General features: G+C 46.6%; 1 protein-coding gene across 1 annotated transcript; it reads right to left on the bottom strand.

Moving 5' to 3' along the window:
• Positions 1 to 100,703: 100,703 nt before the first annotated feature.
• On the bottom strand, positions 100,704 to 566,187 carry SGO2 (shugoshin 2). Its single transcript, XM_078680340.1, has 9 exons — positions 566,055 to 566,187; positions 526,364 to 526,508; positions 512,316 to 512,491; positions 454,465 to 454,542; positions 362,472 to 362,569; positions 328,989 to 329,179; positions 295,916 to 299,707; positions 183,688 to 183,835; positions 100,704 to 100,983 (listed from the first exon to the last, which is right to left on the bottom strand). The coding sequence occupies exons 2-9, from the start codon at positions 526,506 to 526,508 to the stop codon at positions 100,872 to 100,874; spliced, it is 4,740 nt and encodes a 1,579-aa protein (XP_078536466.1). The 5' UTR covers positions 566,055 to 566,187; the 3' UTR covers positions 100,704 to 100,871.
• Between the last annotated feature and the right edge of the window lie 10,529 nt (positions 566,188 to 576,716).

Genomic DNA, 576,716 nt, shown 5'->3' with positions numbered 1-576,716 from the left:
CCGAAAAATCAGCCCCCGGATAAAAGTAACCCCCTGTGGCATTCCAGGCACCCCACCAGGACCCCCTCCCATGGAAACCAGGGCGGACGGCCCACCCCGGGGCCCCCATCGCCCCCTGCCTCGCCGGGGCAGGGGTGCCCGCCCTGGAGCTAGTGGACAGGTCGATGGGGGCCTCCTCCCCCTGCTCACCCTCCACCGTCCCAGTGTCCACAGTCAAGTCAATCCCCAGGGTGGGTGGTGCAGGCTGCCCATCTAACTCCGGGCCCATGTGCCCTCCTGAAACTCCTTCCGCTGTGAAAGCGGGCCGAGCAAGGCTGCCCCCCTGCCCCTCCCCCTCCACTACACCGGCCGGCGCGTGAGCAGGCCCCAGAAGCTGAGGCGCAGGGGCCGCGGCCGTCACAACAGCTCCCTTGGCCCCAGGCAGAAACTCGATCGGGGGAAGGCCCGCGGGGGCAGGCTCTTGCTTTTCCCGCCCCTCGCCGGGACCCTGGGCGCTCCGCTCCCCCCCCATCGCTCCCCTGCCCACGAGCGTCTGGCTCGTCCTCCTGACAGGCCACGACTGCAGCCTTAACCCCGGCTGAGGCAGCGCGCGTGCCCCTGGTGGCCCCCACCCATGCCTGTCCCAACACACCTGGTTGCAGGAGATCTTCGCGCCCAGCCCGCGTGAGCAGCAGCAAGGCCGCCCGGACCTTCTCGGACGTAACGCCCGACATCGTGCCGAATATCACGCGTCAGGCGTATGAAAGGAAACGGCTGCCTTGCAAACAGCCCACGACGCTGGATGAAACTCCACAGACTACTTATTACGCTAACTTAATGAAACACTGCTCTACACTCCTTTCTTTCTCCCTCCCGATGGTGCCAGGCGCAGGAAGAGGAAGTTCCCTTCCTCCCCTGCGCCTAAATACCCACCCCCTAACTCCTCCCCTTCCCCTGCCTGCCCTATCCTGCACGAAAGACCCCGGGGGAAGACTAGTCTGCGACTTTGCTTCCCCAGGGTCCCGGCACAGTGCCGGCCCGTGCGGCCGCTGCCGCCTCAGAAATGGTGCCGCCTGGGGCGGACCGCCCCCCCCCCTCCCACACCCCCCTAGCTACGCGGGTGAGGTGGTCGGTCAATCCTTCCTCTAACTCTAGAGACCTTGCAGCAGAGGATTTATTTCCTGGGTGCTTTGGGGCCCGGCTGGCAGGCAGGAAATTAAACATCCTGCCACAGAATGCGCACCGTACGGACACCGCTCCTTCGCAACAATGTGTCTATGTGGGACCTGACGTGACTCATAGAGCTGGAACAGAAAGCAGGTTTGGTGGCGCTAGTTTAGAGAGTTTATTGGTACAATTAAATAAGCCTTCAATGCCACAAAAACAGTCCGGGTAATTGATGCGTTTCGTTAGGAAGATCGGTGCCTCTGCAGAGATAGTATTGTCTGGGCACCGACCCTCCCGTAAAGTACGAGAGGTGTGAGAATCCTCAATCCGCTGCCCCCGCTTGCCCCTTACATTTATATAATGAAAGAATAACATTTATATAATGAAAGAAATACCCTGCACTGACTTTCTACTCAATACCTGCGCCTTGTCAAATCATGCAAGTGCACTAAAGCAGGCACACGTTATTTTACAAGAGGAGCAGTTTTAACCCCGTGATAAGGATCTGTGTCTCTCACTATATTCCAGCAGTAACGGTCCGCTCACAGACCGCGCCACAGCGCCATGAACCTGGTGTCATTAATTATCTGCGGCGCCTGTTGGGTGAATTTCTATTATACTGTAGCACTGCATAGCTTAAGACTGCCAGGGAGCAGTAAGTTCTCCACTGTAACAGCGCAGACAGAGCTCAGAAGGTGATCAAGACTGTCACCGCGCGTGCCAGTAAAGCTAAATTTGTTTAGCCTGCCTGATGGGTAACACCGCGTTTTACAGCGAAAGTCGAATACATCTTTACACACAGGTCTTCAGGGTGGTCCATGGGAACATACCAAGGCGCCGGCAACCACCGTAGGCCCCGCCCGGGTCTCGGTATAATTGGGCATCATGACAGCCCGGCCGCAGTCGGGAATATTTCACTGCAGCCAGGCAGAGCAGGGCTACATTGACAAGCGCATTCTAACTGTTTACTGAGCCTGCTGGCAAGTCTGCAGGGAGCAGCAGGCGCGTGCTAGCAGCCTGGCATAGCAGTTTCAGCGCTGGTACAGAACAGAGTGAGACTGAGTGGCATTAAAATGCGTGACAAAGCATTTCAGTGCGGTGATGCGGAACACCACACTGAAATGCGTTAGTCACACCCGTTGCGTGATACTTGGCAGGCCTGCAAACGACCTGCATAAACAACTCCTGGATGCTTGATTTAATCCACAGGCAACATACCACGTGCAGCGTTACCCTGCCAAAAAGCATGGTTTAGGGGCAGACGCTGCCCCTCAGTGTTACTGCGTCTCCTGTAGGATATGCAGGTGTGAAGGGGTATTCAGAAGGCATCACCAGGGGTCTGTGAATGAGCCCGTAGGTGTGCGACTCCCTGGCACCAGGGACGGAGGGGAAGCTTGGCGATCAAACAGCCCCTTCTTTATTGCGCAAATGGCGCTGGACTGAAGGGGGACAATAGCCGCCTGGGCAGGCCGGCCAGTCTGAGGAGTGATATCCGAGCCCACTTCCTGCTAGGAGCATTTAATGTGGTCATAGCCTTAGCACTAGACACCTTCAAAGCTCCCCCCGCCCCAAAACCGGGTACCTATCCCAGGCCGACGCCGGCCGCAGGATGGCATTTATAAAAGTGCAGATTTTCACATCAAAAGTGTCTACTGGGGCGGGAGCGGGTTCACGACATGCAACAGCTGACTACTACACCACTTTAATTTAACAGTGATGCCTAGGGAGGGGGTGCAAAAGAGGGTCAACATCCTCCCCGCATGCAGAGTGCAGCCACCCCTCATCTTCTCTGTGCTGGGCCCCCTTTCCTCAGCATTTCACTCTGATTTCTGCATGAGTGCTGGTGGAGAGAACCCAAATATTCGTTTGCACAGTCCTTATCCCATGGGAAATACCAGTGGAAGGCTGCACGAGCAAAGATTCACACCACTGCAGGCAAGGGAAAATCCAATTTGTACAAAACTTGCTATTAGTGTAAAAAAAAAAAACAAAAAAAAAAGAGAGAGAGTACATGGTACCTAACCTCGGCCCATAATCTTGGAAGCTGCACGATGTTGAAAACAGAGAACACTTTTTGCCAACTGTGTAATAGAAACAAAAAGCTATTTTGCCCCACTTTAAAAAGCAAGTATAACAGCAGGCAGAAGCCCACTTGGCAGGCACCGCTTCCTGGACATACAGTTTGCTCAGCTTGTTATCGCGTGAGCATCATCATTAAAACATACAAGTGTAGGCGAAGGAAGAGGGTCACATGTACTCAGGGTAAAAAGTACTAGGGTAGGTCGGAGGCTTTTAACCAGAACTCAGCAAGGCTATGATCTCAATCCGGCGGTGATGTGGGTCTGAGGAAATTCCCTTAGGGGGCAACTGGCAGAGGAAACCTGCCGGCGTCCCTTCTGTTCTAGAACACAACAAAGGTTCCCTGGCCCAACGAGTGAGATACAGAAACATATTGCAGGATATTAAAGAAAGTTCCTGCAGACTTCTGATGTAATCAGAAAGAAGCAGATACTTCCATGTAGATTATGTAAGTTACTTTATTTAAGTTAAGATGTTAGATAATAAGATATAGCGATAACCCCATCAGGAGAAGCTGTCCTGCTGCTCAGCCCTCACCCAACTGACATTCACCAACCTCGAATATTCCATTCATGCAACATTCCACATTACATGCATTCTAACTGAGCAGCAGGAAGACCTAAGATACAACATATCTCCCTTCATTATGGGAACAATTACATTGTGAAATATAATAGATGAATCAATTAAGATAATGACCACATGTAAAGTACCTAAAATACAACATATCTCCCTTCATTATGGGAACAATTGCATTGTGAAATATAATAGATGAATGATAGTCACAAAATAAAACAATGCACTCAATACATTTTGAACAATACACAAATAATAAATACTCAAAATAATGAATATGTGATAGAATCCCACACATCTCTCCTCACAACTAGTCACACCATCATCAAAATGACAAACATAACTCAATCATACGCCAGAACAAGCCCTTACACAACTCATTCATGCACCAGAACAAGCCCTTACATAACTCATTCATGCGCCAGAACAAGCCCTTATATAACTCATTCATACACCAGAACAAGCCCTTACATAACTCATTCATGCGCCAGAACAAGCCCTTACATAACTCATTCAAGCGCCATGCGCCAGAACAAGCCCTTACATAACTCATTCATGCGCCCGAACAAGCCCTTACATAACTCATTCATACGCCAGAACAAGCCCTTATATAACTCATTCATGCGCCAGAACAAGCCCTTACATAATTCATTCATGCACCAATCAACACTACACAATACCTAACAATGAGTGACCACATACAACATAGCCACCTCATACACACAAGCTAATACGTGGCCTAACAACTTGACACAAACTCATACACAACACCTGTTGTGGAACAAGCTACTTGAAATTGGACTCTAAACTTGAGCTCATGAACTACACCAATACTGAGAGACTATACTGCAGTCATCTCATACACACACAAACCAATGAGTGGTCATACAACCTCACTCATACACAACAGTTGTGGTCAAATTCTGTGACATATGTCCCCAACATGGGTTCTTCGACTCAGTCTTTTGGCTTTCCGTTTCAAATTCTTAAACATTTCCCCGAACACCCACTATCATAATTGGAACCATTGTCTTTTACAGCTTCTGCTGGACTCACAGACCCACTTCCATTACTGGTTCCTTTGACCAGATATAGCTTCTGCTGGACCCAGAGGCCCGCTTCTATTTCTGCGACCTTTGTCTCACTCAAGTCACATCTTGGCTCACTGGTCTGTCATTGTCCATTTCAACTACTTCACCAAATCGCTTCAGCTTCTTCACAAAACCGCTTGCATTACCATGACCTTTGTTCAGTTCTTTTGTATGTTCTTCTGAGCCCTTATACGTTTTAAGCTTTTTCTCCTAAGTATGCTTACTTGGACTCTTTGCAAACAGCCGATAATCTTTTTTTAAAATGCCATGAAATAGAACGTTTTTTTTTTTGAACATCACTGGGCAAACAAAACACCATTCACGAGAAAACGTTAATCCGGTAAGCAACACTCACTGCAAACTGAAATTAAGTCAGTCCTTGGTTCTTACAGTGCTGCGACATTCTCTGTATACTTCATCTGGCTTTACTATTTTCAACATGGAGGCACGCACAATGACGCAGGAACGTTCGGTTCACGGCAAGTACGTGCATCAAATAATGCCTCACAAGCGTCAGACGTGCATTGAATGTCGTCACAGAGGATGACACTGTGATGAGGTAATCTTGCAATTTTGAAAGCGTCTCGTGCAGAATACTTTCAAAGTAACCAGTAGCAGTTGCTCCATAACGTGGACTCCAAACAAATTGTAGACATATTTCTTCTTTTCTTTTAATTCCAGTTTCCACTACGCTGACTCCTTTACTCACACCCAAAGCATCGGTGTAAGCATCTTTGTGTTTCTTGCCAAACACCACAGCGCAGACACTTCACTTAAAGCCATAACGTAGTCTCACAAAAAAAACAAATGACACATCGGCTGGCGTTAAGTATGTGCATCTTTGAGGCCCGATCTCTGCCCACGAACACAAACAAACGGCAAAGCGGCTGGTATTAAGCATGTACATCTCTCTGTCTGAGGCCCGATTTCTGCCCCCGAACACAATATTAAGCATATACATCTTTCTGACTGAGGCCCGATTTCTGCCCCCGAACACAAGCAAACAGCAAAGCGGTTGTAATTAAGCATGTACTCTACACCGAGGCTCGACTTTTCCTTGCCCCCGAACTTCAATAAACCACAAATCGTTTGGTAATAAGTTCTTAATTAATGCTGATCTGGCACACATGGGTACTAGGGCGACCGGTGGCAGGGTCACTGATGGGGTTTCTTCTTTTGCGCCAGACAACGTTACACACATTCATATGAAACTGTTAAAAGGAATTTACCTGTAAATTATTTTTCCCTCTCCAATTTTCATTTTCGATTCCAACTGCTTGTCTTCTCTACACAGTTTCCGTCTAGTACTCCTTTAGCTTTTCAGTTTCTTTTGAGTTGCACGCGTAGATTCTTCTTCTCAACATTCGCCAAATGATGTAATCAGAAAGAAGCAGATACTTCCATGTAGATTATGTAAGTTACTTTATTTAAGTTAAGTTAATATGTTAGATAATAAGATATAGCGATAACCCCATCAGGAGCAGCTGTCCTGCTGCTCAGCCCTCACCCCTCACCCAACTGACATTCACCAACCTCTAACATTCCATTCATGCAACATTCCACATTACATCCATTCTAACTGAGCAGCAGGAAGACCTAAGATACAACAACTTCCTTTTTTTCCATCTCCTCTTTCAACCTACCTAAAGAATGGGGCGAGTCCGCTGGAATTCGAGCCTATAATTGCACAGCAGCAGAAACTGCATCCGTTGACGTCACTCACTGGCATAAAGCACTAACAATTGAAAACTATATACCCGAGTACTATTCATACCACCCTCATTTCCATAAGCATGCAGCTTTTAAGCACTCTGAATAAACACGTAAACAACAAGGATTGGACACAAATATATTGGATAAATGAGAATACAAGGACAGTTTAGCTCTGCAAAGCCTAATTTGAAATACATGTTTGTTTCAGATGTTTTCTATTGCACCTTAATGTACTTCTTCATAGTTCAGCTAACTGTGGTATATAAAAAAATAATACCGGATCTAGGTTTTACTGGACATAGCAATAACAGATAGCTCAATAAATAAGAGTCAAGATTCGAGGTAGTAGGAGTTTGCAGGTTTAATACAGCATAAAGGACAGGAGCAGGACAACCTGCATGGGAACAGGATGGCAGCGCTGCCGGGGGCAGGATCAGAATCGGCACAAGGGAATGGGTAACATTTAATAGCAGTGCACAAGCATATATATTAAAACAGTTGCATTACAATACATATGATAGGCGGAGCAGTGGGTGTGGTCAATAGCAGTCGCGAAAGATAAGGGTGAAAATGGGTGTAACAGGGGCGTATACATAGACATGTGATGCAAACGTAACAGAATATGTCATAAATGGGGCGGAAACATGGAGGGGGCTACCTAAGGAGCCGGGACCTCTAACCTAATGGTGCGCGCAAACTGACAATGACGTGTTACTAGGAGAAGCTGGGGGCTATGAACTCTGTGCTAGGAGTAGAGACTGAAGTCTGGAGAGTCAGGGCGACATGTACCTAAACAGTATCTAGTATCTGATGTTTAGAGAACATGTTGATATAAACTAAGAGTCAGGAGGGGAGAGGCTAACGGACTCTAAGACTGGAGCATGCATTATTCTACATGTAGTGCGTGATGAAGAATATTAAATGACCATTAAATGCAGTATTTCTCTTACATGGAGACGTAAAGGCTAGACAATGACGGAAACTATTGATGCGATTCAGTAGCTTAGGAATGCAGAGAAGGAGGGCTGGACTGATAACTAGAATCATAACATACTCTTGGCAGACTCAGAGGCATAGCCAGGCCGAGCCGGGCACTGCGAGGCAGGAAGTAAGTGAAGGGTCGAGGATACAGGTGGGGGTTGTATCGCTCCTCAGCGAGGACTCAGAAGACAGGAGCTGAATCTGGTGTCCGGGCCCTTTTGAGGCCTAGAAACGGGAACTTTACAATGAAATAACGTGCACACTGAGAAACGTGGCAACGTAACTTTACATAGGCCTGATACTCGTAGCTTTCACGAGAACTGGAAACTGGCATACTAGTGATGGACACAACTGTAATTGCGTCTTTAATCAAACATGGGGGATACATATGCATATTTAATCATGCACACATAACATAAGATGGAGGACACGTAGGGACACAGAATATGGCAAAATTTACTTTTCCACATTCCCTCCTTGTCACTACGTTTCCATCAGGAAACATCAATATTCATGATACCATCTATCATTTCATACAGTATCATTTGCTCGTCTCGAGTTTTCTTGGAACTGGATTTAGGACGGGACTTGGGACTAGGAATACAAGAGGTAGCACAAATGCCGCAAATCGCAGGGCCACATTGTAAACAGAGGCAGCAACTGAATATGATCGCTACTGCAATACCCAGAAATGACAATACTTTCCATCCCCAGGCGGAAATTATATTCCAGAACCAACCGGACCATGTCCAGGTGCCTGGATCTTGGTGTAACATATGGGCAATTTTATGGAGTCTGGTAATAGCTGAATAAACAGACGGTGCGTTATTAGGAATGAAAATGCAGCAACTAGATCCGATGACTCTACAGGCCCCGCCCCTATCGGCCAGTATGACGTCAAGGACGAGACGATTCTGGAGCACGACAATTCTCATAAAGGATTGTTCTTCGGTTAAGTTACCTAGAGCAGAAGTAGTCTCAATCACTACTGCTTCAAGTGTTCTGGTTAATCTACATATCAGTTTACTATTTACAACAGTACCTAAGTAGGGGAAGACACCTTTATTGATATCTATGTATTGTTCTAGAGCAGTTTCAGTATAATCGACAATCGGGAGATTCCTCTTGTGTCTAGTATGTACTAGGTGGGAATTCCTATGATAGTCAGGTGGGGCTAGGAAAACTGGTGGCAGTAGGAAGGCAATGTAGCATGTTCCCTCCCAATCGAGGGGCAGACGAACATATGCGGTCTGACCACAAACAAAATAAGAATGACGTGAAGCTTTGAAAATAGATTTCCTACTGTCACTATACTTGACAATAGTAGTACAATCACTATGGCCTACATGTACGGAACCATTATTTCGGACACATAATTCACCTTTGACTGGTAGTACTGAAATAGCAGGTAAGTCTGGAGTAGAATCAGACTGAACATTCAGGACCATAAAATTCGAAGAATAATTACCCAAATTATAAACTTCATTTTCTAGATCTAACCCTGTTCTGTGGGGAAGACCTTGCTTGTCTGGGAAACATGTACTGTTCAGAAAAGACATATCTGTTGAGGATGACGTTAACGTGGACCATGCTCCACACGAACCATTATGTGAAAATGGATAAGGAAAGAGTGGCAGAACTCCCTTCGGTGTCTGGAAAGGGGGGAGTCGACCACACACCCAACAATTTGTGGCATTGCTGGTCTGGTGTGAATAATGTAACATGCGGATAAAAGAGTTATTACGCATAGCAAGACGATATGAGAGTTCATGAGGAGGCAGATCACTAAACGTGTGCTCTACTGTAACATTAGCAGACTTATTTACATGAGAAACTGAAAAACACAAATAAAATGCATAACTGGTGCAGGAAATTATAATGCTGAAATATAGCAGAAAACATAAAATAATAGTGCAACTTCTAGAGTTCTCACTAACTCTCTCTCTGTGGGGGTCTATTATATACATGTCAGAAACCGGTCTAACCGTTTCACCTAGGGGAGGACTTAGACAATCAAACTGGCTGACTTATTTTACTAGACCTTAGTTTAAGCTTATACTCCTGCTGCGGAGTTTTCTCTAACAGGGAAGGGTTCGTAGCAATGTCTTTTGCGGGACAGTCCTTAAGAATAGTACTTTGGCAGTCTTTAAGATCCTCGGAAATGTTCTTTGAAACAGGTTTCAATCCAAAAAGTCTTTTCACATGAGACAGATGCACCCAGCCCTTCCTGCCTTCCAGCTTGACGGCAGTACGGGTGGCCAGGAGGACCTGTCGGGGTTCCTTCCAGCGAGGCTCCAGCGGACTTGAACGATCAAAATTTCGGACAAGAACCATGGATCCGGGAACGATTTCATGCGGTGCCACCTCGGTATTGTCTGGAAATGCGGCAGCAACCTGTGAACGACAAGAGTGTAGGGCAGACATCAAGGAAGCTAGGTAATCTGTCAGCATATTACTTGAAACATCGGTAATACTTCGGGGTCTAGGTGTACCCCACATGTTAGGGGGGCGGCCGAATACGACCTCATAAGGGGACAGACCTGATCTGGAATGTGCGACCATGCGCATATAAAATAAGGCAACTGGCAGAGCTACTAGCCAGTCCACACCTTTCTCTTTACATATTTTTGCAATTCGGATTTTCAGGGTCTGATTATGTCTCTCTACGAGACCGGCTGCTTCTGGATGGCGTACACAATGGAACTTCCACTGGTACCCTAACAAAAGGGAAACATGTTTCATCAACTCGGATGAGAATGGCTGGCCGTTATCAGAATATACGACTCTAGGGAGTCCATAACGGGGGAAGAACTCACGAACCAACTGTTTGGCAGTGGTCGTGGCTGTGTAATCTGGGACTGGATATGCTTCTGTCCACCTGGACAAAGCACATACAACTACAAGGACATACTTGAAACCTCGACATCGCTCCATCTGAATATAATCCATCTGGAGGACTTCAAAAGGGTGGTCAGGGGGCTGGAATCCACCTTGTTCCACCGGAACACTTTTACCTGGATTAAACTGACAACATATCATACAAGTACGGACCTTCTGCTTGGCTGCAGCTCGTAAATGCTTGTTGAACCAAATGTTCTGGATACTATCTAACATAGCTTTTTCTCCTAAATGTGCTGGACTATGTGCGGTATTGATAATGACTTGAACCATGGAGTCGGGGAGAAACCATGTGGCTTTACCCTTCGTTACCCATCCCTGATCTGTCTGGACCCCTCCTTGTTCGGACCATTTCTTGATTTCATCGGGAGTAGCATGTAACTGGATATCTATGACATCTTGAGTAGGGTCCTTAACTGTCATACAGGTAGTTGGATCTGGAGTGTATGTTGGTGTCTTATTTACTGGAACGTCTGGTGTCTGTGCTGTAAGCTTGGCTGTGCGATCTGCTAGATCATTACCTTGAGAAATAGTGTCGGTAACTTTCGTATGTGCTTTGCATTTCATGATAGCAATAGATGTCGGTAGGTGTATGGCATCTAACAGAGCTTGAATAAGGAGACCATGCTGAATCTTGAGTCCATGAGAAGTCATGAAACCTCTCTCCTGCCAGAGCACTCCAAAGTCGTGTACGACTCCAAATGCGTAACGTGAATCTGTGTAAACATTAACTTTCAGGTTCTTGGCGTGTATGCAGGCTTGTGTCAGAGCAACTAGCTCTGCTGCTTGAGCAGACAGGGTGTCAATACGGTGTGTTTCAATAACTTCAGTGTCAGTAGTCACTGCATACGCGGCTACTAGTTCTCCTGTACTTGTTCTCATACATGAACCATCCACATAAAGTGTCAGGTCTGGATCTGGTAATGGAATATCTGTCAGATCTTGTCTTGGCTTAGTCATAATATTAACTACTTCCACACAGTCGTGTGTGGCAGGATTTGAATTAACTGACGGTAACAGTGTAGCAGGATTTAGAACGTTGCAGCGTCTGATTTCTATGTGTTGCTGGAACAGTGTCAGTTCATAACCTGTTAAACGTGCAATTGTCAAGTGCTGAGTCTGTGTTCGGTTTAAAAGAACTTCCACGGAGTGTGGAACTTGTACTGTCAAGGAATGTCCTAATACTATGGAATCACTTTGTCTGATAGCTAGTGCTGTGGCTGCAACTGACTTGAGGCACGCAGGCAGAGCCTGGGCTACAGGATCTAATGTGCTCGAAAAATAAGCACAGGGCTTGTATTGTCCTGCTTGATCTTGTGTGAGAACAGATAATGCTGTACCTTCGCGTTCAGTGACAAAAAGTGTAAAAGGCTTACTGTAGTTCGGTGTTGCTAGAACTGGAGCTTGGCATAGAGCTTTCTTTAACTCATTGAAACTAAATGTATGTTCAGATGTCCAAGGGAGGACAGTCGATACGGCTGCCTCCTGTGTCGTTAACTGTATCAGTGGTTTAGCTAGAAATGCATACTGAGGAATCCATTGTCTGCAGTAAGAAGTGAGGCCGATAAAAGCACGTACCTCCTTCTGGGTCTTGGGCTGAGGAAGACTCGCTATTAACTGGATACGGTCTGGTGTCAACTGCCTACCCCTCTTGGACAGTAAGTGGCCTAAATAGATCACTTGCTGGACACAGAATTGAAGCTTAGAAGGGGACACCTTGTGCCCCATCTCGGCAAGGAAATACAAGACTGTAAGGGATGCTCGCTCGCAAGCACGTTCAGAACGGGCTGTGATCAGTAGATCATCGACATACTGGAGCAGGGCAGTGTCAGTTGGCATGTGAATATTGTCTAGTTGTCTCTTAAGTGCTTGACTGTAAATACTAGGACTTTCTGTGAAACCTTGAGGAGCTCGTGTGAACATATAGCTCCTTCCATTTAAACAAAATCCGAAAAGAAACTGACTGTCTGGATGAATGGGGACACTAAAAAACGCGTTCTTGAGGTCTATGACTGAAAAAAATGAGGCTTCAGAATCAATGGCTGTCAATAGGGAAGAGATATCTGGGACAACTGGGTACTGGGGAATAATACATTTATTAAGCTCTCGGAGATCAATCACTAATCGATATACTGGGGGTGCATTTGGATCAGTACGTTTCATGACTGGAATGATCGGAGAATTACATACATTGGAGTCAGTTTCTACAACTACTCCTTGAGCGATGAGCTCGTCAATAATTTTGGATAAGGCTGCTACAGCCTCAGGTGGCAATCTGTACTGTCTGATTCGTGGTAACACTACACCTGGTTTGAGAGTCACACGATGGGGTGTGATTTGCATATAGCCAACATCAGTTGGACCTTGTGCCCATAGATGCTGCGGAACATTGGACAATCTCGGATCAAAATCTCGTAATACATAGTGACCCTTGAAGTCACGTAGGAACAATCGTATTCCCTCTGGGGAGCAGCATATGACTGCACCTAATTCTTTCAGTGTCTTAATGCCTAACAGATTTTCTGGACATGACTTCGTAAGTAACAGATCAGTAGTGCGGGACAATGGACCTACTTCTAGAGTAACTGGCTTAGATATCTCGTTTACAATAGGCTTTCCTGAAAATCCAAGGGAAACATTTCTTGAGCCTGAGAGCGGAGCCCCTGGAACTTCGGCGTGACTGATGGTGGTCCTACTTGCCCCTGTATCAATCAAAAACTTTCTGTCTTTCCCTAATACTTGACTATGAACATAGGGACCCTCTTGATCTACAGGTATCTCGATGAGAGGCAAGCCTACCTCCCTCTCTAGGCTGTTTCATGAATATGGCTGATACTCTGGATACTCGGATTGTGCATACTGGTACATCTGCTGTGTAACATGCTGTGTTGCAGCAATAGGCTGCGGTGCTGGAACTGTCTGTTGTGCATTCTGTGGCTGAGAAGTCTGTGAAACTTGTTCTTGTCTAGGCGGACGTGGTCTTTCTTTAGTTTTACCGGTAGCTATATTGTGTTTCAGAACTGCACACTCGTTTATGAAATGACCTGGCTGTTTACAATAATTGCAGGTCCCTTTAACGGGAACTGCAGAATGACTGACTTGATTCGTACCCCTCTTCTGACTGTCTTGAGGAACAGATTGTGCAACTAGTACTTTCATTTTCGTGTCTTTCATACGTTTTCTTTCATGATCTTGTTCTTCTCTGATTCTATTCTGGTGGTATTGAAGCATCTGTAACATCTGGGACGGGGTATTAGCTTGCCAGGTACTTTCGACTTTCAAAACTCGATTCTTAACTTGTGGACTTGAATTCTCGACTAATTTAGTAACAAAAAGATGAGGGTATGACTCGCTACTTGTCTTGAGGCCACTGTTTATACTAAAACATTTCTCAAATCTAGAATAAAAATCACTAGTGTCTTCGTCTTGTTTCTGTTTACAGGCTGAGATTGCATCCCAGTCTTCCTTTTTAGTGGCTAATAATCTTGGCAAAACTTGTATTAACAGTTCTGGTAATTCTTTACATTTCTCTCCTAGACCGGTACCTGGTACTCGTATCTTATCTTCAGCTTCTAGAACTGCCCAATCGATCTTTTTCTCTCCCACCTCCCAATCTTTTTCCTTGAGTTTCTCGTATACCCCTGCGGGCAACAGGACTTTTAACATTTTAATTATATCTGGATACGTGTATTCTCCCATACGGAGCATGTCCTTTAATTCTCGGTGGAACCCTGCTGGATCTTTGTCATGACAGGGAATTAACTTTTTCATCTCTAAGAGTTCCATCTTTGTAATCGGAGTGTAAACAAACACTCGTTGCATTTCACCATCTGTTGTCCTAACTGGGTGTACTTCTCGTAACGGATTCTGTCTGTCTATGTAAAAGGGTTTACTTTCTGGAGGTGAGACATGAACAAAATGCGGGTTCAAAAACATACTATATTTGTGGCGCTGTTCTAGAATGACACTAATTAAATCGGTACCTAAACCTTTCCATCTATACTGGAGTAACTCGTTCAGGACATCGTGTAACGGACCTGGATCAGAATGTTGACCCTCATACAATGTAATGAGGTGCTGGATCATATACATACCCACCAGTCGTTGCTCGGCTGGGGGCAATTTCAGAAACATTTGTGCCACTATTTCGTCTGGAAAAGTGGTAGAATCAGTAATCCATCGGACTGCTGATCGGGCTAGTTCTTGTTCATGCATAGTACTTAATTCACTGTAACCGATTCGTGATTTCAGAATGTGATCGGTAGCTTGAAATACTTGTTCCAGAGAACCTTGTTCTGGTGCTGGATGATGTAAAACTGACTTGTGTTCTAGGCGCAAATGGCGATCTGGAAATCTAGATTTTCCTACATACGCTATTCTAGTGGGATTCTCGTCCTCTACCTCTTCAGTAGAGTCATTTTCTTTCTCGTTTACTTGTGCTGCTTTACGTTGTTCGTGTAACTTTATTATTTCTTTACGGATTTTCTTGTACATACTCTCTATACTACTGATAGTCTTGTGTTTACCCTCGGCTATATTATCACTCCACCTTGTCAGGATTTTCATTTCGGCCTGATCTTTAGTCGGGGAATCTTGTTCTCTTATTAGACAATTAATCAGGAACTTTAATATCATTAGCTGGATCTCAGATTTCCTTTGAGACATGGCTTCGCCAATACTTTCTGGATCATCCCCTGTACGGATGAAACGATATATTCGGTCTAGATCTCCTTTCATATCTGGTAGGGTGTCTAAATACCCGGTCACCCGTCTTACACGGATGGAATATATTACTGTACTATCATCACCTGCAACTGGATCATAGCGGCATTCAGTGAGAGCTCGTCGGATTTCTGCAACGGACTTAAATTTGGGCGTACGCTGTAACGCACATTCATGTAACTCGGCCAACGTTCTACGTTGGTGCGGTGGCGGGGTACCAGGAGGACCTCCTCCTGCGGCCCCTAAACTGGAATCATCGACTGATACTCTTCGTGCTGGCAGAGTGGGAAATTGTAATGTAGGCTGGACCGGGGGTACCGTAGCGGGTACTGCAAGAGGTGCCCCGGTGTCTGGGGGAGCAGGAATTGCCTGATTTACAGGGACTGGCGGAACAGGATTTGCATATTCCGGGACTGTGTCGTCCAAATAGGACGAGATGAAAATATCAGCTGCGGTCGGTTTGTGACGTAGCTTGGTCGGAACTAATGGTGGCGGAAAATTACTGGATGCCTCCGGGGTTGCTTTTGGCAAGCCCTCGGCAAGAAGAGGATACATACCCTTGATGAGGGCATGCCTCTGTCTGTCTGACTGTTCTGTTTTAACTCGTTCACCTATCTCGAACAGTTCCCTTTCCTGGGCTCGTTCCAAGGATTCTCTACTTAGTTCTGACTTTCTGATTTCTTTTTCGGTTCTTTTATGAGATTCTTTGCGCCATAACTCGATGGCATCTTTCTGTGACTGTCTGGCTTTCTTTTTCCATAATGCTTCTTCTACTCTCATGATGCACTCGGCATCCCACGTACCTGATACGGGCCATCTATACTTTTCTTCTAACTGTTTGGTATACTCTACCCATAAGTCTAGATATAATATGGCACTTATGCCATGCTTTTGATACATAAAATGACCTGGACTGTCCCTAGGCGGGACAGGAACTGCTGCTTCTAGCAGACCTTTTCTGGTTTTTAACTGACGTAATTTCGAGAATAAAGGCATGACTGAACTGTAATCTAGACACAATACAATACACAACGAACACGATAACTACACCACTTTCATACCACGACATTAAAATACATGAAGAATATTTAAAATAACATTTCGAACAGAATACTACCTGGAATACTGAAAACAGAATACATGAATTTTCTCGAGAACAGAACTGACTAGAACAGAAACTAGATGCACTGCTGAAACAGTACGAAACTTACCGGTCTCATAAAGAGACACGTCAGGACCCGCATCCACCGAAGTGGACACTTCGTTTTGGGTCTGTGTACCACCAACCCACGGACCAGAGTCAATTAGATTGACCCTGTCTAGATACTACCCCAGCAATGGTACTCACCGGGCAGCAAGAACGGAAGGCCTCGGACTGGACTGGACTGCTTCGACGCCGGACGGACGAGCTTCGGACTTCTGTTACGGGTGGGCCTCCGGATACCTCGGACCTTGGACTCTCGGCTTGGGCTCTGGTCGGGACTCGCCGCGTTCCTCCACCGCCTCGTCTGGATGCTGGACCGCCACCTCCGTCTCCTCCGTGGGCCTGAGGGATACTCGAAGCAGAAATATCTGCACGTGCACGGTATGGTTCCGTCACGGCTGCAGAGGGTCAGGGGGCCGGCGTGGCTTCACCGGCGCGTGGGGAAAGGGCAAGTCCCTATTCGGGCGCCATTATGTGGTATATAAATAAATAATACCGGATCTAGGTTTTACTGGACATAGCAATAACAGATAGCTCAATAAATAAGAGTCAAGATTCGAGGTAGTAGGAGTTTGCAGGTTTAATACAGCATAAAGGACAGGAGCAGGACAACCTGCACGGGAACAGGATGGCAGCGCTGCCGGGGGCAGGATCAGAATCGGCACAAGGGAATGGGTAACATTTAATAGCAGTGCACAAGCATATATATTAAAACAGTTGCATTACAATACATATGATAGGCGGAGCAGTGGGTGTGGTCAATAGCAGTCGCGAAAGATAAGGGTGAAAATGGGTGTAACAGGGGCGTATACATAGACATGTGATGCAAACGTAACAGAATATGTCATAAATGGGGCGGAAACATGGAGGGGGCTACCTAAGGAGCCGGGACCTCTAACCTAATGGTGCGCGCAAACTGACAATGACGTGTTACTAGGAGAAGCTGGGGGCTATGAACTCTGTGCTAGGAGTAGAGACTGAAGTCTGGAGAGTCAGGGCGACATGTACCTAAACAGTATCTAGTATCTGATGTTTAGAGAACATGTTGATATAAACTAAGAGTCAGGAGGGGAGAGGCTAACGGACTCTAAGACTGGAGCATGCATTATTCTACATGTAGTGCGTGATGAAGAATATTAAATGACCATTAAATGCAGTATTTCTCTTACATGGAGACGTAAAGGCTAGACAATGACGGAAACTATTGATGTGATTCAGTAGCTTAGGAATGCAGAGAAGGAGGGCTGGACTGATAACTAGAATCATAACATACTCTTGGCAGACTCAGAGGCAGAGCCAGGCCGAGCCGGGCACTGCGAGGCAGGAAGTAAGTGAAGGGTCGAGGATACAGGTGGGGGCTGTATCGCTCCTCAGCGAGGACTCAGAAGACAGGAGCTGAATCTGGTGTCCGGGCCCTTTTGAGGCCTAGAAACGGGAACTTTACAATGAAATAACGTGCACACTGAGAAACGTGGCAACGTACCTTTACATAGGCCTGATACTCGTAGCTTTCACGAGAACTGGAAACTGGCATACTAGTGATGGACACAACTGTAATTGCGTCTTTAATCAAACATGGGGGATACATATGCATATTTAATCATGCACACATAACATAAGATGGAGGACACGTAGGGACACAGAATATGGCAAAATTTACTTTTCCACATAACAACGAAGCTGTGTTAGTAAAGATATGAAAAAGTGGCAACAAACAATTCCACTAGATGGCCATATTTCCATACGAGAGAAGGGTTAAGTGCTGGCAAAGGAGGAATTTGTTGCCAGGTCGCTTTTCACAATAAGTCTGGCCGCTGCGGCATTACACATAATGTGTTTTATTTGTTTCTCTTCCTAGTGCCTTTTGCCAGCTAAGGGAAAGAACGAAAATAGGAGGCAGGAGAGAGGTAAGCAGGGATCAAAGCAGAGGGAATGAGGAAAGAGTTTTGTGACTGCCACAAACATTTTGAACAGGTATAACGACTTGGCTAGGATTTCTCAGCACATGGTTTCCTTCCATGCTTGAATTACTGAGGAATGCAGCGTTCCGCGAATGGCCAGCGATGCAGAGGAAGAGATAAGAAAGGCAGATGGTGGTTGCTCGCGTTCGTGCAAGTTGGAGGCCAGGAAAAGCTTGTGGGTAGGACTTTTAAAACCCCCTTCTAGGCTCCACTTAAAATTAACATATTGAGCAAACACAAGGAGATGATGGACGGAGCGCTGAAACTTTTCAGACACTCACCCCCAGTCACAGATCTAGGTTGAATCCGTCATCGTTCTTTAGCTCACTTAGCCACCCCAGTTCAGACACAGCTATATGCAAATCAGTCTTGACCCTGTGCCTCACGGGAACAGTCCAGCCCGAACTGCCAAGCCATGTCTTCCCTGGACCGGAAACAAGCATCCTGGGACTGGTTTCGGGCTAACAGCCCTCATCAACCAGTTTAGCTTGAATCCAGTGTCAAAGTGAGCAAGGGACCCACATCTGGGCATACCCTGCCAACTTAGGGCAAACAAAGCCAACACAAGGAGATGATGGACAGAGCACTGAAACTCATCAGACACTTAGCCCCAGTCACAGATCTGGGTTGAATCAGTCATCATTCTTTAGCTCACTTTGCCACCCCAGTTCAGACACAGCTATATGCAAATCAGTCTTGACCCTGTACCTCATGGGAACAGTCCAGCCTAAACTGCCAAACAATTCCCTGGACCGGAAACACGCATCCTGGGAAATACCTCAGGTGCCTGTACCAGTGGGATTTCAAATGCCATGTGTGCAGACAGCCGGGAGCCATCAGCCGCACACAAGCACTGTGGGGTCAGTTGCAAGGAAGGGGTTAAAAAGACCAAGGGGTTTGGATGCATTAGTTATACTCCTGCTACAAGCTCTAAACATGTCCTGCGATGGGTGACATCGCCTCAGAGTTTAACTTTTTATATTAACCAGGCTACTAGCATCTAACTGAAAGCATTCCAAACCTCAGCTCCAGACAAAATCTAGTTCCTGACCTTCCCCAGGCATGCCAATCAATCAGGGATTTGTGAAGTGTGCTACTCACCGGTGAGGGTCTCAAGGCACTGGGGATCAAAAAGGACAGGGGGGTCGAGCAGCTCAAATTCCTGAATGTGTCTAGAGTGGGGGAACATCTGATGTTGAGGGGGTCGTTCCAGGTTTTGCTGCGATGTAGTAGGCTCTTCCACCTGTTCTGGTTCTGCGTATATGCCCAGGGTTTCAGCGAGGGTGGCAGAGTGGAGGTTTCTCTTGGCTGTGTGGAAGGAGACTTTTGTTGAGGTACTGGGGTCTGAGGTTGTGGAGGGATTTGTAGACGTGAGTAGCTGTTACTCTTCTCGACGGGGAGCCAGTGGAGGTCTCGTAGGTGCTGGGTGATGTGGTCATTTCGTGGGATGCAGAGGACGAGCCTGGCAGCGGTGTTCTGGATGCTCTGGAGTTTCCGGAACAGGGATTTGTTGGTTCCGGCGTAGAGGGCATTTCTGTAGTCCAGTCTGCTAGTTACGAGTGTGTGGGTGACGGTCTTCCTGGATTCGGTGATGGGGAGGGATCCAATTGAAGGTCTTGCGAAGGATGCAAAGAGTGTTAAAGTACAAGGAGAAGACGGCGTTGATCTGTCAGGTCATGGTGAGGGAGGAGTCTAGTATTATGCCGAGGTTCTGGCATGGTCTGTGGGAGTAGGGGGCTTCAGAGGGCAGAGGGCCACCAAGGGTTGTCCCATGTTAAGGGTGTGGGTCCGAGGATGCAACGTCTTTCATTCCTTCCTGGAAGCTGAGTCTTGCCTCATGAGGGAGAGGATGAGTTGTGTGTCGTTGACATAGGATACTTTGCTGAGTCGATGCTGCCGTACGATGGCGGCGAGGGGGACCACGTAGATGTTGAAGAGCTTGGGGCTGAGCGATGATCCTTGGGGTACTCCACAGTTGATCTCTGTGAGTTCGGAGAGGAAAGGCGGGAGTCTAATTCTTTGGGTTCGGCCGGTGAGGAAAGAGCAGATCCAGTCAAGGGCAGTTCCCTGTATGCCTGGCATTCTGGAGTCTGGTGGGAGAAGGTGTTGAAGGCTCCATTGAGGTCAAGTAAGATGAGGGCCACCATGTGGCCCTGGTCAAGGAGAGTGCGGATGTAGTCTGTGGCGGCGAGGAGGGCAATCTCGGTGCTGTAGCTGCTGTAGAATCCGGACTGGGCAGTGTCTAGGATGGAGTTGGCTTTGATGAAGTTCGTGAGCTGGCTGTTGACGACCTTCTTGGTGTCTTTAGCTGCGAAGGGGAGGAGAGGTCTGTAGTGTCAGCGGAGGGCTTCTTGAGGAGGGGCTTGAGTTCTACGCATTTCCAATCATCAGGTGGAGTTGATGGTGCATCATAGCTCCGGTGCTATTGCAGTGGTGGCTCTGTAGAAGATGTGCGGCAGGCATGGGTCCATGGGGGCTCCTGTGTGAATGCTCTTCATGGTCATGGTGGTGTCTTTGGTGGTGACGGGGATACAGGCGGTGATGGTAGGCTGGCTGGCGTTGCTGGGTATGGGCGTGGTTTGGCTTCCGGTGTCTGTTCGTTGAAGTTGTCATAGAGGGCCTATATCTTGAGATGGAAGTAGGATCTTAGTTTGTTGCGGGGTCCTGGGAAGGTGCGAAGTTCGAGGCTTCGCTTGGGGGTTTGGTGAATTCCTGAATGATGCTGAAGAGTTCTTTTGAGTTGCTGGAGATGGCGAGTATTTTGTCCTGGATTAAGGTCTTTTTGATAGATCTGATGCGTAGGTGTATTCTGTCATGGCGTTCTTGTAAGTGGTCCGAGCTTCCGGGGTTTTGGCGCTTCTCCATACTTTCGAGACGTCTGTGGGTGCTTCTATTTTCTCGGAGGTCGGTAGTGAACCTGGTGGCTTTTGTGGGGTGCTGTCTGTCGAAGTTATGGAGGGGGCAAGCTCGTCAATGCAGTTGGTGACCAATCCGTGGAGTTTGTTGGCTGCAGAGTTGACGTTGGTTGTGGTTTGAGGGGGGGAGTTGAGGTGCTCCTCAGTGACCTTGCTCCAATTCCTTCATGGAGGGCCTGGTGTAGGTTTGTGAGCAGTGGTTTTTTGAAGGAGAAGTGCACACAGTGGTGGTCCATCCAGAGGGGCTGTGGGATGTGGCTGAAGTGGATGTTGCTCCCTCCTGCGAAGATTGAGGTCGAGGGTGTGTCCTACCTTGTGGGTAGGGGTGGTGATGAGCTGTCTCAGTCCGATGTTGGTTGTCCAGGAGGGTGGTGGAGTTGGGGTCGTGGAGGTTGTCGAGGTGGAAGTTCAGGTCTCTGAGCAGTATGTAGTTCTTGGAGGCAGTGGCGTGGGGCGCAATGAGGTCTGTGATGGTTGTGGTGAACGAGGTTCGTAGTCCCGGATGTCTGTAGGCTATATGTCTGCTCTCATCTTCCAAAAGATTTTTATCTTCCAAAAGTTTTTGGGTGATATGAAATATCCTCTACTTCTTTCTCTTCTATTCCGGGTAATATTGTTTAGTTAATGTAAGATACAGATCCACCAACCATTTGAACTCCTATACCCAATGAAGATGCAGGGAGCTCCTGTGTGAACGGTATGTTCCTATACAAAGAAAGTTTCAAAGACAATAGATCATCTTTCCTAATGTTGAGTGAGCACAAGGTATCTTAATTAACACGGTTCGTTCTTTTTGATGTTTTTAATATAGTGTCCCTCTTAAAAAGCCCCTCAGCCCAGAAGAAGACCTTCCTCCAAAAAACATACCTGGCCAAATAGGTCAAAACGTGTCGCCTTATCCACTGGTGTGGCCAGGAGTTGCCATCAACTTCAAAGATCACAAATTAATTAATGTACAGTTGGTAATGTGAACTATGAAATCATCTACAAATAGTTACAGTGCTCCGACCACCCCAATAAAGGGCCAAGCAGTACCTTTTGGACTGTGCAGTCGAGGATCAGAATGGATAGTTACGTACCCAGTAAGCATCTGTTCTTGGCATCTAGAGCTGTAGATTCACATGCTTTGCATACTCCTGCCATCTAGTGTTGGGTCCGGTTGTTTTCAAGTTGTTTTTCTTCGAAGTCTTTGCAGTCACAAGGTACGGTGACTACTCTTTTCGGTGATAGTGCACATGAGCATCCATTCCATTGTTAAATTGTTTTCCCACAGAGGGTGAGAATGGAGTTAGTAAGTGTAGAATAAAGATGTCCATGCGTATGTATGCAAACTGAGAACGTCAGGAGACCAGGGAGGCGGGAGAGCGCATGTGAATCTACAGCTCTACATGCCAAGAAGAGATGCTTACTGGGTAAGTAACATTATCCATGCAAGGCATGTGAGCTGTAGATCACATGCTTTGTATAGACTATACAGCAGTATACTCCCAAAGCAGTGGCTAACCTGTAGTGGTTGTAGTTGTTTGAAACAGTGTTTTAAGTATTGCCTGGACTACATTAGCTTGTTGCCTCGCTAACACATCTACACAATAGTGCTTGGTGAATGTGTGTGGTGTAGACCATGTTTCTGCCTTACAGATGTCAGCTAGGGGAATATTCCCTAAGAAGGCCATAGTAGCCCCTTTCTTGTGAGTGGAATGCGCTCTAGGGGGTATTACCAAAGTTCTTTTTGCTTTCATATAACATGTCTGGATACATTTCACGATCCATCTTGCAATGCCTAATTTAGATGTGCGATTGCCTTTGTGTGGTGGAGAATAAGCAACAAAGAGCTGCTTTGTTTTGCAAAATTCTTTTGTTCTTTCCAGCAATATAGAAGAGCTCTTCTAACATCAAGTGTGTGTAAAGCTTGTTCTGCTACAGAATCAGGCTGAGGAAAGAACACAGGTAACTCAAATGATTGATTGATATGAAAGGCAGAAACTACTTTAGGGAGAAATGTATGATTGGTTGGAAGAACCACTCTGTCGCTGTGAAGGTGAAAGAAGGGCTCTTCTATAGTTAATGCTAGTGAAGTTATTGCTATGAGGAAAGCAACCTTCCATGAGAGGAATTGTAATTGACACCTATGCATTGGTTCAAATGGTGGACCTATTAGCCTTGTAAGGACTATGTTTAAGTTCCACACTGGTGCAGGTGGTACTCTTGGTGGTAACAATCTTTTTAATCCTTCCATAAAGGCTTTAATCACTGGTACACTGAATAGAAATAAGTGTTGTCTGTTTTGTTAGTCTGTAGCTACTGCTGCTAGATGTAAGCAAATGGATGCATAGGCTAATCCAGATTGCTGTAAATGTAACAGACAACAGATGATGTTCTGCAGAGAAACATCAAGAGGATTGATATCGTCATTGTTACAATAGATAACTGTTTCCATTTTGCTGCATAACATGCCCTAGTAGTAGGCTTTCTAGCCTCTTTTAGGATATGCATACAATTGGTTGTAATTGTAAATAAGTAAACTCTATGACTTCAGGAGCCAGAGTTCTTTGGGATTTGGATGCTTGGTTTCTCCATGGCTCTGAGTGAGGAGACTGGAGGTGAGATCCAGCTTTTGGTGTGAAACTACTACAACTCCAGCAGGGTGGCGAACCAGGGTTGACGTGCCCATGTGAGAGCTATGAGAATTAGTGTGAGGGATGTTTGCCTGAGCTTCCAAACTACCAGCGGAATCAGTGGGAGAGGAAGAAAAGCGTAAGCTATATCTCCGACCAGTTCATCGATAGGGCATTGCCTTTGGAGAGTGGGAGTAGGAATCTGGAGGCGAAGCTTGGGCATTTTGCCCTGTGGAACACAGGTCTATGTGAGGAAATCCCTATTCCTCAAAGTAGGGGAGGCAAACTGGAGGATGAAGTTTCCACTCATTGACTTGCTTCCTCTGTCTGCTGAGAAGGTCTAAATTCTGATTGTTTACTCCTGGAAGGTGCTCTGCCAGGAGTTAAATCTTGTGGTGCATAACACATTTCCAAATGGTTTGTGCCAGGCGTGACAGTTAGAGTGTGTCCCGCCCCCGTTTTTGTATATAGTACATATGTCATGTTGTCCGTGCAGACTAGGACAGCTTTGCCTACGAGGTGAATTTGAAAGGCTCCGAGCACTCGAAACAGTGCTAGTAATTCTAGGTAATTTATATGGAGACTTTGTGCTTTAGACTCGACAATCTACATTGTGTGCTCGTGTAAGTGAGCACCCCAACCAGTGAGTGATGCGTCTGCTGTTAGCAAGGTCTGTGGAACAGGGTTGATGAAGGGCCGCCCTTTGGATACATTTTGTGGGTACCACTACTGCAGAGTGTGATGGATGCTGTCATCTACCAACACTAGATCGTCAATTGACCCTGCGACTAGTTTTACTGAATTGCTAAGCAGTCTTGAAGGGGATGCATGTGACGTCTTGCATGGGGAACGATTATGATGCAAGACACCATCATTCCTAGCAGTTGCAAGAAGACTCTTGCTGGTAATGATTGGTTGGGCTGAAACTGAGCGAGAAGAGACTGTGTACTGAGAATTCTGGCTGCACAGAGAGGCTAGATCTCTTTGAGTGTCTATGGTGGCTCCTAGATAGGTCTGTGTGTTGGAAGGCTGCGGATGGGACTTCAACGTATTCACTGTAAACCCTAGTTGATGTAGTAAGTGAATTGTGGATTGAGTTTGTTGGGCACTTTTGGTAAGTGCTAGCTTTGATTAGCCAGTCGTCCAGGTACAGGAAGACATGGATGTGCAGTCTTCTCAGAAGAACTGCAACTACTTCCAGCCATTTGGTAAATACTCTGGTAGCAGAGGTGACTCCAAACTGTAGTTGAATTGGGTAATGTTGACCCACTAGAACAAATCTGAGATTTTGAGATGAGCGGAGTGAATTGTAATGTGAAAATATGCATTGCTTAAGTTTAAAGTATACAAAGTCATCCTGCTGTAGAAGTGGGAGCACTTGTTGAAGTGTCACCATGTGGAAATGTTCTGACTGTATGTAGTGGTTTAGTTCGGAGGTCCAGAATAGGTCTCAAGGAGCAGTCCTTTTTAGGAATTAGAAAATACAGGGAGTACACGCTTGATGCTAGATACTGAAACGGTACAGCCTCTATGGCTACTTTCAGCAAGAGAGACGTTGCTTTCTGTTTGAGCAGGTATAAATGTTCTGGTGACATTTTATGAGAATGAGGTGAAATGTTTGGAGGATTGGTGAGAAGCTCCAGGCAATAACCAGGTTCGATAATTCCTAATACCCGTTTGTCAGTTGTTATGGATTGCCAAATAGGAAGGAATTGTAGAAGACGTCCCCTGACAGGAGTTAAATGATCGGGGGGAAGGATAGGTAAGTCACTGCTTGTTAGGGGAATTACATGGTGTGGGACCCTATCTTTGCCATTGTTCCCTCTGTATCCTCCTCTAAAGAAGGTGCTTGTGGAGGAAGATTGATTGCTGCCTTTATACGAGGAAACTTTGTTGTCTGAGCATGTGGTCTTGGACCCCACATGGTATATAGAGCGACAAAAGGAGCTATGATTTGAAGACGACTGTAGAACTCCCATGGATTTAGCTACTTCAGTGACTTTTTTCATTTTCTAAAAAGCCTAATCTACTTCCGGCCCGAAGAGATGTTTATCAAATGGAGTATTTAAGATGGAATATTGGAATTCAGGGTAAAAATCGGAAATCCTCAACCAGGCGTGCCTCTTGAGTAACACACTAGTGTTAATCTCTTAAGATGCGGTGTCAGCAGCATCTAAAGTACAACTAATAGAGGAATAGGAGATGTGTTTTCCTTCCTGTACTAAATCCTGAGCATTAGCTTTGTGTTTATCCTGGAGATATTGGAGGAACTGCTTCATTTCGTCCCAGTCGCTCTATCGTACCTGGCTAAGAGGGCCTGAGTGTTGGCAATGCACCAATGATTCGCCAGGGCAACTACTCGTTTACCAGAGGTGTCTAATAATTTTCACTCCTTATCCAGAGGAGGGGGGGAGAGGAGGGGTGGGGGGCGGGCATCCCAGAGGTTTGAGAATTGGCCTGTTAATGCCCATTAGAGACAACAGGTGAGTCTAGCGCTAACTAACCCATAATATAGACTGGATCAGACTGAGCAGGCCTATACTTTTTGTCTATCCGGGGAGTGAGAATACAAGCACAAACGGGGTCTTTGAATATATCATCGGAATGCCTCATCATGCCTTTGAGTAGTACACACAGATTCAGTCAGGCTCTCCCTATGCTCAAAGTTTCAAACAAGAAATCTTCTAGGGATTCTTGATGTAATCGTACCCCGTGATATTCTGCAGCTCTAGCAAGTAATTCTAAATAACCTACATTGTTGTCAGGAGGGGAAGGCATTGTAGGCTAAAGGTCTGGGTGAATCAGTATTGTAGTCTTTCTAGGGATCTACAGGTAAATGAGTATATCCATCATCATCACGCTGTGGTGGAGGAGAGTTAGTTGGTGTGATAAGTAAATATTCTAATGCTGGAGAAGGTGGTGAAAGTGTAGGAGAACGTGGTGGAGGAGGAGGAGAAGGGTTAGTACCAACATTCTTACATTATAACGTTCTTTTAAAGTGGATGTCCTCTGACTCAGATGTTCTGAATCAGGATTAATGTGAAGTTCCTTTTGTTTTGAGCCTGATTCGGGAGTGGAAAGTCGAAAACCAGATCCTGCAGTTTTGAAGGAGCATTTTTTTGTTTTGGCACCAAGGACTTCGGTGCCAAGGTGGAATTACCTTTCGGCGCAGAAGGTTTGAGTTCTGAAGCAGTTTTCGATTTCGGTGTGGAATGTTTTGTGTCTGAAGCAGTCTTCGGCTTTGAGCCCTGAGGTTTCGTCTTGGTGCCTGACTTTGGAAGACTCGACGCCGAACCAGAAGGCTTAACAACCAACCGTAGCCTGAAGGTGGAGGTGGAACCGAAGCCTTTTGCTTGGTCGGAGTTGGATTTCGGGGCAAGGGGTGTTCGGTACTCCCTGGACTTTGACCTTGTGGTAGGTAGTCTTCCATCTCGGAGTCAGATTCCAGAATAGTTACAAGCTCTTCTTGCTCCTCTTCGGCTCCCTGTGCATTAAATTCTTCTTGCTCGGATCCCTCACCGAAGAGGTCCGGCGTGTATTTGATGTTCTGGCTTTGAATTTCATGATGTCGAGCAGGACAATCGCAGAGCGTTTTCTTCGATCGAAACTATCTACATGCATTGCAGTCTTGTTCGTTATGTTCAGTAGATAAGCACAAGTTGCACACTTCGTGCGAGTCAGTGCGCAGATACTTTGCGTGGCACTGAGGACAGAATTTGAATGGAGTCCGTTCCATCGACTGAGGTGGACCGGCGTGGTTAGACCAGACGGCCTTCCATGTGTTTTCCGATCCAAATAGAAATTTTATTCGATTGATACGATAGACGGAGAAGTGAGACACACAAACGAAATATTGCCACGGGTATAGTGGATTGCGCACCAAGGGGAACACGAAGAACTGTTTTGAACCAGAGCGCAGCAATATACATCCGAACCTGATGGCGTAAAAAAACAATCCAACAATGGAGTTAATGCCCATGCACACTACCACTGAAAGGAGGAGTCACATTACCTCGTGACTGCAAAGACTTCTTCGAAGAAAAACAACTTGCAAACATCCAGACACAACACTAGATGGCAGGAGTATGCAAAGCATGTGTTCTGCAGCTCACATGCCTCGAACATGCTATAACATCACATGTATTAATCGTAGGACACTACACGTTGTCTTCATGTATTAATACAGGTGTCTTATTTCAATGTAATATTTGTTTTTTGATTGGTTTAATTATATTCTATGTACATGTATTTGTGGTTAATGAGGTTATATGTACATCCTTGTTTTATTTAAATGTATATATCCATTGTGTATATGTTCAATGAAAAATAATATTAGAAGACATTCACAATCCCTCGTTTCTACTTCATCTCTTTGGGTACACAGTTAAATCTGTGGATGTGACTTATAATATATTCAGTATACAGTGGATAAGATTCTTTAAGTAATTCACCAATTGTAATTTATTGACGCTCCGAGAAATAATGGCGAGATGTTTTTCTCTATGAAATTTTTTAAGATTGATGGTGTAGGGGGTGCCTTCCGAAACTGAGTCCATGACTGGCACAACATGTGCTAGTGTAATGGTAGCAGCCTTTGACCTGGTGGAGTGAGCAAATAACCCTTCTGGTGGCGGCTTCCTAGTTGGTTAATTTCAGACCTTTATACAGGGGACAGTTCATTGTGAGATGGGCATTTGATGCACCTCTTTTCCCGTTTTAGTGCCAAAAAACCCAACAAAAAACTGATAAGTGTGACCATATTCTTTGGTTCGAACATTGTAAAAAATTAAGAGCCCTTTCAGGGTTAAGTTGGCTAAGCTGAGATAGAGCATAAACAGCCTGGAAAGTAATGGATTACCCTATGTGGAAGGGCGTGACAACCTTTGGCAGAAAAGCTGCCTTTGTCTGGAAAGAAAGAAGTGCATAGTTGTTGGACACCCAAGGCTTAGAGTTTACTCACTCATCTAGTACATGTGATTGATATACAGAACACAGTTTTGTTGGTTAACAGGTGTAAGGGACAACTATGTGTGGGTTTCAATGGAGTACATATTATTTAAGTGACAACCAAATGTAGGTCCCACTGTGGCATCACAAAAGTAATGGTGCGAACATTTGGACCAGCTTTTTAGATCTATAGCAGTAACAACAGCAAGGCCTTGCTGGGCCAAAGAAAGACAAAACAGAAGAATATCTGACAACCTTGCTTGTAAGGGTTGCACATGCAGGGAACACAGGCAGCCACGTTCTCACAGCACCCTGAATATGCGACTTCCGGAAGAAGATCAAAAGCCATCAACTGTTGCCGCTCATTACCCAAGCACTCGCCTCACTCCCAAAATTAATTTAAATCCCCATTTTAAGTTCGATATATTGGCCACAGTTTATTCAAACAAAACTTCAAGATACTCTTGCAGGCATGTCATAAATCACTTCGACAACCCCCTTGCTATAAACAAAATGATAAATCAGGTTGTCAATGCAAGTCCCACAGTCCTAAATCATGCCATAAATCAAAGTCATGGATCACTGGCTTTTGCAGTCTTTAGGTGCTGGAGTTCACAATGAAAGGAGGGTAACATTACCAATGCTATCTTGTTTGTTATTTTGTCCGCTGTCGCCCACAGGACCTAGGCTGCGAGTACAATGCTTCATGTACCCCCAGGAAGTTGGCTTACCCTGCTGTAAGGCATTCCAAGGCATATAGACTATGTCTGCGACCCCTCTGTGACAGGATGTGGCTTTATTTCCGAGCTGCTACTTCTTGAGGATTGCCTCCGTCTAGTCACTGTGACACACACACACACACACATATATATATATATATATATATATATATATATATATATATATATTCACTGAAAAAACCATAGGTTACACAAATACACACACACACACACACATATATATATTCACTGACAAAACCATAGGTTTCACACCAGTTATAGTTAGCTGAACATTTTACTCATACAAAATCAATGAAATTCCCACGTTATAGTTAGTTGGACTCACTATAACTCGCGCGCCCGCAATCCACTGCTGATGATGTCACATATTACATCATTCATGACATGGTCCGTGACATCACTGATGACATCTCAAATGACATCACTGATGACATCTCAAATGACATCACTGATGACATCTCAAATGACATCACTGATGACATCATCCAGTGAATGTGTGTTTCTGAAAAGTAAAAATATGTTTTATATATTGAAGAATGAGTGGATGTATGAGTGTCTGGATGAAGGATTTAGTAGGTGCGTGACTGACTGTAAAAGTGAGTGATTAAATGTGTCTTACTGAATGCATTGGTTAGTGACTAAACTGTCTGAATGTGTGCATCAGTATGTCTGTTGTTGTGTTGAGTGGCTATATGGGTTATTGATTGGTTGCACAAGTATTTGTATGTGAGGGTGAGTGTGTGTGTGGGTGGCTGGGAGGTGTGTGACTCAATGCATATATGTGTGAGCAGTTGATTCACTTGGTATATGGGTTCAAGAGTGCATGTGGAAAGAGCTGTATGGGTGGTTGACTATGTGCATGGGTGTGTTGGTGAGTGAATGGCTATCTCAGTGCTCCATGTCCAAGTAAGTACATATGTAAAACACAGTGAATGTGAGAGTTGGCATATATAAATGACTATACATGAGATCCTGTGATTGCGTAAGTGACTGTATGGATCAATGTGTACTTGTATCAGTGATTGTAAAAGAGAGTAAGTATGTGTTAGTATATGTTTGAATAAGTAAGTTTTAGTGTGTATAACTGTGTAGTTGAGGAAATGGAAGTGTGATTGATTCTTTGCATAACTGACTAGGTGTGTGAGTAACTCTGTGGATGAGTGTCAGCGTGTGAGTGTCTGTATAGGTGTATGAGTGGATATGATAGTGTTCTATTGATGAGTGACTGTATGTATGAGTGATTGTATGGGTGAATGAGTGGATGTGTGTGTAGACCTAGAAATCAGTGAGTGCATATGTAGTTACTGGTATTGGTGTGTCAATAATTTCAGGAATGGTAGTTTGTATTTAACACTGGGTGTATCAATGGTTAGATTAGAGTGTGAGGAGGTGAATCGTATTATCACATGGATGATGTCATCAGTGATGTCATTTGAGATGTCATCAGTGATGTCATTTGATATGTCATCAGTGATGTCACTGACCATGTCATGAATGATGTAATATGTGACATCATCAGCAGTGGACTGCGGGCGCGCGAGTTATAGTGAGTCCAACTAACTATAACGCGGGAATTTCAATGGTTTTGTATGAGTAAAATGTTCAGCTAACTATAACTGGTGTGAAACCTATGGTTTTTTCAGTGAATTTCAAAGGTTTTTTAAATGCTAATTCCTAACTATAACGAGTGTGAAACCTATGGTTTTTTCAGTGAATTTCAAAGGTTTTTTAAATGCTAATTCCTAACTATAACGATTGTGCAACCCATGTTTTTTTTGTGAATTTCAAAGGTTTTTTAAATGCTAATTCTTAACTATAACGTTTGTGAAACCTATGGTTTTTTCAGTGAATTTCATAGTTTTTTTAAAAGCTAATTCCTTTGTATATCGACTTTGTAACCTACAATTTTTTTTTATTAGCTGTTTTGTATAACTATTAATTATATATATATTTTAAAAAAAATTATTAGTTCAATGTACATATTTTTTTGTTAATCATTTTTTCCTGGTGCGCTCAGGGTGCGCGCACCGGTAAGCTCTCCCGGGAGCGCAGCGAGAGCGCTAATTCTGCGTTCGTAAAAAAAAAATATGTATGAAAACTAAATAATAATGCAAGACATTCAGTACCATACTTATAAAAGCAGTATTTTTGATTTTCCGAATGAAAATGATTTTGCATTTCCGTAAAGCTACCAAAACGTCACTCAGGCGCGCCACGTAAGTGCCCCCGGAAGCGCCTACGTTCGTGGCGCGTAAGCGCCCCCGGAAGCGCTCCGGTGCGTGCAGGGTAAGCGTGTCAAGTCATGTGACCTTAAAATAACACTTTTCATTGGTTGCTAACAGTTTTTTTTACAAAGAATGAAATCCCCACCCATTTCCTTCACTTCTTCTTTCACTTTTGTGACTGCAAGACCTGTCTTTTTCCTGCTTAATCTTTTTTGGATTATCATGGCTGCTAGACCCACCAGTAGCAATGAGGACTCGGATGGGTTCATAGAAGAAGAGGCTCCTCAGCCTAGAGTCAAGGAGCATTTCATATGGAATTTTTTTTCCATACCTGCAGACAAAAAAAAAGTAAATGCTCCAAAGGTGGAGTGCCAAATTTGTCACACTGTCCTGTCACGGGGTGACCCTACAAGAAAATATTCATTTGGAAATTCCACCATGATTCGGCACGTCCAGAGGAGGCATCGTCAGAATTATGCCCGGGAGAGTGTCAGGACTCTGGCACAAGAGGCTCCAGGGGATGGTGCTTCTACTTCAACTGGAGGAGCAACTGCATCGGTGAGGAGGCGACCGGAACAGCTGATCCCAAATATTCAGCCTGTTTTTAATGAGGCCACAATCAAATGCAAACATTGTGATGCACTACTTTGTTACGGGGAACAAAGTATTATGAACATTGTTCGAGCATTAGAGAACCACCGCTGCCGTCCCCAGCCCTAATTTTGATTATTTTTTTTTGCTCCTGTTGAGCAGTTTCCCATTCCCTGTTTTTGTTGAGAAAAAAACGAAAAAAGAAGAAAAATAAGTTTTTTTCAGAACTACCTCCAATTCTCAAAAAAGAACTATTCTTAAAAAAAATGAAAAAGAGTAACTGCAGTGGAGTGCAGTGAGAGAGGAGAGGAAAATGAGTGAGAAAGCAAAGAAAGGGACGAGAGCGGAAGTGAAGTAGGGGGACTGAAAGAAGGCGAGTGTGGGGAAGGAGAGTGAGGAGAAGGAGAGTGAACATGGGGAATGAGGATAAGTGAAGAAAATGTAGTAAACGAACGGGGGTGTGGAAGGGTAAGAAAAGAGCAGTGATGTTTAGGAAAGAGTGGAGATACAGACTGGATAAAGACAAGTGAGTGTGAGACAAGGTGAGTAAGGGAGTGAAGAGACAGAGAAAGTGAAAGAAAAAGTGAGAGTAGAAGACTGAGGGCCTCATTTATGAGGCCATGAGTCACTTTTACACCGCCGGTGCGTCACTTTTTGCACCTTGTTGAGTCATATTTACAAAGTGACGCATCTAGGTAGATGCGTCACTTTGGAAACCCCTGTGCCACATTATACCTGCGCCAGGTATAATGTATGCAAAGGGGGCGTATTGACGCAAGGAAGGGTCGTAGAAGTGACGCAGTGATATCTATGAGATTTCACTGCATCACTTTTAGGACGCCGTTGCGTCAAAATCTTGCGCCTGCCTCACAGCAGGCGTAAGACTGACGCAGGCCCTTTCACATAGGGCTTGCCCCATGTGAAAGGATGCATTGCTGGAGTTGCGTCACTTTTGCGCTTACAGATACATCAGAAATACTGACGTATCTGTAACTTCTTGCAACATGATGCGTCATACATTAAATATGACGCATCAGGAATGTAGCAAGGAGAGCGCACTGAGAAGTGATGCATCGCTGCTTTCACGCAGCGATGCGTCATTTCTCATAAATGAGGCCCTGAGTGAGAGAGGAAAGAAATATAAGTGAGGGAGTGTGGCTGTCTTATAGGGAGTGAGCGTGATAGAAGAGGAGTGACAGACTAAGGGGTCAGAGAGAATGAGGCTAACAGAGAGAAATAGGGAAGGGGAGTGTAGAACTAAGAGGACAGAGGGAGTAAGGGAAGGAGTTAGTGAAGTGGAGTAAGGAGAGTAAGGGAAGGGAAAACAGTGAAGGTGTAAAGAAAGAGAAGTGAGAGGAAGGAAAGTGAAGGAGAAGGTCTGAAAGAAGGTGAGTGTGGGAGTATGGCTGAGTTATAGGGAGTGAGCGTGACAGAAGAGGAGTGAGAGACTAAAGGGACGAAGAGGAGTGAGAGACTAAAGGGACGAAGAGAATGAGGCTAACAGAGAGAGAATGAGGGAAGGGGAGTGTATAAGTAAGAGGACAGACGGAGTAAGAGAAGGAATTAGTGAAGTGGAGTAAGGAGAGTAAGGGAAGGGAAAACAGTGAAGGTGTAAAGAAAGAGAAGTGAGAGGAAGGAAAGTGAAGGAGAAGGTCTGAAAGAAGGTGAGTGTGGGAGTATGGCTCAGTTATAGGGAGTGAGTGTGATAGAAGAGGAGTGAGAGACTAAGAGGACGGAGAGAATGGGGGTAACAGAGAGAGAGTGAGAGAAGGAGAGTGAGTAAGTTAGAGGACAGAGGGATTGAGAGAAGGAGTTACTGAAATGGAGTAAGGGGAGTAAGGGAAGGGAAAAGAGTGAAGGAGCAAAGGATGGGAAGACAGAGGAAGGAAAGTAAAGGAAAAGGTCTGAAAGAAGGTGAGTGTAGGAGTATGGCTGAGTTATAGGGAGTGAGCGTGATAGAAAAGGAGTGAGAGACTAAGGGGACGGAGACAATGAGGCTAACAGAGAGAGAATGAGGGAAGGGGAGTGTAGAAGTAAGAGGACAGAAGGAGTAAGAGAAGGAGTTAATGAAGTGGAGTAAGAAACTGCACATTTTAATAGGTTGCACTTTTGAACACTTTTAAAGTCACATAACATTCACCCATCCCCCCCCAGTGCTCATTCCCCTGTTACCATGGTAACTCCCTCCTCACCCAGCACACAGTTCAGAAGTTCATCATACTATGTTGCAAAAAAAAAGCAGCAAGGGTGTTTGACCACTCAATGTACCAGCTAATCATGTGCAATGTTTCTTGAAATGACTTTTCCTCAACAATTGAAATGACTTCTTTCAAAAAACAAAAGCATGCACCCTAGTTTTCAGTGGAGAATGTTAAGAAAGCACCAATCATTTTTTGTTTTTCAAGTGCACTGAACCTCAACCACTTTTTTACATAACTCCTACTTTCAAACTGCCATTTCATTTCCACAACTCATCTGAATACAAGCACATCTACCTTCAAGATGCCAAAAGTCTGGTTTGTGGGTCATAGCTTTGTCCACTGGAGTCATAAATACGCAGCTAACAGAGGTATTTACAACCTAGATTTACCAAATGTGGATATTGTATGGATTGGACAGAGAGGATTGAGAAGTCACCAATTGCTGCCATTGATAAAATCCTTTATGCATCTTCCACACCCTGACCGTATAATTGTGCACTGTGGTGGCAATGACTTGGGCACTTTGACTGGGGTAGGTCTGGAAGTGCTTTTAAAGGACATCTTTGGGCAATTGATGTCACTTTTTCCAAAAACTGCCTTGGTATTTTCTAATATATGCCAAAGGTAAATATGGAACTGGTCCAACCAAATTTGTCCACAGATTAAGAAAGCAAGGAAACATGTGAATAAATCTGTTACTGATTTCCTCAGAGACTATGGTATGGGTTCCATTTACAACAACAACTTGCGTTACAACATGCAAGACATCTATAGGAGAGATGGTGTGCATTTTACAGATGAGGGGAATAGAGTTTTCCTCTTGAATATAAGATTCTGCATTGGTACCTACTTGTAGGTACAAAAAACACCCACATAACACAACAGCTCTTTTCAGAGCTACCCTACCTCTAAGCACTCTAAATTATTTGTTTACTATAATTTTTTACAGTTTTTTCCTGTGGTGCGCTCAGCGTGCGCGTACCGGAGCGCGCACCAGGGAACGCACCCAGCGCTTACCCCGCGACCCTTCAGGGTCCTTCTAGGCCCCCCTCATTAAACCTAGGGGGTCAGGATGTGTCTACTCTGCCCCCTTTTAATTATATCCCCTTTTCTTTTTCACCTCTTGTGTCTCGATTCTACCGAGACACAAGATGGCGGACTCTCCGGACTGTTTAGAATGTTGACAGACACCTGACAGCCAATCAGCTTTCCGCTCGCGCACTCCCGTAGCGCGCTGGGTGCGCTCCCCGGTACGCGCACCTGTGAGCGCTCGGAGCGCGCCTAGAGATATATATGTGTTTTTGTAGTTAATTTTCAAAAAAACCACTGGAGCAATTTTCAGCAAATATAGCAAAGGCACATCTGCGTACCAGTCCCTACAATTTTGCCAAGTTTGGCGTAATTCCGTTCAGCGGTTCGTGCTGTAGACTTGTCAGACCGTCCTATGGAAATTAACATGGAGAAAACATGTTTTGGGACCCCCTTTTTTCTCAGCCCCCACTTCACGAATCCCCCCGAAACTTCCAGGGAAGGAGCGGAGCGGGCCTGGCCAAAATTTTGGAAAATTACACACAAATTCCTCAAGCGGCGCCAGAGTAATTCCCAATAGAATGTTGCGGATTTCCTATGGTAGCCAATCCTAACTATAACTACCTACTGGCGACTGCCAGTAGGTAATATATATATATATATATATATATATATATATATATTCACTGAAAAAACCATAGGTTATAGACCATATAAAACCTTATTTTACTCACACAAAACCATTGAAATTCCATATATAGTTAGTTGCACTAACTATATATCGCGCACCCGCAATCCACTGCTGATCATGTCACATATTACATCATTCATGACATGGTCAGTGACATCACTGATGACATCACTGATGACATCTCAAATGACATCACTGATGACATCACTGATGACAACATCCAGTGACTGTATGTTTCTGTAAAGTTAAAATATGTCTTACATATTGAAGAATGAGTGGATGTATAAGTGTCTGGATGAAGGATTTAGTAGGTGCGTGACTGACTGTATGAGTGAGTGATTAAATGTGTCTCACTGAATGCATGGGTTAGTGACTAAACTGTCTTAATTTGTGCATCATTATGTCTGTTGTTCTGTAAACTGCTGCATGTGTTGATCATTAGCTATACGAGAGGCTATATGTGTTATTAATTGGTTGCCCAAGTATTTATATGGGAGATTGAGTTTGTGTGGGGGTGGCTGGAAGGTGTGTGACTCTATGCATAGATGTGTGAGCAGTTTATTCACTAGGTGTATGAGTTCAAGAGTGCATGTGGAAACAGCTACATAGGCAGTTGACTGTGTGCATGAGTGAATGGATATCTCAATGCTACATGTCATAGTAAGTACATATGTAAAACACAGTACATGTGAGAGTTGGCATATATAAATAACTGTGCATGAGAGCCACTGAATGAGTGAGTGGTTGTATCGATCATTGTGAACTTGTATCAGGGATTGTATAAGAGAGTAAATATGTGTTAGTATATGTTTCAATAAGTAAGGTGTGTTTAACTGTATAGTTGAAGAAATGGAGGTGAGATTGTTTCTTTGCATGACTGACTGGGTGTGTGAGTAACTCCATGGATGAGTGGCAGTGTGTGAGTGTCTGTATACACTGAGTGTATCTAAGGTTATATTAGAGTCTGAAGAGGTTTATCGTATTAGCACAAGAATGATGTCATTTGAGATGTCATCAGTGATGTCACTGACCATGTCATGAATGATGTAATATGTGACATGATCAGCAGTGGATTGCGGGTGCGCGATATATAGTTAGTGCAACTAACTATATATGGAATTTCAATGGTTTTGTGTGAGTAAAATAAGGTTTTTTAAATGCTAATTCCTAACTATATATGGTCTATAACCTATGGTTTTTTCAGTGAATTTTCAAGGTTTTGTAAATGCTAATTCCTAACTATATATGGTCTATAACCTATGGTTTTTTCAGTGAATTTCAATGGTTTTTTAATAGCAAATATCATAAGCTGTCGAATGTCAAGTACGTGGTAAGTGAAAACATTTTCGCGTTTATGCACACTGATCTGCTTTGAATGGTGCCCCCCCCCCTCATTTCTATTAGGAGTACTCTCTCTTTGCAGATAGTGAAAGGTAGTTAACGCAGGCCTTTGCCCCCATTGTAATCCGTCGTGCCTGCTTCTCTCTTCATTTGATTGATTGTTATCCAAGTATTTACTGTTTTAGAATTAGTTCTCTTTGGTTCATTCTCTATTTACAAACAAACACAGAGTCGCAATACTCTGTTTAGTCTTTGCAGATAACGAAAAATCGTGTAAAAAAAAAAGAAAAGGAATCGAGCAAAATCAGTAGGCCACTAATGGGATCTCTTTTTGACCTCGCTAAAATAGAAACATTAGGAACAACCCATCATGACAAATACAAAACTAGTGAGATGAACTGAACTCCACACAATGATGGCTGCAAAACAGCTCGGCTCCGCCACCCACCCCGCCCAAAATAACGATAAAGAACGGCTGCCACGATTGGTTGCGGAATGACCACGACGGAGCTACAAAATGGTGCTGCTCTCATGCTAACCCCAGCTTCAGTCTGAAACATCCAGAAACACTGTAGACTACCAATTCGATCAGTTCCGGTAGCGCCCCAATGTAACCCGGTAGAGAAGAACTAGCCCACCCCTCTTTGACTGATGGTTCTTGTTGCCTGTCCCTTCTGTTGTCATTTAACAGAACTATTTAGCCTGCTGAAAGGGGTTGTGTTCCGACCGCTGGTTGGTGGAGACATTTTGACTATATTCTGTACCTGCGTTGTCGCGTAATGCGTCATATGACGCGCCGCGTTAGCGCATCCGGAAGTCATCCGGGGTGCGCAGCGCGTAACGTAAGCATAACAAGTCATGTGACTTGTTAATAAAACTTTTCATTGGTTCATTTTACTTTTCTTATTGTAATGATGAAAGGCTTGGTCATATGACCTAAAAATTACGCTTTTCATTACTTCCGAACATTATTTTTTCTTAAATATATGTTATAATGTTCCAGGCTAATGTACTTTCCCGGAAATTTTACAACTGTCCTGCAAGTAAAATATATTCTTTTTTCGAGAAAAAGAGCGTTTCTTCGTCCCATGACGGAGCCGTTGAGCAAAAGAGGGTCGACCTGCTGTCTTAGTCGCCGATACGCCTGAATATGAGATTCTTATCGATCACTTTATGTTGCAGGAATAGAAAACACAACAGCCCTTGACCATTTATCTTTACTGCGTTCCTTCGTATTATACCTTTTACCCTTCATGTAATTGGTCTGCTTTATTTCACTTGCCTTTTAATGATTTTAAAACAGTCACTATTATTAAAAACTTTACCAATGTATATACTACTACCATGTTTTCTTTTAAAAACCTTTATTGTGAAAATTTCATTATACAAATACTTGCCTATAACCACGTGGGCCTGCCACAGAGCAAACTGTAATCGTATATGATGAATAGACATTTACACTGTAGAGGAACGTAACGGGTGGGCCATTAGGTTGCAAGAACTAAGGTGTTTAACAGTTACGGAATCGGTGGACGTACATTTTATAATTAAAATACGACAGGGCCAGTTACAATAAAATTATCTAGATATACATTTGCGGGCAAGTACCATGGGTGACGTTAATTCGAACTTTCAACAGTACAGTAATCAATAACACATCAGAACTTAATATCAATAGGGATGTCGAAATATTCAATCAATTCTCGTCCCCGCCCGCCATGTGCTTCAAAACTGCATACGTATCTCGTGATTTCAAGGTTCTGCAACCAGTACACAACAAGGAGTTACGAGTCCCATTTATTCCGGCGCCATTTTGGGCGAGGACGGGCAGGTCCAGGATATAGTCAAAATGTCTCTACCAACCATCGACTATGATGATGTTCATATGCTGTATTTATTAGAGTAACACTCATCTGTCCACATGAAATTAATTTGCCACAATCTAAACATGTCATTTTAATCTTTCCAAAGTTCTTCTAAATATTTGGGACCGTTTCCCTTGCCTCTGAAGCTCTCAGTGCCACTTCTTTGATGAATGTACTAGCAGGTCAGGGGTTCTCCTCCAAATCTCTCTTTTATGCAGCACTATAATTAATTGGTGCCACCTCTCCATATGACGATGCATGTTATAGTTACCACAACTATATTTTTTTTCGGTTCCTCTGGAGAGTTCATCGTGGCAGATGAAGCGTGTAACGTACCGGGCATTTACCTTTTTTTGCATGTACAGGAAAGGAAAAAAAAAATCGAGCGTCCGAGTTCTAAGGTGTCCCAGGGCCATTTTAGTGGACCAGGCCCAAATCCAAAGAACAGGCCGCCATTTTGAGAGTCCTCTTGCAGCCGCCTGTCGCTGTAGCATCAAGAGCAGCCAAAACTCAGCTGAATGGCAACTGAAACGGTAAAGGGGCGCCCCACTACAGCAGACGAGCCTCCACCTAGGAAGGCCCATTCACGCCGGCTCCCCCCCCCTTCGGGCACCCCACGCCGTTATTCGGAGCAGTATTGTAGGATGGCCACACCAGTGCGGCAACTTGCTAGACATCACCTCGGTGGTAACCGAATCTCAACGCCTTGTGGTGTCTTCTATTCAGAAAACATTGTTATGCTGCCTTCGACCTATTCTCCGCAAGTGCGCACACAACTCAACTGCATAGCTTGCTAGACACCACCTCGGTGCCATCCGGATCTTGGAATGTCAGCACCTTTTGGTGTCTTCTCTTCAGAAAATATTGTTGCGCTGCCTTTGGCCCCATTCGCACATCAGTCCGCTACTGACGCCATCTCACAGGCTAATGGGGCGCCCCACGCCGACTTTCAGCATTGTAGAATGACCACACCAGTACAGCAACTTGCTAGACATCACCTCCGTGCCATCCGGATCTCGGCGCCCCACTGCAGATGAAGTGCCTCTCAACTATGAAACCACCACGGTGACATCCGGATCTTGGCGCGTTGTGCTGCCTTCGGCCTATTCGCACATCGGTCCGCTACTGACGCCATCTCACAGGCTAATGGGGCGACCCACGCCGAGTTTCAGCATTGTAGGATGACCACACCAGTACAGCAACTTGCTAGACATCACCTCGGTGCCATCCGAATCTTGGCATCTCAACGCCTAGTGGTATCTTCCATACAAAAAATATTGTTACGCTGCCTTTGGCCCCATTCGCACATCAGTCTGCAACTTAGACATCACCTCGGTGCCATCCGGATCTTGGCATCTCAGCGCCTTGTGGTGTCTTCTACTCCGAAAATATTGTAGAAAATATTGTTGCGCTGCCTTTGGCCCCATTCGCACATCAGTCCGCTACTGACACCATCTCACAGGCCAACAGGGCGCCCCACGCCGACTTTTACCATTGTAGGATGGCCACACCAGTGCCACAACTTGCTAGACACCACCTCGGTGCCATCCGGATCTTGGCATCTCAGCGCCTTGTGGTGTCAGTCAGAAAATATTGTTGCGCTGCCTTTGGCCCCATTCGCACATCGGTCCGCTACTGACGCCATCTCACAGGCCAACGGGGCGCCCCACGCCGACTTTCAACATTGTAGGATGGCCACACCAGTGCGGCAACTTACTTGACACCACCTCGGTGCCATCCGGATCTTGGCGCGTTGTGCTGCCTTCGGCCTATTCGCACATCGGTCCGCTACTGACGCAAACTCACAGGCCAACGGGGCGCCCCACGCCGACTTTCAGCATTGTAGGATGGCCACACCAGTGCTGCAACTTGCTGGACACCACCTCGGTGCCATCCGGATCTTGACGCGTTGTATTGCCTTCGGCCTATTCGCACATCGGTCCGCTACTGACGCCGCCTGACGTGCCAACGTATTTTCTCCGCATTTTATACCCTATGCCGCATAACAGGTCATGTGACTTGTTTATAAAACTTTTCATTGGTTCATTTTACTTTTGGTTTCCTAATGATGGAAGGCTTGATCATATAACCTAAAAACAACACTTTTCATTGGATGAAAACTTTTTTTTTTCCCCAAACGATGAAAGCCCCACCTTGTTTCTGGATGTTTCAGACTAAACTGGCGTCAGCATGAGAGCACCACCATCTCGTAGCTCCGTCGTGGTCATTCCGCGAGCAATCATGGCAGCCGCTCCCCACCAGAAGCCTGCAGGAGTCGGGGCCCCCAAAACTTTTGATGAATTCTCAAGGCGGAGGGGACGCTTTCGAGAATGGGGTCCAAGACCTAGCAGACAAGCGTCCGATTTCCAAGGTGTCCCAGGGCCATTTCAGTGCACCAGGCCCAAAAAGGAAAGAGCCTGCCGCCATTTTGAGAGTCCTGTGACAGCCGCCTATCGCTGCACCGCAAGAGTGGGCGCAACTCAGCTGAATTGCGGCTTTTGACACAGTGGACCAAAAACGGACGGACTGGCAACTGAAACGGTAAAGGGGCGCCCCACTACAACAGATGAGACTCCACCTGGAGAGGCCCGTTCACGCCGCCTCCCCCGGGGCGCCCCACGCCGTTATTCGGAGCAGCATTGTAGGATACCAAAACCAGTGCGGCAACTTACTGGACATCACCTTGGTGCCATCGTTCTGCTGCCTTGGAACTATTCGCACAACAGTTTGCTACTGATGACCCACCCCCCGCGACGCCCCACGCCGTTATTTGCTGGGTGGCAACTTACTAGACATCACTTTCGTGTCATCTAGATTTCGGCGCGTTCTGCTGCCTTGGAACTATTCGCACAACAGTTTGCTACTGATGACCCACCCCCCGCGACGCCCCACGCCGGAAATCTGGACGTTGTGCTGCGTTGGGACTATTCGCACAGCCGACCGCTACTTCGTTGTTTTTCCCTAAAAATGTTTATATGTTATTACTATTTTTGTTTTCTTGTATATATTTATAAATTATTAAAGTTTTATAATCTTACTACTTTGTCGGAGTGCTATATATTTTTAATGTGACACATAATTGTAAAAACTTTGATGTACAAAGAGTCATCCCTGGAATCTTCCGCTTCACGCTCGGTCCCCTCCCCAATCACAATACAGGATGGTTTTCAGATAATAGCAACGCTTCTGCTGTGACGGATCTCATCGAGTGTGGACCTTGATCTACTATAACTCCTTTGAAGAGGGGTGATTCTTTACAGCTGTGGCCATAAACTACATCTGCAGGGCTAGCTGATAGCCTAGGACCGGCCTGGACAATCGGACACAGAGGAAAAGGAGTGTCAGAGGGTGCGGTAGTGAATAGGGCGAAAGGGAGGTGTCGGGCGGGCACAGGGTGTGATTCTCAGGGAAGAGCAGCGCAGATGGGGGGAGGTTTATTACCCATGCATAACACAGACAGCGGGGGTGACCACTGCCTGGGTGAGATGCTTGCGAGGGTGGGGAGCCATGCTAAGGATCGACAGCGTGCACAGAGTGGGTCTGGTCAAGGCATCTAAAATGGCTGCCGTGCACGACAAAAGTGTGGCATTTGAAAAAAGACAAGATGGCGCAGACAATGTTTTTCAACACTTCCTGATTTCCTTCGAATCGAACGTTAACAGACGTTGGGGCATATTACCAAAGTTAAACGATATTTATCCCTAACGATGCATTGCAAAGATTTTTTTACCGTCAGAAATTATCGCAGATAAACCATGCTATTATCAAGGTTTATCGCAAATACGATAAAAAACGACCGCAATGCATTAATATCGCTGAAAACTCCGCGATATTCATGCATTACCGAGCTAATGCTCTTAGCCATGTTATCCACCTCCCATTGGATAACATGGCTAAGAACTGCTCAGGGCAGCTGTTACTTTTTGGAGATATTCGCGCTTATCTCGAATATTTCCAAAAGTTGATAATAGGAGATAGCGATGTTAGCGACTGTTTCCAGTCGCTAACATCTTGGCATGCCCACTTTGCATGTCATTAGTGATAAACATCACTCACATGCAAAGTGGGGCCCAAGATGGTCGCTATCTCCTACTAGCTGTCGCTAACTGGTGTTAGCAACAGCTAGGTAATACAGATATAATTTTATCTACGCGAAGCGGAGCGCTGTTACAGATATATATCTTGTTTTTGAACGTTAATTTCTCAAAATGCACTGAAGCACATATATTGAGACCTAGCAAAGGCACATCGGGCTACCAGTCCCTAATAATTTACCAAGTTTCGTGCAAATCCATTCAGCCGTTCGATTATTATTATTATTATTTTTTTTTGCCCCGCGGTGCCCTTTTAAAACCTCCACATCAAACTTAGGAGGTCAGCGAGGATCTACTATGCCCCCTTATGGTCATTTGCCCCTTCGCTTTGGCCTCCTCTTGTCTCTCGATCCTACCGAGAGACAAGATGGCGGCCGCTACGTACTGTTTGGAATGTTTACAGACACCGGAGAGCCAATCAGCTTCGCTTCGCAAAGCTCCGTAACGCGAAAAGTACGCGAAGCGGTGCGCTGTTACAGATATATATCTTTTTTTGAACGTTAATTTCTCAAAATCCACTGAAGCACATATATTGAGACCTAGCAAAGGCACATCGGGCTACCAGTCCCTACAATTTTGCCAAGTTTCGTGCAAATCCATTCAGCCGTTCGATTATTATTATTATTATTTTTTTTTTGCCCCGCGGGGCACTTTTAAAACCTCCACATCAAACCTACGGGGTCAGCGAGGATCTACTATTCCCCCTTATGGTCATTTGCCCCTTCGCTTTGGCCTCCTCTTGTCTCTCGATCCTACCGAGAGACAAGATGGCGGCCGCTACGGACTGTTTGGAATGTTGACAGACGCCGGAGAACCAATCAGCTTCGCTTCACAAAGCTCCGTTGCGCGAAAAGTACGCGTCCTGGAGCGCTGCCCGGTCCGCTGTTACAGATATATATCTTTTTTTAAACGTTAATTTCTCAAAATCCACTGTAGCACATATATTGAGACCTACAAAAGGCACATCGGGCTACCAGTCCCTACAATTTTGCCAAGTTTCATGCAAATCCATTCAGCCGTTCGGGCTAAAAGTGAGGCCAACCGCCCTATGGAAAACTCAATGTTAAAAACACGTTTTGGGACCCCCCTTTTTTCTCAGCCCCCCCTTGACGAACACCCCCCAAATTTTCAAGGGCTGCTCAGAAACAAAATGTTCCATTTTCCTGAAAATTTCAGCCAATTCCGTCCACAAACGCCAAAGTTATTAGACATAGAATTTTCAAAAATCCCATAGAGAAAAAATCCTAACTATATATACCTACTGGCGACCGCCAGTAGGTTATATATATATATTCACTGAAAAAAAACATAGGTTTCACACCAGTTATAGTTAGCTGGAAATTTTACTGGCATAAAACCAATGAAATTCCCACGTTATAGTTAGTTGGACTCATTATAACTTGCGCGTGCAATGCACTGCTGATGACGTCACATATTACATCACTCATGACATGGTCAGTGACATCACTCATGACATCACTGAGCGCACCCGGAAGCACGCGAGCGCATACGATCGCGCAACGTCCTGACGCGCTTCTTTTCATTGGTGCAGATCAGTTTTGGTTTCCAAATGATGAAAGCCTGGATCATGTGACTTGAAAATAACACTTTTCATTGGTCCAGAACAGTTTTGTTTTCCAAATGATGAAAGCCCCCACTTTCTTTCCTTATTCTGACTTTGTCCTTTGACTGAGGAAGACCTGTTAGGAGATCTGTCTCTAATCTTTTCTACTTTAAAATGGCTACAGTAGCAGCTGGAGTATCTGCACCACCACCAAGAGGACCACCACAACATCACCTTGGTGGTCAAGAAGAAGAAGAGGAGGAGGAGGATGACGAGGAGGGGGGAAGGACATTCCTCCCAGAAGACAATACCCCATATAGGCGAAAGGAGCACATTGTATGGGAGTTTTTTTCCATCCCAGAGGGCAAGAAGAAAGTGAATGCGCCAAAGGTGACTTGCCTAATCTGTGGCATGGAACTTTCAAGGGGGAACCCTAATAGGAAATATTCATTTGGTAATTACACCATGATTCGGCATATGCAGCGCAAGTATCCCAACAACTATGCTGCTACAGAGCTGAGAGAACTGGCCAGTAACCCTCCCCAATCTTCATCCAGCACCTCCAAAAGAAAGCAACCCACTCCATCGGGACCAGACACAAGGGAGACAATGCCAATCATACAACCACAGTTTGGTGAATTCAGGGTCACTTGTATTTGTTGTGGTAAGACCATCAGCTATGGTGAGCAGAGCGTAAAGCTCATCGTTCTTGCTGGTGACAACCACAATTGCCCCAAAAAACCCTCATTTTTCCCTGATTTTTTTTTGCTCCAGTTGAGCCGTTTACAATTCCCTGTTTTTTGTTTCTCCCCATAAAAAATACAAAAAAATATAAAACTGTTCAGAAAAGCCAAAAAAAGTAAAAAATGTTAAAAAAAAACAATAAAAAAATATAAAACAAAAAGAATAAAAAAAAAACAGTTCTTTTTAAAACTACCTCCAATTTATAAAAAAATGCTAAATTTTTTGAAAACTCCGTCATTCTTTTTTCATTAGGGTACGCTCCCCGGTGCGCGTACCGGCCGCTCCCCCCGCGAAAATAGAATTTTTTTTTTTGTCCGGCGGGGCCCTTTCATGGCCCCCACATCAAACCTAGGGGTCGGGGGGGGGAGGGGTCTACCCTGCCCCCTTATGATCTTTTTCCCCTTTGTTTTTGCCACCTCTTGTGTCTCGATCCTACCGAGACACAAGATGGCGGCCGCTCCGGACTGTTTGGAATGTTGACAGACACCCGAGAGCCAATCAGCTTTCCGCACGCGAACTCGCGTTACGCGCAGGGTGCGCTCCCCGGTGCGCGTACCGGGGCGCGCCTATAGATATATATATTTTATTGAACCTAAATTACTCAAAATCCTCTGAAGCACATATCTTGAAACATAGCAATGGCACATCGGGCTACCAGGCCCTACAATTTTGCCAAGTTTGGTGGGAATCCATTCAGCCGTTCGGGCTAAAAGTGAGTCCAACCGCCCTATGGAAATTAACATGGGGAAAACACGTTTTGGGACCCCCCAAATATCTCGGCCCCCGCTTGACGAATCCCCCCTAAACTTTCAGGGAAGGACCGGAGCGCCACGAGGCAAATTTGAGGAAAAGTTCAGGCAGATTCCTCAACCGGCGCCAAAGTTATTCCCAATAGAATGTTGCGATTTCCCTATGGAAAACAATCCTAACTATAACTACCTACCTATATATATATGCCGCTCCAAGTCTTCCCCCCCAGCCGGGAAGGAAAAAGGCAGCACTCGCGGGGTGTTTCGTCAGTTGTTTCCAAAGTTTATTAAGTGCTTCTCACAGACGCGTTTCGGGTCAAGCCCTTTGTCAATGTGTCAACAAGAATGTTGCACTGAAGCTATTTTTAAATGCAGCGTCTCAAACAGAAAGTGAGGTAGGACTACTCAATGAAAATTCTTGAGCGCCATCTTTGAATGTGCAATTTAGGCAAAACCATATACAATCAAGTCATAATTGGTAGTGAAACTTTGCAGAATGTTAAACATTATATGTATATACAAATGCATTAGTTAATATTGTATTAAGCCGTGAATCGGCTCAATCGAACCGATGATCGGACTGATTTGTTAAACATTCCTGACACTTTATCAAAGGTGCCGTTATAGCATACATGATTAAGTACAATTCAGACCCCAAACAATATCGTTATAGTGTATCTTTAACACCAAATGATCCTAAAGTGTTCACTTTGAATGGTATAGCCTGGTATCAAGCACATCCCTGTTAATCAATCTTGCCGTGGATCGGCTATGGCGGTTCCTAACACTCGGAACCGCTGAAAAAACCCTCACAAGGTAATGCCTTAGTTGGCAATACTGTTTCACAGAGATTGGTTAAAGTGGCCCTGGAAATGTCTCTGTGCTCTTATTTTCCTAGGTGAATGGCCAATTCTTCCCCACTGTTAAGGCCTGTTGGAATTTTCGTTTGCAGGTCGATTATATATCGAGATTCTAGGCGTCTGAGCTTTGTTAGTCTGTTGCCACCCCTTTCGTGTTCCGGTACCTGATCAATTCCAAAATATTACAATTCGTCCCTATTGCTTCGATGTTTGATAGCAAAATGCTTGGCTACAGGTGATGACATATCTTTGTTTGCTATAGCACGCATGTGCTCAAGAATTCTCAATTTGACACTTTTAATAGTGCTCCCTATATATCTCAACTTGCAGGGGCACACCAAACAGTAAACTACATATGGCGTCGAGCAAGTTATAAAGGAATTTATAGGCCTGCGGTTTTTAAGACCAGGTATTTCATAGCCTAAAACTCTTTTGCTGTGTGTGCAGGCCTTGCATTTTCCACAAGGGAAAAAGCCTTTCATTTCTGCAACTGTATTAGTTCTTGATTGGCCACCCCACACTCTCATTGGGAAGTTTGATTCTGGCCCCACTTTGCCTATTTACCTTCAATTAGGACCCTTTTCCTTTGGAGTTTGCGGCCAGAGTATGGGTTACTGTCATTAGGCCCCCCTCCTGCCGTTACGCCCCTTTCCTTCTTCTGATACACTGCCTGTGAGCCTCTATTTATTCCAGACCCAGGTTAACTTGCCATTCTCCTTTATGCACTCTTAACGAGCAGGCCTCTGCCATAATCCAGGCACTCTGCTCATTCCCAACAGGGTTAATTTTAATCACTGTTGCACATTTTTGAGTTGGAATTGTCACCTACGGTTTATTCACACAAAACCTCAAGATACGCTCGCAGGCATGTCATAATCACTTAAACAACACCTTTTCATACATCATGTTGTCAATGTCTTTCCCAAAATCATAAATGAATCAAGTCTTGAATCACTAGCGGTGGGGCGTGGCTAGCAGCCGACGAAGGCGGGTGCCTAAGCGGAGAGCTCCGCAAACTAGTCCGCAATTATCCTGAATCATCGGTCCTGAAGCCCCTGCCACACACGGTGCGATAGAGGAAGCGAAGGCCCCCCCTCGTTGACAGAAGCGGAGGTGAGGAGCACCCAGAACACAAAGACAAGTGCCGAACAGCAGCCCGGGGGACGTGCTGCAAATCCCCAAAATGGCGCCTGCTCGGAGTTAAGTGAAGCCCTGAGCCCCGGAGCCGGTGGGGCGCTCCAAAGTGCGGTGGAGGCGCGGAGATCGGAAGCCCCGAGGAGCGGCAGCCCCGAGGACCCGAACGCACAAGCTGGGGTGAGAGGCGACGCGGATCCAGGGAAGCACGGGAGGACGGAGGGGCCGGCCCGTTTGCCGATACTCTAGCCTGCCACGCGAGAGAGCTCGGAGAGGAGCGATGCGGGGGTGGCCGTCCCGAACGGACGTTCGGCCCTAGGAGGTCCCGTGGATCACGGGAGACATAAGCGGCCTGAAAGCCTCGGAACAGCTACAGAGGAGTGGGCTTTGCGGGAGAGGCGCTGGCAGGGTCCGGTGCGAGGTGCTGGGAGCGGGAGGGGCCCGGTGGGCTCTGACAAGTGCTCCGGTGAGGGGACGCCCGAAGTGAACCTATGGCGAGCCACAATCACGAGAGAGGCGCAATTGCCAGGCGCCCAGAGTGTAATCCAACAGACGTGAGCTGGGGCTGCAGACGGACGCGCAGTTGGACCTGCAACGGCAACACAGAGGGTGTCTGTCACCATAGTTCGCACCAAAGACATACCCAGGAGACATTCGGGAAGTAGGCCTTTGGAGCCGAGACCGGACCCAATATGGCGGCGGCCGACCCACACATCGGAGGGGAGTAGGAGACTACCCACCAAGAGAGCAGAGCGGAGATGGCGAAAGCCGAGAGGGCAGTTACCACCTGACCGTCGCCCACAGCCCACCACATCTGGCAACAGTCAAAGGGGGACCCCTGCTGTGTGAAACTCCCGGCGCCTTGCGCGGAACCCTGTTAGACCACTAGAGAAGGTGACAAAGGAGCGCAGCCGGGGAGAACGCTGAGAACATAAAGCGACTGAAGAGTGGGAAGGCAGTGCAACTCAAGAAGGGGGTGAAGCACCAAGGGGAAACAGGAAAATAAAACTGAGAAAATTGAAGGGACGGATATGGTACAGTACCTGGAGACTTGGCTAAAGACTGGTGGTGCCAGTGGGGTTGTCCACTTTCTATACCTTAGAACGAACGCATCGAGTTCCGGCCAGACCTCCCCCCCCAGGGGCGCCCTCCGCGACCTGTGGTGGCTCGACTATTACACTTCAGCGACAGGGTCCTGATACTTCAGAAGGCGCGAACAGATGGTCCATACCAGGTGGAAAACAGCCAGGTCAACATATTCCCGGACTACACCTACGAGACCCAACGCCGCCGCACCTCCTTTCTGGCAATCAAAAGAGAGCTACGCAATGAGGTTCTCCAAAATTCTCTCCTCTTCCCGGCTAAGTTGAGGGTCATTGTTGATGGCAAAACGAATTTCTTTGACACCCCTGATGAGGTCTGTAACTGGTTGGAGTTACATAGAGCCGGGAAAGATGGCACCGCACGGAGAATAACTACTGTGGTTGAAGGACCACCACCACGGCAATCAAGACGCCTTCGCAATCGACGACGGAGCCTTGGGAGGCCCTCTTCTTCGCAGACGAAGGTAGAGCGTAGACACGCACTGGTGGCGGTGTCCGCGATATCGAGTGCGCAGAGATCGCCATCACAGGATGGCATGGAGTCCGGAAAAGACAACGTTCGCTCCGACACTGAGCATTCAGAGGCGGACAGCGACCGGCTTCCGAAGGTCACACCTGAGACGGCCGATGGGATGCTGGATGAGGGATAGCCGAATTCTGAGACTGACAGAGCTGGGAAGTGTCCGACAAGATGGGCTGCCGCTGATGAGGACATGAGGAGGTAGTGGCCTGGGCGAACATTATGGGGGAGGCGGGAGGGCTTTTGGAGGCGACACAACCGAGGGGGCTCAGCGGTTTACTCAGATTTGGAGAAGTAAGGTAGCTACTGTCCGGCAGGCAGCTTCCCCTCACCGCCCTTAAGGCATGTCCGCAGTGACTACTGCTGGACTTAGAAGCATGTTGAATCATGTTTGGGTTTGGACGGGAACTAGGTGTTTGTTGCTAGGTCCGGTTCTTGGGAGGGAGGGGGGATGGAGGTACTTTGAGGGTAGTTTGGGGGAAGACAGTCATCGTCACGCAAGCAGGGTTATAGATGTTACACAGATTGGATTTAAAGAATGGGTGATACCACTGACTTGAGATGTATAACCTGGAATGTGAGAGGGATACACACTATGACAAGGCAACATAAAATTCACGCCTATTTAGTACGCAGGGGGGTGCACATTGCTCTACTCCAAGAGACACATTTGACGAGAGCGGAGGGTATAGCACTACAGAGAAGATGGAGGGGCCAAGTGTACAATACCACATACTCTGCCTATGCTAGAGGAGCTTTAATCTGGGTGAGGGCAGGAGTCCCGTTTCAACTAGCTAGCCAGATGATTGACACAGAGGGCAGATTTGTAGCCATCAAAGGGAAACTCAGAAGCAGGGACACAGCTCTTTGTAGTGTATATATGCGCCCAATGTGGACCAGCTAGGGTTCTTGACGGGCTGTCGGGGGCTTTGGCGCACTACCTAGCGGGGCTGCTAGTGCTGAGTGGTGACTTCAACTCCATTACAGACGTAGCGCTAGATAGATCTCATCCCCGGCTAGTCGACTCACTGATACACAGGCTATCCAAGGGTAGGGTGGAGTGGCAAAACAGGTGGGGATTAATAGACGTATGGCGCAAACAACATCCACTGGACAAGGACTACTCCTACTTTTCTGGGATGCATGACTTGCATGTTAGGCTAGACAGAGTGCTATGCTCTCCCACAACACTGCCCACTGTAGTACAATCTGAATACTTGACCAGGACGATCTCGGACCATAACCCTTTGCTGATCACTATGGATTGGATGATAGGTACCTCGTGTATACCCACCTGGAGACTGCGCCCAGAGACGTTAGATGACCCAGTCTTCTCTGAGGCGCTAAAAGAGGAAATCATCCATAATTTTATAGAAATCGCTAACTCCACAACCGCGAGAGCAACGGAATGGGACGCCTTCAAGGTGGTCGTAAGGGGGATATGCATAGGGAAGCACGCGGATGTCCGCAAAGTACTCTTAAGTGACTTGACCGTAGCGGATAATAAATTGCGAGAGGCGGAACTAGCAAGACCCGGACATCCGGAACTACAAGAGGAGGCTAGCTGGGCGAAAGAGGCAGTGGCGGCAAAAGTAGAGCGTCTGCGTAGTTTCGATCACAAGGCCTATGTAGCGTGGGCGCACACAGAAGGTGACAAGGCGGGAACTTTGTTGGCCTGGCTGGCTAACCCAGCTAAAAGGAGTTCCCCAGTACTGGCTCTTGGCACAGGGGCAGGTATGGTAGTTAACACCCACAACGAGATACTGCAGTGCTTTCAGACCTATTACAAGGAACTATACCAAACAACTACACCAGCAGGGGACCCAGCCATTGACACTTTTCTGGAGGGCATACATCTACCTGTGGTAGACCCTGAACAGGCGAAGGAATTAGGAAAGGAGATAGAATTGGGCGAGATCCGGAGAGCCATCAAAAGCATGGCCCGTAATAAAACCCCAGGCGTGGATGGCCTACCCATAGAATTCTATGAGAAATATATTGATCTCCTGGCGCCAAGGCTTCAGGAACTGTATAAGGAGGGGAAAGAGAAAGGGCAGCTCCCATAATCTATGAGAGAGGCGCTAGGGATCCCACTGTTGAAGCCGGATTGCAATGGCATGGATACGACTTCCTATCGGCCGTTGTCGATGTTGACAGCTGATTATAAAATACTAAGCAGTGTGCTGGCGACCAGGCTCTTGAGCTTCATGACCACGCTAATCCAAGAGGATCAAGCTGGATTCATACCAACGAGAAACACCTCCACAAATATCAGAAGGCTAGTGCGCCTGCTGGGCGATAACCATCCTGCAGCGCGACAACCAATGATATTGTCAGTGGATTTGGAGAAGGCCTTCGATAGCCTAGAGTGGGAATATTTATATAGGGTTATGGGACACTTTGGCCTAGGTCCAGATTTCATACAATAGACTAGGGTGTTGTATACCTCGGCTGTAGCTAGAGTAAGATGGGGAACGCTGATATCGGAGCAATATCCAGTTAAGCGAGGTACGAGACATGGATGCTCGCTGTCCCCATTACTATTTGCATTGGCGGTAGAACCATTGGCTGCAAAAATACGTGTAGGGAATTGTTACGGAGGCCTGAGGGGCAGACATGGACAACAATATATATCGCTATACGCCGATGACATGCTATTGTTCCTGGAGGACGCCAATGGGGCGTTGTTGGGGGCCAGGTGGCTACTCGCGGACTTCGGCGACATCTCAGGCCAAAGAGTAAATTGGTCGAAAACATGCCTGTTCCCAGTGAGACGAGGTACTGCCCAACCCACCACGGAAGGGGAGGTGAGATGGGAACCGTTGTGTCTAAAATACTTGGGGTTCCATGTATACCACAGCACTGCAGATATACTGGAAGGTAACATAAGCAGAGGCGTGCGAGCTTTGAAAAGCAGCATGGCCTTCTGGGCCACCCTCCCGCTGTCAGTGATGGGCCGTATAGCCCTGTCAAAAATGATAGCGCTGCCGCGTCTCCTGTATTATTTCCGGACGCTGCCAATATGGATCCCGAGCTCTGTGTTTAAGTCACTAAGATCATTGACGGTGTCTTTCCTCTGGGGTAATGGTCGAAGGCGAGTGGCACTAGCCACACTAGTTCGACCCAAAACTGAGGGGGGATTGGCAGTCCCGGATTTTGAGCTCTACTATCTGGCTGCACAGCTACAAGTGTTCACGCAAGAAATTGCGCGAGAATTTAGAGGCCCGGAACAGCACAGAGGTAGGGGGATACCGTGGCACGTGCTGTCATATATAGCGCTCCAACAAAAAATAGACCCGAGAGACCTAGTAACGGAGGAAAAAACGCATCGATTATGCTGGAACCGATCACAGCGCAGAGCAGGAGTCCGGCACCCCTATGCACCAGAAATCCCACTACGCATGGCACCGGCGTTGCCACATGGCGGGGACTGATCGCAATTGCAGACTTGGGAGGAAGCGGGGCTCCAAATGTTAGGAGACCTTTATGAGGATGGCGCATTATTACCCTTTCAGACGCTGAGAGACAGATTTGACCTTCCCAGAGGGGGATACCTGTTGCACGCTGCATTGATGAGGGCGATAGGAAAGGAGGGCTGCCCCAAACAACCATGGCCTGCCAATATACTATGATGGCATCCGGGTAGTTTAAAGGAGTCACATGCCTTTACTCTAGAATGCTTCACGAAGGGATAGCGCCCCTAGAGACACTGAAGGGGAAGTGGGAGGTGGATATAGGAAAAGAAATTCCTGACGCTGCATGGTCGCACATAATGAAAAGGGCCTGGAAGAGCACTAGAAATGCCAGATTCCAACTTGTGCACTTCTACATACTTCACAGGGCGTACCTAAAACCAGGTAGGATACGCAAATATTTCAAGGTGGAAGCGGCAGCATGTCCTAGATGCACGCGATCTGGAGTAGAACTAGACCACATGCTCTGCTCCTGTCCGGGGCTCGGAACTTACTGGGAGGAGGTGGGGTCAGTGCTGAATGATACCACAGACAGGCAGCTGACATTTGACTTAGCCACTAGTGTGCTCCATTGGTTTCCCCACACGTCCAAAAACAAGATAACGAGCGAATTTATAGACATGAGCCTTATATTAGCAAAGAGAGAAATCACTAAGCACTGGAAGGCAACAGTGGGGCCTAGCAGTAGGAGGTGGAGGAAGGAGTTATTAAAATGGGCAAGCAGTGAAAGTACATTACGTTATCAACAAGCGCGCAGGCTAAACAACGATAAAGCATTGGAGGCGGCCACAGCATGGGAGGTTATGGTGCAGGCAGTGAAACACTGAGACGCAAGAAGACTGGGTAGCGCCCCCCACTGAGTAGGGGTATCCCTGGAACACGCCAGGCACATCTAGTGGAATGTCGAAAAGTGGTTCCTGAGCACAATTACACAATAGAATTACTGTTACCCTGAGTGGCGATGGCGAAAGTTGGGGAGGGATGAGTTACTGTGAGAAGGAAGTTGGGGAGATTTAATTGTAGCAGGAGAGGGGATTCCAAATTGTAATACAGTATTCTACCAGAACATGACCGACCTATTAAGATTAGATTAAGGGGGGACTTATAATTACTGCTGAATTGTTATTACAGTAAGGACAAAAATGTATACTTGTGTGCATAGAGAAGAAAATCAATAAAATACGTTAAAAAAAAGTCTTGAATCACTGGCTAATGGTTTCTTCAGGTTCTGAAAGTTCTGGTGTTTTGTGGTGGGCCGGCACGTTAGTGGGTAATCCTTTACTAATGTTAGGCCTAACTTGCTCCCTTGTGTGTTACTTTGCCCTGCTGTCCGTTGGGCCTAGTATGCGAGTGCAGCGTTTCATGAACACCCAGGTAGCTGGTTATCCCAAGACAAGTAGACTACGTCCATCATCCCCCCCTTGACCGGGTTTGGTCTTATTCTCCAGCTGCAGTGACTTTATTACCTCTACGCCTGTGGGGGTAACCTTACCAAGAAGCTCTCCCCACAGCCAGCAAATTGCTTTTAGAAGCCGCTTCCATGGTAATTTCTTCCCAGAGGTTGCTCCAAAATATTGCAATTCGTGCCTCAGATAGGTGCTCCCCATTCTTGCTGCAGTATTCAGGGCATCTCTGGTTGATCAGACCATGTCTGATACTTTCCCACCCGTTCGCCCTGCACACTTGGTTTCTTGCTATGTTTAATTCTTTTCTTAATTTCTCTAGGGCCCTATTCGACAAAGCCCCCGCCATTTCTGCCTGGGAAACACATCCAACCACATAATAACATAATTGCCAAAGAGCCTTGCTGCCTCGGTAAGCCCCTCCCCAATTCAGGTCAGAAGGTGCTTCCTCCCCAGCTGAGCCATGTCATGGACCCCTTGGTGAATAAACAATTTACCCAGGAAGGGTTGGGGGCCCTTCTTACACGTCGTTTACTTAGGGTTGTTGTTAGTTGCTCCCATTTCATTACCGGTAAGCTCATTCATTTTATATTGGTGTTAATTGGCCCTCCAGGATTGCCTCCGTCCACCTGGGTTAACCATTACCAAACCCTTTGTAAGTATGAGTGTCTGACCACCCATACCATCTGACGGTTTTCACCTGTCGAAAAGCAACTATTAACAGTCGGTAAGTAGGGCACAGTTCTGGTGGGAGGCTCAGAATTGGAAGGAAAAAGAAGGGGGAGGAAAGAGTGAGAAGGATGGCGGTATATGTGATGGAAGAGCTCAGGACTGATGCATTCTCACATACAAACTGTAGGCCCCAGACTGGCATCTTCCCAACGCCATGATCCTGCGCCCCTGTATCCTGTGTTGGGCCACTCTCGTTGCAGCCCCTATCCTGAAAGGCTATGTGCCAAATTGTACCAAAGGCATTTTCCCTTTTGCTAAGGCCCAGTGTAGAATGATAAGAACTGAAACTTGCTGAGGAGTCTCATGTATTTATGCTTAAGTAAACAGAAGCCTCCTTCCGGCCTCAATGCCATCTTCCTCCTCAATAGGCAGACAAGGGAGTAGCTTGGGTCCTTCAAACAGGACTAATGCACCGATATTGCCTATTCTGTTTGGACGGTTTTTGATCTCAGTAGCCCCTATCTTGCCTTATATCTTCTGCCTGCAGGCTTGTTTTATCTTGGCTCTGAGGAGTGATACAAACAAGCTCACTTTGAAGGCTTCAAACGAATGCTCGCACAAAGGCCGACTTAAATAATAGCTTCTCTAAACTGTTGCTGACCACTCGACTGCTTCAATCAATCAATCAATCAAGTGACTTGTAAAGCGTGACTACTCACCCGTAAGGGTCTCAAGGCATGGAGGGAGCGTAGACTGCTGATCTTTCGAAGGAACTGTGGTTCAGTCGAAGAGCCAGGTCTTGAGGTCCTCGCTGAATTGGGGCAGTGACGGTGATTGCCTGAGGTGGAGAGGCAAGGTGTTCCAGGTCTTTCTTGCAAGGTAGGAGAAGGATCTTCCCCCTGCCGTGGTCTTGCGGATATGTGGGACAGCAGGCAGGGACAGTTGGGCACAGCGGAGGTCTCTAGTGGGTATGTGGAATGTGACGTGATGATTGAGATAAGCAGGCCCTGCATCGCGTAGGGTTTTGTAGGTGTGTGTGAAGAGCTTGAAAGTGATTCTTTTCTTGACTGGGAGCCAGTGAAGGTCTCCCAGGTGGCTGGTGATATGGCGGGGAATATTGAGGAGGAGTCTGGCGGAGGCATTCTGAATGTTCTGCAGTTTCTTGAGGAGTTTCTGGATGATGTTGTCATACAGTGCATTGCTGTAGTCGAGTCAGCTGCTGATGAGGGCATGGGTGACCGTCTTTCTGGACTTGGTGGGGATCCACCTGAAGATCTTTCAGAGCAGGCATAGTGTGTGGAAGCAGGATGATGAGACGGCGTTGATCGGGCGGTTCATGGCATGCGAGGAGTCCAAGATGATGCAGAGATTTGATCTGTGGTTGTGGTAATCCAATATCTGCGGGCCACTAGATTCATCCAAGGCGGAAGGGGGGGTGGGAGGGGAGCCCAGGATGGGGGTCTTCTCTGAATCCCATTGTGGGTTTGTTGGTGAGAGAGGATCACCTGGGTGTTATCGGCGTAGGAGACTATGGGGAGTCCATGGTTCCCGACGAGGACTGTGCGCAGGGCAATATAGATGTTCAAGAGTGTGGGGCTCAGGGAGGAGCCCTGAGGCACTCCGCAGCTGATCTCTGTGGGTCCAGAGTGAACAGTGGTGGTCTGTGTTCGGCTTGTGAGAAAGGATTAGTTACTTACCTGTAATCCTAGTTCTCTTCCAGGGGTATCCTCATCAAAGTCATAAGCATTAGAATATTCCCGCCCATGTGCGGGACCCCGGAAACACTATATTATATGTGCCCCACATATATATACTCATATATATATATAAATACATATATATATATATATTACCTACTGGCGGTCGCCAGTAGGTATATATAGTTAGGATTTTTTCCCTATGGGATTTTTGAAAATTCTATGTCTAATAACTTTGGCGTTTGTGGACGGAATTGGCTGAAATTTTCTGGAAAATGGAACATTTTGTTTCTGAGCAGCCCCTGGAAATTTGGGGGGGGGGTTCGTCAAGGGGGGGCCGAGAAAAAAGGGGGGTCCCAAAACGTGTTTTTAACATTGAGTTTTCCATAGGGCGGTTGGCCTCACTTTTAGCCCGAACGGCTGAATGGATTTCCACAAAACTTGGCAAAATTGTAGGGACTGGTAGCCCGATGTGCCTTTGATAGGTCTCAATATATGTGCTTCAGTGGATTTTGAGAAATTAACGTTCAAAAAAAGATATTTATCTGTAACAGCGGACCGGGCAGCGCTCCGGTTCGCGGACTTTACGCGTAACGGAACTTCGCGTAGCGAAGCTGATTGGCTCTCCGGTGTCTGTCAACATTCTAAACAGTCCGGAGCGGCCGCCATCTTGTCTCTCGGTAGGATTGAGACAAGAGGAGGCCAAAACAAAGGGGGAAATGACCATAAGGGGGGATAGTAGATCCTCCCTGACCCCCTAGGTTTAATGTGGAGGCTTTAAAAGGGCCACGCGGGGCAAAAAAAAAAAATGTTGTTGCGTGGGTAGCGCCCGGTTCGCGAACCGGGAAGCGTTCTGGGCAGCGTACTATAAGGAAAAAAGAATGATAGACTTTTCAAATACTGTATGTTAATTGATTGTTGGTTTTGTTGATTATTTTTTAATTTTTTAAGCAATTATTTATTATTGTGATTGTGTTTGAAAATTTAATAACATTTCTAACATTTAACTAGTTTATGAATTACATATAAAAATGATTAAAGACTCAAACAATTTTTAATATTACATACAATTTTATTTTTCGGATTGTTTTTCAAAATTTAATAGAACGTCTAGCATTTGACTGTCCGATATGTCCTCTTGTTGAGTGAACATAAGTTCCCACATTTGACCGTCATCATAATGAAGTAAATGATCCACAGATTCTACACATTGAACTAATTCATGGTCCCGTGATTCATCCATGAAATCTGAGTCATCATTGTCCTCAATATCTTTTTCTGTGTTGTTCTCCAGAACAATTTCGAAGGAAACATTCTGCTCACCTTCCATTTTATTGCTGTAATTTGCATAAAAAATAAATATATCAGTAGAGATAGGGCACTGTTGGGTTTAAGTTCAGACAGGTACTTGTGAGTTTATAACAGAGAAGTAATCTATGGGCACTGTATGGTTTCAGGTGTGAAGTAGTACTATTAAGAAGTGCCTGTGAAGAAGCCTAAGTAAATTCATAATTATACCACAGAAACCTAAATCAATCCATAATTATAAAAAAGAAGCCTTTCTCAATGTCTAACTCTTACAGAGGGATAGTATATAACTATCTGAAAATGTTTTCAAATTTATAAAATAATATCTCACCTTCTAAAAACAAGTTTAAGTTGTGAGTGAAAATGATCTTGCAATGTAGTTCAGGAAGTAGTAGTCAAAATGGCTGTGTTTCTCTCTCTTCCTTTATATATATTCAGGTACATAGCCAATCAAATGTCAGGTAAAAAAAAGTAGAAAATGAAAGTAACATTTTAATTGGTTGTCAATTCCAACACTTCAGATGTGTTTTGTGAAGTAATTTACCTCAGGGTATTTAGAGAGGTCTACAGGCTAAATGGTTAAATGGAATTTCAATCAAATTTGTGAAAATGGTAGGCATTGGTATGTAGTATGAGCTAATCTATATTTGGTGAAATTGTCTCCAGTCGCTTTTCTGTAAACTACTTTCCCACCTTTTTTGATGGTGCACTTCCCAGGGAGCGACCCGGTACGCGAACTGGCGAGCGCCCCGGTTCGCGAACCTTAAGCATTACGGGAGTCCACCATTTTGTGTTTCGGTCGAATTAAGATACAAGATGGAGGGCAAATAATGTTCAGAATGGGTAGAAGGGGGCACGGTAGACTTATCTTGACCCCCTAGGTTTTCTGAGGGTGGCTGAGGAGGCCCATATGTGCGAAAAAAAACATTTTTTTAAAAATTTAGCGAGGTTAGCTCCCGGTTCGCGTACCGGGTAGCGCCCCAGGGAGCGTATTTTGTTGAAAATTAGTGAAAAATTTTAGAGTAAAATAATAATTGTGAGTGATCAGATGTAGGGTAGCTCTGAGAAGAGCTTTTGGGTTTATGGTACATTTAGGTACTTATAAGTAGGTACCAATGCACAGTCTTAAATTCAGAATGAAAATTCTGTTGCCCTCATCTGAGAAGTGAACTCCATCTCCTCTGTAGATATCTTGCATGTAGTAACGCAAGTTATTGTTGTACAGGGAGCCCATTCCATGGTCTCTCATGTAAGCTGAAACAGATTTGTTTACATGCTTCCTCGACTTCTCAATTTGTGGACAAAATTGGTTTGACCACCTCCATTTCTGTCTTTGGCATATATTTGAATATACCAAGGCAGTCTGAGGAAAAAGTGCCATCAATTGCTCAAAGGTGTCCTTTAAAAGCATTTCCAGACCTACCCCAGTCAAAGTGCCCAAATCATTACCTCCACAGTGCACAATTAACAGGTCAGGTTTTGGCAAATGCATAAAGGTTTTCACCAATGGTATCAATTGGTGACATTTTAATCCTCTGTGGCCAAACCACTTAATTTCCACATCTTGTAAATTGAGGTTAGGTAAATTCCTGTTCTCAGCATACCTCTGAGCCCAATAGATGTAACTATGTCCAACAATCCAGACAGAAAACATGGTGAGAGAAGGTTCTCCTGCAGTCAGATGAAGTGTGGCAATGAAATGGCAGTTGAAAAAATAAGAGTTTAAAATGAAAAAAACTGTGGAGTTTGTGTTAATGAAGCAGTAACAGTGATTGGTGGATTTTGATTGCTGAAAACAGAAAGTTAGGGTGCATGGATGAGTTGTTTGAAAGATGTATTTTGAGTGGTCAAGAAAAAATCATTAAATGAAAGAATGCACTGGATATGAGGTGCACTGAGAGTTCAGAGTTCAATTGCAACATTGTTGTGTGAACTTGCAAACACCAGAGGTCTTCCAAGACGTGGTTGCCATGCAAAAAAGGCAGAAAGGGCAGAGGGGGGAAGGGTTTTCATTTGAAAAAAAGTGAGGGAAGAGTTTTGATTGGGTGACATGAGAGATATGTGTGAAGAATTACAGCATTTCTGTGCTTTTGATAGCTGCAGACTCTGGAGTGCAAACCTTTTGCTCTGCAGAAGACAAATTGGTGTGTTTCTGAGACTGTTTTGAAACTCAAAGTATTTGCTAAGGTGAGAAAAGATTTCTTTAATTTAGATAGAGAATAGTGTGCTTTAAGGAGAAAATTATGAAGAAAGTTGTGTTCTTCAAATGTTGCTTTGTCTCAAGTGTTTTACAAATAGATTTTGTTTCTTTGAGAAAATGTAATTGGATAAAATGTGAAGTATTAGTACTGACAGGGTGTTATTGTGCATAGGAGCTGTGGAGTCTTTTCAAATTATGACTTGAAAATCGTTTTTGAGGAAAATGAATGGTTATAATATTTATGACAAGGACATAATGGTGTATGCTTCATTATAAGGCAATTGAGTGTCTCTGATGTTATTTTTCCCATTTTAATGTAAGACCTTTCTCTGTGGAGCAAATTGCTTGTAAATATGCTCCCACCTGTGCATGGCAAATTTAGATTTTGAATGTTTGCGTTACATAGCCATGTTAAAAGTGACCCAACCATGCTGGAAAGGCAATCAAAAAACGCTTTTATGTGTCTTAAGGACATTTTAAGTCATTTCCCCATGTGCAGTGTTTTCAAATTATGACTTGAAAATCGTTTTTGAGGTAAAGGAATGTTGTTAAAATTTATGTGTGCCATATGCCCCCAAATTTCTTTTTCAGGGGCTGCAGCAGGGTGTTCTTGAGACACCCCTGCACCCTTGGGAAAATTCCTAATTTGCGATGAGCTAATTGCTAATCGCAAATTGCACCTTCATTCCTATGGGCCTCCTGGCCCATGGAAATGAATGGGTAATTTGCAATTAGCAATTTGCTCATTGCAAATTAGGAATGGTAAAGAATCGCTATTTATTCCTTAAAATTCGCTATTTAGGAAATGCAAAATAGTTTGATGATACATATGGCGGTTCATCTGTAACAAGATAAGAAGCTTAGGGATACATTTATGATGACTGGCGCAATAAAGTGGACATTACTTACTTCATTGGTAGGCCTTTACATGTATTATCTCCTCTGTATTCTTCATCAAGCGTAACTTTAATCTGCAATCCTGAGTAGGCCTCACCTTAAACAAACCTCTGGATAGGCCACACCTTATCGTCATCCTGAATTAATCATTTAAAATGCTAGGGACAGATTTATGATAGGTGTATGCCTCTTTTGCGCCACTGTGCGTCACTTTTCTGATGCAGCGGCGGTGCAAAAGATTTGCTATGAGGCGACAAAATTACAAATTGATGCATTTAGGCAGATGTGTCATGGTGTAAAAAAAACGTGCCACATGAAACCGATGCAGCAGTGATGCAAAAGATGCACCATGTTGCAAGACAGGCCTCACTTGGGGCCATATGTATCAAACTAATTAGCATTCGCAAAGGTCAAAATTCTGCGAATTTCCGCCTTTGCGAATGCTAATTAGACAAATGGTATGTATCAAACAAGTTTGATGCAAAATAAGGAATAGCAAAAATTGCTATTCCTTATTTTGCGATTGTACTGAAGGATTTGCAAATTTTGCGATTCCTTAAATGCAATGTATCAAACAAAAAATATGCAAAAAATGCCATTAAGGATTTGCAAACTACCACCAACTTCTAGTTGGTGGTAATTTGCGAATTCTTTTCAAAAAGCTTTTTTTCCAAAAAACAAAAGGTGCCATATTACGCCCATACATGCCCTTAGGGCATGTATGTGCGCCATATGTCCCCAAATTTCTTTTTCAGGGGTGCAGCAGGGTGTTCTTGAGACACCCCTGCACCTTTGGAAAAATTCCTAATTTGCGATGAGCTAATTGCTAATCGCAAATTGCACCTTCATTCCTATGGGCCTCCTGGCCCATGGAAATGAATGGGTAATTTGCAATTAGCAATTTGCTCATCGCAAATTAGGAATGGTAAAGAATTGCTATTTATCCCTTAAAATTCGCTATTTAGGAAATGCAAAATAGTTTGATGATACATATGGCGGTTCATCTCTAACAAGATAAGAAGCTTAGGGATAGATTTATGATGACTGGCGCATCACCAGGGATGTGCCAGTCATCCTGCGCTGCTGTTCCGCCACCCATGGTGTGCTGCATTTACAATGCGGCGCAGCATGGGGCAAAAATGGCACAGATGCGTGACGCATCTGTGCCGTAAAGGTGGCGCATTGCTGGAGTTGTATCGCAAGTGTGATGCAGCTCCAGCAAGGCTCAGGGGTGCCCCATCTCCACAATGTTGCGTCAAGACCTATGCCTGCTTCAAGCAGGCGCAGGGTTTTGACGTAGCTTTCTCCTATCTGATTGTAAATGCGGCACACCATGAGTGGCAGAGCAGCGGTGCACGTTAACTGGTGCATGCCTGGGGATGTGCCATTTAACATAAATCTGCCCCTTTACATTTAAGTATGTGCAGGGGACACAGAGTCGGTGAGGCTTATCCAAGGTTAAGAAGAGATGAGTCCTGTTCACTGAAAAATTAGACATAGGCTTCACCTGCTCAGCATCGTTGGACATGGCTATATAATAGCTGCAAAATGTTACTCTTGTTAAACAATTTTACTATTATAATCTCTGAGATTTGTCTCTTACTCTGCAACATCTCATTGTTGTTATCTTTCTTTAAAGATAAAGACAACATCAACATGAGCGACAATCAGCAATCAGTTGATTTTGACCTCATCATTGAACTCGTAATTGAAACATCAGTGGATGTTGATCCCTTGGATGATTTAAATCCTGAGGATGAAGAAGAACGTGATGAGGATGCAGATTTGTCCGAATTATATGACATAGGATGGGAAGCTGACGTGCTTGAGCCTATGGAACTATAAACATTTATTTTAAAAATTTATAATAAATAAAAACTAAAAATGTAAACCGTTTAATTTAAAAATAAAGACACCTTCAAAAACAGGTTATGTGTAGTGTCTTCAATAAAATATTAAAATATGCTCATAAAATTAGATCAGATTCACATATAAAATAGCACAGGTAACATGAATATAAATTCCATTTCTTTTCTGCTATTTCTGTATTCTAAATTTGCCAAGCACTAAAAAAATCTTCTATGTAAAAATGTCAAGTAGTGTTTTAAGTTTTTGATTACTGTTATTGATTTACTGTTGGGTAATAGTGGTTAATAACATTTTTTATTATATTTTACCACAGATTCAACTGCAGATCATTTCAAGATTTCAGCATGCCAACCAAAGAAAGAGTGAGAAAGGCTGCAAAACGTCAAAGACAGCAGGTTAATGAAAAAAAGCAGCAGTCCTCTAACAAAAAGATTTGTCAAGTCACCAAGAAAGCACCGGGTAAGAGTACAAAAACATTCATAAGAAATATCTGTAGTAAAAAAAATATTACTACAGAAAATGTTTCAGTCCAGAAAAAGAGAAGCAATTCAAACGGAAAGGAAAGGCCAATGAAAAATGTTACTGCTAGAGCAAGAGATAACTCTGTGCATGATAGTAGAAGGAAACAACAGTTTAGGGACATTCGTAAACGAATGTTCCGCAACAGGATAATTGGCAATTTGTTAAAAAATATTAAGAAAGGTCAACAGAAAGTGGTTTTTTATAAGAGAAAAAAAAAAGTTGAGAAAGTTATTGATCAGGCATTTGAAATTAAACGTAAGTTATTTATTTTGATAATCAATAGAATTAGGAAGCTAAACAAGGCAATTTATGATTTCAAAAGAAATAGTAGATGGAAGAGAATAGTTAATCGTAGTAATTTTTGTGAAGTTTTTTCTGGAGAATGGATGCTTAGTTCAAGCTGTGAGGCATTTTTTAATGAGGAGAGTTATTTCCAGGATAATGATTTGGTGCATGCAGTTGACACCAGTGGTCGTGCTTATGAAGTGAAAGATGGGTGTCCAGTTGAAAAAGAAAAACTTGTGACAACAGAGGCAGAAGAGGTGTTAGGTAATGAGGTTTTAGGAAGACGTGCTAAGGGTCCTGTGTACACCTGGAAGTGTAGTAGTATTTGCAGTGTGCAACAGCATTCCATCCATTTGCTTTGTGATTTTGTACGGTCATTTAATAAGAAAAGTTTGAAGCAGAAAATGAGGTTGTTGCAAGAATTAGATCCTTGCAGAGTGAGAGAAGTGACAGGTTTGCATGGTCATTCACTGGCTTGTCTTTCCAGGAGAGTATGCCAGAGTGTTTTTCATCATTTCAGGATGCTAGCAGTGCATCATAATAAAGTGAGGAAATTAGTTAGAATGTTGTATTATGCTAAGAGTCCAGCAATTATGCTTAAACAATTATGCGCTGCTCTTTTGCATGGTTCTGAAATAGATGTGAAGAATATATGTGAAGAAATTGAGTTTTGTTACTTTGGAAGTAAAGAGGAGAATGTTGAAATTGACCAAAAAGAAGCGGGTAATGTGGAAGATAGTGTACAGGTTTCCAGTACAGATAATTTCCAGAGGGAAATTGCGACGTTTCAGGTCAAATCAAGTGAGAGGCCAAATTTCACTTGTGTGTGTTGTCGACGCACTTATTATAAGAATCAGACTAAGTTAGTGGATTTATATGCAAAAAGTGAAAGGGAAAATAGTGAATGGAAGGATTTCGCAACATACTTGATGGCAGAAAATTGTTTTGATTTGGGATTGGATCAATGTGTGTGTACTTATTGTTGTTGCAAATTAAATCAAAACCAGATGCCTGCTAGAGCAGTTCATAATAATCTGGAATTGGTTGAGATTCCTTCTGAATTGAAGGATTTAAATACTTATGAATCTATTTTGATTCAAAGTATCCATCCCTTTCAGGCTATTGTAAGAATGGAGCCAAAGACAGGGAAATTGCCTCCATCAGATTTACAGAGAGGATTAAAGGGAAGAGTTGTTTATTTGCCTCTAGATTTGAAGAAAAACATTAACACAATTGGAGTAGAAAAAGTGGAAGAGGAACCTCTGGTTATCTTAGTTAATGGGGTTCCGACAAAGAATAAGAAAATATGGCAAGATTTAGTGGATGTTAGGAAAGTTAAAAAGGCAACATTGTATTTGAAAAAAAATAATAAATACTATAAGAATGTATATGTTGCAGAAGAGGAAGTAAGTGAGGAAGAGGATAGCGATTTGTGTGCTGGTCAAATTGAGAAAGTAGAACCCTCTACTAGTGAAGAAATATATGAACATTATAGTGTTCATCCTTTGCATTCCAAGGAAGTCATGGGGAATGCTATTGAGTTGTTTCAAATGAAACAAGCCAAAGGGAGTCCCATTAGTGTTTGGGAGGAAAGTTTGGAAGCTCGGTGTTTCCCACAGCTTTTTCCAACAGGTCAGGGAGGAAGATATGATGAGCGACCTCATCAAATTCCTGCTTCTGAATACCGGACTTTGCGATTGTATGCAGGAGATGCTAGGTTTCGACAATGCATTCCTTATTTGTTTCATCTCCTGTTTGAAAGCGATCTGTCTGGACTGTCATATGCAGTGAACCACATCTTGAAAAGTGTTATACACATGCAAAACATCTCGGCAAGTGACTTTATGGATAAAGTCAATGTCCAAGACAGTATTTTGGATTCTCACCTGATTAATCTCATGGCGTGTCAGCGTGGTACTAATGAGTACTGGTACCGTCGTCATGGTGATTTAAAATGTATGCTGAGGAACTTAGGAACTCCCACATGGTTCCTCACTCTGAGCTGTGCCGAGTATGGCTGGGAAGACTTACTTGAATTTCTACGAGAGGCAAATGCTAACGTAGAAAACATCGAATTCAAGACACCCGGAGAACTGTGCTCTTTGGATCCAGTCAATGTATGTAGGTACTTCAATCATAGATTTGAAGCTATGATGTCTTTCATCATGAATAAGAAGAATCCACCTCTTGGAGAGGTGTTGGATTTCTTCTGGAGAAAGGAGTACCAAGCAAGAGGTGCTCCTTATATACATATGTTGCTGTGGATCAAGGATGCACCTAAATTTGGAACGGATCCAGAAGACTCAGTGATGAGTTTTATACAACAGTATTCTACGTGTGCTGTTCCAAACGCAAAGGAGAAGAAAAGCCTAAGAGAAAAAGTTCTGCGTTTCCAAAGCCATCGATGTGGAAAGTACTGTCGTCGTAAATTCCGAAACAAGGACAAGTTCTACACCAAATGTCGTTTCGGCTTTCCACGACCGGTGATTTCTAAAGGAAGAGTAAACAGTTTGATGTCTTCGCTGCGACATAATGTGATGAAGAAATCACCTAAAAACACATACAATTTGAAGAGGAACGAAGAGTCCAAGTACATCAACGACTACAACCCGGTGATTTTGTCCATGTGGAATGCTAACATGGATATACAGTTTGTGGCTGATAACTGTATGGCTGTGGCTCGGTATGTGACGTCTTACATCACCAAAAAAGAGAAGACAGAATTGAAGGATATGTGGGAGAACATTTCCCATGAAAAGAGCCTCAGCAAGAAGTTGTACAGTTTCAGTCTGAAGATGTTGTCGCATCGAGAAATTGGAGCGTACGAATGTTCTGACCGGTTGTCTTCAGCAAGTCTCTATGCCAAGTCCAGGAGTATCGTTTGGGCGAGTCTTGGTCTTGCTGCAACGCGTAATCGAGTTCTCAAACCTGTGCGGGAAATTGAGTATTTGGCGGAAAAGGAGCCAAACAGTACCGACATTTTGAAGACCAACATGTTGGATACATATTATCCAAATCGAAGCATTCACCTCGAGAATGTTTGTCTGTATGAGGTTCTTCAAAATTATATATTCAAGAGGAACATCAAAGAAGATACTGAGAAAGGAGTGTATGCTGTAATAGGAAGTGAGGGATGTCTGGTCAAGCAAAGAAAATGCCACTTGGTAAACCATCGAAAATTGAGTGGCGAATCTCCTGAAAAAAAGGAGTTTTTCTATTTAGCACTTTTGCAACTTTTCAAGCCTTGGCGTGCAGAAGAGGAACTGCTTGGAGATTTTCTCTGTTACGAAGACTCTTTCAATGCCGCCAAGGAGACCATAGAATGTCCTGCTTTTCCCAAATATGTAGAAATGTTGAATGCGGAAATTGAGCAGGAAGCAATGATTGCAGCCGAGATTGCCAGAGACAGTTCTCAGGACAGTCAGAGTTCTGCTTCATTGAGTCAGGATCCACTAGGAGGACCTGTTATCGAAAATGAAGCTGCCACTGCTATGAATGAAGTGGAAAGAGCCATGGCACATGCTCAGGAGGATGCGGTTAACTTAGAAGAGTTGGAAAGACAACTCAACGTTGAGCAGAGGAAAATATATGACAAAGTTACCATGCAAATTGATCATGGATTAAGTCATGACAAGAAAGAGTGCTCATGTACGTCGTTGAAGCCTGTCCGACTGTACGTGAGTGGAGAAGCGGGAACTGGAAAAAGTTTCCTTATTAAAGCAATTTCATGTTATTTGCAGGAAAGGACAGAGTCATCGCTGTCTTGTGTTGTCACCGCTCCAACTGGACTGGCAGCACATAACATTAAAGGGATTACTTTAAATCGTTTACTGATGCTGCCAGTGGAGCATGACAACAAATTACAATATCACAAGCTATCTGGAGATGCTTGTTTTGAAGTTTCAAGAATCTTGAGGAAAATGAAACTTCTTATCATTGACGAAGTAAGCATGGTTTCCAATGTCATGCTTGCCTTTGTGCATTTGAGAATGCAAGAAGTTCTCAAAACAGAGTATGATGTGTTATTTGGTGGCAAACACATCAGTGTTTTCGGAGATCTTCTGCAGCTGACACCAGTGAAAGGGCAACCTGTGTTCAAAATGCTCACGCATGAAGATACCAGGAAGTGCCTAGGCAGCATTGGCAACGTCAATACATGGTTAAACTTCAATTATGCTGAACTGCATGAAAATATGCGTCAGGCGAAGGATGAAGTTTACAAGACTATTCTACAAGATGTTAGATTTGGAAAAGTGACCGAGCATGGGAAAGAAGCTTTACATGCACGATTACTGTCAAATTTATATCCAGAACAAGATGTTGTGCCTGAGAATATTTTTCAGAAAATTACTGAGAAGAAATCTGGAATATGTTTGATGCCAACTCTTGCAGAATGTGCCAAATTCAACAACAAAATGTTGCATTTAGAAAAGCAAGAGATTGTGAAACTGGAAGCTATTGACAGAGTAGAGCATATGGGATCAACAATTATTTTGTCTGAGAATCTGAAAACAAAATTGGATTCATTAGAGAAGAGTATATCTAAAACTGCAGGTTTTGAAAAGACTCTGAATGTGTGCTTGAACTGCCGTATAATTTTAAGAAGGAATTTACATGTTGAAAGAGGTCTAGTAAATGGATCAATGGGTAATGTTGTTGATTTTGTAAAATACAGAAATAGAGATGGAATTGAATTTTAAAAAATTAAATTTCATGGCATTGAGGAAGTACAGCTAATTGGTCATTGTTCTGCTAGATTTTTGCTTGTAAAAGACTTGTATGTTCGCCGTAAGCAGTTTCCTGTTTGCTTGGCATATGCGGTGACAATCCATAAATCGCAAGGTTTAAGTGTAGACAGTGCATTGGTGAATATTGGCAGTTCTGTGTTCAAGGAGGGTATGGCATATGTGGCATTGTCACGAGTTAGAACTTTATCGGGATTGTACTTGATTGAGTGTGATGTCACAAGCATTTGTGCGGATCTAGATTGTGTTAAGGAATACAATAGGTTAAGAAGAGAGTATGCGCCACAATTGCCTCAATATCCTTTGTTTGAGAAACGTGTGGTAGGCCGGAAACGAAGAAATGTGACCAATACTGGGGAGGTTGTAGCAAAAAGTCGATGAACCTGAAATTATAAGCAGAAACAAAAAGGATTCTGTTGAAGATGTTGTTGGTTTTCAATTTGAAAACAGTTCTGGTGTCAACTGCTATGCTAATGTAGTGGTTAATGTTTTGTTTTCTCTAGAAAATGTAAAAGAAGAGATTGTGGTCAATTCTGATCAAAGATTTTGCAGTTTGTTAAATTCTGTCTTAGAAAAATGTAGCACTGATAGAACAAACATAGAAAGTGTGTCTGAAATTCGAAATCTGTTAGACAGATGTTCAGGCCAAACACAATTCTCTCAAAATATTCAGCAAGATTGTCAGGAGTTTTTAATGTATATGCTTGATGTATTGCATGCTGAAGGTGTAGATGTAGATCAGCTGTTTGGGCTTTCTTATCAATGGCAGCATGACTGCGAGAACTGTAGGGTATCAAGTACTACTAGTGTAGACTCAGAAAGATTTATATATTTAACTTTGCCAGACAGTAAATCAGTCTCCTTTAATAAGCTAGTAAAAGCAGCTGATCACAACATGGAGTGTAGCCAATGTAAATCTGAAATGATGTCCACATTATTTATACGAACATATGGCCAGTATGTCATTTTAATGTTCCAACGATGTAGGCCTGATGGAACAAAATTGACAACTTTAATTAAAAATGTTGTGGCTTCGCAGTTGTCAATATCAGGAAGGACTTTTGTAACTGCAGCAATTATATATCATGACGGTCCTTCAACAACATCAGGACATTACACAGCTTATTTAAAGTCTAGAAATGGCTGGTCATTCTGCAATGATTCTGTTTTAATTTTCAAAAAAAAAATTGCCGTATGACCTTAAAAACTCTTACCTGGTGTTTTTAAAACCAAAATTTTAGGGAAAGAATCTCGGGATGTGCTCTGAGGAATTTCAAGAAGTTCTAAAGGCTCCTACACGATTTGGCCTTGAGGATAAGTGTAGTTCAGAGACATACCTTCTAACCATAAGACTGGACGTCATGGAGAAATAAGTGCACTTTGAATGAGTTCAGAAAAACGATTTCTTTTTATAAGCTAATTGAAGCAGCCAATCAAAACATAGAGTAGAGGGAATGTAAGTCTGCAATGCTGTCTACTGTTTTACATTGCTTTGTGATTAAAAGTGATGTAGAGAATTAAATAATTGTAGTAGTCATAGAGGTAGTGTAAGTCTGCTTCATAGTAAGCAGTATCAGTGTCATAGGAAATGTAGAACATGACTGAGGAAGAAGGGGAAGATATTACTAGTCCAGGATTGTGAAAATGATCTTCAACATTTTAATTCTGAAAGTTGCGGAAATGCCAAATGACGGGATTGGCTTACAAGAAATCCAAGAGTTATAAATGGCTCTGACAAGATTTGGCCTTGTGGAAACTTGTGGTAGAGAGCAAGAAGTCATTTATTGTATGTAACATGTTTTTCAAAACGATGGAGGTTTTCTTTCAGAAAGTGGCGGGCTGAAAGTAATAACAGCACAACAGAGTGTAAGCTGTTCATAGGACATCCTTTGACGTCATGGAAAGTAAGTTAACTTTAAGGAGTTCTGAATTCTGATTTGTTATGTTGTATGGGTTTTTTAAACACAATCATTTTGATTGTGTTTTTTTTCCCCCGCTGTTATATGATGAATACCTTCAAGTCACTGTTTTTAGTGAAATTTGATACATTCTGAGAACAGCAAAAATAAACCATTTAACATGTATAATTAATTCTGTACTGTTTCCATTTATGATGTACATTTAGAACTGTGTAGGAGGCATGGAGAAGGAGAGGCTTCTGTAAGTGTCAAAGTTCTTGCATACAGTGCTCATATTCTACGTAGTCTTTCATATGATAGACTACATTTCCACAATGAGATACCTAAGCAAAGGAAACACAGGTCATATGATTGTGGAATGAGCAAAAAAATTTGCATGTTTTTCAATTATATTACCTGTGTTTCCTAACATTACACACCACATTGTGTAGATGAGGGGTAGGCCTGTTCCTGGAGACAGAGGAGGTCTGACATTTGTTCAAGAGTGCAGTGGACATTACTCACTTCGTTGGTAGGCCTCCACATGTATTATCTTCTCTGTATTCTTCAACAAACCTAAATTCCATCTGCAACCCTGAGTAGGACTTACCTGAAACAAATCTGTGGATAGGTTACACCTTATTGGCATCCTTAAACAATCATTTAAAATGTTAGGGTCAGATTTATGGTGGCCGTGCGCCTCTTTTGCTCCATTGTGGGTCACTTTTGTGTAAAAGATGCACCATGTTGCAAGATAGGTTTCAGTTCATCTCCAGCAAGATACCATCAGTTTAAAATGTATATAATTAGCATTGTGTAGGGGGCATGCAGAAGCAAAAGCTTTTATCAGTGTCAAAGTTGTTGCATGCAGTGCTGCACTTCTAGGTACTGTTTAATATGCTGGACTACATCTGCACTATGAGATACCTAAGCAAAGGCAACACAGGTGATGTGATTGTGAAATCATTTAAAATGTTAGTGTCTTGCGACACTTTTCTGAGACAACAGCAGTGCAAAAGATGCACCATGTTTTAAGATAGGCCTCACTTCATCTGCATCAAGATACTGTTAGTTTAAAATGTATATCTTTAGGACTGTGTAGGGGGCCTGGAGAAGCAGAAGCTTCTGTCAGTGTCAAAGTTGTTGAAAAACTGTTTGTCCTTCAATCTTTTCCCTTGTCTTTTGTAATTTTTAAATACATGTTTTAATATTTTTCAAATGTTTGTTCTCTCTTTCACAGATTGAAAGTATAAAAACAAAAAGTGAGTAATTTAACGACAATTATAAGGTAAATGTTTTGTATTCTTTTCGTTACATTTCTATCACATTCACCTACTATTAGTTCCACAGCTTCATTTCTTTAACCCTCAGTTTCCTGCCTTTGCTACTTTCCTCATTCCTTTCTCTATTACCTACTTACTCAACTCCTTCCACTCTTTTTCTCAGTCCCTCTCTTCTCATAGTTCCTCACTCTTGTTCACTCACTCCGTCTCTATTACTCTTAGTGTCTTTGACTGATCACTTTTTCACTACTTGTTCATAATGCTTTCTCTGTGTAGTTGAAGCACACCAAGGGGCATATTATGAACACAGCCAATAAAATTATTGCTGTTTTTATTGGCAGAAAACTGGTGCAAAAGTGGTTTTAGCGGCAGTTTTCTGCCGCAAAAGCGGCTTTGGTGACATATTTCTGCCGATAAAAGCTGCAAAACTTTTATTGCCTATGTTGATGATATGGCTCTATGTTATTTATTTATTTATATGTTATTTACATTTCTTTGCTGTTTCAATTAATCTTTTTCTGTTATTTTTTGTTTTCTGTTTTCTATTTTTTCTCTCTGTTATTCCCTATGTTTTAATCTTATTTTGAACATTCACTCACATTCTCCAAGAAACTCTTCTTTGTTATTGTTCTACTCTCTTTTTTTTCTTTCACTTCCTTATCTATTTTATTTTCCACAATTATACCCTCTTCCGTCTTTTCTTCGGTAAATAGATCTATTAAACAGTATCTCTGGTTTTTTCCCTATAGCTGTCTTTCTTTTAACATCACTCTCTGTTTACTTTCCTTATACTTACTTCTTCTTTTTTTTCGCGAACCGGGAAGCGAACTGGGAAGCGAACTAAAAGAAATAGAGCTTGCCAGAGTGCTAAACATTCTAGCAATTTTTTTTGAAAGGGGAGGTAGTTCTGAAAAGAACTTTTTTTTTATGTTTTTGTTGTTTTATATTTTTTGAACATTTTTTGTTTTTTTTTGTATTTTTTGAACAATTTTATATATTTTTTGGTTTTTTGGGGGGGAAACAACAAAAAACAGGCATTGAAAAGGGCTCAACAGGAGCAAAAAAAAAATTACTGTCTGGGGCGGTTAGGGCAATTATGATTGTTATAAGCTAGGTTGATGGAATTAATACTCATGTTACCACATGATATCAATGCACCGCAGTGCAGACAAGTATATTTCATATGCCCAAAATTCTCCTGGATGTTTGGCACGGTTTCCCGTGCCTCTGCTGCTGTCAATGATATTAACGATGTTGACCTGGCCACAGGAGTTGCTGTTGGGTTTTGTTCCATGTCACGTATTTCCGCCCGGCTGTAATTCAGTGGATGCCACCTGTTCATGTGCCTATGCGTGGTATAGTTCCCATAGCTATACTTTTTATCAGTCCCTCTTGATAATTTCTCTTTGCAAATGAGGCAGGTGACATACCTCGCATTTACTTTCTTCTGCCCTGGAGGGATTGAAAAAAACTGCCAAATGAAACTGGCTTTCCTATGGGAAACCCGGGGCACCTCTTCCAAGAACTGTGGTCCTTCTCTCTCCTCTTCCTCTAGTTCTTCCTCTTCCTCCTCTGTGTTGGTGATGACCTGGGGAGGTGGTCCTCTCTTCCCATGTGGAGGTGGTGGTGGGGGTGCACCAGCTGAAGCAAGTACTGAAGCCATTGCTCTACTATGAATAAAGGTCTTCCTCTCACAATGATGAAAGTCAGAGTGAGGAAAAAAGGAGGGGTTTTCATCATTTGGGAAAAACAATAGTTCTAAACCAATGAAAAGTGTTATTTTTAGGTCACCTGACCTAGCCTTACATGATTATGAAACCAAAAGTTAAATGAACCAATGAAAAGTTTTATTAACAAGTCACATGACCTCTCACGCTTATGTTACGCGCTGCGGAACGCGCCCCGGATCGCTTCCGGGTCGCTGCGCTTCGCGCCTCGGTTCGCGCTCCGGAGCACTTCCGGGTGCGCTAACGCGGCGCGTCATAAGACACATTACGCGGCAACGCGATACGTCACGCTTTCGCGAAGCGCCGCGGATCGCTTCCGGGGAGCTGCGCTTCGCGTCTCAGTTCGCGTACCGGAGCACTTCCGGGTGCGCTAACGCAGCGCGTCATAAGACGCATTACGCGACAACATGATACGTCGCGCTTCCGCGACGCGTCACGATGTTGATTTCTAACGCGGCAGTTGCGCTAACGGAACGTTTACCGGTTCGCGGACCGGGTCGCGGCATCAAATTGAGCTAACGGAAAGCTTCCCGGTTCGCGAACCGGGAGCGAAACAAAAAAAATATTTAATTTTTTTTTTATTAATAAACATATAAAATATATTTTTGGATTTAAAGAAGAATACATTTTACAGCTATAGATATTAGCTTTTAAAAAACCAATGAAATTCACTGAAAAAACCATAGGTTATAGACCATATATAGTTAGGAATTAGCATTTACAAAACCTTGAAAATTCACTGAAAAAACCATAGGTTATAGACCATATATAGTTAGGAATTAGCATTTAAAAAACCTTATTTTACTCACACAAAACCATTGAAATTCCATATATAGTTAGTTGTACTAACTATATATCGCGCACCCGCAATCCACTGCTGATCATGTCACATATTACATCATTCATGACATGGTCAGCGACATCACTGATGACATCACTGATGACATCTCAAATGACATCACTGATTACATCACTGATGACACTGATGACATCACTGATGACATCTCATTTGACATTACTGATCACATCACTGATGACATCATTCATGTGATAATACGCTGAACCTGACAGCACGGCACCTGAGGTCCTGCAATATGGACATCTGAACTTGCCTCCCGAATGCTTGAACATTTTAAAGGAGGCTAAGAGGCCTTCCACGAGAGCGTCTAATGCGTTCAAGTGGAAGAGGTTTTACTTATGGTGTAGGGATCATCATCTGGATCCTACTAAAGGGCAGGAGGAGGTAATCCTGCCATACCTCCTTTCCTTGGCAACTTCTGGGTTGAAATATGTTTCCATTAGAGTGCATCTGTCAGCCATAGTGGCGTACAGGAAATCCCCTCATCATATTTCTTTCTTTCAGGTTCCGGTGGTTAAGGACTTCCTCCAGGGGTTGAAGAAAGTCTATCCCCCTGTGCGAAATCCTTCTCCTCCTTGGGAATTGAACCTGGTTCTGTCCAGGTTAATGTCACCTCCTTTCAAACCTATCCACAAGGCTTCTTTGCAACATCTATCTTGGAAAGCAGCCTTTTTAGTGGCAATCACATCAGCGCGCAGAGTAAGCGAGATACAAGCTCTCTGTGCGAAGGAACCATGTACTGTTTTCCATCACAATAGGGTTGTCCTGAGGGCTCACCCATCCTTCTTACCTAAGGTGGTTTCTGATTTTCATATAAATCCGTCCATTTCCCTCCCTTCTTGTTTCCCAAATCCAGCGACCCCAGCAGAGCGGTCGTTGCACTCATTAGATTTAAAGAGAGTGCTCAAGTTCTATTTGGAAAAAAACAAGGGAATCAGGAAGTCGGATCAGCTGTTCGTGAACTATGGTTCGATGAGAACAGGCTTTCCTGCCGCCAAGAGGTCCATCTCTAGATGGATTGTCTCTTGCATTAAATTGGCCTACCAGCTTGCAGGCAAGCCTTTGTTGGTGTCACCCAAAGCGCATTCTACTAGAGGGAAAGCGGCCACAGTAGCTTTCTTGCACGACATTCCAATGTCAGAAATATGCAAGGCTGCGACATGGAAATCAGTTCATACCTTTACGAGGCATTACTGCCTAGAATCTGATTCCAGGGCCGATACTCAAGTAGGACAAGCCTCTTTGAGGAATCTATTTGGGTAGCCTGCGGCCTGTACGAGCTTAGTTGTTACTAGGCTTAGTATGGGTATTACTGTATTGCTCCTTTGCCCGCAGGGAGATGAGGTGAGGCTCGCTATTCTATTCTAATGCTTATGACTATTGATGAGGATCCCCTGGAAGAAAAGGATTAGTTCCTTACCTGTAATCCTAGTTCTCTTCCAGGGGTATCCTCATCAAAGTCATAAGCAACCCTCCCGCCTCCCCGGGCAAAGAACATTCTTTAATAAGGAGATATTGTTAACCTATTTGTTACTGGGTTTGTTTTCAGTCTCCGAAAAGAACAACTGACCTAACTGTCACCCCTGAGGCATGATGGGATACTGGGGGTCATGGGTGCCTTGCAGGCACGGTGTCAGTTTATTGCTATGCAGCTACAGGTTAGCTTTTCAGTCTTTTTAGACTGTGTGTTTGCAATGCAGCCTGGGAGCTTTCTATGCTTCCAGTGAGTTATGAGAATTTCTACTGCTTTCTGAGCATTAAAACAGTTTCTAAACAAACTTTGTTGTTGTTTCTCATGTTTCTAATGCTTATTATTCATGTATGGTGGAAATTCTACACAGCATATTTCAGCTCTCATTTTATTTGGCTGCTATTGCATGTTTTTATATATATATACATATATATATAAATATATACACATATACATATATATATATACATATATATATATACATATACATATATACATATACATATATACATATATACATATATATATATATATACACATATCAAGGGTATTGCTCAAGCATCTCCTGCCCGCTCCAAACCGAAAGTTGTATCGTTGCAAAGGACTTCTTGGGCTAAGTCCTATTAATCAGGTTCAAGGAAAACGATACTTGTGGGATTTTAAAAGTTCTTTATTCCGTCGCCGCCAAACGCGTTTCGACTGCCAAGCAGTCTTGCTCACTGGACAAGAGGAAAAAGCGCGCGGCCATTTTTAAATAAAGAAGTTACACGTAATGAACTACATGTCAGCAGACATGAAGGACAGACTCGTAGTTTTTCTTATAAACATAACAGTGTTAGCAAGATCATTAATATTCTGCGGCAAAACAACATGACGATTAAATAAATCACATCTCTGTGTTAACTTGTAAGCTTGTGTGGTAAAACGGACATGTTTGCATGCATTTGCGCGTACATTTAAAATCTGTCAACAAACTTTATCGACAGACAAAAGGATGCACGTCTCTGTTCTCGCCCTAGTGGGCTTTACGTAAATAAATGTGGATAAGCGTAGGCTTACAATACGGCTCAAGTGAGCATACACATCCTTTTAAGTACATTAACCTACTTAACCATGTCACATTTTAACTGGATACCATTGCCAAAGTTGAACCGTCTGTTTTGCCAAAACTCATATTTAAATGACATTACTCACTAACACTGTATACAACCAACTCAGCTAATTGTCTAATAGTCTGTCCAAAAGGATTTTCTTATTCGTGAACAAATAAATACATCGGTTACAGATAGCTTCTCTCATTGTATTCACTAACTATAGTTTACAGGTGTGTGTGTAAATCTTCCTCCATATTGAGACCCTTCGGTTGTTTTGAATCTAGCTTTATTATATAGCGAGATTCCAACTGTCTTAATTTTTTTAGATGATTACCACCTCTTTGGCTTGCAGGAATTGAGTCAATCACATAATATGTCAGACCACTAGTGTCTTTATTGTGCGACTTCTCAAAATGCCGTGCTACGGGGTAGGATCTATCAGAATTCTTAATGGCTCTCAGATGTTGCAAGATACGCTTATGTACCTCATTGATTGTGCTCCCCACGTACCGCAAGCCACAAGGGCATTGCAGCACGTAGACAGCAAAATCTGTCTTGCATGTATATTTGCCTTTGATTTTTTCAACTCTGTCAGCAAGGCCTAATTTGTACTTGTTACAGTTTATCCCATGCATACATGCCTTACATTTTAAGCATTTCACAAAGCCATTTTTCTCTGATAGCCAGTTTTTCTTTGGACGTGGTTTTTTAAGTGTGTTGCTCACTAGGGAATCTCTGAAGGATTTTGATTTTCTATAGGTGATTTGCGGTCGCCTGTCTACCTCCTTCCCAAGAATCGGGTCATTCTTAATGATATGCCAGTGCTTGTTGAGTATTCTTCTCACCTCAACATGTTGTTTACTGAATGTAGTTATAAACCTACACTGGCTCTGTTTAGTTTGCGCAATCTTCTGATTAGAAAACAGAATTTCCTCTCTATTCTTTTTTGATGCTTTATGGATTCCCTGATCGATCCAATTTTCAGGGTACCCTCTTTCAGTGAATCTTCTTTTAAGCACCCCTAATTCTTTTGCTGTCTCTTCTGGGGTACTGCAGTTACGCCTAACCCTCAGGCTTTCCCCATAGGGGATGCTACACTTTAAATTTAAAGGATGAAAGCTCTGTGCGTGCAGCAGAGTATTGCCGCTTGTAGGTTTACGGTAGAGACTGGTTTGTAACCTTCCATTCTCTACATAAACTCTAAGGTCTAGGAAATTAACACTGTCCCTACTGATGGAACTGGTGAATGTGAGGTTTAGGTCATTAGTTTGCAGACTATTAATAAAAGCCTTAGCTTCGCGTTCTGTTCCCCTCCACACCACAAATAGGTCGTCAATAAAACGACTCCAGTGAACTATGTGTTCCTCCCACTCTTTCTGATACTGCGTCCGGACGACCTGCTCCTCCCACCAGCCCATATGCAAATTAGCATAGCTGGGGGCGAAGCAGGTCCCCATGGCAGTGCCACATGTCTGGTGGTAGAGTTGGCCATAGAAGAGGAAAAAATTGCTAGTTAAACATTTTTCCACCATACGTAGAATCATTTGAGTATGGGCCCAAAGTGTAATCGACCTAGTTCCCAAAAAGTGCTTCACTGCACGTAAGCCATCGCAATGCCTTATACTGGTGTACAGTGACTTGTGACTAGTAAATAGTCATCTTCCCAGGGTATATCATAGATCCTTTTAAGGAAATCCCCGGTGTCCAGTATAAATGATGGAAGTGCCTTGGTGAGTGGATTGAGAAAGGAGTCTACAAATTTAGAAGTATTTTCCAAAGCACTGCCTATTGCAGATATTATTGGGCGGCCGGGGGGATCAATAATGTCTTTATGCACCTTAGGTATTAAATAAAACACCGCTGTAGTAGGCTGGTCAATTTTAAGAAACATAAATTCATCGTGGCTTATTAAAGATGAATCATACCATACATATATATATATATACATATATTTACCAAAAAAGTGCTCAGATTTAAGGTCGCACTCCGTTGCAGTGTAGGTGAGCAACCTTTTATTTAACAGTATGCCATTTCTCCTCCAGTTCGTGATTTTTAAGCCTTACGCGTTTCGAAGGTTTTGTCCTTCTCTTCAGAGGCTCCCCACACAGCGAGTCGTTTATCAACGCTGCACCACCTGCTGCCTAATTTGAACTGCTCTGATGAGCTTTCAATGTGCTCGTCATTTCACTTCCACTCAGAATTGCAGCCTGGGTGATGTAGTCCATTTACTGACTCTTTTTTCCCTCCAATGGGTAACTCGCTGCGTGAACTTTTCCAAATAATGTTTTTACCCTCCAATGGGTCTCAGGTAGGAATCAGCATACATCACTGCAGCGCCATTCTCGAGCGGGTTTAGTCCCCCCCGCTGGGTCCTCAATTACTTCAAGGATGGTGCGTGGCCTCCACGGCCGAAGCCGCCGTGATTATGTTTACCAAAAAAGTGCTCAGATTTAAGGTCGCACTCCGTTGCAGTGTAGGTGAGCAACCTTTTATTTAACAGTATGCCATTTCTCCTCCAGTTCGTGATTTTTAAGCCTTACGCGTTTCGAAGGTTTTGTCCTTCTCTTCAGAGGCTCCCCACACAGCGAGTCGTTTATCAACGCTGCACCACCTGCTGCCTAATTTGAACTGCTCTGATGAGCTTTCAATGTGCTCGTCATTTCACTTCCACTCAGAATTGCAGCCTGGGTGATGTAGTCCATTTACTGACTCTTTTTTCCCTCCAATGGGTAACTCGCTGCGTGAACTTTTCCAAATAATGTTTTTACCCTCCAATGGGTCTCAGGTAGGAATCAGCATACATCACTGCAGCGCCATTCTCGAGCGGGTTTAGTCCCCCCCGCTGGGTCCTCAATTACTTCAAGGATGGTGCGTGGCCTCCACGGCCGAAGCCGCCGTGATTATGTTTACCAAAAAAGTGCTCAGATTTAAGGTCGCACTCCGTTGCAGTGTAGGTGAGCAACCTTTTATTTAACAGTATGCCATTTCTCCTCCAGTTCGTGATTTTTAAGCCTTACGCGTTTCGAAGGTTTTGTCCTTCTCTTCAGAGGCTCCCCACACAGCGAGTCGTTTATCAACGCTGCACCACCTGCTGCCTAATTTGAACTGCTCTGATGAGCTTTCAATGTGCTCGTCATTTCACTTCCACTCAGAATTGCAGCCTGGGTGATGTAGTCCATTTACTGACTCTTTTTTCCCTCCAATGGGTAACTCGCTGCGTGAACTTTTCCAAATAATGTTTTTACCCTCCAATGGGTCTCAGGTAGGAATCAGCATACATCACTGCAGCGCCATTCTCGAGAAGGACAAAACCTTCGAAACGCGTAAGGCTTAAAAATCACGAACTGGAGGAGAAATGGCATACTGTTAAATAAAAGGTTGCTCACCTACACTGCAACGGAGTGCGACCTTAAATCTGAGCACTTTTTTGGTAAACATAATCACGGCGGCTTCGGCCGTGGAGGCCACGCACCATCCTTGAAGTAATTGAGGACCCAGCGGGGGGGACTAAACCCGCTCGAGAATGGCGCTGCAGTGATGTATGCTGATTCCTACCTGAGACCCATTGGAGGGTAAAAACATTATTTGGAAAAGTTCACGCAGCGAGTTACCCATTGGAGGGAAAAAAGAGTCAGTAAATGGACTACATCACCCAGGCTGCAATTCTGAGTGGAAGTGAAATGACGAGCACATTGAAAGCTCATCAGAGCAGTTCAAATTAGGCAGCAGGTGGTGCAGCGTTGATAAACGACTCGCTGTGTGGGGAGCCTCTGAAGAGAAGGACAAAACCTTCGAAACGCGTAAGGCTTAAAAATCACGAACTGGAGGAGAAATGGCATACTGTTAAATAAAAGGTTGCTCACCTACACTGCAACGGAGTGCGACCTTAAATCTGAGCACTTTTTTGGTAAACATAATCACGGCGGCTTCGGCCGTGGAGGCCACGCACCATCCTTGAAGTAATTGAGGACCCAGCGGGGGGGACTAAACCCGCTCGAGAATGGCGCTGCAGTGATGTATGCTGATTCCTACCTGAGACCCATTGGAGGGTAAAAACATTATTTGGAAAAGTTCACGCAGCGAGTTACCCATTGGAGGGAAAAAAGAGTCAGTAAATGGACTACATCACCCAGGCTGCAATTCTGAGTGGAAGTGAAATGACGAGCACATTGAAAGCTCATCAGAGCAGTTCAAATTAGGCAGCAGGTGGTGCAGCGTTGATAAACGACTCGCTGTGTGGGGAGCCTCTGAAGAGAAGGACAAAACCTTCGAAACGCGTAAGGCTTAAAAATCACGAACTGGAGGAGAAATGGCATACTGTTAAATAAAAGGTTGCTCACCTACACTGCAACGGAGTGCGACCTTAAATCTGAGCACTTTTTTGGTAAACATAATCACGGCGGCTTCGGCCGTGGAGGCCACGCACCATCCTTGAAGTAATTGAGGACCCAGCGGGGGGGACTAAACCCGCTCGAGAATGGCGCTGCAGTGATGTATGCTGATTCCTACCTGAGACCCATTGGAGGGTAAAAACATTATTTGGAAAAGTTCACGCAGCGAGTTACCCATTGGAGGGAAAAAAGAGTCAGTAAATGGACTACATCACCCAGGCTGCAATTCTGAGTGGAAGTGAAATGACGAGCACATTGAAAGCTCATCAGAGCAGTTCAAATTAGGCAGCAGGTGGTGCAGCGTTGATAAACGACTCGCTGTGTGGGGAGCCTCTGAAGAGAAGGACAAAACCTTCGAAACGCGTAAGGCTTAAAAATCACGAACTGGAGGAGAAATGGCATACTGTTAAATAAAAGGTTGCTCACCTACACTGCAACGGAGTGCGACCTTAAATCTGAGCACTTTTTTGGTAAACATAATCACGGCGGCTTCGGCCGTGGAGGCCACGCACCATCCTTGAAGTAATTGAGGACCCAGCGGGGGGGACTAAACCCGCTCGAGAATGGCGCTGCAGTGATGTATGCTGATTCCTACCTGAGACCCATTGGAGGGTAAAAACATTATTTGGAAAAGTTCACGCAGCGAGTTACCCATTGGAGGGAAAAAAGAGTCAGTAAATGGACTACATCACCCAGGCTGCAATTCTGAGTGGAAGTGAAATGACGAGCACATTGAAAGCTCATCAGAGCAGTTCAAATTAGGCAGCAGGTGGTGCAGCGTTGATAAACGACTCGCTGTGTGGGGAGCCTCTGAAGAGAAGGACAAAACCTTCGAAACGCGTAAGGCTTAAAAATCACGAACTGGAGGAGAAATGGCATACTGTTAAATAAAAGGTTGCTCACCTACACTGCAACGGAGTGCGACCTTAAATCTGAGCACTTTTTTGGTAAACATAATCACGGCGGCTTCGGCCGTGGAGGCCACGCACCATCCTTGAAGTAATTGAGGACCCAGCGGGGGGGACTAAACCCGCTCGAGAATGGCGCTGCAGTGATGTATGCTGATTCCTACCTGAGACCCATTGGAGGGTAAAAACATTATTTGGAAAAGTTCACGCAGCGAGTTACCCATTGGAGGGAAAAAAGAGTCAGTAAATGGACTACATCACCCAGGCTGCAATTCTGAGTGGAAGTGAAATGACGAGCACATTGAAAGCTCATCAGAGCAGTTCAAATTAGGCAGCAGGTGGTGCAGCGTTGATAAACGACTCGCTGTGTGGGGAGCCTCTGAAGAGAAGGACAAAACCTTCGAAACGCGTAAGGCTTAAAAATCACGAACTGGAGGAGAAATGGCATACTGTTAAATAAAAGGTTGCTCACCTACACTGCAACGGAGTGCGACCTTAAATCTGAGCACTTTTTTGGTAAACATAATCACGGCGGCTTCGGCCGTGGAGGCCACGCACCATCCTTGAAGTAATTGAGGACCCAGCGGGGGGGACTAAACCCGCTCGAGAATGGCGCTGCAGTGATGTATGCTGATTCCTACCTGAGACCCATTGGAGGGTAAAAACATTATTTGGAAAAGTTCACGCAGCGAGTTACCCATTGGAGGGAAAAAAGAGTCAGTAAATGGACTACATCACCCAGGCTGCAATTCTGAGTGGAAGTGAAATGACGAGCACATTGAAAGCTCATCAGAGCAGTTCAAATTAGGCAGCAGGTGGTGCAGCGTTGATAAACGACTCGCTGTGTGGGGAGCCTCTGAAGAGAAGGACAAAACCTTCGAAACGCGTAAGGCTTAAAAATCACGAACTGGAGGAGAAATGGCATACTGTTAAATAAAAGGTTGCTCACCTACACTGCAACGGAGTGCGACCTTAAATCTGAGCACTTTTTTGGTAAACATAATCACGGCGGCTTCGGCCGTGGAGGCCACGCACCATCCTTGAAGTAATTGAGGACCCAGCGGGGGGGACTAAACCCGCTCGAGAATGGCGCTGCAGTGATGTATGCTGATTCCTACCTGAGACCCATTGGAGGGTAAAAACATTATTTGGAAAAGTTCACGCAGCGAGTTACCCATTGGAGGGAAAAAAGAGTCAGTAAATGGACTACATCACCCAGGCTGCAATTCTGAGTGGAAGTGAAATGACGAGCACATTGAAAGCTCATCAGAGCAGTTCAAATTAGGCAGCAGGTGGTGCAGCGTTGATAAACGACTCGCTGTGTGGGGAGCCTCTGAAGAGAAGGACAAAACCTTCGAAACGCGTAAGGCTTAAAAATCACGAACTGGAGGAGAAATGGCATACTGTTAAATAAAAGGTTGCTCACCTACACTGCAACGGAGTGCGACCTTAAATCTGAGCACTTTTTTGGTAAATATATACATATATATATATATACATATATTACCTACTGGCGGTCGCCAGTAGGTATATATAGTTAGGATTTTTTCTCTATGGGTTTTTTGAAAATTCTATGTCTAATAACTTTGGCGTTTTTGGACGGAATCGGCTGAAATTTTCAGGAAAATGGCACATTTTGTTTCTGAGCAGCCCTTGAAAATTTGGGGGGGGTTCGTCCAGTGGGGGCCGAGAAAAAAGGGGGGTCCCAAAACGTGTTTTTAACATTGAGTTTTCCATAGGGCGGTTGGCCTCACTTTTAGCCCGAACGGCTGAATGGATTTGCACGAAACTTGGCAAAATTGTAGGGACTGGTAGCCCGATGTGCCTTTTGTAGGTCTCAATATATGTGCTCCAGTGGATTTTGAGAAATTAACGTTTAAAAAAAGATATATATCTGTAACAGCGGACCGGTTAGCGCTCTGGTTCGCGGACTTTTCGCGCAACGGAGCTTTGTGAAGCGAAGCTGATTGGTTCTCCGGCGTCTGTCAACATTCCAAACAGTCCGTAGCGGCCGCCATCTTGTCTCTCGGTAGGATCGAGAGACAAGAGGAGGTCAAAACAAAGGGGGAAATAACTATAAGGGGGCATAGTAGATCCTCGCTGACCCCCTAGGTTTGATGTGGAGGTTTTAAAAGGGCCCCGCGGGGCAAAAAAAAATAATAATAATAATAATCGAACGGCTGAATGGATTTGCACGAAACTTGGCAAAATTGTAGGGACTGGTAGCCCGATGTGCCTTTGCTAGGTCTCAATATATGTGCTTCAGTGGATTTTGAGAAATTAACGTTCAAAAAAAGATATATATCTGTAACAGCGCACCGCTTCGCGTACTTTTCGCGTTACGGAGCTTTGCGAAGCGAAGCTGATTGGCTCTCCGGTGTCTGTAAACATTCCAAACAGTACGTAGCGGCCGCCATCTTGTCTCTCGGTAGGATCGAGAGACAAGAGGAGGCCAAAGCGAAGGGGCAAATGACCATAAGGGGGCATAGTAGATCCTCGCTGACCCCCTAGGTTTGATGTGGAGGTTTTAAAAGGGCCCCGCGGGGCAAAAAAAAAAAATTATAATAATAATCGAACGGCTGATGACCATAAGGGGGCATAGTAGATCCTCGCTGACCCCCTAGGTTTGATGTGGAGGTTTTAAAAGGGCCCCGCGGGGCAAAAAATAAATAATAATAATAATCGAACGGCTGAATGGATTTGCACGAAACTTGGTAAAATATTAGGGACTGGTAGCCCGATGTGCCTTTGCTATGTCTCAATATATGTGCTTCAGTGCATTTTGAGAAATTAACGTTCAAAAACAAGATATATATCTGTAACAGCGCTCCGCTTCGCGGAGATAAAATTATATGTGTATTACCTAGCTGTTGCTAACACCAGTTAGCGACGGCTAGTAGGAGATAGCGACCATCTTGGGTCCCACTTTGCATGTGAGTGATATTTATCACTAATGACATGCAAAGTGGGCATGCCAAGATGTTAGCGACTGGAAACAGTCGCTAACATCGCTATCTCCTATTATGAACTTTTGGAAATATTCGAGATAAGCGCGAATATCTCCAAAAAGTAACAGCTGCCCTGAGCAGTTCTTAGCCATGTTATCCAATGGGAGGTGGATAACATGGCTAAGAGCATTAGCTCGGTAATGCATGAATATCGCGGAGTTTTCAGCGATATTAATGCATTGCGCTCGTTTTTTATCGTATTTGCGATAAACCTTGATAATAGCAAGGTTTATCTGCGATAATTTCTGACGGTAAAAAAATCTTTGCAATGCATCGTTAGGGATAAATATCGCTTAACTTTGGTAATATGCCCCAACGTCTGTTAACGTTCGATTCGAAGGAAATCAGGAATTGTTGAAAAACATTGTGTGCGCCATCTTGTCTTTTTTCAAATGCCACACTTTTGTCGTGCACGGCAGCCATTTTAGATGCCTTGACCAGATCCACTCTGTGCACGCTGTCGATCCTTAGCATGGCTCCCCACCCTCGCAAGCATCTCCCCCAGGCAGTGGTCACCCCCGCTCTCTGTTTTATGCATGGGTAATAAACCTCCCCCCATCTGCGCTGTTCTTCCCTGAGAATCACACCCTGTGCCCGCCCGACACCTCCCTTTCGCCCTATTCACTACCGCACCCTCTGACACTCCTTTTCCTCTGTGTCCGATTGTCCAGGCCGGTCCTAGGCTATCAGCTAGCCCTGCAGATGTAGTTTATGGCCACAGCTGTAAAGAATCACCCGTCTTCAAAGGAGTTATAGTAGATCAAGGCCCACACTCGATGAGATCCGTCACAGCAGAAGCGTTGCTATTATCTGAAAACCATCCTGTATTGTGATTGGGGAGGGGACAGAGCGTGAAGCGGAAGATTCCAGGGATGACTCTTTGTACATCAAAGTTTTTACAATTATGTGTCACATTAAAAATATATAGCACTCCGACAAAGTAGTAAGATTATAAAACTTTAATAATTTATAAATATATACAAGAAAACAAAAATAGTAATAACATATAAACATTTTTAGAGAAAAACAACGAAGTAGCGGTCGGCTGTGCGAATAGTCCCAACGCAGCACAACGTCCAGATTTCCGGCGTGGGGCGTCGCGGGGGGTGGGTGATCAGTAGCAAACTGTTGTGCGAATAGTTCCAAGGCAGCAGAACGATGGCACCAAGGTGATGTCCAGTAAGTTGCCGCACTGGTTTTGGTATCCTACAATGCTGCTCCGAATAACGGCGTGGAGCGCCCCGGGGGAGGCGGCGTGAACGGGCCTCTCCAGGTGGAGTCTCGTCTGTTGTAGTGGGGCGCCCCTTTACCGTTTCAGTTGCCATTCCGTCCGCTTTTGGTCCACTGTGTCAAAATCCGCCATTCAGCTGAGTTGCGCCCACTCTTGCGGTGCAGCGATAGGCGGCTGTCACAGGACTCTCAAAATGGCGGCAGGCTGTTTCCTTTTTGGGCCTGGTCCACTGAAATGGCCCTGGGACACCTTGGAAATCGGACGCTTGTCTGCTAGGTCTTGGACCCCATTCTCGAAAGCGTCCCCTCCGCCTTGAGAATTCATCAAAAGTTTTGGGGGCCCCGACTCCTGCAGGCTTCTGGTGGGGAGCGGCTGCCATGATTGCTCGCGGAATGACCACGACGGAGCTACGAGATGGTGGTGCTCTCATGGTGACGCCAGCTTCAGTCTGAAACATCCAGAAACAAGGTGGGGCTTTCATCGTTTGGGGGAAAAAAAAAGTTTTCATCCAATGAAAAGTGTTGTTTTTAGGTCATATGATCAAGCCTTCCATCATTAGGAAACCAAAAGTAAAATGAACCAATGAAAAGTTTTATAAACAAGTCACATGACCTGTTATGCGGCATAGGGTATAAAATGCGGAGAAAATACGTTGGCACGTGAGGCGGCGTCAGTAGCGGACCGATGTGCGAATAGGCCGAAGGCAATACAACGCGCCAAGATCCGGATGGCATCGAGGTGGTGTCATAGTTGAGAGTTCTGAGCAGCGGTTGTAACACTGTCTGAAGCTTATTTGCAGCTGCTGCAGCTTCACTACGCGCCAAGATCCGGATGGCACCGAGGTGGTGTGTAGGAAGTTGCCGCACTGGTGTGGCCATCCTACAATGCTGAAAGTCGGCGTGGGGCGCCCCGTTGGCCTGTGAGTTTGCGTCAGTAGCGGACCGATGTGCGAATAGGCCGAATGCAGCACAACGCGCCAAGATCCGGATGGCACCGAGGTGGTGTCTAGTAAGTTGTCGCACTTCTGTGGCCATCCTACAATGTTGAAAGTCGGCGTGGGGCGCCCCGTTGGCCTGTGAGATGGTGTCAGTAGCGGACTGATGTGTGAATGGGGCCAAAGGCAGCGCAACAATATTTTCTACTATATTTCCGGTGTAGAAGAGACCACAAGGCGCTGAGATGCCAAGATCCGGATGGCACCGAGGTGGTGTGTAGCAAGTTGCCGCACTGGTGTGGCCATCCTACAATGCTGAAAGTCGGCGTGGGGCGCCCCGTTGGCCTGTGAGATGGCGTCAGTAGCGGACCGATGTGCGAATAGGCCGAAGGCAGCACAACAATATTTTCTGACTGACACCACAAGGCGCTGAGATGCCAAGATCCGGATGGCACCGAGGTGATGTCTAAGTTGTGGACTGATGTGCGAATGGGGCCAAAGGCAGCGTAACAATATTTTTTGTATGGAAGATACCACTAGGCGTTGAGATGCCAAGATTCGGATGGCACTGAGGTGATGTCTAGCAAGTTGGTGTGGTCATCCTACAATGCTGAAACTCGGCGTGGGTCACCCCATTAGCCTGTGAGATGGCGTCAGTAGCGGACCGATGTGCGAATAGGCCGAAGGCAGCACAACGCGCCAAGATCCGGATGTCACCGTGGTGGTTTCATAGTTGAGAGGCACTTCATCTGCAGTGGGGCGCCGAGATCCGGATGGCACCGAGGTGATGTCTAGCAAGTTGCTGTACTGGTGTGGTCATCCTACAATGCTGAAACTCGGCGTGGGTCGCCCCATTAGCCTGTGAGATGGCGTCAGTAGCGGACCGATGTGCGAATAGGCCGAAGGCAGCACAACGCGCCAAGATCCGGATGTCACCGTGGTGGTTTCATAGTTGAGAGGCACTTCATCTGCAGTGGGGCGCCGAGATCCGGATGGCACCGAGGTGATGTCTAGCAAGTTGCTGTACTGGAGTGGTCATCCTACAATGCTGAAACTCGGCGTGGGTCGCCCCATTAGCCTGTGAGATGGCGTCAGTAGCGGACCGATGTGCGAATAGGCCGAAGGCAGCACAACGCGCCAAGATCCGGATGTCACCGTGGTGGTTTCATAGTTGAGAGGCACTTCATCTGCAGTGGGGCGCCGAGATCCGGATGGCACCGAGGTGATGTCTAGCAAGTTGCTGTACTTGTGTGGTCATCCTACAATGCTGAAACTCGGCGTGGGTCGCCCCATTAGCCTGTGAGATAGCTGTTCTTTGGATTTGGGCCTGGCTCGTCTGCTGTAGTGGGGCGCCCCTTTACCGTTTCAGTTGCCATTCAGCTGAGTTTCGGCTGCTCTTGATGCTACAGCGACAGGCGGCTGCAACAGGACTCTCAAAATGGCGGCCTGTTCTTTGGATTTGGGCCTGGTCCACTAAAATGGCCCTGGGACACCTTAGAACTCGGACGCTCGATTTTTTTTTCCTTTCCTGTACATGCAAAAAAAGGTAAATGCCCGGTACGTTACACGCTTCATCTGCCACGATGAACTCTCCAGAGGAACCGAAAAAAAATATAGTTGTGGTAACTATACCATGCATCGTCATATGGAGAGGTGGCACCAATTAATTATAGTGCTGCATAAAAGAGAGATTTGGAGGAGAACCCCTGACCTGCTAGTACATTCAAAGAAGTGGCACTGAGAGCTTCAGAGGCAAGGGAAACGGTCCCAAATATTTAGAAGAACTTTGGAAAGATTAAAATGACATGTTTAGATTGTGGCAAATTAATTTCATGTGGACAGATGAGTGTTACTCTAATAAATACAGCATATGAACATCATCATAGTCGATGGTTGGTAGAGACATTTTGACTATATCCTGGACCTGCCCGTCCTCGCCCAAAATGGCGCCAGAATAAATGGGACTCGTAACTCCTTGTTGTGTACTGGTTGCAGAACCTTGAAATCACGAGATACGTATGCAGTTTTGAAGCACATGGCGGGCGGGGACGAGAATTGATTGAATATTTCGACATCCCTATTGATATTAAGTTCTGATGTGTTATTGATTACTGTACTGTTGAAAGTTCGAATTAACGTCACCCATGGTACTTGCCCGCAAATGTATATCTAGATAATTTTATTGTAACTGGCCCTGTCGTATTTTAATTATAAAATGTACGTCCACCGATTCCGTAACTGTTAGACACCTTAGTTCTTGCAACCTAATGGCCCGCCCGTTACGTTCCTCTACAGTGTAAATGTCTATTCATCATATACGATTACAGTTTGCTCCGTGGCCGGCCCACGTGGTTATAGGCTCGTATTTGTATAATGAAATTTTCACAATAAAGGTTTTTAAAAGAAAACATGGTAGTAGTATATACATTGGTAAAGTTTTTAATAATAGTCACTGTTTTAGAATCATTAAAAGGCAAGTGAAATAAAGCAGACCAATTACATGAAGGGTAAAAGGTATAATACGAAGGAACGCAGTAAAGATAAATGGTCAAGGGCTGTTGTGTTTTCTATTCCTGCAACATAAAGTGATCGATAAGAATCTCATATTCAGGCGTATCGGCGACTAAGACAGCAGGTCGACCCTCTTTTGCTCAACGGCTCCGTCATGGGACGAAGAAACGCTCTTTTTCTCGAAAAAAGAATATATTTTACTTGCAGGACAGTTGTAAAATTTCCGGGAAAGTACATTAGCCTGGAACATTATAACATATATTTAAGAAAAAATAATGTTCGGAAGTAATGAAAAGCGTAATTTTTAGGTCATATGACCAAGCCTTTCATCATTACAATAAGAAAAGTAAAATGAACCAATGAAAAGTTTTATTAACAAGTCACATGACTTGTTATGCTTACGTTACGCGCTGCGCGCCCCGGATGACTTCCGGATGCGCTAACGCGGCGCGTCATATGACGCATTACGCGACAACGCAGGTACAGAATATAGTCAAAATGTCTCCACCAACCAGCGGTCGGAACACAACCCCTTTCAGCAGGCTAAATAGTTCTGTTAAATGACAACAGAAGCGACAGGCAACAAGAACCATCAGTCAAAGAGGGGAGGGCTAGTTCTTCTCTACCGGGTTACATTGGGGCGCTACCGGAACTGATCGAATTGGTAGTCTACAGTGTTTCTGGATGTTTCAGACTGAAGCTGGGGTTAGCATGAGAGCAGCACCATTTCGTAGCTCCGTCGTGGTCATTCCGCAACCAATCATGGCAGCCGTTCTTTATCGTTATTTTGGGCGGGGTGGGTGGCGGAGCCGAGCTGTTTTGCAGCCATCATTGTGTGGAGTTCAGTTCATCTCACTAGTTTTGTATTTGTCATGAGGGGTTGTTCCTAATGTTTCTATTTTAGCGAGGTCAAAAAGAGATCCCATTAGTGGCCTACTGATTTTGCTCGATTCCTTTTCTTTTTTTTTACACGATTTTTCGTTATCTGCAAAGACTAAACAGAGTATTGCGACTCTGTGTTTGTTTGTAAATAGAGAATGAACCAAAGAGAACTAATTCTAAAACAGTAAATACTTGGATAACAATGAATCAAATGGAGAGAGAAGCAGGCACGACGGATTACAATGGGGGCAAAGACCTGCGTTAACTACCTTTCACTATCTGCAAAGAGAGAGTACTCCTAATAGAAATGAGGGGGGGGGGGCACCATTCAAAGCAGATCAGTGTGCATAAACACGAAAATGTTTTCACTTACCACGTACTTGACATTCGACAGCTTATGATATTTGCTATTAAAAAACCATTGAAATTCACTGAAAAAACCATAGGTTATAGACCATATATAGTTAGGAATTAGCATTTACAAAACCTTGAAAATTCACTGAAAAAACCATAGGTTATAGACCATATATAGTTAGGAATTAGCATTTAAAAAACCTTATTTTACTCACACAAAACCATTGAAATTCCATATATAGTTAGTTGCACTAACTATATATCGCGCACCTGCAATCCACTGCTGATGATGTCACATATTACATCATTCATGACATGGTCAGTGACATCACGGATGACATCACTGATGACATCTCAAATGACATCACTGATGACATCACTGATGACAACATCCAGTGACTGTATGTTTCTGTAAAGTTAAAATGTGTCTTACATATTGAAGAATGAGTGGAAGTATAAGTGTCTGGACAAAGGATTTAGTAGGTGCATGACTGAATGCATGAGTGAGTGATTAAATGTGTCTCACTGAGTGCATGGGTTAGTGACTAAAGTGTCTTAATTTGTGCATCATTATGTCTGTTGTTCTGTAAACTGCTGCATGTTTTGATCAGTAGCTATATGATTAACTATATGGGTTACTGATTGATTGTCCAAGTATTTGTATGGGAGACTGAGTGTGTGTGTGGCTGGCTGGGAGGTGTGTGACTCTGTGCAGATCAATGTGTACTTGTATCAATGATTGTATAACAAGGTAAGTATGTGTTAGTATATGTTTGAAAATGTAAGGTGCTCTATGTTTAACTGTATAGACAAGAAAATGGAAGTGTCATTGATTCTTTACAGGACTGACTAGGTGTGTGAGTAACTCCATGGATGAGTGGCAGACTGTGAGTGTCTGTATAGGTGTATGAGTGCATATGATAGTGTTGTAAAGATGAGTGATTGTATGTATGAATGATAGTATGGGTGAATGAGTGAAGGTGTGTGTAGACGTAGGAATCAGTGAGTGCGTATGTAGTAACTAGTATTGGTGTGTCAATGGTTTCAAAAATTATATTCTGTATTTAACACTGGGTGAAACAGAGGTTATATTAAAATGTGAGGAGATGCATTGTATTGTCACATGAATGATATCATCAGTGATGTGGTCATTGATGTCAAATGAGATGTCATCAGTGATGTCATTTGAGATATCATCAGTGATGTCATCAGTGATGTCACTGACCATGTCATGAATGATGTAATATGTGACATCATCAGCAGTGGATTGCAGGTGCGCGATATATAGTTAGTGCAACTAACTATATATGGAATTTCAATGGTTTTGTGTGAGTAAAATAAGGTTTTTTAAATGCTAATTCCTAACTATATATGGTCTATAACCTATGGTTTTTTCAGTGAATTTTCAAGGTTTTGTAAATGCTAATTCCTAACTATATATGGTCTATAACCTATGGTTTTTTCAGTGAATATATATATACATATATATATATATACACATATATATATATACACATATATATATATATACACATATATATATATATACATATATATATTTTTGAGTATATATATGTGGGGCACATATAATATAGTGTTTCCGGGGTCCCACACATGGGCGGGAATATTCTAATGCTTATGACTATTGATGAGGATCCCCTGGAAGAGAAGGAGTGGATCCGTTCCATTGCTTTGTCGCGGATGCCGGCCTTGTAGTCTTGTGCACAGGGTGCGGTGGAAGACTGTGCCAAAGGCGGCTGAGATGTCTAGGAGGATTAGGGCCTCAGTTTTGTCTCAGTCGAGGAGGGTGCGGCCATAGTCTGTGGCGGCGAGGAGTGCGGTCTCTGTACTGTGGTTCCTACGGAAGATGGATTGGGAGAGGTCTAGGATGTGGTTCACTTCGATGAACTCTCAGAATTGTGTGTTGATGGCTTTCTCGATTTTTGTCTGGGAAGGGTAGCGGAGAGATGGGTCTGAAGTCCTTGAGGTCCTTTCTATCAGCAGAGGGTTTCAGCAGCAAATGGTTGATCTCTACGTCTTTTCAGTCTTCTGGGAATGTGGCACAGTTGATGATGCGTACAAACAACAAGGGAACCCAAACAAGTCAACCAAGGACCTTGGGATCAGTTATTTTTAGACAACAGTGGTCCTTTGGAGTGGGGGGGTAAGAGAGCAATAAAATATAGACCGAATCGTGGCTATATTTGTATTAGACCTATCTAGCCGGACAGAGGTCTGATATTTACTTAATTTCAATAGCAAGAAGTATTTACACAATAATGCACAAGGTAGGGCACGAGCCTGTACCCCACTAATCACACCATAACATACATACACAGGGAAAAAACAACAAGGGGCTTGTTAGGCAAAAGTTCAGGGTTAGTTGCACTTATGGTTGTGATAATGTCAAAGTACAACAACAATAAACCACAACACCTTTACACATCTAGTACACATATTAATAGGTATAAGGTGTTTGAAGGGTGTCGACGGCGTTTCGATCCGCTTTTCGGGTCATGCGGATCATCATCAGGACATAATATATGCCTAAGGGTAGCCTTAATTGCCGGAGAGAGAGGAACTTGAAGTCAGTTCCATAGGCTTGATTTTGGCAGTCTTCCTCGCACGATGGCGGCGTGGGCCTCGTAGTGGGGTGTGACGGCGATATAAACGAACCGTTACCAGATTCGGCAGGTTATTCCGTGAAAAGGATACTAAACGGATTGGCGCTCCACGGCACAATAGCCTCTAGGATGCCAGTTACTTCATGCTCGATCGCGGTTGAAGTCAACTACGAGGCCCACCTTCTGTCACATCATGCCCTCCCAAGGATCGCCCCAAAATCGTCTACTGTATCTGTAATGTGCACAGTGTCACCCTTCCCCCACTCCATATGAATGTGCCAATAATTTCCAGAAATGTCTGGCGGTTCACACCAGTTCTCAACCTTGCATGGTGGTGCTTCTTCCCCATGCCAGAGGTCAGCTGGCTTAGCCATCTCGCAAATATCCAGCTTGCTGGGCTGATCTTCGCTGCAAAATTCTGTTTCCATATCAGCTCCTATATTTCCCTTAAGGTTGCCTTTTCTTTCTTAACCAATGCCCTTTTATCACTCCTTAAATCTTTAACTGTCATTTGGGTTTTGCAATGTGCCTGTTACTGAATCAAGCTCTATTAGACAAGTAAGTCTTGTGCCCGGCCCTCCAGTTTGTCAACTGCCATGGGGATGCAAAGGACGTGGTTAGTTGCTTGAAATTATCAGGGTGCTTTCACATTTATTCAACCTCGGCCTCCCACGAATAGAAAGACATTAAAGTAATGCAGCTTACATCCACAGGGTGTTAAATGTGTAATGCCCATTCCAGGTATGTGCTGAAACGCTTGAAGTAGGAAGAGTGTATTGAGCAACCCATTAGCATGACTGTGTCAAAGTATGCTTGGACATTAGAGTGAAAGACTAGCAGGTGGAAGCTCTCTGGGTGTAGTGGGAGCAGCCTGAAAGCAGACTATGTCGGCCTTTGCCATTAGGGCTCGCTTGCTGTTTTTCCTAGGTCTATGGTCTCGTTTATTGATGCATACTAGACTGCTCATTTTTTGGAGTCTATTCCATTGTTTACCAACATACCTTCTGAGAACGATAGGTGGAGTATTTAGTCTGTACTGTCTTATGTCCCTCCCTAATGTGGATATCACCAGACCTTGTACAAGGGGATTCTTGAGGGGGCTTTCCGCTTGCCCTAGTTTTATTTATGTCTCAAATTTGTGGAATACAACTGTTGGATGCTCAATTGCAGATTGGAGATTTTAACCCCCCTTTGAGCTGATCTCGCCCGGTAAAAACATCCTGAACACCAGCTCAAAAGCTTCCATCAACAATTGTGCATCTGCCTTGTAACAGCAATCTAGTAGTTCTCTCAGCTAGGGCCTGCTTATGAGGGACCTTGCCAGTACAAACTTCCTGCATTTTCAACATATTTCTGTGTTCTCTTTCTCAGCTGCTGGCCCTTTGAACCCAGTGTACAGTGTGGCCATGTTAAAGTTTCTCGATTTCTCCTACCTCCCCTTGAATAATGTTTACCGAAAGGACTGCATCGCTCTACTCACCAATTCTTCGCCTTTATCGCTACCATCATTATGTCAATGTATCATGACTCAACATGGCTTTCGAGCCAACCACTCTTGAGTCTGCATTAGTCATGGCCATAGAGGAACCCAGATAGCAAATTGATAGAGGTGGCAGGGCAGTCCTCATCCTGTTGGACCTGTCTGCTGCATTTGATACGGTGAGTCACTCCGTTCCCACGCAGTGGTTGAGGGCAATAGGGATCCAGGATTCCGCGCTGGCCCTTCTCACCTTCCTGACAGGGAGTGAACATACAGTCTGCTGGGATAACCTTAAGTCAGACAAATTCCATCTTCCTTGCGGAGTCCCTCAGGGCTCGGCACTTTCCCCCACATTGTTCAATATTTAAGTGACTCCGTTGGCTCTACTAGTTAAGCAAATAACACAAACAATTAGAAGAGGGTTCTAGGGAATGTTTAAAGACCTGGCGCGGACATGATCCCCATATTCAACATGTACTACACATAAATTACCACGGGTCTAAATCAATTACCAAATCTCCCTCACTGATAAATCAAACCTAATCAAAATCTAAAAATCATAAAAGACCTCATTAGAAGTATGGATACCCATCAGTCACCAACCGGTGCCACCCTTAATCATCAACTGACCACTAGCAGGCTGCCTCAACAAATTACTTTTGTTACCATACTATGGATGAATGTCCTGATACACGTCTCTGCCACATGACCCATTAGTGCCGGGTTCTTTGCCCTATATACCACTTGCCCTAGTACGATCAACCGAGCCTTTATGGGTGACCCGCTAGCTGTGATGCTGGATGGCCCAGCTGGTGGATGTATAGTAGGCCATCTGCTGTAGTTCGCTGGGTGTGTTGATATGTGGTAGCTCCTTAAACCTGGTTTCCTACCTTAGGGTACTAAGCTTCTCTACACCCTCTTTTCCTACCCTAGTGGTAGGGGTGCCCCCAAATGGGTGGATGGCTGTGTGTTGCTGTAATATGCGTGTGCTCCCCTCTGTGGCCCCTGCCCCAGGAAATAGCATTGGTGCAAAAGATCTATAACATTCAAAATTTGTGCCTTTATTGTTGGTGTGGCGTTGTCGAGTTGGCTGCAGGCACAGGATCCTTCCCTTTATTACCCTTCCTAGTCCAGGTCGCTTTGTGCCCTTGTTCTGCCTTGACTTTGGCTCTTCCGACATGTTCTTCGATGAGCACTTCTGCGGCTTTGGGTCACCGTTGTTGCTGGATCACACCTCAAAGGGCTACTTGATGTGTCCTCCCTAGGGCCACACCCTAGCCACCCTTCGTATTTCTTCCAGGATGATCTGCTCCTCTGTAACTGGCGCTCCGAGCAGCTCTCCCTTGTTGCTGCTGGTTACCATGTAGAGACCTTACTCATGCTTCTTGGCCCAGCTCTTTCGGATTTACTGTCTGGTATCTTGGTGTTTGGCTCTATGAGGCACTGGCACTTAGGTGTGCCCGCTGCTCTTTGCTGCTGGTTGGCCCTTGTTGTAGGTGGTTTAAAGAGGAGTGGCCGCTACTTTTCTACTGCTAGTTGTCCTTTGCTGCTGGTGTGTTAGGGGGCTTAGTCTCGTCACAGAGAAATAGTTATCACCAACACCCTTCAGAAAGTTCTCAATTTCTGATCAGGGACATGCTGTGCCAAATGCAACGCAACCGCAAGCCTGCATCCCTGCCTGGGCCGGACTCCTTGGGTGTGTTACCGCCTCTCCGATTTCCTGATACAAGATGGTGCCTCTCCACAATGCTCTCCCGGACGCGCTACTCTTCCTGATTCAGGCATTCCCCTTTTCGAAAACTGGCAGGGAGGCTGGGTAGTTTTGCCGTGCCCGGTTTTCCCCCAGCAGCGCTCACCGATGAGGTAGCCCAGAGGATCCGTGCTGCATCACCAAAATCTGCTTACTGCGGCTGCACCTCTTCTACTGCCCTTGCTGTTGTAGAAACATGCAGCAGTGTTGCTGCCCTTTGACCCGGAGACTGGTTGTGCCTTAGAGTACGGCTGTCCCCGACCCCTTATGGTACTGATCCCGCTCTGCCCCTTGGCCATGCTGAAGACTAGGTGGCCACAACAGAAAGTGTAAAAGCATTGGCAGTTGCTCCCCCCACTCCCTGGCGTGGGGTTGACCCCGCTGGTGATCTAGTCTCCCATCTGCTGAAACCCCTAGTAAGCTCTTCTTGCGGCATCTTGCCCGGATTGCCATTGCTTGTCCCCAATTATCCTGCACTTACCCATGGTCCACTGGCTGGTGTTTATACTGTACTGTTTATACTGTGCCCCCGCAGCACTGGGCAGTTTGATTACTGGCCTCTCTAGCCCACCGGCTAGAAGTACACATCCTTACATCTTCATAATGGGGCCTTTTATTTTCCCTTTTGGCTGGGCTGCACGTAGGTCCTGCTATTTTGTCCCTCACTTCCTCCTAATGCGCTGACCACGAGCTTCTGTTTCTTCTAGATCCTTGGTTGGATTAACTTGCCCTCTTCACGGGTGGGCCTCTGCCAATCTCCACGCATAGCCGTGTAGACTGTGCAGAATCAGGTACACTCTGTTGCACGTCTGAGACAGAAGGTTCTACCGAAAGTGCAACCAAATTCTGGATGCCAAACTCTCCTTGCACAGTCCGGCACCACTAGGATGACCTGAGCCCAGTCTTTCCTGATCATTTTTAGAACTCTGGGCAGGAGAGGGAGGGGAAGAAAGACATACAGGAGTCCAGATAACCAATACCCCGGGCTCGTCCCAGAAAGGGCCGGGAGGCTTGTTGCTGCTGAGGCCCATATTGATGCTGCTTCTGTAGATATCCCATAAAAGCTCAAAATGGGCATTGCTGTTGGAGCAACCGCTGAGCTAGGCCCAGAGAGCATCTGGTTACCTATTTTGAGGGCCAAATAAGTCCTCACCCAAAAAATGTTTGAGCCATTGAACAGCATGTCCATTAGGGACTGCTGGATGTCTGCAGAGAAGCTCATGGAGTGGATCCAGGTGTGGTGCCTAAGCATTACGCTGGTGTCAACTGCCCTATCCAGGCATTCTGTTGTGTCTGGCCCAGAACAGATTGTATATTTCAAAGTGTCTTGGTCATCCGGGATCAGACATAGGGTATGTCGGACATCTTTGGGCACAGCTGGCAATACATCTGCCACACATTGTGTGCAAATATCTCAGGCGGTACGAGGTTTTGACAAATCACATGGCAAGACTTTTCCATCCATCTGGATTCCTGTAGGAAGGAGTGGTAGGGAAAAAGTTGGGATTCTGGCAGCTGTACCTGTGCCACCAAGCTCTCCACGGTGGAATGTTGCATTAAGAAGTTTAGGTCCCCAGGAGCGGGACTGTACCGCCTTGCTACCTGTCTGGTGGTGAAGACCCTGGTTCCATTCAGATATTCACAAGCACATCTACGAGGGTCTCAATGAAAGGAAGGAGAGGTTCCCGAGTGTTAGCTGCTAGCTTAGGAACCTCTGTCAACACATTGGTCATTACCTCTTGTATTGGTAGATTGAGCTCGAGGCACTACAGAAGGGTCCAACTGGGTACCAAAGAGGACTGCTCTGGCCTCCCTCAGACAACGCATCTCATCTGCTGCGGCTGTCTGCTGATGAAGAATGAGGTTGAGAGGAAGCACTTTTGGAGTCCACACTGCAGAGCAGCTCCGAGGCATAGAGATACCCAGGACATTGCGAGAGTTATGTGATGACGGAGGACTTTGCTTTTATTGCTTGTTTTTCTTTGACTTACCTGAATGCCTGGATCTTGATGTGGAATGGACTTTGCATCAGTCCCGGAAGTGAGAGCGCGAGCACACCCTCGAATGGGTCCACTTCCACTTCAGTGACTTCTTTTGGAGTTGAGCGACAGTCTCTAAAGGCCTTCCAGTTAGTTTTAGCACAACACAAAGATGATTGAGTCATGTGTGGCACAGAGGCACCACAGACAGACATTTTGAGTTGGTCACCAACATTTGTTGTTGACAATCACAATCTGTTTAAATCCTGTGGTTTTGGGGCCCATATTGGCACACTGCAAGAATTCTGGGGGGCAAAAAAACGGTTTCCTGAGAAAAAGTTCTGTCAAGAGACAGTACTGCTATCTCTGAATCCGCGCCATAAGGGCGCGGAAAGAAAGGAACGGAGGTCAACGGCGGCAGTTTCATTGTGACTCAGAGTCACATAAGGTAACAACGGAGTAGCACAAGGGCACTGTAGAGATGAAAGGAAATTGCTTTGAAAGTTCCCAGATCCAGTCTGGTACCTAGGGAAACTCACGAGGTGAGGAATCTACAGTTAAGTCTATTTTAGTGATCAAGAATGTATGTTAATATATCATGTTACAGAAAATAATACAAATATTAGTGAAAACGCTGTGTGACTTCTACAAGCAAATCACAGGTTTCCTATATGTGTGTTCAATATAAGCTGCTTAATGCTAGATATATAGTTCTTTAGTCTTATCATAAGAAACCAATTACTGTTTCAGGGGTCCACATAAACCTATTCTAATTGATCCATTATGAAAGGAGCCTGTGACCGTTCGTTGTTAACAATAGTATAGTCTTGGTTATACAGTCTGTGAAAGCAGGAAGCAAATTACATGACACTCCACGTTGGAGAGCATCGCTGATATATTCACCCAAAGAAAACGAAATATACAGGAAAAAAAGCACAGAACAGTTGCAAATGATAAAAAAAAAGTAAAATAAAATCTTTATTTCCAATTATGTTCATCTAAGTATAAAAACAAACATCTGGATAGCATATTTAAAATAGATATACACAAAAATTTGCTAAAAACAAGTATTCTTTTTCCAATTCAACTGTACTGTATAGTATGTTGGTTACACACTTTACACTGACTTTTCAGTGACTTTCTTCACTCTGGACTTTTTCTTTGAGCCTTTAAAAATAGGGGACCTCAGGAACTCCATATTTGTGTGTTGATCTCCTCTCCGCAACTTGCTATGAGGCAGAGGAAAAAAAGTAATTAGTCATATATCGAATAATTAAGCTCTCCCAATGGAACATTCCTATTTACAGTGAAACACAAAGGCAGAATTACATGATAAAACATGGTGAAATTAAATTACGGTAGGTTCCTGTAACTATGTAACAATGTTCTGAAACAATGTCCTAACTCATGTAAAGCGCTCTGATACCTCCGGGTCTAGCCAGCGCTATACAAAACTTTTAAAATAAATAAATAAAATTAACCGCAGCGGCAATTCCACCGCGGTGCGGCGGTTTAGCGCAGTGGGCGGGGCTGCAACAGCTAACGGACATGCACAGCACTACGGAGGTAGTGCGTGCGACGGCTGCTGGCCGTCAGAAGCAGCGAAGGGGTTATATAAAGAAAGACTATGCCTTTTACTGAAAGAGGGTAGAGTTTTGCTTCATGTTCAGCGCTGTGTGAATAGTTTCTATTTTGAAAGTATTATGTCTTGGCCTTGGCTACCCCTACTACGGCACTGAAGCAACACAAGGTAGACTCTAGGTATTAAATTCAACAAACCGTTCACAAATTACATAATTAGATCGCAATCACTCGAAAAGCCAAAACATTTGCCTTTACTATAAGGTATGTAGAAATGATACAAGAAGCAGCTTTTACATCTTTGTTGAAAGAAGAATTTTTCTGTTAATATGCATGTGTTTGTTCAAGGAGTTCATATTTAACAAAATATTACTGGCAAGAAGGCATGTTACTTATTTAGTATTAGAGAGTGGCCTATCTTGTTCGGGTGTGTGGTTGCGTGTTACCCTGAGATGGTAGGGTAACACTCAGTCGTAGTGGGCATTTCTGTAATGTTTTGGTAGTCTACGTTTTACAGTAAATTATGTAAGCAGTTCAAGTTGGGGGGTGAAGAGAAATATATGCACAGTATACAAGGTGATTATCAAAGGGTGTGTGTGTGTATTTTTTTTCTATACATATATACATACATATACGCACAAGGTACTTAACTTCGGTAACGATATATCTGTAAGAAACAGTAGTTAGTGTTAGATTCCTTACCTTAGAACAGGGGTCTCCAAACCGGTCCTGGAGGGCCGGATCCATGCCAGATTTTGTGCATTACCCATTTAGATACATGTAGTTATTTTAAAAATCTGGCATGGATCCAGCCTTCCAGGACCGGTTTGGAGACCCCTGCCTTAGAATATCCCCAGGCGTCAGGCTGGATCCAGAAAGTTTTCATCAGCAGTACCCTTGCGCTTCGGTAGGCGTAGTCTGCGGCTCCGCGTCAGTCGTCGACGGAGTGATCTCCGGAATGACGTCGGAGTACTTAGACGCCGCCCTCGCGCGCGGAAGTCAGTTCTGTACATAGCTTTCCGCGCCAGGAACGCAGAGCCATGATAGAATCAGACACTGGTGCCATGAAACTAGAGCCTTCAAAAGGAGATACCTTAACCCTAGATATCGGTTTGCAGAACGGGAAGTATGGGTGGGGCGGTAAGGAATCTAAATCTAACAACTGTTTCATATAGATATATCGTTACCGAAGGTAAGTGACTTGTGCATCTGAAAGAAACAGGTTAGTGTTAGATTCCTTACCTTAAAATAGATACCCCAGCAATACCAACCCCGGTGGTGGATCTGCGAACCAAGATCACAGCAGAAAGTCCTGGAGAACGGAACGGCCGAAAAAGCCATCTCTCCGGACTTGGCTGTCCAGGCAGTAGTGCCTAGCAAACGTGTGCAGCGAAGCCCACGTAGCTGCCTGACAGATGTCCTGCACGAGGACTCCCCGACCCAGGGCAGTAGTAGCCACCGTGGCCTGAATGGAATGGGCGCGCAGCCCCACAGGAGGCTCTTTTTTCACCAAGGAATAGCAAACCTTGATGCACAAGACGACCCACTGCCTGTCCCATCTTAGCGCCCACTTAACCAACAAAGAGCTGGTCGTCCACCCGGAACTGGCGTGTGCAGTCTAGATAGGAGAGCGCACGTTTTGGGTCCAGACGGTGGAGCCTCTCTACCTCTTTCGAGGGATGCAGAGGTGGAAAGAAGGTGGGCAAGGTGATGGACTGCCCGATATGAAAGGCCGTGACCACCTTGGGCAGGAAAGAAGGACGAGTCCTCAGAACAACTTTGTCCGGATGGACAGAGAGGAAAGGAGGTTTAGAAGATAGAGCCTGGAGCTCACTCACTCTCCTGGCAGAGATGATGGCAACCAGGAATGCAGTTTTTAAGAGTCAAAAGACGAAGAGGACAATTGTGAAGTGGCTCAAAGGGAGCGCACATCAGATAAGTCAGTACAAGGTTCAAATCCCACTGAGGCATCACGAAGGGGACAGGAGGAAACGTGTGTGATGCCTTTCAAGAATCTATGTACAACAAGGGACTTGAAAAGAGAAGGCTGATCAGGAAGCTTTAAGAAGGTTGAAATGGCCAAGAGGTAGCCTTTGATAGTGCCCAGAGCAGAGCCCTGCTGGGCAAGAGAAAGAAGGAAGAGGAGAACCTCTGAAAGGGGGGCAGAGAGTGGATCCTTTGCTGTGCACCATGCCACAAATTTCTTCCATTTGCAGGCATATACCGATTTTGTGGAGGGACGCCTGGCTGCCCGAATCACATCACAGACTTCAGGAGGAAAGACAAATGGCCTCAACTGTCGGCGCTCAATCTCAACGCATGTAGGTGTAGACGGGACAGGTTCGGGTGGAGGACCGTCCCCTGCTGCTGCGACAGAAGGTCCTCCTGAAGAGGCAGACGAATCGGGGGATCGACTGACATGCTGAGTAGCTCGGGATTCCAGTATATTCGTGCCCAGTCCGGAGACAAGGATGACTTGGGCCCAGTCTCGCCTGATCTTCTTCAGCACTCTGGGCAGAAGTGGTATAGTCGGAAAGGACTACAAAAAACGCAGCTCCACTCGGGACAAAAAGCGTCTCCGAGCGAGTGCCGCCTTGGAAATTCCAACACGCAGAACTGATGACATTGCGCGTTCTCTTCGGTGGCGAATAGGCTTTCCCCACTGCCAAAAGAAACCTTGCGCCACGTCCGAGTTCAGACACCATTCGTGATCTATCTTGCACCGGCGGCTGAGTTCGTCCACCGTGGCGTACAATGAACCTGCCAGGTGTTGAACCACCAGGTTGACGTCCTGGTGTTCCAGCCATGTCCAGAGGCGCAGAGCCTCTTGACAAAGGGTCCACGACCCCACCCCGCCCCGTTAGTTGCAGTACCACATGGCGGTGGTGTTGTTCGTGAACACCTGCACTGGCATCTGCCGCTGACCCAATCGCGGTCCGTGAGCCACCACTGCAACTGACTCGCAGTGCCCTCCGAGATCAGGACATGGTCAGACTGATTGCCCTGATGCTGTGCCCACTGAAACTTCACGTCCCACTGCAGAGCCCGCAACCGGCACCTGGTGTGATGCACCAGAAGGATGCAGGAGGACATCAGCCCCAGGAGCCACAGCGTCAACCTGACCGAAACTCGGGATAAAGGCTGAAAGATCGGAATCAGAGGCTGAATATCCCGAACCCGCTGTTCGGTGGGATAAACCCGAAACTGCACCGAGCCCAGAACCGCTCCGATGAAAAGGAGCTTCTGGGAGGGGCACAGGTAGGACTTTGGCATGTTGATGGAGAACCCCAGCGAGTGCAGGAGGTCGGCCGTAGTCTGGAGGTGGGAAATTACTGTTTGGGGCAAGCCCACTTTCAACAACCAGTCGTCGAGATGGGGGAAGACTGGAACCCCTGATCTGCGCAGACGAGCTGCGACCACCGCCATCACTTTCGTGAACACCCGAGGGGCACTGGTAAGGCCGAAGGGAGCACGGTAAACTGGAAGTGCTCGTGGCCTACCGTGAACCGCAGGTAGCGCCGTTGGGCCGGCAGAACGGGGATGTGGAAATAAGAGTCCAACGCCACCATCCAGTCTCCAGGGTCTAGGGCAGCTAGGACCTGAGCTAAAGTCAGCATCTTGAACTTCTCCTTACAGAGGAAGCCGTTGACGCTCCGGAGGTCCAAGATAGGGCGTTGGCCTCCTTTGCCATTCGCGGGCACCAGAAAGTAGTGGGAGTAGCAACCATCTCCTACTTGTGGCCCAGGAACGCGCTTGATGGCCGCCTTGGCCAAGAGGGCCATAACTTCCTCCTGCAGAAGTTGCAAGTGATCCCCCGACATGTGGTGGCATGGCTGGAGGGGTCGCCTCGAAGGGGAGGGAGTAGCCCCTTCGGACGATTTGCAGCACCCCCTGTCCGACGTGATGGAGCGCCAGTGGAGGAGGTGATGGCGGCCCCTGCCCCCCACCGGCATCGAATGGGCCTGAAAAGTCGGACTAGGAAGATTTTGAGGCAGATGCTGCGGGAACGGATGTGTACTGACCTTGCCGTTGTCCCCCGGCACCGCCACGGCAGTTACCATGGTTCTGCGGCCTGTGGCTGGCAGGACGTGTGGGGGTGCCCCACCTTGGCCACGAAAGGGACCAAAAGCAGGTGTTTGCGGACGTTGGCCCGACAGGCCCAAGGACTTGGCCGTAGCCCTGGAGTCCTTGAAACGCTCAAGTGCACTGTCTGCTTTGTCGCCAAAGAGGCGACGGCCATCGAAGGGCATGTCCATGAGCGTGGCCTGGACATCCCCCGAGAAATTGGCGGACCTCAGCCAAGCGTGGCGGCGAACCGCCACAGTCGTGGAAATCGCCCTTCCCAGCGAGTCCGTGGTATCCAGTCACACCTGATGGAATAATGCGCCGCATCCCATCCTTCCACAAGGGCTTGGGCGAGCCGGGCCCGGGCCTCCTCCGGGCACTGGGGCAGCACGTCCGCATAACGGCCCAAAAGGCAAGCGGTGTTCATAGACCGCAACCCCAAACTTAATGAGGAGAACAGTTTATTCCCAAACTTATCAAACCTTTTGGATTCCCGATCCGGGGGAGCGGTCGGGCATGCGGTCTGGGACGTAGAGGCCTGGTCACTGTGGAGGGCTTGGACCAGGTGCCCAACAGAACGTCCGTGAGTGCCTCATTGAACGCAGTAGAGGCTCAGAGGAGCTTACTGGCGGCTGAAGCACCTCAGTCAGGAGATTAGTCATCACGGCCGCAGCAGGGAGCTCAAGAGCCAAGGCCTTGGCTGCCCTGCGCAACACCACACCATAAGTGGCACCCTCCACTGGAGAGATAAATCCAATGTCGGGCGAAGTGTCCAGACAACTGGCCCCCCCTAGCTCGTCTGCCCAGTCCTGGATCAACTGGCACTGCTGTGCCAGAGGGTCCTCAGAACTCTACCAGAACACGGATGAAGGGTAGGACTGGGAAACAGGCTGGAATGACGGAGCCGGGTCGTAGATGACGGCCTCACCCATCGACGCCAGAGATGGCGCCGGACCCAGACCGGGGATAAAACTAGGGCCAACGTCGTCCAAAGAGGGCGCTGGGAGCGACACCATAGCCCGATGAGTGCTGGCGATGACTCGACGAGCGACGACTGCGGCTCAGCGACCGGTCCCTCGACCTCCTCCTCGAGTGGCCCGGAGCCGACTGCCGGATCTCGAGCAGCTTGCGGGACCGCTCGTAGCCTTCGAAGTCCAGGCCCGGCAGTCGGGGCATGACTTGTTGTCGTGGTCGACCCCTAGGCAGTAGAGACACCGATGGTGGGGGAAGGTCATCGATATCAGTCGGTGACAGGCGTCGCTCGGCTTGAAGCCAGGCATCCCTCCGGCACCAGGAGTCGAAGTCGACTCCAAAAAGAGATCCAAATCAGATCAAAAAGTTAGTAAAAAAATGACTAAGAGTACTGCTCTTCCCGGATCTGCGCTTGCTGGCGCGGAGAAAATAAGAACGGACGTCAGCGAGCGAGGTCGGCGTCTAAGTACTCAGACGACGTCATCCCGGCGTTCATGGCGCCAAGAAAGGACACGGAGCCGCAGACGACGCCTCCAGACCCGCAAGGGTACTGCTGACAAAAACTTCAGGATCCAGCCTGACGCCTGGGTATATTGTAAGGTAAGGAATCTAACACTAACCTGTTTCTTTCAGATACACACACACACACACATATACATATACATATATACATATATATATATATATATATATATATATATGTATAAATATGTGTATACATACATATATATAAATGTGTGTATATGTATAAATATGTGTATACATACATATATATAAATATGTGTGTATATATATATATATATATATATATATATATATATATATAAAAATATGTGTATACATACATATATACATACATATATTTTTATATATATACACCCACACATCCACACATATGTAGACACACACTACTATACTACCTATATACTGTACTTAAAATAAAGTAAAGTATATATATTGAGTGTTATGCAGTTGCACACACAAATTGTCATCTATAGGTATGAGCAAAACAGAAAAAGGTATTGGGAGGAATGCTTGCAAATAGTCTAATCCACTGGCAATCATTCAGGGTAGCAGTCCAACACATCATTTTCACCCACTGTGCCACTCTAGATAGAGGTCCACCTTCACTAAACAGTAATGGCTCTACACCTCACTAGAACAGTGCATCCCAAACTGCCTGGCAAGGACCCCCCTCCAGAAGAGCCAAAGCCAGTCCAGGGTGGTTTTGTCCTCGTCTACCAAGGGTCAATGATGTTTAGTTTGGATCCTGTGGAGCGGTAAGCTAGGGACCCAACTTTGGGCATACCTGGGGCGTTACATTAAATGCAGAAAAACAGTGGCACATGGACTGGAATGGTACCCAAAGTGATTACCAGATGTTTAGAACAGTGGTCTTAACATGTCTGGGGATGTCAGGAGATCCTTGAAGCCCTCACCAGGTGTCGGTGACTGCTTAGACAATTAGCCTTTACAGAATAATAAAGCAAAGTGATAAATGCAGCAAACATGAAAATAGAACATTTTAAAACGTTTGGTAAATGTGAAGGCATTTGAAACTAGGAGGTTAAACATTAAGTTAGTATGCACTGATTGATTCATGGAAACAGTGCATCAAACAGAATATACTATGATGAATGAGTGAGTTCAAATTTTGAAAATCCCCATCTTTCCCATTAAAATGTAGATTTTTTTTATTATTTTAGAATTAAATGAAATATTTCATCATTTGATGAATGTTATTTTAGGTTAGTGGCATTTGTAAAGTGCAACTGTTACCCGAGGGTGTCCTGGCGCTATCTACAGTCCTCACAATGAAGCGTACATATGACACCAGGGTTATACATCAAAATGACAGGTTTTTAAGACTCTCCTGAATGCCAGTAGATCAGTACTGTTTCTAAGGTGGAAAGAGATGCTGTTCCAGGCCCTTGCTGCCCCAGTCACAAAACTCCTGCATCCTCAGCTGGCTGTTTTTTGAAGTGGGAACTACTACCAACTTTGCCAATCGTTTTGCCGTCTCCCATCTCCTGCTCCGGTAGCAGCAACACCACATGAAATCGTTTTGCCGTCTCCCATCTCCTGCCCCGGTAGCAGCAACACCACAATTTGAGTGTCGTCCGCGTACGAAGTCAGATGAAAACCAAAGGATTCGATAAGAGGGGCAAAGGAGGACACAGACATTAAAAAGCATGGGGCTAATGGACGACCCCTGAGGGACTCCACAAGGTAGTGAGAAAGGTCTGGAACAGAATTCACTGAGTGAGACCTTTTGCACTCTGTCTGAGAGGAAGGACTTCAGGAGTTCCAATGCTTTACCCTGGACTCCACACTCCTGCAACGGGTCCATCAACAAATCATGATGGACTGCACCGAAGGCCACGGACAAGTCCAGTATAATCATAGTGGCCTTAGCTCCCCGATCAAGTACAGTCCTAACCTCTTCTGTGGATTTTAAGAGAGCGGACTCCGTGCTGTGCCCATCTCTGAACCCATAATGCGTGGGATTCAGCACTTGCGCTTCTCGTAAATAAGCACATAGTTGTGCATTAATTCTTTTCTCTACCTGTTTAGCTGGTAGAGGGAGACGCGATATGGGCCGAAAACAGGATCCTTAGGTCCAAACTGGGCTTTTTTAGCAGCTGTAGTATTGATGCAGTTTTCCAAGCTTTAGTGAAATAGCCTTCTGCGAACATTGCGTTTATCAAGGAGGTAAGCGTTAGTACAATAAGTTCTGAGGCCAGTTTTAAAACTGCAACTGGACATGGATCATAAGGGGAACCCGATTTAGCCGACATCAGAAGCCTATGTGTATCCATAATGGGAAGAAGTGCAAAGTCCTCAAGGGCAGGGTGGGGCTCAGAAACTGGTTTGTATCCCCCCATTACATCCAGTGTCCTGTCAATTGTTGGACCTTTGAATGTGGAGTTAATGGTAAATCATCGAAAATGCGGAGGTGGGATCCACAATAATATTTCAGTGGGGGTCCTCCGGTTCCAGTAATGATTAGGTGAGGGTCCACAGAAGTCTAATGGTAAAGAACCACTGGTTTCGCCTATTTGCAAGCATTCCACCCACCACCATTTCTGTAAGTCTTAAGTAACGTCTAAACGTGGCCCACTCTTGCTTCCTCTGTCACAGCATCCAAGCTACAACTTAATGACGCCATCACTGGTCCGGCAGCGTGGCATGAATGTTCCCATGAGGAGGGTCAGTACTGAGCTGCGTATGGTGGAACTTTATGTATAGTGGCAGAGTTGGCGAAAACCAATGGGTTGTGTGTCTGATCTAGAGCTATGCACACGCACTGTGCAAATAAGGAACGCAGCGATATATATTTGCCATGTATTGAGTTCCAGTGTCGAGGGTAGTGTTTGTACAAATATTTGCTATCTTGAGCAGGGGTGTGGAATTTAATAAAAATATCTACTTGTCCATGGGGCAGGTTGCTTCATAAATCTACTTGTCCTGTAACAAAATCACGTTGTTCCTTTGGTGCCATGTAGTGCGCCAACAAATTATGGCAGTAATCTCATTATATAAGAGTTCTGATAGAACCTCTCTGTTTATGTCAGGGCTGATACCATAGTAGTGATTGAATACTTCCAATTCCCTTATGTTGCCACGTTTCTGCAGATCTACATACTGGGGCTGAAGGTAGTGGTAAGCAATAATTCCAGGGTCAGAATGCCCTTCTGAGTCTGTGCAAATCTACTAACTTGCATGGTTTAAGGGTATTCAACAACTCTTCTTTAATCTTTTCCCATACTGAGAAATGTTGGAAATGTACTCATGCCAATGGCAGACGTAAACCTTCTTCCAGAGTTGGGAAACAAGTTGTTGGAGGTTAAGTGAATTTGCAAAAAATCAGATTTTCGCATGAGCAAATCTACAAATGCATAATTTGCTCGTGCTAAAATGCCGTTCACAAATATTTTCTAGGAGTACTATTTCTTGTCCTACTTCTGTAAGTTTTTGGGAAATCATGAAAGCTGTATAGCTGCACATAATGCAAGGACATATTCAATGGGTGCACTTTTGAGACTTTATTTAATAATTGGGCCCCTAATTTGGTCTGGCGTTGACAATGATCTATTGCGTTTATTAAAATTCTGTCTCTCTCTCTGTATCGGCTGGTTTCACTGTGAGTGACAGCATTCTGCTCTTTAACAAGGAGCATATAGACACACAAAGTAGTTTTGCTCAATGCCAGTAACTACTGTGGCAGAGTGTGTTTTTGAGAACAAAAACAATTTTTGCTTTTGCCAATGTTTGTTATAATGGTGAGGACCCAGTAGCCCAATAAGGTTTTACAAAAACCATGCCAAAACAATTAACATATTGACAAAACTAAAAAGTGGACCTCCAATTTCAGACCTACTGGCTTTGCCAGTGCATTTTTATTTTTGTTTCCCACTGATTTTCCATTATGAATATTTTTGGGAAATACTAGCGTGCATCAATACATGTTACTAAATGATGCTGCAAAGAAATGGTATCTGAAATTTTACAATAGTTTAGCAAAAAGAAACTCCTGCTTTCGTTTTTTTAATGAACATTTTATTTTGAAAGCAAAGAATCATCAATCAGGCTTTCAAGCTGCTGCACTTTTTTGCATCAAATTACAGAGCATTCTGGAAGGATTATGCATATTGCTAAACTTTGTCAAAGTGTCGACACATTTTTATATAGGAACCACGGTCAGTAGTGCAGTCAGTGCTTACAACATTTATTTAGAGCACTCAACCTTATAATAAAGGCTTTCAATTAATGAACCATAAATAAAAGTTTGAACAGCATTAACATATGGACAAAAATGATACCGTAACTGCAGACATTGCGCTTCTCGGATCCATAATGTGGTACTGCAGACTGGCAGCTAAAGGGTTTGTGCAGCATTGGGTTGTGCCTTCTTGTCCCAAGGACAAAATACATGTGAAAACTTATTACCCTTGACACCAAACTATATGTCCTGGGTGTCCGGCTATAGGAATTCCACATCCCTGTTGTCAGGTATGCTGGGTTTTTTCCTTCCTTTTTTAACTTTATCTTATGTATTAGACCGAATGCACAGCATAGACGACACATAACCGCACAACATGTTAGCGCAGTGTGGCATACATGGTTTCCTCTCTTTTCAGATAACGCCCCTATGAAAGTGCACTTGACCACAATGTTCAATTGCTTGGTCTGCTAGGGTTCTGCCTACAGCTTTGCTATGCTGTTCTGACAGCCCTGCGCAAGGGTTTTGTATGAGAAAATGCTGTGCTGCTGCATAACCTTGAGGGCTTCTCGTGACATTTACTTTGTATGGATTCACGCCGACCTTACCACAGACATGCAGTTTAGCTTCACTAATGAGTGTATTTTCAAGCGGACATCACCGAAGGAAAAACAAAAACTACAGTGGCACTAAATTCAATCTCATGGAATGCTTTACAAGTGCAAAGCACTCTTGAAAAATTAGCATTCATGCTCTGGTCTTCAGACATCTAGATGGTAGCAATGCTTTACCTGCAAGGTTACAGATTCTATTACAGGACCGGAGGCTTCGGGTTATGCTTCTCTTTCTTTTATTTGCTACTCACAGCAGCCAATGAAAATCTTTTTGTATGCAAATAAAAGAGAAAGGCGGGGCTGGCATCAGCCATGCCAAAAATATGGCAGCCGTGCCGGCCCCCGACGACCACTGAAGAGGGCCTGTCGCGCACAGTCGTGACGCGACAGGCGCGCCTTGACAACGATTGGTCGCGGGTCCTGGGCGTGACCCGGAAGTGATCGCCATCTCATTGGGCTAACGCCAGGCCGGTTAGAACCAGCCTGGCATGAAAAGGGCATAAAAGGCTGGGGAGCATAGGAGTCGGCCTCTTTGCTCCCCGCTCTCCCAGCCTGCTAGACCAGCCTCGCTAGGAGGCTGTAATGTGATTTCTTTTTCGGTCTTTCAGGTTCTTTGTTCCTGCGTCCTGAGCTGCGTTGAATCGCCGGACAGGTCGTACAGTGAAGCGGCATCGCATCGGATTATTTACCAAGCTGTCGCTTTCTTTTGCAGGCTGTGTTTGGCGCCAGGAGCATCGAGGCTCTGGTCGGATCAGAAGCGGTACGGTGCGGGGCCAACCACCGCTTGAAGAGAAACGCGCTTCGTAAGTGGTATTTTGGGTTCCCACCGCAACCAAGAATTGAGGTACAGGTAGCGTGTGGCAGATTCATCCGGGTGAGTGGCGGTCTGATCAGCTGAGCGGTGCGCTCGTTTGTACAAGCCGCGACCTGCTGGTGTTGCATGGTTATCAGTTTCTTCAATTAGAGGAATAGGCGCAGAGCGTGTCCCTGTTTCATCCGGGTGAGTGCTGGTTTGTTTGATGCGATCAGCTGAGCGGCGCGCTCGTTTGTCAATCGGGAGGGCGCATTTGGGTCAGCTGTTTTGCCAGATCGTTGAGAGCGATCAGCGTGCTCTTGTGAGTTGGTTAGTCACAAATAAGTGCCTGGCAATTTGTATTTTACTCTGTGGGGGCAGCGCGAGTGCCATATTTACAATATTGGAAGCGCTTTGTTTAGATTTCGTGGTAATTCAGGCATTTGTTCAGAGTGGGAGTCACGCTTTTTTGGTGCTGACCAGTGGGCAGCATAGCCTTAGTGGGGGGTTTCACTTGATCGGTTTCTTTTTACGATAGCACAAGTTACTTACCTTCGGTAACGATATATTTGTAAGAAACATTAGTTGGTGTTAATCTCTGAGCGAGTGCCGCCTTGGAAATTCCAATGCGCAGAACTGATGACATTGCGTGTTCTCTTCGGTGGCGAATAGACCTAACCAAGGCTCTCCCCACTGCTGAAAGAGACATTGCGCCACATCAGAGTTCAGACGCCATTCGTGATCCATCATGCACCGGCGGCTGAGTTTGTCCGCCCTGGCGTTCAGGGAACCTGCCAGATGTTGAACTACCAGAGTGATGCCCTGGTGTTTCAGCCATGTCCAGAGGTGCAGAGCCTCCTGATAAAGGGTCCACGACCCCACCCCGCCCTGTTTGTTGCAGTACCACATGGCGGTGGTGTTGTCCGTGAACACCTGTACTACACTTCCCCGGACAGAGGGAAGGAATGCCTTCAGTGCAAGTCGGATCGTCCGAGCTCCAGAAGGTTGATATGGAGCCGGGACTCCGCCAGAGACCAGAGGCCTCTGATCTCCACCTCTCCCATGTGGCCCCCCCATCCCAGGAGGGACGCAACCGTCTCCACTGTGTGCTCCGGTTGGGGTAGGGAGAGGGATCTGCCGTTGATCCAATCGCGGTCCTTGAGCCACCAGTGCAACTGTTTTCTGCCAGGCGTGGCGACGGATCGGCACCGTCGTGGAAATTGCTCTGCCCAGCAAGTCTGTGGTATCAAGTCCACGTAGGATGGAATACCGTGCCGCATCTCACCCCTCAGCAAGAGCCTGGGCGAGCCGTGTCCGGGCCTCCTCCGGAACTTGAGGCAGCACGTCCGCCACCGTATCCCACAGAGAGTGGGTATAACCGCACAAAAGGCATGCGTTATTAATGGACCGCAACCCAAACTGACTGAGGAGAACAGTTTCTTCCCAAACTGATCTAGCCTTTTGGATTACCGATCCGGGGGAGCAGACGGGAATGCAGTCTGGGACATAGAGGCCAGGATCACCAGGCTCTCGGTAGGGGGGTGCACGGACAGTAAGCAGGGGGTCACCAGGAGCCGGGCGGTGGCATCTGGCCACGTTCCGATCCACAGGGAGCAATGTGGAGGGCCTGGGGGGGCCGAAGGCGCACTGGCGGGCCTCAACAGCGTAAAGAGAGTCCTCATGGCCACATGGAAATCTCGAATCTCGCCCGGAGTTGCGTGAAGCCCAGGGACCGGAGGGTGTGAGGCCGGACGAGACTCCTGCGGAGCAGCGCGGGTAGTGCCACCTGAACCCTCGGCCGAGTCGCGTGACCAGCGAGGGGAGTCAGAAGAGCGATGTCACCTCTTCGATGACGACTTCTTCGACTTACCGGAAGACTTCCAGCCCGATGAGTGGTGATGGCTCGACGAGCGTCGATGGCTGCGGCTCTGCGACCTGTCCCTCGACTGGGACCTCGAACAGAGTGGAGCTGCCTGCCGGAGCTCGAGAAGCTTACGGGACCACTCCCGACTAGCTTTCGAGGTCAAGGCCTGGCAGTCGTGGTCGGCCTCGAGACAGTAGAGACACCGGCGGTGGGGGTCGGTCACCGACATCAGACGGTGACAGGCGTCGCACAGTTTAAATCCAGGCATCCCTACCGGCACCAGGTGTCGAATCGATTAAAAAAAGTTAGACAAAATAGACCAAAAAAAGTTAGGCAAAAAGTGACTAAGGGTACTAAATCGAATCAAATCGATCTTTATTCGGATCATACAAAATGTCCATAAAAGTATACTATAAAATACAATAAAATCCATTTATAAACCGCAATTACAAAAAATCAACATTTTAACATTTTTAAAAGAAGCATAATCATTATTGAATATACATTTCATAGGAAAAATGTACGCTTTAAATTGTTTCATAATTCAATTTATTTAAGTAAACGAGTTCATTCCTTTGTTTAATTGCCGACAATATATAACAAATTTCTGCGTTACATACTGGTATTTTTTCCAAATTTTGTAAATAATTAAAACCAGCTTTATAGGAATACATGCAATTATCTTTAAAAATTGGACGGAGAAAATGTTTCCTAATTTCCATATAAAATTTACAAAAAAGTGAAGGGTGCTTTGTGTGGACCTACCATCACACAGGCAATTTGGAAGATTAGCACACCACTTGCCCCTTTTAGGGAAAGCAAAGAGGTGATGTAATGTGTTCATCTGTAATCTGGTAAGGTAGAATCTATGCTGGATGTTAGTTATAATATGGATTGTATACCCATGACAATTGGCCCCTCAAGATAAAATGAAACGGTTATTCTTGGTGCTTGAAACCTCGTCTCTTGACATTGTCCTAACATTCAGGAGACTCCTTTTTAATTCAACCTTACTAATTTTTTGTATATCTTCAGGTTGATTCCAGTTCATGGCCAAGTTGCATTCTTCTAAAAGACCCTAATATAACTTAACCAGGGTTTTTTCTTACATCGGTCTTGAGACAAACAGCCTAATATAATATCCCTCATGAAATGAGTTTCATCCCTAATCCAGGGCTCTTCCCGGATCTACGCTTGCTGGCGCGGAAAAAAGAAGAACCGACATCAGCACGCGAGGGCGGCGTCTAAGTACTCTGATGACGTCATCCCAGCAAACACGACCACGGACGTGGAGCACCAGACAAAGCCTACCTACGCGCAGGGGTACTGCTGACAAAAACTTTCCGGATCCAGTCTGACGCCTGGGGATATTCTAAGGTGTTTCTTTCAGATTTTTAGATTGCAAGCACTAAGAGTCTTAACAACGTGGACAAGACCACAGAGAGGCCCATCTCGTTTGGGATTGCCGGTGCAGCACACAGGAGACACCTAAGGGGACAAGGACAGGCCTGCATTCCAACACTTTTGGGAGCCACCCGGGTTCGAGATTACTCACCCACTGGATTAGCTGGTGTGGAGTGGCTCGAGTTGCGTGGGTGCTTACGGACGGTTGTGTACCTCCTGTGTACTCAGGTAAGGGCTTGGACAGTGTGCCAGGGCATTGGGGTGCAGTGGGGTGTGCTAATTTAGGCTACTACACGTGTGCCTTTTGCTTAGTGTTAGAGGGTATTGTTTATAATTGGGGTAGTAGTCAGCACAATTTTCAGTAACCTCTGCAGTTTGTGTGAAAAAAATGTCCAGTAAGACAAAGCGCGGCGAACAGCGTTCTTCCATGGAGAACCTGATGGAAACAATGATGCGCAAGATGGGTGCTTTGAACAGGAGATTGAAGAAGGTTGATGAGTAGGGGCAGGTTCTTGCTGACCTGAGTGAAAGGGTGGACGGGCAAGATGCTGTAGAGAGAAGGCCTAGGCGTGCTATTGTGCCACCTAAGGCGGCATTCCCCCCCATTCCCAAGCAGAGAAGGGCTAAGAAAGTGGTCCTAAAGAAGAATAGTGTACCAAAGGCCCCTGCGTCAGTCCCCCAGCCCAGGGAGGAAGGGGAGGGGCCCGGGCCATCGGAGTTGTCCCTTTACGGGGTGTCCCTTTAGGAGGAGCAGATGGGCGGCCTGCACCAGGCCCCTGTTGTTCCTGGGGAGGGGGTCCAGTGGGGACGCCAAGGGAGGTAGCCCACAATCCCCAGATGTTCCTGCAGGTGGTAACCCGCTTTCACAGGACTTGGTGTCACAGTTAGCCGCAGTCCTTCCTTGGTTGGGGAAGGCTGGGATTTTGTCACCAGCAGCAGGGGCAAAAGACATGGGGGGTAGGGGGGAGGGAGGGGGATGTACTCACTGAAGCAAGGCAGATAGTGGCTCAGTTTGATGTTACACCTGGGGATAAGGCAGGCGAGGGGCTGGGTGCACCTTGCCCTCTCATTTCAGTGGGTGGGGCCACCCCACTTGAAACTAACAAAGGATTGACAGGGAACAACCATGCAAAGGAGAAGCTGACGGAGCCAACTGGGGCAGTTCCAGTAGGTAAGCAGCAAACGCTGCCAGTGTCAGGTGTGGGGGAATCCCGCACTGGGAGGGAACACTTGGCGAGACGTCACAAAAGAGATGAAAGAAAAAATATGGTCTGGGAGTTGTTAGTATGTTCTCATTGTTTCTTGACTAAAATGAAAGGGAGGAAGCTAGGAAAAAGAAGGACTGGATGCTTCCTAGGGAATGGGCAAGTGCACTACAAAAGTTCAGGATTGAAGAAAATCTGAATAGAGTTTTCTCAATATTCATTGCAGTGATGGATGAATATGCAGGCAGAGATGGCACGTTACCACAGCAGGATCACTGGGGCACATGACAAGTATGGTGGGATGGGTTGGAAAGAATATGATAAAGATTTTTAGGAGAGCAAAGGCGTCTGACCCATCCCTCTCTTGGGACCGCATTGACACGATCGCCTGGTTAGACCAATTTGGTGGGGGTTCTCAGGACAATGCCAAGGGCCATTCCTTTCGGTCCTTTCGGCCTCATCCATCCAATGCACTGCAGCTAGTTCAGGTAGTGGGGTAGGAAGAAACCCTTGTCATTCCACTGCTAGGACATTACTAGATGGTTTCAGGTATGGTTTTAGAATTCCGGCACCTGAATATGTAGGGACACCAGAATGCAATAATCAACTTTCGGTTAGTGCCAATCCAGGTGTGGCGTCAATAACAAATGAAAAAGAACTATGCTTGGGCAGAATAGTGGGGCCATTTGATTGCATCCCGGTGGAGAATTTTGTCTGCTCCCCTTTGGGAGTGATCCCCAAAAAGGAGGGCGGAGTTCAAGTTGATACATAATCTGTCAGCACCTAAGGGCAAATAATTGAATGATGCTATCAGTGATGAGATTTGTAGTGTAACATATGCCTCCTTCGATCAAGCAGTGGAGATTGGGCCCTGGAGCACTGTTGGCTAAGTCTGACAGTCTGCCTTTCGCTTATTTCCAATTCATCCATACCACTTTCACCTTCTTGGTTTTCAGTTCCAGGGTAGTTTCTACATGGATATTTGTATGCCTATGGGCTGCTCGGTCTCCTGAGCTTATTTTGAAAAATTCAGTTCATTTCTGGAAAGGGCTTTTAGACAGGTGACAGGGCACCAGTTTGTCATGCACTACCTTGATGAAATTCTTCTCTTGGGGCCACTGGTCTCCCGGGAGTGTGGGTGGGCACTGCAAGGATTTTGCACGCTCATGCGGGCGTTTGGGGACCCCTTGGCACCAGGATAGACAGTTGGGCCAACATCAACAATAGAATTCTTAGGGATTGAGTTAGATTCCGTCCAAGGGTGTTTTCGCTGGCCTGCTGACAAAATTACCAAGTTCAAGGCAGCATTGCAGCAATGCTTGACAAAAGAAAAGGTCATCTTGCACCAGTTACAGCAGACGGTAGGCAGTTGAACTTTGCTCTGAGAGTTATACCTATGGCACAACCGCTTTCCCGTTCCATATCACAAGCCATTACTGGTCTCAAGGAGAAACACCACCACACCAGGCTATCGGCTGAGGTTAGGCAGGACATGCAGATTTGGATGGCATTCCTGTGGGACTTCAACGGCAGGTAGTGTGGCCCGGTCCACCCACTGCTTCCGCGGAGTAAGGTTTAATGACCGACGCTGCGGGTAGTGAGGGATTTGGTGCCATACTCATACTGAGTGGGTGGCTCGGATTTTGGCCAGCCTGGTGGGTGCAGACTGGGGTGACTGGTAACATTGGTTTCTTGGTGTTGTTCCCCATATGGGTGGCACTAACGGTATGGCCAGAACGACTACGTAATCAATCTGTGGTGTTCTGGTCAGACAACATGACAGTAGTAGAATGCATCAATCAACAAGCAGCATAGTGTAAAAGGATTCTCCGCTTGTTTAAAGATAGTATTGTTATGCATGAGACTAAATATACAATTTAAAGCTAAGCATGTGCCAGGGGTTTTGAATCACGCTGCTGATGCACTCTCTCGCTTCAAGGTGCAGGTTTTCAGGGCACACCTTCCGTCAGCTGCAGGGACTCCCACATCCTTCCCAGAACTACTTTGGCAGATTGGTGCCGCGACTACCGGACTTCGTGGCAGCTAGCCTAGCACACAGAACCAGGAAAGCGTCTGAAGGGGCGTTTTGGGCATATTGTACCTTTTTAGGAAGGAACTGGGCAGAGAAATGACATGGGAGCACGTCTTGTTTACTTAGGGGCCTTGAAAAGGGAAGGGCACTCTGCAGCAGCAGCCAGGCGACATGTGGCGGCAACCTCTTTCTTTGCTCAAGCTAGAGATAGGGGGACCCCACCAACAATTTCATAGTTAGAAAAGCTTTGAAGGGGTGGCAATGCCTACAAGGGGCAGCGCCGGACACGAGGCGTCCGATAGGGGTGTAGCTGCTAGCATTTTTACTGGGGGCTCTTCACCTCATTTGCAACACTACAGAGGAAGCGCTGCCTTTGCATTGGCCTTTTATGGCGCATTTAGTATTGGGGAATTGGTGGCCCAAAACAACCCGGATGATCAGGGTGGTTTGCAGTTTGACCGTGTGAAGGTACAAGGTGATGCTCTATTGATATCCATTAAGAAGTCCAAGACTGACAAGGAGGCCCGTGGGGAAGGAGTAGTATTGCATCGGGTACATGGTAATCCTTGCTGCCCCATTACATATTAGAGGCATTCCTAAAGCGTAGAACAGGTAATAAGGATTGGGAGGTGGTCCTCCAATTGTTATAGGTGCTATGTGCACTACATATGTTGTGAGTGGGACATTTGCTCGTGGCTGATGCATGTTCCTTTTCTGCTCCAATTCACAGTTTCTCAAACCTGTCACACGGGTGGGAAACGGGAAGCGGCACGACAACAACATCAATCAACGCAAGGACATGCACATCTACTGAAATCAGGACAACATGCCGTTTAGATTATTGACCATTCCTATGTGAGGCGTTTAAATAAATGTTTCCTTTCAGGTAACTACAGGTCTAGAGTAGAGCAGGCTGGTTTTAGGGTGTCATTTCATGGGAAAGGGGGTCTTCCGCTTCAGTTAGTTTAGGGGTTTTGTAGTAGACCTGTTTAACAGGGGTGGGGCTCTTCCCAGTATTATTATCCTGTACCTGGGAGGGAACGATCTGGCAAATCTGGGTAGAAGAGGGCTGGTGGAAACCATAATCACAGAAGTGGGTTGGTTATTTCGGCCATGCCAAGGGTGCACCATGGTTTGGTTACAGATGGTGTCCAGATTCCAATAGAGGGGAGGGGAGTCTGTCAGGGCAGTGAACCAGTCAGTAAGAAGGATCAATAATAAGATAGAGGGGCTGTTCAGGTCTCCTCATCTGCAGACGATCGCCCACGGGTGTATCAGGGGGGAGCCGTGCTTCTTAAAAGACGGTGTCCACTTGTCTAAAGTAGCCAATTAAATCTTCCTGGAGAATCTGCTAGCTGGTAATTTGATAAGGATCTGACACCAGTTATTGACCTTGCCGTAGGCCCAAGAGGTACGCAGAAAATTAAACTGCTAATATGATTATGGATGAGGATATGTTTAGATTCGGATAGGACTACCTTGAATTAGAGATATGGTAAGGTAAGCCATCTGACATCTGTACTTATCAATGTAATCAATGTAATGCAATGTTTTCTGCGTAATTTTGTAAATATTGTATATATTATGTACATTATGTTTAAGTTTTTAATTTTTAATACATACGGCAGAGGGTTTTTACGACCCCCTCTCGTGATGATCTCGGTCTTGGTAAGGGAGGAGGGGGTGTAGGCAGTAGCTGGCCATACTACATTTCCCATGATGCTCATCAATACATTACATCCTGTATAGCCTTATAAGAGCCACCGTAACCTGTTTCTGCTCCTCTTTCTTTGCTGCTCACTCAGGAAGTTAAGTGCATTACTCATTATCGAAATTACTCGTGCTTATAGTTATATGCTAATCAGGCACGTGCCGCTATTTCATTAAATGCGCTGCTCGCGCTTTGTTGTTTGTGCACATAATTAATTTACGTTTATTTCCTTGTGGCTCGGTCTCCTGAGGGGGCTTAACTGACAAGACTCCTGCTGGAAGCCGACGATCTCTGCTGTACTCGACAGCGTGTGTGCTTAAAGAAGCATCTTTGAATTACCCGCCTTGTGTGGAATGGACACTATCGTCACGGGCCGCTCTGCCAATTTCCTTTATGCTCCTGCAGGGAATATTGGTACCGTGCTGCCTGCGGCAGCGATCTTTAGATTATGTTACCGCGCTGAGGCTCCCCTCATTAGCCGGACGTGCCCGCAGCCGGTTTTATCCTGGGTTTCGACGGGCCTAGCCCAATTGGGCTACTTACTGATAAGATTTGGGGTGGGCGGCCCGCGCGGGCGAGATGTTGCAGACATAACATGGACTGTGTTAGGGATAGCAATGTCCGCTTTGGTTGTTATATATGCGCGATTTCGCAAAATGTGCTTCATGGCTCCAGGACATTATGGATTGTGTGAGCGCGATGGCGCTCAGCAGTATAATCTGAACGGGTACGGAATAAGAACGCTCCTGTGGGAGCGGAGATGATGCACTGTAAATTACTCGTATGTCTTTGTATATGTGCAGGCTAATATTACATAGGTTTGGCCCGGCTGGGCTAAAAAAAAAAAAAATCAAGATGCTCCCACGAGGGCGGGGGTACCGCGCTGTGGTCTACAGCATTCCTAACTAGTCACGGTGATGTGGTGGTTAAGGTATCTGACTCTAATTCCACACGTTATGTGTTCAACAACTGGTGTTTCAATGTACTTTCTCTGGTAAATTTCAGGAAATGTTTCTGTTCACTGCGTGATCTTGCGCTTACCCGCCACTGGCTTTCCCTAGTTGCCGAGTGCGCGCTGGAGCCAATAACTCTCCCATGTACGTAGCCCAATTGGGCTATATTTGAACGTTTGTGCTTCGCATATCGCATGCGTCTCCCTTTTTGCTCCAAGGCTTGTAATGCCTCAACATTCCACGGAGCAGGTTTTTCCTTTTACGTCTACCCAGCTGTAATAATAGGCTGGCCCTTGGAGTGAGCACACACTCCTGGTATTGTGATATGGTTCTTACTCTCTTGGGAACTTAGACTATAGCTTTGCCGAGGAGCTTGGTACATTATTTTCACTTCCAGTGTGCATAGGGTTGGCTTCCCTCTACTCCTCTGTGATTCTGTGCTTTGCACTACAATATTGCATGTAGACACCCTTAAGCATTGCATGGGTGAGATATAAGGAGGATGTGATTTATTCTAAAGGAGCGCAGAAAAGTCTCCTGAAAGAAAATGTTGATGCTCGGGATATTCCCGTCCTAGAGTCGAATAACAGGGCCTCAGAAATTACAGTCTCTAGCACTGTGTAGCAAGCCTTGTTAGGCGCCCATCATTATTATTAATTGCCAAAAAATCCCTTGGGCATGGATTTCCCCCTACTTCATTCAACTTGGCGGATATTGGTACACCCAAGCGTGTTCAACTGGACTTTGGCCTGAAGGGCGCATTAGCTTACAACTTGAGTTCTGCGGACGGATATTCCAATTACGGCGGAGTTGCCTGACGTCAACCCCAGCCTCCTTTTCTTATTAGTTGTGAAGATCGCAGAAAGGGATTTAACCGGACCTGGCAGGGATACAAAGACCTTTAGCCCATGTGCAACGCCATCTGCACTATCTCTTCCGAGAGACGCAAATCCTTTCATAAGGATGGACAACTTTGGGAAAATGGCAGCGGCAGACCCTGACCCTTAGTAAAGGGTACCCCTTGGGGACAGTTTCGTTACAAAACTTATCTATGGGGGCATGTTTACCTTCTTGGTCACACCCTCTGGAATGATGAGGGTCTTTCACGATGCTGGTCCTTTACAGACCATTTAGGGATTCCTACTAAAGTTCATCAACTCCTTTTCCAACATATTCACCCAATTCATAACATGCAAGCGTTCCAAGGAGGGCAACCAGTTTCACTATCTTTCCTTCCCTCCGTTGTTTCCTGCTGTTCCGACGGCGGAACAGATAGTTGGAGTCTTTGGTCCTTCCCTTTTGGACTCACCTCCACGCCCTAGTGCATCACCGAATTACTAAAATCGATGATTGCTCCCTTAAGGGAACAGGTCAGTCTTCGTGTTTATCTGGATATATATATAGTCACCTTAGCACAGACATAGGTCTTAGTCTCACAACTTTCCTGATATCAGATCTCCTCTTCAGCTTCCCTTCCCTCAGGGTACAATATGTAATGGCCAATTCAGACTATAAATTCAGTATCCTTGTGTTTTGGGTTAGAACTTTCCACGTTTATCTCGTTCCCTTGCCCGTCTCGGACGGTGGACTTCTGATTTGATTAAGACCTGCCAGAATAATGGTGCTATTAGCATCCCCTAACATTCTTCCCTCCCCCTCCATTCATTTTAGAACTTTTCCCCACACAGGTCTTTGACACATCCTACCCAATATGCGATGAGGCACTGTAGTCTAGTGGATAAGATTGCAGACAACCTCAAAACCTTCTTATTCAACCAATCTTGTACCCTTTCGACCTCTACTACTGTTTTTACTGTTTCACGTTCTCTTTCTGGGCACGTGCCGGGCACTCTTCTGAGTAGCTGCAAGCGTTATAAATCACTAACAACATAACAGAACAGAAGGTTGCAGACTCCTAACCAAAGGGTCATAGGTTCAATTCTTGATGTTTCTCCGCTTTTCAATATCTTAGCAGTGAGGGCTATCAACAAGTTAGTAGGTATGATGTCATCTTCCTAGTGGAGATAGTGAAAGACTTCTGGCATTTTGCCTCAGTCATCACAGTTAGGCCATTGAAGAATACATTCCATAACAACAGCACTCTGTGGCGGACTGGTATCCCAGGTATCTACAAGATAACAGCTATTGGCTACTTCAACCGAATGAAATTCAGTGGTTTTAGGCTTTTCAGGGTCCTAGTCCAGCAGGCCTTTTAGCGTCCGAACTACTTCGTCACTTACAGCTGTTTTCAGCTGGAGATCGGATCCATTAGAAAACCGATGAACGACCTGTCCCACGATTGTCGGTGGGACTGACTTATGCTTTTCTCCGCTCATTCCAATTGTCAGAGCGGATACAAATATCACGTCACTTAGCGGAGGCGATCTTAGCATCTCCCCTATGGAAGTCCCCATCTTGGTTTCCAGTACTCCTTGATACAGGCTGTGACCTGCTTAGAGTGCTCTGTGCCTCTCCACGATACTCTGTGGCCCTCATGCAAAGCACCCGATGGTTCAATAGGGGCAGTTATTCTTTATGGCAGAGGTTTTTTCCGGCACCAATGGAACTGACCGGGTTTCGGACATGCTGCAGGCGATCATTTCACAAACCTGGGTCCTTTCAATCACATACGATACTCTTCAACATGGAAGGCTGGGTTCGTTGGTAAATACACGACTAGTGGTTTCTGTGGGGGCTGATTTTCCCCACACTGTAAATGACTTTTTCAGCAATAATGTCATAGGGATTGGCGTATTGTTCGCCTGACAACGGCCATTCAGCCGTTTTCTGCAGGTCATCCTTGGATAGTGGGCAAACCGGTGGGCTTGTGCCGGTATTCTGTTATTTAAAGGTATTAGGGTAGCGTAACCTCCCAAACCAAAATATTCCCCTCTGTGGCATGTTTCTATAGTTCTATACTTATTTGATAAATGGCCAATTAATAATATGTTGACAGCAATTATCGTCCAACCTACGTTTCTAAACCTATCTACCGGTCAGTGTTCCCACAATGAGAAAGCCCTGGATTTTACTGCTACAGTACCTACTCCAGAGGGAGTTGCATTTAGTATTAATGTCAGTACTACAATTTGTTAAAAACTGTTACATATTATGCTTTCCAGCTACTGCAAATTATGTGAGGTTCATTGCCTCGAGGCTTACAAAGGATGTTTGCCCTGATTGGCGATCACATTAAATACGTTTTTTAACCTTGTGTCTGCGGCTTTTATAACCAGGAGGTTAAAGTCAGTTGACAGAAGCCAGTATTCATACCCAAATGTTTGCGGCACCTTCTGTTCGTGGTGCCATGGCATCTCAATATTTTATGATGATTTCTACTGTTCCAGACATCTTGAGATTTGCTAACTGGTTTTCTCAGACTACATTTAAACAGTTTATTGTAAACCGGTGGGTGATATAGCTGTAGTTGTGTTTTGATAAGCATTAAACTAGCATAAGCCGCATCCTCCGGTCCTGTAATAGAATAAAAAATAAGCTAGCATTCGCGCCAAGAATTTTCAATTCTATTAAGGACACGGAGGCAGGGATTATCCCACCCTGTTTTATTACAATGTTGGTAATAATTACCCAACCACATATACTTGATATTCTGTATAAGCAGAAGTTACGGGTTTTTCCCTGTCATTCCTTTCAGGTTCCGAAAAAGAAGACTGAGTAAAAGTACTTCTGGTTTAGAAGATGTAAACTTTCCTGTTTGGTTATGGTTCTTCCATGTTGGAGGATGATTGTTAAGACTCATGTTCCTTATTTTGGACTGAAATTGTTAATGTTATTGACTGTCAAGGTTCGATCAAAGAAAGAGGAGCAGAAATAGGATACAGTGGCTCTTATAGGGCTATGTGATGCATTGACGAGCATCATGGGAAATGTAGTTTTATTTGCATACAAAAAGATTTCCATTGGCTGCTGTGAGTAGAAAATAAAAGAAAGAGAAGCATAATTCTCGCCTCCGTGTCCTTAATAGAATTGAAAATTCTTGGTGCGAATGCTAGCTAATTTTTTATTCTACCTTGAATTAACTAGACCGCGTTCTCCATGTCAATTCATGCCTCGAAGAACTGAAGACAAGAACTAAAGACTTAAATATAATTTTTACTACCTCATAGATAAACATCTATTTGACATATCTGAGTCACCTTAATGGAACCGATGGCTAAGTACTGCCTGACCCACTACTGTATCACTGAGAAAAGCGGAGTTCAAACAGTGTCGGTGAAATCGTGTCTATTCTTCCACGTTGGTGCCCGGCAAATTTCTGGAAGTGATACTCCTGCAAATAAAGCTGTAGATGTTGCCACTGACCTCGTAGAATGTGCTCGGACTGTAGCGGACAGAGGTCTGCCAGTCTTTTGATTACAGAATTGCATTGCACTTGTAAATCACCTGGAAATACTCTGTTTGGAGATTGGGAAACCTTTCCTTGGTGCACTGTATGCCACAAATAGTTGAGAGGCCTTACGGAAAGATGTTGTTCTCTCTAAATAAAACTTCAGGCAACGTCTGATGTCCATTGAATGCAAAGCTCTCTTAGCCGTTGTTATCGTGTTTGGGAAGAATGTCTTAAGAACCACTGGTTTGTTGAGGTTCAAATCAGATGGCACCTCTGAAATTAACTTTGGGTTTGTTTGGAGCAGAACTCCATCTGATCTGAATCGCAAGAAAGGTTCCTTTATTACAAAAGCTTGTATTTCACTGACCCGTTTGGCTGAGGTCAAAGCAAGTAACAAAGCCAACTTCCAAGATAGGAATTTGATTTCTGCAGTGTGAATTGGTTCAAAGGTGTTTTTCATTAACTGTGAAAGAACCGTGTTCAGTTGCCAGGCCGGTGGTGGAGGTCTGACTGGTGGAAACACTCGAAAGAGCCTTTTGAGAAACTCTTCAATTATTCTAGAAGACCATAAGGGAGAAGACGACGATGATCTTCTTTACCGTGAAATGGACGCTAAGTGAACCTTAATAGAACTATGCACCAAACCTGATTTTGCAAGAAGCAGCAGCTAAGGTAGGATCTGTTCTGGAGAGGAAGAAAGTGGATGTAAACTCTCCCGAAGACACCAGATGCAGAAACGCTTCAACTTGAGGCTGTACGTCTTGTTGGTACTGCCAGCCCTTGCTTTGGCTAGGAAATTGCGGCATTCACTAGAAATGTTCAAGTGTCTGAATTCATTGTGTTCAGGAGCCAAGCTGATAAATGCAGGCTGTTGAGGTCCAGGTGTAGCATCTGTCCCTGGTTTATAGCCAGGAGATCTGGAATCACTGGAAGTTTGAAGTGTGGGACTTGCGATAGGAGAAGCATTTCCGTGTACCAGTGTTGATGTGGCCATGCTGGACCGATGAGGATCAGTCTTTCATCTTTCTCAGGACTCTTGGAAGAAGAGGAATGGGAGGAAAAGCATAAGCAAAGATGCCAGCCCATGCAATTGAAAATGCGTTCCCCCAACCCCTCTGTTGGGGATGCCAACTTGCATAGTACCGGAATTTGCTGTTCTGGGGAGTTGCAAATAGGTTCAAGTTTGGTGTGCTCTAGCACAGGAATATGTTCTTCAGGGTCTGGGGGTGCAGCTCCCATTCGTGAGACGAAGATGTTAGCCTGCTTAACATGTCCGTAATCGTGTTCTACTGCCCTGGAACATGTTCTGCTCAAAGGCAGATCCCGTGGTCTATGACCCATTCCCACAACTTTTGGGCTTCCTTGGAGAGAAGGCGAGATTTTGTGCCTCCTTGTTGGTTTACGTAGTGCATCGTTGTGGTATTGTCTGTTCAGACTAGCACGGATTAATTCTGTATCCATGGCAGAAAAGCCTGAAAGGCCAGATACCTAGCTTTCAACTCTAACAAATTTATGTGGAATTGAGTTTGAGCTCGATACCATTTTCAGCTTACTCTTGAGTTCTTGTAGGTAAGCTCCCCATCCCTCAAAGGACACATTTGTTGTGATCACTAGTGGTGCGGCCTCCTGATACAAGGGCATCCCTGCTGACAGATGATCTGCGTCTAACCACCACTATAGGGACTTCACCATACGAAGAGTTACTCTGACCATGTCATCGAGTGAGCCTACCGACTGTACCCACTGTCTTTTCAGCTCTTTCTGGAATGGGCGGAAATGGAATCAGTGTTATGCAAGGCAACAACATTCCTAATACTGATTTAAAAAGTCAGACCAAAAGTTACTTTTTTATTTTGATGGAATTTGCCAGAACAAGGAATCGCGGCGGACGCTCCTCTGCTGGGTATGCTTTTAAACAGAAGTGTCCAGTAACGCTCCAAAGAAGACAATCTTTTGTGACGGATTCTGAATGGATTTTTGCTAATTTATAATCCGACCCAAGCCTCTGAAAAGATCTGTGCAGACCTCTGTGGACTTTCTCGCTTCTCACTCGACGGGACTTTGATAAGCCAGTCATCCAGACACTGGAATACGCGATGTTTCCGCTGTCTGAAAAATGCTGCAATCTGAGCTAGATACTTTGTAAAAATCCTGAGCACCGATTTAAGACCTAATGGGAGCACTCTGATCTGGTAGTGGCATCCGGCTACCACAACTCTTAGATATTATCTGTGTTTTGGGTGAATAGGCACATGGAAATAGGCATCTTGGAGGTCTAATGTGGTCATGAAATCGTGCTGGTTCAGGAGCTTTAGTACCTCTTGTAATGTTATCATTCTGTGAGATTGTTTTTTCAGATATAGATAGAGATTTTGAATGTCCTGTAGTGTGGTTCCTATATTCCCAATAGGCTCTGCGCATTGGAATAATATATCCTATAGATTTGACGTAGGACTTAGGTCGACTAGGTCTCTATCGAATATATTAGACTTAATTGTGAGTGCCAGCTAGCTCAGAGGTCTACAGAAGGGATTAGTTTCTGACAACCGCATAAACATGACAACTTGGTTTCCCCATAGATTATGTAGCAGTATCCACTCTTAGCGGCCACCACCCCTATCTGTTGCAGTAGTTTGGAATAATGTTTTTTTTTGGTATGTTTTTATTGAATTAAACATGGAAGGCGATTAAACATACAATTTGAGCATCATAGAGCATATACAGTCAAGCTCAATTAGTATATCAGCTTCAGATCAGTAGGAATTCAAGTAGAGTGGGTGCAGCAATATAACAGCATACATGCACGTAATTACAACCCTCAGTCTGAGGTGCCCTCATCCTCGTCTAGTCGCGGGAGCTCGCAATATCACCCCTAAACTTATTCCATGCACCCCATATTAGCTCCCACTTCCCAGGGCATCCACAGTGTACAAATACCGCTTTTATGGCCGCCATTGCATCATCCATGTCTCTGCACCAGTCCCTTAGCGTAGGCAGCACATCAGAGCCCCACAACCTGGCAATATTATGTTTCGCCATCATCATACCCAACATGGCCCAATCCTGCTGGCGATGAGTCAGATCATTAGCTTCCCACACATTCAACAAACCGCGCCGGGGATCTGGCAGTAGGGAAACAGAGTCTGGGAAATGGTATGCATCACAGCAGTCCAGTACATTGCCACCCGATCACAGTCCCATATAGTATAATTGAATGTCCCCTCCTCCCCGCACCCTCGCAGACAATACACATGTGACGCCTTCCCTATCTTGTATAGGATCGATCTGGTGTAGTACGTGCGGTGTAATATTTTCAGTTGGACTAATTTGAGCCTTGAGGGGATAGCCGTTTCCCGAGGGGAGGAAAGGGCCTCCTACCACTCCGAGTCATCAAATTCACCAATATCATGAGACCAATTCAACCTCAATTTGGACGTCATGTCAGGAAGATTGTTAACCAACTTCCGATATGTAAAGGATGTTGCCTTGTGTGTCATATGTTCCGTCATTAACCTATCTTCAAGAGGGGTGGATTCCTGCAGGTTCATCCCTGCCGAGATGGCTGTTTGCAGCGCATGCCGAATTTGGATATATCTATACCGCTCCGTCTGCGCCATATCATAATTTGTTTGTAGGAAGGAGAAGTCCACCACCATGCGTTTCTTCCAAAGGTTTCCTACCACTGAAATACCTATGTTGTGCCAGGCCTGGAACCCCTTACTGTTGCGAAGAGAACCCAACCTGTACGAGTCCCATAATGGTGTCATTTGCGTGATAAGATCAGAACATTGAAGGCGCCTATGCGCTTTGTACCAGAGTTGCACCGAGTCGCGTGTAGGACCGAATAGATCTGAAGGCACACGACGACTGCAGAGTTACCCATCAGTCCCCTAGACTCCAAGCACTGTCTGTCTGCTAAGTATGCTGGTTCAGTCTGTGGGGCATGTTACCAGTAATTAATTTGTTTGAGGTGGGCTGCCCAGTAGTACAATTCGATATTTGGGAGCACGATGCCTCCGTCATACCAGTCCTTTATCAGCTTACCTTGTGCAATACGCGCTGGTTTCCCATCCCATAATAAGCCATAGACCGCCGCCGCGATCGCTGTGAAATAAGAGGCCAGGACCGGAAACAGCGTATTTTCCAGGAGATACAGGAAGCGTGGGAGTGACATCATTTTGTATAAGGCTGCTTTGCCCAGAAGCGTGAGGGGGAGGGCCCGCCACGCCTTCACATCTCGTTTGAAACGGTCCAGTGGGGGCTTCAAATTCAAAGTGTGGAATTCATCTGGGTTTGATGTAACAAATACCCAGGTATTTGAACGCCGACCCAGTAGGTCGTAAAGGGCAGTTCGCAGGGAGCAGAGGCGGGAGGCCGGCAAGAACAAAGAGCGCAGATTTGGACCAATTAATCCTGTACCCCGACACTCTCCCAATTTTTTCACATACATTCAGAAGTTCCAGAATTGATTTTTTGGGGGAAGTGAGATAAAGTAGTAGATCGTCTGCATATAGAGATATGCGATCTTCCCATACTGCGGACCACCGGATACCTTTGATAGAGGGTTCCCACCGGATCCAAATCGCTAACGGCTCTAGAATCAGTGCAAATAACAAGGGGGATAATGGACATCCCTGCCTTGTCCCGCGGCCGAGTGGGAAATCCCTTGAGATGTGTCCATTAGCTGCCACGTGGGCCATGGGTTTGGCATAGAGTAGACGAACCCAGGTGCAGAACTTAGGGCCGAAGCCCATGTGTTGGAGCACCGCGAACAGGTAAGGCCACTCTACTGTATCGAACGCCATAGTGGCGTCCAGAGAGAGGAGGACAGCAGGTTCTAGTATATATTCCCGGCGGGCCATAACTGCCTGCAAGCGGCGCAGGTTGAGCGCTGTACTGCGATGCGGCATGAAGCCAGACTGGTCTGGGTGTACCAGGGTGGCAAGACGGGGGGCCAAACGCAACGCCAGTAATTTGGCGAGAATCTTTGGTTCTGTGTTTATTAAGGAAATAGGGCGGTAGGAAACACAAGTCGTCGCAGGCTTACCAGGTTTATGGATCAGAACAATCGTGGCGAGGCGCTGATCCCAGGCAGCTCCCCAGCTTCTAGACTATCGGAGAACATATTCAGTAGGAAGGGAGCCGTCGTTTGCACAGTTTTCTTACATAATTCCACCGGAAGCCCATTAGGACCTAGCGCCCTGCCAGACGCGAGCGCGTAAGTCGCTTCTTGTATTTCATCCGAGGTGATGTCCGCCTCCAGTAGGAGCACCGCTTCTGGGGAAAGGCGAGGGATCGTCAGATCTTTGATATAATCGTATGCTTCCTCCACCGTGTAGGACGCTTGGGGAGCATAAGTGTGTTCAAAATGATCGGCCAGGAGACCAACTATAGCTTCAGGATCTGAGGTCATAGACCCCGTGGGGGACGTCAGTTGTGCAATGACTTTACCCGCTTTTTCTTTTTTGTCCAGCCAGGCTAACATTTTCCCTGCTTTATCTCCTAACTCGTAAACTCTGTGGCGGGTCGCCTGGAGTGCGTTTTTTACCATTTCCCTCTGATATGCCACACACGCGTTCCGTTTAAGGCGAACCTCCTGGGCAGCCCCCGGCGAAGGGTGAGCTTCCTGCTCCGTTATTGCGGTGGCAAGGTCTTCCTCAAGGGCGTTTAGTTCCCGCCGCTGTGCTCGCTTATGGCCGGTAATAGAGGCTATCGCCTGCCCGCGCAGGACTACTTTATAGGCCTCCCACAGAGTACTGTGGGAGTCCACAGAGCCGGCATTATCTTGAAAGAAGTGCTTGGTGGTATTGGTAAGATCCTTCATAAGGGGGGCAACCTGTAAATAGCCCGCATGAACCGGGAACATGCGCCGCCTATGCATACAGTGGTGTGTGTACGTGAGTAACAATGGGGAGTGATCAGAAATACCCCTGGGGCGTGATCAGAAATACCCCTGGGGCGGATATCCGCCTCTTCAATGCCTTGTAAGCCATGAGAATGTAATCAATCCGGGAGAGAAAATTATGGACCCCAGAATAGAAGGTGTATTGTCTGTCATCGGGGTGTTTGTACCTCCAGCAATCTGTAAGCCCCAGGGCATCCAGCAGTCTTAGCAGTCGCCCACCCCCTCGTACCACTGTTGTGGGCGGGTATCTATCAAACTCAAAGATATCGTTAAAGTCGCCTCCTATCACCAACGTCGCCACAGGCAAAGTCAATAGGAATGTCGTGAATGCAGAGTGTGCCGTAGCCTGTAGGGCAGGAGGGATGTATACAGAAACTAAATTAAAAAGACGACCCTCCCACTGGCATGTTATGGCTGCGAAGCGGCCCTGGTCATCAACTCGCACCTGCTGGCATACCAGCGGGAAGTTTTTCCTTACAAGAATCCCTGTTCCTCTAGAACTAGAGGAGAAGTCTGCATGTGCCTCAATCTTATATCCCCACCTATCCATCGCCATAGAAGCAGAGCCCACTAAGTGTGTTTCCTGCAGTAGAACTACCGCTGGATTACATCGTTTCAAGTACTGCAGTACCAGACCTCTCTTCACCCTGTCTCCCAATCTCCGGACGTTCCATGTCAAGACAGTCAGGGCTGACTGATGGGAAGGTTGTCTCTGATGAATCTCAGGTGTACCTGTCACGTGTGTAGCCATCTACGAAGGAGAGCTGTGTTGTGCAATCTAAGATGAACCTGACCTGCAATGCTCATTCACTAGAGCAGCGTGTCGCCTTCGCAACCATACAAACAGAAGCAACAAAATGAAACAACCCAGTTACCCCCTCACCCAGGGTCCCTCCCACCCTCCCTGCCTCCCTGCTTGGCGAACCTTCAACTGCCCGCCACCCCATCTCAGCAGAGTGCTTTTCCCCTCCCATAACTCAATACTTGCTTGTCGGGGAAAATAGTTCAACGAGGCTCCAGCCCCTTAGAGCCCCCAGTCCTGTACCAGTCCAGAACCACAGAACGGCAAAAGCGCAGATTTATACGGGACCGCCGCAGGCATCAGGAGTCATAGTCAGGACGCAGGTCATTCCTTTTCTTGTAGTGGGACTTGGCTCACGTCTGGGCACCTGGAGCCAAGAGTTCCTGCAGCATCTTCGTTTTCTCGGTGGTGTTGCGGTCTGGATCTACGATCTGAACGGTCCACAGTGCGCCATCCCTCCAGCCAGTTATGCGCTGCCTTGGGCGTATTAAAGAACCAAGTCCTGTCATCTGCCACTACTCGAAGTCTTGCAGGGAAGAGCATAGAGTATGGTAGCTCCTGTGCCCGGAGTAACTTTTTAACTTCAAAGAAGCTCCGCCGTCTTCTAGATACAGCCGCCGTGTAGTCCGGGAAGAACGTCACAGTGGAATTTAAAACACGGATGGGGGGGCTTGGGGGAGACTCTTGGTGCTTGTAAAATTGCATCCCTGTCCCTGAAGTTAAACAGCCTGGCGAGAACCGGTCTTGGGGGCGCTCCCGACTTGGGTTTGCCGCCAGGCACCCTGTGGGCACGCTCCACCGAGAAGAAATTAGAGAGCCCCTTAGGTTGCAGTTTAGTGGTAATTAGGTCCTCCACATACAAGTCCATTGCCTGGGCACCCTCAGACTCCGCAATACCAAAAATCCTCACGTTGTTGCATCTTGCGCGCCCTTCCTGCTCGTCAAGCCTCTCAGCAAGCGATTTGTTCTCCTTTTCCAGCTGGGCGACAGAGGTCTGCAGTTCTGAAGTGTCCGCAACTAAAGATTTGGCGACTATCTCCACTTCTTTCACCCTATCCGCCATCTTGTGGAGGTCAGCTTGCAACAGAAAAACATCAGTAGAGATAGTGCCCACCGTTGTCTGCACATTCGCCAGAGCCCTCATCAAGTCTTCAAGAGTGAACTTCTTTGTTCCTTCGATGTCCGGAGGCCTGCCCTGAGATGGCACCAGAGATGAGCCCTTTTCGTATCCAAACTTATCCAGCTTCGCCTGCGTGGTGTGGTGTTTCGGCCCTCTGCCAGTCATGGTCACGCAGCTTGTGAAGCGCACAGTGCCTGAAATCAGACCGGACTCACGTTCTTGGGTGGCTGGAGTCAGACAGGTGCCTAAAAGTGACTTGGCACTGTTCCTAGCACTGCAGGAGCAGGCAAAGTAGGGATTCCCACCGTGAACCAGCGTGATGACAGCAGTCCTCACCTATCCAAGTGAGATGTAGTGTAGGGTGTGCTGCAGCCTATGTCTACAACTCACACCAGGGTGTATGCCACAGACTCTCTCGCCACCGTTACCCCAGGCCGGGCACCGCGCAGCACCACTCCAGGCACCAGGATCACTGCACCAGGCTCCGGGTGGCCCCCCGAGGGGCTATGTTGCAACACAGGTCAGCGTGGGCAGTAATTACGCCCTAGGCAGCGGTCGTCCGGTCTGCGGCGGCGGGTGGAGGATGGGGCCTCGAGCATGCCACAGCTGCACCCGTCGTTGGTGCGCCGGACCTGGCACTGTAGTCCCTGGTCTAGGCGTTTCAGGCAGGCCACTTTCTCTCGGTCGGCAGTTCGGGCAGAAGGCAGCACCCGATTTTTACCGGAGATGAACCGGACAATGCCGCTTACGTTCCAACTCAGGCTACAGCTGTCGGGGCATCAAAGAATCACGGAGAAGTGTACGGATTAATGAAAGGGGCAGCGGGGTCCTCTGAGCCCAAAGGCTAAGCGGCCATCCTATTCGGCCGGTAGCCACGCCCCCTGGAATAATGTTTTGGGAACAGCCTGGCCCACATTAGCTTGTTGTTTTGTTTGCACATCTACACAATAGTGTTTTGTGAATGTGTGCGGTGCAGCCCATGTGGCTGCTCTGCAGATGTCGTCTAGGGGAATGTTACCTAAAAATGCCATTGAAGCCCCTATCTTTCTGGTAGAGTGGGCTTTAGGAGTAACAGATAGCGTATGTTTAGCTTTGTGGTAGCAAATCTGTAGGCATTTGACAATCCATCTAGCTATTCCAGATTTTGAAATGGGATTGCCCTTGTGTGGTGGTGAGAAAGACACAAAAAGTTGTTTTGTTGTGTTCTTTCTATGTAGTATAGCAACGCTCTTTTGACATCTAAAGTGTGAAGAGCTCTTTCTGCTACTGACTGTGGTTGCGAGAAGAAAACGGGCAGTTCCACAGATTGATTGAGATGGAATGGAGAAATGACTTTAGGCAGGAATTTTGGATTGGTACGCACAACAACCTTATTTTGATGCATTTGGGTTCCTGATTGGTTAGTGCTTGTAGTTCACTAACTCTGCGCAGGGAGGTAATAGCTACTAGGAACGCAACCTTCCAGGTTAAAAATTGAATTCACATTTGTGCAGGGGTTTGAAGGGAGGCCCCATTAGCAGTGTGAGAACGACGTTTAAATTCCATACAGGTGAAGGTGGTACTTTCTTCCGGCAACGGGTGGCAGTAACACTGTTCTTGATCCGTGGATTGCTAGCACTGGTACTGGTTTTCCTTTTCTCCGACTAGATACCCAATCTTTGGAATCCAGACAGGCCTTGCTGGGACGGGTGGTTCTCCTTTAGTGGTCGTTGGCTTCTGTATTGTGTTGCTTTGACTTTTCCATTTCTCATTCAAGTCCTGCAAAACAGCCAAACGGTCTTTGATATCAAAGGGTTTTTGTTCCACCACTGAAGTGTGACAATCAAGGTCCTGGACAAGCATTCCAGTACCAAAACAGATTTCATATGGAGTGATTCCACCCAGAGAATTTCTTGGCAGATTATTTAAACTATGTTGGACACTTATTAGATGTTTGACCCACCGGTCACCCGAGCCTAACACCCTAGCTGTTACAGATTGCTTTGTGCCCCGGTTTTTTCTTTCACTACACAATTTCCCTCAGGATGGAATGGACTTGAATACCGCAATGCAACGCCCAGATTGGCAATGGCCTCCTTGCAGCTTTGGAGCTAAACGCAGGACCCTGGTCAAAATGTAGTGTGCCGACTGCGTATGTGCCGATAAAGACTTGCAAATCTTTTATAACAGTTCCAGCGTCACCCGAGCGCTGAGGCCACATCCAAATGAATCTTGTCCTAATAGTTATGGGATCGCAGTTGTCCATAGGGACGCCTGCGTGTAGATAGTCTAATGCCGTCTAGCAAAGGTGTCTGTCCTGGGCTGGCTATACTGTAGTCCGGTATCTGGCGGCGATCTCCGTTGCAGTCAGGGCAATTAATTGCACATTCATGAATGTGGGTATTCATCCCTGGCCACCAGTATGTCTCTTAATTCTAGAATGGATTTAGAGATTCCTTGATGTATCCGACCCTCTCCCATATGTGCTTCTTGTATCAAAGCTCCTCTACGTCTCCTGTTTGGAATTACTCTATCCCGCACTCCAGGGATTCGAGCAGAAAGGACGGAGTTGGCATCAATTATGTATGAATATTCGAGTGGATAGTTTAGAGGTAATGCCGCACCGCTGCCTTTGCTTGTGGCATTGACAGCTAGCACTGTTTCGCCGTCTATTTTTGTTTTCAAACGAGTGATTGCAGCTACAGAAGCCGTTTGCACAGCTGCCTTCGCGGCTTCATCAGCCAATGAATTTCCTTCAAGGTGAACGCCATCACGCGGATGACTCAGTGCATGGATCACATGAGTCTTTTGTAGTTCTTTCTGTAATTGAAATACTTGTTCCCAAAGCAACTTATGCTTGATTGTGCCACACTTTGCATCTTTGAAACCGTTTTGAATCCAGTTCTGCAAATATTCATTGTAAGATTGAACGCAGTAATACGAATCGCACACTGAGTGTGGGGAATTCGCGATCAGTATTTTCAAGCGCCATCTTGAAAGCCTGTAGTTCAGCTCGCCGAGCTGTACAGTCTCCAAGAGATTGAGTTTTTGTGACCATAGGTCGGAATTTACCATCGCGTCAGCGACCTTTAACAAGCACTATAAGCTTGTTTACCCCCAATTGCGGGTTGTGCTGATTCGTCTGTATAAAGTATACATTGGTATTATTCTAGAGGCAGAATCTCAGTGGGCAGAGGACATGTTTGTATTGTAGAAATTCTTGAGTTTTCAAGTAGGGGTCAAAAAACGTATACAACGTCTGTTGCAGCAAGAGAGTTCACCCATTGTATCCATCTGGGATGTAAAGCCTTTGCATTCGGAATGCTTACTTTTGTCACTGACTCTAAGGCAGGTACAGGAGTAATGACTATTATGCGTTTACCCTGTGCGAAAGCGCTCTTTTGCTACTGCAGTTTGAACCGTTGTCAGAATTTTTTCTGTTGAAGTGAATTTCATTTCAGCTTGTGTGTACAAGTGTGATTTGTAAGCAGTTGGTACTTTGTCACCTTCATTAAAGGTTAAGTACGTGAATCCGTATCTTTCTGGGTTTATTCTGATTACAAGTTTGCGTACGTTTACGCGTGTCTGTAAATGTGTTGTTGCTAACATGTCTGTTTGCACTGAACGAAAAATTTCTGTGTGTTTTTGAGTCTAATTAGTTGTTTTAAAATCAGGTTTGATTAATTCGTAGAGAGGTTTAACCCTTTCTGCATTATTTAGAAAGTATGTTCTTCCGAAATTCAGTAAACCTAGAATTGACTACGTTTTTTCGTGTTTTTGGTGGTTGGAGCAGCGCACACTTTCCTAAAAAGTTGGCTGCCAGGATTTTGCCTTAACTTGATAACTCGTATCCTAGAAAAAGGACGTGGAGGTGGGCAATTCTTGATTTCTTAAAGTTGAATTTGTACTCTACTGAGGCGAATCCAAGTATAATGGTATTCACTCTGTTCAAGTGCCTGTCCACGTCATTGTCTGTAAGATAGATGTCATCGACATAAGATAATGCATCATCATCATACGTTTGTAGTAACTGTTACTCTAGCTGAAAATAACCCCGGACTATTCTTGAATCCCTGGGGGAGACGACAGAAGTGCCGTTGTGTCCCCATGATTGAGAAAGCGGTCAAGTTCCTGCTTTCAGGTGCAATGTTTCGACAGAAGAAACCGTTAGAAATATCTAATGTTGTTTTATATTTTTTGCGCACAATGTTATTCATCAGTGCGGCACTGTGTGCATTTTGTACCACAAAGGTTTTGCAACAAGAGTTTAAATGTCTGTAGTCCAACACAAGACAATATGTATTGTCTGGTTTGGAGACAGGAAACAAAGGATTGTTCATTGACAAGGTGCATGTTTCAATCACCCCTTGGTATTCAAGTGGATATAAGATCTCCCTGACCTATTTTTTAGCTTCTTGCTTAACTTGATACTGCCTCTGTGCAGTTGGTTGAGTTTTTAGCTGGATTTTATGTGAGGGGAATACTCATCCCATCCCACATGATTTTTATATAATGCTGGAGCCTGGGCTACAGCCCATTTTCTGGCATAGGTATATTTTAAGTGAATCGGAATATGATTAGAGAAGGCTGGCATAATGATGTCTTCGCCATGTGAGCACTCCCTGACAAATTTTGGTGGCCAGTCTTTTTCAGCTAGAAGAATGTCATAACACTTAGAGAGCTTCTCCCAAAAGAGTGCTCTTATTTTTCTAGTTATGTCCCCCCTCCATCCAGAGCGTTACTTCATATAATTTATGGGGTACACTAACCCTGGTATCAGCTGTTTCAACTTGAATGTACTCATTCAAGTCCACGGTCTCCAGATGATCCTTCAAGATTTTGCGAGCTATGGTGAATTTTGCTGCGCTGTTCAGCATTGTCTAGGCCCTCTCACCGTTCTTGAGTTGTGTCCTCAAGATCCTCGGCATGTGTGATCTTTAGACCTGCTACCTTTTTTTTGGTGAATTGTTTTTTAAAATGTTTTGGAACGTGTTGATAGTCTTTGGACTTCATGCGTTCTTCCTTGTGTTCGGACGGTCCTCTTCTTTCCGATTTCTGTGAGGAAGTCTGAAAGGTACGAGAGGAACGTGTATCAGTATCTGGATATCTATCCGGTTTTCTCAAATTATCCCTGTTCCTGAGGTTATACCTCTTTTCAGAGATCTTCCTCTGGACTGAGAACGCTTCTCATTAGAAGTTTGTTTAGTATTTTCCCACTTCTTTTTAGGAGTAGTGAGAGTATTTTTAATAAAGACCTTTTGAGGACTTTCTGTTAGTTGGTGCATGACTGGTTTCCCACCCAAACTAGCTCTACCTAGTTCTTCATAGGATTTTTCAATTATTCTGGTCAGTTCATATGGTTGCTCAGTTATATCAATTTCTCTTATTTTTTGGCGGATCGCCACGGATGCTGCTTCACCTCCAATATTCGCTAATATTATAGCTGAGACCTGTTTCAAATCTTTCAGTAATTTCATACCCAGATGTAAGGCAGGCTCTGCCCCATATTCATTTTGAATCTGTTTCAGGACATCTGGTATTACCGTCATAGATGGAACACCATGTGTTCTTGTGTAGATTGCACCAAAGACTGTACCCCAAGTGCCACAGTCCTCCAGGTGTGGTGGGATCCCCATTGGTAAGCAGAGTGTTAAAATTCTGTGTTTCTCATGAGGTGTACTGTCAGGAAAAACTGCCTCGATCTGAGTAATCTTTTGAGCTATCCAGAATGGGATTTGTTCCCTTTTTGCAGGTAATTTACCAATGACTGATTGTATAGTCTGTGGTGTAATTCTATTTGTATTCCCCTGGTGGGGGGTTTGTTGTGGAATCCTTATAGGAGGTTGAACTGTTGGAGTCCCGCATGATATATTGAACCAATTGTCTATGTATTTTTATTAGTTGTTTTAGTTGAACTAATAGTTCTTCACTTGACATTTCTTCAAGGTCAGGATGGGGTGCATAGCTGGCTAGTACCGGCCATGTTGCTCCTGGTCTACCTAGTGGACCGAGCCTGGTAATGTGATTTTGATGTTGTAAGGTGCCTTTAAACCAGAGCTGATGCTCTTAGTAAGTTAGTGGAATTTCAATGTCCTAGAAAAGAACGTATTCCGTTTGATTATCCTCTACTTTGTAGAAGTGAAACACATGCGATACTGCGTTTGCTTCAGGGAAGACTATCCATTAATAGAATACCTCTGTCTGCCGATGTTCATGTGCCTCTATGACAAAAATTACCCTACCACCTCTTGATGATAGGCCATTTGTTATAAGCTTTATAGTGATGGTTTTCCTTAGGTTTTTCGGGATGTTTATAGCATCCTGGTCATTTTGTTGGAAACCTGTTATGTCTAAACCCGGTCGGGCTGTAGATGCTGCAGTTCCACTGGCCCCGGGATTATCCTCGTCGTCCCTTTTGTTGACTGAAAGTTTGCAGTGTAAGTGTCAAGAAAACAGAGATAAGGTGCACAATATTTTGGAACACTGTATCCTTCAACGTTGAACAAACCAAAAACGAATACATAGGATTTTCGTCCTACTCAGTAATGGCGGATATTTTATCCTTTTACCCACTCCAGACGTCTATTGGAGTATTTTAAGGGAAAAAGGGGTCTCTGTGAAAAGCACGATTAAGTTACTCTAATATCTAGCGTTAAATTAGTGCCTTACCAAACGTTGGGCGCCATGTAGTGTAGTTCCTATATTCCCAATAGGCTCTGCGCATTGGAATAATATATCCTATAGATTTGACGTAGGACTTAGGTCGACTAGCTCTCTATGAAATATATTAGACTTAATTGTGAGTGCCAGCTAGCTCAGAGGTCACTAGAAACATTCTTGAATAAACAAGAAGGGATTAGTTTCTGACAACCGCATAAACATGACAACTTTGTTTCCCCAAAAATAAACGTATCTTCAGAGTCGTGGAAACAATAGATTGATATTTTACTTAGTCACTCGTGCATGCTTCGTTTCATCAGAGGTGCAGAGAAATAGAGAGATGGGCGTTTTTAATAAAAGGGTTTATTGAACAGTCTTCTTTCTCATGCAAGTAAAGTTAACTGCTACAATCATAATACTGGTTGCAAATTATAATGCGTACAGTAAGAGGAGTATTATAAAATAATACTGTAAAAGCATTGTATGGTTTCTAAACCATAGATAAATACATACATAAATAACAAAGGCTAAAAAGTACTCAACTGGTGCTTCTAAAATTGGAAACAATGGAGCTGGATTCTCAGCGAGCGAAAGGACAGCTTTTCGATCAGTGCGTCAGCTGGAGGGTCGGCTTCTTTCGGCACTTGCTGTAGCGAGCTGCGTCGGGCAGGTATAGTTGAGCTGCTCCAAACCACCGTGTGTTGCTAGGGCAAGTGTAGGCATATTTATACCTTGAAGGTGCCTAGTTTGACGTAAAGTCAGACATAATACCATCATCAAAGAACCCCAAGAGAATGGTAGTTCTTTGAAAACTCCATGAATTCTTGGACAAATCAATATTCAAGCAAGGGGATGTCCCGACTGCTGAAGCAGAGTTTTCCAAGAAATCGTTGTGGCTTTTTGGAACAAGTGGAAGTAGCCATGCCTGTTTTTGGACTGCATGGGTTATATCTAAATATGGTTATGATTTCTATGCCTATATAAGGGCAATGTGAATTGTACGTATATAAGGGCATGAATCGGTAAATTACGCTTGGATCCGAATATGCTACACAACAGTCCAGAATTGGTCTCCACTGACTTAACTTCTTTTTGATTAGAGAAGAAACAGGAGTGGAAACCTGTGCCCCTGCTTCAGAATGATAATTTCTCTATCGGCCCTATGTACAGCATGATCTTTAGCTCCTGTTGAAGAGCCTTGCGATGTTTGTGTTGAGAGTCTTAAGGGGGGCGGGGCGGGGGGGGGGGGGGGTGTTGTAGGCTGTGTTTGAGTAAATTCTAGAGTGTATCTAAATTGAACTAGGCGCAGAACCCATTGGTCCATAGTAATAGCTTGCCACTGGTGAAGGAAGTGTGAAATGTTGCTTCCCCGACAGGTAGGACAAGATTGAAACGATTGGCTTGGTGACCTGAGATTTGGAGCCGGAAATGAATCATTGGCAGCGGCTACTATCCTTACCGGCCCTTTGACGTCTTTCCTCTATTTGATCTGACATAGGATGTCTGAGGCAGTTGCTTTGTTGGAACGGAGGTCTGTATGACTGTGACGTGGATGAATATGCCAGGTAACAATATTGCTGGTAACCCCTCTATAGGAAGGTTGACCTCTGCCCTTTGATCCCCAAAAGGGCATTTTCCGGAACTGTAGTGTCCCCAAAGACTTGGCAGTGTCCATGTCTGCCTTGATGGTTTTAAGGGCTTCCTCTACATGGCTGCCAAAAAGAGCCACTCCATCGTATGGAAGGTCCAATATCTTGTTCTGGACGTCAGGATGAAAGGAGGAGTCGTTAAGCCAGTCCTGTCCCTTTGGGACTGCTGACTCAGATAATTGTCTGAATCCTGTTACAGCAACATCCATCGCTAAGCCTATAATCTTGTTTGATGTTTCCCCCTTCATACAATATCTTTTTTGCCTCCTCTTTAACATCTTCTGGAAATTGATCAATAGAGGAAGCAATGTCCGCCCACATTTGGCGATCCTAGCGCCCTAATATCACCAAGGAATTTGCTGCCTTTACTGTGAGGGCTAAGCGATACAAAAGGGGATGATGGACGGAGCGTTTGAGCAAATCAAACACTCACCCCCAGTCAACTGATCTGGGTTTAATCCATCACCATTCTTTAGCTCACTCGGCCACCCCAGTTCAGACATGGCTATATGCATATCAGTCTGACCCTGTGCCTCATGGGAACAGTCCAGCCCGAACTGCCAAGCCATATCTTCCCTGGACCGGAAACAAGCATCCTGGGACCGGTTTCGGATTCATAATCCTCATCAGCCAGGCTATCTTGAATCCAGTGGCCAAGTGAGCAAGGGACTCACGTCTGAGCATACCCTGCCACACTTAGGGCGAACAAAGCGATACAAAAGGGGATGATGGACGGAGCGTTTGAGCAAATCAAACACTCACCCCCAGTCAACTGATCTGGGTTTAATCCATCACCATTCTTTAGCTCACTCGGCCACCCCAGTTCAGACATGGCTATATGCAAATCAGTCTGACCCTGTGCCTCATGGTAACAGTCCAGCCCGAACTGCCAAGCCATGTCTTCCCTGGACCGGAAACAAGCATCCTGGGACCAGTTTCGGATTCATAATCATCATCAGCCAGGCTATCTTGAATCCAGTGGCCAAGTGAGCAAGGGACTCACGTCTGAGCATACCCTGCCACACTTAGGGCGAACAAAGCGATACAAAAGGGGATGATGGACGGAGCGTTTGAGCAAATCAAACACTCACCCCCAGTCAACTGAACTGGGTTTAATCCATCACCATTCTTTAGCTCACTCTGCCACCCCAGTTCAGACATGGCTATATGATTGGTTCAGATGCTCCGTCCATTACCACCCCCTTTTGTACCGCTTTTGGCCGCCATAAGTGTGGCAGGGTATGCTCAGACGTGAGTCCCTTGCTCACTTTGCCACTGGATTCAAGCAAGCCGGGCTGAAGACGGCTGTAATGCCAGAAACCGGTCCACGGAAGCATGTTTCCTGTCCAGGGAAGGCACGGCTTGGCAGTTCGGGCTGGACTGTTACCATGAGGCACAGGGTCAGACTGATTTGCATATAGCCATGTCTGAACTGGGGTGGCAGAGTGGGCTAAAGAACGGTGATGGATTAAACCCAGATCTTTTGACTGGGTGTGAGTGTTTGATTGGTTCAGATGCTCCTTCCATTACCACCCCCTTTTGTACCGTTTACTGTGAGAGCTGACATTGATGACAATCTTTTCCCAATCTAATCTAAACGTCTGCCCTCTTTGTCCGGAGACGCAGAAAGGGGTACTGTAGGATTCTTCGAGCAGCGTTGAGCAGCCTGCATTACTAATGAGTCCGGTTTTGGGTGTCCTGTGAGGCACGCTGGGGCGCCCTTAGTCGTTTTGTACTTTTTATCTATACGTGGGAGCACCGCTGGCACAGATGCTGGGTTCTTCATAAGTCTAACGCCTTCCTCACAAATATAATCAATTATGGGAACAGAACTCACTGACTTACGAAAAGGTTACTTAAATCATATGGAAAGCAGTCCGCCTGTTTGGAAGGCATTGGAATGGCAAACCTTTTCGCAGAACGCTCCAACAGATTGCAAAACCCCCCAATATCCCCAAGTGGGGAATCTACCAGAGAAGGAACAGGTGAGGCTGGTGAAGACATCCTGTAGTCTTCCCATTCTGAATCTGTATCATGAAGTTCCCCTTCCTCGTCAGAAGAAACTGGTTCCTGGTGCAGAACAGGTTGAGGAGTATTCTGCACTGAAAGGATCTCTAACTCTCACTGGTGATGTCACCGGAGGCATAACAGACGGGCTAAAGACGGTAATCTCTGTCTGTAGTCTTGCAGCATAAACTGCAAGTCATTCAATAATACAGACGGCATTGTGACCATTTCCTCATGGTACTGATTATGTTCTTCAGGCTGGGTAAAATATGTTTGACCATAGTAACGTTGTTCTTCCTCATCATCATCGTCTGGTTGCCACTTGCCGTGTAATTCTGAAGGTCCATATACAACCCTAAAGGGACCTTCATCTTCATCACCTTCCTCAGAATCTCAATCCTCCAAAAGGTGTGTGGGTAAGAGAGGAGTAATTTTGCAGAGTGAGGTGTGTTCAGGCTTGATTTCTGATGCCAGAATCTTTTTTTGCCGTAGTCAGTTTCAAAGATGCAATCTTCGTCGACGATTGCACGGATGGATGCGTCAACGATTGTGTCGACGACAGAGTCTTCACTTCTACAGCCTTGACTGTATTTGCCATAGGCGATGTCGACCGAGGGGACTTCGTGGACGTCTGTAGGGTCGTCGACGGTAGAGACTTAGTTGACGCCAGTGACGTCAATTTAGTCAACAATAATATGTCCGACGACGGTGGAAAACTTGTCAACGGTGATGACCTTGCCGACCCTTGTAGCATCGTCAACTTTTCCGTCGATTCTATTTTCCTCGACAATGTAGTCCGTTTCGACGAGTACTTTGTCGATGGTGTGTCAGCCTCCTTGTGAGATATCAAGGAGATGGTTAATGAAACTGGGCCTCGTGTCGACGATGTAAGGGTCGTCGGCAACGTAATAGCAATAGAACATGTAGTCTACAGTGACGTGCCAGAACTGCATCCTCTTGGCGTCGACGGCGTTGAAGTACTTTTCTTTACTGACTGCAAACTTCCTGACAGAAGTAGGTTTTTTGAAAGTCAGTTTAAATTCTGTAGAAGGTGATATTAAGAAAGATATATAAATTGTACTTTCCTGTTGAAGTAGTCAAAAATTCTCTTTTCTTGATGAGAAAATCTGAACGTAGCTCAGAGGAGACTCCCTAGTACAATGTGCGGTAGAAAATCTGAGGTTCTGAGCTCCCTTCAGGAGTGTTCTAGAGGGTGATTAGTCCCGGTTGGTTAAGGCAAAAATGTGGTCCTTTTTTTATAAGAACTATGATAGGTTATTAAACTAAGAGGCCTAGGCTTTCTTTGGTCTATACCTATTTGTGTATTATGACTATTTAAGTCTACTACTACTAGTATTTTAAGTACCAGGGCTCCCTTCATGAGGACGGGGAATGATTCAAGCATGTGAATCTATGAAAGTTCCAATACTGGAGTAATCGGTGGTGTCCACTAACGACTCAATATTAAACTTTGCCATCTCACAGCCATCCTGCGCAAACTGAAAAGTTCAGCCCAGATGCCTTCAGGAAGGGAAGGAAGCAAATGGGTGACAGAGTCCCTTAAAGCATATGAAGCCCTGCCTAAGACAAGACGTGTTTAACAACCTCAAGGCCAAACCAGCCGAAGCAAAGATATTCTGGCCATACAGATCCAACCACTTAGATTCTCTACCTGGTGGAAGTAAAGGATAAACATCTAGATTCGGCGAAGTCGTAGAGAAACACAGACAGGGTCGTCCGAGCAGGACGATGGCGAAGGGAAACGGCATGAGGCTCCAGTCACTGGCCTCGCCCAAGTTCCAAGGAGAATATCATACTGAGACTCTCCATAAGGCAGTAAGGGCTCAACACCTGTCACACCCTGGTGAAGCAGATCCAATAAGGGATCCGATGACAATCACCGAAGAAAGCTGCAATATTTAAGACCTCAGCAGCTCTCTTTATAACTTCAGCAAAAGCTGCAGGAGCCTTCATTGCTATTCGTGGCAGAGAAAGCAGATCAGAAATGGGAAAGGGTTATAGACCAATATCCTCACACAATGCAGCCCAAGAACCTTCTACAAGAGCCTGAACATGACCATCACCGGGGTCACCTGAGCCACTTTGCACTGCTGGAGAAACAACAGAGTCAGCTTTGTCCTTGGAATGCAAAGGAGAAGACACGGGAACTGCAGTGGCTATGGTCATACACCATAATCAGCACCTCCATCGACTGATGTTGGAGCAACTTCATATCCACCTCCAGTACATCATTTGCGGCAGTCAGTGCCACAACTGGAAGTTAGACCGGGCTGTGCACCAACACCGTGATGACCCGAGGGAAGGAGTCGAGGTGTTCGACCAGCGCCGAGGGTGAACCCGCCGGGATGTTTCCAGTCGGAGTACCCCCTACCTCCTTGGGGCCCGAAGGTGCTCCAAGGGGAGGCATGCACCCCATGATAGTATGTGTGCATCTGGACCATAGTCGCCCCAACTCCAGGATAATGAGTGAGGCTCGGGTTTACTCTTGTGCGACATTCTCTGGTAAGGAATGCCAAGCACCAGCAGCCACGCCACGACGTGTTGTAGCCTAGGAGGGTGCCACGACCTCGATCCCTTACGACAGAGTCTTTGCATCTTAGGCAAGCAGCACTCACGGTAACGGCTCATTGAATGGACCCAGGCAGGAACCGAAGTGCGGGAAGGAGACCATTGCGCCTGGACTCCGACCGGGAGAGCGGCACAGTGTAAATAAATGTAAATGTCGGAATTTGTAAAGCGCACAGCTACCTCCACCGGAGGTGTCCCGGCGCTGTCCGTATACCGCTTAGGAACCCTTCCTGGCTTTCCTGGGAAATGTCCACTCCTGGGCACCCCTCAGGTGCAGCCAGGCATCCCAGCGCTTTTGGGGCCGTTGTGGAGACTAAGCAAGCTATTGCCCAGAGTTGCAGCGTGGGACCCATGATCAGAGCAGGCACTGAGGCGAGAATATCCAGTCAGGGGAATTAATGAGCCGGAGACCCGCCGAGGCGGGAATCGAACCCTGGTCCCTAGCCAGAGCTCTGCATCAAGGTCTGCCTTCTCTAACCATTGAGCCACACTTCTCCATCAACAGCTTCATCCTCGTTTCTCGCAAGGCCTTAGACATCAGCCATGTACAGGCACTGCACTCCTTGGAGTCATGGTTCTGTCCTAGGCACCACATGCAGATGAGATGGGGATCGGTTGCAGACATCTGTTGACCACAGGTCTCGAACGACTAAAAACCCGAAGGCATAGACACACTGCTCCACAATGCAAAAAGGCGCCTAAGTAGGCCAGAATACAGCCTGAGGAACCACTTCTCTAGATCCGTGCTGCAGTGCGGAAAAGAAGAAACTGACGTCCGGACACCGGAGAGGACTTGTATGGCTCCACTGATGTCATGACAGGAGTCGACGCCATCCCGGACCCGTATGACCCCGTCCCCCAGTGCGCAGGGGTACTGCTAAAATTTCGCAACCATTCTAGCGCCTGGGGAGAATTCAAAAGTTAAGTAATCTGCGGCTAGATGTCTCTATCAGATAAACAAGTCGAACCAGAGTTATGCAATTTTAAAGATTTAAGAGAAAACAGGGCCAAAAAGCACGAAGTACAAACTATGGTTATCTGAATCCAGGTGCTGGGTTCAAGGTTGTTGGAATCTGGTCTGTCCGTGAGGCACTGATCAAGAGGCCAGCCAACTGGTACTTTTAGTCACTCTGGTGGTCCTGGGTTCAAGATGTAGGTCCAGTCCTTCTTACTCAGGCAGGAGGACAATAGGCCAGCAAAGTGGCAGTTGTCCTTGCAGCAAGGCAGCACAGCATTCCTTTTTCTGAGTCTTCCACAGGTCCAGAGATGTACTCAAGAATTGGGTCTGAGGATCCATTATTTATGCCTGGTGCCCACTTTGAAGCAGAAGGTTCTGGAGATTTCCACCCCCACTCACAATTTCCTGTCTCCCTGCCCTGGCGCCAGCTTATCTGGGGTCCCAAAAGACTAGTGATAAACCCTTTGCGAGTGTATTCATGCAGAGCCTTTGTGATGTGCACGTGGTAGGTCACAGCTCCGCCCTTTAGTTAAGTCAGCACCCATCCCCATCTTCCCTTTGTCTTACAGTGTGGGAGCAATACTCAAGGACCAACTGCCAGCAAAACCTGGACAGGAGACCTGCAGGCTCCAAATGATTAGGATAAAAGAAAGAACAATAGTTACTTACCTGTAATCTGTGGTTCTCCAGTATTGGTGTCTTTCATAGATTCACATGCCTGAATCATTCCCCGTCGTCGGAGTGGGAGTCCCACAGTATATAAAAAAGCAATAATATGCTTTGAATAACCAAAAAACCTTGATAATAACCAACCAGGAAGTAAAGTAGCCCTAGCTATAGGAGCAAAAGCTCCCACACTCATGACTATCCTAGTCATTTTGCATAGACCAAACTGCAGCCAATCAGGCGACAGCACCCACCAGAATGTTCTCCCCAGAGGCTCAGGCTCTCAGATTTTCTTGCATAGGAGTGAAACTAATATAATTGCCTGAGGGAGCCTCTGAGGGAGGTGGGCGGGTTGCATGTGAATCTATGAAAGACACCAATACTGGAGAACCACAGATTACAGGTAAGTAACTATTGTTCCTCTCCAGTATTTGGGGTGTCTTTCATAGATTCACATGCCTGAATCAGAATACATAGCAGTACTCATAACATAATGCTCCTAGACACTAATTGTGACATAGTATACATGCATAATGATAAAATGCAAAAGACATTGTAAAGCGTCTAAAAAGAGCATAGAGGAGGCGGGAGAACAGAGGCTCACCTTATTGGAAAAGATTGTGAAGAACTGCTCCCACAAAGCATCTGCATCACTTGCTGAGTCCAGACAGCAGCGCCTCGTAAAAGTGTGTCTGTTGGACCACGTTGCAGCTCTGCAGATTTGCAGAAGAAGCACACCAGCAAACAGAGCAGTGGAAGAGGAAACTGCCCTTGTAGAATGCGCTCTAGGTAAGGCCTGTAAGGGTCTTCCTGCCTGTTGATGACAGAGTCCAATTGTTGACGAGACCCATCTGGCGATAGTCTGTTTGGATACTGCACAGCCTTGGCGCAGTCTGCCATAGGCCACAAACAACTGATCTGTCTTGCGCACAGCTGCTGTTCTTAAAAGATAAAACTTGAGACATTTCCTGATGTCCAAGGAGTGTAAAGCTCGTTCAGCCGGTGATTGTGGATTTGGAAAAAATCTATTGAGGATTACCGGCTCATTTAAATGAAAGTGCGAAGGGACCTTGGGCATGTACCTTGGGTTGGTCCGCAGCACCACCGAATCAGAGGTAAATTGTAAAAAAGGCGGTTTAGACGTGAATGCTTGAATGTCACTGACCCTTCTGATAGAGGTTAAAGCCAATAACAAGGAGACTTTCCAAGTAATAAACTTAAGGTCAACCTTATGGATCGGTTCAAAGGGGTGACGCATGAGCTGGGCTAGCACCACATTTAAATGCGAAACAGGAGGTGGTCGTCGAATCGGAGGAAACATACGAAATAGACCCTTGAAAAATTGCTTGATTATTCTTGAAGAAAACAGAGTTTGATCCGTCCTGACGGAATCGGGAAACGGCTGCTAGAAACACATTCAGGGTTGAATGCGCCAAACCCGATCTAGCCAGCTGCAGGAAGAAAGGCAATATCTGTTCTGATCTAGCATGAATGGGATGCAGATCAACAGTCTGGCACCAGGCACAGAAACGCTTCCACTTGAGCTTGTAGGTCTTAATCGTTGATGATGCTCTGGCGTTAGCTAGAACCTCTTGACAATCGTGAGGAATGTCTACGTGGGCGAATTCATTGTGCTGAGAAGCCAAGCTGATAATTTCAGAGAAACTGGATCCGGATGGTACACCTTGCCCCTCTGAATTGTCAGGAGATTCGATATTCGAGGCAGTTGTATTGGCCTGCACTCCGAGAGGAGGAGAAGTTCGGTGAACCAATATTGCCGGGCCACCTTGGAGCAATGAGGATTAGGCGACATGGTTGACTCTTCATCTTCCTGATGATCTTGGGAATTAACGGAATTGGCGGAAAAGCGTATGCAAATATTCGACACAAATTTATCGAAAGGGCATCCCCGCACGAGTCTTTGTGGGGAATCCAGCTTGCAAAGCGTTGGCATTTCCGGTTCTGATCTGTTGCGAACAAATCCAGGTCGGGATGACCCCACTCTCGGAATATCTGATCCAGGGATGGTTGATGTAGCTCCCATTCGTGATTGCTTCCGGAGGACCTGCTGAGTGAGTCCGCTAGGACATTGGCAACCCCTGGGACATGGACCGCAGACAGATTGATGTGGTTATCCAAGGCCCAATTCCAAATTTCCTGCGCCTGATGGGATAACCGGGCAGATCTCGTGCCTCCCTGCTTGTTCAGGTAATGCATGCTGGTTGTGTTGTCCGTTCGTATCAACACCGTAGAGCCCTTCAAGATCGCCTGAAAGGATTTCATGGCGAGAAAAATGGCTCTTAGTTCCAACAGATTTATGTGCCATTTTTTCAGCTCCATTGCTCCATTTGCCACTGACTGTCATCCCTTGGAGATGGGCGCCCCAGCCCTCCAGAGAAGCATCTGTGGTCACGATGAATCTGGCTCCTTCTGCCTGGAATGTACATTCCACCTGCAAGTTTCTTCCTTGCCCCCACCACTGGATGGAGTTTCTCATCCGAGGGGTTATTTTGATGATGTCCTCGAATGAGCCTGTTATTTGCACCCACTGACGACTGAGTTCCTCCTGTAAGGGTCTCATTCGCAGGCGACAGTTGGGGTTGAGAGGAATGCAGGATGAGATCATCCCGAGGAAAGACTTGAACTTGCGAACAGAAACGCACTTTCTTGTTAGTATTGCTGAGGCCATCTTGTGAATCTTCACCTGCCTTTCTTTTGATATAAACACTTGGGCGAGTTTTGTGTCCAGCGTGGCTCCCAAGAAGGACTTCCTCTGAGATGGAGTCAGGTGAGACTTCTTGAAATTCACCGAAAAACTCAGGCTCTGTAATAGTTATAGACATCTCTGAACGTGAGTTTTTGCCAAGTCGAACTGGCCTTGATAAATAGGGATACATTTAAACTCCCTCTAATCTCAGGTGTGCGGCCACCGGGGCCAACATTTTTGTGAAAACTCTGGGGGCTGAACGTAGTCCAAAGGGGAGTACTTTGAACTGGAAGTTCCTGCCAGCCACTCTGAACCGTAAGAACTTCCGGTGTCTGGGAAAAATGGGCACATGGAAGTATGTGTCCTGAAGGTCGAGTGTTGCCATGTGATCCTGTACTGAGAGAAACTGGAGGATTTCTTGAAGCGTCAACATTCTGAAAGATAATTTTTTGAGGTACTTGTTGAGGGCACGCAGGTTGAGGATGGGGCGCCATTCCCCCGACTTCTTGCGGATCAGGAAAAATCTTGAATAAAATCCTGTTCCCCTCTGATGTTGAGGTACCTTTTCTATTGCTCCTTTCCGAATCATTGAGTGTATTTGGGAAAACAGCTCTTTGAGATGAGCTGGAGGTGGTCCTTTTGGGGGAGAAGTTGAAGGGGCTTTGACAAATTCGAGAATGTGTCCTCTGGACAACACATCCAGGACCCATCTGTCCGTGGTAATCTTGGACCAATTTGAATAGTATTGGGATATTCTTCCTCCAATTTGCTTCAGGCTGGGACAAAGTGGTGGCAGGATGTGTTTCTCACTTGCTCTTGTTGTCTCTTCCTCGATAAGAGGGTTTTCCTCTTGGTTGAGAGTAATTATTTCTCCTTTGGCCATATGTTTGTTGACGGTATTGCTGGTATCTTTGATTTCCTTGGGTGTTACTGTAGGAGCGTTGCTGTGAATAACCTCCTCTGTTAGAGAAATTGCCTTTTCCTCTTGCGCCACAAAAGGAAGACTTTCGAAATTGTAGAGAGCCCAGCGACCGTGCCGTCTCTGTATCTTTCTTTATGGCTTGCAAAGCCTCGTCAACATGTCCAAAAAGGAACTCCCCAACATAGGCCATGTCCATGATCTTGGTCTGGACCTCTAGACGAAAGGATGTAGCTTTTAACCAGCCTTGCCTCCGGAGAACAGCTGCCCCGCCAGCTGTCTGAAGCCTGTTGCTGCCACGTCCACAGCAGCATCAATTATCTCAGATGAAACGCTCTCTCCCTCTAGTAGGATCTTTTTTGCTTCAGCTCTATCTGGTTCTGTAAGTTTTTCGATGAAAGGCGATATGTCAGACCACATCTGCCTGTCATACCTCCCAAGTATTGCAAGTGAATTTGTGGCTCGGACCGTGGTTGCCGCAATAGTTGACACCTTCTTCCCTATCGAGTCAAGACGTCTACCGTCTTTATCAGGGGGAGCAGAGACCTGTGCAGATGGATTCTTGGCTCTTCTTTGAGCTGCCCATTGAAACTACTGAATCCGTCTTAGCCTGACCAATAAGGCATGCCGGTGACGAAGTAGGTGCTCTATACTTCTTATCTACCCGAGGTAGTACTGTGGGTAAAGAATTTGGTGTAGCCATTATTTTCAGACCTTCCTTCCATATAAAGTCAATGATTGGAATAGACCAACTCTGTCTCTGCGGCAAATCCTTAAAATCATATAGGAAGCATTCGTCTTGTTTAGCTTCCATTGTGATGAGGAACCTTTTCGTAGCTCTTTCCATAATCTTGTGAAAACTGGCAATGTCCACCGGCAGGGAATCCGCCGTAGGCGGGCCCGCTGGAGAGGGGGTTTGTGCCTGATAGTCGTCCCACTCCGACGATAACGACTTGTCGTCCAATTCACCGTCTTCTCGTTCGTCTTCGTAGAATTCTCACCCCCTGCTTGATGAGATGGTACTGGTGAAGAAGGTACTGTGGGTCGTGCTTCCTCAGTTGTCACTTGAGAAACTGATTCTTGCAGTTGTAAAGTTGCCGTAGATGTTCTTGGCCTAGGCGTAGAGACATGAGAATCACCCGATTCTGAAGGCGGAAACCTGCGATAATAATCACTCAACATATATTGGAGATTCTGGAATAAATCCATAGGCATTTGCATGTTAGGCGCAGACCCAGTCTCCTGACCAGAGTGTTCCTGGAAAAATTCTTCCTCCTCCTGATCCAGATCTTGAACCTTTATGAGCAAGTCTGAAGGGCTCCTGGCCGCACGGAAAGTGTCGTCCTCATAGGATTCCTCTTCTTCAGAATCCAGTAATTTTTCTGGCAGCTTTATAAGAGACAAAGCTGTGGAGGATGAACCACGCTTCTGTAGAAGCGAAGCAGTGGTAGCCGGTGATGGAAAAGGTATAGTGGATGTTTAGCTGACCACACTTGCATTGCCGTACAGGTTGACAGTGGAGGCGTCGACGCAGCCACCGGGGCTGATGTCAAGCCTGATTCCCCCTGTGTCGCCAGATCCGTCGTCGACGGGATTGTTTTCTTCTTCGTCGACGGAACTGTCTGCTTCATAGACGGGATAATTTTCTTTGTCGACGAGGATGTCGTCGACGGTAACTTCGCCGACGAGGGAGTCGTCGACGGTAACTTAGTCGACGGAAACTTCGTCGACGAGGATGTCAACGGTAAGGCCTTCTTCGTCGACGGCAGGATATTCGTCGACAGCTTAATCGACGACGAAGAACTAGTCGATGGTACCTTCAGGATTCCCGTCGACGGAGGAGCGTCGACGATCGATGGAACTATCTTAGTCGACGGGATGGGTCTAATTTGTACCTGAACCAACGTCGACGGTGAGGAGGCTGAAGACATCACCATAGCTGATCTTGGTGAGTAAAAAGTCACTGTTGAAGTGGAAGAAGTGGCCACATGAAGAGATGGCAATGATGAGGCTGTACTTGACTCTGCTATGGCTAGAGGTGTAATCTGAGGTGAAATTTTTTGAGTAGCTGCTTTGGAAACTGTAGATTTCCCAGTCTTCCCTGAGGGCGCAGATTTCACAGGTGGAGACACCTTCTTGGTAGTAGTAGGCAAGCCAGAATCCTGAGAGGATTGGGCCTTCTTCAACACTTTCGCCCTGGGAGAAGCCACCTCAACCTCAGTTTTCCTCTTCCTTGAGGAAACAGAAGACCCCGAGGCAATGCTCCCTATCTCTGAAACAGGGTTATCCTTGTCCTTTATCCTCTGAAGCCACAGGAGAAGACGACCTTCTCTGTCCCCGAGAGTCTATTGAGGGAAGGTTCTGCAGATTTTACATTCCTTCTCCTCATGATCCGGATACAGACAGTATATGCATTTTTTGTGAGGATCCTCCTTGAACAGCCTTAGCTTTCCACAGGAATCACAAGCCCTAAAGAGGGATTTAGAAGTAGACATCCTTTGAAGGTTAAAAAACCAACCAAAGTAAGAAGAAACTGAGCAGAGCTCAGGGAGAATCCCTTCACACGACGTGCGGTAGAAAATCTGAGAGCCTGAGCCTCTGGGGAGAACATTCTGGTGGGTGCTGTCGCCTGATTGGCTGCAGTTTGGTCTATACAAAATGACTAGGATAGTCATGAGTGTGGGAGGTTTTGCTCCTATAGCTAGGGCTACTTTACTTCCTGGTTGGTTATTACCAAGGTTTTTTGGTTATTACAGGCATATTATTGCTTTTTTATATACCGTGGGACTCCCACTCCGACGACGGGGAATGATTCAGGCATGTGAATCTATGAAAGACACCCCAAATACTGGAGAATTTCAACTTTCTAAATTGTGACTTACAATCCAACTTTACCACTGAAGAGGGCTTTAAATGACAATTCTTTAGACACCAAACTCGACTGTCCACCTGCTCCCAATTGAAAGTTTTTAGCTACTAAATGTAATAACGAAACACAAAATTAACCTATGGGAGAGGCAGGCCTTGCAGTAGTGAAAAACAAATGACAGTTTTCCACTACTAGGACATGTAAAACTTAAAAAGTACATGTCCAACTTTTAAAATACATTGCACCCTGGACTGCTCAGGGCCTTCCCTACAGATGACGGATGCATTAAAAAGTAAGGTATGGGTCTAGCAAAGGTTTATTTAGCCAGGTTGAAATAGCAGTTTAAAACAGTACACACATGCTGTAATGGCACTCCTAAGACATGTTTAGAGGACTATTTAAATGGGGGCACAATCTGTGCTGCAGGCCCTTTAGTAGCATTTAATTTACACGCTTTGGGTACATGTAGTACCACTTCACTAGGGACTTGCAAGTAAATTAAATATGCCAATTAGATACAAGTCAATTTTATCATGTATTAAGGAGAGAGCACAAGCAATTTAGCACTGGTTGGAAGCGGTAAAGTGTTCAGAGTCCTAAAGGCCAACAAAAACGAGTTCAGACAAGAGGAGGGTGAAGGCAAAACGTTTGGGGAATGACCCTGCAGAAAAGGGTGAAGTTCAACAAGGCCCATGGCAATGGCTCATCTTTTGTAAGTTCTGTCATTTAGTGTTGCAACCTGGACTTGTGTGCTCTGCATATACCTGCTGCGGATACTGTGTCTATTAAGTGTTACCCTCAAAGTGTATTTTGGATTATGTATGTGGTGCTGGACAATGGGTATCGTAGCCTGTAAATAGTATATAAGCTATAGTTTTTGTGGGGAGGTTACCAAGTGTGAGGAAAATGGCTTTTTGCAGGTTTCACCCCCTTTTTTGCCTTAATTCTGACTACTAGGCACTGGTGTAATGGCTCTGAAATGTCCTGAGCCTTGATAATCAGGACACAGTGCATGTGTTATGACCCTCAGCACATGGTTGTTTGGCTTCTATCCAAATTGGCATAGCATAACTTACTTGTAAGTCACTAGTATATGGTACGAGGTTTACAGCGGCTCCGCATGGACATTTGACTTACTTGGGCGCTTAGGCATTGTTGGGCTCAAGTGGACGGAGGAAAACGCCGGAGGGAAACGATGGACTTGGTGAATGTTTCTTGAGTTACGAGCTCTCGCTGCAAGCATCTACAGGCAGCGGCGCAGAAGCTGGGCGATTTCACCCGCCATAGCGCTGATCACTCACACCATACGTGAATAGATGGAAACGCGCTGCTGGCTGTGAGCACACAGGAAAGATGCCGCTGAAAGGGGTGCGTGGGAGACCCGGGCCACAGAAGACCAATGCTTAATCAGCGGAATCAAGCTGAGCAAAAGTACTGGTGCTTGCTCCCCCTATACCGCTAAATCTACTAAAGTGGAAGCTGAAAGTATTAAACATAAGGCGGGAAGCACTGTTAAAAAGAACGGTCCCCGAGTGATGGAGGAACATGATTTAACAGGTGGGATTGAGCTGAGTGATAACACTGCGGCTAGCACCCCCAAAACTCTTCAATTAGCTAAAGTGAATGCTGAAACTAGTAAAAATAAGCTGGGTGGCACAGATAAAAAGACTATACCGGCGATTTTCTAAACAATAAAGGATAAATCTAAGGGTAAAAAGGGCCCGGCCTTGCAGGATAATGGACTACAAGTACCAGCAGCAGATGTAGGAGTAGAAACGGTTCAACTTGGTGTCGTGGGGGCTAGTGTGGAGTTAGGTAACTCGTGTTCATTATTACACCGGTTAAAAATCCACCACCATCCGCATCTAGGAAGATTGATTTCGATGGCCCACTACAAGGCAGTAATGATGGCAACAATTTTCACCCTGATATATCAACAGCAGGCGCTCAAGGGCAGATACAAGATGCAGAATCAGGGGATTTCTACTCTCTGTCAGAACCATCATCCTCATCCTGTGAGGACTTCGTTTTGCAATATGCCAAGCAAATGAATATGACAGATGGGAGTGCGCACAGTAGTATTTGTTTAGATGACTCCGTTGAAGGGGGCTCCCACACTGTGCGCAAAAAGCCTGGATTGATATAGCCAATGGAGGAGAACATCATACGAGCATGGAGGAGGCAGCGGCAAACTATTATGTCTCTAAGAGAGGAAACAAGGGAGGAGAGCCAAAGGGTTCAGAATATTTGTCGTAAACTTCAAAATTCTGTCCGTAGGTTGGCCAAATCACAATCTGATTTTACCACCAGGTTCAATGAGGCAGAGACTCGGATATCAAATTTAGAGGAAGAATTTGGGCAACAAAAGCGCATGACCGAGTCATTTTGTGCTATAAAAGAGGACACCAAATGGAAAATGGCTGACTTTGAAAATAGAGCATGGAGAAATAACTTGCGGGTATTACACATTCCAGAAGGCAAGGAAGGGCAGGACCCTCGCAAATTCATGATGGATTTATTTAAAAAGGCATTTCCAGAGCTTGGAAAATGGGACTGGGACAGAGAGATTGAGCGAGCCCACCGCTTTCCTTTCAATATTCGACCGCGCGCTGGACAACCTAAAGATAGATCGAGAGCATTTATAATTTCATTTAATAGATTTTTAGCTAGAGAGGAGGTGTTCAAGTTGGCACGCCCGGATAAGAAGAGAGCAGGGCTGATTTCAAGCTTTTTGTTCCACCTGATTTGTGTAAATACACCATGGAAACTCGTTGGCAGCTGCAACAGTTAGTCAATTTCAGGCTAAAGGGGCGCGGGCATACTTAATGAATCCTGCAAAGTTGATCATATTTCATGAGCGTACTCGCTTCTTCACTTCAGAGGGCTCTGCCAAAGAATACTTGAATAGCATGTCAAGTGAATAATGTCAAATGATGATATAATGTGTTTTAAGTGGGTACATTTGGTGAGGAGTTGGATTTGTTTCAACTATTCACCATCAGCATCAGTTTTAGTTTTGTCTCCTCTCCTTCTCCCCGTTATTTTTTTATTTTTCTCCTCTCTAAAAATATTATTTAGTGAATTACTATTTGTTTGGTGAACAGAGAGAGGTGTATCTCTCTGTTCTGGTCAGAGGAGTATCTAGACTATTTGCAGGCAGGGGCTCACGGCAGCTGACATCTGCAGGACCAGAAGTCCTAAAGCCTGGTTAATGGTGGGGGGTGGGAGGAGGCCGAGTGTGCTGGGAGGTATGGGGTGGATGGTTGGGTTATGGTGGTGGGGTAAAAAGGGAAAATATTTCACAGATTCAGCGAGTAAGAATGACAAGAAAGAAAACAATGTATTAAAAAACTTTTTGTCTAATTTATTAAGTAAAGTGGTATCTAGCCATCTGTCATTGATTGTAGTCTGGTTTGTTGATGGCTTCTAGAGTGATTAAAATTTGTTCTCTAAACGTTTCTGGCCTTAATAATATTAATAAAAGAAGAAGAATAGCTGCAGAGCTCCGTAACATCCAGCCATATCTTGTATGTGTGCAGGAGATGCACTTACCCTGGGGCAAGCGCCAGTTATTAAAGGATTTAGGATACTCAATAGTTATTGCTTCTCAGCAATCAGTAATGGTGCGGGGGTGCCGATTTTAGCCAAATCCAATACATACAAGTTTAATCGTAGCACAGCTGACAAATTTGGTCGCTGAGTAATAACTGAATGTAGAGGAAATAATTGTAATTTTACCCTATGTACAATTTATGGGTCTAACTTAGATGAGGCTATAATTTTGGAAGAGCTGAACTTACAGTTAGCGACATGGCCAGGCCCGCTGATCATCTGCGGAGATATGAACATCAATCTAACCAATCAGGATCTTATGGTGGGTCCTCAGGGTTACAAGGGTAGGAAGCCTTGAATTTTTAAGGCTTTGTATAATTTGTTAAAGGACCATGGCCTGGTGGATGTTTGGGGTAAATCATCCCCAACAGATCCAGGATACACATTTTATTCCTTTCCCCATAAAAAAATGGTTTGATTAGATAATTTCTTTTTATCTTCCACTCTCTTGGTGGGAGCAAGAATGCAGATATACCCTAGAATCTCGTCAGACCATGCTCCTATTTTATTAGAGATTTTAGGGTGGGGAGAGGTTTTGAGACCCAAAAAGTTTTCTTTTGATTGGAAATTATGTGTTAATGATCACTTTAGAGAAAATATCACCAGGTGGTTAAAGGAGTTTTTTAATAACAATAGGAATTCAGCTAGATTGACGTTGTTTGGGATACATTTAAGGCCTGTTTTAGGGTTGAAGTATTGAGCTTTAGATTGTTCCACCCCAAAAAATGTTTTAAAACTGAGGTGCAGGGTTTATATGCGGATCTGCAAAGGGCAGAGGAACAACTGACACATGGTATAGTGCAATAGTGCAATATACATGAGTTAGAGGAGAACGTAGCCAGGAAACGGGCTAAAATAAGGGGTCTCCGGGATAAGGAGAACGCAAGAAAATTTCTGACACAGATAGCAATGTCACGAATATGGGGAAACAGTTGGGAGAGGTCTTGCTCTTAAATTACGTATGAAGGAAGCTAATCGACGAATCTCAGCCTTAAAGGATAATTGAGGGACATTAATATTTGACGAGCAAGGGATTCTGACTATTTTTCATCAATATTATTCAGAGCTATATACAAAGCAGAGGGGGAGTGTAGAAGTAGGAAGGTTGCTGGATGGGGCCTTCCCAGAGATCGAACCAGAGGCAACAGCCCAGCTCGACACCCCAATTACCATGGAAGAGTTAGAATCCGCAGTCAAAACTTTAGCATCAGGGAAAGCCGCAGGCCCTGACAGCATACCTGGAGAGATACACAAACTCTTCGGTGGTCTACTTAAAGAAATGATGTTGGCTACGTTTAGAGAGGCTCAAAGTGGGCGAGCACCACAATCGTGGGAGGAAGCTACCATAGTAGTTATTGGTAAAAAGGGAAAAAGACCCAGAGCTACCCGGCTCATACCGTCCTATTTCATTATTAAATTGTGATGGGAAAATATATTCCAAAATATTGGCTAATCGTCTGTCTAAGGTTATATCATCGTTAGTTTCACAGAATCAACATGGATTTATTCCTGGAAGGGGAACAGTAGCACATATTAACAAGGTGATCACCCTCTTTGATATTGCTCAAGTTGAGAAAAGACAATTAGGATTAATTTTATTAGACGCAGAAAAAGCGTTTGACCGGGTGGAGTGGGATTACCTGTGGAGCTTGATGGAATTCGTTGGATTTCGGAAAGGTTTTATGACAGCTCTGCAGGTTTTATACACTTCCCCGGTCGCTAGAGTCGCTGTAATGGGTAGAACCTCAGAGGTAGTAAGAATTACCAGAGGGACGAGGCAGGGCTGTCCTTGTTCCCCCTTACTCTATGCGTTCTATATTAATGCTTTTGTTGAAATGCTTTGTAAGAGTAGATTGATACGACCATTTATTGTTCAAGAAGTCCCTCACTCAGTATTTGCGTATGCAGATGACATAGCGGTGATGTCTGAAGACCCAGCCACTGCACTTTTAGAAATTGAGCGGTTGGCATCTAAATTTGGTCAGGTGTCGGGCTATAAATTAAATATCACTAAAATGTAACTTGTTTGTACAGCTAATGTCACAATACAAGACTCCAGAGCAGTGGCTGAGGCCACATATTTAGGCATTAAAATTAGGACTTCAATGACAGAAGTAGTAGAAGCTAACTGGGGAGCATTATTACGTAATATTAAAAACTCACTGTATAGATGGGGACGGTTACACCTTACATTAATAGGCAGAGGGAATGTCTTAAAGATGAATATACTTCCTAGGGTTTTATATTTATTTAGGTCCATACGGCTTGAAATAACAACTACAAAGTTTACAGTCACTTTGTTCTAAGTTTCTTTGGGCCCCAGGGAAACCCCGGAGAGCTATTAGATTTTTGACGCTTCCAATTGCAAGGGGCGGCTTAGCAATACCGGATTTCACGCTTTATTATTAAGTTTGTTTTTTGCAAAAAATGTTGGTATTATTGAGTGGAGAAAAAGGTGATAACATTATGGTAGCTCCCTTAATTTTCCAGTTAATTCTAGGATCTGAGACAAAGTGTTGTCTATTCTGAGAAATTGACGGGAGCTATTATAAAATGACCAGGTTTAAGGTCTTGGAAGCAGCCTTCAAAGTTTGGAGGAGAATACGCAAATTAATTGACATATTATACCTCAATGAATGCGTGGACGCTACTGCCCACAATATTTGGTGATAGGGTGGCCACTGGATGGAGAGACAAGGGTGTTAGGCAGTTAGAAGATTTATATGGTGATGGGGACTTTTAATTCAGTATGAAGACCTTGTTAAGAAATACCAGGTGTCTTATTCCCAATTCTTTAAATATCTTCAAATCCGAGACTTCCTAAGCCATAGAAAGCTGAAACTGAGGTCTAATCCATTCATTGAGGCTGTTAGATCTTGTGGGTAGATAGGTGTTTTGTATAAAATATCTTTATATAGAATGGATGACCTAGAGAAACATAACTTACAGTGGACTGCCACATTGGGAGAGGAAACATCATTGGAAGAGGCAATTGCTATGTCTAATGAGGTTTATTTGAGTGCAAATCTAAAAGTTAAATTTTTTAAAACCGCATTCAACTTGTACTACACTACGGCACAAATGTGCAAATGGGGAGATCGATATGATGGCAAATGTTTCCGCTGTGGGGGAGATGATGCAGACAGCCTTCATATATTTTTTAGCTGTGTTAAACTAAACAAATTTGTGCAGGATATTGAAAGTTACTTATCAAAGATGTTCAAAGCACCATTCGTTATCACACCAGCTTTAATGCTTTTAGGGGTCGGGCAAGGGGTTAACAAGGGAAACTCTTTTTACAAACAGCGGTATGTTTTATTTGTGGCAATGACCGTGGCTCGATTATCTATAGCTTCTGAGTGGCTCTCCCCAGAACCTCCAAGGTTCGACTTTTGGCGTATTAAAATGTTTAATCTAGCAAATTTAGAAACAAGCTTGTATTCAATTAAAGGAACTAGGAAACGAAAGCTAGGAGAATCTATATGGGGAGTCTTCTCCGAATTTACGACTGTAGGATGCAAAGTCTTTGATTTGCTGTTCTCTTTTTTGTTTCTCAAGTGTTTATGTTTCCATGACATATCATTTACATATTTGTATTATATTGTAAACCTGGCTGTTGCTATAAGTTCCTTTTGCTGAACTGTGAAAAAAAAAATAATAATAATTAAAAAAAAGAGGATAGTAGCCCATTTGGCAAGTGCAGAGTTACAGGCTGAAACTTCAGCCCTGCTAACTTCAGAGGTGGGAACTTCAAAGTTTTAAAAGAATCAGAGCATTCAATATGATGTAATTGGTTAAATCACATTTAATGTCACTGATAGGCAAAGTGCAACTGTGTTCAATTGAAAATGTTTTATGTACACAATCATTAGACAATTAAAGTGCCAATATGATATAAAAGACATAGAAGTATGGAACATTAAAATATACTATGCAGAAAAGCAATGTCACTTTATACATTCCTGGTCATTTCATAGATAAAAAGGGGTTAAAAAAGCAGATGAGGCTCATAGCATATTGATTTAAAGTGCAAGAGCTTATTAGCCGGGGTGTGAACCTCTGGTTTAGCATAAGATGTTATATCCATTCAGCCATTTCGGCCCAAGATTACTAGAGTTAACTAAAAGCGTTTAATTTCATTTAAACGTTCCTAGTCCCCCCCAACTATCACATCATTAGGCTAGACAGGTCTTCAGACAAGACGGGCGGGGGAATTGCATGCATTTTTAGAAGCAACCTCTCCGTTACTAAAGTCACCTCCCCCTCCCTCTCCTCCTGTGAACTCCTCTGCCTTGACATCACCAGCGAGGGCAAACAAGTTTGTGCTTTACATCTCATCTATCACCCGCCTGGTGACAATCTCATATTCACCCAACAACTCATGGACATGATCACTTCCAATGCCGGTCGGCAGACCACCCAAGTCTACCTGGGTGACTTCAATCTCCACTGGAACGATCAGAAAGACACAGTGGTTAATAGTCTCAAAACTTTCCTTAATGCGCTTGACCTCACCCAAATTTTCGATAGACCAACACACGACAAAGGCTCGATACTTAATCTCATCATTGCCAAAGAGAATTCTACACAACTGGAGACGATTCTACCCTGCGACTGGTCAGATCACCACATTATCACCTTCTTTATCAATGAAAAAGTTAAACCTAACCCGGCTCAACCAATCAAATCCAAAACATGGAAAAGGGACATGAAGAATCTCAACCCCTCTACTCTGCCTCCCCACATCGGCAATCTCCTCCTTCCCCCTTCAGGTGCCTCGGATGTTCAATCACTGACTGACCACTACCTTGAATCTATGAATACATTAGTCAATGAAGTCGCCCCACTGCAACTGAAGAGAGTCTCCACCAAAACTTCTAACCCCTGGTATGACGACCGACTCAATGACGACAGGCGTTCGATGCGAATGGCAGAGCGCACCTGGAGAGCGGACCCTTCAGCACTGCACCTCAAAAGGCTTAAAAACAAGAGAAATGCCTACTTCAGGAAAATAAAGCGCACAAAGTTGGACTTCTTCAGCCGCCAGTTGGACCAAGCAAAAAACAGGCCAAGAAAACTGTTCGAACTAATCAAGACCCAAACAAAGGCACAACCTTTACAATCAAATAGCACAACAAGCGACACCCCACACTGTGAAGACTTCTCTGCTTTCTTTAAGCTCAAGACTGACAACATAAGAAATGACCTCATCATAGATGTAAGCCGATTCCCCAACCACACCAGAATGGTTAACACTCAACCTAAAAACATGGCATCTTGGCTGTACTTCGATACCTACTCGGAAGAAACAATACACAATCTGCTCTGCACCTTGAAGCCCTCTAATCACCTCACAGACCCTCTACCTGCTAATGCTGTAAAAGACTTCATCCCCTTGCTCCTCCCTCTCTGGACCAAAATCATCAACTGCTCCCTGCAACAAGGCCTCATTCCAGACTCCCTCAAGGTGGGGCAAGTCACGCCTATACTCAAGAAACCTACAGCTGATCCGTCTGACCTAAACAATTACCGGCCCATCACCAATATCCCCACCCTGGCCAAACTGCTGGAGAAATGTGTCCAACTCCAACTAACAGGACACATTGACTAATTTGACCTCCTCAACTCTCATCAATCAGGCTTCCGAGCGAAACATAGCACGGAAACAGCTATGACACACATAATTGATGACGCCCTCCAAATTCTTGATCGCAATGAGTCCTGCCTCCTCATCCTTCTTGACCTCTCGTCAGCATTTGACACGGTCAAACATGAGAACTTGCTGGAGCTGCTAAGCACTAGAATGGGTATATCGGGAACGGTTCTCAAATGGTTTTCGTCCTTCCTTCACAACCGGTCTCAGAAATTCAAGATCGACAATGTGCTATCTTCACCCGTGCCTGCAGATCTAGGTGTTCCACAAGGATCCTCCCTCTCCCCCACATTGTTCAACCTCGTCATGGAACCGCTCGCCACCTTGCTCCAAGCTTCTAATGTCCAATTCCATATGTACGCCGACGACACACAACTGTACCTAAAGCTTCAATCCCCGGAAGATATCAAACATCTGAATTCCACGCTTATTAACACTCAATCTTGGCTAGCCGATAATCACCTCAAACTAAATGCTCTGAAAACTGAGTTCCTTCTTATCTCACCCCCGGCGAAAATTTCAACCACCCAAACATGGCTCAACAACCTAACAGCACTCAATGTCCAACCCACCATCGTGGACTCAGCGAAATCCCTAGGCATTACACTGGACGCCAAGCTCAACATGCAGCAGCACGTCAGCAAAGCCACAAAAGCAGCTAATTTCCATATCAACACACTGAGGAAAATTAAACCCTTCCTCCCTGCTGAAGACTTCCAAACTGCTGTACAAGCGTTAGTCATCCCTCGAATAGACTACGGAATTGTGGCCCTCAGCGGACTCCCGCTATCCACAACAGCACCCTTAAGAGGCTCCCTGAACGCTGCCGCAAGACTCATTACTGGCTCAAGAAAACATTCACATATTTCCCCAGACTTAAAGTCCCTAAAATGGCTGCCTTTTGAAGCCAGGATACAACTAAAAATTGCAGTTATGACACACGCGGCCGTGCACCACAATGCACCCAACTACCTCGCTCAAAAGTTGTCTATATCAGGAGGTTCGAGATCCAATAGAAGCTTAAAAAATCTACTCCTGAAACCCCGTAGATTCCGGAAAGAGAAAACTTACAAGCGCTCCTTCTCAGGTATGGCACCCAGGATCTGGAATGCGCTCCCTCCTGAAACCAGGCGTATCTCCTCCACTGCACTCTTCAAGAAAGAGGTGAAAACCATCCTTCTGGCCAAGATCTCCTGAACGTTATAGGTGTTGGATCAGAGACTCTGCATTGCCTTGTGTCAATGCTCACCTTGTCCTTTGGCACTATACCTCTACTTGAGGGAGACACTACTACGCTACTTTCTTGGTACCTGAACACCTCTGGAGTGGGATCAATGACTTGTGCCGTTTTATATTACTTGTTTACCTGACAGTATATTGATATGTTTTATGTATGTTATTATTATCCATTCATGTTAGTGACTACTACATTGCTCCCATTACCTCTGTTCATTCCTACTGCCTCTACCCTGTCATTGTGAAGCGCTCTGATATCTGTAAGGATCTTGTTCGCGCTATATAAAACTTTGAATAAATAAATAAAATAAATAAATTTGCAGCATCTCTAATAAAGGATGAAAACTGTTACAGCTGGTCCCGACATTTTTAACTATTGCTGTAAAATACAAAGGTGCTGTGTTCGGACAGAAAAAAGTGTGTTAATTCTGGTAAGGGGTTAGCATTGAGAGATGTCGGTTTCACCGCATGCTAAAAACCCTCAATGTGCATAAATATATAAAATGCAGGTAACTTTTACCTTGTGCATAAATATTGTGGCTTAACCTGCGTAAGTAATTAGCCTACATTTTCTAGTTCTAACGTAAAAAATACATTAGGGACATCTAGCCGCTATGGCAAGATAAAAAAAAATCAGGTCAGTCAAGCCCTGGGCTATAATTTATATACTGGGTTGTAAAGTGCAATGCTCTTAAAGGTTAAATTGCTGGGTATAACGTGGAACGACTAAAATACAAATTAAAAGTGTGTGTTTCACAGGTGGTTTACTAGGAATAAGATAGAGGTTATACCATAAACAGAATCTGATTGTGTTCCTGAGGCAGCAGGATAAGTAAGGTTGTACTGAATGTCTGATAATAGTTTCAAATAAAGTCCGGATAAGAATAACAACCTTCCCCTAGCAGCCGAACCGCTTTGTTCAACGGGTCTTTGTTCTGCAGATAATATCACACAGGGAAAGAATAGACATCTGCACTGATGATGTTAAGAAATAAGCACAGGACCAAAAGACTATCAGACTAATGCACAAGTTACTACTTGTGTAACGATATATCTGTAAGAGACATTAGTTAGTATTAGATTCCTTACCTTAGAATATCCCCAGGCGTCAGACTGGATCCGGAATTTTTTTGCGTAGCAGTACCCTTGCGCGTAGGTATGCGTCGTCTGCGGCTCCGCGTCCTTCGTCGGCGCCGTGATGACGTCGTCCGAGTACTTCGACACCGCCTCCGCGTGCTGACGTCAGTTCTTAGACACAGCTTTTCCGCGCCAGAAGTGCTGAGCCATGTTAAAAACCAACACTGATGCCATTGAAACTAGGGCCCTGAAGGGGATAACCCTAACCCTAGATATTGGTTCACAGAACGGGGAGGATGGGTGGGTCGGTAAGGAATCGAATACTAACTAATGTCTCTTACAGATATATCGTTACACAAGTAGTAACTTGTGCATCTGAAAGAGACACTTTAGTATTAGATTCCTTACCTTAGATTAGATACCCCAGGAATACCAACCCCGGTGGAGGGTCTGTGAACCAATAATCACACCAGAAAGTCCTGGAGGACATAACGGCCAAAGAAGCCATCCCTCCGGACTTGGCTGTCCAGGCAGTAGTGTCTTGCAAACGTGTGCAGTGATGCCCACGTAGCTGCCTGACAGATGTCTTGTAAGGGCACTCCCCGGCCCAGGGCAGCTGTAGTCGCCGTGGCTCGGGTGGAATGAGCCGGCAATCCAACAGGGGGCTCCTTTCTAGCCAAGAAGTAACATGCCTAAATACACAAGATGATCCACCGGGAGATGGTCCCCTTGTGTACCGCTTTCCCCTTCTTAGCGCCCACGTAACCAACAAAGAGTTGGTCATCCACCCGGAACTGGCGTGTGCGATCCAAGTAGAATGAGAGCGCACGTTTTGGGTCCAGACGGTCGAGCCATTCTTCCTCTTTAGAGGGGTGCGGTGGCGGAAAGCAGGTTGGCAAGGTGATGGACTGTCCGATGTGGAAGGCTGTGACAACCTTGGGCAGGAAAGATGGCTTAGTCCGCAACACAACCTTGTCCGGATGGACAGAAAGGAAAGGAGGAGTACAAGAAACGGCCTGGAGCTTACTCACTCTCCTGGCAGAGGTGATGGCAACCAGGAAAGCAGTCTTCAGAGTAAGAAGGCGAAGAGGACAGTTGTGAAGTGGCTCAAAGGGAGCGCACACCAGAAATGTAAGAACAAGGTTCAAGTCCCACTGAGGCATCACAAACAGAACAGGAGGGAACGTGTGTGTGATGCCCTTTAGAAATCTATTTACAATAGGGGACTTGAACAAAGAAGGTTGATCAGGCAGCCTCAGAAAGGCTGAAAGGGCAGAAAGGTAGCCCTTGATAGTGCCCAGAGCAGAGCTCTGCTGGGCAAGAGAAAGAAGGAAGAGAAGAACCTCAGAGAGAGGGGCAGCAAGAGGATCCACAGCCTTTGCTGTGCACCATGCCACAAATCTGTTCCACCTGCAGGCGTATACAGACTTTGTGGAGGGACGCCTGGCTGCCAGAATGACATTACAGACTTCAGGAGGCAAGTCAAATGGCCTCAACTGTCGCCGCTCAATCTCCAAGCATGGAGGTGGAGACTGGACAGGTTCGGGTGGAGGACCGTCCCCTGCTGCTGCGACAGAAGGTCCTCCTGAAGAGGCAGACGAACCGGGGGAACGACTGACATACCGAGTAGCTCTGGATACCAGTACCTTTGTGCCCAGTCCGGAGCCACAAGGATGACTTGGGCCCGGTCGCGCTTGATCTTCTTCAGCACTCTGGGCAGAAGTGGTATAGGCGGAAAGGCGTACAACAGACCGCAACTCCACTCGCGACGAAAAGCGTCTCCGAGCGAGTGCCGACTTGGAAATTCCAACGTGCAGAACTGATGACATTGCGCGTTCTCTTCGGTGGCGAATAGATCTAACCAAGGCTCTCCCCATCGCTGAAAGAGGCCTTGCGCCACGTCCGAGTTCAGACGCCATTCGTGATCCATCATGCACCGACGGCGGAGCTCGTCCGCCCTGGCGTTCAGAGAACCTGCCAGGTGTTGAGCCACCAGGGTCACGCCCTGGCGTTCCAGCCATTGCCAGAGGCACAGAGCCTCCTGGCAAAGGGTCTACGACCCCATCCCGCCCTGTTTGTTGCAGTACCACATGGCGGTGGTGTTGTCCATGAACACCTGCACTACACTCCCCAGGACAGAGGGGAGGAATGCTTTCAGTGCTAGACTAATCGCCCGCAACTCCAAAAGGTTGATGTGGAGCCGGGCCTCCGCCGGAGACCAGAGGCCTCTGATCTCCGCCTCTCCCCATGGGCCTCCCCAGCCCTGGAGGGACGCATCCGTCACAACTACGTGCTCCAGTTGGGGAAGGGAGAGGGATCTGCCGCTGACCCAATTCGCAGTCTGTGAGCCACCACGGCAGTTGTCTCGCAGTGCCCTCCGAGATCAGGACGTGGTCGGACAGGTTGCCCTGATGCTGGGCCCACTGAAACTTCAGGTCCCACTGCAGAGCCCGCATCCGCCACCTGGCGTGATGCACCAGTAGGATGCAGGAGGCCATCAGCCCCAGAAGCCGCAGCGTCACCCTGACCGAGACCCGGGATAACGGCTGAAAGATGGGAATCAGAGCCTGAATATCCCGGACCCGCTGTTCGGGTAGATAAACCCGAAACCGCGCCGAGTCAAGAACCGCTCCGATGAAGAGGAGCTTCTGAGAGGGGCACAGGTGTGACTTTGGTACATTGATGGAGAACCCCAGCTGGTGCAGGAGATCTGCCATAGTCTGGAGGTGGCTGACGACTGTCTGGGGCGAGCACGCCTTCAACAACCCGTCGTCGAGGTAGGGGAAGACTGAAACCCCTAACCTGCGCAGATGAGCTGCGACCACCGCCATCACCTTTGTGAACAGCCGCGGGGCACTGTTAAGGCCGAAGGGGAGCACGGTATACTGAAAGTGCTCGTGGCTAACCGTGAACCGCAGGTAGCGCCGGTGGGCTGGCAGGACGGGGATGTGGAAATAAGCGTCCTGCAAGTCCAACGCTACCATCCAGTCTCCTGGGTCCAGGGCAGCTAAGACCTGAGCCAGTGTCAGTATTTTGAACTTCTCCCGGAGGAAGCCGTTGACGTTCCGTAGGTCCAAGATAGTGCGTAGGCCCCCTTTGCCCTTCTTGGGTACCAGAAAGTAGTGGGAGTAGCAACCACACCCTACTTCTGGCCAAGGAACGCGCTCGATGGCCCCCTTGGCCAAGAGGGCCATAACTTCCTCCTGCAGAAGTCGCAAATGATCCCCCGATACACGGTGGTTCTGCAGTGGCATGGCTGGAGGAGTCGCCTCGAAGGGGAGGGAGTAGCCCCTTCGGACGATCTGCAGCACCCACCTGTCCGAAGTGACGGTGCACCAGTGGAGGAGGTGATGGCGAACCCTGCCCCCCACTGGTGTCACATGGGCCTGAAAGCACGGACTAGGAGGGTTTTGAGGCGGATGCTGCGGGGGAAGGTGTGGACTGACCTCGCCGTTGTCCCCGACCGCCACCACGGCGGTTTCCACGGCCGCCACCGCGTTGGGTATTACGCCGCGGAGCGTGGCTGGCAGCACGTGTGGGTACACCCCTTCCGTGGCCCCAAAAGGAGTGAAAGGCAGCCGATTGCTGGCACGGGGCCGAGAGGCCCAAGGACTTGGCCGTAGCCCTGGAGTGCTTAAAGCGCTCTAGCGCATGGTCTGCCTTGTCGCCAAAAAGGCGACGGCCAAACGGCATGTCCATCAGTGTGTTTTGGACATCGGCCGAAAAGTTGGCGGCCCTCAAACAGGCGTGGGGTCTGACCGCCACCGTCGTTGCCATCGCTCTACCTAGTGAATCAGTGGTATCCAGCCCACACCGGATAGAATATTTGGCTGCATCCCGGCCCTCCACAAGGGCTTGGCCGAGTTTGGCCCGTACCTCCAACGGACACAATGGCAGCACTTCCGCAACCGTATCCCACAGAGAGTGGGTGTAGCGGCCCAAGAGGCATGCGGTGTTGGAACACCGCAGTCCCAGGCTAAGGGATGAGAAGATCTTTTTACCATACTGCTCATACCTCTTGGATTCCCTGTCCGGCGGAGCCGACGGGAACGCGGTTTGGGAATTGGAGGCCTGGATGACCAGGCTCTCGGGGGTGGGGTTGGTGGACAGGAAACATGGGTCGCCCGGGGCCGGGCGGTGGCGTCTGGCCACGTTCCTATCTACGGGCGAACCCGTAGCGGGCTTGGACCAAGTGCCCAAAAGAACGTCGGTTAAGGCCTCATTAAACGGCAGCAGAGGCTCGGCTGAGCATGACTGCGGCTTAAGGACCTCGGTGAGGAGGTTAGTCCTCACGGCCGCGACAGGGAGCTCAAGGCCTTGGCTGCCCTCATCAACACCACACTATAGGTTGCCCCCTCCTCTGTAGCCACGGTAGGAGGCGAGACAAAGCCAGTGTCAGGCGAAGTGTCTATACCACTGGCCTCCCCAAGTTCACCTGCCCAGTCCTCTTGAGACTGGCATTCACGTGCCAGAGGGTCCTCAGACCCCTCCCAATCCTCCTCATCACCCATCTCCTGGTACTCAGGGTTAGGAAAAAATGGGGCCGGTTCATGGAAAACAAACTCTCCGAACGGCGTCTGAAGCGGTGCGGCGCCGGGTCGAGGGAGGCGTCGGTGACGGCGCCGCCAGAAGACGGCCCCGGTGGTGACACCTGAGGGGTCGGCGCCGGGGAGGTCGTCAAATCTACCGGCGACGAGCCGGATCCGGATCCAGTGGGGCCCTGCGGCGCCGGGCCCGAAGGCACCGGCGGCGTCGGAGCCGAAGCACCAGACGGCGTCGGGACCGAAGCCCCCGATCCGCTAGGAACCCCAGACAGGACCGCTGGGCCCAAATGCGCCGCGGAGCCAGTCGGAGGAGAGAGGGACCTCATGGCCATGAGGAACCGCTCGATCTCCTCCGGCGTCGCGTGAGGCCCAGGGACCGGAGGGTATGAAGCCGGAAGCGGCGCCTGCGACTCCGACGGAGCCGCGTGGGCGGTGCCACCTGAACCCCTGGCTGCGTCGCGCGAGCGTCTAGGGTAGTCGGAAGAGCGATGACGTCTCCGACTTCTTGTGCTTACCTGACGACTTCGACCCTGAGGAGTGATAGACTCCCGGAGCTATGATGGCTCCGCTGCCGCGACCGGTCCCTCGACCTCCGCCGGATCGGGACCTCTCCTGGCGCAGGGCCGACTGCCGGAGTTCGAGTCGCTTACGGGACCGCTCCCGTCTAGCCTTCGAAGTCAGGGCCCGGCAGTCGGAACAGGCCTTGTCGTCGTGGTCGACGCCGAGACAATGGAGACACCGACGGTGAGGGTCCGTGACCGACATCAGCCGGTCGCAATCCTCACAGGGCTTAAAACCAGGCATCCCTACCGGCACCGTTTCGGTGTCGAAGACTCGAGAAAGGACGATCAAAAAGATCAAAAAAGTTTTAGCCAAAAAGTGACTAAGGTACCACTTTTTCCCGGATCTGCGCTGCTGGCGCGGAAAAAAGAAGAACTGACGTCAGCACGCGGAGGCGGCGTCTAAGTACTCCGACGACGTCATCACGGCGCCCACGACACCGACGACGGACGCGGAGTCGCAGACGACGCCTACCGACGCGCAAGGGTACTGCTACGCAAAAAAATTCTGGATCCAGTCTGACGCCTGGGAAAATTGTAAGGTAAGGAATCTAATACGAACGTGTCTCTTTCAGATGCATGGCTTCCTCAAGGAACAAAAGGCTAAGGGTTCTACAGAGAGCATTCTGATCATTATGCTCCTAATGGCAGCAGGATAGATAAGATGGGCACCTTTAAAGTAATGAGTATCTGATGATAATCTCTAACGAAGTCCAGATGCAAATGACCACCTTCCCCTAACAACCTGACCGCTTGGTTCTCACATAGTTCATTGTTCTTTAGATAATGTCCACACGGAGAAGGCTAGATATCTAAGGGAGTGGAGGATATGGGTGACTTCCTTAATGCTTTATCCACTCTATTCAGGTATTTTATGAGAATAGCTATTACATACGGATGATATTCATTTACAAGGAAACTAACAGCTTCCTGGATCGACAGTGCCCTTTGGTTAATCAGGAATCATTGAAAAAAACTTCTGCGTTCATCGATTAAGAGGGGCAGATACAAAGTTGATGTGAGTCTCCCAAACTGAGCCTCATGAACTGCACTTGTTGGCGGGTTGTAGCTCCCTGGATGGCAGGAGTTCTAATGATAAGAAGCATACCATGCATAACTGACAGAACTTTCTTTTTTAATATGCAGAGAATACTTTAATGTACTTTTGAATCCCTCTTTGGGCATAGCTGTTGATGACTAGGGCAGCATGATTTCTTCTCATGAGGTTCAGGCGGTCAGACATGAAGGATGGTATCTGAACCTCTGTTTAGAACTGCTTTGAACTGTTGGTTAGGCAGGTGTAGGTTCCACAGAGTTGCAGCGCCTTATAATTCCAAGGCTTGGTGAGTGCCGTGGACCAAAGATTATGCGTCGGCAGGCATGGGTATGGAACAAGAAAGTCATCCTACTACGCAGGCTTAACTCCGGTATTACAGTCACAATAAGATAATGCAGTAAAGGAGAAAAACACATCCCATTATTTCGACGGAGTGAGTTAGCCAAGGATGCATCCTTGCCTCCTTATTTTTAATTAATACAAATGGGTTGGAGGCTTTCTGATTAAATAAGGAACTTGATTTCCCTAATATTGGCAATAAACCTGTCCCGCTTTTATCTTAAGCAGATGCCACGTTTTTTGTTTTTTTTTAGCAAGGACAGGCACGAGTCTGCAGAAATCTCAATGCTTTTACTGATTTTAAGTCTGAGCTTGATTTGAAAGTCAATTTTATTAAAATATATATAATGGTATACGGACCCAAAACCACTAAAACAAACATTTGTACTGTGCAGGAAAAGAGGATTTAAAAGGTCAATAACTTCTCATATTTGGGCAATCTTTTTGACAGCTAGGTGAGATGGGAACCGCTCCAACTCTAAGAGTACAGCAGACAAGTTGGTTGATGGACGTATTAGTCCACTTTGCGTGTAAATTGGGGCACAAGCCTGTGATGGAACTAACCACCCTTTATAGAGCCAAATGCCTCTCTATTGCCATGTATGGAGCTGGGGTTTAGGGCTACGCTATAAGCTTGTATTATCGAAAATAAATTCATGAATAGATTACTGACGCTCCAGATAAGTGCTTCAACCTTTTTCAGCCACACAGAACTTGGTCGATAATTTAGAGAGGACCGTATAAGCAGTGCTCTTTTGCTCTTATGGCCTAAGATATAGACCTATGAGGATCTAATGTTCTCACGTGAAGTGATTAAAGACTGCCTAAAATTAGACAATGTTTTAAAGATTCCATGGTTTCAATATGTAAGGAGGAAGTACAATGAAATTGTTCTGGAACACTTTTTTGAAAACCCTCAAGGAAATCCTCCGAAGGCCAAAAGTATAATCAAGGTGGTGTACTGTGCTAGAGGAAAATGGCTTACTATGTACAAACACGATGATATTGGCGCACCCCTTTTGCTTTCAGCCCCTGCACAATGTTATCTTTCTTTTTCTGTTAAGTCACAGTTTCAGTTTTATCTAACTAGGTTCAGTTTATGCACTGTGCACTTTTTACTGGCATTTCCCTGTCAAGGAGGGTGGTCAAACAAGCTTACGCTGTGACCATGTGATAATGCCTCTGTTCAAAGCACTATGCACTTTTCACTATTTTGCACACAGTATAAATCGGAGAGAACTAGAATTCTGCTTCCATTATTAAGGAATACCCGCCTGTGTTCGTCTATTGATGGTTTTAACTTTTTACAGTCTTTAGCTATGGCTGGCATCTGTATTGTAATAGCCAACTACATAAGAGGCTCTATAGCGATTAGAAAGTCTTCTGAGTAAAATCTGTATAGAGTTTTAAACTTTTATTGTGAATCCTGTATGTATTGTATTTTAAAACTTCTAACCTGTAAACCTTTTTATGGCTCTCTGAGCCGAAATAAAGTTATTCTTGAACTTGAGTTGGCAGGCTGCTTGTCGATACAATTTCTGACCAGATTAGCTTCTTTATAGATCCTGATTTAGCAGCTCATGCTGGGTGCAGATGCTTCAAGAAACTAGCATTCTGTGAGAGATGTTGACTGTTGAGCTTGAATTTCAACCTAATCTGGGCTGGTGGAGTATTATGTGGGAGCTTGAACAAGGACCTGAAGATTGTACTCTATGCTTTGTCCACAAATGCAGCTAGTTTTCCTAGAAATGCCTCTGTGCAGTATACCAACATGGGGATAAGCTTGACATGAATTATTTTCAGCAATGGTTCCAAAGTGGGCTGTTTTGTGGCCTTAACTATTGTTTGGAAAGCAAATTGTAGCGAGGCAGATTTTAGCTTTAATGAATAAAATGTGTTAGATGGCCTCCTTTGTCATCCAACCAGTGTCCGAGTGTAAGGAAGAGGGTTTCTGTTGCAGTATCCCCCCCCCCTTTTTGCCTGATACACTTTTCCTTGGTGTGCCCTGGGTCCCTGCCAATCAGGTAGTCAGGGCCTGTGTTCCTTCCCTAAAAACTGTACTAAAGCCTAAACCCAATTGGCATCTCTAGCCACAGGTCAGCCCCTGGTAAATGGTACCCTAGGTACCCAGGGTATTGTGACCAGAGAAGACCCGTAAGGGCGGCAGCACTTATTGTGCCTCTCTTAGGGGCCCTGTACCCCTACAGTACCCAGGGCCAATCCTGGGCACTGTAAGTGCGGTGATGCCATTAAGAGTATATGGTGCTGGGAGGTTGTCATTACGAACTCACCAGCACCATGATGGCTACACTGAAGACTGAGAAGTTTGAGATCAATCTTCTCAGCACATTAAACCCACACTGATGCCAGTGTGGAATGTAATGCCAAATGCACTACAGAGAGCAACTTAAGAGTTTCCCCCTGAACCTAACCTACAATCCAGAGCTTGTTTGAGAGGCTGCCTAGGCTGCCACACAGCAGACATGTCGCTGGATCCCTGGGTAGAGAGCCATCTGCTCTCCTGGACCTGCAGCAATGCACGTCCTGGCCGAGGTACTAGGTCTCCTCCTCCAGGATGGGCAGGGGAAGCCTCAAAGGCATGCCGCCTTTTGTGAGCTTCCCCAGGCCAATTGCTGTACTCAGAAACTGGCCCCCACCGGTTCTGACCCCCACTCTGGCAGGAAGACTAGCGGGAAACCCTGAGTGAGAAAAGGGGGTATGCCAGCCTGTGCCAACTCCACCCCTCAGGTCGGCGAGGCGAAGCACATTTCCGGGCTCTGGCCATCTTGAGGATGGGGAGCCCTGCCCAATCAGAGATAGGCTTCTGCCCCCCTCCTACAGGAGAGGAGCAGGATAGGGGGTGTACTCACCCCAGGACAGGGGCATATTGGTCCCTGCCCTTCCCCTACCTGTAATGCCCCTAAATTTAGGGGCACCCTAAACCTTCCTTCCTCAGATACGAATACTGAAACAAGCAAGAAGATCAAGAAACAAGAAGACCTGCCGTGCAGCTGCTAAGAAGAGGATAACATCAACTGACTTGGCCCAAGCCCTACAGGCCTGGCGACCCTCGAACCGGCTCCTGCAAAACCCCGGCTCTTTCTGTGGTCAGTAACCTCAAAAACCCCGGAGATCCTGACTGCCTTGTGACTTTACCAAGACTGGGAGTCCCACGAGCAGTTGTTCTGCTAAAACAATACCCCTGGTGCAAGCCAGGAACCACAAATCCAGCACACTTTGCACCCCCCCGAGCCCAGCCAGTGCCTGATAGAACAAAGACCCTGACGACATCCCCCTGGCGATTCTGACCTGGAATCCAGTGCCCAAGGACCCTCCACGACAATCCCGACGACACCTGAAGCCTCAGGACAGGGGACCCCTCCAACTGCAACCAGCAGGGGGTAAGATTTCCCGACCTCAAAAGACACCCCTGCACCCGGCGCCCCACGGCCCCCTGTGCCCAACTCCTGGGTGCCTACCTATCCTCCAAGGTACCCCTCGAAGTGTTGGTCGCTCCAGAAGATCCTCCGTCCCCGAGCCTCAAGTTTTTGTTCACTTTCCAAGAGCTCCATTGAATAACATTGAGCGCCCGACGGCTCAAAAGCACCCTGCACCCAGCCGCCCGCGTGCCCTTGGCAGTGCAACCTTTGTCTTAAACTACTTCCCCATTTGCCCTGAGGAAGTGACCAGTAGCTCAGCTCCCACAGCGGCGTGGCCTGCTTGCCAGCAGCCACCAACCAAAGGCCCCCTGCCTCTCATTGGATAACATTGGGCCTAACTACCTCTGCACCCAGCTGCCCCTGTGCCGCTGAGGGTGTACCAACTGTACCTACCTGACCCTCGAGACCCCCGAGTCAATGCCCAGAACCTTGACTCTGCCAGCCGAGTATTTACCTAAAAGCCGATAACTCACTTTTCTTCCATAGGCCAACATTGACTGGTTTCACTTGGAAATTCTTTTGTGTGGAGTTTTGAAACTTTAAAATATTCATCTAAAATCAGCCGAATAACTAATTCCGAATTACTCACCTGTTATCAGGAGAGACCTCAGTGCTGCATCATTTAGCCCAGTACTGACCCTGAAAAGTAATTTTAACCGTACTTACCAGTAACTTGAATTTCCTTCCATAGGATATCATTGCCTGCTTTTTGCTTAAAAAATATTCTGTGTAGATTTTTGAAACTTACAAATATTCTTTAAAAATCGTGCCAACGATAAAAACGTAATTACTTGCCTGTTTTAGATAGATGTCCCAGTGCTGAACCTAGGTGCCCAGCACTGGATTACAAAAGTAACGCAAACCTACTTTACCTGCAAACTCAATTTCCTTCCATAGGATAACATTGGTAATTTTACCTAGAAAAGTTTCGAAGTGTCAACTTTTAAAATACAATAACATTCCTTAAAAATCACTACTGTAACCAAAACTCTTTTACTTAACTATTTACAGTGCATGTCCCAGGACTGAATCTAGGATCTAGTCCTGTGGTTAGAAACGTAATCTACAAAGTAATTAATTACATTTAACTAGAAATTCCCATTGAGCTCAATGTTGCATTGTGTTTGAAATTGTGTTGCCTCTTGAAACAACTGTAGCTATTGTAATCAAAAAGTCTATTACCTATTTGAAAAGTATTTAACTAAAGGAATTAATTCTGAGAAAGTATATTTTGATACCTTGTTGGTTCTAAAATTTTAAAAAACTATATCTTTTGATACAAAACAATCGGCCTAGAGTTCAGTTCTTGAGTGTGTGAGACCATTTGCGGACAGTGTGTACAACAAATGCTTTACCCTGTCCTCTGATACTGCCTTACTGCTACGCCAAGCGACCACTTTAGAGTAAGGTTATATCTAACTTTAGCCTCTGCCATACCTCTGGGAACTGTGGACTCTGTGCACACTGTACCTTACTTTGGTCCAGTATATACAGAGTCACTTTGTTACACTGAGATATTTATATTTGTTTCATTTGAACAAACGGCAGTTATTCAAAAACCAAGCGCCATAACAAGTAGCAAGCACATGTATGAGGGGTTGCTCTATTGTGTAGGTAGACAGGCTGGCAGTGGGGATAAAAAGTGCCATGGGCATGTAACCCAGTGGTAGCCACACCTGTAGGGTGGCATACCAAGCTCCTAAGGCAGGGACATTGACTTCAATGGTCAGAAACCTTAAGCAACTTCAACAATTACATTCTCTTGTTAGAGAAATATTTGAGAAGGCAAAAAGGAAATAGATACAGCATGTGAGACAACATCCTTTATTATGAGTATTCAATAATGTATATGTTCATGTATACAACTTGCGCATCAGCATTCACTCAAGACCACACACTGAAAGGGAGAGTACAAGAAGAGATATGCAGAGCCACAAACCTATATACACAGATCAAAGATTTATTACGTAATACAATGAATATTTCATTCTATTAGACTCGTAGCTTGTGTTGACAAATCATTCTGTGGCTCATACTCAAATGTCTATGCACGTTTCGGCATAACGCCTTCTTCAGGAAAGCCACTTATTAGTAATACTCAAAGTAACTGACCATAAGGCTGTCCTATTCGACATCTAATTGCTGTATGAAAGCTTCCCAAAGCACCCAAAGAACTCTATCTCAGTCGCCCTTGGAAGAAAGTGGAGGCTAGCACTTTAAACTCGACTTTGCTAAAAACTCCACCTATCTTGTCTACTGATCCCGATCAAGCCACCGCTCAATACCACTTCTTGGTTGACTCAGCCTTGACACAATTAGCACCCCCTAAACAGTGTCATCGATCAAGAAGAACACCATCAGAACCCTGGTTTAATGACACCTTGAGATCACGGAAGCAAGTATGTTGCAAATTTGAGAGGAAGTGGCGACTCAAAGATGATTTAACCACTCAAACAGATTAGAAGACCTCCCTTCAAACTTATAAAAAACATTCTCAGGGAGAAGGCTTGACACTTTTCCAAGGAAATCACAGCAGCAATTAGACATTCCAAAGCCCTGTTTGATACAGTAAAGAAACTAGCAAAGTTGCCAACTGTGCCTGAAATTAGTAAAATCACGATTTCGGCAATTCACTAGTAGAATCTTTTCAGCATAAATTCAAGTCTGTCTACCACTCATTTGTACAACAGGACAATCACACCGTTCAAACATCTGCAGAACTCATAAAATCTCTATCGACCTTTCCTGTTAAAACGCAGGATCTTTCAGATTCAACCCCTCAGATCTATTCTTCCTTTACCACTTTAACAGTGGAACAAACCAGAAAACTTATTGCTGCTACGAAATCAGGCTCCCCTTCGGACCTATGCCCTACAAAAATTCTTCACATTTCCCCACAAATTATAGCCATTCCATTAACGATGATTTTTATTTCAGTGTTCACCACAGGGCCCTTTCCTATAGAGTGGAAGAAAGCATCAATACATCCTTTGTTTAAAAAACCTAACTTGGATGATAAGGGGCCCCTCAAGACCGATTTCAAGACTCCCTTTTCCTGCAAAAGTAATTGAAAGGGCGATAAATACTGAATTGTCAGTCTTTATCAATGATAATGCCATCCTGGATTCTTCCCAGTTTGGATTTTGGGCTCAACACAGCACAGAGTTGGCTCTCATCACCGCTACGGAGGAGCTCAAACAGATTTTAGACAGCGGGGGGGGAACACAGCTCTAATCCTCCTGGACCGGTCAGTAGCTTTTGATACTGTTGATCATGGGCTGCTGCAGGACCGGTTAAGTTCCATCAGTATCAAGGGCAAGGTGCTGTCCCTACTAGGTTCCTTTCTGTCTGAGCGATCTCAGGAAGATGCTTTGGGGAACATTGTATCACCTCCTTTCACGCTGCCTTATGGGGGCCCCCAGGCTGTTCTTTTAGTCCAACCTTATTTAACCTCAATGTTACTCCTCTTGCTAGTCTGGTAAGATGTTATGGCTTTGCCATCGTATGATACGTGGACAACACTCAGATTGTTGTCTCGGTGAGTAGATCTGCAAGCCAGACTGCATCAAGGTTCTGTGACTGGATGAGCCATATAGCAAGACCGATAACAGACAACTGTCTGAAACTGAACTCCTCCAAGACCGAAGTCTTGCTTTCTGTGGAACAATACATCTTTTTGGACAGACAATTGGTGGCCAGTTCAACTTGGCCCCTTACCTAGCCTAGTACACAAGGCTAAACACCTAGGTGTCCTTTTTTTGATATGATGTTGTCCTTCGAGGCAAAAATCAATTTGGTCACTTCGCCTTGCTTTTTCATCATGAAAATTTTGAGGAAAATCCTTCCTGCTATACCCTAAAACTGGACTATTGTAATGCCCTCTTCTTCAGTGCTCCGAGACCCAGCATTAATAAACTTCAAAAGGTCCAGAATGCAGCAGTAAGAATACTGTTGTGCATTCCTAAATTTGACTCCGCAGCCCTGGTCCGGCTCCACTGGCTACCTGTAGCCAAGAGGATTCGATTTAAATCATTATGTATTGCGTTCAAATCTCAAAACAAAATGGAGCACACACAACCAAAGAAATTTCTAAAGCCATACATTCCAACTAGAATTCTTAGATCTGCCGAATTGGGAAATGTAATTGTCCATACAGTTAACAAGGTTAGATGGGGAGGAAAGTGTTTCTCGGCTACAACTGCCAGCCTATGGAACTCTTTGCCTGCCTTGTTGAAGAAAGAATCCAACCTCCTTAAATTTGGAAAGGGACTAAAAACATGACTGTTTGCAGAATAATTCCACCCCATTGTGCTTTTCTGACCAGTATTTATCAAAGGCAGGGCCTAGACACCCCAGGGTATGTGTTGTGCTTTACTAATCTATCATCATCATCATCATCAACTTCAAAAACATCACGCAATATGTAATACCCAAGAGGAAGAAATAAAAAAAAAAAATCTAAATATTGGAATAAATAACACGATTTGTAAACATTAGCCAAGAAACCAGCACCTTCACCAAGTCAATTGTGATGGAGAATGAAGAGTGTATGGTTCAGTCAATAGAAAACCTAGAACCGCATTTAGTGCCATAGATCACAGGCAAAGATACCACCAAGAAAAAAAGCACAGAAGACGACATGAAAACCCATGGTGTGGAACTACAGTGAAGGTCATTGGTAAGGTGCACCTGAACCACATCCCATATGGCAGTAGATAGCTACAAAAAATAAAACGTTTTAAAAACCACTAGATTTTACTGACCGGCAGGTGGGCACGAATTTATAAAGAATCTGGATAAAGGCCTTAAGGACCTCACAACTGTATAAAATATACTCGTCCTAGAGAATAAAATAAAGGAATTAGCATCTATGGTGTGTTCATTGGGGCAAAATGGAATACGCGAAAAGAGGGGCAGTTTCTTGTATTCTGAAGATACCTGCCCATTAAGATAAAAGCCATATTACAGGGACTGGGTCATCTAATCTTTGTGGCGGTAGAGGGTCAAAGTCGCACTCTGAAGCAAACCGGAAGAAATGGAAATGCATAGTTATGGGAAGTGGGACACAGCAGGACTGCCAATGTTCACATGTCAAGCCATACAACCCACCACATAGGACGAAAAAGTGAGGCCACTGCTTATTGTGGGGCTCAGGGTATGCATAACAATATAGTTAGATGACCAGCACAATCTGCGAATAAGCCGAAAGAAACATCAGCCGTATGGAAAGCAGAACGGTTTCTCTAACGTGGAGTGCAGTTGAGTGAAAAGGATTTCAGACTAGCCCAAAAACAAACACTGCTTCGGATGAGCCTCCGCGCACTGTCTGAAATCCGGCTCAGGGGATGAATGGGCCGTGCAATGCTTCAAACGTTTTGGGGGGCAGACAAGGAAAGGAGGCCGGGGGCTTGGCTCATTTTATGGGAAGACGGAAGCTGAAAAACTGCATGCTCATGCGTTGTCATAGCTAGTGCAAACCGAATTGGTTGCCATCTTAGAATGGAATAGAGTGACATAGTCTAACAATTGTCAAATCATTATCTATGGAAACATGATGTTTAACCAGAGCAAAAGGGTGAATTATGTAACATTACCATTAGGTACCATGTTCCCCTAAGACATGTAATGGTTTGGAACCATACTGGTCTGTTATACCTAGTCAATGGGAAAGGTCTTTACGGTTTCGTTTTTTTGGAGCCGGTACTGTAATTCATCTGTTCTGTTTACCCGTAAGGCATTAGAATCACACATCTAGTGTGAATATCTGTTCATGTGATGAGTCTACACAGTCATCATTGCACTTTATTTTCTTCTGCAAACTGTATAGATTTTTCACTTAAGATTTCTTAATACCGCTTTTCAAAAAATGTTGTTTTACAAATTGTAGAGCTGCCCATCGCTTCCTACAGTTATTAAACTACATGGAGGTTTGCTTTAGGGTACGAAACCTTCATTTATAAGCGGATATCAATGATTATGTATTTTTTATAATGTATCTGTTTTTATTGTATGTATGTAATGCACTTATGTATGTCTCTGGCATAGGAGTAAAGTTTAACTGGTGTACAAGTACATTACATATTGGATAATAGGCTGCTCCTTGGTCAATTCATTGTGGAAATCTTTCTGTGGACACCAATTAATATGCATTACCCACTACAACATAACCTCTTTTAATGGACTGTATCCTGGTCTCCATTAATATAGTCCTGAATCTTTCTGGTAATTTTGAATTTTCAAACTGCAACTTCAAGAGCTATTTATCCAAGCTTCAGACTGAGGATATGGGTGATACATCTTTCCACCATCCACTGTTAACACATCTTGGTGTGCAGGCAATGAGACAACCCTTCTAGAATCACTTTTATTTCGATTAACTAGCATTTGTTAATTACCAGAAAATTGAGTGAAATTGTTGGTAACGTGTAAGAAAATAATATCCTGTACCATTCCATTCACAATGCATTCCCCAGTAATTCTGGGCGTTGAGGTCTGGATGCAAAGTTTTGGTATTTTACATTTAACATATCAGCATGCATGTTTTCCTTCCATGGTAGTTGTTGTCCCAGAATAAGAGTTTGTAACTGACCAGAGCCATATGGCTTGCACCAGCTTTGAAAGCGAGTAGGGATTTGTTGGAGAACTTTAAGCAACACCGGACTCCAAAAAAGCACAAACCTGCTCCAGTCATGATAGAGATAGATAGATAGATAGATAGATAGGATATATTTTTTTATTTTTTCACCAATGCCACACCAGGTCAATCAATGACAGTGCCAACGGTACTGCGGAAGAAAAAATCCCAGCTCCAGCCTAGTGCTTTATATAACAAATCTATGGGCGTGAGTAACCATTTGGTAGGAAGAGCTTATGCATGAGAAAAAGCAGTTGCTTCCCTTGTCCGCTGTGGATTTAAATTTAGTGTCCCCTACATCAGTTTATCATGCCTGGAACTGAGAAGTGACACATTTATGGAGAACTAATCCACTCACATTAATAACTGCAGAACCAAGCTAATGACAATTCTAACTGTTTTAAATCAATTGCCCATTGTATGCTCATCCCTAATATTGCCTAAATCTAGATCTGTTCTGCCTCCAACTCGCTGTCATTTTCCAAATATGACAACGAGGCAGCTCAAAGCAAACAGAAATATTCTCCTTTGCAGTATACAAGTGAAGTGCTTTGAGTTATTACCAATCAAGTACATAACGAATGGCAAGAAATAATGGAAAAACAACCCCGTTTAGGATAGTTAAACAACTTGGTTTGCAACATCTTAAAAATATGTACTTTTTTCTTCTTTAAATTACTAACCTGCGAAGTTTCGGTTCAGCATAATTTACAGGTGCACACCTCCGCCTTTGAAGAGGTGATGACAGTTCTTCTAATTTAATGCTCGTTTTAGGAGGCGGGTTAATGGTATTATCACCAATGTTTGTCAAATCTTGCAAAGCCTTATTTGCTGAAAAATAAATAGCACGTAATTAGGAGCCACACAATTAAGATGTATTTGCTTAAGAAACTCTCAGTGCACAATATAGGCATATACTATGGTAAGGAATACTAGTAAAAGTAAAATTAGTTGTTTTGGGCAAAATTATTCTATATTTCTTCACAGACCTATCACAGGTGCAGTTGTCAAGGTATGCGTAAGAAAATAAGTTTTCTTACCTGTAACTACGTTATCCAGTATTGGTATCTTTCATAGATTCACATGTCTAAATCATTCCCCATTGTCGAAATGGGAGTTCCAAGGTAAAATATTCAAGCAGTATCTTAAAACCTTAATAGGCTATTATGGCCCAAGGCCATCTAATCTGTAGCCTATACATGTCCTTTTTAAACAATCAATCATTTGCAATGCAATAGGTCTTGCATTTACGCAAGTTTGAGCTATTGGCTTTGTAAATGACAATGCCTCTTATTTATGTTTTGGTTTTTAAAACATAAATCCAATGCCAATAGCTTAAACTATCGCAAATGTGAGACCTATTGCATTGAAAATGCTTGTTTAAAGTTGAAAACCGACAAATACACTGACATTGATCGACTGCAAGTGCTAAGAGTGATCTGTATGTGTGGAGCATACGTGGTGGCATTAAGATGAATACACACCAGGCAAGAAAAACACTATGCAAGTCATTTGTGATTTGCCATATAGACTGTCAAACCCAGTGCCCAAAACAGACCAGCATAAAGGTAAACTTCCGTCCCACGGACGACAAAACAGCTGTTTGGTTGTAAACTGTCCTAACTTATTTAATTAATTAAACGAGGAACCAGAAGATTCAGGAAATTATTAACCTTTATACCTTGAGCACTGAAAACATGGGTTAAAATGCTAAACATTTTGTGACCTGTGGGATATCCAGAATTCTCACACACTCTTGTCGGGGAACTTTGTACCCTTCTTGTGCTACTAGTTGTACGGACATGTACACTGGACCCCGGTAAATATTGTCCGCATACGGTTCCCCCTGTTGAAATATTGTGCGCGGGAGTCTTCCCGCGGAACCATTGAGGCTACCTACAGTAACAGTTTACTGATAGGACCATCAGATCCCTGTTGATACCACACCTGGTACTCCAGGCCCCCTTCCTTAGACATTCACCCAGACCATACCTGTTTATTAACTACGTACGTTCCTAACAACCATGGAGGACTTCCCAGGTCTGAGTTTTGACGAAGAAGCAATAGCCGAGGCCTTAAGATCGGCACCCTCACTCTTTTGGGCTGGAGGGTCAACCGCCTCAGGCTCAGCCAATGAAGATTGGGCAACTTTAACCATCATGAAGAAAGAATGCCTCAGAATCACCGTCCATGGGGCGATGATGACCGAATACTTGAGAGCCAACATCGCTCCTCAGGGACTGATAGTAAATATAATGCCGCAAATCTTTCTTGAAGACGGCCAATTCAAGATAGACTGGTGCCAAGTATCTTGGAAATGCACAAAAGACCTGCTTTTCCTCATCGTGAAAACGGCCAAGAGGCTGGCAGACGCCCTATTGGTCAAAATTACAGCCACAGAAACAGCTATCAGAGGGACACTAACGAAAACCCCCTTCACTACTAAATTGGCTGAGATCAATCAGGAGATTGCAGAGAACCAAGAGTTCTTCCTCAAACAAAAGATGACCAAACTGCAGAAAGATATAACTAGATTTGAGAAAGAGAAGGTGTACCCTTACTTCAAAGAGGGTTATACTAACAATAGGAAAGGTTACTCCTCCGATGAGAACTCGGACACTGGGAGCAGGAGGGGATCCTCCGACAGTGATTCGAGTGGAAACTATCCTACCAAGAATAATCGCAATCAGCAACGCGGGAACTAGAATCAAGGGTTCAACAATCGACCTACATTCCATGGGCAACCGCAATTGATGCCACCATGGCAATACCCCTGTTATCCTCAGGGACCGCCACAATTCTACCCTATGAACCCCCTTTTCATGACAGAGGTTGGGGCAGAGGAAGAGGGCGCAAGCGAGGACCGCAAAAGGGAGTACATTGGCAAGACCAGCCAACTACACTGTTCCCGGTGGAGACCAGGAGCACGACGAGAGTAAGGAGAGTTTGATTGTCAATCTCTCTGATAGGACACTAACTCCTCTAGAAGCCAAGATCTTGGAGACGGGCCTGGGTTTTGTCCTGACACCAATACCTGACAGTTTCACCGAAATGTGCGAAGTCAAGCAGTTATTTAGGAAGGTACGGGTGCGGGCGTTCTTTCATGAAAAACCAGAAACTGAGAGAACAGATACCGGCCTACGTAAACCATCTACTTTTACACCCTCGGATAACATGGTACCACCAGAGGTTCTAGCTTTTGAAAGGGCAGTCCTCAAAAGTTTGGAAACTAGACCCAATACGAGTAGCTTTAACAATACGAGTAAAGCTGAGAAACAAGCGGTGCTATCACTGTCCAATGACACAACCATTGTCATAAAGCAGGCGGACAAAGGGGGTGCCACGGTGATCCAGAGTAGCAGTGACTACGACACAGAGTGTAAACGCCAGCTCACGAACACCACCCACTATAGACCCCTGACTGTGGACCCCACTAAAAGGCTTACCACTGCCATCACTAGCCTTCTTGTGGAGGGTGAAACTAACGAATGGATCACCAAGAATGAGGCAGCATTCCTGCTTACCACTGACCCAGTGATACCATACTTCTACACCCTCCCCAAGATCCACAAGGGAAAGACACCGGTCCTTGGGAGACCAATAGTGTCAGGAATTGGCTCATTACTCGAGCCACTCTCCAAATTCTGCGACTCTTTTCTTCAACCAGTGGTTAGAAAAATACCATATTTTCTACAAGACACTAGGGACGTGCTCCGTCTACTGGGTAACATCGAGGGGAGGGAGGGTGTTGACCTCCTCCTCACACTAGACGTTTGAGCACTATATACCAACATCCTGCAACAGGCTACTCTAGAAGCCGTCGAAACCACTCTCCTACAGGAGGAGTGGCTCTCACCTACACCAATCTCCTTCATTATAGCCTGAGCTAACCTAGCCTTGACTGAGAATTTCTTCCAGTATGGAACACAACTATACCATCAGATCCGGGGGACCTCTATGGGTTCTACCTTTGCCCCCAGCTTGGCCTGCATCTATATGGCTACTTTAGAAGAAAGTGTTATCAGGGCTGCTAACAACCCCTTCAGCGACAACATAACACTCTGGCGCAGGTACGTAGACGATATAATCGTACTATGGAAAGGAGACCTAGTGACCTGCAAGGCCTTCTGTACCGGGATCAATCTGCAGAACCCTCTCTCAAATTTTCTGGCAGCATTTCAGACAGAGCAATTCCCTTCCTTGACCTAAGCATCAGTCTGACACCGACTGGGCTTAGCACAAAACTCTACCGTAAGAACACAGATAGGAACAGCCTCTTGCTCTATGAGAGCCATCATCCTAGAGCCCTGAGGGACAACCTCCCCTTTGGTCAGTTCCTCAGGGTTCACAGAAACTGCACCGACAAAGCTGACTTCAAGCAAGAGGCAAGCCTCTTACAACATAAATTACAAGACAGAGGGTACCCCTCTAGGCTCATTCACAACTCATCCAAACGGGCCTTAAATAATCCCAGAGAAGCACTACTGGAAACACGCCCCAAAGAACAATCAGAAATGATAACCTGTGTCACAAGTTTCACTAAAAACTCATCCTACATCAAGGGCTGTATTAACAAACATTGGAGTATCATCAACACTGGAGGTCTGGATATTCCTCATCCTCGTTTCGCATTCAAACGAACATCGAATTTGAAGGATGCTCTAATTCACACACGGCCGAAGAATCAACAAACTAGCAGCCAGAACACATTATGGGACCTCCCCCCTGTTAGGGGGCATTTCCCCTGCGGTGGATGCGCTGTTTGCCCACAAACACACCCATGCAAAGAGATTAGTCTCACTGAGACATTCACGTGGCATCTCAAGACGCACACTAATTGCAACAGTACAAAGTGCATATACATTCTGATTTGCCCTTGCAATAAGTACTATATCGGAATGACTGAGACAAGTGAAACTAAGAATAATGGAGCACAAAAGCAATATAAGAGGCTCTAAGACACACACCAGACTATGAACACTACACACAACAAGGCCACCACGCGGACAGCGTCCGCTGGATAGTGTTGGAATCCCACCCTGTAATCTCACAACAGGCCTTGCTCCGAATCGAACAAAGATGGGTCCACCGGCTGAAACTGGACACCCTGGGTCTTAATGATTCAGTGCCATGGGTGTCGCTGGCACGCTAACTATGATTCTGATCTTATCTGTAGCACACCTTATCTGTATGAATACGGCCTATTTAGTCCATCCAACATAGGACCCCCATTCCCGCAGGATAGGTTGGCAGAGCTAAAAAACTTAAATCATCTGGCACCTGGCTATATACTATTAGACTCGACTTTAACTCTTATGGCCCATTGAGCCCCCTACTAATGCCACAGCCTTTTCCAGCTGGGGAACCTGTTGACATTCAGTCTATACCTACATGGGATATACACTATCCAGACGGGTCTACTCATCCCTCTCGGATCACTAGGATGCTAATTCTACACTCTGCATCCCTACTTAACCCCTCCCACTGCATACACCTTGGGTGACAAGACCTGGTACACAATATCGAGGATGCTCCCATGGTTGAGCTTCTTCACAGCTCGATACTATCTGTCAGCCAACGACTGCCTATCTGCTAAAGAATCCCTTTGATTGAGCCAGGTCAAACTTCCTTTTTGTCCCGTTGTGGCCCTGATTTCCGACCACCACTATATATTACTAGCACCAATCACCTGAATTTATGTGGTCTATTTTAGTTCAATACTCGCCCAGGTCGGGCGAGCTCGCTTCTCAGTGTAAGTGTATGACGCATGCGCAGTCGCGCATGCTTGTGGCCCCGCCCACCACGAGCTTGGCAAGGCGGAAGCGAGATCATTACAAGTACGGCAGGTTCGCGTAATGGACGCCACCAGTCGCTCTGATGCCCTGACCAGGCTCGTGGGGGTAGGTTGTGACGGCTGCGACCGCGCATTTTCCCGGTAAGTGCCTTACGAGTTAAATTCGAGCCCATCCTCCGCCTGACAATGCACCGGGCTGGGGGCGCACGTTGTTCCGGGTTTAAGTGCTCTTGCTCGCCGAGTGCTGGCGATAACTGATTCCCAGAGTGGAGGGTTTGGGTCTGGGTAGCTGCACGATACCGGGTGCTATGCATACACGGGGCACCGTTCTGGCCCGACCCCACCTCCGCCAGGTTGTCGGTTGGAGTGGGCAAAGGCTTAGCGGGTCAGCTTAGTGTGTGCGGCGATCCGGGTTACACATTGTGCAGCCCCGAGTACCCGTATCTTAACCACTCGGCAGTGATTCTCGACACTCATGGTGTGGCCAATAGCTACTTCTCACACGGCCACCACCACCCTTGAGCACCCCTTCTTTGTCAACCCACGACTACACACTCATCCCCCTGTGAGTCGCCCCTAAGACTGCGGCCTCGCTGCTTATTTCCTCTTCCCTGCAGGTACCTGACCACTGGCGAAGGTCCCACGAGAGCAGACTGCGAGGCGCCTTAGGGATTTTCTTAGGGTAAGCTCCTTACTTTCTTGCTTACCTTCTAGCCCTCTCTTCATTTTCATTTTTAATTGTTTAACCATTGAGTGTCTCTCCACAAGAGTGATTTTTCCAGCATAATATGGTTGCGACCTAGTAATAAATTAAACAATGCATTGATCCCTTCTCCACATTTTCATATATATTCTCCGTAGGTCGCCACTCAATAGCAGGACCTGCCGGCCTGCCTTCCTTCCTTTTGACCTCCTGGAATAAGGTTGTACATTGAGTTTTTAATTTCTATTCACTGTGTAGGACTGAGCACTGAGGTCCTGAAGAATTGCCACTGGAGCAAGAAACATGTTGACCTGACCAGAGGGTCGCAGGTATTTTGCGGAGTACACTTCTTGGCACATATCTCTACTCCCACCTTTTTAACTAAGGGTGTCAGCCACGCTAATAAAATTCCTTGTGGACTGACCCACCTTTTTTATTTTCACCACCACTTCACGGCTACACCCTTACTTGCCCTCCCACCCATACGGACCATATGGCCGGAACAAAAGATCTCCGATAAAGAGCCCCTTTACGGGTGCCCGTCAGACATTGCAGCGCCAGTCTGGCGAGGAGCAGAACCCATATGATGAAGCATGACATCTAGCTTGCTAGGTGTGTGAGGGTTTTAGTTCCAAAAAGAGAAATGCCCTTTCCCTTTTTCCCTTCCTCTATGTTGCACGCACTCTTGTCTCACACACTCTTGTCGGGGAACTTTGTACCCTTCTTGTGCTAATATCCAGAAATTAACACAAATAAAAGGAGCTACAAGTGAGCAAGCTTGAACATTCCCTGGATTCTTGGTTTGTTCATGGGGCGGCCGATCACTTCCACACTGGATCCTGCACACAGGCTGGGGCAGCCTGACATGTGCACGTTCAGGAAGCCATTTCAATACAAAGAATGGGGTCTTTAAACAATCTGCATGACTCCCCCATCCTATAAAATCACATACGCACACATAGTGAGAATTGCCACGAACACAGCGTGTTCTGTTTTTGAAACTGTGGAGGGTGAGGAAACCAAGCAGAAGGAGGAACGGAAACAAGCCCGGGGAGGTTTAATTTAATAATTATTATTAAAAAATGTAGAGGAGTGAGGATGCCTTGCCTGGCCAGCATGAATTGGAGTCGGGCCAGCCATCCACTGCGAGGAGGGATGGAGGGAGCAGAACCCTGTTTATTGCTCCCATCACTTCCTGTTGCAAGGGGAGCGAAAACTCTGGCCCGCAGTAGCAGCACTTCCCGTGGTGAGGCCTCACTGTCATACCCTAAGGCAGAGGTCTTCAAGCTTTTTTGCTCTGAGCCCTCCTTATCCAGAATATTTTGAAGTCGGACGCCCTCCAAAACTTTATGCAAAGTCTTGGGTAATTGTGAGGGTTAGGGCTGAAGGCAGGGTCTCCTCCCTTGTACCCTCTCACCTCACCTGAAAAGACATCTGCATGTAAACAGAGGCCAAGTTATCTGGGGTATGGGGACTAAGGCGCCCATTTTGCAAAGACTTCCCATACCCTTTTAAAAAACAACCATCCCAGATGTGTTAACGGGTACCTGGAGGTACCTCTGTGAGAGAGTTCAAGGAGGGGTCGAATGTGATTTAATTTATGGAATAACGAAGCATCATGATAAAAAAAGAATTCTTTTTTTAGAGGCAATGTAAGGTTGTTGAGTTTTAAAAAGTGTACTTTTAATGGTCTTATAAAAAAAATGTCTGCAATAAGTACAGTCTGGTTAGCTATTACCGCTATGAATTCTTTGAGAGCACTTGTTTTATCTTAAACAGGGCTGCTGGAATAATGCGATTCTGCAGCCGTGACATTTTTCACATAATTATCTATTTGCCACATAAACCACCACCTGCAGTATAACATGCAGATTTAAAAAACAATTGTTTGAAGCTCAACTGGATCAAAAGTTACTAAAAAAACACATTTCAAAGGGTAACTGGCTAACTTTCAGTGGCTTATTTCTGTATTTGGCTGTTAAATTGGTACTAATGGGGTAAAAACTTTGCCCAGACAATAATACCAAGTAAAAAAAAATTCAAAATAATTAACTTAAACTAGTAAAAATGTGCCGCATTATACTGCATAATTTGACTTGGGTGCTCCCCTGCCACATAATTCCATTGGCCCTGATCACATACTCAATCATTGTGTGCCAACCTATGTTATACAGTGTTTATTACAATTTTAGAATAATGCCCTACATATTCACATTGTTTTCTGTTACATGCTGGTACTGTAAAACTATATAAATACACATGTCACTATTATGCACTGCACCATCCTAAATTCAATTTTGTTAGACTGTTCTCATACATGCCTTGCTTTACTCGACACTTCATCTGTCATGTAAATGAAGACAAACAACAAAGTTGCTTTCCAGGCCCTCTTCATTCTTAAGTACTTAAGAGGCATTTGCGCCCTCCTGGGACTGCTGCCACTGACCCACAGTTTGAAGACCTCCACCCTAAGGCTAGGGCAGGAGCTCCCACCACTGCTGGGTTTGGTCCATTGTCATTCTATATGCGACAGTGGGCCGGGATAATCTGTTCTGTGCGGCGCAGAGGCTGCAGCCTCTTGAATTCGGATGAGGAGAGCCAGCCAGAATACTGGTGGGGGCGAAAAAACGGCTCACATCAAGCCTAGGGCCTTGGGCACCGGCCGAATGCCATGCCATGTTTGGGTAGGCCTGGCCCACCCGGCCCACCCTCTAGAACCGGGCCTGAACGGAAACCCGGTACAAATGCTTACACTAAAGGGTGCTGTGGGTTAAAAGGGGTCCCCAGTGTTCATCGGCAGCAGGGAGGATGAGGAACTTCTGCTTCCTGGGACCTGGACAAGTCCAGCATGGGAAAGTGGGAGGGGTGAAAGTTCAGCAGCTACACGGAAGCCACAATGTATAAGAGCAGTCACTTAAAAAAACAAGCATTTACAATGCAATGGTTTCGCCTTTGGAAAAGTTAGAGCTATTGGCATTGTAAATGACAAAATTTGTATTTATGTGTTGGTTTTGAAAACAGATAAATAAATGGCATTGTCATTTACATTGCCATTAGCTTAATCTCTCGCAAATGTGAGACCTATTGTAACCTACAGACTAGCTCAGCAGACAGCAATTACTACCACACAAACACACACCCAGAGCCACAAACACACACCCAGAGCCACAAACACACACCCAGAGCCACACACACACCCCCAGAGCCACACACACACACACCCAGAGCCAGCCACATACACACACCCAGAGCCACACACACACACACCCAGAGCCACACACACACACACCCAGAGCCACCTTGAACCACAGCAGAATCACCACAAAGTATCTCAGTTGAAGTGAATGCCCACCTGTGGTGGTGGGTGCGCGGCGGGCCGGAAAAGCAGGCAAGGAGGCCGGATGTAGTGGGCTATGCCGGTAGTTTATTAAACAGTAAGAGACAAAAGGACAGGTGATAAAACAATATGGGGTCCAAGGGTCTTCCGTGCTCTTCTCCGATGTTGGGGTCTTGATCTGTCCGGGGGCCGTCGGGTCGGGTCCGGCGCAGGGGAGGTACCTCGGAGGGCAACAAGAGACAAGAAGGCACCGTTAGTCCTGAGGGAACTCAGTGAGTTTCCTGTCACCAACACCGGGTTGTGAGGAGAGGAAGAAGGGTCCGTGAGGTAGGTAGGGGTCGGGAGAAGGAACGAAGGACGGGGACACAGTAAAGTGTGTGAAGGGGGGATGCAACACAGGGGGAGTGCTTTACAGGTAATATACAATGCAAGATGGGGCCTATTTCTTAGTGGTTCGTGACTAAGAGTGCCTAAGAGAAAGGGGGAGATTATTTACACTATATATACACAACGAGCACCTAGCGTGCTCCCGGGGTGGTTACTCGTACTCACACGGTCCGCCGCAACTCTCCCTTGGAGTTGCGGCCGCTCTTCAGCCACCTCCTCAGGGACTCCACCAATCTTCTGACCACACGTCTTCTCCTGGATTCGCCTCGTCTCCGTCTTCTCCTCCGGTCCGAGCGTCCTGCCATGATTCTCCGACCACCTTCTGAGCGTCCCGTCTGTTTTTCACTGGTTGTGTCGCTGCTTCCGAGGCGGGACTTCCGGGGTCAGAAGGAAGCGTTTCCGGTTGGCGGTTTTCGCTGATTGGCTCCTGTAACACAGAGAGGGGCGGGAGTCTCTGTGTCATGGCGGTTCCTCTGAAACGAGTTGCGGATGCGGGGGCTGCAGACCCATCCGATAGCGGTGAGTGTCGGGGAAATGGCAATCCGGGCGGGGAAGAAAGCGGGGCCCCTTCACATCCCCTTCCCCTAGCTGTCTTTCCTGTACGGGTTGGTGAGGAGGGGTATCGGGAGAGGAAATCGGCGTTGCCTTGGTCTGTTCCCTTCCGATGGAGAGTCCTGAAGTGAAAGGGTTGGAGGGACAGGAACCACCTAAGGACCCGGTCATTATGTCCTTTGTTCCAGGCCATCCACTCCAATGGAGCGTGATCTGTATAGATAGTGAAGTCTCGGCCCTCCAGGTAATAGCGGAGGCTTTCGATGGCCCGTTTGATCGCGAGGGCCTCTTTTTCTACTACTGCATAGTTTCTCTCTCTGGGGAATAATTTCCTGCTGAGATACAGGATAGGCCTTTCGTACCCTTGATAGTCTTTCTGGGATAGGACAGCCCCCAATCCCTGGTCGGAGGCGTCTGTTTGTAACACAAAGGGCAGGGCAAAGCTAGGGCTTACCAGTACCGGGCTGGAGGTCAAGGCTCTTTTGAGATCGGCAAATGCTTGCCATAACAAGGAGGTGGGGTTTTTCAGCCCAGCTTTGGTTTGGGTGGATTTCTTTAGGAGGTCCGTAAGGGGGCTGCTCTCTTGGAAAAGTTGGGTACCAACCTCCGATAATATCCCAGGAGTCCCAGGAAGGCTCTCAGATCTTTTTGGGTTTGTGGGAAGGGAAGGGACTGTATGGCTTCGGTTTTGCTCTTCTGGGGTCGTATCAGTTCTTCACCTAAGAGGAAACCCAAATACTTAACAGTCTGCGCAGCGAGGGTGGTCTTAGCGGGGTTGATGGAAAACCCATAGGAGCCTAGGGAAGCAACGACCTTGGAGAGATGGGTAAGATGTTGCGACCAGCTATCGCTGTAGATGACGATGTCATCCAGGTAGGCTCCAGCATACAGGGAGTGGGACCTTAAGACATGGTTCATGGCTCGCTGGAAAGTGGCTGGGGCACCATGAAGACCAAACGGCATGACTGTGAATTGGAATAAACCCTCTGGGGTGGAGAAGGCAGTCTTCTTTTTGTCCTGTTCTCTGAGGGGTATCTGCCAATAGCCCTTGCAGAGGTCTAGGGTGGAAATGTACTTGGCTCTACCAATCCTTTCGACCATTTCGTCTACCCGGGGCAGGGGATAGGTGTCAAAGGTGGATACTTTGTTGACCTCCCGGAAATCGATGCAAAACCTGACAGACCCGTCAGGTTTTGGTACAAAGACAATGGGGGAATTCCAGTCACTGACTGAGGGTTCTATGATTCCCATCCTTTGCATGTCCTCTACCTCTCTGCTTATGACGGCTCGCCGGGCTTCGGGTACTCTGTACGGTCGCATTCTGACGACTTTCCCTGGTTCTGTGTTTATGGCATGTTCGGTGATCGTGGTTCGTCCTGGAGAGGAAGAGAAGACCCCTTTAACGGGAAACAACGCTTCTCGGAGTTCCCGTTTTTGTGAGGTGGACAACTCGGGATCCAGGCAGGGATCAAAGGGGAAGGAAGAGGGCAACGTAGAACCGGACAGGACAGGTCGGGGTCCCTCCCACTTTTTCAGGAGGTTAATATGGTATATCTGGCTTGAACCCCGAGTGGGATCCATTTCGACCTCATAAGTAACCGGGGTGACCTGTCGCCTGACGGTAAAAGGACCGTGCCACTGTCCCAGGAGTTTGTGGTCTGACGAGGGCATCATCAGGAGGACTAAGTCTCCCACAGCGAAGACACGACTTTTAGTGCCCTTATCGTATTGAGTCTTTTGGGCATCTTGGGCTCTTTCTAGGTTTTGTCGGACTAAGTCCCGTATTTCTGCTAGATGAGTCTTTAAGTTATCTATGTACTCCGGCAAAGGCCGGGTCCGTTCGGGTTCTGCCTCCCAGGCCTCCTGGGCCATGTCCAGCAACGTGCGAGGGGGCCGACCATACAATAATTCATATGGGGAATAGCCAGTACTGCTTTGCGTTTTACACCGAATGGCGAAAAGCGCCAGAGGCAACATATCCTCCCAGCGTCTGGCCTCTAGTCCTATCAATTTCTTTAGAGTTTGCTTCAGCGTGGCGTTGTAACGCTCAACCAGACCATCCGTCTGCGGATGGTACGCTGAGGTCCTGATCTGTTTTATTCCTAGTTGGGCACAGACTTGTTTTAGGAGGGCTGAAACAAAAGGCGTGCCCTGATCGGTCAGGATTTCCCTGTGAAACCCAACCCGGGAAAACACCGAAATAAGAGCTTTGGCGATGGTTTGGACTGTTGGCTGGCGCAATGGAATGGCTTCGGGGAAGCGAGTAGCGTAGTCTACTATGACTAAGGCATAGCGACACCCGCTTCGTGAGGGCAGGAGGGGACCTATGATATCCATCCCTATTCTGCTAAATGGGATATCGATGAGGGGAAGGGGTCTCATAGGTACCCTTGGTGGCCGATATCGGCTGTGTCTTTGACAGACCGCGCATTCGCGACAATAAGTTTTTACGCGCTGGTGCACCCCTGGCCAGCAGAATTTATCAAGGACTGCCTGACTGGTCTTTTCATCCCCAAAATGACCCCCTAACAGGTGACTGTGTGCCAGGAAGAGTACCTTCTCTTGGAACGGGCCGGGAACCAATAACTGCGCGTTCTGGTGAGTTCCCCCTTTTCGGTATAACAGTCCGTTTTTCGTGAAAAAGTAGGGACCTACTTGTAAGGGGTCCTCGTTGTCCAGAGCCCTTCCCCAGGCTTCTTGTAGGAGTGGATCCTCTTGTTGGGCTGCCCTGAACTCCCTGTCGGTCTCCCAGGGGTGGTCCTCGATAACCGCGGGATAGGCATAGGTATGGTGTTTCTTCTCCTGTCTCCTCTGACTTGTGCGGTTTCGGAGTTGCAGTCTGGGAGGACAAGCCCTGGGAATAGGGGGCCTCTCTCCACCATTGGGCAAGGGAGTCGGTGGTATCCTGCAGCAGCAGGGGAAGACCGGAGTAGTCACTTCCCAGGATGACCTGTTCGGGTAGCTTCGGCACAAGACCGACCGTTAGATTGGTACCAGGGTCACCGGGGTGTTGTACCTGCACCTGGGTTGTGGGGTAACTTTTGGTGTCCCCGTGGACACACTGTATGGCTACCGTTCCAGTAGGGGGCCCCACAGGGAGGGCTAGGTCTTGAGGACGGAGAACGCTTTGGCGGCAGCCTGTATCGGCTAGGGCAAGGACTCTTTGTCCGTCGATAGACACCGGGCAGTGAAATGGAGGTGGTGTAGCCCCCGGGGTGTGGCAGACATAGTTCCGCACGATGCCGATCTCCATCGGCTCCTCCTTCTGTGGGCATACTCGAGCTATGTGTCCAAAGCCACCACAATTGTAACACTGAGGGCCAGGATTAGGCGGACGATACATGACCGGTGGGGCCATGAGAGGAGGCGGTTCTGGTCTCCGTGGTGGTAGTGGACGGGAAGGTCGAGAGGTCGTTCCATAGTGTGGTTTATGGGTGGGTTCCTCTCTGGTGCGTTGCAGTTCCTGAGCCCGACAATAGGCACATGCTACCTCAACCGCCGTGTCCAGAGTGAGGTGGGAATGTTGTCGTACCCATCTCTGGGTGGCCGGGTGCAAGGAATTTAGGAATTGTTCGAGATAGACTTTGCCCATGATCTCTTCCTTTGTGGATGCTTCTGGTTTCAGCCACCTGTTGGCAAGGTCTTTGATCCGGAAAGAGAGGGCTCGGGGATTCTCTTGAGGCCCTTCCTTGGCTTGTCTCAGTTTTACTCTGTATGTATCGTCGTCCTTGCCGAGGCGTTCCAGAATGCATTTCTTTATCTCCGGGTACGGGTTGTTACCTTGTATGTTCGCCTGTTGATAGGCGGCTTGCAATTCACCAGTCAAAAGAGGACCCAGGTATTGACCCCAGCGCTCAGCTGGCCAGTTGGCGGCCTGGGCCAAACGTTCGAAATTGGTGAAAAAGTAGTCCGGGTCCTCCCCCGGGACATACTTCTGAAGGACTACAGACGGGAGAGAGGTCATGGGTCTTGGTTGTCCTAGGGCATCCGTCAACTTGCCCATGGCTTGTTCGTGCACAGTTCCTTGGCCCTTGAGGACGTCGTGTAATTGGCCCCAGTCATCTTCAGCGGTTTTCAAAAATTGTTCCATCAGTTTACCCAGTTGTTCCTGGGAGTCGGCCATTCTCTTTATGACGGCCTCCATGCTTCCAGCAGATCCCACTTCTGACACCAGATGTGGTGGTGGGTGCGCGGCGGGCCGGAAAAGCAGGCAAGGAGGCCGGATGTAGTGGGCTATGCCGGTAGTTTATTAAACAGTAAGAGACAAAAGGACAGGTGATAAAACAATATGGGGTCCAAGGGTCTTCCGTGCTCTTCTCCGATGTTGGGGTCTTGATCTGTCCGGGGGCCGTCGGGTCGGGTCCGGCGCAGGGGAGGTACCTCGGAGGGCAACAAGAGACAAGAAGGCACCGTTAGTCCTGAGGGAACTCAGTGAGTTTCCTGTCACCAACACCGGGTTGTGAGGAGAGGAAGAAGGGTCCGTTAGGTAGGTAGGGGTCGGGAGAAGGAACGAAGGACGGGGACACAGTAAAGTGTGATTTGGAGTGTGTGAAGGGGGGGATGCAAAACAGGGGGAGTGCTTTACAGGTAATATACAATGCAAGATGGGGCCTATTTCTTAATGGTTCGTGACTAAGAGTGCCTAAGAGAAAGGGGGAGATTATTTACACTATATATACAACGAGCACCTAGCGTGCTCCCGGGGTGGTTACTCGTACTCACACGGTCCGCCGCAACTCTCCCTTGGAGTTGCGGCCGCTCTTCAGCCACCTCCTCAGGGACTCCACCAATCTTCTGACCACACGTCTTCTCCTGGATTCGCCTCGTCTCCGTCTTCTCCTCCGGTCCGAGCGTCCTGCCACGATTCTCCGACCACCTTCTGAGCGTCCCGTCTGTTTTTCACTGGTTCTGTCGCTGCTTCCGAGGCGGGACTTCCGGGGTCAGAAGGAAGCGTTTCCGGTTGGCGGTTTTCGCTGATTGGCTCCTGTAACACAGAGAGGGGCGGGAGTCTCTGTCATGGCGGTTCCTCTGAAACGAGTTGCGGATGCGGGGGCTGCAGACCCATCCGATAGCTGTGAGTGTCGGGGAAATGGCAATCCGGGCGGGGAAGAAAGCGGGGCCCCTTCACACCACCCTTGGGGGAACTTGCAGGGCCTGGAAGACCCAACCCGACATACCACTCACAACATCAGAGGCCCAATTCCCACAGGCCACAATCTGAGTACAGGAAAAAAAGAAGGCACCGTGGTCATCCCTGGCCTACCTGGGAGGGTAGCATGGCCATCGGACTCAGCAGGTTTCTTCCTCGGATATAAAGGGGGAAAAAAAGCCCAGCAGATCACTAAGCAACCAAGAAAGAAGCGTCTTATTTCTGGTGGGGACAGACTAGCAAGAAGAATTCTGAGCAAAGTGGGGCATTCAAGACATGCACAAAAGTAACAAAAATCAAAAGCATGAGAGCAGACCAAAAACACCGTGGAAGCCGGCGATGACCCCATAAGCGGTACCTCCTGAAGGATCGTCGGGGAGACTAGATGCAGGCCGGCTCCAGTGGGGCTGAAGGGTCTAAACGCCCTGCTCAAAACACCTGCGGTCCCGCCGCGTGGAACGAAGTGCTGGTGAGAACGGGAATCTATGCAGAATAAACCCATCACGGGAGAGAAGGGGGGTTTTCCTGTTAAACGTGAAAATAAACTCAAGGCCGCTGCCATACCACGACGGGCAGGTCATGCAGCGAAAAGCACCCGCCACTCCCTTCTGGAGACAGCTCTGTAAATGTGTAAATGCCCGGAGACACAGGAGCCCTGATCAATCCAATTAGAACATACACTGCAAAAATACCTAAGGTCTTACACAAGAGCACACGTTACAAGCGGCGCCGGGCTTTGCAGCGGGCAGCTGCCCTGCAAGCCGCGACATGTCTGCGCCATTCCAGCTCCGTGTGGAAAGGGCAGCTCCCGGCACTGCCCTTTCCACTCACCGCAGCCTGGCACCGAGGTGGCACCGTCTGATATTAGTTCAAGTTAAGATGTGACTATTAAACAAAGCACTTGTGCAAACCATGGGTCTCAGTCTGCCAACAGCTATGCAGAAATATTCGCAGGCGCCCTCCCGTCTAACTTTCACACACGGGGAACCGGTTTCTCCGGTTTGTGTGTTGTGTGTGTGCTTCGCTTACCATTGCTCGTCCGTATACAACAGACACACATACTCACTCCACTGTAAATATCACCGGACTTGGCAGACTGCTGCTTCAAGGAGCCCTGGGCTAGCGAGCTGCTTGGAAACGGGAAGACGGGCTTCACCAGGGCATAACACGCAAGCAGGTCTACCTGTCTTAACAACGCGTGTAACAACTTCGATTTACGTTCTTTACACGGATGCTTTACACGGGCTTAAGGGGGGGGGGGACGGACAGCAGGATACACAAAGACACGGACAGCGGGAGGGGGGACGGACAGCGGGATACACAAAGACACGGACAGCTGGAGGGGGACGGACAGCGGGATACAACCATGCGGGACCAGGACGATTTTAGCAATGAGTAAAAACATCCACGTTAAAAAAAAAATAAAAGTACACGCCCACAGCCGCATGACGTAGCGAAAAGCCTAAAAATCGCCGGAACGCCCACGAATCTGCTCGCAGAATGACGAGCAGATCTCTCTTCCAATGGCTAGCCTCCATTTATGGAGCTAGCCAATGGAAAGAGAGGGCGGAACAACACACATATACTGTACACATAAAATTTCGCCTGCGCCAAAAAGCTGCGCGGTGTGCAGCTTTCGACAGGCGAAACCTAAAAAGTGCTCAATGAAAATAATAATTAAAACATTGTGTGAACCGCACGTTTGTGAAGTATGTGCCATTAATTATATTGAAGCGAGGACGCACACACAAATACAACTAAATTAATATAATAATACAGCACACGGGGAGGGGCAGTGGCATTAGACGGGGGTGAAGGGACGACTGAGCACAGACCAGAAGATGGGGTGGAGGTGCGGGGGTGGTGCATGAGGTGTATACCGGTCTAAGCATAGTTTAAGGGGACTGGGATGTGCAGGGAGGGGACTGGGATGTGCAGGGAGGGCACAGATACACATTTGGAGCTGGGTACTAATCCCTGCAGTGCGCCCCTTATACCTCAGCACCCTTGAGCACGGCCCTTACCTACGGGGAGGACAGCTGCCAGCAGCAGCGCCCCTAGAAGGGAGTGCGCTAGGGACATGCTCAGCATGGGTCTCGATGCTGTTCAGCTCCTATCCGCTCCGCTTATTTGACTGGATTTGACGCGGGTACATGAGTAGGGTCCCATGAACAACTTGAGAGAAAAGTACGACCCTCGGAACAGCAGGAGCAAGAACAGCCCGTCAGGAGAAGAGGAGTGCCCCCATTTCACCACATGGAGCCATCAGGAGGAGCGAAGGAGAAAGCTAAAAAGTGACGGCTCTCATCAACAGAACATGAAAATATACTCTCAGTAATTTATATTGCAGCACATTACCAGGTCATTAAAGATTTACAAACAGTACTAAGTGACCTTTTGACTATGCAATACCCCCGATTTATAGTCGTATATACAGTGCTTTAAATGGAGAAAAAAAATAAGTGCAGGTACTCACCAAAAGGAGCATGGGCGGAGTTTAGGGAGGTGCTAAGATGAGTCAAGGGGCTGATTTAGCTTTTTAACTTTGCCATGGTTGTATGCACAAAATCTGCATGCATTGTTAGAATTCCGGATGTATCGGTCCATTAGTTATCTGACTAATAACTATATATATGGCGGCACTTACTGACAAGTGTTTATTACTACCCAAAGTAGCCTTTTTTTAGCATCCTTAACCTCATCCGTGCTCGGTTGCGCTGTGCTCGGGACGAGCTGAGCTCGTCATGACATGCGCTGCGCTCACGCGCAGGGATAATTTCCCCACTGTGCTGAGCGTTCTATAGAAACAGGCGTGAGCACAGCGCCACCGTGCTGTGCGACGAGCTGAGTTCGTCTCGAGCACCGCGGCGCTGTGCGCGCCCCCTTCCCCCCAGCACAGCGAGGGAATTAGCCCAGCGGGGAAGGGATTAAAATAAGAAAAGTTTAAGGAAATAACAGCTAGGTTCTAAATATATGCCTTCTTGTTTGCAGGCAGGTCCTTGCTGCAGGGTCATAACTCACTAAGCTATATTACAAGGATCTTAAGTTCGACCAGCAGGTAACACAAGGCTCTATGCAACAAAAACAGTAATGTTTTGATTTGTTCTGCATTCCGTCCATCAGTTGTGTGTCTTTTGCTCAGTTTGTACAGCACACACTATAGGTGGTAGTTATTTATCAAGATAACCATAAAGGAAATGTGACGTCATCAAATGTTATGCTGTGAAGAAATGCGCAGCAAGATACTGTAAGGTGATCAGTAGAAGCTCCATTGCTTCTTTTGTATGCATTTGCTATGTGTTTAATTGTATGTGTGCATGTTGTGTGTGTGTGTGTTATGTCTACCGATGGAAAGTGTGTGCTGTGTGTACGTGCTTGTGGTTTTCGCAAGTTTGTGTGTGCTTGGGCATGAATCTCTGGTGTATGTACATCTATGCAGTATGTACCCATCTGTGTCTGTGCATCATGGTTTGTGTGCATGTATCTGTTACTGTGTTGTGTGCATCACTACTGTGTTTGCCTACGGTGCGTGTCAATCTGTGGAGCGTGTATTTTATATGTGCAACTGTGAAATCGAGCATTTCATAAACATTTGTTTTTTTTTAAAAATGATAGAAAATTGAAGGGTATCCGAAGAGTATGTTATTCCGAGTGAGCTGTGTTCATCCTGTGACTCATTCTGAAACAGCAGCCAGAGTTCAGTGCCTTCCTCCAGCACCGACTTGTTTTCTTAACTACGTACACAAACACTTGGCACTTATCCGATATAAAGAAACACGTTTTGTAATTTCGAAAGCAGTGCCTCGTCTTCCCTCTACGAAGGTGTACTCATTCTGAAAGGAGTAACTGTTACTCGCAGTGGCGGCTGGTGACATTTGAAAGTGGTGTGGCGGAAACTGATAATCATATTGCACTGTAGCGATCCCGAACCCCCTAAGGAGGGTTCGGGGGGATTTCTCCCCCGAGAAAATTTTGAAAGAATAGTGGAAAAATGGTGCATTTTCAAGCAAATTTGAGAAAGCAGAAAGGTTAATAAAGCAATTGTGAAAGTGCAGGTATTGCATTATTAAAGAGCTGTCATATAACATAGGCGTGAGTCAGCCAAGCTTTAGCGCGTTAGGATTGGCTGATGAGCGGATCCCTCCTTATTGGTATTCATGCAAGCGTGAGTAAGCAATGCTTTGCTCATACTATAGGGATTGGCTGAAGGTGTTTAGACATTGCCAGCATTGCATGTCGGCTCCTGGTCCCAAGTAAACAACCACTCTTTGTGGTGAACGGTGTAGACATTGAGCCGCAGTGTACAACATATATTAAGGAGAGCAAGATACATGACTTGGTTAGGTTAGCCAATAGCCATGTGATCTAAACATGCATTTCCTGGATTGAAATGGAAATTACTGATTACGTCTGGGGCTATTCAGAAAATCTAGCATGGATCCGGCCCTCCTGGACCGACGCTGGACAGGCCTGAGCTAGAGGCTGCAATATTTACATGAAGCTGGCAGAGACAACAATTTAACAGAGATCAGGAATGACAAACACGGTGTATAGAATGTCAAATAAATGCAGCGACCCTCTCAGGGTGCAAGTTTGCAAGTAGATGAGTGTCCTAGGGAACATACTAGAGCACAGCCATCCACTCTGGAACCATCACAGCTCTAGCGCCTGGTGGAACCGGTGGCGCTTACACACAGATCACTTGCTTAGGACCCGGCACAAGACTAATCTGAGAAAAGTAAACGTACACAGAGTGAAACCTCCTCAGAAATCACAGCACAGCTGTGCAAACACCCACAGACTACTGTACCGCTGCACTAGTGAACATCTGAACATGTGCCTGAAAACTGGCGCAAGTTTATCACTCCAAAACACGCCACACTAAACTGTGGCACACCTGCGTAAATCATCCGAGACTAGTGAACGCAATGGCACCCTTTACCCATGGCAGACGAGTTAAATGCACAACTTAACAAATATCCGGTCACCCCGTGAAGAGCCAATACAAATCATACCAGAGCTCACCGCAGACCAGCTCTTGCCATCACAAACAAGTGCAGAACAAAATTATTCTGTAACATTATTACACAGTATTGCAGACTTTTATGTGGAAATCCCAAACACAGCACACTACTGTAAAGCATTACACACAGCACAAGTATTATTAGTGTAGCAGTGCAAAAAAAACACATAGCAGCACAAAACATGCTGCATAATTTCCAGCTATTATGTTTGTGCACCAGAAGAAACCATTATATGCCTGTGCAAACAATTGCACACATTTATAAACCATTACACAGCATACCAACATACAGCAGTGCAAACCACAGCACACCAGTGCAATTCCTAATAAGCAGATTATTAGACGTCATGCTTTTATTTCATAATTGTGTTGGCTAGGGTTTAAAAGTTCGATCTAATTATTTTGTAGCATGACATACTTGATGCATGTTTAAATCGTGGTGTGTTATAACTGATACATATAGGGACAGTTAAAGCATGCATTGACTCGTCACGAGATAGGAGCATATTGTGTAACTGGCGAATATGCATGTTATTAGGAGTTGTGTATTAATGTGTATTATTGGGTCAGTCAGTCTACACCATGCCAGTTTCCTGGGAGGTGTAGAATCCAGAGTGATTGGTTATAGCGGCAGGGGAGCAGCTACTTTAAGGCAGTTGACTTCAGCAATTGGGAAGAACTGGATATAGCAAGACTTTTAATGCACTGATCACACAGCTTTGCACGTGCACAGCAGGGTAAGTTTACATGTCTTTGGCATCGCAGAAATTAGCCAGCATCTCCTTCTATAAACACCTTTTCTGTCATAGCTTTGCCATCCTGACATGCAGTGGTACCCTCTTTACTTGATACATGCAGGCTGTTCCTTAGGAACAGGTGCAGCCCTGCCCTGTGCAGTGGCTTTGCTGGGGCAGAAGAAAAGAGGGTGTGACAGTACATTCTCAAACATCATCAAAGGTAGAATTTTTCCTTTGCTTTTTAGGTGGAGCCTATTAGACAGCTTATACTCTGTCTGTCGCGAGACTTATTGTGGACTGACCAAAAACAGAGGTGGCTTGGAGCCATCCCATTGAATGGCATTCCTGTCACTTTCTTGATTCTTATTCAATGGCTTGTCTTGTTTGTCTTAAGTCTCCCCCCCCCCCCCTCTTTAAGTATTGTCCCTTTACTTATATACTTCCACTGCTCTCTTTTTAGGGACCTGCTTCTTCATTTGACTCAAGCAGTCCACAAAAACGCATGTATTTTTCAGCTAGCTTCCTCGTGTACATCTTTTTACTCCTCCCACACCCATGTGCTTCTCTCTGCCTCCCTCTCTGAGGTGATTGGCGGTGTATGCTTTTTCCCTGCCGTATTGTATTCTGACAGGTGAGAAAGCAGTACACCAGCGATTCCACCCTCTCCGCAGTTCTCTTTCTATATACCTGTTTGCTCCCTTCATTCTCCACTTTGCTGTAGTATGCTCATTGACTCCTCTCCCCGCACTGTTGCTTCTGCCCAGCCCCATGGTATAGCCCTACCCCGCCCTCCAAGTTGCTTTCTCCAGCCATGTTCTCCCTCTCTCTCTTGCATGTTGCTTCTGAACCCCAAGAAGTGTTGCCTCGCCCATCCTGGCTCTCTGTGTTTCTCACCCCCAACTGGTGCTTCAGTTAAAAAAACAAACACATGCCTCATTATGTAGGCCCATGTATGCATGTGGCATGCCTAAGGAATGATGTAATGTCTGTGTTATAGCGCCTTTTAAACATTTTATTGGCTTTAGTCATGCTGCACAGCATGAGGGATGCAGCATGAGTAGAAGCCACTGGCAAAGCCAATAGGCCCCAATAGGCTTCGCCGGTGCTTGTTTCTCCTTGTTCTTAAAATGTTTGCTTTGATCGCGTAACGATACCCAGACGTAAGGTAAAGTCCATATCAGAAATTCAAGCAATGCTTTTTCACCAAGCAGGCGTTCTTGGGATATTAATTCTAGTTATTGTATGTCTTTTGACAGTGTCAATATGTACATTTATATTAATGTTCTCTGTTTTACTTCTCATCTTCCTATATTTCACCTAAATGTCGATGTACCACCCAAAGTAGGTACATTCCTCGAGTTCCGTGCACCGATATTGTAAGACATGTTCCTACCTCTCTGCATAGCTGCCAAGGTTTCAGATTGCTATGTGTGACATTTTCATAATATCCTTGTAATTATGAGTGACGTTTCAACAACTATGAGTGACACTTTCTCACGAGCAAAATCAAGCAATGAAGGCGAGGGAAACATATACTTAGCAAAAATTACACCCTAAACAATTACTCCTGCCAGATGTACCCAGCCTGGTACGCCGACTCATTGGGCCTCCGACTGCTCCCTGTCAGTCAATCAAATAAATGCAGCAGATGAGCATCAGGATTGCAGGCCACTCTCTCTGTCCCACATTGAGACTCAGCCGAGTCTGTATCAGGTTTGAGAGGCCAAGCAACCTTAGCCTATATCATAATAATTATTTAGTAAGCTGACTTGCGGACTCCAGCCACCGCAGTCAGGACGGCATGATTGGGCAAGACTTTGGAGAGGCTCTGGCACACATAGCGGTCACAGCCAGGCAGGCAGTATTACTTCAAAAAAAGAGACACAGAGTCACAGCTCATTATAAAAACAAATATTTTAAGGGAGCGGCCAACGTGCTACCTGTGAGTTGCAATAATGGCTTGTTATTTCAAAAATACTTAGGTCAGTGAGTTACTTATAAAAATGATCAGTAAGGCTTTACCTGAGTGAGCGACTGCCCTGGTGTCCGTCCGGTGCACCGACGTACCCGCTATATGTGGGTTCACTAAGTACAGTGTTGGTTTTTTCAGCATGGTTGTACTGAATTGACTCTGGGTCAGGTTAGCGCGAAGCAAATAAAGTAACAGAACTTTTGTGTAACACGAATACCTATTCAGCAAATATAATTGTAACTGAAATAAATGATCGACGTGGCTCGAGAAAGACTATTGCCGGAAAAGACCGCGTGTACTGCGTTTATTAACACGGAAAAGACCGGGGGAGGTGGGAGGGGTTTGGAAACAAAACAAATATATATAAAATAAAATAAACTTACCGCGCGGAGACTCCGTCCTGACTCCCCCCGTCCTCGATTTCAAGTCCTGCAACACGTCCTCAGGAAGGCGGTGCGGCAGGCAGCCTCCCTCTCCACCGCCGCGTTTTTGATTGGTGCGGCCGGCTGCCCCACCTACGTCATTTTCTCTCTGTATGCTGATGCTGCGGCATACAGAGAGAACAGGGAGACTGAGTGGGTGGTGTTATTCGAGGGCAGGGTGGAGTGGCTTGGGGGAGTGGCTTTCCCACTGTTGTTAATAGTGTCTGTTGGGGCGGCCTCAGGCTGCCCAAACAGTCAGTATTAACAACGGTGGGCAAGCCACTCCCCTCTGCCCTCGAGTAACACCGCCCACTCTAAACCAGGAAGTTCTGCTTTCTCGCCGTGAGAGAAGGTAGAAACAAATCACAAATGGTAGTTATATTACGGCAATAACTACCATTTGTTTCTGCCTTCTCGCACGGAGAGAAAGCAGGGGGGGCGGCGCCCAAACGCCCCCATGGAGGAACCGCCGCTGGTTACTCGTACAAGACATTTTTATTCTTTGCACCAAAGAACACATTTCACAACAAGATAAAGTTTTAGAATGAAGAGGGGCTCTGGAAATATAGCTAAAGTTGTAATGGTAGCCAGTGAAACACATAAAAAGAGCTGAAAAACAGTGGATGCCCTCCATTGGATCATACACCCAGGGCAGGCCAGCGAGGCTTGTACCTGGGAGGGGTTCGAGGCCGAGACGGGCAGGCCAGCTGGTGCCTGTCCTCAGGTGCGCTTAATGCGGCACTGTTAGATAACACTCAGTGGACATCACTCCCTCTTTTAAATGAAACGCTGCTGGAATAGTCAATCCTGAACAGTGTTTCCCACCGCCACCCAGTTGATTTTACAGCCCACTGTGAAAAGAACAATGGATAAGATAACCACTCTGAAGACCCCCCCTACTCTCCCCTCCCCCAGCTCTGATGACTTCCAAAGCAGCTCATGCTGGTTCATAGTGACAAGAGCTCCCATGATTAATTACGTGCAGTGTTTGTAAAAGGTGCTGCAGAGGTATCAGTGGAGGGATGAACGGAGGGATGAACGAAGCGCTGCCGGGGTTGAAGTCTGGTTCCATGAGTACCAGTACTCTCTCCCTTCTAGGAAGAGTGCCGGTACTCAAGGGGAGAAAATGAAAAAGTGCTGGTACTCAGTACCGGCCCATTTAAAGCACTGCGTATATATAGACACATGCACAAGGTCAACAACTCCTCGTGGGAAAATGTAAAGGGAAAATAAATTACGGCGTTTGCCAGACTCGATGATCCTTCTAAAACATGTGTAAACGAGGGCGGAAATCGAAACTAGTGGTGCACGTGCACCCCAGAGGAGCGGGGGAGGAGCCTGTCTGTGCCGCACTGAGCAGAGCAAAGGCAGGACATGCACCCGCCTTTGCCCAATTGCGTGCCTTATTTTTGTTAAAAAAACACGCTAAAGCCAATGGCAGCCGCTAGGCACAAGACCTAAAAAGTACCAAATGGTGGCATAGAGCCAATCAGCTGTTAGCACTCTCTAGCACACACCCAGCAGAGACCAGTTCTCCTCAGATTTTCAAAGCACAAGTGGGAAGTAAGGATCCCAAATTTATTGAGAAATGACTTGCCGAATCTATGAAAGATACCAATACTGTTTAACCGTAGTTACAGGTAAGTAACAATATTTTCTTATCCAGTATTGGGGTATCTTTCATAGATTTACATGCCTGAATCAGAATAGCAAGCAGTACCATGAAACTGTACTGTCGTTAGTGGACGGTGGGAGACTTTAAACTCCCAATGTTATAGACATATACCAGAAACATTTCTAATAATCATTTAAAATTTAGCATAAAATGCGTGAGATAAATCTTTCAGATACACTAGCATTCACATATATCAGAAACCGTCAAAATCATATATATCTCTGCAAATCCTGACCGTCAGTCGAACGGCGAAATGCACCAGGCAAGGACCTCTGCACCCAATCCAAAATCCTCAATGAAGAGTCAAAGCCACATTAGCGAACAGTTCCATCCGTTTATTACCAAAGTGAAAATGCCGGACCAGTGTCCTCCAATATACATTTGTATATACATTTTCAGACATACGCAATACTGTTATTAAAATAAAGAAAGAGCTCCCCTTATGTCAAACAAAGAGGCTGATGTTAATTGAAGAGAGGCAGCAGTACCGCGTGTCCAACCGCTGCATCTTCTCGTTGTGTAGATTGCAGATAGTAATGCTTTGTGAACGTGTGGACATTCTTCCATGTGGCAGCATGGCATATTTTGTCTTATGTCACTCCAGAAAACAAAGCTGCCGATGTATAAACTGTTCTTGTGGAGTGTGCTTTAGCTCTTGCTTTCCAGTGCTTGTTAGCCTTTTCATGACAGAACTGAATCGCGGATGAGACCCATCGGGCGATCGTAGCTTTTGTTACAGCTGTTCCTTGTTTTCCTTGTCAGAAAGCGACCAGGAGCTTATCTGTTTTATCATCTTTCGTCTTGTGCAGGTAGAATTTCAAAAATCTCTTGATATCCAACATATGCAATGCCTGTTCTGCTGGGATGGATGGATTTGGAAAGAAAGATTGTAATATCACCGGTTCAATGAGGTGAAATTGTGGGGATACCTTTGGTATAAATGCCAGGTTTGTCAGCAAAGCTACATAGTTTTCAGTGAAATGTAGAAAAGGTTCCTTGATTGTAAAAGGCTTGTATTTCACTCACCCTCCTATCAGAAATGGGAGCTAGTAAGAGGCATACCTTCCATGTAAGAAACTTAAGCTCCGCTTTGTGAAATGGTTCAAACGGTTGTCCCAACTGCGCCAGGACTACATTGAGCTTCCATTCTGGAGGAGGAGCACGCACAGGGGAAAATGAGCAGAAAAGGCTTCTTACGAACTTTTCTACAATACTTGATGCACAGAGAGAAGGAGCTTGAGGCGATTTCCTTTAACGGGAAATTGCAGCCAGCTGAACCTTTTCTCACGAGAAAGTGAGACCTGGTTTAGCTAGTGAGAGGAGGGTACGGCAAGATCTGTTCAGCAGGGGCTTGCAGCGGGTGAATGTTATTTCTTTCGCACGAGGAACAGAATCTTCTCCATTTCAAAAAATATTTTTTTATAGAGCTTTCGGCACAGAATTTAGAATGGATTTCTCTACACTCTTGCGTTATATTTACGTCCATAAGCTCCATGAATTCAGGAGCCATGCGTGCAAATGAAGAGTGTGTGTATCCGGATGATTTACTTGGCCCTTGTTCCTCGATAACATCGTTGAGGATGGCTATAGCAGGAGCAGTATTGCCTGGGCCAATGTGGTGCTATCAGAATCAGACAACAGCTTTCATCTTGCTTAGTACCCTGGGATTTAATGGGATAGGGGGAAAAGAGTAGGCATATATATCCCCGACCATTGCATAACAAGGGCATACACCCTTGACCCCGGTAGAGGGGATCTGCTGGCATAGTACTGGCAATTGGCATTCTCCTTCGTTGCGAAGAGGTCCAAAGTTGGTTTCCCCCATTCTCTAAATACCTTGCCCAGCTGGTTTTGTTCTAGCTACCACTCGTGGCAACTGAACTGAGACCTGCTCAATGTGTCTGCAATCGTATTGTGCAGACCCCCGACATGCTCGGCCTTTTACGAGATCCCATGATGTGTTGTCCATTCCCATAATTTGTGCGCCTCTTTAGAAAGCGTAATGGATCTTGTTCCTCCTTGCTTGTTGATATAGTAGATGCTGGTCATATTGTCCGTACGCACCAACACAGAGGAGCCTGCTATTCTCGGCAGGGAAGCTTGGAGAGATAGGAATATGGCTTTAAGCTCTAAGCTGGTGATGTGCTGTTTTCTCTGCGCCGAAGACCATTTGCATTGAATTTGCAAATCCCGTAATGACCTCCCCAGCCCTCCATGGAGGCGTCCGTTGTTAAAATGAAATCTGGGGTGCTCCGTAGGAAAGTCGGGCCCTGAACGATATTTGTTGCCTGAAACCACCACTGCAGTACTTTCACTATCCGTGGTGTGATTCGAACTACATCTTCGAATGATCCCTAAGCCTGTTGCCACTGTTTCTGTAGCTCCTCCTTAAGAGACCTCATTTTCAGTCTGGCTAGAAGTACCAGATTTATCGCTGAAGAGCACATCGCCAGGAGCGATTTGTACATTCGCAAAGAAACAGACACTTTTTTTTTATATTGTCCTTGCAAGCTTTTGCAGACGTATCGCCTCTCCTGAAAGAAGAACGTTTTGCACTGTATGGTGTCTAAGGAGGTAAACAACATTTACCACAAACCTTTTTCCCCAGGCGGGAATCACAACGCGGTTGTTACAACGACCGCGTTGTGATTCCGCTTACCATTACTCAGCAAGTCAGAACAATGTCTCCCTATTGTCCGCAAAGACTGGAGTTGGAATAGTAAATTATACTATTCCAACATCCAGCACCCCCCTCCGCAAGTCGTTGTTCCGACTTGCGGAGTAATGGTATGCGGAATAACAACGCGGTCGTTGTAACGACCGCGTTGTGATTCCCTGCAGGGAAAAAGACTGGGGTATAGCAACATACATTCGTCCAAGTATGCTCCCAGAAAAGATATTACTTGAGTTGGAAGCAGAACCGATTATTCCCTGTTTAGGGTAAGTCCCAATGTTTTGAACAAACGGAGGCAAGTTTTCGTTGCTCCATCGGCTGTGAGAAAGTGCCATCTTTCTTGCACGGGTATGTCCCCACTTTTTGCTGAATTGCTGATGTGCTTTGACTGAGTGTGCCCTGGGATCTTGCCGACCAGGTGCCCAGGGCCTGTGTTCCTTCCCTAAAACAGTGTTGAAACTAAAACCCAATTGGCATCTCTGGCCACCTGTCAGCCCCTAGTAAATGGTACCCTAGGTACCCAGGGCATGGTGACCAGAGAAGACCCCTAAGGGCTGCAGCACTTATTGTGCCACCCTTAGGGGCTCTGTACCCCGACACCCACACACTGCCTTTGCAGGCTGAGTGTCTAAGTACAGAACTAAACAGAGAGTCCACATGGTACACATCCCTGTGTGCCATGCCCACAAGCTCACTGCCCTGGCATCCATCAGTCAACCCTCTAACTGGGTGCCCTATGCCAGTGGTGTGGGCACAGGTGCATGAGCCCTGTGCCCCTACAGTACCCAGGGTCATTCCTGGGCACCAAGTGCAGAGCTGCCATTTAAGAGTATATGGTGCTGGGAGGACGTAATTAGGAACTCCACAGCACCATGATGGCTTCACGGATATCAAACTTCTCAGAACATTAAAGCCTTACTGATGCCAGTGTGGGATTTAATGTAAAATGCACTACAGAGGGCATCTTAGAGATGCCCCCTGAAACCTAACCAACTCCCAGTGGCCTGACTGTGTGGCTACCCAGGCTGCCACCACCAGACATGTTTCTGTACCCCTGGGTCGAGAGCCTGCCGCTTCGGGGGCCTGGAACAATGCACATCCTGGAACGAGGTGCCAAGCCTCCTTCCCTAGGATGGCAGGGAAAGCTTCAAAGGTATACCGCCTTTGTGAGCTTCTCCAGACCACTTGCTGTACTCAGCAACTGGCCCCCACCGGTTCTGACCCCCACTCTGGCAGGAAGAACGGCGGGAAAACCTAAGTGAGGAAAGGTGGTGTGCCAGGCTATGCCAACTCCACCCCTCAGGTGGGGAAGGCGAGGTGAAGCATGACTCCGGGCTCCGGCCATCTTGAAGATGGGGAGCCCTTCCCAATCACAGCTAGGCTCCTGTCCCCCTCCCACAGGAGAGGAGCAGGCTAGGGGGTGTACAGACCCCAGGACAGGGACCCATTGGTCCCTGCCCTTGCCCTACCTGTAACGCCCTTCAATTTAGTATTTAGAGGCACCCTGAACCTTCCTTTCTCAGATCCTGATTGCAACAACAAGACCAAGAAACAAGAAGACCTGTTGCGCAGCTGCTAACAAAAGGACAACGCCCACTGACTTGGCCACAGAACCAAACGGGCCTGTTGATCCTTGAACCTGCTCCTGTGAAACTCCGGCGTCTCCTGCGGACAGCAACCTCGACAACCCCGGAGGACCGGACTGCCTTGAACCTTCCAAAAGACTTGGACTCCCACGAGCAGTGGTTCTGCTCCAACATCAATACCCCTGGTGCCAGCCAGGAACCGCAAATCCAGCCCACTCTGCACCCGCCAAACCCGGCCTGTGCCCTGTGACCCAAGACCACAAGGACGTCCCCCCAGCAACTGGGACCCGAAGTCCAGTGCCCAAAGACCCTCCTCGACGAACCAGACGACGCCTGCAGCCTCAGAACCAGGGACACCTCCAACCACGACCAGCCGAGGGTAAGATTTCACGACACCAAAAGATAACCCTGCCCCCTGCGGCCCTCTGTGCCCTCCTTTGGGGTACCTACCTCTTCTCCAAGATCCCTACTTCCCTCGCGAAGTGGTGGTCGCACCTGAAGAATCTCCGTCCCCAAGTCTGCAGCCTTTGTTCACTTTTTAACTTTCTCATTGGATAACATTGAGCGCCCGACGGCTCAAAAGCACCCTGCACCCAGCCGCAAGAGTGCCACTGGAAGAGCAACAACTACTCTACCCTACTTCCACACTTGCCCTGAGTAAGTGACCAGGAGCTCAGCTCTCACAGCCGTGTGGCCTGCTTGCTTGCCGTTGGATTGCATTGGGCCTACTCTCTCTGCACCCGGCAGCCCCTGTGCAGCTGTGGTTGTAACTACTGTACCCTTTCCGACCCTGGGAGACCCCTGAGTCTATGCCCAGAACCTTAACTCCACCAGTAGAGTACTTCCCTAAAAGCCGACAACTCACTTTCCTTCCATAGGTTAACATTGACTGGTTTTCACTTGAAATTTCTTTTGTGTGGAGTTTTGAAACTTTAAAATATTCATCTAAAATCAGCCGAATAACGAATTCCGAATTACTTACCTGTGATCAGGAGAGAAGCCAGTACTGTACCTTTTAGCTCAGTATTGAACCGCGAAAGTAATCCCAACTGTACTTGCCAGTTACCTGTATTTTCTTCCGTAGGATACCATTGACTGTTTTTCTGTGAAATTTCTTCCAAGTGTCGATTTATGCAAACTAGAAATATTCTTTAAAAATCGTACCAGCTATTAAACCGTAATTACTTACCTGTCTTAGGTAGAGGTCCCAGTGCTGAACCTAGGAGTCCAGTACTGGATTACAAAAGTAACGAGAACCTACTTTACCTGTGACTTGAATTTTCTTCCATAGGTTAACATTGCTTGGTTTTCACTGAAAAGTTTCAGTGTCAACTTTGAAAATACATTTATATTCTTTAAAAATCACAACTGTAAACAAAATGCTTTTACTTAACTGTTTACAGCTTAGGTCCCAGGACTGAATCCAGAATCCCGTCCTGTGGTTAGAAAAGTAATCAACTGCATTTATGTAGAAAAACCCATTGAGCTCAATGTTAAATTGTGTTTAGAATTGTGTTGCCTACTGCAACCACTGTAAAAGTAAAACAACTATGGGGCTCTGCGGCAAAACATGGCGGCCGTCCTTCCCGACCGCTCCTACTCCGCGGTGCTTCTTTTGGTTAGCCGGCTTACTTTTGGCTCCCGGCATGTTTCCACGGCACAACAGCTGAAGACAGGGGGATTTCGTGAGGAAATTAGGATTTCAGCGTCTCCGTGACCCGACCCGCGACGACTCCGGAGCCGAAGCGCTTTGACCCGGACCGGAGATCCCACCCCTCTGCCTTCCTCCCAAGGTGGAAACAAGCAGCCGTGGAGCTGAGGCGAGGCCGCAGGGTGGTTGCTCGTGGGCTTCTCCTCAGAGGATTGACGTGGAGAGAAGGTGGAGGGGGAAAGACGGCTGCCGAAGTCTGCACAGCATCTATTGGCGACATTACAGTGATCGCAGCCAGTGAAGGGGACTCGGCGGTTCGCTACGATACAGCTATGAATGGTGGAGATAAGGTGGGGGTTTCTACGGAGGTTTTGGAGGGTGGGGTGACCCCGAAACTGAGTCAACGCGTTCCCAGGAGACTGCCATCTAAAGGTAAAGGGCAGGGAAAGGCACGAGAGGTAGTTTCAACTCTAAGAGCTCAGGTGGGGAGCAAGGGAAAGGCGAGTTGGATCAGGTATTGAGGGCAGAAGTTGTGGCTGAGGTGGGCTCGGCGGTTGATAAATCCGGGGCCGGAGCTAGAGTTGGGGGAGCCCAAGGGGGCAAAGAGGTTAGTAAAAAGAGGAGGGGTAAGAATAAGCTTGCACAAAGCTGTGCAGTTCGTATTACCCCCTCCCTTCGTTCCTTCTTTAAAGTGCTCCCTCAGGTCTTGGAAATTATCCCGGTAAACCTGGTAATTCCAGTTGATTGCATTATCCCTAACCCAAACATGGCTGACCCAGCTCGCGCACTTCCTCTACTGCCTTCCTCTGTGTCCCCTGTGCCCTCTCCCTCACCTTCCTCTCTTCCCATAAGCGCACTAAACTCTGCTCAGGACAAGGTGGTCACTAATCCCTCGGCGAGAACAGACAGAAGTGGGTCGTTGGAGGACACGGGGGTGTCCACTAGTCTTGTGGATAGTGCTGGAGAGGCAGGTGGGGTGTGTGGGGCGAGCGGGGGGTCTTGTGAGGGAGAGAGAGGGGCCGGTAGTTCTCTTGAGCCTCTTTTGACAGCTATGTCAGCAATGAGGGAGGAGATTAGGAGTGACTTCGCAGTCTCGAAATCAAACCAGAACGCCATTAGAGCAGCTTGTGAAACCCTTGAGAAAAAGGTAGATGGACTGTTTGAGAGAACGGAGAATTTAGAGGGATCAGTGGGGTCACTAAAAGCGAATCTGGAGGTGGCTGAGACCAAGATCCAAACTTTAAGGAGGGAAGGGAAGGCTATGAGGGAGAGGGTCGAGTCTCTGGAAAATTACTCAAGGAGGAACAATCTTCGGCTTTTAAAAGTCCCTGAAGGGAAAGAGGGGGGGTGACATAAAAGCCTTCGTGGTTGCGCTATTGAAGGACTCTCTAAACCTGGATGAGGCAGCTGATCTGCTAGATAGAGATATTCAGCGGATGCATTGAGACCCTTTCCGCCTTAACCCTGGTAGAACTAAACCCAGGAAGATACTGGTCAATTTCCATACATACACCTTGAAGGAGAAAATCCTGAATCTCGCACTGAAGGCTAAATCACTCAAGGCCACAGACTTCTCTTTTGAAGTTAGGTCAGACCTCTCGAAATCCACTTTAGACCGACAGTGGGATCTGGGTCAGAGAATGGAGAAGTTTAGAGCAGCTGGGGCCACGGTTCAGATGAGGTTCCCCACCTTTCTGCGGGTGATGTATAATAATAAAATGTATAATATCCGATCTCCTCTCGAGGCGGACGAATTACTTGGAAAAATGGGGGACTGTTCGCGAGGGGGGAGCTAAAAACTACCTTGCTGTTTATATAAGATAAATGACAGGGGGGCAGATATAGAGACAAGGTCTTAAAATTCCAGTACCTTTAAGTTGATTTACAGTCATGTCCCCAGTTATGTCTCTTTCCCCTCTTAGCGGTCCCTGGGAGAACCGAGAATGAGACACTACTCCAAAAAAAAAAAAAAGAAAAAAAAGAGAGAAAACAGTGTGAAGGGAAAGATAGTTAAATAAATAAATAAAAAAAACAAAAAAAAAACTCATCTATAACTTGCACAATAGGTATAATAGTTTTGCACTACTGGTAGCAGGGGGCGCTGGCTGCGGCTCTTTTCACTTTATGATAGGTGAACTTCCTCTATCAGTTGGGGTGGGTAGCTGGCACTTGCACAAATCACAAATCAAATCATGAAGCAAAGCGGGGTGGGAGGGAGGGGATGGTGGAAGGACGTAAATCTGGCCATACACCTGGCTAGTGTCAGTAAGGAAGGGTTTTCCAGAGGAGGGGGGAGGGGATGGGGGGCACAGGGGGGAGGTGGGAAAAATAACATTTCCTCATGAGTCAGACCTCGTAAAGAGTAATCGTTTGAAATGTGCTTTCAGTCCTTATCACCAGATGGAGTTTCGGCTCCAGTCACTTTTAAAAAGACAGGGTCTTCAAGGCAGAGGAGTGGGGAGGGTTGAAAAGGTGAATTTGAGATGAAACCCTTACAGTTTTTATCCTGGAATGTCAATGGCCTGCGAGTGAGGAGTAGAAGATACAAAATTCTACAATATCTGAGAGACTCTCCCGCGCAGGTCATTGTCATTCAGGAGACGCATTTACTTAAAGCAGAGGTTTGTGACATGTTGCAGAAGCTAAAGTGGGTGGATAGGTTTATCTGCACTGACTAAAACGCAAACATAAGAGGGATTCTTATAATCTTCAAAAAAACAGGCCAAAGTTCAAGTCCTGGATTACAAAGAGGATCATAGTGGGAGATGGCTTATCTCAAAAATTTCAATCGATGACATGACCTACATTGTAGTGGGCTATTACGGCCCAAATCAAGATGACCCGTCTCACCTGAAAGCGATCCAGAATCAACTGATTGTTTCCCAGGATCCCGTCATTTGGGTTGGGGACTTTAATATAGTTCTTAATCCTAAACTTAATAAATCGCCCAAGTCAAGAGCCCATACATTATCTAAATCCAGGCAAACCTTGGTTGTTATAATGGAACAGCTGGGTCTTGCGGATGTATGGAGGGAAAGGTCAGGAAACAAATTGGGGGTCGCCTTTCAAAATTTCAAATATAAGCATAAGTCGAGAATTGACTAGGCCTTTTTTAGTTACGGCCTAAAAGACTCGTTGATGGAGTTGGATTATCTCCCCTCACACCTGTCTGACCATTCTGCTATTTCATTTAGCATAAAAATTAGTAAACAAATAATAGCTTCCTCCTGGTCTTTTGACCGCACGATTCTACTGGAGGAAGAGAAAAAAAGCTTTTTGCTAGCAAAGTCGAGTTTTTTTTTGGAATCAAACTTGGAATCCGCGGCTATTGCACCGGTTTGGGACGCTTTGAAGGCTTATCTGAGAGGCTGTATTATTAATAGAGCCTCTAACAGACGGAGAGTATACCGGGAGACAATCCAAAATATTGAGCAAGAGCTCTGTCTATTAGATCAAAAGCTTGGCTCCGTTATGGCCTCAGCAGACTAGAAAAGCGGGCCGAGCTGAGAAATCTGGGGTACATGAAAGGGGTCCCAGACCAAGAACAAAGAAAAATGTTTATCAATCACATAATTATTTAAATGGATTCAAGAAGCAAAAATTGGTGCTGAGTGTTTTTATTATCACTGCACCAAAGGACATTCAATGTTCGAAAAATCATACATATAGTACATACATTGGGGTGCGCCCACAGAAAGGGGAAAGGGAGAGGTGTGAGGGAGGGGGTGTATTTCAATTAGTTGTACATCACTATTCAAATATTCATAAAACATGAAATTCAGCATTCAAAACATGATTATCATAGATCCACAAGGAAGAGGTCAAAAAACACACAAGTCCAATGAACCAATTTACAAAAGAAAAGAGACTCCCATAATGATTGTTACTATCAAGCTAGGGTTAGGAGTTCTAGATTGTAGAAGATGGTCTACGTTTCGACCCAAAGGTGTAGGACTGTAGATCCTTACTCGCGGGTCTTCATCAGGACGTGAGGGACGGGGGAGTGAGGATAATGTGGGGCTGGTTCCTAGGCACAAATTTGAAAAAAACACTAAGTTACTTGAAACGGTCTCAAAAGAGTCCCGACATAATCATTCATCAAGACACCCAGAAGGGGTGTTTAATTGAGGATTAAAGGAAGAATAAAAGGGGTTTTTTCAGGAGGAGAGGTAAACTTATACTGCGGAAGAGGTCTAGAAAAACCAAATTGCGTGGTTTGGTTTACCTGACGATGCAGGTAGAAAGACGGCCTGCCCGTGGGGCGCGGTCCGTGTTCAAGCTGTCCCTTGTTCCAGTGTGGTATCGTCTGGAATGGAGAAACTGACATTGAAATGACAGGTAACCAAGAGATTGAAGTATTTGCTACACGGTCGGGGCGTGAGCAAGGGCCTACCTTAATTGATAGACACAGTGGTAAAGATCACCGGTCTTGCCGTCGTGCCTGGTGTGATTGAAAATTCTCACAAGTCGGTAAAGGATCGTGTCATGTCTGAAAAAAACGAAATTGTAATTAAAAATATAAAAATTACAAACGGAGTTGTAATCATATACGGATGGCGATTTTGACTAGGGGCACAATGTGAGGATGGACACTCACCCAAAGTAGGAAACGCCAAAGAATTACAAGGAGGGACAATCGGGCTTCTCCACGCGTCTTCGGATTAAGGATTGCAAAGTCCCCGTGTAAGTGCGCTCAAGAGTTAAACAGGCGCATTCGTCTGTCATCTGTAAGACAACCAAGTCACAGAAGGGATTAGCGTTGCGCCTAAGAAACGATTGGGTGGCAAACGTGGGAAAGCTACTAGGAACTCACCCGAGGTGAAACCGGGCCGCACTTGGGAGCCGGCGTCTCTCCGCATCTGTCGGCACAGCGAGGGAGTGTTGCCTAGGTAACCGGGTTGGATTAGTAGACTCGTAGAAAAAAGACTCTAGCCCGTTGCTGAGAGACCAGGTGGCGTCCATAGGGATGTGCGAGGAGGAAAGACTCCCATGTGGTGGGCCGTATCATAAAGTTAAACAATTGCACCAGACACGTCAGATGTGGACAGGGACTACCAACCACCGAGTTCAGAGGGCGCACATTCGATGATGTCACATATCTGGCTATCAGATTAATAGATGCCTAAAGAGAGGCCAAAAAGTGCCGACCATTCCTTCATAGTGGAAAAAAGGGAATAAAATGATGACCAACATGCACATATACTGATTGTGAGGGATTATTGGGTCACAAGCCTGCCAAAGGGCGGCGGTCAGACGCTCTAGTGTCCCCTATTAGTATGGTAGTAGTCTGGTAGAATTTGGATTACTATTTACACCATGTTGTAAGGCATAGGGGGTGATACTCTACTGACGCGGACCTGCCAAGCATGGTAGTCTGGCGTTCGTAGGGCATCAAAGGGACTAAGAGACATGAATAAGTGCAATAATCACAACAATACCACAAAACGGCCTGTAATGCATGATGTTCAGGCATACATAGTTTATGTCCAACAAGAAAAATAAACTAAGTAAGGGGGGCGAGGGGAAGGAGTCACGGACCTGCCAAAACACGGCGGTCAGGCGCTCGGTATTCACAGAACGGGGGAATAGACATTCTTTACTCACACTGTATTTATCATACTAGTCATACATTCATATTGGCAAGCTGTGAGTACCAATTAAACCAGGTTGGTGGAACATTGGGGTCGATGCTCTTGTGTCGCGGACCTGCCAAGCATGGTAGTCTGGCGTTCAAGGAGCATCAAAGGCACTCATAGATAAGGTTGAAAGAAAGTGATACACTGGAATAATTACAAGGGAAAGCGGTATTGGGTTGGACACCTATCAATGTTCAAAGTGTTGCCATTTGCGCAAAACTGCTCTCAGATTCATTCAGGCCCCGAGTGACAGTCAAAAAATCGGATCCATTTAATCTCCCTTACATTAAGGACCGGTTCGATATTACCACCCCTTGGGCCTAGTTTGACCTGTTCCAAAATTGTCCACTTCAGACTCTCAGGGGGATGATTGTTGGCATTGCAGTGGTCAACCAGAGGGGCACCAGTGACCTTGCACCTGACACGACTGCAGTGCTGCAGGAAGCGTACTTTGGCACGTTGTTGTGTCTGTCCCACATAGATCAAGTCACAGGGGCATATTATACAATAGACCACATTGGTGGAATTACAGTTCGTGTGTGACTTGAGGGGAATTTGGTGTTGTTTGTGGCTAAAGATCTTAGTCTGAATCGTATTTGGACATGCTTTGCAGGACCCACATCGGTAGTGTCCTACAATGGGTGGCAGATTCCACATTGTAGCAATTGACGGTGCTTCCGGAGTCGTGAGGAAAGAGCGCACCACATGGTCTCTGATGTTCCTTGCTTTTTTGAAGGCGTGCAAGGGCGGGTATTCGGTGTTGAGATCCTCAGCTATCAAGTTCCAATACTTGTTGATAGTTTTTTTTATCATGTTACTTTTTGTGGAGAAGGTTGTTACACAAATAAGGCGTTCCTCCTTGTTGTTGGATTTTTCTCCTGATTGTAGTAGAGTTTCCCTGGGGTTGAACCATGCTCTTTTCATGGCTTTCTTGACCAAACGCCTTGGATATCCACGTTCCAACAGTCTGCCCATTAGTATTTCTGATTGTTCCATGTAGTCATTCTTCTTGCTGCAGTTACGGCGGATTCGCAGAAACTGGCCGAATGGCAGGTTATCACGGAGGCCCCTCGGGTGATGGCTGGAGTACAAAAGCAAGGAATTTCTCTCCGTCGGTTTCCTGAAGAGAGTTGTTTGGAGGGTCTCATTTTCCACAAAGATTGTTAGGTCCAAAAAGTCAATAGCCTTCTTATCAAATTTGATGGTGAATTGTATATCAGGGGACCTCTCATTGAGCCAGTCGAAGAAAGTGGTGATTTGATCCTCGGTTCCTGACCAGACGCAGATGATATCGTCTATGTATCTCATCCACATGAGTATTTGAGATCTGAAAGGGTTTACCTCGGCGAATATGAAGGTATCTTCGTACATGGACATAAAAATTATGGCCAGGTCCGGGGCAAAGGCCGCCCCCATCGCCACGCCCTTGGTTTGAAGATAGAAACAATTCTGGAAGATAAAGAAGTTCCTCATCATAGCTATCTTAAGTAATAGGATGATGAATGATGTGGGTACCCGGACTGGTGCCTCCCGTGTGTCCAGTGCGCTAGTCATTGCCACAAGAGCCTCCTCCTGGGGTATGCTAGTATACAATGACACAATGTCACATGTTGCCAAGAGGTGTCGGCTAGATTCAAAAGGATGTCCATCGATCAGATTGATCGTGTGGGTTGTGTCTCTCAGATATGTTGTTGTAGCCTCCGCAAGTGGTTTTAGAAAAAAATCTATGTACCTGCAGAGGGGTTCCAGCACTGAACCACATCCAGAGACGATAGGCCGTCCCGGAGGCTGTTGAAGGTTTTTGTGGACTTTAGGTAACGTGTAGATGGTAGGGAGTCGAGGGTGCTTCTGGTTCAAGTACTGGAATTCGTGTTCTGTAAGGAAACCTTGTTGTCGACCATCTTGTGTGACCCTGAGAAATCAGCTGGAATAAAAACTACAGGAAAGGGTGGCCAAGAGGTGGGAGGCGAGTAAGATCTCCCACTTTGAATTTGGAAAAGCTGCCGGGAAGGTCCTGGCCTGGAAAATTAAGTCGGACCAAGCAAAAAAGACATATTAGGGAAATTAAACTAGAAAGTGAAGCTGTTTCTAGGACCTCGGACAGGGAGATAGGGAACGATTTCTGGAATTTTTTCAGGAGATATACAAGGAGGAGGTCACGAACGATCCGGAGGCTAGGGAGAATTGGTTAGACAAGGTTTCCTTACCAACCCTCTTAGCATTACAGAGTGGTCATTTGGAGAGGGAAATATCAGAGGAGGAGGTGGGGGAAAGCCATTGGTCATCTAAAGCAGGGGAGAGCGGCTGGCCCTGATGGGTTACCTGGAGAACTTTATCGGGTGTTAAGTTCAGCCATAGTCCCATCAATGACGGCCCTATTTAATAGTATTCTCTTGAGGGGGGAGGTTCCCCCAGACTCATGGAACGAAGCAACGATCGTTCCGATCCCCAAGCCAGGCAAAGACCCGACGGATTGTGATTCTTATCGTCCGATTTCGCTCCTAAATAATGATTACAAAATCTTTACATCTATCATGGCATCTAGATTGGGGGGCGTAATTGGTTCAATAATCCACATGGACCAAAAAGGGTTTATAAAGGGGCGTCAGTTGGCAGACCACACCCATGACCTGGTGGGCGCAATTGACATCGCTTCCACCTTCTCTCTCCCACTGGCCACTCTTACTTTAGACGCCACCAAAGCTTTGGATACGGTCAATTGGCCCTATCTGGCCGCGGTGATGAAAAAGTTTGGGTTTGGGGAGGTTTTCTGTCGGGTTATTGAACTTCTGTACAGGACCCCACGGGCCAGACTGCTGATTAACGCTTTAAAATCACTAGAGGTACCAGGCAGGGCTGCCCGCTCTCCCCCCTCTTATTCAACTTGTACATTGAGGTGTTTGCTCAAGTCTTGAGAGAAGAAGACATCCCCTATTTTCTATTTAGGGGGTGAGAGAAGCGGGTAGCTCTTTATGCAGACGATATTCTCATATATACGTCTGACCCGGATAGATAATTCCCCATGGTAATTAAGAGGGCGGAGGAGTTTGGGCAGATTTCAGGTTATGATATCAATGCTAGCAAAACCGAAGTAAGGACCTGGAATATCCCTAACTCACAGTTAAAGGTGGCCACCTCTATGAGATACCTCGGAATACGGATTACCCAAGATATTGGAAATATTGTTCAGACCAACTTAGATCGAGTCTCCAATGAATGTCGGAAGCTTTTAAGATCCTGGGCCTTTCTCCCACTTTCTATACTTGGGAGAACAAATTTAGTGAAAATGTCCATTCTCTCAAAGTTTACATTTATTTTCAACACCATCCCCTTGGCTTTTGAACCTAAAAAATTGGATAAATGCCAGCGTGAGATTAATTCTTTTGTATGGAATTATAAAACGTCTAGGTTGGCCTGGAAGAAGTTGAGAAGGAGGAGGGAGAAGGGAGGGTTGGCATTACCAGACCTGTTGTATTAAGCTTGGGCATTCCAGCTGACTTACTCCAGGATGCTTTTGAAAACACCACCAAGTTCATCCATGGGGGTAATGTTTAAGGCCATGTTAGAGGGAGCAGACCTTCCATCTGATGGATTTCTATTTAAGTTTGGGGATCAGAAATTTTTCAAGAGAGTGAGATTAAAAACCCTACAGTCGGCTGTAACATCTTGGGTGCAGATTAGAAAGAAAGTAGGGCTCTTACTTTTCAAATTTCGCCCCTCTGTGGGATTCCCCAGGGCAGCCACCATGTTTGCAGGACAGTCTTGCAACCCCCTTAAAGGAGGCAGGGATTACCAGATGGGGAGAGTTATTTGCAGGAGGGAGGTTACAAGAATGGGAAGTGCTACGGGATAGGGTAGGCCCGGCTTTATCTAGATTTAAATATATACAGTTGGACAGTTGGGCCTGAGCCGTAGGCAGGAGGGGTGTCTAATTGGGGAAAGACAGCAACTTGGAACAACAGCTGGTAGAAAGGCTAGAGGGAGGTAAAGAGGTGGAGATTTGGTACTGGAATATAGTGGAGGAGGTGGATGGGGAGTTTACTCTGTCAGATGAGCTTTGGGGAAATGAATTGGGCCTTCAGTGCGAGGATTTATGGATGAGATCTTTCACTCTTCTATACAGAGTAGTTAAACCAGCTTGGCTGAGGCGCAATCATTTGTTTACTTTACATCGCGCTTACCTCTCCCCCTTAGGCTCTCAAAATTCTAGCCAGGAAAGAAGTGTAACAAATGTAACCTTTTGGAAGCATCGGATACACACATGTTTAAGGACTGTCTTGCCATTACGCTCTTTTGGGAAGAAGTAAAGGGCACCCTGGAGTCTATCCTAAATATAACATTGACTATCACTCTTCCATTAATAATTTTTGGTTTAGATGAAAGGGTAACCGGCCAAGCAAAGATTCTCCTCTTTTATGCAATTATTTTGGCAAGACGGCAAATCTGCAAATTTTGGGTGGATTCTACTGCCCCATCGCACGCAGGCTGGCTAACGTCATTATATGAAACCTTGAAGGTTGACTTGGCCAGATCTTGCAGCAAACGAAATGTCTTTTTGGGACTTGTTGGTTCATTGGAGATAGGAGTTCCGGAGTTCTGGGGACAGGGGACTCTATACACACAGTACCTTACTTTGGTCCAGTATATATAGAGCCACTTTCTGACATCGGCCTCCTGCACAGTTGCTGCTTTGAGCAGCCAATCGTCAAGGTACGGAAATACTTGAAACCCTTGAGACCGCAGGTTCGCTTCTACTGGCACCAGGCACTCGAAGATCAGTGGTGCTGAACTGAGTCCAAACGGGAGCACTTTGAATTGATAGTGGATACCAGTCGATGTGAATCTTAGGAACTTTTGGTGCTTTCGGATATTGAAATATGCGTCTTCCATGTCGAGGGAAGTCATGAAATCTCCTTTGTTTGAGCAATCCAGGATACTGGTGAGCATTACCATCCTGAACGCCTGCTTCTTGAGAAACTGGCTGAGATTCCTTAGGTACAGAATCGGTCTCCATTCTCCGGATTTCTTTTTTATTGGCAAAAAACAAGAATAAAAACCTCTCTCTCCCTGAGCGAGAGGTACCGCCTCTATTGCTTCCCCTAGAAATATGGTCAAAACTTCCTTTCGTAGTAAGTGAAGACGAGGGGGACCCCTGGGTGGAATGGTTGGTGGTCGCTGAACAAACTTTAGAGTGTGACCATTGGTGACCAGGTCCAACACCCTGTGATCTGATGTAATCTCGTGCCACCGTTGCACGTAACCGGAAATTTTCGCACCCACGGGTAGGGAGAGAAGATGGACTGGTACCCTGACATGCTCATTGCTTTCTGCCTGAGTTACAGCTTTGTTGGGGTACTCGCCTGCGTCCTCCCTGGCGAGAGAAACCAGCCGTCGAAGATTGATGATACGATGGAGGGTTATAAGATTGTCGATATTGGGACTGGTATGGTTGATACTGCTGAACTCTCTGGTATCCTCCTTTATAAGTGGCGAATCCTCGCCCTATAGCACCTCTGAAAGGTACTCTTCTGTACTGCAGAGCTCCTAAATACTTTGCAGTGTCTGTATCATTCATGATTGCCAATAGAGCCTCATCAATGGGTTTTACGAAAAATGACTCACCGTCAAAAGCCATATCAATAATCTTTGCTTGTACCTCAGGTCTAAATGTTGTCGCTTTCAGCAATCCCGGACGTCGAAGTACAGCCGTTCCTACTAACTGCCTAAAACCAGTAGTTGCCACGTCAAGGTATTGCTGCCGATGGTGTCTTCGCCGTAGACGGTGTCTTTGCCGTCGAGGGAATGATAGTCGACGGATTGGCGTCGACATTCTTCAATGATGATGGAGCGCTCTTCGAGATGGAAACTCTGGTAGAAAGAATAGGAGACTGGATCACCGTCATTGTAACTGTTGCAGTCGACGATGTCGCACAAATTGGCGTTGACAAGAGATTGTCGTCGACTATGGCTTTTTCAGAGATTTCCTAATTACAGGATCAGAAGATGAAGCTCTAGGGCTGGTGTAGAGGGCACAGATAACTCCGGTTCAGAAGAATGTTTGGCAGCCTTCTCCTTACCTGAAGCCCTTTCCTGGGAATGTTTATATTTCTTCCCCTCACCTTAGGATCTATCCTGAGATCTAGCCCTCTTGTGGGATGTTGAAGCTCTGTCACCTTCTTCATCAGAAGAACAAGAATGCTGTTTTGTGGTTTGGAGCCACAACAACAATCTTCGCTCTCTGTCCTTCAGGGTCTTGTTAGAGAAGGTGCAACAGATTTTACAGTCTTTCACCTCATGCCTGGTTTACAGGCAATAAATACATTCTTTGTGGGGATCATCCACATGTACTGTTTTCCTCCCACAGGTCTAACCAGGGCGGAAAAAGGCCTTTGTCTGACATGATGTCTAGAATTTGAGTCGAAGAAAAAACTGAGCAGCACTCAGGGAGACTACTCCCTTCCACACGACGTGCAGTAAAAATCTGAGGGAAACTGGTCTCTGCTGGGAGTGTTCTAGAGGGTGCTAACAGCTGATTGGCTGTATGCCAACATTTGGTCCTTTTTAAAAACGGACATGTATAGGCTACTGATTAGATGGCCTTAGGCCATTATAGCTATTAAGGATTTAAGGCACTGCTTGAATACTTTACCGTGGGACTCCCATCTCGACGACGGGGAGTGGTTCAGGCATGTGAAGTTATGAAAGATACCCCAATAATGGATAATATTTGTAGTTCAAATTTCTGAAAGTTATATAAAATAAATTCTGTACAATGTGTTTTTCATAGGAAAAGGGAACTAAAATACTAATATGAATAAATTACATATGTATTAATACTGCATATCCTGACTAAAAATATGAAATAGATGCCTATAGGCTCTTATAAGTCTAAGGCACAAAGGCATTACTGTTAATATGAAGCAGATTAACGCCTTTACTGCGGTGCGGGCGTTCTAAAGGGTGGGCTGGGCTGCGTCGGCCATTGGCAGCACTAGCCAGGTAGTCCTGCCGTCGGCCTATGCCAGCACGGAACAGGTTAAAGGCACTTCTATAGATCTAACATTTTGACACAGTTGGTCTAATAGGTAAACGCTACATTAAGCCTCGAAACACAGTGAATTCTTTCAGCTGTGCCATCTGATTAATATGACAAAATCTCACTGTATAGATGTTTATTTTGTGTACTCCATTAATCTCAGTTGGGATCAGCGAAGCATGTAACTGGCATCCTTGGGGATTACAAGAATACCAGTAATACTGTTTTTTCCCCACTTGAGATACTCCAATTGTATGAAATATGAAGCAATCCATGTGAGAACACAGATTTCTAGATGTTATTCACCATAATCCTGCAATCTGAAGTAATTTCACAAACCGCAAAATATTTGCATCAGATTAACAGACCAAACATTGTCCGCACAGCATACCTTTTTTAGTAACTGCGTTCAAGTCAACCAATGTCCTTTGAAGTATTTGGAATTACCAATTTCATTGAAGCTCTTCAAATAGGCACACACAAATAACAGCTCCCACTATTCTTAGTTGTCTTATGGTTGCATTAATTAGCTGTATATTACAGACCATTGTACCCCTGATGTATAAATAACACCCTACGATATGCACCCAGTTTAACTGCAGAAACCTGTAGATAATGCAATGAAGGAAAATACATTGTACATCTCACAAACACGTTCACGCAGGGTTTGCCTTAAGGTAATTTCTTCGGTGACAGATGTGGATCTTTTTCTGCAGACTTATTACCTTACAAAACAGGTATTCAAGCAGGGACTTTTAGGCCAGTTGATAGGTAGAATTGTTTGGCTCAGCGCTGGCATAGTTCAGCTTAGGAAATGACAAGTGGTGCTACATGTAAAGTCAACCCACGTGCGCTGACATCAGTAGCTTTCTAGGCTGTCTATGCCCTCAGACGCAGGCCCATCAACAGAATGGTATGACCAGTAGGCAGATCTCTAGACTAGAACCTTTTAGCTGGAAATTAGTCCAGTTAACAGAATGAGGAGGCGAGAGGGCCGGTGAGGCATCTGCGGTTAGAGTATCCTCTAGGAGGTTCATTACTGAAGGTACATGTTAGACCAGACATCCTTGGCATGGTTTTCCCTGACTTTTTGCCTTATGACCTCCTGTTCTGCTGGCTTTAGGATTCTGGGCAATTTACCACTGCTAACTAGTGCTAAACAGCATATACTCTGTACTCTAAGCATGGTAACATTGGCTTATTCACAAATGGCATAGTCAATTTATGTGTTAGTCCCTAGTAAAGTGCACTACATGAACCCAGGGCCTGTAAATTAAATGCTACTAGTGGACTTGCAGCATTGATTGTGCCGTCCACTTCAGTAGCCCTTAAAAATTGCTCACGCCTGCCCATGCAGAGCCTGTGTGTGTGCAATTTTAAACTGCCATTTCGACCTGGCAAGTTAACATACTTGCTAGGCCTAAACCTTCCTTTTTAGGTCGGGCCTATAGTCAGCATGCCTGCGCTGCTCTGTGTATCTCCTCAAGGGGTTTGATAACGCCCCAGGCTTCCTGTTGGCTTCTTTGTGCGCTTTTAGACATTTCCTTCCTTTTATTGGCGAATTCTCATGTTTGCCCCACCTTTTGGTGGGTGGTTTCCGCCACTGGTGACTGACCCTGCTAAGTGTAGTATTGCCCTTCTGTTTTATTTGATCACATCGTTGCACTTCTTTTGCTTGTTGTGAACAGCTGTTCCTGCACATTCATGCGAATCTCTCCATCAGCGAGGCACCTCAATCAACCCTAACCATGGGGGCCACTTCAGGAGTCCCGCTCCCGCAGGTAACCTTTTAATGATAATCAGTACGGCGGCTGCTCCAGCTTCATCCAAGTATTGTGGTTGCATGCATTTCTTTTGTCCTTTGTCCATTCTTCATTCCTGCAAGTGTGGATGAGGAGTTTTGGAGCACAGCTCGGTTAAATTTAGACTTATAAGTCATACATTTACTAACTACATCTGCTCACTGAGAGGTGCAATCTTGGCCAGCTTGCTGCTTCTTGCACCGCAGTAATGACGATGCCCCCCCCCCCATTTGCTGAGTTAATCCAGTTTTTTTCCTTTTTTTTTTTTTTCTTGAGCCACGACTCGCACCTGAAACTGTACACCAGATACAAAGTTGGGCTGGAAGTCCAAGTCAACCGTAAGCGGAGGCTGGCCACGGAGTTGCTGCTCTCGCTGCCTAGCCTGGAGTGAGGTATAAGTTAATAATGCTGCCTAGTAAAAATATACTTTTACACTACTTAGTGCACCACACGTTCATGATCACACTTATTCTGAACTGCCACAACGCAGTGTCTGTTCACTGTACTACTTCGTTCTCAGCATTGTTTGGACGCACTAATTCCATTTTTGTCTCCTGGGGTGAGCCACTACCATGCCGGTTGGCCCTGCTTGAAAACAACTACTCGGTCCTCGCATGGGTGTCATTGCTAGTCAGTCAAAATGTTACCTCAACCCTGGGTAGCTGTGGCTTTGAGCAGTCAGGATTAAACAAAGCAACAAGCGTAAAGCATTTAAAGAGCACCAAAACAACTAGACAGAAAAGAAGACAGACTCAAGAAATTAGACACCAATTTATCAAAATAACCAGCATTTTGTATGAATTAATACACACCAAAATGAGCCACTGGAGGGATCCAGAGATAGAAATACTTAAAGTAACAGTTTTGGAAGCTTGCTCCGTATATACTATACCAAAATGAGGTATAGTGTGCACAAAGTCCAGTGAAACCCCAAAGGTAGGCAGAGGTAAATGTAGAGAACACCTTACTCTCTATTTGTGGTAGTATGGGTAAGCTGTAAGGCTTTATCAGAGGGCAGTGTTAAGCATTTGTTGTAAACACTCCTGCAGCAAATGATATAACACACTCAAAGACTGAACTGAGACCAATTTGTTTATATAAAAAATATTATTTAGTTATTTTATTTCTAGAACCAAGCCAAGACTGGTGCAGGTAAGTGAAATGAATGCTTTGCAAAATCTTATGCAATGTTTTACAACTGAATGCCGGTTCAAATGCAGTTGACTGAATTAAAGGTAAGTCAATGTTTTGAAATTACTTTTCAGATTACAATGTACGTTACATTTTAGATAACTTTTCAAATTACTTTTGCTCATCAGTGTAATATGCCTAGATATCACACTGAGACATTCCCTAGAGAATAGGTAAGTAATTTACTATTGGTACAATTGCAGTTTTTCATACAAACCAACTCCACCCTTATAACAGTTTTTAAGGAAAAACTGTCCATGTATTCCTATGGAGAAAATTAAGTAAAAGGTTTGCAGGTAAGTACTGGTTTGTGGGAGTTGGTATTCGGAGGTAAGAACCAGGGTTCCCCCAGGGTCAAGGATGCACTCTTGAAACACCCTCCGTGGCACTAGGGCGGCCGGGTGGTGAGGCCGAATGTTATCCAATAGGAGATGGGGGGCCTCTGGTTGGTGGCTGCTCACGAGCAGGTCACAAGGTTGTGGGAGCAAAGCTCCTGGTGTTAGGCTCAGGGGAAAGGGGGATCAGAGTTGGCACCCAAAGTACACCTGTAGCGGCGCTGGGGCAGCTGGGTGCAGGGTGCTGTTTTGGAATCGTGTGCCCTGTTGATTTCAATGGGGATTCTTCGGTTGCAACAAAGACTGTAGGCTTGGGGACGAAGATCTTCTGGAGGTGACCACCGGTTGGAGAGGTAAGTTGGGATGCTGGAGGATGCTTGGACACCGTCGGTTGGATCACCCAAGGCCGTAGGACGTCGGGTGCAGGGGCGTCTTTAGGCGTTGGATTTTCTTACCAGCTCCGGTAGTGGTCAGGGGATCCTCCAGAAAAGGGGCTGCAGTCTTCGCTTGGAGATTCGAGGCAGGTCAGAGATCATAAGATCTCAGGTCAGGATCGCCAGGGAGACCTACATGTGGTGTTGGACCACTTGAACTCGGGCCGTGGGCGTTTGGTACAGAGTGGTGCAGACTTGCGGTTTTGGCAGGGGCCTGAGTGTGGGTGAGCAAATCCGATGCTCACAGGAGAATATTTGGCATTGAAGGCAGGGCAGGTCCTTTGTGTTCTTGATGCTGCTGGCTGCAGGATACACTGGGGTTTGCAAAGAAGGAAGGATGAGAGGCAATATAAGCATGCAGTACAATGTAAGATATACAAGTAGATATACAAGAGTCGTTGATTACCGTCTTGGATTCTTTATTTCAAGCGTGCCTAATTTGCATCAGTTTAGACAGCCAACACATTTAGCCCACACAGGGGCTTCTTCAGGGCGATGGGAGGCACTGTGAGCGTAGTGCCAAGATAAAGGGCATCAGTAGTGCGTCCAGTGTAGGACGTGCGGTACAAAAAAGGCCTACCAAGGCTCGAGTGACCACCTGTATGTTTTTATTCGGATAAATTCCTGATTAAAGCGTAGGAAACGGCCAGGTAATGTCAAATCAGAACGATAAGTTGTATATTGGCGCAGAGTAGCGAGGTCTATCCGTGTCCGGCTGGTGACCAAGTCTCACTCCCTGAGATTACCTGGCCTCGCTGTGGTTCAGCAAAAGAGTGCAGGGCACGGAGAGGGAGATTATCTGGAGCTTTAAAAATAGGGACATTTCTGTTACACTTGAGGTCCGAAAGGAATATAAGCAGGCACAACACAAAGCCAAGAGGGCATAGGATGAGAGGAGATGGGAAAATCTTGGGAAAGCCAGCCGACATCCAGATAGCAGGATGTTCTGGTCACTTGTGGCTAAGGGCAATTTTGAAAGATCACCTCCCCTGGCCAATATCATCCCAGCTGTGGAATGGCATAAGCACTTCAGTGCCATGTACTCCATCACAGATACACAAGGTAGACCCCATATGCCCATTGACTTAGGCCACCCAGCAGTTAGTCTTTTTTTTTTTTTACAAGGGAGGAGACCCTGTCTTCATTGGACGCAATCTCACCTGCCAGAGCCCCGGGCCCGGATGGTATTCCTGGGGACCTCTTTCGCTCGGATAGGGAAAATTGGGTTTCATACTTCATGTCACTAGCTAACGACATAGTCGACAGGGGAGGATTCCAGATTCATGGAAAGGGGCCGAAGTGATATTGATTTTTAAGAAAGGGGATAGGTCGAAGCCCTCCAACTACCGCACGATCAGCCTGATCGACTGTGCCCAATAGGTCTTCTGCCGCTCGCTCCAAGTTAAGATCCAGAATTGGATGGTTGAGAATCACATCCTCTCTCCACTCCAAGCAGGGTTTCGGCAGAGGCCTGGCACTGCCACGTCTTACTGTATTGGAAGGTTGTTGTGTTGGGCAATGGCAGCCTATAGCTTGACTTTATAGATTTAAAAACGGCCTTTGAACTCGTACCCAAGGACTCACTTTGGCGGGTACTAAGGGATTTGGGGATGCCATTGTCAATTCTGGAACTCCTGATCAGGCTACAGGATGAGAGCTTTGCCCGTGTGAGATGGGGGGGGAAATCAGGGACAAAACACAGAGCCCTTCAGAATCCAGCGGGGTGTCCACCAGGGCTGTGTCCTAGCCCCCACACTTTTCTTCCTATATGTTAACCAAGTAGCAGAGCTATTGTGTTCCATCCTAGCCGACGCCCCGTCATTAGGAAACCACAAAATCCCTACACTTTTATTTGCTGATGACACTTCTGGTCTCAAAAAGACCAATGGGCATCCAAAAACTATTAAATCATTTCAATGTTTTCTGTGATGAAAGGGGTCTGGTTATCATTACTGATAAAACCAAATTGATGATGTTGAACCCACAAGACCTTTAAAGGGAAATTGCTCTTGGATAACATTCCACTTGAGAGGTTAGCTCTTTTGATTACCTGGGCATCAAATTGAGGGAATGGCCTGGTAGGAGCATCATCTGTCATACACTAAGCCGGTAGCATCTGCCCTTAAACTGTATTCCTGTAAGGCTGTGACCTCACAGTAGTGGAAAATAAGTTCCCCAGAAACATGGTATCGCTTCCCCAAAGCACCCCCCTACTCCCTCTTAACCGTGATCTGGGCATCAAGTCGATTAATAACCTGGTGAGACTTCGCCCATTACTCTTTTTGTATAGACTGGCCACCATTCCAGAATTAGCATTGTATGCTGCAGCCTTAGACACTAACAAAAAGATCAGCTGGATCAAGTATGTGGATAACATTCGGACAAGCACTGGCTTGCCACATAGGCCACCCACCGACCTATACTAGGAACAACGTAAAGCAACTTTATTGGGCATGGGTTGATTAGAATAAATTTGTACAATCCAAACAGGGTTCCTTAGCGGATACCTTTATGGACTCGAAACCCAACTGTTCCCTAGAAAGTTTCTTTGATGTCATCAAGGTCCCAGCCGATAGTAAATTGTACATCCAGTTTAGGGATGGCAGCCTACCTATTAATGCCTTTACTAATTCTTGGTTGAATAATAAAACTCGATCCAAGGGCTGTCCTTCTTGTGCTTGTCCATACATATCAACTTGCCATGTCCATTTTGCCTGCCCAGCTTACGCGAAACCAAGGAGTAAATGGTTAGCTCCTGTGTGCAGACAACTAGGGACCCGAAACTCAGAGGAGGCTATGCGTATTTTAAAATCAGATGTTAGACACCGGTTTGCCTGCACATCAACGAAATTCTTCGGTCACTGCTGGGCGATTAGAAGGCAGGCATTGTTGATATACTTCCCTGGTCCTGACAGATAAAATGGCAATCATGATGACCCGGCAAGCGCGGATTAATTTGTAATCTGAAATGTATGTTTTTAAATCGTATATATCTGTTTTATTTAACTATTTTATGTGTGACCATTTTATGTACAGTAATATTGTTACTTCTGGATCCCGTATAAGGGTGTTAAAAGGGACGATAATGCATTGTTTCTCTCGTTGGGGTTAACAATCTGATGATTGTCTTATGTAATTGCTGCTAATGCACTAGCACTTTATGTGGCCCCATTCCCCTGCCCCATAGGGCCAGCGACAACATAACTATATGTTATTTTATTATGTACATTAGAGTACCTTCCATCATTCACTTGTGCACTTTTATTTTTAGAACGTTTTAACTCAATTTGTGAGGCTGCACTCTTTTATGGTTTTTTAGCGACCGAAATCAAGTGAATTTGATTTGATGATGGTCTTAAGTGTAAGGGGTCCAAGACCGATATTGGATTTTGATTTTTGGCAGTTTTTTTTTAAGCTTACATGTTACATTTATTTTGAGTAAATATGCTAGGATCCATTAGCTTTGATTATGAATAGGTCTTTTTTTTATTCATTATGAGTATATTACTTTGTATATATTGGTTATAATGGTATGATGTATATCACTGTGAGCGAGTAGCACAAAGATTAACATGTATCTGCCGATCAGAGCACATTAAACACATATACATACACACATATATATACACACACACATATATATATATATATATATATATATATATATATATACACACATATACACACACACACACACACACACACATATACACATACACAAATATATATGTTTCCATAAAGTTTACCTTTTGCTTGAAGGAACACTCAACTGTGAAGTAACTACACCAAGGCCGCAAATGGAATTCATACTTCATTTATTCATTCTTATGCGTTTCAAGGGCACAAGCCTCTTGATCACAGATCTTCTGCAGTCTGGGCAGAAACACTGCAAACAACACGTGTTCCTTTTTAAGCCCCCCAGTGGGCATTTTTTCAAAACGTTCCGTCTTCATGCTTTCTGGGACATGTAGTTGAAACAGCACAATTCTTCCCCTTCAGTGGTGTCTGCACAGGCATGCTTAATAATATTTTACACAGTCCTCCAGTGGGCCTCCAAATAAAACCACTGTCCAGTTAAATTCCAAGTTTCCACAGTCCCAATTAAGCTCAAAGAAAAGTTCCAAGCCTCCGGTTTTCATTTAAAAGGTGCAACCTTCTTCGACAAGGCAGCCGGATTTAACATGCTTTCATAAAGTTTACCTTTTGCTTGAAGGTGCACTCGACTGTGAAATAATTACACCAACGCCGGCAAATGGATTTCAGACTTCATTTATTAATTCTTACGCGTTTCAAGGGCACAAGCCTCTTGATCACAGATATTCTGCAGTCTGGGCAGAAACACTGCAAACAACACGTGTTCCTTTTTAAGCCCCCAGTGGGCATTTTTTCAAAAAGTCGGTCTTCATGCTTTCTGGGACACGTAGTTGAAAGAGCACCTTGAAGTGCACCTTCAAGCAAAAGGTAAACTTTATGGAAACACAAATATATATGTGTATATCAAAACAACAATTAACATACGTAGTACTTTAATATATATACATATATATATATATATATACACATACCCACACACACAGTCTAGTATAAAAGGCTAAAAAAGCATTGAATTTTTCATTTTAAACCTCAACAATTACCAAGACATTATTGTGAAAACAGAAATAGACTATAGTATGTAATTTCCTCCTTTATTTGAAAATGAAAAGGAATGAGTATTGTTTAGCCAACAGGCTGCATTTGAAGTATAACTGAGAAAAAACTGTCACTGTACCTTTAACAACTAACAGGACCCCTGTATTCCATCATTTCCCACAGGTGACAGTTAGGTCAGGTTTTTTTCAGTGTCCTGAAAACCAGAGCACAAAGGATATGCAAGATGCTGCATTAATGATTCACCTGTAGAGGTGGGCAGATTGCTTATGACTTCGATGAGGATTACCCATTATTCTCATCAATAATCATAAGCATATAATAGTCCGCCCATTCCACAAATTTGAGGAGTACAACAAAACAAAAACGGTTACATTTATCTAAAAATATTCCTTAAAGAGACCTGCCCTACTTGAGTATCTGAGTTAGACAGTAATCTCTGGTAAAAGAACGTACCGATGTCTATTTTGCACTTTACAGATCTCAGAAAAGGGTTAATTTCTCAGTAGAGCAACAGTTTCCGCCGTACACCTAGTAGAATGAGCCTTACATCTGGCGGGTAAGTGTTTGTTGGCTGATAGGAAAATACTATACATGAGACTAGACACCTAGAGATGGTCTGCTTGTAGGAAGCTATGCTTAGTTGACAAAGAAATGGTCAGATTGCCAGATATCTTTTGTTATATCTAAGTGAAACTTTAATACTCGTTTGATAGGTAGGGAATGCAAAACCCTCTCCAGTTCTGTAGTAGGGGTATCTCTGTTATAGTCATAATCTAGTGAATAGTCCCACCCATGTGTGTGGACCCCGGAGCCATCAAAAATAATCTCTTAAGGTGTCGAAAAAAGCAGAACTGCACAGACACCTATGAGAGAATTAAAGACAGATAATGCAGCCTATATCCACAGGCTACACTGTCCAGTACTTCAACTAGAAATTCCACCAAAAATCCACAAACAACAAAGCCTGTCCAGATTTCCCTTGCTTTAACAGCAAAAACCCTCTGGAATGATAGAGAGGAAGACATGGACAGACAAGCCCCATAGGCTGCCATTATGTGGCTCAGAACAGGATACTGTGCCTTTAAGAGAACTTTCCAGAACTTCACAGTATCCCAGAATGCACTGCAGGTCCCTTCTACTTTCAGTTCTTTTTGAAGGCGTAACACGCCAGACCTGTAGTATTCCTTACATGAATATCTCTCTCCACCGGGGAGGAGGGCGGGCGCTTATGACTATAACAGATACCCCAACTACAGAACTGGAGTTACAGGACAGAAACTACTCCTTCTGTAGTAGGGGATCTCTGTGTATTGTCATAATCTAGTGAATAGAATGGCAAGCCCATCCACACACCAAAGCGGCGGTGGAGAAAAGAGAAATAATACCACTATTGTGCGAACAGATTTCGCAGCGAAGCCTGCCCAACCCGAGCGTCTGCCCTGGCACCAGTGTCCAGGCAGTAATGCTTAGCAAAGGTATGGACCGACTTCCAAGTGGCCGCCTTGCAGATTTCTGCAATTGGAACATTACGGAGCAAAGCAGTCGTGGCAGCTTTGCCCCTGGTGGAATGAGCCTTAGGTATACCCCTAAGGTCTTATTAGCCTTTTGGTAACACAATTGTATACAGGACACAATCCACCTCGAGATGGACTGTTTAGAGGTAGCAAGACCCGTCCTGACTGATCCATAATTGATAAACAATTGGTCTGACCTACGAATATCTTTGGTTTTATCCAGATAAAATTTCAACACCCTCCTAACATCCAGGGAATGCAGGGACCTTTCCGCTGGAGAGGAAGGATTCTGAAAAAACATAGGTAAAGTTATGGTCTGGTTAACATGAAAATCAGATATAACCTTTGAAAAAAATTTAGGGTGTACGCATAACAACCTTAGCAGCATGAAATACAGTATAAGGTTCTTGGCAACACAACGCCTGAATTTCACTCACCCTGTGGGCCGATGTAATGGCCACGAGGAACGCCTCCTTCCAGGATAGGTGCTGCAACGAAGCCTTATGAATAGGTTCAAAAGGCTCCTTCATCAGTCTGGACAGCACCACACTCAATTCCCATGAAGGCAAAGGAAGCCGGACAGGAGGTAACACTTTCTTCAAGCCTTCCTAAAAGTCTTTGATCACAGGGATCTGAAAGAAGGAAGTCTGTGAAGGGCATTTCATGTAGTCAGCGCAGCAAGATGAACCTTAATGGAATGGACATTAAGGTCAGACTGCGCCAGATGTAGAAGATACAGAAGGATGACAGCTTCCTTACAAGTCGTTGGGTCATAGTTCTTGGACTTGCACCAGATGCAAAACCTCTTCCACTTGTAAGCATAAGAAGTCCTAGTGGAAGGTCGCTTAGCCTCCTTCAGGATGTCCATGCAATCTTCAGGCAGATTCAAATGGCCATACTGCACTATCTCAGGAGCTATGCTGCCAAACTCAAAGACGAGAGGTTGGGGTGCAACATCTGCCCCCCGAATTTCGTGAGAAGGTCCGGCCTGCACGGCAGCCGTATTTGAGGAAGGAGAGACCAGTGAAGTAGGTCCGTGAACCACCACTCCCTGGGCCATTCCGTGGCAATCAGGATCATCTGCGCCCTGGACTGGGACAGCTTGATGAGCACCGTCGGAATCAGGGGAATGGGTGGGAAAGCGTACAGAAAGCTGTTCGACCAGTTGATCCATAACGCATTCCCCAGCGACCCCGGCTGGTAGTACCTGGAGGCGAAGTCTCGGCATTTGCTGTTTTCGGCGGTGGCGAACAGATCTACGTCAGGAGTCCCCCACCTTGCGAAGACTTCTCCTAGTACTTTGACCCATTCGTGGTTTTCCTGAATCAGTCTGCTCAGTGCGTCTGCCTGAACATTCTGCAAACCTGGTAGATGGGTAGCCGTTATCGTCAGTCCTCTGGCTAGAAGCCAGTGCCAGATCGCCTTCGCCTCCTGCGACAGGGTGCGCGATCTCGAGCACCCCTGCTTGTTGAGATAATACATCGTGGTCGTATTGTCCGTTTGCACAAGCAGAGAGTTGGTCTGGAAGGACGGAAGAAAGGCCTTCAGCGCCAAGTGAACAGCTCGGAGTTCCAGGAAATTGGTGTGGTACGTGGACTCCGTCTGGGACCACGTCCCTTGAATCTGTAAGTCTCCGGAGTGCGCCCCCAAGCCGTGGAGAGACGCATCCGTCACGATAGTCTGCGTGGGAATGTCCTTGTGGAAAGGAACCCCTCTCAGGAGATTCTCCGCCGAACACCACCACTTCAGAGACTGAAGAGCATGCAGAGACAGTCGTATCCTGTCGTCCCAAGATCCTTTCCTCTGATCCCACTGATCCTCCAAGTACTCCTGCAATGGTCTCATGTGCAGCCGTGCGTGTGGCGTGAGGAAGATACAAGAGGCCATCGATCCCAGTAGAGAAGACACCGTCCTCACTGTTGTAGATGGAGTGGTCATAAGAGCCTAAGCCTTCCGAAGGAGTGATAATCGTCGCTCCTCCGAAGGAGACGCGCTTGCTGACAGTGTATTGATGGAGGCTCCCAAGTACTGTATGCACTGGACCGGAGTCGGGACCGACTTGGACATGTTGATGTGCAACCCCAGCTTGTTCAAGAGAACGCACGTCTTCTGGAAGTGTGCTTGCGCTTCCGAGAAGGAGGCCTTGATCAACCAATCATCCAGGTACGGGTAGACAAACACCCTGTTCTTCCTTAGGTGTGCGGCTACCAGTGCCATGCACTTCGAGAATGTTCTGGGTGCAGACTTCAGTCCGAATGGCAGTACTGCATACTGATAATGATTGGCGCCGACTTGGAATCGCAGGAACTTCCTGTGTTTGTGTGCAATGGGCACATGGAAGTACGCATCCTGTAGGTCTATAGCACTCAGCCAGTCTCCCAGTTGCAGCTGAGGATAAATCTGATGCAACGACAGCATGCAAAATTTCTCTCTGCGAATCCACTTGTTTGCTTGTCGCAAATCCAGAATGGGCCTGAACTCGGTCTTGTCCTTCTAGCGAACCAGGAAGAACCGGGAGTACAGACCTCTTCCTCTTTGAGACAGAGGTACGTCTTCTATCGCCCTTTTCCTTAACAGGACATCGGCCTCCGCCTGAAACATGCGCAGCTGAAACTGAGGAATTGATGGAGGCGGGCTGGTGAACCGAAGACTGTATCCATTGCAAACAATATTCAGCACCCACTTGTCCTGAGTAATTTTTCTCCACTCTGCCAGAAAAAATTGAACGCTTCCCTCCACCGGAGCGGGTAACGGATGTAGGGGAAGTAACCGCTCAGGGTCGAGACCCGGCCGGGCCATTGTTCGCTGTAGAGGACTGCTGGCCTCCTCTACAAATCTGGCGCTTCTGGAAGGGCCTCCGGAACTGCTGCTGCTGTTGTCCCGTAGCCTGTCCTCGCCCTCTGCCCCGAACCGTCTTTGGAATGGGCGGTAGGCCTTCTTTTCTTTGGGCTTCTCCAAGCCCACAGCCGTCAGGGTCTCGGCCTCCGCTTTCATGCGGGCCATCTCATCGTCCGCATGCTTGCCGAACAGGCTTCCCCGAGAAGGGCAGATTGGCCACCCGCTGCTGGGCCTCCGGCTTGAGTGATGTGAGCCTGAGCCAAGCATGGCGCCGCTGGTTGATCTCATGACAGTACTCATGGGCCGCCAAAAGAGAGACATCAGCAGCCGCGCTGATGACCTGGTTCGAAAACAGCATCCCCTCCTTCAGGATCTCCTGGAAATCCTCCTTCTTATCTCGTGGCAGGAGTTCCGTGAACTGCTGGAGGGATTCCCACAGGGCACGATCATGCCGCCCTAGCAAAGCCGCATCGCTAGAGGCATTCATGGCCGTAGATGCCGTCCCACAGGCCTTCCTGCCAGCTGAGTCGATCCATCGGCTCTCCTTATCAGAAGGCACGGTAGAAGACGGGGAGGTAGAATGTTGTTTCCTGGCTGCCGTCACTATAACGGAGTCCGGAATCTGGTCTATCCGCAGAAAAGCCGGGTCAGAATCCGGGGCCCTGTACTTCTTAAGAAGCCGGGATGGAGCGGCTTACGTCACTGCAGGAGTGAGGAACAGCTCCTCCGCGGGCTCTACTAATCCTGGTACGAGCGGAAGTAAAGGGCGAGACAAATGCTTCTCATGAAGAGTCTCAAAAATCACGGACATCGTAGGTGTTGGAGCCGTCACCGTGATTTCCAATTTTGCTGCACCCCTCAGGAGATCATCCTGGAACGTGCTGATGTCGTCCACAGGAGACACTCTCGTCTCCGGGGATTCCGACAAAGTCGGAGAGTAGGTCCTGGTCGAGTCCGTGCGGGACCGTGATCCGCGCCTCCTGTGGTGCCGTCTTGACATTGTGGAGGATCTGTGACGACTGCACGATCTCCCCCTCCATCCGGAGCGGGATCGCGACCTCCTTGGCTTCGATCGCCCCGCCGGTTCCACCGGGGCGGGCAACTTTGGCTTGGCTGGGGCCCTCGTCCGAGGGGTCCCCTTAGGAGGAGTTGGATATTGTGTCAGTGAAACTGTCCTCGGACGAATCGGAGGAGGCTTGTAAGCCAGCAGCTGAGGTTGAGGCTGAGGATGAGGTGGAAGTGGTCGAAGTGGAGGTGGAAGTGGTCGAAGTGGAGGCGGGCTGGGAGCCCGCGGAAGAAGTCCTCTCGGTAATGGAGGAGGAGGAGGAGGCGTAACTGGCTTCGGCCTAGCAGGGGTATATACTACGGGGTACACCGAGCCCGGCGACCCGCCCTCCTTACTAGGCTGGGACGTTGGAGTCTCCCATAGGCACTTGACGCCTGCCAGACTGACTCCTGGCGCCAGAACTCCTGCTGCGCCTTCTCGGCGTCGAAGAACGGCGACCAGACGGCGAGCATCGGCCCCTCAACGGCGAGCGCCTATCCCTCGACGGCGAATGCCTTCGCCTCGACGGCGACCTCCTTCGCCTCGAGGGCGACCTCCTGCGCCTCGACGGCGACCTCCTGCGCCTCGACGGCAATCTTCTCCTCTTCGACGACGGCGAAGTCGGCGAGCGCCGAGTCACCTCTCGACGACGAAATAGTCACTGGAGACCTCGGCGGTGGTCTGTTCAGTTCCCTCGACGCCAACGGCGACGTCGACCCAGAGCCCTGGGGAGACGGGGAACAGACTGTAGTCATCCCTCTTGACGCCGTAGTCGGTGCAATCGATGCAGGCGGAGAATGGGGACGTTTGCTGGTCTTCCTGCCCCTGGGGAGCCCCCCAGAGACCTCATCATGGGCAGAGGAAGCCCCTCCAGACCCACCTTGTGCCTTCAGTCTTTGAGGCCCTGAAGCCTGATCTTCATCCTATTCCTCAGGGTCCTGCTAGAGAAACCCTGGCAGATGTCACACTCCTCTGGGACATGAGATGAAGGAAGGCAGATGATACACACCTTGTGTGGGTCCGACTTGGCCTTCTTCCTGGAGCACTCAGGCATTTGTCGAATAATGCAGGCATATTGACCTTAAAGAGTGCACCAAAACACACACCAGGAAGCAAAGCCCCAAAGTACTTCAGAAAAGTACTCAAAAATGTGAAAAAAGTGAAAAAATCACCAATAAACCCTTGAAAAGGGAGAGCTCAATGCTCCAGGGTCCTGCTTGCAGGAGCCGGAAAAAAGAACTGAAAGTAAAAGGTACCTGCAGTGCATTCTGGGATACTGTGAAGTTCTGGAAAGTTCTCTTAAAGGCACAGTATCCTGTTCTGAGCCACATAATGGCAGCCTATGGGGCTTGTCTGTCCATGTCTTCCTCTATCATTCCAGAGAGTTTTTGCTGTTAAGTCAAGAAAAATCTGGACAGGCTTCGCTGTTTGTGGATTTTTGGTGGAATTTCTAGTTGAAGTACTGGACAGTGTAGCCTGTGGATATAGGCTGCATTATCTGTCTTTAATTCTCTCTTAAGTGTCTGTGCAGTGCTGCATTTTTCGACACCATAAGAGATTATTTTTGATTGCTCCAGGGTCCACGCACATGGGCGGGACTATTCACTAGATTATGACTATAACAGAGATACCCCTACTACAGAACTGGAGTTACAGGACAGAAACTACTCCTTCTTCCCTAACCCCTACACCTAATGGAGAGGGTTTTGCATTCCCTACCTATCAAACGAGTATTAAAGTTTCACTTAGATATAACAAAAGATATCTGGCAATCTGACCATTTCTTTGTCAACTAAGCATAGCTTCCTACAAGCAGACCATCTCTAGGTGTATAGTCTCATGTATAGTATTTTCCTACCAGCCAACAAACACTTACCCGCCAGATGTAAGGCTCATTCTACTAGGTGTACGGCGGAAACTGTTGCTCTACTGAGAAATTGACCCTTTTCTGAGATCTGTAAAGTGCAAAAAAGACATCGGTACGTTCTTTTACCAGAGATTACGGTCTAGACTCAGATACTCAAGTAGGGCAGGTCTCTTTAAGGAATATTTTTAGATAAATGTAACCGTTTTTGTTTTGTACTCCTCCTCATATTTGTGGAATGGGCGGACTATTATATGCTTATGATTATTGATGAGAATAATGGGTAATCCTCATCGAAGTCATACGCAATCCACCCACCTCTCCAGGTGAATCATTAATGCAGCATCTTGCATATCCTTTGTGCTCTGGTTTTCAGGACACTGAAAAAAACCTGACCTAACTGTCACATGTGGGAAATGATGGAATACAGGGGTCCTGTTAGTTGTTAAAGGTACAGTGACAGTTTTTTCTCTGTTATACTTCAAATGCAGCCTGTTGGCTAAGCAATACTCATTCCTTTTCATTTTCAAATAAAGGTGGAAATTACATACTATAGTCTATTTCTGTTTTCACAATAATGTCTTGGTAATTGTTGAGGTTTCAAATGAAAAATTCAATGCTTTTTTAACCTTTTATACTAGACTGTGTGTGTGGGTATGTGTATATATATGTATATATATTAAAGTACTACGTATGTTAATTGTTGTTTTGACATACACATATATATTTGAGTTTCCATAAAGTTTACCTTTTGCTTGAAGGTGCACTTCAAGGTGCTGTTTCAACTACGTGTCCCAGAAAGCATGAAGACCGCCTTTTTGAAAAAATGCCCACTGGGGGCTTAAAAAGGAACACGTGTTGTTTGCAGTGTTTCTGCCCAGACTGCAGAATATCTGTGATCAAGAGGCTTGTGCCCTTGAAACGCGTACGAATTAATAAATGAAGTCTGAATTCCATTTGCCGGCGTTGGTGTAATTATTTCACAGTCGAGTCCACCTTCAAGCAAAAGGTAAACTTTATGGAAGCATGTTAAATCCGGCTGCCTTGTCGAATAAGGTTGCACCTTTTAAATGAAAACCGGAGGCTTGGAACTTTTCTTTGAGCTTAATTGGGACTGTGGAAACTTGGAATTTAACTGGACAGTGGTTTTATTTGGAGGCCCACTGGAGGGCTGTGTAAAATATTATTAAGCATGCCTGTGCAGACACCACTGAAGGGGAAGAATTGTGCTGTTTCAACTACGTGTCCCAGAAAGCATGAAGACTGGACGTTTTGAAAAAATGCTCACTGGGGGGCTTAAAAAGGAACACGTGTTTGCAGTGTTTCTGCCCAGACTGCAGAATATCTGTGATCAAGAGGCTTGTGCCCTTGAAACGCATGAAAATGCAGGCATATTGACCTTAAAGAGTGCACCAAAACACACACCAGGAAGCAAAGCCCCAAAGTACTTCAGTAAAGTACTCAAAAAAGTGAAAAAATCACCAATAAACCCTTGAAAAGGGAGAGCTCAATGATCCAGGGGCCTGCTTGCAGGAGCCTTCAAAAAGAACTGAAAGTAAAAGGGACCTGCAGTGCATTCTGGGATACTGTGAAGTTCTCGAAAGTTCTCTTAAAGGCACAGTATCCTGTTCTGAGCCACATAATGGCAGCCTATGGGGCTTGTCTGTCCATGTCTTCCTCTCTATCATTCCAGAGGGTTTTTGCTGTTAAAGCAAGGGAAATCTGGACAGGCTTTGCTGTTTGTGGATTTTTGGTGGAATTTCTAGTTGAAGTACTGGACAGTGTAGCCTGTGGATATAGGCTGCATTATCTGTCTTTAATTCTCTCTTAGGTGTCTGTGCAGTTCTGCATTTTTCGACACTTTACAAGATTATTTTTGATTGCTCCGGGGTCCACGCACATGGGCGGGACTATTCACTAGATTATGACTATACACAGAGATCCCCTACTACAGAACGTTGGTAGTAAAATAGTCTGGTTAATTTGAAAGTAAGAAACCAACTTAGGAATGAGTTCAGAGGAGTTCTCATATAACCCTATTAGCGTGAAACACGGTAAAGTGCTCCCTTAGGACAGACAATGGATCTCATCGACTCTACGTGCTGAAGTAATAGCAACCAGAAAAGCGGCTATCCATGTGAGATGCTGTAAGGAGGCTTTGTGTATAGGCTCAAAAGGAAGGCCGATGAGTTTTGATAGCACAACATTAAGTTCCCATGGGGAGAAGGGAATACCTTCTTTAACCCTTCTAAAAAATCTCGGACCACAGGAATCTGTAAGAAAGAAATCTGTATGGGAGACTTTCTATAAGCGGTCTGGCCTGCGAGATGTACCTCTATGGAGAAAAACTGCAACCCAGATTTAGCTCAATGGAAAAGGGGAGGTAGAATTCCATCTTCTTGACCCAAGCTGGTAGGTGAATGGCTGAAATTGTCAACTTACTGGTTATTAGCCACTTCCAGATGGCCTGCGCTTTTAGAGACAAGGGGCGAGAATGAGTTGCCCCTTGCTCAAGTACTACATCGTGGTCGCTGTAGTATTGGGCTTTCATAGATATGTCTTGTATTGTGCACTATACTCAGTGTTCTAGCATGTCTTGTAATGTATGTTCTGGAAGGGGATCGTTGTGAAGGTACGGCTCCTTGTGAGTCGTTTCTTTGTGCTCGTTAGGAACATATATTCTTCGCTGCATTCTCCTTCATCTTGAGTCTTTGGCTGGGACTTAGAAAAATAAACAAAGCCATAATTAATCAACTGGAGTCTTGGTGTTACCAGTTTCCCAATACATTTTTGGTACCAGGAATGGGGTTAAGGAAATTTTTCTTTCATCCTGGCAGCTTCGCAGAAGCCCCACAGACATTGCAGTGAGATTGGAACCACAAACGTAAGGAGGATATTGTGTTTTTTACTGCGGGTTTAAGTGTGCCTTGCTTGAAAAATGAATTGGAGTTTGTGAGGCGTTACACAATCTGAACTGACAGTTGCCATACCGTACCTGTGTGTTTTTAAAAGCCAACAGTCAGTGCCGGTGCTAGTGTTTCTCTTTGGAATGCTGGATTAATGCAGTGAATGGAATTTCAGAGGTACGGAGAGCTGACACCAGCTTTGTGAGGTTGATGCTCTTGTCAGTCTGTTAAGGCTGTAACATGCTTTGCGTGAAGCATCCTGCGTGTGACATCACACGCCAGCGGGCATTATAGGAGTATTATTTTACTTGATGCACAAGTTACTACTTGTGTAACGATATATCTGTAAGAGACATTAGTTAGTGATAGATTCTTTACCGTAGAATATCCCCAGGCGTCAGACTGTATCTGGAAAATTTTGCGTAGCAATACCCCTGCGCGCCGGCAGGCGTCGTCCGCGGCTCTGCATCAGTCGTCGGTGTCGTTAGCGCCAGAATGACGTCAGAGTACTTAGACGCCGCCCATGCGCGCTGACGTCAGTTCTGATACACAGCTTTTCCGTGACAGATACGCAGAGCCATGATAAAACCAACACTGGTGCCATGAAACTAGTGGAGCCTCTCTTCCTCTTTCGAGGGATGCGGAGGCGGAAAGAAGGTGGGCAAGGTAATGGACTGCCCGATGTGGAAGGCCGTGACAACCTTGGGCAGGAAAGAGGGTCTTGTCCGCAACACAACCGTGTCCGGATGGACAGAGGAAAGGAGGTGTGGAAGAAAGTGCCTGGAGCTCACTCACTCTCCTGGCGGAGGTGATGGCAACCAGGAAAGCAGTCTCCAGAGTAAGAAGACGGAGAGGGCAGTTGTGGAGCGGCTCAAAGGGAGCACACATTATTAGGTAAGTAAGAACAAGGTTCAAGTCCCACTGGGGCATCACGAAAGGAACAGGAAGGAACATGTGTGTGATTCCCTTCAAAAACCTATTTACAATTGGGGACTTGACCAAGGAAGGCTGATCAGGTAGCCTTAAGAAGGCGGAAAGGGCAGAAAGGTACCCCTTGATAGTGCCCAGAGCAGAGCCCTGCTGGGCAAGAGAAAGAAGTAAGAGGGGAACCTCAGAAAGGGGGGCAGAGAGTGGATCCACAGCCTTTGCTGTGCACCATGCCACAAATCTGTTCCACTTGCAGGCGTATATCGACTTTGTGGAGAGACGCCTGGCTGCCAGAATGACATTACAGACTTCAGGAGGCAAGTAAAATTGCCTCAACTGCCGCCGCTCAATCTCCAAGCTTGTAGGTGGAGACTGGACAGGTTCGGGTGGAGAACCGTCCCCTGCTGCTGCGACAGAAGGTCCTCCCGAAGAGGCGACGAATCGGGGGATCGACTGACATGCTGAGTAGCTCGGGATACCAGTATCTTCTTGCCCAATCCGGAGCCACAAGGATAACCTGGGCCCGGTCGCGCCTGATCTTCAGCACTCTGGGCAGAAGTGGTATAGGCGGAAAGGCGTACAATAGACAGCAACTCCATTCGTGACGAAAAGCGTCTCCGAGCGAGTGCCGCCTTGGAAATTCCAACGCGCAGAACTGATGACATTGCGCGTTCTCTTCTGTGGCGAATAGATCTAACCCAGGCTCTCCCCACTGCTGAAAGAGGCCTTGCGCCACGTCCGAGTTCAGACGCCATTCGTGATCCATCATGCACCGACGGCCGAGCTCGTCCACCCTGGCATTCAGAGAACCTGCCAGGTGTTGAGCCACCAGGGTCACGCCCTGGCGTTCCAGCCATTGCCAGAGGCGCAGAGCCTCCTGGCATAGGGTCTACGACCCCACCCCGCCCTGTTTGTTGCAGTACCACATGGCGGTGTTGTTGTCCGTGAACACCTGCACTACACTCCCCCAGACAGAGGGGAGGAATGCCTTCAGTGCTAGTCGGATTGCCCACAGCTCCAAAAGGTTGATATGGAGCCGGGACTCTGCCGGAGACCAGAGGCCTCTGATCTCCGCCTCTCCCATGTGGCCTCCCCAGCCCTGGAGGGACACGTCTGTCACAACCACGTGCTCCGGGTGGGGTAGGGATCTGCCACTGACCCAATCGCGGTCCGTGAGCCACCACTGCAACTGTCTTGCAGGGCCCTCCAAGATCAAGACATGATCGGACAAGTTGCCCTGATGCTGGGCCCAATGAAACTTCAGGTCCCATTGCAGAGCCTGCTTCCGCCACCGGGCGTGATGCATCAGACGGATGCAGAAGGCCATCAGCCCGAGAAGCCGCAGCGTCAACCTGACCGAGTCTCGGGATAAAGGCTGAAAGATCGGAATCAGAGCCTGAATATCCCGAACCCGCTGTTCGGGAGGATAAACCCGAAACTGCACAGAGTCTAGAACCGCTCCGATGAAGAGGAGTTTCTGAGAGGGACACAGGTGCGACTGACTTCGGCACGTTGATGGAGAACCCCAGCAAGTGCAGGAGGTCGGCCGTAGTCTGGAGGTGGCTGACGACTGCCTGGGGCGAGCCCGCCTTCAACAACCAGTCATCGAGGTAGGGGAAGACTGACACCCCTAACCTGCGCAGATGAGCTGCGACCACCGCCATCACTTTCGTGAACACCCGTGGGGCGCTGGTAAGGCCGAAGGGGAGCACGGTAAACTGAAAGTGCTCGTGGCCTACCGTGAACCGCAGGTAACGCCGGCAGGACGGGGATGTAAAAATAAGCGTCCTGTAAGTCCAACACTATCATCCAGTCTCCAGGGCAGCTAATACCTGAGCCAAAGTCAGCATCTTGAACTTCTCTTTCAGGAGGAAGCCGTTGACGTTCCGTAGGTCCAAGATAGGGCATAGGCCCCCTTTGCCCTTCTTGGGTACCAGAAAGTAGTGGGAGTAACAACCACAACCTACTTCTGGCCCAGGAACGCGCTCGATGGCCCCCTTGGCCAAGAGGGCCGTGACTTCCTCTTGCAGAAGTTGCAAGTGATCTCCCGACATGCGGTGGAATTGCAGTGGCATGGCTGGAGGGGTCGCCTCGAAGGGACAGGGAGTAGCCCCTTCGGACGATTTGCAGCACCCACCTGTCCGACGTGACAGTGCGCCAGTGGAAGAGGTGATGGCGAACCCTACCCCCCACTGGCGTCACATGGGCCTCAAAACACAGACTAGGAAGGTTTTGAGGCAGGTGCTGCGGAGGGAGGTGTGGACTGGCCTCGCCGTTGTCCCCGACCGCCGCCACGGTGGTTTCCACGGCCGCCACCGCGCTGTGGAACATTCTGCGGTGCGTGGCTGGCAGCACGTGTGGGGCAGCCCTTCCGTAGCCACAAAAGGAGCGAAAGGCACCCGATTGCTGGCGTGTGGCCGAGAGGCACAAGGACTTGGCCGTAGCCCTGGAGTCCTTAAAACGCTCAAGCGCATGGTCTGCCTTGTCGCCAAAGAGGCGTCGGCCATCGAACGGCATGTCCAGAAGAGTGGCCTGGACATCGGCCGAAAGTTGTCAGACCTCAACCAGGCGTGGCGTCGAACCGCCACCGCCCTGCCCAGTGAGTCCGTGGTATCCAGCCCACACCGGATGGAATATCGTGCTGCATCTCGGCCCTCCACAAGGGCTTGGGCGAGTTTAGCCCGGACCTCCTCCGGACATTGTGGCAGCACGTCCGCGACTGTGTCCCACAGGGTGTGGGTGTAGCGGCCCAAGAGGCATGCGGTATTGACAGACCGCAGTCCCAAACTCAGGGACGAGAACACTTTCTTCCCGAATTGTTCATACCTCTTGGATTACCGATCGGGCGGAACCGTCGGGAATGCGGTCTGGGAAGTGGAGGCCTGGATGACCAGGCTCTAGGGGGTGGGATGGGTGGACAAAAAGCAAGGGTTGCCCGGGGCCAGGCAGTAGCATCTGGCCACATTCCTATCCACAGGCGGACCTGTGGCGGGTTTGGACCAAGTGCCCAGAAGAACGTCACACAAGGCCTCATTAAATGGCAGCAGAGGCTCAGTGGAGCTTGCCTGCTGTTTAAGGACCTCAGGGAGGAGGTTAGTCCTCACGGCCGCAATGGGGAGCTCAATGTTTAAGGCCTTGGCGGCCCTCGTCAACACTACACTGTAAGCAGCCCCCTCCTCCGTAGCCACGGTGGGAGGGGAGACAAATCCAGTGTCTGGCGAAGTGTCAATTCCACTGGCCTCCCCAAGCTCATATGTCCAGTCCTGTTGAGACTGGCACTCTTGTGCCAGAGGGTCCACAGACCCCTCCCAATCACCCTTGTCACCCATCTCCTGCAGAGCAGGGTCAACAGACGGGGCCGGTTTGTGTAAATAGAAATCTCCAATGGCCGTTCGGAGTGGCACCCAGCGGCGCCGCTCCGGCGCCAGATCCGTAACGAAGGGAGGATTGGGTGACGGCTTCCAGAGTGGGCGCCGGGGGCGACACCCGCAGGGCCGGCGCCGGTGAGGTCGACCGGCGACGACACGGATCCAGATCCAGTGAGGGCCTGCGTTGCCGGGACCGAAGTCGCCGGCGGCGCCGGGGCCGATGCACCCGACCCGCTAGGCCCTCCAGCCGGGGCCGTTGGGCCCGGAGGCGCCACGGGACCCAGCTGAGAAGGGAGGGACCTCATGGCCATGAGGTACCGCTCGACCTCCTCTGGCGACGCACCATGCTCAGGGACCCGAAGGTGTGGGGCAGGCGGCGACGCGTGCGACTCCGTCTGAGCTGCGTGGGTGGTGTCACCCGAACCCTCGGCCACATCGTGCGAGCGTCTGGGTGGGTCGGAGGAATGATGACGTCTCTCTGACCTCTCATGCCTCTTACCTGAGGACTTGGATCCTGACGACCGATGTCCACTCCCGGAGCTGCGAGGACTCCGACCCCGCGACCGGCCCCTCGACCTCCTGTGGGACCGGGACCTGGAGTGGCACGGGTCCTACTGCCGGAGCTCGAGTCGCTTGCGGGACCGCTCCCACCTAGCTTTATACGTCAGGGCCCGGCAGTCGGAGCAGGTGATGGGGGTCGGTAACCAACATCAGTCGGTCACACTTGGAGCAGGGTTTAAACACGGGCATCCCTACCGGCACCGTCGGAGTCGAAGACTCGAGTAGAGAAATGATCAAAAAAGTTTAGTCAAAAAATGACTACGGGGTAGAGCTTCTCCGGATCTGCGCTAGCTGGCGCGGAAAAAAGAAGAACTGACGTCAGCGCGCATGGGCGGCGTCTAAGTACTCCGACGACGTCATTCCGGCGCTAATAATGCCGACGACGGACGCGGAGCCGCAGACGCCTGCCGGCGCGCAGGGTTATTGCTACGCAAAAAATTCCAGATCCAGCCTGACGCCTGGGGATATTCTAAGGTAAGGAATCTATCACTAACGTGTCTCTTTCAGATGCTGGATAATTTGTAACGGATCTTTCCGGAAGGTGTTTAGTTGCGACACAATTTTCAGTGATTCACACACCCTTTAAACCTTGTGGTGATTAACTTGAAGGTTTTGGTGCAATACTTAATTAGGTGATTCGCACACCTAAAATGTAGTCTTTTGAAAAGGTAACTGTCTCTCTCCCGGATATACACCTGCGTCTTGTGGGTAGTTTTATTTTGCAAATAGCACCCAGTAACAATGTAGTGCAGCCACCGCTGTTCCTGCTGATTCCAGGTAAGCCTGCTGTGAAGTGGAGGCATTGGCTGCGCATTTTCATGATTTATCTAGTGGCAATAGATGCCAATAGACGCAGCGAAATATAGTGCAGAGCGTAAGACAGAGCTTTTATCAATCACCTGGGAATTGTGGGCCAGAAAGTGTTTGATAAATTACCTGTAGTTCCTGATGACATTGGTGATGGCTGGAATTGATATGAAGAAGCAAAAGAGAGGATTCGCAGACTGTACTCCGTAGAGTCTAGCATTTTGCTGGAGAGATAATTTCTTTAAAAGAAAACAAGGAAGTGATAAACAGAAGAATTTATTTCTGCTTTTAGGTGTTAGCACTTGTAATTTTGAGAATTGTGTCGATGTTTGTATTCACGATCCGTTTGTATTTAATTGTTTTTCTAGGAAAACACAGGAAAGGTTATTAACTTGTGGAAGGCAAAACTAACGGAGGTAATAGACGTAACAAAGAGCATAGAGACGTCAATAGTGTCCTCGCAGGGCTTTGCAGGTAATAAAGGGCATTCTCCTGTAACCCGTAACAGAAGAGTCTCCTATTTGTGCAGTGAATTATAAGCCAAAGAAAAAAGGGCAGTTGGTTTGTTTTAGATGTGGTACACATACCCATTTAAGTAATTTTCAGGGGTGTCAAACTGAAGTGTAATGCTCGAGAAAGATTGGTCATTTGCAGGGTGTTGGCAAGAGTGCAGGACAGATGCAGAGAGGAAATGTCACTAATGTCAGTAAAGTTAAGAATAGCAGCATTGATACCAGTAAGGTGGATGAATGTGTGAAGAAGTTTGATAATGTGTTGCTCACTTTGAGTGACTATTTTAGTGTTACAAACAAAATAAAAGGATCATTAACGTATGCTAGTATTGATGGGAAACGGTTATATGTTACGACAGATTCAGGGGCTCCTGTAATCACCGTAGCGGATGTCATGCTTTAATAAATGGTGGCCAAGTTATTTTGAATTGATCCAGCCGGATATTAATCCCAAAGCATTCAGAGAGAGTTTGGCATTGACTGTTTAGGGTATTTTGAGGGAAGCCTGGATTGTTTGTGTAGATCCATTGAAACCAACCTTTATGTGGCAGACAAAGGACAAGACCTATTAGGATGAAAAGATTTAGCCAAACTAGGTATTATTTTACGGCCAGGTCCGCTAGAAGAATGAAAATCGGCGGCTACCCCAGAAACTGGCAAGGTGTCTGTGGATATATTAACCTTGATCAGATCAGAAACCACCAATTGAGAGGAATTAGTGGGTTCTAAAGGCTTATGTTGAACAGCTAACATTTGCTCAATACGATTTAACTTAGCCACGATGAGGCTCAACTTGGCATCCAACAGGCAACAAATGGTAGATTTAAGGGCTTCCAGCGTGGCCAGGTTTACTATATTCGGAGCAAGCGACTCTGGAGCCTTGTTTGTAGGGACAGACTTGGGAGGTACATTAGGTTTGGTCTTTTTAGCTTGGCTCCCCATTGGTTTACATTTTCTTTTCACGCTTATGCTGGACCTGGGAGTCACCCTCGGAAGTTGCGTGACGTCATCAATACTGAGGACTTTCGCGGTTGTGTGATTAATATTACCACCCGTCCCTTCATTTCCTAAGGTAAGAGAGGAGGTACCACTCTTCCTATTAACCACGATCACAACAGGCGGCAGTATCCTGGGTGGGACCTCCGGGGAGTTTCTAATAAGGGGGATAAGGCCTCATTGACCTGAGAGGCATTATCCAGCCCGGGGGATGAAAGTGTGCTCACTATGTTGCTGGCAGTATCCCTTGACGATTTATTCGGCCCACCCTGGAGAGTGAGAAGGCCATTAGAGGGAGATTTAGAGAGACGTCTGTTCACCAATTCAATCTTATTGTCAATGACTGAGGCAGCTCTTGACAAGAAGGCGTCCATAGATGTAACAGTAGACCTAGTTGTAGCTTTTGCCCCTTCTTGACTGACTTGAGTCTTCTGCCTCCCCATGGTTCCAAACCAAAGTGAGCCCCCGAGACTTGCAATAAATTAACGGCAGGGTAACAAATATCCACGGGCAATTTTACCGCAACAAAGATATAGGTAGCCACAGTAAGAACCCAGGTGGAGGCTACTACTCCCACATAAAGGTGTAATACTTACCACAACACTTCAAGTAATACACCTACACAGTAGACGAAAGGTGACTAACCGGAGTTCTAAAAATGTCATACACCGGTAATGTTAGAGCCAAGAGGGATGGCCCGGCCCAGCCTCTTCCGGTCTCAGACGGGCCAGCCCTTTGGCCCAGGCTTCGCCCGGCGTCGTGGTGGGAGAGGCTGCGCTATGAGCGCGTTGTCTCCGCCTCCCCCTCACTAGCGGCACCTTCGGGGGACAACAGGAACAGCGGTGCACTCGGGGGGTGCAATTCCCAGAGTGCGACTGCCAGCATAGGTGTTGCAGCGGCAGAACTTGCGTTGCCCCGGGGACACTTGTCCCACCAGGGGATGTTACCAGGCAAAGTGCGGCAGACAAAGGATGAAGGACAGGACAAAACACCAGCAGCAGCGGCGGCAGGCTAAAGGAACTCCCGCGTCGCGGGGAGAGGCTGCGATATGAGCGCGTTGGCCCTGCCTCCCCCTCACTCACGGCAGCTGCGGGGGACAACAGGAACAGCGGTGCACCCAGGAGGTTGAATACCTTGGGCATACTATATCTGTGGGAGGCATTTAACTGAAATCTAGCACTTTGGAGGTGATTCAGAGTGTGCATTTACTGTATGACAAGGAGATCCTGCTGTACTTTTTAGGGCTTTGCAAATATTATGCACGCTTTGTGTCAGGGTATGCATTGGTTGTTCAACCCATGAGGAACCTCCTACGCAAAGGATTTACATTTGACTGGATGGATGAGGTTAATCTGGCTTTTGAGTAAACTAAAGATCTCGGACCAGATGTATGACTAATTTTAGCATGTGTAAACGGGTTACTCACCCGTTTGTGCATGCTAAAATTGGAATGGCCATGTACTAACACAATTTTGCGAGTTGCAGGGGGGGGGGCGCTAGAGGGCGCGCAAACGGAATGGCTGCCTAGCACAGCAGCTCCCGTTCCTTGGACAATAATCCTTCACATATTTGCTGCCAACGGCGAGTTATCTCGCAAAACAACCCACCATCTGCTGCAGGAGACGGTACCTGCCACTCGACCCGAAGCTCGGACCTTTTGAGCGGAAGGAGTCGCTGCCCTGGTCATCGGAGGGTTGACCGGCTGAGCCCTCGGAACATACCCCTTGCGGTAGCCGGCTGCGAGGTCCTACGCGAGGCCGGGGCTTGCCACGAGGCGGCGGGCCTGCTCAGCGATCTTATCCCGGCGGCCGGGACGGGACTGCTCCTACACCCCTGAGGCGCTGAATTCTACTTCTACGTCCGGCTGTGCGCTGCCCAGCCCGTCGGCCTGACTCCCTGGGACTGCTTTGGTGCCCGAGGTCTCTGGGGCTGGCTGGGGCTGGCGGGAGCTGCCGCCCCCCTCGCCCGGCCTGGAGAGTGCGGAGAGGCCTGCGGGGGGATGCGGTGACCGTCGCTGCGGCACCTGTGGACACCCGGAATTGTCGGACGGCCGGAGTGCCCGCCGCACCGGTGAGGAGCTAGTATCCCTGGCCTGGGCGTGCTCTCCCCCCTGTCGGGCGGGCTACTGCAGTGCGCGGGACGGGGGCGCTGGGCACAGGCGGGCATCGCTGCTTACCACTACAGACTTCCTTGCCGCGCGGGCGTTACTGCAGGCCTCTTGGTGCTGGGGCGCTTGTCTGGGCCCACTATTCTAGTGCCTGTTGGGAACTATTGACTGTAGCAGGGATTGTGCGGCCCTCGCTGGTGCCGGAGGCGGACATACCCTCTGCCTGGTGACCCAGACCTCACCATAGGCCTACTTACGTGTAGAGGTCCCGCGGGCTGCCCCCCCCCCCCCACTGCGGGGGCCCGGTGTCCTACCTTCGCGCGTCCTTCATTCCGCCTTGGTGAAGTGGACCGGGGCAGTGGGAGTCGCGCCCCCTTTGTGGGTTTCTCTGCAGGCGCTGGGTGATCAAGCGCTGGGCCCCGGAGATCGTGTCTGACTGCCTCTGGACGACGACCCCTCCCGTGACCTCAATCTTGTGGAGTACTGGTGTGGTGGAGACACGGCCGGTGGCCAAAATGGGGCGCCCCGACAATCGCCAAGCCAAAATCAGTTTTGATGGCGCCAAGAAGACTACAAAAACGGCGACTGCTGAATCGAAGTCCAGTGACGATACCCCATCGACCGCTACTTCCCCCTCCAGAGACATTGATCTGCCCCGAATGTTCCAGGAGATGAGACAGGGGCCACTGTGGTGGAGAAGGTGGATGGAATGACCGCCAGACTAGACGCCCTGGTCCATAACGTTGACCGCCATGAGTAGCGCATCACTGCCACGGAGCAGCGAATATCGGACAACGACGACATCACCACGTCCCACACCACGCAACTAGCCCGTATGGATAACTTGCTCCGAATTATAGCGGCCAAGAACGAGGACTTGGAAGCCCGCAGCCAACGCAACAACATACACGTCACGGGCGTTCCGGAGTCCACAGACACGGGCAGAATGGAAATATACATTGAAAAACTCCTTAAGGGCTCGATAGGGGAAGAAGCCTTCTCGCCGCAATTTATCGTAGAGCAGGCGCACCGATCATTGGCCCCCGTTCCCAAGCCCGGCCTGCCACCCAGACCGATTATTGCTAAATTGCTGAACTATCGCAACCGTGATGTTGCACTGCGGGCAGCCCGGACCCAACAAACTCTACAATACAATGGAGTGCAATTTTCCATATATGCTGATTTTACCCCCTTAGTGCAAGAAGAAAGAAGAAAATTCCTTCCTGTCAAAAAGAAACTACGAGAGGCTCAGCTGGAATACACCCTCCTCTACCCGGCGAGACTGCGAGTCACCCACGGAGGGAAACATCGCTTCTTTACTAATCCTCAAAAAGACTAGGACTTCCTGAAGACCTTTAGGAAAGCCCGGCGAGATGGTCGTAATGCTGAAGCGGAACTAGAGGAGGATGACCCTCCCCCAGCAGCAGAGGAACAATGAGCATGGACTCAAGAAATGACCTAACTGTTTACTGTCCTGAACTGTAGCTGATGGCCCCTATTCCGGGCGGCTGAGAGACGTAAGACCTGTACTATTGAACTGGACTACTTACGCTCACCGTTGGTAATGTATCCCAAGGACCCCTCTCCATGCCCCGACCTCCACCGAGGGCGGTACAGATCGGGAGGCCGGTTGGCGGGAGTAGTGGCTGTGCGCCCTTAGAGTTGTTTCCTTATCGGGTGTCCCCCATGCATATTGTTGGGAAGTCAAAGTTGTGGGAGGGGAGGGGGGAGGGAGGGGGAAGGAGGGTGGGGACAGGTGGCTGCTGGCATGATTGGGATGCAGTAGTGGGAGGGGGGCGGGATTGTTTGGGGGAACACGGTTTGCACACGAGAGAGGTAATCGAGTCACAAAGCACTACAGTCTACTATATACTATGAACGGTACACTGCCTGTTATCTCGCCATTACTGGGGTGGGATGCAAAAATGGATGAGTGCCTGTGGCGGGCTTAGGGTCTGATACACAATTGAACTGCATATCGTGGAATGTTAGAGGTCTTAACAATGCTAGAAAGTGTAGGGATGTGATTGCCTATTTTAATAGACATAATGTCCACGTTGCTATGCTACAGGAGACTCACCTGTCACCAAAGGAGTAGAGCTACTTTTGCTAGTAAATGGGCTGGTCTCCGGGCATTTTCCTCCTACTCTACTCATGCTCGAGGCGTGACTATCCTGCTTAAACGTGCAGTGCCATTCCATAAATACGGAGACCTACTGGATAGTGAGGGACGCTATGCACTGTTATGGGGACGCATGGGCCACGACACTATTACATTTATAAATTGCTATGCCCCCAACTCAGACATGCCTTCCTTTTTCGCCACACTTTGGGGTAAGGTCATGGATGTAGGATCCCGCCATGTCATATGGGGAGGAGACTTTAACCTAGCGTTTATACCTCATTTATATCGATCGGAGGAAGCACCTCATTACAAACCGGGGGCCAGGGAGGCTCTGGAGGGCATCCTAGCTGAGGGCGGCCTAGTAGATATATGGAGACACCTACACTCCTCTCAGAGGGAAGGTACACACTTTACCTCGCACACAGGCACATGGTCACGGCTGGACTACTTCCTCGTCTCCAAAGGGGTCGCCTCGGAGGTTCTGGGGGGTCTCACACCTGCCGAGAACATACTCTGCTCACAGCCCAGTACTTCTGCATACACGCATCCCTGGATGGGACAACCCGAGGCCGGGCTGGAGATTACAACCGTCGGCACTATTAGATAGCCTGTTCCGGGCGGAATTGGGGGATGAAATTGCCGCCTTCTTTCCCAGGAACAGGGGGTCTGTGGACTCAGTCGAATGCATCTGGGAAGCCTTCAAGGTCACCATAAGGGGGTACTGTATACCCAAGAGTTTTGGGGTCCTGCGTGACATACGAAACAGTATTCATTCGCTACACAAAGAGCTTAGGGCACTAGAGCTCCGCGTGGCTGGGGGCAATAGCCCTAAACTACATGCGGAATTTAGGGACAAGTTGTCGAAATACGAAGAAGAAGCTAACAGGGAGGCGAAATTTTGGGGGAAGCATTGGCAGGCCAGAAAATATTGCGAGGGGGACAGACCAGGGAGGGCACTTGCGGTCCTTACACGGTCCCCACGAGACCATAACACTATCCTAGAACTCACTGTTGACCAAGACCATGTCATCAGAGACTCGGATGCAATCCTAGATGCATTCACATCTCACTATCACGCACTGTACACCTCTGCTACATCGGCTGATGTGCCATATTCTGATTTCCTTGGAGATGTAGCGCTGTGCTGGCTCAGTGATGGCGATAGGGCTTTCCTGGCCGCTCCCTTTGAAACTGATGAGATTCATGAAGCCATCATGTCACTGCAAAATGATAAGGCACCTGGCCTAGATGGCATACCCGCTGAGTTCTACAAGGCCTACATTCAAGTTCAAGTTCGGCATTTATATAGCGCACTACTCACCCATAGGGTCTCAAGGCGCTTGGAAGGGTGGGAAATTACTTATCAAAAATCCAGGTTTTGAGTTGTTTTCTTAAAGAGAGGTGGTTTTGAGTAAGGCGGAGGTGGGTGGGGAGGGAGGGAGTTCCAGGTTTTGGCCGCTAGGTAAGAGAAGGATCTTCCCCCCATGGTGGACCTGTGGATGCGTGGTATTGCGGCGAGGGCTTGATTGGATGATCGAAGTTTGCGGGTGGGGGTGTAAAACGAAAGACGTGTGTTGAGGCATTCGGGTCCTAGATTGTATAGGGCTTTGTGTGCGTGGGTGCTGAGACGGAACGTTATTCTCTTGTTCACGGGAAGCCATTGGAGGTCTTTCAGGTGATTAGAGATGTGCGCTCTGCGGGGGATATCTAGAATGAGTCTGGCTGAGGCGTTTTGGATACGTTGGAGTTTTTTCTGTAGTTTGGCTGTGGTTCCGGCATACAGGGTGTTTCCGTAATCTAGTCGGCTTGTGACCAGTGCGTGGGTAACCGTCTTTCTAGTTTCGGTGGGGATCCAACGGAAGACTTTTTTGAGCATACGTAGGATGTTGAAGCATGAGGAAGAGACGGCGTTGACTTGTTTGGTCATTGATAGGGAGGAGTCTAGGATGAAGCCCTGATTACGTGCGTGGTCCGTAGGTGTGGGGGCGCTTCCTAGGGCCGGAGGCCACCATGAGTTATCCCAGGCTGAGGGGGATGATCCTAATATGAGGACTTCTGTTTTATCTGAGTTGAGTTTTAGGCGGCTGTTCCTCATCCATTCGGCCACTTCTTTCATCCCTTCGTGTAAATTGGTTTTGGCTGTGTTTGGGTCTTTGGTGAGGGAGAGGATCAGCTGGGTGTCGTCTGCGTAGGAGATGATGTTGAGGTTGTGTTGTCGAGTGATGGATGCGAGGGGACTCATGTAGACGTTGAAGAGTGTGGGACTAAGTGAAGAACCTTGTGGTACGCCGCAGATGACTTCGGTGTCCTCTGATCTGAAAGGGGGGAGGCGGATTCTTTGCGTTCTTTCGGCGAGGAACGAGATGATCCAGTCCAGTGCTTTTCCTTGTATGCCAATGTTGCTGAGACGATGTATAAGGATGTTATGACAGACTGTGTCAAGAAGGATGAGGGCAACTGTTTCTCCATTGTCCAGTAGTTTTCGGATGTCGTCTGTAGCTGCGATGAGGGCGGTCTCGGTGCTGTGTTTGGCTCGGAATCCGGATTGGGATGGGTCGAGTGATTTGTTGGATTCGAGGAAGGCGGCTAGTTGACTGTTGACAGCTTTCTCAATGACTTTGGCAGGGAAAGGGAGGAGAGAGATAGGGCGGTAGTTTTTAAGTTCCGTGGGGTCTGCTGTGGGTTTCTTCAAGAGGGCGCTGAGTTCGGCGTGTTTCCAGCTTTCTGGGAAGGTTGCGGAGTTGAAGGAGCAGTTGATGACGTCTCGAAGGCATTGACATCATAGCTCCGGTCCTCCGAGAGGTATACGAGGAATCGTTAGCTGACGGCATCCTCCCATGCTCTATGCGAGAGGTAGTCATTACCTCACTCTTGAAACCAGGCAAAGACCCTGGCTCCTGCGGTTCGTACCACCCACTCTCCCTTCTGAACTGTGACGTTAAAATCCTAGCGAAGGTCCTGGCCACCCGGCTGTCCCTCCTTATGACTAAGATTGTTCTTCCTGACCAGGCCGGATTCGTTCCCGGCCGCTCTACTTCGCACAACCTTCGCACCTTGTTTTCCCTGCTTCCCACGGTTCACCCCGACCTGCCAGTAGCGGCCGTCTTCCTAGATGCCACCAAGGCATTCGACTCTGTCGAATGGCCCTATCTGTTCTCTGTCCTGGCGAGTATGGGGTTTCCCAGGCTTTTTATCTCCTGGATCCAACTACTCTACACACAACCCACCGCGAAGATTCTTATTAATGGTCGTCTATCTCACTCCGTCACCAGAGGCACGCGTCAGGGGTGCCCTCTATCCCCCCTCCTTTTTGCCATCGCAGTCGAGCCCCTAGCCTGCAGAATACGTCAGCTGCATCGAGCGGGCGCGGTACAATGTCTACAGCGCCAAATAGATGTGTCCTTATATGCCGACGACATCACCCTCTATGTTAAACACCCGGACCTCCACCTTAATCCGTTACTACGAGAATTTGTGGTATTTGGTAGAATGTCCGGGATATGCATAAATTGGTCCAAATCGCAATTCTTCCCTCTGACTGATGCGGTGACCGACTTCCCCCTTGACTACCCACTCGAATGGTGTCGGGCAGATCTTCGGTACCTGGGTATCTAAATTTCACACGATAAAGATGAAACGCTTCACGCTAATTACGGAGTGGCCATTACAAAACTCACTGCCACGGTTGACCGTTGGATTGCTCTGCCACTCTCCATGGCCGGCCGAGCATCCCTTATCAAGATGGTGGTCCTGCCACAGTTTTTATATCTTTTCCTTAACATCCCGTACTATCCGGGGGCATTCTTCTTCAAAACTCTGAGGTCAGAGCTCTGTCTGTTATTCTGGGGGGCAAGAACCCAAGGTTGAAGTGGTCCACTATGACCTTACCCTATGAGGTCGGAGGCTTCGATGTCCCCGACTTCGAGGCCTATTACCTATGCGCACAAGCGCAGTATGCAGATCACTGGCTAGTCCAGACACCCTTCATGCCTCAACTGGCGGTGGAGGACTGGATTGTACACCCCATCCCCCTTAATGGCCTGCTCCTCTGCCCGGAGGCACTGATACAGACACCAAATACCTCCGTTTCCTGCACTCTAGATGCGTGGCGTCGCATGGCGAAGAGGTTGTCCTGCCCCCTGCCATACTCCCCCAAACTACCGTTGACGTTTCATCCTTCCCTTCCCCTTCTACAAGAGCGAGGCTTTCGGCTACTCTGTGAACGTCTGCGGCTCACCTCTTGGGGCGAGCTCTTTGTGAACGGCACATTTAAAACTGCTGAGGTTTTTTTTGCCTCCTACGTCCATACCCCGCTGGATGTCTTTTACTACCTGCGCCTTCGTCGGGGCATGAAGGACATCTTGCCTGAGTTCCCTACGGAACCTGAGATCTTCCTTCCCCTCCACTTTCTATTATGCTCGCAGGAAGGGAAACACTTGGTTGCTGGACTCTATCGCCAGCTCAGATCTGTCGCCGCGCCACCCGAGGCAGGAGCTTGGGCGCGCTGGAGCGCTGATTTGGATACGGACCTCACTGATGACCACTGGCGATCCTGCTGTGCCCCAACGGCCCGGATATCAGCCAGTAGCAGGTTCAAGTTAATACACTACAAATTCTTACACCAGTTATACTATACCCCGGTGAAGAAACACCGATTTCATCTGACCGACGATGATCGGTGCGAGTGCTGTCGTGCTGAACACGTGGACTTCCTGCACCTGGCTTGGGAATGCCCCCCCTGTTTGTCTGTACTGGCAACAAGTGATAGACGCCCTCACAGCGATGACTGCGGAAACCATTGCTGCGGAACCGATCACTGTCTTACTCGGGCATACAGCCCACGTCTCGAAAGCCTGCAGGAAATTTGTGGACATGGCCTTGCTCTTGGCGAAACGTCGAGTGGCATGTCGCTGGGGCAGGGGCAGAGCCCCCAAGTTCAAGGAGTGGCTGACGGACTTAACTTATTGTCAGGAGCAGCACCTCACCTTTGCTGAGCTGCTACCGATCTCTAGCCAACTCAAAGATATCTGGAGCCCGCTGGTCAGTTATCTACTTGTCCAGGCAGAAGACGATGTCCCTGTGGGAGGAACTGTGGGTGATTAACTAACTTGGGGACGACTGGGGATTCCGACTGCTATCCACAGATGAGTACGCCATCTCCGGTCTATCTCGCTAACACACTGCCTCACATATTACCCCACTAACCGCATACCTGCATACCACCCTCCTGCAGACTACCCACTGACATTGAATACACGGATATTGCCGTCACATCCTTGCTCGACATGCACTCTCCACTGACCTAACACTCCCGTACACCTTTATTTTCGGGCCCGGCACCGCCCAATGGTGCTACATACCATCTCTAGCCTTCAGGTAAACAGATACCGTTGTGACTCATGTGTCATCACATTGCATTAGAAGACTCTTGATAACTGCTGCCACAAGTATGCCCTAAGACTCTACTCCCGGGTGTGGCCGTGCGCCCCCACAGTTTTGTTCTAAAGTTGTGAACTGTTTAACCGACCTACCAGTACACGAACCTTACAAAACCCTGTTCTGCTGCAGCGCATCCGGAAGTCCTTGTCCTGAGTACTAGCTGTAGGCCATACCTTGTATAGTACAGTATTGACGCTACAGAGCCCACGGGATGTTGGTTCCACAGCTGTGTTCTATTATATCTTCATTACTCTGACGCATTTCATGCTGCCGGCTTCCGGGTTGTAGGAACAGAAAGCTGTGTACTGTCTAATATCCAATAAAAGCAGTTTGAACATCAAAAAAAAAATAAAAAAATTGTGATTTGCAAAAAAGTGTTTAGAGACTCACTCGTTGGAAGGGGCATTCCCTTCCAACTAGCGGCTCTGTAACCCATGTACAAACGTTTTGCGACCACAATTGTGGTTGTATAACACTCGCAAATTACCACCCTCTTCAGGAGGGTGGTAATGGAGTCGCAAATGGGAAGGGTTTCCCAGAGGACTCCTTACCCTTTGTGGCAGGCTCTGAAATATTTTTTTTTTTTTTAAAGGACAGACAGTGGTCCCAGGGACCACTACCTGCCCTTTAAGGAAAAAGGGCTGCATTAAAAAAATTTTTTTAATGTTTATTTAAAAGCAGTGCCCCAGTGATAAATGCACCTGCCTTCAAACCGTATGATTCAATCAACGAAAGTTCTGGATTAGTTGATGCCAGATTAGAACGGGTGGGAGCTGTTTTATGGCAAATTTCAGCTGGTGAGGAGGTTGTAGTAGCATTTGCTTCCAGAACTCTTTCTGTAGTGAAAGTAAAGTACAGTACTATAGAGCGGGAAGCTTCAGCTTGTGTATGGGCCGTACATAAATTACAAAGCATATGTTTGGGGAAAGTAATTTAGTGTATACACAGATCACAAACCTTTAGTGTTTTTGTTGTTAGGTAATGGTCCTGGTAAAGGCTTCTGCGGGGTTGGTTCGCCTGTTATCCTATCTTCAACAGTATGAAGCGTGTGTTTAGTATATACAGGGTGGCAGGAATTTACGTGCAAACTGCTTGCCACCGTTGCCATTACGAAGCTCTTCCTCAGACACATCTGGGTTGGATGATTTTGAATGTGTCTATGGCCTCCATTTGTAGCAGACTGGCGACTTCTCTTAGGTGGAGTTCTCGCTGTGAATAGCGGAAGGAGGAGACTTGAAAAGAAGTAGTATCCTTCTTGAAGAATATTTAAGACCCACTTGACTCTTGTGATGGAGTGCCACTTCAGGTGCTTGATGATACATCCCTTACAAGAGCGGGTAAAGGAGAAGTTGGGAAGTGAAGCCTCAATCCTTGGCCGGTGGTTTGAGAGACGATGCAGGTTGTCATTGAGCATCTTTACCACAAGCTGGTTTGCGAGTATGATGGTGGAACCGGGCATATTGCTGTTGTGATGCCCAGAGAATGGGCTGAACCCCATCTTGATAGGAACGTCTATCAATCAATCAAGGAATTGTAAGCGTGCTACTCACCAGTAGGGTGGGGGGGGGAGGGGAGGAGCACGGGGAAATCGGCAGAGCTGTTTAGCCGAAGAGCCGGGTCTTGAGAGTCTTCCTGTAGGTGTTCAGGGACAGGGTGCGTCTGCTGTCTGCCGGAACTCGTTCCAGGTCTTGGCTGCGATGTAGGAGAAGGATCTCTCACCTGCTTTGGCTCTGTGGATGAGAGGAGTTCCGGCCAGTGCGAGATTGGCTGATTGGAGGTTTCTTTTGGGTACGTGGAGGGTAATTCAGTTGTTGAGGTATTTGGGTCCGGTGTTGTGTAGGCATTTATAGGCGTGGGTGAGGATTTTGAAAGTGACTTTCTCCACGGGGAGCCAGTGGAGCTTTCGTAGGTGTTGGCTGATGTGCCCATGTCGAGGATGAGTCTGGTGGCAGTGTTCTGTATCATCTGAAGTTTGCGGAGTAGGGACTTGTTTATGCCAGCGCAGAGTGCATTTCCATAGTCTAGTCTGCTGGTGATGAGTGCGTGGGTGACAGTCTTTCTTGACTCAGTGGGTGGATCCATTTGAACGTCTTACGGAAAATGCGGAGGGTGTTGAAGCAGCTGGAGGCGACGGCGTTGACCTGTCGGTTCATGATGAGGGATGAGTATAGTACGATGCCGAGATTTCTGCCATGGTCCGTGGAAGTCAGTGGGCTGCGGGCCACCAGGTGTTGTCCCATGCTGAAGGGGTGGTTCCGAGGACTAGGACTTGTGTCTTCTCGGCGTTGGGCTTTAGGCAGACTGCAACGTCCTTCATTCCTTTCTGGAAGTTGCGTCTGGCAGTGGTGGGGTCTTTGGTGAGGGAGAGGATGAGCTAGGTGTTGTCCGCGTAGGATACGAGGTTGAGGCTGTGTTGTCGGGCGATGGCGTCGAGGGGGCCATGTAGATGTTGAAGAGGGTCGGCTGAGTGATAACCCCTGTGGGACACTGCAGGTGATTTCCGTGGGATCGGAGAGGAAGGGTGGCAGTCTGTTCCTTTGGCTTCTTCCGGTGAGGAATGATCGGATCCTGTAAATTGCGGTTTCTTGTATGCCGGCGTTGTGTAGTCTGGTGACGAGCGTGCGATGGGAGACGGTGTCGAAAGCTGCGGACATGTCGAGTAGTATCAGGGCTGCAGAGTGGCCTTGGTCAAGGATGGTGCAGATGTCGTCTGTGGCGGCGAGTAGGCCGGTCTTGTTGCTGTGGCGGCTTCAGAATCCAGATTGGGATGGGTCGAGGACGGCGTTGTCTTCAATGAATCTGGTCAGTTGGCCCTTGACTGTCTTCTCCGTCAGGTCAGTACCTTTTTCTGAATGCCTTCCATCAATCCAGACCTACCGCCTTAAGCGTATTCAGGTCAGTCTTCGTTTTGGCCATTTCATTATCTGCATGGGTGCCAAATAGTGAATTTCCCGTAAAAGCCAGATTCATAATTATGTGTTAGGCCTCTGGTGTTAGAGACATAAGCAAAGCCAGGAAGACCTTCTGGTGCAGATGCTCTGGGAATATCCATGTGCAGCCAGATCTGAAGCGTTCGCTGCTGCACTGAAGACCTGATTGGATACTAATCCACCCTCATACAGGATCTCCTGAAAATCCTGTCTGTCTTCCTTAGGCAACTTTTCTGTGAATCTGCTAAGAGAGTACCACAATGCTTTATCGTACCTTCCTAATAAGGCAGAAGCTCTGGCTACTTTCATAAAGGTAGTAGACATTCCGCACATTTTCTTCCCTATGGTGTGCTCCTGTTTGCTCTCCTTATCCGGACTGGCTGATAATGAAGAGGTAGTGTGCAGCGAGCAGTAGCTACAATGACTGAGTCAAGTGGACGATCAGCCCTTAGGAACAAGGAGTCCTGGTCCTAATTTGTTTATTTTTCCGTGATCCGTGATGGCGCGGCTCTTAGGTAAGCCAGAGTCAGGAAGAGTTGCATCGCTGGCTCTAGAAGCCCTGGAACTGAGGTAGCTATGGCCTTGAAAGCACTTTGTGATGCAGTCTCAAATATGATCAAAGATTATGTTGTAGGCACTGGTTTATCAATGTTCAGTTTTGATGCGCCTCACACCGATACCTCACTGAACGTGGTCAAGGCATCCATGGGAGAAACCCTTGCAGGCAGTTTGTCTGTTAGTGTTGAGGAATAATCCCCCACGGAAGATCGAGAAGTGGTGAACCAGAAGGGTAATCTTCGCCTCCTATGGTGACAGCTGGAACAATGAGATTGTCGGGGGTAGACTGGGTTCTAGCCGACTTTGACCTTGATCTACACCTTTGCAGTGTTTTGGATGGCTGCAAAGACTTTGGCACAGTTGCATGCCTGTTCGGGAGTGTAGATGGAGAGTCCGGAGAGAATGCCGTTGGAGAAGTGTGTTTTGGTGATGGTGTACGCGGGGTAACCCTGAATCGAGAGAATGTCCGCAAGTAGTCTGAGCCAGGACACTGAGGTACAGGCCACTTGCATACGCTTTCAAGCCAACCTAGTGAGAGATTCACATGTATACCAGCAGTAGGTGTAACTGAAGTAGACCTTGGTTCCACTGACTCCAATAGTAAATCTACACTTCTGAACCCTGTCAAAGGCTTCTTGATGTCAATATCCTTTTAGACTGTAGTCAACGTCGACCATGACTTTTCAGGATTCTGTGCATCTTTAGGAGGGGTGTCCTTTACCATCGACCGGTATCTAGACATCGATGACTGTTGTGTATCTTTTGACAGTGTATCCTTTGACTCCAAAGGACTATGTCGACGGAACTATTGTAGCCGGTGAATGCCTTGGCGGCGATCTTACTGCCGATGACCGCTTCGAATGTAGTAAAGACCTCGATGTTGAGTGACAGTGAGGCTGCTTGGACATCGAAGAAACCCTCAAGTCTGCTCCAAAGCCGCTCTCGACGGCAAACACACAGCTTTTCATCTGAATTTTAATGTCCTACCTCTCAACACTGATCAGGATTGCCATTTCTCATGAAATGCATGAGATCTTCCTCTGCGGGCCATCTTTGTTGGAGAGGATTGCCCTTTGGAGGAGGATTGAGTCTCCCCAGGGCCTCTTGAAGATCCTGTCCGTCTTCTCCCCTGTGGTTCGTGCAGCCTAATCTCTCTGTGCTTCAGAGTTTTTCTGGACAGCTTCTGACAGTGATGGCACGCCTCTGGAATATGAAAATCAGGAGGACAAAAAAATAGACTGAATGTGGATCAGTCGGCGCCATCTTTTTTACCATCAGAGGCATGACAAAAAATATATATTTCCCTGTTAGAAAAACAGTCTTCTGTACACTAGGTACTTAAATCTGTTGAGTGAAACCAAAAGCTGGAGTTTTCAAAGAGAATTTTCTGACAAGACGTCAAACAGAAGAGCTCAGTGCTCCAGGACCGAACAGTTAAGTAGAAGCCGAAAACAAAGAACTGACCTGTCACCTGTGGGGCATGATGGGATACAGCAGGTCCTGAGAAGTCTTAAAGGCACAATGCCAGTTTTTTTCTCTGTTATACTTTAAATGCAGCCTATTTGTTAACAATGCCTTTCATTCCCCTGCATTTTCTTTTTTAAATAAAGGTGGTAATTACATTTCATAGTCTCTTTTTCGGTTTTCACAGAAATGTTTTGGCAATTGTTGGATGTTTAAATTGGAAACATTCAGTGTAATTTCAGCATTTTCAGCCTTTACAAATGTGTGTGTGTGTGTGTGTGTGTGTGTGTGTGCGCGTGCGCATTTAATATGTGCTTTCGGGTCCCCACACATGGGCTGTACTATTCAATGCATAGGACTATTGAGGAGGATCACCTGGGAGAGAACTATTTTTGTACGTTTGATAGGTGGAGATTTTTTGCTCATCAGTTGTATTAGAAGAGGTTTTAAGATTTGGGGTATCATGGAAAAGTTGATCATCATTATACAGATCTTTTAAGATCACTTTAGCTCGGTAATAGACGAGTCACGTAATGTTGCGAGTTAATGGAAGAAAGTTTAATCCAGACTATATATTGGTTTCACTCATACATCTAGGTTGCTCTCTTTTAAGGTGGGTGACAATCCCATAAGTGGCCATTTCCCCTCATGTCTGGAGGTCAACTTGCCCTTACATAAGCAAGCTAGGCCCGACAACGCCATACAGTTGACGGGCAAGATAATACTCAATAGAACCAATGGGTACACCCTGCGTTGGACAAAGGTTGATCCTGATGCTATCCTTAAGCAGCTAGTAACAAAATGTAAAACAGCCTTTGATGATGGTTTGAGTGAAACAGCCCCACAGGATGATATTTTATTGTCTTTCCAGCAAATAGTAGGGCCAGGGAGCTATTATTTGTACAATCCTGCAACAAGACTAAAAAACAGGGGTGGTTTACCACAAAATGTACACAAGCACTTACCAATCTAAAGCCAGAGCTGGGCACACAAACGAGAAACCTCATTAAGGTCAGACGGGCAAGATTAGATTACAAACTGGCTCTCAAGGAAAGGAGATGTGCACAGAGAAGGGAAGTGTGGTAATCCCTCCACAGTGCGGCACAAATGAAAGATAGTGCTGCCTTTTGGAGAGTGGAGAAAAACCCTGTTTTTACAATCCACAGGCGGCCTCACAATAGAAATCGCTATACCGGCGGTGTCATGGACCAAACACTTCTCAAAGGTGTCTAATGGGCAAACAAATTCTTGCCTTCCAGTTAGCGATGTGCCAGTGGAGACCATTGATTATGCAGACTTAAAGTTCACCTTGGGGGAAGTGGAAAGAGCCCTGTTAGTGAGCCAGGGTGGTAAGGCGCCTGGCCCTAATGGAGTACCCGTGGACTTCTTTAAGTCCAATATCGTACTCTGCTGCCCATCAAAACACAAGTTATTAATGCAATCTGCATGTCCCCTATGCCAAAGACGGGGACAGAGATGATCCCAGGTGTTACAGGCCTATTTCCTTAATAGATTCAATGGTGAAGGAAGCGGGACGTGTTATCTTAGAATGCCTGAAAGCCTGGGCAGAAGAGAACTCAGTCTATCAGATATACAACATGGTTTTAAAGCAGGCTTAGAGACAATTGAGCAGAGCCTAAATTTGGCCTCACTGAGAGGTAAATATTAAAGACCCAAAAAAGGCAGTTTTTACCTGGTTTCCATTGAACTTACAGCGGCATTCGATTCTGTAAAACACAATAGACTGTGGGAGGCTCTCGGGTTGATCCTTATATTATCCTTTTTTTAAGGTGCTTGTATGGTGATTCATGGCGAGAGTGCGCTATGGTCTGGGTGGTGAGCTCACATCTGGGTTTCCCGTTAAAAGAGGGGACCGGAAAGGTTGTGTGCTAATCCCCTTCCTTTTTTAATTTATATATTAACGGATTGTCACCAGCACTCCTTAGACATAATCAAGACATTCCCTCTGTGAATGGACGCCCTATACCTGCTCTCCTCTACGCGGATGACACAGTATTAATGTCAAGAAATCAATTAGGCCTCCAGAGGGTTTTAGATAGTTTTAATGCGTTTATGGAGGATCTTGGTCTTAAGATTTAATATTTCTAAGACCTATACAATGAGCTGTGGACGTGGACCCCAGAGGATGAAAAGTATTTTTGTGGACAGGCAAAATTTACAACGGACTAAGTTTTTCTTACCTCTGCATTTTATTCAATCAAGGAGACTCGTGCGCTCAAGCCATTCTTGCAAACAACCTGACACTTATTAAGACAACAGCCGCCCTGGCATCTTTCTCTAGAAAATTGGGAAGGAAGCCGCCAGGAGAGCTCATCCAAATTTACAAGGCTAAATGCATCGCTAACGTAATATACAGGGCAGGTGTATGAGGGTTTTGTTAATACCTACTCGATACAAACCGTGGAAAACTCGTTTTTAAGATCTATTTTATCGCTACCTGCCAGCTCACCATCTTATGCCTGCCACGATGAACTGCGTCTTTTTTAAATTTCTGATCTTATTAAATTAGAACCAATTGTCCTGTGGCACATGATCTTGACAAGGGATCAACTGAAGCTAAATAGGGATATCCTACAGGACTGCCGAAAACTAGAAGGGGCTTTAAAGATCCCCAGGGTAAAGTACGTACATGACTTTATGAATGATATTGATCACCCAGAACACTTTACTGATCCTAGGTCCATACAGGCAATTTCTAGAAAGGCCCTAAGAAAGGAGTGTCTTCAGCTATTTGTCACAAAAAGAATGACAGTAGAAATTGTTAAACCCAGTGTAAGGCAACATCAGTTAATTGTAACCACCTTTAAAATGGAACCTTGCCTTCCTTTTGTACCTGGCATTTGGGACAGGCGGTTATTAACTTAGTTTAGGCTTTAAAATTATTTACAGACTTGTGACCTTTCTTATAATTAATGCTTGGACACAGGTATTGACTTAATGTCCATGCGACAATCACTCTACTCAGTCCACTATTTATCTGGTTTTATTTGTACATTTTATGTAGTTTTGAGGAAAGCATGGATTTTATCGATTTTAAAACTAGGTGGACTGCGGCAATGCCGCCCAGCATTGATTAGGCTACAGTATTTAGAGAATGAAATAACTGCCTGGCTCTTAACTATGTTCTTCAAGAAGGTATTTGCAAAAAGGAAAATCATGATGACGAATGAACTATAGTAGAATTGACTTTTGTCTTTTTTATGGTTTTTATTACTGCAGTTTTAACATTAATTGATATTTTAATCTAATTATTTGGATTGCTGTTTTTATGCGTGTTATTTTGTGATTACATGTAATTTTGTTTTCATTCTTGTGCTTTTATGATTGTTATAACAGCAGTCGATTAAAGCTTTCCTTGACTTGATCCATTTCAGGTTTTGATGGCTATGAGACATTTAACTAACGTTCTTTTTTGATTTTTCGAATATGTTGTCATGAGATTGAATTTTAAAAGGTGGATTGGACCCACAGGAAACCCTCTGATGTGATGCAATGCTGGAAATAATGCAGTGAGCAGTTGAGGACATACACTGGATGTGTGTGAATACATTTCGAAAGTAGGTTGTTGAGTTATTAGGATGAGCTGACAGTTTAAAATCTCGGCCAGCGCTATATACACGAAGTGCTCTTGAACAGTTGCTCCTTATTATGAAGGGAGTGAAGATATACAAGGAATGTTAGTCAAAGCATTTTAATAGTAGGCTATAATGCCATTTGGATTGTTCCTAATTATGACTATTTTAGTAAACCCTACTAGTCGCACCCTTGTTCCCTCACAGGAGTGTCACCCTAGGCACAAGCTTCAAACGCTGAATCCCAGCAATAATAAACAATGTCGTTCGTTCTGTGGTTTAATTGGTGATCTTTAATTCTTATTTTCACCAATTCATTCCCTTTCAGTTCCAATCAATTCATATTAGGCGTAAATACAAACTATTCCAATGCATTTCGGTGCACTGGGCACCTTCATCAGGGAAACGCCTGAAAATTAAACACATAACATGATTTGTAATCAAAAGTTTTCATCTCTATCTCTAAATTCAAAAAAGCATATTAGTTCATCATATACTTTGTACCCCTCAAGTTAAGAAATTAAGTAGCTCGATCTAAGCTGTTATAATTTCAAAGCATTTCTTCGTATGTAACACTCGTAACAGGCTTAACCTCCGTGTTCTAACCGTTGACTCATGTATCTTTATACGCTTGCCGCTGCAGGCTTAGGCGTTCGCATGCTACGTTCCCCGTTCTAGCTGTCGGTTAGGGATATATCCTAACTCCGTATCTCACCTTAGGTAAAACAGGATTAGTTTCCGTTACAAGCAGCGTCTCCGCTCCGTGCTGTGCTGTTGATTCAAACACGATTCTTACGCATGCGCACCTTCAAGAAGTGCTGAGTTTTTTTCTAAAAAAACTACTCAACCTTAACTTTATCAAATACGAGGATTTTTCTCTACTACGTCACATTCACTAATCGCGCTCAATCTCACGAGTCCTACGCTTACCACATGGTTAATTCTAATGCAATTACATGATCATTTGTACAGTTGTATGATGTGGCAGATATAATCGATTAATTGTTACAAAAGCAATTGTCTATTATAGGTAACAAGTAAACTTCATTCTTTCATTGAGCCCATTGGGTTTCAGACTGCATAAATGATAAATACAATAGTTTTCCCTTTGTAAGAGGATTTTCTTATTCAGCGGACCATCTTTTTTTGGTACTATTTCTAACACGCAAGCCCTCAATTGGCTGATGTTATGTTTTTTTGTCCATAAAATGTACGGCCACTGTGGATTTCAATTGACCTGTTCTTATGTTACTTTTGTGCTCATTCAGGAGAGTCTTACGTTTCCGTTCTGTATGGCCCACATATCCCTGCCACAAGGGCATTTCAGCAAATATACAATGTTAGTAGTGTCACATGTGGCATTTAGATTCAACGGAATTTTATGACCTTTCATCGGGTGAGTAATACTGGCACCCTTCATTATATTATGACAATTGGCACAATTCAAACATGGTACTGTGCCTCTGAATGTACTTGTTTTTGGCATCTTTTTAGGAGTTTTTAATAATTCTCCTATGTTTTTTCCTCTGGTAAATACGAACAGTGGTTCCTGTTGGAATATTCCTTTGAAATCCGGTTCCAATTGAACCATTTGCCAATTTTTTTATTTTAGTAAACCACCATCATGTCACCAAGTAAATATATTTATAGTCTTCACTGGAAAACGATATTGTGGGTTTGTGAAATTGACACATTTTCTAACAGACACTCCCAAACAAAATATTGTGAAATTATATAATTAAACTATGGAGGAACTTCTTTTTTTATTGTTTTTATTGAGAAAGTGCATAACAGACAGATAGACAGTAATTACATACAGTAATTGCAAGTTACATTTAACACCACACGTGGGACAAAGGCTGGAAAAGCATATATATTAAACAGTCACTTCTCGGTCTCTACTTCTCCGCATTTCCAATTCCACCATAGGCTATACAGATCCCCCCCCCTATAGAAATTCCACTTCAACCATTTCCTATCCCACTTCTTCGGGCATCCCCTGGCTATAAATACTTCTTTCTCCGCTACCATACATCTATCGAATTCTTTAAGCCATACTGCCACTGCCGGCGGCACCACTCCGCCCCACCCTTTGGCTTTCTCTCGCTTGACTAGCGTAAAGCCTAGCGTTGCCAATTGCCGTTCCGTCTCAGTTAGGTCTGAGCCCAAGCGGGGCGTCAGGCTTAGCGTATTCCCCACTGCAGATTGCACATGTGTTTTGGACCTGTCCCATAGCTTCTGCACAAATGGGCATTCCCACACCATATAATAAAAGGTAACCGGCTGCCAGAAACCCTTCAGGCACAGGTCATTTTGTCGAGACCCGATATTTGCTAGTATTCCCGTTAAATAGGAGCAGTGTAGGATACGAAGCTGTATTAATCTAAATCTGAGCGTAATAGCAGCCTCTCTAGGCGACATAAGCGCCTGTCTCCAATCCTCTTCATCAATCGGCCCAAGGTCTCCCTCCCATTGCTCCTTAAGCTTTCCAAAGGTATCAGGCAAAACATTACTACGTTTTTTTTAGGTCAAGGATCCTCAAGGGGTGACGATTCCGGTATGTCCACGCAGCTAGGGAAGGACGTCTGCAAAGCATGCCTAATTTGCATATACCTAAAAACCACTCCTCGGGCCAAGTGGTAGGCCTTTTGCAGCTCCTCAAATCTGAGAATCACTCCTCTTTTAACCAGGTCTTTTACTGTCGAGATACCAATGACATCCCACCTATCAAACCCCAGGTGATAGCAAAGCATGCCGCGTTTCTGTGAATACCACAATGACGTTGTCTTAGTGAGCACCCCTGCCCATCCCAGACGCGAGTTAGATAACCGCCAGTTCGACACGGTCTGCCACGCACCCTAGTCCAGCGCCTCAGCAACATCGGTATCCAAGAGAAGGCACTGGAGTGGATCATCTCGTTCCTCGCCGGAAGAACACAAAGAGTCCGCCTCCCCCGTTTCGCTCCGAGGCCACCGAAGTCATCTGCGGCGTCCCGCAAGGATCTTCACTCAGCCCCACCCTCTTCAACATCTACATGAAACCTCTCGCAGCCATCGCACGCCAGCACAACCTCAACATCATCTCTTACGCCGACGACACCCAGCTGATCCTCTCCCTCACCAGAGACCCCGACACCGCCAGAACCTGCCTACACGAAGGGATGAAAGACGTCGTCGAGTGGATTAAGGACAGCCGCCTGAAACTGAATTCGGACAAGACGGAAGTCCTCATCCTGGGATCTTCGCCCTCCGCCTGGGACGACTCCTGGTGGCCCCCAGCCCTGGGCACCGCACCCAAGCCAACCGACCACGCACGCAACCTGGGCTTCATCCTGGACCCCTCCCTCTCGATGACCAGACAAGTCAACGCCGTCTCCTCATCGTGCTTCAACACCCTGCGTATGCTTCGCAAGATCTTCCGCTGGATCCCGACCGAGCCCAGGAAGACTGTCACCCAGGCACTTGTCACCAGCCGACTGGACTACGGAAACGCCCTCTACGCCGGAACCACAGCCAAGCTACAGAAAAGACTCCAGCACATCCAGAACGCCTCCGCCCGACTCATCCTGGATGTCCCCCGACGCAGCCACATCTCCAGCCACCTGAGGAACCTGCACTGGCTCCCCGTCGACAAGAGGATCACGTTCCGGCTCCTCACCCACGCACACAAGTCTCTCCACGACCTGGGCCCCAAGTACCTCAACAACCGCCTGACCTTCTACACGCCCACCAGCCAGCTACGGCCCACCAGCCGACTATTCTCCGTAACGGGATCATTACTCGACCCCTCCATCCGGACTCCTCTCTGCAGGCCAGATCTACTAGGGCGGTCCCTCCTGTGGACTCCCACCGTGCTCCAGCCCTCCATCTAGTCCCAGACCGCCTCTGGTGATTCAAAGAACCACGACTTTCCATCTGATACCACTCGCAGCCGTGCCGGGAAGAACATCGCATATTTCACCTCCTGATCTTTCAGCGCCTTCTTCACCGCTTGGAAGCTTCTATGTTGCGCCTGAACCTTGGCCGTGAAATCCGGGAAGAACGCCACCTCGTAGCTATCGATCTTCAAGGGAGGGCTGGACCGCGAAGTCTGCAGGATTACGTCTCTATCACAGTAGTTGAACTCCCTGGCAATCAGGGTCTCGGAGGTGCACCCGGCTTTGGTGGATTGGTGTCAGTATAACGTGTTGTATTACAACGCATTCCGTTACATTGCAGATTTTACAACGCGGGATCCATTACAACGGATGTCATTACAATGCATGGCATTACATCGCAGATGCTATTACAACGCATGGCATTACATCGTAAGTATAGGTAAGTTGAATTTTTTGTTAAAAATGTTATTTGGTTTATTGTAAATAATTTTTTTTAAATAATTTAATTAAAAGACATTTAAAAATTGTCATTAATTTAATTTAATAAAATAATATCTATTTAATAAATGTAAATATAATAAAAATTGTAATTAATTTAATTTAATTAAAAAAAGTAATTAGTTTAATGTACATATTTTTTATAATGAAATTAAATTAAATTAATAATATTAATTTATTTAATTTAATTAATTTAATAAAAAATGTTATTAATGTAAAATAATTAATTTAATTTATTAAATATATTTCAATTAATTTTAAAATGGTAAATATAATTTAATTATCCCTAAACCCAAACCCTGCCCTAAAACCTAAAAACACCCCTGTACCCCAAAACCCAAACCCTACCCTAAAACCTAAAAACACCCCTGTACCCCAAAACCCAAATCCTGCCCTAAAACCTAAAAACACCCTTGTACCCCAAAACCCAAACCCTGCCCTAAAACCTAAAAACACCCCTGTACCCCCAAACCCTGCCCTAAAACCTAAAAACACCCCTGTACCCCAAAACCCTACCCTAAAACCTAAAAACACCCCTGTACCCCAAAACCCAAACCCTGCCCTAAAACCTAAAAACACCCCTGTACCCCAAAACCCAAACCCTGCCCTAAAACCTAAAAACACCCCTGTACCCCAAAACCCAAACCCTGCCCTAAAACCTAAACACACCCCTGTACCCCAAAACCCAAACCCTACCCTAAAACCTAAAAACACCCCTGTACCCCAAAACCCAAACCCTGCCCTAAAACCTAAAAGCACCCCTGTACCCCAAAACCCAAACCCTGCCCTAAAACCTAAAAACACCCCTGTACCCCAAAACCCAAACCCTGCCCTAAAACCTAAAAACACCCCTGTATCCCAAAACCCAAACCCTGCCCTAAAACCTAAAAACACCCCTGTACCCCAAAACCCAAAACCTACCCTAAAACCTAAAAACACCCCTGTACCCCAAAACCCAAACCCTACCCTAAAACTTAAAAACATCCCTGTACCCCAAAACCCAAACCCTGCCCTAAAACCTATAAATACCCAAACACCCCAAAACATATACCTCAGTACCCCAAAACATATACTCCTATACTCATACTTATTTAAAAAATCACTTAAATTAATATATTTAATTTATAATATTTAAAAACAAAAATAAATATTTTTTTTTATAATTAATAATAATTAAATCAATTAAATAATATTAAATGAAATAAAAAAAAATTAAATACTTACCAATACTTACGATGTAATAGTATGCGTTGTAATAGCATCTGCGATGTAATGCCATGCATTGTAATGACATACGATGTAATGGATCCCGCGTTGTAAAATCTGCGTTGTAACGGAATGCTACGTAAAAGTTGCGTTGTAGGTGTAACATACCGGCTTTGGTTTACCACCCGGTACCCTATGAGCTCTTTCTATATCGAAGTAGCTGGACAAAGTCTTGGGCTTTAGGTGTTTCGTGATTAGCTCCTTCACATACAGATCTGCAGCCAGCCATTCCGTTCGTTCCGGAACGCCTAAAATTAGAATGTTATCACGGCGGGCTCTGCCTTCGTAAGCGTCCAGCTGTTGCAACATTCTTGCCTGCTTCTGTTGCATGTCGAGCATTTGTCTCTGGAGTTCCGATGTATCCATCTGCAGGGCGCTCGTCACTATCTTAAGTTTCTTAACTTTCTCATCCATTTTCTTGAAGTTCGCTCTGAGTAGTGAGACCTCAACAGTGATCGAGTCCACAGAGGTGCGCAGCCCACCTATCGCCACCATAACATCGTGAAGAGTCGGCTCCGGTGCAGGGGCCACCGCAGCCCCATCTCTCTACGATCGCGGTGAGTCGCCCTTTTCACCCGATTTGGACCATGCGAACTTCGCCAACTGTTTCTGGGCGTAAGCTTTGGGACCCTTTCCTCCTGTAGCCATGACTGCGGAGCCCCGAATCTCCAGACAAAAGCAAAGGGCAGCCTGGTGGATACAGTCTCGACCAATGGAAGGGAACAACTCACACAGTACTCAGCGCTGGAAAGTGCTTCTTCCCGGGGTCAGTCACTTCAGGCAGTCCTTCACTCACGACGGTTGACCCCAGGAGTCATGGGCCCGCTGCCCCTGTGATCAATGCAGGATTCCTCCTACTCTCGGTCACAGCCCATTAGCAGATACTCTCCGTAGCACTCCACAGTGCCAACGCTCCTGCTCCTCAAGGCACATCAGGGAGGGCAACACACACTACATCAGTTCAGGCTTGAGGTCAGGGGCCTGCCAAGGCAATGTCCCAAACTCAAACTCAGCGCACCGCCCACCTCAAAGGTCCGAACGCGTGATCTCTGCTGCAGTTTCCACCAGGATATGCAAGCAGGGCAGCGCCCACACGGCTGTTACTCCAGGGCCCTCACGTAGATCAAACTGTCCCGAGGGATCCCAACATGGCTGTACACATTCGCCCACCCTGCCACCAGGTTCAGCTGTCGTCACGCTCCTTTCTACACTCCATCGCCGATGCACTGCACACAGTTCAGTACACAGGCTGCCCCCCTCCAGACAAGGAGCAACAGCCAGCACTCCTCTAACACACCTCCTGTAGCCAATCAGCCCCCTCACTTCGAGGAAAGTACAGGGCAGCAGTTGGGAGCCAAAGCGTCACTACATCCAGGCAAAGGCTCATTCCAAGTTAGGCCGCAGTTCAGAGGCTGTTACAACTGTAATGCAGCCCCCGCCTTCCAGCCGCCGAGTCGCCCCAATCTTCTATGCCCCCGCCGTCTCCGCCTGCCCCAGCAAGCAATGGGGCAAATGCGCCCGTTGAGGCCCCCTGCTGCCCCCACTCCTGGACCGCTGTTACTTCAATGGGCCCCCGCAGGGCGTCCTCTCCGGGCCGCCTGTCAAAACAAAGGCCTCTTCACCCTGTAGGCCACAAAGCCGGGGCCTCTATTACCAGGGCGCCTGCCGGGTCAGCACACCCTCTCCCGCTGTGCCGGGTGAAACGTCGCAGACCCACCAGCACAGGTCTCACGCCGCCTCCGTTGTTCGCCGCACCTCACTGCCGTCAGCGGAGCTCTCGGGGCAAGGTCACCATCGCGCCTGGGGGCTGTCTCACCTCACAGGCCGCACTACAGGGCCGCCATTTCCCCGCCAGAGCACTACACAGCTTGAGCGATTTTGCAGGGAAAGACGTCGTGGCGGGGGTCCAAAGGCAGCAGGTGGGGGGGGGTCAGGAACCAAAGACCTTCCACCTTATCGCGTCGCACAACCTCAGATGGCTCAAAATGAAGCAGGATAGTCGCAGGAGGGAAGGAGCTCGTTTAAGCAGCGGGCATTTCCCACGGCTGCAAGCCACGCACCCCCCATGGAGGGACTTTTTTAGTGGGTCATTAGAATTATTTGATCAGGAAGTGGTCAATGGTGAGGTATATACCAGTCTGTCTTTCCAGATCTAAATCCATATGTGAAGCAATGAATCTATAGAAAATTACAGTGCAATTTGTGATTTTTGAAACCTGATTCATCATTCTTATTTCTAAGGTAAGAGGAGCGATATCAAGTTAAGACTCATTGTGGTTTGAGCACAATTACTTTTTTGACTGGAATAGGCAATTGTCTACTATAAGCTGCAGTGTGGTCAAACCTGCAAGAATGAAGGATTGTGGCATCTCAGCAGAATACCCCATAAATAATGGCAAGTTTGTTAATTTGATTTGATGATATTTTAAGTTATGTCATTTAATACTGCAAGGTAAGAATGAATGAATAAATGAAGTAACATTTCTAAAGCGCGTGGTTCTGTGTGATTGATCTCAAGTGGTTCTTAGCTGGGGCCAATAACCAAATTATGACCAACAGGTTTTGGTCTAAAAGTAAATTTGACTGAAATTAAATTCATATAAGGCGCTAGGGCCAGCCTTTCTTCCCCAAGCAATATAAATATAAAGTTGATGTTGATTTTGCCCTCTTGGATTTGTGCATGAGAGATGCAACACGTATCACTTTTTACTTTTTTTTTTCTTATATTTTAAATTGCTTAGGATGATCAGAATGTACAGTAACTGACTCTTTACCTATAGGTATAAGATTTATCATGTAACTCATGTTTACCTTTCAGCCTTGAAGAAGCGGCTTATTGCCGCTATAAACGTGTTGGCTGTGGTCGCAATTGTCCGTCGGCTGTTGTTACAAATGTCTTCAAGGAGTATACATGGAGTTACAATGAATCCTAACAACTAAATGTTTTAGAACTTAAGCCATGACTGATTAGTAAAATTCTATAGGATGAAGTGATTCTTAATCTATTAATGCCATGTTTCTTTCCGTGCGATTGCTACAATTTTTTCAATGGGAAAGTAGAATTTGTGTAAAATTTCAATACATAGTATTGACCTGAAAAATGAAGTTCTGTTTTTCCAAGTGATGATGTGAACTGAGTTTGAATACAAAATACAATTAAAATCAAAATGTGGTATAATTGCAGATATATCATTGTAAATATTGTTTCTGCTCCCTGCTGGACAATTATTTAGAGTTACAGAATGTATCTATTGGTTGGGTAACAAATGCAGTGGGTTAGAGCTAGCACAGGGCTGTAGACCTCACTAACCTGCTGCATTGTTTTTTTTCTTATTGTTTGTGCTTGCGATTTGCCCAAAAAAGGAGGCTTCCCTAGTGAAGCTCCCCTTTTGGACTTAGACACTGTGTAGCTTGCCAGAAAGAGATAACATCTCCTCTCTCTGCAGGCCCTTTGTAGGCTTTCCACTTCTCCCCAGGTGGCCAGATGGCAGCCTTTAGGACAGATCGAAACAAAGTGGTAACTTTCCAAAGCTGCACTTTGCCCACCAGCTACATTAAATTCGAATTAACCATATTTCGGATTGAATGTACGGACTCTTTTGATACGTTAAAGTATCAATTTTAGCAGTACCATTTAAAAGTTAGCCGCGCTAATTATTATCATCTGTGAGATGTGCTCGCAAGCAATCTATTAATGTTTTTTGTTCGATTATTATTCGAAAACCAATAAGAGGAAAAAGGGTGGGTGGGGGGAGGGGGAGAGTTTGCAGCGATGTAACTTCTGCACTTTCCAATTGGGCTATTAGCCTTTTAACAGTAAAAACAACAAGGGTGGTTTTTAGTGTTAGGCCCCTGAAAGCATGAAACTACAGGTCCAGCTTTTTTGTATAACACACCCTGCCTTTAGGGCTCAGTAGACTTGCATTCGGTGTGACTTACAAATAATAAGGAGGGCTTGGGGTCCGACATTGCTTGTAATGGCAAAGTTGAGCCAGCAGTATAAAACTGCCTTGCCAGCCAGCAATAGCATGTTTGGAGTCATGCTTTGGCTTGCCACATTCATGGTGGCACAACAAATGACACTAACTTACAGGCCCTAGTTATCCCATGTACTATATACAGGGACTTGCAAGTAAATTAGTTTATGCCAATTGGGGATAAGCTAATTAAACAAGTACCTTTTTAATGGTGAGAGCACATGCACGAGTTCTGATTAGCAGGGCTCGGAGCATTTCAGAGCCATTACACATGTGCCAAAATGGGGCATAAAGTTGGTGTGAACTTGCCAAAAGCCAGTTTCCTCACAGATGTTACCCAAGAAAGCTAGAGAGGCCCCTTTTCTGTAGGCAGAGTGGGGTATGGGAGTGACAGGTAAAGGTATTTTGGCTTTAACGCATACATTTGACCAACCAGTGTGCTATTCCAGCTTTACAAAGAGCACCGCTCTTGTGTGTTTGGAAAAAGTGCTACTCTGTATTACAGTAGGATTTTGTCTAGGCAATGTAATACATGAGGGTCCTTTTGACATCTAGCGTGTGAAAAGCCTGCTCTACTACGGACTCTGGATGTAGGAAGAACACTGGGAGTTCGAAAGTTTGATTTGGGTGGAAAGAAGAGAAAAACTTGGAGAGAAATGTGGGATTTGTACTAAGGAGTAGTCGATCTGTGTGAAGTGGGAAGAAAGGTTCTTTCATGGTAACAACCTGAAGCTCACTCATACGCCTGAAGGCAGCAATTGTGAATAGGAAAGCCTCCATCCAGGAAAGGAACTGCAAAGGGCATGAGTAAAGTGGTACAAAAGGTGGGCCTTAGGTCACGGGAGAACTAAGTTGAGGTTCCACACGGGGGTAGACGGCACCCAAGGGGGAATGACCCTCAAGTCCTTCCATAAAGGCTTTAAATGACTTGAACTCTGTAGAGGGAAATGTGTTCCCTATTCTTCAGGTAAGCAGCATATACGGTTAAATTAAGTCTAATGGAAGTGTAAGCGAGGTCTGATCTTTGCACATCTTGGACTGCTGCTTGGAGAGGGTTCATATGCTTGAGAAGACAGCAGTGCACAACTCATTTGGCTGCATAGCAGGCTCTCGTAGGCTTGCGGGCCTCCTTAAGGATGGTCACAGAATTTGGCTACTTCAACCTACCACCAGAGTTGAAGACCTCAGGAGCCAAATCACAAGACTGCTTAAGGGTTTAGGGGTTTTAGTGTGCTTTGGCTCTGCGTGAGAACTTCTGGCCAGTTGAGCAGCTTCTCATGAGGCATTATGGAGCATACCATAAGTAGTAGGAGAGGCATAAGAGCTTAGACAACTATCCCTGACCAGTTCATCCATAGTGCCTTGCACATCACCTGGAGATGAATCTTGGGCAATCTGAATTTTTGGAGGTGGCAAAGAAGTCTAGGTCCGGTAACTCCCACGACAGTCCTTTAGAGGAAATTCGCACTTGCGGACCTGTAGCTACATCCTGCTGAGTAGGTCTGCAAAGTTGCAGTTCCCTCCAGGTAGGTACTGTGCCAGTAGATGGACTCTGTGATGGAGTGATGTGAATTAAAGAAAAGGCAAGATGGCCGCCTGGTAGGAGCTCCTGTGAGAGCTCCCAGTACTAGGGATCCCAATTTTGGGCTTTATCCCTCTTAAGTACCCACCAGTCTAGGAGATCTACTACCCAAAAGTAACTGGATTGCCAAGTAACTGGATTGAAAAGAAAAAAAGTAACTGGTTCTGACGCTTACCTTCTTGACGGAGTCGGGAGCCTGCGAGGATCTGTGATCTCCCCTCATCCTCGCCGGACTGCTTCTGGACGCTTTGGGATCGATTCCTCCTGGGCGCTCGCCTGCAGACACCCCCATCACCTCGCCGGGACTGGGAGGCTGGTGCTCGGGGACTGAGAATTGCTCGGCGGGTCGGTGCGGAGGGTCGGAGCTGGCTGGAGCCTGTGGAGCTGCTGGGGGACTCGCACAAGCCTGGACGACCGCGGCTAGAGCCTGCCCCGCTTCACTGAGCTGCCACGTTTCCCCTCGGGACCTGAGACGGAGATCCGGACCTGCGGGCGCTGCGCGGATCAGAGGCGCGGTTGCAGGGCTGCAAAGGGAGCAGCGGGAGCAAGCACCGTGAGACACCCGGGGTGAGCCTCCCTGAGACGCCTGGCATCAGGCGCTGCGCGGATCAGAGGCGTGGTTGCAGGGCTGCAAGGGCAGCATCGGGAGCAAGCACCGTGAGACACCTGGTGTGAGCCACCACTGAGACGCCTGGCAACAATCAGCAGTATAAGACGCCTGGCGGTGCGGGACCCCCGTGCTCTCCTGGCACAGCAGACACTGGTTGTCAGACCGGGGAGGCTGGGCGTGCCCCCCCCCATGATCTTGCGTGTGGTTAGGGGGTGCACGCGAGGGCATGCTGGCAGCCGGGGAGCCTGTACCCAAGGACAGGAAGGATTAAGAGCCCATATCACCACCAGCTTATCTACAACATAAGCAAGCCACAGCAAGAAGCAGAACAGACCTCAACTTGCCACTAACAGCAGCTGTGCACACTTATGGCCGGATCATCGACAACTGCAACACTCTGCTGGCAAACTCAACATGCTGTGTGAGCAGTATATTCACAAGGTATTTATTTCCCCTTCACTCCACTCGATGGCCCTCATTCTTAAACGACGTCCTTTTTAAACCACATCCATTGTTCAAACTGGCTGGGGCCATAAAACTGTAGCTATAAATCCCCCCTGGTACTGCTGCTACCCACGAGGCTCCTTAACTTAACTCCTCCACACAAGCCCTCCAGGAATAGAGATAAGACTCTCGCTCAGCAAGTTGGGGGGCGGGGATTGCTCAAACAGAAAAGGGAATGCATCTCCCCTGTTCCCTAAGTAATAACAACAGACAGAGGACTAATGTCTCCATCTCCCCTCTCTGATCGGCCATATTAGAATTGGCTCCTCGGCGACCATCTTGGACTAGTCATTCTTTTTTGCACCATATGTACTAAGAACTGGATTCCTTAGGCTATCTCTAATCGTATTTGGCACTTTTTCCGTAACTGGTACACATGTCACCTTTCCTTCACCTGTGATGCAACGATCGCTACCTCATATCTAGCTAGGAGCTGGGCTTGCTCAAACGGAACCTGGAACCTCTCTTCCTTGCTCTCAAGCAATAACAACAAAAAAGGACTAGCGTCTCCAGACCCCCTATCTGGCGGCCATTTTAGACTGACCTCTCTCTCTACTCAGTGGCCATCATGGACTAGTCATTGCCTTTTACTGCAGTTTCTATTTTTATTTTATTTTATTATTACTGGCTTCCTACATTGTATGCATTGCTATCACATTGCTATCGTATATTCTAGTGTTATATTTGTTATTGCTGCAATTTGTATGCACATTTATGGGATTCAGTAACTCATTAGTAGATTAGCCCTATTTTAGCCTGTATTTTATATGCACATTTATGGAATTGTATGCACATTTATGGGATTCAGTAACTCATTAGTAGTCTAGCCCTATTTTAGCCTGTATTTTATATGCGGCAAGCTGCACATATCTCACCTCTATCCCCATCATTCACTGTCCGCTACCGCATTTATTTATTTCTTTGTTGGTTTTTCGATGTAAGCTACGTCATGATATTGCACTGATTATTACTACCTCATTCAATTCGCTCTGTCATGTAAGCTGCACCCAGCCACTTTCTACGCCTAGACTACACTGCTGTCACCTCGTACATTCTAATATGTAACTTGGCTTCCACCTAATCGGTCCTACCTCTCATAGTTGGTTACACGGTGTAAGCTGACTGCTACCTCGTATATAGGATACATTTGGTAAGATGCACCTACGCACTGTTTGTTCGGGGATCACACTGACTTCTACCTCTTATATCTTTGACCACTCACTAGTGTCTTCCCTGGCCCTGTAACTAGCGGCTGACAGTTTGTACTATCGTCCTATTTCCTACACCTAACACCACAGCCTCTCTAAAATGGAGCTCAACGGCAAGCACACTTTTAGAATTAACAACCCCTCCACTCCTCTCTCCAAAAATGCCACTAAACGTTTTAAACACAACTTCTTGAGGTCGCACCCTGAAACACCCTTTGCCGACACTTACTTCTCATCGGGCAATGGAGCCCTGAATACTGATATCATCTTCCACACCTCACGCAGAGCCCAATGGAGAAAAACTTTCCTATCCCTACTCACAGTCTCCACCACCAGGAAAACAACTCATGGCCTAATTCTCACCATCACACCTTCCCACCTCTTCCCTGGCAGGTCTACCATTACTATCTACAATAACGGGATTGTCCTAATCCAATCCACGGACAAGAACCTGGAATTACTAGACAACCTGTTCCCCAAGTTCAAAGAGCACCTCTCCAAGCTGCGGACCCCCACCCAGAACTCCGCCAGCACTATCACCCCTGACGTCGCAGCCACCACCTACTACACTTCTACCCCCAGCACCCCAGTAAATGGCCGACCTGCTGTTAACGCCCCCCACTCCCCAAGGACAGTCACAAATATCTCCACCGCACATACTAGCAGCTCCTCTAACATGACCCTTCTTATCCCCACCCATACCCCCTCCATCCCTCTCCCCCCGGACAGAACATCCCCCACCCACAACACACCACCATCTGAACAAGCCACCGCCCAAAGTTTATCCACCCCCCCTTCCCTCCCCCCCACGACAGACACCTCTCCCTCCCCATCTCCCTCTCCACTCCCACCCACGAGTCTCTCACACCTGACACAACAACTCCCACCCACAACACGCCTACATCTGCACACACCATCACTCTGAGTTTATCCACCCATCCCCCCATCCCCCCCACGGCAGACACCTCTCCCTTCCCTGCTCCCTCCCCACTCCCACTCACAACTCTATCTCCCTCCCAACAAAAGATACAGAACATACCTCCTCCCTTACCTTAGCATCCCCCTCTCTCCCACCTCCTATTCTCAGCCCTCACTACCCTCCTGTCTCCCCCACTGTCTTCAGCCTTCACTCACTCTTCTGCTCACCGGCACCGTCTCCCACTGAAGTCACTACCTATGCTTCCCACCCACCCCCTGCCTCACCTTCATCACCCACACCCCTCGCCCACAAACACGTCCACACCTTGAATACCATCCCACTCATTAGCATCGCGGAACCCCTCAACAACGCTAGTATACCCCCCCCCCCCCGATACCCTGCCTGCTCTCCAGCTAACTACTCCACCACTCACCAACGGCTCTCTCCACCAACACCTTCCCCAATGACCCTCCTGACCTGACTTTATCCACCCTCCAACAAGTCAAAGAGGAAGTCTTACAAATCAAAAAAGACATCCACGCAATCAAAGACCTTTTCTCCTCACAGCCCAGTCTACCTCCCACCATCCCATTACCCTACAAACGACGCACCCGCCCTACATACCCTCGCCCCCGACGACACCAGCAATGGCCTACTATCCCCGTTCGCAATAATTCCCACCGCCCCCGTCGTGTTCTCAACCCCTTGTCGGACCGCGACCTATGCTCTCTCCTACGCTCTTATGGCCCAGGTCCGGTAAAAGACTTTTCCAACTCACACATCCCCATACCCACAATTCTTACAAACCCTCTGAGGCTCCTAACACTCAACAACAGAGGCTCCGTCCCTAACAACCTCAGAAAAGTTCCCCTCACACTAGAAAGCTCGACCACCCTTCTCTCGCCCAAACTCAAATGCATCCTACTAAACTGCAGATCGGCCCAGAGACATTCCTCCGACATCGCGGATCTCGTCTCAGATAGGGAGCTGGACCTAGCCATTCTAACGGAAACGTGGCTCACTGAAGCCTCTACCCCGATTATGGACATACTAGTCCCCCCCAATTATCACATCATTAGGCTGGACAGGTCTCCTGGCAAGACGGGCGGGGGAATTGCATGCATTTTTAGGAGCAACCTCTCCGTTACTCAAGTCACCTCCCCCTCCCTTTCCTCCTGTGAACTCCTCTGCCTCGACATCACCAGTGAGGGCAAACAAGTCTGTGCTTTACATCTCATCTATCACCCGCCTGGTGACAATCTCATATTCACCCAACAATGCATGGACCTGATCACTTCCAATGCCGGTCGGCAGACCACTCAAGTCTACCTGGGTGACTTCAATCTCCACTGGAACGATCAGAAAGACACCGTGGTGAATAGTCTCAAAACTTTCCTCAATGCGCTTGACCTCACCCAATTATGCGATAAACCAACACACGACAAAGGCGCGATACTCGATCTCATCATTGCCAAAGAGAACGCTATTCAACTGGAGGCGATTCTACCCTGCGATTGGTCAGATCACCACATTATCACCTTCTTTATCAACGAAAAAGTTAAACCTAACCCTACTCAACCAATCCAATCCAAAACATGGAAAAGGGACTTTAAGAATCTTAACCCCTCCACCCTACCTCCCCACATCGGCAACCTCCTCCTTCCCCCTTCAGGTGCCTCAGATGTTCAATCACTGACTGACCACTACCTTGACTCTATGAATACAATAGTCAATGAAGTCGCCCCTCTGCAACTGAAGAGAGTCTCCACCAAAATTTCTAACCCCTGGTATGATGACAGACTCAATGACGAAAGGCGTAATATGCGAATGGCAGAGCGCACCTGGAGATCGGACCCTTCAGCACTGCATCTCAAAAAGCTTAAGAACAAGAGAAATGCCTACTTTAGGAAAATAAAGCGCACAAAGTCGGACTTCTTCAGCCGCCACCTGGACCAAGCGAAGAACAGGCCAAGAAAGCTGTTCGAGCTAATCAAGACCCAAACAAAGGCACAACCCACACAATCAAACAGCACAACAAATGACACCCCACACTGTGAAGCCTTCTCTGCTTTCTTTAAACTAAAGACTGACAACATAAGAAATGACCTCATCATGGATGTAAGCCGATACCCCAACCACACCAGAATGGCAGACACTCAACCTAAAAACAAGGCATCCTGGCAGTACTTCGATACCTATTCGGAAGAAGCAATACACAAACTGCTCTGCACCTTGAAGCCCTCTAATCACCTCATAGACCCTCTACCTGCTAATGCTGTAAAAGACTTTATCCCCTTGCTCCTCCCTCTCTGGACCAAGATCATCAACAGCTCTCTGCAACAAGGCCACATTCCAGACTCCCTTAAGGTGGGGCAAGTCACGCCTATACTCAAGAAACCTACAGCTGATCCGTCTGACCTAAACAACTATCGGCCCATCACCAATATCCCCACCCTGGCCAAACTGCTGGAGAAATGTGTCCAACTCCATCTAACAAAACACATTGATCAATATGACCTCCTCAACCCTCATCAATCAGGCTTCAGAGCGAAACATAGCACGGAAACAGCTATGACACACATAATTGATGACGCCCTCCAAATTCTGGATCGCAATGAGTCCTGCCTCCTCATCCTTCTTGACCTCTCGTCAGCATTTGACACGGTCAAACATGAGAACTTGCTGGAGCTGCTAAGTACTAGAATGGGGCTATCGGGAACTGTTCTCAAGTGGTTTTCGTCCTTCCTTCACAACCGGTCTCAGAGGTTCAAGATCGACAATGTGCTATCTACACCTGTGCCTGCAGATCTAGGTGTTCCACAAGGATCCACCCTCTCCCCTACACTGTTCAACCTCGTTATGGAACCGCTCGCCACCTTGCTTCAAGCATCCAATGTTCAATTCCATAGGTACGCCGATGACACACAACTCTATCTAAAGTTACAATCCCCGGAAGACATCAAACATCTGAATTCCACGCTTATTAACACCCAATCTTGGCTGGCCGATAATCACCTCAAACTAAATGCTCTGAAAACTGAGTTCCTACTCATCTCACCCCCGGCGAAAATCTCCACCACCCAAACCTGGCTCAACAACCTAACAGCACTCAATGTCCAACCTACCATCGTGGACTCGGCGAAATCCCTAGGCATCACACTCGACGCCAAGCTCAACATGCAGCAGCACGTCAGCAAAGCCACAAAAGCAGCTAATTTCCAAATTAACACGCTGAGGAAAATTAAACCCTTCCTCCCGGCCAAAGACTTCCAAACTGCTGTACAAGCCTTAGTCATCCCTCGAATAGACTACGGAATTGCGGCCCTCAGCGGTCTCCCGCTATCCACAACAGCACCCTTAAGAGCCTCCCTGAACGCTGCCGCGAGACTCATTACTGGCTCTAGAAAGCATTCGCACATATCCCCAGACTTAAAGTCTCTAAAATGGCTGACTTTTGAAGCCAGAATACAGCTAAAAATTGCAGTTATGACACACGCGGCCGTGCACCACAAGGCACCCAACTACCTCGCTCAAAAGCTGTCTATATCAGGAGGTTCGAGATCCAATAGGAGCACAAAAAATCTACTCCTGAAACCTCGTAGATTCCGGAAAGTGAAAACCTACAAGCGCTCCTTCTCAGGAATGGCACCCAGGATCTGGAATGCGCTCCCTCCTGAAACCAGGCTGATCTCCTCCACTGCACTCTTCAAGAAAGAGGTGAAAAACATCCTTCTGGCCAAGATCCCCTGATCGTTATAGATGTTGGTTCAGAGACTCTGCATTGCTTTGTATCACTGCTCACCCTATCCCCTGGCACTATACTCTACTTGTTGGGGGCTCCACTACGCTACTCTCTTACTACCGACCAAGATATGATACACGTTGGTTTACTGATCCTCCTGTACACCTCTGTAGTGGGATCAATGACTTGTGCTGTCCTATATTACTTCCTTACCTGATTGTATATGGATTGGTTTCCTGTGTTTTTATTATCCATGTTATTACCATGTTACTGACTATTATACTGTTCCCATTATCTCTGTTGACTCCTACTGTCCCTTCCCTGTCTTTGTGAAGCGCTCTGATATCTGTAAGGATCCTGTTCGCGCTATATAAAACTTTGAATAAATAAATAAAAATAAATAAAGCACACAACTGTTGAGTAAGTCATGTCTGTGCGAATGAGGACCACCTTGTGCTAAATGGGACAGAGGAATGACTAGAGGCAACCACAGCAAGACACTTTGTGAACACTGTGGACGTGGTGGTGACATCTAAGGGCAGCACTTTCAGCCGGTAATGCTGGCCTCTTACCATGAACTAAAGGTAGCGGAGATGTGCAGGGTGAATCGAGATGTGAAAGTAGGCATCCTTCAGGTCAAGGGCGGTCATTAAGTTACCATGCCTCAGTACAGGGATGGCATTTCATGGTGAAGTGCTCTCAGAGGATTTACTTGTTGAGGGCTGAATGTCGAGATTAGGCCAGAGATGCCGGTCTGTCTTCGGGATGAGAAAGTACAAGGAGTATAATCCTTTGTTGTGTTGTTGGAGGGGCTCCCTTGTGATTACGTATCTCTACTTCCTGCTGAAGAAGGCACTGATGTTCTGGAGAGGAGAGTTTATGAGGAGTAATGTTTGGTGGGATGTTTGTAAGATCCAGACAGTAACCTTACCCTTTGATGGAGGGGACTCACTGATCTGGGGGAGGGGGGGATGGCTGGAGCTGTGTGAGGGAGTCGCTGTATGGCAGGCGCAGCACCTAGACAGCACTGCGATTTCCACTTTCCTTGAAGTTGTTACCCCGTAACCTCCCTAGCAATAGCCCAGTGAAAGGGTTTGCTTGTTCTGCTGCCGCTGAAGAGGAAAAGGCTTCAGGAGAGGAGGTGGCACTGTGACTTGTAAATAAGACCCAAGGTTAGAAGGTGTTTGAAGCACCCCTTTGGCATTCATGGTATCAGTGTACTTTTTTATTTTCTCCAACATCTGGTCAACCTGCTGTTGCAAGGAAGGTTGAGTAGATGCTGCTGTACTGCAGGCTTAACGTCCAAACATAGAGCCAGGCATGATTGCAGATTAGGGCACTTGAATTGACACCTCATGCTGCGTAGTCAGCAGCATCAAGGGTGCACCTAATCGTGTCTTTTGATATTATTTTACGGTCTATAACGAGGTTTTGTCTCTTTAATTGCATCTATCTGGGAGATCCTGGAGGAGCTCCTCCATTATGTTCCAGTGTGGCTGGTCCTACTTAGAGAGCAAGTCAACAGAATTGGAGATACGTCTGTGGGTCACTGATTGAGCAGCAACACGCTTCCCTGCCACATCTAGGTTTTTGTACACTTTGTAAGGTGGTGGTGTATGTTCAGTGGCGTGGGCTTACACACCCTTGCAGGCTGTATGTAGCACCAGTGATTCTGGAGGAAGAGGTCTACTAATGTATGCACGGTCTGTGGGTGAGGCCTTGTATTTCTTGTCCGCACTCGAGGTGATCACCCTGGCCTTAACCAGGTGCTTAAAAAAGTCTAGGGAAGTTTGAAACCCCTTTTAACATCAGGAGAAACTACATAGAGCACAGGTTGAAGGATAGTATATTCATAGATAAATCTTAAGCCTCCTGTATTTTGTGCATCTCCACTTTGTGGTAGGTGGCTGCATGTTGCAAAACCTTGTGATACAAGGTGGAGTCATCGGGTGAGGATGGCTTTGCTAGATACAGGTCAGGATCAGTAACCACCCATTGGGGGTCTATGTCATAGTCATCCCAAGAGTCATCTGGAGGCTGGGGGTCAAATGGTGTGTCATAAGGATCTTGGGGAGAGCATAGACTATCCCCCACAAGGCCGGAATGTGCGGACCCCATTTGGTGATTTGGATAAAGTGGAGCAGGTGGTGGAGGTGAAGTGGGGCTGGGAGGAAGAAGAGAGGACGGCAAAGTGGGGGTGAGAGGAGTAGATGGTGGGGGCGAGAGAATATACAGGGGACTGGTGCCTCAGTCATATCGCCTCTTCATCTTGGCTTCTGATTTGGGTGCTAAAGTACAGGCTTCCTCAAAAGTCAACTTTGTTTTAGGAAGCACTGGGTCTTGAGGCCTTGGAGGTGGCAGAGTCTGGATCCTGCTAGTTTGTGGGTGGATCTGTGGACGGCGAGAAGTTAGGCGCTGAAGAAGGTTTTTGCTTGCTGGCTTTCGAGGCGCTGGCACCAAGGTGGATTTCGTCAGAGTAGTAGTCTTTAGATTTAAGGATGGCTTGAAGGATGTTTCCGATACCAGATCCGAAGCAGTGTGGCTACAAGATATATGTTTTGGCACCAGGAGCTAGCTCGGTGCTGGATCTGAAAACTGACTATGATCCTCAGGCAGTGGCAGACCAGAAGCCTAATGCAGGGCTTCAGGGCTCGATACCCCACCCCTTTGAGGGTGGTGCTCAGCCTCCGTTCCTTTCCAAGGAGGTGGAGGAAGGTGAAATGTTGTACTCACAGCAGATGTTTGCTTGATCTGGACCTGTACTTACTGAAGGTCTTCGGCCTCGGATTCCAAACAGGAGCTTGCCTCATAACAGAAGTCTGCGGCTGAGATTCAATTTTGACATACCATTCATCGAAAGGATCCAGGGTGGTGTCCCCTTGCCTCTGCATCATAGTGTGTGAAGTGCGGCACAAAGCCAGAAGGCAATTAAATTTTTTCTTCGATTGGAAGACGAGGCAGTTTGAACGAGAGGCCTCATGATACAGAGAGAGACCGATTACACACCTTGTGATGGTCTGCCTATGGGTATTTGGCTCTACACTGAGGGCAGTTTTGAAATTGAGTCCGTTCCATCACAGATGGGAAATTTTCTGGCCCAAACACGTGGAGTAGACCCTAGAAGGTTGTCAAAGAGTTCTCAGTTGTAAAAAACAAACAAACAGGTAGTGATTTGACACTTTACCACAACATGAGTATCCCTAGCCTACGGTTATAGAGGAACTCTGGCTCTCTCAAGGCTTTTAGGCAATTAGCACATGGGAAAAAAGAATGTATTTTTTATGTACAACCCTCACCCACTCTAATAATGGCAAGCCTCATCATCGGGTCCACCTCAGCGCATAAAAGCTGAGGTGGACTCAACCATATTCCAGGGAACACTTATAAGAACCTAGTGGGGAGTCTAAAAATAAAAAACCTATCAAGGGTCAAAGATCTCTCTTTATTAACGACCTCAGTCATAAAATTAAAACAAAATGCAAATGGAGGGTTATCTAGGTTAATTATGGTCCTATGACCCTCACTTATTAAGTCAACATGTTTCAGCCCTATCACTGGCCTACACAAGGTCCTGTACAAAAACAACAATTGATGGACAGAACGCAGAACAATGTCATACATTCACCCCAGTACAGCGATCTGGGCCTAAATCCATCGTATTTTTGCTCACCATGCCATTCCAGTTTGAACCCAGCCATATGCAAATCAGTCTTGACCCTGTGCCCAATGGGAACAGTCCAGCCCAAACTACCAGGCCAGGTCCTGCCTGGATTGGAAACAAGCATCCTAGGACCGGTTTCAGGGTTTCGCCCCTCTTCAGCCAGGATAGCTTGACTCCAGTGGCATGGAGAGCATGGGACCCACGTCTGGGCATACCTGTAACACTCGGGTTGACAAATGCAATTGATGGACAGAATTCAGAACAATATCATACATTCACCCCAGTACAGAGATCTGGGCCTGAAGCCATCGTTTTTTTGCTCACCATGCCATTCCAGTTTGAACCCAGCCACATGTAGATCAGCCTTGACCCTAAGCCCAATGGGAACAGTCCAGCCCTAAGTGCCAGGCCAGGTCCTCCCTGGACTGGAAACAAACATCCTAGGACCGGTTTCGGGGTTTCAAACCTCTTCAGCCAGGATAGCTGGACTTCAGTGGCATGGAGAGCACGGGGCCCATGCCTTGACATACGCGTCCCTCTCGGGGTGACACATGCAAAAACAACAATTGATGGACACAATGCAGAACAATGTCATACATTCACCCCAGTACAGAGATCTGGGCCTAAATTCATAGTTCTTTTGCTGGAATCAAGATATCCTGGCTGATGACGAGTGAAACTCTGAAACCGGTCCTAGTATGCTTGGTTCCGAACCAGGGAGGAACCAGGCTGGACTGTTCCCACGAGGCACAAGGTAAAGACTGATTTGCATATGGACAGGTCTAAACTGGGGTGGCATGGTGAGCAAAAGAATAATGGATTTAACCTAGATCTCTTGACTTGGGGTGAATGTTTTGATTTGTTCTGCATTCTATTCATCACTTGTATCTCTTTTGCTAGACAAGGTCCTGGGCTTTCATCGATACTGTGGATTTTAATGTGCCCCAGATTATTTGCTGCAGATAGCTAATTTACAGGAGAATTACATGCAATCTTTTTAATGTCATGTGCGGTTTCTGAAAACTTGCCTGACCTTGCTTGTTTGGTAAACTTGTTCGTGACCACCATGGGTCACTATCAGAGCACCTCAGGGGATGGGAGTGGCATGTCCCTGTAGTCACACAGTCGTCAAGGTTATCATGCTGCGGTCTCACCTGCTTGGGCCCGCTCACACTGGGCTCTGTCACAGACACGCCAGTAGACAGAACAACTTTTTTCTGTTGGTGTAGAGGGACCGATGAAGCCCAAAGATGACGACTAAGAGGTATTGACCCTTAACAAATAGGCTAACAACTGAGCTGATTACCAGCAATATGTAAATCACTATACTTGTGACTCGTAGACTTCTAAGAAAAAAAAGTTGCACACGTCCCAGACCAACACTAGATGGCGTGAGTATTTGCAGCATGTGATTGCTACAGCTACACGTTCCATGAACAGAGAATTCCAGACCCAAGCTCTAGATGACTGAGTAATAAACAGAAACATTCACACTGTAAAATATACTATCAGGAAAAGTCATTTGTCCTCACAATTACACCCTACGGAGTCTATCATTAGGCTTCTACCTCAAATTTCAAAGTAAGCAGGAGACACTAGAAACTCCCCAAAAAATCCAATGTCAATGTTGATTCCTACTCTTCACTTCTGCGAACTGCTCATCAGAGCTCGGAATATGGCTTGGAGCAATAAGGGAAGCAACCAGGCACAAGTATATTAGGCAAAGAACAGGGCCAAAGGGGCTGTATCATGGTGTATCTTGGAGCTGACGGATGCTATGGAATAAAATCAAAAACAGCCAATTTGTATCAACAAATCAGGTTACTGCAACACAAAATACATTTGACCCAAGGCACATCAGACAGTGACTGCAGATGCTTAATGGAGGCAGACAATCCCTGTAGCATTGAAAACCTCACATTGGAGTATTACCAAACAAATGTTTTCAAACCTGCAGACATTCCTTTGTATTAAATACCTATGTGTTCAAAGGAGAACCTCAATATTCAAGTGTAGGACCTGGAACTAAGACTACATCGATCTTGATCTGCTAACAGAAGCCCAGTGAGAAGGATTTTCTGCACACTAAGAAAGCTTTCCATAATATTTTCAGACACCCTAACTTTGAACTCTGCTGTCGTTTCATTAAAATAGATTGATCACCTATGTTTCAGTAAAGATTTCAAAACATGGTGGTTTTCAAAGTATCTGACATAACAGAATAGCTCTCTTGATAAACAACTTTAGCACCAAGATACCCTTGGCGGGAACGTTTCTTGTTTGTATTCATTATCAGTTGGATTACACATTTAAAAAAATGAGGATTTAGAAGGGCACAAATAGTAATGCAATACATAATAAGAACAAGATACATAATATGTTGATGATTGGGGAAAGTAAAAAGCGGAGGAATACTACAGGGGTCACAAGTATGTCAATTTCTGTGCATTCGAAGAGGGTTGTGAAAAGCATAGTCACCTGGCAACGGAATTCAGAATTTGTGCAAGGTCCGAAGTAGCACATGGTCACATTTACAGCAATTGATATAAGTAAAAACTGGTTAATAAAGCAGCAAGAAGTTAAATTAAATTAAAAAACACTAAAAACAGTGAGAGGTGCCATACACTTCCTATGTTAGACATTCATAAGACAGAGTGAGAGATGCTAGTAGAAAGTACATTTCTATTGTGTTATTTGGTTCACACATTTTTAGCAAGTGCAAGTCAACTGTAAGACCATATTGAGAGAAGTGACAATAGCAACTTACTTTTCCTTGGTGTCTCAGTTCTTAGACTTGAAGCTTTATTAAGTGTTAATTCAATTTTCGGAACTATATTTTCGTTATGTATTTCTTCATGATTAATTTCTTTACAAGCCCTTAGACTATCAGATGGTTCAAGATGGTTACGTTTTTCAGTGGGAGTGAGTTCCAATAAAGTAAGACCATTTGAAGACATCCTTGGAGTAAATGGTATGTTTTCATGAGCTGTAATATTGGAGCACTCTAGTACGCTTGGACAATCCGCCGTAGAATCTACAAGAATAGAGTCACTAATCATATCCACCATAAACTGTTCAGTTTTCCCATCAAATATATCTAAAAAGTCAATCTTTTGATATTCTTCTGATTTGCGGTTTGCTGAAATGGTGTGAACAGGCGCTGTAACATCTTTGTTGGCATCTGCACAATCCTCCAGTAGAGGCATATTGTTGTCTGTAAGAGGTAGAGGGTTACACATACTTCTAATTTTCCTTGAACTAATATTGTTTGTTAACATCTGATTATACCATTCACTGCTATCAGACATACTGTTGAGCTTTGCCACAATATTGTGCCCAGAATTACTTTGAAGCGATTCAGACAACATACAAGTCGAATTTCTAAGAACATTACAATCTGAAGCATCAGGTTCCCTTACTACATAGGTACACCTTCTGGATTTTGTTACTTGGTCGAGTAAAACAGAAGGGTTTGTGCAATCTGAGACACAAACATTGTCTTCATATCTATCAGCTGCTGGGTCTTCGCTCAGTACAGTGGATAATGAACAGACCTTGTCATTTAACGATCTCACAAAATAGGTTCCTCGTCTAGGTTGAACATTTTTATCTTTTAAATCTGAATTGAGGCCCACTTCACTCTGTGGTGCACGAACAACATATGTCCCTCGCCGGCCCTTCAGATTTTTGTTGTGTGGAACGTTTTCTGTAGAAGCAGAGAACTCTTCAGATTCTGCTGCACCAAACATTCCATGAGTAGGTTTTATCAGTTTACCTTCCAGCAACCCTTCTGCGGATGTGAAAAGTTCAGGTTCTGACACACCAACAACATAGGTTTCTCTTCTTGGTTTGGAGCTAGCAAATGAAACCCGATAAATTCTTTTGATTGGTTTTAGTACGTCCGGTGTAGCATACTGGTCACACGTCTCAAATTCATCACCTCGGCTATGCTGTTCAGATTCATCACAAGGTGCTGCTCTAATTCTTCTGTTTTCCTTCTTTTTAGTCTTACTCTTTCGTCTGCAGGCTTTTTCTTTTTTCGAGCATTTCGAATCGAGTATATGGTCTTCGCCACTTCCGTCAAAGTTGAGTTCATAGTTTTTTTTGTGATGTTTTTGCTCCGCTTCATTTACAGCTTTAGACTTCTTTATACAAACAGGAATATTAGAAATGTTTTTCTTCTCTAAAGATAACTCATAAAGGGTTTCTTCACAAGTTCCCTTATTCACTTTTTGTGCCCCTTTCCTTTTGGGTACATTTAAAGGTTGTTCTTGCAAAGCAAATAATGGGCAGTCTACAGAAGATATGTTTGTAAAATTCTCTAAACATCCATGTGTGTTTTTAAGCACACCTTTCTTATCTTTCTCATTCACACTGGATAATTTCTCAGGCACAACTGTCGTATTTGAGATTTCAAGACTTTCCTCAAATGGTGGCTGTTTCAAAGAGTAGATTTCGGATGGGGCGGTTCTACTTTCACATGTATTATTGCTGACCTTTGGTTTTGACTTTTCAAGGACACTGGAAGGCTGTTCTTGAAAATCTGTCACATTACTTCTCTCCCCAAGAAGTATCTCGGCAGAACTGTTTCCAGATAGTAAGTCTCTTTCCTGGTTTTTTCTCTTTTTGGGGTTTTCAATGAGGATACATGTATTGTCTCGGAGAGGTGTCGAATCTAAAACATCTTGGCTTTCACCGAAGGCCAAAGTAATAGAATGGCTTTCTTTTGCAGCACCTGGGGTGTCACAAGAGTTCTTACCCACTTCTCGATTTGTCTCAGTAATGCAGGAAGGCCCCCCCAGTAAAACTGCTTGATTGGCAACTGCTGAAGATAAAGTTTTAATAGTGCAGCTTTCTAATGGGCTTACACTACTTTCAGAACATTCATTATTCACTTTGTGCTTTTTGTTTGGATTTAACAAAGCCTTCTCTTGATGAATGCCTACATCGCTTTCATCTATTTTTTTGCGATGTTTTGGTTTTCCCTTCTTTGAAATTGTTTTTTTACGCTTTTCACATAAAGTAGGTTGATGTTGGAGCTCCTGACTGCCTTCAAAAGTAACAATAGTTTTGAGATCATCTAATTGGGTGTCTATTATGAAGGGTTTCTTGTCAACTTTGTGTTTATGTTTCTCAGATACGCTGAAAGGCTGCAGTTTTAAAGTTTGCATGTTTGAGCTGTCCTTGGTTTCGCTGAACAATACACCATTAACAATGTTGACTTCTAATGGGTATTCTCTAAGTAGGGAGCCTTGATTTTTATTCACATTTTCCAACATCGGAGAATTTGTGCACACAGCATGCTTCTCCATTTTCGTGGGTTCTGCCTCAAAATTAGACTTCTGAATTGCATGTAAAGATGATTTTAAAGAGCAGCTTTCTGACAATTGTACTTCACCATCACAGGAATTGTTATCCCCGCTTAGCTTTTCATTTAAAATTAAACGAGAAACCTCTTGTAAAACAGGTCCAATCAAAACCTCATTTTCTTTTTGCCTTAAGACACCAAAGTTGCAGCTTTCCAACGGGGCTTCTTTTTCACAGGTTTTCTTGCTTACTTTGCTTTTTCCTTTCTTCCTAACTGTTCTGCAAATATTCTCCTGTAAAAGTGGAGATTTATTGTTTCTATGGCTTTCCTCAAAGTTTACAATATTATCAGTGCAGCCTTCTAATGGTTCTTCGATGCCTAACGGGCATTGGGTTTGGTAAAGATTCTCTAAAACTGTAACATTTTTTAAAACAACATTTTGTTCAGTTTCCTTGCTTTCTTCATCAAAACAATCATTCTGTTCCAGCTTAACTTGAATCAACGGAACCACATAGGGTCTTCTGCAGTCATTGTGATCGCTATCCGATCGCTTAATCTCCGATTCAAATTGGTTGTCTGTCACAGTTGAAGAGCTAGCTGACGTCATGATTTCAAATTGTTGTTGAATCTGCTGAGCAACTTCAGAAATATCTTTTAACTTAATTTTTGAAGATGTTTTTTTTATCTGGTCAGAGCCACTTTTTGGAGTGTTTTTCAGCTTCTTTTCATTCCAAGAATACCTTACTTTCCTCAAAGATACCCGATCACATTTGTCAGACTCCTCTCGAGTGTCTTTTCTATCTGCGTTTTTGGTTTCTGAGGGAATTATAGCAATCATGACGGAATCACTTGCTGTTATATCCATTTCAGCACCAGACTCTGTCCGTTCTGGTTGTAGCTTATCATGGTCTTTAAACGGTAGGCGGTCCAAAACGTTTTTTTCCTTCTGGTCAGAGCCCTGTTTTACAGTGTAACTCTCCCTGCAGCACCCATCTTGTTCATTACTTTCACAGTTATCATTTGTTTCACTGAATGAATCTGATAAACTAGGTGAGGCATTGTTTTGATCATGGGCAACTGTCAATGACTTATTGCTTGAGAGAGACATTGTTGAACGTTTCCTTCTGTTCGTCACATATCCACTACCACCACAAGACCCCTTAATATCAGCAGATGGACAATCCGATTGCAGACAGTCCAAATTCAGGACGAGGGGATTTTCTGAGCCCTGTTCGATGCATTTAAAATGTACTGCAAAGAAAACAGAATATTAGTTTCAGAGGACATCTACTGGGTATCATCTGCCATATAATTATCAAAATGATATAGAATAAAAACCTTCTAGCTAGAGCATTTGTAAAATGCTTCTAAGAACCTCAAGCTACAGGTTTCAAGTTCTACATAAATAATTAGACAAAAAAATGTCTCAGGAAACTTGAAAATAAAGAACAGGTTACTTACCTTTGGTAACAGTTTTTCAGATGGACACTCAACTGCAGATTCTTCACTTTAAGAAGCAATATCCAAAAACCATGTCCCAAAACACAAGGGTGAGAGGAGTGGACTCACACTAAAAAGCCCTGCAGAAACGAACAGACAATATGGCCCCCTCTGTGGAATTCACTGCCTAGGCAGTAGTGCTTGACGAATGTATGCACGGACTACTATGTAGCAGCCTGGCAGAGGCAATTACATCCAACACAGTCAAGGCAGTTTTGGCTCTCGAGGAAAAAGCTCACAGAACCCCAGAGGGCTCCTTCTTGGCCAGGGTATAGCATGTCTTCATAAACTGACAATCCACCTGGACAGTGTCCATTACTGTACTACCTGACAATTCCTTGCACCAACAAAGAACAGAAAGACTTAGAAATCTACACTGGTGGAGCCTCACTTCCTTTTGATAAGGATACATTGAAGAGAAAAAAAGCAGGAAGGATGATTCATTGACCAACCTGGAAGGACAGTACAACCTTTGGCATAAAAGACCAGTTTTTCACCACCAGTTTGTCTGAAAAGAAAGGTGTGTATGAAAGTTGGACTAACAGTGCCTGCAACTCCGACATTGCACTCGGAAGTGACGGAAGTCAGAAATATCTGGGCGGTGAGGAGCCGCAGAGAGCAACTACACCGGACCTCGAAGAGCAAAGATATCAGAAATGTGAGTACTAAATAAAAGGACCGTTGAGGCATAATGAAGAGCCTGGGCAGAAACATGTGTAAAACATTTAAGAACCTCACTGCAAATGACAAAAAGTTGGTTGGTCCGACAAAAATGGCCCACAGTGCTGACATATACCTTTTAGATATACCCACCACAAACACTTGAGGGGCTAAAGTGATACAAACAACACATTATAATATAGTGTGCAGAGGACCAAAGTTCTTGTTCCAACAACTAGAAAATCGATGGATTTAGTGAAGTGGCATCTAGCCACAAAAATCACATTCACAACTTCCACATGAAAGTCCTAATTGCTCAGGTATCGCTTCTCAGTCTCCACAGATGGGGTGTAAACTAGAGAATTGGGTACAGGACCCTGCCCCGTTCCGGAGATAGGAGGCGATCCCGGAGAGGGTGCCAAATCGGAGGAGAAATGCTGAGACTCAACAGGTGAGGGAATCCTAATCGCCAGGCCCAATTCAGGCTCTAACAGTTACAAGGCTTTGTCTGTCCTGATCTTCTGCAGAACTCGAGACAGTGATAGAAATGCATACAGTAGTATTGTGCTCCAGAATGCTTCCCTTACAGACTCTCTCTACAGATGCGCCGGGGCACAGTAATCTTGAGATTGCATATTCTTGGCAGCACTAAAAGGATCAAGGCAGGGCAGGCTGCACAGGGTGAAGATAGTCTGAGCCACGCCAGGATACAGACTCCATTTGTGGAGTACCAGCTGACATTGCTACATTTGTCTGCTCTAGTGTTGAGCGACCCAGTCAGATAATTCGCTACCAGTGAGATACCCTAATGCCCAGCCATCTCCAAAGACGCATGACTCCTGGCAAAATCCAAAAGCCCCCACCCCCAGCTTCTTGCAGTAAAACTTACTTGACAGCCTTTCCCTTGATGCGTGGGGAAAAAGTTTTCAAAGCCAGAATGAGTATCTGCTGCTCCACTCAAGATCACAGGCCCGGCCCCCTTCTCTCCAAGGTGACCGCTTCAATCAAATATAATGCAATCAGTATCCCTTACCACTTACTCTACTCAGAGGTCCATAAACCCTACATTTAGGGCCAGTACACTCAAATTTGAGGAGGAGCAACCTAGGTACTAACAAACCAACAGGTTACATTTCCTCTTCTAACAACTCAAATCCTAGGATGCAGTCTACAGGGACCGTTGGGCACACACTTACCCTCATCTGGGCAACTACCCCTCCACTATCCAAACTGACTAAGGCATAGGGCATGTTATGTTATGCAAACTTGGAGAGCACACTATCACCAGCGAGGGTATCCTGGTGCTGAGCAGGATACCCTCGCTGTGGTGCTGAGCAGTTATGAGATTGGACAAACCTAATGCCTAATGGGACTACTCGAAAAGTGAGCTCTACAGCTTCTTGCAGAATTCAAGAAGTAAGGAGGCGGCTAGTGTGTACAGTGGCAGGTCATTCCATTCTTTGGAAGCAAAATAAAGCATGGAACGATCTGCCACTAGACACAAGAGCCTCCTTCTCACTTATTGAATTCTGCTCAACCAAAGGGTGTTTTCCACGTGTGGAATGTGTGTGTCTGGACGAGCAGGTGTTTGGAAGGTTGGTGAAATCAGAACCTATTGTGGAGGTATGCTGGGCCAGTGTTATGTAGTGTTTTCAAAGTGTGGGAGAGGAGTTTGGATTGTGCTCGTTTGCATATGAGACACCAGTGAAACTTTCATGAGGCGTGTTGTCTGTACACCATGGGTGATGGAGAGTAATTCTGGCTACAGAGTTTTGAATGGTCTGCATCCTGATTGTGAGTTTTGTTGATGCAAAAATGGCAGACAATTTCTCAAAATGGTCTACTTCATAATCAAATTGAAAAGATCATCATATGTTTCAGTTTTGCAGCCTTTCACCTAACATTCTATTGACTTCAATGAATAATCAGCAAAGTCCAATCAATGCTGCCGAGACTCCTCTGTACAGGTACCTAAATTCTCAACTAGTACTGCTCTGGAATTGAACCGTATTTGCTAATCAAAATCCTTTCAGGTGTATACAGTTTGATTTCTTTTTTGTCTAAGCTAAGCACTGCATCCCAAAAGAACAAGTTACTTACCTTCGGTAACACTTTTTCTGGTGGATACAGTATCTGCCTGTGGATTCCTCACCTTGTGAATATCCCCTTGCGTCAGCAACATTCGTAAATTCTTATTGTAGCTTCGCAGTCACAGGGGCACGACACTGCGCGAGACTCCGCTGACGTCACCGACTCCATAATAGGCCCACGCCGGCGTGATGACATCAGTTCCGCCCTTTTTTCCGTGCCTTCGAGGCACACTGACGGACCAACATCAATAGATATATACACAGTACACAAATGTCAAGATAACACACAGTGTGAAACCAATGCAGAATAGCAATTGAAATAAAACTTTTCCTTCAACAATAAAAACATATTAACATCACAGTAACTCAGGTATAGAAGAGTGGACAACGGGGAGGCGGGTGGGTCAGTGAGGAATCCACAGGCAGATACTGTATCCACCAGAAAAAGCGTTACCGAAGGTAAGTAACTTGTTCTTCTGATGGATACATCTGCCAGTGGATTCCTCACCTTGTGAATAGATTCCCACAGCAGTCCCCACTCCCGGAGGAGGGTGTCCACTCCTTTATACCAGAAAGTCCTGAAGGACAGAACGCGCAAAATGGCCGTCCCTCCTCACCTCGGTATCCAAGCAGTAATGCTTTGCAAAAGGATGGAGGGAGGCCCAAGTTGCCGCTCTACAAATGTCCTCAACAGGTACACCCCTAGATAAAGCAGATGTTGAAGACTTTGCTCTAGTAGAGTGGGCTCTTCTACCCTCTGGAGGTTCCTTACCAGCCAGGGCGTAGCAGATCTTGATGCATAGTATTATTCATCTCGAAAGTGTGCACTTGTGCACAGCTCTTCCTTTTCTGCAGCCAGCAAATCCAACAAACAGCTGGTCATCCACTCGATAGTCCTTTGTCCTATCAAGATAAAAGCTCACCGCCCTCCTAGGGTCCAGACGGTGAAGCCGTTCCTCCTCCTTGGAAGGGGGAGGATAGAAGGTAGGAAGGGTAATAGACTGACCTAGATGGAAGGGAGTTACCACCTTAGGCAGAAAAGCAGCCCTGGTCCTAAGAACCATTCGTTCAGCATGAATGGTCAAGAATGGGGGCTTTGAACTAAGCTTGAAGCTCACTTACCCTCCTTGCCGAGGTATTTGCAACTGGGAAAACAGTCTTAAAAGACCCCTCAAGGGACAATTATGTAAAGGTTCGAAAGGGGAACCCATTAGAAATGTAAGCACCAGATTCAAGTCCCATTGAGGCACAATAAAAGGAGTAGGAGGAAATGTATTTGTAAGGCCATTCAGAAATCTTAAAACAATAGGAGATTTAAATAAGGATGGCTGATCTGGCAGGCAGAGAAATGCTGACAAAGCCGAAAGATAACCTTTAACTGTAGCCACAGCAAACCCATGCTGCGCTAAAGAAAGAGCAAATAGAAGTATATCTGACAGACGAGCCCTCAAAGGGTCAATGGACTTCTCCCCACACCAAGTCACAAATTTAGACCATCTGTATGAATAGATTGACTTGGTAGAGTCACGCCTGGCCGATTGAATGTCAGCCACCACATCATGTGGGAGAGAAAAGGAATTCAGGTTGCCCATTTAATCTCCAGGCATGAAGGTGTAAGGTCTGGAGGTGGGGGTGTAGAACATGCCCCTCCATCTGAGAGAGGAGATCTGCCCTGAGAGGGAGACGGAGCGGCGGGCACAAGGAGAGGTGGAGAAGATCTGTATACCACACCCTTCTTGGCCAATCCGGGGCGATCAATATTACTTGGGCCCGGTCTTGGCGAATCTTCCGCAGAACCCGAGGAATCAAGGGTATGGGAGGAAACGCGTAAAGGAGTTGCAAGTCCCAACTCAACTGAAACGCGTCCCCCAAGGCTCCCTGCATCGGAAACTGGAGGCTACAGAATGACGGGCAGTGAGCATTCTCGTGAGTGGCGAACAGGTCCACCTGAGGAGTCCCCCACGTCAGAAAGACGTGACTAACTACCTCTGGATGAAGCTGCCACTCGTGGTCAACTGAGAACTGCCGACAGACTGTCTGCACGCACAGAACTCTGGCCAGATGATTTGCCAACAGAAATCTGATGATCCTGAACCCAGGACCAGAGACGCAGAGCCTCTCTGCAGAGACACTACGACCCTATTCCTCCCTGCTTGTTGACATACCACATCGCGGTGGTGTTGTCTGTCAGGACCTGAACCGACCGCCCGCGAAGGGAAGGGAGGAAGGCCTTGAGAGACAGAGGTATCGCCCGCAATTCCAGAAGGTTGATGTGAAGCAACCTTTCCTCTGGAGACCATAGACCCTTGATCTCCAGATCCCCCAGATGAGCACTCCACCCTAGAGTGGATGCAACAGTTATCACTGTGGCCACCGCTGGAGGAAGTTGGAAAGGCTTTCCTTGAGACAGATTGCCCTCCACACTCCACCAAGACAGATCCGCTGCAGTTTCTCTGGAGATCCTGATGGACTCCCCGAGATCTCCGTTGTGTTGATACCACTGCCTGCGGAGGCACCACTGGAGTGCCCTCATATGCCAGCGTGCATGGTTGACCAACATAAAGCAGGAAGCCATCAGACCGAGCAGACGAAGGACCTTCAGACTGGAACGACCGCTCCATTGTGAAATAAAGGAATCATTTCCTGTATGTCGCGAATCCTTTGAGGTGGAGGGAATGCCCGACATACAGTTGTATCCAGTACTGCACCTATGAACAGGTTGCGCTGGGAGGGCACCAGGTGAGATTTGGGTACATTTATTGAAAAACTCAACCTGTACAACAACTGAGTTGTGACTTGCAGATGATGGAGCACTTTCTCCGGAGATTCTGCTTTGATCAGCCAATCGTCCAGATAAGGGAATATCGGAACCCCTGACCTTCTGAGATGTGCAGCCACCACTGCCATCACCTTGGTGAAGATTCGAGGCGCAGTAGTAAGACCAAACGGAAGGACCGCAAACTGGTAGTGCTGCGATCCCACCGTAAAACGGAGATACTTTCTGTGCGACTTCAGAATAGGGATGTGGAAATACGCATCCTGCAAGTCGATCGACACCATCCAGTCTTCTTCCAGCAGCGCTTGAAGAACCTGCGCATGGGTGAGCATCTTGAACTTCTCCTGCTTCAGGTAAAGGTTCAAGATCCTGAGATCCAGGATTGGACGAAGTCTGCCATCCTTCTTGGGGATCAGGAAATACCGGGAGTAGCACCCCTGATCCCTCTCCTGCTCTGGAACCACCTCTATCGTACCCTTTCTGAACAGAGCCAGGACTTCTTCCCGCAAGAGCAGCAGGTGGTCCTCCGCACAAAATCCTTGGCACGGAGGGTAATTGGGGGGAAATTCCCGAAAGGGAAGAGCATACCCATTCTCCACGAGATTGAGAACCCAAAGATCCGATGTAATCAATTCCCAATCTCGTAGAAAATGTGTAAGCCAGCCCCCCACTGGCCCACATGATCCGGAATGGCGGATCTAGGGCTGCTTTGCTGTGGTGGCAGGGGTTGGGAAGAGGTAGAGGAGGAGGAGGAAGCCGGACGACCTCTAGGACGAGCTCTTTGCCTGCCTCTGTACGACTTGTACAGTGTATTTTGCTGCTGCTGCAGTTGTGGCTGCCTGTAGGTCCGAAAGGAAGACCTGCCAAATCCTCTGAACCTCTTCCCCGCAGTACCTCTGGACTGTAGGCCCAAAGATCTCGTTGTCGCTCTGCTGTCCTTGAACCCTTCTAAAGCACCCTCAGCCTTCTTTCCAAACAAACCTGACCCATCAAAGGGCAAATCCATCAAGGCAGCCTGGACATCTGTAGAGAATTCAGAGGATTTAAGCCATGCCGCTCTTCTTGTGGCCACTGAAGAACCCATTACTTTTGCCACAGAGTCAGCAGTGTCCAGCCCACTCTGAATGACCTCCCTAGCAGCAGCCTGAGTGTCAGTAATCACCTCTTCAAAATCCTTCCTATTCTCCTCAGGAAGCTTTGGAACCAGCTGTTTGACTGAATCCATCAATGCATGAATATAGCATCCCATAAGACAAGTAGCATTAGTCGATTTGAGCGCCATGCTTGCCGAGGAAAAGACTTTTTTCGCAGCCTGGTCCTGCTTCTTCGATTCCTTATCCCCGGGAACCTGTGGAAAAGCGCCCGCAGATTTTTTCGAGCAGACTGCCTGCACAACCAAGCTCTCTTCTAAGGGGTGCGTGGATAAAAAGTCCGGGTCACCAGGCTCCACCCTGTACCTTCTCGCAACCGCCCTCGAAACAGCAGGGGCTGCAAGCGGTCTTTTCCAAAACTCAGATATAGGCTCTACCAAAGCATCATTGAAAGGGAGCATAGGCTCGACCACAGAGGTAGGTGTATGAAGGACCTCTGTCAGTATATTAGCTTTATACTCTGCAGTAGGAAGTGTTATATTCAACAAGTCTGCAGCCTTCCTTATAACCACGTGATAATGGGTCACATCCTTAGAAGGGGCGTTAGAAACAGAGGCCAAATCCCAATCAGGATTCAGCTCAAGACCACTAGCCTCTCTCAGATGGTCGAAAAGATCCTCTGAATCCTGCAGCTCACCCTCTTCCATTTCTGCATCACGGTACCTCTGCTCTTCCAGAAGTCTCTGTGCCTCACGCCTCGACCTCTCCTTCAGGAATTAAGTCGACGGATCCGGAATCTACTCGAGCCCGAAGCCGGAGGACCAGAACGCTGAACACGAGGTCGGATCGGATTCGGCATCGAGGGTGCCGGCGTCGAAGGTCTTGGCGTCGAAGGATTCGGCGGCGCAGAGAAAAGCCAAGGCTGGGTCGGAGCCAGCATGAATGGCATAAAAGGCATAAAATGCGCAGGAGCGTAAGTCTGGGGGATACCCAGATTGTATGCTAATGGACCCGTGGGACCAACCGGTGCACGAGAGGGGTACATTGCCCTTGAATATACTCCATACATAGCATTCAGGAACTGAGTAGGGTCCTGACTTGGAGCCGGAAAAGCTGGATAAGAGCCCACAGGATGCTCTCGAGGGAGCAGAGTCTTCTCGACTTCGACCTCTACCTCAGGTTGCTGCACCGGGGTTGACGAACCCGCAGGCAACGGAACCTCCTTTTCTCCTCCCTCTTCTTCTCCCTCACCCTCCTGGTCAGAAGAATGAGTCCAAGCAGGAGAAGGATTTGACAACGGCTTCGGTGAATGTACAGGCAAATTCACAGGCGAAGCCTCACCCTCGGAGACTTGAAACTCCGGAGTCGGAGTCTCCACATCCTTGCGAAGCAACTTCACCTGCGACTTCGGTCTCGAGCTTGAGTCCTTCCCAGAGTGATGGCGAGACTCATGAGATCTCTTCTTGTGCTTCTTCCTCGACGACTTCGAAGCATGCGCTGAAGACGACCTCGAGTGCGACTTCGAGCGAGACCTCGACCTCTTCCTGTCCTTCCAGCTCTTCAACTTGGCAAAAAGGAGCTTTGCCTCCCTCTCACGGAAAGCCTTGGGATTAATCTTCTTACAGGAAGAACATTCCTCGACGCCATGGTCCGAAATCAAACACCAAACGCAGCACTCGTCCGGATCCGTATTTGACATCTTGCCGCACTCTCCGCACGGCTTGAATCCAGTCTTCTTCGTGGACATCGACACAAAGAAGCAAGAGGACACCGAAAAGAAACAAACAGTAACAAAGTTACTAACAGCTACAGAGGATCCCTCAAAACCGTTAGCGTCGACGACACGGAAAAAAGAGAACTGATGTCATCACGCCGGCGTGGGCCTATTATGGAGTCGGTGACGTCAGCGGAGTCGCGCGCGGTGTCGTGCATCTGACGTCGTCCACGTCGGCGCGATGTTACAAAAAGAATTTCCGAATGTTGCTGACGCAAGGGGATATTCACAAGGTGAGGAATCCACTGGCAGATGTATCCATCAGAAAAGGCAATCCTCCCTTCGGCACCATAGACCAAAATTTCTACTTCACCTCAGCCAGAGAGCTCTAGAAGTAAACATTTTGACATCATCCCCCACTTCATATTTAGGTTTTATATCTTTAGGGTAGTGTGGTTCCAACCTCCCCACTCTGCTTTGCACTGATTTTATTGTTGTCACGATTAATGATCCTGGAACTTTGCTGAGCCTCCAAGAACACAGGTCTAAGGTCAGCCTCGTGAGCCAAGAGTGCTTTGCATTCTTTAGAACAAGGGCTGTTTGATGCTCTTCGTAAACTGGATTATGCTCTGCACCAGCATTCCCTCCCGTTCAGTAGCTTGAATGCTGTGCACATAGGCATTACAAATGATTTGGGGAGAAACATGCGAGTCTCTCTCGGATTCGCTGTCAGGTGGAACAGATGGGAATTAATTCAGGTTAATCTTGCTGGCCAAAGTCTGTACAACAAGGCTCTCCGGAGTGAGTATCTGGGTGAGGAAGTTTGGGTTGCCCACATCAGGGCAATGGTGCAGAGCAACTTGCCGATTAACAGGGATCCCTAAATAGTGTTAAGCTCAGGCACACAAAAGTGTCTGCCTGCCTCATTGAAGGAAAGTGGAGTATCGGAACATCTTTAACCAGGTTGAAGCACTTTAAGACATTTATTTTAACTTCCTGAACAGGTAATTGAAGATGAAATGCATTACTTACCTGTAACTGCAGTTATCCAGTATTGGTGTCTTTCATAGATTCACATGCCTGAATCATTCCCCATCGTCGAGATGGGAGTCCCCGGTACATAAATAAGTAATGTCCCATAGACATATAGAGAACAGTAGGCCATAGGGCCTCACTTTTGTAAGATATCTAGGTCTTTTTGTAAAAAGGACCAAACTCTAGAAAAGAGCCAATCAGCTGTCAGCTCCCTCTAGAACCTTCCTGGCAGGAGCCTCAGTCCCTCAGATTTTCGTACGCACTAAGCTAAGTAGGCGTGTTACTGAGAGAATTAGGTGAGTCCTTCCAGGGGAGGCGGGAGGGTTGCATGTGAATCTATGAAAGACACCAATACTGGATAACTGCAGTTACAGGTAAGTAACGCATTTCTTATCCAGTATTATAGGTGTCTCTCATAGATTCACATGCCTGAATCAGAGTAGCAAGCAATACAGAAAGCGCATTTCGCATAGCATATCCTGCAACATATCCTGCAACTAGTAACAGCCCATAGATGCAATCAATACCATCAGCAAAGAAATGTGCATATAACAGAAGGATGGAGGGATGAAAGAAGGCTCAACTCAATGAAATAGATGGCGAAGCACGGCTTGTCCCACTGCTGCATCCTTCATCAGCTCTGTGTCCAGGCAATAATGCCTAGTGAAGGTATGAGGCGACTTCCATGTTGCCGCCCTGCAGATGTCAATCACTGGCACCCTCGCAAAAGAGTGCCATAGAAGTGGATATAGCCCTCGTGGAGTGGGCTCGCACCTTAGAGCGCAGAGGCAGTCCTGCTTGTTCATGACAGAAGGAGATGGCTGCCGAAATCCAGCGTGAGATGCTTTGTTTTTTAAGTGGGAGACCCTTTCTAGGTCTGCTGTAGGCCACAAAAAGCTGACTCGATTTCCTAAACTCCCTTGTCTTGTCAATGTAAAATTTCAAGTATCGCTTGAGATCCAGAGAATGTACTGCCCTCTCCGCGGCTGTACTGGGATTTGGGAAGAAGGAACGCAAAAGCACAGGTTCATTCAGGTGGAAATCCGACGGAACCTTTGGGATGAATTTCGGATTGGTTCTAAGGATCACTCTGTGATTTTTAAATTGTATAAAGGGATCCTGAATTGAAAGTGCCTGCAACTCACCTACTCTCCTTGCGGAAGTGATCGCCAGAAGTAGCGCTGTTTTCCAAGAGATGTATTTCAAGTCAGCTCTGTGCACCGGCTCGAATGGATGCTTCATAAGTTGATTAAGGACTACATTCAGATGCCATGTAGGCATACACATTCAGATGCCATGTAGGTGGCAATATCCTCACTGGAGGGAAAGATCTGTATAGTCCCTGCAAGAATCGTTTGAATAATCTGCTTGACCAAAGGGAAGGTCCCACTGCAGTTCTTATATAACGGAATATCGCAGCCAAGTGTACTTTAATTGAAGAGTGGGCTAGGCCTGCCTTCGCCAGATGTAACAGGTAAGGCAGGATTTGTTCCGGCGAAGAAGAAAAGGGTTGTATCCCTTGATCTGCACACCAAACAAAACCTATTCCATTTCAGGGAGTACGTTTTGGTGGTGCTATCTGCTCGTGCTTTGGCTAGGATGTCTCTACAATCCTGCGGAATTTTTAAATCCCGAAACTCTCGGAACTCAGGAGCCAGGGGGCTAACTTGAGAGACTTCAGATCCGGGAGTTAAATTTGCTGGCTGTGCATAGTGAGTAGAGATGGACTCTGCCTCAGACGGACTGGCGGTTCCAGGGATAGAGGGTGTAGCTCTGTGAACCAATGCTGTCTTGGCCAAGTTGGGGCTATTAAAATGAGTACACTGCTCCACCTTCATCTTCCTGAGGAGTATGGGAAGCATCGGAAATGGCGGAAAGGCGTACGCAAAGACGTTGCGCCATGCGATGGAAAATGCATTGCCTAGAGACCCTGATTGGGGATGCCAACTTGCGAAGTGTGGGCATTTGGCGTTGATCCTTGTAGCGCAGAGATCTATCGGTGGTGTGCCCCATCTCGAGAAGATTTGGTTGAGAATCTTCTGGTCTAACTCCCACTTGTGAGAGGATGATTTTTGTCTGCTCAACGAGTCTGCGAGCACATTGTCCATACCTGGGACGTATTCCGCCTTTAGGGCTACATTGTTCATTATCAACCAGTTCCAGATTTTTTGCGACTCGCGCGAGAGTGTCAGCGAGCACGTCCCTCCCTGCTTGTTGAGATAGTGCATTGTCGTGGTGTTGTCAGTCCTGACAAGCACAAGGGAGTTTTTATTCTTGGTAGGAACGACTGTAGAGCCAAGTATACCGTTCTCAACACGAGCAGATTGATGTGGAGCTCTCTCTCTGTGGTTGACCACTTTCCGCTTATTTGCAGTTCTTGCAGGAAAGCTCCCCAACCTTCTTTGGAAGCGCCCGTAGTTAATACATGAGGCGCCGCTGGAAGTAGGAATGTCAAACCTCGGGACAGGTTCCGTGAAGACATCCACCATCTTAGGGCCTTGACCATCTGAGAAGTCACTCTTACGTGGTCGTCGAATGACCCCGTGCAATGGACCCACTGTCTCGAGAGTGCCTCCTGCAGAGGACGCATCCATAGGCGACAGTGAGGGATCAACAGGATGCACGATGACATCATCCCTAAAAGTGACTTGAAGAGTCGGACCTTCAACACTCTTTTTGAGGCTACTGTAGACGCTAGCCCGAGAAGCTTATTTTGCCTCTCCTGCAAGGGGAACGCTCTTGCGGAGGTCGTGTTCAAGGTTGCTCTCAAAAAGTTGATAGTTTGAGATGGTCGCAGGATTGATTTTTCCTGATTTATCGTGACACCCAGGCAATTGAAGAGATTCAGACAGGCGTTGGAAGACCTGGATGCGTCTTCGAAGGATGGTGCCTTGATTAGCCAGTCGTCCAGATAGGGAAAGACTTGATATACATTGCCTGAGATATGCCGCCACTGGGGAGAGACATTTGGTGAAGATGCGGGGCGCAGACTTGAGTCCAAAGGACAGGACACAGAATTGGAAATGCCTGCCCACTACTGCAAATAAGTACTTTTTGTGATTTTTGTGAATTGGTATATGGAAGTAAGCGTCTTGTAAGTCCAATGATGCCATAAAATCCCCTTCCTCCAGAAGATGCAAAACTTCCTGAATCTTTACCATGTGAAACGACTGTTTCTTCAGAAACAGTTTGAGAGCCCTGAGATCTAGGATAGGTCTCCATTTCTTTTCCATCTTTTGGATTAAAAAGAAACGGGAATAAAATCTTTTCCCTCTTTGGGATGGTGGAACTCTCTCTATCGCTCCTTTCTGCAACATAACAGATTTCTTGCAGAAGTAGTCGTAGGTTTTTGTGATGATTTGGGCGAGGCGGGGTTCGTGGAGGGATGCTCATGAATTCCATAGAATGGCCGAATTGTATTAATTGAAGGACCCACCGGTCCGTAGTAATCTTTTCCCAATTCTGTAGGAAATAGGTAATTTTTCCTCCAATTTTTAACAAGGGATATGAAGTGTGGACTGGCCGAAGTAAGAGGTGATTGTCTTCGCCCGTTGTTTCTTCTCTGCACTCTGCCTCGAAAGGACGACTTTCCGTATGAGGACTGCTGGCCTTGTTGTTGTTGCTGGCACTGTTGGTATTTCGGCCTATTCTGGTTGGACGAATAAGAGGATCTGTACTGGAAACCTCCTTTGTAGGAAGATTGTCCTCTTCCTCTATTTCCTTGAAAGGACTGACTTTTATACTGAAGTGTGCCTAAGGCCCTTGCAGTGTTCGTATCCTTTTTAATGCTTTGTAACCCCTCATCAATTTTGGGGCCAAATAGTAGCTGGCCATCATATGGCATGTCCAAGATCTTTGACTGCACTTTTGGACAGAATGAGGTCGCTTTTAACCATCCTTGACGTCTTAAAACTGCTGCACCAGCCAGCTGTCGAAATCCTGTCATTGCAACATCCATAGCACAGTCTATAATCTCTGATGCTGATGTTTCCCCTTCTAGGAGTATTTTCTTCACCTCTTCTTTGGATGCATCAGGTAACTCAGACAGGTATGGGGCTATGTCTGCCCACAGCTGTCTATTATAGCGCCCAAGAAGCGCTAAGGCATTTGCAGCCTTGACAGTCATTGCTGACATTGTTGAAAAACGCTTTCCTATGTTGTCCAGCTTTCTTCCGTCCTTATCCGGAGGAGCCGATACAGGAGAAGAAGGATTTCTAGAATTTTTCTGTGCCACCTGCGTCACCACAGAATCCGGTTTAGGATGACCGGTCAGACAGGCCAGTGCCGAATTTGGAGCCTTGTATTTTTGTCCAATCTAGGGATTACAGGTGAAACTGAGGCGGGATTCTGCATGATCTGCTCCCCCTGTTTCCAGAGATAATCAATTAATCATAGGAATTGGTCTCGTTGACTTCTTTAATGGCTCCTTAAAATCATACAGGAAACATTCCTGTTCCTGAGAATCCATTGTAATCTGGAACCACTTAGCAGCCCTCTCCACCACTGTGATGTATTCCTATAGGTACTGTATCGATTCCCCTATTCCTGACCCTGGTTTGGTTAATAATTAACTAGCAGCCATCCAACGGTGCAGAAACCGTTATCTGATTAAGCCACACCACGGCACAGAAGCGTGTTATCTGATTAGGTCATAACGCATGCCATCTAATTGGACAAGCGATATTCCTCCAGCCCCTGATAAGGCATACGGAGTTCTCAAAACAAATCAAACCTACAGCGACCTGGGAAATTCCCATAGCCATTGTTTTGATTTCACCGAGAACTTCAGTAAAGAATGTGCGAACGAACCCGTTCATATGACATCCTTATTGACGTATATATGTCCATCCTTACGTCAATCTCGGCACCTTTCAGGTATAAATATTACCGACATTGCCCACAGCCGCTGCCCCGCCTTCCTGACGCGCTGAGAACGAGACGCTGCCTTTCTCCTGCTGAGAAATCCAGCTCCGGCGCTTCCAAGCAGCCCTCGCAGGCAGCTGGAATATCAAGACCTGGGATAAGAGATACCAGCCCTCCACCATTCTAGATCTCAGGTACAGAACTGAATAACCCCTTGCAGAGAATTCTCGAATCAGTCCCTTGGCAAAACAAACTTAACTTAAACTGCTACTTATCTACTCCCGCCCATGTATTAGGCTTAGGTCAGGTACACTGCGGTAGGCGTGGTTAGAAGCACCAGTTGAGTACGATTAGTCAAATGTATATATGTATGTATCTATTTTATCCATTTTAAAGTATCATATGGCTCAGAAACGATATCAATGCTTTTACAGTATTATTTTATAATTCTGTCTTTACTGTATGCACTGTACTTAACTATAAGTATTGCAATAATAGCGATTCATTTCTCTTGTACGAGAAAAGAGACTGATCAATAAATACCATTCTTTATTGAACACGCCCGTCTTCCTTTTCTCTACAATCTGGTGAAACTAAGAATGCACTGAACTGACTGAGTAAAATAAGTTGTCTTTTGTTTTCACACAACTCTAGAGATACACTCTTGATTAGGGGAGAGCAAAGTTGTCATGTTCTATGGTTGTCAGAAACTAAATCCCTTCTTGTCTATCCAGGGAGGTTAAAATCCTCCTTGTCTATTCGAGAAAGTTTCTAGTGAACTCTGAGCTAGCTGGCAAACACAAAACTTTAAGTCTAATATCGTCGGTAGAAGACCTAGTTAACCTCTGCCCTAGGTCTATACTATTGAAGATATTATTCCAATGCGCAGAGCCTATTGGGATAATAGGAACTACACTACATGGCGCCTAACAGTTTCGGTTTGGATAGGCGATAAAACTAACGCAAGACATTAGAGTAACTCAGTCGTGCTTTTTCACACAGACCCCTTTTTTCCCATAATACTCCAAAGACGTCTGGAGTGGGTGAAAGGTCAAACCTCGCAGGAGGAGACTCCTATGTATGGTTCTTGGTTTAGTCAACGTTGAAGGATACACTGTTCCAAAATATTGTGCATCTAATCTTTGTTTCCATAGAAACCTGATCTGCAAATAAATAAAATAATCTTCTTGACAATAGTATGTCAGAAACTGAAGAAGAAAGGGAGACAGTTAGAATAGCAGCTGAACTCATAGCAGCTGACAATACTCTGCTGCAAAATGACCCGGATATAATACTCATCCCGGTCAACATAAGAAAATCTATAACCTTAAAACTTATAGAAAATGGACTGACACCAAGAGGTGGTACAGTCATATTCGTAATTGAGGCACACGAATATCGGCAGACAGAGGTATTCTATTCATGGATAAACTTTCCAGCAGCAAACGCTGTAACAAAGGACTTCCACTATTACAAAATAGAGGAACCTCCTAATGAGTACACTCCTTTCGAGGAGGTGGAAATACCACTCAAATTCCAAGAGCACCTGCTCTTGTTTAATGGCGCCCTAAAACATAATAATCACATCACCAGGCTCGGTCCACTAGGTAGACCAGGAGCAACGTGGCCGGTCCTAGCCGGATACACACCACATCCAGACATTGAAGAAATGCCTGCACCAGATCTTTTAGCACAGCTAAAACAATTAATAAAAATACATAGACAATTAGTCCAATATGTAATGCGGACTTCAACAGTCCAACCAGCAATTAAAATTCCACAGCTGACCACTCATCAGGGGAACACAAATAAAATTACACCACAGAACATACAGTCCTGTCTAGGTAAGGTACCCGCAAAACGGGAACAAATTCCTTTCTGGCTAGCACAAAAAATCACTCAAATAGAGGCGGTGTTTCCGGATACCACACCTGTTGAGAAACATAGGATTCTGACTATCTGTCTTCCAATGGGAATCGCACCACATGTGGAGGACTGTGACACTTGGGGAACAGTCTTTGCTTCCATTTACACAAAAACACATGGTGTACCATCCATGTCAGTAATACCAGACGTGCTAAAACAGATTCAAGATGAATACGGTCCAGAACCCGCTTTAACTCTCGGTATGAAATTACTGAAAGATTTCAAGCAGGTCTCGGCAATATTATTAGCCAACATAAAGGGAGAAGCAGCAAATGTGGCGATTCGCCAGAGGTTAAAAGAGACAAATATAGCAGACCAACCATTTGAAATTGCCAGAATCATAGAAAAATCCTATGAAGAACTAGGAAGAGATAGTTTGGGTGGAATACCAGTGAAACCCCAACTAGTTGAAAGTCCTGAAAAGGTATTTATTAAAAATACCTTAAACACTCAAAAAAAGAGCTGGGATGGAAATAAACAATCCAATCCTAAAGAAAAAAGATTCCAGTCCAGAGGAAGGTCTCCTCGGCGGAGAGAAAGATCTCCTGATCAAGGATGCAAGTCTCCCCAAAGGGAGCCCTCTGTGAAGAAATACAACCTTAGAAATAGGGATAATATAAAAAAACCTGATAGATATCAAGATATTGATACACGTCCCTCTCAATCTTTTCAGACTTCCTCGCAGAAATCGGAAAGAAGAGGACGATCAGAACACAGGGAAGAGCACGTCAAGTCCAAAGACAAAGAACCTGCTCATCTGAATAAAAAATTACAATTTCCAAAAAAGAAGGTAGCCAGTATTAAAGTAATCAACAATGCCGAGAATACTGAGGACACAGCTGAAAAACAGAGAATGGGCTCAGACAATGCTAGACAGCGCAGTAGAAGTGAGCATAGCTCGCATAGTCCTTATGAATCATCTGGAGACAGTGGACACAAATGAATACATTCAGGTGGAAACTGCAGATACCAGAGTTAGCAAACCTCATAAAATATATGAAATAACATTGCGTATAGAGGGGGATAAGACTAGAAAAATAAGGGGCCTATTTTGGGATAATCTCTCCAAGGGCTATGACATTCTTCTAGCTGAACGAGACTGGACCTCCAGAGTTTGTCAGGGAGTGCCCACATGGCGAAGAAATAATTATGCCTGCCTTCTCAAACCATATTCCAATTCATAAAAAATATACACTTGCAAGAAAGTGGGCAGTAGCTCAAGCCCCTGCCTTATATAAAAATCATGTGGGATGGGATGAGGACTCTCCTCCTCACAAAATCCAGTTAAAATCACAACCTACTGCACAGAGGCAGTACCCGATTAAGCAAGAAGCTAAAAAACAGGTAAAAGAGATCCTAGTTCAACTTGAATACCAGGGGGTGATTGAAAGTTGCACCTCACAAATGAATAATCCTTTGTTTCCTGTCTCCAAACCAGACAATTCATATCGTCTTGTTTTGGACTACAGACACCTTAACTCATGTTGCAAAACATTTGCAGTACAAAACTCGCATAGTGCTGCACTAATGAATAACATAGTGCGCAAAAAATACAAAACAACATTAGACATCTCTAATGGATTCTTCTGTCAAAATATAGCACCAGAGAGCAGATATTTGACGGCGTTCTCAAAAAATGGCACGCAAAAAAAATTCTGTCGTTTGCCCCAGGGGTTCAAGAACAGCCCAGGATTATTCTCAGCAAGAGTAACAGAGTTACTACAAACATATGATGACGAGGCATTATCTTATGTCGATGACATCTATCTAACAGATGATGACTTGGATACTCACTTGAAGAGAGTGAACACCATAATACTTGGGTTTGCAGCAGAGGGTTACAAATTCAACTTTAAAAAGTCAAGAATTGCCCATGTAACAGTCCTGTTTTAGGATATGAACTATCAAGTGAAGGCAAAAGCCTGGCTGACAATTTCCTAGAGAAATGTGCTGTAATCCAAGCACCTAGAACACTGAAAAACTTACAATCAATTCTAGGCTTCCTAAATTTCGGAAGAACTTACATTATAAATTATGCAGAGAGAATTAAACCTCTCTATGATCTAATAAAACCAGATTTTAAAAGGATCAATTGGACTCAAAAACACACAGAAATTTTGAGATCTTTACAAACAGATATGTTAGTTAAAACAAAATTACAAACACGTGACAATACACGCAACCTTGTGATTCGAGTCATCCCAGGAAGATGCGGATTCACATACCTGACCTCTAATGAGGGAGAGAAGGTACCAATAACATACAAATCACATTTGTACACAGAAGCTGAAAAAAGGTTCAGCATTAAGGAAAGCATTGTTCATGCGATTCAAACAGCTGTAGCAAAAGAAAAATACCAAGCAGACGGTAGACAGGTTACAGTCAGAACAGCAGAATCAGCTTTTGAGGCATTAACAACACCATGTAATTTACCGACAACTGCACTGAATCCAGAATGGATACAATGGGTAAATTCTGTTGCTACAGACAAAGTAAAATACTATTTTGACCCGGAAATGAAAGAATTAAAATATCTAGAATATAAGAGAGAATACCCTCTGCCAATCGACATTCTGCCTTTACGACAGTACGCCTGTGTAATATATACAGACGGTCATGCTCAACCCTCAGTTTGGGGAGAGCTGGCTTACAACGCAACATGCGAAATTGTAAAAGAAGTGTGGTGCGGAGGTAAATTAAGACCTCTACTTACAAAAACACACTCAGTGGAAAATAATTCAGAACAGCAAACTGAAATTATAGCGTTAAAAATGGCGCTAGATAATGCCGATCGCGAATTCCCGACACTTATTGTGTGCGATTCGTATTACTGCGTCAAATCCTACAATAACGACTTACAGAAATGGATTCAAAACGGTTACAAAGATGACACAGGTGCAACAATAAAGCAAAAAGTGCTCTGGGAACAAATAGTTATTTTACAGAAAACTACCAAAAACTCACGTGATACATTCACTGAGTCATCAGCGTGATGGCGTTCACGTTGCAGGGAATTCATTGTCTGAGACAGCCACAGCGGTAGCAAGTAAATCGGCTTCCGTAGCTACAAAAAAGCGTGCAGTAAAATACATTGACGGTGAAACTGTGCTGGCGGTGAAAACGTCATCAAAAGGCGACTGCTCAGCGCTACCGATCAATTATCCACTCAATTATACATACATAATCGATGCAAACTCAGTCCCTTTTGCTCGAATCCCTGGAGTGGGGGATAGAGTAATTCCAAACACGGACAGGAGAGGCTTGTTAATAGCAGACGCACATATGGGTGAGGGTCTCAGACACCTTAAGCAAAAAGATTCTCTGGAAGAATTACAATCAGTGTACTGGTGGCCAGGCATGAGCCTGCATCATCACATTTTTGTAAAAAACCGCCCAAACTGTAACAGAGATCGCAGTGGCGAGCGAGGAGGACTATTGCCATGGCATTTCGCTCCAGATAAACAACAATAAGAAAGTACCCATCATGAAAAAAGCGTCATATTAACATAAAAAGACAAAATTTTCACTTATAATGTAGACCCCAGCGCTCGGCTGACGTCTGGACTGTTATAAAAAGATTTGCGAGTCTATAATGGCATATACGCTAGGAGCATGCTACGTTTTGGCTAATGTATTCCCTTTAGCCCTCAAGCTTATGGGGAAGCATGGCCAAATGAGCATTGCATAGCGGGACTCTTCTCACTTCCTTCCTGAGGGATACGGGATGGTGTAAAGAAAAAACCAAGACATAAAGCAATCTATAACGGGAAAGGTATTAGGTTCGGGAGCTGGGTGGGTCAAACATCTAATAAGTGTCCAACGTAGTCTAAATAACCTGCCAAGGAATTCTCTGAAAGGGTTCAGTCCGTACGAACTATTGTTCGGGACTAGAATGATGATCCAAGATCTTGATAGTCAGACTTCAGTGGTTAAAGACAAAAGCTTTGATATCAAAGATCGTTTGGCTATTTTGCAGGACTTAAATGAAACAAGAAAAGACCTGAGCAACATAAAGTTGAAACAACAGCCAACAACCACTGAAGAGAAACCACCTGTCCCAGCAAGGCCTGTTTGGATTCCAAAAGTCGGGGATCTAGTCAGAGAGAAGATCGCGGTAAAGAAGGAATTTGGGCCGTTTACAGAAAAGCAGTTCCTGTCTTGTCTGTCAACGGGACAAGATCAGTAGTACTACCGCCCCTTGCTGGTAAAAAGGAGAACCGAGTCATATCCATCGACCTGGTAAAACCACAATCATGTGGCCGATAACAAACAGTAGGCCAAGTGGACTCCCAAGAAGTAGCAGAACACCAATGTTTGCTACGAATACAGAGGTTCAAACTGAAAGACTGATCACATTTGGAAAATCTACAGTGAAACAACAAGGACTATGCAACAAAGCAATGGAACTTGAACCTCTTAAAACCCAAATTAAAGCTTTTCATCAAGAAACAACAACCTATGATGATGTAACTACAGACTTTGCTAATGAAACAAAGCAAGATCCAAAAGCAATTGGAACAATTGAAAGAACAGCATCCGGCTACTTCATCAACTTCGATGATTCATCTGACGATCTGAGTGAACCTAAGAAACAGCCATCAACAAAAACTTTTAAAGATAAAGCTAAGGTACTTTTTCAACAGCTGAAAGAAACCTATCTGATTTCTCCATGGATTGAATTTTGGGTGGCCTTAGGTGCATTTATCCTCCTTCTTTGGCTCATCATGGTACTATGCTTGGGACATTTCATTGAAGGAAAATATGCTCAAATGGACACAGCAAGCCAGAAAATCAACTTGGTCCTTAAACCACACACATCTTCACACATCGAGAAAAGAGAACTTTCTTCAGTGAACTTCACAGCCAATCCTATACCAGGCGGTGTAGCATGGGACAAAACTGATTATGAAATCTATGGTCCGGTTGAAATCCTGAAGTATCCACACCAATTCAAGATCTCATTGAGTGACTTTGTAAAACCAAGCTCATTTGCGGATGATTGGGACTTTGAAAGTATTAATGATATGATGTCTGATCTTGTGATGTCTGCTAAATTTACAGAACATGATTATTTGCAGGGTTCGTCTGATTATGATCAGATGTTCTGCTACAACCACTATGGTAACCATTATCTACATAAATCTGCACAACCTAGAAATGTTTTAAATTATAACCAATGGGAACATTGTGCTACTCCTCCAAAAGATAGCTCGAAAACATTTTATGATAAATATTCATACTTTTCAGGGTTTAACACAAGTAATGCAGAAACATTTTTTTTCAAATTGTCAAATAAGACAGGTATGAAGACCATGCTTACAAACACAAAATTGATATATTCAGATTCATTTTTTGAGCAAATGAATACATTTGGTTTTGATTTCTGGAACAATAATATTGAAGCAAAAACTGTTTGGGGTACAAGAGATTGGCAAGTACAAGGTATAGAATCATTGTTTAGAGCCTGCATGATCCCAGAACAAATTATATTTTTGAATGACACTATTCAACAAACTACCTGTCTTGGCTTAGCCAAAATCAAAGATTTGAACAAACCGTCTATTCCAAAACCAACAGTGAACAGTAATAGCTCTATAGATGTTGAGATAGACGTAAACCATATATTAAACCAAAACAGAACACATCCTGAATGGAAAAAATGGTTGATCTGGCCCACAGATACAAATAACTGTCAAGACAGATTCCTGAACAAAATACAGGGGTTCACATTGACTAGGCCAGACCCTAGATATTCCCAAAGACAACATCCAGGGATAGTAACCACCTACAGCGTGGGCAAGCTCTGCCTTCAATGGCTACAAACGTCCACACTGGCTGAAATTAAGCAACACCTAACTTTACTTACAGAAGGTGCTGACTTGCGTGATTTCATTATGGGACCGCGCAAACAGCGTCAAAAATGTTTCATAGCGGCCTCTATATATGCAGCTTATAACGAAGTCTGGAAAGTAACCCAAATTGAGACAGCAGAAAAAATACGGGAGATTGACCGTATTAATTTGGAAAAATCACTTTCTGTGGTGGACAATGGGTTAATGACTCTGTCCTCCGGAATATATTCTCTGGACAGCATTGTGTCTTCAGCAATCGATATAATATCGCAAGACTTACTGATGTTACAACACGGTCAGTCCCAATTGCGTTCTATTGTACAGCTTGGCTGGACGTTACAAAATCTGCGTTCTGGCTATGTGTCTTGGCGTTTAATCAACACAACGTCATTAATTAATATCTTTAACCTTACTGATAAACAAATCGGTTTGGCGCAGAAGGGTGCTGACTATACAATTCTGAGCATTGAAAGACTTGAGAGATTACCATTGACAATGTCAGAACGACCTGTCATTGAATGGATAATACATGGAATAATAAATATTCCGATAACTACTTTCCAGTTTCAATTCTGCCAAAAATATATACAGGCAGGCCAGTATGAAAGGTTGGGTAAAGGGTACATTAAGTCAATATGGAACCTGCCCTATACACACGAATGTGTCAGTACTAAAGGCCAGAAAGTGTTTCTCAGTGGCAATAATTGTGCAAGATCACTAAGCGGTACACTTCTGTGTCAGGGTATCAGCTTGCATGGAGCCTGTGAAGGGACTTCAAATAACCTTTCATGTCACCAGCTAGGCACACCTGCAACACAAATAGAACCATTCTTTAGGAGACTCTTGAACGGGAGTTACATTCTAATAGTAGATCGCAGATGTTGTAGTTTGCTGCCCGGAAAACCTTATCTCATAACCGTGACTAGGAAGGTCATGTGCTGTGAACGAGTATTGTTCCCTAACGATTCTCCAGACAGGGAGGCAAGGTTATGGCCCGATTTGAAAATTGCTTCTATTCGAATAGATACTTTAAGCAGAATGAAGACTGTGCTCCTACAGACGCCGACCAGGCTAACGTCATCAAAAGAAACGTATGATCTCCAAGTTGCAAGGACAACAGCAGAGATTCATTCATTGTTATCAACTAATTCCCCCATACATTTCGCAGAAATACTGAACCAAATCTTAAATATTTCTGATACCAATGGTGTCTTATATGTATTTAAGACCGTGTTTTCGGGAGCTTTAACACCATTCAAAGCCATCCTGAGCATTTTTCCGGACTTTGTCCATTCAATTTTTGGCGGACTTCCTCTCCTTTTGGGACTAGTGGCAGGCTTCCTATTTTTGATCCTGTTATTTCGCTATGGCAAACCATGTCACAGACAAAACACCTGCGACAAGGGAAGAAATGATCCTAGCCATTGGCTACCGGGACCGCATAACTAAAGTCCTTGGACTAGCACGGCTTTGGGACCTGAACATGACTTGGTTTCTTTCATTTAGACCAATGTGGCAAAGTTGTGTTATGCCTGTATTAATGTGCTTGCAATGCAGCGAAGAATGCGTGTTGGACACCTGTCTGGCACTACATCCCGGGTGTGCCAATGGGCGAAGATACCTTGTTGGGTCCGGTAACGGCTCATGCATTGTGCTGTCCCCAGCGGCTACCAATCCTGATGACGGCATTCGTGGAGACTTCACCACTACGATTGAGGGGTAGTGAAGTACAAGATGAAAGCAGCATCGATCAGGTACGACCTTCAGTCAGCTATACTGATAAAAACATCAATGGAGGCAATCATGCTCAGGCTCATGAATGCATGGTAACATCCTTTTCCGAGTTAATAGAACTTACGCAAGAAGCTGTTGACAGTTTTTTCAACAGTCTAAATGATATGATGTTTTCACCAGAGCAGCAGGAATAACTTTGAGCAGACTAGTACTCGGAGTTCCCTACATCCTGAATTTGGCCTTCAACTTTTAAAAAGCGATATGGATTTTTTTTTTTTTCCATCAGTTTTTCAGACTGCAGGAACCTTTTTCCCCAATTCCAAAATATTTACGATTTTTTGGGACACTTATCTTCTGCTTAAAGTAGACATTCTTAGAGAACTGAATTTCTATTTTAGGTAGTCACGAGACATTAGCTATCCTCTAGCACTCATACAAAACTTTATGGATTGTGATGAAATGGTCTCGCACCTTTTTTCTGTATTAAGAGCCATTTCATGTGTTATTTTCGCATTTATTCATGCTGAATTTAAAATATGCGTTATATGTTTAGCATTATTAGACTGCTTGTGCATATAGTACATGTGATAGTACATGTGATTGTGTTTCGTATATTTCATGATTCCAATTTTCAGAATACATATGAATGTATTTTGGGGTGGTACGGTATACACAAACGCTACTGGATTCACTATGCCTAGATTTGTAAATATGGACATAGTCTACGTGGAGTGGGTGTGATGTATTCCTATAGGTACTGTATCGATTCCCCTATTCCTGACCCTGGTTTGGTTAATAATTAACTAGCAGCCATCCAACGGTGCAGAAACCGTTATCTGATTAAGCCACACCACGGCACAGAAGCGTGTTATCTGATTAGGTCATAACGCATGCCATCTAATTAGACAAGCGATATTCCTCCAGCCCCTGATAAGGCATACGGAGTTCTCAAAACAAATCAAACCTACAGCGACCTGGGAAATTCCCATAGCCATTGTTTTGATTTCACCGAGAACTTCAGTAAAGAATGTGCGAACGAACCCGTTCATATGACATCCTTATTGACGTATATATGTCCATCCTTACGTCAATCTCGGCACCTTTCAGGTATAAATATTACCGACATTGCCTTAAGCAAACACATGCGGTGGTGACGAGATTGGAGCAGCGAGACGTGCCGAGGAGCCCAGCAGAGAGCGAAGCCCACAGCCGCTGCCCCGCCTTCCTGACGCGCTGAGAACGAGACGCTGCCTTTCTCCTGCTGAGAAATCCAGCTCCGGCACTTCCAAGCAGCCCTCGCAGGCAGCTGGAATATCAAGACCTGGGATAAGAGATACCAGCCCTCCACCATTCTAGATTTCAGGTACAGAACTGAATAACCCCTTGCAGAGAATTCTCGAATCAGTCCCTTGGCAAAACAAACTTAACTTAAACTGCTACTTATCTACTCCCGCCCACGTATTAGGCTTAGGTCAGGTACACTGGGGTAGGCGTGGTTAGAAGCACCAGTTGAGTATGATTAGTCAAATGTATATATGTATGTATCTATTTTATCCATTTTAAAGTATCATATGGCTCAGAAACCATATCAATGCTTTTACAGTATTATTTTATAATTCTGTCTTTACTGTATGCACTGTACTTAACTATAAGTATTGCAATAATAGCGATTCATTTCTCTTGTACGAGAAAAGAGACTGATCAATAAATACCATTCTTTATTGAACACGCCCGTCTCTTCCTTTTCTCTACAATCTGGTGAAACTAAGAATGCACTGAACTGACTGAGTAAAATAAGTTGTCTTTTGTTTTCACACGACTCTAGAGATACACTCTTGATTAGGGGAGAGCAAAGTTGTCATGTTCTATGGTTGTCAGAAACTAAATCCCTTCTTGTCTATCCAGGGAGGTTAAAATCCTCCTTGTCTATTCGAGAAAGTTTCTAGTGAACTCTGAGCTAGCTGGCAAACACAAAACTTTAAGTCTAATATCGTCGGTAGAAGACCTAGTTAACCTCTGCCCTAGGTCTATACTATTGAAGATATTATTCCAATGCGCAGAGCCTATTGGGATAATAGGAACTACACTACACCACATTATGGAAACCACCTATATCAAATGGTGGCGAATTTGATGACGCAGGTTCCGGAGATGCTGATGAGGCTGCGACATAATCCTCCCAGTCATTGACGGATTGATCATCCTGCAGCTCCCCTTCTTCTTGCTGTTCCTCCTGCTCCTCTTCCTCTTCTTCGCCCTCCGAAGATTGAGGACCTGGTATATCCACCCATTCCTTCTGAATGATTAGGGGCGGGGGTCTTGGTCTCGGCGATGCAGCTGTTGCGGGAGCTTGAGGTGCTGGAGATTCTGGGAACCTCTGCTTGTAGTCTTCCATAAGGTATCTTAGATCTGTAACCAGGGAAGCTGGCAGTCAGACCATAGGTGTAGGTGGCGGACGGATCACCTGCTCCTCAACTTCCTCCTCATCCGAGCTTTGGCATTTAGCTCTGATTGGCTAGTCGCCAATTGGAACATATCCCCATCGTCAGAATCTTCATCCAGAAGTAGACGTGCTGGTGGTAATAGCTGTACACGGCTAGGGGAAGTTAGCTCTGGCGTCAGCGTCTTTCTGGTAATCTTCAGACACACCGAAGCTGACTGAAAGCCAGAATCAATCACCGTCGACGGGCAGATCGTCGACGGAGTAGCGACGACAGCCGTCGTCATCGATTATGTTGCCGTCGACGGTATAGATGTTTCCGTCGTCGACGGTGTCTTCGTCGACGATGTCTTCGTCGACAGTGACGAAGCCGACAGGGACGAAGCAGACAGTGACGAAGTCGACGTCGTCATCGACGAAGCTATTGTCGACGGAATCTTGGTCGTCGTCGACGATCTTTTAATTACAATTGTCGACAATACAGCCTTACCCGCCGTCGACGATGGAGTTGTCATCGTCGATGATGATAATGACGACGACGTATATACATAAGCAGGAGATACTGCTTTCTTCATCCCGGATGATGTCGACGATACGGTCGTCGTCGATGGTGCAGGCTTCTTAAAGGTGTGAACTTTTCTGAAGCTGTTTTTGCCTTGACCTCTGAAGACTTTACCTGCCTTCTTTTGAGGAGTATCCAAGGGGCCAGGCCTAGGTCTTTTGAGAGACAATTTTGAGGGGATTGAAGAACCCTCACTTCCCTCAGAGGAATCCAGATTGTCTCTATCCTTAAGCCTTTGGAGCCAGATCAAAAGGCGTCCCTCTCGGTCTTTTAGAGTCTTAGTAGAAAAGGTTCGACATACCTTGCAGTCCTTAGTCACGTGATCTGGGTATAGACAGTACAGGCAGTCCTTATGTTGGTCATCAATGTGTAACTTTTTTTTCCACAAGAGGTACAAGCTCTGAAGAGACCCTTCTTCGGAGCATCAGCCATATTAATTTTCTTTGAAGAGAAAAACAGGACACAATATCCTAAACTGCTGAAAATGCTGTAAAGCAACAAACTTGATCAGAGCTCAGGGGAGACTCCCTTAGCACAACGTGCGGTAGAAAATCTGAGGGACTGAGGCTCCTGCCAGGAAGGTTCTAGAGGAAGGTGACAGCTGAGTGGCTCTTTTCTAGAGTTTGGTCCTTTTTACAAAAGGACCTAGATATCTTACAAAAGTGAGGCCCTATGGCCTACTGTTCTCTATACGTCTATGGGACATTACTTATTTATGTACCAGGGACTCCCATCTCGACGACGGGGAATGATTCAGGCATGTGAATCTATGAAAGACACCTATAATACTGGATAACAAGGGCTACTGCCACCCTACACTCCATCGCAAAGGAGGCACTTTCCTCTGCTGCTGGGCCCAGAGGCAAAACCAACGCAGAGTCTGAGGGAAGTATCCAGAACGCTGGCATCATGGATATCTTTATAGCAACTGCCAAACAATTCATAGACAAGAGCTCTTCCGAAGTGCAGGGGCACTGTATCGAAAACAGAGGGGTGGTCAGTAGGCTGCGGCTCCATGAGAGAGATGCACGGCTTTGGTTGAGGTCAGGGTGGCCCTATCTCGGTCAGACAGCACTATTTGTTGTTAATTGTTTTTGGTGTCAATGGCATCAGTGTATTGTACTCTAGCATCGGTTGTGGCACCTGAGGGAGACCTGGTATCAAAGTTGGTCCAGAACCAGAACAAAAACAAGGGACCCAACTGGCACAGAGGGTCGACATGCCGGCAGAAGCCTAATTAGGAGACCCTTCTGCTCCTTAGGCTCCAAAGGCACGCAAGAGGGAGCCAATAACACGTCAAAAGCTGCAGCATGGCTTCATGGAATTTTTTTTATTTGCTGTGGTGTTGCGAACTGCCCTAGAAATTCAGGCTGCTGCAAGAAAAGTGTTGTAACCTCACTCGCCACACTACATTAATTAACTTGCCACTGTGTTCTCTAAAATTATGTCATTTTGGATGTTGTAAGTATTGCAATATGGGCTTTAATTTCACTTGCTATAAGTTATATATTATGCAAGGGGTATAATCAATGCTTGGAGAAGGGGCGAGATAGTTAATGTGTGGGGAGTGAGGTGTCAAGACTAACTATGTACGCAACTTGTAGTAAATTGAAGGCTTTGCGTCAATTATAAATTCAAGTCAAATAACTGATGTATAAATTTAAAATTTAGGTTATGACTATAACTTTAGAATTCATCAAGTTTGTATAGTTTAAGTTGAGTTTGTAAAGAAAGAATAACGTTTTCTTAACTAGAACTTTAATCTTTATTTTTTCATCAACTATAAATATACACACACATATACCCGAGCATCAAGAACTAAATATTAATCCTATGTGTCTTCTACAGGAGGGGTTTTAATGCGTTGCTGAGTCCTGCCCTGGAAGGATGTAAACAAATGAGTGGTTGACCTGAAAATATGTCAGCTTATGTTAACCTACAGTTTAATAAGTTTATTTCTTATCCCAGAAAGTTCTTGCTTTTAAGCTAAGTCTCACAAAATCAAGGTGGTGACGAGGTGTTCTAGATTTATTTTTAGCTATCATGGATGCTCTTTAATAAAGACCAAAGATATGTATGTACCAAGTCAAACAGTTAACATTAAGGAGAATAAACAAAGCATGTTCTAAAAACATATTTATTAAACAGAGCTGTAGAATGAACTGCAAGTTGCTAACCACTCGGTTACATACTCCTGCCTTCCTCTCTGGATACCGCTAATTTAGGAGCTCAGTCTCGGTTGGAAAGGAGCCTAACTGCGAACAAATGTGTCAAAATGTAAAATGGTACCTCTTGAAATTGTGTTGACAGCAAAGGAAGCTTCAACATTACTCGATTCAACTGAACCTTTGCTGAGATCTGACAATTTGGTGCATCCAGAAGGAAACAAACTTATTTTCTTTGTGGATTCAGAATTGTTGCCCTGGCATACTTTATCATCTGATTGCTTGTACGGTACCCTTAGAGGGACAGCTGTGCATCTAAATGGAAAAAAGATAGAATGGAATTAACATAAGGCATATCTTGACTACCTGATTTTAGATTCAGAATCAGTGTTAAGTTCTTTGTGTGCAGTTGCACAATAATCAGTTTTAACAATAATCAGTTGCAAAAGTGGCATTCATATATGAGCCCAAATATTCTATGTTTAAAAAAATTGAATACCCCAATTACCTTGGGTGAATGTTGCGCTCTATGAATATTCCTCAATATAACAACTTTAAAAAAATATATTTTTATTAACATTGCTCAAACAAAAGAAAAAGACCATGCTTTACATCAATCACTTACAGTCTTACTTGGTACAGCACTAACATTATCGCCATTTACGTGAGGGATAGGCAAGGATTCGTGTGCCTACAGTGGCTTTGAAGGCGTAGATTGACCACCAACAACATTCATAGGTCAATGGCAAAGTACTCAGTCAAACGGTCCCTTCAATTATAATATTAAAACATAACCTATGCATCCTACTACTCCCCCAGCATTCCTCTGTATAGTCGCCATGACTGCCATATTTTCTACCACTTTTTAACACATCCCCTGCTTTTGTACAATAGAACAACTTGTGACCACCACATTATATAAATCTGATTGTTTTTGGTCTGTATGACTGCTTTGTAGTGTCCCATTTTATGCATCAGATTCGGCCTGGACGATGATGTTGAGCTGCAGTTAAATCCACTGTTTTTCTTCCTCCATGTCACACTAGACAAAGGCCACCCTTAAGCATATCAATACATACACTGCTCCTCATTGGAACATTCAATCCTAAACTACTAGGCAAGGCCTCCTCCAGAAAGTACACAAGCAACCCACCACACACACCTGTGTCACCCTATTCAGAGTTCATTAGTAGGATGTAACTTGAGTTCTAAGGCACTGTGAGCAAGAGACCTCCCCAAAGCACTTAGGGCCTTACCTACAATAACAAAGTGATGGATGGAATGCTTGAATTAATGTCAACCTCTGGCAATCGCTCAGGTTACATTTCAGTCCATTTTTTTCCAACCACCGGGCCCGCACTAGCCTAGGGTTTGCCTGACACAAATTAGTACGGACACTGCTCCTCATTAGACCATTCGGTCTCGAACGCCAGGCAAGGCCCCCTACGTGTTATGGGTATGCTCAGACATGAAGACTGGAGCTGTTCATTTTGCCAATGGAACTATGCTGCACCCACCTGACTGAAAAACCCCATCTAAGGCAATATCGTACTTGGGTTGCTTGTGTTTCAGTTCAGAGGGGACCTGGCTTTGCAGTTTGAGCCGGTCTCTTCCTACTGGAGCAAGATCAAGGCTCATTCACATATGGCTGGGTCTTATCTGAGGTGGCATTGTGGGCAAAAAACAAAATGGACTGGGATGCAGTCCAAGCAACTACCAGTGGCTGAGATTAATTCAGGCATCCCTCCCATCAGTTTTTGTTTATACCACTGTACTAAACACTTACCTATTCCCCTGTCACAGCATAGTACCTCTCCTGTGAGGAGGCCTCAGACCTGTAATAATCCCAGCTCTGCGGCTGTAAGCACCCTGCTACCAAGCAGCTCAGACCAACAACCAGTCATGGTCTCCAAATTCCAGGAGGGAGATCCTGGAGTGTGCACTCATACTCATGTATCCTCGATATGCCCAGTACCTTTGTCCAATGCAAAGTCCCCTACGCAAGTGCTGATCCTTCTAATGGATTCTTGTGTAAGACACACGTTACATCACCTGGTTTCTTTCACAAGCGCTAGGCATGTTTTCCTCACCATTTATTTTTAAGCGTCTCAGTTTGAGCGCTGCAGCACTTTTTCTTCAGTTTTTAAATTCCGCGTTTTTTGGAACTTTGCATTTTCCTTCCATCTCACCACACTTTGGATTGTTCAAGCATGCATCGTTTGATATCGAATCAGCTTAGAATGTGATGTTTCCCTCCTGGGTCAGCAACATACATCTTTTGTTTTGGTTTGTTTCTTGTACAATATTCCCCCTGAAGAAGAGCTGCGGCTCGAAGTACATCGGGGATGCACTATTTAATGTTGATGAACAAAGTATATGGATAATTGACCTGCTTTGATGTCTCATAACTCATTGCTTCAACCATGGATGATGTATCGTATGACGTAATATGATTGAATTATAGACTGAATTAAAGTTGCCATCATTTGGTTAAAAGAAAAGAAAAAATGCTTATCATTAAAGGATAGCGACTGCGTCGCTTCACGGAGTGCTCTAGACTTACCTTGCACAGCGTAAGGTTTTTTGGACAATGTTATGGACATAGCCACTTTGCACATGCCTACTACAAATACTCTTCGTGTAGTTGTGGAAGGTTTGGATCTTGTCGAATGATCTTTTTTAGCTAAGGCGTGACTGGTCTTAATACACGGGTTAAACCATCTGGAATTCCTGTTTTTATACTGCTTTACCTTTTCTACAACCTGTGTAAACTATGCGAAGTTGGTCACCAGATTTTAAGTCCTTAGTGCGGTCGAATCTGTGTAGCCTTTCCTCTTCCTTAGAAGGATGCAGAAAATTATTAAAAGTTGGTAGTATGATAGACTGTCCCAATGTAATGGTACAACTCTTTAGGCAAAAAACATCCTTAGTTCACAGCTCCAATGTTTGAGAGGAAGAAGTACATCAATGGGGGGTGGTGAACAGATAGCGCTTGAAGCTTATTAATGTATCAACCCAAAGAATGGCTAAAAAGAAAACAGATTTAAGAATTAGTAGCCTCAACTGACAGTTTGTGTAAGGGTTTAAATAGAGTCCCCATGACAAATATCAGGAGGTCCTTTTGTGGCATAATGAATGCTATTGTCAGATACAGGTTGGTCAATCCTTCCAGGATCATGGACACCAAAGGTGAATTGAACAGGAAGTGTAGGTCTGTAAACAAAGGAACACTGATAAAAACTAAAGAATAACCCTTCACTGCAGAAAATGCATTGCCTTGTACAACTGACGACAGTGAAAACTGTACTGCACTGGAGAGGGATGTTTCAAGGGAATCTATCCATTAATAAGCGCATCAGGAAGCACATTTGTTCCACACTCCTGAGCAGACAAGAGTAGGTAGATGGGCAACTTACAGATAAGATCTAGTCGACCACTTGTGCTGGGAGCTGAAAGGTGCTCAGATTGTGCCGTTCAATCTCCGTGCATGAAGGTATAGGATCTGAAGACCAGAGTGTCATCCCGATTGAGACAACAGGTCCTATTAAATGTTAGACGAAGAGGGGCTACTATCTTGAGCGGTCATAGGTGTGGGCACCCCACTCTTTTCGGCCCATCAGGGAAAATAACAATGACTTGGGCCCGATCTCTGCAAATCTTCCTCAGAACTCAAGGAATCAAAGATAATGGGGGGTGGGGAGCATGTAGTGAAGTGGAAATTACCACATCAACACAAGCATATTCCCCAATGCTCCTACAATAGACACTGGAGTGCACAGAACCTTTGATTACGAGCATTGTTTTGAGTTGGGAATAGGTCTACCTGGGGTTTGCCCCAGAGTGTGAAAAGGTCTTGGACAACACTGGTGTAGGCTCCATTCAAGTTTAGCCAGATGACACCAACTGAGGCAGTCTCTGGTGTGCAAGGATCCTGCCAAGTGCTTAGCTGCCAGAAAAAGACTGTGTTGAGGCTCCCAGTTCCACAATCTAAGGGCTTCTCGACAGAGTCCGAGGGCCCCACTCCCACTTCTTTGTTTAGGTACCACATCACAGTTGTGTTGTTAGTCAAAATATGGATCGACTGACCTTGAATGTTAGAGAGAAAATCTTTGAGTGCTAAACAGATAGCCCTCAATGCCAGCAGACTGACATTTCTGGAGACCACAAGATCCTGATCTCATGGTCTTCTAGATGCGCATCCCACCTGAAGGTGGAGACGTCATTACTACTGTGGTCACTATTGAAAGGGGACAGAGGGTCTTCCTTAGGTAAGGTTGGCCACTTTCCCCCACCAGCTTAACCCAACTCCAGTGTCCCTGGTGACTAATGGATTCTATCAAGTCTCCCTAGTGTTGGGCACTAAGGTCTGAGCAGGCACCACTGATGAGTGCTCATGTGCCAACACCCATAAGTAACCCGAAGGATGCAAGAAGTATATACCCCAAAAAACTTGGAACCTGAGCTCCTGGTCAAAACATTGGAGGTATGTCTTATGTCTCAGATCCTCTGTGGAGGATGGAAGGCTCCAGTACTGCCCCTATAAACAGTAAGAGTGGGGAGGGCTTTAGGTGGCATTTGAAGCGACATATGAAATCATAAGTCAATGAAGCTCGGGCAAGCCATACAGAGTTAGACTATGCAGACCTTCATGTTCTAAGGGTGCATTCATAGACCGAGATATTACGGTACCCCCCGTTTCAAGCCAAGACACCACAGACAGTCATCGTATGGTTCCGTCATGGACATAGGACCATTCTAATCCCAACAAGGCTGGCTACCATATCTTTTAGGAGGGGACATGACCCTTTTTCCATCAAAGGTAAAAAATAATTAATTGTGAGAAACCTCTCATAAGAGAGTGAATATCCGGATTGTGTCTCGAAGCGGGGAGACACGGTTGACATAATCACAACTCCACGTTTAAGGTTGCAACGGAGTGGATGCCACCTGTCGGCACCAGAAAACTATAGCAAATGTTTTTCCAGATCCAATCTGTGCCTGGAAACATTGAAAAGGTGAGGAATCTGCAGGTAGAAGTACCTAGAGCATTGATTCATTTAAGCCGGGCTTGTGAAGGATTTTGTAAAGGGGAAACAGATCTATCACTCACTGCGATCATCCTGCCATCTTGCTTAACCACACTCCTTTAGCACTAGGTTAAGAACCCCATTATCCTCCTGGCTGCCACCCTGCAAATGTTCATTAAGAATACTTAGGCAAGGTGGCCAAGATGGCGGCCGGGATAGATGCTTTGTGAGATAGTTAGGCATGGCCGACCCTGCTCATGATTATCCTGCTACACAAGGGCCCGCTTAGTGCATAATTAAACCGTGTATGGCGAGCATGAGGCTTATCTTGTTTAAAAATGTTCAAGAATACTGCCCTTCCTACTGCCACATCATTGTTGACATCCACTTCAATGTCATAATGGTTAGCGAAAACATGTGTAGTCCTCCATGTGGCAGCTTTGCAAATGTCTTAGAGAGAGCTTTGCAGAAAGGGCTGTAGTGGCTTCCACCGCCCTTGCAGAATGAGCCTTCTCTGATCTTCTTAGAGTCTTGTTCATGAGTTCGTAAGATTTCCTGATGCACACAACAATCCATCTTGCCAGGGTTTGCTTCACAACAGAACCTCCTTTATTTATTGCTCCAAACGCTACAATAAGGTGCTCTGTTTTACAAAAGGTCCTTGTGGCATCCAAATAACATTTTAGGCATTTTATGTAATCCAGGGAAAGCAATAACTTTTCTGCTTCCATCTTTGTATCTGTTGAAAATGTACTTAGCACTATATTTTTGTCTTCAATAGAATGTCGAAAAAACTTTTGGGATGAATTTTGGATTGGTCATTAACGTGACACCTCTCTTTGCGAAATGCAAAAAGGGTTCTTTGCATGAAAGTGCTTGCAACTCTTACTCCACTGGCTAGTAGAAAAGCGGTTTTCGTAAAGATATGCTCCACGCATGGATAGGTTCAAAAGATTACTTCATCGCGGCCGCTAATAACGTATCTAACTGCCAATCAGGGGGCAATTTTGGCCAAGGAGGAAACTGTTTAAGAGCCCTTTCATATACTCTTAATTATTCAGTTGTAGCCTAGAGAATGTGTTTTTGCTTTCTCAAGAATCTGAAAATTGCAACAAGATGCACTTTGACTCATGCAACCGACAAGCCTTCCTTAGCCAGAGTTCAAAAACTATGGTAAGAATACATAAGAGAACCCCCTGCAGCAGGTCTAGCTGCTGTCTTTTAGCCCACGTAACCAACCATTTCCACCAAGCATTGTACGTTTTGACTGTTAAAGATGTCATAGCAACATTAGGACCACTTTACAATTTACTGCAATTCTTAAGTGACTGAATGCTATCCTGATTAAGGGTGGGCGTGGTTGGCGGAGTACCACAACACGAAATTCTGCGGAATTGATCCAAAACTCAGAATTCCGCTCCGCAATTCAATTACATCTCACCACAATTAATAAGTCAGAAACCTCAAATAACATTGGTAATGTCAAGTAACTATTATTTATTTATTTATTTATTTTGAGAGTTTTATACAGCGCGAACAAGATCTTTGCAGATATCAGAGCGCTTTACAAGTAAAAAATACAAAGTAGAATATACAAAGTAAAAATACAAAGTAAAGAAGCGAATATACAAAGTAATATATGAGGTAGTTAGGTACAAGGTGCTAGTTACATAGGTAGGTCAAAGGACATGAGGTAGGTCATAGGTGTGGTAATGTAGGTACACTGAGTATAGACAAACAGTTGTGTCAATAGCATAAAGTGCAATAGCAAGGAGCATATACTTGCTTAAGCGTCTTTAGAGTATCTAGAGTTTAAAGGTGGGCCTAGTTGATGTGGGTGTGTGCAGGATGTAAAGACCCACAGGTGCGAGTAGAAGGGAAGTAAGGATCGTTGAGGTGGAGAGGGTAAAGTGTGCAAAGTCAACCAGGTGCGTCAACAATATAACAGTAAACATTATTACGTGGTAAAATGCATATAATCATCTCACAAAAGTGAAAATGAAAATACAGCAAGCAGTGAGAGAGGGGATGATTTTGATGTCCTCACTAACCTAGTGTCGCAGGGTTTCCGTTCTCCCACAGAACTGTGCATCGAGATTTGGAACCTCAGTGAATTAGGGTGACCCAAAACTCACCTCAGTACCCAAAACCCCTTACCAGGCTAGCTACAGTGTCTCATTGGTCATAACAAACTCCCAATGTTTAGACAAACCAGAACATGAACTTACAATACCTCAGGTTACGTGGAACACATGAGCACTCTTTCGTTATACAATCATTTCAAACCAGAACGTGGAGTAAATGAGGACACGTGCACATTTGAAATATTTATTTACTAATGCCGTTTTCTCAGACGCAGTATCTTAGATAATACAAGGAAACATTATCAGAAGCAAAGTTATCAGCATAGTTACTAGTCCATAGAAAGCAAAAGGCAACAGCATGTTAACATGCTGTAATGAATAAGGGTTTAACAACACCTATTTCTCACCCTCCCTAACTAATATTAATAACTAAGAAGGTCTCTTTGGGTTTTAGCAGGGCGGGCCCATACCTCAAGATCCTAGTATGAAGAGATCACATCTGCTTCCACCAGCTCTCTCTGCATGTGAACCGCATCAAGTGTGTATCTGTGCTCCAAGCAAAGCAATATAAAACCCGCCGAAAGCCCAAAGTTGGCAGAAGCTGTACTTATGTTATGTCTATGAAGGTGCGGAGATCAGACCTCATAGCAATTCTGTATCGTGTTATTCCTGAAGCTTCAGCACTCTCTGTACACACATAGTTTATTAAGCAAAGCTGATATCAGAGCAATAACATTATTCTCATGTAAACCACAACGGGCTACTAGGTTGAAAGCTAAATCAACAATTAAGTGTCGTGTGCAGAAGCAGCAAAAGGAATAATGGCGTTTAAACATTTAATAAGCCTATGCTAACATAACACATTATAAAGATAAACAGTAGCTATAGGACACTAGGGAGGGAACCAAGCAGATGCCTTGAACACAAAGAGCACATCATGCTGAACGATTTGTGGTGGTCCCATCCTCCAAGGACCACCCCAAGCACAGTTATGGGCAAAAAATACAATCCCAACCAATGGCCCTGCAAAGCATTATGGAACAATATTCTAGGGTACAGTGAATAGCATAGTATCCAATATCAAAACATTCCTCAAGGGGCAGACTCTCGGGCTCAGCTGAGAGCCAATACTATAATATTCACTAAACTCTGGAATCTCGCCCCATAATGCTTTGCCGGGCCTTTGGTTGGCATTGTATTTTTGCCCATAACTTTGCTTGGGGTGCTCCTAAGGGATGGGATATGCTTTTTGCATTCAAGGCACCTGCTTAGTCCTACCCCTAGGTTAATGGGGACCCCAAAATCCTCACCTCACCTCACCAAATCCTCGCCTCTCTCATTAACTGATATTTTTCAAAGCTCACTTTTGTGAATTGGTTACATGCTTTGTAGCATGTAAAGGTAACATTGTTTTATCAATGGAATGTAGGTGCAGTAGCCTATTCCAGAGATATTGTATGAACTCCGTTGTCGTGTATAAATAAAAGTTTTAAACAAATCTCACGTACCGTACCTTAAGTTAATAAAAAAAAATTCTCTTTGCATGCTAAAATACAGATAGCCATCGCACAAAATATAGCAAGCAGTGCCTTTAATTAAATGATAAATAACTCAATCTATACATGCTAAAATGCATATAGTACTCTCACAAAAGTGAAAATGAAAAATAGCAAGCAGTGAGAGACTTGATGATTTTGTAGTCCTTCCTAACCTAGGGAGAGGACCAAGCAGATGCCTTTAACACAAAGAGCACATAATGCTCGAATGATTCGGTGGTGGTTCCATCCTCCTAGGACCACCCCAAGCACAGGTATGGGAAAAAATACAATCCCAACCAAAGGCCCTGCAATAATATGAGATTCACTAAACTCTAGAATCTCACCCCATAATGTTTTGCTGGGCCTTTGGTTGCCATTGTATTTTTGCCCATAACTTTGCTTGGGGTGTTCCTAGGAGGATGGGACCACCACCGAATTGTTCAGCATGATATGCTCCTTGTGTTCAAGGCATCTGCTTGCCCTCCCTCTAGGTAAGGGTTGACCCCAAAATCATCACCTCTGTCATTGCCTGATGTTTTTCAAAGTTCACTTTTGTGAATTTGTTATGTGCTTTTTAGCATGTAAAGGTAAAGTGGATTTACCAAAGGGTTGTGGGTACAGTAGGTAACTCCATTGCGTAGCGGAGTGGGAATTCTTGCATGAATTCCGGGTTTTCAATGAAATGCGTAGTTCCCAAATCTCCGCGACTTCCGCTAGCGGCGCGTAGTTCATTGCCCGGAGTTAGTCCTGATGAGCCATGGGGTAAACTTAAGAGATAGCGGGTTGTGATGTGCGAATTTCCGTTGCTTCTAGGCAGCAAGCATGTCCGCTTTTGGTGCTTGTGCCCACATGTTAGAGAATCCTATGTACAAATGATGTTGAGGCCATGCCGGGGCTTTCAATATGGTTGGGCATCATTCCATCTGCAATTTGCAAATGACGCTTGGTATTAGTGTTACCTATGATATGGCATAGATGATATTTTGTGTCCAAGCTGTTCATAAGTGTTTCCAGTGGACCCTGGGCCTTGCAGCCTGCTGGCAACTACAAAAAATTACATGCAATTTGTTGTCATCTAACTGCCACTAATGAGTGTCCCATACAGTCTGTTTAAACGATCTGCAATACCGCTGTGCACTCCAAGGACATCATTTGTTGAAATGTCTCCATCATAACGAATGTGCCATCCCCAGTTTCTGGGCTTCTATTAAAGCATGAGAGGTCTGGTTCCTCCTTGGTTCAAAATGTAACATATAGTCCTAGTGTTGTCTGGTCGAATTCTGACACGGGCATTTTGGACCAGAGGTAGAAAACTTTTAAAGCTAGTCTAGGCACTCTAGCATCTAGGACTGTGTCATATTGCATACTTCTTCGGTCTAAAGACCACTTGTCTACATTTCATGAAGGCGAGCGCCCCATCCTGTGAGAGATGCATCATCTATTCGAAATATCGGCGCCTTGTATGGGTTCAGAAGTTGCCCCTTGAACAGGTTGTCTCTTATTGCCCACCACTTGTGTGGCTTTTCATAGGGGAGGTCACATGTATAATATTGCCCCAGTCACCTGATATTTGCTGTCATTGGAAAATCAATTGTTCCTGAATAACCCTAAGGCATAAACTATGATCAGGAGGATGCATGAGGACATAATCCGTAGAATTGTATTGAGCACCATCACTTTTGTGGTGTCCTTTGCAAAAAAATATTGTCCGACATTAATTTTTTTCTCTTTCTTGAGAGGAGTACACTAGACCCATGACTGTGGAGATCCTGGCTCTCAGGATCCTTGCTCAGTGTTGACAGACATTTTGTAGTTGATAGGTAGCTTCAGGCTCAAGAACATTACCTTGGGGGGAGGAGCCAAGCTGGCAACCGAGATGGCTGCCTAGAAACTCGGCTCTGCTGATCACCGCTCCCTGGGTCCCTATCCTGAAGTAATCCTGTGCCCATGCCATGCTCCCTGTTACCCGAGCGTGAACGAGGCTCCTGGGTGCTATCCTGGACCCTTTCCGTGCTTTGGCTGTGGAGTTAGAACGCCCGGCATTTTGAGGCCTGGTCGGCTCTAAAGCCGGGACCTCGTTTGTTTCTGGAGGCTGCCCGTGAGTGTCACAACACCGGCCATCGTCGCCACCCGCCGGCCCGACCCGAAAAGTGGAATTGATGCCCCGGAGCCGTTGCCTTGATGTATAGTCCCTGCACGGAGGTCCGTCCTCTTTAGGAGGAGTGCGGGCATTTGGCGAGGCGGCTTCGTGTGGACGGGAGACAGTGGGAAAGCTACTGGCTCCCTCATCCTTTGAAACCGGGACATTTCACAAAAATAGAAAAAAAGACTACAATGTTCCTTCAAGCGATGAGAGCACTCCTCAGCAGAGAATTACAGAACAGGAAGTAAGAACATACAGAAACTGCAATTTGTAAGCCCAGTAGCTTGCCTGTTAATTAAATTGCTTTCTTGAATCAACTGCTAATTATCACTGCTTTGTAAAACATAAGAAAACACCTCCCACCGTTTTCAGTCGACCCTCTCCAAAAACTGGGACATGAGCTTAATTTCTTAAAATTTGCTGGGACAGCTGGTTAAAAACAGGGACCGCCCTGGCAAAACGGGGACGCCTGGTCACCGTGGTCTGAACCCTCATTTTCCGGTCTGAAGAGCATTAGATGTTGATGTACCCCTTCCACTCCGGAGGACTTGTTACCCAGGTGTAGCGAAGTGGTCTGAGAGCGCTTCGTACGGCGGGATGGCCTGCGGCCGAGGGGAGGCTCGCTGAATGGTCATTGAAGTTGGTGGTGTGCCCGAGCGCAATTGCAAACACATTCTCGCTGACCTGCTAAGAGAGGACAGGACGACATGGCAACCAAACTAGATTCGGATAAGCCTGCGCCACGCTCCTTTAAAGGCTCTAGAATCGTCCAAGCAAATAAACTGGACCGGTACACCTTGCCAAAGGGGTCCCCGGTGGAGCTAAAGAAGTCAGCGCAGGTCGGTGAAGAGACCGGGACCGCCCCTACAGAGCCCATGCTGGCAGATCTTATGGCCGCCATTAACACAGTGCAGGCAACGTTGGGCCAGAAGATGGAGGCCTTGGATTCCAAACTGGACTCGGTCACAATTGAGATGGGTCTGCTTCGAGCGGACCTAGCAAAGACCAACAAGAAGGTCAAATCAGTCGAGCTTAAGACCAATAGCTTAGTCGATGATGTGAGCCAATTGCAGCGAGAGGTGCTTGACCTCCAGACTTCTAAGACTCTTAATGATCGCAAGCTTGACGACTACGAAGGGAGGGTCAGACGCAATAACATCCGAATCCTTGGAATACCCGAGAAGTCAGAGGGCCAGACTCCGGACCGGTTTGTCGAAACTCTTGTTCTTAATCACCTTAAGCCTAAAGGTATCAGCAACTTCTTCACAGTTGAGCGTGCGCATAGGGTTCCGGGAGGTAGACCACGACCGGGGGCCCCACCCCGTCCCATGATTGCAAGGGTCCTGAATTTTCGAGACAGACGTGATCCTGCAAACTGCACGAAATGGTCCCCCCTTGAAGTACGAAAATGCAACCCTTTCCTTTTTTCCGGATTTTACCCAGATGGTTAAAAAACAGCGTCAGAATTTCCTAGCGGTTAAAACGAGACTGAGGGACAAGGGGCTAAAGTATGCAATGATGTTCCCAGCCCGACTCAGAGTGGAGCTCAAGGGGAAGACCTGGTTCTTTGACAATCCCGAGGTGGTGTCGGATTGGTTGGACAGTGTTATCGCGGCTGACGAGGAGGATCAACACCAGGACGAAGCTAAAGATCAATAACCAAGAGTAAAAGTGTTCCTGGGTTAAATGGCGGGTTGTTGTTGTCGGGGATGGTTTGGATACATGACATCTCTCTTGATTAGCTACGTCTGAACAAGTGTATTCTTACATTGACTTAGAAAGGGTAGTTGTGATGGAGCAGGGGGCGGGGTGGGTGATGAGCTGAGTGGGTCATCCCTCTATTTTCTACCTCTAGTTAGTTGTAGATTAGTGTTGGGGCAAAAAAGGGGCGACAGGCACACTGCTAGTTGGGGATGCGCGTAGGCAGGGGTGCAGGGTGGGGTGCGGGGGAAGGGGAATTTTTTTGCATTTTTGTGTGTCACATCCTTAATCAATCATTTTATTGTTTTTATGTTTTTTGTTCAAGGCACCGAATCATTATGTAGCATTTATGTGTTGCAACGATCGGAGGATTGTCACTTCCTTTTGATGTATGATGATGGGGGTAGGGAACTAAGGGTATTGAGCTGGAATGTGAATGGGTTGGGGGATAAATTTAAACGAAGTGTGGTTTTGCAGTATCTTAAACGTCGGGCGCCTGATGTGGTCTTGCTTCAGGAAACACACTTGGTGGGTAGCTCCTGTAGGGCGATGCATAGAATGGGGTATAGGTTGGTGGCCCACGCTGGATTCACTTTAGGCTCCAGGGAGGTTGGTATCCTGATTAGAAGGGCACTCCCGTTGGTTGTTGACTCTAATTTTGAGGATGACAGAAGCAGATATGTTGGGGTGACAGGTCGTTGGGAGGGCAGGTCCTTGCCCAAGTGTCGGTATATGTTCCATCGGGTATGCAGGCCGCTACTTTTGTTGACTTAGGAAAGGTTCTTGTTGATCTGCTGAGGGGGTTATTGGTACTGGGGGGAGATTTTAATGCGATGGTTTCTGGAGTTCTAGATGGGCATCCCCAGCGTGACACAGGGCATGCTCAGAGACTTCCTTGATGCTATGGGGTTGGTGGATTGTTGGCGACTGCTGCACCCGGATCAGAGGCAATACGCATTTCATTCTGGGGCCCATGGTAGTCTTTCCCGCTTAGATTACTGTTTAGTGCCCGTGGCCCATGCATCTTATGTTGCTGAGACGGTTGATCTTGTTAGAGGCATCTCTGATCATTCCCCACTCTGGTTTCGGTTCTGTGTTGCATCGGGTTCGGCGGGTAGGGTTGCCCCTATTAATCCATGGTATATACGTAACCCCAGATTACGTAAGGATCTTGTTAAAGCTCTAGAGCATTATTTCCTTGATAATGCGGGATCGGTATCCTCTTCTGTTTCGCTCTGGGAAGCTTTCAAGGCTGTTGTTAGGGGTCAAGCTCTGTCGTTGATAGCCGGGACGAAAAAAGAGAGGGACAAAGATGTTGTTGAAGCAGAGGCTGAGATAGGTCGCCTGGAGTTGGACCTGGAGCGGGAGGTAACACGCGCCAGACTGCATGTTCTGACTCTTAAACAATTTGACTATAGATCTCTTGTCACTGATAATGCCAGGGCCCTTAGTAGGGAGCAGCAGGGCCGTTTGTATGACCTCGGAGATAAGGCAGGGAAACTCATTGCCTGGCTGGACAAAAAGGATAGGGCTTGTTGTGACTCCATCTAGGACCCTAATTCGATATTCCCGATTTATGCCCTTATATGGTTATAACAAATAATATCCTTATAAAGGCATAAGAATCATATCTATATTTAGTAATAGCCCATGCAGTCCAAATAGGGCAAGGCTACTCCCATAGATTCCTAGAAAGTACAACGCGTTCTTTAAACAAACCAAGCCTCCAGCAGCCCGGGAATTCCCCCTGCTTTTGTTTTGATTTGCACAAGAACTCCTAGAGTCCAGAAAGAACTGTTAGTTCTTAGTGACGTCTTATGTCCAACCTTACGTCAAACCCGGCACCTTCCAGGTATAAATATACCAACGTTGCCTTAAGCAAACACACGGTGGTTTGGAGCAGAGCGGCTATCTACTTGCCCGACACCCAGCTGATGCGAGTGCCGAAGGAAGCCGACCCTCCCATTTGACGCACAGAGAGACTCTGTCTTTTCTCCTGCCGAGAAATTCCAGCTCCGGTGTTTCCAGTCACCCTTTCGGGTTGCTGGGAGATCGAGTCCTGAGAGAGAGATCCAAGACCTCCTTCATTCTAGAACCAAGGTACAGAGCTGATAAAAACCATAAGAGAATTCTTGCTTCAGATTCTTGGCAAAAACCAACTTAACTTAAACTGCAACTTACTTACTCCTTCCCACGTATTAGGCTTATGTCAGGTATACCGGGGTAGGCGTATCTTAGAAGCACCAGCTGAGTACGTTAGTCAATGTTTTTATGTATGTATATATTTTATCCGTTTTAAAGTATCATATGGCTAAGAAACCATATCAATGCTTTTACAGTATTATTTCATAATACTCCTTTTACTGTACGCACTTTACTTCATGATAAGTATTGCAATTGTGGCAACTCATTTCTCTTGCATGAGAAAGAAGACTGCTCAATAAATAACACCTTTTATTGAAAACGCCCGTCTCTCTATTTCTCTACACTCCTGGTGAAATTAAGCATGCACGAATGACTGAGTGAAATAGCTGTCTATTGTTTTCACACGACTCTAGAGATATACTCTTTATTCTGAGGGAGCAAAGTTGTCATGTTTCTGCGGTTGTCAGAAACTAATCCCTTCTGGTCTAATCAGGAAAGTTAACTCATTCCTGTTCACTCGAGAAAGTTTCTAGTGACCTCTGAGCTAGCTGGCAAACCTAATTAAGTTTAATATAGTCAGTAGAGACCTAGATGACCTCAGTCCTACGTCTACACTGCTGTTTATATTATTCCAATGCGCAGAGCCTATTGGGAATATAGGAACTACACTACAGGATGATCGGGTAGTCCCAGAGCTGGTAACAGCTGAGGGGGTTCAGCTTACAGACCCCCAGGATTTTGTAGATAGCTTTGCGGCATATTTCCAAACTGTGTATACCTTGGTCTCGGATTGACCAGAGGAGGACTCCCACTCGTTGCTTCGAGATATCCAGCTCCCATGTTTGTTAGCGGAGGAATGGGAATTTATGGGTAGTGACCTCGCAGCCGATGAAATAGCCTTAGCAATACGATCCCCTGAATTCTGGTAAGGCATTGGGTCCCAATGGGCTCCCAATTGAGTTATATAAGCTAAGACAGGGTAAGCTAGCTCCTCATCTTAAAGCTATGTTTGTGGAGGCCGGTGAGAAAGGGATACTGCCTTATAATCAGAGAGTGGCCTCGGTGGTGGTTATCCATAAAGAAGGGAAACCAAAAACTAGCTTTGCCTCTTATAGGCCCATGTCATTATTGAATGCGGAACCCAAAATACTTGCCAAACTTCTCTCTAATTGGCTGATTAAAGTGATTAGTGGACTGGTACACCCGGATCAGTCGGGCTTTATTCCTCACAGGAACACAGCTCTAAATTTGAGTAGGTTGCATGGAGTGATAGCTAGGGCGCATACCCTACGGGAGCCGGCCATAATAGCCTCGCTGGACGCAACAATGGCCTTTGACACTGTAGAATGGCCGTATCTGTGGGCAGTGCTGGCTAAATTCGGATTTGGTCCGGGTTTCATTCGTTGGGTGCGTTTGTTATACACGGAACCGCTTGCCCAGGTAGTGGTAAACAATCGGGTTTCGGCGTCTTTTCGTCCTGGTCGGGGCACTAGACAGGGTTGTCCCCTCTCTCCCCTTCTTTCTTTCGTTGGCACTGGAACCCTTGGCAGCCTGGATTCGCTGGGAACCTTCCATCCGTGGTATTTGGTGGTCCACGGAATGGGAGGACTGAATCTCGTTATATGCAGATGACATTTTGCTCTATTTGACCTCCCCTAGGAAATCCCTTATAGTTGTGTGTGATGTTTTAGCCTCCTTTGGTAGAAATTAAGGATTGTCCATAAACTGGGAGAAATCTCTTGTTCGTTCTTAGTGGAGAAGCCTCGGTTCCTCTACGGAATTGTCCGATATAAATTAATACGAGAGGTTTTAAATATTTGGGAATTTTGAATTCATTGGTTCCAGCGGCTCGGTATGCGAGGAATCTTCTTCCTCCTCTGCAGAGACTCAGGAGTGACACTGCTAGTTGGAAGAGACTTCCCCTCTCGCTGTTGGGGCTTGCTGCCCTTTTTAAGATGATGTCCCTGCCTCAGTTTCTTTATGCTCTCCAAAATACCCTGGATGTGGTGCCGGCCAATTATTTCCGTGAGGTGGAGGGGCTACAGCGTAGCCTATTATGGGATGGTAGACCCCGTATTGCTTTAACTAAATTACCGCTCCCATGGTATGATGGGGGTGTGGCCATCCCCGATATCAAACGGTATTACTGGGCTTCCCAGCTGGCTGCCATAAACCAGGGTATGTACGGGTCAGTGTCCGATCCCGGACACATGATGGCTCCTCCCGGGAGGCAGTTATAATAGGGCATTGTACTCTAATCCTGAGAGGCTAAATTTGACAGGGCCAACTCAACACGCGGTGCGGGTCTGGCACAATGCCACGAGCTCAATGGGATGGAGAAACTGGTTGACGTTAGCTACCCCACTGTTTGATTCGGAAAGTCTGGGCAGATTGTGGAATACAAGAGGTTTCGATAAATGGGATTTGATAGGGATCTCTACCATCGGTCACGTTAGGAACAAAGGGAAGATTAAGACGTTTGAGGAACTGCAGGGCGAATTTGAGCTGAGTAGAACCGAATATTTCCGCTATGCACAGATCCGGCACGCATTGAAGGCGGCTCTGCCTTCGGGGGTAGAATTACCGGAGGCATCACCCCTCGAGGATAGGGTTTTAGATGGTCATTTCCCTGAGAAAACTATTTCCCTGATATACAGAAAATTAATTATTCATAGAACGGATCTTCTCACAGATCTGAGGGATAAATGGACGCGAGATGGCTTAGAGCTGGACGATGAGGATTGGCAGTCAGCTGTCTCCTCACCACGGGAGGTACCTATCCCGGCTCGATTGAGGCTTGTGCAATTGAAGATATTGCACAGGGTCTATGTCACTGGACCACGCCTTGTCAGGATGGGACTGTCTGAAGCAGGTTTGTGTAGACGGGGTTGTGGTCTCGTGGGCACATTCCTCCATATCCTTTGGGAATGGATGTATCGCAGAGTACTGGGGTAGGATCCACGACACAATGAATGAGGTTTTGGGGGTAGCATTGGTGCTGGAGGCAAGGAGGTGCCTCCTTAACATCTGGGAGCCCACTGATCTTACCTTGGTGCAAACGAAGTGGACCACACTGGGCTATATGATAGCGAAGAGAAATGTAGCTCAGCTTTAGGGATCCGAGCGTACTCCTGCCCTCGAGGGATGGAAGGAAGACATGGATTGGTGTATGTTTCGTGAAAAGACTGTTTATGTAGCGAGAGGCCGACCTCAAAAGTGGGCATCAGTGTGGGGATCTTGGAACCAATACAGGGGGGAGATCTGTGAGCCACCCAGAGATTCTGTGTTTGATATTTCCCCATCCCCGTGAATCTTTTGAGTTATATGTATCTTGTTCCCTATTCCCCCCCCCCCCTCCACACACCCCCTTCCCTGACAAGATGTAAATGTGGTGGGAAAGTGTTTCCTTTGTATTGTGATTTATTTGTGATGCCTTGCGTTAATAAAAAGAAATGTATATAAAAAAAAAGAACATTACCTTGATGAGGCTGATAATATCCATTGCCTGAGTAAAGGCAGTTGCTTGTATGAGCCGGTCGTCCAAGTATAGGTACTACATACCTCCTTTTCTCCACATAATGGCTGCCACTGGTGCCAGGCACTTTTTGATGTCGATTTCAGGTAAAGGGTAAGTCCTTGAATTGAAAGTGGCGTCATGCCAACATGGAATGGAGGAACCTTCTGTGTTCCACACATATTGGTATGGTGAAATAAGCATTCTCTAGATCTATGGGTGATATAAATTCCCCTCCCTTAAAGAAGGGCAAAATCTCACACAGGGTGACCGAACTATACCCATGAGCCTTCAAGTAGTTGTGGAGATTCCTTAGGTTCAGGCTTGGTTGCCAATCCCCTGAAAATTTGAAAATTAGAATTTTGAGTAAAATCCCAGAGATCTTTTTTAATACATTTTGCCATCTCCAACAGCAACTACAAGCAGGGTTTGCGTTTTCCTTTCCTTGGTAGAACCAATTGCTGATGCCAATCTGTCACACACTTGCCTGTACCATTCCAATCAGTCTCTTGTTGGAGTCGCTGGATTATGTTGATGAGATGCTGCATCGCCATTATAATCCAATCAATGTGATAGTGGTGATTCTACTCAATCTGTATCATTTGGTTCATCTAGTGCATCTGATAGTCCTGGAATGTTATCTTCTGTGGAAGGTACATCGCCATACGTGTCTGAGGATGATAGCATGGGAGAAGCTATGTTTTTAGCTGGTACATGGTTTTCCAGAGTTATGGGTCTTTGAATGTGTTATGATCTTGTCTCAATTGGCATTGAAACCATTGGCAGCAGATTTGTTGCTGTGGTCAATACAACCCTTGAGATCCAAGCCACAATGGGCATGCTAGTCTTCTGTAGATGCTTTTTACCATTTCCAGCAATTCACTGAACATACTCATAAGGTATTTAAACCCACCGGTGCGGAGTCCGTGCCCAGTTGTGCATGTAATGGTGATAATTCTATATTATTAGTAAACTTAGTTTTCTAATTGTGCGTACCACAGTACGCAGTTTCTGTTCACTGTCTGAATCTCCTATCTTATTTAAAGATCAGGCAGCCTTGCAGCTTCTTCATCAGTGTCCTAGTCACCACCTATCCTGAAGAAACCTATGTCGTCAATATTAGGGTCATCTTGCTCTTCATCTATCGCCACCCTTATAAAACATCCCGAGGCAAGTTCTTGGGTGGAAATAATTGTGCCACAGATATACAGGTATTTTCACTTATTGAACTGGCAAAGGCTCTATGATCTGGTCTTCTGTGGAGAAGTTACTGTCATTGAAAAGAGTTATCAGCTTCGACAGTGGTCATGAGTCATTCTTGCTGCTGAAGGACAAGTTAATTACCTTCGGTACCGCCTTATCTGGTAGAGACATGATCTAGCTGCAGATTCCCTACCATAGAAATTCCAGGCGTCAGGCTGGATCACAGAGATTCATGATAGCAATATCCCTGGATGTCATTAGGTGGCGTCCTGACATCCACATTATCTACATAGGCACCACATTGGCGCGCTGAAGTCAGTACTTTTTCCGACTTTCCACACCAGAAGCGGAGCCATGAAGCGACTGACCATGGTGTGTTAAAAGACAACAAGGGCCCTGAAATCGAACAGCCCTGACACTAAGCTGATCGGCAGTGCTGGGTGGGTGGGTGTATCAGTAATGAATCTGCAGCTAGATCATGCCTCTACCAGATAAGGCGTTACCAAAGGTAAGTAACTTGTCCATCTGATAGAGACATCTAGCCGCAGATTCCCTACCTTAGAACAGATACCCAAGCAATACCATCACCGGAGAAGGGACTGCGGTAAAGTGTTAGACCAGAAAGTTCTGTAGGACCAAACAGCCGAAAAGGCCATCCCTGTGGACCTGGTTATCAAAGCAGTAATGTTTGGCAAACATGTGCAGGGACACCCACGTAGCCGCTTAGCAGATGTTGAGGACTAGAACACCACGCTGAAGAGCTGTGGTGGCTACCTCGGTCCTGGTTGTATAAGCTTTGAAGCCTCCAGTGAGCTGTTTCTTTGCCAAACCATAACAGATTTTTATGCAGAAGATAACCCAATGTGAGATGCTCTTCTTCTGCACAGCACAACCCTTCTTTGCTCCAATGTACCCTAAAAGAGCAGGCCATCCACCCGGAACTCTTTAGTGCAGAGCGTGTAGAACAACAACGCTCTTTTTGGGTATGGACGGTGAAGACACTCGTCTTCTTTGGAAGAATGTGGAGGAGCATAGAAGGTAGACAATGTAACAGATTGTTGCGTAGTTTCGAGAGTCACTCCAGTTGTTTCCTCTTGATGCCGCAAACTCCCAACTCCCTCAAGGATTAGCTAACGTAGTCAGGATGAGAAACACTGACTGAGTCAACTTTTCCACAAGGGAAAGGGGAAGTGGAGAGAGAAACAAATAAACAACAACAAACACTGGTTCCAGCTGCTGTTTCTCTTGAAAGTGTTCCAGGTCGATGTGTGGTCTTACGTAATCCTGTATTACAATACACTTGATTAACTCCACACCTTGTCTATAAACATTGTCTGTTTTAAATGTTATTTCACTTAAAAAAATACTGACCGTTGTAACTATCAACCTTTGTTCACACTTTACTGTACTGAGTCAATAATCAAGCGCAGCCGAATAAACTTAGAACTGCCTCCTTTAAATAAAGATGAAGATATTCAATACTGTTCCTTATAATACAAATATTAGTGTGTTAGTGATTTAACAAGGTTTCACTCCAACCTCATGCACATACCGGATATCTCAGTTTGACATCTGTCAATGGGATTCTGTAATTATAAGAAAAGAACAATGCCAGCAACCTACATCTCTGGTAAATACTAAATGTACTCAGAAACTATTCCTGTTATACAATTTTAACAAATGTTTTTGTCAAGGTTTGTTTTATACATTAGAATTCTATCAGATCAAGATTGCTTTTGCCAAGGTTTGTTTTTAACATCACAAACTCTTTCAACACGATAAAATTGTCAACGATACTGAATTGTATTTATCAAGGCTTGATTTAGCTGCAGCGCGATTGAGAACAATGTTAAAGTTTGTCTTTTAGATAAAAGTCTTACTGTCCTTTCTCGATTTCGCAGCCAAGTTTGGAATAAGGAGTGTCTCGGGCTTAAACTTCCTGTAAAAGAAGGCGTGTCACCAGCTTCGTCAATAGCCTGTGGATTTCTTGAAGACTTCGGCCGTTCAGCGTAATCAGGTAATTACCGGGACTGGGAGGCGGGAGTGAAATCTTGTAGGCGGGTAGAGGGTGCCGGAGGTTGTAGGAAAGTAGCAGTTTCAGGAGCTTGTAGGTAGGCAGCGGGTTCGGGAGCTTGTAGGCAGGTAGCGGGTTCGGGAAGAAGTCAGGATCCAGATGCAGAACTGAAGCGCTCGTCAAAACAGCAACTCGAGACGAAGCGCTGACACGTTGGTACGCGATCCTTAAATAGGCTTCTCTCACGGCAGTTTGTGAATTAGCATATGCTACACGTGGAAGCCTCTCATTAAGCCTACGCGTGATGGAATCAGAACGTGATACTAAGAATGCTCTAGACAATCCCCAACATGCATTGGTCAAGGCAACATAATTACATTTGGAAATACAAGTTGCTTTTACAATCATGAATCCTTTTACATTTTAATGCCCAAATTTAGCTATTTACAATTACTACTCAAATTGGAAAAAACAGGAACATGAAACAGGATCAGTGTCTCACAGAATTACGTGGGAAGACCAGTTGCAGTGTATGTACCCTTAACACAGATTGCCCTAGATAGTAAGGTGTCACTACATTAGGCAAGAAAGACGCCCTAGTGCGGAGCACTACTTTGTCTGGAACGACTGTCAGGTGGGAAGCTGAGAGCATACAGACTGCAATTAGATTACCCTCCCTGCATAACTATTGCCACTAGGAAGGCTGTTTTGATATAAACAGCCGGAGCGGGCAATTGTGCAGTGGCTCGAAAATTGCACACATCAAATAGGAGAGAGTTCGGTTAAGGTCCCACTGGGGTATGATGCATTTTGAGGGGGAAACAAATATGTAAGCCCCTGTAGGAAGCTGGCTCTGTATACACTATACCAAAGTAAGGTATGGTGTGCAGAGTACAGTGGATCCCCAAAGATAGGCAGAGGTAAAAGTAGGTAACACCTTACTCTCCATTTGTGGTAGTGTGGGCGAGCCGTAAGGCTTTATCAGAGGGTAGTGTTAAGCATTTATTGTACACACTCAGACAAGAAATGTTAGACACTGAAAGACTGAACTCAGACCAATTTCTTTGCATACAAATATTATTTAGTTATATTTTACTTCTAGAACCAAGCCAGGCCTGGTACAGATAGTTTTAATGATACTTTGCAAGAATAATGTAGTTAAATACCGTTGGTTACAGGTAAGTCACTTGTGCATACACAGCATAAATTACTTTTCAGTTACTTTTTCTACTGAGTGTGATATGCCTAGATATCACACTGGGACATTTCCTAGATAAAAGGTGAGTAAATCAGTTTTGGTAAATATACAGTTCTTTATGTTTTCATACAATTTCCCAACTCCACACTTGAAACATTTTTCTCAGAAAAGCAGTCCATGTAATACTATAGGAGGAAGTACAGTTATCGGTTTTGGGAGTTGGGTTTCTGGGGTTAGAACAAGGGTTCCCCCAGGGTCAAAGATGAACTCTCAAAGCACCCTCGGCGGCACTAGGGCAGCTGGATGTAGAATGCGGAGGCCCAATGTTTTCCAATGGGGGATAGAGGGCCTCCGGTCAGAGGCTGCTCACGGGCAGGCCACAAGGTTGTTGGAGCAAAGCTCCTGGACTTAAGCTCAGGGAAAAGGGCGATCCGATTTAGCACACAAGGCACACGGGCACCAGGGTGTTGATTTGGCGCTGGGTGCCCTGTTTTCAAAGGGAATTCTCCAGCTGCAACAAACACTGTACGCTCGGGGACGAAGATCTTCTGAAGGCAACCACCGGTTGGAGAGGTATGTTGGGATGTAGTGGGATGCTGAGACACTGTCGGATGGGCCACTCAAGGCCGTGGGGCGTCGGGTGCAGGGGTGTCTTTTGGCGTCCGTTTTTCTTACCGGCTCAGGTCACGGTCAGGGGGATCCTTTAGAAAGGGGCTGCAGGCATCAGCTGGTGACTTGAGGAAGGTCAGGGAGCACCAGATCCCAGGTTAAGATAGCCAGAGAGACCTCCCTGTGGTATTGGGCCATTCGAACTCGTGCCTCATATTGAGTGGTGCAGACTCGTGGATTTGGCCGGAGCCAGACTCTGTTTGGTGAGCAAATACAGTGCTTACGGGAGACAAAATCTGGTTGGGGAAGGCAGGCATGGCAAGTCCTCTGGGTTCTGGTGGACACAGCGGGATTCTGCTGGAACAGGTCGGGAAAGGAGAGTAGGGTGGGGTGGAGTCCGTTGGTGTCCTCCTCTTTTCCTTTCAGCTCTTCGGTTCTTCTTCCTGTCTGAAGAGGCGAGGTAAATGTTATTTGCCACTCTCCAGTGGGAGGAGGGTAGAAGCCTGGGTCCCCCCCATCTTCAAGATGGCAGGGACCGAATAGTTTTCTTACCTGTCGGTGTAGTTTTGCAGCTTGAAGATCTTTCTGGATTCACTATGCTGCGCATTATTCCCCGGTCTTGTGGTTGGGTCCGGATTCGTAGTCTTTTCTTTGTTTTTTGTTTTTTTTGTAGCCCAGGTGGGCGTCGGCGTCACACCCCTTTTGGGTGCATTTCCGGTGACGTCGGCATGCTTCCTGCGGAAGCTCCCACTCTTGGGCGCCATCTTCGGGTTCTTTTTTTCCGTGTTTCTTTCGTTTCCGAAGTAATGGCAATGTTCTATTCAGGTGATATTTTACCGCTTTGTACTTTCAAAGTCCTTTCCAATTTTTCTATTTCCACCTCTTCTCTCTCCAGCCTCATCTTTCTGGCGGAGGTGGGTGGGTTCGCTAGTGAATCCAGAAAGATCTTCAAGCTGCAAAACTACACCGACAGGTAAGAAAACTATTCGCTTTGCAGCGTGAATCTTTCTGGATTCACTATGCTGTGCATAGATTTTGTAGCGGTTTCTCATCTCTGTGGCGGCTGGGTGGAAGATGAGCGTTGGGTGTTGAATATGTGCTGTAGCACCTTCTGTCCAACTTAAGCTTCCTTGTTCATTTGTATGTCCACACAGTAGTGCTTCGTGAACGTGTGCACCGAAGCCCATGTTGCCGCCAGGCATATGTCCTCTATGGGTGTGTTAGCCAGGAAGGCTATTGTAGCGCCCTTCTTCCTAGTGGAGTGGGCACGTGTCCCCTCTGCCAGCTCTTGACCTGCACGCTTGTGGCAGAGTTGAATTGTCTGTGCGATCCATCGTGCAATTGTCTTTTTCGTTACTGTCTTCCCCATGAAGCTGTTTGCGAATGACACAAAGAACTGTTTTGTTTTCCTGTGTCCCTTCGTCCTCTCAATGTAGTGCATGACTGCCCTTCTGGCGTCCAGGGTGTGCAGAGCTCGCTCTGCGCTAGTTGTTGGTTTTTGGAAAAAACTCGGTATCTGTATAGACTGGTTCATGTGAAATTTGGATACCACCTTCGGCATGAAGTGTGGGTCAGTCCTCATCACAACCCTATCATTGTGTATTTGTATGTAGGGTTCTTGTAGCGTCAGCGCTTGAAGCTCGCTTACTCTGCGTAAGGACGTTATTGCAACCAGGAAGGCTGTTTTCATAGTTAGCATCTTTAGGGAGGCCTTGTAAAGTGGTTCAAAGGGCTCTTTCATGAGTTCCGTTAGGACTGTGTTCAAGTTCCATGCAGGTGGCGGCACCCGCTTGGGTGGTGCGATCCTTTTCGCTCCTTCCAGGAATCTCTTCACCACCTGTGAGGTGAAGAAGCTCCTGCACGTTTCTCCCCTTGTGTAGGCGACTATCGCTGCCAAGTGAACTCTTAAAGAGGATGAGCTAAGGTTCTTCTCCAGCAAGTGCGTCAGGTACCTTAGCACTGTGGAGTCCCTCTTCATTTTATTGTGAAGTCTTTCCTGTCTGCACCATATTGTGAATCTTTTCCATTTCGCAACGTAGCACTTCCGAGGGCTGGGCCTTCGTGCCTCCCGAAGGACCCTCAGGGTGCTTTCTGGCAGTCTCAAATGTGCGAACTCTATGTCCTCAGGAGCCACACTACTAGGCTCATGCTCTCTGCTCTGGATGTAGTACCTCTCCGTTCTGCATGGAGAGTAGGTCCTTCCTCCTGCTGAATTTGTGGGGTGCACACTGTGTCATCTCCATGATCTGCGAGTACCATGTCTGCCTCGCCCACTGTGGTGCGACCAGTATCAGCGTCATGTTGCTCGCTCTGCACTTGCTCAGCACTCTGTGCATCAGTGGTATCGGGGGAAAGGCGTAAGCAAATGTCCTTGACCAATCTATCCATAGGGCATTCCCCAGTGACCCTTCCTCGGGCTGCCTGGATGCGAAGCTTTGGCATTTTGCATTCTGGCGTGTGGCAAACAGGTCCACCGATGGTGTCCCCCATCTGTCGAACAGGTACCTTGTCTCCTGAGCATTGAGCACCCACTCGTGGGATGCCGATGTCTGCCTGCTGAGCCAATCGGCTTGTATGTTGTCCTTCCCTGGTAGGTGTATGGCTAGCAGGTCTATCTTGAGGGATGGCCCATCTCCATATCTCCTGCGCCAGCGTTGAAAGCGGGGCTGACTGTGTGCCCCCCTGCTTGTTGATGTAGAACATCGCAGTGGTGTTGTCTGTTTGTATCAACACCTTGTGTTTGTACAGTCTTGTTTGAAAGGCTTTCAGTGCAAGGAAGATTGTCTTCAGTTCTAGGTAATTGATGTGCTTTGCCGCATCTGTTGGCGTACACAGTCCCCTCACTTTGAGTTCCTCCATGTGAGCGCCCCATCCCTTCAGGGATGAGTCTGTGGTGATTGTCACTGTTGGCGTTGGGGGCGTTAGAGGCTTTCCCCTTGTTATGTTCTCCATGGTCCACCATGCCATCTCCTTCTGCACTGCGTGCGTTACAACCACTAGATCCTCCCAACCGCCTGTAGCTTGTGACCATTGCTCCTGTAGCCATTCTTGAATGGGTCTCATGTGGAGTCGTACATTTGGTACCAGGTGGATGCATGATGCCATCATGCCCATGATCTTGCTCGCAGTCCTCACTGTCCGAGCTTGTCCCTTCCGGTAGAGGCGAGTTTTCTTCACCAGCGCCCTCGCCCTCTTCTCGCTGGGGAACACCTTGCCCTGTAAGGTGTTGATCTGTGCTCCCAGGAAGATCTTGACTTGTTCCGGCTCCATTGATGATTTCTTCCAATGGATGGAGAACCCCAGGCTTATGAGCGTGCTCGTCACTGCATGTGCGTGCTGCTTGCATTTCTGGTATGAGTTTGCTTTCACCAGCCAGTCGTCCAGGTAAGGGTATACGTGTATCCCTTGCCTTCGTAGGTGCGCTGCGACTGCTGCGAGGCACTTTGTGAAAACTCTTGGTGCTGATTTTAGTCCGAAGGCCAGTGTCGTGAACTGGTAGTGGCTTTCTCCAATGGTGAACCTGAGCATGTGTTTGTGCTTTCTGTTCATTGGGATGTGCAGGTAGGCGTCTTTGAGGTCTATTGTGACCATGAAGTCCCCGGTATGCAATTGTGGGAGCACCTCTTGCAGGGAGGTCATTTTGAATTTTTGCGTTCTTATGAATTTGTTCAGGAACCGTAAGTCCAGAATGGGTCTCATTGACTCGTCTACCTTTGGTACCAGGAAGTACGTTGAGTATATTCCTGTGTTTCTTTCCTTGAAGGGTACCCGTTCTATGGCCTGCTTCCGCAGAAGTTCCTTTGCCTCCTCCTGAAGACACTGCAGCTGCTTGCTTGCTAGTGTTCTTCTTTTTGGTTTTCTGCTTGTTGGCCTCCCCTCAAACTCTATGCAGTATCCGAATTGGATAATGTTGAGGATCCATTTGTCTGATGTGATTTCTCTCCACTCGGAGGTAAAATCTTAATCTTCCTCCCACTGGTGTTATGTGGTCGTAGGTGTCTATTTTGTCCTGACCCCTCTGTACGTGCTGCCCCTTGGGATCTTTTCTGTGGGCGGGCACACGTAGTTTTTTGAAGTCACTTAGAGGCGGGCTGCTGCCCCCCTCTTCTATTTTGTCCCCGTCCATTTCTCCCTCGAAAGGACTGGCCTCTTTGTTGGTACTGCCAGGACTGCTTCTGCTGACCATGCTGAGCCTGCGAGTCTGCCTGGTGCGTTTGCTGGAAAGTCTGGTGTGATGTACCTGGCTGGTTTCCGCCTCTCCCGCCGGGCCTCCGTGACGGGGTGCCCCTCTTGTTCCCTCTGAACTGCAATGCTCCCATGGATCTTGCTGTTTCGCTATCTTTTTTCAGTTGACTGAGCGTTTCATCAACTGTTGTTCCGAAAAGCGTGTTGCCGTTGAACGGTGTGTTCAGGATGCTGTGTTGCACCACCGGTTTGAAACCTGAGATCCTGAGCCAGGCGTGCCTCCTTTCCGTGACACCCATCATCAGGAGCCTGCTGGCGGTGTCTGCCCCATCCAGGGCCGTCTTACGGCAAGAATTTGCCGCGTTTTTCCCTCTTCAACAAGCTTTTCGGCCTTCTGCCTGGCATCCTGGGGCAGGTCCTTCACCAACTGCCCCAGCCCTTCCATGATCTGGTGCATGTGCCTGTTTATCAGGGCGTTGGAATTAGCCATGCGCCAGTGGGTCGCGGCATTCCGTTCGATCCTTCTGCCCACCAGATCCATCCTTTTGCTCTCCTTATCCGGTGGCGGGCCCGTGGTAGTGGGTACGTTAGCCTTCCTCCTTGCTGTGGCCGTGATAATGGAGTCTGCGGAGACCGTGCCCTGAATGTAGGCCGGGTCCTTTGTGGAATGTTTGTACTTCTTCTCAGTTCTGGGAGTTACTGCCTTGCATGTTGCGGGTTCCCTGAATGCTTCCTTCCCCTGAGCCAAGACGCTTTCGAGCATTGGAAGGAACTGGCTCCTCGTTTGTGTTGGGAGCAATGTTTCTAGAAGGAAGTCTGCTTTCTGCTTCTCTTCGTCGAGCTTGAGCTTGAAAGCTGCTGCGGCAGATTGTATCACCGAGTTGTAGGCCCCGATGTCGTCCGGCGGCGAGGGCCTCGAGGGGTAAGTGTCGACCACCTCCTCCGGGCTGTCGGTGTCGACATCTATGTAATCTACCTCCTGTAGGTCAGAGGGTGCCGACTCTGTGTCCGTCCTGCTTTCCTCTTCCTCCCCATAGTTGTAACTATCGTAGGGATTCTCGTACTCCTCCTGGTCGTCGATCACCTCGACGTCCTGGTCATGTTCCTCGGCGACTTCGGCGATCTCTTCTTCCTCCTCGACCGCCTCCACCACCGGTGGCTTGGTCTTGTGAGGGATCGTGAAGGCTTTCATCTTTGCGTCGAAATCTTTCTTCCGCTGCATGATGATCTCCATTTCGGCCTCGAGGCGCCTTCTCTTCTTCTCCATCTCGGCCGCGTGTTCCGCGTCGGCCGTTCTTTTCGGCGGATGGCTCGTCGCCGTGCCCTTCGGTGTCGAAGTTTTCGACGTCGAACCGGATTTTGGGTCTCTGGTCGTCGTCGTCAGTTTTGGGTCTTTCTCCCTCGGCGTCGATCGATCCTTTTCGGGGACGATTTTCGACGTTTTCTGCTGATCAGCAGCTCTCGGCGCCGGGGACTCCTTCTCGGAGGATCCGCTGGGCCTGGGAGTAGTCGCGGACGCCGCCTTTTTTGGCGTCGGCGCTTTCGGGGTCTTGCCCTCGATTTTTCTAGACTCAGTCTCTCGTGTTCTTGGGGGCCGAAAAGTCTGCTACCTTGTCAGAAGTCTTCGTGTAATCGGTCTCTACGACTGTGTAGCTGTCGTCTTCGGCGGCAGCGTTGTCTTCTTCCTCGGAGGACATCCCCAGCTCGTAGAGGGACGGAGTCGGGGCCTTCCCCTGCAGGGTGGCGTGTGCTACCCTCTGCCTCTCTCTCACACGAAGGGTCTTCGGGGCGAAGGCGGAACAGGCGTTGCAGTCTCCGCTTTCGTGGTTCACCGGTAGGCAAAGGTTGCATACCGGGTGCTGGTCCTTCTGCGCGTACTTGTGGTGGCAGTTACCGCAGAACTTGAACGGCGTGTTGTCCATCATCGAGCGTCCAGGGCCTCCCTGGTCGCGTGTTCGTCGACGGTCGTCGAGGATCTCGATGAAAAACGCCTTCTCCTTGCTGACTGTTCGTCGATGAAGTCCCCTGGAGTCTTCAGATGACTTCTCCTCGTCTTTTCTTTCTTCTTTCTCCAAAAATGTCTGGAGCCCAAACGGGAACGATCCAGACCCGACCGCGGAAAAAAAGAATCTGAAGATGGCGCCCAAGAGTAGGAGCTTCCGCAGGAAGCATGCCGACGTCACCGGAAATGCACCCAAAAGGGGTGTGGCGCCGACGCCCACCTGGGCTACAAAAAAACAAAACAAAAAAAAAAAACAAAGAAGACTACGAATCCGGACCCAACCACAAGACTGCGGAATAATGCACAGCATAGTGAATCCAGAAATATTCACGCTGCAAAATGAGAGTTGTGCTTCGCCTCGCTCACCTGAGGGGTGGGGGTGGGGTTGGCAGAGGTGGGCACACCTCTCCTCCTATCTTGGTTTTCTCACCGATTCTCCCACCAAAGTGGGGGTCAGAGCCGGCGGAGGCCAGTTGCTGGGAGCAGCAAAGGGCTGGGTCAGCTTACGAAGGCGGCAAGCCTTTGAAGCTTCCCCTTTGTGGACCCTGCCCTTCCTGCGGGGGGAGGCTTGGCACCTCAACCCAGGATGAGCTTTGTTTCAGGACCCAGAGAGTGGAAGGCTCTCGACCGATGGGTCCAGAAAAATGTCTGGTGGTGGCAGCTGATTAGCATCCACTCAGCCAGGACGCTAGAGTTAGGTCGTTTTTCAGGGAGCATTTCTAAGATGCCCTCCTCGTGCATTTTTCATTAAATCCTACACTGGCATCAGTGTGGGTTTAATGTGCTGAGAAGTTGGATATCAAACTTCCCAGTTTTCAGTAAAGCCATTATGGTGCTGTGGAGTTCGTAATTACAAACTTCTATACCATATACTCTTTATGGCATTGCTGTACTTACAATGTCTAAGAAAAGTGTGGAGATATATATATATATATATATATATGCGATCAAGGCAGCGATCTGCCGAAACGCGTCATGGCGACTGGGGGGGTGTGTGAATAAACAAAATTGCACCAAATCTGGGTCTACATTTGTTTATTATTTAAATTATTTATTTAGAAAGTTTTTTTAGAGCGTTACAAGACCCTTGCAGATATCAGAGCGCCTTACAGTAAATAGACCTCTTTACCTATCAGTTCAATGCAAGTCAAAGCTCGTATTATTATTAATTAAATTATTATAAAAAAATTTTGTAAAGCGCGTAGTCACCCGGGGGTATCCCAGCGCTGAGAACCCTACCCCAACCTGTCAGGGGGCCAGGAAAGGAGGGGGAGTGGGGGAAGGGACGGGGAGTTCAGTAATCCGGACAGCGGGATTCATTGGGGGAAGAGTTTTCAGCCGCTTCCTGAAGCGGAGAAAGTGAGGTTCGTTTCTCAGGTCGCGGGGGAGTGCGTTCCAAAGGCGTGCGGTGTTAACTGAGAAACGCCTTCCGCCTGTGCGTGCCTTCCTGACTCTGGGGGCGATGATGAGATTCTCCGTATCCGAGCGGAGGGATCTGCAAGATTTATAGGGTTTGATAAATTTTCTGAGAATGGGAGGGCCTTGATTTTGTAGCAGTTTGTGAGCTAGGCACAAGGCCTTAAATTTGACTCTCTCCCTCATAGGGAGCCAGTGGAGGAGTTTTAGTGCTGGTTTGGCCGAGTATCTGGCAGGAGTTTTTGTGAGGATCCGGGCAGCGATGTTCTGGATTCTCTGTAGTTTGTTCATCGTTGCTTCTGGGGCGCCCAGGTATATCACATTACTATAGTCCAGCCTGGAAATTATCAGGCCTTGTATTAGTAGTTTTTGCGATTTAGGGGGCAAGAGGGGCAGGATATTCCTCAGTGATTTCAGCAGGCCAAAGCATGTCCCGGCTACTTTTTTTGCTTGCGAGGAGAACGAAAGGGTAGTATCGAGCCACACGTATACATACATCTTGTAAAAACAAAGTTGTAAGGTACTTCACAAAACTACCCCGGTGAGTTTGGTAAATGGTAGATATAATGTCTAGGAGGCCTGGGTGGTCCCTTGACATAATAAGGGTTAGTACTAGGGTACGTTTGGTCTCTAAATTTCCATAGAACCTGCTCAGGTGAATTTGACCATGAGAATCGATTTTACTTCTTTTTTGAAGGATGAGGTAGAGCAGGTAAGTCTGATTTCTGGGGGTAAGGCATTCCAGATTTTGGGTGCATCCATGAAAAGGATCAGTTACACGTTTTCTTCTTGTTGAATCTTTGCGGTTTCAGTAGTAGGTTTTCCGCACCTTTTGAGAATCAAATCCCACCAGAGATCATCGGTTTCTGTGCCAGATAGCTGGGTGCCTTGTGATGCATTGCTTTGTGCGTCATACATGCTATTTTCAAATGAAAACTGCCTTCTAAAGGTAGCCAATACAAGGATTTTAGGTCCGGAGAGATGTGGGACCTTCTTTTAGAACCATCTCGCTGCAGCATTGATTGAAGCTCTTAGAGGTGCCGTTGTAGCTTTGGGCAAGCCACAAAGAGAGAGACTTCCGTAATCCACTCGGTGAATAACTAGAGCTTGAACTGCGTGTTTGAAGTCATTGTCTGGCAGGAAAGGTTTCAGCTTCCTCAGTGTGTATCTGGAAATGTGCTCCCTTTGTTGCGTTGCTGATGTGTTTTTGCATTTTGAGGTGACTGTCAAGAATTATTCCCAGTGATTTTGCTGAATCCCACGATGGTTGGTTGACCGCTGAGTGCCGTAAGAGGTTTGATCCAATCTTGCATTGTGGGGACTTGGGCGGGTGGAGCGATTAGGAGGAATTCGGTTTTTAGAGCATTCAATTTGAGATGGTTTTCTGCCAGTCATGTCTGGGTATTCAGAGTTAAAATCAAATAGTTATCCCACTTGTAGGGTACCAAAGCAGTATCTCTAATCTCCTCCCCTTCCCTCTCCTCATCCAGGGAAGGTGCATCATCTCCTGGCGGGTCATCCAATATACTTGCCAGTGAAGGTAAGGGGTAACTGCCAATGGAGATTCATGTGGTGCACGAGTAACCTGCATCTGGATCTGTGGAGCTAGCATTGGCCACAGTGGTTGCGGTGGAGGATAATTTTTTTGCAGGATCTGGAAATCTCCTATAATAGTTTTAGAGCATAGGTTGGAGATTATTGACCAAAGTCAATGGCATTAGCATGGACTGCTAATAATAAAAAGCCCAAACTGAATTAGGAAAATAGAGTATGATTTAATAAACAAAAAGACACCAAAAATTCAATAATAGAACTGGAGCTATGAATGTTTAAAATTTTTAAGAAGGAATAGCACTATGAAGCCTAAAATGCCAAAGGTCTAAGTAGACCGGAACCTAGCGCTGTTTGACACTGACAGTGATGGAGAACAGGCCAGATACACCAGCCAGGTAGGCCTGGCTAAAGATTTCCCGCCTGACTTTAGCCTGACTTTAGCCCTTCAATTCACAATCCACCACAGAAGTATACTTCTAAAACACCCAGGACCTCAGGGGAGGCACATAAGAGACTCGCAGGGTGTCAGGCAGAGGCCAAACAGCATGGTCCAGTTGCCGCTGTTCTGCTGGATAGCTGCAGGAAAAGGCTTCTTGTAGCATCCCTGTACCTTTAACAGAAATTAACCATATCACCCTTTTTAAGTCCACTTCTTCGTCCTGAGTACAAGAGAGAGATGGCCCAGTCCTTAAGGGCTCTTCTCAGGGCACAGAAAGCAGGGTCAGTCCTTAGCTGATCTTCCATAGGCCCTTAAGTGTTTTAAAGTGGGTGTCTGGATATATCAAATTTATGCCTGGATGTGGAAATTACTCCTTGGCACGCCCTAACTAATGGGCACACTAAACATGGGCTCTGAAGGCTGGGGTTGTGTGTTGGGGGGGGGGGGAGAGATACACGACTATAGTAATCCTAGTGTCTTCCTACATCGCACACTAAAATCCAGCAGCAGTTACTGTACCTTTCAATAAACCCAGAGACAAAAGTCTGGTAGAACGAAGCTTGGTTTTCAAGCAACCAGACAGATGATATACACAAATTGTTTTGGAATCCAGTTTCTTCTCCTTCCCAGAGCACTCCCATTATTACCAATTACCATGTAGTTACCACACACAAAATGCAGCTGTATACATTGATTTTAGGTCCAGCTTCACGGTCTGGCTAGTGCAATAGATGGCAATTTAAAGGTACACGAAGTGGGATTAAAACTGAAACAAATTCTTTAAGTTTGCTATCACTAGAACATTTATGCAATTTTCATGGCAAGTTCACCTTACCTTACTGTGCAGTCATCATCCAAAGAGATTTCACTACTTCGACTTAAACATTCACTATTCCGCTGGTTTGCAGACACTGGAAGAAAATCTACAGAACACTGGGGTAAAAAAAGAAAATGCTAATTTATTTCAAACATATTAGCTGTACTTTATTTAACATCATAGCAAAATTATTTGGCATAATATTTTAGGAGCATGATCCATTTTTTGGCTTCATCAACTGATGCAACTAAGGTATATGGAAAAAGGACCCATTCAACATGACCTGACTAAGCAGAACTATATGATAGACCCTTCTCAAAAACCATCAAATTAATTAAAGAAAAAGATCTACTCTTTAATGCTAGATAAAAGTTCAGTTCTTGGCTCTAGACTCTGGGTCACAAATTCAAGTTAAGTTGTAAATTTAAAAAGTGTATTAAGAGATCAGCTTAAGGAAGACAGCTACACAATTCCCACCAGGCATACTAAGCTGCAGTATACTGCAGAGAGCTGTTCAACAGTCTCAGTAGACATGGTAGGTCAGGAGGGGATTAGAGGTATGAAAGAGAAAATATTTGATGGTAGAAGAAGACCGGGAAAACTAGAACTGGCTAAGCCATTCGGTCTGTCCTCGGGAAGCTGCATGATGGTTACTTTTTCACTGCAAACATACCACAATTTTTTTTTTTTTTTTAAACGAACACATGAACAATGTGGCCTTTAGGCTGCAATAAATATTGTGCAGGCACAATTCCTAGCAGGGAGATGTACAAGTGCTATTGAAACTATTTATAACATATTGGCACAAAGGAAATGTTGTTTAATTACCGGTACGTAAAGACAGTTAAAATAGAAACAATTAAAAAAAGATAAACAGCATTAACCCCTTCGCTGCTAGGCCTCTGTTCCCCCCCCCCCCCCCCACCCCCGTGCTAAGCTTTTTTTTTTTTTATATTTGGGGTAGTTTGCGCCTAGGACCCTGTAACTTTTTAACCACATAAGGTATCTGTGCCAAATTTGTGTCCTTTTCCCCCCCAATATCATGGGGATTCTAAAGGTACCCAGGCTTTGTGGATTCCCTTAGAAGGGACCCAGAAATTAGCCAAAATACAGGTACATTTTGTTTTTTGTTTTAGGAAAAATGGAAAGAAAAGGGTATAGATGAAAGTCTGGTTTGGTATCAAAAAAGGTGTTATACGGCTGTAATCACCATCTTCCCAGCTTTCAGAAACAAGCAGACTTTTGTCAGAAAACCAACAATTTTTTACACAGTTTTGGTACTTTTCTGGGACTTTGTGCTTTCAACCTCTTTCCAATTAATGGTAGAAATGGGTATGAACGCAATAATGGATCCTGGAAAGCTATACATTTTAGAAAAGTAGGAAAAATTCTGAATTCAGCAAGGGGTCATTTGTGTAAATCCTTCAAGGTTTCTTTATAGAAACGAACCGTTGAATATAGGAAAAAATGAAAATTAGTTGTAAAAAACTGCCATGTGTGTCAACGTTTGCACCTGTAACGTCTAATTATGACAGCTGTTTGAAAGCAATATACCGTTACATCCGCTTGACCTTTCGGGTTATGGGAATATATAGGACTTGTAGGTTCACCAAGAACCCGACGAATCCGTGTTTTTTTTTTATTATGTACCGGGTATATAGCAATTAATTTGGGAAAATATATACATGAAAAAATATGTATGAAAGACACCTATGTATTTCTGAAATGGGAACAAAATACAGAGTTTAGAAACAGTAGATATTTGCACATTTCTGAAATTGTGAGTATCCATTCTAGCATGAGCATTATAGGCCATTTTTCAAAATGACTTCTTGTTTTACACATGGTCTTTCATATGGAAGGCAGAAATGCATCGAAAGTCAATAGGTAATGACAGTTGCTCTACAATTCTGTGTTACTCTAAGTCTCACGATAAAAATGGTATCTCACTTGTGTGGGTAGGCCTAGTTCCCGCGACAGGAAACGGACCAAAACGCAACGTGGACACACCACAACTGACCCTTTTTTTGGTAAGTGCCTAGCTGTAGATTTTGAATCACAGCTCTGCCGGCACATAGGGAAACCTATACATTTTTTAAAACTAGACACCCAGGGAAATCCAGGATGGGGTGACTTGACTGGCTCTCATCAGGTTCTGTTACCCAGAATCCCTTGCAAACCTAAACATTTGTAAAAAAAATAAAAATAAAAAAAACACATTTTCCTCACATTTCTCTGGTGGAAAGTTCTGGAATCTGCATGGATCCACAAAATTCCACCCACCCCGCATTCCCCAAAGCCTTCCAAGAAAAATGGTACCACACTTGTGTGGGTAGGCCTAGGCCCGGGCAGGAAATGGGGCAAAACGCAACGTGGAGACACCACATTTTCACAGTGAAAACTGACCCTTTTGGGTTTGGGTGTCCAATGCTGAATTGGCTAAAAACATTTTCTTTTAAAATTAGCACTTAGAACTCGGCGCTATACCCTATTTCCCTATGTGTTGGGCTCTTCCCAGTCACATGCCCTTGCCCCACCCACACAAGTGAGGTAAAGTATGTGGAAAATAAGAGTTTTTTTCAGCAAAATTTGCCATACCTCGCTGGACTCCCCGGGTGTCTAATTTTCAGAAATTTGTGGGATTGGTAGGTTTCCCAAGAAGGCCACCAAGCCTGGGTCCAAAAACTCAGGTGACTCCCCTTGCAAAATCAGGTTGTTTTGTGATAGGTCATTTTGATGTCTCCTCAATACGTTTCGGGGCCTTGCCTGTCGCGGGTACTTGAACCACCCACGCGAGTGAGGTACCATTTTCATTGGTAGACCTGGGGGAATGCGGGTGGTAGGACATTTGTGGATCCACGCAGATTACAGAACTTACACACAGAAATTTGCCGAAATGTTTTATTTTTTTTCATTAAAATTTGAGGTTTGCAGGAGATTCTGGGTAGAGAAATGTTGGGGGATTAACGCAAGCCATACCTTCCTGGACTCCCCGTCTAGTTTTCAGAAATGTGTGGGTTTGGTAGGTCTCCCAAGATGGCCGCCAAGCCCGGGACCAAAAACTCATGTGACCCCCCTTGCAAAACCAGGTCATTTTCGGATACATAGGGGGCATCTGAGTTTTTGGTCCTGAGTCGGGATACATAGGGGGCATCTGAGCTTTTGGTCCCGAGTCGGCAGCCACACCTCTAGCCAAAAGGGAAGTAGTAGTGCTCCCTAACCTTTCTACTCCCCCCCCCCTTTTTGCCCTGTTATCCCAACGGATTGAATTTGAATTTAAAATACTTATAAAGCGCTACATTCACTATGCGGTTTCTTGGCGCTATGGAGGCTAAACTAGCAGAGGAGAGGCAGTAGGAGCTGGTACAAAGAAGGAAAAATATGAGGACAATTTACAGAGGAAAAGCCTGATTGAATAGGAAAGTTTTGAGGTCTTTACGGAAAATAGGATAGTGCTTGGCCAACCGTAGGTGGTCGGGAAGGGAGTTCCAAAAAGAGGGTGCCAAAAATGAGAAGTTGGCTCCTCCCCACTTTTTGCGCTTATAGCGAGGTACCTGCAGAAGTGATTGGGATGATGAGCGAAGCTCTCTAGCGGGGATATACTCCCTTATCAAAGAGGCAATAAAGGCGGGAGCTGAGCCCTGGCGCACCTTGAAGACCATACAACCTGTTTTGAAAAGGGATCGCTCCCTGACAGGCAGCCAGTGGAGCGCCTTCAGTAAAGGGGTGGAGTGGTGAGAGCGGGGAAGGCCGTACACTAATCGGGCCGCCTGGTTTTGGACCAGTTGGAGCTTCCGTAGGCTGTATGCCGGAATGCCGTTGTACAGGGCGTTAGCGTAATCCAGCCGGGAGATCACCAAGGCGGACATGATCAGTTTAAGTGCCAGGGGAGAGAAAAAACGAGAAACAGCACGAATAGTGCGAAGGGTAAGAAAACAGGAAGAAACAACAGAGCTAATTTGTGAGTGGAGGGTAAGATGATTGTTAATTTGGATGCCTAAAGTCTTGACTGAGGGAGAGGGAGTGGGAGGGGGACCGAAGGAAGAAGGCCAAAATAAAGAGTTCCAGGGACTGGAAGAACCACCCGTGAGAACCAACTCAGTTTTATCCGGGTTCAACTTAAGATGGTTGTGGTTCATCCAGTCCCTAATAAAAATCATAGTAGTCTGAAAGTTGGAAATAGAATGGGAAGAAGAAGATAGGTTAAAGATGAGCTGGAGGTCATCCGCATAATTATAAACGGTGACCTCCAGCTGCTGGAGCGCGAAGATTAAAGGATAGATATAAAGATTAAACAAAAGAGGAGAGAGAGAAGAACCCTAGGGAACACCACATGTGACCTTAAGTGGGGTGGCCGATAAATCCCCCAACCGGACCGCCTGGGTGCGGTCCCTCAGGAAGGACGATAGCCAGACCAAGGCCGAGCCCCCGATTCCCGCCGCTCTGACACGTGAAAGCAAGATGGAATGGTCCACCGTGTCAAAAGCGGCGGAGAGATCAAGGAGCACCGGGCCTGGTGTTTGTTTTGGTCCATGCCCTCCCTGAGGTTGTCCAGGACCGACACCACAACGGACTCGGTGGAGTGCCTAGACCGGAAGCCTGCCTGGCGAGACGCTAGGCCCCCATTCACTTCTACATGGGCGCTGAGTACCGATGTTACGTGGCGCTCAAGGACCTTGCCCAAATAGGGCAACAGTGAAATAGGGCGATAATTAACTGGGGCGGAAGGATCCGCACCAGGCTTCTTCAGGATAGGCACTATTGTGGTAGATTTAAGTGCTGGGATCACAACCCCCTGGGCAAGGGAACTGTTGAGAAAAGTAATCGGGGGCTTAGTGCAGACAGAGTAAATCTGTTGAAGAATACGGGCCGGGCAGATATCCGCCGGGGAGCCTGACTTTACTTTAGGGAGTATTGCCAAGAACACTTCTTCGGTGAGAGGGGGATCGAAGAAAGGCAGCACTGGGCAGTCGGGGGAAGGGGTTCCACAAAAGCAAGGGAGGGGGGGTGGAATATTGGCTTTGATGTTAATATTTTTTTCCAGAAAATAAGAATTCAAAGAGTCGCACAAGGACTGGGTAGGGGGAGGTTTAAGTGTAGCCCTGTCAGGAAAGGCTAGGTCGTGAATAATTGTGAAAATCTCCCTGGGTTTATTCTCCGCCACCAAAATTTTTGCTGAGAAGTAGGCAGTTTGGGCGCCTAGTATGGCTCTTTTATAGTCACCTAATAGTGTGGTATAGTGGGTTTTCAGTAAAGGACAATAGTCCCTTCTCCATTGCCTCTCAGCCTGCCGAAGGGTCAGCTTTTTTCCCTTCAGATCTTCACTGAACCACCGATTAGATTCCTTAGGCCGTCTAGTTGAGATCCGACGTAAGGGGGCTACCGAGTCACAGCCTCCAGCAAGCCAGGTGTTAATGGAGGTGGCTTGAGATGAGGAAGATAAGCCCACCAGGTTAGGTGAAGAGTTCAGGAGGGAAGATGATAACAGAGGGAGGTCGACACGGTTCCAATTCCGCGCCCAGGTGTTTTTGGCAAGCGAGACCTTTGCTACAGGGTTAAGGTGGAGGGAGAAGGAGATTAGAGCGTGATCTGACCAGGGACATGGGGACACGGACATAGAAGAAACGGAAGTATTAAGAGACCAAACCTGGATACTACTGTAAAGCGCTCGGATACCCTCACGGGTCTGGTTTGCGCTCTATAAAACACTAAATAAATAAATAGAAGATTTTGCTCTAAAAGAAAAAGCTCTAATACCTTGAGGTGTCTTGATGCACACTACAATACATCTGGACAATGTCCTCTTACGCACTTCTCTTCCTTTCATCTTGCCCACATAACCAAACAACACCTTATCATCCAGCCAGAGGTCATACGTTCTGCCCACATAAAAACTCACAGCCCTTGTAGGGTTCAAATTATAAACTCTTTCCTCCTTTTTAGATGGATGCGGGGGAAAGATAGAAAGTAGGAAGGTTGATAGACTGGCCCAGATGGAAGGGAGTAACCACTTTTGTAGGAAAGCAGCAGTGGTTCTCAATACCAACTTGTCTCCATAGAAATTCTAGAAGGGGATTTCCCACTTAATTCCTGCAATTCACTACCACTTCAAGACGTTATGGCAACCAGTAAAATTGTTTTGAAAGTAAGTAAGCTTAAGGGACAACTATGTAGAAGCTCACACGGAGCACGCATAAGAAAGGTTAACACCAAATTAAGATCCCATTGAGGCATGATAAACGGAGTGGAACTTGTTAGTGCCTTAATAAACCGTAACACTATAGGAAACTTAAAAAGGAAAGGCTGGGCGAGTAAGCAGAGGAATGCAGAAAGGGCAGACAAATACCCCTTAACCACTGCAACTGCACAACTTTGCTGCGCTAGGGATAGCATAAAATGTCATATAAATGGTCTTTTAAAGGGTCAATGGAATTTTCTTCACACCACTTTACATATTTCCTATTTCCCCCATCTGCCAGCATAAACCAACTTATGCCTTCTGGCCAAATGTATGACATCCACTACATCAGAAGGAAAAGAAAAAACTCTGGTTGCCCTCTTTAATCTCCAGGCATGTAGGTGCAGGCTCTGGAGGTGGGGGTGTAGAACCTGCCCATGCGAGAGGAGGACTGCCCTGTGAGGAAGATGGAGCGAAGGGCACGGAGGGAAGTGAAAGTCTGTGTATCATACCCTTCTTGGCCAATCCAGGGTGATTAATATTACGTGGGCCCAGCTTTGGCTAATCTTACTCAGAACCTGAGGAATCAAGAGTATGGGGGAAATGCATAAAACAGTTGGGCACCCCAGTCCAATTGAAACACATCCCCCCCATAGCTCTCTGCATTAAATACTGAAGACTGCAGAACGATGGGCACATGCGTTCTCTTGACTGGCAAATAGGTCTATCTGAGGGATTCCCCCATAGCCAGAAAATATGTTGTATCATTTCCGGATGGAGACGCCATTCATGGTCGGCAGAAAAATGCCAACAGAGACTGTCCGCAAGCACATTCAGAACTGCTCTCAAGTGATTTGCCAAAATGCGGATCTGATGGTCCTGAGCCCAGGACCAGAGTCCCAAAGCCTCTCTGCAGAGAGGATATGACCCGGTTTATGTACCACATCGCGATAGTGTTGTCTGTTAAGACTTCAACTGACTGACCATGAAGGGAATGGAGGAAGGCCTTGAGAGCCAGACATATCGCTGGCAATTCAAGAAGAATGATATGCAACAATCTTTGCTCTGGAGACCAAACACCTTTGATCTGCAAATCCCCCAAATGAACCCCCCCCTCCTCCTAGAGTGGAGGCATCTGTTATCACTTTGGCCACTGGAGGTGAATTTTGGAATAACTTCCCTTGAGACCGATTGCTGTACGCACACCACCATTGTAAATCTACTGCAGTATCTCAGGAGATCTTGAACAATTCTTTAAGATCCCCGTTGTGCTGAAATCACTGCCTGCGGAGGCACCAATGGTGGGTCCTTATGTGCCAGTTTTAATGGAAAACCAACAGAATGCAGTAGGTCTTCAGACCTAGTGGGTTGAAGACCTTCAGGACTGGAACCACAGCTCCATTGTGAAACATCAGAATCATAGCCTGAATGCCCGGAAAACCCAGAGGACGGTAGGCTCGACTCAGTGTAGTGTTCAGTACTGCCTCTGTGAACAGTGAGCACTGAGAGGGTTCTAGGTGAGATTTGGGTACATTGATAGTAAAACCCAGGTTGAACAACAACAGCGTTGTCAAATACAAATGATGCAACACCGACTCTGGAGTGTTGGCCTTGATCAACCAATCGTCCAAGTAAGGGACTACTGGGATTCTCCACCTTCTAAAATGCACTCGACCAATGCCATCAGCTTCAAGACTCTAGCTGTGGAAGTAAGACCAAACGACAGGACTGAATACTGATAATGCGGAGACCTCACCATAAGCGAACGCCCTTTCTGGGAATCAGGAAATACCGGGAAAAGCTTTTTCGACCCCATTCCGGATCTGGAACCAGTTCTACTGTGTCCTTCTGAAGCAGAAGAACAATTGTTACTTACCTGTAAACAGGTGGTTCTCCAATATTGGTGTCTTTCATAGATTCACATGCTTGAATATTCCCCGTCATCGAAGTGGGAGTCCCACGGTAAATATCATAGCAATAAGATGCTAATAACATAAGTATGTAAAAACATAACACATAAAAACTACACAGTAGAAATGCATAGAAATACCAAGACATAATTCCTACATAGGAATACATGGCAGAGAGAAAAAACACTTGCAACATATCTATGTCATTATGTTAGTCCAAACTGCAGCCAATCAGGCGCAAGCACCCCTCCAGAACCTTCTCCTCAGAGCGGAGTCCCTCAGATTTTCGTAGCACAGGAGTGACAATAGAATCTATGAGGAGAAGCGAGCCTCTGAGGGGAGGCGGGTGGGTCGCATGTGAATCTACGAAAGACACCAATACTGGAGAACCACCTGTTTACAGGTAAGTAACAATTGTTCTTCTCCAGTATTGGGGTGTCTTTCATAGATTCACATGCTTGAATAGAATAGTGAGCAGTAGTAGCCGAAAAAGGCTCAAAGAAACCATGCAACAACATGGAAGAAAACTCCATTAGACTAAAATAAAGTCATGCAAGTAATAACCATAAGCAAAATAACCATAATGGAGGAGGGAAGACAGAGGCTCACCTTAGTTAAAAAGATTGCGAAGCACTGCCTGTCCCACTGCCGTATCTGCGTCATTGATGACATCCAGGCAATAGTGTTGTGAAAGTATGCCTGCTGGACCACGTGGCCGCTCTGCAGATTTGATGTAGCGGAACACCGGCAAACAGGGCAGTAGAAGATGACATCGCCCTGGTGGAATGGGCCCTCACGGAAGACTGAAGAGGCTTGCCGGCTTGCTGATGGCAGAAAGCAATTGCTGAAGAAATCCAACGTGCAATAGTTGGCTTGGTAACAGGACGCCCCTTGCTCATGCGTCCATAGGCAATAAATAGTTGATCAGACTTGCAAAAGGGTGCCGTCCTATTGATGTAAAATTTAAGACAACTTTTAATGTCCAAGGAATGTAGGCGTTGCTCTGCCCGAGATTGAGGATTGGCAAAGAAATTTTTAAGAAAACAGGCTTGTTGATGTGAAAGTCAGTAGGTACTTTAGGAAGGAAAGTAGGGTTGGTGCGAAGCACTACACAGTCCCATTTGAATTGGAGAAATGGAGGTTTAATGGTAAAAGCGTGAATATCGCTTACTCTTCGAGAGGATGTCAGAGCAAGGAGAAGGGCTGCCTTCCAGGTAAGAAATTTTGAGTCCTTTCTGTGGATGGGATCGAATGGTGCTTTCATTAGTTGAGCCAGTACGACATTAAGATGCCAAGTGGGAGGAGGACGCCGAATGGGCGGGAACTTCCGGAATAATCCTTTGAAAAACTGGCGAATGGCTCTAGAGGAGCAGAGCGTGGTGGAACCATCTTGACGGTAGCAGGCAATCGCCGCCAAGAAGACTCTCAAAGTGGAATGTGAAAGTCTTGAATGAGCCAGTTGCAGAAAGAAAGGAAGAAGCTGTTCCGGAGTGGAATGAATAGGATGAATATTGGCATCTGCGCACCAATGACAAAACCTCTTCCACTTGAGTTTGTAGGTTTTGACTGTAGACGGAGCTCTTGCCTGAGCGAGAATGTCCCTGCATGCTGGTGAAATATTTAAATGGGCAAATTCAAGGTGCTAAGGTTCCAGGCCGATAATTTCAGAGAGGAGGGGTTCGGATGACATACTTGACCCCCGTCCATTGTGAGGAGATCCGCTCGAGGATGCAGAAGTATGAGCTCGCACTGGGAGAGGAGAAGCAGCTCCGAGAACCATGCTTGTCGAGGCCATCTGGGAGCTATCAGGAGGATGTGGCAAGGTTGTCTCCGCATCTTCCACAGCACGCGAGGAACTAGTGGAATCAGAGGAAAAGCATAGGGGAATAGATCGCACCAGTTCATCACAAGGGCATTCCCGCATGATCCGGGGTGGGGATACCAACTTGCGTAAGATGGGCATTTCCGGTTCTCCGGTGTTGCAAAGAGATCCAAGGGTGGATGACCCCCCACCGTCGAAAGACTAGGTCGAGTGTTGGTTGGTGTAACTGCCACTCGTGGGTGGAAGACGTGGATCTGCCGAGGGAATTCGCTAGGATGTTGGAGACTCCTGGCAGATGAACGGCAGTCAGGGTTTCGCGGTGACTGATTGCCCAATCCCAGATCGACTGCGCCAGACGAGACAAGAGAGGAGATTTGGTTCCGCCCTGTTTGTTGACATAGTGCATGCTGGTCGTGTTGTCCGTTTGGATGAGGACTGACTCTCCCTTGATCAAAGGATGGAACGACTTGAGTGCTAGAAAGATGGCCATCTATTCCAGCCGGTTGATGTGCCAAGAGCGCTGAGGCAGAGTCCATTTGCCTTTGATCGACAGACCTTGAAGGTGAGCACCTCACCCTTCTAAGGCTGCGTCTGTCGTCAGCGTGAGTTCAGGAGCGGTGGTGAGGAAAGTAACCCCTGCCGCGATGTTGGACTGTTGCGCCCACCACTGGAGAGCCGCTTTCATGCGAGTGGTGACACAGACCATGTCGTTGAAGGATCCGGTGACTTGACGCCATTGCCCGTCCAGTTCTTCCTGAATAGGGCGAGTTTTCAATCTGCAATTCGGGTTCAGAGAAATGCACGATGATGCCATCCCCAGAAAGGACTTCAAGATCCGGACTGAAACGGACTGTTTTGTGCAAATACGAGCCACGAGGCGGAGTATCTTCAGCTGACGCTCATGAAACACGAACGCTTTGGCTACGGATGTGTCCAGGGTAGCGCCTAGAAAGGTTCTGCAGAGAGCTGGGACAAACTGAGACTTCGACATTGATGGAGAGGCCGAGGGAGCGGAAGACCTCCTGACAGCGTTGAGTGTCCCGAACCAACTGGCTGCGAGATTGAGATTTGAGAAGGCAATCGTCCAGGTATGGGAAAATTTGGACGCCCTGGAGCCGTAGGTAGGCTATCACAGGAGCTAACACTTTCGTGAAGACACGAGGGGCGGAGCGTAGGCCGAAAGGCAGCACCCGGAACTGGAAGTCTCTCCGTCCCACTCGAAGAGCAAGTACTTTAGATGACGTGGTAGAATTGGCACATAAAAGTAAGCGTCCTGGAGGTCGATGGTGGTCATGTAGTCGTCTTGGGAGAGAAGACGCAAAATCTCCATGAGCGTGAGGATACGAAAGGATTGGGATTTGAGATATTTATTCAGCGCTCGTAAGTCCGGAATCAGGCGCCAGTCTCCTGATTTCTTGAGGATAAGAAAAAAACGGTAATAGAACCCTCTTCCTCTTTGAGACTTTAGAACCACTTCGATGGCGCCCTTCGTAATCATAATCCGAATTTGTTGGAACAACTCCTTGAGGTTGGGTGGAGGAGGGCCGGATGGAGGAGTGGGAGGAGGAATCTTGACGAACTCCAAAGCATGGCTCTTCGCTACAATGTCCAGAACCCAACAGTCTGAGGTGATGGAGGACCATTGAGAAGAGAACAGGGAGATTCAACCTCCAACTTTTGGGGGGAAAGGCAAGTCATTGTCGTTTAGAGGTAGATCCTCTATATGCAGACTTTCCTCGATAGGATTGGGAGGACTGCTGCTGCTGGGAAGAGTAGCGCTGATTACCCTGGTTATAGGAGCGGTATGTTTGATGAGATCCGTCACGAAAATTGGAGTTGGTGCCACGTCCAGGTGTGCCACAAAAAGGTTGTTTTCGGAACTGTAAGGTCCCTAAAGAGCGAGCAGTGTCGGTGTCCTTTTTAATGGCTTGGAGAGCCTCATCAACATGTGCTCCAAAGAGTGGCTCTCCATCGTACAGCATATCAAGGATCTTTGCCTGTACTTCTTGGCGCAACGAGGTGGAGCGGAGCCATCCCTGTCGCGGCAACACAGCTGCCCCTGCAAGCTGTCGGAAACCAGTCGATGCAATGTCTACTGAGCAGTCTATGATCTCCTCAGCTGCTCTCTCTCCGTCCTGCAGAATTTTCAAGGCTTCAGCCCTGGAGGGCTCCGGGATGAGGGCTACAAGGGCAGCCATGTCAGAACACATCTGACTATCGTATCGCCCTAGAATAGCTAAAGCATTCGCTGCTCTCACCGTGGTAGAGGCCATTGATGAAAATGTCCGCCCAATGGCGTCCAGGCGACGACCCTACCGATCTGGAGGAGCTGTAATAAGAGATGCTGGGTTCCTTGAGCGTCGCTGAGCAGCTTGAGAGACCACCGAATCTGGCTTTGGCTGCGAAATCAGGCATGAAAGGGGAACCAATGGGTGCCTTATATTTCTTTTCTAGGCGAGGCATTTGTGCAGGGATGGTATTTGGTGTCTGCATAAGTTTCAACCCTTCGTTCCATATGAAATCAATAATGGGGACTGTATGGACCTTCTTAAATGGTTGATTCTTAAAATCATAAAGAAAACAGTCCTCTTCTCTTTGGACTCTTGGCAGTTTAAAGCGTTGAGCCGCTCTGTCCATTAACTGATGGAAGCTGGCAATGTCCACTGGCAGGGAATCCCCAGGTGTCACTGGAGGAGGGGACGGCGTCTGAATTTGGTAGTCGTACCAAGCGGCCATTGTGTTGTCGCCGTTGTCATCATCCTGGACTTCGCCCTCTTCACGATCAGGGCAAACGTCATACTAGTCATCGGCATACACAGTAGTGTGTATCCGGACTGACGTCTGGACTTGCAGGGACGGTGCAGAAGGTGGTGGTAGCGGATCTATAGAAGGAGGTACTATAGGCACAGGTGCTGCTGGTACTGGCGAACCCTGATGTGATGGGGGAAATGGCCTGTTATAATCCTCCAGCATATGTTGTAGGTTGGAAAGGAGAGACAGAGGCAGTGTCACTGTTGGAACCTGCACTGCTTGTTCTTCATCCTGAAAATAATTCTCTTCAGGTTCCTCACCATAGTCTTGGCACTTAATGACTAATTCCGAAGGACTGCGTGCCGCCCCAAAAGGGACACCGTCTTCCTCTTCTGAATCAGAGTCCTCTTCAGAGCCAGTGGCAAACAAAGACGAAGGTGGCTGCTTGTCGTCTGGAATAGACAACTGGTCTACCTGAACCTGGGGATGTTGGTGTAGTGGGCCGACGTTGGAAAGACCAGAACCTGATGCTGGAAATGGCAGCAATGGCAACGACGGAGAGGCAGATGAGGATTCCGCCGTCGACGGTGCTGTCGTAGACGGGCCTGGCATCGACAAGGTCTTTAACGTCGATGATGAAGTGGCCATCGACAAAGTCGTCGACGATGATGAAGATGCTGCCGTCGACTAAGCACTCGTCGACGGGATCGACGACGAAGATTTAACAGCTCTCGTCGATGAAGATTTCGTCGGCGACGAGAGAATTTTCTTTTTCGTCTACGAGAGGATAGGTATCGTCGACGAGACAGGTCTAGAGCCCATAGATACCTTTGTTGACATAGATGACGTCGACGTAACCATCGTCAACGAGCCAGCAGCAGATGTAGTCACAGTCGCCGTCGACGAGCCGGAGCCAGCCGATTTGTCGTCGGGACGATCGCCGACGCTCCCGTCGACGATTTAACATGTTTCTTGAAGGAAAAATGACTGGAAGAAGCAGAACACGCCTGAGAGTCATATCTCGTGGGCGAAGCAGGAGGAGGTAAAGACACCGCAGGAGCCACAGAGAGAGAGTTTCTTTTTCTTTAGAAATGGAGAAGGCAAGTCCTGCACACTGCTAAGCTTACTGGCTGCTTTAGAAGTATTAGACATAAGACTGTCAGTGTCAGAAAGAGGGTTATCCTTGTCCTTAAGTCTCTGCAACCAGACTAGGAGACAACCTTCCCTGTCTTTAAGGGTCTTAGTAGAAAAGGTCCTGCAAAACCTCATGGTTCGGGTAAAGACAATATATACACTTGCTGTGGGGATCTTCAGAGTATAAGCGCAGCTTCCCACAGGAAGAACAGGGTCTAAATAAAGACTTCTTACTTGAAGACATGTCAAACACTGGCATCCAGAAAAAAAGTTGAGAAAAACTGAGCAGAGATCAGGGAGACTCCCTTCACACGACGTGCAGTAGAAAATCTGAGGGACTGAGCTCTGAGGAGAAGGTTCTGGAGGGGTGCTTGCGCCTGATTGGCTGCAGTTTGGACTAACATAATGACATGGATATGTTGCAAGTGTTTTTTTCTCTCTGCCATGTATGCCTATGTAGGATCTATGTCTTGGTATTTCTATGCATTTCTACTGTGTATTTTTATGTGTTATGTTTTTACATTCTAATGTTATTAGCATCTTATTGCTATGATATTTACCGTGGGACTCCCACTTCGACGACGGGGAATATTCAAGCATGCGAATCTATGAAAGACACCCCAATACTGGAGAAGTTAAACCACCTTCTGGAGGAGCAGAAGATGCTCTTCTTAACAAAAACCCTGTTGGGGAAGAAAAAATGGGGGGAGGGAGGGGAGTGTGAAAATCTTGGAATGGTATGGAGTACCCATTCTCCACAATGTCCAATACCCAAAGATCTGTTGTCATAGATCTCCAATGAGGAAAAACATAGGCTAACCGTCCTCCCAGTGAACTAGCATGGTCCAAGATGGCGGAACTATGTCTGCCTTCCTATGACATCTTCCCAGGAGGAAGAGGAAGAAGGCTGATGGGCAGCTCCACGTTGCTTCCTCACCACATATAACAGTTATAGAGGGGAATGGGTGACTGCAGCTGGGGCGGATATTGGCTTCTGCCTCAAAGGGAAATGTTCCAGACAAACCCCAGAACTTAGGAAATTGCTTTAGGAAGCTGGCTCTGCAAATACTATACCGAAGTAAGGTATAGGGTCACAAAGTCCAAGGGATCCCAAGAGGTCTAGGAGAGGCTGAAGTAGATAATCACGAACTGCTCTGTTTGTGGTAGTGTGGTCGAGCACTTAGGCTTATAAGGAGGGTGTGTTAAGCATTTATTGTATTCACTCAATCAAGGACGGATTACACACACATGAGACAGAATCCAGACCAATTGTGGAAGTATAAAAACGGTATACTTATGTTTTATTTCTAGAACAAAGCAGGACTTGGTACAGGAAGGTCACATTGTACTTTCATTGTAAACCTTACACAGAATTGAAATTGGGAATGGATTTGCAATTTTTACAGGTTTGTATATGCTTTAAAAACAGTTTAAATTACATAGGAATTACATGTGATTACTTTTGCGTATCTTTTTGATTACATCGACTACTCAGAGTGATATACCTGGCTATGACACTGTGGATCCAACAATACAAGGTAAGACAGACATTTTACGGTTCAAGACAGTTACTTTTTCTTCCATACAAAACACAGGTCAACACAGACATTTTCAGGAACATAAAACTCGTAACATTGGTTCCTATGGGAAAAATAGTTATCAGTTTCCTGGTCAGTAAACTACTTACAAGTATGACTTTTTAGGTGAGGACCAACGTTCCCTAAGGTCCAGTTAGGCACTCAATTTGCATTACCAGCGTCACTGGGGGTGCAGAGTGCAGGGGCTGAAAGTTAGTCCGACTGGCTAAGGGGGCCTTTGGTCAGGGACTGCTTACGAGCAGGCCCCTCAACTGTGGGAGCAAAGCTCCTCGGGTTAGGATCAGCAATGCAGGGGACAATAATCAGCACAACAGCTGCAGCATGGAGACGGCCAGATGCAAAGTGCCAAGGAGACGTTAGGAACCCTGTGGATTACAATGGAGATATTTCGTTCGGAAAAGATGCTTCAGGCTCGGTCGGGGAGGCCTCCTGGAAGTGACCACCAGCTGGAGAGTTAAGTTGGGTTTATGGGGATGCCTGGACACGGTCGGTTGGGCCACCCAAGGCTGTTTGGGGGGTTGGGGGGTGTGACGAGGGTTGTCTTTTGGTGTTGGGTCTTCTTACCAGCTCTGGTTGCGGTCGGGGGACTCTTCAGGTTGAGGCTGCAGGCTTTGGCTTGAAGCTTGAGGGAGGTTGGGGATCACCAGATCCCAGGTCAGGATCGTTCGCCGAGGAGACCTCCTGAACTGGGGCTGTGGGTGTCAGGTGCAGAGTGGTGCAAAATAGTGGAGCAGCCTGGATCAAGGTTCTGTGTTTGAAGTCTTTGCTGAGCAAATCTGGTGATCACAGGTGACAGAGTCTTTAGGTTGAGTGCAGGGCAAGTCCTTCATTTTCTGGGGGAATGCTGACTGCTGAACACGCCAGGGTTTCCGCTGTAGTCAGGTCAGGGTTGAGACAGGCAGGTAGGGCTGGGGCCAATGCAGTTTGTGTACTCATATTCCTTGGCCAGCGCGGCTCTTTGGCCCTTTCTTCCTCGAATCAGGAGAGGCAAGGTTCAGGGTTGCCCCTAAATATTAGGGTACACCCTACTATGATGCCACCCTCCAGTGGGAGGGGAGCATGAGGCTCTCCATAATTGGCTGGGTCCCCTCATCTTCAAGATGGAGGGGACAGAGATGTGTGCTTCACCACACCTCCCCCACCTGAGGGGTGGGATTGGCAAAGGTGGGCACACCTCTCCTCCTAGCTTAGTTTTACTACCGATTCCCACTCAGAGTGGGGGCCAGAGCCAGTGTGAGCCAGTTGCTGGGGTCAGCAAAAGGCAGGGACAGCTAACAAAGGTGGCAGGCCTTTAAAGCTTCGCTTTCGTGGACCCAACCGATCCTGGTGGAGGAGGCATGACACCTCTGCCCAGGATGGGCTTTGTTTCCGGACCTAGAGAGCAGAGGCTCACTATCCAGGGGCCCAGAAACCTCTCTGGTGGTTGCAAATGGTGGGCACTCATTCAGGAACCACACCAGGGATGGTCGTTTTTCAGGGGGTGTTTTTAAGAAGCCCTCCGAGTGCAATTTACATTAAACCCACACTGATGCCAGTGTTGGATTTAATGTGCTGAGAAGTTTGCTACAAAACTTCACAGGTGTTATGGAGCTGTGGAGTTTGTAATGACCAACTCACAGACCATATACTCTTTATGTCTTTACTGCACTTACAATGTCCAAGGATGGACTTCCCCACTGAAGGGGTACAGGGTTCATGCCCTGTACCCTCATCAGTGGGCTAGGGCACCCTGCTAGCGGGGTGACTTACCTAGGCCCCAGGCAGTGGGTTGCAGGCATGGCACACAGTGATGTGTCATGTTAACTCTTCAATTTTCTCTGCAGCAAAGCACGCAGCCTGAAACAGCAGTCTGCTGGTGTTAAAGTGCAGGGCCTCTAAGGGTGGCACAATAGGTGATGCAGCCTTTAGAGGCCTTCCCTGGAAACAGTGCCCTGGGTACCTTTTATTATGGGCTTACCTGTGGCCAGAGCTGTGCCAATTGTGGGTACAAAGTTACAGTTTGGGGAAAGAATACACACCTGGGGAACCTGATTTGCACATCAAGTCAAGTTTCATCAGATGTCAGACAATAAGGGGGGATAACCATGCAAAAAGGGACACTTTCGTATAATTGCTTATAATCTTTAGGCTGTGACTCTGGGCCCAAACATATCGCCTTTGCTTTGTTGGTCTTGAATCTCTCCAAGGCAGAATCCGCCTTGGCGCTAAACAGCCTTGAATCATCAAAAGGCAAGTCAATTACTGTTACTTGCACACAGGTCAAGAAGCCAGACCCTCGACCCCCTTTAACAAAGTGTGTCTCCTTGTAGCAGCTGAAGATCTCATAGCCCTGGTGACTGAATCGGCGGTATCCCACTTGACTGTCATTCAGTAACTCTGGAAAAAGTCACTGAATATCATCAGGCAACTTAGGGACCACTGTCTTGGCTGATTCCATTAACGCATGGATGTATCACCCCCAACAAACAGGTTGCGTTAGTCTACTACAAAGCCATGCTACCATGAGAAAACACTTTCTTTGCAGACTGCTTGATTGTCTTGGACTCCCTATCTGCAGGAGTCATTGGAAATGATCCAGATGTTCGCGTCGAAGAAAAGGAAGCTTGTGCAATCAAACTCAAGTGTAGGATGAGAAGACAAGAATGGCAAATCACCCGGAGCAGACATACCTTCTTGCAACAGACCTAGACACTGCTGTTGATATCACATGTTTGCCAGTTTTCAAGAATTGGCTCAATGATAAAGAATGCAATACCTCTTTAAGCTAATTACTTTAAAATCAGTAGAAAGCAACGGTAACGCCAGCATTTACGCATCCTTTTAAGTCACAGATTGATATGTTATGACTTAAGGCGGTAGAATCACTTTCAAACCACTTGCTCCCTCCAGGCCTTCAAACTGTGGATCTAAAGATACTATTTCACCCTCCCCCATATCCTCCTCATATAATTACTGCTCCTCCTCAATAAGCCTCTTGGCCTATCTCTCGACCTATGCTTCGTTAAAGGCAATACTGTTGTTGGCGCACGGAATTGATGGACGGAATGTTGCACAATGGCAAAACATTCACCCCCAGTCACAGATCTGGGTTTAATCCATCGTTATTTTGCTCACCACACCACCCCAGTTAAGACATGGCCATATGCAAATCAGTCTTGACCCTGTGCCTCATGTTAACAGTCCAGCCCGAACTGCCAAGCCATGTCTTCCCTGGACTGGAATCAAGCATCCTAGGACCGGGTTCTGGCAATCAGCCATCATCAGCCAGGATAGCTTGATTCCAGTGGGATGGAGAGCACGGGACTCACGTCTGAGCATACCCGTCCCACTCGGAGTGACAAATGCAAAAACAAACAATTGATGGACGGAATGTTGCACAATGGCAAAACATTCACCCCCAGTCACAGATCTGGGTTTAATCCAGTCATCCTGTGTGCCTCTGCTGGAATGTGGATTGCCTGTCTGGGTTTTGGAGGACAGATGGCTAGGAAGCAAGGGTGGCTCCCGATAGTCTAGGTAGGTCAGGGAAGGGCTGAATAGACATGAGCTGCGATGGGGAAGAGGGAGGAGATTTCCTTGCACCTCAAAGGGCCTGGTCTGCCTCGGACAATGCCGTTAACACCCCCTGCCGGGATATCACACCAGAAAAGGCAGAACTGGTTCTGGCTGGGTAGACACCCTCTGCCTAGAGGATCAAAGGATTTTTGGATACAAATACAGGGCCCAGACCCCTGAACTTTAGAACTCTTTTGGATCAAGAAGACTGCCAAGAAGAGCTGGAGTAGCTTTGAGGAGGGACTACCACTTTGCTGTGTGCGCCTACAATGGCTGCTTCTGTCTAGGGCAGTGAAAGGACTGGACTGAACTTTCTGCAATCTACTTTTTTGAGTTTCTCCAATGGCTTGAGGTAGAGCTTGCCCCCTGTTCAAGAAGTCTCAGCAACAGCAAAGACTTCAAGCTCTTCTGCACTCTGCCCTGGGGACTGTGCGTTTTGTGCTGCGACAGAAGAAAAGCAAATCGACGATGTCTATGATGCTGCTGCCAACTCAGTGTCCTGAAGGCACAGAAGAGAGCAACGCTGCACCGCAACTCTGTTCTCACCGACGACACCTGCTGATGCTGCTATTGAGCCGCAGCTCGCATGCGACCTTTGGGCACTGCACTCCGCCTCAAGCCGAAGTGTGGGCACCGCAGAGCTGCACCGCGATCTTGGTCTCACCGAAACCGCCACCAAGCCTACCGCACTGCCTCACTTCACGACGACACCTTGGCCTCCCCGACGCCACCGCTTCACGCTGAAATAGATACCGCTGCTTGCACCGTGGTTTGAGGGCACCACTCAAAGTTACACAACGCACCGGCCTCATCCCGCACCACAGCCTTGGCCTACAGATGCCGGCACCATCGACTTCCGTTCGTCAGCCGACGACAGAGCTTCAGCAATGCCGCTGTTTGTACCGTGACTTGCCAGCACCTTGACGAGCATCGCCTTCACCTCGCACCGCGACTCTGGTCTCACCGGCGACGCCATCTGACACCGCCACCGAGCTGCTGCTCGCACCGCGACCTGGGGGCACTGTGACCTGAGGGCACTGCGTGCCATACCGCAGAACTTCGCACCGCAGCACCCGATGCCTGCCAACGCCAGCACTCCTGATCCCAACAGAAAGGAGCTCGACCTGCAACACAAGTGACTTTGAGGGCCTTGGCGCCCTGTGTCTCTAACAGGTACTGTTTGCGGGTCTTCCCAGACACCGTAGCTGGTCCGCAGCCAGCCTGAATTGTTTGGATTGGTTTGCTCACGATGGCGTGATAGCCCCGGACAAAGTTATTGACATCAAGGAACTGTTTTTAAAGCGTATTTTGAAAACTGTAGATTTTGAAGTACTGTAGTGTGGATTCTTCTCGTTTTTGGTCTTGTATATAAAAATATTGGCTATTTTATTTTAACTGGTGTGGTATCCTTTTGTAGTGCTTACACTGTATTACTGTTGGTTATGTGCAAATGCTTTACACACTGCCTCGTAGATAAGCCTGACTGCTCATACCAAGGGGGTGAGCAGGGGTTATTTTAGGAGTGTAACTCCCTTATCCTGACTAGGAAGAAGGGTCCCTACTTGTGCAAAGGTGCAAGCCTTGCCAACTAGAGATCCCCATTTCTAACAGGCCATAAAAAACTTCGACTTCCTCTTTTTCAACGCCTTGGGGTTCATCTTCTGGTAAGAAGATAAGACGCCATGGTCCTCAGACTTAAGCACCAAGGACAGTCTTCATGAGTGTCTGTGATTGACATTTTAGTCTCACACTCCCTGCAGGGCTTAAATCCAGGATTTCTTGGAGGCGAAATTCTTCCTCTGCAACAACACTAATTACGGGAAAAATGTTGCAAGAGCTTCTGGTACTATGGAGAGCCTAGAAAGTAAAATGTTATGCAAAGGCGTGGGAAAAAGGGAACTGACATCAGCAAATCTATTAGGGTTTCGTATGGCTCAGATGAAGTCACATGGAGACGTGGTATTATGAATTCCTTGTCGACTGTGGAGATCTGTAAAGAAAAGTTTCAGTGGAATTTTGGCACTTTGGAAATTTCAAAGGTGAGGAATCCACTGGAAGATGTATTCATCAGAAACATGTAGTACAGAAGATCTTTCACCACCTGTATGTATGGCCCATTCCGGAACAGACTGTTACTTGCAGAGAAGGGTGGGGGTGGGGAGACTAGACGCCTACAACCAGTTTCATGCTGAGGGAAGGAGCCATGCTGTCCAGCTGCCTGTCACCGCTGAGAAGACTCCAACTCCCATCACCCCTGCGACAAGGACTCGCGCTAAAAGGCGCGGGATGCTTGTCCTCACCCGTCGGAGCCCTACTAATGTTTCGTGGAAGGGATGCCTGAAAACAGGGAAAAGACCGCCGAAACGATGGTGAGGAAGACACGCGACACACCAGCAGAAGAGGTAACCCTTACATCCTTGAATATTTTTTTAAGCAAAAACCTCATCAGCCATAACTATAGAGATTGCACATGCAAAGAGGAGACTATCAACAGGCATGACTGACAACATAATTAGGGACATGACGTGTGAGGCTTAATGAGGGTCAGACACCGAGCACACAAAAGGCTGTAACCAGGCCCCCACCCTCCTTCTTTCAGGGCTGCCACCATCAACCTTATGTAGGAGGGGATAACACCTCCTATTGTAGTATCTGCCGACAAAAGCAAGCGGGACCTACCAAAATACTTTGAGTCAGTATCTTTAAGAAACCCAGAAAAAGAAACTACCTCAAGCAAATTTGTCAGTTGACACTAAGGAGAAACTGCAACCCCAGCCTAATGTCACGTCACCAAAAGGTTTTTAACCTGGATGATCTTTTTAAAAAAATTACTGGACTCCTATCTCCAATATGCCAACGCCTAGAATCGATTGAAAAAGCAATCTAGGCGCTAGCAGTAACGAGACATGCGCCACCCCGAGAAGTTGTGGTCAGACATAGTTCCATTGGGCCGAAGCAACATACCCAGAGGGTGATAATAACGTAACGGATAATAATGGCCCAGGTTTCCTACCCCAGGCCAACCGAGAAACCTATATTATGCCCACATTAACCCAGGCTGCACCCCTGTTTACTGATGCCAACTTAGCTTCAGGCACGAGCCAAGTAGCAGAACCAGTGATGGCCTTGTGATCCCAACCTCACCCACGGGATGCAGATCAGGGTATTCAGGCCACAAGGATAGGGTGCCCACGCCTTACTCAAAGGACTGACAAGGGTCCGAGGCAAGACCTTCCACCAGCTACATGTCCCTATGTGGTTATTCTGGTGAATACCCCTGCAAAAAAAAGTGATCAAAGAGAAACTACCACTCAATCCACAAAGCCAGACACTATATACATAAATACACCAAAAATCAGACCAAGGGTCTTTTAAAAATGTTAATGGCCCATAGAGTTTCCTGGCTGGGCAATCACAACAAATCTATCATGAGGAATTTAGTAGTTTTAATTTTTAAGACTCCGGCTAAGGCAGAAAAAATATTACACCTATTACCTATTGTGCCGACAGCATAAACTCAAATATTTACCCTTCCTCTTAGCTTTTTTTTACAAACTGATGCCGCATCAGCTACGTATTAACGGAGACCGGTCCCATAACCCAGTTACACCTATATCGGATTCCCAATCGTGTTTGTGGTGCGCAGCTAACACTGCACCACCCTTTTCAACTTCCAACCAATACTTAGTGTTGTCGGACCTGAATGCCTGCGATTGACGGAGAACTAAGTAGGGGTCACAAAATACAGTGGTTATCGGTGCCCCAGAATGCATGGATACCCAAGTTTCTCTGCCAAATGATACAGACAAACTTACTGCCATTACATGGCCCATTGCAGGCCTGGGACACAAATTCATGGATCCAGATTTGCTTAAGTATATTTCCAACTTTGATCTAGTTTGCCTGCAAGAGACTTCGGCAGTGGGACCTATTTACATAGACTGTTACAGATCGTGTTATACACCCACAATTGTGACATTTTTAAAGAATACCCTGAGATTTGAAGTACTTTCTTCCCATAATGATTGCCAATATTTTAATATGCTGCATCTTAAAGGTCCCAATGTTAACACTATATTAATAATTTTATAATAATTTATTTGGGGGCGAGATGCATAAGGTCACAACCTTAGAGGAGAAAAAAGTGTATAGGTTAATTAGCTCTGCGAAAAAGATCCAGAAGTTTTGTGGATGGGCAACTTTAATGTACATTCTTGCCCCTTTGCTTTATTTTCAATATGAGGCTAATAGACTATGATGGAGGGGGTAGTGTGCACTTCTGCCACAACCAATATGGGAACAAATTAAATAAGCTCATCATCACAAAGAATCTGGAGATAATGAACCCTTTGTTGGAATCCACCCGCCATCCGTCAAAAACCTTCAGTACTAATCTAAATAACTCCACCATTGATTTTATAATAGACTCCGCTTTCCTGAGAAGAGTTGTTAGTAATACTACGGATAATGTTTTAGGCTTCAGTGACCATGACGCCATTTCTTGTCAAATGTATTGGGTAGGAATCCATGGTTACAACATCTCACATATAAACCCGTACGTAGCAAGGAAGAACGGGATAAAACATAAGTAGGAGAGTATTGACAGGGCAGTTTTTATCCCCTGGGTAGTATATATCAGGCTTAATGAAATAATCTGCCTCGATCTAAACCCGGATCCATCGTGTACTATTGTGGCCTTTGAATCCACCCTGCTAGAAGTAAAAAAGAATTTCTCAAAGAGTGGTGGGTCCCTAAAAAGTAAGGGCCAGAAATGGTTTGACCAGCATTGCACTAAAGCACATTCTCACTTACACCAAACACTTACAGTGCCACGAAACCCATTCCTAGTCTAACAGGCTTGCCTAATGTACACCACGGCCAGGAAGAACAGGCTAAAGATACTGGAAAAAAAAGCCTGGGAAAAACTGCTCCAAGCATCTGCCACAAATAACTCTAGGAACTTCTGTGCAGTGGCTAATGTCTCATTCTTAAAATCACTTATAGACCCCAATATTAACAATCATATGGATGAGGACTTCTGGGTGGAGACCATTAGTAAAAAATGCTGATAGTGAGAGGGAGGGTTCTCGGGCGCTGCGCAAGGTCTTCGTCTTACCACAGAACATTGCTATAACTTAACTACTTGGAGATAAGCGAAGCCCTAGCACAATTCACTAGTAACAATGCCCTTGGTTTAGATGGCTCCCCAATAATTTTTTTACTGATTCCCAACTCTTAATGCAGTAGCCAAAGAGTTTCCACCTGCTTATTGGTATAAAGCAATTTTAATACCGATCCATAAAAAAGCGATAAATCCGATCCTAGAAATTAAAGGCCAATCTCCCTCCTAGATAGCATGGCGAAACTTCTGGGTAGAGTACTATTAAACAGACTGGAGGCCTGGGCAGCGACAAATAACATCCTGATCCCAGTCCAATATGGGTTTAAAAAAGGTAGAGCTACACAATACCAATGGCTTAACTTGAGTCTGCTTATAGCAAAGTATACTCAAGCCAAGCAAGGTAATCTATACATGGCCTTCATGGACCTAAGCGCAGCATTCAACTGCGTTGGCCATTTCCATCTCTGGAGGATCATAAAGGAAATGGGGGTAGACCAAGAAACTATTACTTTTATAAGACAGTTGTACTCGAAGGCCGAAGCCTGCATACGCTATGGGCAACAGGGGGAGTGTACTAGATGGTTCCCAGTTTAGGGTGCGGTCTTGCCCCTTTTCTGTTCTCTTTATATACAAATGGAGTAGAGTCTCAACTGCTAGAATCAACCGTAGACGCCCCTATAATAAATAAGACATGTATTCTAATATTATTGTGTGCAGACGATGCAGTTTTAATTGCACGTATGGGAGGGGCCCTCCAGAAACTGTTAGACACTTATGTAAACTTCATGCAAAGTCTGGACTTACAAACAAATGAGGCTAAGTACTTTATTTTAGTTACAGGTCAAAAGGTGAAGAGCCCAACCCCCTCCCCGCCCACTTCCTTTTACATTTGTGACCGAACAGTGGCGCAGACTGAGTTGTTTTCATAGTTTAGGGGTGAGCTTGGATCGTAGATTATCGTGTACCAATATGGTGGTGAACCAAGGGAATATGCTAGAAAAGAGCACTAACGCCATTCACTCGTTTACTAAACAGCTGGGCTCAAAACACTTATTGTTAAACTATACGGGGCTAAATCAAGTTCAGTACTTTCCTATGGCGCTGGACTAGGGGGTTATACTAATGTAAAGGTGTTACAAACAATTAAAGACTCCTTTTGGAAAACAATGATGAGCCTTCCTATCAGTTGCTCTAACTTTTTTTTATTTTTTATAACTTTATTTAGCATTTCCACACAGATTGATCAATTCCATTAGCTAAGTTTCAGTATTTAGTTACATCTCAATATGTAAGTTGCAGTTTAGGTAAAAGGCATTTCAATACAAGCAGTCAAGGTAGGACAGTAAAGACAAAATCAACATAATATTTTACATATCATACCCCCATCGTATCTTCAGAGCTTGAAGTGGAACCATACATATGTCAATTTCAACCAGTATTTCAAGCATATCTCCCAAATTTAACCCATTTTCCAACAAGTATATATATTGCACTGCAACTAGAGGGGGAGGCACGTGTCCATGATGTTTACCCAACACCTGTGAGGACAATGCCCTGTTCTTGTTGTGTAGTGTGGACTGTTTCCTGTGCTGTCAAATGAAGTGTAAACGGTGCCCATATGTCTTTGGGCCTGGATAAGGGAGGGGTGGTGGTTGCATACCATTCAAGACCTAAAGGAAGCCAGTGACAGTAAAGATTCCAGGAAATTCTGGAATATAGTTAAGTGGGGTAGGGGGGGCCAATCCGACCCTCCTGAAAATAATGTTTCGCAGGAGGACTGGGTGAATTATTTTAAACCGCAATATGCCCGCAATCAGTTGGATAATTCACTAGTAGATCTTAGGCCAGTTTTTTTATAAAGGTAACTTTTTTAATATCAATGAAGTTTTAATGGCCCTAAGTACAGTGGCAGGTGGTAGAGCACCGGGACTTGATGGGGTCCCTGCGGACGTTTTTCTTAATGACAAAGAACGCTGGGGAAGTATATCTTGCTTCTTGCTAACGCTGTGGCCCAGGGAGCTCCAGTCCCGGAATCATGGCAGGGCGCAGAGATAATACCAGTTTTTAAGAAAGGAGATAAATCGCAATCTGTGGACTGTGGCAGCGTCCCTACCGCTTTTAATACTTAGCGCATCTGCGTGCAGCTCGCATGCTTTGAGGCGTGTGAGCGTTTTATGCTTTTAAAAATTCACTTTGCACATTATTCTTTTCTTACCTGGCTGGGAAGCACTGCGTGTGACAGCGCGTTGCGTGTGCCCCTCGCATTTTGCTCAGCTGAGCTCTGGTAGGTGGATCACGGAGTGCTGGTCTCGTCCCTCCCTCCCGCCTCGGTCTGACGCCGGCGATTAGCGTCGTTTGAGCAGAGGGCGTGGAGGGTCCGAGCCAGGCACTTCCGGTAGGAGCAGCAGCGCTCTAGTTGTTGGAACGCTGGGGGGGATATAAGGCACTGGACACAGGAGCCTTGCGTGGTAAGTGGACTGTGGCAGCGTCCCTACCGCTTTTAATACTTAGCGCATCTGCGTGCAGCTCGCATGCTTTGAGGCGTGTGAGCGTTTTATGCTTTTAAAAATTCACTTTGCACATTATTCTTTTCTTACCTGGCTGGGAAGCACTGCGTGTGACAGCGCGTTGCGTGTGCCCCTCGCATTTTGCTCAGCTGAGCTCTGGTAGGTGGATCACGGAGTGCTGGTCTCGTCCCTCCCTCCCGCCTCGGTCTGACGCCGGCGATTAGCGTCGTTTGAGCAGAGGGCGTGGAGGGTCCGAGCCAGGCACTTCCGGTAGGAGCAGCAGCGCTCTAGTTGTTGGAACGCTGGGGGGGATATAAGGCGGATGTGCTGCCGTCAGCGCAGCGGACGAGCGCAGCGGGCGCGACGAAGGCGCGCCGGAGTTGCGCCTGAGTTAAGCCCGTCTGCGCCCGTCCGCGGCCGACTGCGGCCCAGGGCCAGACCTCTTGGGTCTTCTTCCTGTCAAGTCTGCTGGAGTCGAGATGACTTACTTCTCCTCCGCAGAGAGCTGCGCGGGCTTTGTCCTCACAGCATTGATGCAGGGACTAATACGGGCTGCAGTCACTGTGATTATTCCTTCAACACAGATAGGGCGCTCACCACAGGCCAACACACTTTGTTATGTGGTCTACTAAATGTACGCTCTCTACGTAAACACTCCCTCGACATCCATGACCTTCTTACTGGGAAAAACTGGGATCTGTTCTTCCTTACGGAAACCTGGCTCGACCAAGACTCCATGCCGGAGATCATTGAGGCCGTCCCTGAAGGTTACTGCCTGCAAAGGCTAGACAGGCCACGAGGGAGAGGGGGCGGCATAGCCATTGTTGCCCGGCAAGAATATCAATGCCAGCTGGATCGCACTGTGATTGACGACAGTGAGGCCGGCGCCTTTTCTATTTCTATTAACGGCCGTTTCACCTTGAAAGGTCTGTTAATTTACCGTCCTCCAGGTTCCTCCACAGCCTTTGTTGAAAAATTAGTGGAAGGCGTCACTGAAGCGGCCTTACGTTCGGATAAATATCTGGTCCTAGGGGATCTTAATCTACATCTCGATACCCCTACGGACAGGGTGGCGAGTGAGTTATGCCACACGATGGCCAACTTACAATTCGAACAGAAGGTATCGCAACCTACCCATAAGCTGGGCCATCTTCTGGACCCAGTTTTTGCTAACTGGAGTCAGGTTGATGCCCAAGCCCCGATTCCCATCGCATGGTCCGACCATCTCCTCGTCCCGTTCACTATTGAAATACAGGGACCTTGCCCCAACGACCCTCCCGCTGACAAATATCTGAGGCGCAGATGGACAGCGTTCTCGCAGGCCAAATTCAATCGGGCACTTACCGAGAAAGGTCATTTGGGGGGCGACGGGGTTGATGAAATCAATTCCAACCTGGACCAGCGTATTTTGGAAGCCCTGAATCAAGTAGCACCACTGGGAATGGCGAAATCAGGCGGCCGCGCGCAACGTTCGGCGCCCTGGTACAATGATAACTTGCGAACGGCCAAAGCTGCATGTAAACGCGCCGAAAGGCAATGGAGGATTACATACTCCCTGCAGGCTAAAACTGTTTACATGGACAGCAGACGCGCTTATCATGCTCTAATTAGGAAGGCCAAATCATTGTATTACTGCAATAAAATTGAGGAAGCAAAGCAGTCTACCAAGGAGCTTTTCTCCATCTATAAATCCATTGCAATAGGCAAATCCGCCACAGTTCCTAAGAAACTTTGCACTACGGAGGGCTGCAATCGAATCGCGGAGTATTTTGCAACCAAGGTCTCCAACATCTATAACTCCTTCCCCCAGAGGGCAGACAATGGCCTTGCCTCCCTGGAATCCACAAGAACGGAAGGGGAACATCGGCTAACCAGGTTTGTCACTCCTTCCACTACGGAGCTTCTCCGCATTTGTGGATCTATAAAATCTGGTTCCCCTAGAGACCCGACCACTCCTAGTCGGTTAAAGGATAGCTTGCCAGTTCTAGAGCCTTATGTACGTCAGCTGCTGGATATCTCCTTTGAGTCTCAAGTGGTGCCTAAGGCCTGGAAACAGGCTGTGGTCCTTCCCCTGCAAAAAAAGGCCAACGTTAGCTTTGAAAAGTTGGATAACCTCCGTCCTATTTCCCTTCTTCCTTATATGGCAAAGGTGGCGGAAAAAACAGCCAACATACAGCTTATGCAGTTCGTGGAGACGGCGTCGCTACTCCACGACTCGCAATTTGGTTTCCGCCCCCGTCATTCGACGGAGTCCGCTCTCCTTGTGGCGGTGGAAGCACTCAGACAGGGAGCTGACGAGGGCCAGACGATGGCACTGATTTTGCTAGACTTAAGTGCAGCATTCGACACTGTAGCACATTCCACCTTGCTACAGTGTCTGAATGGAGGAGGGGTGACAGGAGCTGCGCTTGGCTGGATTAAGTCCTTCCTCACGGAGAGGTGTTTCCAGGTCAGATTGGGTGATTACTACTCCAGGGAGATTGAGTTGGGCCAGGGCGTACCGCAGGGTTCGTCCCTGAGCCCAACTCTATTTAACATCTATGTCTCCCCCCTGGCAGCCATCGTGGAGGGGTATGGGCTCCGCCTGGTGTCCTACGCCGACGACACGCAGCTGGTTATCTCCCTATCGCGCGCGCCCGGACTTACGGCAGACATCTTCAGGAACTGCATGAACGACCTTGCTGCCTGGATGTCTACCAACTGTTTAAAGTTAAACGGGAGCAAGACCGAGGTGCTCGTGGTGGGGGGAGTGCCGTCTGCGTGGTCGTCGGCGTGGTGGCCACCGTGTCTGGGGGAGGTTCCTGCTCCCTGCCGCGAGGCCAGAAACCTTGGCGTATGGTTGGATAAGGACCTCACCTTTGGCCCACATGTCGGTCGAGTGGCAGGGATCTGTTTCGGTGTTCTGAGAGCTCTCAGGAAAGTATTAGATCTGCTTCCCACTCCTGCTCGTCAGACACTGGTGCATGCCCTGGTTACCTCCCGACTCGATTATGGGAATCTGCTCTACCTGGGGGCCTCAGGCAGGGTCCTCGGCCGCCTGCAGGTTCTACAAAACGCAGCGGCGCGGCTGGTCCTCAGACTCCCCAGGAGGTCATCCGCCAAACTGGCCTTGCGGGCGCTTCATTGGCTCCCCATAGAGAGGAGAGTGGAGTTCAAGGCTCTTGCCACTTGCCATCGTATCCTGAGTGGCAAAGCACCTCTCCCGCTCCAGAGCCTTATAGCCCATTATGAGCCTGCACGCAGTCTCCGGTCTTCGCAGACCGGGCTGTTAAAAGTCCCAAGAATATTTAAAGCTCGCATGGGAGGCAGATCTTTCAGATACCTTGCTCCCAAGCGCTGGAACAATCTGCCACTGGAACTTCGGTTGGAACCCTGCGAAGTCCAGTTTAGAAAAAAACTTAAAACGCACCTGTTTCAGTAGATAGCTTGGTTGGGAGGAGGGGGGGACAGCCATACCACTTGCCATAGCGCGGAGACACGCCAGTGGCGTAATCAGGCGCTTAATAAATTTCCGATAATAATAATAATCTGGTCATTACAGGCCCATAAGCCTTATCGATACTATCCAAAAGGTGGTGGGGAGGACGGTTGTGAATAGGGTACTTGATTGGGCTGAGGAGATTAGTGCTTTGTCACCCTTTCAAGCAGGGTTTCAGAAGTTCGCCAGCAAGATAGATCAGGTTTTTCGGTTTACCCTTCTGCAATGGAAGACTGTGCTGCTGGGCAAAGGCAGTCTGTATGCGGCATTTGTCGATTTGCGCGCTGCCTTTGACCCAGTCCCCCGATCTCAGTTATGGACAGTTTTAAAAAATCTGGGCCTACCCTTAGATCTGTTAACACTACTGATGAGGTTGCATGAAGCAATCTTCGCCAGGATACAGTGGGGAGGGCATGGATCGGTTACCTCCGATTTCCCGGTGCAGCGAGGTATTCGCCAAGGTTGCTCGATGGCACCCACGCTTTTTACGTTGTATGTCAATGGTGTTGTTGCCCGTATGTTATCTGCAAACACGGATGCTCCTACTTTGGCTGGCAATAAAACACCAATTTTAATGTTTGCAGATGACACGCTGACTTTATCAAAGACCCCGAGTGGTCTGCAGCGTGCCCTATTTATTTTTGATAAATTTTGTGCGGACCATGGTTTGGAAGTTAATGTAGCTAAAACCAAGCTCATGGTTTTAATGCACTTCGTAGTTTTAAAAGCAAGATCATTATGAACGGACACCCACTAGAGGAGGTCAATGCTTTTACGATTTAGGGATTCTTGTGGGAAAGGACAATAGATGGACACAACACATAGATATGGCGGTACTACGGCACAGGCAACTTGCAGGAGCCCTTAATTTGGAGCATAATAGATCCTTAACTAAGCCAATAAAGCCTGTACTCCAGGTGTATGAAGCTAAGCCTCTCAGCTCAGCGCTTTACGGCGCTGAGCTGTGGAGGTTTGAGAAACTGAAGCCTCTGATAATTTCCGAAAACAAGTTTTTCCTAGGTATCACCGGACTTCCTGTGAGTACCCCCTTGCTCCCGCTGAGGTATGACCTCGGAAGGAAGACTATTGTTGATCTAGCAAGGCTACGACCGATTTTATATTGGCGGAGGCTCTGGACTACTCCAGAGCTCCAACATTATGCTGTAGGATTCCTGGACATTATTAAATCTGATGTTTTTCACAGAGTAAGTTGGCTGAATGAACTTAAAGATACCTTAGTTGGCCTAGGTTTGCAAATGCTATGGGAAAATCCGGAGACAGCACCATTTCCATCAAAAATGGCTCTAAAGGAAATTTATTGGGAGAAGGTGGCTCTCCGAAATTGGAGTGGTGCTGACTCCTCGACTATGGCCGGAGGTTTCTTAGAGGCAAAGCTTAATCCCTGTTTAGAACCCTACTGGGATGTAATTACTAAACCAGGGGAAAGGAAGCTTTTTTTCCAACTTAGAGCAGGTTCCCTTCCCCTTAGGTCTCTGACCGGCAGGTGGGTCAGTCCGACTAATAGTAACTGCCCTGCATGCAGAGATCATAAGGAGACTATTGGTCACTTCCTATTTGCCTGTCCGGCCTACGCATCTTCAAGGCGAGCCTGGTTAACCCCTCTCCTCTGTGTAAGTCCTTAGGTACTACTAGTAGTTCTGAAGCGCTAATAATCATACGCACTAGCACTTTAATCCCAATTTCAGTAGCTACTGCTAAATATTTAGGCTGGGCATGGGTGGTCAGATTGAAGCTTTTGGATAATGATTGTTGATTGTGTTCTTTTGTAAAGGAATATTGGATTTGTTAACCAATGTATAAAATTAGCTTTCATAAGTCATTTGTAAATAGCAATTGAGATGAATTTCTCTTTGAACTGTGTTTTTATCAATCTGTATGTAAATTATATTTTAATATGTATCCTTGAATTATATGGAATTCTCAATGCTTTTATGAGTGAACCTCGAATAAAGCTAAATTTGACTTGACTGCATACCATTCACTTTTCGTGGAGCATGAGGCTAAACTGTTCAGCCAACCTTTCACTGATGGAGCGGCATTCCCACCCCAATAAATAGCAACTTCTCTTTTAGCCAATAACAGGATAATGGCGACAAACCTGCGGACCTTCGAAGGAAACTGCACCACAAATCACAACAGAGCTATTTCAGGCAGAGGAGTCATTGGGATCTTCACCATAGCACTTATTAGGCTATGGACCTGAACCCAGAAGGCGTGTATACGTGGACAGGACCAAGCCAGGTGAGCGAAATCAGCTTCGGCAGTGTTGCATTTGGGGCAGTGATGGGATCTAGACGGGTCTATTCTATGTAAACTTACTGTGGTAATATACGTTCTGCTCAAAAATTTGAAGTGTATACGTTTATAGCGACTGTAAATTGAAACATTTTGGGTGACTGCGCAACAGAAAGACCATTGCTCATCTGTAATTTGTGTACCTAGATCAGATTCCCACGCGGTACGAATTTTATCATCCGAAACTGGAATGACAGCTGCGCAGGCTTTGTATAATTTGGATATCAAGTGCATTCCCCTCTCACTTTCAATTACCAAGGTTAACTGAGTAAATGAAGGAGGCTCGAGCTGGAAGTTGGGAGCTATAGCACGTAATGCAGAACACAATCTCATGAGCACAAATTTATCCATGAATGTGGTTTAGGGGAATCTGGACTCATCAGTAGGGTCGAATGCGTGGCCATCAGGAAATAAGTCCCCCAATTTGACGATATTGAATTTGGTGCATGTACGCTGCACCAGAAGCTCACCTATGATAGGAAGCCATCTTGCATTCAGGAGTGGAAGTGCGGACGAATAAAGAACAGGGGTGTCAGTGGTGCGTCGCAGCACAGTTTCTCCCATGCCCAACTGGTTGTTAACGTTGTTTGAATGTCTTTAGGGTCTCTAGGGAAACTTGTCGGCAATATTGATGCCAACGTGGCTGGAAGAACCAGGTCTGATTCTGGACACAGATAGGGAATTTTGGCATCTGGGTGGTACCACGTTTTTGCAAAGCTGCATTGAGCCACCAAATAATATAGTTGTAGGTCAGGACTCCATATGCCACTCTTTCACAAGGTAACGTCATAGTCTGCCATTTAACCCCGATATACCCTTTTGGCACCACACCAGACGGATCAAATGGGAACGTGTTAGAATTGGGGGTCTCTAGTTGGCACAGGTAAGTACTTGTGACAAGGGGCGTGGCTTGGAGCTGGGCGAGAATGGCCGCACTGTAGTGCAGCTCCGCCAGCCATCGAGGGACATTTGCTAACATCCTGGCCCGATTACCCTAAAAGTGGGAAATCTACGAGCGAAACTGTTCTTACTGCGGTCCTGCTGCTGCTGAGCCGCCGTATTGGATCGCCCAAAGTGACAACACGGCGGTGTACTGACCCGCGCAGCGGCTCCACTGGCTCGGCGGAAAATGGCGGCTTGAGGCGGGCGACTGAATCCAGGGGGAGGAATGGCGGCTGTGTACGGGCGCTCCCGGAGGCAATCACAGCGGAATGACCCTGGGAAGCCTGGACCTCTAATATCGCACTGGAGAGAGGTACGTGGTGCCGCGGTGGAAAAACCGAAGAGAGAGGGGCGGAGCTTGCCGGCGGCGGCACTTCTACACGGACGGCTGCTGATTCACGCGAGGCCCCGGGGCCAAAAGTGACAGTAGGCCGCATACTAGCGCGAATTCCCTCGAGGAGGCTGCTGCGCTGAGGAGTGGAAGGTGCTGGGTCCACGCTCCGAACCCCCCGCCCCCCGAGCGACGCTGAATGAAACTAGGGCGGAGGGTTCTCCCCCCTTCAGGGAGTGCTACAGGCCGCAGCCCAGACTACCGTGTGGCAAGAGGAGACAGTCTATGGCCTTATGGTTCGCGGGGGGACTGACAATTACTTAATGGTAGGAGCGCTGGCCTGTAACAGAGGAGGGAAGACGGCGGACACAGTGGACAGTCACCCGCAGGGATCGCAGGGCTCAACCTTGAGCGCAGCAGGGCAATAATGCCGGGGCTGCCAGGGACACGCAGCTTGGAGTTGGTGACACCGGGGAGTAATGGACACTGTGTGAGAAGACCACGGCGGAGTGCGCGACTGGCGCCAATACTGGTTCCCCACATTGCGAAACTATAGACTGGTGTATAAAGGGGTATTAAAGACGCTATTGTAGAGACACCTCGGCGGAAAGCACGTGACTACAAGGGCAACGGTCGTCAGCGGCGCGGATACACGGAGGAGTGGCCCTGCTGTCGTGGATCTGAGTGTGGGTGACCTCTGGCTGGTGAAAATGGGGAAACCGGACAAAACGCAGCCAAAACTGAATTTTGAACTGCGCAAAGGGGGGCGCCAACGGCGCGACTCGGCGCCGGACACGGAGCGCGGAGAAGCTGCAACGCAGAGCAACGATATTGCCAAAACGCTAGTGGAGATACAGCAGAGCTTACAGACTATTGACGGTAAGATAGAAGTGCTCACAGGCAGAATGGATCACTTCTCATCGAAGTTGGACAAACATGCAGAGCGATTCAATGAGGCGGAGCAGCGAATATCAGATGCGGAGGATGGCCTACAATAGGTCGCGGACAAGACTAATGGATTCACCAAACTGCTGGAGGTCATACAGGCACGGAGCGAGGCAAACGAAGCGCGCTCCCGAAGAAATATACGCATTTTGGGGCTGCCGGAGTCCACGAATGTGGGCAATCTGGAAGATTACGTCGAGACCCTGTTGCTGGAGGTGTGCGGAAAAGACGAGCTATCTACCCTGTTCGCGATCGAACGTGCACACAGATCGCTGGCGGCGAGGCCTCCGCCGGGAGCGACTCCGAGGCCGATAATAGCACGGGTGTTGAATTTTCGCGATAGAGACACGATTCTGAGGATTTCCAGACAGAAGGGATCCATCACTCATCAGGGAAATGTGCTGTCTTTTTATCCGGACTTCACACCTGCGGTCCAGGCGGCCCGCAAACAGTGAAAAAAATGCTGCAAAAGGAACAAATCCCATACGCCATGCTATACCCGGCGAGATTGCGAATAGGCACGTATGAAAAGGGTAAAATATGTGCGTCGCCCAAGCAGGCTATGGAGTATGCCAAGACGCTGCAGCGGAATAACAGACAGACTAACGCAGCGGCCACCTCTGACATAGATGAGTGACCTGCACGAAGGGTACAGTATGTATTATAAAAGACATTACTTACTGAGTGGCGGTATGAGACCAAGAGCGCCTGCGGGGGAGCTATGGACACGGGCGGCTGGGACACACACGAAGAGATTATCATGGCAGGGGTAAGAGGGAACACTTGTGATTCGATGGCTCCCCTCCCTTACACAATCTGGGAGTGGTGGAAGCGGTCACGACCCCCCAATGGGTAATCCCCACATGGACTGCTCAGTTCTTAAGTTACGGTTTGATGGGGTGTTTAAAGGGGATTTAGCGATTGGGGTGTGCTGAAGTGGGTGGAGGGAGGGGGGGAAAGTTGTCAGAGTTTGCAGTGTTGGGGCACTTGAATGTACTTCTTCTATGTGGCAAGTAATAGGGGGGGAATGCATATTGCACAATTATTTGACTAAGAATCACCCAGGATGGAGAGCATCACTAACGTGAGGGGCGCAATGTACAAGGCAATATCGTGGAATGTGCGCGGCCTGAACACGCCACGGAAAATAAGACAGGTATTGGCGCAGTTGGACAGGCAAAATGCTTCGATAGCGCTGCTTCAAGAGACGCATTTAACGAGGGTAACAGAAGCTAGAGTTGCAAAAAGATGGGCAGAGTACAGATTGGCGTCCTCCTACTCTTCATACGCAAGGGGTGTGCTGATCTTGGTAAAGAAGGGGTTAATATTTCAGGAACTGGAATCAGCAACTGACAAGGAGGGCAGATGGGCGATGGTGCTGGGGCAGCTAGGACATGTACGAGTCACAATCAAACTTTTATGGCCAGTCGTGGACGACATTCAAAGTCACGATTAGAGGGGTGTGTATTACCACGACGGCGGGGATTCTGAAGGATATCCGCAATAGATTGCACAGGCTTGAGGAGAGACAGAGAGCTTGAAACACAGTATGATGCTGAGCGAGATGCGCAGACGCTGCTGGATATGCGAGAGTTGGTGGATGAATATAATGAACTTGCGGACTCGGAGATTAAATACTTGTCCAACCGTTACATGGCCAGACGATATGGGGAAGGTGGACGACCGGGCAGATCTCTTGCGGCCCAGCTAACGCGACGAGCCATGCAGCCTCCTATAGATCATATAGTAGATGATGAGGGGGTGGAACACATCACTCCTAAAGAAGTGGGAGAGTCGTTTAGGCGATTCTACGAAACACTATATACCTCCAGGGGCGCCACTGAGGGTCAGGCTCTAAATGACTATCTAGAGGACGTTGCATGCGCGTGGCTGTCCGATGCCCATAGGAAATACCTCAGTTTACCAGTTGATAAAGAAAAGGTAGAGGCGGCTATCAAATCACTCCCGAATGGGAAGGAGCCTGGCCCTGATGGGCTGACGGCAGAATTTTATAAAGCGCATGCTCAGCTCCTTGCACCCCATCTATTGGCAATGTATGCTGAGGCCTATGAAGAGGGCAAGCTGCCCCCGTCACTTAGACAGGCGTTAATTATAAGACTTTTGAAAAAGGACAAGCCACCGGAGAAGTACGATTCGTATCGCCCTTTATCGCTTATAAACATAGATGCTAAGATTTTAGCGAAAATTCTAGCCACCAGGCTGCAGCCACTGATGCCCCTGCTGGTCCTGCCGGATCAGGCGGACTTTATACCAGATCGGTCCACGTCTCTGAACGTACGCACCATATTTTACATGCTGCATGTGTTAAACCCTGAACTCCAAGCAGTCGCGGTGTTATTAGACACCGCAAAGGCGTTTGATTCAGTGGAGTGGGGCTACATGATACATGTGCTGCATAGAATGGGCTTCCCCGTTATGTTTGTTCGGTGGATACAATTGCACTACGCGGAACTTACGGCACGGGTCCGCATCGGGGGAGACACGTCCGAGCCACTACAAATTGGCAGAGGCACACGACAGGGGTGCCCGCTCTCCCCGTTGCTATTTGCTATCGCCCTAGAACCTCTAGCGTGTAAGGTGCGCCAGTTACACAGTGCTGCGGCGCTGAGGTTCGATAATAGACCGGTAGGGATATCGTTATACGCTGACGATATGGTCCTGTAGGTGCGTGAACCAGCAGTGTACCTATCACCACTATTGAGGGAGTACATAAAGTTTGGCCTATATTCCGGATTAAGTATTAATTGGCAAAAATCAGTGGTTATTCCGTTGACTGCTGCTACCACATCCCCTGTGATGGAATACCCCCTTATATGGTCCGCAGAACCGGTGAAATACTTGGGAGTGTGGGTACACAGAGATCCGGAAGTGGTGATCACCGAAAATTACGGAGCAGCATACGATGAGATTACTACACAGGTGGACAGGTGGATGGGATTGCCATTATCGCTAGCAGACAGGATTGCTGTTAAGATGGTGATCTTGCCTAAGCTACTGTACCTGTTTTGCAACGTACCGGTCCCTTTGACTGCGCATTTTTTTAACACAATCCAAACGCAACTCCTTAGACTAGTGTGGGGCACGAAACAGCCACGTATGAGTTGGCGCACACTAGCGCTTCCATACGATAAGGGGGGATTCAAGGCACCGGATATATATATCTGTATTATCTCTGCTGCCAAGCACAATACGCATATTACTGCTTTAAACACCATGCATTCACACCGCACGTGGCAGTGGAGCAGGGAGATGCAGATCCCACACCGCTGAAGGGCATACTAACACATGCTCATAGACATACGCCTAAAACAGAAATAAACACAATCGATATTACGATAGCGGCCTGGCAAGCCATAGGGCGGAGGACACACAAGCTTTCATTATACGCGCCCGCTTTAACTATACAGGGACACGCTGCACTATCGGTGGCGCAAGATCAGGGATTGATTAAATCCCTTCGAGAGGTGGGAATAGCTACCATGGGGGACCTTTACACTGAGGGGACGTATATATGTCGGGTGACGATTTAACATACATCGCGAACCCGACACTGTTGTTCAAGTTTACGTGCCACAGGTTGAGACAGGCCGTTAGAGCACATTACTCTGATTTTCCGGAAGAACCGGCGCAATCACTCGCGCTACAGTTGGTCATAACAGCCCCCACGAAAAAGAAAATGATAACTAAATTGTATAAAGCGGTCCAGGCGGACATCCCACGCGCAGCAGATGGGAGTCTGACGCATTGGAATAATATATTGGACCCCCCGCTAACAGAGGTAGAGTGGGAAAGGGTATGCGCAATAACAGGGAAATTGACCCCCAACAGTAATTTGAGGATCATTCATTTAAAATATCTCCATCAGGTGTACCACACTCCGCACAAGCTGTGGGGCCAATAGGATTGAGAGAAGAGGGGAAATGCAAGAGGTGTGGAGCCGAAAATGCGGGATTCATACACCTGGCTAGGGAGTGTTCCCGTGTGCATACATACTGGGATGAAGTGGTCACTAATGTGGCAAAGATGACAGGCATTGAGATGCAGAACGACCCAGCGCTGTGCTTGTTAGGGCACGGGTCTGTGCCAAAAGGTGCACTGGACAAACTGATTCAGGTGGTGTTGCTACTGGCAAAGCGGCGTGTGTTATTCACTTGGGACAGCAGACTTTCTCCCAAGATATCGGGCTGGCTAAAAGATATGGTGTTCTGCAGAGACCAGCTTGAGACATATGCGGAAGAGTTGTCTGTGAAGTCGAAACCTAAAGACATATGGGCCCCGCTGCGCGAATACCTGCAGGTCTGCTGTGCTGAACAGTCAGGGGACGATGAGTACATGCTGGAGAGAGAGGGATGTGAGAGGGGGTCTGTCCTGGGGCAGTGAGGATCAGAACTAATACCGGGAATTGTGCTAGGGGGATGAGGTGTGATGGATGAAAGTATGTACGTCTGTGAGACGTTCCCCCGAATGTGACTAGAACGTGATAAGAAAGTACGAGGAGTGTACGGTAAAGTGCCCTTTTAAGTTTGCTCTACGTTTACACAGTTGACGTGTGCACACTGGCTAATGATTATTACCTAAGGTCAACAGTTATCTTAAGTTGAAAAGGTTGATAAAAAAGCTGAGTCTAACACAGGCCTACAGAGCATAAGTTGCGCTGTGCTCTCTCTCACTGTAAGATGCACGGAAGTCAGATGGGCATACAAGGGAGGTGGGAGAGGGGGGGATGCGCGGATATGGTGCAGGATACCAGGCTGGCAAAGTAAACGCTGATTTCATACGAGGCCGGCCCTGTGTGGTTGTAGGCGGCATGCTGTGTTAATCAATGGTTTGGAAGCCAATACACCGTGACAGAACGCAAAGATCGGATTGTGAGCTGCCAGCCATGAAGTGGATGTAGGCGCACAGCTGTGTTACCTGCTAAACTATAAATAAAGTTTTTTTGAAGACTCAAAAAAAAAAAAAGTACTTGTGACAAGCAGGGACCCTCTCCTCTAGTCAGGGTAATGGACTTACTCTTTAAAATAACCCCTGCTCACCCTCTGGGTTGCGTGGTGCGAGCAGACAAGGCTAAACTTCAGAGCGTTATGAGTTAAGCATTTATGACCACATACAGTATTTCAATGATACACCACAAATGTACACCAGTCTAGTTTTATATAAAAAAAATAGGTTGTCTTTATACAGGCTTAACACAAGAACCAAATAACGTTTCTAATGAGGCCACAATACTATTAAAAAAGCAAAGTTTTACTTCACAAATGCGTGTCTTAATGGTCTCTGCGTGTCGCGCTGTCTGCGCGGTTCTCTCGTGTCTTAAAAGAGTAAAAAACATTGCGGATTCGCTGGTCCGATGCGCACACAGTCAGGGGCGACTCTCACAGTACCTTGAAGTTCGTAGGGGTCGACGCGGATGATGCGGCAGGTGAAGGTGTCCCAGGAGCGTGCGTTGGCTCTTCTCCGGTGAGAGCCCAGCTCGGGTAGATGCCTCTGTTCAGGGCGGGGCTGCAAGGCGAAGCGGACGGTCTGGGTCATAGCGGCTTCACAATGAGGCGCGGGATGCGCGTCGTGCCTTGGACCGGGGATGCCAATCCGAACCCAGCGGCGCAGTACGGGGCAGCCGGTACGCCTCGGGCGTACCAGCCGTACTCTCAAGTGAGCGGGTTCGGGTTCTGGAGTGCGGCGCCAAGGGAGCCGGTACGCTTTGGCATACGGGGCGGATTCTCCTTGCGGGGCGCTCCGGTCTTTAACTGCCAGCGGCAGGGGCGGCGAGACGAGCAGTGCGGCTCACGGCGGGAGGGTGCAGCGGGGTGTAGGCGGCCCGGCAGTGGACAGTGCGGGTTACCGCTCGTACAGAGCGGAGCCACACGGTGCGGGGCAGCCACAGCTGCAGAGCAAACAGGGTTTCGAGTCACACTTCGACTGTGGCTCCAGCTGCAGGGCAAATTTTGGGCAATGTCCAGCGGCTCTTGAGGCAGGAAGAGTCCAATATTCCTGGGACTCCGTTCAGGGGGCAAGCTCACCCACAAGCCCTTGGAGATTAGGTTGAAGCACATTGCCGGCCAACCCCCCAGGTCAGGGACAGCACTCCTCCTTCAGCTTTTCCAGGTCCTTCTAGTCAGGCAGAGGTTCTTCGTGGTTCAAGCAGGATCTGATTTCTTAGGTGCAGGGCTCTTATATTTATACTGCATTCGCCCTACGTTGGCAGGGTATGCCCAGAAGTGGGTCCCTTGCTCACTCTACCACTGGATTCAAGATAGCCAGGCTGATGAGGATTATGAATTTGAAACCGGTCCCAGGATGCTTGTTTCCGGTCCAGGGAAGACATGGCTTGGCAGTTCAGGCTGGACTGTTCCCATGAGGCATAGGGTCAGACTGATTTGTATATGGCCATGTCTGAACTGGGGTGGTGGAGTGAGCTAAAGAATGGTGATGGATTAAACCCAGATCAGTTGACTGGGGGTGAGTGTTTGATGTGCTCAAACGCTCAGTCCATCATCCCCTTTGGTATCGATCTGCACCGTGTTGAACTGTAGACCCCTGTGCAGGTGTTTTTCCTAAAAATGACGCATAAAAGGGTCCATTGCCAGTATAAAGAAGAGAGGGGACAACGGGCAGCCCTGTCTGGTACCCCGCGAGAGGTTGAAGGGAGTAGACAATGTACCATTCAGTCTCAATCAAGCAGTTGGTTGGCTGTATAGTAGCACCGTTGTGGCTATAAAGCACGACTGCATCCCCATACGTTGTATGATAGAGTATTAAGGGCCATTCTAGAGAATCAAATGCCTTTTCAGTATCTAGGAGAACTGCAGTAGCTGGGGTCTCGAGATTGGTGAAACCTGGCAGACAGGTTTGAATGTGATACTGGTAAAATATCCTTTGCATTTCTAGTTGAAGTACTGGACAGTGTAGCCTTGCAGGTATAGGCTGCATTATCCGTCTTTAATTCTCTCTTAAGTGTCTATGCACTACTGCAAAGCAGACAGCTTAAGAGATTATTTTTGATTGCTCCGGGGTCCCCGCACATGAGCTAGATTATGACTATACACAGAAATCCCCTACTACAGAACAGCCCTGTCACCTTAGATGCGTTGCGGGCCCGCTGACAAGGGATGAGTGGGTCCCCTGGAGGGGGTGGACTGGCGAGATGCCCTGATGGCTCCCAAAACTCCGACATGCTCCTCAAAATTACGCCTCATCCAGCTGGTGTACCTCCACGCTGCATATCTTACACCTACACAGGGTGGGTCTACGCCCCTCACCGGATTGCACGCGCTGCAGCCAGGCCCAGGCCGATTTTTTCCACATTGTCTGGCAATTTCCGATCTCACATCCTTCTGGGCGGGTATAGAAACTGAACTCACATACACTCTGGGGTGGCAGGTTCCACATGATCCCCCTCCGTCTCCTTCTAGGGGTAATTCATGGCTTGGACGGTTCTCGAGCTGATAAGTGTTTCTTAGGCACGGCAATGGCTGTGGCCAAAGACATAGCGGCGGCCTGGTCGCAGGCAAAGCCTCCCACTGTACGTAAATGGCACCGGGGATGGAGTGGTTCACGGCCCAAGCAGAACCTCTCTTTGAAACCCGGGGCTGCCCTGATAAGTTTGAATAGCTATGGGGCAAATGGCTAAACATACTGGGTTGAACTTTACGCTGACTTCCCACTTCCTTTGTAGTCTTATTTTACGTCCACGAGAGCTATTATAAGGGCCTTGTAGTTTGAATGGGCCCCCTAACTATCTGTTGATGATGAACGCTGATGTATTGTGCATCTACTCGCTGTCCTCTTATGTTGTTGTTCTAATAAAAGCTAATAAAATTGATCACAACAAAAAAAAAAAAAAATTTCCTCCAAAAACCACTCATCCTTAGCAAAAAGAGAACTTGTCACCGGGCCCCAAAGATATGGAACTCTCTTCCACCGGAAATTTGCAGAATCTCCTCAACGGCTGCTTTCAAACTGGAAGCCAAATGAATACATTTTTACCATAATTGGGCTAGGTTTCCCCTGCTCGAAGCTAGTGATCCTACATTCACTGTACAAACATTTGAAGCCGTTCTTCCTTACTGCATAGTGTGCCTTCCTGCATAGCCTGCTATATACCCGTTTATTGTACTACTCAACAAGTCTTATTTGCCTTGTAATTATGTGATTATTCCTTGTTTTTTTTGTATTCTTACTCGATGTCATCATTGCTCTTATGTCCTTCCTTCCATCATTTTTGTAAATCGCTCAGATATCCTTCACGATCTTCTTTGCGCTATATAAAACTTTATAAATAAATAAAATCAAAATGCTGACCGTAGGACATTCCCATGCCAAGTGCAGAAAATTGACACCTTCCTCGCGGCACCTAGGGCATGAGTTGGGGGCCATTCTCTCCGGGGTCATATATGTGGGGTGCATGTAGTTGTAGTGAATTCACTGGAATAGAGTGTTCCAGGAGACCCCGTGTGTGAGTGCACCCACCACCCTCCAGTCCTTATCCGCCAGTGGTACCTCTAGATCTGAGCTCCAAGTGACAAACGCCCCCTCCCAGGAAGGGGGGGGGGGGGGGGGGGTTCCGCTCTCATGTCCCTATACAGTAGTGAAATGGAGCGTCTTCCCGCACGTGAGTTGGATGTCTAGAGTCTGTGTGATCGATGGATGCATGGGCCCTATTTCTTTGAATATATTGTCTAAGGCAGCGTAATGCAAGTATTGTTCCTGCCCCAATCCTAAGTCGTCTCAGGCTTGCTGGAATGTAATGAAGCTTTCGCTCGGGTACAGATCTGCGAGTATGTCACAACCTCACTCTTGCCACACCCAGTTTTACATATTGGACATCACCCTCCTGACCGGCGCAATGTCCTAAACCGAAAACTTCCGATAGAACGGGGTGTGTCGTAAGATACGCTCAGCAAATGTTTGCCAAATGCGAGCAGTCTGTCTGACCACATAAGGCACCGCAACAGAAGTGCCCTCGCCCTGCAAGAGGAGGGATGGCAGGTCAGTAACCTGTACTCTATTGTGGAGTAGTCTTCTCTCCCAGCGGCATAATAGTACGAGTAACTTACCTTTGGTAACGATGTATCTGGTAAAGACGATTCTAGCCGCAGATTCCTTAGCGTAGAATTATCCCCAGGCGTGAGATTGGATCCGTAAAAAAAATTGCCGCAGAATCCTTGCACGCCGGTATCACGCGACTCTGCCAAGGCGTCGTCTGCGTACGTGACGTTTGCGGTGCCACATAAGTCCCACCCCGACGCGCCTACGTCAGTTTTCTTTGGAGAACTTTTCGGCGCCACAACGCGGAGCCATCAGACAAAACTGTGGGAATATAGGAACAGTGTGCGAAAGAGCAGAAAAAAATGGAAAAAGGAACGGTGACGAACACCACCATAAGGAGCAATGTCAACACTGCAGTACCAATAGGCAGGGAAAAGAAGAAAGAACAGAGCACAGCCCTGAGCAGTCTCCTTGCCAGTACGTAGACAGCCCTCCCTCAGGAACAAAGGGCAGAGGCACAACCAGATGACCCCCAACCTAGAGGATAGCAGAGGAGTCAGTACCCTTAGTAATAAAGGGGAGAGGGAGGGGAAGGGAAGAGATTGAAGGTAGGCCCCAATCCTTGAGCAACCTGAGCAGAAGGGCACAGAAGTACCTATAAACCCATCCTCCAATGTGCCGAAGAGGAGGAAGGAACAGGACAAATCATCCCATCAAAAAGAGCTAAAGAATGCACTCACAGTAGACATAGCAACCCACAGGGAGGAGCGTGCAGAAGACCAAGCCAATGGTCCTCGCAGAACAGGGAGGAAGGGCGGGCTGTGAAGGAATCTGCAGCTAGAATGTATCTACCAGATACATCGCTACCGAAGGTAACTCGTACATCTGATAGAGACTACTAGCCGCAGATTCCTTAACGTAAAATAGATACCGTAGCCATACCCATGGGGTAGGAAGGTCTGTGAAAGGGTCCACCAGCTTGGACCTAACAGAGGACCCACAGGGGACCAGGCCAACGGACAAGGCAAGGAGCCTCGACCCCGCAGGCAAGGGGAATCCCCATAGCAGAACGCCACCGATCCCAATGGAGGGCGGGAGAAGAAGAAAAGGAAAAAGAGGAAACCCATTCCACTCATCCGAAGAAACAAGGCAAGGCGAAGCCGTAGCACCCCACTCCCTTACAGGGCTACAGAACTGCCATCCAAGGCCAAGGCAAGGAAGAGGAAAAAGAACAACCCAGAGGCTCCAAGGAGACAGGGAGAAAGAAGGAAGAAAAGCCCGGGGCACCGACAAGCTGCACCCCAAAAGAGGGAAGAACACAAAGACCTTCCCAACTCCCAGGCCAGCAAACATGAGGGTGAAGAGACCCTGGACACACCACAGAGAGGGTTAGGCACACATGACCCAAAAGGAGCAGTGTGAGAAGTTGGCCTGATATATGATGCTCACTAGTTCTAGTGATCACCTTGTATCAGTCCAAAAAACCCTTATGGTGTTTGGTTGTAAGTCAACCTTATAGACCAGCTATCCTAATGGTAGCATGGACAAAGCAGTCTTAGGCTAAACTCTTTTGGCATGTGAAGCCAGCTGTTTTACCACAATATAACCCCTTGAATACCAGATGAAAGGACACCACACAGGTTGTTATGAAAATAAACAGAATATTTATTAATAACAACACCTCTGAACTCTTTATGAGGTCAGAGGGCTAAGCACATGACAATATCTTAAGAAAAATACGACAAGTTGCACAAAATTACAATGGTGCCTTAGAGGCACGACAAACCATATACTAAGTAAGTGGAATGTGAGAGTCGATAAAAGAAATGGAGCTGTCCAGAGGCTGGAGGTTCGCTAGGACTACGCTATCTTCACCTTCGGTAAGTAATAGGAGGCCCACGGGACGCGTGTGCAGAGTGTGAACTCACACGTGAGATGCGTAACAACGTCTATGGACAGTACAGTTCGAGTTAAAGGTGAGTACGGACAATCCTGCCTAGATAGGACTACAACGACTGTGGAACTGGACACTAGGACAGTTAAACTACCCTTGAGCACCGAAATGCTCTTGTTACCTCACCCACGGACTGCGGGTGCATAGGTGTCAAAGTGCGTCGGGTTCTTGCGTTGAAGTCTATGGAGCCTGAAAGAAAAGATGCTGCAGGCGACCAGGGGGAAGATGTCCGGTGCAATCCAAGGGTGGATTGGTGAAGAAGGAGACCTGAAAGCAGAGGGGACAATGTTCACAGTCACTAGCCAGTGACTGAAGTGGAACCAGGAAGGAACCAGATGTCGACGTCGCGATCAGGTGAAGAGTGGACGCTTGACTCTGCAGCCACGTGGACCAGGAGGTGTCTTCGACGACCAGGATGGAGGCACGAGCTGTCCCACGCAGGCTCTTTCTGTCGGCGGGGTTGGATCCGGAATCGGCGTCAATAGGCCTTGGCAAAGGCAACCCACGCGGTGAGTGGAGAAAGCGTCTGGTGCGGACTAGGAGAGTCCGGGGTGCCCCTCTTTTGGAAGGGAGCAAGGGCCAGTCTGGAGCAACCAGACCAGCAGCAAAGATCCAAAGATTCGTCGTCTAGGAGGCCACTAGCCAGCAGGCAAGTGACCAGACAACGCGTCGAGCAGCAAACAAGCAGAAGGGCCCCACGCAGATCTCGTGGATGCTGGAGGGCTGATCTTCGGTGCAGGGGCTGCTCGGGGCTGGGGCTTCTCAGTCCCCAAAGCACTTGGTCGAGTTAACCTCGGGAGTCGTGCTGGAAGCGAAGTGCAGTTTCTTCCAAGATGGCCGGTCCCACGTGTCTCGTCGCACCCACGGGTCTCAGCTTTGCTGCAGATGTAGGTAGAGGTCGGAGAGGTCTGGGAATCCGGGTCTCGGCGGGCCCCGAAGTCTGGATCCTCGAGGGAAGACGATAAAGGGAAGCCGCTGGATGCTTGATGGTGCCTGCAGTTGCAGGGTGGACACTCCTTGCCCACAAGGGAGATTTTCTTCAGTCTTCTGTGGAGCAGAACGTCGAAGTCCAGAGTTTCTTCTTGTAGAGTAGTTCAGGATTAATCTAATTTGGAATGGGACCAGCTCCTACCTTTATCCTGCTAAAGGGGGCTGCACTACTGACTAGGTCCCACCCCTGGGTGGGACCAGGAAGGGGGGTGGTTACAACCCCTATCCTTTGTCCGGTTTCCCGCCAGAGCTGGGGCAGGGATGCCCCAGCAACTGGTTTGACCCGGTGTATGCACAGGGCACCTTGTGTGCCCCAGGCATGTCTCATTCCTTTCAAGCCTATCCTACCCAATACACAAAGTCCTGTCTGGGGTGGTGCTAGCACCTCCCAAGGCAGGAAACCCTTTGTCCAAGCCGTCCTCGCTGGAAGGACTCCCAGCAGCAGGAGGTCAGACTTGTGTCTGTGGTGGCAGCATCCATTTTGAGATGCCAAGGCTCGAGTTAGCTTTAACCGGGGTTCTCAGTTACATACATGTCGTGTCCCTCTAGAAGGGTGGAATTCGTATGACACCTTACTCGACATGTTTTGATAATGTTATACCAGAGTTAGCATTTAACCGCGAGGATTATAATGCACTTAAGAGTATATGGTATAGCGTTATCATGGAACAGCTATTAGGACTTGGTTCCGCAAGCTGCAAACGGGCTCAGCTCATGCCAGAGCACCATCTCACATATTTCCAAGCACTCTGCCTTCAGGATTGATAAGGCCTTCCATAGGAGTGACTGATAGGAATATATGTGTCCATTTTAGGTTTAGATATAGGTAAATATATCTAGAGCAAAGGGTGATTACACCACCTTGCCCCAGCTGTCGTGCAGACAGTTGTGTCTGTTTAGACGGCCAGCCAGGCGTGGCATAATACATGCTTCAGCCCCTGGTAGGCCCTGGGTACACCTATGCCCTGGGTACCTATGGTACACTGTACAGGGACTGATAAGGTGGCCCAGTACCAATTGGTAAATGCACCTAAGGTACATGGTTGTCAATTTAGAGAGAAAACAGCTAGGCTGTGGGTCTGATTAGCAGGCCCACAGCCAGGGAAAGTCGTAAACCAGTGAAGCAAAAAGCAAAAATCTGGGGTGACCATAGGATTGCAGACCCCACTCTCCTACATAACCCTCCCCCCCCCCAAACTTGGGGACATTAAACTAACCTTGACCAGGTGAGTCTTCCTGTTCTAAGTGGAAATACCTGGAGAGACCATCTGCATTGCCATGGTCAGTCCCTGGTCTGTGCTCCACTGTAAAGTCCATCCCCTGTAGGCAAATGGACCACCTAAGAAGTTTGGGGTTTTCACCCTTCATCTGATTTAGCCATAAGAGGGGCTTATGGTCGGTCTGAATCTTGAAGTGAGTTCCAAACAAGTATGGCCTCAACTTCTTCATGGCCCAAACCACAGCAAAGGCCTCCCTCTCAATAGCTGACCAACGTTTCTCTCTAGGGGTCAGCCTTCTGCTTATAAAAGCAATGGGCTGGTCATGACCATCAATATTCAGTTGAGAAAGAACAGCTCCCACACCCAACTCAGATGCATCTGTTTGGACAATGAAGGTTTTGGAGTAGTCAGAATTCTTGAGAATAGGTGCAGTACACATGGCCTGCTTTAGGTCATCGAATGCCTTCTGACAGCTAACTGTCCACTGAACTTTCTTTGGCATTTTCTTGCTTGTCAAGTCATTAAGTGGTGTCACAATGGACCCATAATTTTTGACAAACTTCCTATAGTAACCAGACAGGCCCAAGAAAGCTCTGACCTGTGTCTGGGTGGTTGGAGGAGCCCAGTCCTTTATGGCCTGTATCTTGCTCTCCAATGGTTGAACCTGGCCTCCACCTGCAAGGTGGCCCAGGTACACAACCTGACTCTGCCCTATCTGGCACTTAGTAGCCTTGATAGTGAGGCCTTCCTTTTACAGGGCCTCCAAAACATTCCTCAGGTGGATCAGGTGATCCTCCCAGGTGGAGCCAAAGACAGCAATATCATCTAGATATGCTGCACAGAAGTCATCCAACCCAGTGAGAACTTGATTCACCAACCGTTGAAAAGTGGCAGGTGCATTTTTCAAACCAAAGGGCATCACCACAAATTGGTAATGACCTCCTGGGGTAGAAAATGCTGTTTTGGCCTTGGCATCCTCAGCTAACCTGATCTGCCAATAACCAGCTGTTAGGTCAAATGTACTTAAGAAAGTTGCAGAAGCCAACTAGTCTATCAGTTCATCTGCCCTAGGTATTGGGTATTTGTCCATCTTTGCTATCTTTGGCCCAATCCGGGACCTTCTGTAATCAGCTAGCAGTCGGCCCGCGCTAGCACACGCTGGATTTTGATGGCGGTGTCCAGATGGATTGAATCCAGGACAAGTACCATGGTGTCGGTGAAGAGTCCCGCCCCTTGCAGAGTGTAGAAAAATATTTTCCGGTGCTTCAGTCTACCAGCGCCTGCACTTCGTGCGCAGCCGCAAGATAAGGTGATCTGCTCTTCGGACCTACTGCGCACCTCTTTACGGGCGCCCTTGAAAATATATGAATATATGGTTCGTCACCGTGCGTCAATAATACAGTACAGACTACTCCATTTGATGTGCAGACAACCCTCATTCCCACAGCCCCTGTGTGCGCTGGGCAGTGAGGATTTTATCCAGTCCATGTCCTGAGGAGAACCACGATTCAATATGGTTCGAAACGCGTTGACCCCCAGCCTGTGACTGTTGAAAAGTCTGCCCCGATCGCACCCAATGCCCAGGCTGCTGGTGCAGGGCGACTCTTCGTTTCCATCTTGAAATAATTACCAAATAAAGAGACGGGCGCTGAAGGCAGGAAAACAAGAACAGAGTTTATTACTCATGAGGAGAGCATGTCATTTGGGACACTCGCATAGTGTCTTCGGGAGGTGCTCTAACAAGTTTCTCTGAGGCTTCGTCTTTTATACACAGGTTTATGGCACACACACATCCTTCATTACAATCAAGACATTGTAAAGTACGAAGATATTCCAACACGTGGCTACAGTAGGGGCCCTTATCCTCCATACAATAGGAGGGGGCTGTCATGCAGCTGAGTGTGCTGTTGATTCCGTTGGAATGTGTGCTCCTGATCGAATCTCAGGGGGTGGGGGTGGTCATGATCAATAGTGGCTCCTTTCAAGAGAGGCGAGTGCATACAGTAGTGGGCAATGAACTGTATCCTCAGGCTAAGGGATGACCAGCGGTCCGTGAAAACAATTAGGTTCAGAGGAAGAGGTCATCACAGGAGGGGTATTCATGGAGGGACAGGAGGGGTTTGGTCAGGCGCGGGGTGCGATTCTCAGAGACAGAGTCATGCGGGAGGGGAGGGCTCATGACTTGTGCATGTGAGAGCGGGGGCAGTCAGGGTGCATGGGGGGGAAGTTTGCAGGGTCAGGGAAGTGTGCTGACGGGCGATCGTGAACAGGGAGACCATGGTACCTAAAATGGCTGTCGTGTACGTGTGTGCATGGGTCTATGCTAGCGGGATAACACAGTCAGTGTTTTAGCGATATCCGTTCTGCTTACAACAAGGGGTACAGTGAACACAAATGAACGCCGCTTATGTGTATATACATTGCCAATTTCAACAGTGACAAGGAAGAAGGGTGCAGCTAGGATTGACTAATACCACTCTGGTGGAACCCGCTGTTAATCCTTGAAATTAATAAACACGTCACAGGTTTTGTGAGACAGGCAGGCAGTCCAATGCCATCCCTACTTCCACCTGTTCACTGGTTTTTGAATGAAAGGACTGGTTTCTTTTGTGTATCAGTTTTTCTTGTTGAAATGTTGTTTACGTCGCAATTTATTTTGAATGTACCTGTTATGTAGGAAGTCATTTTGGTGTCTTTGAATTTTGAGTATCCATTGTGAACCCCTGTACACTTGTATATATTGTGCACATTATTGTATGTTATTGATTTGACTGTTTTGACGTGAGTCTCCTTTGAAAACATATGGTCTGATTAATGAAACTTAACTATAAATGAAAATAAATCATTTTGTGACAAAAAAAAGTTTAGTTCGCGCAAGATAAATTGGTTGCGGGGGCAGTAATTCGTTAAAAAACAAACCTGACTAGCCACTTCTGTTCTGTTTATTAGTTGTTGAGGTCCAGGCTAGCCAGTTGTAGGACCCAATACCTCCTTTTGTCCACTCTCTAGGTATTGGGTGGGCATCTGTCTTAGTGACATCATTGAGACCCCTGTAGTCTACACAGAACCTCATCTCTCTCTTACCATCCTGGGTGTGAGGTTTAGGCACTAGAACTACAGGACTAGCCCAAGGGCTCTCTGAGGGTTTAATGACTCCCAACTCCAACATCTTTTGTACTTCTTTCTTTATGCAGAGCAATGCATCTGCGCAAGATGGCCGCCGGGTAGGAGCGCTTGGTAAGAGCTCCTAGTGCTTGGGATCCCATTTTTGGATTTTATCCCTGTTAGCACCCAGCAGCATCTCCAGCAGTTCGAGCAACGCCACAAGTAACTGGATTTGTACCTCAACTACAAGTAACTGGATTTGAACAGTAACATCCCTACCTGTTTGCTGGCTGAGGGTACACGATCTGACCGGAGGCTGCGGTCGTAGCAGGAGAGGACCGAGTCACCCCCACTTCTTCTGCGGACCCTGGGCTGTCCCTGACCATCTGCTGGGCACGGCACGGATGCTTGTTGCCGGAGCCCGCTGTGGATGACTGATGCACGCTGTGGTTGCCTGCGACGGACGTGGGCAGTTGCGGTGCGCCGGAGGTGTCCGACTCGCCTTGGGGTCGCCCTCAATTGCGCCGGACTTTGTGGATGTGGACCCGAGCCTGGATCCTTGCTGCGGCCACTTGAGGGGCCGATGTCGAGAGGCTCCGGACGGATGACTGGAGCCCGCTGCGGAGGTGCCCTGACCGCCTGCATTCACCACCTTGATCGCCCCCGTCCTGTCTGTGTTCCCTGGACTGGACGCGGCGGGGGACTGCGGAGGTGTCCTGCCCGCCTTCATTCACCACCTTGATCGCCCCGTCCTGCCCGTGGACCCCGGACTGGAAGCAGCGTGGGAGAGCTGTCGTCGTCGAGCCAAGGGGGAGCACTGGTGTCCTGCTGCCGAGGTAGGCGTCCCTCCCCGGATAACATCGTTGGAGCGGCCGGGCGGGAGCGAAGCAGAGGAGACCCCCCTCACCCCCTCCCCCCGTGGAGACTCTCTTGGGATCGCGGAGCATACGCTCTGTTTCAGCCGGATGCCCCCCCCCCCCCAAGGATCGGCGAAAATAGAGATTGCATTCCAGCTGCCCGCCTCTACACTGACGAGTCGAGCATTGCAGGGCGTCTCTGGTGTGCCCTGCCTGCGTGATTAGCTGAAGCGCAAGTCTGCTTTATTGCGCCTGATTCAAACAGCCTCAGTGCAGCTTGACGACCATGGGGACCACGATGTCCTGAAGGTATCTGCACGCATAAGTATTACTGTAAACAATCATACTGTAAACAATCATGCTGGCTTTGCATTCTCTGCCCGAAATCCTATGGTGATATCTGCGTGCAAATTATCTTCGCGGTCTTTTCGCCCTTCTCACTCTCCATTGTCTAAAATGGCTGGGGCCATAAACTGGAGCCATAAATCGCCTCCCACTGCCCACCAGATGACCATGAGGCTACATACCAACGCGGTCAGGGATCACCCAAACAGAGATAAGGCTCTCTCCTCGCAACATAGAAGATAATCTCTCTCCTCCCCACCAAGCAACACAGAAGATGGACTAACTCGATTTGCCCCAGAGTAGAAAGGGAAACTAAACTCTCTAAGGCACATCAACAACAGAGAAAGGACTACCACTCTTGTCTCTCTATAGGTTATTCTGGTGGCCATCTTTGACTAGTCCTTCACTGTGGTGGTCATCTTAGACTAGTCATTCCCACCTACTGTCCATACCGAAGACTATTCAGGCTTACAGCCCTGTAACCTCACACACTCACCCACGCACCCCCCCTCTTCTATCTACACCTCTTCCACCATGGAACGCATGGGCAAGCACACATACAAAATTATCTACCCACCCGAGCTCTCCAAAAAAAACGCCAAACGCTTCAAACACAACTTCTTGAAGGCCCACCCTGAAACCCCGTTTGTGGACACCTACTTTTCACTGATCAATGGAGCCACGAGCACCGATATCATCTTCTACACTCTACGTAGAGCACAGTGGAGGAAAGCGCTCCTCTCCATTCTCACTATCTCCACCACCAGAAAATCCGCTCATGGCCTAACGCTGTCCACCACACCATCCCAAGTTTTCCCAGGCAGAGCCACCATCACCATCTACAACAACAGGACCATCCTATTCCAATCCATTGATAGGAACCTCGACGGACTCGACAACCTATTCCCCACCTTCTTAGAACACATCGTCAAACGGTGGAACTCCATTCCGAACACCTCTGGCTACACAATACCCTCCACTTCCAATCCTCAATCTAACTTGCCTAACCCACCACAACAGCGGAATGACACACACCTCTCCCATCTCCCAGCGTTGTAGTCAGTCACACTCCCGATGTAACGCTTCCTCACCCCTCATTCGCTGGCGAAGATCACTCCCCCTCATACATCCTCCATACCCCCACCTTCCCTTCCCCCCACCTCACACCTCCAACGAGTCTCACAGAACCCACCACCGCCCGGAACATATCTCCCCCGCCCTGCGGCAGATCCATCTCCCACCCTAGCTCCCCCCCACTCTCACTCCCCACTTCCCCACTCTCCCAACTAGACTCACAGAACACACCACCTCCCCTACCTTAACACCTACGCCACTCTCCCCCCCCATTCTCAGCCCCCACTACCTTCCGTGCACCCCTACCGTCTTCAGCCTTCACTCATCCCCCAACTCACCGGCGCCGCCTCCTACCAGCGTCCCATCTATGCCTCCAACCTCCCCCCTATCTCACCCACACCCCTCGCCCACAAATTCTCTCACCCATCGAATGCCACCCCACTCACTATTACCTCAGAGCACTGCACTAACTCTAGCATATCCCCCCTCCCTACCCAGTTCCCTTTCCAGCTCCCTACTCAACCACTCGCCTACGGCTCTCATCCCCAACACCATCCCCAATCCACCTCTGGACATGATTTTATCCACCCTCCTACAAGTCAAAGAAGATCTCCACACCATCAAAGAACTTCTTTACACACACCCCAGACAACTCCGACCTACCACCACTTCCTCATCCAACAAGTCCCCCACCCTCCCCACAGACCCTCGCAATCAATTCTCCCCGCGTTGGCCCTCTATCCCCGCTCGCAATCACACCCACCGACCCCGGCGCGCCCTCAAATCCCTTTCGGACCACGACCTATGCACCCTCCTCCGCTCTTTTGGCCCAGGCCCCTTAAAACACACAACCACCACACACCTCCCCATACCCACAATTCTCACAAATCCCCTTAGGCCCCCCACTCGAAGCAACAGAAGCTCCGTCCCCAATAATCTAAGAAAAGTCCCCCTCTCTCTAGAACACTCGACCACCCTTCTCACCCCCAGACTCAAATGCATCCTACTCAACTGCAGATCGGTTCCGAAACACTCCTCCGACATCGCGGATCTCGTCATAACAATGGATCTTGACCTAGCCATTCTGACTGAAACGTGGCTAACTGAAGCCTCTACACCTATAATAGACATACTAGTCCCCCCCCCCCCCCCCCCCCCCCAACTACCACATCATTAGACTCGACAGGACCGGCAGGACGGGCGGGGGAATCGCATGCATTTTTAGGAGCAACCTCTCCGTTACTAAAGTCACCTCCCCCTCCCTCACCTCATGTGAACTCTTCTGCCTCGATATCGCCAGCGAGGGCAAACCAGTATGCGCTTTACATCTCATCTACCACCCGCCTGGGGACAACCTCACCTTCACCCAACAACTTATGGACACGATCTCATCCAACGCTGGTCGGCAGATCACTCAAATCTACCTGGGTGACTTCAATCTCCACTGGAAGGATCAGAAAGACGCAGTGGTGAATAGTCTCAAAACTTTCCTTAATGCGCTTGACCTCACCCAAATATGCAACAGCCCCACACACGACAAAGGCTCGATACTCGACCTTATCATCGCCAAAGAGGACTCTACCCAACTGGGGGCGATCCAACCCTGTGACTGGTCAGACCACCATATTATCACTTTCTTCATCAACGAAAAAGTTAAACTCAACCCACCAAATCCAAGATCTGGAAAAGGGACATGAAGAATCTTAACCCCAACTCCTTGCCTCCTCACACCTGCAGTCTCCTCCTTCCCCCTTCGGGCGCCTCTGATGTTCAATCACTGACCGACCTCTACCTTGATTCTATGAATTCAATAATCAACAAAGCCGCCCCACTGCAACTGAAGAGTCTCCGCCAAGAACTCGAACCCTTGGTATGACGGTAGACTCAATGAAGACAGGCGTGTTATGCGAATGGCAGATCTGACCCCTCAGCACGGCACCTTAAAACGCTTAAGAACAAGAGAAATGCCTACTTTAGGAAAATCAAGCGCTCGAAATCTGACTTTTTTAGCCTCCAGCTAGACCAAGCAAAAAACCGACCAAGAAAACTGTTCGAACTAGTCAAAACTCAAACCAAGTTGCAACCCATACAATCAAAAAGCACAACAAGCAATATTCCACACTGTGAAGACTTTTCTGCTTTCTTTAAGCTAAAGACCGACAACATAAGAAGTGATCTCCTCAATGATGTAAGCCGATACTCCAGCCCCATAAGCATGAATACCACTCAACCTAAAAACAACGCATCATGGACATCCTTCGACACCTACTCTGAAGAAGCAATTCACAAACTGCTCGGTACCTTGAAGCCCTCTAATCACTTCACAGACCCCCTACCTGCTAATGCTGTAAAAGACTTCACCCCCCTGCTCCTCCCACTCTGGACTAAAATCATTAACAGCTCCCTTCAACAAGGACTCATCCCAGACTCTCTCAAGGTGGGGCAAGTCACGCCTATACTCAAGAAACCTACAGCTGACCCGTCTGACCTAAACAATTACCGCCCTATCACCAATATCCCCACCTTGGCCAAACTGCTGGAAAAATGTGTACAACTCCAACTGACAAAACACATTGATCAGTTTGACCTCCTCAACCCTCGTCAATCAGGCTTCCGTGCGAAACACAGCACGGAAACGGCTATGACGCACATAATTGATGACGCCCTCCACATCTTGGATCGCAATGATTCCTGCCTCCTCATCCTTCTTGATCTCTCCTCAGCATTTGATACGGTCAAACATGAGAACCTACTGAAGCTGCTGAATACCAGAATGGGTTTATCCGGGACGGTTCTCAAATGGTTCACCTCCTTCCTACATAACCGGTCTCAGAAGTTCAAGATCAACAACGTGCTGTCCTCACCTGTGCCTGTAACTTTAGGCGTCCCACAAGGATCTTCCCTTTCCCCCACATTGTTCAACCTCGTCATGGAACCACTCACCACCCTGCTCCAAGCATCTAATGTACACTTCCATATGTACGCCGATGACACCCAACTTTACCTCAAGCTACAATCCCCGGAAGACATCGAACTTCTGAACTCCACACTTAGAGACACCCAATCATGGTTGGCCGATAATCACCTCAAACTAAATGCTCTGAAAACTGAGTTCCTTCTGATCTCACCTCCTGCGAAAATTGCCATCACCCAAATCTGGCTCAATCACCTAACTGCGCTCAATGTCCAACCCATCATCGTGGAATCCGCGAAATCCTTAGGCATCACACTTGACGCCAAGCTCAACATGCAGCAGCACATTAGCAAAGCAACGAAAGGAGCTAATTTCCAAATCAACACGTTGAGGAAACTTAAACCCTTCTTCCCAGCCAAGGACTTCCAAACTGCTGTACAAGCCCTAGTCATCCCTCGCATAGACTATGGAATTGTGGCCCTCAGCGGACTCCCCCTATCAACAACCGCACCCCTAAGAGCCTCCTTGAACGCGGCCGCGAGACTCATTACTGGTTCAAGAAAACATTCACACATATCCCCTGACTTAAAATCCTTGGAATGGCTGCCTTTTGAAGCCAGAATACAGCTGAAAATTGCCGTTATGACACACTCGGCCGTACACCACAAGTCACCCAACTACCTCACTCAGAAGTTGACTATGTCAGGAGGTTCGAGATCCAATAGAAGTACAAAAAATCTACTCCTGAAACCTCGTAGATTCCGGAAGGAAAAAACATACAAACGCTCCTTCTCAGGAATGGCACCCAGGATCTGGAATGCTCTCCCTCCCGAAATCAGGCTTATCTCCTCCACTGCACTTTTCAAGAAAGAGGTATGGCCAAGTTCACCTGAACTCTTTTGTTGCTGGATCAGAGACTTTGCACCGCTTTTGTATCTCGGATACCTGATTGATTATTGTTACTATATTTTTACATGATTGCGATCCTATTATGCTACTCACTTACTACTGACTACTATATTGTAACCAATAGTTTGTTTAATCACCCTCTTGATGCCCCTACCCGGTGTTTTTCTGTATTTTTTAAGAAATAGGTACAGGCCATCCTTATAGCCAAAGTTCACCTGTACTCTATTGTTGCTGGATCAAAGATTTTACACCGTTTTTGTATTATTGGTTAACTGATTGTTTTTTTTGTTATTATATCTGTACATGACTGCTATCCTATTATGCTACTGACTTACTACTGACTGCTATATTGAACCCATTAAGCTGTTTAATCACCCTCCTGTTGCCCCTAGCACCTGTTTCTGTAAAGCGCTCTGTTATCTGCAAAGATCTTGTTCGCGCTATATAAAACTTTAAAAATAAATAAATGCAGTCCCTGACGTGGTCAGGTTGCCTGTAGATTTTACTCTTTATAGGCAGACTGTCTCCAGTGTCCACCTCATGTGTGCACCAGTTTGTCTGACTGGGGGTCAGAGAAAACATTTGTCTAAATGATTGAAGGACCTGCTTGCAATCCTTTTGTTGATGCTCAGAGAGGCGGTCAGAAAAGACTACACCATCTACTGACACATCATCAGGGTTCTGAGTGAGCAGGTCTGGGAGGGGTCACTCTCTTCCTCCTGCCCCTCATCTGTGGCCATGAGCAAGCCCATGTCCTCCCTGTCAACAAATGCTTTGAGCCTATTCACATGAAGTACTCTGTGAGGGCTCCTGGGAGTTCCCATGTCCACCAAGTAGGTGACTTCTCCCTTTTGTTCAATGATGGTATGGGGTCCAGACCATTTGTCCTGGAGAGCTGCTGGGGCCACTGGCTCCAACACCCACACCTTCTGTAAACAGTTAGGACAGCCTTTTGGTCATGCCAAGCTTTTTGAAGTTCTTGGCTGGCCTCAAGGTTTTTAGATGCCTTCTCCATATACTCTGCCATCCTGGAGCGGAGACCAAGTACATAGTCCACTATGTCAAGTTTAGGCTTTTTGAGAGGTAACTCCCATCCTTCCTTCACAAGACATAGGGGTCCTCTTACAGGATGTCCAAACAAAAGCTCAAAAGGGCTGTAACCAACCCCCTTCTGTGGGACCTCTCTGTAAGCAAACAGAAGGCAGGGTAAAAGGATGTCCCATCTTCGCCTAAGCTTTTCAGGTAACCCTTTTATCATCCCTTTGAGGGTCTTGTTGAATCTCTCAACAAGCCCATTGCACTGTGGGTGATAGGGTGTGGTAAATTTGTAATTTACACCACACTCCTACCACATTGCAGTCAAGTATCCTGACATGAAGTTTGCACCTCTGTCAGAGACAACCTCCTTAGGAAACCCCACTCTGGAGAAAACTCCAAGCAGGGCCCTGGCCACAACAGGAGCTGTAGTGGTCCTTAGGGGAATAGCTTCTGGATACCTGGTGGCATGATCCACTACCACCAGTATAAATCTGTGCCCAGATGCTGTTGAGGGGTCCATTGGTCCAACAATGTAAATCCCCACTCTTTCAAAGGGAACCCCCACCACAGGTAGTGGTATAAGGGGGGGGGGCTTTGTGGTGCCACCTGATTTGCCACTGGCTTGGCAGGTGACACAGGAGCAACAAAACTCTTTAGTGTCTTCAGACATATGAGGCCAGTGAAAGTGTGGGGCAAGCCTGTCCCAAGTCTTGTTCTGGCTTAAGTGACCTGCAAGGGGAATCTCATGGCTAAGGTGAGAAGGAAACCTCCAAGAGACAAGGGGATGACCAGCCTCCTGGTAGCACCAGGTTTGGGGTCTCTTGCCTCAGAGCATAGGAGTCCATCATCCCAATATACCTTATGGGCACCTGTAGCATTCCCTGCAGCCTCAGCAGCAGCCTGCTGTCTGAGGGGTTCAAGGGAGGAACAGTCTAACTGGGCCTGTCTCAAGTCTGCCCTGGAAGGTCCCCCTGTCCCAAGAAACTCAACCTGTTCAGGTTCAAGCTCTTCTAGGACAGTTCCTTCTGGGGTCTTGGGGTCAGCCTCCTGAGAGGGCTGATCCTCAACCTGAGGCAGGGGGGAAGGCTCAGCCTTACCCCTACTGCTCTTTCTCTTGGATAGTGTCTGGTCCATTCTTCCAGGATCCAGCACTAGTTCAGCTGGGCATTTCTTGGCCTGTGACCTGGTCACAGCAAGGACATGTGAGGAGAGATCTAGCATTTCTACATGAGTCCTGTACTCCACATCTGGCCACAGTGAGGATTCCAAATCATTGCCCAAAAGACAATCTACTGGGAGGTCTGAACTAACTACAACCCTTTTGAGGCCAGTTACCCCTCCCCAGGAGAAATTAACAACTGCCATACTGTGATTGGTAGTGACATTGCTAGCATTGGTCACTAGGTAGTCTGAACCTAGCATGATCTGGTCAGGGTCCACAAATGTTGGTGTCACCATAGTGACACTGGCACATGTGTCCCTGTAGGCCTGAGCCATCTTTCCTTTTATCAAAGGCGTTTGTCTGTATTTGCCCAGAGTACTAGGACTTACAGTAGGGGCCATATCCATGTCCCCAGTACAAACAAGAACTGCCTGAGTTGGTATTCTAACTAAGTCAGAACCCACTTCAGTTCCCAGGGTTAACCCAACTATAGCCTTGGGAGGTACACTACCGCTACTAACTGTACTAGGGGGTGCAGGTGTCTTAGGGACAGTAGTGGTAGAAGTTTGGCCTTTCTTAGTGCACTCACTAAACCAGTGAGTCTTACTTTTACAGTATTGGCACCATGGTTTCTTAGGACCATCATTCTTCTTCTTTTGGGAAGTTTGGGACCCACCCTCCTTAGGTTGTTGGGGCCCGGTTGAAGACTTCTGGTCATTTTGCTTATTCTCATTACCCTTCTGGTCTGATTTCTTCTGGCCACCACCCTGGTTCTGGTTCTGCTGCTTGACCCTTGTCCTGACCCATCTGTCCGCCTTCTTTCCCAATTCTTGGGGAGAGGTCAGATCTGAGTCAATCAAGTGCTGATTCGTGTAACTAAGACGGCTTTGGGTACAGAGATGTGACGGCAGTTAATATGCTCTACAACTTACTATGGTTGTTTTCTAAACTACTATCTTGCACCGAGTGTCCGCATTTGAGATCCGGTAGCAACCACATATTCTTAATTGTTAACTACTTGATTTGTTATTAGGATTGCCACTACATCGGGTGATCCTTTTCCTCCTTACACCACGTGCCGCATCTCCAGCCCTGTTATACAGTTTTTTGATCTTGGCCTTGAAAAAGTCCTTGTGTAGGACGAAACACGTGTTGGTGATCTCTACTTGTTGCTGGAAATACCTGTTTTATGAAAATTTAAAGAATAAAGATTGAAGAAAAATAAACAAGTGGACTATATATTTTTGAATCCCCTGCCTTGATAAAGATTTATGTTGATATCTTTAAACAACTCTAGAACTAATAGAGTCTGTTATAATTTTTGAGATTGGCAGGGCCTTTAACGTATGCCCTAAATGTTATGATTATTTGTTTACAGGAGTGCTGATAATTATTTCTCAAAACTTTGTCTAAAGTGCTGATGCAACAACTGGTTCTGACAATTATTTAAGATTTGCTCTCTCATAATTAGATTATACAATCCTGTGTAATCAGTAACTTTACTTCCCAGTAACCAGCCCTCCTGAGCCTTAGTGGCACAATCAACAAAGTCAGTCCAATCTTGAGCCTGAGTTTTCTGGGTATCCCTGAACATCAACCTGTACTGTTCAGTGGTTAAGCCAAACCAATCAATCAGAGCAGTTTTCAAGACTTGGTAATCATTAGCATCCTCATCTCTAACAGTGAGGAGCTTGTCTCTACCTTTACCTTCAAAGGAGAGCCACAATATAGCTGCCCACTGACTCTGGGGTACCTGCTGCACTTTGCAGGCTCTCTCCAAAGCAGTTATCCACTTGTGGATATCATCTCCTGTCTTATAGGAGGGCACTATTTTACTCAGGTGTCTATTATCAAAACTCCAGTCTTTATCCTTAGGGATATTGCTGCCACCAGTGGGGACTACCCCACTCAACTGTTGCTCCCCAGCAAAGGCAAGCTTTTCTTTGGCAAGGGCAAGTTCTTCCCTCTGGATCCTCAGATTAGCCTGCTTCATCCTTGCTTCATGCTCTCTCCTCTGGGGAGAAGTCATTCTCCTCTGAGGAGAGGCATGAGAGTGCACAGATCTATCGAAGTCCCTAGAATGAGATCTATCTCTCCTAGCTCCAAAGTTAGGCCTGCTTAGGGTCAGTACTGGGGGTCCCCCAGATCCTTCCCTATGTAGGTCTAAGTTGGCCCTTGTAAGTCTGCTGACTAACTCAGGACCTTTGTCTGCCTCATCCCCAGAGGTGTCCTCTTCTTCCTCCTCCTCTTCTACATTCTCTGTTTCAGGGAGGTCTGGATCACCAAGTGTACCTTCTAAGGGGGGGCATGCTCCTATCTGGATTAGAGAGGTCTGTGTTAGAAGCCTTTCTTGCATCATATGTCTCTAAGAGACCTAACAGAAAAGGAGTGGTAGGGTTAGAACCCTGTTTCAATTTCCTGGAGGTACACAATTGTCTCATCTCCTGGAAACTGAGAGCTGCATATCTGGAAAGGACATGTGGAGGGTCACTAACCACTAGGGGAGTCTCTGAAGACTCTCCATGGGTAGACATGCTTCTAGTGAGATGTAAGTGATGCACCTACCTACACTATGGGTTTTCCTACTGATCCCTTGCTAAGAATTGTAGTCAGGGTGTGCTAGGCCCTTTCTACTACAACAGCTGGTTCAGTAGAACTCAGAGTATTTCTAAGCTTGTTATATGTACCTATGGTACCTTATGTGATCTTTCAAATGATATCTCAAGATTATACGAGGTAAAAACAACAGCAAGCTCAAATCCCAACCGCTGCACACCAATGTGAGAAGTTGGCCTGATATATGATGCTCACTAGTTCTAGTGATCACCTTGTATCAGTCCAAACAACCCTTATGGTGTTTGGTTGTAAGTCAACCTTATAGACCAGCTATCCTAATGGTAGCATGGACAAAGCAGTCTTAGGCTAAACTCTTTTGGCATGTGAATCCAGCTGTTTTACCACAATATAACCCCTTGAATACCAGATGAAAGGACACCACACAGGTTGTTATGAAAATAAACAGTATATTTATTACCAACAACACCTCTGAACTCTTTATGAGGTCAGAGGGCTAAGCACATGACAATCTCTTAAGAAAAATACGACAAGTTGCACAAAATTACAATGGTGCCTTAGAGGCACGACAAACCATATACTAAGTAAGTGGAATGTGAGAGTCGATAAAAGAAATGGAGCTGGCTGGAGGTTCGCTAGGACTACGCTATCTTCACCTTCGGTACGTAATAGGAGGCCCACGGGACGCGTGTGCAGAGTGTGAACTCACACGCGAGATGCGTAACAACGTCTATGGACAGTACAGTTCGAGTTAAAGGTGAGTACGGACAATCCTGACTAGATAGGACTACAACGACTGTGGAACTGGACACTAGGACAGTTAAACTACCCTTGAGCACCGAAATGCTCTTGTTACCTCACCCACGGACTGCGGGGGGGCATAGGTGTCAAAGTGCGTCGGGTTCTCGCGTTGAAGTCTATGGAGCCTGAAAGAAAAGATGCTGCAGGCGACCAGGAGGAAGATGTCCGGTGCAATCCAAGGGTGGATTGGTGAAGGAGACCTGAACGCAGAGGGGACAATGTTCACAGTCACTAGCCAGTGACTGGAGTGGAACCAGGAAGGAACCAGATGTCGACGTCGCGATCAGGTGAAGAGTGGACGCTTGACTCTGCAGCCACGTGGACCAGGAGGTGTCTTCGACGACCAGGATGGAGGCACGAGCTGTCCCACGCAGGCTCTCGCTGTCGGCGGGGTTGGATCCGGAATCGGCATCAACAGGCCTTGGCAAAGGCAACCCACGCGGTGAGTGGAGAAAGCGTCTGGTGCGGACTAGGAGAGTCCGGGGTGCCCCTCTTTTGGAAGGGAGCAAGGGCCAGTCTAGAGCAACCAGACCAGCAGCAAAGATTCAAAGGTTCGTCGTCTAGGAGGCCACTAGCCAGCCGGCAAGTGACCAGACAACGCGTCGAGCAGCAAACAAGCAGAAGGGCCCCACGCAGATCTCGTGGATGCTGGAGGGCTGATCTTCAGTGCAGGGGCTGCTCGGGGCTGGGGCTTCTCAGTCCCCAAAACACTTGGTCGAGTTTACCTCGGGAGTCGTGCTGGAATCGAAGTGCAGTTTCTTCCAAGATGGCCGGTCACACGTGTCTCGTCGCACCCACGGGTCTCAGCTTTGCTGCAGATGTCGGTAGAGGTCGGAGAGGTCTGGGAATCCGGGTCTCGGCGGGCTCTGAAGTCTGGATCCACGAGGGAAGACGACAAAGGGAAGCCGCTGGACGATTGATGGTGCCTGCAGTTGCAGGGTGGACACTCCTTGCCCACAAGGGAGATTTTCTTCAGTCTTTTGTGGAGCAGAACGTCGAAGTCCAGAGTTTCTTCTTGTAGAGTAGTTCAGGATTAATCTAATTTGGAATGGGACCAGCTCCTACCTTTATCCTGCTAAAAGGGGCTGCACTACTGACTAGGTCCCTCCCCTGGGTGGGACCAGGAAGGGGGTGGTTACACCCCCTATCCTTTGTCCGGTATCCCGCCAGAGCTGGGGCAGGGATGCCCCAGCAACTGGTTTGAACCGGTGTATGCACAGGGCACCTTGTGTGCCCCAGGCATGTCTCATTCCTTTTAAGCCTATCCTACCCAATACACAAAGTCCTGTCTGGGGTGGTGCTAGCACCTCCCAAGGCAGGAAACCCTTTGTCCAAGCTGTCCTCGCTGGAAGGACTCCCAGCAGCAGGAGGTCAGACTTGTGTCTGTGGTGGCAGCATCCATTTTGTGATGCCAAGGCTCGAGTTAACTTTAACCGGGGTTCTCAGTTACATACATGTCGTGTCCCTCTAGAAAGGTGGAATGCTACCCCCGTCGCCAGAATTGGCGAGGGGGTAGTATTCCAATTTGTATGACACCTTACTCGACATGTTTTGATAATGTTATACCAGAGTTAGCATTTAACCGCGAGGATTATAATGCACTTAAGAGTATATGGTATAGCGTTATCATGGAACAGCTATAGGACTTGGTTCCGCAAGCTGCAAACGGGCTCAGCTCATGCCAGAGCACCATCTCACATTTCCAAGCACTCTGCCTTCAGGATTGATAAGGCCTTCCATAGGAGTGACTGATAGGAATATATGTGTCCATTTTAGGTTTAGATATAGGTAACTATATCTAAAGCAAAGGGTGATTACACCACCTTGCCCCAGCTGTCGTGCAGCCAGTTGTGTCTGTTTAGATGGCCAGCCAGGGGTGGCATAATGCATGCTTCAGCCCCTGGTAGGCCCTGGGTACACCTATGCCCTGGGTACCTATGGTACACTGTACAGGGACTGATAAGGTGGCCCAGTACCAATTGGTAAATGCACCTAAGGTACATGGTTGTCAATTTAGAGAGAGAACAGCTAGGCTGTGGGTCTGATTAGCAGGCCCACAGCCAGGGAAAGTCGTAAACCAGTGAAGCGAAAAGCAAAAATCTGGGGTGACCATAGGATTGCAGACCCCACTCTCCTACAAGCAGAACCAGCGTCCAAACGCTAGGCCACAGGCAGCAGGCCAGAGCTGACAAACAGCACAGCAACCCCAGAGAAGGACACCTCGGGGCGACATCCAGGCATTCACATTCAGCACAAGAAACTGCAAAGTGAGAGAATGGTTTTGAAGAGTGTCAGGAAGATTGGCGCTCAGCGAGTTTCCTGTGTATATAGAGGGTGGTAGGATGGTAATATGTTCGGCGCGAGACAGGTCAGGGGGATAAAACCAGCAGAAAAACGACCCCTGCGCAGACAGAGATATAGATCCCTGGTCAAATGAAGGCAAAGTGGTTCCTGTGCACACGACAATCTCACAAAGTTCTCAGGTGAGAACCAAATTTACGTAATTCTTCTAGAAATGATTCTGCAATCCACAGTGTTGAATGATAGAAAATGTTTTTAATGGTTCTGGATCAGTAATCAGTAAAAAACACGAGCAAAAGCGGACACGTGTTTCGTCACACCGTGTGCGGGTAATGACTCATCAGGGCTGTGGCTAAAGTGGAAGCGATGTGGACAATCGGATGTGTGTGGTCTGCTAACTCGGCACCCGGATGCAGTTAGCACACATCCATGCTCACGCTTGATTTCCAGCACACCGACCAGGACACACCCGTCCTTTGACGTACTTGTGCATTCATTCTCCCTTTCCTTTTACCCGCACCGAGGCTTGTTGTACTTGTCACTTTGTTTGCCAGCGCCCCGTTCCACCACGGGTTTTCCCGTTTGCTGTGGAGGGCGCCTGCACAGATTGTTGGTCTCCCTCTCATTGGAGACTCAGGGTCACGCGCTAGCCTCTCCTACAGGCGCCGCCCTATTTAGTCCTCCTGACCTGCCCTCTCCTTAGTGGTCATTGTTGGGGGAAAGTCCTGGCTGTTGCATTTTACGCTGCATTTTTAAAACTTTGTTCTTCTACTGCCTGATTTTAAATCATAGCTCTTCAATCATTCAATCAATTTTCAATCAATTAATTTACATGGCCCGCTACTCACCCGCTAGGGTCTCAAGGCGCTGGGGGGGGGGGGGAGGGTCCGTTACTGCTCGAAAAGCCACGTCTTGAGTTGCTTCCTGAAGGAGAGATGGTCCTGGGTCAGCCGTAGGTGGATGGGGAGGGAGTTCCATGTCTTGGCCGCCAGGTAGGAGAAGGATCTTCCTCCGGCGGTGGCTCTGCGAATGCGTGGTACGGTGGCGAGGGCGAGGCTGGTCGATCGCAGCTGGCGGGTAGGCGTGTAGAGCCTTGTGTGCGTGGGTGAGGAGTCTGAACGCGATCCTCTTGCGGACGGGGAGCCAGTGCAGGTCTCAGGTGGGCGGAGATGTGGTTGTGGCGGGGCCTGTCCAGGACGAGTCGTGCGGAGGCGTTGTGTATGCGCTGGAGTCTTTTCTGTAGTTTGGCTGCGTTTCCCGCGTAGAGGGTGTTCCCGTAGTCCAGTTGGCTGGTGACGAGTGCCTGGGTGACCCTCTTCCTGGTTTCGGTGGGGATCCATTGAAAGATCTTTCGGAGCATGTGCAGGGTGTTGAAACAGGATGACGAGACGGCATTGACTTGTTTGGTCATCGAGAGGGAGGAGTCCAGGATGAAGCCCAGGTTTTGTGCGTGGTCCGTTGGCTTGGGGGTGGTGCCCAGGGCAGGGGACCTCCAGGAGTCGTCCCAGGCGGAGGGGGATGATCCCAGGATGAGGACTTCCGTCTTGTCTGAGTTCAGTTTCAGGCGGCTGTTCTTCATCTACTCGGCGACGTCTTTCATTCCTTCGTGTAGGCTGGCTCTGGCAGTGGCGGGGTCGTTGGTGAGGGAGAGGATCAGCTGGGTGTCGTCGGCGTAGGAAATGATGTTAAGGTTGTGTTGGCGTGCGATGGCCGCGAGGGGGCTCATGTAGACGTTGAAGAGTGTGGGGCTGAGCGAGGATCCTTGAGGTACGCCGCAGATGACTTCGGATCGGAACAGGGGGAGGCGGACTCTCTGGGTTCTTCCGGCGAGGAACGAGATGATCCACTCCAGTGCCTTCTCTTGGATTCCGGTGTTGCTGAGGCGCTGTATTAGTGTGCGGTGGCAAACTGTGTCGAACGCTGCAGAGAGGTCCAGGAGGATGAGGGCAGCTGTTTCCCCGTTGTCGAGCAGGGATCTGATGTCGTCGGTGGCTGCGTTGAGGGCGGTCTCGGTGCTGTGATTGGCTTGGAAACCGGACTGTGAGGGGGTCGAGCGATCCGTTTGTCGCGAGGTAGACGGTGAGCTGTTTGTTGACCGTCTTCTCGATGACTTTGGCAGGAAAAGGGAGGAACGAGATGGGGCGGAATGTTCTTGAGGTCGGTGGGGTCCGCTGTCGGTTTCTTCAGGAGGGCGCTGAGCTCGGCATGCTTCCAGCTCTCCGGGAAGGTGGCGGTGGTGAAGGAGATGTTGATGATGTCCCGGAGTTGGGGTGCGATGATGGAGTCGGGCTTGTTGAAGACGTGGTGGGGCAGGGGTCGGTAGGGGATCCGAAGTGGATGGTGTTCATCGTGCGGGTGGTGGCTTCGGTGTTGACCGGGGACCAGTTGCAGAGGGTGGTGGTGGTGGGCGTTGGTTCGGTGGTTGGGTGCATGGTCTGTGCGCCAAAGCTGTTGTGTATGTCAGCGATCTTGCGGTGGAAGAATGAGGCGAGTGAGTCGCAGAGGTCTTGCGAGGGTGTAATGTCGTCGTTTCCGGCGCTGGGGTTGGAGAGCTCTTTGACGATGCTGAAGAGTTCCATGGTGTTGTGGGTGTTGTTGTCCAGTCGTTCTTTGAATGTTGTTCTTTTGGTGGTGCGGATCAGCTGGTGTTGTATGCGGGTGGCGTTCTTGAGGGCGGTCATGTTTTCTGTAGTCTGGTCGTGGCGCCAGGCTTTTTCGAGGGTGCGGCAGTTTTTCTTGGATGTTTTGAGTTTGTTGGTGAACCACGAGGCTTTCTTGCTGCCCGATCTGCTGGGTGGGTTCTTCAGAGGTGCGAGGTCGTCGGCGCAGTTGGTGAGCCACTGTGTGAAGATGCGAACTGCTTTGTTGGGGTCCGTTGTGCTGGCGGGAGGGTTCTGGCTGAGGGAGGTGGTGAGCTGGTCGGCGGAGATCTTGTTCCAGCTCCTGCGGGGAGCCTGGTGCGGGTGGTCGTGGTTCTGCTGAAGTTGAAGTGGACGCAGCTGTGATCAGTCCAATGAAGTCCGGTACAGTGGCTGAAGGAGAAGTGCTTGCTGGAGGAGAAGACGGGGTCAAGCGTGTGGCCGGCGTAGTGGGTGGGGGTGTTCACCAGTTGCTTGAGTCCGAGATTGGCGAGATTTTCCAGCAGGGTGGTGGTTTTGCGGTCATTGTTGTTTTCCAAGTGGAAGTTGAGGTCCCCTAGGAGGATGTAGTCAGAGGAGGTGAGGGCGTGCGGGCTGATGAAGTCTGTGATGGCTTCGCTAGATTGTGTGAGTGGTCCCGGGGGTCTGTAGATGAGAGTGCCTCTGAGGGTGGTGTTGGGGTCGGTGTGTATCTGGAAGTGGAGGTGCTCGGCGGCGGTGAGGGTGTCGTCGGAGTTGGTCGTGATGCGGATGGTGTTCCTGTGGACGATGGAGATGCCTCCTACGGTCTGGTGGACGGGATCCCTCCGGGTGATCTTGTATCCGTCCAGGATGGCTATGGCAATGTCGGGGGCTGAGGAGGCGTTCATCCAGGTTTCCGTGAGGAAGGCGACGTCTGGTGATGTTGTGTCGAGCAGGTTCCAGAGTTCGACGGCGTGTCTGTGGACGGAGCGGGTGTTGAGCAGGATGCACTTGAGGTGGTTGTTGCCGGTGCCTGGCCTTTCAGGTGCGGTGCAGTTCCGGAGGCAGGTGAAATTGCAGGCTTGGCAGGTGAAGGGTCCGTGGGTGCGTTTCGGGGTGGCTCGGTAGCAGGCGGGGTTCCGGCGGGGTTTGAGTGCGTTGAGGGTGGCTGCGTCTTAAGTCCTTCGTGTGAGCGGACATCGTCGTGGGCCAGGGGTCCTGGCGCTGGGCGCGGTCCAGGCGCAGACGGGCTTACCTCTGGTGTGCCAGCAGCGCGGCCGCGCAGCGGCCTGCATTAAGAAGGGTGGAGGGAGGGAGGAGCAGCAGCTGGGAGGCGGGTGGCGAATGGGAGAGGATGGGGGCGGGGCCGCAGGGAAGGCAGCGGCGGGAAAGGAAAGCGGGGGGCGGGTGGGGGGAGAAGGGCACTGAAAAAAAAAACAACAGCAGTGAACAACAGAGTGAGAGGAAAAACAGGCAGGCTAAAGGCAGAAAGGCTTATGAAAAATAAAACGAGCAGAGGCTAAAGGCAGAATACAATTAAGGGAAGCAGACAAGCAGAAAGAGGGAAATCGGGAGAGAGAAAGACTGACAGAGGAAGAGGTCAGACTTGATACTTACCGCCCACCACTGGGCCACCAGGGATTAGGCGCAGGCGGGAGCCTGCGGGTGGAGGAGGGCCTCGAACTTCCAAAAGCAGCAGCGGCGAGGGCAGCAGGCAGAGCACCAGCAGGGAACGCTGGCGTGGTGGGGGAGCGGACCTGGCCTGAGAACAGGTCAAGGTTCGCACTTACCTTCTCAAATCGCTTGCTGCACTTGTCACTTTGTTTGCCAGCGCCCCGTTCCACCACGGGTTTTCCAGTTTGCTGTGGAGGGCGCCGGCACAGATTGTTGGTCTCCCTCTCTTTGGAGACTCAGGGTCACGCGCTAGCCACTCCTACAGGCGCCGCCCTATTGAGTCCTCATGACTTCTTTCGCACTCCGAGGACGCGCTCAGAGGACGCCGCAGCGGGCGCGCGCCGAAGTCGTGCCAAAGTCCAGCCCGTCTGCGCCCGTCCGCGCTGAGTCCACGCCTGGGGCCTGAGAGGCTGGACCCTGTATGTTTGATGCTCAAGGAAGCTTTTGTTATACTAGACAATTTCTGGTTGCTCTCAAACCATTATCAAAGCCCTGCCATTATTCCTGTAGACCGGAGGCTCTTTTAATTGGGATTGGCTGTGGATGTGGTAGCAGTGGGTACGGAGATGGTAATTTCCGGCTGGTACCGCCTAGTTTAGTCGTTCCTAAGCCAGCTCCGAATACAATCACGGAAAGAGGTTTCCTTATCAACGCTAGGTCTCTAATAAAAAACAATACTGCCATTAGGGACTTTGTTTCTGCCAGGAAACCCACATGGGTGTTTATTACAGAGACCTGGGCGTCTGATTCCTCGGGACCTGATTTGGTAGATGCCAACCCCACTGGGTATGCCCTTGCTAGAATGGATAGGATTGGTCGTCCTGGAGGAGGCTTAGGAATCTTATATAAAGATTCTCTTATCTGTCGCACTGAGGCCTTGTCTACTAAGAAGTAGGAACTTAGGAGGAACCTTAAAGTCATCAATAATGAGGCCCTCTTTCCTTACCTGAACAAACTCACGCCTGCCTTACTGCAGGGTGCCAATTATGCTGCTCGCGAACTCGCAAGCACTTTCTCAGGGGCTCTGGATACCTTGGCCCCCTTTAAAAAGCATTACTCTGCGAGAAAGAACCCTTCAGCCCCCTGGTTCTCGGACAGACTTAGGCTGCTGAGAAAAAGTTGTCGTAAACAGGAGAGACGCTGGAGGACCAAGTTGGATCCCTCTGAGAAGGAACTTCATAAACTCCACCTAAAAGATTACAAATTAGCTATCATGAAAGAAAAGGGATTATTTTTCCAGGATTACTGTTTCTCTCAATTCTCCTAGAGATCTTTTTAAAATCATAGACTCCTTATCTTCCCCTTAGGGAGCCGATCCGATAGTAGAATCCCAAGAGCTGTGTGATAACATTTCGGTCTTTTTCCAGTCTAAGATTGTGGATATCTATAGCTCTCTTGAATTATTAAGTCAGGGTATGATTCCCTCTGATACTCCTGCTCTTTCTAGAGTTTGGAGCTCATCTGTTGGACCCCCCCCCCCTCCCAGTCTCCTGTCCTTTCCCTTACTCACCCCTGAGCGGACTACTCAACTCTTGGACAATACCAAATCGGGCTCCCCCTTGGATTCTTGCCCGCTTAAAGTTCTTAAATCATGTCGAGAGGTTGAGACTCTCCCCCTCATGAATGTTATGAATTGTTCAATCTCGGAGGAAGTATTTCCATCTTCTTGGAAGATGGCGGTGTTAAACCCCTTCTTAGAAAGCCGACTCTAGACCCAGGGGTCTTGAAAAACTTCCGCCCTATCTCACTCCTCTCTGCCCCGGCTAAGATATTGGAAGTCCATCTTAATCGACATCTTAGCTCCTTTCTTGGGGACTCGGCCCTCCTTGATATTTCCCAGCATGGCTTCAGGAGATCTCACAGTACTGAGGCCGCCCTAACGGCAGTTGTTAATAGCATCCGCTCCCAGGTCGATAAGGGCCATACCACTCTCCTGGTCCTATTAGACCTGACGGCGGCTTTTGACACCCTATCTCCCTCTATCCTGATCTCTCGCCTTAGGGAGATAGGGGTTGGAGGCCCTGCCCTGAGCCTCCTGTCTTCCTTCCTTTCCGAAAGAGAACAGAGAGTGAAGCTAGGCCAGTTTCTCTCCACTCCGAAGCCTGTGCATTGTGGGGTCCCTCAGGGCTCCTGGTTGAGCCCTACATTATTTAATATCTATGTAACCCCTCTTGCCAGGATAGTTAGATCTTTTTGGCTGGAAGTACTTTCATACGCTGACGACACCCAAATAATAATGGTCTCTCTTTCGCAGCCTGTGAAGGATTCTGCTCTGAACTTCAGGAACTGCATGGAGGGGGTGTCTCAGTGGATGATTCAGAACTTCCTGAAAATGAACGGGGACAAGACGGAGGTGTTAATCTTCAGGAGTAGTCAGGATATCTGGTCTAACGACTGGTGGCCGGCCTCTCTCGGGGATTGCCCTCCCCCGTCAGTTTGCTAAGAATCTAGGGGTTCTGATGGATCCTGCGCTTTCCTTCGACCGTCAGGTCAGTAGGACCGTGTCCACCTGTTGTGGTACCATCAGGGTTCTCAGAAAAATTGCTCACTACCTGTCTCCTGACGCCCAGAAACTGGCCACTGTGGCATTAGTCTCCTCGAGACTGGGCTATTGTAATGTCCTCTATGTGGGTATTAATAAAAGTCTTATTCATCGCCTCCAGATGGTTCAGAACGCGGCCGCAAAGATGGTTCTTAACTTACCTAGGCTTGCCTCGGCTTCGGCAGCCCGTAAAAGCCTTCATTGGCTTCCTATTCAGTCTAGGATCTCTTTTAGGATTCTTGGTCTTGCCCATGGGGCCTTTTATGGCACAGGTGCCGAGGGTCTCAGGTCACTTATACAACCGTACGCCCCCTGCCGATCTCTTCGCTCCTCTAGCAAAATTCTTCTTGAGGTATCTAAGTTCAAAAAGGCCAAATGGGGAGGTAGAGCTTTTTCCATGGCTGCGCCTAGATTATGGAACTCCTTCCCCCCTGAGCTCCTGATGCAGCCCTCTCTTGCGTTGTTTCGCAGAGCATTGAAAACCTGGCTTTTTTCTGAAGCGTATCTGCAAGATCTTCCCTGGTTACTTCTCTCTTCTTGACCTGCTTATGCGCCTTGACGCCCTTAGGCTAAGTTGCGCTTTAGAAAATTTGTTTCATTCATTCATTCACAAACGAACAGCTCACAAAATCCAGACCAACCCACAGGTTACTGAGGTGGAGAAGAAGAAGGAGGAGGAGGGGGAAGAGGAGGAGGGTGCCGGAGCCCCACCAAGAACCTCGGGATGGCTGAGTCCGCTGGGGCGTGGAACAAGAAGGTGCCATCAAAAGGAAGATCCACCAGCCTCTCCCGCACATTCTCCGGGAACACACTGTCCCGAAGCAAAGCATGGCGGCGAAGGGCAACCGAACAAGCCATGGCATGACCCAGCACCTCCGAGATATCCAGAGCAGAGGGAAGAATAAACGCCGCCAGCTCCCGGCCATCCAACTCATGGTGTCACAGGTCAACACCAGCATCCTCTTGAGAACCCTGGGAGGGTGGAGCCAACAGCGACAGTAGGGAAGGAAAGGCGGTCCGCAAGAGGGGGCCACTGGCAGAGGGGTGGAGGGAAAGACACGCGGCGCTGGAAGTTGCCCGTGCAGAAGGCACCGGATCCCCGTGGCAGGGTGCCCCCAAGTCCCCGTCAGCTAAGAATGAAGCAAACCTTCAAAGGGGAGCAGCAGCTCCCTTCCACCAGAGCCCTGGTGAAGAACCTCCAAAAGATGGTCCGTGGGAAAATGGGCAGCCGGATCTCCCATGCGCAAAATTCCTACGGCCGTGGAAACAGCACGAGCGAAGGCTGTGCCCGCCTCCGTAGGGCCTCGCGGCGGAAAAAGCAGCTCTTCTGTGGGGGACAGCTGCAAACTAAGACGGCCATCCCCTAAACCAAGCGGAGCGGGAAAGGGCCAGGCCTAAAATGGAGAAAGAGGTGCCTAAGAGTGGGGGACCTGTGGTTCCTCCGGCGAAAACCGCAGAAGCGCCAACGGCAAGGAGCAGACTTTCGATGACGTCGGGGAGTAGGCCACAAAGCGGTGGCCCTTCTCTGGCGAGGACTACACCAGCAGACACTAGCAGGCAAACCACCTCTGGGGAAGAGGGAACGTCCGAGGACGAATCCACGACCGGACGCCTGTCCGACGACGGTGCATGGAGCAGGGCATCATCGTTACCCGACACCACAGGAGACGCTGGACAGGCCTCCGTCCTGGCACACGGCGCCGGTGCTGGGCAGGAGCCGAGGTGGGGGGGGGAGGCGAGAGAGGTCCACCGACGCCCACGGCGGCGCCAAGGCCTACTCGACCTCCAGCGAGGCAGCCACCTGCACGGAGGGACAAGAGGGACCCGGGGAGGGATGAGAGGGACCCGGGTAGGGACAATGAGACCCCCGCCAGCCACGACCCATAAGGGGACAGGAGGAGCTCGCCGACCCCTGTGGCACTGCCAAGGCCGACTCGACATCAGATGAGGCAGCTACTTGTGTAGAGGGACGAGAAGGGCCCAGAGAGGGACGAGGGGTCGCCCTTCATCCTCGACCCATGAAGGGACGAGAGAGGTCCGCCGACCCCTGTGGCGCCACCCGGGCCAGCCGCTGCCGTAGCATTACCTCGGCCTCAGACAGAATAGCCACCTGTCGAAAGGGCCGAGTGGGGCTCGGGGATGCGACCCAAGCCCCGGCAACCTCCCGCGACACCGCAGGGACTCCCGCAGGAGTTTGCAGCGAGGCAGAGGTGCCATGGTCTGAAGGAGGGACCCCAAAGGGCAGCACCATTGAAAGGGAGACTTTGGCCGGTGTCTAGGCGACCAAACATTTTGAAACCTTTTTATGGGGAAGAAAATTTGTATTGCCCTCTAGGTTCTCATCTGATCCCCTTTTTTACACTATGGTCCATGACCTCCTTTTGTGTATTTGTGCTATGATTATTTGATTCGTTGGACTGTTTTTAACAATCCACCCAACTTGAGAATATGTGCAGTTTGATGACCCGGTACTTTTGTTCCTGAGCCTAGCGATCCTCACCTTGTGTAGCTTTGCGGGGATTGATTGTTTGCTTTGCTGGGTATATTTCAACATTGCTTTAATTTTGCTCCCCCCATATGTAGCGGTGATGTGATTTGTTTGTTTCGCTGCACTTTATTCTGCTCACTTCCTTCGTACTTTACTTAACTCATATTCTCTTGACTCCGGCCCCTTTCTCTCATATCATCTCACTTTCCCTTTCTTTGTTCTTTTCCTCTGCCAAATTCTCCCCTTACCCTTTACCAACACTGCGTCCTTCCACTCCTCCCTTCCCAAGTCTCTCCCACCACAGCCTCAACCCACTGCCTCTCCCTTGACTACGAACGTGATTATCTGACTCGCCTCTCCCCTACATTTTCCTTTGCCCATTATGCCTCCTCTCAATATCCCTTCCCCCTCCCAGGATCTCTCTCTATCTAAACATGGTCCCAACTCCTGGTCTATTCTGTACCCCCCCAATCTTTCTAAACACGCTAGAAAAAAACTCAAACACAACCTCCTCATTCAAAATCCTGAAACACTTATTGTTGACAACTATTACAGCCCTACCGCCCCCATTAAAACGAATTACATCTTCTACTCCAAACGCCCCTCTAAATGGAAAAGCATTTTCACACAACATCTCCCAGTCACTAAAACTTCCAAAATACCCCATGGCGACAAACTCTCCACCACTCCCTTTCCAACCTTTTGTGGGGAAATCAACATCTCCATTTTCAAAACTGGTAACATCCTCATCCAAGCGTCCGTTTCCCATCTTAACACCTTCGAACTCCATTTCAGATCCTTGGCCATCCAACTTTCCAATTCCACCAACAGCCCCCCCATACCCTCCACCTCCTCTCTCCCCACCGCCCCCGCCCCTTCAACATCCAATGACACTATGCATACGTTGTCACCTATCCCCTCTTTCCTTTCTATGACCTCCCCTCTCCCCTTTATCCTACCCTCACCCCCTCACTCCCAATCCCCCTTGCTCCCAACCAGCCCACCCATTACCCTCCCTATTACTCCACCCTCCTGGCCCTCTTTCACAGTCTCCCCTTCCACTCCTCCTCCAACCCCCCCTCACTCCTCCTCTCCCAACTCATCCTCACTCACGCCAAATCACAATACTCCTCACCCAGATTCCCCTTCCATTCCTCCTCCATCCCCCCCTCATTCCTCCCCTCCCAATTCAGCCTCACACCCTCGTAATCACACTACCCCACACCATTCTTCTCCCAACTCATACTCTCCCTCCCTGAAATATACTCTTCCCATTATCCCCCCTCACTCCTACACAAATCCGCAACTGTACCTCCTTGCTATCGCCAAACTTCTCTTCCACAGAGGTCTCATGTCTCATCTCCCATCTACCCCGACATGCCACTCCTTCTCCCTTTAAACTACAGCCCTCCCTGCTCTCCTGCCTGCCTCGGCTCATCCCCTCCTCAGAATAGGCCTCCTGCCTGCATCTGCTCACTGCCTCCTCAGAGCAGACCCCCCTCTGCAGCTAACTCCGAACACCATTTTTCCTCCTCCCCCAAACTCTATTTACCCCCTCACTCTTATCTCAAACTCCCTTCGCAACATCGAACTTAACATCTCCACTCTTACCAGAGGTCTCTCTCGGCTTAGGAACGATTTCCTCAACCTCAAATCCAGCGATCCCCCTCCCTGAAGAAACACCGCTAGCGCAGGTCTAATAAACCCCACCATCTCCAAACCGTGGAAAACAACTCCCTTGCTTTGCCGGGCTCAAAGACCACTCCGTACAACCTGCACCCTCTCTCACCGGGAGATCTCCGACCTTCAAAATTCCTACCCTCCATACCCATCAACCATGAACACGCCTCCCCCTTCTCAAACATCCCCGTCATATTGGGGACTAGTCGTATTCCCCTTTCACCTGTCTCACCTAGACCCCCTCCTCATCTCACCTCCATCCATGCCCTCCCATCTCCCAAACCCCTCACCTGCATGCTTGTTAACTGCCGCTCCGCTGCCCGACATGCCATAGAAATCTCTGAAACCATCCTTAGCGAATCCATCGACATCGCGTTCCTTACAGAATCCTGGCTTAATGACCACTCTACAAGCATTCTTGACATACTCTCACCCCCGGGCTACTCCATCATTAGGAAAGATAGACCCATCCGAAAAGGCGGTGGTGTAGCTATCATCTTTAAAGACGAACTACAGCTCTCCCTTATCAATAACGCCGAATATGCCTCCTTTGAATACCTCGTAGCCGAACTCAAAATACAGGGCCCCCCCCATCCGCCTTCACAATATATATAATCAGCCTGCAAATCACTACCCATTCATTGATGAGCTATCTAACCTTCTTACCCAATCCTCAATTTCCAAATCTAAAAACATCTTCCTGGGAGACTTTAATCTCCATTGGAATGATACTAAAGATCCCTCAATTCTCCCTCCTCTCTGACCTTCTCGAAATTAATGACCTCAAACAAATCTGTCAGTCACCAACCCATTCCAAAGGAGCCACCCTTGACGCTATCATAACCAGCAAAGATCTAGCCCTCCTAGTTAACATCATTCCCATTTACTGGTCCAACCATCACCTTATCCTGTTCTCCTTAACAACCTCTGCCTCCCCCCCTTCTTCCAAAACTATTAAACCCATGAAACTGATCAGAAATCTCAGTCATATCCCTCCCGACTTACTTGAATCCAAACTTCATGCCCAGCTTCTCGCTATCCCTCCCTCCCTTAACACGAATGAACTAACCGAACAATATAACAAAGCAGTCACTGCTACCCTTGACCTTCTTGCCACTCTCAAACTCAAAAAACAAAGAAATATCCCCTCCAAATCATGGTTTAACACAGACCTAAATAATGAAAGACGTAGACTCAGACTGACTGAAAGATTATGGCATTATGAGGGGACAGCACCCCTCTCCTAACCTGACCCGCCTCAGAATTGCTAGATCGTCCTCCAAAAAACGCATCTTTAGACAAAAAACTTCCTTCTTCAGGTCACAACTAGATCGAGCTCAGAATAGGCCAAGAGAACTATTCAACATTGTGCGCAATCAAACTGCTTCCGCTCCCACTGGCCTCGACGACTCAAGCCTTCCTCCCACACCAAAGACACTCTCCCCTCCAAACTTGTCCAAAACCTCAAACACATCATCACCCCTTCCTGGACCTCTATTATCAACAGCTCCCTTGCCACCGGCTGTGTTCCCACTTCATTGCAACTAGGCTAAATCACCCCCATTATCAAAAACCCTTTGGCAGACCCAAACGACCTCAATAACCTTCGTCCCATCTCCAACCTTCCCCTTCTTTCTAAAGCCCTGGAAAAATGTGTCCTTCTCCAACTAGATAAACACATTGAACACTTACTAGACCCCTTCCAATCTGGCTTTAGGAAATGATGCAGCACTGAAACCGCCATGCTAAACATTGTTGACGACATCCACCACTCACTTGACAATGGTGAATCTAGCCTGCTGATCCTCCTTGATCTCTCTGCAGCGTTTGATACTGTTAACCACTCTGCTCTACTAAATGTTCTTAGAGATCGATTCGGCCCGAATGGTACGACACGCAAATGGTTTGTCTCATACCTACAACCCCGTTCTCGACAAATCAAAATCCAAAATTGCCTATCTAACCCTACCTCCATCTCCTTAGGAGTTCCGCAAGGATCCATCCTCTCCCCCACTCTCTTTAACCTTTTCATGGAACCCCTCACACTCATTCTTAAACAAGCCGGGATCAACTACCACCTCTATGCTGACGACACCCAACTCTATTATAAGATTAAAACTCATGCTGACATCCTTCACCTCAACAACACTCATCAAGATTCAATCCTGGTTCCACAGTAACCACCTCAAACTCAACCCTAAAAAAACTGAAATTATTTTTTTTTCCCCTAAAAATAACCAGCTCCCCATTCAGAATTGGATCTCTGACCTTAACGCCCTCAACTGCTCCTTATCTTTGTCCTCCTCAGTCAAATCACTAATTCTGCCAAAGGAGCCCTCTTCACTCTCCGCCACCTTAAGAAAATCAGGCCTTTCATCCCGATCGATTATTTCAAACTAGCAGTCCAATCCCTTGGTCTCTCTCGCATCGACTATGGCAATGCCATTCTCACCGGAATTCCCAAGATCCACCTAGCACCTCTTAAATCTGTGCTTAACCTTGCAGCTAGGCTTACCTCAGACTGCAAACGATTCGACCACATATCCCCTGCCCTTAAAACCCTTAAATGGCTCCCCATTGAAGGTAGATCCACTTACAAAACAGCCTGCATTACACACAAAATTCTCCATCAGAATACACCGACCTACCTCGCTAGCAAACTCACTAAAGCCGGTTGCTCCCGTTCCTTGAGAAGTACAAACACCCTCCTTCTTATCCCCCCCTTTTAAAAAAGAAAACCACCCAATCTCGATCCTTTTCCGGCAACGCTCCTTGCATTTGGAATGCCCTTCCAACTGACCTTCGCTGCAACCCTTCCTACTCCAGTTTAAAAAAAAAACTCAAACTACATCTCCTCAATAAATACTGGGGACCCTAATCCATATCTGTTCTCTTCCACTGGCTACATCTGTACGACCCTAGATGCATTCGCCCTCCCTTTTTTTTTTTAGCCTTACTCGCCGTTCCTCCTCTTCACTTCCCCCTCCCTGTTTACCACCTTCACTCCTCCTTGCTCCCCCCTTCCCTTGTCCACCCTCAGCCCGCATCCCCTCCAACCCCTCCCCCCACTTCTGCCCCTCCCGCTTCTCTCCTTTACCAACCTAACGGACCACTAACCCCCCTATCCTGACTCTGCAATTTTCCGCCTCTTTTTTCAATTTGTGCCTTTTTGATATTTTTGATTTCACATCTTACACATTTTGTTGTGCTTTTTTCCCATATTTATCATTTTGAAATCTGTCGGCGGAGACTTATATGTTGTTTATATACATTGATGCTATGTATGTCCCCTGTCTTATTGACCTTTCTTGTCTCTAAAATGTAAAGCGCTCCGATACCCCCGGGTCCAGCCAGCGCTATATAAAACCTCTAACATAAATAAATAAATAAATAAAGCCAATTGTTTTCTTGTTGTCAAAGAATGATCATAACAAGGTCAGTCCTAGACTTGTTAGGTTGCTGTCCGTCTGTCTAGAATGTTTGAAGTTAATTTAGTCATTAAGCATATTCCTGGAGAGGAAAAACGCTCATGCTGATTTTCTGTCAAGATGTCCTGTGGAGGAGTTACAAGTCAACTCTCATGAAGAGGACTTAGAGAGTGTTGATGGTTTGGTTGTTTTGGAGGGGGCTATTAGCAAATGGTTGGAGTGTTCCAAAATTTATGAATTACAAAAGTTAATTAAAAGCTTTATTAGCAAGGGTCGGCCTCATGAAAGGAACTTGTGTGATAGTTTGTGCCCCTTTCACAAGGTAAAAGATATTACCACTGAAAACTATACCATCTTGAGAGGGAATTTGCTGGTTCCTCCGGGGAAGTTTAAACTAAGACTGATCAATTTTGCTCATGAAGTTCATCTTGGTATGACTGGAACAAGGAAACGGCTACGGCTATTCTATTGGTGGCCAGGGATGGATGTAGAGGTAGAAAATGTTGTGGGACGATGTGCAAATTGTTCCATGGCAGATAAAACTGTGAAGGTACGTAGCACTCCCCTTCACCCAGTTACCTTTCCCAATGGTCCATGGGAAAAACTGGGAATAGACTTCATTGGTCCTATGTACAATCTTGATATGAAATTTGCTTTAGTTCTAGTCGACTATTATTCAAAGTTGGGTCGAATGTAAATTTTTGTCTGAACTTTCGACTATTGCTGTAATCGATCTGTTAAAAGACTTGTTCCGCAGGGAAGCGGTTCCCAAAGTGCTTGTTTCAGACAATGGGGTACAGTTTAAATCTCACTTGATGCAATCTTTTGAGAAGCATGGGAGTCAAACATTCAACTGTGGCCATGTACAGTCTCCAAGGAAATGGTATGGTGTAGAGAGTAAACAGGTTGTTGAAAGAGACGATTGCTAACTTCTGAGCAGGGGGAAGACTATTCCTGAAGCTGTTCAAGAAAGATTGTGGAGTTATCACAATATTCCACATTCTGTAACTTGGGTTTCGCTCTTTGTTCTTCTTAAAGGACGTTCTGGTTCTTCCAAGTTAAGTCCCAACTGGGTTTTGGTCAAAAACAGGTGCGCCAACAGGATACCAGATCTTAAGCAATTACGTGAGACTGCAGAAAAGGCACAATTAAGAAGGAAGCTTAGTTATGACATTGACAACAAAGTAAAAGAAATTAAATTTCAAGTTGGTGATCTTGTCAAAGTGAAGAGGTCAATTGGAGTCAAGAAAGGGAACGAATAGTTTTCTTACCCGTCGGTATAGTTTTGCAGCTTGAATATCTTTCTGGATTCACTATGCTGTGCATTATTCCGCGGTCTTGTGGTTGGGTCCGGAATCGTAGTCTTTTCTTTGTTTTTTTTTGTAGCCCAGGTGGGCGTCGGCGTCACACCTCCTTGGGTGTATTTCCGGTGACGTCTGCATGCTTCCTGCGGATGCTCCCACTCTTGGGCGCCATCTTCGGATTCTTTTTTTCCGTGTTTTTTTTGTTTCCGAAGTAATGGCAATGTTCCATTAAGTGATTTACCGCTTCTAACCTTGAAAGTCCTTTAAAAATGTTTTTTTTTTTTTTTTTTTTTACATGTCTCTGTTTTTAACCACCTTTCTCTCTCCAGCCTCATCTTTCTGGCGGAGGTGGGTGGGTTCGCTAGTGAATCCAGAAAGATCTTCAAGCTCCAAAACTATACCGACAGGTAAGAAAACTATTCGTTTTGCAGCGTGAATCTTTCTGGATTCACTATGCTGTGCATAGATTTTGTAGCGGTTTCTTATTTCTGTGGCGGCTGGGTGGAAGATGAGCGTTGGTTATTGAATATGTGTTGGAGCACCTTTTGTCAGACTTGCGCTTCCTTGTTCATTTGTATATCCACACAGTAGTGCTTCGTAAACATGTGCACTGAAGCCCATGTTGCCGCCAGGCATATGTGTTGTATGGGTGTGTTAGCCAGGAAGGCTATTGTAGCACCCTTTTTCCTAGTGGAGTGGGCACGTGTCCCCTCTGCTAGTTCTTGTCCTGCTCGCTTGTGGCAGAGCTGAATTGTTCGTGCGATCCATCGTGCAATAGTGTCCTTGGTTACTGCTTTCCCCATGAAACTGTTGGCGAATGACACAAAGAACTGTTTTGTTTTCCTGTGTCCCTTCGTTCTCTCAATGTAGTGCATGACTGCCCTTCTGGCGTCCAGGGTGTGCAGAGCTCGCTCTGCGCTAGTTGTTGGTTTTTGGAAAAAAACTCGGTATCTGTATAGACTGGTTCATGTGGAATTTTGACACCACCTTCGGCATGAAGTGTGGGTCAGTTCGCAACACAACCCTATCACTATGTATTTGTATGTAGGGTTCTTGTAGCGTCAGTGCCTGAAGTTCGCTTACTCTGAGTAGGGACGTTATTGCAACCAGGAAAGCTGTTTTCATAGTTAGCATCTCTAGGGAGGCCTTGTGAAGTGGTTCAAAGGGTTCTTTCATGAGTTCCGTAAGGACTATGTTCAAGTTCCATGCCGGTGGAGGCACCCGCTTTGGTGGTGCGATCCTTTTCGCTCCTTCCAGGAATCTTTTCACCACCTGTGAAGTGAAGAAACTCCTGCACGTCTCTCCCCTTGTGTAGGCGACTATCGCTGCCAAGTGGACTCTTAACTAGGATGAACTGAGGTTATTCTCCAGCAGGTGCGTTAGGTACTTTAGCACTGTGGAGTCCTTCTTTATTTTATTGTGAAGTTTTTCTCTTCTGCACCACATTGTGAACCTTTTCCACTTTGCCACATAGCACTTTCGAGTGCTGGGTTTTCGTGCCTCCCGAAGAACCCTTAGGGTGCTTTCTGGTAGTTTCAAATGTGCAAACTCTATGTCCTCAGGAGCCATGCCACCAGGCTCAGGCTCTCTGGCTCTGGGTGCAGCACTTCTCGGTTCTGCATGGAGAGCAGGTCTTTCCTTTTGCCGAATCTGTGGGGTGCACACTGTGTAATCTACATTATCTGCGAGTACCATGTCTGTCTGGCCCACTTCGGCGCGACCAGTATCAGAGTCATGTTGCTCGCTCTGCATTTGCTCAGCACTCTGTGCATCAGTGGTATCGGGGGAAAAGCGTAAGCAAATGTCCTGGACTAATCTATCCATAGGGCATTCCCCAGGGATCCCTCCTCGGGCGTCTGGATGCGAAGTTTGGGCATTTTGCATTCTGGCGTGTGGCAAAAAGGTCCACTGATGGCGTTCCCCATCTGTCGAACAACCACCTTGTCTCTTGGGCATTGAGCTCCCATTCGTGGGATGCCGATGTCTGTCTGCTGAGCCAGTCTGCTTGTATGTTGTCCTTCCCTGGTAGGTGTATGGCCAGCAGGCCTATCTTGAGTGGGATGGCCCATCTCCATATCTCCTGCGCTAGCGACGAAAGCATGGTTGACTGTGTCCCACCCTGCTTGTTGATGTAGAACATCGCTTGTGTGTTATACCTTGTGCTTGTACAGTCTCGTCTGGAAAGCTTTCAGTGCAAGGAAGATTGTCTTCAATTCTAGGTAATTGATGTGCTTTGTCGCATCTGCTGGCGTCCACAGTCTTCTCACTTTGAGTTCCTCCATGAGAGCGCCCCATCCCTTCAGGGATTCGTCTGTGGTGATGGTCACTGTTGGTGTTGGGGGTGTTAGAGGCTTTCCCCTTGTTATGTTCTCCATGTTCCACCATGTCATTTCCTTCTGCACTGAGTGCGTTACAACCACTAGATCCTCCCAACTGCCTGTAGCTTGTGACCATTGCTCCTGTAGCCATTCTTGAATGGGTCGCATGTGGAGTCGTACATTTGGTACTAGGTGGATGCATGATGCCATCATGCCCATGATCTTGCTCGCAGTCCTCACTGTCCGAGCTTGCCCCTTCTGGTAGAGGCGAGTTTCTTTCACCAGCGCTCTCGCCCTCTTGTCGCTGGGGACCACCTTGCCCTGGAAGGTGTTGATCTGTGCTCCCAGGAAGATTTTCACTGGTTCTGGCTCCATTGATGATTTCTTCCAATGGATGGAGAACCCCAGGTTTATGAGTGTGGTCGTCACTGTGTGTGCGTCCCGCTTGCATTTCTGGTATGACTTTGCTTTCACTAGCCAGTCGTCCAGGTAAGGGTATACGTGTATTCCTTGCCTTCATAGGTGCGCTGCGACTGCCGCGAGGCACTTTGTGAAGACCCTTGGTGCTGACTTTAGTCCGAAGGCTAGTGTTATGAACTGGTAGTGGTTTTCTCCGATGGTGAATCTGAGCATATGCTTGTGCTTTCTGTTCATTGGGATGTGCAGGTAGGCATCTTTGAGGTCTATCGTGACCATGAAATCCCCGATTTGCAACTGTGGGAGCACCTCTTGTAGGGAGGTCATTTTGAACTTTTGCGTTCTTATGAATTTGTTCAGGAACCTTAGGTCCAGAATGGGTCTCATTGTTTCTTCTACTTTTGGTATCAGGAAGTACGTTGAATATACCCCCTTGGTTCCTTTCCCTGAAGGGGACCGGTTCTATGGCCTGCTTCTGCAGGAGCTCCTTTGCTTCTTCCTGAAGGTGCTCTAGCTGTTTGTTTGCTAGTGGTCTTCTTTTTGGTTTTCTGCTTGTTGGCATCCCCTCCAACTCTATGCAGTAGCCGAATTGGATGATGTTGAGAATCCACTTGTCTGATGTGATTTCTCTCCATTCTTGAAGGTAAAATCGTAATCTTCCTCCCACTGGTGTTATGTGGTCGTAGGTGTCTAGTTTGTGTAACACCTGATCCCTCCGTACGTGTTGCCCCCTGGGATCTTTCCTGTGGGTGGGCACACAGGGTTTTGCAAAGTCACTTAGAGGCGGGCTGCTGACCCCCTCTTTTATTCTGTCCAAGTCCATTTCCTCTCCCTCGAAAGGACTGGCTCTTGGCTGGTATTGCCAGGACTGCTTATGCTGACCCGGCTGTGCTTGTGAGCCTGTCTGGTGCGTTTGTTGGAAAACCTGGTGTGATGTACCCGGCTGGTTTCCACCTCTGCCTCCGGGCCTCCGTGACGGGGCACCCCTTTTGCTACCTCTGAACTGCAATGCTCCCATGGATCTCGCAGTTTAGTTATCCTTTTTCAGTTGACTGAGCTTCTCATCAACTGTTTTTCCAAACAGTGTTTCGCCGTTGAACGGTGTGTTCAGGATGCTGTGTTGCACTTCGGGTTTAAAGCCTGAAACCCTGAGCCAGGCGTGTCTCCTCTCAGTGATGCCCATCATCATGAGCCTGCTGGAGGTGTCTGCCCCATCCAGGGCCGTCTTGAGGCAAGAATTTGCCGCGTTCTTCCCCTCCTCCACCAGTCTTTCGGCCTTTTGCTTGGCATCCTGGGGCAGGTCTTTCACCAACTGACCCAGTTCCTCCATGATCTGGTACATGTGCCTGCTGATCAGGGCGTTGGAACTTGCCATGCGTCAGTGGGTTGCGGCATTCCGTTCAATCCTTCTGCCCACCAGGTCCATCCTCTTGCTCTCCTTATCTGGAGGCGGCCCAGAAGTAGTGGGCACATTAGCCCTCTTTCTTGCTGTGGCTGTGATGATGGAGTCTGCTGAGACCGTGCCCCGAATGTAGGGTGGGTCTTTTGAGGAATGTTTGTATTTTTTCTCCGTTCTTGAATGCTTCCCTTCCCTGGGCCAAGACACTGTCGAGCATTGGCAGGTACTGGCTCTTTGTTTGAGTAGGGTGCAACGTCTCCAGAAAGAAGTCTGCTTTCTGCTTCTCTTCGTCGAGCTTGAGCCTGAATGCTGCTGCGGCAGTTTTATATCACCGAGTTGTAGGCTCCGATGTCGTCCGGCGGCGAGGGCCTCGAGGGATATGTGTCGACCGCCTCCTCTGGGCTTAGGGTGTCGACCTCCAGATAATCCACCTCCTGTGAGTCAGAGGGAGCCGACCCGGCGTCCGTCCTGTTGTCCTCTTCCTCCTCATAGTCGTAACTATAGTAGGGACTCTCTTCGTTTTCCTGGTCGATCTCCTCGACGTCCGGCGCCTGTTCATAGGCGTCATCGTCTTCCTCCTCGACAACCTCCACCACCTGTGGCTTTGTCTTGTGGGGAATCGTGAAGGCCTTCATCTTGGCGTCGAATTCCTTCTTCCGCTGCAAGATGTTCTCCATTTCGTCCTCGAGGCGCCTTTTCTTTTTCTCCATCTCGGCTGCGTGTTCCGCGTCGGCTGGTTCGGCCGCCCTTTCCGGTGGTTGGCTCGGCGCCGAGCTGGTCTTCGGCGCCGAAGTTTTCGACGTCGAACCGTCTTTCGGCATTGGTGCTTTAGGGTCTTTCTCCCTAGACGTCGATCGATCCTTTTCGGGTACGATTTTCGACGGCTTTTGCTGTTCAACAGCTCTCAGCGCCGGGGACTCCTTCTCAGAGGATCCGCTGGGCCTGGATGTAGCCGCGGGCGCCGAAGATTTTGGCGCCGGCGCTTTCGAAGCCTTGCCCTCGTTCTTTCGAGACTCAGGGTCTCTCGTGCTCTTAGGGGCCGTAGAGTCTCCTACCTTATCAGAAGTCTTGGTGTAATCGGTCTCTACGACCGTGTAGCTGTGGTCTTCGGCGGCAGCGTTGTCCTCTTCCTCGGAAGACATCCCCAGCTCGTAAAGGGATGGAGTCGGGGATTTTCCCTGCAGGGTGGCGTGCGCTACCCTCTGTCTCTCTCTCACACGAAGGGTCTTCGGGGTGAAGGCGGAGCAGGCGTTGCAGTCCTTGCTTTCGTGATCTACCGGTAGGCAAAGGTTGCAAACCGGGTGCTGGTCCTTCTGCGCGTACTTGTGGCGGCAGTTACGGCAGAACTTGAACGGCGTGTTGTCCATCTGAGCGCTCAGGGACCCCTGGTCGTGCGTTCGTCGACGGGCGTCGAAGTTCTCGAAGATTTCGACTTCTTCGATGGCCCTTGGTTGATTAAGTCTCCTGGAGTCTTCTGAGATGTTTTCCTTCCAATTTCTGTATTCTTCTTCATTCTCCAAAAATGTCTGGAGCCCAAACGGGAACGATCCAGACCCGACCGCGGAAAAAAGAATCTGAAGATGGCGCCCAAGAGAGGGAGCTTCCGCAGGAAGCATGCCGACGTCACCGGAAATACACCCAAGGAGGTGTGACGCCGACGCCCACCTGGGCTACGAAAAAAAAAAAACCAAACAAAGAAAAGACTACGATTCCGGACCCAACCACAAGACCGCGGAATAATGCACAGCATAGTGAATCCAGATAGATTCACGCTGCGAAACTAAGTTTTTTCCTAAAACACACATTGTCAAAGTTTCTAAACATGCTGTTTTAGTTGAAAATGGCAAGTGGTGGAGTAAGAGGAATGTGGTGTTGGGGAGGAGTGATTTGACAGTTGGTGATGACCACGATGTGCCTGTCAAGGACAATTACTGATTTGATCGGACGTTCCCCTTCAAAGTCAGTTAGTGAGGTTTGTGCTCATAACACGGGTGGTGGGAATGCTACATTCTCTCAAAATTGTGGAATTGAGAATCGCCCATTGGGAGAGAGTGAACAAGTTATTTTCGACAGCTCCATGTTGGGAAGGGAGTGTCTGGGATGGCACAGTGTTGTCAAGAGCAGGTCTCAGGAGAGTAGGTACTCCTCAATATTTAAAAGATTATGTTTTACAGTGAGTTTCTTATGTTACATTTTCTTCTGTTCATTTCTGTTCACATACCATGCCTTTTTAATATTCCTGTTGGCTCATGTTTTTTCTTTTTGTAATGGTTTATAGCTCCTTTTAAGTTTCCTTTTTTGTTGTTTAAGGAGGGAAGATTTGTTAGGTCCTTATCTCCATGGTCATTAGAATGCCATGGTGGGATGCTGGTGGGGGGTTCGATGTGGAGGGTTCGGCATCTGGCAGTTACGCTGGGACCTCAGGAGTGGTTAGATGTGCTGTATGCTGCTCCTTGTGATGTCTACCTTAAAGAAGGAATTCCATCCACTTCGTCTTGTACCGGTGAATTCTTTCCTTACGGATGAACCCCCTACAGTAAGGCACTTAAAGAAACTAAGCATTTAACTAATGTTATTACCAATAATGGTAGCCAGTGCGCTACAAAAGTGAGAACAATCTCTAGGCAGACTGCGCAACAAATTGCGGCACAACAAGCAAGAGCAGCCTTATTGGCGTAAATAGCTCAGGTGTCCACCTACGACACGAAAAGATCAAGTGACCTTCATGGCACAAAGGACCCCAGTCTACACACTGGAAATAAAGCATAGGCTGCTACAATATAAACCCTGAGGATGAGTACGAATATATCTACGATCCTCTTGGGATCCTAGATATTGACCTTCTCGATGAGGACCTTCAACAGCCTTCTAACTCTAAGGCCATTAAAGACCCTACAGGGGTGGAAATGTTTGATCCAAACAATATCACAAACCCAAGAGGGTCCGATTGGTGGCCTATGAACCACTTATCAAAATTCATAACATTTTGGATCTGCAATTCCCTGGAAAAGAAAACGTGAAACTTAATGAGGGGCGAATGCCCTAGATCCTTCTTGGACAATAAATCTGGGATCACACTAAACTTAGACCCAGAACTAATTACCTTTTTTAGTTAAAACTGGAAGGGATTCCAGAAAAGGGCTTGAACATTACCTCAAACAGTGCCAGGATAAAGTTCTAGATATGTTGGCTCTTTTGCCAGAATATTAGATCTGGCTGAGGAAGCCTCACTGAAGGGCACCCATGTAGATGTTGATCTACTGTGTCGTTGGAGCCAACGCGCACTATGCCTCCTGGGAAAAGCCAGCGCTGGCCTGACGGCTGAATGTAGAAGTGCCATTCTAATGAGGATAAAACCTAAGTTGAGAGATTTGGCTAACAACATACAAAGGGCGACCCAAATCGCTTACTTTTTGGAGAGAATTTAATTTCAATCTTGGAAAAATTTGTTTCAACATTTAAGCCGTAGCACAGTTCAGTCTAATATGAGACGCATGTTTCTTAGTAGGGTTTTCAGAAGGGCCGACCAGATGGGACTGGCTGACAGCCGGGTAACAGAGGTCCTAGTACCAATATATTCAACTTCGTTCCGGAAGACAATTCAGTGAAAATAATACCTTCTTTCCACAAAGAGGTTGATGCCCCTGCGCTTGAGGCGGCAGAGGCAGATTCCAAGGAGGTGGACATTAAGGTATGACTCCTAACCCCTTCTGATTCTTCCCTTTTAAAGGTAGGAGGAAGAATACCTCTCTTCAGCAAAAATTGGTGCCTGATAACAAAGGACCCTTTGGTTCTATACACCGTAAAAGGGTTCAAAATAGAATTTACCCACTCACCCTACCAAAAACACCAACCCAGAGAACTGATCTTAGATCAAGATCAATCAGCTTTAGTGGAATTAGAGGTAATTCAAATGTTACAAAAAGGGTACATTACATCTTGCTAGTATATAGACACTTTAAAATGGAAGGTATCCATCTTTTGAGGGACATTTTACAAGAAAAAGATTTGCTTGTCAAATTGGATCTCAAAGATGCATATTTCACAATTCCTATGGATTACTACTCACAAAAAGATTTACATTTCACATGGAAGGAGACAATTTATCAATTATGTTGTCTTTCCTTTGGCCTCTCATCAGCCCCTTGGTGCTTCACCAAGATTCTAAGGCCTGTAGTAGCCTTTAAAAATAGCTATTGATTTATCTAGACGATATGTTGATAATGTCACAGAGTCAGAAGTAATTGTTAATACATATGAAGTGGACAATAGACCTTTTAGAGGGACTAGGATTCATTGTCAATACAGAAAAGTCTGTAACAACTCCTACACAGAACCTATAGTTCCTAGGGTTTCAGGTGAATACCATCACAAACCAATTACCCCTGAAAAGATTGTCCAAAATAAAGAAGAAAGTAGTTTACGTCCTTTCAAAGGATGCACTAAGTCTAAACTCTCTAGCAAGAGTGGTTGGCCTACTGTCCTATTCAGGCTGTTTCCCCAGGTCCCTTACAGTACAGGGCCCTACAGAGACTAAAATCTTTTGCTTTGAGGAAGGGTCTGTGTTATTCAGACAAGATTCCTTTGTCTCAAGAGGTACGAGAGGACCTCCTGTGGTGGTGGAACAACCTGGACATTAGGAATTGGAAGGTAATCTTCGGGAATGTCCCAGATTACATAGTGGGATCAGACGCAAGCAACCTGGGATGGGGTGAGAGGCTAGATATGACAGAGACAGGAGGGAAATGGTCTCAAGAGGAACGTTACTTCACATAAATGGTCTAGAGATGATGGCTGGCTTAAACACACTGATGCGTTTCAAGTCCTCCATAAGGAACAGTATAGTACTTGTAAGACTAGACAACTTCACAGCCATGTCCTATATCAATCGCCTAAGGGGCGCAAGGTCGATAGTACTCACAGACATGGCCAAGGAAATTTGGTGTTTTTGTTGGACCCAAATTTCTTTTTACTGAAAGCAGAATTAATTCCTGGTCACCAGAACATAAGGGCAGATTGGAACTTGAGGTTTCTAAGGGACTCAAGCGACTGGAAACTAAACGCAAAACCTTCCCAAAAATTCAGAATATTTGGGGGCCCGATCAGGTGGATCTGTTTGCCAGCAGAATAACTTAGCAAGTGAAACAATATTTCAGCTGGAGACAAGATCCCAAAGCTATGGGAGTGGAAGCCCTGCTCCAATCCTGGGACTTGAAGAGCTGCAATGCCTTTCCCCCGTTCTCTGTAATCCAGGGAGTATTACTGAAAGTACTGAGAGAGAGTTACATCATCATACTGGTAACTCCCTTTTGGGACACACAAGTATGGTTTCCGGGGGTCTTGTAACTAGCAGCAGACATCCCATGTTTAATTCCAGGGAATTTAGACCTTCTCCTAGGACAAGAAGGGGAGCAACATCCTTTCTTACAAGAAGGAAACATGAACCTTATTGTTTGGAGGATTTCAGGAGATCAAGCAGATACTGGGGTCTTTCAGGAGAGGCTAAAAGCCTACTGGATGAGTCATGAGCACCAGGAACAAGGAAAAGGTACACAGGTGTATGGAGAAAATGGACTAGTTGGTGCCTGGAACGGGATTTGGATCCCATGGATGCTCCTTTAATCGGCAATTTCTTGGCAGAATTATTTAGATCATGCTTTTGATCGGCAGAGTAATCAAAGGGATAAGACTTGGACATCCTCCCAGGGCTAAATATCAGTCTCAATGGAACGTTAACCTTATATTGGACCTCTATGTCTTGGCCTGACAACCCTTACCTCTCAAAAAACAGTTGTCTATGAAATTAGCTACTCTGCCTTATTTCTTTCAGAAGAATATTATAAATCTGCAATAGATACTACTCTCCAGATGGAGTCTATTTCGGGATTCCGAAAAGAACCAAAACAATGTCAGGGTATTGTTTACCCTAATTTTAATGATTGTAAAAACTACGTGTTGTAAGTTGTTTGTAAGCTTACGAAAGCAGCACGTCTGATGTTAGACCAGTTGGTGAGAATCAATTGTTGATATCCTTTGTGAAACTAAATAAAGCAATATCTACAGCTACTATCGCTAGATGGATTAGAACAATTATGTTAGAAGCAGGAGTGGCTTTTAAAAAAATTTGGAGCACATTCTTCGTGAGGTGCGATGGCCAGCAAAGTGTTTTGGGCTGGAGGTGCACTTTAAGATATACTTAAAGCTACAGACTGGTCCAGTGCTTCCACCGTTGCAAGTTTCTACCTTAGGCCGGTGGAGCACGTGAGCAGTGTGGCGTTATACAGCTTTAAACTGGCATAATGGTAGCCTCCAATCTTGTAATGAAATTGCGATTCTCCAATTAACATACAGAGAGAATCTTGATTTCATTAAAGACAACTGAGGCTAACATTAAGCCACCGTCCACAACCATGTGCAGTAAGATAAACATCTTTAGAGTTATTTATACTGTGTGGTATATCACAATGTTAACTATGCATGTCTTCTCGCATTTGCTGGAATTCATAGCTTTATCTTTTCTTGTATAACTCTTGCTCTGATAACTTAATTACATTTCCTTATAAGTTGGTATCACCTGTTTTTCTCAAATTTGTTCTAGAGAATTCATCACTGTGAAGTTTCTATTCTCGTCACCTATACTACAGGATAACACTGATGGGATTAACGTTTCGTCGCAGCCTTAAGAGGATGATGCATAGTTACGTTGTTGCATGTTGTTTATCTAAGTTCTAAGGAATGTTTTACTTGTGATGTAATACATGTTCTTTAAAGGGCTGCATGTTGGGGCAGCAATAAAAGCAATTGCATAATGTTAGCCTCCGTTGTATTTTATGAAATCAACATTCCCTCTGTATGTTAATTGGAGAATCACCATTCTAAACACGTTTTTCTTAAGGTGAAGAAAGTTTGTATGACATAACATAGAAGGTATTCCTACAGAATGGAGATTTCCACAGGACACTAAACAACAATTCATGAGGGGCAGTTTTAATGAGACTAAGGCAGCGCTACAATAAATCAGACCCCACAAGGATTCTGAACTTGACCCTCATAAGTGGGAATTCTGTTTACTCACTTTATAACACTGGGAACATTGGAAGTAAAATAATTGGGTTAAACATGCAGAGCACACCGCTTACATGGGCTGAACAGATGACAAAAATAGGGTAACTGAAGGATTGTCAAATATCATAAAAATAGAAGTTACAGAAAGACAAAGGATAAATAAAGAAAACAAGTTGTGTCGCTAATACCGAGTAAAGTGTAATCAATAGTATATTCAAAGTATCAAAAAACAAAAGATTTTCATTTGAACCTACCTCAGGGTTGGCACTGACTTCTATCGCAGTGTTGAGGTTAAGATTCATAAAGAATTCTATTTCTCTGAGAGTTTTATTCTGCAAACAAAAAAAATTTAAAATTATAAATATGCATTTAATGATAGTTCCCTAGCAATGAGATAACGGATCTTCACATGGTCTGAATGTTCCTCGAATATGGGAGGACAACTTCTGTACTATAATTAAGACCTCGTGTTTGTAGCACATTGGCACCATTCTATAATGTAATAAAGGTCACAAAAGCTATGATTACATTATTCTCTGCCCCTGTTGAAAATGTGCGATTCCTCAGAAGAGAAAACAAGGACTGTGCATTTGCCAAATTCTTCTATAATTTACTCCAATCATCATTGAGAACGGTAACTTCATTCATTACCTTCAGAAAAAAGAGCTACACCCCTCGACAATCTCACCTCAACTTAATACCCCTAACTTTGCCCCTTACAAACTCAGAACAAACCTCCTTATTAACCCTTGTCCACTGTGCAACGCATGCAGTTTGTGTACTGTGTAAGCTACACATAGGGAAAGAACTATCCTTCCTCAAGTATGGTCCCCATTGCCTTTGTAAACATGCTCCTTTAATCAGGATTCAGTGCACATAGTTCATTATCTATGAAACACGGCACTAACCCCCGGGTCAATCCTACCTACACTTTTAAAAACATCTATTAAAATCAGTGTATGGTGGAAAATACTACTGACGCAAAGCATACATTTATATAAATACCATATTCTAGAACACACAAAGGATTCAGTCGGATGAAAGTGAATCTTTATGATACAAATAAGGAAAATGTAGTTGGATCTAGTATTCCAGCATGCGCTTTACCTGCTTGATTATCATACGAACACTCCTGTGTAACGAACATTGAAACATTTTTTATTACCAGAGTTAGAACATTAACCACATTTTCTAAGCCACAGTTCACTAGAGCTTATTTTAACATGTACTCCCGTGCAGGCACTGCAACTGAACTCCCCATCTATTTGTGTCAGAATCTAAGCATATATTTAGCGCTCATAACATTTAATTTCTTACCTATCGGTGTCGTTTTGCAGCTTGAAGAATTTTCTGGATTTTTTTCCACCATCTAGTGGTTGGGTCCGGAATGGTTGTAATTTGTCAGTCTACTTCATTTTTAGGTTTCGCCTACTTGTGAAATCTACTGTTTTTAATATACATTTTAAAAGGGGCTTGCATTCCGCCTCCTCTTTTTCCATTAGGTCCTGTCCTTGAGACTTAGTTTTCCTCCAGTTCTACTGGCTGTAGCATATTTTCCTGCTTTTACCGGTTTCTTTTTGTTCCTTGCCTGCTTCTATAATCATTTTTCACTGTCTCTAATTCTGCCAGAAAAAGCAAGGAGCATTACTTCACCAAGAGTATCATCTCTAGACATTTCTACATTCCAAAGCACCTGGGAAAACGCACCTGCCCCATCACACACCACATCCTCCACAGAAGCAACAGGATCCTCATGTTGGTTGTCCTCCTGAGCACTATCTATAGACAACCAAGATAAACAGTCAGCTTGTTTATTCTGCCTAGCAGTAATGTACTCAAGAACGTAGATATTCTTGTAGCCTGGCTGCCAACCTGGCTAAGCGTGCTGAACCTTTGCCAGCCCCTCCAGGAGAAAGTATAGTGAGGAGAGGTTTATGTTCAGATCGTAATGAGAATTCAGCATCCCATACAAAATTGCAAAAGTATTCCACTCCCCCAAGCTGCGGCCAAGGCCTCCCTCTCAATAACTGAGTAGTTCCTTTCCGACTTGCACAGTGTCCTGGAAGCAGAAGCTACGGTGCTCTCCGTTCCACAATGTTTTTGAGAGACGACATCACCCAAACCTGTAGCACTTGCATCAACAATGACTATGGACTGTAAATTGACATCAAAAGGCGATAAGATGCCAGCACTGAAGATCTCTTTCTTGATGCTATCAAAACAATCTTGTTGTTCAGTTCCCCACACAAAACTTTGACCTTATCTCAAAAGGGCTTGGAGACTCTCAGTCTTGCCAGCAAAAGATTTTACAAACTTGGCGTAGTGTTCAATAAGACTCAAAGAATCTTAGCTGATCTTGGTCAATGGGTCTTGGGTCTTGTTCAATGGCTCCGAAAAGGTTTCATTTGGGTTTAACACCTTCAAATGACAGTGTGTTTCCTAAATATTCAACACTTTCAGATAGAAATGAACAATTATCCTTGCGCAGGGTCATTCCAACATCAGCAATTCTCTGTAGTGTCTGATTTAATATTTAATTGTGTTCTTGAACAGTTGCACCGAAGACCAGAATGTCATCTTGGAAATACAAGACTTTGGGTACAACCTTAAAATTTGAGACATCATACGTTGAAACACGCTGGCCGCAGACAAGAGACCAAATGGCATGCAGGAAAATTGAAAAGTTCCCTCTACAGTGATGAAAGTTGTGTGGTTTTGAGTCCGGGTGGAGCTTGATTTGGTGGTATGTGCTCTTAAGGTCTAACTTTGAAAATAATTTACCAGCCTTTAGTAACATGACAAGTTCATTGATATTTGACAGTGGGAAGGTGTCTGCCACGATATTCTGATTGTGCGACCTCAATTCCATGGAACATCTCAGGCGGCCATCTGCCTTGCGTGTGATGACATCAGGTGAAACCCAATCAGAGGCCTCCACTGGTTCAATAATCCCCTCCTTAAGCATATCCTCCAGTAATACTTTAACACCTTATCTTACAACAACAGGAACCCTTCTAAGTTTGTGCTGCAAAACCTTACACCACTGTGTTTCAAATGATGGCTGCACGTTAGCAGGGTGACCAGCCAAGATCGTCTCCAAAATTGTTGTGAACTTAAGTAGCACTCAGGAGGTTATGAGTGAGAAACAGTGACTTTAATTGCAGGAAACACAGTTGACAGCGAACCAACACTTGGCAGGCAATACCGCTCCGACCGTTAGCTCCCAACCGTCTCAACTCCCCATTCAAACCCCGCAATTCCACGATATGAGTGACCACAAGACCTCGAGGCGTCCTCGAGCTCCCGTGGGCAAGAGCTCATCATAACACAACTTGTGAAATCATTGGTGGTCACTTACATTGTCTGTACACATCAGACTAAGAAGAGGTACACGCACAGTGGTACACTGTGATGGAGAACCAGGAAACCGTGACTTTACAGAAAGGACTCTTGAAAGGGGCGGACATCCATGCTGGTGAAGACACCTCTTGAGTGACTTGTCAGCTCGTTGGTGGTCACAATGCACTAGTGTTCCTCTCTCTCTCGCTCTAGGCGCTGCACACATGCTATGCAGTGACGAAGAAGCAGGAAATAGTGTGCGTCCAGGGTGGAGCGTGAGTGGGATAGAAAGAGGCTGTCACCGAGGCTGCTGAAGACACCACGAGTTACTTGTCAGCTAGTTGGCGGTCACTTGCGCTCTGTCGATGTCCCACACTAGGAAAGGCACACGCAAAGTAAGTGCAGTGCTGGAGAAACAAGAAACACGGTGTGTCCGGAATGGAGCATGAAGAATAGTAAGCAGCTGCTACCGAGGCTGTTCAGTTGTACTGTCTGTATATATGCTTCGTACTAGGCGTGGCACACACATTGCATTGATGAAGGAGTATATGGTGTGTGTTTGGAAAGGGAGATTAGCAAAGGGTTGCCACCATGGCTGGTGAATACCCCCATATTGATAGTGATGTGAAAAAAGTACACTCCACTCTTAGATTTTTACAGGAAAACATAACTGCTGTAGAGGACAGAATAAAAAACCTAGAGTCTGAAAACAAGCTTGTGTGTCAAGTGTTCAGCATAAATGGTGCAGATGTGAAACATCTCTTTGAGAGCAGGCTGGGTGACACCTTTAGTGACTTTGGCACTGCAACATGTTCCATGTTAGAGTGCTTGCCACTTGGTAAGCAAAGCAATGGGGAAGAGCAATTCAGGAAGTTTTATTTTACAATGTATGAGAAATGGCTTGCAATGATGAACAGAAATGACCCTTCACCATCAATGGCCTTTGAAGTCAATGAAACCTCACTGTGGTACTCTGTTCCAGATCCCATGAGGGGGAATTGCCTCCGTAGTTTCAAAAGTGCTGCATCATTTTTGACCGTTTCAATAACTCCGAGGTTATAAGCGCCCAAATCAGCGCAAATGTTGCCGACCCCACCCCGAGAATCGCAATATTCAAGTGAACCAGTATTGGTATGGAAAGCTACATCAGTGGCCAGAGTTAACAAATTGTGTACTGGTTGTTTTGGCGTTGCCCATCTCAAGTGCCAATATTGAGAGGGCCTTTTCACAGAAGTTTACATGAGAAGGAAGGAGCGAGCACACATGACCAAAGTCTCACTGAAGAAGTATTGTATGGTGTACTACAATAACTTTATGTGCAAAAATCTATTTGGACCTTATATATACTATACTTACACTGTCTATATACCATGCGCTATCAGTGCAAAAAGCAAGCAATAATAAAAGCAAAACATTCCATAAACACCAGAAAAACACTTTCTGTAGATTTAAATGGCACGAAAATGTGTAACCACCGATAACCACTTTTTTTAAGGTATTGAAATCCTTGAAAAAACAGGAAAAAAAAACACCAGAATTTGCCAAAAATAGAAACTGAAAACAGGAAAGCCTAACCATAGCCAACCAGTTTTGCACAAGAGATAAGAAACTCAAACTAGCATTTTATCAAACAAAGAAACAAAATGAAACCTGGTTAACATAGATCGCAGACAGCCTTGCAAAACTAATTTATCTTAATTTACTTTTTCATAAGATTTTCACAAATGAGTGGCCAGGTTTAAGGCTTTGGTGACTATCCTCTACTTAGATCAAGTGGTTTTTTAAATTTTCAAATGATATCATGTCTGCAGAGTGCACATACACATAAGAAACTTCCTAAAATGTCAATAAAATGCACATTTACCCAAAATGGCTCCTGTATCACAGTCCTAGAGAAATCAATGGAACACAAACCAATCTGGAATAGGAATGGCATTATCAAGAGACTGAAGATGTTAGCCACATGAGGTCTATGGAACCCTTCACTATGCAAATATTCCACCTGCACTCTAAATTACTGAAAAGTTGACCTCAACCTTACAAGCAATACCGAGTAGTTGCTAAGTTTCTACATGCTTAAATTGCAGAAGTCTCATAGCTGGAAATTAGGAAGTGTTCTCCCTGCCAAGCCAATGTGCACGTACAGCAAGAAAAATGTACATACCTTTTAAGTCAATATCCTGGAAGAATTGCCGGTCATCCTGCTGGGAATCTTCAGTAGTAAAGATGAACCGAAATGCCAGTTAACACTCAAATTAACAATACAATTCTAGCTAAGGATGTGCAAACGATGTAAGTTAAACTATCCAGAGAAGCTTCCACAGTTCACAGTTTTGAGCAAAAGTCAAGGGAATGAATAAGTAAAGAGGCGTGGCAAAAACAGGTACGTGGATCTATTAAATATAGGAATGTTGGAGGACTTTTATTACAGCCCAGTAACTTTCACCTCTTGTAGTGGTTCTTTCAGAGACTTTAGTGCATTGATTACAACCTGGCAGCAGTTAAAACAAAGAGTGGAACATGGGAATAATGTTCACCTTATATGAATGGGTTCTGTACCATTGTTTGTCCTACTGCGGTCTCAGACTTTCTGCACATCAAAGAAGCAGTAACTCAAGATATGAATCATCGCCACAATGTTGCTTCACAAATAGTGCTGTGCTTTGATTTGTTATGCTATGCTTGGTTTTGTTATGCTATGTTTTGTTATGCTATGCTATGTTTTGCTATGCTATGTTATACATTGCTATGTTTTGTTGTGTTTTATTATGCTATGCTTTGTTATGCTATGCTATGCTTTGTTATGCAATGCAATGTTTTGTTATGCAATGCAGTGTTTTGTTATGCAATGCAATGTTTTGTTATGCAATGCAATGTTTTGTTATGCAATGCAATGTTTTGTTATGCAATGCAATGTTTTGTTATGCAATGCAATGTTTTGTTATGCAATGCAATGTTTTGTTATGCAATGCAATGTTTTGTTATGCAATGCAATGTTTTGTTATGCTATGCTATGTTTTGTAATGCTGTGTTTTGTAATGCTGTGTTTTGTTATGCTATGCTTTGTTTTGTTATGCTATGCTGGTGAGGGTGAGTGAATGTGAGAGGGTGAGTGAGGGTGTGTGAGGGTTAGGGTGTGTGAGGGTGAGGGTGTGAGAGGGTGAGTAGGGGTGTGAGGGGGTGGGGGTGAGAGGGTGAGGGGTGAGAGGGTGAGAGGGTGTGGGGTGTGAGGGTGTGGGGGGTGAGGGGCGTGAGGGTGTGTGAGGGTGAGCGACAGTGAGAGGGTGTGCGAGGGGGTGTGAAGGTGTGTGGGGGGGTGTGAGGGGGTGTGAAGGTGATGGGGTGAGGGGTGTGAGGGTGAGTGAGGGTGGGTGAGGGTGGGTGAGTGCGTGAGGGTGGGTGAGTGAGGGTGGGTGAGTGAGGGTGAGTAAGGGGGTGAGGGGGAGTGAGGGGGTGAGTGAGGGGGTGAGGGTAAGGGTGTGTGGGTGTGAGGGGGTGAGGGTGTGAGAGGGGGTGAGGGTGTGAGGGGGTGAGGGTGTGAGGGGGTGAGGGTGTGTGAGGGTAAGGGTGTGTGAGGGTGAGGGTGTGAGGGGGCGTGAGGATGAGGGGGCGTGAGGGTGAGGGGGCGTGAGGGGGCGTGAGGGTGAGGGGGCGTGAGGGGGCGTGAGGGTGAGGGGGCGTGAGGGTGAGGGGGCGTGAGGGTGAGGGGGCGTGAGGGTGAGTGGGCGTGAGGGTGAGGGGGCGTGAGGGTGAGGGGGCGTGAGGGGGCGTGAGGGTGAGGGGGCGTGAGGGTGAGGGGGCATGAGGGTGAGGGGGCGTGAGGGTGAGGGGGCGTGAGGGTGAGGGGGCGTGAGGGTGAGGGGGCGTGAGGGTGAGGGGGCGTGAGGGTGAGGGGGCGTGAGCGTGAGGGGGTGTGAGGGTGAGGGGGCGTGAGGGTGAGGGGGCGTGAGGGTGAGGGGGCGTGAGGGTGAGGGGGCGTGAGGGTGAGGGGGCGTGAGGGTGAGGGGGCGTGAGGGTGAGGGGGCGTGAGGGTGAGGGGGCGTGAGGGTGAGGGGGTGTGAGGGTGAGGGGGTGTGAGGGTGGGGGTGTGAGGGTGAGGGGGTGAGGGTGAGAGGGGGTGAGAGGGGGTGTGAGGGTGAGGAAGGGTGAGGAGGGGTGAGGGTGTGTGGGGGTGAGGAGGAATGAGGGTGAGGGTGTGTGAGGGTACGAAGTAAATGGTGGCAGGGCAGACATCATAAGAGAGAAACACAAATGTTAAAATAACAGTGCTCGAAGGGGTTGTGAGAAGGTGGAAATGGGATTAAAGAGTTTCAGAGGGGCTGGGGCCATGCAGTGGTGGTAAAGAGTTGGTAAAGAGAGCTCCGGTGGGGCAGGGCGATACATGTGAGGAGCGTAGAACTGGGGTGCGATGTCGAGCACTGGTTGAAGCTGAGCAGCAAAAGAGACGACAAAAGAATGCACGTGCCATGAGTGCTGGGCAAGCATGCCAGCATTCCGATTCCCGAGCAGATGGTCCTGTTTATGACCTGCGGAGCCGTGAAGTGGCTGGTGGCAAATGGAAGCAAAGCGGCCGGTCGCTTTGATGTTCTTGGTTTGTCTTGCTTGGTGTGAGGGTGAGCGGATTCCTGTACATGCGCTTTTCTCACATGAACTGCATGGGATCATTGCTTCAACGAGACCTAATAAAGCTGAAAATGCTGTCATGCGCTTAGCTATCATTGGTGCAGCAGGTACAGTTGAACCAGGGCCCTGGGGAAAGTGGGAGCATAGCACTCCAATTACAGCTATTTATTGAATTATAGGAATACGTTGCTGTCTATTTAACTTCCCGACGGCGAACGTGGTGATAACAGAAATGATTGTTGGTTGTGCATTGTATGTGCCATACAATAATATTGCATAGCAGATAACCTTTTCAATAGGCGTATGATGAAGGGTTGTCAAAAAGCATAGTTTAACATTTGTAGTCGATTGTAAAATACAGTCTTTTGTTAGCAGCCTGTTGAGAGCTCTCAATGCCCTGGAGAAGGGGCTAAGATCTCATTGGCCAAAATGAAGCGGGTAGCAACATTTTTATACAGCATTTTGGCAGGAAGCCTACCATGGACTGTGTTGTATTACTTTTGCCGGGACAGGACTAATGTGTGCGCGCGTGATGTCAGTGCATGAAAATAAATGTTCTCTCACACATGAATCAGCCGGGCAGTGAAAGTCTCTGGCGGCTGAGAAAATAAACACTTGCTACAGGTAAAGCGTACACCTATAATCCACAGGTCATGAAAATAAGGGAGGGGGGGCAGACCACTCTTGGGGTGCCGGAATTGGTCTCAGATGGTGCGCCAGGCTCTGGCTATGAGGAGCATTTATTTACTCCTCCCCTGGCACCACGGAAAACATGCTGAAAAGAGTGCTGCGTTTTTTTTTAATAAAAGAAAACAGAGTCAGTTAGCTGTCCTGTGATGGGCCATCAGCAGCAGTGTTTATGTCACTCATGCCCCGTGTAGGAGTCAGAGTGAGGGGTGGGAAGATCCGAAGATTTCTCAAAGTCACTCACTCCGTGTGTACTTTTACACGTTTAGAGAGACTGACAATTGAATGTAAATGAAAAGTGTGAATTGTTAAACATGTTCAGAGCTGCGCATTTTATAGAAATACTGGCAGAAAATCACTGTCATTCTGTGGGGTGTGACCTGATTTTTAATGTTTTTTACGTGAGTCGGCGCAGCGTTTACAAGCTCTGGCATTGCCGCAGAGGGGGGCAGGGGAGAACACTCCTTTGAAGTCTGAAGCTCTCGGCATTGCTGTGGCGGGTCTCATGCGATGATGCGAGGCACAGACTGGTTTGGGACGTGGCTGGTGTGGCGGGGGAGCGGAAGGGATTCCTTTGAAGTGTGATGCCGAGGCTCGGGGAGCAAATGGCAAGCGTGCGCACGGCCACATGCACTGTGCGTAATCCGCCTGCCAAAGCCCTCTTGGTAAGCTTTCCTGTTGCACCTCTATATGTCTCGACAGCTACAATGCGCAAGCGCATTGGCAGAGGTCGAGACCTAAAAACCACTACCTACACATTGAAATTTCCTATACATGAAATTTCCTGTACCCTAAAAACACCTAACTAACAATACAACATAACCCATCCCTAAGCACTACAATACCTTACTAAACCTGCAACACAATTTTCCCGAGCCCTAAAAACTCTTTTTAATCCCGATACACTACCCACCCGGAACCTAAAACATTCTTACTACCCCTATACACAACCTACCTGTGAGGGCTAAAAACTCCACATTACCTGTACACTAATCATAAAAAATGCTTATTTTGTACATTAAATAAGTTTTAAAAAATGTATTCATTTGTATCTAATGTTTAATACTAACTTTTTTACACATTAATTTATATTCAGCTACTAGCACAATACATGAATTGTACATATATGCACATCAGTAAAATGTATTGTTTCTTACCAGTCGGTGTAGTTTTGAAGCTTGAAGAATTTCTGGATTCACATGCTGTGCATTATTCCACTATCTAGTGGTTGGGTTCAGAATAGTTTCTAAAAACATTTTGTTGTTCTACTATTTTTGGGTTCGTTGTTGGTGGGCGTGGATGTACCTCCATTTGGTGCACCTTTTGATGTTGTCATGCTTTTTCCGGAAGCTCCCACCTTTGGTTGCTATCTTCAGATTCTCCCCCCCCCCTGTGTTCTTTCTTCTCCCTCCTGCTCATTTTCTAGGCAGAGGAGGGTTGATTTGCAGGTGAATACAGAAATTCTATGAGCTGCAAAACTACACTGACAGTTTTGCAGGGTGAATCTTTTCTGGATTCACATGCTGTGCTGTGATTTAATCGCAGTTATTCCTATAGTGGTGGTTGGGTTAAAGATGAGCGTTAATTAATAGATGTTGTAAGACCCTTTGTCCTACTTGTGCTTTTCTGTTCTTCTGAATGTCCACACAGTAGTGTTTCATGAATGTGTGCACTGATGACCATGTCGCTGCCATACAAATGTCTTGCAGCGGAGTATTAGCAAGGAAAGCGATAGTAGCTCCCTTCTTTCTTGCTGAGTGTGCACCAGGACTCTTTTGTAGTGTCACACCTGCCTATTTGTCTCATAATTTTATTGTTTGTGCAATCCATCTTGCAATTGAGTTCTTTGTTACTGGTCTTCCCAGGAAACTATTCTCAAATGACAGTTGCTTGGTCTTCCTATGAGGCTTTGTTCTCTTTATGCAATACATTACTGCACGCTTTGCATCTAAGGTGTGTAATGTCCTTTCTGCATGCGTCCTTGGTTTCTGAAAGAAACTTGGTATCTGAATAGTTTGACTGATGTGAAACTGAAAAATGACTTTTTGCAAGAAGAGAAGGCCTCTCCTCATGTCATTCCTATCCTTGTGTACCTAAAAGTACGGTTCCTGTAACGTGAGTGCTTTTAACTCACTAATTCGGAGTAGTGAAGGAATGGCCACGCGAAACACTGTCTTTAAAGTGAGCATTTGTAAAGAGGTTTTATGTAATGGTTCGAAGGATGCCTTCATAAATCGTGTGAGCACTATATTCAGATATCATGCTGGAGCGGTACCCTTATTGGTGGTTGAATTCTTTTTGCTCCTTCCGAGGACAGTTTAGGGACTGGTAATGTGAAAAAAGATTTTCCCATTTGGCCTCTAGCGTACTCCACTACTGCTACCAAACGCACCTTTAGAGAGGAATGGGTTAGTTTACATTCAAACAGGTGTGCTAAGCAACTCAAAACTGTTTTTACAATATATTATTTTCAGGAATCTTTCTTTTCTGCACCACAGAGAGTATGGTTTCCATTTTGATGAGTGACATTTCCTAGTTGTAGGCTTCCTTGTCTCTTTCAAGATCGTCATCTTTACTGGTAGTTTTAAGTGTCCAAACTCTAAATCTTAAGGAGTCATGCAGTGAGGCTTAATGACTCTGGTTCTGGATGGAAAGCATTTACTCATTGCATTGACAACATATCTTGTCAGACTGGTAATCTGTAAAATCTCCCCTGTGCGCTCTGAGAACTAAGTCTGTCGTACGCACTGTGGAGCGATCAGTATAATTGTAATGCTGCTGTTCTTGCATTGGCTGATCACCTCGTGGAGTAGTGGTATCAGGGAAAAGGCGAGGAAAAAAAACAGTGCATTCCCGAGTGATTGGTGGCACTGTTGTCTGGAGGCAAAGTGATGACATTTTGCGTTCTGGGGAGTTGTGTAGAGATCTATTTATGATGTTCCTCACTTGTGAAAGATCTTCTTTTGGATGGCTCAGATCATTATTTCATGTGCTTGTTTTGACAGTGGCACTGACTGTACCCTACCTTGTTTGTTTATATGGCATACCAGAGAATGCAGAACATGTGAACTGGATGACGACCAACTCATTAAAAATAAATCCGGTTAAGACCGAGGTGCTGGCGATCACAACGGCATCTAGCCCCTGGAACGACCTCCTCTGGCCTACCGAATTAGGGCCATCCCCAATACCAGCTGAAGCAGTAAAAAGCTTGGGCCTGATTATCGATGCAAACCTCACCATGTCTGCCCAAGTCTCAGCCGTAGTGGGTACTTGTGTGGGGCTAATGAGGCAATTGCGCAAATTATCCCCTATCCCGACGGTAGACACGCTTAGAAGAGCAGTATCAGCACTGATCCTGGCACGCCTGGATTACGGCAACGTTCTGTATGACAATATCCCTCAAAAATTGTCGAGCAGACTTCAGATAGTCATGAACGACGCCGCCAGACTGATCTTCAACAAACCTAGAAGGACTCAGGCTACTCCCCTCCTCCATAAACTCCATTGGCTGCCGGTGAAACAACGGGCCAAATTCAAGGGCCTATGCATTACGCATAAAGCACTGTACGGACAAGCCCCAAAATATATCAAGAAACGTTTAGTTCCATATGCCCCAAGCAGGAATTTACGATCAGCAGACGCTGCTCTACTGATTTGTCCGCGTTTTAAGCTATCCTCCTTTGGAGGGCGCACGTTTTCTCATACAATTCCCAGTGCATGGAACAAACTGCCAGAGAGCCTGCGCAAAGAAACAAACCTTTTATCTTTCAGAAAAAAGCTAAAAACAGTACTGTTTCAGGAGGCCTGGGGTAATGCCTAACTCTCTCCCCTCTAGCATGGTGCTCACTCTCTGCAAAGCGCTTAGAGACCCCTGGGTGATAAGGCGCTATAGAAATCTAATATACAATACAATACAATACAACCTGGTGGGTGTGTTGTCTGTTTGGATAAGTATGGCTTTCCCCCAGTGCTCTTTTTGAGGCTTTTAAGGCTAGGAACACTTTCTTTAGTTCTAGGAGGTTGATGTGTTGTACTGCATCCTGGTCCTTCCAGACACCTCCCCCGACCTTGAAGTTGCTTGAGTGCGCCCCACCCATCCCTTCTGTGAGGCGTCCGTTGTTATGGTCACTGTAAGAGTTGGCTGTGTAAATTTCCTTCTTAGTAGTATATGGGCTCTTTTCCGCCACCCTATTTTTTCCTCTATTTTCTGTATGGCAACCACTAGATCTACCCAACAACCTGTTGGATGTGACCAATGGTTCTGCAAACATTCCTTAAGTAGTCTCATTCGAAGCCTTGGGTGCGGTATTAACGGGATGCAAGATGCCATCATTCCCATAAGCTACCCCACTGTCTTCACTGTCACAGCTTGCCCCTTCTGGTAGAGTTGTGTCTCTTTCAGAAGGACTGTTTCTCTCTTGGGAAGGCTTTTCCATTTATAGCATTTAATCTGGCACCTAGGAAGATCTTTTCCTGTTCCAGTTCTGGTGAGGATATTTCCATGTAAATGGCTAATCCTAGTTGGAATAGCGTTGATATCACTTGGTGCATATGCGGTTTGTATTTTGTTTGAATTTGCTCTAACTAGCCAGTCGTGTAGGTAGGGATAGACATGTATTACCCATCTCCGTAAATGTGCTGCTACCATTGCTTGCCACTTTGTGAATACTCTTGGTGCTGATTTTATCCCAAATGCCAATACATTGATCTGGTAGTATTCCTTGTTCACAGTCAATCTGAGGAATGTTTTTGTAGCTGGCATTCATGGGTATGTGCAGATAGGAGTCTCTTAGATCTATTGTGGCCATAAAATCCCCTATTTGAAATTGTGATCGCTCCTGCAGTGAGGTCTAGGATTGGTCTGAGTGACCCATCTACCTTTGGAATTAGGTAGTAGATGGAGTATTTTCTCTTGTTTCTTTCTAGTCTTGACACAAACTCTATAGCCCCTGTTGTCTTCAACTCCTACACTTCCCTGTGTACTCTTTTCTATTTATTTATTTATTTATTTATGGTTTTTTGTAAAGCGCGACACTCGTCCCAAGGGACATCACGGCGCTGTAAATCAAAGGAAACTGCTGAGGACTGAATTGGGGAGTTAGTTTTTGGGGAAAAGGTGAGTTTTAAGTTTTTGGCGGAATTGAAGGTAGTTTGTGGTGAGTCTGAGGTCTACAGGTAGCTCATTCCATCTTTTGGCAGCCAGGTATGAGAAGGCGCGACCGCCAGTTCGCGCTTTGTAGATGCGTTTGGATTTAGCCAGCGCCAGGTGGTTTGATCTTAGGTTCCTGCTGGGGATGTAAAACTCAATTTTCTCTTGAAGAATGAGGGGGCCCGTTTTATGAAGAGCTCTGTGTGCATGACAGAGTAGTTTGAAGGTGGCCCTCTGACGCATTGGTAGCCAATGGAGTCTTTTGAGACATGCGGATGCCGAGTCTCGCCTGCCTTTGTTACATACCAGTTTGGCCGCCTGGTTTTGGAGGATCTGTAGGCGGGAGAACAGGTGTTCGTTCATCCCTTCGAACAGGGCATTTCCGTAGTCCAGGCGGCTAACTAGAAGGGCCTGAGTGACAGTGCGTCGACAGTCCAGGGGTATCCAGGAAAAGATTTTTGCCAGGAGTTTAAGTATTGCGAATCCCTTGCCCCATAATGAACGGATGTGGTCCTTCATGGACACGACATCGTCCATAATGATGCCGAGATTCCTGGCATGCTGTTTTGGAGTGGGAGCCGATCCCAGTGAGGATGGCCACCATGTGGCATTCCATGTGAGTTTAGCTCCTCCAAACAGAAGTATCTCTGATTTGCCGGCATTTAGCTTTAAGCAATGGGTGCGCATCCAGCTAGCCATTTCAGAGAGACAGCCGTGTAGCTTTTCTTTTGCTGTCTCTGGTCCCTCATCCATTTTCACCATCAGCTGTGTGTCGTCGGCATATGAACATATGCCGATGCCCCACTTTCTTGCAATGTCCGCCAGAGATGATACGTAGACATTGAAGAGAGTGGGGCTCAGTGAGGCCCCTTGTGGGACTCCACAGCTGATGTGATAGGGTTTTGAGTGGAATTGGCCCATATGGACTGATTGGCTGCGATTGCTGAGAAACGATTTAATCCAGCCCAAAGCTGTGGCTTGCACTCCTTTGCTTAGGAGGATGTTTAAAAGGCGGTCGTGTGACACCGTGTCAAACGCCGCTGACAGGTCGAGCAGTATCAGAGCCACAGATCCCCCTTGATCTGTGATGCATCTCACACTGTCCGACACTGCCAGCAGCGTTGCCTCGGTACTATTGTTGGCTCTAAAGCCGGTCTGGGTGGGGTCCAGGAGTGAATTCTCCTCCAGATATCTGGACAATTGGGTATTAACCAGTTTTTCCAAAGCCTTGGAGAGGTAGGGGAGCTGGGAGATGGGCCTGTAGTTTTCAGGATTAGTGATGTCGGATCCGGCTTTTTTCAGAAGGGGGATCACGGATGCGTGCTTCCAAGTTTCAGGAAAGGATGCGGAGGTGAGTGACTGGTTAAAAAGTTTGGTAATAAGTGGGCAGAGCGTTGGTGCGATTGCGGAGAACACAAAGTGGGGGCATGGGTCTGCAGGAGAGCCAGATTTGATTGTTTGTAGTACAGATAGTACCTCGGTTTCAGAGACTGGTTGAAAACTTGTTAGGCTTGTTAGATTGCCTGTGTCTTGTTGGGAGTAGCTGTTGTCTGATGCTGGTGAGTTCTTGTCAGGGTTGTCGTGCGAATGAAGGGAGTGTGGGGGGGTGAAGGTGGAATATATTTTGTTAATTTTGTCCATGAAAAAGGTGCTAATGCGGTCGCAGGCCTCAGTTGACGGAGTGAGGGTTTGTGAGGTACTAGAGGGATTGCTGAGTTCCTTTACAATTTTAAACAGTTCTTTTGTGGAGTTTTGGTTATCAAGGATTCGTTGACTAAGGTATGCTTTTTTTGCGGCTCGGATGGCTGAGATGTATTGTTTCCGTTTGGTGACATAGTTAACTCTGGTTTCCGAATCCTTTATTTGTCTCCATCGATGTTCGGTTTTTTGACATTCCCTTTTGAGACTTTTGAGGAGAGGAGTGTACCATTTTTCCCTGGTGGCAGTTTTTTCCCTTATCGCTCGTAGGGGCGCCAGTGTGTCTAGTGTTTGGCGAATTCCCGTTTCAAGGAGAGTGACGTTGGTACCGATGGAGGCGTCATCCTTAAGGATGATGTTTGTGTCAGGGAAATGTTTGTGAAAGTTGGAGTCGTTAATGAGTCTCCAGGCTCTGTTGGTGGTGGGTGGAATAAGTTTGGGATTCATGGGTTTACCGGGAAGTTTGAATGAGAAGGATATCATGGAGTGATCAGACCAGGACAGGGGGAGGATATCATTCATAATGGTAGACTCAATATTCGTGAAGAGGAGGTCCAGGGTGTGCCCTGCTGAATGCGTAGGGCCCTCGACCCACTGTTTAAGCTGTAGGAGTTCCATGTCGTATTTCAGCTGAGCGGATCCGGGGGCAATCATGCTTTCATAATGGACGTTGAAATCTCCTATGACCATGTAGTTGTTACGTTTTAGGCAGGATGGTAGTAGTTGGTTTAGTAATTTGGCACTAACACAAGTTGGTTGTCCTGGGGGGTTATAGACAACAGCACCCGCTAGTATAATAAGGCCCTCTAGAGAAATATTGAATGGTAATGTTTCAAGTTCGGGGTATGTGGTTATTGTTTCCGTGAGACAAGTTAGGTGATCTCTGAAAATCACGGCAACTCCGCCTCCTTTTTTTTTCCCTGGTCTGTTTTGTGTGATTATTTTGTATTTGGAGGGGAGGGCATTAGCTAGATCTGGGGCGCTGGAATCGGTTAGCCAGGTTTCCGTAATAAAAACTAGGTCGGGGGTCATGGATATCAGCATGTCCCAGATGTCCAGTGCATGTTTAGGTAAAGACCTGGCATTAAAATATAAACATTTTAATTCCAGCAGATTGCTAGTGGGGGAAGAGTGATGTAAAATAGCAAGCTGTTCCATGCCGGACCATCGACATGAGCGGCACGAGATAGGGCCATAGGCATGACCAGGGCCTGTTTGGACACATGGGAGAGATCTGGCACCCATGGTGGCGTTGTGAAGAGCTAATAAATCGCTACGTGTGTAGCGGGTAGGTTTGGCCCTGGAAGGGCTTGGTCCTGTAGGGGGTATGGCCCCTGGTCCCGGTCGGTCGCGTACGGGCGCAGACGGGCTTGCCTTAGGCGCGCCTTCGGCGCGCATCCGTCGCGCCCGCTGCGCTCGCCCGCTGCGCGACCGAGCATTACACATATTTTATGGTGTTATGGGTTGTGGACCAGGGGGCGTGGCCTAATAAGGGGCGTGGCCTCCGCTCGTGGCGGGAGGGCGCGAGGGGGTGAACGCGTGTGACGTCAGCGCTGGCTCCGCTGACTACACGGCAGGTCTAACCGGTGAGTAGCTTTAGCAGCACAAGTATTCTGTGACAGTGTAGATTTAAAAGCACAAGTATTCTGTGACAATTTAGTTAAAAATACAAGTTATTTAGTGACACAAGTTATTTACAGTTTAGTAGCCTTACTCCCGGCTTTCCGCCTCAGGAGTCGATCCTTGATCTTTGCTGGGAGCCCTAACGCGGCGCTTTTTATGCGCGAGTGTTTGTTGGGGGCGTGGCCTAATAAGGGGCGTGGCCTCCGCTCGTGGCGGGAGGGCGCGAGGGGGTGAACGCGTGTGACGTCAGCGCTGGCTCCGCTGACTACACGGCAGGTCTAACCGGTGAGTAGCTTTAGCAGCACAAGTATTCTGTGACAGTGTAGATTTAAAAGCACAAGTATTCTGTGACAATTTAGTTAAAAATACAAGTTATTTAGTGACACAAGTTATTTACAGTTTAGTAGCCTTACTCCCGGCTTTCCGCCTCAGGAGTCGATCCTTGATCTTTGCTGGGAGCCCTAACGCGGCGCTTTTTATGCGCGAGTGTTTGTTGGGGGCGTGGCCTAATAAGGGGCGTGGCCTCCGCTCGTGGCGGGAGGGCGCGAGGGGGTGAACGCGTGTGACGTCAGCGCTGGCTCCGCTGACTACACGGCAGGTCTAACCGGTGAGTAGCTTTAGCAGCACAAGTATTCTGTGACAGTGTAGATTTAAAAGCACAAGTATTCTGTGACAATTTAGTTAAAATACAAGTTATTTAGTGACACAAGTTATTTACAGTTTAGTAGCCTTACTCCCGGCTTTCCGCCTCAGGAGTCGATCCTTGATCTTTGCTGGGAGCCCTAACGCGGCGCTTTTTATGCGCGAGTGTTTGTTGGGGGCGTGGCCTAATAAGGGGCGTGGCCTCCGCTCGTGGCGGGAGGGCGCGAGGGGGTGAACGCGTGTGACGTCAGCGCTGGCTCCGCTGACTACACGGCAGGTCTAACCGGTGAGTAGCTTTAGCAGCACAAGTATTCTGTGACAGTGTAGATTTAAAAGCACAAGTATTCTGTGACAATTTAGTTAAAATACAAGTTATTTAGTGACACAAGTTATTTACAGTTTAGTAGCCTTACTCCCGGCTTTCCGCCTCAGGAGTCGATCCTTGATCTTTTCAATGGGGTCTTGCTTGGAGGTACCATTATTAATTCTGTGCAATATTCAAATTGTAATAGTTTTAGCATTCACTTGTCTGTGGTGACTTTCATCCATTCTTTTAGAAATGTTTGTAATATGTCTAATACTGATGTGGAGTATATGGGATCTTTTGTTTGCACCCGTGTTATCGTCTTTGAGGTTTCGGTGCTTTTCTTGAATTTTGTTAAGTCACTTGTTAGCTGGGAGACATCACCTCCACCTGTGTGGTTGTTCTCTTCCGCGTGGACGTCAGAAAAATGCCTGCTTGCTCTGTTGGTACTGCCAGCTATGGGTGTGTTGCTGTTATCCTAACTAGTTACCTCTTTTAAAATTACTGCTGATATGATTGATGGTATGTTGCTGCCTGGAAGGATCCTCTTCAAGATGCCGTTCTTGATGGAATTGATCCTGTTCGCATGTTGCCTCTGATCATCATTTGTCTTGCGGATGTTTCGGCCACATCCAGTGCAGATTTTAGGCCCCTATTGACAATGTTTTTACCATCTTCCCCCAAGTGAGATGCCCTCCTTTGATACTGCTACAGTAGGTGTTTCATTAGCTATCTCCTCCTAATGTTGGTAGGCATGGCGATTTAGAAGTGCATTGGCGTTCGCTATTCACCACTGAATCGCCACACTCCTTTCCACTCTGTGCCATTAGGTCCACTCTTTTGCTTTTCTCATCTGGAGGAGGTCATGAGGTGCTTGGGACGTTGGCTCTCTTCCTGGTCGTGGAAGCGATCATGAAGTCTGCTGTGATGGATCCATTTATGTATGAGTCTTTGGAAGAATGCCTGTACTTCTTCTCTGCCCTGGGTGCCACGGTCTTACATGTGGCTTGTTCATTGGAGACAGCTATCCCATGGGCCATAACACTTTGGAGCATGGGCAAAAATGGACTCCTTTTTTATTTAATTTTTTTTTTTTTTTTTTTAAAGAGTTTTGTATAGCGCGAACGTGACCCTTGGGTATCAGAGCGCTTCACATTACATGAGGTAGTTTAGAGATACATCTTGTATAACAGACATTTCACAATGATCTTAGGTAGGTGAATAAACAATCATAAATGTTAATCTAAACCATATATATAAATAGACATATGAGGTAAGTATTTGGATACATCTTGGAATCAAAGGAGTTCTGGGATTTCCAGTGCCAACATAGTTCTTGAGTGTAGATTCCCTATGCAATCTCCCTCCCTGAGTCAGTTAATGTTTCCCTCCAGTATCGCTGGTGACTTTCTCTTTTACGTACAAAGTAGTTCTGTTGGGTGACATCTATGTCACAGTACTAGTGAAGAACTGTCTTGTCTATGGGAGGAACTTACTCATGAGAAAGATCTTAGCTTCCCTCTTAAATGTTGCTGTGTTTGGAATTTTCCTAATGTTTGGAGGGAGAGAGTTCCAGATTCTGGGGGCTGCTCCAGAGAAAGTTCTATCATACGTTTTCTTCTTCCGGAAGAAGGGTGGTCGCAGTAACAGCTCCTTGGCAATCCTGGTAGGTCTGCGTCCTCCCGATAACACAATTTTTTGGGCCAGGTATCTCGGTGAATTGTAGTGGAGTGCCTTGTGGGTAATGCATGACCTTTTTAGTTGAATCCTGGCTTCATACGGTAGCCAGTTTAACACTTTCAGGTGTGGAGAGATATGGTCTAATTTCCTCGATCCAGAGATGAGTCTTACAGCGACATTGAGGCATGCTTTTAGTGGCGATGTAGAAAGTTTTGGAAGCCCTGCTAAGGTTGTGCATCCATATTCTATCCTCGAGATAACCAGGGATTGGACTGCCATTTTGAGATCCGCCTTAGCGATGAATGGTTTCACTTTTCTAATGTAGTTTAGATGAAAACAGACACTTTTTGCCATAGTTTTGATGTGGGTTTTCATGTCCAGGTTCTCATCCAGCGTGACTCCTAGAGATTTCACTGAGTACACAAGCGCAGGGGTGCAATTTAATGCTGTGATCAGTTTGGTCCATTCCTTCACTTCTGTGTGGTTCTTTGGTGGTGAGATTAATAAGAATTCATTGTTTTGTGCATTTAACTTCAGATGATTGCTAGTTAACCATTGTAGTGACGTTTTTAGTGCCTCATTCGTTATCTTGATGTCTTCGAGGGATGTGAGCCTGATGTATATCTGCGGGTCGTCTGCGTACATGTGAAAGGAAATCTTCGAGTTTCGAAGAATTTCTGTAAACGGTTCGACATACAGGTTGAATAGAGATGGGGATAGTGTAGATCCGTGGGGGAACTCCAATTGAGTTAGGGCAGGAAGGTGATAGTGTCTGGTTGACGCTCGGCTACACGCACCTCCCCGGGATTCATCTCGATTGTTGTGGAGGGAGGCGCGCAATAGTAATTAGATCTACGGACTAGAGGGGAGGACGGCGTAGCGCTATTGGCTGACCCCACTCGCACCGCCCTTAAAACCAGAGGCTCCTCACTCGCGCAGCTGACGCACGCCGGAGCACAGCAGTCTCCGCTCCTCAGAAGCATTTTAAAAATTCAGTTTGTTTAAAAACTTGTATAATTTGTCGCCGCATTTTAAATCCACAAGCCCGATAGCACTTACCTACACTCCTGCACCCTTTGACGCTCGGCTACCCGCACCTCCCTGGTCCACCGCGGGATTCTTCCCGATTGTTGTGGAGGGAGGCGCGGAATAGTAATTAGATCTCCGGGTTAGAGGGGAGGACGGCGCAGCGCTATTGGCTGACCCCACTCGTACCGACCCCTGCACCGCTTTCAAAAGACATTTGCCTTTCTCCGCGGGTAGCGGGCGCACCAAAGGCAAACCCGTCTGCGCCCGCCCGGAGCAAGGGGCCACGACCCCTGCCCGCCCACCCTCCATCACGAGGAGATACAGCCCAAGGCATTTACACCAACTAAGAAGAAGTATTCCTGCCTCCTGCCACTGCTCTTGGGACCCAGCAGCTCAAGATACCATCAGCTGCCCCAAATGTGGCTTCTGCCTCCGTCCCACGGCCCTACCTAAGGCGGTACAACATAACATGTATCTGCTGAACTGTAGGTCCCTCCCTAAACATTCCATAGAAATTTCAATGTTGCTGGAAGAGCTTAAGGCCAACATTCTGTTTTTAACTGAGACTTGGCTGCATGATCAGTCGGAACCTGACCTTGTTCAAACTCTTCCCCAAGGCTTTCAAATTCTTTGCGGCAACCACAAAGGGGGAAGGGGAGGGGGACTAGCAGTCATCTACAAAAACGGTATCAGATGCCGGAGCTCCCCTCTCTCAATCCCGGATTGCAAGAGCCTGGCTTTTACCATAGAGCTCTCACACATCAGCACTTTCTCGGGATCCTCATCTACCGCCCGCCGGGTCCGCTAGGACAGTTCCCTAGTGCCCTTCCATCAATTATTGCGAATCAGGCCTTTAGTCCATCTAACTTTACCCTCCTAGGGGACCTCAATATTCATTTCGACGACCCCATAGATGTTACTGCCCGAGAAATGACTAGCAGTCTCGCGGCCCTGCAGTTAAAACGAGTGCTCTACCCAACCCATAAGAAGGGCCATCTCCTTGACCCCATATTTTCCAACTGTCCAGACTTGCATATAGAAGCACACTCCCCCCTACCATGGACAGACCATTTTCTCATCCCAATATCCTGGTGCACTCCCGAACCACACCTCCTCACTCCTCCAGAAGCCTGCAGAGGGTGCAACTGGTCAAAACTCCCCCTAGCCGAGTGGAGGACAGGCCTCGAAATAACCAGACCCCCTAGTTCCACCGACCCCGTCCTGGCCAATGAGAGATTCAACAATTGGATTTCTGAGTCACTCGACTCTGTGCTCCCAATCGAACCCATCATACCTAAACGCAGCTACATGACAGCGCCCTGGTAATCCCCTGAACTCAGAGACCTGAAACGCACCTGTAAAAAATTAGAAAGGAAATGGCGCCTAGACTATTCCCCCTCCAGAAAAATTGAATATAGAGCAGCAATCAAAGCTTATAAAGCCAGCATCAAATGCACACAGGCATCCTTCTTTGAGGGCAAAATCGCTGAAGTCGCGTGCAAACCAAAAGAAATATACCGCATCGCAAAAACGCTACTACATCCACCAGAAAAACAGCAGGACGTCCCAGATGTTCAAACCCACTGTGACAATCTGGCTGACTTTTTCGATCAAAAAATTGAAAAAATTTCACATCTTTTTACCAACCGTTGAATGATACTAAAACTCGTCTACAACCAGAGCCCCAACCCCACACCACACTTGACCACTTCCCCTCCTTGGATGCGAGCACTCTAGAACTTATGCATCAGGTGAAATCTGGCTCCCCTAACGATCCTGCACCTCCTCGCATCTTACTCTCAGTTGACACCCACATCATACCTACCATCTTGGAATTACTGAATAATTCCCTCTCCTCTGGAATTGTCCCTCTCCCATGGAAGCAAGCCATGGTGAAAGCCCTCTTAAAAAAACCAAATCTAGATCAAGATAACCCGGCCAACTACCGACCAATTTCCCTGCTGCCGTGGATGAGTAAAATCTTTGAAAAACACATAAACACTGTGATAACAAACTACCTGGAGACTAATAACATTCTAGACTCCACCCAGACCGGCTTCCGCCCCCTTCATCGGACTGAGACTGCCCTGATTGCGGTAAGAGAGGAGGCTAGGAAGATCTAGGACAATAAAGGCTCCGCCGCCATTGTCCTCCTTGATTTAAGTGCCGCTTTCGACACAGTGAACCACAACATCTTATTGCACAGACTCAGCAGCAGGGGAATTACGGGCCTGGCACTAACCTGGATTAAATCCTTCCTGTCCAACCGTTCTTTCCAGGTCTTTGAGGCTAACAATATATCATCCAGCAAACCCCTTGTTTGTGGCGTACCGCAGGGCTCTTCCCTGAGCCCTACGTTATTTAATATTTACATGAGCCCCCTAGCCGAGATCGTCCGCCCTTTTGGCGTAAAAATCATTACTTACGCAGACGATACTCAGCTCGTGGTGGCTCTCAACGCCCCACAAGACACACATAACAAACTTGAGGAATCTCTGGAAGCAGTCCACAGCTGGATGACCTCCTCTTGGCTCAAACTGAATGGGGAAAAAACAGAGCTGATGCTCCTGGGCACTCCCATGAATAACACCATCAATTCACTCTGGCCCCCATACCTAGGAGCTGCCCCCGTACCGAAGGATAAAATCAAAAGCTTAGGAATTTGGCTTGATAAGCCCCTAAATTTTAACTGTCTAGTGGCCAAGCTTTCCGCCACCTGTTTCGGCCTATTAAGGCTCTTGCGTAAAATCCTCCCCCTTCTACCTTTTCACGCAAGACGGACTATGGTCCAGGGCTTTGTGGTAAATAAATAATTAAATACCGGTACTATTTTTGAATACATTAACAATAACAGATAGCTCAATAAATAAGAGGCAGGATCCGAGGAATCTGAGTCGAACGGGCTTTATTCAGGCATAAGGGAAGGGACAGGATCAGAACAGCCTGAAATAGAATGGCAAGGAAGGCAGCTGCAACGTTCCATCAACAGTACATGATATATATAGTAAATCATCATAATTACATTACATACAATAGGCGTAACTAGTGACAAGCGTAAGATAAGAACACATGGGCGTGAAAAGAAGGGGTGCACAGGGCGTACACGTAGACATGTGATGAGAACGTCACAGAAGTGTCATAAAGTGGGTGGAAACATGGAGGGGGCTACCTGAGCAGCTGGAACCTTTAACCTAGTGGTGCGCGCAAACGGACAATGACGTGTAACTGGGAGAACTGGGGCTCTGACTTCTGCACTAGAAGAGGGGACGAAAGTCTGCGATGTCAGGACGACATGTACCTATCGCATATCTGGTATCTTGTGTTTGGAGTACATGTTGTTAGAATCTAAAAGTTATCAGAGCAAAGGCTACTGGACACTAAGACTGGTGCATGCATATATTCTTCATGTATTGCATGTGCTATGAATCTTCCATGAATATTAATACAGTAATTCTCTTGCATGGAGACAGAAAGACTAGACTATGGCTGGAGATGTTTATGCGGTTCGCTAACTTAGGAATGTGAAGACGGAGAACTGAACTGATAACTAGAGGCATAACATATTCTTGGCAGACAGGCAGGCAGAGCCAGGCCGGGCACCGCGCTGCGCGGCAGGAAGTAAGTGAAGGGTCAGGGATGCAGGTGGGGGCTGCATCGCTCCTCGGAGTGGGTTCAGAAGACTGGAGCTTGAATCTGGTGTGCGGGCCCTTTGAGGCCTAGAAACGGGGACAATGCGGGGAATTAACGTGCACACTGTAAAACGTGGCAACATAGGCCTAATACTCGTTGCTTTCACGAGAAATGGAAACTGGCATACTAACGTTGGACACAACTATAATTGCGTCTTTAATCGATCATAGGGGGATATATGCATATCGATCATGCACATATAACATAGGATGGGGAACACGTAGGCACACATAACAAGGCAAAATTCAATTTCTCAGCTTAATCCTGTCCCGCCTTGATTTTGGAAACACCCTGTATCTGGGTGCACCCCAGACTACCCTAAACAAACTGCAAATCATTCAAAACTGTGCCGCAAGAACCCTCCTTCAAATCCCCAGTCGTTCCTCTGTTGAAACCAGACTTAGGGACCTACACTGGCTCCCAATCAGGGAAAGGATCCAGTTCAAAGCAATGTGCATTGCGCATCGATCCTTTTGGGGGACAGGCGCCACCATCAACCAACCCCTGATGACCGCCTACCACCCAACTAGACAGCTCAGATCAAGTTCGGCCTTTCTGGCCCTAATACCTAAGATTAAGAGGGCCAGATGAGGAGGTCGCTCCTTTTCCTACAACACGGCCGGGCTCTGCAACTCCCTTCCCCTCCAACTTAGATCGGAACCCAAACTGCTTGTTTTTCGATAACTTTTGAAAACCTGGCGGTTTAATAAATCTGACTAGCTTATGACTGCTGCTAACCAAGTATGACCTCTGGAGCGCTAGGACGCTTGAGGGTAGCTACTGCGCTATATAAATGGTCTTTTCGTTGACCAGTAATCTTTGCGTTCTATTCTGAAGGAAGGATTCAAATTATTTCAGCACATTTCCAGACATTCTCATCCTTTCATGGAGTCTGGTTAGTAGTTTTTCATGATTTACTGTGTCAAATGCAGAAGACAGTTGAAGAAGGACTAGCAGACACATTCGATTCTGGTCTAGGGCCTGTAATGCATCATCGACAATATGTAGGATCGCTGTTTCCGTGCTGTGTCCTGTTCTGAATCCTGACGGACAGTCGTCCAGTAGCGTGAAATTGGCTATGTGATTGCTCAGTTGATTTTACACGCCTTTCTCAATTAATTTGGCAAGTAATGGAATATTGGTAACTGGGCAGAAGTTATTAGGCTCTGCCGGGTCCACTGTAGGTTGTTTGATGATAGGGACTACTTTCCCTGTTTTAAGGCAATCTGGGAGGATCCCTTGGGAAAGAGGCATTTATTATTTTTGTCCATATTGGAATGACGATATGGCTGATCTATTTCATACATTTTGAGGGTAGTGGGTCGTTATAGTGGTTATTAGGTTTGATATCCATGAGTATTTTGGCGATGGTATTTTGGTCATATAGATTGAAGGTATTCTACTGAGCCTTGTTTTTTGTCCTATCATGGTCGATATTCGAGGTGTTATTGATTAGTGAGAGTGGTTGGGTAGGGAGGTTGTCCGCTACTCTCCTGAGCTCTCTTTCTAGCATGTCGGCCTTGTCGGTGAAGAAAGTAGAGAATTCCTCACAACTTAGTCGCGTTTTTGTGGTTTCTTGGGCGGATTTGGCCAATTTATTGGATTGTTGTTTCAAGATCTCTAATAGTTTCCTTGGTCTGTTTTTGGCGTTATCCAGTTCTGATCGGATACATTCTTTTTTGAGGATCTTTTTGTTGTATTAGTTTCTGAATTTTCTGAGGGATCTCAATTTGGGGGATAATGTGTTGACTCGATTTTCGTTCAGCAAGTCTTAGTTTTTGCCTATCTTCATTCAGTGTCCCATTAAACCATGGATTTTCGATCTTTTCTGTGACTCTTCAGTTTTAGTGGCATAGTTTCATTGACTATATTCACTACTGATGAGGTGTAGTGATCCGTTAGATCATTCACATTCTGCAGGTTATTATGTGGGTTTAAGTCCTTCTCACAGCTTTCTATTAGTCGTTCAATGTTCGAGTCTTTAGTGTCCCTAGTCCATTTTTTATTTTTTATAGGTTGGGTGGTCTTGTTCTTTTTCACGATGTGTATCTGGATCGTTATGGCATGATGGTCCGACCAGTCGCACGGAATAATTGCGTGGATTGAAGTATCCTTATTTCTTGATATTATCCAGTCTAACGTGGCTCTTTTTGAGTGTGTTGGCAGTGTGCCGGCTTGGGTGAGGTTTAGTTCCGACAAAAATTCTTAAAGAGTGTTGATCTGTTTGTCATTATTGTCGTCCCAGTGTAAATTAAAATCACCTAGGAATGTTATTAGCGTGAGTTTTAGAATTAGTTGCTATGATCTCCATTAGTTGGTCTATGAAAGTAGCATTGTTTCCTGGTGGGTGGTAGAGAGCATGGAGGTTGCACCTTTGATTGTCTGCCGATCTTATTTTAAGCTTTAGATATTCACAGGACTCGAGTGGGTCGGATTGTATTTGGCTGACCTCTACGTCCGATCGGTGGATGCAGGTTATACCACCTCCTGTCTTTTTTAGTCTATCTAATCTCATAATGTTGTAGTGAGGGGGCACTAGAAGATCTATAAATGGGGACGAGGATTCTGACAGCCATGTTTCTGTTAGTATTGTCAGGTCAATTTCCTTGTTAATGAGGAGGGCAGCGATGTCTGAAGCATGTTTCGCTGCGGACCGGCAGTTAAGCAGTAGGCATTCCAGAGGTTTCCCTGAGCTACTAGAGTTCGGCTTTTGCGAGTTGGCAGTTAGCTGTACCTGATGTAAGTTGTTAAGGTTGGGTGTCCTTACATTATGTCTGGATGTCCTGTTAGCGTCCATTGGTACTGTTCTAATTTCCTCCCCTCTACTACTATCTGTAAGCTCATATGCCCGGAGTAAGGTTAGGGTTTCCTCCTCAGACAGGTAATTACTATTTCTGTTTGGTCTTTTATGCCTCTTGGATAACGGAACGGCCATCTCATTGCTCTTTCTTTGTGAGTTATGTACTAGTTCTTGGATGTGCTCGACTTCGGATTGAGTGCTTACCGTGTTTCCGCGTTTCATATGTCCTGTGACAAATAGCCTATTTGTGTTTTTAGCTCTCTGCATCTGGGATGACGAATTAGGAGTATACATCCGCTCCTTCCGTGGTTCACTGTGGATGTCCCCGTGTTTTAGCTCTGTTTTCCTTTCCGCAATCATTATCTTTATGTCACTGTTTCGGTTGACTGCTCCGCTTCTGTTTGCGATGTGGGCAGCGTTATCTAGGTTTTGTGACCTTAATACCCTGTTTGGGAGGAGAAGAGGAGGAGGAGGAGAAGAGGAGGAGGAGGAGGAGAAGAGGAGGAGGAGGAGGAGAGGAGGAGGAGGAGGGGAGGAGGAGGAGGAGGAGGAGGAGAAGAGGAGAAGAGGAGAAGAGGAGAAGAGGAGAAGAGGAGAAGAGAGAGAAGAGGAGAAGAGGAGAAGAGGAGAAGAGGAGAAGAGGAGAAGAGGAGAAGAGGAGAAGAGGAGAAGAGGAGAAGAGGAGAAGAGGAGAAGAGGAGAAGAGGAGAAGAGGAGAAGAGGAGGAGGAGGAGGAGGAGGAGGAGGAGGAGGAGGAGGAGGAGGAGGAGGAGGAGGAGGAGGAGGAGGAGGAGGAGGAGGAGGAGGAGGAGGAGGAGGAGGAGGAGGAGGAGGAGGAGGAGGAGGAGGAGGAGGAGGAGGAGGAGGAGGAGGAGGAGGAGGAGGAGGAGGAGGAGGAGGAGGAGGAGGAGGAGGAGGAGGAGGAGGAGGAGGAGGAGGAGGAGGAGGAGGAGGAGGAGGAGGAGGAGGAGGAGGAGGAGGAGGAGGAGGAGGAGGAGGAGGAGGAGGAGAAGGAGAAGGAGAAGGAGAAGGAGAAGGAGAAGGAGAAGGAGAAGGAGAAGGAGAAGGAGAAGAAGGAGAAGAAGGAGAAGAAGGAGGAGGAGAAGGAGAAGGAGAAGGAGAAGGAGAAGGAGAAGGAGAAGGAGAAGGAGAAGGAGAAGGAGAAGGAGAAGGAGAAGGAGAAGGAGAAGAAGAAGGAGAAGGAGAAGGAGAAGAAGGAGAAGAAGGAGAAGAAGAGGAGGAGGAGAAGGAGAAGGAGAAGGAGAAGGAGAAGGAGAAGGAGAAGGAGAAGGAGAAGGAGAAGGAGAAGGAGAAGGAGAAGGAGAAGGAGAAGGAGAAGGAGAAGAAGAGGAAGAAGAGGAAGAAGAGGAAGAAGAGGAAGAGGAGGAAGAGGAGGAGGAGGAGGAGGAGGAGGAGGAGGGTCTGGGAGGGGTGATATCTTCCACCACAGCTTTGTCCATGTTCTCATTGAGCGGGCTACTCGAAGGAGATGTCCCCTCATAGGGGAGAGGCGTTGATTCTTCCCTTTGCAGCCGCTCCGGGTCGGTATTCGCATATCATGTAGACATTTCTGTTCTCTCTGATCTTTCCATTCACTGTTCCTCCCGTTCCTCCTTGATTGAGTAGGTACAAAAGTTTCCAACACCTAACAAGATTGTGGCTTTTCCTCTTCTAATTGTACTCCATATTTATCAGCTGCCTTCATTATGACTTGGTTATAGATAGCAATGTCATTTGGTGGTGATGGTCTTGAAGGGTATGGGTCTAACCCTTCCTCTGAAGAGTGTTTCTAGGTCTTGCCATTCACATTCCTGGTACTCTGAAGCCTCAGAGTACTGCTGTGCTTGTTCCTTCTAGATTTCCTCGAAAGTTTCCTCCTCTTCTTCCTTTTGAGGCTTAGGGGTTTGAGGAGGCTCTTTTTCTTCAAGGTCTTCGCAAGTTTGTTCTTTTTACATCTAGGACTTACTTGGTAGACGATATTTATTCAGGCTTTTGTCTAAATCTTTTTCCTTTATTTCCTTTTCGGCGTCAAGTCTTCTCTTCCTCTCGATCTACGCCTCCTGGGGTTGGCTGTCGAGATGTTTGTGGGTTTGTTTCGCCGACGACTACATGGTAGTCCAGCCAAGTCATTCTCTATTGGAAATACCTGGTTGTTGCTGCTAGGGGCTGTGGAGGCTCTTTGTGTGTCTCGGCAGGATTCCGGGACCGCGACTGTGCCGCAAGTCTCCCCCTGCTGCCGCTGCCTTCTTAAATCACGGCTCGGCCGCTGTGAGGGGGGGGGGGGGGGGGGTACTCCAGTTCCCAGCTCCCTTTGCGCCAGGAAGCTGCACAAGCCCTGCCCAGCGCCCGAAGGTGCATAAAGTTTCGCGAGAGCCCCGGTGGAGCAGGCTCTCTTTCGGAAATACCTGGTTGTTGCTGCTGGGGGCTGTGGAGGCTATTTGTGTGTCTCGGCGGGATTCCGGGACCGCGACTGTGCCGCAAGTCTCCCCCGGCCGCCGCTGCCTTCTTAGACCACGGCACGGGCGCTGTGACGGGGGTGGGGGGTGTAACTCCAGTTCCCAGCTCCCTTTGCGCCAGGAAGCTGCACACGCCCTGCCTAGCGCCCGGAGGCGCATAAAGTTTCGCGAGAGCCCCAGCGTCGCGGGATCGCGCCGGGAGAAGCCCGGGACAAGGGCGGGACAGTCTGTGGCAGTCCGGGGCAGGCCGAGGCTGGGCTGGGCCACAGACTTTGGTCTCGTTACCGAGCCTATTCTTCCTCCTTTAAGTGAGACTTTAATTTTATTGACTGTGGCCATTGTCCAGTTTTATTTACCATACCAGGCCTAAGATTGTGTGCCGATCCTGGTATTAGTATATTCGAACATTCATGTTAGTCTTTGTTCTTTTAAATTTATTCAAATTGTAAGGGTTTGCCGCTAGATTCGATAATGTCTAAACAGAAACCTGATAAAACCACACCTGTGTTAGCGACTTTAGATAACTACCTAGTGAAAGTCGTTAATAAAATCAATAATGACCGGAGAGCATCGCTAGGACGAGGGAGTCCCCCGGCCATACACCCAGTCTCTCCCTCTCATCCGGCTGTACTAGTAAATGATAACAGTTTAGAACTAGATAATAGGTTAGTCGTCACGACCGAAGCTCAGGTTCACTCTGATTCCCATCAGGAGACTCTGGACGTATCGATCGAGGCAACTGAGCAATGCCCACCGGTCACCATAGCAGTGAGGGCATGTAGGAAGCTGCAAACTAAACGTGGGGGAAACCGTAACAAAAAAACTGTAGAAACACCCCCTAAAAGCCTCCTGGATGTTCCCTAATTATTGGAAAGAAAAATCGCTGCTATAATTAATTCTGAGCAACTTAGCCTTCTAGTTAGAGTTATCGAAACCAAGTTGGAAGAGATTATTAAACCCCTAGTGCTTAAATTGGATACTATCTCCCTAGAAGTTAAAAGATTAGAGGGTCTTATGGAAACACATCTGGCCGCGACTGAAAGATCTAAGGCCGCTGCCATGGAGCCAGTTGAAGAGGGCAATGGAACCAGTAAAAGCATACCAAATCCTTCTAGAGGAAGAATTAGCGTAACCCAAACTGTTATGCCTGACCCAACACCAACTAATTGTCAGAGTAAACAGGATATAGTACCATCAGAGAGCAAACTGGGCTTTAGTGAAGTAAAGAAAAGTCTCTTTATTTATCTCCCCCCTGATTGTGCTCCTTATGTGGTCGTTTTGACCAATGTTCCGCCTAAGGATCCCCATGCCACCCAGCCCCACCAGGAATCTCATGAATCACTTAAAAACAAAACAGTCGCATGGCTAAATAAGCATTGTGGCTTCCCAATTGCCTATTCCGATCAAATATTATCTACTAGAAGGGTAAATTGGATTGGCCCGTCTAGAAAGACCTGTAGGGGTGACTGCGTTATCATTAATTTCAAACACCCCCAACATGTTGCTACAGCCCTGTTAAGAGCAGCCTCCCTAGTATATGATGCGAATAGCGTATATGTGCGCCCACTTGGCTATTTCTATAGTCATTCCACTGTAGTATCCCCCGTCACTAACAGAAGTAGACCCCTTTTACCTACTGTCCACCCGGTCTTTGAATTAACTATGCAGAACAGATTCCAAGCTCCAAGTCTTTTGGATACTAACGATTGACATCTACAGGGTTGTGGATCACCTGTAAGGGCGATTATACATAGTCAGGTAACTGAACCAATCGCCCTGCACACAGCCCCAGAGCAAATCTTGACGGGTGGTCTAATAGCGAATAATGATTGTGGGGATGCTTTAAATGTCAATTAAAAGGCGGGGGACGGTACACATACTATTGTTGCTTCGGATGCTAAAAGTATTACGCATGTTAATGGTATTGCAATTGTTAGTTGGAATATCGCCGGACTGAAATCTAAGGGAAATGTTCTAGGCTGGAAAGATTTTATTAATAGTCGTGATATTCTATGCTTCCAGGAAACTTGGTGTAGGGAAAATGTAAATTATGAGGGGTTTGTATCTTATTGTTTGGCGGCGCAAGGTTCAACCTCAGGGAGAGCTAAAGGTAGTCTTCTGATCCTGGTCTCGATTAAACGACAGATTGTAGTAAAAGGTATTTGACCATGGGTGCACACGTCCAGCTTTTGTGGCTTATCGCGGACCAAGGGCGTAATATATTATTTGTTAATTACTACAATAATGTGTTTGATAACTCTAGGATGACAGTAGTTAACGATCTACCGAGTGAAATTGATAATTTTTGCACTGAATCCAAAGTTTTATTTGATCTTATTTGAGTGGGTAATTTTAATTTGCCTCTGTGTGAACTGTCAACCCAAAAGGTCTGTGGGGTTACCAATAATGTTGGTTCTGATGACTTGCATTTCAAACATAACAGCTACGGTGATTCACTACACAAGCTTATGGGCTGCCATGACCTGGAAATCTTAGAGTTCGCTAAAGATGATCTGGGTCAGATTATTCCTACCTTCAAGAACAAGCAAAGCAGTTCAGTAATTGACCATGTGATTGTTTCATCGAATATTACCCCATACTTTGCCCCCCCAGGATTGAGGTCTCATCTTTAAGTGACCATAACTGTATAATTTGGAATGTACTCTTCGGGGGGAAGGTAATGTGGAAATAGGTACCACAATTACTAATGTGGAGCCACACAGACCCAACGGTGTAAGAATAAGACGGATTGGGGAGAAGGCTAAATATCTGTTAAGTTCTATTGTTAAAGAAAGTCTGACTGATATTACCCTTATTCTTGACATTGATACAGATCATGGTCGGGTTTTAACTGCTTTTAATGATATTAATAAATCCATTGATGCCAGGTTCACTAGACCTAAAAAAACACAATGTAGAAATGGACCGGGTTGGTTTGACCATACGTGTACCAGTTTGTTAACCTAAGATTAGAGTATAAGCAAGCACTAAAGAAGAGGAAGGGTGAGATGCAGCAGAAGGCCTGGGATTCACTTAATGAAGCTGCGGAGTTATCTAACAACACTCTGTTTTGGGCAACAGTTAACTCTGCTTTTCTTAAGGAGGAAAACACGCCTGAGCTAACCTCCAATGTATCTAGCGATGACTGGGTCTCGCATTTCTCCCAAATATTTGGTGTGTCTAACTGTCGATAACAACCCTAGTAGATGGCCCATTATTCCATTGGACATAAGTGCTAAAGAGGTCGAGCTTGGCATCGGTGCTAGTAAGGGGGGCAAAGCCCAGGGAGCTGATGAGGTACATATAGATGCTTATAAAGCGGCCCCAGAGTTGTGGAGCCCTCTTTTGGCCATTGTTTTTAACGCGGCTGTATGTACTGTGGCACCAAAAACCTGGGGGGAATCCATCATAATCCCGATTCATAAAAAGGGCAATAGATCTGATGTTAGAAATTATCGGCCCATCTCTCTTCTAGATTCCTCAGTTAAGATCATGAGTAGAGTTATGTTGGTTAGACTAGAAGAGTGGGCCGAACAAGAGGGCATCCTGGCTGACAGCCAGTTCGGGTTTAGGAAGTGTCGGGGGACACTCGACCAGTGTATTAACCGTGATCTATTGATAGGTAAATATACTGAAGCCAAACAGGGCCCATTATACCTCTGCTTTGCAGACCTCAGTAGTGCCTTTGACATGCCTTTGACATGGTCGACCACTCTATATTGTGGCTGAGCTTGTTACAGCTAGGAGCACCAGAGGGAATAATTTTCTTCCTTGCCAGATTATACGAAAAGTTAGAAACCTGTGTGTGCTATGGCACCAAAGGTGAATGCACCCCAAAATTCAAGGTAAAACGAGGGATTAGGCAGGGCTGCGTATTAGCCCCCCTTCTTTTTGTATTGTTTATTAATGAAATTGACTCCATTTTAAAAGAAGTAAAAGCTGACGCCCCCAGAATTAAAGACGTCTCCGTATCAGTGTTATTGTATGCTGACGACGCTGTCCTGCTCTCAAGAACACCCCGCGGATTACAGCGTCTGACAGATTCTCTAACTTTATTAAGGATAGAAAACTGTCTTTTAACAAGGGAAAACACATACAATAACTTATGGAGCTAGAAGTAAAACCTCTAATGCCTTTTTTATGGAGGGTGAAAAGGTGCTGGAAGTTGATCAATTTTGTTATCTTGGTATAACCTTCTCGAAAAACAAAAAGTGGACTAATGAATTCAAGAATTTTAGTAACAAAATGACGAAAAATGCACATGGTGTTTTTAGATTTGCGGCAAAAGTTGGTGACAGACGCACTAGGGACATGCTCCAAATTTATCAAGCTAGATGCGTCACCATTGCGATGTACGGTGCCGGGGTATGGGGACATACGCGCTCCCACAATCTGCAATTGGAGGAAAACTCTTTCTTGAGGAAAACTCTTATGTTTACCTTCCTCTGCCCCGACTGAGTTGATTCACCGGAAATTGGATATCCATTTTTTAGATGATCTACTATTAATGAGGCCATTAATGCTATGGCGGTCGATATGGCTTCAGGAAGAAAAGAACAAGTTACTTACCTTCGGTAACGCTTTTTCTGGTAGATACAATATCCGTCTGTGGATTCCTCACTTTGTGAATATCCCCTTGCGTCAGCAACATTCGGAAATTCTTTTTGTAGCCTCGCGCCGACGTGGACTCGGACGTCAGAGACACGACATCGCTCGCGACTCCGCTGACGTCACCGACGCCTATAACAGGCCCACGCCGGCGTGATGACATCAGTTCCGCCCTTTTTTCCGTGCCATCGAGGCACACGGACGGACCAATGACAGTAGAAAGGTATACAGTATACACAGTACACAATAGTAAGGGCAAAACACACAGTGTAAAACAAATGCAGAAAAGCAATAGAAACATTTCCATGACAGCAAAATATATATACATTACATTACAGTAACTCTGGTATAGAAGAGTGGACAACGGGGAGGCGGGTGGGTCAGTGAGGAATCCACAGGCAGATATTGTATCTACCAGAAAAAGCGTTACCGAAGGTAAGTAACTTGTTCTTCTGATAGATACATCTGCCGTGTGGATTCCTCACCTTGTGAATAGAGTCCCACAGCAGTCCCCACTCCCGGAGGAGGGTGTCCACTGTTCTAAACCAGGAAATCCTGAAGGACAGAACGCGCAAAGTGGCCGTCCCTCCTCACTTCGGAATCCAAGCAGTAATGCTTCGCGAAAGTGTGGAGGGAAGACCAAGTTGCCGCTCTACATATATCCTCAACAGGCACACCTCTAGCCAATGCTGAGGTCGAAGATTTAGCTCTAGTTGAATGAGCCCTTATACCCTCTGGAGGTTCCTTACCGGCCAAAGAGTAGCAGATCTTAATGCAGAGGACGATCCATCTCGACAAGGTTCTTTTATGGACCGCTCTTCCTTTCTTGCAGCCAGCAAACCCAATGAAGAGCTGGTCATCCAAACAAAAGTCTTTAGATCTGTCCAAGTAAAAAGACACCGCCCTTTTGGGGTCCAGACGGTGTAGTCTCTCTTCCTCCTTAGAAGGGTGAGGGGGAGGATAGAAGGTAGGTAGGGTAATGGACTGTCCTAAATGGAAAGGAGTTACCACCTTAGGCAGAAAAGCAGCCCTGGTCCTAAGAACCATTCGATCAGCATGAATGGTCAAGAAAGGGGGCTTGAAACTAAGAGCTTGAAGCTCACTTACCCTCCTTGCCGAGGTTATTGCAACAAGGAAGACTGTTTTAAGAGAAAGAAGTCTCATGGGACATTTGTGAAGAGGCTCAAAGGGAGCACCCATCAGAAAAGTCAAGACAAGATTTAAGTCCCACTGAGGCACAATGAAAGGAGAAGGAGGGAACTTATTTGTGAGGCCCTTCAAAAATCTTAAAACCACAGGAGACTTAAAAAGAGATGGCTGGTCAGGCAAGCAGAGAAATGCCGACAGCGCAGAAAGATAGCCCTTCACTGTGGCAACAGCAAGCCCCTGTTGCGCCAGAGAAAGGGCAAACTGGAGAACATCAGACAAATGGGCTCTCAAAGGGTCAATAGACTTTTCCCCACACCACATGACAAATTTTGACCATCTATAAGAATAAATGGACTTAGTGGAGTCACGTCTGGCTGACAAGATGACATCCACAACGTCAGGCGGGAGGGAAAAGGAATTCAGGTTGCCCCGTTCAATCTCCAGGCATGAAGGTGTAATGTCTGGAGGTGGGGGTGTAGAACCTGCCCCTCCATCTGAGAGAGGAGGTCTGCCCTGAGAAGGAGACGGAGCGGCGGGTGAGAGGAGAGGTGGAGAAGATCTGTATACCACACCCTTCTTGGCCAGTCCGGGGCGACCAATATGACTTGGGCCCGGTCTTGGCGAATCTTCCTCCGAACCCGAGGAATCAAAGGTATGGGAGGAAACGCGTAAAGGAGTTGATTTTCCCAACTCAACTGAAACGCGTCCCCCAAGGCTCCTTGCATTGGAAACTGGAGACTGCAGAACGACAGGCAGTGAGCATTCTCGCGAGTTGCGAACAGGTCCACCCGAGGAGTCCCCCACATCCGAAAGATGTCGTGAACTACCTCTGGGTGAAGCCTCCACTCGTGGTCGGCAGAGAACTGCCGACTGAGACTGTCTGCACGAACGTTCAGAACCCCGGCCAGATGATTTGCTATCAGACAAATCTGATGGTCCTGAACACAGGACCAGAGACGCAGAGCCTCTCTGCAGAGACACTGCGACCCCACTCCTCCCTGTTTGTTGATATACCACATCGCGGTCGTGTTGTCCGTCAGGACTTGAACCGAACGACCGCGAAGGGAAAGGAGGAAGGCCTTGAGCGCCAAACGTATCGCCCGCAATTCTAGAAGGTTGATGTGAAGCAATTTTTCCTCTGGAGACCAAAGACCCTTGACCTCCAGATCCCCCAGATGAGCACCCCACCCTAGAGTGGATGCATCCGTTATCACTGTGGCCACCGGAGGAGGCAGCTGAAAAGGCTTCCCCTGAGACAGGTTCTGTTGCCTTCCACGCCCCACCAAGACAGATCCGCCGCAGCTTCTCTGAAGATCCTCACTGACTCCCTGAGATCTCCGTTGTGCTGATACCACTGCCTGCGGAGGCACCACTGGAGCGCCCTCATGTGCCAGCGTGCATGGTTGACCAACAGAATGCATGAAGCCATCAGACCGAGCAGGCGAAGGACCTTCAGGACTGGAACAACCGCTCCATTGTAAAATAAAGGAATCATTTCCTGTATGTCGTGAATCCTTTGAAGGGGAGGGAATGCACGACATACAGTTGTGTCCAGTACAGCACCTATGAACAGGTTGCGCTGGAAGGGCACCAGGTGAGACTTGGGTACATTTATCGAAAAACCCAACCTGTACAACAACTGAGTTGTCTCCTGCAGATGATGGAGCACTCTCTGACGACTCTGCCTTGATCAGCCAGTCGTCCAAATAAGGGAACACAGGAATCCCTGATCTTCTGAGATGCGCTGCCACCACTGCCATCACCTTGGTGAAGACTCGAGGTGCTGTAGTAAGACCAAACGGAAGGACCGCAAACTGATAGTGCTGCCATCCCACCGTAAAACGGAGATACTTCTTGTGCGACTTCAGGATTGGGATATGAAAATACGCATCCAGCAAGTCGAGCGACACCATCCAGTCTTCTTCCAGCAGAGCCTGAAGAACCTGAGCAAGGGTGAGCACCTTGAATTTCTCCTGCTTTAGATAAAAATTCAAGATCCTGAGATACAGGATTGGACGAAGCCTGCCATCCTTCTTGGGTATCAGGAAATACCGGGAGTAGAATCCCTGACCCCTTTCCTGCTCCGGAACCACCTCTATCGCACCTTTTCTCAATAAAGTTTGAACTTCCTCCTGAAGGAGTAACAGGTGTTCCTCTGAGCAATATCCCTTACAAGGAGGGTAATTTGGAGGGAATTCCCGAAAGGGAAGGGCATACCCATTTTCTACGAGATTGAGAACCCAAAGATCTGATGTAACCGATTCCCAATCCCGTAGAAAGTGGGTAAGCCAACCCCCCACCGGACCCACATGATCCTGAATGGCGGATCTAGGGCTGCTTTTCCGCGGCTGAGGGGTTGGAGGAGGTGGAGGAGGAAGAGGCTTGACGTCCGAGGACGTGCTCTCTGCTTTCCCCTGTATGACCTATACAAGGTATTTTGCTGCTGCTGCTGTTGTTGCTGCGGCTGCTGACCTTGTCTATATGAACGAAAGGAAGAGCGACCAAACCCTCTGAATTTCCTGGTTGTAGAACCTCTGATCTGAAGGCCAAGAGATCTAGCGGTTGCTCTGCTATCCTTGAATCTCTCCAAGGCCGTGTCAGCTTTCTTTCCAAAAAGTCCTTCACCATCGAAAGGCAAATCCAATAAAGCAGACTGCACATCAGCTGAAAAATCCGATGACTTCAACCAAGCCGAACGCCTTGTGGCAACCGCTGTGCCCATGATTCTTGCCACCGAATCAGCAGTATCGAGGCCGCTTTGTATGACCTGACGGGCTGCCGCTTGAGAGTCAGATAAAACTTCCTCAAAGTCTTTTCTGCTATCCTCCGGAACCTTAGGGATCAATGAACGCATAGAGTCCATAAGTGCATGTACATATCTACCCATAAGGCAAGTGGCATTAGATGATTTTAATGCCATACTAGCAGAAGAAAAAGTCTTTTTGGCGACTTGATCCTGTTTCCTGGCCTCTTTGTCGCCAGGCACCTGCGGAAAAGCACCGACCGACTTCTTAGAACAAGCAGCCTGAATCACCAAGCTCTCAGGAGAAGGGTGAGATGACAAGAAGGCAGGATCTTCAGGAGCCACTCTATACCTCCTAGCCACACTTTTTGAAACTGCAGGAGCAGAAAAAGGTTTCTTCCACACTTCCATAATGGGCTCTGTTAAAGCATCATTAAATGGTAGTAAAGGTTCTACCGCTGAGTTCGGAGAATGAAGAACCTCAGTCAATAAATTTGACTTAAATTCGACAGTAGGTAAAGTCAAACCTAAAAGTCCTGCTGCTTTCTTCATAACAACGTGGTATGGCTGAACATCTCTAGAGGGTGTATCAGACCCCGAAGGTAAAGCCCATTCTGGAGAAAATTCAAGACCACTCGCCTCTGCCAGGTCCTCAAAATCATTCCCATCCAGCTCCCCTTCTTCCAAGTCTGAATGAGACTCACAAAATCTCTGTTCATCTAGGAGACGTTGAGCCTCTCTCCTAGACCTCGGTTTAACTCAAAGTGCAGCCGGATCCAATGTCGAATCCGACGGCGCCGGAGCAGACGTCGGAATCGAATCCGAAGGCTTGGAAGGATGTTCCATAGACTTGCTTGGAGCCGGCGACGCCGGAGCCGGAGTCGTCGACTTCGGTCGAGCCGGCGTCTATATCGGAGTCGACCTCGTGGAGCCTGGTACTGCCACAGCGGGGTCGGAGCTGGCATATATGACATGAAAGGTGCCGGAGCATACGAGTGAGGTACACCCAAATTAAAAGCCATTGGACCCATGGGACCCGAAGGTGCTCCAGAGGGGTGCCATGATCTTGAGAAAACACCATACATCGCGTTTAGAAACGCAGAAGGTTCCTGACCTGGAGCTGGAAATGGTGGATGCTCAGGTTGACCTCGAGGCAGATTAGAATCTGTTAAATTAACAGGATTCGAAGTCTCCTCTTCAACAGGAACTCCATCGGCGTCCTCCGGATTCGAAGATGGAGACGGAGCCGGAGTCGGATCCGGAACCGGAGTCGGAGAATGGACTATCGACTCCGAAGGTGAGGCCTCACCTTCCTGATCCAACACTTGTGGAGGAATTACCTTCGACTTCATTTTCTTTGGAGATTTCGATCTTGAGCCAGACCTATCATCCGAATGACGTCGGGACTCATGTCTCCTCTTCTTATGTTTTCTACGAGAGCCGGAAGCATGATCAGATGAAGACTTCGAGACCGACGCCTCACGAGATCTCGACTTCGATCTCTTCGAGTGTTTTGAAGATCTTCTAACTTTACTCGCCTTCAGTTTAGCCACAAGAAGTTTTGACTCCCTTTCTCGCAGAGCCTTCGGATTCATTTTCTGACACGACGAACACCCATCCACGTCGTGGTCAGAGCTCAGACACCAAATGCAGTCTTGGTGTGGGTCCGTAACGGACATCATCTTTCCACATTCTCTACAAGGCTTAAAACCTGTTTTCTTTGTCGACATGACAATCGAAGAAAAAGGGGCAGAGAATGGAGAATCTAAGAAAAATAGTAACAAAGTCACCAGTAAAGCTACAGAGTATCCCGAAACCGTTAGCGTCGACGACGCGGAAAAAAGGGAACTGATGTCATCACGCCGGCGTGGGCCTGTTATAGGCGTCGGTGACGTCAGCGGAGTCGCGAGCGATGTCGTGTCTCTATGACGTCCGAGTCCACGTTGGCGCGAGGCTACAAAAAGAATTTCCGAATGTTGCTGACGCAAGGGGATATTCACAAGGTGAGGAATCCACACGGCAGATGTATCTATCAGAAAGCATTTAATAGATCTATTATAGAGGATTGCTTGTCAATGGATAAATTCCGCAATATCCCGTGGTTAAAATATGTTGCCGACTGCTATGTAGAAATATTTAATATTAATGTATTGAATGACCCTAGTGCCGCATCTAAGATATCCAAAGCACAGCTGAAAACTACATTCCTTGCCCAAAAAGCAAGGGAACGGGTCTCAGCCTTTGGATCTATGTCCACAGTAATGTTTTACAGTAAATACAACATGAATGAAGGCTTGCCAGGCTACTTATCAATGGTGACTAGGCCATCCCATAAGTTTGTACTAACTAGGCTGAACCTTAAAAAATATCCAGTTGGGCCTTGCCTGTGTGATGGTGTTACCAAACAGAGCACTTTGCACATTTTATTGATTTGTAAACTGTACATGAATTTGATTAGTTTATCTGAAACCCATGTTTGTCAAATATGGTGCATGTACTGTTAATCAGGCGATGAATTTGCTATTTAACATGGAGTCTGCTGAGATCTGCTTTTATACTGCCACCTTTTTAAATTGTTCTATTAAGGCACGTAAAAGTATGCTATTTTAGGAACACTGTATTTTATGCTATTCTTTTATGTTTTGTATTCTGTAATATTGACATTGTACATATTTTGTGCTTTTATGGTCATTTTTTTATGTGCCGAATAAAGCTTCATGAATTGAATTGATACAAGTCATTCCGACTTAGGCCACTCCTGTTTCGACGCTGGAGTGACCTGTCCTCACCTGTCCTTGGACTTCTTAGATCGGTCTGGGGTCCAAACCGCTGCTGTGTCCTTCTCGAAGGATGAGGGAGAGTTTCTCTTTGGACCGGCTTGCAGAAGCAGAGTGTTTTGACGCAGTCTATGAGGTTTTAGTCTCCAATTTACAGGTCTCTGCCCCTGATTTTTAAAAGACGCTGTGTCCGTTACCTCTGCTTTCAACGTCTTCTTGGTCCTTTTATCAGCATCTACGATCTGGACCTCTGCCTCAGCATCCTCTTATTGACCTTCAGCGACGTTCTCCTCCTCGTCGCTGGACAGGGCCAAATCTCATAGGGATGGGGTCGTAAGTTTGCCCTGCTTGGTACGGTGGGCTATTCTCTGCCGTTTTACCCTCAAGGTCTTTGGTGCAAATACGGAGCAGAAGTTACAATCCTCGCAGCGATGGTCCACCGGCGGGCAGAGGTTGCAGACCGGGTAGTGGCCCTTCTTTGCAAATTTATGGTGTCAGTTTTTGAGAAACTGGAATGTTGTCTTTATCATCAACTACAGGGCCCCCCTTAGACGCATTTTCAGTGTTCATGGGTGAAAATAACTTGCTCTGCTCCCACCCTTTTAAAGGTATCTTCCCTTGATGACTCCTTCTCTCCGGATTAGAATTCAAAGCTTCTTCTCTGTATTTTCTGTCACTTTCTTCTTCCAGTCCTCCTGCATACATCCACAACCAACAGCAGAAAAAAAGGTAGCACTCAGGCATTATTAGGTGTACTAATTGGAGGTATGTCAACGCCCACCAAAAAGAACACAAAAATAGTAGAAGGACAAAAGGTTTTTAGAGACAATTCCGCACCTAACCACTAGATGGCGGAATACTGCACAGCATGTGTATCCAGAAAAGATTCAATCTGCAAAATGTAATTTATACAGATCAGGAGCACACATTTTGTGTAATAAGCACTATAAAATCAGTGCTGAGAATCATGCAGACCTACTCATATCATTAGAGTTGTCATAGTGACCACATCAGACATGATTACAATACATGAGGTTACCAGCCAGGATCACCGTAATGCAGCAGGCACTAATGCAACAAAAAAAATGCATTGTCAATGTGGAACGTCTCTACATGGTTAATATAAAACAACTATAAATGCAATGCCCCTAGCAGAGGGTCAACAATATTAGTTATGCGTGTCCCTAATGAAGTATTGGAGTGATGAACCATATCAGCTTAAATATATTTTGGAATTTTAACAATTTTCTCCAACATCAGCTTATAATTTCTGAAAGAACACACATTTTTAGATTTTAGCAACATCTATTAATTTTAACAGGCAAAAACCTCTAATTCAGTAGGCGGGGGTTCAGAAAAGAGACCTTCTTCTAGGTAGCTAGGGAGCTACCAGTAGCTCAGGAGCTGCTCGTTGGAGGAGCCCGATATATACTTTTAAAACTCATAAATATATTCCATCCATTGGTATTACTGGTTGACCTCGGAGTGATCATCATCCTAGTCAGGGTAAGGTACAAGCAACCCCGAAATTAACCTGTGCTCACCCCCTTGGTACCGTGGCACAGAGCGGTCAGGCTTAAGTAAGAGGCAATGTGTAAAGTATTTGAAAATAAGCACAGGTTGGTCCCTAGGGCTCCGTGGAGGAGATAGAGTTAGCGCGCAAAATACACACGTAGATGGTGGTCCCCGGGGTGTTAGTAATCCTAGGAGGGCGGCCCCACGAGTGCGCTACTTTATTTTTGATATGCTCCCCGGATCAGGCCCACCAAATGTTTTTTCAATTTTGTTGTGGCTCAACCAGCAAACCTGTAGCAACATTTAAAAACATTTTTTTTTTTTTTTTTAAAAGGTATTCTTACCCTGCCCCCTTTTATTTATTTTTTTAATTTTTTGAGAGTTGGATGTGAACACTTCCTGGTTGAATTGTTGGCAGCCAATCAAAATACAGCACGGGGACTGTGGCTATGCAAGTCCATTGCAAGGATTTGCGTCCCTAGAGATCTATACTTTAACCTTCAATATCTCAAAAACTACTTAACGGATTTACAACAAATCACAAGGCATCTAGCATCTAGCTTTCTACAGTTCGGGCTGTAGTGTTTAAAATACCTATTGGAAAATGCATGGGGAAAATGTGTTTTGCGGCCCCCTTTTTCTCGACCCCGTTTGATGGACCATCCCAAAACTTTCAACATAGCAGCTGAACCGACTAAAGTATACGTTTTGAAGATGTGAACATTCGTCAAGCGGCGCCAAAGTTACTGGCAAAACAAAAAATGCTCTTCCTATGGAAACTAGGTCTCAACTAGAACTACCTACTGGAAGATATATACACACATATATACACACACACACATATATATACACACACACACGTATATACGTATATATATATATACATATACATATATATATCCATATATACATATATATATCCATATATATATATATATATATATATATATATATATATATATATATATATATATATATCCTTTCCTCGTTTGCAAAGTAATCACGCTCTCAGTAAACAACGCACCAACACGTAAGGAGTAGCAAAAAGGTTTTGCCAGTAACTCATCTCCAATATCCCATATGGGGAGTTTCTTCGCATTGGAAGAATTTGCAGCGAAGACACGGAGTGGCACAAGCATAGTGCGATAACAAAAACAAGGTTAAAAAATCGTAAATACAACCCAGGCAATGTAGAAAAGTACTGGATAAAAGCAAATGAAAAACCCAGAGAAGAATGTCTCAGATGCTCAAATCAAGACAAAAAGGAAGAACAAGACCAATAAGACTAATCACGGATTATTCGCAAAACAGTAATGAAATCATGCACATACTAAGAAAGAATTGGAACATTTAACAACTGGATGAAACAGTGAGCAAAATAGTAAGAAAACACCCAACGGTAACTTATCGAAGGGATAGCCCACTGGAGGGCAGGACTAACCAGAACTTATGAATCATTATCATTGATAACAGACCATTGAGAACAATTTCTGGTCAAAAGCCCACTGGAGGGCTTTATTCTATAGATTAATTAATTTCTAGTCTATTGTTTGAAAAGTTTGTATATGGGGGCTCCCACAAATACCTTAATAATGATGTTTGATAAGGTAAACTACATGGACCAGAATTCCCTGCGGGCGGAAGTGAAACAACAACTTCCTGGGTACACAGGGGCAATTTAAACAATGCTTTTTGAAAGTTTAAACTGACCGTGAACAAGGTAGATGTAACTACCGAAACGCATTGGATTTCTGTGCAAATTAAACCTTTTTTGGCAAGAAACTGGTCGTTTGTGGCGGCTCACTTTTGTTAGTTTTAAGGTTCGACACTCTTGGATAATATATATATATATATATATATATATATATATATATATATATATATATATATATTTGCGCAGTGTGAAGATGAATCCAGCGCAGGTGAGCCTCATTCCACTGAGAAGGCGGGGCTATACCGTAAAGACTTTTGGTGGGAAACGCCACTTAGACTGCTGGCACTGAAGAAAGCTACATGCTGAAACCGGTCTACCTAAAATCATCAAATAAAGCAGCCTTTGAACCCCAGTGATACCCCTGCTGTGTCCTTTGTTCTTCTACCGGTGGGTGAGAAGTGTTTGAGTGGATATAGATTCCAGAAAGCCCCCGGCGAGGAAGGAGACTCAGGCCTCTGCAGCAAAGTTTTCAGGCAATTAATATTTTATTAGTCACCACTCACGACGACGCGTTTCGGGCTATGCAGCCCTTGATCACATTCAGCTTAAACTGCGCCATTTTTTTCTTTATATACATATGGTGAAAGTGCACACCTGGGTTGCATTACAGAAACAGTCACAGGGTCAAACGGCAGTGTGAAAAGACTTGAAAAGCACAGTGTGCAAAGTATTACTTCTATACCTGACACAAATACATGCTTATACGCTATTCATTAACTTTAAAATGTTTTGTGTAATTCGCACACATTAATATTAGCAAATATAGCAATAACTATAGTTATTGAGATACAAATATAAAAATGTACATGAATGCACAAAAATTTCTATCTGGATGAATCCATATTGTATTGAAGTTGTAGTTTGACATTTCACTCATGCACTGCCCATGTGCATTGCAATTCTAACTGGATAAATCCAGGCAACCAAATCACCCAATAAAAGTGCTTAGTGCAGAAAGGTCCTAAATTAGGAACTAACAAGACAGTGCAAAAAACAGTTGTGTGCAAAGTAGCATAAAAAAGTGCAGTGCAATATTAAATATATTAAGACCTTGATTAACATTATAAAATACAATATATATATAGTTGATAGCAAGCATGTAATGTAATTCATCATTAATAAAATACTCCGTCCGGGGTAAAATATTAAAAATTGATAAAATTATTACAAAGATTGACATACTGCTAAAAAACCATTACATTGTAAAAACAATCAAGGCGAGGTCTAGAAAAGGTTTCAGCTGACTGTTTGGAAATTCTTATAAATCTGCGTTGGTATCAGGAAATTACAAGACAACCAAATTGTAACCATTGTTATTGTCAACACAACAATCCATTGTATCCTTACAGAAAGGTGTGCATATCTTCTGTGTTGTTTAATCCCTGTGGCCACTTACTATCAAACTCTAATATGAATTTTGTTTCCAGTTGCCTGAGCTGGCGTTCTCTGTTGCCACCCCTCTTGGATTTCGGAATGGCACTAACATAATATGATAGACAATTGATGTCTTTACCATGGCAACTGGCAAAGTGTCTGGCCACAGGGTAAGCAGGATCGTTGTGTAGTATTGCCCTCATGTGCTGCAATATTCTAACGTGCACTGGCTGCTTAGTACTACCAATGTAGTTAAAACGTAAACTGCACATTCGGTTTTACAATTATAACTGCCTATTATTGGGACAGGAGACGTTTTAAAATGTGTGCAATAACTGGTCTTATTGCACCCAAATTTGCAGGCTCGATAAGAGGTACTGCGTCTAAAGCCATTGGCAGTATGTAACCAAAGTGGTGGTTTCCTAGTTTCTGGAGAGTTTTTATCAAGTTCGATTTACCTCTTCTAAAAGTAATAGATGGTACTTTGGGCAACCTTTCTTGTAACATCACATCAGTCAAAACAATTGGCCAATGTTTAGTCATGATAGCTCCAATTCTTCTCTCTTGCCTAGAGAAAGTGGTGATAAATCTAGGATTATCAGAAACTTCCTTCCCTGGATTCTTACCAGTATGGAGCTTAGTGAACAAGGTGCTTCTAGGACGCTCACTAGCTTTAGCAATGGCATTTTGAATAATTTTATTGCTGTATCCTCTGTATTTGAGACGCTTGCACATTTCCTCTTGGCATGTCAAAAAATCTGCATCATCACTACAAATGCGTTTCAATCTTAGAATTTCGCCATATGGGATGCTCACTATAAGGTGTTTAGGGTGGGAACTTTCAGCATGTATCGTTATGTTCCCAGCTGTGGGTTTACGAAATAGCGTAGTACATAATATCCCTTCGTTGACCTGAAGCCTCACGTCAAGGAAATCAATTTGTAGTTTACTGATAGTGGAGGTAAAGTTTAAATTCATGCAATTATCATTTATGGCTGCAATGAATGATACTGCCTCTTCTTGTGTTCCCTGCCATAATAGGTACACATCATCAATATACTGGTAATATGCATTGACATGTGCCTCAAATAAAGTATATATATATTTATTCCCCCCCCACTGAAATAACCAAAGGTAACAGGGACTTCATAGTTAGGCTGACATTACACTCCGACAAAACCAGAGAAATGTAGTAGTTCTAGTTAGCTCAGCTAACTTTAACTAATGGATGAATTGCACTTTGCATAAGTAAATGGTTCTTTGTTTGTTGGAGATGCGATCGCATTCTTAGGCATGAGGAACGTGCCTCCAAAACCGGCAGGGAATGCATTAGTGGAGTCTTTTAGTAAGCTGTCCAGTAAGCCGTCTATCATCCTGGGGAAAGGGCGGGAAGATGTGGAATACCACCAATGTAAATGGGGCAGGGCCAAACATGCGGGACTTCGAGGCAATTTATATACTTCTACTTTTTAAAAGTTTAGAGCATGATCTCTGAACTCAGCAGCAGATGACATGAAATGAATGGATGGATGTAACTATCTATACGATATCTGATTGGGTGTGACCGTGTCTACATGGGTGTGTGAGTGGGTGTAAAAGTGTCTATATAGGGGTTAGTGTGGATGTGAGAGTCTCTAGATTTTTGAATAGGTATAACTGTATCTGTATGGGTATGGGTGTGAGAATGGATGTGTGGGTGTGAGTGGGTTTGGTAGCATCTGTATGGGGATGTGAGTAGTTGGGAGAGGAACAGCACAAAAATATATAGATTTTTTTTTACAGTTGCACTTAATTCACGGATCCTCCCTCCCGGATTTACACTGGGGGAGCCGCAGAGACACACAAGGGGACCTGCAGATTTCGCAAGTGGCCCCCCAATTTTTTTTTTTTCACATTTCTGATTCTAGGACAATGCTCAGCCCTCTTTTATAAACTATACAAGGGATCAAGAAACATTTCACCTGACCCAGTCATTTAATTTGCAAACACATTTTCAGCCCACGGGACCGTTTCCCCACCAGACAAAATACCGGCAACTACTTTTCTGTGAAGGTGCCACCAGGTAATCAAGACTTTGCTGTGGCGTGTGAACTCGTAGAGGATCCGGGCCCCTATGTACACAAATCTGTTTCCCGGTTAAAATCTCTAAAACAACTGAACGGATTTAACAAAGGGAAAACGCGTTTTAGGACACCCACCTTTTTTCTCGACCCCCGTTTAATGATCCACCCAGGGACAAGCTGATGCAAGTGTCAAACGTATTCAGAAAATTTCGTGAAGATTCATCAACCAGCGCCAAAGATATATGCAACTGAAAAATAGATTTTTAATAAAAAGTAAGTCCTAACTATAACTACCTACTACTACCCCCCCCCCCCTACTGGCGGTCGCCAGTAGATGTATATATAGTTAGGACCTAGTTACCATAGGAAATTCCTAACATTCTATTGGGAATAACTTTGGCGCCGATTGAGGGATCTGCCTGCCATTTTCCTTAAATTTGCCTTGCTGCGCTCCGCTCCTTCCCTGATAGTTTCGGGGAGATTCGTCAAGTGGGGGCCGAGAAAAAAGGGGGGTCCCAAAACGTGTTTTCCCCATGTTAATTTCCATAGGCACATTCTGACAAGGCTACAGCTCGAACGGCTGAAAGGAATTATACCAGATTTGGCAAAATGGTAGGGACTGGTATGCAGCAGTGCCTTTTGTATGTTTGGTGTAAATCCCTCCAGTAGTTCTTGAGAAAATTGAATTTGAAATGTTTCAAATGGCATTTTCTATAAGAACCTTTAGACACGGCTACAGCCTGAACGGCTGAACGGAATTACACCAAACTTGGCAAAATGGTAGAGCCTGGTATGCAGTAGTGCCTTTTCTATATTTGGTGAAAATCCCTCCAGTAGTTGTTGAGAAAATGAATTTGAGCAAATTATATATCTATATGCGCTCAACATTCTATTGGGAATAACTTTGGCGCCGATTGAGGAATCTGTGCGTAATTTTCCAGAATTTTGGCCAGCTCCGCTCCTTCCCTGAAAGTTTCGGTGGGATTCGTCAAGCGGGGGCCGAAAGGGGGGGTCGCAAAACGTGTTTTCCCCATGTTAATTTCCATAGGGATCTTTAGACACGGCTACAGCCCGAACGGCTGAATGGAATTACACCTAACTTGGCAAAATGGTAGGGCCTGGTATGCAGATGTGCCTTTGCTATGTTTGGTGAAAATCCCTCCAGTAGTTCTTGAGAAAATTTAATTTGAAATTTTTCAATGGCATTTTCTATGGGACCTTTAGACACGGCTACAGCCCGAACGGCTGAACGGAATTACACGAAACTTGGCAAAATGGGGTGAAAATCCCTCCAGTAGTTGTTGAGAAAATTGAATTTGATCAAATTATATATCTCTATGCCCTCACCGTACGCGCGCGTACCCTTACATGCGCGAGCTTCTGATTGGCTGGCAGTCGACTGTCAACATTCCAAACCAGGAAGTGTTGGCACCATCTTATTTTTCAGGAGAACTGAAGCACAAGAGAGCCCAACACAAGAGTGGAAAACACAAAAAAGGGGCAGGGTAGAGACCCCCCAACCCTCTAGCCCTTCTCAGGGGGTCCCAAAAGGACCCCCAAGGGCAAAAAAAAAAAAAAAAAAAAGAAATCGCAGGGTTTGCGCACCGTACGTGTAGGGTACGCGTACCATGCGCGTACCCCGCGATTTTAAAAATAAATACATTTTTATTTGCACTTGGTGGTCCTTCTGGGACCCCCTGAGAAGGGCTAGGGGGTCTCAACCCTGCCCCCCTTTCGCGTTTTCCGCTCAGGTGGTCCCAGAAGGATAATAACATATATAAACGTTATCCGCTAATAGAATTAGCATTTACAAAACCTTTGAAATTTATTGAAAAAAAAATATAGGTTTCACGCCCCGATATAGTTAGGAATTAGCATTTAAAAAACCTTGCAAATTCACTGAAAAAACCATAGGTTTCAAGCCTTATATAGTTAGGAATTAGCATTTAAAAAACCTTGCAAATTCACTTAAAAAACCATAGGTTTCAGGCCTTATATAGTTGTGATGTCACTGACCATGTCATGAATGATGTAATATGTGACATCATCAGCAGTGGATTGCGGGTGCGCGAAATATAGTTAGTACAACTAACTATATAGGAGCAATTTCAATGGTTTTTTAAATGCTAATTCCTAACTATATAAGGCCTGAAACCTATGGTTTTTTAAGTGAATATATATATATATATATATATATATATATATATATATATATATATATATATATATATATATATCCCAAACAAACACCCTTGTGCTCCGAGAGGGCACACGACTGTCCCCACCATTCGGTTTTTCCTCCTCATTCATCCCACTTTTCCAACCTCGTTAAAAGTACTGGTCTGCCCGACGCATTTCGAGGCTGAGGAGCGCCTCTTAATCATGGGCTTCTGCACGGAGAGAGTGAGAGCTCACCTTTCAAATTATTCGTCATTTTATTGAATAAATCCGCCCTAAGTGGGTGTGGCTGACAAGGAGTGCTCGTTCACAATGGTATTTGTAGTCCAAAAAGGTGAGTAATTATTTCCTTGAGTAGGTTCAGTCCCTTCGTGTTAATTTCAGCATATTCATATCCTTGAGTAGGGAAGAGGTCGGGCATGCAGGATGACAATTATTCTTGAAACAGAGTGCTTCACAGAGAGGACCCGTTCCCCTCCGAAGCCCTTCCTTTCACACACTGCCAGGAAATGGTATATAGATATATATATATATATATATATATATATACACACATATACACACACACATATACACACACACATATACACACACACATATACACACACACATCTACACACATTTGCATAATATATATATGTATACATAAATACATGCACACATACATGCACATATATACACATACAAATAGAATGCATTTATCTGTGATGTCAGAACCTAAACATTTATGTGAAGTAAATACCCCTGATGTACTTGCATGCGATGTAACAGCCTTGAAATAAGGACTCCAATGCAGCAGTAGCATACATCCACGTACTGTCTTTACAGATGAACTGAGAGAAACTTCATGGAGAATAGCTTACCTTCAGAAGGGAAGGATTCAAACAAAAGGCCCATCTCACTCTTTTGCAGACTTTTGATTGAGGACCCTGATGAACCCAAGGATGCTATGCATTCATAGACAACACCATTATGCTGTACCATTCAAATCACATTATGTTTTCCCACGTTATTCTGTACCACAAAACCCCCAATCTTTGTGGCTTGCTCCTTTCCTTCCAAGTTCTCAGAAGTGCATATACCCAATGGATTGTCTTCCTCAAAAGGCAGAGAAAATCCCAGAACACGGGTGGGGTCCTTAGTAGTATCAAAAGGAGGTGCAGACGCATGCCCGGAGCCAGAAAAATGTATTTACCTTAAATAGGACTTTTGTCTGGTAACTAAATCCCAGGGACTCATTTGTGATCGATTTCTTCTAGCAATTGAGAACACACACTCTCAACCATCTCAAGTTAACACTAAATGGCAGTTTTCAAGAAATTAAACTTGCACACTGTGAGAGTCAGCAGTTAAGAACTGCTGCTCATATGAGCTGCACTGTGCGTGAATGCTGCTCTCAGTGGCATGTGAGGTAGGAGGAAAATCTCTCAAAGATCCAATCAAGTCAAAAACCGTAATAAAAACACTCCTGCGCCAGAATGGAAAGTACAAAACAGAGCGATCCAAAAGGAGACGCACCAGAGAAGTAAATACTACACCCACTAGACTCGGCAAAGGGAAAAAACAGTACTGGTTGAGGAAATTGGAGGCCATGTACAGTGATGGGGCTGAGGTACAAGAATGGACATTTAAGCATGGAGCACTCAAATTATTTGAAAAAGCTCACTTTCTTTTTGGAAGCTTTTTAAGAGACTTGCATCTGGTTCAAGCAAATCCAGAGTAGAATAAAATTAAAACTTGTTCAAAATTAAAAATGAAACGTGTGCCAATGGTATGGCTCAGTAAATTGAATGTCTGCATCTCAAACAAGCAAGGGGCATCAGCTAGCTTTTTCAAATACTTGCAAGGCCAAATAGCCTTCCAATTCTTCGCAGGTGAGTAAATTGCGTACCGTTAACTTGTGTTATAGCAACATCTGCTATTCATAGCTGCTAGTAACGCCATAAGGGCAGAAAAACGTGATATCTATATGTACAAAACTGACAAGATAGACACATTTTTGGGAAGAATTTGAAACGAAGTGAAAACCACTTCAATAAAAAAAGCACGTTGTGTAAATTGATCCTATTCAGCATGCAGACAGTAAGTTCAACCATCTCAAGTTAACACTAAATGGCAGTTTTCAAGCAATGAAGAACAAGTAACTTACCTTCGGTAACGCTTTTTCTGGTAGATACAATATCTGTGTGTGGATTCCTCACCTTGTGAATATCCTCTTGCGTCAGCAACATTCGGAAATTCTTTTTCGTAGCCTCGCGCCGACGTGGAATTGGACGTCATAGAGACACGACATCGCTCGCGACTCCGCTGACGTCACCGACGCCTACAATAGGCCCACGGCGGCGTGATGACATCAGTTCCGCCCTTATTTCCGTGCCTTCGAGGCACACGGACGGACCAATGACAGTAGACATATACACAGTATACGCAGTACAAATATCAAGGTAACACACACAGTGTGAAGCAAATGCAATAAAACATTTGAAATAAACAACTCCTTGACAATAAAATAAACACATTACATAAACTCTGGCATAGAAGAGTGGACAACGGGGAGGCGGGGGGGGTCCGTGAGGAATCCACAGGCAGATATTGTATCTACCAGAAAAGGCGTTACCGAAGGTAAGTAACTTGTTCTTCTGATAGATACATCTGCCGTGTGGATTCCTCACCTTGTGAATAGAGTCCCACAGCAGTCCCCACTCCCGGAGGAGGGTGTCCACTCTTCTAAACCAGGAAATCCTGGAGGACAGAGCGTGCAAAATGACCGTACCTCCTCACCTCGGAATCCAAGCAGTAATGCTTCGCGAAAGTGTGGAGGGAAGACCAAGTTGCCGCTCTACAAATATCCTCTACAGGAACACCTCTAGCCAATGCAGAGGTTGACGACTTAGCTCTTGTAGAATGAGCCCTTACACCCTCTGGTGGCTCCTTACCGGCCAAAGAGTAGCAGATCTTTATACAGAGGACGATCCATCTCGACAAGGTTCTTTTATGGACCGCTCTTCCTTTCTTGCAGCCAGCAAACCCAATGAAGAGCTGGTCATCCAAACGAAAGTCCTTAGATCTGTCCAAGTAAAAGGACACCGCCCTTTTGGGGTCCAGACGGTGCAACCTCTCCTCATCCTTAGAAGGGTGTGGGGGAGGATAAAAGGTAGGGAGGGTAATGGATTGACCAAGGTGGAAAGGAGTAACCACCTTCGGAAGAAAAGCAGCCCTGGTCCTAAGAACCATTCGATCAGCATGAATGGTCAAGAAAGGGGGCTCAGAACTAAGCTTGAAGCTCACTTACCCTTCTTGCCGAGGTTATTGCAACGAGGAAGACGGTCTTAAGAGTCAAAAACCTCAAAGGACATTTGTGAAGAGGCTCAAAAGGAGCACCCATCAAAAAAGTCAAGACAAGATTTAAGTCCCACTGAGGCACAATAAAAGGAGTAGGAGGGAACTTATTTGTGAGGCCCTTCAAAAACCTTAAAACTACAGGAGACTTAAAAAGAGATGGCTGATCAGGCAAACAGAGAAATGCCGACAGCGCTGAAAGATAGCCCTTAACTGTGGCAACAGCAAGCCCTTGCTGCGCCAGAGAGAGGGCAAACTGGAGAACTTCAGACAAATGGGCTCTCAAAGGGTCAATAGATTTATCCCCACACCACGTGACAAATTTTGACCATCTATAAGAATAGATGGACTTAGTGGAGTCACGCCTGGCTGACAAGATGACATCCACAACGTCAGGCGGGAGGGAAAAGGAATTCAGGTTGCCCCGTTCAATCTCCAGGCATGAAGGTGTAATGTCTGGAGGTGGGAGTATAGAACCTGCCCCTCCATCTGAGAGAGGAGGTCTGCCCTGAGAGGGAGACGGAGTGGCGGGTGAGTGGAGAGGTGGAGAAGATCTGTATACCACACCCTTCTTGGCCAGTCCGGAGCGACCAATATGACTTGGGCCCGGTCTTGGCGAATCTTCCTCAGAACCCGAGGAATCAAAGGTATGGGAGGAAACGAGTAAAGGAGTTGATTTCCCCAACTCAACTGAAACGCGTCCCCCAAGGCTCCTTGCATCAGATACTGGAGACTGCATAAAGACAGGCAGTGAGCATTCTCGCGAGTGGCGAACAGGTCCACCCGAGGAGTCCCCCACATCTGAAAGATGTCGTGAACCACTGAGACTGTCTGCACGAACGTTCAGAACTCCGGCCAGATGATTTGCCATCAGACAAATCGGATGGCCCTGAACCCAGGACCAGAGACGCAGAGCCTCTCTGCAGAGACACTGCGACCCCACTCCTCCCTGTTTGTTGATGTACCACATCGCGGTCGTGTTGTCCGTCAGGACCTGGACTGAACGACCGCGAAGGGAAGGGAGGAAGTCCTTGAGCGCCAAACGTAGCGCCCGCAATTCTAGAAGGTTGATATGAAGCAACCTTTCCTCTGGAGACCAAAGACCCTTGATCTCCAGATCCCCCAGATGAGCACCCCACCCTAGAGTGGATGCATCAGTTATCACTGTGGCCACCGGAGGAGGCAACTGAAAAGGCTTCCCCTGAGACAGGTCGCCTTCCACGCTCCACCAAGACAGATCCGCCGCAGCTTCTCTGGAGATCCTCATTGACTCCCTGAGATCTCCGTTGTGCTGATACCACTGTCTGCAGAGGCACCACTGGAGCGCCCTCATGTGCCAGCGTGCATGGTTGACCAACAGAATGCATGAAGCCATCAGACCGAGCAGGCGAAGGACCTTCAGGACTGGAACGACCGCTCCATTGTAAAATAAAGGAATCATTTCCTGTATGTCGCGAATCCTTTGAGGAGGATGGAATGCACGACATACAGTTGTGTCCAGTACAGCACCTATGAACAGGTTGCGCTGGGAGGGCACCAGGTGAGATTTGGGCACATTTATCGAAAAACCCAACCTGTACAACAACTGGGTTGTCTCTTGCAGATGGCGGAGCACTATCTCTGATGACTCTGCTTTGATCCGCCAGTCGTCCAAATAAGGGAATACAGGAATCCCTGACCTTCTGAGATGTGCCGCCACCACTGCCATCACCTTGGTGAAGACTCGAGGCGCAGTAGTAAGCCCAAACGGAAGGACCGCAAACTGATAGTGCTGCGATCCCACCGTAAAACGGAGATACTTCCTGTGCGACTTCAGGATGGGGATGTGAAAGTATGCATCCTGCAAGTCGATTGACACCATCCAGTCTTCTTCTAGCAGCGCTTGAAGAACCTGAGCAAGGGTGAGCATCTTGAATTTCTCCTGCTTCAGATAGAGATTCAAGATCCTGAGATCCAGGATTGGACGGAGTCTGCCATCCTTCTTGTGTATCAGGAAATACCGGGAGTAGCATCCCTGACCCCATTCCTGCTCTGGAACCACCTCCATCGCACCCTTTCTTAAAAGAGTCTGCACTTCCTCCTGCAGAAGTAACAGATGTTCCTTGGTGCAAAAACCTTGGCAAGGCGGGTAATTGGGAGGGAATTCCCGAAAGGGAAGGGCATACCCATTCTCTACAAGATTGAGAACCCAAAGATCTGATGTAACCGATTCCCAATCTTGTAGATAATGGGCAATCCGACCCCCCACCGGACCCACATGATCCTGAATGGCGGATTTAGGACTGCTTTTCTGAGGCAGGGGGGTTGGAGGAAGGGGTGGAGAAGAGGCCCGACGTCCACGAGGACGCGATCTTTGCTTTCCTCTGGACGACCTGTACATGGAATTTTGCAGCTGCTGCTGTTGTTGTTGCTGTTGACCTTGTCGGTAATTCCGAAAGGAAGAGCGACCAAAACCTCTGAATCTCTTGTTGGTTGAAGAGCTCCTTATTTGAAGACCCAAAGATTTAGCATTTGCTCTACTATCTTTAAATCTCTCAAGAGCTGTATCAGCCTTCTTCCCAAAGAGGCCAGACCCATCAAAAGGAAGATCCAATAAGGTCGCCTAAACATCCGCTAAAAAGTCTGAGGATTTCAACCAAGCAGCTCTTTCAGTGGCGACAGCAGTGACCATGATACGTGCCACAGAGTATGCAGTGTCCAGACCACTTTGTATAACTTGGCGAGCTGCTGCTTGCGCATCTGAGATCACCTCCTCAAATTCTTTTCTGCTGGCATCAGGAACTTTAGGAGTTAGAACAGGCAAAGAATCCATAAGGGCATGTACATACCTCCCCATCAGACAAGTAGCATTAGTTGACTTCAAAGCCATGCTTGCAGAGGAGAAGGTCTTTTTTGCCACCTGATCTTGTTTCTTTGTCTCCTTTACATACGGAACTTGGGGAAAGGCACTTACATTCTTTTTAGAACAAGCAGCTTGAATGACTAAACTCTCTGGTGAAGGATGAGAAGTCAAAAAAGCAGGGTCCTCAGGTGCAACCCTGTATCTCCTTGCCACACTCTTGGAAACCGCAGAATTTGACAGTGGCTTCTTCCACACTTCCAAAATGGCCTCTGTCAAGGCGTCATTAAATGGAAGTAACGGTTCTATTACAGAACTAGGAGAATGTAAAACCTCAGTCAGAAGATTGGACTTAAACTCCACTGTAGGTAAAGTTAATTTAAGAAGATCTACCGCCTTCCTCATTACCATATGGTAAGGTTGGACATCCTTAGAAGGTGCATCAGAGCTTGAAGGTAATTCCCACTCTGGGGAGATATCAAGACTACTAGCATCAGCTAGCTCATCAAAACTATCTTCATCCCATTCATCTTCTTCTAAATCAGGATGAGATTCTATATACCTTCTTTCCTCCAAAAGGCGTTGTGCTTCCCTTCTGGACCTCTCCTTCACACGTCTTGCAGCCGGATCCACCAACGGCTCAGCTGGAGTCGGGATCGACGTCGGTATCGAATCCAATGGTTTAGTCGTATGTTCGAGGTCGCTCTGGAGCGGGTGACGTCGGAATCGGCGTAGACGGCCTCGGTGGAGCCTGAAATTGCCATGGCGGCGTCGGGGCTGGCATATAAGGCATAAAAGGTGCAGGAGGATAGGAGTGAGGGACTCCTAGATTGAAAGCCAGCGGACCCATGGGACCAGAAGGTGCACCAGAGGGGTACCATGCCCTTGAAAAGACACCATACATAGCATTAAGAAATGCAGATGGATCCTGACCTGGGGTTGGAAATGCAGGTTGGAAACCCTAAGGCTGGTCTTGTGGAGGAATCTGATTCGGCTCTTCAATAGGCGCGGAATCCACATCCACTTGAACCTCTTCTTCGTCACGGGCCGAGGACGGCGCCGGAGACGGATTTCGAGCCGGAGACTGAACACGCGACTCCGAAGGTGAAGCCTCACCTTCTGGTTCAGAGACATCCAGAGTAACCACCTTATAACGTACCTTCTTCGGTACTTCGATCTCGAATCCGACTCCTTACCAGAACAACGTCGGGATTCATGTCTCCTCTTCTTATGTTTCTTGTTCGACTTCGAAGTATGATCCGAAGCCAACCTCGAAGACGACTCCTCCCAAGATCTAGACCTAGACTTCGACCTCTATGTTTCTCTCCGAGAACAAGACCTCGATGTTCTTCCTTTTCCAGCTTTTAATTTTGCCACCAGGAGTTTGGCCTCTCTTTCCCTCAGAGCTTTCGGGTTCACCTTTCGACAAGAGGAACAACTCTCGACGTCGTGGTCGGAGCTCAAGCACCAGATGCAGTCATCGTGCGGGTCGGTAATCGAGATCATTTTGCCGCATTCTCTGCAGGGCTTGAAGCCGGTCTTCTTTGTTGACATTTTCGAAGAGACAGGATACAAAGAAGCAGAAATTAGAAACAAAAAGGCAACAAAGTATCAGTTGGCTACAGAGATTTCCGATAACCGTTAGCGTAGACGACGCGGAAAAAAGGGAACTGATGTCATCACGCCGGCGTGGGCCTATTGTAGGCGTCGGTGACGTCAGCGGAGTCGCGAGCAATCTCGTGTCTCTATGACGTCCAATTCCACGTCGGCGCGAGGCTACGAAAAAGAATTTCCGAATGTTGCTGACCCAAGGGGATATTCACAAGGTGAGGAATCCACACGGCAGATGTATCTATCAGAAACTTGCACACTGTGAGAGTCAGCAGTTGAGAACTGCTGCTCATATGAGCTGCGCTGTGCGTGAATGCTGCTCTCATTGGCATGTGCGGTAGGAGGAAAATCTCTCAAAGATCCAATCCAGACATGCAGACAGTAAGCATGCTTACCTCACCAAGAGTTTACATATGTTTATAAAGATCCACACAGTTTGCAGATAAACGCTGGATATAAAGTAATATCATACCACTGCATTCATGTTTTGGCGAAGAACAGCATTGTGGAAATGGACCATTTTGACTTCTTTCTGCAGGTACATTCGCTCAAATTCTAATCGCCGACACTTCTCCTTTTCTGCAGACAGTGCCATAGCCAAAGCTTTATTGTTGTGTTTCAGTGAGATCTTGAGAATGGATGAGTTATCTGAGAAAAACGAAATTTGGAAAACATTGGCATGCGAAGATAAGTATTGAGTTGTCCTCCGTTAATTTACTCACAATATTAAAGCAGCCTCATATATGGCAAAACAAATAGTGATATAAATATACGAAAATGAAGACTAGTAGCAGAGCAGTTAATTGATCACAGCTGAAAGTAGAGAGAGACAAAAGAGACGCACCAGCAAATGATAGTTTTAAACACTTTTAAGCCCAAGTGTGGTTCCCTTCTGTCACCAACATATGGAGTACTATTACGTTTGGCAATGCTACAAAGCAGTAAAAACATACGAGGTGGACAGCACTAAATGAAAAAACAGAAGTTCAGATTATCTGGGTCGATACAATCAAAATCAAAAAGCTAAAAGTAGGTGCCTCGCACGCGGAATTTCTGACCACTCCCCCGTCCTCACAACCCTTGCACTCTACTTACACAAGCGACGCACTACTCTGACTATAAACCCTTGGGCGCTCAAAAGTACCCCACATTAAGGAAGCGCTGCTCAAGGAAGCGGACTCCCATTTCAAAGAAAATGCGGGGTCAGTTGACTCTGCCTGCACCTTATGGGGAGCATTTGGCGCCGTAATAAAAGAGAGCCTTATCGTTGATGGTCGGTCATAAGAGGGAACTTACCAATCGCATCCCAGAACTTGAGGACAATATTCTAGCTAGGAAAAAAGCCCTGGCACTTACCCCCTGATCCAGAGATGCAACACTCCCTAGCGATGTTCCGTCTCGACTATTAATAGCCTCCACCCGTCATAGGATATATGAGCATGGTGAACAGACTGGTAAACTCCTGGCCTGGCTGGAGAAAACAAGAACAACTGTCCAGATGGGTTCACTCAATGCGCTGGGCCAATGTAGATACAATTACTGATCCCCAGCAGATCGCCGACACGTTCGCTTCGGATTTCTCGTCGGTTTAAGCATCCTCTGAGACGGTCCAGCCATCTGCAGCTGTGGACCTTCTTTCAAACATCAAAGTTGCATGTCTGTCCACACACAATCGAGATTCCCTAGAGGGCGAGATCACAGAGGCTGAAATTCAGAAAGCTATCCAAGATGTCCGCTCGGGTAAAGCCATGAGACCCAACGGGCTCCCAATCAAACTCTTGCAGCCAATGGCTTCTAAACTTTTTCCCCACTAGCTACACATGTATACTGAAAGCCTTGATAAAGTGGAGCTACCAGCTGATGTTAGGACGGTATCCATCGTGGTCATCCACAAACAAGGTAAGCCGCCGATGATTGTAGGTCTTATCGACCAATTTCGCTCGTTATGGTTGAGGCGAAGATATTGGCGAAACTGTTGGCCAACAGACTTATCATATCCCCTGTATTACAGTACTAGTGTACCCTGATCAAACTGGGTTTATGCCGGGGAGGAATACAGCCCTCAACCTAAGGCAGGTGCATGGAGTTTTGGCAGACGTGACAGGATCAGAGAGTATGCCGCTTTACTGTTGTTGGGTGAATCTATGGCATTTGACACCATAGAGTGGGATTTTCTATTTGCAGTGCTGGAAAGGATGGGATTTGGTCCAAACTTTACAAAGTGGATCAGATTGCTTTATGCCCGCCCAACCGCACATGTGACGGTCAACAACCATGTCTCTAGACAATTCTCGCTGGGGAGGGGCATTAGACAGGGGTGCCCTCTGCCTCTCTTGATATTTGCCTTAGTACTAGAGCCGCTGGCAGTTTGGGTCAGGGGAGACCCGTGGATTAGGGGTTTGAAGTGGATCGAGGACCACGAAGACTGTATTTCCCTATATGCGGATGATATCCTCCTGTATATGGCCTCGCCTTCCCACTCTCTCCGCCATGTCCTCCATATATTCCACATATTTGGCGCCCACTCTGGGTATACTATCAACTGGAATAAGTCACAACTGTACGTGCTGTGGAGTGCACCGCCATACAACCCTAGAGGATACGACATACCGGTGGCATCAAAGGGCTACAAGTATCTCGGCCTCTATATAACGCCAGGTCAGACTTTGTTCTATGAATTCAACTTGCTCGCTCCCCTCGCACGTCTTCAGTCCAACGCCAGATATTGGCGGTCCCTTACTCTCTTGGGATGAGCAGCCCTCTTTAAGATGTTAGCACTACAGCGTATTCTCTATGCATTGGCAAAGCACCCCTAACACGATCCCTGACACTTACTTCGCTAGTATCGACAGCGTTGTGCAGGGACTCCTGTGGGATGGTTGGGCCCCGCGCATTGCTATGAAAAAGTAAACAATGGTGTGGTATGATGGGGGTATTGCGTTACCAGACAAAAGACTTTATTATCAGGCGTCCCAACTGGTAGCAGTCAACAGGTGGGTCGTGGGGAATCTGATGATCCAAACTTCCGGACAGACCGGTGGCTTTTAGGTCAGGGCTACAGTAGGGGACTTTACACACATCTTTTCAAGCACAATCTCACGGGACCCACCGCACGCACAGTGGAAGTCTGGCACGGGGTGAATAGGAAATGGGGCTGGCATAACAAGATCACAAAAGCCACACCACTCTGTGAACCAGACCTGCTGGGGCAGCTCAGCAACTGTCCTGGATTTGACAAGTGGGATATGATAGGCATCTCGACGGTAGGCGACATGTGGGTTGGGGGACACAACCACATTTGCAGACCTACAGACTAAATACCTACTAGCAGAGACCAAGGCATTCCGGTATCTACACATCAGCCAGGCATTCAAAGCAGCCTTATCTAAGGATCAACTGTTTCTTGAACCCATGTCCAAAAAGGCCCTATCCCTCACATATTAAAAGCTAATAAATAATCGTCCAGACCCTTTAATGCGCCCACAACAAAGTTGGGAGGCAGACCTGGGGAATTTAGAGGATGATTACTGGTGTGATGCTAAGGGCATCCCTCAGAGAAGTAGCCATCCCAATGAGATTGCGCCTGGTCCAATTGAAGGTCCTTCACCGAATATACTTGGAAGCAGGGATCTTCAGGTAGGAGGGCTGACCCCCAGTGCCTCTGGCAATGCCACCAACTGGGAACCTTTTTCCATTTCTTTTGAGATTGCGCAATAGTGCAGTCCTTCTTGAGCAAGGTCACAAAACAGATGGCGAGAGCAGGTGGCAAGACGCTGAAGGCTTCCCCCCAACTAGGTCACCTAAATATTTGGGAGGCCACTGACCTAACACTAACTGAGCAAACGTTGGCCTCACAGGGGTGGGCCACTGCAAAACGCAATATCACTCAGAAATGGGGGGTGGGGGGCAGTCCCGACTCTACGAGACTGGGCAGCTGACATGGACAGGGCAATGATTGCAGAGAAAGATGTTTTTAATAACAGGGCATGCCCTAAGAAATGGGACCATAAATGGGGGAGCTGGTATTGTTTTGCTATGAGACATCCTGGGGAAGGTGGGTGGAGGGTAGTGGGGGGGGGGGGGATAGGCTATGGTGGAAGGCCTTATGTGACATGCTCGATAGGTTTTATATGTGTTTAAAATGCAAATAAAAATAAATTTAAAAAAATAAATAAATGGGGGAGCTGGAATACACTTGTCCCCTTCTGTGGGATTGCGACGTGAACGGCAGACACTCCAGGATATTTCTGGTACCTGGTACTGAATAAGGGGATCGCTTCCATATCAAGCATTAAATGGCATACGTATGGGTTTCTTAAATTGGAGCTACTATGTGTGAATTACTTGATGGGTATACCCGTTAGCATCAATACGATTAAACGGATGGGTTTGCACTGTGCTTCCCAGATTCCAACTGTATTGAAAAGTGTACTTATGTGCTGCGGACTTCATTACTATATCATTGCTGCTTTCTGTTTTTCTTTTTCTTTTATCAATAAAAATTGGTTTAAAAAAAAAGCTAAAGTAACCTTTACATAGACTGTTACTGTTGGTGTGTCGGGTCTCTTATGGGTATCCTTTCCCCCTGGTGGCAGGATCAGCAAACCCTTCAATAATTGGTTTAATACAGACCTTTATGCACCGGTATTGTAGATGCATGCAGCAAATAGCAAACATGATCTCAAATGTAAGAGTCACCATGCAGGTAAATAGTGTTAACTGTATCGATTCTTACCTTCCACTGCATCTTGGTTTTTCTGCGCACAGACCTGGAGCTAGGACCTCTGTAGTGCAAGTGTCTCAAAATCAGATAGGATTTATATGAAACCTGGGTTTCTGGGATTTAGTGCCAAAAGACCCAAACGTAGTCTCTGAGGTGGGTTCACTACTTAGATCACTTTGGACCTTGCTTATACCCACTCTGGAGTTTTATCTCTGGGCTTAGAATAAATTAAGGAGCATGAAAGAATTCATTTGGTGGAGGACAGTCAGGAAGGCCTTCACGAGGCCAGATATATTCTGCACAAGATCCCACTGAATATTCTTTTCCTGAAGCTAAAGGAGGAGTCGAAGAAAGACAACACACCTTGTTGGAGGAGCTGCAACCAAAGTCCCACAGGGAGTCGCCGCTAACATTCTGAAAAATGCCTCAGTGAAGACCCATATTTGCTAGGATAAAGCCCAGCTTTTGGTAGTATCACCCAAAGAATTGGTTGCAAGACAAAAACTGGCTGTGATGAAGATTCCTGCTCTTCTTTTTCTAGCAATGAGGTATATGAATACTCATGCATTTCTTATTTTGTCACTCAGAAGGAAATCTAGAGATGGATCCAGACTTGGTCTTTGATTTAGACTTGGCTCAAGAAAGAGAAAGGCCTCTCCTTTAAAGAAGTAAGTAATAATTCTACATGAGTGTCCCTAAATGCCCTAGGATTTACCCTCTAACAAGTCTGAAGAGTAAGGGTGCAAGACCTTGGTTACCAGAGTGATCTTGCAGAATACAGAGGTCTTTACTAAGGGAGTATAAATTGTGGAGCTACTTGTTCCGTTTGCAGTGGTTCTTGTTCTTTCACAAGACACATCTTCCCTGGTCTTTAATATTCATTCAAATAGTATTCTATTACCCAGTCTTACGTGTTCCTTTACATGGTGTGCTGCTTCATTCATAGGGGTGAGGGCATTCAGATTTCATTCCTCCATGATTTCCCCCCAAAATTGCTGTATCCTAAGCCACTTGCACCCAGGGAATGTTTGGTCTGTCTCCAATTGTTCCTGTTCCTTTTTTAATGGAGGCCCTGCTCTCCTTCCCAATACTGTTTTGTACATGATGGTTGATATGAGGATTACGACACTGGCCCTCTTGTCTTGCCAGCAACAGGATCATTGAAGGAAAAAAAAAAAAATCACCGAAACAACAAGGCAGAAATTTTCATCACGCCAGTTTATGTCTTGTAACCTATTCCTCAGGTGGGCCCTCTGGCTTACCTCACTAGGGTGTAAAACTGTTGTCTTATCTGCCGGACAAACAGACAGGGTCACAGACATTATTTATTAAAGGTTTTGTAGGGCTTGAAGCCTGAAGAAATTAGAAGACTCGTAAGGTTACAAAACTCAAGGAAAATTGCAGAAAAAAGGGCAAAAATGTTGAATAAACATTGTTCAATATTCATCAGTTCCACAGCCCTTATTTGCAGGGTGCAGAAAAAATTGCACATGAGCCTCTTTTATGACGTAAGCACCATCACTTTCGGTGCAGCGCCATGAAACCCCTAATACGGACACCTGTGATATAAGTACTTCAAAAGGTTTTCGAGATCCAGTCGTCTGAAAAATGGGTTCAAATGAGCACTGTGTTAGAGGTAATGTCTAATAGAAAGTGGAAATCCCAGATCATCTGGAGAACATTACTTAAGGTGGACAGCAGTGAGACTAACCGAGCTGGGTAGTGAAGAGTGGCCTGGATGTACTGTGAAACACAGAATACAAGCTCATCTGAGGAAATTTTAATTACATTTATTGAGCGCTTCCTACCCCCAACATGGTGTTGAGCGCATTATACTGCCGGCAACCAAAGGTTATAGGTTAATCCATTGTTAATTATTGATTGGGATTAGTCTTGAGCGCTCTGTAAATCATTTCATTCATGCATTCATTCCAGCTTTCTAGCGATAGATTTCAGAAATAGGAGGTAGATGTGATCATTAGTTGGGGCGGGGTACGTGAAATCATGAAGATGATTGATGGTGTTAGTAGATGGCTTGAAAACACGGAGAGGGGCTCATAAAGTTCAAAGAGAGAGAGCCCCAAAGTCAACAATAAAGTTAAAAATTTCACTTTGGACTGAAATACTTTGTATACTCCATACAACACCTATAATACCACTCAATGCCACCTTTCACACTTGGAACACCTCCATTAGAAATAAAACAAACTTTTATAAAAATTGCTGTATTAAAAAATCTAAATTGAGAATCACAATATCAAATAATTACATAAAGTGCATAATAAAAACAAATCAAGGTCACACAGTGCCATATGAATTAAAAAACAATCAAAATACATGATTCCTACACAGAAAATCTCACGATTAGAAAAACAATCAAACACCACATGGAAGGAGCATGAATAAGGCAGTCAAACTAAGCCTTTGCAGGGTTAATTTGAAGATATTGTGAACAAGGCAAGGAGCAATAAACTCTGGCCTCTGTGCTTCTTGTCCCATTTCAAATTTAACACAACTTTATGCGTCTATAAACGCATAAAGTTGTGTTAAATTTGAATTTGTTCTAATCGTGAGATTTTCTGTGTAGGAATCATGTATTTTGATTATGTTTTTTAATTGTCGTAGGGCACTGTGTGACCTGGCTATGTTTTTATTATGCACTTTATGTAATGATTTGATATTGTGATTCTCAATTTTGATGTTTTTTAATAAAGCAAACTTTTATAAAAAAATTGCTGTATTCCTAATGGAGGTGTTCCAAGTGTGAAAGGTGGCATTGAGTGATATTATAGGTGTTGTATGGAGTGATACGAAGTATTTCAGTCCAAAGGGACATTTTTAACTTTATTGGTGTTAGTAGATGGGCTATATGAAACTAGTTCAATTGGATTAGAGGAGTAGGACTTTCAAAAAATGTCAGGTTATCATTGATAAGAGTTGTGGGCAGTGTTCAGACACAAAAAGAGGTTAAGGCAAAAAAGTAAACGCAACAAGCTAAAGTAAAGGTCAGTTTTCATGCCAGATTAAGAAATCTAGAGGTTCCTTTTTGAGAAAGAATGAAAAACTGTAGGAAGAAGCAGCACAATGTGTATGCAAACATAGTAATATATTCGGTACTTCTGATGGGCACTAAAATCAAGCGAACCGTGTTCACTGCTAAGGAACCACTAGAACATCTGCTTCAACAAGGTCAGCTGATCAGCTCAGAAGTTGAATGCATAAAGTAATAACGGGACGCATATACTTGCAAATATAGAAAGAGTTTTTGGCTACGCTTAAAGTTGTCAACTTTTCCAGAGGAAAAGGAGTGTAATGTTGGTTTGCTGCCGTGAACATTCCTAGTGGTTTGACGGGGTACTGGGGAGTGCCTATGATGAAACTTTTTGAACCATGATGCGTTTTAATAGGATTACAAAATGGCTCATTTAGATTGGGGCAGCAATGGGAAATTTGTGATGCAATGTCTCTTCCTTCAATGACCATATGCTTCCTGACTAGCTCACTTTTGCAGGTTTTCACCTATCCTTTCTGTAGTCATATTTCTCTTCCTCCCGTCTCCTGATCATCCATTTTGCTTGCTCTGTGTCAAAGTTTGATAATGGAAATGAAGTTCTTATCTTCAAATATGAACATTAGTGTCCATCACAAGCAATCACCAGCACCAACTGGGTACTGGACAAGAAAGTTTGCAGGCTAGTCCAAAATCATGATTACGGTTGTCTTGGACTTCTGCCTTTCCACGAGGGACACCTACAACAGTCAATTTAATCATGCAATTTTTGGAACTGTTTGAGCAAACAAACAAACTTTCCAAGTAATGATGGATAGCTAGCTAACAGAGTTGTGTGCAATGTTTGTGCATCAATGAAGTCTTCTGCCTTTTATCTGCATATTTTATTAAAATATACGTTTGGAGCAAACTGTGCAAAAAAGTCAGTGTTTCTGTGGCAGTGATTGTCAGCACAGTCCATTAGGTTTTGGGTAATCATGTAACAATTGGTAGATGGTGGCAAGTCTTAAAAGAACTGTTCCTCTGAGAAAGCATCAATGGGAATAAGAGTTGATATTCTCTCAACCGCAGCCCAGCACTCGGTCTCCATTAACCTTCCCTTACCTCCGGTTTTCCATTGTGCCTACATGCAAGGAGGCTGCATCTCTTGTTTGTTTTGTGGCCCGTACTCTACCTGGTAACGCCAAGCTCAGGGGATCTATTACCTACCTTCAAAGAGTAATTTGACTTCACTTATTGTTTGTATTTATAAAGGAATTCCTTCCTCTTACGAATCTGCATGTCTCACTCTCCAGTTCTCAGGCATGAAGAGCAGACAACAGTGACCACGTGGAGTCTGTGTTGCTGCAGCTGCTACATGCTGACACTACCATGGCTACCCTCCTTTTCCGGTCTCCTAAAGCAGAGTGTGAGACCGATTTTACAAGACTATAAAGGCCATGAGTGCTATGAAAAGAAGTTCGCTTTTCAAAGCCCCTCCTTCTGAAGATGAGGAAGCCAGTTACAACTCTCTCGCAAGCCAGTCAGGCAAGCTGGATGGTCTCTGTGCTGCTGAACAAAGCGGCGCAAAAGACACAATTGATGGACGGAATGTAGAACAAATCAAAACATTCACTCACCAGTCAAGAGTAAAATCCATCATTCTTTTGCTCACCATGCCACACCAGTTTAGACCTGGCCATATGCAAATCAGTCTTGACCCTGTGACTCATTAGAACAGTCCAGCCTGAACTGCCAAGCCAGGTCCTCCCTGTACAGGAAACAAGCATCCTAGGACCGGTTTCGGGGTTTCACCCCTCATCAGCCAGGATAGCTTGATTCCAGTGGCACAGTGAGCACGGGACCCACGTCTGGGCATACCCGGTGCACTTATGGTGAGGAAGCAAAAGAGACAATTGAAGGACGGAATGCAGAACAAAATCAAAACATTCACCCCCAGTCAAGAGATAAACCAATCATTCTTTTGCTCACCATGCCACCCCAGTTTAGACCTGGCCATTTGCAAATCAGTCTTGACCCTGAGCCTCATGGGAACAGTCCAGCATGGTCAGAGGGGAGCACTTGCAACCTGGGGCATGTTTGGAAAGTCAACACCCACAAGTCTCTGTGAGTAAAATGCACAATGGGGCCTCAGATTTACAGTTTTACATAGGGAAACATGCTAATCCAGAGCCATAATAACTTGCTGGAGACGCTTACTGGAGTTAAAAGGCAGCAGCTTATTAAACTTTCTCCTCCACTTGCAGGTGGTGGTCAAATACACTAATCAACAAAACCATAAGATAATCTTATATTTTATCAATCTGAACTTACCATTCAGACTTGAAATCTTTTAGGAGTGTGACGGATTGCGACATTCTATTCATAACGTGCTAAATTTGTGACGTCCTTCAGTCAGTTCGTGCCAGGCCTAGGCTATCAGTGCAGTGCTTACATTGCTCCCCAATCACAGACTCATCAGGCCCTATAGCCCTCTAGGATCCCAAAGCTCTATCGTACCTTTGGTCCGCTCTTGTGACTAGCCCATTCTTGCGAGTTGGCTGTTGTTCTTACAACCTCCTCCTTTTCTGACCATGGTGCTTGCAACACAGTCATCTCCTGCCTTATATCCCAGATGTGCGACTAATGGTGCTCCACTGGCAACTTCTCCAGCATAAAAAGCCACTATGTGGCTAAAGTGTGATGGGGGAGAGCTGCTATCGCACACAGCCTCCTTTACTAAATTAGCAAACGAAAAAACACAATCTGAAGTCCAGAGCAAAATGACTTGAGTCTCAACATAAACTGACCTGTTCAAAAAGAAATTATAGAGAGCTGAGAAATGTTACGGGGGAACTTGAACATTTAATAATGAGATATGCTGCTAAAAATGCTTCATGTCCACAAAAAAAAAAAATGAAAATACAATCACATTTTGGCATATAAAGTAGACCAGAACAAACTAGAAATCATATGCATGGAAGATGTTCAAAGTACTTTGCAGTCAAAAACACTTATTATTATTAATGTATTCTTGACAGCTATTTGCAAGAAACCGATTTTAACAACTTCAAATTTCCCCATAAGGATCTCCAAAGCTTGAAAACGTTGAAGACCCAATTACTGGGGAGTGGCTGGGAAAGGCAATATGGAATCTGTTGCACAATAAAGCCACAGGCCCTGACAACTCTGCACTGTCGTTTTATAAGGCTTACACAGAATTGCTGGATTATCCCTTTTCAAAAGTTTAATTTGTTTCAGACTTCCCCTACAGTCACTATGTGATGTATTCCTATAGGTACTGTATCGATTCCCCTATTCCTGACCCTGGTTTGGTTAATAATTAACTAGCAGCCATCCAACGGTGCAAAAACCGTTATCTGATTAAGCCACACCACGGCACAGAAGCGCGTTATCTGATTAGGTCATAACGCATGCCATCTAATTAGACAAGCGACATTCCTCCAGCCCCTGATAAGGCATACGGAGTTCTCAAAACAAATCAAACCTACAGCGACCTGGGAAATTCCCATAGCCATTGTTTTGATTTCACCGAGAACTTCAGTAAAGAATGTGCGAACGAACCCGTTCATATGACATCCTTATTGACGTATATATGTCCATCCTTACGTCAATCTCGGCACCTTTCAGGTATAAATATTACCGACATTGCCTTAAGCAAAACACATGCGGTGGTGACGAGATTGGAGCAGCGAGACGTGCCGAGGAGCCCAGCAGAGAGCGAAGCCCACAGCCGCTGCCCCGCCTTCCTGACGCGCTGAGAACGAGACGCTGCCTTTCTCCTGCTGAGAAATCCAGCTCTGGCGCTTCCAAGCAGCCCTTGCAGGCAGCTGGAATATCAAGACCTGGGATAAGAGATACCAGCCCTCCACCATTCTAGATCTCAGGTACAGAACTGAATAACCCCTTGCAGAGAATTCTCGAATCAGTCCCTTGGCAAAACAAACTTAACTTAAACTGCTACTTATCTACTCCCGCCCACGTATTAGGCTTAGGTCAGGTACACTGGGGTAGGCGTGGTTAGAAGCACCAGTTGAGTACGATTAGTCAAATGTATATATCTATTTTATCCATTTTAAAGTATCATATGGCTCAGAAACCATATCAATGCTTTTACAGTATTATTTTATAATTCTGTCTTTACTGTATGCACTGTACTTAACTATAAGTATTGCAATAATAGCGATTCATTTCTCTTGTACGAGAAAAGAGACTGATCAATAAATACCATTCTTTATTGAACACGCCCGTCTCTTCCTTTTCTCTACAATCTGGTGAAACTAAGAATGCACTGAACTGACTGAGTAAAATAAGTTGTCTTTTGTTTTCACACGACTCTAGAGAGATACACTCTTGATTAGGGGAGAGCAAAGTTGTCATGTTCTATGGTTGTCAGAAACTAAATCCCTTCTTGTCTATCCAGGGAGGTTAAAATCCTCCTTGTCTATTCGAGAAAGTTTCTAGTGAACTCTGAGCTAGCTGGCAAACACAAAACTTTAAGTCTAATATTGTCGGTAGAAGACCTAGTTAACCTCTGCCCTAGGTCTATACTATTGAAGATATTATTCCAATGCGCAGAGCCTATTGGGATAATAGGAACTACACTAGCTTCTCTTTTGCTAAAATCTAATAAAGACATGATAAAGGCCCGACAGCCCTCCTAAATTCTGATGAGAAAAGGTTTACGTCCATTCTGGTTTCCCACTTAAGTGGCATAGGGCCTCTACTGGTCTCAGAATTTCAATCAGCCTTCGTGAAATACTGCTAAACAAGCAATAACGCGAGACAGGCACTTTCTCGCACAGACATATTGAACTGCAGGTGTAAGTAAATTACCCTTCTCTCGCTTGATACAAAGAAGGCACTCAACAGGGTACATTGGCAGTTCACTACCAACACGTGGACCCTGAAAAAGTCTCCATTTTATACAGGCCAATTGTACCTCTCTTTTGGCTAAAATAAAAGTGCATGGGGAGCCTTCACCTTCAACTTCCCCTTATCTGTGGGGGATAGGACAGAAGCCACGGAAGCAGATTATCGCCCCCGATATTTACTCTCAAGAACCATTGATTCACAATTGAATATAACCTTAATATTGGAAACCTAGAGGTTGATCAGAGCTATTAACCAGCCTTATTTGTAAACTATGTGCTTTGCTTTTTGGCCAAGCCCAAAAGAGATTCTGGCACTGAAATCTGATAACTCCATTGGTTTACAGCAACTGCTGGTTTTCAATTAAAGTACAAAAAATAAAAGTGGATTGGAAAATGCAGATTCTTCGTGCTGCTGCAAGCCTTTCTGGTTTATCTTGTACTACTTTGGACCCAAGGCTCAATTAATCTAGGAATCAATCTTCCAAACTGGATTAGAAACCTCATACACATTCAAGGTCCCCTGTTGTTGGACACACTATACGAGGATTTGAATGCGTGACAGACACTTGAAATAGCGATAAGTGGGAGAACAGTAAGATTAGAAAATTACCTTTTCGGCATTTTTGGGGCATGTTACACAAACCACGACTTTGTTTTTCTAAAGAAAAGTTGGTACAGATGCAACGTAAATTAATGCCACTTATTCTGAGCAACAAACCTCAGAGACTGCCCAGGGCAACACTGCATAGACTATCAGAAAAGGGTGGGCTAGGATTTATCAACATAATACATTATGTTACGTTACATCAAGGGCTGGATACGGTAATCCAAGAACAAGGCTGTTCATTAGTTCCTCTACTACACATTCTATGGTTCCACCACACAACACCCAATTCTAGGTGCCTGGCATGCAAACCTCTATCCTCCAAGGTCGCCCTTCTCAAATACTGGTATCAGTTGGCCAGAAAGAATGGCAAAAACCCCGTTCTTTTCACCTATGATGCCAATTTTGTACAAACCCGAATTAGCCTCGGAATTGAGTACAATGGCTTCAGTGAATGGAGCTCAGATGATACACTCATATTTGGCAAACTGTTTTCTGACAGAGTGACATGTACCCGGCCATTTGGACATTGTGAGACGGACTACTTTTGACTCGACCACAGCCAAACTGGGCAAACTCGACAGTTCCAAAGGAATAGGTGGGAAAAAAGCTACAAAAAGACTCCAGTAGATCCTGCTCATTTCACAACACCACTCAAACAAGGAGATTTGTAGGCTACAAAAATGGGCAACCTATTTTCAGCAGAGCTATATGTTATAGTGGTAATACTTCCATTCACGGTGGTAATACGACCAAATCAAGGGATTTGCCTAAAGGATCGAAGAACCTCCTCAGATGGATTTAGCTGTGAGAATCTCGAAGAAAACGATTAGGTTCAGAGGTAGAATCAGCCTTCTGTAGTACAACTTGTGCTTGACCAGGAGTTGACAAGTTGTCTGGAATTACAGGACTTGTATATTGTGCTTTGTCTCTGACCGTATGAAAATATGAAACACAGTTACAAAGCAACAGAGCATGGCACAATAGAGAAGTATACACAGTGTGAAAGCATGGATGAAATATTCATGTATACCTAGATGCTCTAAATTCCAAAACAAGCAGCAGAAGACCGTAAGCAGGTATGTTACCTTCTTAGACTTACCAACAGGAGTTGCAATCTTTTACATGATATCAAATTAGAGGATAGTGCAGATGCCGTGTGCATTCCACAGCCTCAGAGACTTCATTGTTTCAAACTCCGCCAACACAGTGCATGCTCCCATACACAAAAATGAGCTGGAGGGAAATCTATTTCTCTGCCAAGGCCCGTGCTCTATCTGTATGGTCTATATGTAGTTCTATGACCTACTTATTATCTTGGTCTTGATTTTGGCAGCAATCGAAGTATTCAGTTTGGCACATTTCAAAGCTCCATTCTTCTTTTCCTTCATGCGCTCTCTCACTGCAAGAAGATTTGCGAGGGCTGATGTTTCTATTGCTGCAGGATCCCCCATCTAAAAGCATCAACAGAAAAGCATTAGCACCAGGTTGGAAAAAACGATACTTTGTAAGTAGGCAATTTAAGGATTCGTTGATGCAAAAAAATAAATAAAAAGGCTGAACAATGGCTAGTTAACAGTATCATCATGACTGGCCGAGATGACAGGTCGAGAATAGAGAGTTCCAGTGGAGGGAAATATTTAGAAACGTACACAACTTATGATCCCTTGTGAAAGTTATTGAGCCACGAAACATATCGCCACAGGTCACCAGTTACTGCACAAAAACCCAGGTCACAAGAAACAAGATATTTACCTTCGTCAACGCCCTTTCTGGAGGAAACTGCAGATTCCTCACCTTGTTAATATCCCCGGTGCCAGCCTGGATCCAGAAACTCAAGTACCCGGGTTCCAATGCTCTTGTAGGTGGAGTCATGCAGCTCCATGCTGACTCAGCTTCACTCTGAAGTGACTGAGCTGCACATAGGCGCCACCAATACATGCTGTCAGTTTATGTTGCAGGCTTCGCCACACCCTCACACGCGGAATGGATCAGCAAATTGGAAGGACCAGTGCCCAGATTCCTAAATTGGGACCGTTTTGAAGGAAAAGTAAAGCATTCCACAGAACAGGAAGGTTGGAGGGCCATGAGGAATCTACAGTCAGTTACAGTATCCATCACAAAGTGCATTACTGAGGGTAAGCAAATTGTTCTTCCAATGAATACTTTTAACCACAGAGGCTTTACCTTGTGAATACATTGCAAAGCAGTACTTCCCCAAAGTGGTGGATCTGTTGAATAGCTCAGGTCAAAAAGTCCTACAGGACCAAACAGGGAAAAAGCTTGTCCAGAAAATCCAGACGGCAGAGGATATAGTGCTTTGTGAACGTGTGCAGGGATGCTCATATGAGATATCCACAGCCCATTTGTCAGCCGGTGAGAGCCCCGGTGGAGCGAGCCCGGAGACAGTCTGTAGGCTACATTTTAGCAAATACGTAGCAGATCTTAATACAAAGGGCTATTTTGTGAAAAGGGCAACTTCTACGTCTCCTTTACGTTCTTTGCATCAGAGAATGCCAAAAAGAGCTGATCATCCACCCAATGGCCCTTATTACAATCAAGGTAAAATATCAGCACTTTTTTGGGGTCAAGCGACAAAGACTCTTCCTCCTTTGAAGGTAGAGGTGGAGGAGAGAAAGTTGAAAGAGTGACAGTTTGTCTGACTTAAAAAGGCGTTACTATCTTTGTCAAGAACTAAACTTGACTTCGCAACACCAGGTTGTTTGGGGCGATAAGGGGGTTAAGGCAGCTGAACCAAGAGAGCCTGAAGCTCACTCATGCAAAGAGCAATAGTTTGAACGTGGTACAAATTAGGAAAGAGAAAACTAAATTTAAGTCCCACTGTGGCATCATAAACAGTTTTGGTGGAAACATGTCGCAAACCTTTAAGAAATCCCTTCACAACAAAAGGATTTTTAAAAAAGGCAGCAGATCTAGAAAACGTAAAATAGCCAAAAGGGGTGACAAGCAACCTTTAACAGTGCCCTCTGCAAGCCCTTGCCAGGGTGAAGATAAACAAACAAAAGATCTGACAGTTTGACCTACAATGGGTCCATTTGATGTACAGATTCCATGGAAGGGCACCTAGCTGCCAAAGATAACATTAACAACTTCAGAAGGAAGATCAAAGGAAATCAACAGCCGCCACTCACACTCCACGAATGGCAGTGCTTATTGTGCAAACGCGAGTGCAAGACACTGCCCTGCGGCTGCAACAGAAGGTCATCCCAAAGCAATAGGCGGATCAGAGGACAGATGATCAAGCCCAGTAGTTCCAGGTACCACACATTCCTGACAACCTCGAGCCATGAAGGTGACTTGGGTCTGGTCATTCAGAGGTAGCAGCAGGAAGGGAGACAGCAGCCCCTTGTTCTACTCTAGGAGGAAGCGGTACAAAAGGGGGTGGTGATGGACGGAGCATCTGAACTGGGGTGGCGGAGTGGGCTAAAGAACGGTGATGGATTGAACCCAGATCTTTTGACTGGGTGTGAGTGTTTGATTGATTCAGATGCTCCGTCCATCACCACCCCCTTTTGTACCGCTTTTAGCCGACATAAGTGTGGCAGGGTATGCTCAGACGTGAGTCCCTTGCTCACTTTGCCACTGGATTCAAGCAAGCCGGGCTGAAGACGGCTGGAATGCCAGAAACCGGTCCTCGGAAGCTTGTTTCCGGTCCAGGGAAGACATGGCTTGGCAGTTCGGGCTGGACTGTTCCCATGAGGCACAGGGTCAGACTGATTTGCATTAGCCATGTCTGAACTGGGGTGGCAGAGTGGGCTAAAGAACGGTGATGGATTGAACCCAGATCTTTTGACTGGGTGTGAGTGTTTGATTGATTCAGATGCTCCGTCGTTCACCACCCCCTTTTGTACCGCTACTCTAGGAGGAATACATCTATGAGAGAGAGCCTTTTTGGGAGTGCCAACAAACAGAAATATGGACACTGCAACTTCTTGGCAGATCAAGGACGGGTTCTCCCCAGTGCTCTAGTTGACCTTAAATTCACAGGGGAAGTCAACAAGGATAAGGTTAACTACCTGGACCTTCAAGTGAACGTGAAAAATGGTCACATTTGCACCCAACTTTATCGTAAACCGACTGCCGGTAATAGCGTTTTACACGCCTCAAGCAGTCATTCCCGTAAACTTATCAGCAACATTCCTTACGGTGAACTTTTACGATTAAAACGTAATTGCACACAAAATGATGATTTTGAACAAGCAGCCACTGACAGTATAGAGAGATTCCGCAACAGAGGTTATAATTGGAATCTGCTTCAAGAGGCTTTGAATAAAGTCAGAAAGATACCTCGTAGTACCCTTTTTGAAGAGAAAAAGATTGTCTCCACTGAAGATGTTAAATTCCGTAGGATTACACCCTTCTCTGCGGATTCATTTAAACTAAGATCTATCTTGTCCATACATTGGCACATTCTTAAATCTGACCCAATTGTGGGGTCTGACATTCCTGATGTGCCACTAATAACCTTCAGGAAGGCAAGATCACTGCGTGATGAGATGGTCCATAGTTATTTACCACCACAGGAGAAACAATTAGGAACTCTGAAGGATGCAAAAGGCTTTTTCCCTTGTGGAAAATGCAAAGCCTGTTCAGCTAGCAAAAGAACTTTGACATATGATGTCACAGGCTGCAAAGGTGGCAAAAAAATAACTAAATTCATGTCCTGCCACACAGACCACGCAGTCTATTGCTTGGTATGTCCCTGTCCCTCTATATAGGTTGGAAGCACTATTAATCCTGTCAAATTGCGGGTGCTGGAGCACATGCGGGCTATTGCGAGTAAAGATTTCACATACCCGGTAGCCCGGCATTTTGCAATTAAGCACAATAGTGACAGGAATCTTCTTAGATACTTCGCCTAGATCAAGTTGCTGAAAATCCCAGAGGAGGCAATAGATTGCAGACACTAAGGAGACTAGAATCCAGATTTATTATAGATCTAGAGACCAGGGCAACCAAGGGACTGAACATGGGGGAGGAGCTTTCATCTCATCTGGGTTGAAAAAGATATATGTTGGCATTTTTGTGCCTTGAGAGAAAAAACTTTCAAAAATCTGAATATTGAATTGTGATGTATAAACTGAGTCTAATAATTGAAGATGTATTTGGTTGTAAATTTTACTAGCATAGCGATAGTTTGTAAGGTTTGTCATTTCCTGTAGCACTGATCTGAGATTTTAGCAACCAGCTATCTGGTTGCAATTGCCGATCCACGGCTAGATTTTTGCTCATTATAGCTTTTCAATATTGTGATCGTCGCATGGAATAGGTATAGTGTTTCACAATGCCACTTTCTCTCAGGTTTGTGTGTTTTTTGGATAAGTGTGTCCATTTAATCTCTGCCGATACACGGCGATATTGTTCACTTTGAAACCGCTTCATAATTAATGCTGATTGAATATGCATTTGGGTTAAGATACGGCGGTTTATTTGAAATGACTCACACGAAAGAGCAAACATGATATTTCGCTATGACCATATGTGAAGAATGAACATATTTAAAGATGGCGTGCATTATACGCATGGATGTTGAAGTCCGTTGTTTGTGTTAATGAAAACTGCAAACATAGATAATGGTGCCGCACATTACTTTCCGATGTTAACACTGACGAAGGGATTCTACTCCCGAAACGCGTCTGTTCTTGAATACATTTTTCTGCTGAATTACTACTGCTGCTCTCGAGAGTGCTGGTCTTTCCTTTAGCCCGGCTGGGTATGATCAAGGAATTTGGAGCCTGCATTTATTTACGCGAACACCATCGCATTACTAGCACCCGCTTTCAGAGTGACTCGTAAGTTTGGTGTATTTGGAGCATATATATATATATCTCTCAACGATTTCCGGTAATGAAAGAGGCCGTCTCACAGGGCGGTCCGTGATCAGGGCACCGGCAGCCCCGTACAATATTACACACAGTACCTCCTCACTTCAGGAAGAATTCTCACGGACACCTCGCATGGGTTTGCAGGTAATTTATTCACACATCAGACTGCACAGCAACGCGTTTCGACTTTACGTCTTGGTCACGCTAAGAAGCCTTTACAGATTGCACATTAAATACACTTTTACTAAAAATAAACAAAGGACTTAAACACCGTGATGGAATCCATTAGAAAAAGTAAAACAAATAGTGTTTGGTTGTGCTGCCATTTTAACCTAGTCAATATCGTCAGTACATTTATACATTAACGGATACATTGATTCAGGTATGAAGTTAAAAACCTGTGTCTGGGATTCATGTTATTTCATCATCCTTGATAGAGTCAACTCGGTTGTTATACCGTTATCAAAGTTTTGAGTGCAATCAAATAATTTATAATGTCCATTCAATATACATCTCGCCCAAGTGGGCTAGCTTCTAATAAGCCACCAGAGTTAAAGCCCAATGAGCCGAGTAAGTTAGCAATATGCATAGGACGACATATCATGAATTAATTGCATTCTGCTCTGTCCGGGCTATCGAGTTGAATTCAATCTGGTCCCGCCCTGCCAAAAGAGACATTGCGCAACTGTGGGGCGCTCAGGGCCCGCCCGGGATTCGGAAATGGAAACAAAACATGGACTGGTGCATGTTCAGAGAAAAAACTGTATATATTTCTCGAGGTACCCCCCAAAAATGGGGGAGGATATGGTCTCAATGGAACACTTACCGTGGTGATATCTGTGCCCCTCCTCTTCCTGACCCAGATGTAGCACCCACGTCCCCGTAACCCGAGGGTTCCTTCACATACTATTGTATACTGGTTGCAATTTGTCTCTTCTGCCCCCCCCCCCCCGGTGGGATATTTTCTCGATGGAACAAATGCTCATGGTATTGCCCTTCCCGCTCCGCCACCATGTACTGCAACGTTGTGTATACTGATGTCTCTTTTTCTCTCTCCTTGCAAGTTGTTTGTGTTTGTGTTATAAAATCAATAAAAAGTTAAAAAAAAAAAAAAAATCTGGTCCCGCCCAAGTGGGCATAAAGAATCACACGTTTAATTTACAGTGTATACATAATCATGTATCATTTAAGGTCCAGAGGCGAAGACAGCCCACACCAAAAAAGTGTTTTTTGTGAATCTCCCCTGGAACTGTGCGCCAGGGCCCGTCTCTAATGAAAACCTTTAATCATATTCAAATAGGTTAATGTTCATGGTGAAAATAGAAATATGGATCCGATAGCAATAAATTTCCATCGCTGGCTAAGCCCACTGCTTAATTGTCCTGTCCCAGGGCTCACACATTTCATTGTTCGCTGGGTGCTTAAGGCCCGCTCTCATTTTGTGTCGGTGACATAACTGCTGATGGGTCTAATACTCTCATTATTTGAAATGGGATTGCAATCAATCAATCAATCAATCAATCATGCCATTTGTATAGCGCACTACTTACCCGGGAGGGTCTCAAGGCGCTTGGGGGGAGGGGTATGCTACTGCTCGAACAGCCAGGTCTTGCATGATAGAACACAGAGTATTAAAAGAAAGGCAAAAAAGAAGGGAGACTATAAGAGGGGCTGGAGACAGGTAAGGATGTGGGGCTGCAGCTGGATTTCACTTTTGCAAAATAAAGTCATTTTCTCCAAAATCAAATCATAGTTTTTATTAAAGTCTAAAAGACGAGTCTGCAGATCGGTCCGGCGGTGGCCAGCGCCCTCATTATTGTCCTAATGGTTAGTAATTATTAGACAGGCGAGACCTAAAATTACTGATTGCATATGTGGATCACGTGCTACGCGAGTGCACACACACACACAGACAAACACGCTCTCACACACACACACAAACCGCACACGAACACATGCACGCTCACAAACATAAAACACGCGCACGCACACATACAAAGCACACACGCACCCCACACACGCACCCCACACACACACCCCACACACACACACACACACACACCTCCCCCTCCCCGAGACCCTATGAACCTATTGAGACATGAAGCGTTTTAAGCGCACAGAGAGCGCATTAAGCGCCTTGGGCACTACCAGGAACATTTGCCTGTACACATTCTCTCCTTTCAGCGCAGGGACAGCAAGAACGGCTTCTAAATTTTTTTATCTTAACCTGGTGAAAAAGGTACACCAAGGTAATATTTGAAACAATGGCACGTGCCATGAATGATAAACCGCTGTTGGGACCGCGGGCAATGGCTGTCAGGGCGGGCAGCCGGGACGTCACGGCTCTGCCTAGCGCCTAGTTCTTCGGAGTTGTAAAAACTGCAACTAAACGCTTCACAGGCCGCTCCCTCTAAAACGGGCGCTACAACTACTTTCCCACCGCGCAAAGTATTTCTCTCTGACTTCGGGGAGCAGAAGCGAAACAACCGGAGGCACAGTAAGGAAACATAAGGCAACATTTAGGACACAACAATGAAACACAAAGGGAACACCCTCAGGGCAAGCTAGGATGCACAGCAACTCAGTTAAGACGAGCGCTGGAGGTCCCGAAAGTAAAAAAGAGGATCTCTTGTCTTTATGGGGCCAAGTGTTTAAACACATGGCCCCATAAAGATAAGAAACCTTTTACTTCAGAAGGAAAGCAGGCAAGCCCATCCAAGTGGGCAGGCTGAAAAAGCCAGTACACTTCACAAAGAGCTCTTTTCCAATGGCTGGTCACCGTTTAGCATAAACATTGACGCTAGCCAATGGAAAAGAGAGGCGGGGCTTAAAGCCCCTTACTGAAGCTACTCAGAAGCAAAAAATCTCGCAGAGTGAGCTTCGCATGTACGCAGACACGCTGGCGAGACCTAAAAAAGGGACGGGCGTGTTTCCGTGAACATCATTAGATAGTGTTGTGTACTGAGTCCTAAACCAGTCACCTTCTATTTGTTTCTAAAGACAGCCGTGACGAGGCCTGTGCCTGCCAGTCCCAGTAGTAATTTCACAGTACTTCAGGCTCCTTCAATGTCATCTACTAGCGCATTGTTCCGTCCACTCCTCGCCCTTATCTTCTGCATTGCATTAGCTGCAATTTTACATGGAACGGAGTGGAAATAAAAGCACTTTATCAATTAGATGCTGGTATTTAAAGGAACAAGAAGGTTGTATGCACCAGATATGCAAATGTTTTTATTGTGTGGAGCACCAGAGACTTTTCCGCTGTGCTCTGAGCAGTCCACTTCAGTGCCTTTAAAAAAAGCTTTCACAATAATAATAAGCAAGCATTTACAATGCAATAGGTCTCGCAATTACATTGAAAATGTTAGGGTTTTTTTCCTTTCGTGAAGCATTAATGAAGTAATGACGTTGTAAATGACAATGTATTTTACCCTCTCTTGACCCACGCATACACAGACATACAGAGAAACCGCACTACAAACTGACACGCGCATGCACATGCTGAGAAACACACGCACCCCGTGAGACAGACCCTATAACCGAAGTACGTGATCACACACGCAGGCACAATGAGTCACTGGCACAGTGAAGCTTTGGGTCTGAATGGCTCGTTCAAACCTGACTGAAGCTTGACTGATTCCCTTCCCCTCCGATCATCATTCTGAAGGTTGATAGGAGGAAGGATTACAAAACCCCAACTCAGTCACGCTGTTACAGTTGAGTCAGGCACGTTGCTGACTTTCCCTCACTTTTAGGGATTTCGTGTGCGACCCTGCCCCAGTCAGTCTACCGTCCTGTCTTGTGACCGACTTTACCAATCAATCAATCAATCAATCAATCAAGGCATTTATAGAGCGCACTACTCACCCGGAGGGTCTCAAGGCGCTTGGGGGTGGGGGGGGTGCCGCTACTGCTCGAACAGCCAGGTCTTGAGCTTCTTCCTGAAGGAGGGGTGGTCTTGGGTCAGGCGAAGGTCGGTCGGGAGGGTGTTCCAGGTCTTGGCGGCCAGGTAGGAGAAGGACCTTCCTCCTGTTGTCGCTCTTCGGATGCGGGGGACGGCGGTGAGGGCGTGGTTGGTCGATCGGAGGTGGCGTTTGGGAGCGTAGAAGTTGAGGCGGTTGTTGAGGTAGCTCGGGCCATGGTCGTGTAGGGCTTTGTGTGCGTGGGTGAGGAGATGGAAGGTGATTCTCTTGTTGACGGGGAGCCAGTGCAGGTCTCTCAGATGTCCGGAGATGTGGCTGCGTCGTGGGATGTCGAGGATGAGTCTGGCTGAGGCGTTCTGGATCCGCTGGAGTCTCTTCTGGAGCTTGGCGGTGGTTCCGGCGTAGAGGGCGTTGCAGTAGTCCAGTCGGCTGGTGACGAGGGCCTGGGTGACCGTCTTCCTGGTCTCGGTGGGGATCCACCGGAAGATCTTCCGTAGCATGCGCAGGATGTTGAAACAGGACGCGGAGACGGCGTTGACTTGTCTGGTCATGGAGAGGGAGGAGTCCAGGATGAAGCCCAGGTTGCGTGCGTGGTCTGTCGGTTTGGGTGCGGTGCCCAGGGCGGGGGGCCACCAGGAGTCGTCCCAGGCGGAGGGCGAGGAGCCTAGGATGAGGACTTCCGTCTTGTCTGAGTTCAGTTTCAGGCGGCTGGTCGTCATCCACTCGGCTACGTCTTTCATCCCTTCGTGGAGGTTGTTTCTGGCGGTGGCGGGGTCGTTGGTCAGGGAGAGGATCAGCTGGGTGTCGTCGGCGTAGGAGATGATGTTGAGGTTGTGTTGGCGTGCGATGGCCGCAAGGGGGCTCATGTAGACGGCTGGTAGCGTCTGGTACCAGCCTCATAGCGGTGGACTGTGCCCCAACCCCGCGAGCCTTTCCGTTGCGAGCTGGACAAAAAAGATCCTTCTGCAATCCCTGCCTCACTCAGTATTGAATCACGTGCCAGCAGTTTTCCTCGCTTCCAGTGGCCTACTAGGATAATGGCAGACACGTGACTGACTCTTTCTCAGTCACACTGGCCCATGAAAGGAGACGCTTAGATGTGACTGACTCCTTCCTAGACAGGTCAGCCTCTATGTGTCCGACACTGTCGGTGGTCTGGCATTCCTTCCATGTTTGTATCAAAAGGAGGGAGATTAGAGAAGGAGATCAATCGATCCACGGACACGGTTAACCACCCTCTACTCGAGCTCGGCGGTGAAGGGTAGGTCGAACTGCGCGGACACAGGAGGAACGAGCTTTAACCTTGGGCTCTCCCTGATGTCTAACCCCGCCGACGCCTCATGTGGCATGTAGTCCTCAACCTTTAGGCATAGGAGTACCCACAGAGGTAAACATAAGACATACATGACACTAGCATGTTTTGACACTGCACATTTACACGGTCCTGATGAATCGCGGGTGACTATACCCATAGCGTGAAACATGTCGACCTTCATCACCTTTAGCCTCATCTAGGGTCACCTGACCTAACTTGTTGACTCGGAGTGAGCCTAACCCCTCTTTTTAACTGCTGCCAGGGGACCCCCAGAATAAATTGAATTCCGGTACCCCTTGCTACATTTTAATACCCCACACACCACCACACCTAGCCCGGTCCACACACCCCCACCTCACCATAAGGCAGTTGGAAAAAGATCTCCGCCAAAGAGCCCCTCTTTGAGGTGAGCCCGTCGGGGATTGCACCGCCTCCCCGACGAGGAGCAACCGCCGATGATGAAGCATGACATCCTTCGGGGTGTGTGAGGCCATTATATCCAACAAAATGGATGCCCCAGGATGTTACTCTAACATCCGTGGTCATGCCAGCTAGACACTTCCCCCATTTCCCATAGGAACAGTACAGCGACCTCTTTTGATTCCTTCCATGTTGCTACCACGCTTCCCGAGTTTGTAGATGTGAACGAAGTGGACTTGGGGACCCAAGAAGAAGCACCTGGTCCAGTGACGTGACCAAAACTATACCATCCCCTGCAGAATGTGATGCACCCCAACTCCATGTCTCATTGATTTCGGGCTGAACGTGAGACCCCCTTGTAGGGAGAGAACCAACTGTGCGGCTGGGCCCTGCGTTAAGCTCCTGCCCTGATCGATACAGTCTACGCCCAGATATACCTCTATAGCGCCACCCAGAGGGTATCAGGGCGCGTTCTTTAGCAACAAAGTAATTCTCCAAAAAGTAAAATTTTTTCGCTCAGTAGCAACACCCACTATTTACCAATGCGGAGGGTTTCAAGCCAGGGCTCGCTCGGAAATGGTTTGGTAAATATGAGGTGAGTTGCCCGGTTTAAGGGGAGGCACATTGGAGGGGGTGCGAATTTGAAGAGAAGCTGCCTCAGTGCAGGTACGAGCGGCGCCAGCCCTATAGGAAGGTGGATGGGGGCAGACAAAATGCACATTCACCAACCAGGCAAAACGCGTAAGATTTTCGATCACATTGAACACTGACTGACCCAAATAATTTCCTTTGCATGCATCTTAGCTTCTGCAGGCATCTAAAGTTACCGCAACAGTTTTTTTTTTTAACTAATCGCATTTAAGCTTAGTTAGCTTTGTTTTGTTGGCCGGTGTTTTGGCATTTTACTTTAAGCAAAAAATGCTGTTTTTGACACCGGAATTGCACCTTAAGCATATACCAGTTAACATACCCGAAAGAGTTGCCTTCTTTCGGCAGCAGAGCATAAAAAACGCACCTCGTTGTAAAATTCAAGAATGTTATTTAAGTGTAAAAAAAGGACCCCTGAGATCTAGCATTCCTGATGGCCTACTCCCATCGGATTTCTCTAAACTTTTTTTAAAGGTCCATTCTGCAATTCAGCGCTCTTTGCTGGCCTCCGCTGGTGGACTCTTACCTCACCTAATGGACTCACAAGGGCCAGTTTAAGCCTTGCCTTTTAGTTGTGATTTATAAGACATGTGTTGAGAGCAAAGGGGAGAGCAAGGGAGCGAGAACAGTAGAGAAGTAACTAAAGAGAGGGAGAAGTGGCAAAGAGGGTCAAAAAGAGAAAAGGAAGCATATTTAATGAAAGTCAGGCGCGTCAATTAACACCTGTTAGGAGAATAGACGCAACCTCCTGCTGTAAAAGTGTAAAATCCAGGGTTGCATTTGGTACCTGGGTTTAGTTCTAGTGACGCAAGTGTGTTTCTGACTTCGGGGGCTGCTTGTTCTGTAGTCGGGGTGCTTTTCGGTTTATATAGCACTGACTTAGTGAAGTTTGCGGCTGTGGGTGGTGATTGAGAGTGTCACCCGCATAGTCCCTCACTCGTGGGTGCACCTGGCCAGTCCCTCACTCATGCCCGCTGCAGGTCAGTCCCTCACTTGTGGCCGCGTCAGACCCGTTCCTCACTTTTGGCAGCGGAAAAGAATTGAAGGGAGAAGAAGAGTGCAGATCACACCTGGAGCAGCAAGAGAGACGAGGCAAGGGGAGAAAAGAGGCATGAAAGGGGGAAATGGAGGTATGAGGACTGGAGGTATGAGGACTGAGGGAGGGGCCGGGGAGGGGAGGGGCAGATGAAAAGAATTGATGGGAGAAGAAGAGTGCCATACCTAGAGCAGCAAGAGTGACGAGGAAAGGGGAGAAAAGAGGCAAGAAAGAGGGACATGAAACAGAGGTGGGAGGTCTGAGGGCGGGAGGGCCTGATGAAAAGAAATGAAGGGAGAACAGTGCAGATCACACCTGGAGCAGCAAGAGAGACGAGGAAAGGGGAGAAGAGAGAGGCCTGAAAGTCACGTTTAATCCATTGTGGCAGCAGTTCACACTTGGATCGGGAGACTCAGTGGCTCTACCGCAGCCATGTTGATAAGATTTGTTACTGTTTTTATAGCATTATAATTTCGCTCCGTGCCGCCTGCCCGGTGGTGCAAGGGACGCCAAAATTCTTGCACAAGCACATGCTTTCGTGAAACACCTGGGTGCCCGTGCCTGAATGAACACAGCATGATGTAAGCATCGACCGCGCAGGGGCAGGAGCCTCTGGCCAATTCTGTCATTAAGCATGGTGCCACCACGTGTCCACTTTAAACAATGCCGTAGGGTGGCTGGAGACCCCCTGCAGAGCGGGACGCAGCTCTGCAGCCCACGTCCACTACTGGTGTGAAAACACCCCAGGGCACGGGTGGCGGGCTCACAAGTGTGGGGGCGGACGTGACCCCCACCTCTCTCACTGCCAGCCTGGCACCCAGCATCCTACAGCCACAAGTTCGAGTGACCGGGCAGTGCACCCGTACGGATGCAGTGGGATGGTGGAGGGGGAGGGCGGGCGGGCCAGGACATCAGTCCTGAGTGAGAGGGGGTGGGGGGGGAAGCAGGTTGTGGCGGGGTGCCAGAAGATGTGACTGCTGAGAGGGCAAGAAGGCCAAGTTCTGCAGGGAGAGGGCACCTGGAGAGTGCAGAGGAAAGGGCGGTGCCAGGAGGCACGGGTTGTGGTGGACAGAGTCCATTAATTAGAATGGTTACGAGAATTGAGTCCGCAGTCCCAAAGTCTGAGGACTCGAATCGGGACCACTGAGAAGGAGAGCGAGTAAACTATTGCTGCTATCACGATCCTGCTCTTGAATAGTGAATGCATTTTTTCCTAGTATGATTTAATAATGTTATTTATTCCAAGTAGGTTAATATTTGCATTTTGCATTTAAGCCTTGCCGAAAGTCTCCCCTCTGGAGCCCAGGTCTGGAAGTCTTTTGGTTAAAAGTATATATGCGATTGTGCCTTGCGTGCTGTTTGCACACGGGTAACGTGTTTTTAATGTGGTATGGAAGAGGCAGACACCTTCCGACTCATACTTCTGAAGTCTTAAAAGGCACCGCATAACAGGAGCATTTCAGGGGTCTTAACCATGTTTGGGCTCAAGGAAAGTGGCCCCCTTGTTGTCAGACCGCAGAGCTACAGTATGGTCAGTATTCTTAAAACAAGCTAAAAGCAACCCCTCCTACGTAACCCGAAACAAAGATGGCGTCGGCCTGTCCAGATGGGCGGTCCTTATAGTGGACAAGGCAGTAACCGAAAAGCCCGATTTTCAATCACGCGCCAGAGTTTAACATAAACAATGACGCATGCCAATTGGAAACAAGGGCGGGGCTTAAAGTCCCTTCAGAAACTATATGGATTCCAAAAGGCCCTGGCATGGCGAGAACAGCACATGCGCGCTAACGCCAGGCAAGACGTAAAAAACAAGAACCATGAGGGAGTAATTTTGAGGGTAATTAAAGGACAGAGGGTGGTGTGGGCGGGAAAGCTAGCATATACCTGGGAGGAGGCGGGGGAAACCAAAACATGAGATGGAGCAGCAACAGCAGGAGTGAATTAGGGACTGTGCTCGGCATGTTTGCTGATAAAGTAAACAGAACAGAGGGGCTGGGGGGAGGGGCGAGGATAGGCTGAAAACAAGCTGCAAGCAGTTGTGTTTTCAGGTGATCTTCTTTAGTTTGAAGCACTTAACGAAGATCAGCTGAAAACACAAGCGATAATTAAACAAACATACGTTTTACCCCCGTCTACAATCATTATATTGGGGAATGATATCCTAACCTGAGACTCAGGGATGTTCACGGTGACCTATTTATTTTATTTTATTTATTTATTTATTTATTTTAAGGTTTTATAGAGCGCGAACATGACCCGTGAGGGTATCAGAGCGCTTTACAGATACAGTAGAGGAGTACAGGGTCATATTACACGATAAACGATTAAAACTTGGTACAAAGGAGGGCTTACGGAGACTCAAGGGGATGAAGGTGGGACAGGGTAGCAGACGGGTAACTGTACCTGGGGGATGTGAAGCTATACAGCAAGGATAAATAAAGTACAATGAATATTATACAAAAAAAATAATAATAATAATACAGAAAGTCAAATACAGTGATGTACAATGGCGCAGGATAGGGCAACAGTCTCTCAGGTGACTGAACGGAACGAGTTTAGCCAAGGAATTTACCCATGAGAAAGGACTTGGCCTCTTTTTTGAAGCGAGCAAAGGAGGGGATTTTTCTAATGTCAGGAGGAAGGGAGTTCCATATTCTTGGTGCAGCTCCAGTGAAGGCCCGATTGTAAGTTGTCATTTTCCTAAAGCGTGCAGGCCGGAGTAGGAGGGCCTTGGTCGATCTTGAGTGTGTTTCCACCGGATAACACAAGCTTCTGAGCAAGATACGCAGGGGAGTTAGAGTGAAGGGCCTTGTGCATGATGCATGCTAGCTTGAAGTGAATCCTCGCCTCGAAAGGGAGCCAGTTTAACGCTTTCAAGTGAGGAGTGATGTGATCGAATTTTTTTGAGCCTGTAAGTAGTCTGGCGGCTGCATTGAGGCAGGCTTTTAAGGGAGCCAGCGAGATCTTAGGTAAGCCAGAGAGGGTGGAGCAACCGTATTCTAGACGAGAGATGACTAATGATTGAACAGCGAGTTTGAGGTCCGAAGCGTCTAGAAAGGGTTTCAATTTCCATAGGTAGCTCAGGTGGAATCTGGCCGATTTCGCCATTGAGTTGATGTGGTCTCGCATATTTAGGTTATAATCCAAGGTGATTCCCAGAGATTTGGCAGATTTCACAATGGTCGGGGAACAGTTTAAGGCTGTGATAGCTTTAATCCATGTCTGGATGTCGGGGTTGTTCTTGGGTGGGGAGATTAGAAGGAACTCAGTTTTCTTGGCATTAAGTTTTAGTTGATTGGAGGAGAGCCATCTAACAGTCAGCTTCAGAGTTTCATTCAGGGTGAGGATCTCTGCCAAAGATGAGATTTTTATATAGATCTGAGTGTCATCAGCGTACATATGAAAGGAGATATTTGCATTGCGCAGGACTTCGGCAAGGGGTTCCAGATAGAGATTGAATAGGGTAGGGGACAAAGTTGATCCCTGAGGGACTCCCACCGTGACATTGGAAGGAGCGGACAGTTCGCCATTGACTAAAAATCTCTGAGATCGGTTTTGGAGGTAGGATTTGAACCAGTCGAGGACCATGCCATCTAATCCCATCCTGAGATTAAGGCGTTCGAGTAGCATCGCATGGTTGACCGTGTCGAAGGCCGATGAAAGATCAAGGAGTATCAGGAGACAGGTTTTGTCTTGGTCAAGGGCTTGAAGAGCGTCATCCACGATGTGGAGCATGGTGGTTTCGGTGCTGTGACCGGGTCGGAAACCTGATTGACAGTCGTCCAGTAGATGGTATTTGTTGATGTGGTGACTAAGCTGTAGTTGAACACACTTTTCCAGCACTTTCGCCAGGAGCGGAATGTTTGAAATTGGTCTGAAGTTGTCTGGGGAGGCTGGGTCCAGCGACGGTTTTTTCAGAATGGGTATGACTTGGCCTGTTTTCAGCGAGGTCGGTATTGATCCCTGTCGTAGGGAGGCAATGATTACAGTCCAGCTAGGGATGATGGATTTGGTAGCGGTCGCGAGACAGTTTGAAGGGAGCGGGTCAATGAAGTGGTTGTTAGGGTTCAGGGAGGCCAGGATTTTCGTGACCGAGATTTCGTCATAGGATGCAAATTCGGACCAGTGAGCTAAATTCTTTGGTAAGTGTCTTGGCGGCAAGGAAGGAGAAGACAAAGGGTCAAAGTTCGGGGGGGGGAAGGAGGCAGCCTTAAGTTCAGTATCTAAGGTTTTGATTTTGTTTGTGAAAAAAGAGGAGAAAGCCTCAGAGGAGATGAGAGACTTGGGGTTTTCTTTCACTGTTTTGGATAGTTTGTTCGATTGAAGTTTAACCATCTCAAAGAGTTTGCGCGGTCTATTCTGGGCGTTTCCTAGTTCCGCTCTGAAGAATTCTTTTTTAGAGTTGGCGATGTTCTTGTTGTAGATATTTCTGGCCTGGCGAAGGAGTTTTAGGTGGTCTGTTGAGGGGTGCTGTCTCCAGGTTCTTTCATGCTGTCGGAGGGATCTTCTCTCGTCGTTGAGGGAACCAGTGAACCATGGGTTTTTATCTTTGACTTGAGTTCTTTTTAGTTTAAGAGGGGCTAGGTCATCCAGGATGCTTGACATAGTAGCAGAGTAGTGATCAGTAAGGTCACTGACCGAGGTGATGTGGTGGGGGGGTGGTAGGTCTGTTTTGCAGCGGATCTCAAGCATGTTGATGTCTAGGTTTTTGGTGTCTCTGACCCAGCGCTTTGGAGTACCTGTTGTGGTGTCCTTGTCTTGCGTGTGCTGGGTAACAGAAAGGTGATGGTATGGTGGTCAGACCAGTCGCAGGGCTCTATCGAGGTGAGCTTGACAGTGGTATCCTTGGAGATGATCCAGTCAAGAGTGGCTCCTTTCGAGTGGGTTGGGAGAGGGCAAGCTTGGGTCAGGGCCAGATCGGCCAGAAGGTCTTTAATGGCGTTGACATGGGGATCATTAAGATCATTCCAGTGCAAGTTGAAGTCGCCGAGGAAGATGTCCTTGGAGTTAGGGGAGTTCGTAGCCGTAATAACTTCCATGAGGTAGTCCGTGAAAAGTTCATTTGTGCCTGGGGGGTGATAAAAGATGTGTAGGTTACATGTGTGGATGGTGCTACTGAAAACTGAGAGGGCTAGATAGTCGCAGGAGTCAGTAGTATTCGTTGTAAGCTCAGTGACAAGGAGGTTAGCGCGATGGATGCAGGCAATTCCGCCTCCTTTTTTGTTGTGTGGTCTGTCGAGCCTGACAATGTTGAAGTTAGGGGGGGATTTAAGAGGTCGAGGCAAGGGGATGAGGATTCATTAAGCCATGATTCTGTAAGAATGGCTATGTCGGTGTTGTTGTTCAGGATGAGTGCGGCGACATCAGCCGCATGCTTCACTGCCGAGCGACAGTTAATTAAGAGGCCCGTCAGGGCAGGGAGAGGAGTGGTGGCGAGGGTCGGGACGGTCAAGGGCACTGGCGTGAGGTTACTTCTGAGCACTCTTCTGTTGCTAGGGCGGGCTGATCTGTGTGGGTCGATGGCTACCGTGTGGATGGGGTGTGCGGCACTCACATCACTCACAACAGGTAGACAGGGGGAAAAAGGGGCTGTGTTAAGGTCTAGTAGGAGGTCCTGGATTTCCTTTTCGGTGAGATCTAGTGGATTAGTTGTGGTGGGGGAGGGGTTGTAGGAGAAGGAAAGGTCAAGAGTTTCCTCCTCGGACAGGTAGCTAGTGAGCTTGTGAGGGCGCCGATGTCTAGAGGTTGTCGGTAGAGGTCGTTTTGGGAGCTCTGGAATAGGAAGGGAGGCAGTCTGGGGCATGAGCTTTGCGAAGGAGAGTTCAGCGAGGTGGAGGAGTTTTGTAAGATCGAGGAAGGAGGAATGGATGTTCTGGATTATTATGGATGCTCTGGAGTGTAGGGAAAAATGTCTGCGGAGTGGGGTGTAGGAGGGCCCGGGTGGACTGAAATGGGAGTCGTAGGAGAGGTGGCTTGAGTGTTAGAGGTGTTGCCCTGAGTTGGTACCGTAGGGATCGTTGAGGGGAGTGGGGCTTTGTGGCTAGGATGGATTGTGTGTGGTGCCGTGGGAGTCATTGAGGGGTGTGGGGCTTGGTGGCTAGGATGGATAGTGTGTTGGTTAATAGAGGGAGTGGCTTGAGTGTTAGCGGGGTGGGTTTGACCAGCTATAGCCCAGGTCATTGGTGATGTGGAGGTAGTGGTCTTGGATATCGAGGGGGGAGGGGGTCATGGGTTCAGTGTTGGGTTCGCTCGGTGCAGTAGAAGGCGGCCTGATGGGGTTAAGGTGCAGTGTGATGGGGGCCGTGTTTTCAGGGTAGGAAGCGTCTGGGGGTGGACTCGAGTGGAGGGGTGGACTCAGGTCCATGGCGTTAGGGAAGATTGTAGGCGTAATGATGGGTTTCGGGTGATCTGGATAGGGCAAGGGGGAAGGTGTACGGTTTGGCCGGGTGTTGGTCGGCGACCCTCTGACTTGCACATCGTTTCGGAGAGAAGTGAAAAGCTCTGAGAATTTGTCAAGGTTTTTAGGTGAGGCTTGGGCCAGTACAATGCCACTTTTGTAGAGGGTGATGGTGAGGTCAGCACGAAAAGTCATGGAAGGGGCTATTGTGAGCTTAGTGCCATAAGGAATGGTCCTGGAAGAGTGGACATTAAGGAAAAGTGAGAGGGTGTTATGCCAAGCAGGGATTCTACTGGAGTAAAAAACCAGGTCATTGGTGACAGTGCCCAAGTCCGCACAGAAACGTAGGTCCGCAATCAGTGTCTCTGGATGGTTTTTCAGGGTGCGGTGTTTTAAGGCTTTTAAGGCATTTTTGGGGATGTTTGGAGGGTAGACCAGTGTGAAGGCGTTAGGGCCGTAGGCAGTTAAAGCAGGGCTAACCATGATGACCAGGGATGGGTATGCACAAGCAAAACTGGATCAGTGAGCATCCGACATAGGGGTCATCATTAAACAATATTTATGTGTTAAAGTGGTCTTAATGATTAGATAAGAGTGATGAGACCACTTTCAGATTAGGGAGAGGTAGAGAGCGGTAATTTTTCTGTTGCGGTGGGTAGAGAGGTGAGGAAGTCTGTCGACTATGAAGTTGTATGTTGGGTTAGTGCCACTGCAAGATGGCCACCACAGAGGTAGATATAGGAGCAGTCCTCTTTCAGTTGCAATAAGAAGGTGAAATAGGCAGTCCTCTTTAGTTTCGGTTGCTGTTGCTGCAGTCAAGGTTTTGTGCAGGGTTCTTTCTGAGGAGAGGGTTGTCTAATCGGTGCAGTCCTTTTTCTATGGGCACTGATTAGGGGGAGCCATATTGACTTAAAGTTGTGCTTACTAGAAGAAAGCCAGCAACATGGTGAAATTCGGGCAAAAAGATGAGCATCTCCAATTACACTTGGCTGAAGACGGTGTGAAGCCAACAACCCAAAAACGTTTGACTTCTTTGTTTCGATTAAGCTACGGGTCTTTTTAAATCAATAGACATGAATAAATAAATAAATAAATAAAATAACCCCTGCTCGCCCCCTTGGTAGCTTGGCACGAGCAGTCAGGCTTATCCAGAGGCAATGTGTAAAGTGTTTGCGCAACACACACACACACACACACACACACACACAGCAGCAACACACTAGGCACACCACATAAGGAACTCCACACAAGGTTATATGTGAAAATAGCCTTTGTATAAGCATAAAAACATTAGATCATAATCACACAATTTACACTGTGTCAACTGGCACTGGGCAGTATCTACAGGGCATTATATACACACACGACAGGGCCACTGTCATAACCATCACAAATCACCAATTGTAAATGCAGCACAAATAATACATGTAGAGCACAACCAGTAAGTACTGGTAAAAGTTAGGCACTTCGCATGAGGTTCTGCAATGTAAACCACACTATGCAATAATCAGCACATTAGCCATAAATCACACTAGCATAAACCATAATACGCAAAACAACCTCCTAATCATAAAACACATTTAGAGGTAAAAAACAGGGCATAAAGGCATTGCATAAATCACATTAGATATCAGGTAATTACCATCATAAACACCGTATGCCCCAAGCGTGGGCACAACACCTGTAAACTGGCCCCAAGCCAACTGGCCTCTCACTGGGCTTCAACGCCCTATGTCCAACCGTCAGGGTGCGCTGCCTAGGCAGCGAAAGTCAGCTGGTGCACAGTCTGCACAGGCCTAAACGTGGCAGCTGCCCACTAATTGCTGGGCAGCTGTAAAGTGAGCATGGGCACCAGCGTGCCCTCCGAGCCCCTCCCTTTGACTCTGAAACTGGAATGGCCCCCAAGTATTGCAGCTGCCAGTGCTCTCACAGTTCTCAACAAAACAAAAATACCAGTACTGCAGTGTTAGTCCTTGAATAATCACACAAATATAGTGACACAAAACACTATATAGGCAAGACTGCTTATTCTGTCTGAAATAAATCTTTTTATATCAACATTTTATGATACCAAAACACATTTTACATTTTTTTAAGGCACTTGAACACAAAAGACACAGATTACAATATTAATTCTGTACATTACAAATACCAATTAACTCACTGTACAGCTCTCACCTTTCCCACTCATACCATTCAAAAATCCCACTCACACTCCTATTTACACAATGTACAATATAGAACTGTCATTATAGTATCAATGAATCAAAGTTCGTAACAGGATTCATAGGAAAGCGACCTTGGTGCGAGTTTCACTTGACTCTCTATTTTTAATCACTTCAAAAAAACCTAAGGTCGCGTAGAAGGGTCTACGCGTTTCAAACACCCATATTGGAGGGTGTTCTCGTCAGGACCACATATCTTTGCCCATTAGTGGCGTAGGGTGAGAGAAAAAAGGGTTGTGGAATATCCGCAACTTGTATGTATTGTTGTCTTGGCAGAATTTTTTCTATTTGTTTTGAATTTATACGGCGGACTCTGTCTTAATGGCGCCCAGCCGTCAGTCTTCGTTACGTGCACTCGTGAATGAAGCACTCTCTCTCAGGCGATTCAATCCGTGGTTCTCCTGTGTCAGTCTGTAATGGGATCACCCATTACAGACTGACACAGGAGAACCACGGATTGAATCGCCTGAGAGAGAGTGCTTCATAATGGGATCACCCATTACAGACTGACACAGGAGAACCACGGATTGAATCGCCTGAGAGAGAGTGCTTCATTCACGAGTGCACGTAACGAAGACTGACGGCTGGGCGCCATTAAGACAGAGTCCGCCGTATAAATTCAAAACAAATAGAAAAAATTCTGCCAAGACAACAATACATACAAGTTGCGGATATTCCACAACCCTTTTTTCTCTCACCCTACGCCACTAATGGGCAAAGATATGTGGTCCTGACGAGAACACCCTCCAATATGGGTGTTTGAAACGCGTAGACCCTTCCACGCGACCTTAGGTTTTTTTGAAGTGATTAAAAATAGAGAGTCAAGTGAAACTCGCACCAAGGTCGCTTTCCTATGAATCCTGTTACGAACTTTGATTCATTGATACTATAATGACAGTTCTATATTGTACATTGTGTAAATAGGAGTGTGAGTGGGATTTTTGAATGGTATGAGTGGGAAAGGTGAGAGCTGTACAGTGAGTTAATTGGTATTTGTAATGTACAGAATTAATATTGTAATCTGTGTCTTTTGTGTTCAAGTGCCTTAAAAAAATGTAAAATGTGTTTTGGTATCATAAAATGTTGATATAAAAAGATTTATTTCAGACAGAATAAGCAGTCTTGCCTATATAGTGTTTTGTGTCACTATATTTGTGTGATTATTCAAGGACTAACACTGCAGTACTGGTATTTTTGTTTTGTTGAGAACTCTAGTGAGGCTTGACCTTACTGCTTTAGAGCCCGAACCCTTTTCTGGTTTAGTGCTCTCACAGGGCAGCTGAAATTGGAAAGTCGAACTCGGGCACCACCGTGCACCTGACCCCTCACTGGGGCCCTCCGAATAAATTGGGGGCACCGTTGCAGTTGCCTGCTGCTAAGTGGGACAGCTGGTAACAGAAAAATGGCATTGGCACTGCGGGTCATCAGAGTCCATCCCTGGGACTATAAAGCAGAAATATCCCCCACGTGGTAGCTGCCCGCTGCGGCGGCGCAACTAAAGGCCAGCAAAGTCCTGGGGCGTGGGAGTCCCCTTCGGAACTCAATCCTACAGAAAAGAACTGCCAAAACGTTGCAGCGGCCCGCAACTGCGGAGCCGCTCTGATTTCCCCCCCCCTCCTCTGGTACTTCCAACTATGCAGCCTCCCGATCGGCCCCACTCACCGGGCTTTTATGCAGAACTCCTCCGGTCTGCGGCGGGGTAGCGCGAGGCTCCTCTTTATCCCAGCTGCTCGTGGGGAGGAAGACGGCTTGCTGGGCACGGGGATCCCTCGGGACTCCAGTCGGCTCTTCTAACCGCGGCGGGGGCAGGCACCGGCAATGTGCCTCGCACCCCCTCCGCTGGTTATCTGTACGGCACTTGCGCCGCTGTAGGCCTCAGTAAGCCTCACTTCACCCGGTCCCTCTCCTCAGGACCGGGACTTCATTATTGAGCCCGCGAGACTCCGGATCAATTCCGCTTTTTCACACTTCCGAGCCAGGTGAGCCTTCCTGTTGCTAGTGACGCTCGAGGCGGGAACCAATCCTGGTACGCCTCTGGCCAGGATGCAGCACGGCCTCTAGGCCCGCGGCGGGGATTGGTTCAATGCACACAGTAGCCCGGGAGATTGGGTCACGGACTCCAGGCCTGTGGAGGTGAATTTCTTTCCCTTCTTTACCAAAGTGCGGGGCCGGCTCCCGCCTTCGGTAAAATCAAAGACAGTGGTGGTTCCTTTTTCCTCAGCACACAAAGCGGGGTAGGCACGATGCGGGGTGGGCTCCCGCTCGGTTTTTAGCACAAGTCAGCGGCGCCCACACGGGGTGGGCTCTCGCTCGTATTTTTCAGCACAGGGCTGCAGGGTGGGCACCTGCTTGAGGCGTAGCAATTGCAGGGGGAATCCCACACGGTGCAGCTTCGTGCAGCAGGCCACAAGCCGTCCTCCGGGGGGGGGGGGGCAGAAACACAGCGATTCCAATCACAAAGGCCAAGCACTGTTTCAAAAGGAAAAATAAAGCGCTCACAGACGCTGCAGCTTCTAAGTCCAGGGAAAGTCTTTTAGAATGAAGGGGGGCAAACGCTGGGCCCAGGCAGGCCAGCTCACAGGGTCCTCCAGCAGGGAGGCAGTCCCTAGTGGCAGTTCCTCCTGGCGCCCAGCAGCAGGCACCCCTCAAGTCAGGAACAAGAGAGAACATTTTTCATGGTGTCACAGCCCCTTCTTATACCCAGCCCAAGTTGGAGGAAAAAACTGATTTAACTGGTTTGGGGGAGCTTTGGAGCACTTTGTTATGCTCAGCTCCTCTCCCCTTTGTCAGAGCCAGCAATGTGGAGGGAAGGCACAGTCCTATTCTGGTCCCAGGTACAACTCCTCCCTCCCATCTACATACAGATCTCCCTCTTCACCACCGGGCAGACCCATCCTGGCTCCTGGCGCCAAGCACACCATCCAGCCCCTGTCAATGACAAGCCAGACATGCACTCCATATCAGGCAGGCAGACACACAGCACACAGAAGTGCCAACTTCTAAAAGTGGCACTTCACCACCAGTCACAATAAATCTGCGCTTTTATTCTCACGAGTTCGCACATACCAAACTCGCCCCTGCACTCCTCTAACACCAGGCATTACCATGGACAAATATTTCCCCCATGCATTCCTATGGGAGGGCAGGCCAATCTCACCACACGCACTCAGAGTGCGCACACACTTTACACTGGGACACAAGTGCGCAGAGGCCAAAAACAACTAACATCAGTTCATATTAAAAAGCAAAAAGTTTAGGGGTGAACCTGCCAAAAGGGCCGAGTTCAACACGGGTCTTGGGCAGCTGCCGGGAGAGACAGCATTGTGTGTGCGTCAAAGGTGGGGGTGGAGTAAGAGGGTGAGGGTTGGCATTTTGTTGGTCACATCTATGTTTTAGACAAAGTACAATTTTTTTTGTATAGTCCTCAGCTTGGAAAAAAAAATAAACGAGGACGCAAAGCTGCAGATGATGTGCGAGGCACGGAAAACTCTGCTGATTCCAGCTCTCTCTCAGTTCTCACTCCAGCCTGACGCCTTGTAAGATTCACATTACAGACCGTAATTTAATTTGTGCGCCAGATTTTGTAAGGTTTACGTTACCAAATCTGCCCCTGAAACACTAGACAAATAACTACCTGGGAGTCTCGGTTTATTAAATTTGAGTGGGCTTGCTTTTCGGCACAAATGACAGAGGCGGCATATTCCGTATGTGACTGATTTGATGGAAACAGTCATATTTACGGTCGTAGCACCGTAGCAGGCAGACATACAGTAGCTACTTTTTTTATGCATTTGGTGGATCTGTCAGATAAATCCAACCCGAGAGCAATAATGAAACAAGCGCGGCCGAAGCAGACCGCGACTTCCTGGGGAAAAAAAAAAATTTATATATATGTAGTTTGGAACATTCCAATACAGCTGCAACGCATTCAGTGGGGCGTGCTGACCTCACAACATTGGGAGGAGCCGAGTATTTTAAGGAGGAGGTTGGACTTACCTCGTATCAGCTGAGGCATCTGAAGAAGGCTCATGCGAGCAGAAATGCATTATGCCACAAAAAGCTGCTGAATAAAGAACCCCCGACAAGCTCCCCGCTGTGTCCTCACGCTTCTTTGTTGGAGAGGTGTTCTTTGTATATATATATATATATATATATATATATATATACTTACCGACTTATAAAGGACACCGTGTAACGACACAAGAAAACGATACAGTCCGGATGGGCGGGGCCTAAAGGAGACAGGGCGGTAACAAAAAAGTCTCACTTTCAATTGGAGGCCAGTGTTTACCATGAAGTATGACGCCAGCCTATGAAAATGATGGATGTGGCTACAAGTCCCCTTCCGAAATCATTTCGATCACAATAAGCCTCGCAGAGCGAGGAGTGCATGCCCGCCCCAGCGCTAGGTCTGCAAGACCTAAAAAGCCCCTTTCTGTTGCTGCTTGGGAGAGCGATACCAAAGGGGATGATGGACGGAGCGCTTGAGTAAATCACACACTCACCCCCAGTCAACTGATCTGGGTTTAATCCATCATCCTTCTTTAGCAACGATTGATGGACGGTATGTTGCACAATGGCAAAACATTCACCCCCCAGTCACAGATCTGGGTTTAATCCACTGGGGGTGAGTTTTTGATTTGCTCAAACGCTCCGTCCATCATCCTCTTTGGTATCGCTTGAGAGACAGCATACTTGGCTCCTCCTCTTTATGTCCAACAGCAGCAGAGGCCTGTAGTGAACACAGGAGTGCCAAAGCTAGGCCAAGATGCTGTATTACAGCTCTGAACACAAAAGCTCTGGTCACACTACACTGTAACACTATTATCTCTTCATTGTCCAGACTGTCAAAGCACAAAAAGAGAGAACTAGGCAAAATACAATTATATTCCAGGCAATGCTTATTGGAGGTTATGGGCTCTAGTTAATATCACAATGCAAAGGCCTAGTGGGATGCACAAGCTCACTAATTACCTTTCTTACATTAAGGATGATCGGAAGCACAAGGCTCCACGTCACATATTACCACTAGATAAAAAAGGCATTAATGTATTATGAAATCAGAAACGAAATCAAGTGTTTTGCTCCTGGGAAGGATGTCATAAATAATAATAATAATAATAATAATAATAATAAATCATTCTGTTATTTCGCCGGAGTTCAGAAGTGGTTGTCAGTTTCTGCTGTCGAACACGCCCACAGTGCTCCAGATTCAGGGATTTCTAAAGCAGCTACCTGATGTCTGCAGGCAACAGAAATGTAATCATCAATGCCTCACCTTATTGCTATATAAAACGCTCCATTCCTCCTCAGCTAGGTTGACACTATACTAATTCCAACACACTTATCTTTGAGAGATTTTCTCAGAGAGAGTTAATGTTTCTTAAAACAAGCTGGTACCATTGTCTTGTAATCTTGACCACAGAATACCACATTATGCCACAAAATTCAAAAACATACAACATAATTAAACTCCACAACATAAAATACATAATTACCATCTACATAATTCCACTGCACACCACACCTGAGGTAACACCACCACCGCCATGCACGACAAGCCCACAGGTACAGTGAGATTGTTAGGCTGCAAAAGGACGTTATGCAAGGAGTGCGCTCCAGCTCACGCGAATGACAACATTGCGCCTAATGGCGGGAAACATAGTCCCGTCGGTTCTCAGCATGGTGCAAGGCACACATAGTAGCAGGTCTGGCACAGATGTAAACATTTTAGGTACAAATTAATTAATACAAAAAGAACACATGGCAAAAGTGATGTTCCAAAAAATATTAAAGAGGAAAAATAAAAAACACAAAAATGAAGTGAGGCATGATCACAATTTAGGTGATGAAAAAATGATAACTCCATACAGCAACTATTTTGGAATACTATTTAAAAATCAAATGTATATCAATGTTATACCAATATTCGAAATGCTCCTTTTGAGTGATCAAAACAATCCTTTAATAGTAGACAATCAACCCCTTATATGTACATAGGTAAAACATTAACTGCACCAACCCACTGTCAATCAGCAGTCAGATTTCATATTTCTCATAAGGTGAGCTGAGAAAGCTAGGGCAAATACCCAATTGCTCTTTAATGATTCATTGAAGTTCTTTCCTTAAATTAGGGTGTTGTAGAAACAAGTCCGTTCCTTGGCAAGGGCGGTTGTCCAACCATCAACGTTTTGGTCTCCAGGCGTCTAAAAAATACTTGAGACCATCTTTAGGATCTACCCAGAAATTGAGAAACCCACAATAACATAACTAGGGGGCCTGAACCCGCTCACTTGCCATTAGAAATGTGGTGCCTGCAGTCCAAGGAAACATACATTAAAACACTTACACTGGACAACAAAAATTGAGAACTGCAACAATGATTTGATTCATATATATACCATTTCAAATTAATTACTTTATTGGGTTGTATGATAGGACAATATCAACTCCCACTCCAACAAAGGGGTGAGAGGAGGTTTAAAAAAAAAAAAGTGCACTTCCAACATTAAATCCAATAGAGATTTTAAACACTATTACATCCCGAACAAGGAATTGCACCAAATTTGGCAGTAAGGTAGCTCCTGGTACAGGAGCGCCGTTTTTATTTGGTGTAAATCTGTTCAGTAGTTATAGAGATATTAAAGAAAATTCTACTTTGTATTTCTAGGGCCGCGAAGCCTTCACAAATAATTTCGATCTCGTACAGAGATATGATTGGCTGCAAACATTTCAACCAGGAAATGTTGGCAGCCATTTTGGGATTCAGCAGAGTCTCCCGAAAAAAGGGGGTTGGAATAATGGGGGTTCGAAAAATGATAAAAATGGTCTAAATGGTCTAGTAACTTGAATAATCTACTCAACCTAACTGTAATGTTCTTAACCTGTGAACCGTTCTCAAATTATGTGATCCTAAGCAAATATTCTGTCTTATGGAGTCAACTTTTTCTTTATGATCACGAGAGCACCTTCAAATATGGAACTTCATTATTTTTTTCTGTACAAAAAACCCTATTTACGAGACAAAACATTTGCTCCATGTTTAATAAGAATCTAGCCCACACATAGGGTACATATGATCCCTGAGTTGCCTCTTAGTTCACTAATAGTATTGTCATCTGAGCAGAAATATTTCCAAGTTCATTTACAGATAGCCCATTTTCCATTCAAATGGCCACAAAACGCTCCCGCTAACATTTCGTTGTTTTGATAAAAACTATATAGCACATAAACTATGTTTGGAAATTGGGTTTCAGTGAAAATATTTAAAATTTGCACATAACCAAGTAAAGATTTCTGATTTATTTTGGTCCTATAAGAATCTTGTTTTCACCACAGAATTACTATATATATATATATATATATATATATATATATATATATATATATATATATATATATATATATATATATATATATATAATGGGGAGGGGTGCACATCCCCCCCCCCCCATGGCAATGCTTGGCCACATGGACCACCACCTCCCTGGGGCTTTGTTAAATATTAAGAGTGGGAGGGGGCTGCATACCCCCACCCCGGGCCATTCTCGGTCCCAGGGAACACCACCTTCCCGGAGCATGCCTTGCGAATTGAAATGAAGGGGATGGGGCGTGTGCTCCCCAACCACCACCGGATCCACTAATGGCCCCAAGACTGCCACCTCACTCCCTCCCCCCCACCCCCACAGGGCCAGCTCCCTATGTCCTGGGGTGCTCATCCCAGGACATAGAAGATTGCTCTAGCATGGTGGGAGGTTTCACAGCTCCCACCAAGGAAAAGCAAACAGTAAGTCCGCTTCCAGCTGACCAGAGCAGGAAATCTGCTCCCACCAGCTGGGAGTGTACTTTTCTTCTGTTTGGGAATGCATTTTGGTGGAGCAACTCATGTTGACAAAGTATTGCCCATGGGCTGTGCAATATCTTGTGCCCTATTTGAAACATTTAGCACTGTTCTACAGTGGTTTCTATGAAGCTAAATGGTCATAAATCAGTATATCATTATCTTGGTTATTTTCTATTTGTTGAACAAAAAGACACAGGACAGGGCACAGCAAAGTATTCAAAGCATGGCTTTAGAATTAGCGGTGCATTTGCAGGCCTTGATAAACCAGAAAAATGTTGCTAGACTTGCAGGTATAGTGACTTGAATAATGAACTCAACCGAACTGTAATGCACTTGATCCATAAACTATTCGCAAATTGTGTGATCCTAGCCAGTGCCTAACTTGAGCCGGTTGTTTCCGGTGGTCAGCACTGCCACTTAATCATCAACACCGGTGATTGAGCACCAGTAAAAGGACACATTCATGTTTAGTAGGCACAGGGAGATTAAGCAATTCGCTCAGAATCACAGGGCGTTGAGCTGACATCGACACTCGAACCTGGTTCCCCGCCAGCTCTGGCCATTAAGCCACACAGCCTCACCTCCCCTTTGTAAGGTTTGTTGGTTCTGTGTTTGGCAGCGCTATCATGAGAAATGGGCTGGTCGAAGCTGCCTCCCGACAACAGCCCCGGTACTTGGTTTTTTTTTTGGGAGTTTTTTTTTTTTTTTTACAAACTGATCCTAGCCAAATATTTTATTTCAAAGTGCCCTTTTTCTTCATTATCAAGTACGAGAGCACCTTCAATTATGTGAAATCAGCATGTCTGCTATATTAAAAAAACTTGTTTGTTTTAATAGACTAAACATTTGCCACATGTACAATAGAAATCTAGTTAAGAAGTACACAACCCTTGACTTGGCTCACTAATAGCATTGTCATCAGAGTGCTGGCAGGATTGTTACTCAGTTCATACTTTAAACTCACTAATAATAAATATATTGTGAAAGCAAAATGTGGTAGCACACTGTCATTTACAAACTTTTCCATTGAAATAGCCACAAACCTTCCCATTTACATGCAGTTTTACTGAGAGAGAGAAAAAACATTGCACAAATGATAACGCATGTTAATTGAGTTTCAGTATATATATATATATATATATATATATATTTTTTTTTTTTAATACTTTATTTTCAAGTTTTTGAAAAAAACAACCAGAGGTTAAGAGGGGTACAGTTACATGGAAGTACGCATCTGTCACTCAAAAGGACAAGGCAGAATCATTTTGTTCGGTACAGGCTATCATATCACCACATGTGTCAAATATAACAATCAACAGAAAAGGGTACATAAAGGAAATCGCTTCAAGTTACATGTTGTACTAGACATTGCGGAGGCATTATTTCAGACATAGGGATGTAACTGGTCATTAATAAAACATTTTGGGTAGCTTTGAATCCAGTCCTACATTGTACATTAGCCCATTACATGTGGCCTAGAAGGATCAACACAGTTGTGTCTCAGCATTGCATATCAACATGGACGCATTCTAAACATCATTTCACAGTTGTCCAGTAGAGTGTTTCTCTTATAGAGCGACGTGTTGGTCAGTGCAGGGAGCATATAGGCGGGGGGATGCAACCCATCACCTCCCTTGTGACATATGTTCCACGCCCTCATCCCCAGAATCAGCATGACTCAATAAGTAATATTGTAACAGGGCCCATATATCAGCGGGCCTCGAGGTCAGTGGCAATAACTCAGCATATGATTTAATCTGTTCTTGGCAATGTATAAGATCGGTCAGCCAGTCCTTTTCCCCTTCCCCATTTGCATGCCACTTTTCGTTTGGCCATGAGTAGCGCCAATGCAACAAATTTACGATGTAATACACGTATCGACTCTACACACCCCAACAGTGCAATAATAGGCGAGAGCTCCAGCTCAACATTGATCATTGTAGAAAGGGCACCAAACACCTGTTGCCAATACATTTGTACATCTGCACAGTTCCAAGCTAAATGTAGGAAATCAGCGCCAGGGGCGTGGCATCTGTCGCATTCATCTGAATCGCGCAGTTTATACCTATATAATCGCGCAGGTGTGTAATACAATCTGTGTATAAATTTGTAGTGCAGTATTCTAAGCCTACTACTAGAAGAGATACGCTCAGTTTGTTGCATGCTGAAAGTCCATTGTTCGTCAGTCAGTTCTGTCCCCAGTTCATGTTCCCAACGCGCTTTCGCATCAGGAGGGCACACATCCCTAAGTGAGCGAACCATCCTGTATATGGTGGACACCAATCGCTTTGGCGTGGCATTCAGAAGTATTTTGTGCAGAGGTGCGAACACCTGGGGTTCTTTCGGAAAATCAGGTGTGTCTTGAGTCCTTGTCGAAGTCTAATATATAAAAAGGTGTCAAGAGGAGATCGTTGAGCGCCCGTAGTCAAGTCCTCTAGTGTGCGGAACGTTCCATTTTTATATAAGTCCCCCATTTCGTAACATACATGCGTACCATAAGCTTGCGAAAAAGAGCATCCTGTAATAGAGGCATATGTGGGTGATAAACTAGAGGGAGGAGTGGCGAGTACAGCAGGGGGGTATCTAGTATTTTACCTAGTTGGTTCCACGCATTGACTTTGCTCAAGACTGTCATCTGAGTCTTGTCTCTGCCTGGGTTGGGTAAAAACAGTGCGCCATCCAGTGGGACAGGCTGAGCCAGCCAGTGTTCTGCCGCAATCTGTGGCATATATCGAGGCTGAAGGACCCAATAAAAGGCAAAGTGAGCCTGAGCGCTGTAGTAGTAGAGTTCAAAATCCGGTATGTCGAATCCACCTTGTATATACGGTCTCGTCATAATCTTCCATTTCAATCGTGGATGTTTACCCCTCCCATACCAAGCGAGTGAGTTCAGATTGGAGTTGCTGGAATAAGTATCGTCCCGGAAAGAAGGGGATATTTAAAAATAAATACAGCAATTGCGGCAGTACCACCATTTTGATCAGGGATATCCTGCCATAGAGAGAGGGAGTGCGATCCATCTAGTAATGTTGTCAGTGAGGCGGGACATAACGGTACCATAATGGAGTCTCCTAAGCTCGCCTCTGTCTCTGGAGATGCGAACTCCCAAATATTTAAGTTCATCATCGCACCAAGTGATAGGATAGTCCATAGGGAAGCGAACAGTCGTGGGCGTTAGCGGGAATAGGTAAGATTTGCTCTAGTTGATATGTATACCAGATACCAAATCGTATAAATTCTCGAAGCACAGGGTTCAAGTTGGCTTGGGGGTAACGGATATACAGTGTGATGTCATCTGCGTACATAGACACTAAAATTTGTCTCAGAGGGCATTGCAGTCCCTTGTCATTATGATGCTGCCTTAATTTGAAAGCGAGTGGCTCGACCGCCAAAGCGAAAAGCAGAGGCGATAGGGGACATCCCTGCCTAGTGCCTCTAGTAATATGTATATCTTGGGACAGTTTCCCGGTGATAAGGACCTTAGCCACAGGCGTTTCATATAGCAGTTTGATCCACGAGAGGAAAACCGGTGGGAATCCCATACGTGCCAATATTGCTAGTATGTAGTCCCATTCTAATGAATCAAAGGCCTTGGTGGCGTCTAGAAAATTGCTGCAAGGGGCAGATCTTCCGATACATTATTCATGACAGAAAAAAAGGTCCGTAAGTTATGGGAGGTAGCCCTGCCAGGGACAAATCCTGACTGGTCGGGCAGAACTAGAGTGGTCATAAGGAGGTTTAATCTCGTGGCAATAAGTTTAGCTAGTATTTTGACGTCACAGTTAAGAAGTGACAAGGGCCTGTTTGAGTCGCAACTAGTCGGGGACTTCCCGGGTTTTAACAGGGATGTAATAAGAGCAGTTCTCATAGATGGGGGGAGATGTCCCCCTTCAATAGCGTCGTCGTATATTTCCTTAAGCACTGGGGCCATAAAATCAATGTATGTTTTATATAATTCAACGGGTATCCCATCTAGGCCAGTGGCCTTGCCCGATTGCATACTCAGAATAGCATCGAGGACCTCGTAAAATTCAAATGGTGCAGCTAAAAACCGCCTCTGGGCGTCGCTCAGCCACGCCATAGCAACGTCTTGTAGATAATCATTCAGCTCAAGAGGCTCAGACCGAGACGTAGAATACAAAGCAGTGTAATGGTGTACAAAGGTATTCAGTATTTGCGTGGTTCCCTATACACTACTCCGTCTGTCCCTTCAAGTTCATGTATAGTGTTCGATTGTCTCGTCAGTTGGACCACAGATGCCAAAGCCTTTCCAGGCCGTTCCCCCTCGTTATATCTCCTAGCAGTCCAATACGGTCCTCTAAACTTAGCTTCTCTATCGGCTTCTTCTGCGTATGCCGATTTTCCCCCTAATTTTAGCAGCAGTATCCTTGTCGGGGTGTAGGGCCAGAGAGCTTTCCAGTGCCTCGAGTTCAGTTTCAAGCTTATTAAGCGTACCTCTGATGCTCCTAAGGACCCCCGATCCCTTAGAGATGCATATTCCACGTAATGTGACCTTGAAGGCCTCCCAAATAGTCTCAACCTCCGCTACGGTGCCCTTGTTTTGTGCAAAGAATCCTAGCATTTCTTCTCGCCATTCCTCCCGGAAAACAGTGTCTAAGAGGATGGTAGGTTGCAGTCGCCAAAAAGAACTGGAGGGGCATATATCGTCTGCAGCCAAAGTGAGACGAACCGGTGCATGGTCCGAGTATGTTCTGGCTAAGTGTGTCACGTTTGCTATCGCCGGGCAGAGGGCCTTCGACATTAGCAGATAATCTATGTGCGCCCATGTTGCTGCATGTGCGGTATAGTGGGTACCTTCAAGGGTAGTGGGGTGTACATGTCTCCAAGCATCAGTGAGATTGTAATCTTGTAATATGTCGCGCATCGTAGTACGAGCTTTGGTGTGATGGTGGGGGGATGGATTAGACCTATCAACCAGGGGGTCCATTGACATGTTAAAATCTCCTCCCCATATTATTTTATCTGGCCCTGTGGCTATCACCGCCGCCCATAATTCTGTAAAAAAATGTGGGTCTACATTTGGACCATAACAACACACAAGGGTGACCGACTTATGGCCCAACCTTCCCCACATTATACAATAACGTCCACATGTGCTGCTTTTGTGACTTACTAGTGTAAACGGGGCGCCTCGTTTAACAAGGATCGCGGTACCCCTAGCGTATGTTGAGTAGGAGGAGAAGATAGCGTGGGAAGCCCATCTACGAGCGAATGTCGGAGTGCTGCGTGGGTTTAGGTGCGTTTCTTGTAGAAAAGCAAACTGTAGATTATGTCTATCAAGATATGATAACATGTCTCTTTTTCCTGGGATCTCCCAGCCCCCGTACGTTCCACGTTATGAAATTTAAACTAGAGCGCGGCGCTTGTTGCATATTAGCGAGTAAGGGTGATAAAAGGGTGCATGCTGAACCTGCCAAAGTCCCCTCATCCACAACAATTTTATATCAGCACTTTCCAATATCCGATTCGTTGACACACAGCATCGACTATACAAGTTTGTCGTACAAGGATAGCCAAAAGTACCAAATAGCATAATTTCAAATAGCGTCCCTCCAGAAACAACAAACCCCAAACATACTCCAACATCGTAACCGGCTTGCTCTTCACCCCTATTCAGTAATAAGAGAGCAACTAACCATTGTACATTTTGACCCATCCCCCCGCCCCCACCCACTGCAGCAACCCAAACTTGCCAGAATAAGCCTCCCCCCCACCCAAAGAAATCCCCAGGGGTTGAAATAGTCCCCAGCAGTCATATCTGAAAATTGGGGTATGCCCATAAGGGGAAACACAGAGAGCGCACAGCCACGTCTCCCTCCTCCAGCCACAGGTTCCGCACTGGCATCAGAGATGGCCTGGGAGGGATAGTGGTCCCTGACATACATTACCGCTGGATTAGAGGCACAAGGCCCTTGCAGAGGAATATCCGATGTCCCAAACCAGTTTACGTCATACAGTGTTTAAGGTCTTTCGGTCACCAAGATCAACAAGTGGCTTTCCGCCATCCTTTCAGGCTTCATCTTCAGTTTCCGGTCGATTCTCTTGGTGTGCCGTCTCCCCTCCGCCGCCTCTTCGCTGTGCTTTTTTAATGGCCTTTAGATATTCTTCCACCTGTTGAGGTTGAGTGAAAAAACGTTGTTTCCCTTGGTGAGTAACACGAAGTTTTGCAGGATACAATAGAGCATAGTCAATTTCCGCAGCACGAAGTTTCCGCTTGACCTCCAGGAATTTGCGTCGTTCTTCTTGTACAATTGCTGTGATATCAGGGAAAATGGAAAAAGCCACTCCGTTGTAGGACAGGTTTTGCTTGGCACGGGCAGCTCGTAATGCCACATCCCGATCACGATAGTTTAAAAGGCGTGCTATAATGGGCCGAGGTGGAGCTCCAGGTTTGGGTACAGGAGCCAACGATCTGTGCGCCCGTTCGACTATAAATTGTGCGGAGAAGGCGTCCGCTCCAATGGACGTGAGGAGAAGCTTTTCCACATAGTCTTCCATCCGCCCCGTGTCTGTGGATTCTGGAATGCCCGTGACGCGGATGTTATTGCGTCTACTGCGGGCTTCCAAGTCCTCATTCTTTGCAGCGATAACTCGCAATAAGTTGTCCATACGCGCTAGTTGAGTCGTGTGGGTAGCAGTGGTGTCATCATTGTCCGAAATTCTCCTCTAAGTCTCCGCAAGCCGCTCTTCATGTTGGTCCACTTTGTGTACCAAGGCATCCATTCTGGAGGTAAGTCTATCGACCTTATCCACTACCGTGGCGAACCCTTGGCGCATCTCTTGTAGTATTTGTTGCATATCTAAGTCACCAGGAGGAGTGTCGCTGCACTTCGCACCTTCACCAGTTGTTTTAGGGTCAGGCGTGGCAGTCTTGGGTTTATTTTTGTGGGATGCGTCAAAGGTGAGTTTCGTTTGTCGATTGTCCTGTCTCACCATGTTGCCTCTGTAGCTCCGGGTTCCTCTGGGTCTCCGAGACACAGCCGGCTTTTCGTGCCCTTGGTTGTTCGGGTGTAATACAATGAAAGAGTTGCAACTGTGCTACCATGCAACAGGGAGTAAGCGTTGCTGCAAAGAGGAGCCCACCGGAACCAAGAGGATCCACGTCGAGGACAATCCCCTAGCTGGCGCAATGGGCGGCCCGGCCCTGTAGGTGGAGGAGACGTCGCAATTCACGAGGGGCTGTATCCGGCTAATACATCCGCACCTCATGACCAGTATCTTACAGGTCCAAATAGTAACCCAGAAGTGTCCCAAAGTAAATATGCTCCTGCAAGTCAATCACCGTGCCAGGTACTTCATGGAGGTGAGCAGCACGCTATCTCAACCACGGAGGTCACATGCAGCTCTCATCATAGGGGCAGTCCGCACTTGTTCAGGCCGCGAAGCGATCTACGGGAGGTGCCCAGCGAGCCTGGCGTGTAAGGAGCAGTTATATGGCACGGTCCGCAACCTCCAGATACCGGTGGCACACACGCCCTCCCGCCGCGCTGCAGGTAAGGTAGTGCGCCGCTCCACCTCAGTGCCCCAGTGCTTCTCGTGGCCTCACAGCACGCCCACCTTGCCACAGTTTAAACGAACCTACAAGGGGGGGGGGAGCGAGTCACCAATGTCCCGGGATACGTGACTTCGCCCGCAACCACGCCAGTTCATCCACTCACCACATAGAGAAAGGCTCCGGGCTGTGCGTTTTCCCACTCGGATCCTGAAGAGCGGAGTGCAACCGGCGGGGGGAGGGGAAGGTCCAGCACTCTCGGGCCGGGGGGGGGTTGAAGGGCAGCAACGTCGCCTGTCCACACAAATCTTAAATCGTCCTTCAGCACCTTCCAGGCAGTGGAGGGGGTGGGGGGGGGGGAGCACACCGCCCGCAGTGAAGCAGATGTGGTGTGCGCCGCGGAACCCAGAGCAGGATCGTCGCCTTGGGCCTGTTGCCTCGTGGGAAGCCCCAGGCTTTCCTAGTGCCACAACCCGCAGTCCGCTACAGCAGGGGCTCCAGCGGTGTCCTCGGGGGAACTTTCCGCGTCGATTTTCTCAGGCACTGTTGATCAGAGCCACATCAAACTCCGGTCGAGTCTGGTGGGGCATGTAGGTAACCCAGTCGTGGAGTTTGAGTGTAATTAATGTCCAGCAACCAAGGATAATGAACGGATAATGAAGCCAGGGAACAGGAGCCTCACCAAAAGGTGGCCATGCTGTGTGTGCGCCCTCTAGTGCCCCCCAGTAAATATTTATCATTTGTAGATCACCAAGTAAAGTATTCCGATTTGTTTTAATCCTATTAAAATCTGTTTCCTCTGACTTAAGAACAAAAAAAGTGCTTTCTTAACTACTGAAACATATTTTGAAATATTTTTATTTTTTATTTATAAGTTATTTAATCGTGTGCCCAGCAAGATTGTCAGATACTTCACTTTACAGGTTTACAAAACACTGCAGTCAGAAAAAGAAAAGTAAACATCAATCGCCAAGATAAAATACGCTGCTATTTGCAAGGAGACTCATTGACAGTTGGACCACTGTCTTTGAGTTCACAGCAAATGTGACCACATGAAAACAAGATTTAAAGGAATCTTTATTCCTCATTCACTTTCATTGAACAGAACATCTGATCATTGTCAGCTGGAATTCTCTCTCCAGGTTGGCCCAGCAGATACTATCAATGGCTTGCCCTGAGAAAATCCAACTTGCAATAGCAAGTGGGTGAGTAGTTTTCTCGAGGCATGCATGGACAACCAAAACAAGCATTTGCACTGCAATAGGTCTCGCATTTTTGAAACTTTGACCTATTGGTATTGTTAATGACAATGCTTTTTATTATTGCAAGTTTATTTAAACACAAATAAAAGGCATTGTTATTTACAATGCCAATAACTCAAACTCTCCCAAATGCAAAACCTATTACATTGCAAATGCTTGTATTTTATTGAAGTCACATAATGTTTAGGTCTCAGCTCTACGTGGCACATATGTGCTGTCTCGAACAGAGACATGCTGTATCTGCTTTGTGGACTTAGACAGTCCATAGGCTTCCGATTTGCTGGCACCATCGTCATTCCATTTTGCGTTCTTTCTATTTGTCAAGGGCATGCATACGTCATGCCTCTTCCAGTGTTTCGCCCTCCCAGAGTGCACCAGCCAACTACTGCTAAACATGCACATTTAACACAGCGTGGTTCAGCCGGGAGCGAACCATCCCTGTTAACCGTGAAAACGCCAAGGGTCAATTATACAGTGCAACTGGTATACTGATGCTCATTAAACAAATGAAGGAGTATTAACAGGTGTTCAAAAGTCAATGAACTAGCACTTGCATTTTATGGAAGGAGTTTGTACAGAGAAAGTATTGGAGAGGGGCACAAAAGGATGCTATGGATAAGGATAAAAGGAAGCTGAATACAGCATGAGGGGTTTCTGCGCGTTTATGGGAATTGAAGTTTTGTCTCATAAGCACAATCAAGAAGGCGGCTATTTATTTTATGTGGACAGGGGGGCTTTTGTCTAAATTCGGTCAGGTCTATTAAATGTTAGAGTTGAGGGAGGTTTTAGCAAAATTATGGAATTAAACCCTTCCATGCTCATAGTGAGCTCAGCTTGTCTTGGCAGATACCTCTCAGGTGCTCATGACGAGCTCAGCTCGTCATGACCACACCCATTTTTATTGCTGTCCAGCACAGCAGGGGAAACTCTCTAGCAGCGATGAGGTTAAAAGTGGTGGTGTGCAGAGGAGTATCAATTATTTGACTTAAGTATGAGGGGTACGTGGTGAAGGAACAAAACAAAGGGTTTTCCCAGGTGGAAGCAGGTTGACAGGGGGGGGCATGGAGAGTCTGGTGCAAGCTTATGTGCCGCTGGGGGGGTGGAGAACAAAGGAGGGCAAGAGGAAATTTGGGGCTTTGGATCAACACTAGGGTAGATGGCTTGAGGATGGTTGCTGGGTCGTGAGAGATATTGGGGAATGCAAGGAAAAGGCAGAAAGGAAAGCGGTGGAAGCGTACGGAGCAGTTTTATTATTGCAATGTTCGCAAGTTGGGAGTTTAAGGGTGGGGGAATTACAGGAATTTAATGTATTAGTGAGGTTTGGTTAATGATGTTTTTACTGTAGTGTTATGAAGTCAGGTAGGCATAGGCTCCAATAATCAAGTAGGCAGGCTGTTTCAGTATCTAGCAGAAGGATCTTTCCAGTTAAGATAATCGAAACTTGTTGCCACGATAAAACCGGAAGACACGTTGTAGCCCTAAAGTGACAGTAGTTTGGGATTGGGGGGAGGGGTTGTCCGGTACAGGTATATTCACTTGGGGAGGGAAGGCTCAAGGAAGGGAGAGTAAGTTTAGGACTTTGGAGCAAAATGGAGGAGTTCGCATGGGGGGATTGCAGGAGTGTGAGGGAGTCTGGGGAATGAAAGGAGGTAGTAGCATTTAGTGAGGTTTTGCAACTGAAATGTTCACATAATGGAATTAAGGAAGCGGGGAATGACAGGAATTTAATGTATAAGGGAGATTTGGTTGATAATGTTTGCTGTAATGTTATGAAGTCATACTACAAACAGATCATAATCAAGTGCCTTCTGCTAACAAAGGTTGGTGACATATGGGGTATGGCACGTTGTATAACCACGTCACTGGTTCTTGTCAGCACGTCCAGTAATATCTGATAAATCTTCTGTAACATAAGTGACGTCCACATTCCAATACCAACGGACAGACTTTTGATGATGCAAACGTCTGCCAATGACTTTGTAACTTGACCAGACGAGGTCGATGCAACACAAAACTTCACCCTAACCACATCCAGCATACACAGTACAGTACGGTTTCAAGGCAACATCATCGGCGCATTCACACGGTAAACTTGCTCGTTTTTAGCCAGTGTTGTATCACGAGAAATACATAACATGCATACGCTTCGTGTCTTACATCAACACGTGCATGTGCAGCACCTATATGTTATCCCCATCTAAGCATCCGAATGAATCAAACTTGATGCCGATTGTCAAAAACATAATATAGGATCTTGCAAAAACACAGTAGTCTTAGCGAACAATGTGATGCAATTATGTTTTGGAGCGTACGCATCAATCATGCAGGCAACAGTGGGATGGGGAAATAGTAAACACAAAGAGAAGTACTGCACAGAGGTTGCTCAAAAGCAAACAGCACCTCTAGAACCTACTCAATGCTTAAATAAACCGACTTTGCTTAGTCGCGTTGAACGCCACTAGAGGAGGCTTCCGTTTGATCACCTAAGCCGAACCCCTTTAAGAAAGAGTGTAGCGGAAAGGCAACGAACGGAAAGCGACACTAGAAAATCGGCTCGCAACCCGTTCCTCACCTTGTCGAGCCACCTCTGCAACTTTCACAGCACAGCAACGGATCCCCTTTCGTCGCGTGCAGCAACGACGAAAACCCAATACAGCGGAAGGAAAGACTATGATGTAGTGTGCTTGAATTTTCTCGCGCCCGCATGTCATTGGCTACTGGCATTCACTGGACCCCGCCTCCAAAAGTTCCGTAAATGCACTGGTAGAAATGAGACGCCTTCAACGTGCCCAGGCCTAGTCTCCTCCTCCGATTGGATGGCTTGGATTTAAGAAACTAGTAGGATACACTGTAAGGCCCCAATGGATTGGAAAGAGCAAGCCTCTTTAAATGGTGTAGAATTTGCTAGGCAGATATGAGGAGTAACTGAAGAAAAAACATAAACAATTAAACAAAAAAACATAAACAATTAAGTGCGAAAGGGAAGGGGGTCTCAAAGTGGGAGGAGCCACGGGCGCGCAGAGAGTTATTTGAAATAAACAGAGAGGGGTGGACGGGGTAACCAGCGGACGAAGTTGGAGGGGAAACAACACGGCTAGGTCATGGAAGTACCAGCACCAGGAGAGACCGGAAAACAAGCTTTGGCAAAGACAAATGTTGCTGTTGGCCATGCTGCACTACTGCATGATCGGATAGGAAATTAAGCCCCAAACAAAAACAAGTATTTGCAATGCAAATTGGTCTCGCATTCGTGAGAGTTAGAGTATTGACGTTGAAAATAACAGTCTTTTACCTACCAAAGGAATGAAAGAGGAAATAATATAGAAACAGAAAGAATGCTAGAGAAAGGAGGGAAATGAAAAGGAGATAGAATGAATCTGAGGAAATGGGACAACTGTAGTGAAAACTAAATAGAGGGGGGAATGGAAACGGCACAAAAAAAGATCGAATGATGGAAAAGAGAAGTAATGAATGCAAAAATGTCCAAAGACTGAAACATACAAAGAGAGTAGAAGAGACACAGCAAAAAGACTGGCAAAGAAAGAAAACAACAATGGCACAGAAAGGGAGAAACAGGAGGAATAAACAGGTGAAAAAAGAATGAAAGCTAGGGAGAGAAAGAGAATCTGGCGCTGAGATTACGAGAGACTGAAATGCAAGGAAAGACTGAGATATGCACAGACTACAAAAGTGGAAGGAGAAACAAGGGCAGATATAATGAGACTTCAAGGGTGCTCATGAGCATGGCTCAGAACCACATTGATTAAAATATGTACTTTTTAAAACTGCAATTTAATTATTGTTCTTACTACAATAAGTAAATTCAAATAATGAGTACAATGCACTTCCTCACGGTTTGCATCTTTCTGGAAATGTAACTTTAAATTGTGCTTTTTAAATGTTTCCCTTTAGGTCTGCTGCGAAATATCTGGAGGTAGCGTTGTTTGTAGTGAACAGATTGGGCGATGTGGTGAGGGCAGAAAAAGTATATGGGAGGAGGATTAAGAGGTATATATTCAAAGGTCATTCTTGCTGCTGATTAATACATGGTGTAGGGAGGTCACCAGCAGTTCACATTCTCGCTAGCCAGCGTATCATATATGTATTTAAAACTTTTTAAGACTGCTACAATAGGCTCCTATTTACTTTGAAGCACGAGACGAAGAACAGAAAGGAAAGAGGGGAGCTACATTCATCACTACCTATTCCTTTCCTGGAGTGTGAAGTTTAGTTCGCTCAAAGTTGCTAATCCTCTCCCACTTACCTGGACTGACCACTTTGCTTTCCTTCTCTCCTGGTCTTCTCCCCAGGAAATACTCATTGGTGGACAGAACGCACCTTTCAAAAGGAACTGGAAAACGCTAAGTGAGGAAACCCTATCCCAGGACTTCAACTATTGCAAATGGACAGTTCATGAGGATGCTGAATCAGCAGCCCCACTTTAACAGTGACATTTTAAGGATTATGGAGGCCCCTGTTTGGAAGAGCTTTGAATTTATGATCAAGTTTCAGCTATTGAATTTATGATCAACTTTCAGCTATTTCATGCCCTCTTTGGCCAAGTCACTGACAGTGCACAGATGCACTCGTATTTTATTTGCAGTGTATGTGTAGCACAGATCTATCCATGTAAAACAGTGGAGTGCATAGCACAGTAAACGTGCAATGTCATGGTGTGTGCGTTAAAAAACAACGATCAAATGTTTTTATTTGAACACTTTATTTTCAACATCTTGATTTGCCACCATCCTGTTTAAAAGCGTTTGTCAGCACCGCTGCCTACCAGCAGCACCAGAGCTTAAGAAGTTGCCTTAATTGCAAGCTCATGTCACATACACATGGACTTCTTTGTAGTCTTCAGCTTTCCTGATCTTTCTCCATTTCTCTTGTACGGGCCGTTGGCGGGTGGGGGGGTTCACGTAGGCTTGATGGGGGGGTGTGCGTGTCGTACTTGTGCGTGCGATTGACTTGTACGGGCCGTTGGCGGGTGGGGGGGTTCGCGTAGGCTTGATGGGGGGTGTGCGTGTCGTACTTGTGCATGCGATTGACTTGTACGGGCCGTTGGCAGGTGGGGGTGTTCGCGTAGGCTTGATGGGGGGTTGTGCGTGTCGTACTTGTGCGTGCAATTGACTTGTACGGGCCGTTGGCGGGTGGGGGTGTTCGCGTAGGCTTGATGGGCGGTGTGCGTGTCGTACTTGTGCGTGCGATTGACTTGTACGGACCGTTGGCGGGTGGGGGTGTTCGCGTAGGCTTGATGGGGGGGTGTGCGTGTCGTACTTGTGCGTGCGATTGACTTGTACGGGCCGTTGGCGGGTGGGGGGGTTCGCGTAGGCTTGATGGGGGGTGTGCGTGTCGTACTTGTGCGTGCGATTGACTTGTACGGGCCGTTGGCAGGTGGGGGTGTTCGCGTAGGCTTGATGGGGGGTGTGCGTGTCGTACTTGTGCGTGCGATTGACTTGTACGGGCCGTTGGCGGGTGGGGGTGTTCGCGTAGGCTTGATGGGGGGTGTGCGTGTCGTACTTGTGCGTGCGATTGACTTGTGCGGGCCGTTGGCGGAGGAGGTGTTCACGTAGGCTTGATGGGGGGGTGTGCGTGTCGTACTTGTGCGTGCGATTGACTTGTACGAGCCGTTGGCGGGTGGGGGTGTTTGCATAGGCTTGATGGGGGGTGTGCGTGTCGTACTTGTGCATGCGATTGACTTGTACGGGCCGTTGGCGGGTGGGGGTGTTCGCGTATGCTTGATGGGGGGTGTGCGTGTCGTACTTGTGCGTGCGATTGACTTGTACGGGCCGTTTGTGGGTGGGGGTGCTCGCGTAGGCTTGAGCGAGGGGTACACGTGTGGTATGTATTGATGCAGCTTGCTGTGAGGCGAATCATCCCGTACGAATCAATCTTCATGCGCGAAGACTTTGGCCCGTACGAATCGCGGACAGTATTTTCGTACGGGATCGTACTAGTGAGTTTGTACGGCCTGGTTAACAATCATACGGTAGGATTCACAATGCTTATTCGTACGGGTCACCGACTGTGGTTCGTACGGTTCGCTGATATTCGTACGGGATTCGTCGGAAATGAATCGGAATTCGCAGGTCGGACGGTAGTTTTCAATTCGTACGGAATCGGACACGAATACGACTCGTACGGCGGAATATTTTACCGGATCGGAATCGGCCCCTAGTTGCTCATTAGATCACTGCTCACCAGGGAAGTCTGCTGCTGGTATTCAAAGTGCATGTTTCAGTCTGCATGTCAGAATTATTTTAATGAAATAGAAGAGGATTTGAGAAGTCAAAATGTGCCCTAATTTTTCTTTCTTCAGCACTAATCATAATTTCTATGGCAAAATGAACCCCCTCATTTTATTCCTTTGCAAATTAAATGTTTTAAGTGTTACCACTTTATTCCAATCAATATGACTTCAGGTGTGCCATACTTTTGTCATAAGTAAGATAGCGCTCTAGTTGTTCTTTAGAACACTCTGGGACATTCTGTCATTGGGCTATACTTAGGCTACATCTGGGGGATATTTGTGCTACATTTGGGCTCTTTTGTCTCTGGTGGCCATCTTGGGAGACTTATTTGTTATGAAGTTTCCTAATTTCCTCATTTACTACAGTCTCCTCAGTAGGAAATACTTTCAGTTTTCTACTTTGATTCCATCAAGAAGGCATTCAGATGTGACACACATTTGCCATAAATTCAGAATGTTAGCACGCTAGTTGATTATTAGATCACTGTAGTAAAGCTACCTCTCACCAGGGAAGTGTGCTGCTGGTATTGAAAGTGCATGTTTCAGTCTGCATGTCAGAATTTTTTAATGAAATAGAAGAGGATTTGAGAAGTCACTCAAAATGTGCTCTAATTTTTCTTTCTGAAGCACTAATCATACTTTCTATGGCAAAATGAACGCCCTCATTTTGTTCATTTTTAAATTAAATGTTTTCAGACTTACCACTTCATTCCAATCAAGATGACTTCTGGTATGCCATACTTTTGTCATAAGTAAGACTGTTAGTGCTCTAGTTGTTCTTTAGAACACTCTGGGACATTCTGTCATTGGGCTATACTTGGGCTACATCTGGGTGATATTTGGGCTACATTTGGGCTCTTTTGTCTCTGGTGGCCATCTTGGGAGACTGCATGTCAGAATTTTTTAATGAAATAGAAGAGGATTTGAGAAGTCACTCAAAATGTGCCCTAATTTTTCTTTCTGCAGCACTAATCATACTTTCTATGGCAAAATATACCCTCTCATTTTGTTCCTTTTTAAATTAAATGTTTTAAGAGTTACCACTTTAGTCCAATCAAGATGGCTTCAGGTGTGCCATACCTTTGTAATAAATAGGACTGTTAGCGCTCTAGTTGTTCTTTAGAACACTCTGGGAAGCTGCAGTAGAACACAAAGGAATCAACTGACAGTCTCTGCCCTTGTTGGATGTACATGTTTTACTGAGAATGTCAGACTTCATTCTCACATGACTGAGAAAGATAATGTGACTTTATAGAAAATATGCTTTCAGTTTAGCTTATAGATCCCCTTCCAAACCACTGTGGGAAAAGCATGAGATAATAGTGTTCTTTCAAACATGATTCATGATATCCCAGCAGAAGGCTTTTTCACATGGTAAAATCACCTTAGAATACACCACAATTTCTAAAATTAGTATGGTACCATCAATAAATGATTTATAATGTAACTAAAGTCCTAAAACCTTCTATTAACTGCAATGCTTTTTAATGAGGTGCTATCATGTATATTGGTCCCAAGATGGCTGCCAACACTTCTTGGATGAAGTGCTGATAGCCAATCAGATCTCACGATGAGATGTGTGATTAGGCTCGGCCCAGATATATAACTTTTTTCACATTTGATTTTCTCAGGAACTATTGGAGGGATTTACACCATTTAACCAAAAGGGCGATCTGCGTACCAGACCCTACCATTTTCCCAAATTTGGTGTAATTCCGTTCAGCGGTTCGGGCTGTAGCCGTTAATCATCCTATGGAAAATAACATGGGGAAAACACGTTTTGGGACCCACCTTTTTTCTCAGCCCCCACTTGACAAATCCCCCCAAAACTTTCAGAGTAGGAGCAGAGCGGAGCGGGCCATCTTCTTTGAGAAATTCGCGAAGATTCATCAACCGGCGCCAAAGTTATTCCCAATAGAATGTTGCGGATTTCCTATGGAAACTAGGTCCTAACTATAACTACCTACTGGCGACCGCCAGTAGGTAATAAATCCAAAACCAGTCCAAACTTTCAATTCAAAGAAGGTGCTGACTCCGTGAATATATGCCAAAGTAAGATTTCTTTATTCCGATTTAACAGCCCAAACGCGTTTCAACGGTGTTCACTGCCTTGCTCCTATATATTTATATATATATATATATATATGTATAAAAATTAATCCGGTAGAGAGCCACCCGGGCTCTCCCCGACAATGTATCAGGCATGCAATCCTTGGGCGGGCTCGACCTGAGGAGATATAATAAAGGGCGAGAGACGACTCGGGGTCTTCCCGCCAGCACATAATCAACAGTGTGGTATGTCCTTATTCTAACGCTGTGTAGGCCCTGTTACTCTCAAGCCAGCTGCCCTAGATCGGCGACGAGGCAAGTCGAACTCTGGAGCAGTGCCATGCTAGCTGCTGTGTGCGCGGAGCCAACCCGCGACACTCCTTCAACCGAGAGGCACTGCAGAGTACGCGGAGCCCACCTGCGACACTCCTTCACATGAGGGCAGCTGTAGCATGCTCGGAGTCCACCCCCGATGCTCCTTCACCCGCTGCCGCTCTACTGTGTCCCACTCACCTCTGGCTCTGCCTGACGTTTGCCCTGCCCCGGCCGCAGTGGACTCTGGCCGCGTGGCGCCACTTCCAGCCCTGGCTATGCCCTGAGCGGCATCGTCTGGAGCATTCAGCACGCTGCAGGCACACTTCATCAAGACGACGGGGAGCGTGCTCGAGGCAGAGGGGCGCGCGTCCGATGGACAACGCTGCAGATACGCTTGGGTGCATCAGCCCAGCCCCCGGGGAACCACAGTTGCAGCACCTGGCTACACAGCAGGCCTCAGGCGCCCACAACCTCAGCAGGAATCACCCCATGTGGCCGGTGCCCCCAAACCAGTGCAGCAGGGGATAGGCATGCACCACAGAGCGAGCAATCAGGCCTCAACTGCCAGAAACAAACAAAAGGGTATAATAAAAGAAGGAAGGCGCTCAGCACACCTTTCTGCACACACCAAGTGGAGCCCTCCAGACCCAGGAGGCCCCACATTACCTGCACAGGCTGCACACTGCCGCAACCAAGGGGAAGACCACACAAGGAGACACCCCCCCTTCTGTCACTCTGCCCACAGAGCTACAGTGCCACCTCGCCCAGGAAGGAGGGACTCGTATATCGCACACCCTCGGGCCTGCCAGTCACGTGGCTACACGCCCTTTCGCACCAGCATCCAAGGCCCCTCGAGGAGTGGCCGAGCCACCACAACTGCACCCGAACACATTGACGCCATGAACACGCAAGCCGCGAGAGGCGCTGATGGCCAGCATGCCGGAGCGGGCGGACCGCGCAGAGGTAATGACGGCCCACCACCAGGTCATAGCCACGTGGTCGTTTCACCACTACAGCCTTTCAGCCAGACAATGACCCGGCCACAGTGGCCCCACGATGGAAAGCTTGGATCGGACGATTGAACCACTATTTTAGGAGCACCAGGGAGATAGAGGGGGATGTGAAAAGGTCGCTGCTCATATACTATGGTGGTGCCAAGATCTACTATCTGTTTGAGACATTGCCCAACACAGGAAATGATGATGACTATGAAGCTGCGGTCACCTCGCTCAACAGGCATTTCGATCCCCACCTCAACCCGGACCTCGAGCGTTTTAAGTTCAGACAAGCGTCACAGTCAGATACAGAGTCTGTGGATATGTTTTATGCATGGCTGCGTAGGCTGGCAGGCACATGCGCTTTCACGGACCAAAGGGAAGAAATTCAGGGAAATTCAGGGATGCCGGTCAGCGCTGCTACGGAAGCTGATCCTTTGACAAGATCCTCATTCTGGACAGGTCCCATGAACTCTCAGATACACAGGCCGGCAAAATGGAAACAGCCCTGCATAGAACCGCCGCAGCGCCACCAACACTGAAGTACCAGCCCATTAAGGAAGAGAGAGTCGAGGCCATACAACGGCACCCGAGTACGGCCCGCCCTGCACCGCAGCTGTCTACAAGTGGGGCGTGCATCAGCTTTGGGGTAGAACACCGCCAACCACAGTGTGCGGAGCAAAGGGGAAGACGTGCTCCGGCTGCGGTAAGGTGAATCACTTTGCCTAAGTGTGTAGCAGTGGCCGGTCTCGACAGACCTACACAAGGCTTTGGGGAATGATGCAACGTCTACGCTAGGTCTACGATGCACAATCACAAGATGACGAAGCAATGCGGGGCGCTGTCTCACGCTTGAAGAAGAGGACGACGATGTGTTTGTCATATCCTTCGTCGGCAGATCGTACAAACACCGAAGGCTGCCGTCGATGTGCTCTCTCCTGGTAGGAGGATCTGCAGTCTAGGCACTCATCGATATGGGCGCATCGGTCAATGTCATGGACTTGGAGCAGTACGAACGGCTGTCACCACGACCCCCTCTGGCACCTACCAAGACCCTGATCTACACCTATGGAGGTACGCACCCTCTGCACATCAGAGGAGTCATCAAGGCTGAAGTCACCAGTGATGAACACGTCACAAGGGCCCAATTCCACTTCACCGTAGGGAGGAAAGTCACTCTTTTCAGTTGTCATACCGCAGAAGACCTTGGTCTGGTCTTTTTCGCTCATCAAGTCCACGACTCCCACGCCGTCACCATCTTGCAAGAATTCCCGGCACTGTTCACAGGGCTTGGCAAGTTGAAAGGGAAGTAGTACAAGCTCACATTGAACCCACCAAGAGGCCTATAGCCCTGAGACACCGGAGGGTGCTGGTTAACCACAGCCCACAAGAAGAGGCCGAACTGAAGAAACTAAAAGACCTTGATGTCATTGAGAAGGTGTCTGTCCTCACCATGTGGGTGTCCCCATTGGTTGTGGCCCCAACCCGAAACAGCCGGGTGCCATACGGCTGTGTGTGGACATGAGGCTCCCAAATGTGGCCCTTAAAAGGGAACGTCATCTCACCCCCACCATGGTTGACATTGTGGCGGACATGAACGGAGCCAAGTAGTTCTCCAAGCTGGACCTGAACGCCGGGTACCACCAACTGGAGGTGAGCCTGAGAGCAGGTACATCACCACGTTCTCTACCCACATTGGCCTTCGGAGATATAAGAAGCTGAGCTTTGGGGTGTCGTCTGTAGCCAAGGTCTTCCAAAATGCCATCCTGGAAGCACTGTCCTGCCTGCAGGGCATCATAAATTTGAGCAACGACATCCTGGTGTTCTCAAACACCCTGGAAGAGCACCACAACAACCTGCGAGCCACCCTCCAGCGGCTAGAAGACTGTGGACTGACCCTCCACAGGGCCAAGTGTTCCTTTTACCAGGAGTCAGTCAACTTCTTTGGCTACATCTTTACCAGAGACGGCTTGAGAGTGGACCCCAAGAAAGTGATGGCCATCCTGACGGCGAGCACTCAAAGTCCACCACGGAGAACCGCAGTTTCCCTGGAATGGCCACCTACTGTGGCAGGTTAATTCCTTACCCGCAGTGACTCTCAGTGGGAATGGACCGTAGCTGCCAACACAGCATTCAATACCTTTAAAACTGCCCTCATGGACAAGACAGTGATGGCCTACTTTCACCCGGGGCGACGTACGGAGTTAGTGGTAGACGCCAGCCCAGTAGGCCTAGGAGCAGTTTCCTACAAGAACATGACTGAGAAACATGGAAACCCTTTGCATTCGCCAGCCGGGCGCTATTAGACACGGAGACCAGGTACGCCCAGATCGAGAGGGAAGCCCTGGCTATAAAGTGGGCGTGTCAGCATTTTCAACTCTATCTGTATGGACAGGAGTTCCAAGTAGAGACCGACCACAAGCCACTGGTCCCACTCTTTGCGGGGTCATCAAGACTGGCGCCTCCCAGAATCTAACGATGCACCGTTCAGTTACAGGCATACAACTTCAAGGTCGTATTCTGCCCAGGGGCTCACAACCCAGCAGACTATCTCTCGCGACACCCCGAGCCGTCAGTCGCTCGGGCCCTGCCTATGGATGTAGTATACTCGGAAGCATTCGTGAAGATGGTCTCGTACGAGGCGTTGCCAAAAGCCATGATGCTGGAGGAGATTGGCCTAACAAAGGCTGAAGACGAGATGCTCGCCAGGGTGAAAAACACCCTACTGAACAACGGGTGGACCTACTTCCTGGATGGGGCCCAGCCACTCCGGGCGGGAGACAGCCATGCTTGGCAACAGCTCTGGCAGATCCAACACAAGCTGAGCGAAGGGGAACAGGGAATCGTCCTGAGAGAGCATGTCATTGTGATCCCCAAGGTGCTGCAGAACCACATCATCCAGCTGACGCATGTGGGGCACCAAGGGATGGCAAAAACCAAAGCTCGCCTATGAAACAAAGTCTGGTTCCCGGCAATGGATACCCGAGTGGAGGACATGGTGCGTCAATGTCACTCGTGCACCATCACAGGCGGCGACCCAGAACCAGCCCCAGTCATCACTGAAGAGCCAAGCAAACTCTCATGGTCCAAGGTCAGCATTGAATTCGGAAGATTCCCGGAAGGCCACAACATGCTAGTGATAGCCGACTCATTTTCAAAATTCCCGGTGGTGGAGGTGGTGGCATCAACGGCATTCATGCATGTCAGTAAAATCCTGGACAAGACCTGTGCCCTCCTAGGCTTGCCAGATGAAATTCGTTCAGACAACGGACCCCCGTTCCAAGACCACGAATTCCAGGAGTACTTGGAGAGTAAAGCAATTCGCCACAGGAAGATCACCCCTCTGTGGCCTCATGCCAACAGGGAGGTGAAACGTTTCATGCAAACCTCAACCGCATTCTGCGAATTGGCGTGGATCAGGGGGAGGACGATGAGTTGGCAGTCAATCCATTCCTAAATGCATACTGGCAAACACCTCAAAGCACTACCAGGTGTGCTTCCGCCCACATGCTTTTCAAAAGAGCCCCGAGGGACAGCATTCCAGCCGATCCAGCATGGAACCTCCTGAAAGGGACAACATAGCCACATAGGCTAGGAGGACTGTGACCAACCAGAAAGCGAGTGC

The sequence above is a fragment of the Lissotriton helveticus genome, chromosome 3_1, assembly GCF_964261635.1.
Source record: "Lissotriton helveticus chromosome 3_1, aLisHel1.1, whole genome shotgun sequence".
Taxonomy (NCBI): Eukaryota; Metazoa; Chordata; class Amphibia; order Caudata; family Salamandridae; genus Lissotriton; species Lissotriton helveticus.
Note: the sequence above shows the minus strand (reverse complement) of the source record. Positions and strands in the feature narration are given on the sequence as shown.

Bases quoted from the DNA above. Each gene is read 5' to 3' on its own strand.
- SGO2 (XM_078680340.1), bottom strand. From the start codon at position 526,508: ATGGGGGATCCTGCAGCAATAGAAACATCAGCCCTCGCAAATCTTCTT. The intron at 512,492-526,363 runs GTAGGTCATAGA...CGTTTTTCTCAG, and splicing joins AATCAAGACCAAGATAATAA to ATAACTCATCCATTCTCAAG. The intron at 362,570-454,464 runs GTAGGTTCAAAT...TTTTTACCCCAG, and splicing joins AAGTCAGTGCCAACCCTGAG to TGTTCTGTAGATTTTCTTCC.